This window comes from Cinclus cinclus, chromosome 5 (genome assembly GCF_963662255.1).
Source record: "Cinclus cinclus chromosome 5, bCinCin1.1, whole genome shotgun sequence".
In the NCBI taxonomy this organism is placed as follows: domain Eukaryota; kingdom Metazoa; phylum Chordata; class Aves; order Passeriformes; family Cinclidae; genus Cinclus; species Cinclus cinclus.
Window position 1 is genome coordinate 63189093 of NC_085050.1, and position 516712 is coordinate 63705804.

Consider the following 516712-nt stretch of genomic DNA (forward strand, 5'->3'; position numbering starts at 1 on the left):
ATAGGTTTTCCTTGTTTGACAGGAAAACTTTGAGGTAGCTCTCAAAGAAGCTGAATCTTTCCCTGGGGAATACTGGTGGGCCTTAGCCTCATCATCAAATTCATTAAATGTTGTTCCTCCTCTCTTGAGGTTAATCTGAAATGCAGGATTTAGCAGAGGACTGAAGAAGTTTTCTGTTGCCATAGGAGGTCCTGAGCTACAATATTCTTCATACTTGTTGGAAGTGAATCACCTCTGAAGTACTCAAAGAAACTAGGTTCCTTTTCCTTCGGTTATATTGTTGCAATGCCTTATTCCAGTATTCATCCAGGAATATATTAGTAATTACTAATATTACAATACAATTATAAAGTCTCTTGAGTAGGTGCCTGAATAAAGCCATCAAATAAGACAAAGTGCTAATAAAATCTTACACAGCTTGGGGAACATTACCATAATAACACTTGATGAAGAATAAGTCATACATAACAAAAATATAGTAATACAATGAAAATAATACAACTGTTGCTAAGTGTTATTAATTCAAGCCCTTTCTGTTAATGTAATTTGATTATAGTCCATTCCACTAGGGGTCAAATTCATCCCTGGTGTGAATTGGAGAGAGTGTATGTGGGAGATGGATTTTTGCCTTTGGTTTGGGCTAGTTAAAATTTTGTCATGCTGCTTCTGAAGAGGTTGTGAGCACCTTCTTCTGGCATTTGTGCAAACCTGAGCTAAATTTTTTTCGGGTTTCTTAGCATCGTGTCCCTGCACGCACTTCCTCCTTGTGCTCTTGTCCTTGAATGCCTTCTAGTAATACCAGTACTGTACTGAAGCAGAAATGTTTGCTTAAACCCAGGCAGCAGAGCCGTCCTGTGACTTGGGGAATACTCGCATCAGTAGGTGGAGCTGTACCACGCAGCAGGAGATCTCTTGGATGCTCTGGGTTACCTCATTAGCTCAAGCATTTTGTTGATACAGGGCAGGGGAGTGCATTTGAAGAAATCCTGGCAGCTGTCCCTGTCGCGACGCACTTGGCCCTGCAGCACAGAGCAGAGGGGACAGCAGTCCTGCGTGATCCTGTCGGGACAGGCCCTTCCCTTTAGCAGAATACAGCCTTAGCGTAGGGAGTCCCCTGCATAAAACTGTTTGCTGAATGTGATTGAGGTACCACAAATGAATGAATGATCAGAAATCATGAAACCATTCTTTTTTAAAATGCCACCTTTTTCTCCTACTAATCAGCTTGCTGACTATTTCATAACGATGAAATTGAACACTTCCAGTGCAGCCCTGGGATGTATTGGCTACAGTCAGAGGTCTGCATGTGCAGATTAGTTTTTTATCAGGTGTTTTTTCTGCCTTCTCACCAAAGTAAACAAACCATCACTGGCAGTCGTTTAATTCATTTTATGTTTGTTTAGGTTATTTGGTAATTTATTCTGTATGTCTGCTAGTGTTTGAGTGGAATAGCTGTCTGAGTTCATTAGTCAAACAGTGAGAAGGCTTCTTGGACCTATCTCTCCATGCTTGTAGATGTCTTCCTAGTATTAAAACTTTATTTCTATCAGTTTTATTAGTCCTTCCCACAGTTTTCAGTTCTGTTAGGCCACACTGCAGTTTTCATTTTATGTACATCCCCTGTTCTACAGAAATTGTCTTATGCTGTTGAGATCTGCTATTATTTTTATTGCTTTAGTAGCTTTCAAAAGCCATGGTGCCTTATAAAGCAGGCACTGGAACTAATACAGTAGTATATCCTATAAGCTCTCCTGTTTTGATTCTGATCAACACAGCAGAACATGTAAAAAAATAGTATTTCATTAGCCTCCTTTATTGCATTTATGTACTGGACAGATGGATGTTTTGATGATTCTTTCACTGTAACTACAAAATCCTTTTTCTGTTCACTTTGCTGGATGATTGCTCCATTTAGCACATTCCTGAGCTTGATTCTTCACTTCCAGGCTAATTATTTTACAGGAGGCAATGGCTAATCTAAACTGTTATGTCATGCTGTCAATACCTGGAATCCATTTTTTTTCCCACTTAGAGATACACCCAACCAAACATTCAGTGGAAAAAGATAATGTGAAGGATGGCTCTCATTCAACTGCCAATCATATTGCTGTGTAAACCAGGTAGCAAACGTCAGTGAAGTTGCAATCACATCTCTACAAGTTTTCATTAACTCTTTCATTTATCTCAGTGCTTCTTTGCCACAGTAACATCTGAGAAGATCTACACTTACCCACTTATAACTCTAATCTCAGTTGTATGAAATACTGCTTCAGCAATGTTTTCTTTTAAAAACAGTCATCCCCTTTTTCTGCCATTTCATACTCTGCCTTGGGCTATATGTGCTTTATGCAGAAGACAATTTGACATCTCTTAGCCAGTGTTTTTTCTCCTTTTTCTCTGAGAGAGGAATTCAATACTTGAAAGAATTTCTTTCCAGGGACTTCATACTGACCAACATATCTTAATCTTCCATTTGCTAGAAAAACCATTGTAGAAAATTATGTAGATCTCATTATTGGCAATGAGAACTTGGTTCTCTGCCAAACAGGTATGTGTCTTGCAGTAGGCTGATCAAAGATTCTAACATGCCATCATGAGGCTCATGTCAGTAAAGCTGCAGGTGATTCAAAGCCGTAAAGTAGCAAGTAGCATATTTTGGAAGAAAGTTTGAATGCAATCAGCAAGAACTATTGTAACACCATTGTTGTCTAAAGCAACAGAAGTCATGTTGCACCCAGATTTTGCCTCCATCACTGTTGAGCAGAACTAAAAGAGGGTGTGGACTTAAAGAAGGCTCCACTTACAGCAAGGAAAATTCCAGATAAACTCTAGGAAAACAGGTTGGGCAATCATTCAATCAGGCTGCCCATTAAGGTTGTGGAATCTCTGTCCTTAGACATATTCAGCACTAGGCTGGTCATAACCCTCAGAAATTTCATCTAGTTTTGAAGGTGAACCTGACTTAGCGTTGGTGATATTTAGTGCAATGGACCAAATGACCTCCAGAGGTCCCTTCTAACCTACATCTCTCTGATTCTGTGATTATAAAACAGCTGATGAGTTGGGGTGAGAAAGTAGAAATTGAGAGGATGAAGGGGAAAAGACAATGCTAGCTCTGCTCTCTAAGCAGTTTTCTTAGGTTCTTATTCTGTCTCAGGCTGTTACAGAATATTTAAAAAAATGCTGCTGTGCCCAAATGACTCAGATGCATAGTGCTTACAGCAGTGCAATGGCAGCACATTTTAAAAAAATAGATTTTTGTAAAGTATTTGCTCTTCTTAGCATGCATTTTCTTGAATCTTGTTGTGTTTAACACTGTAAGGAGCTAAATGGTATAGGAATACAATCTTGAAATGTAGCAGGAATGTGCGTAAAGATAGACCATTTATCTGTTTTCCAAACAGTGTTTCCTGTAAAACAAGAGCAAAGGTACTAATTACAGTATCTGCTTTTGGCATGGTTGAATATTTTCTGGAAGAAAAACTAGATGGAGTTTTCTAGTAACTTTGATAGTCAACTTCAGCCTGATGACTTATATCCATTCCTATTGATTTTTGCATCCATTCATCAATCACTTGTTTTGTAACTGAAGCTGCAAATCGCTTAAAATTCTAAATTTTGGGATGCAGTAATGCTCTAAATGGAAAATTGCAGTTCAGAGCAGAATAGAAAGTAAGAAAATATTGTGATTCTGCTGATTTCTCATGTTTGATTGTCTTATTTGCTTATGAGTCTTTGAAAACAGTTCTTAAAATCCTTGGGCAAGGATGGTAGGATGGTGGTCAGTGACCTAAAAATAGCACTGAGAACATGCGCAGATTTAGCAGTGACACCGGTGATTCATGATTTATCTGATTCTTCCACTTCAAAAAATATTTTCTTGCATCTCTGCATGGCATAAACTTACATCTTCTCTCCAAGATCTGCTGCATTAAAAAATCAGTAGAGCATAAAGTTCTTCCATTTTCAAAATAATAGGAACCCAGGATTTTCTGGATTTCATATTTTTGAGGACTCTGAATGAGATCTCTGCTTATATTGTACATTTGTACCATTTGTATTTGTACCATTCTATTTTTCTTCCTAAAATATGCTGATCTAAGAGAGACGATGTGAAAAGACCTGTAGTAGTAAAACTTGAAATTACTTATGCTGCAATCAGTATTTTTTCCGTAGAAATGCCGTGCAAACAAAGCAGCACATTCCACCCTTTCACATTCATGGCAGACAAAGAATATGTTGTCGTTCAGTGATCATTGTAAGGGAAACTCACTAGAGTGACATTTCAGTGTAAATTTATGATTTATTAAAACATTTGAAATGTTCTGCTAAATCACTTCTCTCTTTCCCTTGTGCCTTCTCTGTCTTATTCATGTATAGTTCCTTTCTTCCTTATAGGAAAAGTCTCTGTGCCATACAAATTGCAACAGCATTGCCATCCATGTGGTTAATTACTTCCCTGATTCTGAGTGAGGGATGATGGCACTGAAAGCAATGGGAAATGACTGTGAGAAGTAGTTTTAACCTACTTAATTGAACACAGCCAAATGACAGTAACCAAAATGAAACTCCAGTGTAGTATTTCCAGCAGATATTTATGTTTATGGTTCTGTGTCTGTGTTTATGGTTTAGTGGTTAACCAGTAGCTGGTGCCATTGCTGTAGAGGTATCTGAACTGTCTTTTCCCCTCCTCAGGATGATGCCCCATTTCTTTTACCAGCAGAAGAGTTTCTGAAAGGAAGGTGTGCACTCATCCTGTTGGATGTAAAGGATGTTTCAGGGCAGTCCCCACCATGCAGTACTTCTGGTAGGGCTGGCCTGGCCTGCACATGCACAGAAGGAAAAGCCAAGCATGTCAATGCAAAACATTTATTTCTGTGACTTTGCACAGAAACTGAGGCTCCAGTTTTATTTGAGTAAGGAAGGGTATTGGTTCCCATCTCGTGATGACTCAAAAGCAAGTCAAGAGCTGTCCTGATTATTATGCTTTCCAAGTTGTATGGTTGGCTCATCCTAAGACCAGATATTGAGATTTGTGGTCAAAACTAAAACCTATCAAAACCAGTGTGAGTTCTGCTGAGTATAGGTGGACTCAGATTTTACAGGTACTGGTGAATATTTTGTCTTACCTGACTAACCAACTGACAGAAGAATAAGGGGATTAGTGTCTAGGGGTGGGGAGATTTGCCATAGCTCTGTAACTTCTTTCATTCTTCTTCATTTCGTAATTAAGGGAATTTTGGGGGTTAAGAAGCATTAAGTGAAGAGGTTGTATGGCCACTCTCCCTCCAGAGATCCCTCTTGGTAGAGAGGGCTCCTTTCTCCCTTGATGCTGTTGATTGTTTTAGGAAGGCCCTGCAGTCCTGTACTGTAATTGTTGTCTTATTAAGGGAAATTCTTACATACTTTTTTTAGAAGCTGATAAAATGCATGCACATTTAGCCCTGGAGCCCTAGTTCCCCTCTTTGCAGACAGGAGCAGCTGTGTTTGATTAACTGCCATGACTGGCAGCCAGAAAAATAGCACACAAAATCAGAGGTAAACAAGGATACTTTGATCCTGAGACTGTGTGGAGAAGTAGCCTTCATACCTTGTTAACAGAGTCTCAGCTGCACATATCTCTGCTTGATAACAAATGACAGTCAAAGATAAAGAGTTTCTGAGTGACACCCTGCCTCACTGAGCCCCTGCACTGCCACTGCCATGGACTGGGAATACAGGGATCTTGGCACCCTGTGGGCAGTACTCTTTACTATTTCATTTAACAATATATCTGACTTCCGTCCTTGGATTCCTGAGCATGGGCTCTTACCTGTTACAGCTCTAGAGTCTGACAGAAGAAAATTTGCTTTTATCACTAAAATGTGACTCTGATCACACTTCAAGGGTGGATTTGTTGCTGAAGTAGGGACTATTTTTGTAACCACATTTTCAGAGAACCAAGCCAGAAATTATTTAACATTGGCAAAGTAGACACATTTTTATAATGGGAAAGAGTAATGTTTCTACAGTTCTTTGTGATAGCAAACCAAAGATACTGTTTTTGTATATCTGATATAAAAAATGAATTTCCTTTAGCATATCCCTGCAAGTGAGTGCTGTAAAATCAAAAGAGAGTGTGTGCATTTTTATAATACATGAGTCAATTGGTGTCGTGTCTTCCGTTAAAAGTAAATCAAGTGCTGCTTATGCCATTACATTTCTAAGAGTACAAACAACACATTATTTTCAACCTCAGCAGAAAAAAAGTGCACTGCATCTGCTTCTCCCAGTTCTATCAACTTTCCATGCAAGATATTTTGTCATTCAAACACCATATACTGGTCTAGGTACATAAGGATTAACCTAACTAAAGTTTCATAATCCTGTCCAAAGGGTCTGTAATTCAGGTGGCAGGAGAAAAGGGGAGGTAGAGAATGAGAAATACTTTAAATTCATAAACTAACACATCTGGTATGTATCTTTTTTGAGACAATAATAAGTCAGGTTCATATTGAAATCAACTGGCTCTGCACATGTTTCATAGGCTCTTATGGATAATTGCCTTGTTGAATAAATCTTGAAGGTCTCTTTTATGTGACAGAGTAGCTGGGTGTTTGGAAATTTAACTTTTGTTATGTCACTTGAAATGGTTGCTATTAACCTGGGCCCTAAGGTGAAGCTTTAAGACAGTGAAGTTTCCAAGTAGAAGACACAAGACAGAAGTAGAAAGTTAAATAGAATTTTTTTAAAATACAGTTTTATTTTTCTTTAATGAACAGTAACTGAAGCCCTGTGATTTAGCAAATCCAGATTCAATGTATGTAATTACAAGTGGAAAATACCTTGGTGATAGGAGCCTCTCATCCAGCAGGAAAATGCTGACCCTATGTCAGAAACCTCCAAGACTGGCCCAGCAGCAAGTGAGACAGTGAGTACTTTTGTCCTGTTAATGTAGATATAAACATATAGCAGTTAAGTCCCAATCCTGCAGCAGTTTGATATTATCACACAGTGTTGATCGAGTGCTTAGTGGCAAATAACATACATATGGAAAAAATCAGCTGTCATGCATTTCTTTTTACCACTACAATCACTTTTGCATGATGCAGTTAGCCTTTTGTATACAAAGAATCATTTTTATGAACTCTTGAGGCTTTAAAAATTTTGTTCCAACTCATTTTTTCCTTATCTCTCATGATCAAATGCTGTATTAGTATTATGTAAGCATTTTAAATGATTGTAGTTTGGATGATTTTATTACAAACGTCTTGTGTAGTTTCCCTTGTTCTTTCTATTTGTGTCTGCTGAAAGACCATAGTAGCAGAGTGATTTACTAAATCCTTTTGAGAATTGCACAATACTTATTAACCAATGTTCCATGTTGCTGTTTTACCAGCAAAATGTGAAGTACAAAAAATCAGTATAAGGAAATATATTGAAATGTCCTTAAATCGTATGGAACATAGCTGTTCTAAGCATGATAGGTGATAGAACAGATGGATGAAATAAAGTGAGTTTATCTGCCAGCAGCTGCAAGTCAATTAACCAAGAAAGCATGTTTACCATATTTCTATTTCTGTTTCTGCCAGAAATGAAAACCCCAGAAGGAAAAAAAAAAACCCACCATAGCTAATAAGAAAAATGTTCAGGTTTATAGGCCTTTTTACCCCCTTTCATAAATCTCTGTAATCCTTTTCAATGGTGTGTGTAGGTGTTTATAAATACTGTGAAGGAGCACCTCCTAGAAGGGCTTCTGGCAGCTGGGAATTGGCTCCAGTGCACACAGCAATGTTATCAGTGCTGTAGGTTTAACTGCAGTACTTCATGCTTTCAGAGAGCAATATTCAAATGACTTGTCAGGACAAACTTTGTATTATGCATTAGCTATTAGAAAAGCTGGTACTGGAGTGAGAATGCACAAATACCTCTTTCTCCCTTTCCTGACCTCAAAGGACTGGAGAAAAATATTTGCACTTTGCTCCACAGATTGCAAGGGGTGAGAGACTGCAACAAAACCTTACTCTTTCTTCTTGTCCTCCTTATGTTTTTGAGTGCAGTGAAGACAGTGACTCTAAAAATCAAAGTTTTATGAGGCAGTTTTTAAACCTTTGAGTATTGCTCCATCAAATTTATTTTTGGAATATGCCAATAATTCTCAGTCCATGACCCGTCCAGTCCAGCTTATCTGCAGTTGCCTACAGTCACATTTTTCTGCTTCCAATGCAGACAACTAAACCCCTACAGAGTACTTCCCTGCCAAGTCTTCTTTACAAAGCCAGCTGCTGCTGCTGGGACCACCTTTATGTGGTGCCTGTAGGATTATGGCACACACAGTACAGATGTGCCCCTACAGCCCCATCTTTTTGAGTTTTACAGTGAGATAAAGTTGGCAATATCCACTTAGAAATGTTACAGGGTAAGTATAATCCTTGTGAATGCAAAGAATGTTTGAGGACACAGCTCAACTGTGTCTCTTGAGTACAGTGACCTTCTGAGGACATGACAGGGTGGCTTCAGGTGGTATCGTTGTCCCTTTCATCATAACTGGTTCCCTCTATGTTAAAGGAACCTTGGGAACAGGAATATGTAATGGCCAAAGATGGAATTGTGCAGGGAGGAACATTTCACAGATTCCATGCCCAGAACAATATAATTTTTGCTCTGGAAACACTTTGAGTACAACATAGAGATATTCTGAAAGAGACTTTACTTGCAGGCTGTTGAGACAAAATTGGTGGACTGAGGGCTGATAATGGAAGAAATAGCTGCAGTAGTATGAAACCCTAAAGTACAGTAACAGGATGTATTTTCCAATGCAAAACTTTTATGATTGCTGCTTTTTGGAGTAGGATGAAATCCCAGCTCAATTGCAATTGGCAGTTTGCTATAGCAGCTTGTCTTGAATTTCTCATGAGCTGAGATGGTTGTTTTGGTTGGGGGTAAACAGTCCCCCAAAGGGAAGAATGGTACTAACTAAATCAGAAAGAGCTGCCTTTTGTACTTATTTAACTGGAATTTTATTCTAATATCATTCAGTCCTTCTGACATCCATCTTTTTTCTCCAGATAATTTTAAAGAAGCATGCGTACTTAAAGCTAATTTAAAAAAAAGTTTTATTGAAGCAGTTTTTGTAAAGAAAAAAAATTCTGTTGGTAACTCTTCCCCCATCCCCATTTTATCTTCTACTTTGAAGAAACTTTATTTTAAAGTGAGGAAAAATGTTTTGGAAAACATTTAAATGTCTTGTTGAACAGCTGCAGAATACAGTGCCTTGGGTTTTGCTCCTATTTAAAAAGTCTTTGCATAAATTAACAGAATGGAAACATTTATAATTTATTGACATGTTTTGACTGTGGACTTGTGTTACAAAAATCCTGATTAATTGAAAAATCACAGTATGCCCTTTTTTCCAGCTTGGAATTAAACCACTTCGTTTTTCAGTCACCACTACTTCAGAAAGAAGAAATATGGAAATAGGTAGGCATAACAGCTACTGAAATTCTCTGGGACGCCTCTTTAAATTTATTTCATTTTCTACAGTTTCAATCAGCTGTGATTACATTTGATTTTGCTGTGCTTTGGGGAAAATGATGAACTTGGTCATGATAGCCCACTATTTTACAGCACCACCAGCAGGAAAATGTTGATTATCACAAAATTAAACCAAAGCCCACAGCATCAGATTATAATAATCCCTGTTGCTTTGTCTGTCTGCTGCTCTGTGTACTCCCACCAGCCTGACCCTGGGAGGTAAAATAGTAATAAATTTTCCAGTATTTTGAATTTAGACTGAGTTGGTTGCACTCCCAACAGTGGCTTTACTACCAGGAGCTTTCTAGGGGCCTCTGCACTCTCTTGTGCTTTACATTGCACAAACACACAGTGATAGTTTATGTCTGACCTAAGAAACCACCTCAAAGCTGTGCAGGCAAACACATGAAGCAGAAGCTGGAGTTGAGACTAATTAATCTAGTGTGCTGACTCCAAACATCAATTAGCTGGGAATAAATTTTAATCCCTGTTTGAGCCAGGCAGGGTTTCATTTGGTATCAAGAGGTGACAGGCTGTATCATTCATTTTCCACACTTTGTGTTCTGGGAAGAGGCTTATTATATTAAGTCCTTATCTTTTTTGGATTTTGCATAGACCCAATCACCTTGTTTCTGGGAATACAAGTAGAGCTGCCCAATTCAAAGAGTGCTTAATGATATTTCTTCATTCTTGTCACTTGCCACCCCTTCTAGTAGCAGCAGTAAGCACCCCAGTTTGTGTACTGGTTTGAGGTCATGCACCACTGAAGGATATGCTGCAGCCTTGAGAAGCATAATCCCAGTGAAGCCAGGAGGCTGCCACTGCTTGTCCTCAAAGAGCTGGATGGTTTCAGTCAAAGTGAAAAATGTACAGCAGTAAAACAAATATTCACACAAATCTTGAAGCCATATATTAATCTAATACATAGGAAGAAAATAATTCTAGAAGCATCTGAATTGGCCTCTCAGTCTGTGCAGGAGCCATATTGGCCTGTGAGTCCTGTTTTCAGTGCTGCCCAAATCACTTTTAGAATTCCTTTTTCTGCAGAACTGGGGAATAATAGTTACTGTGCAATTGGATGTAATGTCTTGAGTTGTGAAGGGCAGAGAAATATTAAGCACAGTTGGCAGAACAGCTGGGACTTGAACAATTAGCCTCTAGACACATAGATAAAGCTCTCTTCCTCAAAGCCCTAAGAAGTTTTGAAGGGGATTAGTTCCTCATTCTCATTTTGCTTTGCAAAAATTGTGTGAAAGTTGCAAGATTATATATAGCGACAAAACAGCCTATAGCAGTGACCAGAATTATGTTACCTGTGATTAATAAAAAATGACAACACTATCTGTATGTGGCCTCTTTCAGCAGGAGGAATCCAAAAATTACAAGCACAGAGCCTGGTCTCCATCCTGCTGCTCTCTGTGCTAAAGGAGTCATCACTTTAGCTAGTGCAAGAACAGGCCTTTTGCAGAACTTTGCAAGCTACATGTGTGGCACAATTAATCTCTCACTGTACTGCAGCCAAACTCCATGTTTGGCACACTGTAAGATCCAGCAGTTCCACTTCATCACACCTCTCCAAAATAAAGGATAGTTGATGGTTTAAGACTTTGGGACAGATGTTTTCTCTTCCTTTGATTACTGTCTGACCTACAGGGCCAGAGGATCCCACTGCTAAAGCAATTTGTGGGGCATAAGCCCAAGTTCTGTGGCCTGCAAGAGCTTTCCCATCAGCACCTGCATGCTGAGAGAGCCCCTGGGTGCTGAACTAGGGCAAAACTAAAGACCTTGTGCATGGCTCTGCAGGGTTTCCAAGGTCCTTGGTCTGCTGGTGTCATATGGGAAGATCTTCTGCAAGTTGCAGTAGTTGATAATTTGCCCTCAGTTATTTTAGCTTTAGTTTCTAGCCTCCAAAATAGCCTACACTCTGTAGAGCAACAAATAAAACCAGCTATTAGCCATACAAATTCCTAGGGTTTTTTTGGTTTGGAGCGGTTTGGTTTTTGGTTTTTTTTTGGGAGAGACTGATTTGTCGTTTATGTTTGTTTGGTTGGTTTAGTTTCGGTTTTTGCTCGTTTTTTGTTTTGAGTTTGGTGGATTTTTTTTTTTTCCTTTCTTTGTCCTTTTCAGCAAATTCAACAATTTCAGCATGTTCCTTGCTTGGTTTATTTTGAAATCAGGCACCTTCAGCAGCTTCATGGCCCTTTCTCATAGCACCAAGGAAGTGATTCATTACTAACTGAGAGAGACACTATGCCATCAGTATCTGTTATGACTTGATTCTGCTGTGCTGTTTTACTTGCCTTTTCTCTAAATAAGAAAAATTCCTGTGAAGTGGGGGTGGTGTCAGTTTTGTGATCAGATGCAGCCTGCAGCAAGATAAACATGGAAATGGTAAGGAAGACCTTATATTTACTCTCTGAAGCTTTTTGTTCAGTGTAAGATAAAGGTCACTTTAGAGAAACATGTCAAGAATTCTAGTGAGGCTGGCTGACATCTAACATAACCAGAGAACCAGGAGGTATAAAAAGGATTTAAAACAGCAAAGGGAAAAAGGAAATATTCTAAAAATATTCTTTTTAGAAATCTGCAAGTTGCTTTTGAATGTAAGGACATTCGATCTGAGTCATGTCTTCTGAACTGCAGAAAGCTTCAGGTATAAAATGATCTCTCCTCTTACTGTTTGGAGATGCAGCACAATGAACACACCACTTTCCCCTCCCTTGTGTTTTCTAGCCATGGTAAACTTGGTAAAGTGAGATGACACTTAGCAGATATTTATATGCTGGATTTCAAAAACAAACATACAGCTTTAAAGAACAAGCCTCAACAGAGACAAGTAATACCAATTTATTAATCACTTCCTGAGACCTCTGTTTCCTTTAGCATGTCTCATTCCTGCTGAAATTAGAAGAACTGGAATGTAAGTTTTTGTAGAGGTTACAGTAATCAGGATGTGTAAATTTAAAAAGAGCCTTTTTAGTATTATTTGGAGTGTGTAAAATGTGCTTCCTTCCCCATCCTTTGTCTGATGCAGAATGACATTGATTTTCTTCTTTGATGGTCAAAGTTTTTTGAGTTTGTGGCCTAACAGGTACACTAGGTATAAAGGCAGAGGAAGCTCTGATTTTGAAGCTATTAGCTTCTTACCCAGTAGGTGTATCAAAAGTCCTCTGGTTCTGGAGAGCTAAATGGGTGAGGATTTGAGATGCAGCACCATTTTCATCTGATTGACAGGGAATCTGCTGAAAAGTTGGCCTTGGTCATCAGCCTAAATAAAATTAACAGCTTAAGGGTCTCTTTCCTGTTCTAATAATGTCACAAAGAGCACCACCATGACTGTTGGCAGTGGCTGCTCTTTCTCACTGAGCATAGGTGTACATTAATGCGACACAGCAGGATGCCCTTTTTGAGGGGCACTGGCCTGTCTGGGAGCATTGGCTGAATTGTTACTTGTATTTACTTCTCTTTTAAATGCAGAAATAAGCATGACCTGCCTCACCAGCTACTTTAAAGACCGTCCATGAACAAAGTGGATGAAGAACATGTAAGAATTTTACTTGGCACTCTCAGAGGACACCTCTGACGTATGACCCTGGATAATGCAGCTCAGAAAGGGTATTTACAAGCAGGTCGAGATACAGCTCAGATCAGCTTGGGTCAGGCTAGCATTGCCCACCTTGTGGCAGCTCATGCATTTATAATCTGACAACTGAATGATCAGATAGAGAGTTAAAATCAAATGTGCTTTTAAATCCTGCTGGAAAAGCACAGGCTTACGTCAGCCAGTCATTTCCTGATGCAATGGGTACTCTGCACCCTGGCTGCTAGGATGAGTCCTCCTTCTCCTAACAGCAAATCAAAATATTTCAAGTTTTAGTAATTTCTGATGGGAAAGCCAAAGCCACTGAGCTTTCCCAGCTGGCTGCCAGGTCAACCTTGTCCCTCTTTCCTCCACTGGGATGTTCCCCCACCCTCAGGCACCAGGTTGGCCCTCCCCCATCACCACAGTGCCACAAGTCTGCTGTGGGTGTATTGCTGCACAAGCTCTTGCACCCATGACTCTTACTTCACAGCTTGTCTTTGTCCTTTCCAGCTGATCCTGCCAATACTGTGATGGTGGCACTGCCTAACTGCTAAATTAGATCATAGGGGTAAAAAGGTAATCAGTTTAGGGTTGCTCACTGAAATGAAGCTATAAAATGATTGTATTTGCCTGCTAGATCCTACATCATGGACATGAGTTGTTCCAAGATCTTACTAGCTATATAGGACATGACTTCTCCGTGGTTTAGAATAGGTAGCATAGATTCACTGCCACTTCTAGGACTCTAGGAATGCAACTGAGTACAGCATGGCACATGAAGACCTCAGGGCATGCCTGTCCTTGTTTCTGGTGATGCTTTTAGTGGCAGTTTGGTGCTAGGACAGTCTGAAAACTGCTCTAAAAGATGACTTAGGAATGTGAGACATGGCTGGCTTAAGAAGAAAAAAGGAAACAGGATGCTACACACAGGCACTGAAAATTTGGGCCATAGTGCCTGAATGTGTCAGCAGGCAATAGTACCAGTGGGCATTTCCAAGCTTTTTGCATTTGAGGTTGGTAAACATTGTATTCAGTCATTCACCAAAATTAATAAAAGATGCTGGTAGCAGGCTTTGAGACCAAATTCCTTTATTCAGAGAAGATACTCCATAGAGGCAGTCAAAACATTTGAGTCCCCTAGACAGTTCTTTCAAAGTACTTTGCCTTTATGCTTGCCTTTATGCTCAGTCACCATCTCTGAGAAATTAAAGGGCAGCTCAGTCACACTGTTTATGGAATCCTTGCCCTTTCAACTTAAACTGCCTACAGGGAAGGCAACTAATTCAGGCTCCTTGGAATTTAAACAATAAAGACTGTTTTTTTCCCCTCCAAAACTTCTAACTGTCATTTATAATAAGGTTTTTCATTGTATTTAAAACCTTCTCTACTACAGTAATTTCCATACTCTGCTGAAGTACAGATTGTCATGACCAAATACTCTGCTCTTTCACAGAAGTATTTTTATTAGTAATAGCTCCTAAGTGAGCCACAGGACTTCCTTCCTTGTACAGAAGTAAGAAACGAGGAGCTTTTGCTTATTTCCAGCCTTGCATCCATCATCCTCAGGCACAGAATGATGGAGAGTGGAGGTCCACTCCTCCAATGTGCTGACTCACTCCCCTCTTCTCAGCTGGTGCATAAGTCAATAGCATTTACTTCCTCTGTGAAGTATAAAAATCCCTAGATTTTTATAGCTCACAGGCAACAGTATTTCTCCTCCTGCAACTGGTCATGTACCTAGAACATAATCACAGTCTTAGCAGTTAATTTTAGGAAGGAGAATAAATAGTGGGCTGTTGATACTATCTGTGTATTTAGCATCTTTGTATAGTCCGGTTTTGTTCTCGGATCTTCATTGACAATGGTAGATAAATGTTTCATTCTCCCCTGTTAAGTAACAAGACTCATTTGAACAGCTGGTTGCTCTTAACAAAGTGACTGTAGGAAAACATCACTCAGAATTCAGGGAGGGCCAGCCTGTTTCTGGCGAGATTTTACATTTTGTGGTGGGCTTGTATGTTAACCTGGACACCAGCAGCCACTAAGAGAAGGGATCTTCTCTTTGTATTATTTACTGAAATAGCTTTGTGCAGAGCAGGTTTAAGGGGAGATGTGTGCCAAGTAGCAGCCTCCTATTCCATAAATTGTAGGATTTTAGGGAATGTTAGGAAGTAAATACACACACAGAATGCTGAGGGCTTTTGTTAGCTGAAGTCTTTTGAGAGAGCTTAGGTAAATGGAGACTGTTCACTGTGGTCTCTGTGGAGAAGAAAGATCCAGGTCACCATTGTTCAACTCTTTTCATTGACAGTGCAAAGAGGATATTCAGGGACACCTCTAGATTTTATGAGGTTTGTGTATTTTCTCAGCACCTGGTTAGCATTGGTACAAATGGATGCACTTCTTGTTTTTTGAAAGTAGTACGAGCTGTGGCATTTTGTCTGCTTCCTCTTTGGTGTTGCTTTCCTTTTACTTTCAGAGCCACAGCTCAGGACAAATTTGACTCAATACTGAGCCATTAACCAGCTTAACCAAAAGAAACCTTCCCACAGTGCATATGAGACAGAAGTCACCTTTCTACTGAGGGACATCAATGACTTTGGAAAAACCAGCGAACCCAAGAGAGCACTGAGGCAGCATTTGTGGACTGATGGTGACCAACATCTGACACCACATGTTGTCCCATAGACCAGCCATGGGAACTTGTGCTGATACTGGCCTAAACATGCATGGGAACACCTACACCAAAGTCTCCTTATTCTCTTGTGCACAACTCTTCTAGGGCTCAAATAAATGGACCCTCGTGCTACCCCAAACGCCACACAGGACACCTGAAGGCTCACACTGACACATTTCATCGCTATCTGCTGCTTGTAGACTTTCCTTTGTGTTTCTTCCTCTGGCCACCAGACAGGGATCCCAACCAGCTGCTCTCCTTGAAGTCTCTCCAGCATTCCTGCACCAGGAATGCTGATGACCAGGCTTACCACCTATTGGAAAAGGGATGTAATGTATTCTGCTCCCCACCTAGAGCTGTCCTTAAACATCCAATGCTCAGCCTGTTAATCCAGATAAACTATGTATTTATTTATTTATTTTAAATTTACATTGTAGTGTTGCATAGATTAAAAAAACAAAAAACACATAAAAAATCAGAAAAGAAAAAAAGCTTTGTCTTGCTGGTTTGTGGTAATTTAATCTCCTCTTACATGTTCTAACTCTAGTAGTTCCTGATCAAGGAATTGAAGCCTTGTGTTTTGTTTTCAGTATTATCTGAGCAAAAAAGTCTGATTGGCATTGAAATAAAGAGGAGTCAGCTTTCCAAGACTAAAATTGTTTATCATTTTCTGTCTTTCTCAGTAAGTTCTAAGCTTTTAGCTGTTCTTTTAATGGCTGCTCTGAATAATTGGTTTGTTGTTTACAAGCAAAGATGTAACTGTCAGACTTGTTAAGGGGTTCTGGTCCCATATCCATTTTTTACCTATATTACTGCTGTCTTCTATTTCTTTTCTAAGACCTCTAATTGCCATTCCCAGCTTGTGCTGTCATTAGTTCCCTGTGCCTTTTACCTGGTGCTGCTGCAAACTCGCCACAACAGTGATTTAAGAGCTCTCCTACCTACCTACCTAAAGTTTTGTGAACAAAATTGAATACATGTCCCTATCTGCAAAGCTTGGGAGCTGCCATGATCTCAGTTTCAAGAGAGAAGCAGATTTTGACAAGCATCCAAAATACAAGTGTCCCAGAAACTGCTGGAAGAGACAACAGTTGGACTCTCAATACTAGGAAAATAATATTTTTGGTTCCAGACAAAAGATTTGATAAGAAGAGAGCTGAGTTTTGACCTCTGACTTGTCAGGTTCTGTTCAGTTGCTTCAGTTAAGACCTCAGCAGAAGGGCATTTTTCCAAAACAAACTCACTGATAGGGAGAAAAGAGAGATTGAAGTATAAAGAAAGAAAAATGGATTAAAAGGTGAAAATTAAATGGAGAAAATCATCATCTTTTCCCTTTGAACCTTCCGCCAAATCCTTTGATCTGTTTTTGGAGCTGTGCTCTCTCTGCTGAGGAAGATGAAGCAATGTCCCTTTCAAACCTTTGCAGAGGCATCTGTTCAGTTTGTTTATACCAGACAGTCCAATTCATTATCTCTTTTTGTTCCATCAATATACCAGGCCTGGGGGAAGGGGGAGAGGGGAAAGACCAGTAGTTGTTAATGCTAATACAGCTTGATTAGTGGGGGAAACCAAAGCTTAAAATGTATTTTTGAGAGCTGACCCAGCTACTAACATGAAATCCTTTTCTTGCTCTAAAGCATGATGCTAAAAAATATCAATTGCTTAGATTTCAGCTCAGGATTATGTTTTCATTCCTGTTTATGTGGTAGCTGTTAAACAATTTTATGAGATTTTACAAGGACCAAATTTTGCACACAAGTAGTCCCACTGAGCTGGATTTCAGCTCAGTAATACAGGGGTAAATGCAGATTAGCTCCTTCAAAGACAGTGGAATAAGTCCAGATTTACTGTGGTGTTGTATTATGACTATTTCTATAAGGAAAAAAAAATACAGAAAAGACAAGTGGGCTGTTGCTTAAACTCCCCTGAGACTGTCTGGAAGAAATTGTATTCAGGTTATCAGACATGATGGTATGAGAGGGAGGAAAAACTGACTGTGAAAGTTTTGAACCAACAGTCCTTAGAGAAGTAAAATTTCCAAAGATGCCAACAGGGAGTTTGGTGAGGAGTGAAAGATCTCAGTACTGCACATAGGTCTCTTAGAACACCAGCAGAGTAATTGCACAGAGAAACAGGGTGACTGCTGTGAGCAAATTCACAGACTGTTTAGGAGAAACAGTACATTTAATAGGTAGGAAAAGCTGACTTTAAAGCACTGGTTTATACTTTGCATTTCAGGTTAGCTTATAACCCAGCCTAGCATTTAGACCACAACATACCAGCCTCAGAAACTACTGCCTGGGAAGACAGCCAAGAGCTAAGAAAATTAGCGAAGGGAGAAAACACATTCTGTAAATGTTGAGCTTCAGAGAAGGTATGCTCCAGCCTGATATTTTTACAATTTTCTTGGGACTGATAGTCATATCCTTAAAGCAGTCTGCTTTTATTTGAACAACAGTTACTTCTTTTTGATGAGAAATTAAAGGTTGTGCACCCCTGGTTCCTTTTGTTTTACTTCCTCCTGTGCTCACTTGTCTCCCCCTCCCAATAACAGTTTTACACCAGTCTAAGAGTGCTGAATTCAAGTTAAGAGTGACAACTCCTTCCTTCTATTTTGTCACAGACTGCAACTTTTAAAAATAAAAGTACAATGGGTCGTCCACAGTACTGTTTATTACTAAGCTATTCTCTAACTGGAGAGAATAATGTACAATTAGCTTAGTAATAAACAGAATTGTAGTCCACTAAATATACAAAAATTAAAAAATTCAAGGAGGTTTTATCTCTGCACTTTATTAGCCTGCCAAGATGAATAGTTATATGCATTTTTAAAATAACAACACTTGATATTGCAAGAGCAGAGCTTGGACAGAAAAAAATGCCTTGGACTATATTGCACAAAAATGACTCAGAAGGGTGTAGTGTCCTCTGAAGATGCAATGCTGTATTTCACAGAGCTTATGCATGTGCCTACTATGCATGTGCCTAGAAGTGTTTCACTTTGTTTTTAGGATGAAGTTACAGGATAAGGCATAGGGGTGCTAGGTAATAATGTCTGCATTGTTTACTATCCTATAATAAAACAGGATATAAACTGGAAAAATGTGGCTGATCTAATTTGAATTTACTGCCCAAAGATGCTCATAAATCCTCCCTGTAATGTAAATCAAATAATGCTATATGTCAAGGATTACAAAAGGTGAATCAAAGGAGCCTAGGTCACACATAGTATTTTTGAAAGAGTATGAACTCCAAGTTGCATCTTAAGGGGAAACATCTGAAGTATTATCTTGGTCAAATTACTTGAAAGTCTCTTCAAAGCAATATAGCATTACATTTGTTTTTACCTTCTTGAATTGTGGGGGTTTTGCATTACATTTGAACACATTCCAAAAGTTTGGCCAATAAAGTAGTCCTAGAGTATTAAGAAATTAAGATTTTTTTCAGCTAAGGGAAGGAATATGCAAAAAGCCTGAAACTGCAGAATGTAAAAGAGAGAACACTTGAAAACTTATCAGAACCAACAAATTACTCTACCATTGGCACTAGAAGATTGTGCTGTCATGACCAGTGATGAGTAAAGCTTTTTGAATTGAATATAGTAAAACCTATTCCCATTCCCATATGGGTCGCAAGAAGTTGAACAGAGTAGATGCTTAAACACAGCAGAATGTTGTCTTTTCTTAAATGATAAATTGCTTGGTGGTAAAGAAGCCTCACACCAAGTGATTTTATACTCCTATTTTCTATAAAATATGTGATTGTTTTTGTGATAATTTTACTTTATTTTATTGCTTTCATATGGTTCTTGTAATAAATTTTCAGTCTTCTTTTTACCAATAGAGTAGTGAAAAATAAGAATAGAGTTATATGGTTGCTGAAATTACTTATGTTTATATATATAAAATATATTTTCCCACTCAAAATCTGAATTAATTTATTACCTTAGGTAGGAGACAGATAAAACTATAAATAGAAACCCTATCTGAATGGCTTTATCACTTCTTAAAAAGTTCGGAACACAAAAATGACCAATCAAGGACATTAATAGAAACACTCTTTCTACAATGAAAACAAAAAATCAATAAAATTACAACAAAATATAGTTCTTTTTAAGCTATAACTATTGTAATTACTATAATATTTATTTTTACATAATTACCAAAACAAATGAGCTAGCAAAAATGAATCTAGAAGAGGCAGCAGTATTTTTTCTGATTGGCCATACTTCTTTCTGCCCACAGGATCCCGGACTGGTTTCAGGTATAAAACAGAAAAAGTTCTGCTCATATTTGATGTCAGTAAGGCTTTCCTGGTGTGCAGCACAGCCCCATCCTGTTTTCCCAGCCTCAGGTACAGATGTTGTGCTGTAGGTAAGCTACAGGACCTTTATGCCTACTGCAAGCTTCCTGTGGTGAGACCCTTCTCCAGGGAAGTTGATCCATTTTTCAGGGTCTGTTCTGTGCAGGAGCCCAAAGGGGTTGGAGCAGGCCAGAGCCTGCATTGTATTTTTAGACACTTAAATAAGCGAGATAGATAAAATTCCTGCTATGGTTTACAGCAGGAATCCCAGACTTAATTGGCCAGATGTTTTGACAGCTGTGATAGATTACAATTAAAACCTGGTTCTTTTCCATCTGCACAACTTCAGAAGTCAGAGGGGAGGACTGAGCTTTCTCCATACATTGTGCACAGTTAGGGAGGACCTTCCCAGGGCCTTTCCGCTGCCTGGGGCAGGTTTGGACTCCCTGCTCTCAGCACACGCTTGTGAGGAGCTGCCTGGTTTTGTAAACACTGTTAGAAATAAAACTCTGCACCAACCCCCCCACCTAAGGTTTTCTACTGATCAGTCCTTGTATGCACCAAAGCAATGAGAATAAAAATCAAGGCTGGGATACGTAGGCTGCCCAGGTACATCCACTGATGTCATTGTCATGGACGCAGCTGTGGAAAAAAATCCTCTGTACTCAGTTTCTCCTCCTTCCCTTGCAGTTTCTGTGGCCAGAAGCCTTTGAGCTATCCTTGACGAAAATGTTTTAAGGTTGTAGAATAATGACTGGAAGAAGGAAGCATTATTATGAAAGGGACCTTCCATTACACTGTACATGCAAAATCTGTTATAAAATTCCAAAATGTCTTGCTAAACAGAATCCTGGTTTACTGTGTAGGAAGGAGAGCAGAGAGGAGCCTGTTGCACACCACTGTTGGGGAGGTAGATTTGATTTTCACTGCTTTTGGCCAGAGTATCATGCCTATTTAATATGCTATCAGTCACGTTTGACATGAAAATCTTCTTCAGATAAATCTATCTTTCCTACAAAGGAAGGGGTTTGGTGCCTTCAGACATTCAGGGTTTTTGTCCTTCCTGGAAGATATTTAAGAATTCACAGCTTCAAAAATAGTCTGGGAGTCTACACTAAGAGTCTGGTGGATATGATGATGTCTGCTCCTTGCCTTTAACCACTTTTTTTTTTTTTTTACATTAAAATGGAAACAGGATTACTATTGTATGGTCTTGCAATTTAATATTTTCCAATATACTGTGAACTTTTCAGTCTCTGTAATAATCAGAGCCCAGAAAATTAGCTGTTTCATGCTCAGGTAATCACTTTTGCAGTAAAGGTGGGTCTAAATAAAGATTTATTTCTGAATCAAACACAATTGTGGTTTTTTTTTTTTTTTTTTTTGCATACTGGTCAAATTTCATTGCATTTACACTTAGTTGCTGATAATTATTGTCAGAACAGGCAGAGCAAACCCTGTGGCTCCTGACAGGCTAGGAAGCAGTGTTCAGCACTGCTGTGCTGAGCTGGCTGGAGGAGCCTATGGTCTCTTACAGCAACTGAACTCCAGTGAGAGGAAAGCCACTCACCAGAGAGAAGTGTAGAACCTCTCCTACAAGGAGGTCATCATTATTTGTTGGTACTTTGCACCTCAAAAGCTCAAACCTGAAAGTATGCTCTTTTTTCATGAAATGAACCCAGTGGAAGAAAAGCACCTGCTTGTTTGCAAGCATGCCAGCTGTGCAGGTATCTGGCACTAACACACATGTCAGAACTTGTTAAACCATTTGGCTGCTTAATACATAAAGAAAATCCCCTAAGGACAACATCTTAGTTTTTACCCGTGATTTGAATTACCATTGAGCTCGGTTCTATTGTCTTTTCCTTCTTTGCAGTGAAGAAACACATGTTTAATTCTCACTTGATTTGATAGGCTTTTGATCTGTTTAATTAATCAGAATAAAAAATAAAGAAAAAATACTAAAATCTATACCCTATTTTGGAAACAATTCCTTGTAATTATCAGAATAGACCAACAAATATGATACTTTGTTTAAGCTTTTAGATAGGAGCGTGTTTGCTTTGTGAAAGTAAGGGTTGGACCATCTGAAGGAAAATGGTGCAAAGAAGCAGTGCTGTTCTTCCATAGCCTTGGTACAATTATTGCATTAGCAAACTTTCCAATTCAACTACGATCCACAGTTTGATGATGCAGTGGCAACTCAAAGACATTGCAGCTGTCCCAGAGGAATCTAAAGTGCTAGATGTCTAAAATGCTAGATGTATTTATCACAGAGTTTGCTTTCCAGTGTGCTGGATACATTTTAAGTTCATTCTCCATCTGCATTAATGGCTGCTTTAATTGAAATGCATACTCAGGCTGAGTGGTCTCTAGAAAACCTGACAAAAAGTGAAGCAGCCTCCACAACATGGGGTGCAAATGCACACAATTGCAGCTGTTTTTGTCTAGAAGCAGCTCAGGCAGAAATCAATAAAGATGTGAGGCAGAAGGCAACTGTCAGACAATGAATAGTTTTGGTCACCTGCCTGTACCCCAACCCAAAATAACTCCCACACTTGGCTGCCAATCTTGCATCTGTTTTGAAAAGATTTTGATGCACCATTAAGCAATCCTCATGTGTGAGCTACCAGCATAAGTCAGCTTTTGTTTGAAGCAAACAGGCTGCTGGGCTTCTCTTCAGTGTTTTCGTACTCCAGAAACTGCAGCAAACATAAGTAACCCCCATATTAGTGCCTTAAATTCTAGGTTGCTCTAAAAGGAAGCACAGATTGAATGATGTACAGTACAGGGAAACAGGATGTTCCTGTTTGAGTGAAACAGATGAAACACTTCTAGACCAGGTAGTCTTTGACACTGAGTAACAGATAAGCAGCAATATAGGACTCAAATTAATAAATATGCAGAGGTTTTTTTCTTAAAATCTTTACTGGTGTAACAGTCCATCCGGCTTGGACTGTTCTGTTCTTGTTACATTTTTGTTTCATACTTACCTTCTGTCTAAACCATACAAATAAAACCAGAAAAATTTAAAATATTCAGGATAGACTTTAATGTGTTTTTTTGTATGTTTGTTGTTGGTTTTTTTTTGGGTTTTTTTTTTTTTGGTGAGAAAGCAGGTTCAATCAGCTGAGTTCAATTACTGTGTTAAAGACTCCTGTTTCTCTAACCAGCTCTTGAATCATTTGGTCTGCCCAGGAAAATTCTCCCTGTATTTAAAATCTAACATTTTGGATGTTTCAGGTCACAGAGATAAGAGCAACTCTACCTAGAAATACATTTTGATAAAAGTTGTTTTAGTATAGATGAGATCATATCAGTTTCTTAATAAGAAATTCAAGTAGTATTTGTCTCAGACCATTAAGTTACATATTCAGTAACAGAAATAATTTTGAAACAATATTCTATTGCTCAAGCCCATATGTTTTTATGTTTCTACCCTTACGCAGTGTTTCCGGATTTAAGAACCTAGAAACTGGAGAAAATTGTGTGCTCCATTATCCATTATGCCATTCAATGGAAATAATCAGAGCTGTATTGGAGATTAATTTGGAGCTAGTTTGGCTATCAGATCTTTCTGCAGCAAAAGGTAACCTATCTGGATATTTTTAAGCTATTGAAGTTACTACAGAGCATATGGTAAAGATTTCTTTTCTATTATTATTAATATTATTATGATTATTTTCAAAAGTATTAAAAATGTTGCTCTTTTCTCATTAACACACACAAGACTTAGGGAAGTCATATCTACTGTGGATTTACATTGACAGAATTTTAAACCTTAAAGGCAGAGCTTTAAAAAGATAATTTAGTGAGTGTTTCTATGACACTAAAGACATGAACTTTGAAGACTTAAAGCTAAAATAGCAATGTGATGATGAAACCATAATTGTCACCAAAAGGAAGAGAAAATTCAAAGCACATTTTGCATTTTTGAAATTTGGCATCTTTTTGTCAATGAAGCTATCAGAAGAAACTAAGCTAGTGTCTTGGGATGCACTGGGCAGTTTAAAGTCCATCAAGTTTCTCAAGTGAAAGTGACTTCCTTACTCCACTGGAGAGTTTGCAAGCAGGTAGGAGGCAAATCTCTTTGAGATGAATACCAGATCTCCTAAGCTACTACAGAAAACAGACACTTTTGTTAAGGACTGAAAAAATTAATATTCCCTTTTTCTGTTTTGAATTTTATGACATTGTAGAAATGGCTTTAAACTAAAAGTTGTGGACACACATGGACATTCTAAGGGCATGGACAAGGTACTGAGACCATGGTAGTTCTGATCAGTGTCTGTTCCACTAATTCTTGTTTAATGCTTTGTCATTTAGTATTAAAGACATGGAGGGAAGAGATGAAGTTGGACTCAAGGTGAGACAACACCTTCTATAAGCACTGAAACTAATGCTGATTGACAATAAGAATTGGTTGATTTAAGCATAGATTTTAGAAGGTGTAAATTTAATGGGATGTTTTCCAAATTGTCATGTTATTCCAAAGTGTCTCTGTGTGTCTGTCCCCCTATCCTTCACATAGATACTGCAATGTCTAATGAAGTGTGAGCAGTTTCACTCATTGTGGGGCTTCCTTTTTGACTGTCTGTATTACCAGAACATATAGAAATCAAATAATTTTGGGGATTCTTTATTCCTATTAGATTAAATGTGACCAGAATATGAAACTAGTATTAAAGAAATGGGATGGAAATAAACAGAGAAGTACATATACAGAGATGGAACTTGAGGGCCAGTTCCACATAAACTGTATATGAATAAAATATAAGTTTCATTCTGTGGATTTGGTACAGGGGAGGGTAAAAGGAAGCAAGAAAGATCAATGTCTGTACTTTATGTACTATGGTATGTCTACACAGAATTACGTCCAAGACCTGGTACATGTGGCAGGATGTTCTGATACAAATCTCAGCTTCATCAAGACTGCAAGAAATTATGCACATTGAGAAATCCCTGTTGCTCAGGTGCATCTACCACAGGGACAGAGCTAAAATATAACAGTAACAATAGTTCTTCCCTTTGTCTCAGGTATTTAAATTCCATTTCCCAAACCCCTGGATGCAACAAGGCATTTAGATTTCAGTGGTGGCAGATCCCAACAAAGAGAAATCAGGAACTGGTTCAGACTCAATCCTATATTGAAGCAAAAGCATGATGGTTCAGAGCATTTGGAGGCTTGGGCTTCATTCAACTCCCTTATCAGAAACCCTCCAACTGTTTCTACCGTCTCTGAATGAGGAATAAATCTGATCCTATTATTTGGTATTTCTAGGTCAATATCTGATGCTCTGCTGGGAAAAACTGAAATCCACAGACACTTTATACTAGCAGTTAATCTTACTTCTTCTCCTTCAGCTACAAGGAAAAAGTTAAAAAACCATAGGGAGAAAAAGGAAAGTGTAGCAATCAATTTGTGAAGCTGGGCATGTGGTTGGCAGAAGGGCTACTGGGCAGCTTGGGAAGTCACTGATTCCAGATGCCTTGCTCAGTTCCCTCTGCGTGCCAGCAGAAAGTGTAGGAGTACTTTGAACTAATCTGGACTACTGTGGATTTTTTTTTTTCCTTTGAAATGTGTTGTTTCTTCCAGTCTGTGCTAGGTCCCACAAGGGATCTAGCTAGAGGAGAATGACTCTGACAGTCCCCTGCCTCCAGTAGCAAATCCCTGTCTCTGTCTCTGTCCCTTTCCCTGCCCATGCTGGCCGCTCCCTCCAGCACCACAGTAGGGCTGGCAGATCCAGGAGAAACCCCCATGACAGCCCCTCTCAAGCATGAACTGCAATAACTCTTACTCTTGAAAGTCAGCATGACGCCCATAATTTATTCATCCCAAGATGTATTCATCTATCCATTATTTATTTGCATTTGTTTTACTACCATCATTACAATTTCATAAACAGAAGCATAGAGAAGGAGATGGGAAGTTAAAGACAGAGGTAGCTGCTGGACAAAGACCTTGGACTTGCTTCTCCTTGGCTTCTGACTGCCTTCAGGTTTTGTGTGAAGGCATAACACAGAGCAAACAAAATTTCTCCTCTCTCTGCTGTCTTCAGCAGGTTGGTGGAAATCCTTTCTGCCACTTAAATTACTCTCTGTAGTCATTTATATTCTGTTGATGTGATGAGGACTTTGGAGTGTAGCAAGGTGGTAGTCAATGCTGCCATGTACAAAAGCCAAGAGAAAGGCAGGGATAGATGGGGAAGGGATGTTGGTGCTGCAGGTCACCATTTTCCCTCCTGAGTGCATTCTGTGGGTGCAGGTTTCTGTGAGGAGAAGGAATGGACTGGTTTAAGGTCTACTTGTACAATGAACAGATTTAGATTTACTATTTCTGGCCACGATGAGTTGTGGGAATTCCAAGGGAAGTGAGAGATTGTGTTGAAAAGAGTGGGTGGAAAATCCTGTGTAAAACATCCCCTCCCTGGCATCCTTCCTCCACAGGCTCAGCTACTCAGGCTGGGGACAGATGATTGGGAATAACTGGATTCCTGTGCTTTGACTGTGGCAGCTTCTGGCCCTATGTGCTCATCACGAGTCAGCTGCAAGGGAAGGAGGGTTGGCTTAAGCCACCTTCATGATCATTGTCTGGAGACAGAAGTTCAAACACCAGGTACATTAAGGCACACAGTTGAAGGCCACTTGGTTTCCCATTAGGGAACTTGAGCCCTTCTGTAGCACTGGGCTTTTTTGCAACATGTTATTGACTTTATAAAAAACATAGCTGTCTTCCTCTGACTACTCCCCTCTAAACCTCCTTCTTTCAAAAAATATGCAGCACTATCGTAAATCAATGTCCAAAATCACATCACTTCAGCAATACTACTTGTAGAAAAAGGACATTTCTTAAAAAAAAAAGAAAAGGGGTATGCAAAGCTTCCTAAGGAATAATTTTGAGCCTTTTCAATCAGCCAGATATTCACTTCATACTACAAAACCACAGATTTGTTATTAAATTTATAGAAAAAAAGGAAAAAAATTAAAAGATTGCTATTTCACTTCTATATAAAAGAAAAAATAATTTGCCATTAAATTAGATGGTGGTATATAAAACTTTTATGTAATTCAGGACAATAGGCTAAGTAGTTGTAAAAAAGTCCTTAGGGTGAAAAGTGGACTGTTTCAGATTATATTTGTTCTGGATTTTAAGAGGACAGCTTATCTGTAGCTTTGTGTTAAACAACTGCAGGTTTTGAAAAAACATGAAGCCTACAAAATGAAATCAAGGTCTTAGAGATGAAAATTTAATCAGGAAAAAAAGCACTAAATAATACATATCAATGTCATGGATATTTGAACATTTGTTGCACAGTATATGGTACAGAGAGTTGCTTCACAACAGAAGTTTATATTCTGAGGGGTTTGCTGCACATAAGCACAGGTGAGAAGAACAGCTGTGAGATGGATGAGCAGAAGTTAGCATCCTGTGTTCTCTCCTCAATAACTGTAGAAAGTGTGTTTTGTTGATCATCCTTGCTAGGCATGAATGAACACACAGGCTCTGGGTCCAGCAGATATGTGGCATTGGCTGTGTTTTTAGATGTGTAACCAACCAAGAAAATGAATTTTCAGACATTATTATCTTACTTGGGTATCCTTACTATATTTTTAAAACTAGATTTTAACAGTTTCCTGGCTAGCTCTGGTTGCAATAATAACTTTATTTCCCCTTTATTGTCAAACAAAAATACTAATATTATCTCTTAAGTTGGGGTAAAAGCTATGGCCAAGGATGCACCATTAGAGATCAGAACTATTAAGTGGCAACAGTTTGCTTATTTCTGGACTTGGAGGGTGCAGAGGAGATGTAAACAACTGCCATTTGGTTTGGAAATATTATCCCAAAATAATGTTCTCTCTCTGGTATGCACATATTGTAAATTTATGGTATTTGTAAAGCACTTGCATCATGTAATTCTGCACTAGAACAGTGTAAATTTGGGTCAGTTTCATGTGCATCATTGCATGGAATGTAGAGGGACTTAAAATATTTATAGTATTGTGATGTATGATATCTTAATGCCATCCCTGCATTTACATTTCATTTAACTGTTATCCTGCCCATAGGGAAATCTCTTTTGCCCAAGAATGCACATTCTCTGTAACAAATAGGATCAAAAAAATCTCAAAAAATAATTGAACAGCAGAAATATTCACTATTATCAAGAATATTGACCTAGAGAAGCATTTTTGAACTTCATTAAAGAACTTGGACTGCATATGGTAGCAAAACTTTAAAGAAAAAATGAGCAGAATATATATTGCATAGTGTGCTCCATTGTTAAAACTTTCTATACATTGAAAGTGTCTGATCTGTGCATAACAATACCTCAAGGCATCTGCTCCCCTGTAGTTTAGATTCCTGTTAGAAGGTCTCTGATCATCTCTTATGTGGGGAGACTCTAATAGTTAAGGGAATCTGGACAATTTTATAATTGTTCAGAATTCACCTCGGAAGGTGAACAGCATTTTCCAGTGATCTAAGAAAAATAAACCACAAGAAACTCTAGGGAAATAAGTTTCTGACAGACCAGCAGTTAAAATGATGGGACCTTTGTCTGAAATTGAAGTTGGACAGAAACTCCAAGCCACTTGAAAGCAAATCAAAGGTGGGTGAATAGCCCTTTGGTCAAGGCACTGACCTGAGAGCAAGCCTAGGTCCCTGTCTTTGCTCTGCTGAAGACTCCTCCCTTTACATCTGCTGCCTGTGTTTCGTTCTCTGTGTACAGAAACTCAGAGCATCTAAATGCTGGGGTGGGGGCTGGCTTTGTCTTCTGCAGGGAAGTGCCTCTTTTACATGCTTGAAAGAAATTGGAGCTGCATCACCTCCAACTATTTTACAATATGTTGGTTTCTGAAAAATTTGGAGTTTTTGAAATTTTTTCTGGACTTGTAATTAAAACAAACGTAAAAAAAATATGTAGTTTTCCTCTCCAACATACATCCTACTTATCAAGCAGCCTTGCTACATAGTGTCCACTGAGATCACTATTTTAATAACAATGTCTTCAAAGTATTAGTTCCACTGTTATTAATTCAAAAAGCCTCTCAGAAGTTCAGTATTCATAAAAGAAAAATCTTCTTTGGCTCACCAATATATAAAAGTAATCCTTCTAATACAGCAGCACAGTATCAACAGGATCCAAAAGCTACAGATTTAATTACTGGGTGTCACTGGCTCAGGAGTCATAAAAACCTTGACTCTGAATAAAAAAGCCAAACTTTTGTTAATAAATTATAACAATTACTTCCTGTAGCAAACAAACCCTGTATCTTCTTATGATGAAGAAATGCATCTTTATGAAAAGATTAAATAATCTGATTATGTAAGAGCATATTTGTGGCCTAAAAATGTCCAGCTATGCTGCTATCACTAATCTTTACACTGTATTCTAATCAGGGTATGGTAACAAGAAAGGAAGAGTGCTTTCCCTCAGTGAAATTTGAGAGACAGGGCTTGCTGACTTCCCTCTAGGCAAAGTAAATTTCAGAAATTTTATGCCCAGCTCCATCACTGTCTGTCTGAGACAAAGATGGGTTTTCAAAAGTGCTCATCAGCTGGCTGATTTCAGTAGACTCAGAAGACTCAGTTCTTTCAGTGGGAACTGAGCTGGGACACTGACAAGAGCTTTTTGAAGTCCTTTCCTCCTCTGCTGTCCTTGGGCAAATCTCTGCTTTCCACTTCAGAGTGAAAAAAGAAACTCTTACAGAAAGGAAATCTCTAGATTGTTTCTTTGCACTGTTTTTTAAAATTATTATTGTTTGTTTTTCAAACTATAACATGGTGACAAAGAGTTTACATCATTAACCTAAAAAGCAAATGACTGAGGTTGTGTCTCCACTCAAAAGCTCTGGTGGAGGCTTCCTATCACACTGGACATTCTTATTCAAATGCCAGGCTCCACAACTGGCCTTGGAATCCTCAAAGAAAGGGTTTTCTAGCCCCCAGGGAGCACAACAGGATAGATAAAGGGCATTTGATCTTGTTTTTCCAAATGCATTCCTAACTTTCACAAAGCTTACTATTGATTAATGAGGACATAGCAAGAAAATTGTGGGAATAGCTTGCTTTGAGGTGGTGCATAAAGCAATAACTTTCCATGTCTGCACATTATTACTCATTCATTTGAAGGGCATGAGCAGCTTCTGTGTAAGTCCTTAGATTTTGTCATAGTATTCAAAGGAGTACCATTTACCTATTTCTGAGAGAAAGCTGTTTTCTTAATTACGGAGATATCTGTCACTGAGAAATTAAAAAGGAAAGAGATGAACCTAGTAAAGAAAGAGAGTAGTAATTTCCAGTCTGTTTGGTCTGGGAATTTAGAAACACTGGGTCTGTGCAGGCACAGGTTGTAATACAAGCACAGGCACCCTGGAATCAGAAGACTGTAGATAGCAGAACAGAGTGTCAGGCTTGTAGCACATGGTAGTTTAGTGGTGGAGCAGAGAGAAATGGAGCAGGCATAGAAGTCATGGGACTGAATTCAAATGAACGAGGCCATGTATCAGGACTGCAGGGGATAAAAAAACATCAGGAGTGAGTAAATTCAGTACATCTTAAACCGTTTTGCATTCAGATTGAATGAATTGTACAAATTGTACAAAGCAATACAAATTATATTATGGGGAAAACATATAAAAAACACCCTCTGTGATAATGAGACAAGACTTCATTTACTCCTTGTTATACCAACTCAAGTGGTTGAGACAACCTTTCCTTCAATGGTGCTGAACTCAGTTCAATATGATCAATAGACAACTGTTATGACAGGATATTCAAAGTGCCCTAATCCTGTAGGCATGTCTGAATAGCCTACCCTTACAGCAGAGGAGACTTACAAAAGAAATAAGTAATAACAGAGTCATAATTCAAACACAGCCATTCCATTGTATTTGTTATGGGAAAAGGTAAAACCTGCCAGATTAGATTTGAGGAATTAGTGACCAGTAAGGAGGTATAAGAGAAAGGCTGGAGAAATACAGTACCCTGGTGAGGAGCAAAATCCCTCTTGTAAGGAGAAACTGCATGTCACAAGAATTGTGTGAGTATTCTGGTTAAGTGATTGCATCGATGTAGTCCACCTGGATTTCCAGAGGATTTTGGGTTAGGTATAAAGTCACTTAATGAAACCTTGCAAAAATGGCATGAGGAGAAAGATCTTCACAGGAATGAAAAAATGTTAAATGAACATTATCAGAAGATGGGAGAACAGGGAGGCTGTTGAGGGGATGGACCAGGCTCTTCTCAGTGGTGCCTGGCAGCAGGACAAGAGGAAATGGGCAGAAAATGATGCCCAGGAAGTTCCACCTGGACTCGAGGAAGAATTTCTGCACTGTGCAGTGACCAAGCACTGGAACAGGCTGCCAAGAGAAGGTGTGGAATCTACCTCACTGGAGATATTCCTGAACTGTCTGGATGCAATCCTGTTTTGTGTGCTCTGGGATGACCCTGCCTGAGCAAGGAGGTTGGATCAGATCACTGTGGTCCCTTCCTGACCCATTCTGTGATTCTATGATAGGAATTAATTAATAATATGGCAGTGAAAATAGACAGTGACGAACTCTGCAGGATCACTGCTAAGATCTATACTGTACAGAATATCCATAAAAAATCTAGGAAAGGTGTTGAGCAGTGACATGAAAAACTTCACAAATAACACTAACTGATGTGAGAGAGTAAGAAAGAAATATTGGTGAAAGAACCCATAATCTTAATAATAACACAATGGCAACTGAAACTTAATGTAACTCAAGTGTGAAAGGAAAAAATACCCCTAAGTTTATACAAGTTCTTAGTTTACTAGTGGCATTAGAGAATAAGATTCCAAGTTTGTAATACAGACAGTTTTCTGAAAGTTTCTTGTCAGTGCCCAACTGCAGTCAAAAGAAATTAATCTAGAAATTAAATCTTAAACTGAGGCTCTTTTCTATTCAGACCAAATGAATCCACTAGTAGCTGTACAAAACATTAGAAATTGTGAAGAAAAGAACAGAGGGCACAATAGAGAATAATTTCCCACCTCTGAATACTGCATGCTGTTCTGATCCTTGCATTTTAAAGGATCTAGAAGAACTAGAAAGGTTCAGAAAATGACAACAGGCTTGTCAAAATTACTGGACAACTTCACTTGAAGGCAGAATTAAACAGATGGGAATCCTTCAGACTGACAAAAGAAAAGCCTGAGGGATGTAGACCAGTGAGTGACATGACAGAGTGCATAATGATTGATCGTTCACAGCTTCATCCACTACAAGAACAAAAAGATATGAAACAGAGCTAACAGATTCTAAATTCAAAATAAAGGATATAATAAAAAAACCTGAGGGGCTCCCTTGTGTACGCTGATGGTTTACAGACATTTGTGTGAAGATTGCATGAACTTATGGAAGGAGAATCTTTGAAGGAATGCTCAGTGCCCAGAAACCAGCACTGTTTCAGGAATTCCCTGAGCTGGCAAAGGTTGAATGGTAGGAGAGCTCAGAGAAGGACCATGTTTCTCAGGCATCTGCATTTGACCACTGGTGGAAACAGAATACTAGGTTACCTGGATCTTCTTTATACTCCAGTGTGGTTTGCTTATATTCTTCTGAAACATTCTTTCAGTACTTAAAGGGGATGATAAAAAAGTGGGAGAATGACTTTTTACATGGGCACATAGTGAAAAGAAAAGGGGACCAATTTTAAACCAAAGGCAGAGAGATTTAGATTGGGGAGAATTTATTTTTTTTTTACTCAGAGGGTAGCGAGTCACTGAGACAGGTTGCCCAGAGCAGCTGTGGATGTCCTATCCCTGGAAGTGTTCAAGGGCAGGCTGGATGGAGCTTTGAGCAATCTGGTCTAGTGGAAGGTGTCCCTGCCCACAGCAGGAACTAAATGATCATTAAGGTCCCTTCCAACCCAAACCATTCTAAGATTCTATGATGGTCCATAACAGGGCAAAGCAATTTCTAGTTGCAGGCCATGCTCTGTTTGCAGGTTTCCTGTCTTATAGTTCAGGGAATGCTATTAGAGACTATGCTCTAATTAGAAAATCTTCCTATGTTCTTGGCAACAGGACCAAATATCACAAGTTATATATTTGTAGCAATACTGTGCATGCAATAAAATTGTAACTGAACATTTCCATCTGGATTGTTGGTTACTCTGAACATACATCACTGGCAGTATAACAGGGATCTAAAGTAGTGTAAGTTACCCTTTTCAGGCTCTTCTATGCTGCCAGAGCAATGTGAAACGCTCTTAAATGAGTGAATGGCAGGCTGCTCCAGCTTAAATCTGCCATTGTTTGAGAGAGGTAGTCCCGACAGGAAAGAAGTATGAGGGAGATGGTAGGAGAGTAAACTTGTCACTGATGTGACCCATAAATGCATGCTAGAGAGCTGCTTTCTTGATTTTAGGTGACAAAGAAGAACAAGTTGAAACAAATGACACAGAAAAATGTTCTTTAGATTTGAGCTGTTTCAACAATAATTTGTTGTCCATCATACTCATGAAGCTTAACTAATGCTTTGTGAACTATATCAACTAGGATATCCTTTTTCTTCAAATATCTTTTCCAGTTCATTAGCCTGTAACTAAAATGTCTCTTGGGTAAGCTACAAATTCTAGAAGCCCTAATAAACTGACTAACCTGTAGTCTGTTCCCATCTCCACGCTGCTTTCCTTTTGTGATTCGGCAGGGTTATTCCTGTCACTATATTTTTTCCTATATAAAGAGTTGATTATTTTCCACCAGCTCTGTACTTGAACTCACCCTTTCTGATGCACACCTCAAAATTAATGGAATACTACGTGTATCTGCTGAATTTTGAGTTTAAAGCCAGGCCTCTTTCTTAATGACTCCACCAGGCCAGTGTCATAGATGTAACTGGTAGAGTTGCTTTTTACAGACTTTTGGCTGATTTTAACTTTTAGATATGTGCTGTTAAAAGATAACGATTAGCTGAGAAATATAAAATATATTTTTCTACCATTATATAGGTGTGCAGTACCACTTTTTGTGGGCTTGTGGGAAAGCAAATAACCATAACTCACCTCTAATTGCAGTATACTGTCAACATAAAAATCAACCTTGCTTAGCTGCCCTTCATCGTTGTCTGGTGTGCAACAATAGGCAAAGTTTTTGTCCTGCAAAGGCTAAGGGAGAAGTGAATCTAATATGTAAGGCACAGATGCTTTCATTATCATTAGCAAGCATGCTGGATTATTCATGAAAGTCCCACTTAGAAAGATAAGCAGGCATTTGCCATTTATTCCTTAGTGTAACTTAACATGTCACTTTTCATGTTAACTTTGTGGAAGGTATTTTGATCTTAATTGGGTTTTTTATTAGCACGTTACTAAAATTCTTTATCCATTTGCACCTACTCATCCAGCACTAGGTTGCAGAGCCATCCGTCAGGGACCTAAATATATGCCTTTGGTATAGGAAGTCTTGCTGGATTAGGTAAAGGAGGAGTCTGGATTTAGGTGGGAGGACAGGCTCTGTAGGGCCACCCCCTTTCAGCAGAGAGTAGGGAGGCTATGACATCCAGCTTGCAAATGTTGCTGGAAGAGCTGAAAAAGAGTGTGTTACAGGAAGGGAAGTATTGCTGTTAGGCGCCATTTGTTCCATAGCTCTCCTCTTCCTTCTTCCTTGCCACTACTTGGAAAGTAACAGCACAGAGCTGTGTCCTGCTGCTGCTTCTCTTAAGTCTTTGCTCCTGTGTATGGTGCCACTGTTCCCCACAGTGCATATTCAGGGGAGGATGAGCAAGGTCAGGCGCTCCTTGACATGTCAAAGGATGGCAAAATTTGCCTCCCTGTGTTGTGACCTCCTCTCCAAAGAAAAGGTTGAACAAACTGAACATAGGTGTGTGTTCCACCTATGTGTTTTTGCTTAGACATGGTCAGGCTATCACATCAGTGAGTGTTCAGCTGAAGAACAAGTAAAAGGAACGCTTCCTAGCAAACTTACCTTGCTTATCTGTATGGGAACAGGGAAGTACAGGAATGATAGACAAAAATAGTTTCCCTAGGTTTTTCATGCTAAAGAGGCAAAAATATATGCATATGTGGCTACCTCTCCCAGTTATGAGTGAGGCAGTGGTAAAATGAACTGCTATCTGTTCTTGAAATCTGGTGTTTTGTGGCAACTTGGGCGGAAGTGGGTTATTTCTGTTTTGAAAAATTAGAGGAAAGCTCAGTCTGTTGACTTGCATTTCTCCTTGACTACCCACTACATGTAGTTATATGTCTGGGCGTTTTATATTCATAATATGTAATAGCATCTCAAATTTATGAAAAAGCACTAACCTTTATACTGTTAAACTGAAAATAATCAGCTGAAGTGGTCTGCTTAGCACCTTTAACAGGTGTATTTTTCAAGATGGTTGGCTGTGGGTTTTTTTCAGCTCTCTGTTTCTAAAGAAATAAAATAGAACATCCTAGAATTTGCTCCCACTGAAAAGTCACCATATTTGTATGTGATTTTTATGTGTATTATACATTACAAATCTCCATTAAACTATACAGTATGTACAAAAATAACACCACAGGGATTTTTAAAGTAGTTTATTATTTCATGGACATTTTCCGTGAAATGATTTATTTTTTGCAAACTTCCTCTTGCCTCACCTCTTTTTGGTTGTTCTGCCTGCTCCCATATCTCTTCATTATTCTAATAAATGACAGTCATATCAAAAAGCCAGATATATAAATTAAATTGTTTATTTAGAGAAGAAATAATGGTGCTGTAGAAACACACCTCAACAAGAGACAGTGAAGGTTTGATTAGGTTGTTGCAAAGGGAGAGCAGCTTCTTGGAGCTGGAGCTTCATGTATTAAGTAAAATGATCTCTGTATAACAGCCTCATTTTCTTCAGTTCCTATTCTTCCTTGTCTTGGCTCCTGTGCTGAAACTGTTATTGTGGCCATAACAGACTGTTTATGCTGTTTATGCTATCACCCAAATGTGAGCCATGATTAGTGTGCTTGCAACATGACAATATTGCAGAGTTGTTTATGGCAACCACTGGCTGAGAAAGCGAATGGAAGGGAGGGACACCCTGCACTGCCTTACAGCTCACACTGAAGCTGAACAAGCTGCTTTGTTCCTCCTTCATGAGAGACACATCAGTTGCTTTCTCTCTCAGCTTGTACCTTTCTGAGCTTCCTTTTGGATTTTGTTCCAGGGAGGAGAAGACAAGGACCATTGAAGTGACATATGCAATTATTGCATTTAATCTTAAAATTATAAATGCTGTATGCTTGAATATAAAGGAATAAATATGCCCAGGATGAACATTATGATAAATTCTATTACCCAGTGATGCAAGGAAACCAAGGCCGAGTTTCTTACTATTTAAAGTTTTTTTTAAAGTAATTATAGATATTTCCTATATCCGTTATACCATCATTTTATATGGGCCAAAATTGGGCCTTCATCAATTACCGCATTTCTGCTCACTTGTGGGCATTTTGAATCCCTGCCAATACTTCTGAACATCTACAAATAGAATTCAAATATGCATTTCAACCCAGCCACTAGGTGCAGAAGAGAATTTTTGCTTTGTTTTTTTTCCCCCTCACTACAGCATCCTAATTAAAAATAAAATAAAATTAAATAAAATGAAACATTTAAATTTCCTTTCTTTACAAGCTAGTCTTGCTTTAATGCTGCATGGCCAAGATTTCAGACTACTACTTTGTCTGGGAATGGTTTTTCTTTCTCTTATCCTTAGCAGTTTTGCATTATCAGTAAATAAAGGAATTTCATGAATGTTCTTGTTTTATTGAAATGGACACATAGAGATTGGGTTGTCTGTATAAAGTGCACCACAGAATGCAATAAATATTTTTCAAATGCATACTGCCTGATCTCACAGACAGGAAAAGGGCTTAAACAAAATGTCAGCTGAGAAATATTCTCGATTCTGTGTAGCCAATGAGCAACTACATGTTTAATTTTAAAGAAGCATTTTGACATATTCCCTGACATTTTAACCTTTTTATTATGACACTATCACCTTTTTTAAAAGCACTGTAGTGGCAATGTGGATTTATCTGAGTACCATTTCCAAGCAGCAGGCTGTTTTACTACTCTTCTACACTCTGTCTTTTCTAGAAATCCTAAAGTAAGGGGAATAAATGCTTCAGTGCTGAGAGTAGATTACACCTGTGTTAAAATGAATAAACTCAGTATCTAAATCAACTCTCCCCCATTTTGACAGTTTATCATGTTATGATAGCTTTTTGTGTTGTCTTTTCCAACAACCATATTTACAGAAATTGTACTCTGGGATTTAAAGCATCCTGTTACATTTTATAGAAAACACAACAGCGCAGTAACTATCAGCCTGAAGTCTGAGGGAGCAATTCCTTGATATGACAATGGTTGTTGCTTTAATCTTCCATCTCCTTTGTTTATAACAAGTTGTGTCACACGGAAAATATCATGCACCACAATGCATCTGGCCAGAAAGCAAAGCTGCTATTGCCAATACGTGCTGAGGTAATAAATGTCAATGCTAAATGAAGGAATGCAAGACCTTGAAGAGCATTAGATCATGTGGTTCTCACTCCTTGCTCAGATTTTGTCTGAATTATGCCTGCAGTCATATAACTTTTCCAAATTTTTTATGATTATCTTATTGTCAGCTACACAAATATACATTGAACTGTACAAGAAGAGTGAATGACAAAAAGCCCTTATGTACTTCCACCTTCCTTCATGAAATCTGTAGCTTTATACTTCAGCACTCCTTAGTTTCTAAGATTTAATATGAAAATAAGCATGAAAAGAAATCTATTTCCACAGGTACAACCAAGAGAGATGGCACTCAGCAGTTTCCTCAGAAAGTAAAGCTCCAGTGAAAGCACTCAACAGACTCAAGCTCTTGGAGACTCATTACTAGTAGACATACCACAGGCTTTTCCCTTGTACACTGTCATCCTACTCTCACCTTTAATTGTGAAATGCTTGTTCATTCCCAATGTTTTAACTCTTGCCCTCATTAAGGAGAGGAAAATGAACGGCTAGCATAGAAGTCGTGTTGTACAAACATTATCCAGTATATATGGTTCTTCTCTAGGCAGTTTCACACGCAGGTTAATTTTGTTCTTCCAGCCACAAGAGACATTTGTTCCCCCGGTCCTTTGCAGGCAAGTTGGTGATCATGCTACGTGTCCTCTGAGCATGGCAGAGGTGAAACAGCTCTATCTCAAGGACTCTGTTTTATCTACACCCAAAACTTCTTGTATCCAATAAATGTGCAGGAAAATCTTACCCTCTGGGAGGATTATTTCCACCTAAAGGAGAACTTGCCTCCAAAAAAATGTAATGTACAAAGTGTTTCATAGTTCCTACATAATTTTTCTTTGCCATTTCTTCTCAATTTTCTTTTTCTTTCTTCATTTTATGTACTTTGCAAGAAACCTCCTCAGGCAGATAACTGTTAGAATACAAAAGCCAGGAAAAATAAAACATATGAGATTTTAGGGAAATCCTGAAGAGAATCAGTATTTGTACCAATTTACTTTGCAGTAGGAATAAAACATGTCTACAGGAGGAAATATCCCCCAGATTCCCTTGGCAAAGACTGCTGGACAATAACTCCGTGGAAACCAGCTTTTGCTTCCTGTCTTTTAGTCTCACCTTTTGCTCCCCACAAAATGACTCGAGGTTGACTTGGAGGGTTAATGTCTTTCCAGAAAGCATGTGGAGCTATGGACAGCACATGGAGGGGACAGGTAGCCACAGCACACTGGTCACACTGGCCCGAGGGCAAAGGATCAAAGGAGCACAGCTGCAGCATTTGCCTCTGCCTTGCTATCCACCCCCAGACTTCCTTCTCAGCTCATCTCTCACTTCCCAGCCCACACCACAGAGTTTGGCTACTTGGTTCATGTTTTCTGAGGTTCTGCTGGGTAATTTTAAAAGAAATGTGAAAGGTGCAAGGTAAATTCCACTGTGATTGGTTGGAAGGCAGCTACAAGTGCATCTCCTGCACAGTGGGCGAATCCTCTTCTTACTCAGATGCTGCAGCTTCAGAACACTTTTGCTGGATCCAACAGAATTTCTCTGAATTTGTCACAGGGGAAAAAAATAAACTGATTCTGACACAATGTATCAAATGCAGCTAAATTAATACTCTGCAAGAAGCTGTACTTTTAATTCTTTTCCTGCTTGATGTACAAGCAATATATGTGCAAACCACTTGACCCCACATTGTCCCTAAAAATAACAGGGAGGAAGTGGTTAAAGAGTTATAACACCATCCACTTTTTCTAAGATGTTTTTACCCTGAAGTTAACATCTTAGCAACTAATGCTAGCTAACTAGCAAAAGACACTCTCCTCCAAACAAAAAAGCTCCCAAACTCATGAATACAAACATTATATTGTAATGGTTTTGTACTTTACCAGTGCGAATTAACCTTTTATTAAGTAGACTTAACAAAAATAGTGCCAGTCACACAGGTCAATTTACCCTGAAATAGCTGAAGCAGTATTTAGTCTGAAGACATTTATCTATAGGCAGTGGGCCAAGCAAATTAACATGCTCTGGAGTTACTGCTATGTGCCTACCAAATATATATGTATATTTTTTAGAAGGATCAAGAACAAATGTTTCTCTCTAACCAGATGTGCTCTATCACTATTACTATATTCTCTGTGTGGTTCTGCTCCAGGACACAGAATCCTTGATTCTTTTGTGATAGCAGCAAAATATTAGAATGTTGTAGACAAATACATGAAGCAGAGAGCTAAATATTCTTACTGTCAAGCTGCAGAAAGAAGTCCTAAAGCTACATGAGAGTAACTACATTAAATTCAGTGGAATATTTGCATGTATCAAGATGACCTAGATAAAAGTCAGGAAGAAACAGGGTATAGTTCTTGAAACCAACCTTCTGCTAACCAGAGAAACTGACAGATATTAATTCCCTGATAAAAATGGGTTTGACTTCTCACATGACCTTAAACATGACTTAAATTATCTTAAATGTGTTCCTCTTAAAATGAATAATAACACTTTACTTTTGTCTAGAGTCTGTTGGTTGAGGATTTTAACTTGTTCTAACCACTCGATTAAAGGCCAGACTGTCCTAGACTTGGAGAGACAGGCAGTAGTCTGACAGCAACTCAAAGGAAATGATCCTTCCTGATCCTTTATAGGCCAGCAATGTCATATGATTCTACATTCTCCCAAGCTCTTTGAGGTAATCAACTGTGCAATGGTACACAAAGGAGAGTTTCCCTTGACACTTACCCAGACTTAATTAATTTTCCTTGGTCAAAATAAGGCACATAGGACAAAAATCTTTTTTTATACCCTGAAAGGCACACAAAATGTTGAAAGGCCAGTTATAGCCAGGGCCCAAATTTAACTTACCTTGTGACATCAGTGAGGGGTATTATAACTATTTTACAAGTGGGTCAGATTCATTTAAGTGAAACTCTCAAAATTAAGTAAAAGGTCAGTGACAAAGATGAAACTAATCCCACTGTTCCTCACCATCAATCACCACATAGTCATTATTTCCATTTGTTTCATTTGCTTTACAGTGCAAGGCAGAAAATATTTTTGAACACAGTGGAAAAAACAGATCTCAGCCAGCAGAACAGACAACCTACTTTAAGCAGCGAACATCATTAGCCTTAGGTAGTTGATTCATGTTACACACAAATTTTTACAGGACAGGCAGGGTCAAAATCCAAAATATATTAAAGATCAGGAGATGAGAAATGAGGGACATAATCAGCTAGGCATATACTAAGCTCTCCAAACTATTCTTTGTATCACTCTTTTAAATTGCAGGACCGGGAAAAGGATACACCATTAAGCGGTGATGATTTCAAATTAAGCATTTACCCTAAGACATGCTGCAATATCATACACAGACAAGAGACTGCTATTTTTGAATGGCATCAAATTGTGAATTGAAGCACAGTGTGTAGGAAAATACTGCAAAGGGATTTGAAAGCGATTGCTCATCTGTGTAGTAAAATATATCCTCTTTAAAGTCCTGCTGTGACCAGTATAAAATGATCAGGGGTGAGAGTCTGCATGTGGTCTGCCAACGTGTAGGAAACAGAAGGAGAATCATTGTCCAAGGTAGGGCTGTACATTACAGCGACATGAATAAGCCAATACTAAGTGGTGATAGAAAGTTATCCTACTAGTTAAAGTTTTCTGAAATCCAGGTGGCTGTGATTTAAAGTTTTGTCTGATTAGAACAGGGGCTAGCAATTTTCAAACAAGGGCTGTCAGAACTGTGGTTTTATTTTTCAAATTAGAAGAAAAGTGTGACAGCAGGAGCTTGGCAGAAGCTCAGCAAGAGCAAGAGGGATTTTCTTCCCTTCAAGAGATGAGATGTTGCTAATTAGCTGAGTGGTGGTATCTTACCTATGTGGCAGGCAGGCAGAGCTCTCTGCTTCTGCTGCTCCTGGTACAACAGGCAGCAGTGAGCCAGCCCCTTGCTCAGATGTCTCCCTTGGGTGCAACGTCCTGCAATAGCTGCAGGGTCCCTCCCTGCTATTCAAACCTTCCTGCTTGCTGACTCTAGTACTGCCTCATGAGTCCTTGATTTTGCCAGTCAGTATTTGATGTAGTTAGTCTACTTGTGTTGTCAGTGACATCCTCTTGATGTATGGATGACATATAGTGAGAGAAAAATGTGTGCTGGAAACTTTATGTTCGTTTCTCTGAGGGTGTTCCCCAGTGGTTGCTCTACACGGATGTGAGAGGTTTGCAGTGTCATGGCACAGGGCACTAGGGCACAGGCACTAGGTTAGTCCCTAGCTTTAAAATTTTTGTTAGCGCCCATGTCAGGAATCCACCAAGGAACTGTGTAATTTAATATTCCAGGCTTTTTTTTTTTTTACATGAACCATGCCTTGGAAAAATTGTCAGGATCCAAGTTAAAGGCAAAAAATGCTGCTCAGCAGATAATGGATTTGCACAAAATATTCCCTCAGTTGTCAACTGCACCTGTCCAATACCTGGACCCCCTTCCAAGGCAAGAGGGCATAGCTTGTAAACAGAAAAGAATGTAACTTCCAAAGGTTATTTTTCTGTTTTCAGTCACACCTTATTTCTGAAAATCCTATTCAAGCTCTAAACGCCTGTTTTTATATGGAAGAGAGTATCTGTTAAAGCTTCAGCTTAAATTACTCTCTTTAGCTTTCAAGTGTTTACTTTTCCTCAGACAAGTATGGGATCTTCTTGGGCTCCTCTTGCTGTGAATTCACAGGGTATGCATTAAAGGATATTTATGCAGCTGTAAAGGCAGATACATATTAAAAAAGAATGGAGTTCTCATAACCATTTTATCAAGCGACCAATGACAAGGTATCCTATCATCTTGCTACATCAATCTGGCAGACATTTGTGAATTTTCAGGTTTTTAGATGTTGCTCATCTTCAACCAGCTGCCACAAGTGGAGCCAAAATCTATTTCAAAGGAGAGTGTGAATTACTGTGTGAACTACTCCAACAAAAGCACTGGAAAGCTCTAAGGGCTTCATATTCTATTGCGTCAAATCTTTTAATTTTCACCATGGAATTAAAAAAAAAAGCCGTCATGGTTTGAGAGAAAGTTGTTTTCAATATAATATGCTATAAATAATTACTCCAGTGGAGAGCACTGCGAATGTGAACTTGGATGCTTTCTGAAAAATTGTCCCTTTGAAAAATGAGAGAACTGGGAACAGCTGGCCATTGGCAGGGAAACTCTTTTTTGTAGGCTCTGTTATCCCAGAGGACTGTTTTGTCTCTGAATGCTGAGGCAAAGGGAACGAGGGATCAAGTTTAGGACAAAGCCAAATGCTCTTGAGTTTGTGGCAGAATTATAAAGGAGCAAGATCAATATTATTCTTTTTTGTAGGTAGGTAATAGTTACATTTCTACCTTCTGAGAATGAAACTGGAAGTCTGAACTATAATTTAAGTGGGTGGTTGTAGTGAAATAAAAAGTCCTGCGAAATTACTTTCAAAGCTATAGGAATGGGGTTGGATTTGGGGATTTGAGAGTTGGAGATTTTTTTTAAGAAATTTTCTTGAAAGATGTTTTGGTTTTATTAGGGTTTTTTTTGGGGGGGAGGAATTTTTTTGGGGGGGTGTTTTTTGTTTGTTTGTTTGTTTTTTGTTTTTTGTGGTGGAGAGCAACAAAATGCTTTAAAACAGGTCTGTTCTGGGAAAGTACAAACCCTCCTTGAAATTCAGCCTACACAGAAAATGTAAGAAAAGTGATGGTGAAATCTTGTCAGCAAGAAGGGAACCGTGTATTGCTTCCACTTCAGCCTGTCTGATGACTTTATTGTTTTAGACAGTGAACTAACTGCTGGCATGCCCTTTCACCTTCTGTCCCAAACAAGTATTGCCGAAAGATATTGAAGTGTTTTTGCCTTGTGAGATAAAATCAAGCAGTGTGAATTTTTGGCAGAGGTTAAGTGTCCAACATCAAGTAACAGGGCATTTGGCCTGAAAAATGGCATCCAGTACTAGTAGACCTAATAAAAACTATGGCTTCTGCCCTGAGCATAGGTCAGTAAAAGACCCCTGAAGTCTACAGAGTTTGTACTAATGGAACTGGTCCAATAATTTAACCATTTATCTTGACTCTTTTATGTCTTGCATGTTTTATAGTCATTTATACAGGTGCAGAGTGAGCAGAAAATGAAATTAAAACTCCATCTCTCTAGGGTTTTTTGTTTGTTTGTTTGGTTGGGTTTTTGTTTTTGTTTTGGCAGGTTTCTTTTAAGCAGCAACCCCACAGTATTTAGTACAAGATCTGCACATGTCTGTCTTGCCTGGTAAATCTGATCCAGATTTGGCCTGTGCACACAGCTGCCCTATGGTAAAAGTGGCCAGAGAACACAATACAGTGGTCATAGAAGCTCTAAGAGATGACACCTCACATGGAGGCTATTTCAATAAAGTCTGTCCTTTAAAACCTTTTGAACAATAGAGAAGGCTTATGCTGTTCAGCATTTTGTGCCATATGAATATGATATTTTCAAGTTCATATTAGTGATAAAATCACATTTTCTCTCCTTTGGAACTTTGCTTCTTGTCCCTTGGTTTTACACAAAACTTTGCACAGCAACACATGTTGGAACTGAGAGAAAATGTTATTGAAAAAAAGAACAATAATAGTGTAACAGTGCTTTGCCTGGGATTTCTGACTGCCATTTTCCTGGCAGTAGGGCAAAAAGTCAAGTTATTGTTCAGATTGACGATAAATAGCTGTATGTTTTATCCAATGCGCAGAAAAACATCAGGGTTACTTTGTTACAATCGCTCCCTACTTGTATAACTTGTACATAAGTAAATATTACCAAAATGTAAAGAAAGCGAATCCATCTGCCTTTCAGCAGGAGGTACAATCTAGGCAGCATAAGACATCATTTTGGTTTGGGATTTTTTATTATTTGCACTACCTCCCCCTCTTTTATTCAGTACACAGTGTGATACTCTCTCTGCAGTGCTTTCTCCAGCAGTTCTGTATTGGTTTTTCTCCATGTCTTTTGATGAAAAGTCTGAGATCATTCCAGACAGCTGAGGAAGTGTTTTCCTTTGACATTGCTTTCTTCTGTATTTGGTAGTATGGTATTTGTCTCAGTTTCAGTTTCACCTCAATGTTATTAGTTACACAGCTCTTCCTTGGGTGTGAGTTGATCCTGCAAGTTGTTTGATGTTGACACTGGCCTGCACAGACCTCAGTGGAGCCATTGGTGCAATCTATTGCCCACACAGAGCAACCTGCAAAGTCAAGGCTTCGATTTGTTCAGTCAGTCATGGTTTGCAGTTCCCCTGCAGAATCTAGCTCATAGTCTTCCTAGTTCCTCTGCAGTCATTCTGTAGCTGCATTGCAATATGTATGTTTGGTATAAAATGCAATATTTAGGTTAGCAGGGTAGCTTTTTGGCACATCAGCATAAGTAACAAGGTGTGAGGCACTGAGAGCTAAACTGAAGTTTACGGTCACCAATTCTGTCAAGAGCCTGACATAGTGCAAAGATCTCAGTTTTGTGCAGTAATCTACAGTGACACTGTTATGCAGGAAGCCCTACCAGTCAAGTTCAGTCCTGCTAGGATGTGGTTTTTGCTGATTTTCATTTAATCCTTTAGGCTTATTGTCAGTGTCAGAAGCATCCCTTAGTTTCAGGCAGGGCTGCTGGTTCCAGCAGCAGATTACTTAAAAGGGTGGGAGCAATCCTGCACTGATGGAGGAAATGTTTATGCTTTCATTAGGATTTAATTTTTGATTCCCTAGCTCTTTGCAGTTAAAAAGCTGGTATAAATTCAACAGTCTTAGCAGTACTGTGGTTAGTATGGAGAAGCAATGCAATTATCCCTTACAGTTATTCATACCGACTGTCCGGAGAATGAGCAGCCTTCGATTTTTACCCTAGCTGTGCCTTCAAAGATATTTCATTGCTTGGGAATACAGAATACTTTAGATCCTCTTCAGTTCTTCTTTGATTCTGAGCCTAAATTTAACTTCTCTGTCTGACACAGCCCTGCTTCCTAACAAGGTTAGCATGACAGCCCCAATTGCGTTTGGTGTACATTCAGTCCTTTCCCTTGGTAAACCGTTATACCGAATGCCAATCGAAGACAACACAAAAAGAGCTTCTTGAAAACAAACCCTTTCTATCCATCAAAATGTACTCTGAGCAGAGACCTACAACAGTAAATATTTGCATTTCTTCTTGCTTAGACCTTTGCCTCTCCTTGAAGATTTAGTAAATTCCTACCAACCTTATTTCCCCCTGTGCACTGGGAGACTTTGAGTGCTATTTAGAGCTTCTCCAGCAGAGAAGTTCTACTTCAGCTGCTGACAGACCTTTAAATCCTACTTTTTTTCCTCATCCTGAAGTTCTTCAATAGTTTATTGTTCTCTTTGATCCCAGGCCTTGGCCTGGCTATAACAAACCTTGCTAGCCAGATTACATCTGGTTAGATTGGATCTGGCTGGCAAAGCAGAGGTATTCTTCAGCAGCTCCACTCGTTGTCCCTCAAAGTCTTAAATCTGTCATGATTTAATTTCTTCTTTTCTTCCCCCCTCATCTTATCCTTTTCCACTAAGTTTAAGACTCCTAATAAAGATTTCATATTTATAACATGGAATATAGGATGTTATACATACGAGTTGGGGAGATAGCAGAGAGGGAGACTTCAGATCACTAAGTACATTGATTTGTAAAATGTTGGGGAATACTGGAAAGATATTAATAATAAAACTGCCATAATATGGAAGTGTTTCATATTAATTTTTCTCCTTCTACTACGGATGTCTGTTAAAAGCTGGGCTTCAGATGCTACTTTCCATCTACCAGAATGAGCTGAATTACACAGTCAAGTACTTTATTAGGTCGGTTTCTTGTCTTCTTTGGGCTCAAGTCTGCATTGCTTTTTTGAGAATACTTTTATAGCTTGCCTGAAGCTTTCTGATACATTTAATATGGAGCACAGGTAGAGGTAGGCTAAAATTTTCAAGCCTGAGTGGATGCAGTTAGACACCCTAAATCTGTATCTGGGCACTTTAGGAAATGTGATTTTCAGAGGTAGGGAGCATAGAAACTCATTTGAAATCATTTTCAGCTCAGTATTTTTGAGCATTAGGTACCTTTTTTAATGCTTAAGTGTATTTTCAAGCTCTGAAAATTTTGACTCTATAACAAAAGGGAGCTTTAGACTATATATCCACTTTAAAACATTTCAGAGCTGGATGAAACTGATAATCTAATGTATTTTTTTTTCCATTCTGACATAGGGCAGATTTCTGAACAGCCATTTTCCAGTAACATCTTGAGTCTTAACATAGGACTAATCTAAAACTTAGCCTTTTTCCTTCCTGGGGTCAGCAGTATGACTGGCCGTACAATGAAGTCTTGCCCAAGAATAAGTGTTCAAGACTATACTTTTGATAACTGCTCTTAATAAAGTTCAATGCTATACATAGTCAAGGTTTTATTACTGAAAAAAAAATGAAAGCAGAGGCTGTCACTACATTTCTGTCCAAATCTAACAGAACATAAATTTTACAGACTTGGTACTCAGTTCTGTACTTATATAGGAATTTGGGATTGCTTTCATTTGAGAAGGAATCACAGACTAAACCTCCATACTATTTGGTTCTTAAGGGAGCACAGAGAAAGGAACAACCTTTGCAATTGAATTGGACATAGCCAAGTTTTGCAAGTTCCCTGTTCACTGTCTAGATTGTCATTGTTGGCAACCTGAGTCTACCGCTAGCAATTTCTGTGCCAGCAGGATCTTTCCTGCTATGTGTTACACTATGGAACATTAAGAATTTAACGAGGAAGATTGTGAAGAAACTCCTGTTGTGAGAAACAAAATATTGTTCATGAGAGATACTCACAGACTAATCTCTGAATTGAAAAGGTAGTTTAACTTCATTCCGATGGTTTGTTCAATACAAGCCTTATTCTGCAAACATTTATGCATGAGTAGCTTTATATAAGTGGGTAGCTCCATCAAGCCAGATTTTTGTGTATTGCTTTGTTTAGGTATTTGGACAAGGTCAAATATCTCCTATGCCTTCGCAGGGTTTTCCTTTCAGTTTTATGTAGCTTATAAAGCTATTTGTTTAGCTCCCATCTTTGTGTCTCTGTATCTCTGTTTTGATTTCAAGCTCTCGAAGCTGAATCAGTCTTGCTTTGCACAGATCGTTGTTAGGCTTTGTGCTGGTACCTTGTGATGACTGCAGTTATTACAACACAGGAAACACTAAATCCAACCCTGAAACAAATGATACTGAGTAGGCTAATGTAGCTATCTAATCTGTATTAACTTCAGTTGCTTGGAGAATGATGGTGTAGGAGTGAGTTACGTGCTCAAACCCCAGACGGCATCCTGCAATCATGCACAAGCAGTCTCAAAAGGATTGATTGAAGCTTCAAATACCAGACTTTATCTAACTACAAAAGAATTAAAAAGGATTAAAAGAAGATTATTATCAACCGGGTAAAATGCTTTAGAAAATATTTGTCTTAATTCCTCTGTTGCCATAAATAGAAAGCCAGTTTTCAGATGCCGTGGATCAAAGGCCAGGTGTACAGGTGCCATTAGCACTTTCTGGAGCGACAGCACTGGCCGGGGGTGAGGTGTAGCTCTCCCATCTTCCTCCCTGACAGGACCGGGCATCCCTCACCGCCCACCTCCCAAAGTTTTGAGGCTTGAAGGCAGCCGGCCGGCGGCTCCGAGAAGCCGCTTGCTTGCCTTCTAGGGACATTCGGTTTCCAGCGCCGGGACAGGGAAGGAACTAGCGTTTCCCACCGTCTCGCTGCGTTTCCCTGAGCCACAGTGCCCCGGGAGGTCCCGATGTGGAGCTTACCAGCCCGGGCCGAGCTGGCGCCGGACTCCTCGGGAGCGCCCCAGCCTCATCCGACCGACCCCTCGGGCCGGGCGAGCTCCCGCCACCGCCTCCCAGCCCCCGGCAGTCGGCAGAAGCGGCCGCGGAGGCCGGGCTCCCTCTGGGCGGCAGGAGGTGAATGGCAAGCGCCGGCATCTCCCTCCCACACCCCAGTGTCGGTCTCGCCTCCTCCAGCAGCAGCAGTAGCGGGTCACCTCTGCGCGGTTGAGCCGAACCGAGCCGCGCCGCGCCGCGCTGCCTGCTGGCCGCAGGGCTGCCGGAGAGAGGCGGCTGGCGGCTCCCCTCGCTACCTGCGGGGCCGCCGCCGGCTTGCGGTGACATTGGGAGGGGACTCCCGAGGGTGGCGCCGGGGGCAGGAGAACCTGTGCCCAGAGCCAGGCGCACCTCGCCCTCCCGGCGGCGGGGAGAGCGGGGCGGCGAGCGGGCTCGGCTCCGGCTGCCCAGGCGCGCCGCTCTTCATTTCCTCTCGCCGTCCGTCGCGCTGCTGGAGGCTCCGGACTATAAATAGCAGCTCGCCCGCCGCCGAGCGCCTCCCGTACGCACCGGGGGAAAGTGCCGCGCCGGCCGCCCCGCCGGCGCCCTCCAGCCCGCCCCGCTGCCGGACAGGTACCGCCGCTCGGGAGGGGTGCGGGGGCTCTCGCTACTGGCCAGGGTTTTGTTTCCTTGTTTTCCCCGCGGGCTCCGGCGCGTCGGGAGAGATTAGAAGCCGAGAATCGGTTCTGGCGAAGTCCCTCCCTTTTATTCCCTTATCAAGTTTCTTAAGGTTACAGCCCGCCGGGCGCGCAGCCCTGGCAGCGGGAGAAGGCGCGTTCGCCGGGAGCGGCGACCGCCGCTGGGCGAGCGGTGATCCGGGCTGGGGTGCGCCCAGGGCGGCTGCCTCTCTCCAGCCCCCTCAGGGCCGGCGCTGAGGGAAGGAAGGTGGACCGACCGCCCCAGAGACCCCTGCCCGGCCCGCCGCCGCCCTCCGGGGATCACCGGGAGCGCGGAGAAACCCGAGCTGCCAGGGCAGCTCTCAGCTAGGACACGCCGGGGATCTCCCCTGGTTTCTCCCGACGGCGGCGGCGTTGCCCGCCGGGAGCCTGGATTCCGCCTTGGCCGCGGTGCCGGCCCCCCCGTGCAGCTGTGGCCGTGGCCCTCCTGAAGGGGTATCGGGGTTTCGAAGACCTTATCTGCAAAGGTTTTGCGTCGCATTCGAAAGTTGGGGATACTTGGGTGATGGTAGCGACTTCTGTGAGCGACTCTAAGGGTTAATTTGGTGGAGTAATCGAGCCGTAGGATCCCCATCCCCATCTTGCAAAGAGCAGCGTCTGACGAGATGTAATGGAAACCACAAGAAAGGTATTACAGATAATTAAGTTGAGCAGAGTTGTAACTTGAAATTGTATCAGCCAGAGAAGAGGGGGGTGGGGGATGATGTTCAATTTCTGATCTACAATCGACTAGAGCTCTGTTTTCGTTCTCTGAAATGACACAGAGATTTTTGAAGCGTGGATGGCAGAGCTTGGGACTCCCAGCTTGGTCCCAAAACTAAGCCGGTATCTTATCCAAAATAGAAATAATAGGATCAAGTCTTTGTGGAGCTGTGTTTTCATCTGATGCCTAATTACGTTTCCATTTATCTTCCTTGCCAGAAGAAATTTACTTGTTTATTTACCCATTAACGATGTGTTAAAAGAGGTATACTAAAATCAGGCCATACGTATGCCATTTAAATCTGACTTTCAGTCTCAAAGATGAGAATATTTTCAGTATTTACTGGTTTACAGGCGCACTCTGTATGTAAATGATGCCTACATAGCAAGAATGATGGGGAGAATGTCTTTCTCAGTCTGTATCAAAGAAAACGTGTGCAAATAATTGGTTACTAACAAAACTTCTGTTTGGATAAGTATTTGCAAGTGTGCTAGCAGCTTTCTTTAAAAAGGCAGTTTTCTAGTCACCTGGTTATTTTCAATGTTGTTTTTATTTTACTTGATTAAATTTGAGCTAGCTTTAAAGCCCTGCAGTATCTCAGAAGATTTTTTTCTTCTGTGAACCTGTGTATTGGATGGTGTTTGTGTACGTAAGCCCTCATTACTGTATCTATCCATGCAGGACTGAATGCTGTTTACTTCACACATACTGATAATTCCACCAAATTTAGGATACAACTCCCAGGATTAATGTGAGCAGCAATTAGTCCTGTGAGATTTTTATAGCCCTGATGGCATTAGTGACAGCATGTGGCAGTGTTACTACTTCAGAGCCCTATTTTTGCTGTTTTTTTTCTCCTTCCTCTTTCTGACAGTTTCTACAGCACTCGGGATAAGATTAAATCTTTCTTTAAAATATATCTTTTATTTTGCTGGCTTTCTTGGACTGACTGAAGCTTTAAGTTTCAGTTCTCCGTAGGTTCCTCAAACCTTGCAAGTGTGGCTGATCCTTATTTTGCTCGGGCTTCTCTTTCTCTGGAGACACTTATCTGTGAGGCTGCTTTAGTTTTTTTGATCAAAGAATTCTGTCTTCCTCAGCCTGAGGTATATCAGTTCGAGCAGGTGTATCCAGGTGTCTCTTACAGATCCTCCTTTATGATCTATAGTCTCCTTATCTTCTGATCTGACTGAAAGATTTCACATTATGTGAAGGTTTTGTGAGCCAAAAATGAAAGATTAATACTCTGCTTAGTGCCTGGAAGTCTACTGTAACTATAAGAAGACACCCCCCCCCCCCCCAAAAAAAAAAAAAAAAACCCAACAAAAACCACAGGAGTGGAAGACCTGCCTGGAGCATCGAAGTCAGCCTGTAGAGGACAGTGCTGCTGGCTGACAGAAATGACTGAAGGCTGGGAGAGAGTCTGCAGGTGAAGTAGTTGTTTGAATAGGCCTAGGCCTTAATTCACTGTGAATTTTATGGAGGCAAAGTAGTGGGATTGATGGGTATGCTGAATTATTTAGCTTGTTATGGATATATATTTTTAGCATATGACTTCTGCAGAGAAAATATGAAAACAATATTTTTTGAATTTATGTAATAGATTTACAGGAGGAAGTAAGATCATTTACCGAGACAAATCCAAAGGTGGACAGTTACTCCCAACACTAAAGTTTCTTCAAAACTTCTGATGACTTGAGGCAGCATGCTTACACACTTGGGCAGCTAGCTACATGTCTCTCACTAATTTATATTTTCATAACCTTTCCTGTATGTCAAATGTTCTGACTGGATGGAAGTTTTTAGGAAGGGTTAGTTTTTCTTGATTTATTAAATACCTTGTATTACATTAATATTTTATTGTTATTACCGATGAATTGTGAATGTTATTTATTACAATTTTGAGGAAGGATTCTTTCTCTCAAGTAATCTGGGCTGATATAACTCAAATTCTATGAAATAGTTTTCCCTGGATTATTAAATTTACTTGTAAATCTCACTTTGAGTGTCAAAACATGAGCTGTATGGAAGGCTGAAATGTTATTTGGGATGAGTTGGCAGTCCTGGCCTCATCAACCCTTGGGTCTTGTCTATTACTTACCCTGGGTTTAGGGGCCCTCCTCACACTTCCTGATTTCACTTACAAACCTGGCAATCTCACTACAGATTTGTCCTGAGCTCTCTATCTAGCAACAGTCACAGCTGATTTTGCTCTTACTGTCCTTTAAGTTTGGTTTGTTTTGGATTTTTTGTTGTTGTTAAAGGAATGCCTAATTACCTTACCTCATCTGGGTAAGGATTTGGTCAGTTAGATTCTCAGGCTCTCCAGTCCTGGATAGTAGATATGTTACAGAAAACCTGAGGCAAACTGTGAAAGGCCAGCTGTGTGGTGCTGGACTTCAGCTCAGAGATGTCTTCACAGTGATACAGGATTTTAATTAAAAAGACTTGCTTGTCTTCATACAAAAAAATGCTGAAAATTCCAAAGAGGGCTTGAGGTCTGTGGATTTTAGTTTCCTGCTGTTTGGAGACCTATGTTTTACTGCTTGCTAGAAGAGGGGAAAAAAAAAAAGTATGAACTACTGATGTAGAATGCTATAGTCCGTTTTCTCCATAATCTGCAAAGGTAGATTCAGTTGATTTGGCCCGGTCAGTAGATGATCTTTTCAGGGAAGATTTTTTCCCCATTTTTTCTGTCATCATAAATTAACAAAATATGAATCTCAGAATCTCAAAGAGCAGGTCAGATTTAAGCAATCCTTTCTGCTATGAAAACTGCGGTTAGGAGATAGAATACATTGTCTGTCTTCCAAGTCTTGTGTACCTTTTTGGCAAGGTATACTGAAATAACATACTGAAAAGTGGACATGGTATGATTATTAATTTGTCTTGAGAAGGAGTGAATAGAACAAACTGTATCTGCTTATTCTGAAGGTTTTTCAAGTTTACAATGATAAAGTTAGCTTATGTGTTTCAGTAATGGGTTTTGAATTGTTTGATGTCAGTGTCATTGGTGTGACTTTTAAGAAATGTAGAGTTATTTCTGATTCTCAGGTGTTATAGATCCAAGGTCTAAAGAACTTGCCACCCTTCAGAATCCCAAGAGACTGGGCAGGAGTGTTCTGTTTGCAGCTGCTTCAGCTCTGTCTCTGCACAGGAGGTTTACAATTGGGTTTGGATGTTAAAAGCCTTTTTGTCTCAGTCTGGCATACTAAGCTTCTTCCTATTTGCCAGTGTATTTGCCCCACAGGTTCCTTTAGATTGTTTTTAATGTTGAACTAGCTCTATTTAATGAAAATGCATAAGAAAACTCAAGCTAAAGGTGCTTACTTGACATAGTACCATGTCAAGGTGTTAAATGTGGTGCTGTTTATCAAGGTTGCTTTGGCAGGCTGAGTTTGTGCTCTGTTACTGGGTGTCATGGCATTAAAAATCAAATCCATCTGTGCTTTTTTTGATGGATGTCTTTTGTTTTGCTTTGTATCCTGTTTCTATGAAATTCCCCCTGTGACCCCGGTGAAAATTTATCCCAAGTGTGGCAGTAAAGACAGTCTGGGGAGAACTTTCTCTAAAACATATCGTATATAAAGAACTAAACCACTTTGCTTGGTATCAGTTTCTTTCATTTTGTTATGTGTACTCTTGCCAATTGAAGTTTCTTGCTGTAAAAACACTGTTTTTTGGCAAATAGAGTGTAATCTCTTAATATGAGACACTACAAAGACCCTGTTCTTTTAATGTGGCTGTAAGAGGTGGATACATAATGGACAATTAAGAGAAAGAAAGTCTTGTGGGGAATAAACTTTTATTGTATTTTGACAGCTGTTCATGTACCATCAAGTTTGTGTATTGTCTGTTGAGATATCAAGTGTGATCTTAGCATATTATAGCAATGCTAGTAAGATGCACTAAATGCAGGGAGCATATTTCTGTTATGAAAATGGCTCAGAAGCAATGGGTGTAAAATCTAGGTGTTAAATGTGGCTTGGTATCTTGTGCATATGTGCAAATGGAGCATTAAGCAGAATGCATCAGCTCTGGTGTTGTAGGGTGTTTCTGTAGCAGCAGTAACAGGTTCTGTTTGCTTTCTGTTTGTGTAAGTGGCTAAAGAAAACAGCTGTCAGTAAAACTGAGTTTTCTGAGATGATATAACTTTCTCTGCTATAGAAATGTAGTTTTGGAATGATTAGGTTATTCCATTTTATTCTGTAAATGGGAATAGGCTTTGGTACACAGAGTAGGAGATACTGCATTTGACATTCACAGTAACGTCAGTCTGCTATTTTTATGGTTTTAAAAATATACTTTCAATTGATGAAAAGATCCTTAATTTTTCAAATTCATAATTTAGAAGTTGTAGTATATGAGAAGTGCCTTTTTTGCATTAGCCAAGCAAGAGTGTGGGCTGGGTATTTCCCCCCCCCCCCTCCTTCAAAAGGGAGCTATAGAGCTCCACTGTGTCTGGAATTTCTGTATTACTGCCTGTCATGACACAGAACTTGGGTGGCTTTTGTAGAGTGGTCATGGGGTGTAACTTCTCTGGGTTAGCTGGAAATGAGAATTCCACCATGTCGCCTCTTTGTGGAAAGTGGGTTGTAAAGCAAACTCCCCTTCAGTCCTGCACAGCAGCTCTTTCCACAAGAGTGCTGTGACCAGGATCATCAGATGGTGGCCCAGCCATTGAACCTCGCAGTAAAGACAGAGGATACAAATGAGGAAGAAACACCTGGTGAAAAAAAAAAAAGTGAGCATGGAAGTAAATGTTCTCACTTTAGACCTGCAATTGAGGAATATTGTTCAATTTGTTCTGTAGTTTCTATACAAGCACAGATGCTTAACTTGCATTAGTTTTCACTCTGTAAAACTACATTAAATATTTTTCCAAATGATTTATGTTTGATAATTGTTTAGCCCTAGAGTTACAGCAATTATGAATTATATATATTTTTATATAACTTTAGGAATTTTTTTTCTGCTTTCTGCTGTTGGTGTCAGATTACTTTAAGTTCTGCTATTTTGTTTCACCTGGTTAGCATCCACATTTTCTACTAGGAACTGATAGTTTCCAGGTAGGACAAACAGAAGTGGTGGCTGCTGTTTCAATGGAAGTTGCTTTAGTGTTGGGTACCACAGGTGGCAACAGTCAGAAACTTGGAATGTATCGATACAGCCTACACTAGGTGGCAGTGTAAAATATGAAGAAGCCTAAAAATATTTGGAATTCTTTACCAAGCCGAGAGAAGCTGCCGCATTTGTGGCTCATTGTGTAGACAAGAGTATTTTTACTGAATAGTCTTCTCTTAGATATGAGGTCACTTATTTTTCATGGTCTTAATTTTTCTTGACTTTACCTTGTTTGAGCCAGGGAGTATGTTTGGGCACTTATTGTAAGATAGCTGGTATACTGAAAATTCAATCTACACTTTTATTGTTGTAGTTATTGGTTAGGAAAACCACACATTGTTGAAAATGTTATGTGAGATGTATATTTTTAACTGTAGGACAGAAGCTGCAACTGATGAAACAATGATGGGTAAGACTTGATTTTAACATTTTGTAGCTGTATTATAATTTATATAGGATGATCTGGTATTCATATATTGTTTTTAGAATAAAACCACTAATTGTACATAATCTGACAGGGAATTGCATGTACTGTTGGAGTTTACTGTCCTTCACTTAAAGAATGTGTATGTGTATGAACTGAACTGACATGAGTGTGTATATATATATATATATGTATACATATATACACACATATATATGTATATGCACATCCCACCCCCAGTTGCTGTGGATATAAGTCTTTTTAAAAAATGGTAGGATGTGTGAGTCTTAAAAAGCTCAAATGCATCTTAATGTTCTTCAAGTGTAGCAAGGGATCTTAAGTGACAGTGGGAGTTAGGACAGTTATCTGTGAGCAAAGTACATCCTTTGTTAGTAAAGTCTGGAGTCCTTTCAACATTTTCCTTCAGCAATGTCTGATGATACAAAAATTCTGATCAGGGTGGAGAAAATAACATTTACAGAAACCTTTAAATCAGGTTCTTTGCCATCAAGATGTAATAGCCTAGAGATAGATTTCCTTACTAAAGCATAAAAAGCAAGAGGGATCAGAGGACCCAGCCTGTAAAGGTTGTGTGCAGAGTTCCTGAACTGCTTTGTTTATACGTGGTGATGTATTTGCAAGTGAAATGAGAAAGCAGTTTGATGTAACACCGTGAAAGCTTTGCGTTTTTATAAATCGGATTTTCTCACTCTGACAAAAATGAAAAGCCTGGTCACAATAGTTTCTTTGGAACTGTGTACTGCAAAAAGCCAAGCTGTCCACATACTGAGGTTATTAAATGAATTCAGGCTGTCAAATATGCATGGATATATATTTAGTACCTTGCATTAAAATTGGTCAGTAATTAATCTGATGGTAAATGAAGACTGTAGATACATAAGGTATAAGTCAGGATATGCTGAATATTATTTGAAGAATGAACATTTTATAAAATCCCAACTTTTGATAATGGCTTCTTTTTAGCAGAAGTACTATGAAACAGTGGGAGTATTTAGTGAGGAAACACTTCCCTCCTTGCTTTTTGTTCATACTGTTATGCTTTTCACAGAAGAAAATGTTCAGTACCACTGATAGGTCGTATCAGTATTTTGAAGATAATGTGAAAGATTATAAAAAAATTATTACCAGAAGAAAATGTAGATAGTCAAGTAAACCTGTGCTTGCAGACTTGCAAAATTTATGTATGGGTCCTGGAGGGGCACTGTAAGTAGTGACCTTCTATGTTCATTTAGTCTTTGGGAAACTCACCCTCAACTTTTATCATTCATAGTTTCAACAAAGCAAACATGGCATAAATTCTCCTTGGCAGCTCTGAACTTAGTTGTTGCTTGAACTCCAACTGTAAATTGAATTACCATGTCTCAGTTGGGATTGTTTTGGTTCAGCATTCACAGCTATTTTTGTTTCTTTGTTTTGACTGGTGTTAATTGAATGGCCAGTTGTGGTAATCTTGCAGAAAAGTAAAAGCCTTACCTGCTAAGCACCAGTTTATCAAAGAAGAAGGTTTGTGGATGCCCACATTAATGTTAATAGGAGTTGTCCTACAATTTGCAGCTGAAGATTGATCTAAAGATATGTGGGAACCTGACAGAGCAGATCCCTGACAAAAGCAGAATGTGAAAAGTCACCTACTGAGTCACAGGGTGAAAGGAATAGAGACACTGAAGCAAGATTAAATGGTAGCTTATTTTAGACCTGTAGAAAAAGTATTCCAGAAATAAATTGTATGACCTCATGTCCGAAGATCTCACCTCCAGCCATGATTATAAGGAAAAATTAAATCCTTTGGTCCAGTTAGGGCTGTGTTTTATAACCCATGGGTGAAAACTGAAGGAATTACTGATGCTGATGGTGAACCCCAGCTTAAGCAAAGCAAACAGTCTCCAGAGATTCTGGGAACAAGTAATTTATTGCCTGAGCAGTGGGGACAAAAGGAGGTTAACCCACCTGGAATTCCCACTTGTTTTTTCTACTAGCACCAAACCTTGGAGCCTTCTTCCTGGTGATAGCATTTGTGGGTGACCGTATCTTAAAAGATCTGATGTTTCACTGGAAAACATGCTACAATTGTTTCCATGCTACTCTGAGAAGATACATTTATAACAATTATTTTAAACACCTATATCAGTACTTGGTCTAGTTGTTGAACAGCTTGTTAATGAGGTGTCTGAGAGTTATATGTGAATATTTATTAAGTTTTATATCAAGAGTAAAATATAGAAAAACGGTACTCTCTTTCAAAAGAAAAATTATGATTATTCATTTTCAGTGCTCTGAAATTACCTTAACAATCAATTTTGGTATGTTGAAATAATTACATGCTTGTGAATTTTACCTGAAGCAGCGATCTAATGTTTATGGCTTTTCTTTTTTTGGGAGGGCCTTTTTTATTCTTTTAGAAAAAAGAAGAGCTACCTTTATCCTCATTAAATGTTCCAGATGGGATAGTAGGGGGGGAGGGCCAAAACACTGTAAAACATAAACCTAAAATATTTTGCCTATTTTAAATAAAATACTGATGAAGATCTAACCATGTCTGTGGGAATTTACTTGGCAGATGCTTCCTAAGTTCTGAAAAACATCAGCATTGAGAATCTATTTTTGTGTTCTGGCAGAGCAATGTCTCCCACTAAAGTTTGAAGGTTAAGGTAGAAATACTTTTTTGGAAATTGAACTATGAAGTGAAAGAAGATATATTTTTAAGCAATTTTAAAAGACAATATCAGCCTGTCAGTTTTGACCCTAGTTTTTCATTTCTGTATTTGGAACAGTGTTGCAGCTTTGCACCCAGATGATTTGTTAGCTGTGCTGTAGTAAATAATTCAAAAGAGCCTTTGTTGTATAGTCAGCAATGTCACACATCTCTCACCTCCCCTAAGTCAAGGGAGCAGATTCCAACCCCATTTGCAGTGCTGTAGGTTTGCTGCAGCTCAAGGAAGAGCTTTGGAAGATCTTGGCTTTTGGGTTTTGCTTTCTAAAAATAAATAAAATCTTAACTTTAAAATGAAATTTTAAGACTTAGCAGTAATTTAGCCTCTCATGTTTATTCTGGAAAGGCACAGAAGGGACAAGATGGCAAGAGAAACCCAGGTGTGCTGGTATTTTGGTAGGAAGTGCATGCCTCATCTTGGAAACACTCATTGGGCTGAGGGTCAGACTGGAATTTTGAATCCTTGAACAGGCAAGGTCAGATGTGCCTCTGTTGAGGAGTGTGCCTCCTGTGTGTCTCTGGAGGAGAGCTGGTGTCTGCAGAGCAGGGCACCTCTGGGAAGCCATAAAAACATTGAAACGAATAGAAATTTGCCTACCAGCTGAGAAAAAAAGAGTATGCCATAATCAGTCTCAGTGCTGCAGCTTTCCTGGATCTTTAACAATGAAGATAAGTCTTTGTGCACTTGGCTACTTTCCGTTTTACCTGAAAGTTTGTTTTGTTCCTGTTTGTGTTTAGAGGATTTCTGTGGCTGTGAGGAGATAAACTGGCTGCCTCCTTAGACTACAGCAGTTTCTATTCTTACATACTGTTGAGCAATCTGGGTATTGTTTTTTTAATGAGACATGCATATAGGTTTTTTTTGGCACTTAATGAGAAGTGTTTGTTAGTATAAAAAACTTGTTAAGCCTCTGTCATACTATAGCCACTCGCCCACTTGTCAGCAATACTGGATTTTCCTTTTTCTTCATGGATGGTTATCTTTCAGCTTGTTCTATTTCTGTCCAAATAGTGTTGCTCCCATTCTAGCCCAGTGAAGGATATTCATAGCTTTCAGACCTAGTTCTTATCGCAGCCAGACCTCTAACAGAATCAGACAGTGTTGAGGTGGGAAGTGCATGGAACTTGCCATGTTCTTCTCAGTAGAATTTTCTGCATCTGACAGGTGATGCAACCGAACAAATAAACAAAGTTCAGATCCTGTCATGTCTGTAGGCAGCAGGTGTTTGTACAGGTCATGGACTGTGGAGGCTCAGGTAACTGAAAAAATAAACAGAATAATTTATACTATCTTGAAAATAGACACTACCTTAATCCATCAACTTAAAAGTCGTTGTATGTGAAGGAGGGGACAGTGTAAGTAAATTCGTAAGATTGAACAGAGAAAGAGATGATTCTTCTTGTCGGCTGTGCCACACCGGAAAAAGAAAAAAGCCTTAAAAGTACCAGGCAATGAGGAGATAATTAAACCATTAGGCACAGGGAATTTCACGGCCATTGTGAGTAAACAACTTTGGCTGCTCCAGGCAAGGGACCAACTTAATTAAAAACAATGACCAAGAAAAAAAAAAAAAGCAAAACGCAAAATTGTAATACTGGAAACCCATCAGCTTTTCTACAGAAATGAACACTTTGTCTATAAATGCAACATTTTAGAAGCTTTCTAAATTATCTCTGGCTTTGCTTTAAAAATGTACAAAAAGCATGGGGCCCAAAATTTGTGGGTTTAAAACATATTTTATGCCCATTTTCTGATACTGTTTTTTTCATCATGAAATCTTTAATTTTTCACTTCTAAGTAAGGGAAAAGCTGAGATCTGTAACAGGAATTGTGTTTTATTCTGTTTTTTTGGAATACCCTTATGGCAGAGAGAAGGACACAGAGGAAGCCAACAATACCCTGGCTGCATCCAGGGCACCGTGGGCAGCAGGTCAAGGGAAGGGATTCTGCCTTTTTGCTCTGCCCTGGTGAGACTCTGCCTGGAGTGCTGCATCAGCTCTGGGGTCTCAGCGTAAGAAGCATGTGGACCTGTTGGAACAAGTTCAGAGGCCACAAAAATGATCAGAGGGCTGGAGCACCTCTTCTATGAAGCCAGGCTGAGAAAAGTGGGGTTGTTTAGTCTGGAGAAGAGAGAGCTTTCAGGGAGATCTTTACCAAAACCTGAAGGGTGCTGCAAGAGAGTTGGAGAGGGACCCTTGGGGCATGGAGTGGCAGGACAAGGGGTAATGAGGTAACACTGAAAGTGGGCAAGTGTTGATTAGATATTAGGTAAAATCTCTTTACTGTGAGTGTGATGAGATGCTGGAATACGTTGCCCAGAAAATCTGTGGATGCCCCATCCCTGGAAGTTTTCAAGGCTGGATTTCATGGGACTTTGAGCCACTTGGTCAAAAGGAAGGTATTCTTCCCCATGGCAGGGTATTGGAAGGAGATGGTCTTTGAGGTCACTCCTAACCCAAAACTTTCTGTGATCCTGTGACCATCATGTGCAATGAAGCAAACTCTGTTTGCACAGGTTATGCAGCCTATGGCAGTGTGGGTGCTGTCCTGGCCTGCAAGCCTTGCCTTGTCTGACTGTAGTTGAACCACTGTGGCTACAGCATCACCAGCTTAACATCTCATTAGCACGTGGGAAAGAAACATAGGGAAATAGAAATTTCTGGGCTGGGTTGCACAGGGGAATACTTAATGGCTCAAGTAAAGATGGGTGTTTGTGTGAGCTTGAGACTGTGCTGTACCTCGAGCTGCCAAATCTAAAACTTTAAAATCAATGTCAACTAAAAATTCAGAATGAATCAATATAATACTTTCAACCTCCAGTTTTCAAAAGCATTTCTATTTATACTTGGTATGCTAAATTGTTACAGAATATGGTATTTGAAAATAGCAGCATTACTTCATAAATTACTGCCATTCTTACTGACCTGTGTAAATGCATTAGTCACATTATTGAAGTTGGTGGGGGAAAGCCTTGAACTGAGTGCTCTTTTATAAATGGATATATATGAAACTGTGCCAAGAGGGCAGCAAAGGAGGAAACAGGTGGTGGCCAGAGTTACCTGTCAAACCAAAAGGCAGAAATAAGTATTCCTATAGAAGCTTCTGCTGCTGTGCTTATAAAGAATGAACACTTTTCCTGTTGCATCCAGATGAACTACCTTGTGCCTCTCTGACATTGGTTTGGAAATGTTTTGAGTCAGAGTCCCCCTTCTAGCTCAGTGGGACAGTGATTCCTGGTAATAGCAACTGAATTCAGCTTCAAATTCATATTATTACAGGGCATAGTTCTGTAATAGTTTTTGCAAGTAATTTTCAATCTTACTTTTAGTTGTGGATTTAATATTTAACGTGCGAGGATTCTTAATGTTAAGAGTAACATTAAGGAATATTAATATTTAATGCGATGTCATAAGAAATAGCTTACAGTCATTTTTCCAGATGAAATAGGTAAGATATCTCTCATAGTTCCTTTGGAAATTTGGTGCTTCTTAATCACTCTTTGCTTAAGGGATAAGACATAAAATCTTCCTTAGTATGTGACTGCCAGAAGTTAGATTACCTTGGAACTAAATAAACACTGAGTTGGGAGGAATTTAGATTAACATCCATATTTCTAGATTTTGAAATTACCTTTATCTGGAAAAACAAAGCTTGAAAGTGGTCATGTGTGTCAGCACTATGTTAAGCTCTGCATTGGCACAGTTCTTACTTCTGTGTGGCTCTGAGCTGGAACTTGGTGTTTTACAGCTCTATTTTTCATTCATGGAAGTAGGACATAGTGGAAGAGCTGTCTCCTTGGATGTGTGCTCTGAATTTCACTGTGCAGGGCAGTTTGCTGGTCAGAGTTGATGACATCACTGGAACAGAAGGTTCAGATCAGTTCAAGAAATTAACCTCAGTTAAGGTCTTTAGTATTAAATCTACATATTATTAAAACCAGAACACATGGGTGGTTTTATTAAAAGTCTTGTTTTGAGATATGGTTTGAATTCGAACTTTTTCTTTGAAGAATTTTTGGCAAGATTTCTTCTGGTTCCCTTGTGCTTCTGTCCCTGAGTGCAGAGGCACTTTTGTGTGCTGCTAACTGCTCACCAGCCCAGTTTCCTATTCTTCATCTTAGTTGTAGCACCCTATCTTTAAGAATTACTTAATGATCTGGTTAGGACTATGTATTGCCATATACTGAAATATTTCTTCCTCTTCATTCTTGTAGTGGTAGTTTTCTGCCTTAATCTAAAATGCAGTATTAATCTTCACACTGAATGCAGGAGGTTTAATTACTTTCTTTGCAACTAAAAAGCATTTCTGGCTGAAGTTGTTGTTGTTTCTTGTTGGTTGTTGAGGTTTTTGTTTGTTTTGTGTTTAAATAGTGGGATAGATTAAACTGTCTAAGAGCGTTTTAGGCAATGTCTGCCTCAAACATGGTAAGATGCTGGGAAACTGGCAAAGATTTGGTAACAGAATGGTTTTGCTTGAGAATGCTAATGTTGGAAATGGTGGAAATTAGTTCTGTGGGATGAAAGACTAGGTAGTTCCTGTATTGACAGCCAGGGATAATTGAAGTAGGAGGTAGGTATGAGGGATTAGGATGAGAATATTTTATAAGGATTAGAAGGATCATCGCTGGAGGTGAAGTGACAGTCTCTTGGTTAATTTTGCTGTCTACATGGATTTCTTCCTTAGTTTTTGAGCCTTTTCTATTATTGCTATTTTCTAATAGCAAGTTCTATTACTTCAGCAGTGAGGTAAAGAAAATGAAAGCTTCAACTGTAGTTGTGTGCATTGTTTTTGACTGAGGAAATAAAATGAAAGAAACAAAGTTTATCTAAACTGTTTCATTGTATGTCTCCCGTGGGTAATGAAAGGAGGGCAGCTACAAGTATGTCAGCTGCACAAACCTTTAGGCAGTTTGAGAAAATCTTAGACCAGAAAAATGAGAAATGACAGAAATGCTGGGAGAACAAGGGAAAATATGCCAATTCTGTATTTCCCCTGGTTTCTGCCTTTGTTTTCCTTTATAAAATTTAAGTGTAACTTACTCAGGGCATGACTGAGCTATTGTCTTTTTTCATTTTGTTTGTTTTTTAAAGAAAAGCACAAACAAAACCTCATCAGTTGAATCTCAAAAGTAGTCCATTGCTTTCCAATAACACTCCCATGCCTGTGTAGAAATGAATTTCAAATATAAAGGAGAACACTTAAAAATTATTATATAGTTTATCAATGAAATGCAATTTATTTTGGGTAGCCTACAAATTAGTTGCACAACTATCAAAAATCTCGTGCAAGTCATAGTCAAAAAATTAATTTAAAAAATCCAGTCATTCTTTTCCATGTGATTCTAGTTTCAGTCTAACACAGGAATAAATAACCTAAATTAAGCAATGTAACAGAAAAAGACAGGCAGAAGAACATGCAAAGCCTGCCAGGTAGTATTGAGTTCCACCACATGAAAGAGAAGAATGATGTAATCATTCCATGTATTCTGTAATCAGTTGTACAAGACAACAATGTTTATTCTACTGGATGATTTGTCATTCAGTAAAGTTTCCCGAATGCTGTCACTGAAGCACCTACCTTAGTAACAACAACAGTCATGTTGCTCTCGGGTGCAGTGCTGAGCTGGAACCTGTGCCCATCTGCCAGCAGTCACTGCAGGATTGGTGTTCTTCACCCCTCAGACCCAGCCAAGGAAGGGAGCAGAATTGGTACTATGGGATTGAGTCCTTTGATGACATGAAAAGAGGCAAATTATACTTTTCTAGCCATGATCTAGGGGTCAGAACATCCTGAAAATACTGTTGTATTTCTTTAACCACTTTTATTTAGCTTTCTTCCTTTAGTTTAATATGTAAATTGCTAGACAAATATATGAATTGTTTTCTCAGCATCCATGGAAACGTAATGAAATGGCAGAGAAGGCAGCTGTCAGTGGGAGCTGTGCTCATTTAATAACTGTGAAATTTGACCTCAAGCTAGGCCTCCTTCCCTTTCCTTTCCTATGGATAAGGGATTTGATGGAAGCATTTTTGTATGATAGCATTTCAAAATTCTGACATGTATTTAAATAGATACAGACTGCATGCTTATATCTGTACTTAGCTTTTCACTTAACCTGAAGATTAAAAATGAAAACAAAACAAATGAACAAAGTATTTTCTAAAATCATCTTGAGTGATGCCTGCCATGTGAGGAAGAGAGCAAAGCAGCTGCCAGACAGTATCAGATCTAAAAAGAGACAACCTCAGCTCTGGCCAGTTACAGCAGAGAGTTGTAGTAAAACATGGTTACTGCTAAGCAGATATTAGGAGGTAAACTATCTTTCCCTTTTTTTTTTAATCATTGTTTTTTTATTTTAAATGTTCTGCTGTAGAGTAAACAGACAACATAAATGTTACTGATATGTCTTAAGATGTATGAAATGTCCTAGAACAACATCCCCACTCTCTGGTACATGGCAGCTGGTGGCACAGCTGTCTTCTGCAACAAGTTGGCCTGGCACTGCTGCAGCCAGGCTGGATTACTGTGAAACCTGAGATATGTTTTGTCTGCAGGGCTTTTTTTCTCCTCACTAAATAGATGGCCCTTCCCTGATCATCCTCTCTGCAGTGCAAGACCAGAAGTATGCTACTGGATTTTGGGACAGTGGAAGATGAAGCTGTTATGTTTCTCCCTTCAGGCTCAATTGGCATTGCTCTAATTTATGTCAGTTTTGAGCTGATGCCTCAATCTCCGTGCTGTTCAGATTAGACCAAGCATAAGGTGCTTTGGGTAAATTGCTTCTCTCATGCTCAGATTGGCTTCCAGCACCTCTCTCCCTGGGGTAAATGTATGACTGTTTTGTTGCTGAGATGAGAATTTAAATTACAACCAGACATATTATGGATCCTTTTAAGGATTAGCCCACAATAGAGGAGTGAAATATTTAATTTTGATACTACTCCCCTCCTTCCCTCTTCTCTTTGAAATGGTTCCAAACACTGTGCAAACAGATACTTGAACTATACACTGGTATGTGCCAGTTTTTCTGTTGCTGTATTTTTTCTTTATCTTTACCATGTTTGGGGTAGAATGCAGCAGCCATTTAACAGAACTACATTGCCACCATTAAGGACAAAGAGAAGAAAAATATCTATGTGAAACTGCACAGGAAGTTCTAGCTATGTATCTGGGAATTAGGTTTTGTCCAGGATGCCATTATAATGCCCTTACTGGAAGGCAAGTCTCCACTGCTTACACACCAGTTGTCTTGCATGTTCAACCCAGTGTGAAAGTCCCCTATAAAACCAGCAGGTTTTCACCTTTGTTTTTGAGCTCTAGGTACCCAGAAGCCTTTTCTATCTTGGCACACTGATGAGCTCCAAGTAAACTCCTGGACTGCTTGTGTTGTGTGTGTTTGATCTCCTTACTTCTGAGAATAAATAATACACTATCCAATATACTCCTCAGATTTTGCTGCGGCAGTGGACAGATATTTAATTGTAGTGTTAAATATTTTCTCAAATGTATGTGAAATGGTTGCTCATCTTAACATCAATACTCTATTCAGAATGTTAATTCAACTAGAAAACTTTCTCAGAATTAAACAACCACTTTTTCTTCAGATGGTATTTTTAGATTAAATATGGCTGATACCTCACAGTGTTTTTTGTGTCCTCTATCAATAATACTTGGGTATGAGATTTTTTTTTCTGAAGAAAATCTTGTGAAGTTGATCAGTTGTTGCTTTCTGCTCCTTCATCCACTCAACTCTGCTTGATATTTGTTGGTAGCAGCAATGGAGTATAAGGAGCAGAAAAATGGTGGTGCTGCCTGAGTCTTTACCAGAAGTGTTTGTTAGTTAGCTACTCCATTCTTCATATCCTTCCAGTCAGGACAACCTGTTCAGAAATGGCTTTCTTCATCAAAGTGAGAGAAAGTACCACTTAAAGTACCATTTTCGTTCTGGAAATGGAAAATTATTTTCCTTCTGGGAGGCACAGGCATTCAGACACACTAATGTTTTTGCAACTTTAAAACCACCACACCACTCCTTAGGAGTATGAATAAATCAAGCTGTCAGGCCTATAATCTGTGTCCAAGAATCTGAGTCTTCCAAGGCTCAATGTGTAGGACCAGAATTTTGTTCCTTTGAGATGAAAGTCCTGTGAGTAAGCAGAGGTCCCTCTTTCACAATTCTTTAAGTAAATCATTGCCCTTTCTGATACATCTGAAATGTTTACTCTGCATGTATAACATCCATTAGCTGATTGAACACAAAGAGTCAGATAGGGTCTGGGTTTTTTCTTTCTTTTTCTAGTTGGCCAGAATATTTGTGGCAGAGAACTAGGGTATAAGAGAAGCTAAAGTGAAGCTGTGCAGTCATTGATGGAGTGAGCAGTCATTGAAAGGAAAAGCATTTGCAGGAGCCCAGTACTAACATCATCTATCTGTGATTTCCAGGCCTGTTTTATTTACCAAGGTTTGTAGGAATACAGAGCCACCTTGTAAAAAGCTCTCTGAGGAATGATTTATTTTGTTGCCAACAGGCTGACACCAGTCTATAGTTAGCCATGTCTAGTCTGTAATCAGACTCAGGGGGGCAGATTAGGTGCTCTCCTGAAGTGAACATGGCTGGAGAAAATTGGAAGCAGAAAACAGCACAGATACTGCAGCAGCTGGACTTGGTTAATCAGTACTCCACGAGGCTGGAGAAATTTGTTTTTGAATGGTTTGCTGAAATTTTAGGTAAAAAAATAAAACTGTGCCATTCTCTAGACATAGCAACAAATCCCTACAGATTGTAGGAAATTGTTTGTGTACATTCATCTACTTGATTATGTGTTTTTTGTATTTGTTTAATGGCAGTGATCAGCTATGCTATTGCAAGAACTAATCCCATCAGGAGCAGTCTTGCAAGTATGGAAAACCATAATCTTCAGGGATTATGATTCATCTGTGTTTAAAAGGCACATACTGGCATTAAATCCAAGTTACTTTACTGAGTATCCTGAGATCCCCGGCTTTGTATAGCAGAATGGGAAGCAAGAGTAGAAGTCAGGCGATGATCTGTTCTGCCTGTTGCTGAGGAAGTTACTCTCCCCGACTGGCTTGTTGTGGTATTAGTGCTGGGCAGCAGAAACAAATGATATTCTGGCTGTTACCAGTCCCAGCCAGGTGTTTTAGTTTGTGTTGATACCAGTTCTCATTTGTGTTGAACAGCAGGTGTTGAGAATTAACTTTTTTTTTTTTTTTTTTTTTTTTTGGTCCCCTTGCCATAGGGGTGGTGCTTTCCCCAAGAGGGAGGAGTGGCTGTTAGTAGTGCAGCAGTTTCCGACTGTTACTGCTAAATTAAATGCTGTCTGTTTGAGAGGGAGAGTAGGATTTGTAGGAAATTGAAAATTCTGGGTAAGAGGGGAAAAAATCAGAAGCAATCAAGATGAGTTTCTTGACGGTGGTGCATTGATACAGTAAGATCAGGTAAGGTAGTTGCTTGTAATTGTTTTTCCTTTAGATGTGGTTCTTGGCAATTGTGCATTATGTATGTATGTGTTGTTTCTGTTTCTGTGCTTAGCCTGGTCCTGGCTCACAAAGGTATCTGAGAGATGTTTGATTTTATAGAGTAAGCGTTGGAACGTAGGATTTATGTTGCATGCAGTAGTCCAAAGAAAATTATGACAAATGTGGTGACCTATTACATGAAAAATATGCTCTTTAGGCTGAAGTTAGCTCTAAAGAGACTGTTAATAGTGTTAATGTTAGTTCTTTATTGAAACAAAGCCTTTGGAAATAACTGTAGGTTCCTACTGCAGTGTTATATCAGATTTATTTGTTAGGTGTTTTGGAAACACAGTGCTTGGTAGCTTAGAGTTTCCCCTATGCTGTTTTCTGTTTCTTCTTTATTTGTGTGAAACACAGAGCCCAACAAGAGTGAACCCCACAATATGCAGATTTCAGTCCTAACTTCATCTACAGAAATTTTCTTTGAAAGAAATCTTGAGCTATCTTGAACTTCATGAGTTTCATAAGTTAGAAACTATGGATTTGCATTTTAGTAAATAAAATTTGCATTGTATCTGTTATTTTATTTGACCTAGCAGCTCTTTGGTTTGGTGTCCCTGTGAGAGCACTGAATTAATCGTTTCTTATCTATTATCTTGGGACTAGCTTGTCTTTTTCTTTTCCTCTTCAATAGCAGAACTTTGTGCCTCAGTATTTCCTGTCCTCTGAGGGTATAACATTCTCTTATCCTCTAGAGGATGCTGTAGAAATTGCTGTAATACATCAAAAACCTGCTAATGTGATTAGTATGTTTAAAAGTTTTACAGAATTTCCTTATTAGTTTCCATTTAAGAATGCACATCTCGAATCCTTATTGTTTCTATTTGGCCCAGGGGCCTTTTGCAGTTGAATAGGCTGTTCAGTGTTTTTAAAAATTTGTAAAAATCCTAACTAGCAAGTTGTGCATTGTTACACGTTGGTTCCTAGTGTGTCTGAAAAGATACAGATGCAATCAGGCATCTGTGCATCTGAGAGTTACCTCCTGTCTGATCCCAGGCTAAACCCAGAATGGTTTTCTCAGTCATTTATCTAATGCTGTCTTGGACTCCTATCAGTGAGTTGGTTTCTTTATCCTAGATGTATTAGTTTAGCTATCACATGGGTTTATATATCCCACTTATCTTTTATATGGTCAATCCTACTTCAGGTTTTCAGTAAGCAGTTTTCCCTTTAGTCCCATCAATTCATGCATGCAGCTTCTTTACAGGCTAGCATTTAGCTTTCTTCTAGCTGCATAGTGTCTAGGTTGAACTTTCATCTTTTTATCATTTTTATGAAATAAAGGTTGCCAAGTTTGTCTTCAAGGTAATCTCAAAGTTGCAGCAGGGTTAAAAAAAGGTACTTGAATATTAAAGTAAAGGAACAAATAATAAAGAAAAGATAGCCAAAGACAGACCAGAAGCTTGCTCATCTGTGTATTATAAATATAGCTGGTATGTGGGATATCAAGCTGGATTAAAAATGACAAGAAGTAAGGTTGATAGTAAGGAGGGGTGTGTGTGTGTTCAGGCGGATGTGGAAAGTCTGAGCTCTGTCATTTGCTGAAAAATAATCTGGAAACTAATTGTAAATTACTAATATGATTATTACTTTGGCTTTTAAAAAAAGTCTAGAGTGCATCAAACTTGCTCTTCTTGTTTTACTGGATGTGTCTGAGTATGTGTTATAGGCAAGTTACTCAGACTTTGCCAGGGTGAAGTCACTTAGACTGTGCTTGAAATTACATAGCTGCTAGAAAAGGGAGGTTGAGTACACAAGAAACAAGATTAGGTTAATGCTTGAAGGAGGGCTGGACTTTCTTGAAGGAGTCAGTTGGCCATGAAATGCCCTGGGAGAATAAGTGTTGTGCACTTTTAGGAGGAGATGTGGTAGAAGCTGTGTTCCCTCTTGTGTTTGCAGCAGTTACTGCATTTCTGTGCTGCTCGCAAGAGAAATGGGAACAGTTGCATTTCAAATATGAGGATGTCTGGCCTTTCTGATTTTCTTCTGTGAAATTGGTGAAGTTGTGTTCTGTGAATCGATGGATAGCTCTTAGATGTTATGAAATAGATGGAGATAATGAACATTGGCTTTCTTAGTACTTCAAAAGATACACTTGTAACTTTTGGTTAGGGTCTTATATTTCTGTGATTCTGTCTGAACTTGAAAGAACAAGCTTAGTATTTCCAATAGCCTAGCTCAAAGTTTTTTTTGAAAGGTATCTGTATATATTAAGCTTTCTGCTGAAAATATGAGGCTTAGTCTGGTGTGATGTTAAAGGAATTCTGTCCACAAACTTTGGATTCTGTACAAAAATACGTTTGGTTTTGAATTCATGTCGTGTTTTCATAATATTCCCGTTTGCATCTTCTCTGTAGAAAAAGTCAAGTGCTGATAAAAGCCAAGTTTTATGGCTATGTGCAACTGCTACTTTACTTGCTCTCCCCCATTTTTTTGGCATGATATAGTAGTAGAAAGAAGCCAAGTATTCCAGCCACTGCTCCATCTCTTTTTCATGATGAATAGAATAAGGTACTCAACGGAAATGAGAGAGATGCTGTGTTACTTTAAGAGTCACACAATGGTATTACAAGTGATGTTACTAAGATTGAGAGAGCATGTAAAATGTGTAAAAATATTTGTAGTTACTCAAGTATGTGTGAATGACATTTGTGCTTAACCATGAAAATGTGAAGACCAATCACCTTCAGAAAATGTGCTGAAAAGATTTGTTGTTCTTGTAGAATGAAGTTCATAATTTCATAATTATGCCAAATAAATTAGTGTTCCATCATAACTTTCTGAACTCCAAGTGTAGCCCATTGTAAATAGTTTCATCACAAAGGAATTTAAATGTTACCTGGACTATTTAGAAACCTTTCTTAAGGATTCATAACAGAGTTGCTATATTAACTTTTTCTGGTCTATGACATGAGAAACTGCAACTTTTTGTCTTTGCTGCTTGTATTCTGCATGTGGTATTTTTTTTGTTTATTTGTTTTTTTTTTTTGTTTTTTTTCACATTCTCTTTTAGAAAGTAGAGCTTGTTTCTCTATCAACATCTCCCAGTGACAGGGAGAGGTGCTATCTATTGTTTCATATTCTAAATGACTTCTGACTTCATTTTACGACTGAAGAGGATGGAAATAGTGATTTGTGGTTGCTGCTTTCATGTTTTGTCATGATTTTCTTTATGGTTGCTTAAGAAAAGTGACAAGCCACCATTTGAGATTCAGAGCTTTCTTACTACAGTAGTACCCTTAAGTTTTATCAGCTGAGACTGCATGGCTTTGCTGTGAGAAGAGAGCAAGTGTCACAACTTCTGTGGCTTTCAATGTTTACTGCCTTAAATTTGTAGCTGGACGCTTGGACTTTTGATACCTAGAGGAATATGACTAACTTCTAAAAAGAGAGAATATTCAGAAATAGCCCCTGTATTTTTCTGTGAGATCCCCCAACCCTATTACTCATGGTTAGAAAATGAGTCACTAGAAACCCCTTGCACCCCATGCTGGTGAAGGTCATAACTCATTTTACTTGGGGGAAGGTGAAAGAAACGTTGATTTGCAATGAACCTCTTTTCCAAGCCTGCCTAGCCTATTTTGTTTATTTTATTGCTTTGTCATGGAAGGATCAAAATCTTACAGGCTCTAAGTCACATAAGACTTTGGCATAGTGGTGGAATGTAGAGACAGGCATATGCAAATTTCTAAATCTACAGGTGAGATGGACAAAATAGTAACTCCACAGGTAAATTAATGTAACTTGTCTGCTCAATATCCCAGTGGGAACTTGAGGCACAAAAAACAAGGCTGAAGAGAAATCTGGCTAATGGAGGGTAATTGCAGCTATGTGTTTGTGACTCTGCAGAGAGTTTTGAAGATCAGAGATGTTGAAGGTTTCTTTTGGAAGAGTGCAGTGGGGTTGGAGAAGCTGTATGGCACATGTACAGGCTTAGTTGGCATTGAACAGAGCTCTCCTGGGTCTTGGAACAAAGATGTAACAGGATAACAGAGATGTATCACTCGAGACCTTTTCCTACAGAGAGGGTTTGAAAATTTTGGCCATTTAAAATGCATTTACTGGAAGAGGAGTCTTTGAAAAGAAGAGATCAAACTGCAGTCTCCAGAGAAATGGCTCACTGGCATTGAGAATTTATGCTGTTGCTGAAGAACTTGGAATTGAGAAATGTGATAGATTTGCATAATGCCTATTTTTTTTCTTTAACATGTACATGAAAAGAGATAGAAACCCAAGGATAGCATAGCAGATAAAGTGATGTAACAGTACAGAGCAACAGACAATTATTAGAATAAAAGTTAAGTGCAATAAATGTTTCTGAGAATAATAGTTGGGTACGTAACTACCAGTTATCACTACGCCAGCTTTCAGTGCAGTTAGGGTTGTGTATTAGCTGAAGTGCAAGCAAAGCTGAAACACTTTTGTGCAAATACCAATAGCTTGGGGTATAAAATTGAAAAATTTTAATTTCAAAATGTTAGGCTGGATATCACAGCCATAAGGTAATAGCATAGCAGGCATAGCAGAACATGAATATTGAAGGATATGACCGAAACCTAGAAATGGATGTTATTGAGTGGCTCTATAGTATATGATATTATAATGTTATTGGAGTGTTGCTGTAACAACTTGGAGGAAATGCCAGTGAAGCAGAAACCACTTGGATTGATGTCAGTTGAGTGAAAGGTGCTAAGATTTCTGGGGCATTGGTAGATTTCTGCAGTGCTGAATCTGGAAACAAGTAATTATAATGGAATAAAGTTCAAAATTACTGGGTACATGACAAGAGAAACCATGTTTGTGAATATCAGTTGGAGAACAAGTGCTGCTGATAATGGTAGGTAGGGCCAAGATAGCATGGCTTGAAGGTATAACAGTTGTTTAAATTTGAAAATAAATCATGGGACCAAAACCAGGTGAGGCTGGCTTTGAGTAATGTAGTTTCAACTCAGACTTGTATATCTTGAGGATTTGTATGGGTTTGGTCTTATATGTTTTCCTGAGAGATGGGTTCAGGGAAAGATTATGAGAACTGCAAAGCATTTCCTAGAGGGGATGAATGAAGGAATGAAAACAACTCCAAAACTTGGCTTCTTTATCACTTCCAGTAATGGAAAAAAAGAGCATACATGTAAGATAAAGGTCATTTTTGGCATAATAATGTGGATAATTTGGACATTAAGACATTTACTTTGAAGATTACAGAAGGTTCTTGACACTAAACCAGTCAGCTTCTGGAACAACATTCCTTTGGGGATATGGAGACAAAGCTTTCTAGCTACTTTTAGGCTTGAGCTAAATAATATGTTACAGAAAAGATTAGATTTTTATGTTGCATCTTGTAGTAGGTCTGATAACTCAGAGGACTATTTCTGTTTGGTGTTTTTTAATGTGGTTGGACTAATCCTGTCCCCAGCATGTGATTTCTGGATCAATTTGGTTGAAGTCAGTTTGTCTTTTTCTTTGCTGAGATAGTCCAGGCTTTACAGGAGGAACTTTGTGTTAACAGTTTCTTCTGAGAATTACATCCAATTAAGTTGAAATGTCTCTGTAACACACACACACACACACAAAATTGCCCATAACCTTTCATTTCCACATTAAGAGAAGTACTGAATGTGAAGTTTAAAGGACTTCATGTCTTTGAAACAGACAATGCTGTAGGTGACTGGTTTCTGACCCTTGGTAATTTTTTTTTTGTGGTTGAAAGGTAATGATAGGAACAATCTTTCATTCTCACATATTTCAAAAGCAGCAGCACAGTAAAACAAGGTGACAACAATTCCCCTCCTTCACCTGTCACCCTTTCAGACTTCACACCTCTTCCATCCACCTGCAGAAAGTCTTGACTGGTCTTGACACTTGTGCTAATGGCAAGGGAGTTGTCTATGCAGCTCTGTACACAGCGATCCTTAAAGGAATGTTAGAAACTTCTGCTAGAGCAAAACAAAGGTTGAATCTTCTTATTTTGGTAGAACAGGAGAAATCAGGTGATAAATCCATAGACTAATTAAATGTAGCAAAGCTGGACTTGAGGAAGGAAAATAAACAATAAACAGCTAAATAAAGAAGTTGTGTGGGTCTGTGTTACTGGTGGGAAGTGGGGAAAATATTTTAAAACAAAAGATAAGTGTTGGACAGAAGTTAAAACTTTGGCCATATTTACAGTGACTGATAAAACAAAATGCCAACCTAGTGGCACTTCAAGCAAAATGTCAGTCTTCCTTCTACTGATTTATTTTAAAATTTTATTTGTTTCAAAATTTTTTATTTTAAAAAAATATTTAGAATGTTATTTCATAAATCCTGGGAAAGGAAGGAGACGGCTAAGTTTGAGAAACTGCACAGTGCCAAGTTTCCCTGGTTCTACCTTCCAGCTAACATATTCTTAATTGCCCAACTGCCTTAAGGAAATCAAGAAACCAGTTTTTGAATAATTTATGATTTTTTTTTGTCACCCTTGTAAGATGCCTAATATGCCATAATGAATTGAGCAGGGGGTGGGTAACCACAACAACCTGCAATGGATGAAATTAGTGGGATGGTTTTATAAAATACTGTTTGTGGGCACGAGTGTGCTTGCAGTCTGATTAAAATTTAAAGAAGTTCTCAGAAGAATGCAGAAGGTACTTACCAGGAGAATCTAAATTTCTTAAACTTTTTTTGTCTAAACTCTTGCACAAGTTGCTTTTTTGCTTTGAAGTCAGATGGATAAAATTGTTTCAGCTAACATCTGAAAATTTAAGAACAGGAGGGAGAAGAAGTCCTGAAGCCAATGATGTTCTATTTGGCATGAGAGTTTTCAGGTTGTTAGACATCAATTGCAGAAAGTGTGCCCCTCTCCCAGCTGCAGAAGGGCTGTTGGTCCCCAGAGCCAGCTGCCTTAGCTGCTCTTGTCTAGAGAGCTGGAAGAATCTGTGCAAGAGTTAAAAACTGACTCCCTTCTGACCTGGACCTTGAAGTTTTAGTGTGTTACCTTTTTACCTCTCTTTTTCCCCTTCTAGGCCTACTAGCAGCTCCCACAGAGGCCTCTTTCCACAATCCTTCTCATAAGTTCTCTACTTTATGTTCCCAACAACTCTCATGACTCTTCCCAGGCCATGTTCAGTTGCTGTTTGTTATGGTTATGTCTGTCCCTCATCTTTAAAATGTGTTGCTATATTTGGTCCTTTCCTTTCTGTCCCCAAACTTTCCTCCTTTTCATGGTATCCTATTTCCATTCACTCTCTGGTGGCTCTTTCCATGAAGTCTGTAGTCTTGAAGCTGACTTTGAGAAGTATGTCCTGGAACTGCATTTCTTCAGAAAATCTTTCTTGAGAAACATTTTAATTTCCAAATTGGGTAATATTCCTGATAATTCGATATGCAAGACAGAATTAATTCTGAAAGATTTAGATCTTAAGAGATTCACATATTTTAATGTATGCAAATGTAGTTAAGATCAAAATAACTGCCTGTCTGCAGCAGTGCAATGACATTGTAATGCCGTGATGCAGTGAGGAAGAGGAGATAGCTCATGATGGTATTATTGAAATTCATTTTTGTGCTGAATTAATAGTACTGTTACATAGTCATTCTGTCTGTATGGGTATGTTCTTATCCAATATCTGGCTCCATGTCATTAGTAACACTGATAATTGCTCCAGTGCTGTCTGGGATGGAGTTTAGTCCAGCCGGTATTTTTATGAAGGGCTTCCTCCTCAGACTGTGCTTACTGTGTGTGAAGAACCTCTCTGTGGGCTATGAGATCTTACCACTCCATTTTTGCCTACTGCAAACACATCAGAGACCTAATGATACCCAGCCTGGTGAGAGAAGCTTGCTCCAACTCTGGGCAGGCTGAAGGTGCTCTGCTTTACCACTGCGGTGGGATGACAGGAAAGCAAAGAACACAAGTGTGACCAAGGAACAGCCTGTTTGTAACCATCACTGCAGAGCTTGGCAAGCTGACCTTCTGAGGGATATTCTTCTTTTCAGGCTTTTTAGAGCCAGATCTTTTGGTGCTTTAGGTCTGTTGGTCCCCTTCTAAGCTCTGATTCTCTGCTTCAGGCTGGTTTCCCCATTAATTCTTGCCCAGAGGGTCTTTTAGAAGATGAGAATCCTTCAAAGCATGTAGGTCTGATTAAAATGTAGGTGATAATCCCTCAGCTAGATGCTGAGCAGCTATTCCAGGCTGGGCAATCAGATGCAATTTTACTATGGATGAAAAAGAGGCCATTGCCAACCATTCACATCCTGAGGCAAGCTCAGTTTCTGTGTCAAGGATCTTGGCTTGTACTACTGTGCACCTTCAGTTTTCATCACAAAAACATCCAGACTTGGAATGCCTCTGATGTAAAAATGCAAATGTAAAAACCATAGTTGTTTCATGTTTAATACAAAGCTATTCATTTAATTCAGACATACCTGTTCTGTAATAATTGCATCATACCACTGCAGTCATGGCCTTTTTACCCAAGTAAGTCTGTACCTGAGGAGCATGAGTATCTTATAAAACCAACTCCTGAATTTTGTTTATAGTGTACAACTCTGATTTATGAAGATAATATTTATATTAACCTTATTTTTATTAGCCTTATATTTATGAAGTTATTGCTGTGTGGTTTTTTTTCTTTTCATGGGGGTTTAATCTGCAAAAAATGTACTTCTAGCAGGTTTTATGTAGCTGGGCTATTTATCAGTTTTCTTAGACTACATTTATAAAAAGTTATAAAAGCATTTGTCCATTATCCTTTTAGTTGGAGAGAGCAGAGTGCGATGCAGAATAGATAACTATATGCAGAAATCCAGCTGTTTGGCTCTATTGCCTAATTAATAACTTAATAAGATATAACTTATTTTTCAGGATTATTTCTATTCCCTCACTGTTTCTAGCTAGTGAAAAGCTGCATATTGATGAAAATATGTAGTGTAGTAATGGATATGCATGAGTAGAAAACTTAGGTTTACTTGAGTGAAGTGTTACACTTCTCAAGTTGCCTGTCTGCATGGAGAGGTGTTAGTAGGTTTTGACTCCCAACAGATGGTGTCTGTGTTGCTTACAGGTTGCATTAGCAAGGAATTCTGCAGCCACAAAACCAGCAGACACATAGCTCTGGAGAGCTTCAGTATGAGCACTTTTGCAGTTTGAGCTGTCCTAATCTTAATTGGAACAGGTATTTGGGGAGAGTGTGATCATCTGCTGGATTGTCCTTTGGCCTGGGGTCCAAGTTGTGGTTAAAAGTATCACCTCTTGGCTTCTTCTAAACCATTTTTAACTTTGGATGAATTCAGAGATATAGCAGAAGCTTGGTTTAAAAAGATTGTGAAGTTTGTTACTCTGCTTGATACATCTTATTTGTCCTTTAAAGCACATAAACTCCAATCTTATCTTCTAATAGAGGATCCATTGTTCACTTTAAGGCAAATGGTCAATGAATGACTTGTTATTGCTGTCACATAAAGCGGAAACATTCTTAGTAGTTCTCATGATTCATGAGCTTTGTTGCTATTTTTCCCTGTATCTATTTTGCATCTGTTCCTGAATATTCTCTTCCCCAAATGAAATAATAATTTCTTTGTAACTGAGACTTCTGTTTCACATAGAAATTGATTCATTATTGTTGAGACACAGGTAAAATGACTTATGTTTTTTCTTAGTGTAACAGCACCAAGTCAGCATTTCCTAGATTTATTTGCTCAACAAATATGTTCTTAAAAGAGATACTGTCTTTTTAATTAGAAATGTAGGCAACCAGATAGTTGTGAACTTTCAGGAGCAGTGTATTTAAGTTGGGAATGTACATCATATAATGATTCCCCCTGGTACTTTAGTTGTTTTAATTGCTCATATTAAATACCATAGTCAATTAATTCCCTCACTTTTCTATGCTTTCCCGTTGTCAGTTTAGAGGTAAATGAGGGACACCCAGTAATCTTGCCATGGAAGATGGAGAAGCAAGAGACCTCATGGTGTCATGGTTTAATTCCAGGCAGCCACCAAGCCTTAGGCATCAACTCTCTCCTTCTTCCACTACCAAGATCGGGGCCAGAATCTGAAAGGTAAAAGCCAGAAAACTCATGGGTCAAGATAAAGACAATTTAACAGGGAAAGCAGAAGCCACACACACACACAAGCAAAGCAAAACAGGCAATAAATTCCCTGTTTCCCATGGGCAGGCAGCTGTTCTGCCATCTCCAGGAAAGCAGGGCCCTGTCATGGGTAACTTGTGAAGACAAACACCAACACTCCGAATGTGCCCTCTTGCCTTCTTTCCCTCATTTTATATACTGGGCATGATGTCATGGTCTGGAATATCACTTTGGTCAGTTGGGGCCACCTGTCTGGGCTGGGTCTCTTCCCAACCTCCCAAGCACCCCCAATTTCCTCCAGTGTGGCAGCACAAGAAGCAAAGGCCCTGGCTCTGTGTAAGCTCTGCTCAGCAATAACAAAAACATCTTTGTATTATCAACCCCTTTTTTGTGTTCAGCACAAATTCAAAACACATCCCCATAGCAGCTACTGTGAATAAATTCATTCTGCCCCAGCACACATGGTTTCCCCCTAAGTATGGAATAGTAAAATCAAAGCATCTGCTGGGTCCTCACAGGTGAGTTAGTTTCTTTGATAGTTCTGAAGGAAAAACACTTCTTTTATTTTCATGAAGGTTGTATGGAGAAAGGACTCCCAAAGCAGAATTAGTGCTATTAAAGAGAGTGGGAAAAATTCCTCCTTCCTCTTATTACCAAAATAAAAATGATGCTGAATTCCATAACTGTCTAGAACTTAGCAAAGGGATTTTGTTCCAAGTGCTTATCTCTTTAATCTCAAAAGATAATACCATGTTGTATTTTGTTTTGTGGGTGGCTTGATTCAGTCAGCTTTTAGCTATAATGTTTTGGAGCTCAAATAAACCCCAAGTGTCTCAAATATGCAGTTAAATTTTTTAAAAGTATGTATAGTTTAGATATTCCTCAGATATAAGGTCAGGGGAAGGGGGAAGTAGAGACAAACTATTTTCTCAGCAATGTGATCTTTTAACATTATATGCAGGTGTTAAGACTGATGAAGTTTTTTAGTTCTAGGATATGATGTAAACCAATATGGTTGAGAAATTCAAAGGTGCTGGATATTGCAAACTTAAGATAAAATCCTGTATCATAGAGTAAAAGCTGCAGTCTTAATACAGTAGTTTATCTGTTATAGTAGAAGTGGCCACTGAAACTAATGCTACAGCAATTTTATATTTTAAGTTTCCTATCTTTTGCATGTTTATAGATATTGGAAGAGAGAGGAAATAAATCTTTCTGAGGCAAAAGTTGCAGTTATTGCCACTCAGATACTGTATCTTGCAGAATGAAGCAATACAGTGCAATATTTTTTTTTGAAACCGGTCACTGTGTCCTACCTTCATTCCTTCCTGTAATGGGTCGGTGTTCCCTGCAAACCACCTCCCCCAGCTTGGTTTTACTGCTGATTTGTGTATAGGTGAATTGAGCTGTGCCACACTCATTTACATGGGATTTTTGTTTTATTTTATTTGAAATGGAAGCTTATAAATTTGTGTATTTTCAGTCCTGGAGATTAGAGAAAGAAATCTGCTGTGTAAATAAATTTGTAAGTAAGTAGTGACTGAAATGCTAATATTTAGCTGAGCTCCACTTGCTCTGAACCCATGGGGTCACAGTAGTGGCTGAACTTGTCCTCACAGTTTTTTGCATGTAGTGGATGTCTTGAAACAGTAGTTTGTGCAGTCTCTTTTGAATAGGGTTTTGAAAGACTGACTTAACCTTCTAGTACTTGTTTTCAAGTGCTTTAGAAGGTAATGTCCATAATACAGTTTATGGCTGGCTGAAGAGGGAGTTATAGCCAGTGCTACAGCATTCTGTGGCTGAGCAGACAGGGGAGAAAGAGGAATATAGGCAGTGTTACTTGAAAGTATAGTTGGGAATTTGAGCAAAGTTCATGGATTGACTTGAATTTTGTGGGAAGATAGATTGTAAGGATAGTAGAAAAGTAGTGGACAGTAATAGCAGAAGGCAGTTTTCCTCAATGAATTACAGCTGTACTGATTGCAGAGAAGTGGAGACAGCCTTGCCTGCCCAGTGAGGATGGGTGTTATAAAAGAGTGGGTCAGCTGCTGGAGAACAAGTTGTAGCTGGAGTTTGAGACCCAGAGTCTGCTGCAGTTTGGGCTGGAGTGTGCTGTGAGGAGGAAGGGACGTGTGGTTGTGCAAGGGATAGATAAGGTAAGAAGATGTTGTGTGAGGGACAGACAGGGTCAGGTGGCCTGGTAAGGGACAAGTTTGGGGTTAGCCAGTCATGTAGAAGGAAGAAGTAAACTTGTGAAGAGAAGGGGTCAGTGCTGTGTGGAGCTGCCTGTGAGGAAAGGAGTCAAGAGTTGCCTGAGAGAAGGCATGAAAAGTTTTATTAAAAGACTGTTGGTGCCAGTCATGTCCATCTCGACATAATTACTACATTGCTTGAAAGTATAGCTGGAAATTTGAGTAAAGTTCATGCATTAATTTGAATTTGCCATGAATCTTCTTGAGTGAGGACTATGCTTGAGGCCCTTCATATGGGGGTTGTTGTTGTAAGGCTGCGCTTACCCGGTCATCCTGAGCTCTGCACTTACCCGGTCATCCTGAGCTGACACCTCTGTGGTCCTCTGCAGGAAGATTACCTGTGGGGGAACACTTTTACCCTCCGTGTTGGGCTGGCGCTGGCATTTCTGCAGCCGGGTAGTTCAGGGAACAGCTTGGTTGGGTTTTCATCGAGGAAAGTTCTTTGAGCTGGCTCCATCAGCACTGGTGCTGCTGCGGGGAAGGAGAGCTTCGGGTCAGGGCTGCTCGGGCGCAGCCCGAGGGAAGTTGCACTTCGAACGCTTTGGTGTCACGGTGCAGTGGCTGTGCTGAGCAAAGCAGTAAATGCTTGCTCAATCTCTGCCTAGCGTGCTACGCTAAAAACCACATGGGACAATTCCCACAACAGATAAATGACTTCCTTCTCACAGGTTTTCTCCCAGGACAGGTTTTCAGCCGGATCAGTATCAGTAGCTGGCTGTACATCGTTCAGTGGGTGTGTCAGGTGATATCTCTTAGTGGTAAGTGCTTATTTCTATTATCCCTTTTCGAGGAAACAAAAGGCAGTATATTTTTCCCCACCCCTTCCCCAGAAAGATCACGTCTGAATGTGATAAGGGAATGAATGCTGGGAAACTACATGAATCATTTAGGACTTTGCTTGACTGGGAAATCTGTCAGCTGAAGGGAAGACAGAGCTGTTCTGCATGGTTGCTACTTTTTTCAGCTGAAGGGAATACCTTCAAGGCAAGCCAGTATTTAATTTTTCATTATCTGTCTCCAAATAGAATACCTCACTTCTAAGTACTTTTTTTTTTTTTTCCTGAGGAGATATTTTGCTTTTAAGGTATTTTTTAGTTTAAGGCTTTGGAAAAGGGACTTGCAAACAGCAGTGATAGCAGATGAGGGTACTGGTTGGTTTGTGGTGCACAATTACACCATTGCTAGGTCATCCATCCCCTTGGAAGAAATCTGGTTCTGGTTAGGGATTGCCATGTCAGCTGGAGCTCCTATTATCTTTTCAGGGTATAGTGAGGTAAGGGTGGCTGAACTGAGAACTTAGAGGATGAAGTTATTACAATATGGTGTGTGTGATTTAGCACTAAATACAACTGAAGTAACCACTGATACAACTGTGAAAATGGATAATTATTTAATATTTCTGTTACCTTTCTTCTATGCAAACAAAAAAAATCAAAGTTGTTTTCAATGCTCAGTAAAGGGTGTCCTAGGAAATGATGTGACATTAACTTGCTAAGTATTGTGGGTCTGTAATTTTTTGATTTTAATTGTTTTTGAAAGGCACAATGGATGATAAATTGTAGGAAGAAACATTTGAACTAGTTAAGGATGATAATCTGTTCATGTAGATTGCTATAGGATGTTCAGCCTACCAAAATATAAATGAAAAAACTACAGACATGATTTGATCAGCCCTAGCTTTGACCTTGCTGAAAGGAAATAAGACAGCCAGGAGACAAAGTGAGGAGACTGAGCAGCTAGAAAGAAACCGGAATTTTCCCTGGATATAATCAGTTAGCTTGACTTTGTGCAGTCAGCTGATAAGCATCTTTAACTTCATATAGGAAGGCATGAATAACTTTGTAATGCCAATAGATATCATCTGTAGATAGCCTAGTGCTTAGTGATACTTGGTATATAGGTCTTGCCTGTCTTTCTTCAGTGAGGGGGGAAAAAAAGCCCAAACCTAAAGAGAAGATTATTTTCTAAGATAATTTTTTCTACTGTTCCCCCCCCCCCCCCCCTTTGTATTAAGGTTGCCTTTGCAGATCTCTGAAACTTTCTTTGGAATGCAGTCCCTGAATATATGTCAGCCAAGAGTTTTCTTCCCTGCTGATAAGCTGTTCATGATTTTTATGGTAAAACTTGAATATAGATTTTTGAATTTTTTACTTATATATATCCATATATCTATTTGAAATGCTGCCATGTATTAATTATTTTTGCTGACTCTGCCTTGTACTCTTATTTCCTCAGTCCAAGGCAGAAAACCTAGGGTTTTGTTTCAATGTGCATGGAACAGGGATAGAATGGAGAGTTTTAATGGGGGAGCACATAATGTGTTATTTATATTTTATGACCTAATAAAGAGACAGTATGATAAATTAGCAATATCTCTTTGCTCAAAAAGAATATCATTTTTGAAGACAAAATTATGGACTAATTTTGCAGCCTTCCTTTTGAAGGCTGCTTCCTTGCTGTGTGTTGCAAAGATTAAAGAAGTTCTTAATGCAAAATGATATAAACTAAAAATATTGTACCTTTTCAAAGGAAGAGAATGGGAGTTTAGAATGTATTTGGTAGAGTTTCTGAGGACTTGAAGGTGTGAGTTCTGAGTTCTGGTGTTTTTCTTTTTTGAACTAGTGAAATTGGGCAGTCAATTTTATTGACTTTGCTTCAGAGGTTTAGAAGATTGCAGTATTAAACAGCTTGTATTTTAACACTTTACCAAAAAAATCTGGAATTATATGCAGTACTAATGAAAGCTGCAAGGTATTATGCACTGATTTGATGTTGATCTGGGCTTATGATCTGTAAGAAAACTTGGAATCTAAGAGAATGTGCTGAAGGTGTTGTCTCAGGGTAGTGCATGCAGCCATGAAGGTGCTTACTCCCTTTTGTTCCTGCAGTAGTGACCTTCTGCTGTTTCTGCTTTGGACAGAGTGGTGGTTGTCCAAATCTAATAAAATATGCTTTAGTAGCTGTTCTGCAGGGTCAAAGAATTGCAAGTTTTCCAATGGGTGGCTGTTATTCATGCTACTGAAGTCAATTTTGTGCAGGTTTTACATGATAAAAATTGCTTGTAATTTAAAAATTTACTTGATCATGCTACTGGGTACATAATGTTTATGTATAGGGTAAGAGGTAGATTTGCACCTCTTCAAGTATCTAAAATGTGCTTTTTTTTGTCGTTATGGTAATCAGAGATGTGCAACTTTAAGGTTGTGGCTTACAGTTACTATATGTTGCATTTCTTCTTCTGTGTTACATATATCAAATAATCCTGATTTTATGCTGTCCATGGAAAGTGATCATGAAAACTATAACTTGAAATGCAGGGAGACAGGGGACATCCAGCAGAGAACTTGATAAATTTTTGTGGTTTATGAACTGCCGAAATGGTCATCTCTTGTAAAATTATTGCTTCCAAGGACATAGACTCCTTCACCTCTTTCTCTCCTGGCCACTCACAAAGTAATTGACTGGTCCGGTTTGTTTATAAATTATGGTTGTGGTGACTGTGTGTGGAAGAATGTTGAGAAGGACTTTGGACTCAGCATGCCTCTGTCTCTTACCATGAGCATTTAAATAATGCCTGTCTCTTGAACCACTGGTGTTAAATAACTGAAGATAATATCTTTGCTATTTGAGTTCCTGCTAGGAAAGAAATTATCTAGGACAAACATTTAAAGGCACTGTATGACTAAGTAGTTGCCCTGACTGACAGTTTTAGTTTGAAATGGAGACAGAAGGGAAGTGGATTATTGAGCTAGAAAGTCTTTCTGGTCCTTCAAGGAGACCCAGTCCTGCAGCTGAAGACAGACATGTCCTTTGGGTTTGTTTATCTTTAATTTTATTATTGTGATAACCTCTGAATGGTCATTGAGTCTCTGAGCTAAATCCAAGTTTGAATCCCAGGGTCTCCTACATGTTTTAGATCTGAATACTATTCAGACACTGTCAGGTTAGTTTAGCTTCTCTGGCAAACTTCCAGGGAACAGACACCTTGATCATTATTGCTGTGGAACTGCTGTCTCTGCTGCCGTACATTTCCATCAGGTACTGGCTGATATGTACCAAAGTGTGCTGTCCTAAGGGTTTTAGTGCTGTGTCCTGCTCTTACTGTCCCTCATGATTTATGTGTTATGGCTCCTATGCAGAGCAAGTGGTGCACAGATGTGATAGAAGGAATTCTAGGCTGTTGCTACCTTACTGATAGATGAGTACAAGATATGTACCATCTCCCCTGGAAGGGAAAATAACAAAATCAATATGCACATCTCCTCCTGGAACTTCTTTTTTCCTTTTAATAGCCTTTCCAGAAGCCTGGTGTGTTCTGTTTACCTGGTGTTGTTTTTCCTTTGCTAGAAAGCAAATGCTTTCTTAATAGCAGTTTACAACTTGTCTCATCTCCTGACCCTCTGTGTTTTGCAGTGCTATGTGGGAGTACAGCTGTCTCTGCATTATAATTACTGCATTTAAGCATAATTAGTTTAGCCAAACCTTTATTTGCTTTGATAACGTAGGTTTTATTCAGTTATGGACAATTTTTAAGGCTTTTTCATCTGGGACCAGACTCATAGGTTCTGATTTTCTTTATGCTACTCAAAGAGATTGAAGCAGTCAAGAATAACTGGAAGTAGATGAGGATGCTATTTAGGATAGATTTATAAGGTGTTTATAAAAAGGACTGGAACTGATTGGTTCACAGATCAATAAGGAGGTTGGTTGCTGTTGGATTTCTAGAACATTTTTCTCTAAAACAGGAAGGGTACTAATGAACTGTGTCAAAGGTGTGCAAGAAATCTAAGAGGGAGCCAGCCAAACCAAAAGAGTGCACGGTTGGAGACTGCAGAAATTGTTTAGCTTGCCAAACTTTGTTGTTTGTCTTGAAAAGCAAATGGGCCTTTATTGCAAATACCGTGTTTTCTGTTTTTAAAAATACAGTCTGGCTGGAAAGCAAAATGAAGAATTAATTCCATTCAGCATACATACGGACACTGGTAGGAATGTATGTACTGCCAGTTCCAAAGTTCCTTTTGCAAGGGTCTGTCGTGGCTGGATTTTATTTGTCATGAGGCCCAACCAGCATCTTTGGCTGGATTTAGTCTTCAATGCTGAATATGATTGTAGTGTATGATAAATATCCTATTTGTGAGTTCTTTGAGAGTCATCTTTCCACAGCTGTTGTCTATCAATTTACAAAACATTGGTAGCCAGCTGCACCTGCATAGTGGAGCCTCTGGTAGCTCATTTTGGGCACAACAATATCCTTGTGCTGGAAACTGTAAGTCAGGTTTTGAGGTGACAGTGAAGTTATGAGGTTATTTCAAGAAGATTATGACGATGGGGTAAAAGAAGTATAGCTGCTGACGCTCAAGGGAAAACAAAACAGGTGGTGTATGTGTGGAAATGAATGGAAAAGTTGGAGCTGTACCTTCTACTGCTTAGATACACGTTGGGACTGATTGCACATATTCTCTTCCTTGCTTGCCAGGGTATTTGATAATGGAAGGGAAACCAAAGAGCTTTCAGTTCTGTGCCAGTTCTGTAGAACCTTCCTAGGAGGAAAAAATTATTTGGAGATGTCTTCAGGACACAGCAGTAACCATTGCTTGAGGGGTAAACTCCAAAAGAAAGTGAATGTAAAGATAAAAGTAGTAATGAAAGGGCCCACAGAAAGATACAGTGCAGAAGATGGAGTTTCTCCTACTGCTCAACAGTTGAGAGGAATTGGATCAGGAGTTTGGAATTGTAGTTCTCAATCAGGAAAAGGTGTCAGTGCTGCTCTCTGAAGAATAAAGGCTTCTGATTTAGAGACTGAAACTGGCTTCTGAAGCCCGTGTACTGAGGATTGGGCAGCTTTGTTTTTTTTAGACTGCATAGGTGTATTAAAATCCATCAGATAGGCTTCACTTAATTGTTTGTATAAGGGTCATACCAAGAATTCTTTTTATGAGGAAGGTCTTTACATAAACTTTGGATATTTAAAAAGCATAGAATATTGTGGGGGTTAAAAGGAAAATCTCTTGAACTACTTTTCTGGCTTTATTATCTTATCCTTAGAGCAGTATGAAATGGTGCTGTGTTAACTGCAGTTTGGACAAAAATATTTGTTTTCAAAGATTCAGTGGTCAAAATTCCTATGGAACTTATTGTTAAAATAATTTCCAATAAACAGAGGAGAGTTTTTGAGAAGGAAACAGTAATGTCTTATATGTGCCAAGTATATTTTTTTCATTAAGTTCAGCATATGTAATTCCAAGAAATAAAAAGCTGTTGGGTTGGGTTTTATGGGGTGGTGTTGTTTTTTTTATGGGAGGGGGAGGAGAAAAACACAGTCCTTCCTTGAAACCACAGAAGAGAATGTTCCAAAAGAACTGAAAACTGTTACAATAGTGGACTTTTATAGTTAAGCTCAGTATTTTATTGCAGCTGTTGTTCCTGTGAAGGAGATAGAAATAAAAGGCAATCTACCCTCTTCCCCTTGTCCACTAACAGCATATTTGAGCTTTTTAGTGATTTATATGGCTATAGCCAAAATATGTATCTTAGTGGTATTAATTTACTGTGGAAATGCTGCATAAAATTACATGTTCTGCATGAGATCCTAGAGCAACTGAAAAGAAACTAAATTTTCCTTTCTCAAGAAATGTGAAGGGTTACCTCGATGACCTTGGGTTCTTTTCCCCTGTTACGTACACTGCTCACATACTATGGAAAGAAAGTAGTGTTTGGAGTCCATCCAACAGAATGGAAAACACAATAAACAATGGCATCCTTTTAAGTTTTTTAACATTTTAGTTGACCTTCACATCTGCTGTCTAGATTTTGCTCAGCTTCAACAGATTAAGTAGCACATCACTGTCCCTGCTCCATCTCTTGCTCTTCATCCACTTCCCTGGCAGCCCCATGAGATTCAATACCAAAGATCTGGCATTGCTGGCCAGGTGCCCATCAGGTTGTTTCGGCAAAGAAGGAAAAATGAAGATTTGCAGAGTGGTCGGGGATGAGAAATTCGGTAAAAATGACTTGCACTGAGATCTACTCCTGGTTGCTGTGAGTGCTTTGTGCAGTTGTTAGCTTGGTTTCACTAATCACATACACCTACCTCACTTTTTTGTTTTCTTCCTTACTGGCACTTGACTGGCACTAAATGCTTTTCTAAATAATGAAACCTAAAACTAGTTTACTCAAGTTTCCTTTATCATATACCTGAGAAAGAGTATGAAGTCCTTAACATTTTTTTTCCCCCTGTAAAGAAAGGTTGGTTTTTCTCTGCTAGTAACTGCTAGTCACCAGTCACTGGTTGCCATGTTTTAAAAATTAGATATCCAGTTCCTCAGAATTTACCCCTCCCATCTCTTAAGACTGTGTTATTTTATCAGTATAGATTTTCCATCACCCACTTTGCACCTCCTTTGCAGGTTTCTTCAGGCTTTTATAACCATATTTTAAATGTCTTTCAATTTCCAGTAAGCTTGAATAAATGTCTATTCCCTCAGTAGCTGTTAGAAAATAGCTCATGTTTAGTGGTAAAATCAGTCCTAACACAATAATTTCAGCAACAGCAAATGTTTTATCTTCTCTTGTCCCAGTTGATCTTCATCATGATTGTATTTACTTTTATTCCATTAGAAGAAAAACCAAACAAGCTCAAACTTAGCACAGACTCAGACTCAGTTATAAGGGGCTGAGCAAGTCCTGTGCCACATTTTCAGAATAATTTATACATGCCCTAGTGAAACCACAACATGCATTTTCTAATGATAATTAGCCACAATTTCCTGTGGAGTGTGCAGCGAACTTTCTGGGCAGGAGGCTTTAGGAAGTACTCACTCCTGTCTGCCTTTAGGTTCCTCACTAGGTTTACTTATCCTGTGTACTCATTGTAGGCACCATATTGAGCCCTACCTGGTTGATATCTGATGTTTTGAGGATGTTTTTGAATATTCCATTACTTGTGGTTATGTTGAGTGCTATTACTGCTAGTACTGTTGAAAACCTTACATTTACTGTAGAGATACCAAACATTTCTGTAGCCCAGTATCGTGGACTATCTATGCCATGGTCAGTGGCAGATTCTAGGGAATTATTTAAAGGAGCTATGCATGACGTTCCTATTGCCTAGTTAATCTTTGTGGCTCCCAGCAATCATATTATGGCCCCTGGAGAAGAAGGGTCCTCTCTGTCAGGGCATGTTGATCACTGTGTGTCCTGTTCACTGATGGGTTTGTCAGTGTTAGTCTGACTAAACTTTGGATTTGCTTATTTTTCACATGTACAAGGTAATGGCTTTCCCAATCCTATAGAAAAAATATCTTTAATCTGAAAAAGCTGCAGAGTGAATGTGATTGCTTCCTTCTGGTGCCCACAGGGTTCTGGGAGATGGAATTTAGACTTGGCAGCATCCTCTGCTTGTACTCTAAATCTACATACTTGGATCTGATAACTTTGTTTAAGTTTTCAGTTGGTGGATGCGCATCAACTTATATTGTGTTGTTTTCTGTGTTGTCCTTGTGCTAGTAGGGCTGAAAGGATGCAGGAACTTCAGTTCCTTTTCTTAGAAAAACCCCCAGGTTGTTATTCAAACACAGTTATTCTAAATCCTGGTGCCTCCAAGTATAAACCTCCCACTTTCTTGTGGGGAAAGAGGTACTCTCTTTTTTTCAAATGTTGCCTATTGAAACGTCTTAATTGAAATTATCAAGAGAAAAAGAGAATGTTTGTTATTTATTTACTGCAACATGACATCCTTCTGCTCAGTATAATGGTTTTAGTGGTGGCTAGCTTAAGGGAATTCAGGTATTTCTCAGAGGCAGCTGTAGAGTAACATGACCTTAAGGTACAGCTGTTCTTCCATCTCTCTTGAAGTTCCAGGCTGGCCCCTCTCCGGAGGTACAGGGTTCCATTTGGGCCCTCAAAAATGCAAAAGAATGCAAGTTGTGTAATAATATTTCTTTATCTTTTAAGAAGTGATTTCAAAAGAGATCACGTTTGTCTGTGAGATTGCTGTGTGTGTATGTGTGTTATGTATCTACTCATATACCTACAAGTGTGTTTTTAAAAAGAAAAATAATGCAATATTGAAAATAATATTTTCAAGTTTTTTGACCCATTCACTGACCGTGAAGTTGTGAAATATTCCCCATTCTCAAAAGGTTTTTTATATGCTTGAATGTGTCTATAAACAAAAATATGTTATTCCCATTGGTTGAACACTTTTTAAAAGTGTAGCAAAATAGCAAAGTGGCTGTAAATATTTAAGCCTCATTTTACTACTCTTTATGTTCTGAAAATTGTAAGTTTAGATTTGCATGTTCTAATATAAGTGTAATAGTGAATGTTTGACTGTTTTAATGTGGATTAATTTTGATCTCCTGAAATGATGGGACCAAAAGATGTTCCGTGCTAAAATGCCTGTTTCTGCTCCCCTGTGAGGAAGAGGGAGAAAAGCTCAGAAAAGTGTTGAGGGTGTGCTGCAGTCACCAGTTCTCCCAGCTGCAGAGTAGAAGAAACCTTCTGGGAAGTTATTTGACATCTAACGTAGGCAGCCACTGAGTTAAGCTGTCTTGTTTTGGTTGACAATGATTTTCTTTTCTGACCTTTATAACTAATTCACGTTTTTGAGAAGCATTTAATGTGTGAAGACAAAAGGTTGTTTTTATTAATCTTTTACCTCTTTGCATGCAGAACCAAGGAAGAGATGGTGCTGACTGAAAGGAAATCTGCTTTTTCTAATGAAAAATAAGGTAATTCATTTTCCTACTGCTTTTCTGGATGTGCTAGTCTAACGTGAGAATTTGAGTAATCCTTTTTAATGATAGCTATATTGGCATTGTGCTTTTAGGGACAAAAAATATAAATCACTATTATTAGAAGAGTGGAAATGAAAAAAATCCATTGTTTGCTGTCGTGTAACACTGGCTATTCTTCATGATATCAACATCCCTTAGCTGAATCATAAATAGTCTATGCCCAGGGTCTGCTCATAACATAGAGGTCTAAATCTAGAATCATTCTACCAAATCCACTGGAATAATGAAAACGAAATCTCACAGCAATAATGAGGCATTGTGGCAATGTTCAAGATGCAATTTCAGACCCTGACTATGGTTTCTTTGATTTTTATAACTAAATGTATTATAAAGAATGGTATTTTCTCTTCCTATATTGTAAAAGGCAATTGTATCCCTAATGTGAAGGGCCTGTTGAAATTGGCTCTGACCCTGACATGCAGTGGGAAAGCCTTGCACAAGCTACCGAGTGCCCTCATCTGTCACTGGCTTTATTAGGAGTTTGAGGCCACTCATCTTCTGGGATGAACAAGCACTAAATGTGGAATTGGCCTTTTTCCTACCTTTTCTGCCTGATACTATGGACATGCTTCTGTAGTTGCCTGGAAATAGCGCTGGGTTACAAAGAATTGGGGATAGTGTGCAGCTTGAGATGCTCACCTGTTAACAGGATGTACTTCATAATTGGCTTCCAGGATATTTTTGTACTTTATGGACCAGCCCTTGGAAGGAAATGATTGGCCTGCTGGGCAGATTGTGAATTTTGTTGTTAAGATTTTTCAATGTGATGTGGTGGCTTATCTTAATATAGTGATGAATGTGCACATATGGTACGCTTTTAAAGCAGTGTTTGCTTTCAAAGCACTGTTCAGGAGCCTGTGAGATTTCTGTGTGTTTGCAAACAAAAGGGGAGACAGTAGGATGTAAGGGGTTCTCTGGCTTGAGTTTCATCCAGCTGCATTCTCCTGGGTGATACATGGTCTTAACAAGTTTAATGTAGGTGACAGCAACTTCATGGCTACCCCTTTGTCACACCACCCATTATCATTGTGCTGTGTGACTGGCAGAATTTTTTAGTGAAGGACTCTAAATTTGAAACTACTCTTCTACCCCACATTCCTCTAAGTGCCCTATTTTCATGGGAGCCTTGGCATTTTGTAGAACAGTTTAAGGAAGTATTTTGATGGGCTTTGCAACAGTGAAGAAAGGGGTGGATGAGTTTTGTGGAAATCAACTGCTAGGTCCACCTAGGCTTTTGAAATTCAAAGCTGCATTTTGAGCAACTTGGAGAGTGAGACACAACTTAATGGCTTGTTGCTGAGAAGATTTAGGCTTGCAGGAAATAAATGGGAATTCACCTTGAGGTGCTGCGGTTTGATGAAACTGGTTAAATAGGTGTGTGATTTTTCACTCTAAATCTAGGTTAGTACTAGAAAACTGTAACTTAATTTGGTTTCTTTGTTTAAAGAAGTTTAAAGGAGATTTGAAGAATTTTAGCTTATAAAAAGATGAGTGACATAATTAATATCAGTGTTTTCAAAAGGTGTTTTTATCAGGTACTTTCTTTAATTAGGGAGATCACAATAAGAGAGAAACTTGGAAATGGAAGCCAGACAACTGAATCTGATCACAGAATGACTGGGAAATGAAGCTCAAGTGTGGTTAGATATAGCAGGTACTTAGTTTTAAAATGTCACAAGGTTCCAGACTCAGTACAGAGACCACTGAGTGATTAAAGGGCAGTGTCTTATGATGGATCAAACTAAATGATGTAGCACTTCCTAGTCAGCTTATATCCCAGGAATTGGTAAAACAGTCACTTTCAGAGGCTTCATCTCTTGGGTACTATAAAGGATAGCTTCTTTGACAAAGACAAATCTCTCTTGAATCCCATAACCATGTTTCAAAAGATGTAATTTATAGGCATACAAAGTAAAACCAAAGCAATGTGTGTGCTGTGAGGACAGAAGGGAGTGTACCCTGTATTTTTTTCTTCTTATATCATCCTAGAAATGAATGTTTTCCATCTAAAGCAGATTTTTGACATATGAAATCATAGTTTAAATTTTGAGAGCTAGTTTGCCAGTAAAAAAAACCAAAAAATAGTCTTATAATGAAATATATTAAGCATCTTAATAAGCATGGCTGCCAGTTTTCTGCTCTTTGCTTGAATTAGCAAAGGTTTCAGTAGGCTGCTAATGCAGTGTGTGAAAGATATGTCTCAAACAGCACTAATGAAGACTTGTTCCTATTTTTGTTGTTGGAATATGACTTGGCTTATGGCTTGACATGGAAGAAAACTAACTTAGATGTTTTGGAAGATCATCTGAATGCTGAACGATTAACTCCAGAAGCCACTGCCATGAAGCAAAGACTGATTTGCTACTATTTGTTAGCTGCTCTCAGGGGCACGTGCATGTCTGTATATACAAATATTTATAGTTTAATGGCAGACTCTCTTAGTTCAGATGTTCATAAATTATGCTACTTGTCTAAGAAAGATCTTCTCTATGAAATTGCAAAGAATGCCTCCCAACTTATCTGTGCTGTAAATCCTAAGTAGTATGGGAATAAATTTTCAGTGCAGGGAGAAAATGTGGTTCATTCTTCCACCTTTTCATATTTAGATGCAGGACAATAAACCATTGCGCATGTTAAGGACATTTGTTTTCTTGGGTCTAGCAGTGTAGTTAGTTATTTTGAACTGAGGCACAACCCAGCATTTGCTGGTGTTAGTGAAACTTTTTTCCTTTTTAGGCTTCAGTGTGGTTTTGTGTAGTGTGGGTAGGTGTAGGTAGGTGGTTCTTCTGTTATATTTTTTTTTGCCCCCTGATCTGTTCCCTACTGTATTCCATTGGTTGTAGATAGCTAAGTAATAGCAGCGATGTATTAGGAAGATTCATTTAGGAAATATATTAGGAATGTATTTAGGAAAGGGAAGTGTGAGAAATAGCTCTGGCAAGTCAGAAAGGAGAGGATCTGCTCCAGGTGGAGGAGACCATGCAGGGGCATGCAGATATCCTCTGAGTGGTGTGTAGCCCATGGCCAGTCCATGCTGGAGCTGGTTCTTTTGAAAGGAGCTGTAGCCCATGGGGAGGACCCACACTGGAGCAAGTCTTTGATATCTGTGCACTTTAGGAAGGTCTCCATGCTGGAGCAGGGGAAAAGCACAAGGAACAAGGAGTGGCAGAGAGGAGCTGTTATGGGCTGACTGTAACCCCATTCATTGTCTCACTTGTGCCACTTGAGAGGTGTGGAAGAGGAGGTTAAGTAGTCAAGAATGAAGGAATGTGAAGCTGGTTTAAATCTTGTCTTTGTTTCTCATTGCACAGGTCTATTTTAATTAGCATAAACTTAAATTCATTATCTCTGGGTTGAACCTGTTTTGCATATAATGGTTATTGGCAAGTAATCTCTTTGTCTTTTCCTTAACTCATTAGAATTTAAATTTTATTTTCTCGCCCAGTCCTGCTAAGAAAGAGGCAATTATAGAGGGGATGGGTGGGTGGCAGCCTGACCCAACCAGAGATAAAATCCCTGTGGCAATCATATTTTGCTGACACTTTTGTGTGTGAAGTCCTTAAACCTTGAGTTTGTGTGTGTGGGGTTTGTGTCCACTTCCCAGGAAGCAACAGGTGTGGCTTTGCATCCTATGAACACACTCAGTCTATGTTGCTTTTGGGCTTACGGAGTCCCATTTTAGGGAACAGGGCTCCATCAAGGTGTGGTCAGCAATGTGGTTGGCCTGGGGAACCTGGTGCATGGCAGGGCTTCCAGAGTGAAGTTTGACATTGTGTTAATCTTGGACTAATTCTTATGGACCCTAGTCCAAAATATTTAATGTGGAACTTGGCAACTTTGCAGCTCACCTAAAGTATCTGGCAAGTGGGTTATATACTTAGTTTCTGCCCAGTTCCAGCCTAGGAGGAGCTTTGTTTCAGAACTGAGTGGGATACTGGGAGAATACTGTTAGTTACTATTATACACAGTTGCTAGTGTGTATAGTAAGTATTCCATATTTATGTACCTTTTTCATTAGCATAGGAGGGGACTTCTGATTAGAACTTTTGTATCTCTTTGAGGATTGCAGTATTGTCTGCTAATTTCTATTTTAATTGCGGATCACAATTTATAGCAATGGTTTTCTTGAAGGTAACACCATAACGTAAACCAACAAAAAGCAAGAGAACGCAGCATCTTTTTGTCATGCTGTTTCATTTCCTTTCTCTTTCCTGTTCATAGGTTCTTCAGAGCAATTTTGTGTTTTTTCTTTCCACTAAAGGAATAAACATGTAACTGTCCTTTTTCAATTGCTTAGTACTTATACCAATTCAGGGCTGGATTTTGGCCTAAACTGTTATTTGCCATATATGTGTGAATTTGGAGTCATTGCTAGTAGTAATGCAACGAAAGAAGCTACCTCACCCATCTGTGGTTCACTTCCCCATATCTTAATATTCCCCAATTGTAGTGTTGAGACTTAAGCAGACTCATAAATTACTTTGCAATATAGCCACAAAAAAGATACACTAAAAGGTACAATTATGTTTTTGCATCTCGGTAATAGTTCCAGAGAGCCCATTGTGCTCTATTGAGTAAACATGTTGACATTGCTGCTGATTTTTGGATATGTATTTAGGAATTTATTTAAAACTTCTTATTGATCAATGGTCTCTAGTGGGTTCTCTTGGAGAATCATTAGTGTCCATTGTGTAAATCTCACTTAGCTTATGGTTTAATGATCCTGTGGAGATAACCATTCCAGTCTGTCAGGTCAGTTTGTCCATGTACTAGCTCAATAAACTCATTCTGCATTTGTGTAGGAACATTGTCTTTTGAGATTTTTGTGATGTATTGATTTTTAAAAATGACCATGTAGAAAGAAAAAAGTTTAGTTTACAGGTGATAGTATTGAAAATTAAAATAAAAGTTGCTATGAGTGCTGAAAGTATCTTGCATTAGAAGTCATATTTCACACAAAATTTTAACCATGCCCCTCCCCCCCTCCCCCCGTAGTCTAAACAGTGTTGTGGTGGCAAACTTGTATGGCACATTCATACTGTAGTAAATCCACATGCTTGTTTCCTGACCCCTAGAACCAAGGGGCTTAGGTTGGCCAGAGCCAATCCATGGACTTAACTATACTCATGTAAATTAGAGTGCTGTAGTACACCTAATGCCAGAGAGAATTATGTGAAAGCTGGTGAATATTTTGAGACTCCTCTTGTAATGAATTAAATTTTGTTGAACCGAGTGCATTATCGGGCTTGAGATTTTGTAGATAGTTTAAAGAGCAAGTCTGAATGGTTATGCTGTCAATAAAAACAAGCTTTCCTGTAATGTATGTGGAAGCTTAACATAAATCAGGTGTTACAGCATTTATCACAGGTGTAATGTGTTCTTAACAGTTGGCAAAAAAAGCCTGAAAGTAAGATTTCAGATTGACTTGTAAATTAATAACCAGAGAACTGCATACAAGGTAGAAATAATAGAATAATGACATACTTCTGAATTTCAGATGTGAATTACATTGTAGTGCAGCTGTGAAAATGTTATTTGGGTTTTCATGGTGTAGTTGTATGTGAGTTCTGCCATAAAAATGTGTGAATGTATCATGGAATCTTATCTGTATCAGGCAGACATGCACAATGTATTTTCATCATTTCACAGCTGTAGAGTTTTAGGTTTTTTCTCTCTAATTTGATATTTTAAAAATATTCTTACAGAATGAGATTGCTTTATATGTATTGAAGCTGCAGTCTTTTCTGATCTGCTAGAATGTCAAGTTTCTCTGTGTGTGTGTGGTTTAGCATTCTGTAAGTCAGTGATCTCTCCAGGGCATCTTGAAATAAAAGTGTCTCTTCTGGCTAAGGATGTACTTATTATAAACCATTTTTCAGCAGTGATTTTAATTTTCTAGAGCATGCTCTGTGTCAGTTTAAAGACTGAGCAGCTGAATAAGTGCTGCTGCACAGTGTAGCATAGCTTCAGGATTGAATATCATTGCTCAGTGTGGTTTTTCTCTGGCTATAAACTACATGTATGATATCAGTTATGAGCACATTCTGCAAGCTGAGGAGCAGGTAAGTGAATCAATGTCCATAAGTTTCAGTGAAATGTTGCTGTGTTGGTAAGATTTTGATTTGCAGTAGGAATTGCTCTAGATGGGGAAGAGTGGAAAAATTACGAAGCTGTGGTACAGGTGGGTCTGAAAGCCTTATCACCCCTTCGTGGTTCAGAAGTCCCGGTGTGTTTGAGTGTTGTCGGCCCCAGTGCTGCCTGTGCTTCTACCTGCACTTAACTGGGATGTGAGTCATCCTCTGACTGTTGAAATGTTAGGTATGTAACAATATGCACGTGCATATAAATTAATAGGTACCCAGAAATATGTAAGTATCAGTCAGTGTTTAGTGAAGAACTCGAATTTGGTTATGTTGAGAGAAGAGATGTTACCATGTGGACTTGGACTCTGCCTCAGTGTTAGGTATTTTCCTGTTACTGTAGTCATGCATTCAGGTTAGTGAGAGATCTTAGATATGCTTGGAGTCCCTTACTTATGTCTGGTCTTTTAGAGAATCCATTTTGCTCCCCCTTATGTTCTACTCAAAGCATTTTTGAATGCTTATATTTTTGCATGCCTTAATTTAAATAGGCTTTTTTGGTCAAGGTTTCATGATGATTTTAGCCATTTTGGATTGGGAGAATGCTGTGCAGAGAACTCTCTGCTAGGGGGGTGCTGTAAACTCTAGCCTTAGAACCCTGCTCAGCATGATGTACATAATGCCAATGCAAAACCCTGTGACAGCTGAAAGCCCCCTCTCCTTTGGGGTAGGTAGCAAGTGGGATTTTCTTCCCAGGGATCTGTGCAGGATCACCAAGGTCTGTGTGCTGTCTGTTGCTTCAGTCTGCTTTCCAACAGTACTTGAAAATGCAATTTTTATAACCATTGAGGAATGAGAATAATCAATTGCTTCTTTTTTTACTATGAACTGAAAGACTTTGCATTTCTCATTTCCCCTCTTAACAGGTTCCTGGCAAGCCCTATTGCCCTTTTGCCATCAGATTCCCCCCATTTTCTTGCTGCTTCTCCTTCCCCCCCTCCAGATATGACTGGTTCTCCACATAGTAGAGCCCTCTCTTCCCTTCCACTGCTGTTGGAGTCAGACCTTTCTCCTAACATGCTCTCACATAGATAATCCATTCTGTCTCCTGGTTTTCCTGTGTCTTTCATCTCTTGCTTAACTTGTTCCATGCCTTCCCTTCACTTTTTCATGGTGTAAGCAGGCTTTATTCCTTCCTGTTTTGTGCCTACCTTTCCTTGACCTGCCTGCTTCCCCAGCTGTGCCCACTATTTGGTTTGATATCTGAAGTATTACTTTGTTCACAGTGTCTTCTATTTAATTTCCATCCCGGAATCCTCCCTGGTCCCGTTACTATTCCTTGCATGCTACAAAACAGTCTTTTACTAATCACTGAATAAGCTCTTGTTAATGAGAGCTAAGAAGCATCTTTTGTTCATGTGATTGACTAGGGGGGAAAAATGTAGCCACAGTCAGAGGGTGAGCTGGTGTTGGTAGCAACAGACATTCTTAACTTCTTCCATTGGTTTTATTCTTTTGAGGTGTTAATGCTGTGCTGTACCTGGAGTGAAAACATTTATGAGAAACTAATTTTAAACTGAGTACTCTTCAGTACTAAATTGCACCTAGACCTGCCTCAACACCAGTTTGTCCAAACTGTGCTTTCATCTTGCCTTTCATAGACCTCTTCTGTGCATTTACCCATGAATTCAATTTCACTGGGAATCAAACAGCTGCTTTATCTCTTCTGTCAAATTCTTCCTCCCCTTGGTTTTGATGGCTGAAGCAAACATCACTTCTCTTCCTGCTGCTCATATAATTTTAGCATTGCTTTCAACAGGAATGTGTTCCTAAGTATTTGTGTTTTGGCTATCTTTGTGTTTTGCAGATTATTTTTAAGCCAGACAACCCTTTCCCACTGTGTATCACCTAGAAGTCTGGACTGGGGTAATCTAATTTTGCATCTTCATTTACTGAAATATCCTGCTCCTGTTCTTGGTAAAGGAGACATTTGGTTGTATCTGTTAGACCTCTTGCAGAAACAATTTTCCTCAGTTTTTATTTATTTATTTATTTATTTTTAACACCATCACTCTTTCCTTTGCACCAGATTGTTGTGTCCTTCCTTTTGTAAGCTTTTTGTTTTCACTGTGAGGATTTTTCTGAGTCTCCCGTACCTTTCTTGTTCTTTCCTGAAGTTTTCTTTAAAATTCTGATTCTGACCTGTGTCCAGCACACAACAAACATGTTCATAGGTCTGTCAAACCTGCAAGGAAATACCAAAGCAAAACACTAAAAAAATGTAATCTCATTATCTTCCCTGAAGTTCTGCCTTTACAAATGATCTTTGCTATAATGCCTGCCAGAAACTGGCAATTATATGTTTTTATTAAATATTAATTGGCTCTCATGTTGACTGATGTAGGTTTGCATGTCTGTGGTGTATAAATTCTCCAGCTTTCTTGTTTATCATCTGCATCCTGTATCTGTCAGTGGTTAGTGTCATAGGGTCCTGTGGTCCCTGACCTGCATGCCTAAACCCTTGGGTGATAAATATAAACTTTTAATCTGAGCAAATCCCTGAATTTGTAAGTGTTATCTAATAGAATTAGCTCAGTTTAATTTAAAAAAATCTTTTATGTTCTCTGCTATCCCTGCAGCAATTGGTGTATTATAATTATGTAATAGATAAAATTGTATGTGCTACAATTACATAATTGATGGTAATCAAGTATTACTCTCATTTGCACTAGATAATTGTGTAGGTAACTGTATTTAACAAAAGGTTATTGAGCATCCCCATGTGGTTCTCAGTTCAGTGGTTCTTTCTGGATTTGTGATTTTTCTCAGAGTGTGGGGTCTGGCAGATATTTTTGTTGAACAGCTTCTCACATGACTGCAGAGAGTCCTGGGAATGAGTGTGCTTTCACTATTTGAAGTAAATATACAAGATCAGGACTTGATTAGCTTCCACACTGTGCTGTTTTGGGGGACTTGGGTGGCAGTTCCTGAAATGCAAGCTATGGTTTTTAGACAGGACTCTACTAGCTGTCTGGTTTGGGTTAGAGAAGACCCGATGGCTATATTGGAGATAAGAAAGGCTTTGCAATGCTGTGCACAAGTGGAGAAGTAGAATGCTGTTCTACAAGTGTAGAAGTCTATAATTGAGTAGATGGCAAGTGAAATACTTGGTATTTGTCATTAAATACTAGCTTTTAACACATGAAAGAAAGCTAGGTATGGAGGAAGGCTAGTAATACCAGTGTGTTAGCATGCTGCATTGAGAGATGACTGCTGCTGCAGTCCATGAATCTGCACTGAAGGCAGTCATGGAAATGTGGTTTGTGTTTTGAAGTTTGTATTGACTGTAGTTGGAAGAGCTTCTCAGCCTCTGAAACTGTTTCACTTCACAATGCATGCCAGTGAAGGACCTCTTAGGGAAACAAAAAAAAATATAAAATCAAGCACAGAACTGGCCCTTTTGATTATGTTCTTCTGAACTGGATATTACTGTAAGAGAAGATGCTGTGAAAGAGTTAGACATGGATCTTGTCAGTAGTATACCTACATTTCTGTATTATTGAGTGATCTGTCATCAAAGAAAGAATCCCGCACATTTTATTTCAAGTTTTATTTAAAAACAAGCAAAGGCAATAAATCTCCTCAAAAAACTTATGGCTTGCATCAGATTTCTTTTGTTTAAGGCAGTAAACTAGTCTGCGAGGATACTGTTGCTAAACTCTTCCTTCACTGAAAGTGATCTGGACCTGATATGAAGTGTTATTCATATCTCATTATTCTGCCTGGTTGCCAGTCTGTGCATGCTGGGCTTTTCTGTAGCACCAGATTGTCTCTCTTTAGATTTTAACCTCGGTTTAAGTTGCTTGAAATTTTGTTTGTAAGGGAAGCGGTCAGTAGATGGCAGCAGCAATCTCCTCACATAATAGTTTCAGGTTACCAGCCAAATTAACATTTTACACTAATGATAACTAATCCGAAGGAAAAATACTCTACTGAAATAATTCAGTTCGGAAAAAACTCACTTTCATTCTTGGCCTAAAGCAGGATTTTGAAGCCAGGGGCTGCTGATTAACCTCGGTTTAGACTTTGATGAGCGAGGAAGGGAAGCCGAAGGAGTCTATGTGGAGCTAGAGACATCTTTCAGCTGCAGAGTGATTGATGGCAGCCGGCCCAAGGAGCTCGTGGGTGGAGCCCAAAGGACCATTAAAGGTTTTCGGGCTAGGCTGCTTTCCCCACCATATAGCCATGAGTGCAGGTGGAGTTTAGCACACGAGAGAGAGGGGCTGTGTGTACACACACGTGCATTTCAGGGTGCTGCTCTCGGAGTTGCATTAGTGACCCTAACTAGCTCTAGTGCTTGCACTGCAGTGGCTCCCAGCTCTGAGAGCAGGCTGATCTCAAGGGGAAGGGGGTCCAGCCTACCACAGCCTTTGCCCCTTCAGGAAGTGGAGCATAAAAGGTTGTTTAGTTCTGTCCATATCCTTTTCTGGGACGGGTTGACATAGTGTGTGTTCTGTGGCTGCTGGAAGGTGCCTTAGGGGAGGGTCTGGTTTTACTTCTCTCAGTGGCCCAGCTGTAACACAGATGCCATGGTCTGGGTGCTGTAGGGATGAAGGGTAACCTCTTCAACCCATCTTTGCACCAGCACGGGGGTATCATGGAACAGAGGAGATCAGCAGTGAAGAGCAGCCATGCTTCAGGCATCTGGTTGTGCCAAGAAGAAAAAGGCCAAGTTTTTTTACTCACCTCTCACTTTGAGATGAGCTTTTCCATTTCCCCCTGAAGAAGCTGAATACTTCTAATTTATAAGAAAGGCTCTAGTGCAATCCTACTCTCACATTTGGGATGTCAGGAGCTATTGCCTGTTAAGGGCAAAATGGTGCCTTCTTGTTCAGTATCTCCGCTGAGCACTATTTAATATTCCCATTCTTTTTCTGACCAGCCCTGAGAAGTGGCCTGAATTCTCCGCAGTGCCACCAGAACTTATTTGCTGAGTGGTGAGAGTGAATTTTAAGTCCAGTGTTATAAAAGTGGTGGTGCTTTGACAAATGTTTACAGTTGGCACTTATCAGCACTGAATTTCATTTAGTATTTGATCACTTGGTGGGGATACTGAGAGCCTTTAGCTCTGCCTTCAGTTATTACCTTGCTATACACATTGTTGTACCTGGACAACTATTAATAGAAGATATTTGCCTTTTATGCCTTTGCAGTGTAATTTTTCCAAGCAATTTGCCAAGGACCTTGTAAACATTTTTTTAAAAGAAAGTTAATAAATGCTGCACCAGTGCTTCTGATTACTCTGCCAGGTTTGTGACCTGTTAACTCTTTACTGTCCTGTTTTATTTTTATAAATTCCTCTTATTTTACTCTGTATTATAAGTTCTACCCATTAGTCCACCACAGTGGAGTTCCTCATTAGGAAAGTTCTGAAATCTGCTATTATGTGTCTACTTGTAGAAGATTAGTGATACTAGCCATGGACAAGGATTGGCCAGGATATTTACCAAACCACAGCTTTTTAGGATAATTTAAATTTGTTATTTAGATTAGTGAAAAACTAGCGTACTCGGAGCATTTTTCTAGCTATCTAGTAGAAGTTCACAAGAAGTAGAAGATGGTGAAAACCAGCTATAGCTGAAATCATTCATGTTCTATTTTCCTTTATAGAAAGGAGACAATGGCAGATTTTATACATTAAAATAACTGCTTGGTTTGGGGGAGTTTTGTTATGTGATCTTGTGAGTGATTTTATTTTTTCTATTTTTTATTAGCCAAATTATTCAGTGTTAACTTCTTAGTAGGGTTTTTTTGGTAGTGTGTTTTTATTTTGCATGGATTTTGGTCTCTGATTTTTTGTTAGTTTGTTGTTTTGTTTTTTGTTTTTTTTTAATCACATCTGTCATTTAGGCTTACTTAAGTTTTTAGGCTTTGGCTCCTCTCACTGTTTGAGATGTCTGCCTGTTATTGAATATATCTGTAGACTTTTGCCATTGACCTTTTCTTTAGAGCAATATTTTTGAGGCTAGAACAAATGTGAAACCCAAGAGCTCCTGAAACTAAAAAGGATAACAGTACTGTTTCAGAAGGGTGTAAAAGCCTTCCTAATATAAAAAAAATTGGAAGTATTCCCATGAGAGAAGATAAGCTTGAGCATTAGCCCTGATGTCTCCTTTTTCTCACAGCCTTAGACATGAGTGCTAATGGATCAGCTCTTTAGAGAATTGCAATTAATTCTATTTCTGTTAAGTGCATTGCAGATACCAGTGTAGCATAGCATATGAGTGACAAACTCCTATGTCTTACTCACCACAGGTGGTTTGATTTCATTGGAGTATAGATCATGGGATGTAGCAGTACTGCTTTTTCTGCAGGAGTGTTTTGGATGATGTAGGTTTGTTGAGGTGCCACACAGTTGAAATGGAAGGCAAAAATAAATAAAAATTAAATAGCCAGGAACACACCACCATTTCAAAACTAGTTGGTGGAACTACTGTTAGCTGATACAGTCTTTGATTTTTATGGATATGTTCTAGGTACATAGAAAGCTTAAATAAACACTTAAACTGTAATGGGACATTTTGAGGATTAATGTCGGCATAGTCAAAGATAAAAATTGGATTCAGTGAGGCCAACCTGTTTGTAATTTTAGAGAAATGGAGTATATCATCAGTTTTTACTGATGAGGTTTGCTGTATTTGAGGAGGAGTTTCTGATCAATAGTCTGGTGAGTAATCAGTGTTACTTGGTCTGGGTTTTATCAAAGCTTTGATAGCTTCCACTTTGAACATGGCTTCAATACCATCTGTGACCATCTTGAACAAAGCCAATTAATAAGCTGATGAATTCTTTGGGATGCTTGTAGCAACAAGGAAATGTAATTTTCTTTTTTAAGTAATGAAAATAGATGAGGAGACAATAAGATGGGAAGAACCATTAGGGTGGTATAGGTTTTTCTGGACGTGCCCTTCCTCTTTTTGCATGTATTGACAATACCTTTCTTCTCTTTAGGAAGCTTTATATAGAATATAAGGAGTTGGGACTGATGTCTGGAATGCTGGACACACGGCATCTACCAGAAATCAAATTGTTGTTTAGAATACTATTAATTTCCTCGGTACTTCTCTTTAATGAGCACACCAGCTTTGGTCAGGTATGTGGGAAGTACTTCTGTGCTCCCCAAGTTTTGTATTTATCTCTATCCATGATTCTTTTCTGATCCATGATGCCAACATTGACCCTGCAAATCCCCCATAACACTTGAAAGACCCATTTCAAGTTGAAAAAAACAGTTTTAAAGTACTGGTGCTTGCTGTGTTTTGTCTTGGAATCTTTCTGTGGTAACCAGTGTTTACAGTATGATTGTGTTGAAAAGGTGGGATCTTAAGCTTGTTCTGGTGCTGCTTAAAACAAATAGTGCTTCACTTATTTCAATTTCAGTTAACTTACATGTGGGGAAAATATCACGTCTATTCTGTAAGTTATAAAATTAATGTTTTGAAATAATTTTATGGTTGAGAACTGTGCTGGGAAACTAGGACACAAAGAATTCCTGTGACATAAAAATAATTAACACTTAAAGAGTCACTATTAAGACTTGGGTGTTTAGCCTATTTGTGAAAAGATGCGAATTGAAGAGAAAATGTTTTCATATACGTTACCACTAAAATATTTAAAGAATTATTTTAAATGCTCAGTAATATAACTTGGAGAAGTGGTGGATTCTCCAAATCTGGACACTTTTAAAATTCAGCTGGGTGGGTAGCAGAACTGTCTAGTCTATATGGTGCTTTTGCCAAGAAGGATTGGACCTAATGATCCTTGGGGTCCTTTGCAACCTGGAATTCTGTGGTTTAAAAAAGGCACTGTGAGTTCAGAATTTCTGTTCCTTCCCTGTCTACTCTGACATGAGTAAAATGTGATTGTTGAAGACAGACACAAAAGCTTTGTGTTTCACCTGAAAAACTTTGCTCTGATTATACAGGTAGTTACTAACCTGCTTGCTTGCTTTAGGCTATTACGTGCATTGGTCTAATGGTAAACTTCAGAAAGATTGCATATAATATCTCTAGAATGTGTGCAGATGGCCCATTCTGCTCCACTGGTATATTGTATTTCTCTTTGTATTGGTAGGTCTAGTCTGACTACTTTTTCATTACAAGGGGGTCACATGCTGGTGTGAATCGACTTTGAAGTAGATTCGTGTCTGAAATGTTCTGAATGTGTCCATTGGGACTAACAATTCTCTTTACTGTGTGAAGCAATAGGTCATGTTCCCTTGTGCCTGCCCCTTCCTGCTCCAGATAAAATTGCAAACAAAAGGGTAGGCTGAACTTTCATGCGTTATTCATTCTTCTGTCCTTTTTTATTCAGTGATACATTATTTTGGTCTTCAATTATTTTGGTGTTCAACAGGTTGAACGAACGCTAAAAGTGACATGAGACCAGGATCAACAGTATTGTTGACAGGAATGTGTTGTTTGCCTTTAAAATTTTATTTTATTCATGGAGAGCCTGAATGTCTGTGCTCCCTCATGTTCCAGTTCCATAGCTGACACAATTTTTTTGGTGAAATCTGTGAGCAGCCTATGCTTTTAGTCTCATGTCAGTATTTTCACATTTCAAAATTTAATTCAGACTTAATTTAGTTTGTGGGAAAATGTTTCCAGTTTGTTTCTGCTTGGTGGTAGAAATAAGTTGGATGAATGTCTAACCTACTAATGATTTTTTTTTCCTCTCCCAAAACTTGAAAGGAACTGGAAATATTCTTCCAAGATGTCTCTTCAGCTCCCACATGAATAATAAGAAAGCCAAATCTTTTCTTTTGCATATGTGCAAGCTAATTTGAATGTTTTCAGCTCCATTCTACAGTATTTTCAATATGCTTTTTTGTTGAATGAAGGAATGTTCTTCTGTTTTTCAAAAGAAGTTTTGAGAACATGATTTAATTTATATAAAGTAGGTAAGTTAAGCATGAGACAGACCTATAATTAATTTGTTACTTGATTTCTTAATTGCATACTCATTTTTTTGATTACATGCCCTATTCTCCACCTCTCTTTTAGAAGGTGATAATTTTTGAGTGTAAAGCTCAGAATTGAAAGTGTCTTTATAAGGATCATTTCAATGCTCAGCTGTACTCTTAAGCCAACTATTTGTGCCTGCACATTTTAAAACACTGTGCCCTGTTCACTGTGTAGGGAAACATAACCTGAAAGCAAGGCCTTGCTCCTACGAAGGAAGCAACATGATTTGTATGTGACTATTACAGGCTAAAAACCCTGATCAACAGAAGTGTGCTTATGTGTGCTAGAAATTCTGGTTAAGGAGATGGGAACTGTGCTGTCATGATCTTCATCTCTCTTTGGTTATTATGAGTGAGGATTTTCTGGGTAAATCTGCTCTAACAGATTTACTGCTTCATGTGCTTCTTCTGTCTCTCTGCTTTATGGAAAAGTTCACCAAAGACTCTGCACTGAATTCTGCATTCCAGCACTTTAATGTTGCTGTTCCTGTCTCTCCTTGTCAAAAAGGGGGTCCCATCCCTGAAACAAGATGATAGGGTTTTTTTCCTGATGCTAGACCTATGTAAATTGTGACTGCTGTCTTCTAGGGCAGTCCTGAAAATTTACACTGGAACTTCACATCAAGATCAGAATACCTTTTCACTGGAATGATGGCATCTTGCTGATGTCCACTTAAGATCTCTAAATTAGACTTTCTATACCTCTTTCCATTTGTATGGGAAAACGAAAGTGTCACTGTCCACTTTTCCTGGACAGTGACCTTAGGATACATATATTTAGACTTTTCCAGTTTCAAGTTAGGAGCCTATGCTGTTAAACTTAGAAGTGACCTTTAGAATTGTGTAGCTAAAAGAAAAAAGGTGTGGTATTAAGTCTGATATGTGATCTTCGTTTTTTAACGTTGTCCCCAAGGGGAATTTCTAACTTCTTTTAGAACAACCAGTGAAATATGGAACTGTGTGAAATATCTTCTCAACAAAGTCTTGCTCTTAAATGTTGCTGGCTCCTTCTCCTTTCTTTCCAGTCTTGCAGGACTTCCAAAGTTGTAAATACTCAAATGTTCTACTTGTACAGGAATATACATTTTCTGATCCAAGTAGATAGAAAACTGTTGAAGGAAGCCAACTCTTGCCTATAAAGTAATATTGTTGTGGCTTGTAAAATGGGAAAATGGAATTTGTGAAACTGCAGCTTTCATTTTGATGTATTGCTGGCTGTTATTCCTTTCAGAATTATAAAAGACATACTTAAGTATGAATTGGAGAATAATGTCAAGGGAAAAAAAATATTACTTTTTGGCAGTGGTTTAAAATAAATTAAACTTTAGAAATGCTCAGAGTCAGGTGTTTCCATTTTGGTTCATTCCCTTGCATTAATTTATCCCCAGTATTTTTTGTAGTAAATGACCTTTTTTATTTGAAATTAAAAAGACAAGTTACTGGTAAAGCTTTTTGTTATTTTCTTCTTTCACTATGAAACAGGAGCATCTTCAAATTCCATAAGTAATCAAACATTTACAAATGGGGGAAGGAGTAGAAATTTAGAGTGAGATGTTCCATAAAACTGGAGTAAACTCAATGCTTTCAATTAAACAGCAACAAACCAAAAATTGATAGACTTTTATTTTTCTTGGAAGATTAGGTGTATGCATACATAGGTAGTGTTTGTGGTGTGTTTTGGGTTCTTTTGAGTGTGTTTGTTTTATTTGCTTTTTGTCGGGTGGCTCTTTCTGCCTGGTTCTTGGAATGTGAGCTCTGAAGGCAGCAGCTGGAGCTGCCCTTGGGCCCAGGCCACCTTTCAGGAGCCATGGAGACCTTGGTTTCCAGCTAGGGCTTGCCAGACTGTCTTAATATGAGGAGTTTTGTGTTCTCCAGATGAGCAGGTTGTAAGAGAGCTTGAATTCTGATTAGCTCTGTTGCGGTGTAACACATTTGTGCTTCTAGAAGAAGATTAAGGTGAGCTGATGGTTAACAATTCCCAACATGGCAGTGTATAAAGTGAGCAGCCTGATGACCACTTCACTGTTCATTTGTGTGCATCAATGCAAACATTGATTAGAAATTGGAAGAAAGGTCAAGACTGTTCTCTCAACTACTATTGGAACTGTTCTACATAATGTGCCATCGTGGTGACAACTTCTGCCTCTGATTCCACCATTAATTAAAAATACAAAAGAAAAAGGTCTCAGTGAGAAGTCTTTAAATGGGATACTGCTTGTCAAAGCTGCCCAAGTGGATACCTCAGTGAGCTTTCTTAAATTGCTTCAGGTTCTGGGGGAAGGAAGACAATGGCACATCCTTTGAATTCAGTAATCAATTTGAGATTTTATTACTCTGTTGTTCAGGAGGCCTCTAAAAGCTTGCTCAGAACAATATTTAGAAACTTTCTGTTATTGGTGAAAGCTCGATATTCTTAGATTTAGTGAACTGAGATGCAAAAGTCCCTAAGTATGAAGAAAATAAGTTTTTCTGTATTGTCTCAGCATTGCTTTATTCAAAAAGTGTCATTTATACTCCACACAAGTCTTATTTTAAGAAGTAAAAAAATATGATTTTTATTTCTTTTTTAAAGCTAAAGTATGTTTTTGGAATTCCGTAGTGCTGACTGTTTTGGCAGGCAAAGGGGTCTATTATAATCTAACTTCAAGTCCATATAAAATAAGCAACTTTAGAATTTTCCAAGTTCAGTTTAACTGTATTAAGCAAATGTTTGTGTTTAAGCAAAGCTCTCAAAGGCATGATTTAGGTAACTGTATCTTGCAATCAGTGCCAATACACCTCTTTTCTTTAAAAATTTTAGGCGGAATGGTGAATGCTATTGAAATTCTTTCAAATTATAGAGCTTAATGAGAACCAAGTTCAGTAAATGTAGCCCACTGACTTTTCTGTGAACTCTATTTAGATTAGTGCATGGTGCCAAAAATGCCATTCCTTCCTGTTGATACCAGTTAGTGTATGACACGACTATCTTGTCATTTTTGTCCTTATTGGTGACATCAGATTTTGTGGTTGAGACGAATATTAAATTGCAGCTTTGTTTGCTTGTGTTCTTATTTAAGATGAAAGTTTTTTAGTACAGTTCACTCTGCTTTTTGTTAAGCAAATTTTTTGGCATAAAATTTTATTTTTATTTAATAGCTTCATTTCAGCAATGCACCAGCTTATGCTTTTGTGTGCAATTGATATTTGTCTACCAGTAATGTAGGTTAGAATAGCTGAGAGGCAGAAAAGTTATAAGGTTGCCCAAACTATTCCCAGATTTCCCACTTTGACTTCACTGAGAGTGCTGTGAACTAAAGGTTTTTGAAGTTATGCCCTTAGTGTAGGGCATAGTTGAGATGAGAACCGAAATTCAAACTCAACATTGCTGTGTGTTACCCTGACTTTCACTCATCTGAGTGAGGTGTGTGTGCAAAAACTGTATTCAAACTAATTTTTTAAAATATTTTCTTCAGTGGAGAAAATGTCCAAAGAGTGCAAAACATGTTAAAATTAGAGAACTAAGTAAATGAAAGACAGTTCTTCACATAATTAAAACACTTGTTTTCAAATGTCATGCAACTGATAAAATAATAGAATTGAGGTTATTTTTTCCAAGGATAAGACTGAATGATAAAGCAGAAGAAAATGGAAAATAAAGTATGTGCTAAATATATTTGTGGAGATGAAAAATATGTGCTCAGAGGTAATATGCAGTGTGCTTTATTTCATCAAGTCTATTGAGGAGAAATGAGAGAGATGGCTAATGAAAATAAGCCAAGAAGTGCACAAATGTTGAAATTATTAAAAAGACAGGATTTTGTGTTGAGCTAGAAATCTTCTGTCTTGGGGTGCTAGGTTAGGAACATTTTGGTGGACTATTTATAGATATTTTAGGATAGGATTTTTGGTTTATTAGGGGTAAGCTCCCTTGTATTCTTGGTGGGTTTTTTGGTTGTGGGTTTGTTTGTTTTTGGTTGTTTGTTTGGTGGGTTTTTTAGTGTTTGTTTTTTTTTTTTTTATTTTTTAGGGGAAAGCATATTCTAAAGCATTGAAAATGCTAGTTTTTGATCTCACTAGCTTGAAAAAGGTCTTTGATTGCAATCTACCAATGACAAGGTAGAGAAACTATCCTTCTGGAGAAGAAACAAGTGTGAAATAGAACAGAGCTACCTTAAAAGTGCATCATTATGATGGCTACAACAGTACCAATGAAAACATTATTTCAGATAGGTGTTTCTGCAGGGAGAAAGGTTGTGGATTAATTAAGGATTAGCACAGTGCTGGAATGTGATACATTTATTCTTTAGTAAGTCTTGTTTTATCCCCTAGAGACCTCAGGAAGGCAGCAGTTTGACAGAGCCATTGCAGGTCTCGAAGTCACTTGGTTCTCTTTCTTCTTGCTTATTAATAATAGAGTCAATTGTGTTGTGTGTACTTCTGCTCTGCTGCTGCAACTGAAACAACAGAATAGGTTTGTTTTCCAGGAACTGAAGGCTAATATTCAGCCCTCTTCCATGCTTTTCATAGGATTCTATGAAGACATTATCTGGCACAGTAGCTACGGTTGATGGAAGTGTTTCTTCAGCAGCAGAGATGGACAAATGTGTGCTAAATATACTGCTACACCATGCTGTAACAGTGTTCATGGCTACTGGGTACTTTGATAATATTTTGTTTTGTTGGTAGGGGCATGTATGAAATAATGCTGCTTAATGTAAGAGATAGGGCAAGAGGATCAGTAAGGGTCAGGGAAAGAAAGTGCCTAGAGGAAACAGCAGTTTGGAAGGTGGTGATTATGAAAACAATATCTAAATCTTTTTATGGATTCGTTGCTTGCTGAAGGTGGAATTGGAATATTTTCAATTATGTCTCAAAGGGTGCTTTTGCAAATTGTACATCATGGGCTGTACCTTCCATGGCTCTTTCCCTCACTGGTAGTAGGGTACCTGCTGTCTCTTGTAATAGCATTGCCTCCTGCATACTGACTTCTCTCAGGAAAAGTGAGTGACCTTTTCTATTTAAGAAACTGCGTAAATTGCAGCTGGGTTGGGTCTGATTTAGTGAAAGAGTCATATTCTCTGCACCTGTTTGATTATGCTGTCCACAATCTGATATTCAGAGCTTTAGAGCAATGACTGCTGTAATTATTTCTTTACTGTAGCATTAATTTAGGCCAGTCATAAAAAAAAAGTAATTATGGCAGGTAATGTATATTGCTGTCTCAATTTTTTCCTGATTTCTCTAAGTGAGAGCTGGAAATGCAGTTTGCCCTGTGTGGACTTGGTTTGATTAAGTGATGAAGAGATGCTTATGAAGTGTTGTCATTCCTGATCCCTGAGTCCAAGCTGCCTAAGAGCTCCAATGGGAATGTGTATTCTATATAGTGTGCATTCCACTTGGCAGTATATGCAGCACTGGACTTATGATCCTTTTTTTTCAGATGCCAGGGTTGAGTGTTTCCTGAACACTCCGAACTTGATTTTTGTACCTTGGTACATCAGTTATTTAGCCCTTTTCTTGGGTTTCATTAATCTCAAATTGTTGCAGGGATAATATGTTTCAGCTGTTTTCAGTCTAGTTGCATCATCTTGGTTTTAAGGTAGTTTGGTTTAGTGAGGTCTGTTTGTGTCTCCCAGTTTCATTCTTTTAGTTCTGTTAGTTTTCTTTCCCTGCTTCTTGAGGGAGATGTAGTTTTTTCTTCCAGGTTTGTATGAAACCCCCAGTTTTCCATCTGCCTCCTAGCTTTTTTTCTTTGCATTTTGTCCAGTATTTCCATTTTCATCCCAACACCTTTCCTGCGTTAGCACTAATGATTTCTCATTTTGTAAGGGTGTCTTTTCATGTGATCCATATTTTAGAGGCTACATAATTTCAGCAGTACCAGACATATCAATATTATGTTGCATTTTCAAGAAGCCATTAAACCTGACATATTTTGTGACTCCTACTCTTGTATGCTATAATTAACCTTAACTATTAATCAAGACAGAAGACTAGTAACTAATATAATGAACTAATTCCTTGCCACATTATTAAAGTAAGTTATTTACTTTATGTGGGGAAGTATTTTATGTATGTTAGGATGTTATAAGGATGGAAAACATTAAAATGGTTCAGTTAACAAACAGACATTGCTTTTTCCCTCTACAGAAGAGCCTGGTTGTTCAAGAGATTGAATGACTTTTACACCCACTTACTGTTCACCACGTAATAAGAAATACTGTGCCTCCTAAATCAAATTTTAGCAATCTGCTCCTATTTCAACACCCATTTAACCTTTTGAGCCTAATGATTTTCCAGTAAACCAGCAGCTTCTCTTACCATGTCAGACAATTTTCGCTTTTAGATACAAGATTTCTTAATATTTGAAATTGAGTGTTTCTTTGGATTACAGCTGCAAAACTACTATAGTTTTTCTTGCTGCTTATAGAATGCAAATTGGTTGCGTATAATTGTGTGCTTGATAGTGATGCTGCTGCTAGAATTTGTATGGCTTGTGTTGACTTATTGACAGCGAGCTCTTGAGTTTCCTTCTCATGTCTTTAAATACAGGGCAGGGAATTAAATCTGTGCTTTTTACTAATAACTATAAAGCTGATAGACCTTAAACTTAGTGAATGCCTGAATTTAATTTTCAGTAAAGTTGTTCATAGATTTAAAGCTGTTGCTTTTTCAAAACAAATTGCAGCATTGTTTTAAAATTTTATTGGTATTTACCACAAAATTCAAGGAGCTGGAGTTTTCTGCAGTATAAATGCAATTGAGTTCTGTTTGTCCTGTGTTGTGCTAATTTGTTTTACTTCCATAGAGGCTGGGTGAGAATCTCAGAGCAGGCCTGGAATTATGCTTTGTTTATGACCAGAAGGTGAGTCCTGCAGAGAAAGGAAGAGCATAGGGTTTTTCCAGTTTTCCTTTTTGTCCCTCTCATCCATCTTATTCTTTTAGTTCCTCAATTTAAAGTTTCATAATGTTATCCAAAAAAGGTCTTTGCACTAAGATCAATCCAAGCAGGCAGTGCAGGAGGAGGATCACTTGGCTTTTGCTCTCTGGGAGAAAGGCAGAACTTTTCTGAGGTCATCTGTGCAGTTGGATCATGTCTCCCAGGGTTATCCTGGGGTAGGGCTGGATTGAAGGTGGGCTGGGCAGATGGGATGCACCAGCCCTCCTGCACATCTTTGGAAGACCAATCCTTGCTCTGGATCCTGGTGCTGTTTTTGTTAAGAAGTTCTAGAATAGCTTAGAATTCTTTGTTGTATGAAGGTTGACCTGTTTTTCTAAGATTACACGAACTTGTCTTCCTCTGTTGCTGCTGGAGCATGTGTTTTCTTGCCTTGATCAGTTCACTTTGGAAAAGCAGTACAGGAAATAAATTTTGTTTTCAGCTAGCCATTAGAAATAGCATTATAAAAATCTTTTGTCATGTAAACAGCAGTCAAATTAATGAATTGGTTACAAAACCTTTTCAACTGCTCACAAAAGCATGGATCAGAGTCAAATTGTTCTAATTTGAGAAATAACAGGTAGTGTGTAGCCATGGATGACTAAGAAGGTAACAGGCTGCAGCTTCCATAGATGAGAAGAAACTCCAGAAAAAACAAAGCAATTTCTTGTCAACAATTTTTGAGGAATTATGTACACACTTAAGGTACGAAGGAATGCTGCTGCATATCTATTATTCACCTTCTTCTGTTTCTGGGTGGGTTGTTTTGGTTTTGTTTGTAAAAGCTCCTTTCTATAATTTGTCTTTGAACCATCTATGACAGAAGCATTAGTTGTTGGCAATACAGAAAATTTGACAGCTGCTTTCAGGAATAATTTTGTAGATTTAAGTTGCTTCAGCTGTACTTATTTTTAATTCTGCAATCTAATTTGATGTATTTTGATTTGGAAATATTCTGTGGAAGGCCAAACTGATACTCCAATTTTCCTGTGAATAAATAGATATTATATATAACTTTGTTACTCCTAAATGAACCACTCTTTGATTATTACTATGTAGCTTGTGATGTGAAAGAATATACTAGGAAAAGCCAATAAAAAAATGTGCTGTTGTTTGTGGACCCAGAAAAAAAAACTATAACTGAAGAAAAAAAATATTTATAATGGAAAACTGCATCTATCTAAAGTATTCCACATAGAGAAATAAAAGCGAAGGATTAATGCAAAAGGTCGATCCCTGGATTGCCAGCAGTATTTTGTTCAGTTGGAGGATAGAACAGCAGGCTTGGCACACCTGCTTTGATATTGACAGGTGGTGTTTTTCTTGAAGGTCAGCAGCTACACCAGGTGAAAAATTCTATGCTCAGGCAGGAGACACTTTTGACTAGTGATAATAGCATCAAAAAATTGATTTATTTATTTTGCTATGGATTCTAAAGAACTGATCTTGTATCTTGTGCTTTATTAGTTTTGGTTTTAGTTTTATTATTATATTTTGTGAGTTTAGCACTATCAGGATGATGTCTCTATCTTGCTTATTCTCTGTTTAACAAGTGAAGAGCCATATTCTGCCCCTGGGATGGGTCAACCCTGGATGTACGGACAGACTGGGGAAGGAGAGGCTGGAGAGCAGCGCTGTGCAAAGGGACCTGGGGGTCCTGCTCGATGGAAAGTTCCATGTGAGTCAGCAGTGCCCTGGCAGCCAGGAGGGCAACCCTGTCCTGGGGACATCAGGGACAGCACGGCCAGCTGGGCAAGGGAGGGATTGTCCTGCTCTGCTCTGCACTGGGGCAGCCTCACCTCCAGTGCTGGGGGCAGTTTGGGGTGCCACAATATAAAAAAGACATGAAGCCATTAGAGAGGGTCCAAAGGAGGCCATGAGGATGATGAAGGGCCTTGAGGGGAAGCTGTGAGGAGTGGCTGAGGTCACTTGGTTTGTCCAGCCTGAAGGAGACTGAGGGGAGACCTCAGTGTGGTTATCACTTCATCAGGAGGGGAAGCAGCAGGACAGGCACTGATCTCTTCTCTCCAGTGAGCAGGGATGGGACCAGAGGGAACAGCCTGGAGCTGTGTAAGCAGAAGTTTAGGTTGGATATCAGGAAGCAGTTCTTCACTCAGGGTGGCTGGACACTGGAACAGATTCCCCAGGGATGGGTGACATTAGTTTGTTTCCTTTGAGCTGTGTTTGAGCCGATAGCCTCAAAATTTGGTATTAAAGTGTTTTGCACATGACAGAGGTGGGACTGAGTATCTTTTATACTCATTTGTAGTATCCTTAGTATCATGAAGAAATCAAACCTTACAATTTCTCAGTCTCTGTTCTGTGGTGCTGTACATTCTAATTTGTGGCCCCAAAGAGCTGCTCTAGAGCCCCTGGTCTTTAGACTGTAACGTTCCTGTGTGCTCCATTGCACAAAGCTTTGCTTCATCAGCAAACAAGCAGGATGTAGTGAGTGAAAAGAGAAAATCTCTAGATATTATGCTATTATGCCTTCATCTCCTACTTCTTAATAGAAATAAATGGATATAAGTTTCATCTACATGGTAACTGGATTTTCAAAGTGGAGAAATTGGTGTTAAATATTGTAAAAGTCTGAACAAAGTGATTTGGAAATTCTTCTTTGAACTCAGTCATTTTCTTTGGAGAAATCTTTGTTTTAAATTGAAATACTGATTTGGATATATACTTTGGTGGATAAGGTTTTGTTCTGCTGGCAAGCACCCCAGCAAATTTGTGCTCTAAGCAGCATGCTGATTGCATTAGAGAGAGAATCATTATCTTTAAGTGATTTGAGATGATTTGCCCTAGTTCAGCTAGTCCATGAGGTTTTGTAAGCATGCAGCACACTGCTTTCCCTTTATGTGCTAAATGGTTGCCTGGAAAAATAAATGTGGCATCTCAGTATGTTGCCTTTTTAGCGAGATATTTGAATTTATGTGTGTACATGTGCAAGCACAGCCGTGTGTACCTGGGAGGACAGGTACAGAAGGCAAAGGAAGCAGTGATAAATACTTGAGAGAGCATGGCAAACTAAATGTTCAAACTGCTAGAATTACTGCTACAGGAAAGTTATATATGGTGCAGATTACATAGCAGTAAGCATTTCTGTTCCTCTCTTTAGTGTGTAAGGAAGTGCCAGTTTCACATTTCTGGGGTCCAGAAAAGTGCACTAGCCCAGCACATGGCTCATCCTGTGCTGCCAGTCTTTACTATTTTTCAAAACAAATTCTAAAAAAGCTAAGTTGACTATTTTTCTTTACTCCAAGTTCATAAATTGCTTAAAATAATCTATTTAAGGGCAAGGCTGTTGGCATATGCTACAAGTTATAAGTGCTTCTGTGCTCCAGTATGAATTCTTCAGTTTTTGTTTGTGTCTCCCTCAAGGCGCTGTGCAGGTAAACTGCAGTCAGTGTAGTCCTCAGGTTATCATGGAGTAAGGGATTCTCTGTTCTGCTGAGACACCTAAAATGCTGATGGAAAATGCTGCCTAGAGTCAGTTTTCTGAAAGGTCTTTTCTTTGTAAATTGATTATGAGCAGATTTGGGATATGCATTTTTTTTAGCCCTCTGTAAAAATTTTTTAAAGCTATTTCAGATTGCCCTATTTCTTAAAACACCTTCCTGATTTACTGGCAAAGTTATTTTCTTTAACATGGATAGCTATGCTACCTCTTTCTCCTAAGAACTGGCAATTAGCTGAAGTTCTCATATTTGAGCTGCTACATTTACCATGAATAACACATTTAGTATCAATGTTTTGCCATGTAAACTCTCTGAAGTATTTGTCTTTGCCAAATATCTAAATGCTTTGGGTCATGCTGAATACCAAAGGTGAAGGCTTGTTCATTTCTTGAAATAATGTGTAGTCCTCATTGTGCTTTGCCTTGTGACAGAGGACACTTGAGTTGTAGCTGTGTATCAGCAGGTGCTATTTCCCTTGCATTAAGGAAAATCCTTCTAGATATAAAGCAGTTCACTTGTCTGAACCCCTCCTTTGTATCAGCCTCTTCATGTAAGTGAGAGCTGATGCACTGGGGAGCAAGGGAGTGATTTGTACCAGGGATGATAATGCTTTGCATGGGGATGTCTCCCACCAGCCTCTGTTCCACGTAGCTGTGTGTAGCTTTCTATGACTCGAGTAGCTCAGATCAAGAAAGGGATGCCTGAGAAGGTGAGCAGGAGAGAATATGTGCTGAGTGAAAAATCATCCTGTTTGTGAGGGCTGTGGGAAGGATTGAGACATGGTTTCCTGCTTTCAGATAATGCTAACGTGTGTCTATCTTCTGTGCTGGTTAATGGACTGTAAAGTAAAAAAAAAATTAGCCATGAATTTTATAGTAGCTATGCTGTTTTTGAGGCCTGATGTATTTTACCTTCAGAGGTGTGGGGTTTTTTTTTTTTCTTGTTGTTTTTGGTGGTTTTTGTTAGGGTTTTTTTTTTTTCATCCTGTTTCTCATCCTGTTTCTCCTGGAGTCAATCTTTTGTAGAATTAAAATGAGATTCTAAAAATGATCAGGTAGAAGTGGCAGCAGTTGCCCAGCCACAGATTAGGTATCCCAATCTCTTCTTGGGGGAATTAGTCTCTCAACATTTAGATAACAAATTATTACTTAATTAACTTAATTAAATTAAGATAATTTAATTTAGAAAATTAAAAGGGTTTTCTTTGGGTTGTTACACTCATGCTGTCAATGTTCAAGAAGACTTGTTTGCTTCAGGATACATTAAAAGGATGTTCACTAATTATGTCTGTGGGCTTTGCATGTGAAGAATGGATGGATAAATTAAAAAAAGAAATAGAGAGCAGTCTGAGTAGTTACAGATTTAGCTAGGTTACAAAAAGATAATTTTTCTTTGTAAAGAGATAATAGAAATAATATAGCTGGCTTCAGGAATCAGCTGTCCACATGATTTGGCTGTCTGAATTCATAAGAATATTGCTATACTGTAGACCTACACTGTAGTGAAGAAAGATGGTTTCTAATGGCCTTGACAAAGGCTGGGAAAAATCACTTCTGGAAATCTACATAGACAGATCAAATAATACCCTGGCACACAGGGATGAATTGCTGATCCCAGGGCCGTTTCTTTCTGTTTTAATAATAAACCAGCAAAACCTGGTGCAGTCAAAAGACTTGTGATCAAATATATGCCCCAGTGTAATTGGAATCTGTCCTTCCTTCTTCCAGCCTGCTCCTGTGGCATTCAGCTGAGCTGTGCCCCTTGCCTTCATTGTGCAGATAAATAAGGCTAATAATTCTAAATGTAATGAAAATGTGCAGTAGGCTTAATATACAATATGTGCTATGATTAAGAATACTTTTACTATTATGTACTTGGCAATTCTAGGTCCCCAAAAACACCTGAATGTCCCTTTCTTCTATTCCTCTAATTAAGCCTCTGTTAAAGTGAGAGAGTAAATAATTTGAGTAGAATAGAAACTGTATTACAAGAGAAAAATGTTGCTTTTCAAACTTCCTTTTCCAACACTGGTATGAACTCTGTTCCAGGTTCAGGCAAGGGAAGACTATAGGGTTTTCTCTTTTGTTTTAAGATAGAGTGAATAATTGTAATAAAATGGCAAGCTTTGCAGGCTGTTTTTAGTGTATTTATAATGTTTCCTTGTAAAATCATTACCAAATTCTTATGGTGCTTTTTTACTAGTTCTCATCATTTAGGATAAGGTTTATCTTGGAACTAGCAAATGGCAACCTTGATGCATTAATTTAATCAGAGCAATTAATTCAAAATTCAGGCTATTTCAACTTTTTGAAAAATAGCTTTTCTTCAATTATTTGAGGAAAAGGGTAATAATCTTCTTTCAGCACTTCGTGAGAAAAATCTGTCTCTAGAGTAGGAAAGGGAGGCCATGGCTAGGAGAAAACCTAATTCAGGCTAGCATACCTTTTGATTTTTCCTCTGTATGGAAAGGAAACTTATGAAGTAGTTTTGTTGCAAGCAGTAGCACTGAGCCTCGAGGGGAATCTAAGTGAAACAAATGAACTTTGGTTCATTTTTTTATAACTTCTGTGAATGTGGAAAAATTTTTTGTTGTATGCAGTCCCAAAATAATATGTTCTGTCTTGTCCTGGTGGACTTTGAAAATTCAGAACCATTAGAGAGACTATGGTCTCCACAACTACCTGAAAGGAGGGTGTCAGTCTCTTCTCCCCAGCAACAAGAGTGAGGACCAGAAGAGAGCATCTCAAGTTGTGCTGGGACAGCTTAGATTAAGTATTAGGAAAAATTTATTCACTAGGAGTGGTTGAGTCACCATCCCTGGAAGGATTTAAAGGATATGTAGATGTGGCACTCAGGGACATGGTTTAGCAGTGGGCTTGGCAGTGCTGGGTTAGTGGTTGGACTGAATGTTCTTAAAGTTCTTTTCTGACCTCAATGATTCTGTAGCTCTTATTCTGTTTAATTTTTCTTACCTGGATCAGAGTAGTATTCACATCTGTCTTGTGAAGTGTTGTAGATTACAGAGATATTTCTTTCAGAAGTGATGAATTTCTCAGTTTACATATATACTTCCATTTTAAAGAAATGCTTTGTTTATCTTTCTACATCTATTAGTTCAAAAAGGGTTCAAAAGCACAAAATAGTTTTCAGGTTGGATTGCTTACTGAAACTTCATCTCTGTTTTCAGGCTGTTGGCTAAATAAATGCATGGTTGCCTAATGTATCTGCTGTATTGGTTTTAGGAATCTGGATGTGGCTGCCTGTCCCTGATGCCAGACACTGATGCTTGCTATTTCAGCTTTCTGCAACACTTGAAAATTATGAAAGGAAATAACAGAAATGAAAATTAGAATTGCTGCGCTAGAAGCGAGCAAAACATAAAGTGCTTGATAATGTCAATTTTGCTTATTAAAAAATCTATTTTAAAAATTCCCAAAGCTCTTAAGAAACACATACCAGATGACTGAGACTGTTATTAAAGGATGTTTTTGGAGTCTATAGAGCTATAGAGTCTACACTTACGTTATGATTGTGTTACTCCCCAGATCAAAGCTACAAAATAGATGACTAGAAAGAAGATTTCAGCTGTCTGAGAGCTTTAAAAGACAGACGGGCAGTTATTGCTGTTGTGAAAATTCATTCATTAAGCACAGTAGGAGTATAATATTCTAAGTGAAGCAAGAAATTTTAATTATTTAATTGTGGAGTAATGCCACATTTCTTGTAGCTGCTTTTTTTTGTACTACAAATGGTTATAAGGATATTACGGGTTGTTTTTCAGGGTTTTAGCTGCAGTAAATCTGTCATTTCAGGTCTTTTTCTTGTCCTGTTGTTCTTGCTTTGAAGTCTGACACCTTCAGACAGGAGAGTGATAAAAACTCTGAGTAAGATTTTTTTTTTTTTTTTTTTTGCTGGCAAAGCTAACTATTGCATCTGTCTCTGCTCCATTTTGAGCAAATCCCTGAGTTGAGCCAGTTGAGATTCACAAGGAGGCTGAAGTATACACATTGAGGAAGCTATAGAACTGAATGTGGTGGGGCAGAAAAAGCTTGACTTGTGCAATAAGTATGCAAAATTTAAATTATGGGACACACCAGACATGTTCTTGAATCCTTGCCCTGTCAGCTGTGCAGGCATAACTAGTTCAGTGATTTTGTTTGACTTTTCAGAGTGAGAAGCAGAAATTCAGGGAGGAATTGTGGCCGTTGTTTGAGATGAGATCTTCTTCCACTGTTCTCTGTCACCAGGCAGTTCTTAAGGTCAGACTTCACGTGAGGCAATCAAGTGTGAGATTAAATCATTAGAAGCAGTGGCAGAGGAGGTGAGATAAATGTCCTTTCTCTCTGGGACATCAAGTTCACTGTGAAATGGTTCACGAGGACCTGGCTGTTTCGAAAGAGCCGACACTGGTCAATAACCTGCTCATTTGGCTCTGGTGTTCTGCTGTCAGCTCTCATAGAGGCAGGAGCTGAATGATGCTGTTGAGTGAGTGGCATGGTGGCCTTTGAAATGCAGTAGGGACAGAACCATTGCATGCTTTGGAAAGTTGTTTTCCTGACACTCTAGATTCATTCTGTTTTGATTACAGATTTCTCTGCTTTGTTAGCAACATCCCACACTGAACTAGTATAGCTTTTGGGATGCATCAATGTTAAAATCTGGAAATGAAAAGAAGTGCTTTTTGTAGTATTTATTTGCTTAGGTATTGGAATTGAAATGTTTAACTTACAGGAGTTTTTAATTTTGCTGGTAACTTGTCTTGGATGGCTTGTGGAGTTCTTGTTGACCATAACATAAGTAATTGAGGTAAAATGGCCATAGAACTTGCAATTATGTGAATTAAAAATTCCTGTGATGAGGTGAATGAAGTGGTTGTTGCCTGCATTTGGAAGCGTAGGCCAGCTGTTTAGTAATGAAATTAAACATATGTGTGTGAAGGAGTGAGAGAGGCTCTTTACAATCAAGAGAAGTTTTTCAGAAAGACAAAACCATTAGATCAGAACTGTATTAGCTGAACATGCATTGATGGAATGGTGGGGTATTCTTGTGCAAAATAGTGGGAATTGATTCTTAACTTCAAATGCTGTTTACCCAGGTGCCATAGAAAAGTACTGCAAGGAATTGTATTTTACACTTGCTTACTGCTCTCTTCTGGCTGTGGGATTTAAAACTGGGCCCTGACATGCCATTCAGAACTGGATACAGGAAAAGTGGTGCAGTGGAGACTGGAACTTGCATGCAGAGATAAGGTTGCTCAAATTCTCTCAGCGTTGAAGCTTAGATCTTGGAATGGAAACTTGTTATTAAGGCAGGACAGTAAGACAGCCTTTTGGATTTGACTACTATTTTTTGAGAGGCTTGGGGGGTCCAGATCCATTTAAGACTTCCATGATACCACACCTAATGAAAAACTTTGTGGAAATCTGGTCTTGAAATGTTATGGTGGTGACTTCTTAAAATTCCTTTTCAAAATCCCAGGCCTGAGGAAGATCTCTAACAGCACAGGCAAATAGCCTCCTCTGAAGCAAGTTCATTTATTATGAAATATTATTTAATTTTTATTACAGAGGTGCTTAGTACTACACTCTATTGTCACATTTCTGAAGTGTTCTATTTAGATTGAAGTCATAGCCAGAGGGAGTCTAAATGATGTAAATATTGTCAGAACCACTGTTCAAACTCTGGAGGAATTACTGGTTCCTTCCTGTCTATAAATATAATTTGAAATCTAGGGCTTCCTGAAGAACAGAGAGATAACCTGCATAAGGACTGATTTTTCATTTTATTTTCTTTTGGAGAGACTTAACTCATACAGGGACAGAAATCTTGTTAGGCCAAGTTTCAATTCAATTTTCCTTGTTTTATGTTCTCTTTTAACCTACTTTTGATGCTTAAGAAATGTTCTTTTTATGCTTAGGAAAATTCTTCCTGTTTTATCTTAAATGAATACTATTTTATGGAACCTCATGAGGAAAATGAAGGTGTTTTGTGTTTAATGGCTCTGTGTATAAATGTAATCGCATAATGATTTTTGTCTTCATGGGTAAAGCTGGACATCACAACCCTCTCCAGGAAAAGACAGCAAGGGTTTGCGAGAACCAGTGTGGCTGCTTGTAACCACAGAGGGACAGAAATCAGAAACTGTGGAAAATACCAAGCAACAAGATGGACTTAATTTGATTCTGACCTTTATCAAGTTTTTTAGGTTCAAATTGGCTTGCTCAGTATGGCACAGCTGCAAAGATGCAAACACTGCTGGTATCTTGCTGGACAGGGTGAGAGGAACCCTGCAATAAGGGAGCTAATAATGTTACAGGCAACTTAGTGAGGTGGAGGACTTGATTTCCATAGAGTGGAAAAGGTTTCTTTTCCATAGCACTGTAAAAGGAAAAGTACTGAATTTGTTTCAACCCTTAGATACTTATATACAACACAGTAGAAGCATTTGGTAAAAAGGGACTCTAATGCATTTACAATAACTGAAAAGGAAGAAAATTGTTTTAGGTATCGTAGAGTGTGGAGTAGCTAGTGGTATTATAAGATTATCTTTTCTTTCTGTCTCCATCCTACAAGAATTTTTACAGCAAAATATGAATTTGTGTTGTATCAGTGGTTCTACTGAATGTGCAGGTTGTGGCTCCATCCAAAATTTGACCTGTGAAATGGAATTTGTTCTTAGTGTAAGTCCTGAGTCACTGATGAATTGGAAGAGGCATATTTGACCCACAGAGGTGGAGGTGGCAGCTGAAAAACCTGGAATATATGCCATTATACTTCTCAGTATACCTTAAGATTTTTTTTTTTTTTTTTACTTATTTATGTATACCCTCTTGGTGTCTGTTTTGTTTTTTTTTGTTTTTCTTTTGTGGGTGTTTTTGATTGGTTGGCTTTTTTCTGTTTTTAATTTTTAAAGCATTTTCAAAACTCATTGTCAGTGCAGAATTCAGACTATTAGACATGGTTTCTCATGTCTTCATGGAGTTTAGTTCTCATTGGCTTTATAAGCAGTTTAACTCTATAAATGCAGTTGTTAATGTACAAGAGAATTTGTATTCTCAAACAAATGTGGGCTAAACCTGTATTTTGGAACAAGTCATTATGGAAGTGTTGAAACTGATTTTCTTCTTTTGATTTTGCTTCTTTTTGTCTCTCTAAATGCCACCTTCATAAAAAACATGAAAAGTTTGGTTAAAACATTAAAGTTTGTTTTCCTATTTTTAAGAGTACCAGAGCTGTAGGGGAGTGCAGTCAATGCATTTAAGCAAAGAAGCAGGAAGACAGATTTCCCAGAGTTAGACACATCTGGGAAGAAGATTTGAAATCACCATTCTGAACTGTGTTCCTTAGTTTGTTTCTCAAGGTAGCCTAGAAGCTTTTTCATGGGCTTCATTTCATTTGCATAAAATCAAAACCTGGGGCTGGGGCAAGAGATGCTGTCTTTAAAAAAAAAGTATGACAATTTCTAGATTATTTGCTTATGTGCAGTCACATCTCTTTAGCATTTGTAGTTTTCAATGGTTGTATGGTCTTTTAAGTGATAGTGCAAGACTGGCTCTTGTATTGCAATGTGACAGCAGTGGTACGGCACCAGCAATTTGAAGTTTCTGGAACTGTGGAGTGAACTGTACCAGCTGTTGGAACAATTCTCCTCATCAGTTAGTACTTTAAATGCAGAAATCTTTTTAAAATGACAATTGCAAAACTTGAGTTTTCTAGTCAAATACATTATTTCTGTTTTAGTTTGTTGTTATTCATGTTTGGATTCTTCTATATATGTGCCAAGCATGTTTTAGCACAAGTAATTTACCTTCCATTTGATTTTTTTTTTTTTTCAGGTTCCATGCTGTATATTCCAAAGGGTCTGATTATTTTCCAGTTTTGGAGGGGGGTCATGCTGCTCACCCACAACGTAGGGCTGATTTTCCAATTATGCTTTTAGAAAAGGAAAGGCAATTCACTTGGTGTAGGCCAGAAATGCTTAATGATATTATTACGATTAAAGTGGAAACTTTAGTTCATTTTATAGTCCAATGTCATGGCATTTTGAGTACCTTCCAGACTTACAGTGGTTTTTTTAAATATAAAAAGGTCTTTAAAGAGTGGCCTAAAATCCATCATATAAGTGGAGAATATATTCTTAATGTAATTTAAAGGCTGTATGAAAAAGGATGAAAAAGTAAGTTTCAATGTACCTTAAGGTATTTTATATTTAGCTTTCAAGTAATTTCTATAGTATTTTAATGTAAAGAACTTGCTTACAATTATAAGACTTTTTTTTTCCCCCAAGGAAAGTATATGGTCATGAAGTTGAAACACCTTAGGAATATTCTCATTTTTCATTCAAATTGTTTGAATTTGGCTTTTTTGTCTGATTGTCATCCTGTGAGTCACTGGATAATCATCTACAGCTAATTCATGGATGTTCTATTTACTTCTTCTTTGTGGCTTTTTTTTTTTTCATCTTATTGAGCGTCTTGATGACTTTTGAAGCTGTTTCCGTCTCAGCTCTCTGATGGACTGATGCTCGTTTAAGAGAAGGGAAAGAACAGTATATTTTTGGGCCAAGAGAAGAGGGAGACAAAGTGAAAAGATCCTGTTTAATAGTAGGAAACCAGTAAAAGGAATAAAATGGAACATTATATGAATGGTTGAAAATTATTTCTCTAGGGCAGCGAGCTGCTTTAAGGGGCATGAAAAGAAAGTTTCACTGCTGTTACAGCCCTGAAGAGTGATAAATGTCCTGCTTACCTAGCACACAAATCATTCAGCTTCCATAATAGAGCAGCTCATTTAATACTTGTATTTGAATTCTTGCCGTTATTCATAATCTTTAAGCAATAGTTCTCACCAGGTGCATTTATATTTTATGCTCTATTCCCACAGGTGTGTTTTCCTAGTTGTATTCAAGCTGGATTTCATTTTATTTCTGGTCCATGCACTTTATCGCTTTTATTTCCACTGAATCTTTTTCTTAGTCCCTTGTATTGGAGGTAGTGTTCCCACTTTTATTCTGCATTAGCTCACTTATGGCTATGAATTAAATAAATTTTAAGGTCTGTCACTTTCTTCACTTTGGAGATGAAGTCTCGCAAGGTGAGGTCCTCTGTAAAGGTGAGACTTTAGTCTGAAATGATATAAAAATGTATGAGTTACATGTTGACAACAGAGGAAAGCAAAGGGGAGTGGAGTTGGGGCACAGTAAAAGTGGTGAATCGTGATGTCACTGTTGATACAATGAATACATATTTCTCTTTAGTAGAAGTAGTATGGTGACCAGGGTGGAAGGTAAAGCCATTTGTTTGAGCACTCAGTGTATAGTTCTTAGACTATTTGGTATTATCTTTTCCTGCTCTTTTCACCAAATGGGGCCAGCAGAGTATTAAGGACCTCTTGAAGGAAGAAACAGGTCTCTTCTAAACAAACAGCAGATGTCTGCTTAGGAAATCCATGCGGTCCAGCACTACATGTGAGAATAGAGAATGTAGGAAATGCTTTACAAAGCTCTAGCACTCACATAGCCACTTGGTTAGAATTGGATTGCCTGATTTTTCTGCCCCCTGTGCAGTGGAATAATCTTGTCAAATGATGTAGGGAGCTTGGTAGCCACAGTGTCACAGCAGGCTAGTGGCAGAAATAGGTCAAGTTTCCATTGTTGGACTATTTAGGGATTTCATACACATGTTGTTCAGGGTTTCTGTGGCTGACTGTGCAGAAACTGACAATTGTTATTAACAAAACACTATTACAATACTTTGAGTAATTTTCTTTTTTGTTGTTTGGTTTCGAGATGAACAGCAAGATAATTTCACTGTTCACCTACTTCATGTGTGCACCTTTGTTCTCATTAAGGAAAAAGCCCTAAAACAGTCCTTTTACTCTGTGTCTGTCTCAGTTGTTTTCCTGTTCAAGATGAATGTGAATTAATTGGTAGGCTATATTAATACTTGCTTGCATAAGGAAGGCAGGATTTTGATATGCTCCTAGATGGATTTACTAGCTATTTGTTGGCTTAAATATTTAATATGTTAATCTCTGGCTGCAGTTGAGTATTGTCCCAGATCAGTGCAGCTTCTCTGAGTTGTAGGTCTATCTAGAGATTATCCATTTCTTAAAATTATTGTTATTATTTTAATACCTGTTCTGTTCTTTGTGACATTCTGCAAGAAGAGATTTGGCTGTGTATCACAGAAAACTTTGTATCAAGTTACTTAAAACTAGCTGAACAGTTATTCTGCAGCTGTCTCTAGCCTAAAAATTGCTACTAGGTAATCTCATAGTATTTTGATCTGAAGAAGGATCTGGAAATAGTTTACAACAATGGGTGAAAGCCTTTTACACCAATTTTTGCAGATGGGAGATCTATATATTGGTCTTGAAATTGGGATGCCCAAGCCATGTAAACATCATTTTGCCTGATAAAATTACCAGGAAAGGAAAAAAAAAGGAAATCAAAACCCAAACCATTAAAGTACCCTTATGAGAACACTTAATTTATTATTTATAAGATACAAGGTTAACTTCTTTGTGCTCTAGATACATGGATATACTTATCAATTGTTTTTTATTGCAATTAAAACATTAATTACTTGAGTTGTGAGTGCTTTTCATCAGTAATGTTGTCTGAATGCCTTGGAGAGTGGAGTGTTTTAACACAAAAAGCTGAAAGAAAATGGGCCATGTTTCTCCAAAAGATTATTAAGCTGAGCAGACCTTAGGACTGAATGTCTATGGGTGTATGTTCACAGTCAGTTTGTTTCAGGATTAGCTTCTATTAAGTTTGAATTGCAGGACTTGACCATATTTGTCTTCCCCCCCCACCCCCCAAATTTCACATTCATTTGAAAATACTATGCTTTCTGGAAGATAGAATCCATATTGGCTGGCTTCACATGTTTTGCTCAGGATTATAGGATATACTTTAGAGAAGCCTCTCAGTTGATACTGTTCTGAACTCAAAAGTATCTTATTGAGTTGTTAAACTGGGACATGGGGAAACATTAGATGCTTATTTACAAAAGTAGGCTGTACTTCCTAGTGCTTTCAGGCCCATTTTCAGAGCTGGTTTGTTAGTAGCATTACCACCATATGCTACATGTTGGCGGAGGTCACACTGCAACTGGGAAAGGATTTTCTGTTTTTATTAAACTCTTACTCTTTTTTTGTTGTTGTTGTTCACATAAGTATTGGTTTTGATTATTTGAAAAACTGAGATGAGATATGGGAAAGAAAAGCAGCAGGGTTTTCCCCTTTTTTTCCCCTGGTTGCTTATCAGAACTTAAGGTGAACTGTCACGTACCCACGTCTTCAGAACTGGAAGCATCCTCAGTTTTGTGTAGTTCCCTGCTTGAGGAGGGTAGGAATATTTACAGTGGTGCTGAACTAAGGAGACACCTGCAGTTCATTCAGTTTAACCTTCCTGTGTGCTTTTTGTGGGGTACTATTGTCAAATATTCTGTAATTTGGAGTGCCCTCTTTATAGGTGTGTTCCATTAATTTTTGAGGCTTGCAGTGTTTGCAAAAATAAAATCAAATTGTCATGCTGAACCTCAAAAGACTATGAAAAAAATCACAGTGGCTTGTAGAGACATAAGACACTTCCCCCAGTTATGCGAAAACAGCCCAGTTTGTGGGAAGATTAGGCATTGCTGCTTTGGGCTGAAAAGGAGTTATATCAGTTATCAATTGAAATAAATTTTTCTTTTGAAAGCATCAGCTGGATAATTATAAAAATATAAAAATAATTATTGTTTATTGAATTCTAAAAAGAGATACTGTTTTCCTAAATTCTCTTTTCTGCTGTGAACTAGAGTTGTACATGAACATTTTTCCCCTCTTGTGAACTTATCAATATAATAATTAAGAAGAAAGAATTGAATGCCTTATCTCAACTTCTCAAACAACATCTCCTGCTCCATGGTTTTCAAATTCTTAAGTGTTTCAAGAACCTCCTCTAGATTTCAATCCTTTTTTGGTTCAAGTCTCTCTAGAAGGAGAGCTTCTCTTTAGGCTCTTGTGTAATATTCCTTGTATCTCTCTACAACAGTGACAGTGATTCTGCTTTGAGGCTTTGAGCACGCAGGAGGACTTCTTTTCATTCTTCTCATCCTTAGATAACAGTGAAAGTATTTTATGTTGTAGATAAAGTTTTGTCAGGTGGAGGGGGGAGGCAGCTGTTAATCTAGATGGAAAAAGTAATTAGATTTCAGAGACACTAAGGGAAGGCAGGTCTGTGACATCTCAGAGCTAATTGTAAGAAGACTGGTTGGTTGTACAGCAAGCAGGTATCACTGAAACCCGACAGTCTCTGAGTTGATGGCTTCATGGAAGCTGACTCCTGCAAGACACAAGCTGCTTGATGAGCTTGCAGCTGTCTGGTATTATATATTTGCAGCATTATAGCTGTTCATTTGCTAGGTGGGACATAGCACTTGGAAAGGGACCTTGTTGAAAATATCTGGAAACCTCTCTCTCTCATCAGGCAGAGCTGGGTTCTGCTGCCCTCGCAGCTGAACTTGTGCATGTTTCACAACCAGTGATAAGCTGTTTGAATGAGGTCTGACACATGTTTTCACCAGTTGTCACTAGCCACTTGCCTCACCTGAACTGTGGTGATTATATTGCCTGGAGTGATTGCTTTCTCAGGGGCAGGAGTTGTCAAGTGTTTAAGAAGAAAACCCTTAGGTATTATGAAAATTAGCCAGCGTCTTCAACTGCTTGTCTTAAGTGGAGCCTTGTTGCTGAAGTAGTTTGCTGAGAGCCTTTACTTGACTCCTTTTTAGTGGTAAAGGTTGTTAATAAAATCAATAGCTGTCCTCATGAAATAACAGGATAACCAGAATTATTTTCTACGAGCTTGAATAAGGACTTAGCCTTTCTGTTTGCTGCAATTCTACTATTTTAAGCTGCCTCTTCATTTTTGGACCTCTTTGGTAGCCTGAGTTCAAGTCCCAGAGGCAATCTGTAAACTGAAATGAGGTTACAGTTACCTTTCTGTCTGAACTTGGATTGGAGTGCTATCTATTGGTTGCACCATTCAGTGTTGTGGATTTTTTTTTTTATTTGAAGATGCTGGTTTTATTCTATCACCTAAAGATTAAATGAAATAAAATGTGTTATGGCTTTTCTCTAAGGATGGCAGAACTTGGATTTCTATATTGTGGATAATTTCTAAACCTGAGCAAAGCATACTTCGTCTTGAAGGATCTGGAGAATTGTAATTCCAAATATTGTATGGAAAATGATTTTTAGTTTGCTATAAAAACCGAAGCCCTTCACTATTGTAGGTGGCATTTCAATGTACTATCTGGGATTTAGTTCCACTATTAAGAATGATCTTTAGTAAGACTTGTCTGTCTTTTTTCCAGTCTCAACCAGTCTTACCACTGCAGCATAGTGGTACCCTGTAATTGTGAAGTTTAGCACTGGCATGTGTTATCTTGAAGTTAATTGTTGTTTCATGCAAATATTTTGGGAGTTCATAATGTTAATATGGTGATTATTTCACGATGAAAAACAGGTAAAGCAAAAATCAGATTGCAAGCTCACATCGCCTTGCACCAAAATGGAACTCTGTGTTGTGTTCAGCTAGCAGCAAGGCAGATGTTCCTTGGATTTACAACTTGTCACAGCCACTGGGATTTAGAAGTACTTTTTCTGCAAGGTCCAATGTCACTGGAACAGCTGTGACTGCATTGTATATTCAGAATATGCTGGCAGCTGTGGTGAAATTAGAGGTGGTGCTTATTCCAGCCAGGAATACAAGTTATTGGACAAGAGTTTTTGTCTGTTTGTGGGCTTGTTTTGTTTACTTTGTGCTAATTTAGTTTCTTTCTTTTTTTTTAAAGTTGTGATTGCCCAGAGAAGTTTGCTGAAACTACTTCAACAGCATCAGTTAATTGATGATGATCTTTTAATAGAATATTTTGATGTTTACTGAACTTGAAATACATAAATTTAAAGCCTATCATATCCAAGTTGAAAGGACATGTTTAGATGGAATGCCAAATTGAAGTTATTTTGGGAAAGAGGCCAGGAAATGAAGAATTAAAGTTCTGATATGGACTAAATTGAAAATCCTTCTTGCTTTGTGTTTGTACAGTGCTTTTGATTAAGGAATCAATTTCTTGTTTATTCTTTGCTGAAAAATTCATGGGTTTGAACTTATGTTTTCACTTTAAAAAAATAACCATTTCTAAGAGATGTAAGAAAACAAATAACATATGAACAGGGAATATAAATAATATTTTTTTCTAACCCTGTACTAAGCTTGAAATAATACTGGTTGGAGTATGATCAGGTCATTTTAACTAGTGGCTTAAATCTGTGGGTGAAGCTGTTCAGTGAGCAGACTGACACTATGTTGCTATTAAAGGAAAATAAATCATCCTGCTCCTTGAATTCACCCTCGGTCCAATGATGTGGTTCTGTGCCCATCACTGTTTCTCCCGATGTTTTTTTAATTGATTTGTTAACTAAGCAGAAAAATCCTTGTATTACTGTGTTACTCATCTTTGATACAGCTTATGGAGAGTCTCATGGAGCTGATACCAGAACAAAGGGTGTGGCAGTGCAGGGGGGAGAACAAAACCCTTAGATACTGTGATAGATCTACATATGGATGGCAATTAGACTGGCACAGCTACCTTTATTCCTTCACCCTGAATTTAGGAGACTTTGTGACAGGCTGTTTCAAAATTGCTCTCTCCAAATAAATCTCTGTCATTGCTAGTTCAAGAGCCTTATAAGTCATTCTAAGGTTTCTTGTAGATGTTTAATCGTGAGAGCTTTGAAGAAATGAAATCATGAAAGGGTGGAAAGGTTTGGGTTGGAAGGGACCTTAAAGATGATCCCATTTCAATCCCTCTGCCATGGGAGGAGACAAATTCCACTACATGAAGTTGCTCAAAGCCCCATCCAACCCGGCCTTGAAAACTGAAAATGTGAACAAGTAACAGATTATAGATTGCACACTAGAATAACTAAACTAGCTTGTAGCAGTTTTAAACACAATTTAACTGTATTTTGTAAAAATTTGTATGTGTTGCACATATAGTGTTTTTTTGAGTTGGGTGTAGTTTTGGAGTTTGAAGCTGTGAGTTTGGCACTCTTGCTGGGGTTTTGGCTCTAGAAGAGTTATGTAGCAATTGCTTTGGTGTTGTGGTAAAATAAGTACTAACAGAAAAGCAAAAATTACTTGATAGAAAATTTAACAACTTAGATAATGAAGGCTTTATGGGTTGTTGCCACTTATTTGCAAAAAGTTGCCCAATAATCAGGGAAAAAAAAAATCTGTAGTAAGCATCGTATTATTGCAAAGTTTGTGTGTAAATGTTCTTACAGAACTTCATGTGCTGTAGTTTGACTTCTCTTTTTGGCATCTTACCTGTTTTAATAAGGTGATTTTTCTCCAATTGTAATGTGCTAGCCATCATCTCTCTTGCTTTCTGTGCCCAGTTTGTTGTAGCTCAGAGGGCTCTTGTGAAGACCAAAAGAGTTTTCTCATTTCATCGTGCATGATCTGTCTTGATAGAAATCATGGCTAATAATGATGATGATGATGATGATAAAATTCCCTGTGCAATAGTTTTTGTGAGGAATAATGCAGTTAAACTTAGCTGCAGCCCAATTGGTGGACTTTTGAAATGCTTTTTGTGAGTCCCAGAAATGCTCTTACCCTGATTATCCCATTCTTCTGCAAATGAGAAGGTTGAGAGCAAGGGATGGAGGACTGTCTCTTTGCTTAGGCTACATTCCCTATCTGCACAATTTAGGGCTCAGGACCTCAGCCTGTGTTCTGGATGCAGAGGTTGAAGTCAGACTGCCAGTGAGAAGTGTGTCTGCTTTGTGTGTTTGTGGAGGTGCTGTTAAATTGTTAGTAGTTTTAGGCTGGGCTGATCTGGGAAGTGCCCAAGTTTGACCTCCACGTCTTGGAGGGCTGCTGGTTCTGGGCGTATGTTAAACTATTTCTGCATCAAGAAAACATCTCTGGCAGGTGGACTTTGCAGCATTTTGTTCCTGCTGCAGCCCATTTGCCCAACATAAAGGAGCAGGAATGGGAATAAGAGATTTAGCCTAGAATCGTCTGTCACCGTGTGGTATTGAAGTATAGCCTGATTTCTTACTAATCTGAAAATGAGAGTGGTCTTATTTGTTGACCTTATATATGATGACTTAAGGTTTTTTATGCAAAAGAGGCTGTTTGGGGTTTTGTATTTAATGAGGCCAAAACTGGGTCAAAATTAACACCTAGAATGGAGGGAGCCTAAAGGCTTAACAGGAGTTTGCATCTGGCAATGCAGAAGCAGAGAGATCTGAATATGACAGAGCTTGCTTCTACTTGCCGAGTCATATCAGGTTATTTAACCCCAGTGGAAATGCCAAGTGGGACCTTCTACTTATCTTTTCACATTTTGCCTAATTGGTCTTTGATAACAGCTTAACAGCAGAAAATTCTATCTTTGATCTTATGAATCAGATGTTTTATTCCTAGTAACATTTTATTGGTAAATGAAACTTAGAGCAACAGGTGTGCCTTAACATCTTCTCTGTTTTCTTACTGCCTCCTTGTGCTATTGTGTAACCCATAATAAATAAGCTTTCAGAACAACACTCTCTTTTTATGGCCTTTGCAAACTAGCAAAACTGTTTTACATATTACAGCCATGATAGTGATGGCAATTTTAGTAACTTAAATAGTGAGTTTTAGGCACAGTTGTTTCAGTTTATGTACTGTAGAAAGGTGATTTCACAATGCAGTTACTCTGTAAAACACACCACTTTTTCCTGGCAAAATGAAAACCTTGTAATTATGTCCATGTATTAACTCCCAGCCATTATGTCAAAGTGAGTGGCTTATATAGTCAGTAGAGCTTCATTTAAAGCTAAAATTCTGATGCATCTAAAGGAATGGTGATGAATGACCTCTTGAAGTTTAAGTAGTGCTTGGCACCGCTCTCAGGAAGGTTTATCAGCGGTGGCATTTGTGCAGAGCTGAGAGCAGCTGGAAGGAGCCCAGCACAGCTGCCTGCAGTTGCTTCTGCACGACAGCCTGTCTTCAGGCACTCTGCGAAGTCCCGTTTCCCTGCTGAAAACCTGGGATACTTAGAACAGGCTGTTAAAATCCTGTGCTCTTTGTGCTGGCATGCTGGGTAGTAATTGCAATAGCAAACCAGGAACTCTTTCTGTTATATCCAGTGCTCTGTAAAGCTGCTGTGCTGGCCTGGAACTTTATGTGAAATAAGACCCTGAGTCAGGAAAGTGCTAAAGACATTTGTCTCGAGCTGTGTTTTTTGCCCTCCTCTGCCAGTAAGGGTGTGTCTTCGTGTACTTTTTCCTTGGAAGGTGGTGGTGCTGGTACAAAATCCTGCCTTCTACTGCTTCATTAGTTGTGTTGATGGTGCTGGTTCTAGGGCTGCCCTATACTTAGAGTACATCTGGAAAGTCACAAAGTGCTGGCAGGACTTTGGTCCTTGTTCTGTAGAATTGTTTTAGCTGAAGGTCTGGAGTTTGTGCACACATTAGGACATGTCCATAATGTGCATCTCCATCTTATTTACATTTTGCACAGCTAAAAAATGAATATAAGAAGCATCTTAATGTAATTCTGGTCTTCTGTTGAAGACTTCTGCTGTGTTACTTCTAGAGTGTCTGTGTTCCGAACTCAACAGATAGGATGAAAAGAACACACTGACCTAGGCATAAAAGCATTGCTTTTTCTCCTAAACCCGAATTTCCTGTTTAGGCGCTCATTAAAAAACAAACAAAAAAAATGAGGGGGGAAGGGGGCATTTATGGCATGTGTGTTTCTTACAGGCACACATGGTTCCAGTGGTTTCCTTTTTCGGAGCTGGGATGCCTACACTATTCCTATTGAAGAAAGAGCATGAAAGTCAGCCTTTACACACGCACACAATCTAAACTTTTAAACTTGTGGATATGATACTGCTGCTGAACATTCCTAGCCAGTTGGCTGGATTAAATTCTAGCTGCATTTAAGGAAGTGCTCAGTGTGTTTCAATTTATTCACAGCAAAAGAGGTTAAATGGTAGTTGTAGTTCTCCTCTGTAATATGTTGACGTGGATAAGATGTTCTGGAAAGCTGATTCTCTTTTACTTAAGTTTCTCACATAAGGAAGTCCTTATCTGAAGAGAAGTTCTGTGGTAAAGAATTAACAAAGACTGAGCATGCATATCCCTGGCAATTGTGAGAAAGATTAGTTGAAACAAGCCTAATTTCATTCTCTTTTCCTCAGAAATTATTGCATTTATATTGGGTCCTTAGAAGAGAGTAATTACAGCTACCAGCTTAAGGAAGCTTAAACTCCTAATTTTGGTTTCACTTCTTTAGTTTATTGATAATAGAAAAATGAAGCAGAGAAGCCCTCCAGAAGTGCTTCACTATCTCTGGAAATGATACTCAGAGTCAGATCTTTTAAGTGTCTTCTGTACATTGAAATACTTGATGAGCTTTCTCCTTACTGCTTTTGTGTCCATTCCTTCCCCTTCTCCTGGTCTCTACATGAACATGGCTGCTCATAATCCCTGTCTGCAGGTCTTGTGTGTTGAGGCAGTTTTGCTGTGCACATGCCCAGAATGATGCTGAGCTGGTTTTATTCAAGAAGATGAGACTCATGTGGCTGTCAAGCTTTTCTTTTGCTTGGTACAGGTGATGAGTATAAGTCTGCTGCAGGAGGAAGATAATTAGAGATGAGAGCATCTGAATGAAATTATAGATGGCTCCTTTTTTATTTTTAGAAGTTTTTACCAAATGTCATATCTAATTTTGGTTTAGTTTGGGTTGAAGTCCACAACAATGTGATAAAGACAAGAATCAACTTAGTGGAAGCTGTTGCTTCCTATGAAGTTGTTTGAGTGGATGACTAGATGGACAAAATCAACATTGCACAGCTTTATCCTCCTCCCTTTTGCCTCAAACTCCAGAAAGATGAAGGCAGTAGAGGGGCCAGGACTCATGGCCTTTGAAGGCTTAAGGGAACAGGGCTCCAAGCCTAATGTACTCAGTGAGTAGAGAGAGCTGGTACCTGCAGGCTTCCCTAAAACAGGAATTCAGAAGAAATTCTGTGGGAGTTCCAGTTAAAGGAGAAAATAAGCTTTTCTTTTCCCTTAAAATTCCAGAGGCACAGGAGACTATTTTTATTCCCACTCTGAGTTGAAATCTAGGACTAGTTGGGCATTGTATTCCTTTGGTCCCCTGACAACACAGATATGAGATCACTGATCTCTGAGTCATGGTAGGAATTTAGTGGTTAACCAAGAGAACTGAAAATGTGTGTGTAGCCATATTACTGTGTCAACCATACAATTTTACCAGGTTGTCTGCAAGCTCACAATCTCCTGAAGTATAGCTGGGGTAGGTGTGACAAAACAAAGTGATTTCATTAGTTGTGTGTACTACTTTGAAGTGTTCAGCTGGTGGGTTCTCACACCTTATCAAATGTGATTACAGTATCTTGGTTTGATAAACACGCACCTTCTGTAACACTGAAAAGTCACTGTTAGCTGCTTTGACATTTAAATTAGTAATAGTATGATGGATGTAGTGGGTACTGAAGTCAATGTAGTAAGTAGCTTCACAGGGTTTCTATGCAACTGAGTATAAATATTGTACTAATTCTTTAATGTGCTGTTATTTTATTATATCCTAGATTGCTGGTTGCCCTTTATGCTGTGTCATTTTGATTAGTTTCCTGGGGAATATCTAATACTTCATTCAATGTTTAGGGCACAGCACTTAGAGTGAGATGGTGTATGAAGCAATAAATGCCTTTTTGAGGGTGGCTAAATGCCAGAGCAGTGATGAGGCTGCTAAATGAGAGAAGTGTTTGCAAAAGGGTTTTTTTTTTTTTGCGAGGCATTTTCTATTTTGCTCTAGATGGAAAATAACACTAGTAAGTGGAAGCAAGAGAAATAATGTTGTATTTATTTTAGATTGAGAACGTACGCTTTGCTGCTCACTAAGTGTCTCTGTGTGCAAACTGCTCGTAAAAGTCTGTCTGGAAGGACGTGACAGCATGGCACAGGAGAGGTCATTAAAACCACAAAGGAACAAATGTGGAACACCATGTTATGATTGTGCATGTATCTATTTGCAGGGGGATACTTTGCATGTGTGGTGGTAGTGTTTTGTGGGCTTATATCCCTGTGTTCACACGCAATTGAAAGCACTACATAGATGGGAACAGATTTTGAAACAAGATGACTGTGTCTTTTGATGTCTATAAAGAAAGAAGGGGCTGTATGTGACTTTTATGGGGAGTTGGTGTTTGGTTTCAGGGAGGGGGTACTAAGGCTGAAATTTCCCTTAGTCATTTATAATGTAGTTTGGAAAGTTTTTGATTTGTGCTTTGAGAACTAAAGTACTAGAACTATGACCTCTAGGGCTTTACTTTTTTTTTTTTTTTAGACCTAAAATTACAGCTTCAGGTTGGAATATGAAGCCCATATGAAGGTTATAGTTGGCTCTGTAAAGGGTTTCTAAGCTGTTATGTTCCAATAAACATTGACATTTCCAGAACACTGTACAGCTTCATCATCTTTAATCCAGTGCTTTCAGCTGCACTCTTCTTTTAATAACAGTCATGAATGTGTTTTAATTTTATGCTGTAAAATCTTTAGGGAAACTTAATTGCTGTTATCTGTAGTTCAGCATTTGACATAGTTGTTTCAGAAACTGTAAGCTGCCTCTTTATGACTGAAGAAGAAAGAAAATGCAGAAGGGCGAGATAAAGGCTAGTTAACTGTAACTTGCTCCTGATCATGCAATAAAATCACTTTGTTGTCAGTGAGATTTTAGAGTATTTTATCAAAAGACCTCCAAGTGCAGTATGAACCAACAACCTAAGAAAACCCCAAAATGGAATGCTAAAATGTTGAAATTTTTGAAATTGTTGCTTTCTTTTTCTCAGGGATCAAATGTGTTTTTGATTTGTCACAGTCCACACTTATGTTGAGGTGAGTTTAACCTAGTTCTGCGTAGTATGCAATAAATTTTAACTCAGTGTTTGCTTATATATGTAGTTTTGTCAGCCAACTCTAACTTCTTACTTGGACTCTTCAAAAGTGTGGGCTCTTGAGGCTGTATCAGGACACTGTACAGAATATTTTCCTTGAGGATGAGCTTTTGTCTGCTAGAACTGGTCTCTCCAGACATAGCTGCACAGCATTACTTAGCCAGTGTGTCACAGGCTTAGAGCACTTAAAAAAAAAAATTAGTATAGTATTCCTACAGCAGTTCAATTTGTGTTTTGTAGCCAAGATCACATTCTCAGAGGTGAAAATGATAGGACTTTATGTAATTTTGCAAGAACTCTGAAGTGATCCATATTGCCCTTTTGCTTGCCTTTAACTTATTTGTGTGGTATGCTTACTGCATGTTTCCAAGCATTTTCAAACAATTTTTACAGGGGATTTTATTTTGTTTTCTTTTGTGGTTGCTGTGGGAGTACAGAAAATTAGAAGAGTGTCTTTTGTAGGAGGTTATTTTAAATAAAAGTCAAGGTAATTTCAGGAAAAAGTTGAGCAAATTATATATATAAAAAAACTAGAATAATTGAATGCATTGGATAATGTATTATGCTGAAGGATTTGATACAAATGCATTAAACACAATTGCCCATTTGTTCAGCAAAGTCCCTGAACAGGTTTAGCAGAAGCTTGGAGGTGTTTTAGGGGAGAATGATTATGAGTTTGCCCTGTTCTTAAAGAATTCTTTATTTATTTTCTTTTGCTTGCTGTCATAAATTCATACAGTACTATATGGATTTTGCACAGATGCTACAATTGTGTGGTTTATATATTTAAACATTTTAAAATTTTATTTTTCTGGCTTCTGTTGTGATGTAAATGTGGTTCTTTCTCTGTCAAAGTAGTCTGGCTAGGAAATTAAGAGTTTGAATTTTTGTAAGACACTGACATGACTGGAGGGATAAGCAATACTGTTTCACTGGAAGATAGCAAGTATTTCAAACTATTTTTATTCTTTTCTGGTTTCTTTATTGTGTAGTATTTTTTGAATAATCAAGTATTGGAACAAATTTTGAAGCAAATTGAGACAACTATCTTGGTGATGGTAAAATCTGATATTAATTTCATTAATAGTACCCAAAGATGGCCTGTTAAATAGCCTTAGTGTTCTATGAAGGATATGTATTTTAAGGCATATTTTAGAGCTTTACAGTTACCACTAATTTAACAATCAATTTAATGCTTTCTGTTTATAGCCAATGTGTGGTACTGTGGACTTCAGCACCTACAGCATATTTGAGACAAGTGAAATAGAGCAAAATAGAATTTAGACATAAATGAGGAAATATTCAGGTCCTGTTGATGCTATCATCAACAATTTCTGTATTAATTGCATTTCAGTAATCTAACTTTATCATGGCTCTATTTGTTTTTCTTTGAATGTAGAATGTGATAGTTAAATATTTGGGAATCCAGAAGACTGGTAGGAGTTTCTGCAGCTGGACACTTTTGTTCTTCATGCTCATGGCTTCAAATAGAGATTTCATACCTGGGGTTTTCAGTTTGGGACTGAATTTTCTGGTTTCCTTTTTAAATTTACTTTGATTTTTGTAAAATGTAGAAAGAAAAGACTCAGAGATAAGGTGTAATAGGTCTAAGTACAGGTAGAAATTTGCTTTAATGTATTTACTCATCATTAGTTAAAAAAGAATTTCTGTGAAATAGGTTAGATACCCCAGTGCACCTCTTTGCTAGGTACCTTTGAAAACTTATTTGAACTGCGCATCAAATTGCTAAATATAGTTTGAATTTGAACATGCAATGGTGTCCCCACTCAAACAAGTAGGTACCTTCCTTGCTCAAACATATTCACCTATTGATCTTTCGTTCCTAACTGCTAAAAATACCTTTCCTAAAACTTTTTTCTGTGGGCTCACTACTCCTTTTTTCTTTTCATGCCTGTTACTCTGAACAGTGATAGTGGTGGTGTATCTGATGCAAGAACACAATAAAGATCAGTAGCTGGAGGCTGTGGGGTTTATTAGACCAGGTGACACAGCTGAGACACGACACATTCTTGATCACAAATGCATTTGTTAAAGTCTGAAATCAAAGCATCAGTATTTAAAGTAAATAGAAGGTGAAGACTGTTTCTCAGTGTTAAATAGAGACCAATTGTACCATCTCAGAAACAGAAGGTAACTCCTGGGAGGGGAGGCAGGAGGAAAGTAGACAGCATGTTCTTGGTGGAGGGAAGAGATGAGAAAACAGCTGCCTCCTAAGGATCAAGCAGTTTATACCTGGTGGAATGGGAGGAGTTGACTGTAGAGGGAAGAGATCATATACAATTTTTATTTTAAGGCCCACTGGATGTATTAGGGATCTAGCAGAGTTACAAATTTTTGCCATTAGGTCAGTTTAGTTCCTTGTAAAACTGCATCCTCCATTCCAAAGCTTGGATTTGAGAAATGCTGTGTAGGTCTCCCTTGAGGATGGTCTGAGAGCTCAGAGATGAAACAACTGTTTTGTGAGAAATGTCCTCATGCTGATATCTGGCTGGTTTTGTCCTGTATCAATTGTCTGCATGAGTGTGCTTTTTTCTTAAATATTTGTTCATGCTTAGTTACAGTTGTTACAAATACTGAAAAATAGCAATGTTTTAGGAAAGCAAAACAGCTATATTTTGGTGTTGAAGCACTTGCTTTTCTAAAATCTCTATAAAAATTTGCCTGTTAAGAGCGGGGCAAGCATATTAATTGTGTGATTTCACCATTTCCTTTGGTATTTAACTTAAACATTGGTCTTGCTGCTTATGACCTTTTTCTCCTGATTCCCAGGCACCAAAATCCTGTAATCTGTTATATGAATGCTTTATTATGTGGGAGAGTTCCAGAGACATAATCCTGAACACCAGAAAGCCAATAAGATGTCTGAAATAAAATAGTGTTGTTAATCAGTAGCAAAGGGAGATGTTTTTCTGTTTTAAACTAAAATTGATGAAGCTTAATTTCATTTCAAAGGGTATGATATAAGCTCTCTGAATTGAGAGCTTATAACCTAGATGGTTTTTTCTTTGGGTTCCTACACATGAATTGATCACTCTGCCTTTTATGTCCAGTGATTTACTGGTTGCAGTGGAATATGAGAAAAAATTTCTCTGGGAGATAAAAAAAACCAAACAATCATCTTTCTTTCTGTGGCTGTGGTCTGAGGTTTTTTGCTTTGTTTTTCCTCAAACATAATATGTTCTATACATCTCTGCTGTCTTTTGAGGGCCTAATTCTGCTGCTCTTACAAGGAGCACAGATGGGCAGATTAAAGGCAGGGTGTACCTTGCTCTGACATATCTTCTTATACCCTTTGCATTTGGAAGTAGCTTGGAGAGCTACCATTTCTTTAGCTCCAAAACGGAGAGGAAAGGAAAAACAGCTGTTGGAGAAGGAATGGTGAAATTAATATGAATTAGCCTAAAAAGAATTCAAGTAATTCTCTTATTTGGTTCTCTGTTGAGAAGTTGGTGTTTAGTCATGTTGGGCCTGGTAACAGTTTGCAGGTCTGCTAGGATGACTTCTGATCCTCTTAGGGACTACAGCTAATCACACATCCATCTCTTAGCATGATGAGCCTGCAGCATCCTGAAAAATATTCTGTTTGCTTCTTCCAAAAGCACTGTGCAGGAGATTAAATCTCAGGGGTTGTTGTGGGGGAAGAATCATAGCCTGCTTTTGAATGAACATCACTGTGGGCAGTCTGAGGAAGCAGAAGGAGTTATCTTTACAATACATACGCTACATATAATGGCAGTTTATAATTTAAAATATTCAAGCCACTTCATTTTCTTTTTTTTCTCCAATGTTTCTATTCTGATTTTTTTTGTCCTAAGGTTGTGCGAAAAGCAGGTAGCATGTAGTGAAATTTTGGGTTAATTTTTCACTTTGGGGGAAAATGTAAGAATGGTTAAAAAGGATGTTTTCTTATGAAGTGCTCCATCCTGAGGTTCCCTTTGGAGTTCTGTGGTTCATAAAGCTCAGTCTTGAATAAAGCAGAGTTTTCTGCAGTGGTAATTTGCACAACATTTTCCTTGTTGGAGGCCAACGAGTAGAATGCAGTTTGGTCTTATTTTTCTCTGCTCTGGAAGTATTCTTAAAATGCCATATTTTGCTGCAGTTTGTGTTGTCATTTATGATGTTTGTACTTTAAATGTATGTGAATAATTGCACATGCAGTTTGTACATCATTTAAATCAACGATCTGTGTGATTCCTAAAACCATCTTTCACTTCCAAGAGCATGCAGAAAAGTTATATAAGCAAATATTTTTGTTCACTTTATATACTTGCAGTCTTCATTTGCCTTTCAATATAGCTTTTCTCACCTGCTGATGCAAATAATGCTGATCATTTCTAGACTTCTTACATGAATAACTAGTTGAATATAATATAAGGTCTAGGAACTGTGGCAGCCTGGTGCTGTCACATCTGCATAAATAGTGAAAAGAAGGTAAGCAGTGAGGTGAGAAATTCTGTTACTTGCTAAATAGTCAAGATGGGGTGCCAAGTATGAGTAATCATAAAATGCCCTTACAAGTCTGAACCATTAGCAATTAAGTAGTAGATAAAAGCCAACATCCATAAAGGTGAAGTTACAAAGATGAAGAAATATTACAAAAGTTTCCCATCAAAATAATGGGCTTTGCACCTATTCCTGCCTTTATGCCCCAGAATGAGATCTGTAGAGAGTTATGTTTCTCTTAAAAGGTCAGATGGATGATCACTTGTGGTGAAAAAATAAATTGAGTATTAGGAGATGTTGGGAAAGCAGAGAACAAAGCAGAAAGCTCTGTCTGTAAAGATTTGCCATGCAGTTATTTTCCCCTCATTTTACTGGACAGAGGTGCTGGAGAGTTTCAGAAAAAGGGCTGACAGAGCCATCAGGACAAGGAGTGAGAAGATAAAACTTTTCAGCCTGGATAACGGGTCATCACCCAGGTGGTCTCTGAGAGTAATCTGGAAAAGCACTACCAGCTTGAAGGAGGGGATAGGCATTTATGGTTTATTGTTGCTTCCATTGTCAAGTTAAAGGAAGCTGGGGGAACTGGATTGCAAACAAACAAAAGAAGGTGGTTTTTCATGGAATGGGGAGTGGAAATACTGGAATTGCTTGCCATAATATCATGTAGATGCTAAAAGCAGACCCATATTGGGAAAATGTACAGGGTGCTGTCTGGGAGCATTATTGAGGGTAAGTGAATGGAAAAGGCATCTGAGGAAAAAAAATCCCAATGTGAAAAGTGAGGAGAACTGAAAGAGGACTGCATGTGGTTGCCCTGCTTTTCCTCTCCCTTGGATACTTCATTAAGTGACTTGTAGGCAGGATAAGGGGTCTTTGGTCTGATACAGCAGTTTGCTTGGAAATATTGTGTGTCAGTTTTATGTCAAGTATGCACATGCTCAGATTTCCCATGATTACTGCAATCTCTGTGGTAAGGTCTTTTTAACATTTCTGAAGAAAAAAGTAACCTCTAAGGAACAGGGCAGAGGTGAATGCCACCTGTTTTATGTAACTGCCAAAAGTGTAGAACAAAGTGGGAGAACTTTGCTAAAAAAAATGAATTTTCCAAGGTATGTGTTGTGATACATCACTGGAGTCTTGCACCAGAATATAACATTGAGAATCTTAATTAGTATCTAAATTACATATAACTAAATTCTGGTGGGAAGGGTAATTGGAGATATTTTCAAGCTGAAATAATTAACTGAGTGAATGTGGGGCATGAATAAAGGGCACATGTGTTTGTACATTATAATTATTACTAATGCATTTTGAAATTGAAAAGGGAGCTACGTTTGGTTATGTATTCACTTTTGTTAAAGGTAATGATCTATTAAAGGTAGTTTTGTGTTCTGCAGAACTTATTCAGTGATGTAAGTCAACATTTTTCAGAGTGAATGCAGATTAATGGTATTATATTTTCAGCTTGAAGTTGGGATCTGGTAGCATTGCATGCTGGTTTAATCTCAGTGAGTAGCTCATGCCTTATAAGAGATGATTTGAGCATCTTTGTTGAGCTGACAGTTTGTAAAGGTGGTTATAATGAACTACCAAGTTACAGCTTGCCTGGAGTAATTGAAGCACCTCATCAGACACGCAGCAAACCACATTTTTCCTTATGCCACAGCTTGGGTCATAGGCTTCACGTTACTTAATGGACACAGAATGGAGATATTATTACAACAGAAGAATAGATAATATTGAAGGAGGATTTAGATGGTTGAATTCTACTTGCCAGCATATAAAGGAGTGTTTTTAATTCTGCAAATTATATGCTTTTGATTGCCATGGAGTCATTTGTTAATATCTCAGAATTAGAGTTTTGTTTTTTTTTTTTTTTTTTTTACTCTAATGGACATATTGCTGTAGAAATATATTGAAATAAATTTAAGACCATTAGCTTTTTTATTTGTGAATGATATTACCCTACAATTCCTGTTCCTTTATTTCTTGTGGAATTTCTTGTTGAAGAAAGCTGTACTTTATCAGTGGAGTGATGAGCATCATCTGTGCCAAGGCTGAAATAGCAAATGTAGGCGGTAACGTTTATAGCATAGCCAAAAGTGTGACCCGTGCACATGCCTGCATTTTTGAGCTACTATCAGTCTGATTAGCTCATTTGCCAGTACCAGGGAAAATAACTGATGTGAAAAAACACAAGTAGTTTGGTGTATGTTGCATCCTTAATCTGTAGGGTTTTGATATGATTATTTTAAATTGATGAATATCTGTCTTTAAAATAAATCAACTGTGCAATTCACACACACACAGCACCCAGCTGACTGGGGAGGCTTTAAATAATATCTTAGTAGAAGATGTTTTACCTTTTTTTTTTTATGGTTTTTTCTTTCCACAGTGCTCTAGCTTTACTTTTCCACTTACTGTTTTAAGACTAAGGAATTGCTTGGAATGTCACTTCTAATTTTAACAGTCAGCTTAGTTCTTGACTTGATATATCTACCAGTAGGTTCCTTGCTTTGTCTCCAGGAGCAAATCTCCTATTGTAAAATTGATTCCCAATGGCACATTTCCCCCCCCACAATGGTACAACAAATCAGATCTATAGAAATGCAAAAATAGCTCAAATGTGATATTCTCTTTGACAGCTTCAAAAGTTTCTTGATGCTTTAATATTCTAGGTTTTGGGAATCTACCTTTTCATAGTTTCACTGAGATATTTAATTCAGATTTAAGAATAATTTGTCTCCTCAAATCACTGTTTTAAAGCAATTTCCTGATCTGGGGTGGTGGTGGGGTGCCTGTTGACTTTGTCAGTGTTTAGAGAAAGATGTGAGAGTTTGTCTAGTTGCTGTTTGGCATTGGATTGATTCAGTAAGTCTTTATAACAATTATTAAATAATACCAATGGCAGGAGTAAAGATTCTCTAAATATAATGCCTTATCACAGTGGTACAGATCTCATTTTGATCATATTCTTCATGCATAAAGACCAGATCATTGTAAAGTTACCTTTTAAAAAAATCTAGGAAAAAAAAGCTAATAGCTATTCCAGATGACCTTGTGTTATGCACCTAAAATAAGAGAAATTTTGGATCTCTTCAGGTGCTGAAAAACAGAGCTGATTCTTTATCAGATATGCATAATGGTTCCCTTGATTACAATTTCCTTATTTAATTAGTAAGTAAATTTGTTGTTAGCTTTTGTTGTGGTGGACCATAGCACAGCTCATCTAAATGATGAGAAGTCTGCCATAATAGTAATTCTGAAGATATTTTTCTTCAGGTTTGTGTCAGGATATGGGAAATGGTCTGCATCAACAGGTGCTTTATTTCCTGGCAGCCTTGTGTTCTTTCATCCCTTTTTCTTGTTTCCCTTGTTCTCTCTCACATACAGGACAAGTAAATATACATCCTCTGCTCAGTGTTCTGGATTGTGCATCTTGGAAAAGCATTCACATTCATTTGAAGCTGCAGCATTGCTTCATTCCAGCTTCCACTGGTGCAGAAAGGGGAGTAACTTGTCTCTAAAGAGGCTCTTGAGCTACAGCATCTGCGGGCTTAAAATGCTGAGAGTTTGAAATCATCTTCTTCTCTCTTGTGTTTGCAGTTGCTGTTGTATGTCAACTGCATTGTGAGACAGACTGCACTGAGACTCTCCTTAATTGTTTGAAAACAATTTTTGCTGCCTGCCTGCCAATTTATTTGTATTACACACTTGTCATTCATGTACAAATGCAAACACCAAGTCTTTCAGTCTTGGCAACTATAGAAAACTACGCGGAGGCTGTGATTGCTCATCCCTTGTCTTTCCAAACCCTGACTTGCCTGAAATCTGTGTAACAGGGAGTTGCTTTTCTTTGCCTACTGACATATATCCATTTACCTCAGTTACATATTCTGGAGGAAATATTAAGTCCGGGGACTTCTCATGTTTCTGTCTTTCATCTTGGGAGTAGGAATGTACCAGAGAAATTATTTTCTGCAGGGATGAAAGGAGGAAAACTGCTCCGAGTCTCTTTATGTAGTCACTGCTCAGTGTTAAATGGACTTAGACCTTCATTAACTTCCAAAATAAACTTGTTTTGGTCATATCTCTGCTGAAAGATTGCCAGCTCTTGAAGAAAGGAACCTGCATTATCTACATTTCAAGGGAGGGTTATCTGGGAGACTCTACTGGGGCTCTCAAATTTAAAGAATTAAAATAATTGCTTGGATCATTGTAGTTAAAAACTCTTCCTAGTTAGCCTGCTGGGTTTTTTTTGTTTTGTTTTGTTTTGTATTTTTGTTGGACTATTATTTCCTATTTTCCCGAACTGACTTTACTTCTTGCTTATAAAGACCTGGTAGATCCTCAAAGAATGGCTCACTCAACAGCACATGAAAATGGCTGCTGGGTTGCCATGTTTGGCCACTTGCTGGATTCTATAAATGAAAAAGTTCTCAACAGAGCACTTGGGTTACTATCAAAACTCACTGCATTTCTTTACTACTTTCTCCTTTTCCCTCTATTTTTTTTGCTTTAAACAATGGGCTGTTTTTCTGTCTACATATCAATACGTTCCTTTTAGACCAGCCCTGAATAATTTTTCAAAGAAATCAGATTACAAGTAGTTTTTAGATAAGTCTGTTTTTTCTTAGTGTGTTCCAGCTTGTCTCTTGAATTCTGACATATTTCAGTACAACATAGTGTGATTTTTTTCATACTCTTCTGGCTTTTTTTAAGCGTTTTTTTTTTTCCTTTGTATGATGATTTGTGTTTAACTGGGTTTGGAGTATTCATTTAGTAAGTGGCAAAAAGTAAAATCTAGAATTTTCAAGGAAATTATTTTTAGACTTTGTGAAATGTTATGTATTCTGCTATTAGTCAGCATTTCAGTTGTCTTGTATTGAGTTTTCAGAGTTTTGGTCAGAAAGACAGATTATTACTGTGTATGTAAAAGGTCCTTTCTTGACAAAAGCAGGATCAAGACATCCACTTGAAAATAAACATGAAACCCTTGGCAAAAAGTTTGAGTCTAGTTCTGGCAGGCCAGGTAAAGCAGCATAGATACAGAAAAAGGGGTAGGCAAGAAAACTTGTCCATGTTAGGCAGGTGTTATAAATATGAACTGTTTTATGAAGTAATTCATTAAGTGGCAGATATGCGAAACGAAAGTTCAGGCTTTTGGTAAAATTGCTGCACAATATGAAAAATATTTCATCTTTAGGATCACTTGGAATAAAGTACCACCTGAGGAAGGAGTGTTCAAACAAGCATTTGAATTAATCCCTGCAGAATGTCATTGAAGTAGGGAATGAGCTCTGTGACATTCATGTTGGGAACCTGGAATGAAGGGAGTGTATGGGTACATATTCTGGAAGTTATTTGTTACCAGATGTTATGGATAAAAAATGGGTAGTAAGAATTTTAAGGGGAAAAATATTAATCCTGAGGGAGTGATTGATAGCTTCACTCTTCTGAAATATGAATCACACTTACTAACTAGAAGAGTTTGCATCTTGTCTGCAAAGCACTCACAAAAAATGATAGTGGTAATTTGTATCCTATTGCATTCAGCAATAGGTCCATATCACTTAATGTCATTTGAATTGCATAGCCAGAGACCATATTCCAAGTTTCAAGTGCTGATAAAGAAATCTCTTTCAGATAAAAGTTGAAGCAAAATGCCTTCTGTAAATTATATATTATTTTGTTCACTTGAAAATATCCTGGTCTTTGAATAGAATCTGACATTTGATTCAGCCTTGTTAGAAAATATGGAAGTTTGGATGGGCTGAGCTTGCCTGACTTGCTTAGGAATGAGGTGTCATTTAAACTTTTAAATACTGGAAGTATGAAAAAAACCCTTTGAAGTTACTTTCTAAAGTTTCCTGCAGGGTCTTTTCTTACTTTACTTCTGTACTGGTTTGAAAAGCAAAATGAGTGAGACTTCAAGTCAGTAATACAATTTTTAATAGGGAAGAGAAAAAAAGGAAAAAAACCAAAATACATGCAATAATAAAAATAAAACCACTGACAGAGTCAGAATACAACCTGATACCTTGTCAGTCAGGATGTTGGTGCAGTTTTCCTCTAAAGGGTCCAGCGATGATGTGGAAAAAAAAACCCTGGTTCTTCCTCTGGAATCCAGTGGAAAAAGGCTGCTTTTGGCGTTCTAAACCTCAGTTTTTATCTAGGTAGGAAAGGCTTGGCTCATCCTCCTGGCTGGAGCATCTCCCAATGGGATGATGTAATCTTATCAGTTATACAGTAGGACTCAATGGCCCATTAACAGAAGATATTTCCCACAGCGATAAGGATGATCACCCTCCTCAGATGGTAATAGAATATGTATCTTGTATTGTAAACCAGGACAACTTCTTATTTAGTTTATTCCTTTTGTGACTCATTGAGCTGAAGTAGGCTGGCACACATCAGTAATTAAAGAATGCCTTTATCCATCTGCCTAGCGACTTCTATGCTTGGTTATCTTTGTACCTCCATGGCACTTCAGCTGGGAACAGCCAAACAGAAGGACTTCCCAGTCAGGTTCCAAATCCTAATGTTTTGCCAATTTTGTTTCACAGAGTTCTGATGCCTCTGAAGCGGTAATCCTGGAGCACTGCTGGGTAGTGGAATTCAGGAGTAAAGCAGATGTTTCAATAGGTCTCAGTAAGTAAGACATATCTCAATGTGTTCAGTGTGACTCTTATTTCTGCCAACAAAAAATGGAAATAAAAAATCCAACCACCCAGGCATTGGAACTTTATTAGAAATTTAACTAAAATATATCCTGCTGACTGTTCAATGCATACATTTAAATACTGGTGGTCTTTGAATTCATGCCTACAAAGAAAATCCTAAAATCAAATAAGTCATGTCATCATATTCCTCTGATAATAAATGGAAGTTTGTTTTGTCAGGTATTTTGTACAATATGGGATTTATGTTGATGCATAGTCAATGCATCTTATTCTTCAACAGCTAATCATTGCTAAACTCCCTATTAAATTACAGGTTTCCTGTTTTTTCTCACCCCCTATCAATTCTTCATGCATAAAATTGTTAAAAACAGGAAAAAAAAAGCGCTATCTCGTATAAATCAGAATCCTTGTTTTAGGGGCAAGATTTTATTTGGAGATTATTTTTATTTTCTCTGCAGCAGCCACTTAAATAGCCACTCTGTTAGAATTTTTTTTTTTTTTACATGGGCTTTTCCTGATACCACTGCAGAATTTTGAAGTCCTTAGAAGTCCTTGCCATTTTCTGTTAGCTGTGATAGTCTAAGAGCAGAGGTAAAAAGTTAAGCTGCATTTGTGGGCTCGATGGATACATTTGCCTTCAGTCCTCACCTGCTGAAGTGATTACTAATGGTTGTGTCACATTTGAGAAGGCAGTGACTTAAATTATATTCATTGTGGATTTTATCCTTATCTGGGTACTATTCTGGGGAATAGCTGAAGTATTTAATCTTGTGTAGGGAACAAAATTCTATGTTTTTTTGCCTGGTATTGAGGCACTGCATCAAAAAGTATTTCTTTCTGGGTTTGGAAGCATTGCTTTCCCTGACTATAAGAGCTGAATGTTTTCCATTGACTCTCAAATTGAGACTTTCTAATTGTGCCCTCAATGAGTCCAATTCATTCATAGAATTTCCAACTTTATGAGTATAAATACAGTCATGTCAGTTCCCTTCTGGTACTTCTTTTACAGTGCTTGAACACAATGCTGCTGAACTGAACCCAGAATATAGCTGTAATTGCTGACAGGACTCAGCTAGCTTTGAAGCCTGCAAACAGGACAGTTTCTGTGGTAGTGACACTGGTTGGTTTTAAGCTCAAAAGCTGGACATAGACAACAATGAATACTGAGTGAGCACTTCAGGCTGCCTGTGGCGAAAAAAGAGCCTGTGCATATGTGTGGAGGAATAAATAAACTTGTATAATTAGGAACTAGATGAGAGACAGACTTTGCAAAACCAAGTTTTGAAGGCTCATGTTCTTTCTGTAGGAACCAGGGGTAAGGGTGGTGTTCTGTGCATCCTCTTCAAACATATTAAAGGGAAAAGCACAAACAGTGTAGAAAGCTCCAGGTAAACAGAGGCAGCAAATGATGATGAGTATCTGGGGCATGACCAAACAGAAGACAAAGGAAGAGACAGACAGGTAGAGGACAAATGTATTTGAGACTTGGCAATTTTCCCATGCTGGAGAGCAGGGATGACAACCTGGCTGATGATTTGTTGGATAGGAAAAGAAAGCCAGACTATTATGAGGTATTAGAACAAAACTGAAGACAAATGAAGATGATATACAGCGTACTGAATGAGGATAAAATACTAAAAGAAGTGAGATAAGAATCCATGGACTGTAGGATAGAATAAAATTCAGAAGACAAAATGGGGGAGAAAAGCAAAACTCAGGCACTAGGAAGAGTCCTTTTATCAGTAGGGGCTTTGACCACGAAAAGCCTGTTGTGTTGTCGCAAGATTAGATCCATTGGCTATTGGGAACCAAAAAAGGCTGTAGAATGGGTATCTAGGACTTCAAAGGATTCAGATGAAAGCAAGATAGGAGGACATACCTGCTCACAATATCAAATTTCTTGTGGAGCTGGTGAAGGAGAGTTGTGCCACAGCACAACAGAAACTCCAAGAAAGGAGGCTGTGAGACTTAACTTGTGGTGGTAAAAGGACATTTTCTTCATCTTGCAAGCTTCAGTTTGGAACTGTCAAGGGGGATTGGAGACAGCCTTTGTCCAATTCTCTTCATGTGTCTCTGACTGGTGGATTGAGTTCTAGGAGTTGTAAGAGTGAGAAATGGAGACTGATTTGATGAAGAGAACATAATGAATGGCAGTGGAGTAAGCATGGAGGGAAAAATAAGAACATGTTAATGCAACATCTAGTGATTCTGTGGAGCTGCTGATCACCTCAGGGCACTGTGGGCCCTGAAATGATGAGGGCTGTATGGAAGTCAGAGCAGATAGTCCTCTCAGGGCTTCAAGTGGAGTGCTCCTGAAGCAGCCTAACTCAGGTTTCCTAGTGGACCATGGAAGGAAAGAGAAGGATTTGTAAGGTGAACTTCGACTCTCTGTCAAAGGCTGATGGCTCCTTCTACTGGGAGCTGGTCACCATTAGCAGGTCAGAGTGGTCTTTGTGTCTCTGTTGCATTGCCCTGAAATAGGACAATAAGAACTCTGTGACTCGATGTCCAAAGTGCTCCCAGGAGCAGTCTGAAGTTGACCACTGTGTTGTACAGAGCCTCTGCAGGTGCATGTACATCTCTGCCTCTGTTTTTCCACGTGATGATGTACAATGCAAATTTGGGAATGTCCCCAAGAGACACAGGCACAGTGAAATGAAACCAGATGTGAGAGACAGCATACTAGCACTGCCTTCTCTTGATCTGTATATCTCTTCTGTCTTTCAGGAAGAGAGATTCCTTGAGGACTGTGTTGCATTACTGTGTGTGGTCTCTTAGTGAGAGTTAGGGAGGTAAGAACTGAAATATCCAGGGAAAGCTGGTGAGAAAGGTGGGAGGGACAAAAGGAAGAAAACAGAACTTTTCATACAAGGTCAGTAATCTAAATCATATTGCAGTAAATCAGGAAAAAAATTTAAAAGAGACCTGTATGTAGGAATACCCTTGAGATGGCAAGCATTCCCCTTTGCCATTTGTAGTATGAAAGCCACTTAAACTTGAACACTTTTTCTTTAAATAGTGGTGACTTGGAAAGATAGGTCTGGATTGCTCCCTGTTTTAGAGATGGAATAAGTGAGACACATGCAAAGGTTTCTCTTGCAGATCTAGGCAGAGGAAAACCTCTGAATCCTGCCTTTTTTAAGGCAGACTGATGGTCCGGCCAGAGATGTGAACTGCTTCCATTCAGCATGAGCAGTCCACTGCTTTGCAAAAGCTGCCCTTGGAACTTTCAGCAAATGCTGCAGTTTATTTGTTCAGGGTTCTTGAGATATTATTGTGGTATTCAAATAATTGTGTGGTTTGCATTGCTTCCAGTATAGGTGTGGTATTGAATGAAAGGGTAGAAGCAGTGTGGCATGTGTGGAAGCTGACAGGTATTAAAAGAAACAGAGCATTGTACTGCAATAGTCAGCCTGGAGCATCATGCTATATTAATTTCAAATACTCACACTCTTGGCGAGGTTCTGTAGGGACTTAAATGTAGCTTATAATAGCAACTTATGTAAGTTTATTCCAGCACTGCAAAATTTAAAAAAAATCACTGAAGATAAAAATTTTAATTAAATACTTTATCTTTGATTGAAAATATAACTTCCAAAGAAAGATTAGCATAGCATCATGAGTAACCATGGGATGATTTCATCACTACTAATTTGAACATGAAATGCATCAGCATATAGAATTCAGACAGCTTTGTGAATTAAAAACCTCTGATGTCCGTATTAGAAATATCCTGCGGATATAATTTACGTATCAAAGCTTCCATTCTGCTTTTGTTACAGCATATGGTGGTTAGCTGTGGTGGTGCTTTATATTTTAGTGTCAGTGACTCACTGATATTCTTAACCATTTTCCTCTGCTGAGCTATTAGCTGAGCTGAGGATCACTTTTTTTGCCATAGGAGGGAATACAGTGATCTAAAAGTCTGTCATTGTGGATATTGACCATGGGCTTTGTACATTTTAATAATTTGCATTATGCCAGTAATATCTTCTTTGTCCTGTTCAAAATGATGTTATGCTTAAACTCTAATGAAGGAAAAAAAAGCAAGCCAAAGAGTATCAGCCTTTGTGTCACCTGTACCTGTTGAGTAAAATAAACCAATAAAATCTTCTGTGAAAAATAGGTTAATAGCAAGTGAATAAGATGTAAAACGAAAGTGGAAATGTATTTGTTTTATTTTATTATGTTTTGAAAGCCTTTCTAAAAAACTCCAGTCTTTTGAAAGATAAGAATCAGTCCAATAGCTGCCTAAAACATTTTGATGAATTAACAGAAACCTAAGTTTCTGTGTAAAAAAAAAAAAAAAATTGTGATTAAAATTACAATAAAATGCTTTTTAAATTTTTTGAGCAATGTCAGACATTTTTGGCAAGAAATTTGTTTTCATTTTTAAAACAACTGAAGTATTTAACTATTTCGAGGGAAAAGAGTCAATTGCTACTGTTAAATTGAAATACTTGGGAAAAATAAATTTTATTATGAAACAATGTCAAGAAGGAAAAGGTGTCTGAGAATTAAGAAACTAACATTAAAATACATTTCTAATTTCAGGCAGTTGGGTTAGACTAGAGAGTCTTTCTAGTGCCACTGGGAATGTGTTAGTGTTTTGTGCTGTTCCCTTTTTTGACAGCAGCCCTTCAGAGCAGGGGCATTGAGTTATTTGAGTGGCACAAGTCCTGTGGGACCAAAACTTTCTATGCTGGCTTCTGTGGGAGAAATTGAGACATTGAGACTGTGCCTCAGCAAAGAGCTCTTGGTGTACAGACCAGAAAATGTTCCGTGTGCAGATCTGTTTATTTTCCATTATCTGCTTCCTCAAGTCTTGTCTTCCATTGTGTCTCTGATACTGAAATAAGGGAGGAGCAGCAAGGGATCAAGATACAATAATACATAATTTTCCTTTCAATTTTGAACTACTAAGTTCAAAGTTTGTTCTGCAAAGAAAACCAGTGTACTTAATTTTCTGAAGGTTTTCCCCTGGGTTTATGAACTTGAAACCCTGGTGGGGAAGTCTAGCTTGAAGAAGACGATAATTTTTCTGCTGTTGAAGATTCACAAGTAGATAGAAAATTTCCTTAATATAGTATGTTGTTAAATCTTATGCCATCCTGTTCAAAAGCGGTATCACAACAGTAAAACTAGGACTGCAAATTAGATAAGACACTGTTTTTTGAGGTCAGCAGTTAATGTTCACAAGAGGTAAGGGTTTTTTTCCAAAACTACTCATGGTAGCTCCTGTCAGCAGTAGCAGTATAGCACAGGGTGCTTGTGTTCTACAGTAACTTCTTAGCAGCAAAGTATGAAGTGCTTTTGTCCACCTATGAAATACTACTGCATTTAGGTTTATTATTTATGTTTTTATGAATTAATATATATATTATTTATTTGAATGTCAATAATCTCATAAAATGTGGAGTAACAGTTGTTTATATAATTATGTATATAACTCTTCTGATATATCTGCCATTTGTTAGAGGCATTCATTACATTTTTGGGTCCATTAGTTTCATTTTGGGAAAGACTCGTCAATATTTTTCCTCCTACTAATATTTGGAATTAAATGTCTGAGCTTGTTAGGGATCCTGTATGCAGCCGATTTAAAATAATAGTCATCAACTATTTGACGGAGAAGAGCAAAGAGATTAATATTTATTACATAAAGAAACCTTTGTGCTCTATTATTGCAACAGACTTTTTTTACCAGTGTTTATTTTTCATGTTGTGCTTCCTCTGGCAAGATGACTTTTGGTACATACACCTTTCAGTACCTAAAGGGGAATCTGCAGGAGAGCTGGAGAGGGAGTTTTTACAAAGCTATGGAGTGACAGGATGAGGGGGGATGGGTTTAAACTAAAAATGGATGGGTTTAGATTAGGTGTTAGGAAGAAATTCTTCCCTGTGAGGATGGTGAGGGACAGGCACAGGTTGCCTGGAGAAGCCGTGGCTGTCCCATCTCTGGGACTGTTCAAGGCCAGGTTGGATGGGGCTTTCAGCAATCTGATCTAGCAGAAGGTGTTCCTGCCCAGGGGGATTGGACTAGATGATCTTTAAGGTCCCTTCCAATACAAACCATGCTGTGATTCTGTGCATTGAAACAGAATGGAAAATAGGTAGCTTACCTACTGTTGGATGTTTAGAATGAAACTTTTTACAATTGCAGTGATGAGTGTTTTTCAGGCATTTTCATATGCTTTTCAGAATTTAACTTAGCTGTCAGAGTACTCCAAGGATCTAAATATAGCAGACTGTAGTGTTTTGAAGTGATGGTTTCGAATGAATTTCCACATCTCAAAACTGGCACCTGTTAGATCAGAATACAGTGAATTATGCCCACTCCTACTGCATTTCACTCTCCATTTCTGGTTCCATGCATATTAATGATGATTCAGTATGCCTTTTCATCTTGGCAGTCTGATTTTTACAGCTAAGAGGTAAATATAAATAGCATGATTTCAATTGAAAAACATCGATTTCCTCCCAAAGCAGATGTTTTTTATCTAGCTACTGGTAGGATATTTCAAGGCAAGATTGCTGTTCCTATTTCCATTTAAAGATAAAGGAAGAAAAGAAAAGAACACCTTGGTATATTTGTATTTTGGCTGTTAAGTGTTGACTTTTCTCCAACAGCTTTTCTTTCACTGAGGTATTTTGGATAACCAGACTACTTTTATTAAAATTTTCTGTGCTTTTAAAGGTTGAATGGTATAAGCAGATGTTAATTGTGTGGTCTGTTTTGTGTGTGTGTGTGTTTTGGTGGCTTTTTTGGGGCAGGGACGGGGTGTTTGGGTTTTTGTTTGCTTTTTTGTTTGTTTGTTTTTTATTAAAAGTGACTGCTAGCTAATTTTGATCTTGATGCTGGTCGATTGCATGCTTTTTCTTTTCTTTCCTTTTAATTTTCCACTAGCAGCTCCAAAATACTATGAAATATAACAGAATTCTGACCCACTGATGTCAGTGACAGAAGGGAGTAGAGCACTCTGCTGGTGCAGACCTTACCAGTGCAACAGAAAAGTTATCAGCTCTTCTAAATACTGATCGTTCTGAAGGTTGCTGCCCACATGCAGTACCAGATCACTGCAGAGCTTATGGCTGAATCTCCTCTGTCTCATCAGTCTTTGACAAGCAGCAGAGCTCAGCTTGGTCAGGTTTGGTTGCTCAAGAACAGATCTTGTGTGAAAACAGGATCTAGTGAACTTCTGCAGCTCCCTAAGACTTTGGATATTCTTCTCTGAAGAACTGAATACTTTTTTTTTGTTTTCTTTTTGTTTTTTTTTCTTCATGAATGAACCATGGCTAAAGGCAAGCATTTGTATCCTTATTAAGTTTTTATATGAAAGTATGTTTCCATATGGGTATCTGAAGTAGGTGTTTCCACTTCATTTCTCTTTCCAGTCTTTCCTCATGAAATGTATGGTCCAGCTGGTACACGAAATGTTATCCAGCTTTTTTACCAGCAGCTGCAAAGTTAGTTCTCCTTAGATCCAGCCCAGACAAAAAACTTGTCCCACCTCCACAGGGATTTGTGTGCAGTTTTTAGAGCCTTCCAGACTTGAGGTTTCATCTTTTATCCCCTCCATAACCATAAAAGCTGAGGTAGTTGTAACTGGCAGATGCTCAGTTTATGAAGTGCAAACAGGTTTAAAATAACATGTGTGCAAGTGCCCAAGGTTAGATACTCAAGGTAGTAAAAAGAATTTAAGTTCACGTTGTGTAGAAAAGAACTTTCCTATGTTGTTTAGATTTTCAAACTAAGTATGAAAACCTTTCAGTGTTCTGTTTCATCCAGTAATACAATATATGGCTGATTTGGCTCAGAATGGTTTTGATGCCCAACGAAATACTTCAGTCCTTGCTAATACAATAGTAGAGGTGTTTTATAGAGTTGTATGTTTCTAAATTAGTTGGTAACTTGCTTTAAAGAAACATCGATTTTCTTTCTTTCCCAGTTTGTTGTTCTTGGTGTGTGTTGCACTAAATGTCACACTGAATTTGTGACTCTCTGAAGCTACCTATACCACAGAATTTTAAATGCCTAAGAGGTGTTTTTTTATCCTCCCTGTTCTCATCTTAATCTAATGACCAACCCTTGCTACTTACCTGGATTCCTTGGGAGCTTCATCTTCCTACTCCCTCCACCCCCCACCCCCCCCAGCTTCTTCTTTTGTTCTCAGAAAATTTAATCATTAAACAATTAGACTCCAGGCAGAACAGCAAATGACACACGGATAGTAATGAGGTCAGAAGCTCCCACATACAACCTGTTGAGTCTTCACAGAGGAGTTACGTCATGCTAAATTATCTGCATGTGTTCCTGCTCTGTGTTCTGGCAAGGATGAATGAGAGGCTGGGCATAATGGAGGTCTTTAATAGAAGAGATGATGGACACATTCATTCTGGTGAATCCCACTCTCTGACAGAGCCATGTCTGCTCCACTGGCTAAATCAAATTATTTGTCAAATTAGCAGCTCTGAGAACTGCCTGCTAGGCTGCAGAATCTGTGCCGAAAAAGGATTTCCCATTTTGGTTTGATTCTGCCATGTAATTTAGCCACCTGCTAACTGATTTTGGAGCTACTCAGTGGATATGTTTAGTACTGTACCGAGTCTGAAGGAGCTGGGCTTTGACACCAGAGGTGGATGGGGCTGCATAGTTCTGTGACCATGAACATAAGTGTGTATGTGGTGGTTTTGATTGTTTGTGACAGCAATATTTCCATCATCCCCCTTTCCAATCACAGTCCCTAAGAGCTGCTTTCATGCTTTCTGAGTGCAGAGTTTCGGAGTGGAGAGCCGGATCTTTACCTTGCAGCCTCATCGAAGCCAGACCGTGAACCTTGGGCCGTGGCACTGGGAGAGGCCAACTCGGAAGGTTTGCGGAATAAAATTCCGCAGCTCCGGAGGCTGATGATGGAAATGAAAGAGGAGAGATCATCAGATGAAGCACAGCAGTTTCTCCCTTCATCCCAGCTAGACAGTCTAGGAGAGCCCCAGTTTACAAGTAAGTGCATGTACTCATTTTGTGGAGTGGTACAATCAAAGTGAATCAGTCTCTGTGGCGGTTCAGGTAGTGTCACAAGCAGGGTACAAAATGCTGCTCAAATTCTTGCTTGTCAAAGTAAAGTTTAGAGGAAATAAACTGATGAAAATTGTCTTTAAACTTTTTTCCCTTATATATTTTGGTTTAAGCACATAACCTTCATGGTAACAAATGTGTGATTTCTGTGTTTGAGTTTTTCTCTATAACCTATTTTATTCATAAGACTTAAAATATTTTTTTTCTTTTATGTGCTGTATGAACATATGGACTGCTGTTGGAAATATAGTCTGACAACTTTGATAAATGTATGAAGCTTTAGCGATACTTAAACTAGTATCACAGATTTGTTCTATGTGATCTAAAAGCACTCTGGGGATGTGAATGCAAGTAGCCATATGTTGAGTTGTATTTGGTGCACTGGAGTCAGAGGACTTAATTGGTTCTGTCTCCAGCATATTTGTGAAGGTGTTTTAGGCCAATATGCTAGTGGCAGAGTTCAACTCAGAAATTTGTTAAATCTCCACTAAAAAAAAAAAATACAAAAACCAAGAAGCTCTTTTCTTTTGATCTTTCTAAGCTCTCCACCTGTAATTTTTCTCACACAGATGTGAATGAATAGCTACATTAATGAGAATGGTGTGAATCAAGATTGAGCAGCATCAAGTTTTTATGGAGGAAACACTGCTATTAGTTTGGAGTGATTTTTTTTGTTGTTTGTGGCTTTTTAAAATTAATTTTTTAAACAAAAATCTTGTTCCAGTTCATATACTAATACGGTCCTTCCCATCTGACCAATTTCTTCAATACGGACCAATAATTAATAATGTTTACTGGAGAGGAAAGAGAAATGTCAAGAAGAGAGAGTTTAATGTCTACAAGTTCATTGAAACTGTAGTTGTGGTCCAATTTCTTTGTGCATCAGGTGAACAACTCAGTGTTATTCACCTATCCCGCCTTGCCTCCTCTGTTTCTTGTTGTATTTCTCTGGTTCACTCTTATTTTAGAACAAGAAAATACTGCCCTATGCAGTAAAATATGTAATAGAACATAATTCCACAATGGATTAATTTGTTCCTGTTCCTGCTGCATGAGAAGAGGAATTACTGTACTCATTTTCCAACAAAAAGAAGTTGAGTTTGTTACTTTACAATTTGTTTGCAGATTGATAAGGAGTTTATATTTTATTAACCCATTTTACTTACTTTCACAAAAAATGAGGTTTGTTTTTAATGTGATGGCATACTTACCTAAAAATTACTTTTGAAACTTTGTATTTTTCCAATACAAAGCCATAGTCAGCCATTGTGACTAAAAATCTTACAAGTACCTACCTATGAAAGCCTGGGTTTTTTTCCTTGTTTCCTTTCATAGCATCAGAAAGTTGCTATTAAGAAGGAAGTCTTCTTCAAAAGTAGCCTTTCTTCAGTCAAGTATTTCATCCAAGTTTGTTTTGACCATGAGTTTCTAATAAAAACTTATTTCAGTGATAATGGAAGTAGTTACAGGCATGTGAAAGTTTTACTATGCATTAAAAAGTAAGACATGGAAATGAAATTATTTCTAACTTTTTTTTTTCTTGATCTTTTAAGGTATTCAGAGAATTGAAAATGAGCCGAAGCTGGAGTTCAGTCTTGGTAAGATATAGTTTTGAATTTTTAGAACCATAATGGCTTGTCTGTATATGAGGAGTTTATATATATATATAATGCAATACAGTGCAACATGTGACCTGTGTAAAAAAAGTGAAGGTCTAGGTGGGAGAAGTTCCTCTGCATGTCTTTTGAAATGCTGATTTTAGCTTCTTAATTGTTTGGAATGGCTAAATGCTTATTGGATTCTCTAATACTGAGCTCCTCTACCAGGCTTTGCAAATGTGGTTTGTGAAATACTGCTAATTTGAAAAAGGCATTTAATTTGAATTTTTTGAAACACTATTCACATAAAAGTACTGCTACTTTTGAACAAACTTTAATTTAAATGTGATATTATTTGGTAGTGAAGAGGTGATGTAAATGTTTACCTGACTCTGACATTTTATACTTAGTGTAAGTAATTGATATAGGAGAACTATATGCTGCTGTAGTATGTAACAGAATTGTTTTGGAAGGTGTTCAGTCAATTCAAGCTCCTCCCTCCATTTAGAGGCTACAGAATGATTCAGATTGCTTAGTAAGTCAAGCAATCTGATTGAATAATGGTATATTTGTGTTATAAGGTCAAGGAGCACAATGTGTCAGCCCAAACTGTGCAAAGCAAGCTTGGCTACTTTTCACTGTTCTTTCAGTGCAAAAACTTTGAAGCCTTTGAAACAGTAAGTGAAATAATTATTTGCTGGAGAAACACTAAACACAATAATTCCATGTGGGAAATAAGAATGGTAGCTAGGTTTAGTTGATTAGTGGATGGACTGTCTTCAGGGTCTTGGCCAACAAGAATGAGCCTGTGATTATTCCCTGCTCCAGTGTATGGCAAAATAACAGTTACAAATAGTGTAGCTTTTGAAATATTTGATCCTATGTGCTCAATGCATTCCGTACCAAAACTTCTCAAATTTGTTAAGATTTTTACATCCATATGACCTGTGAATATTTATCTGATGTTGTGTAGATGGATGCTGTGAAACTTTTACTCAGTGTTATTCAGTATCTGTTAAATTTACTCTGGATAAAAACTTTTATAACATCTGTTGCAAAAAAGTGTAAGAGGTAGAGGGAAATATAGATAACTAAGCAGAGTATTATATAAATCTCAATTAGACTCCACTATTTTGAGACTTTAAATAGTCTACAAACAAACATCCTTCAGAACCCCCAAACACAGTAAACAGGATGGTATCAGTGATGTGGCTGCAGATTCTGATTTTGCCCCTTGCATTTTGGAAGTCTCTCTCCTGGCTTTGTTCTTGAACTGGGTTACACTTGGCTTGTGTGCTGTATGTCTTCTAAAAATTAGGTAGTTACGGCATTACAAAAAATTTTGTTGAGCAGGTCATGGGATTTTTTTCCGTATGGAATATTTCTGCAGAAGTTTTTAAATGCTGGTGTGGAAAAAAGGCCTCATTCTCTGTTGGGAGGAATCACCATGGTATAATAATCGTTAAGAACGGATTTAACTTTTCTGTGAATTTGTATTTACATTTTATAGGTGCCATGACTGTAGTATTTGGGAAAAGCCAGTAATTGCAGCATTCCAGCAATAACAAACTCCCACAATGACTCTGGTGTAGTGTAGGAGAGGGAGAAAGGTGCTACAGGCACTGACTGCAAATTAGATCAGCAGTGCTTCAGGAGAAGTTGCTCTCAGTGATAAATGTGCCCCAGCAGGCAGAAGTGTAAAAACAAAGTGAAGCCATTTTCAGACTTGTTTGGGCTCGTGCTGGATGGATCTCTGTTCACTCAGTGTCAGTATTTGTGTTTTGCATTGGGCTGTTTCTAGTAGGCATTTATGTTCTGTGGTTTGTTCTGCAGCATTATTGATTGAGTCGCTGCAGCCTTGTGAGGAATCTTATACCCTGACTCCTGCTGCTGCTCAGATAACAAATAGGAGTAGCAGCATAAACCTCTTGGTTTTGGCTGATAGTCCTGCCCAGAGTCGTGAAGTCAGGGATGTTTGGCAACTCAGGCAATTGTATGAAGGTGATTTTTGGTGTCTTGATCATTAAATAGCACTAAATATTTAAGCATGACACATTTGCGTTAGGGGAATCCACCTTTAATGATTTAACAGTCAATGAAATTATTAGCAATTATCCTTCTTACTGGAATATCAATGTTCCCATGCCACCACTTCCTAGCTCCAGCAACCCCAGTCACAAGCACTGTGCTCTTTGTACAGACGTACAGCAGACAGCTCCTGCTGATGAATGGCACAGCCATAATTTAGCTGGGAAGGATGCACGTGCTGTGCAGCCCAACCAGTTGAAGTTCCCCTTGCAAGGGCAGCCAGTGGAGATGCCCTTGGGCTGTTCACCTGGTTAGTGGCAGGGCTGGAAGGGACTCTGCAGCCTGGCCTGTGCATCTGGGGAGCACCACTGCTGCTGGCAGGCTGAGGACACTGCTTCACTGAAACCATCCTTTGAGGGATTTTGTCTAATTAAAGACTTGGCATGCACTTTTAACTAATCAAGGACTTCCAAGATCCCTCTCTGAGATGAGCCAAAGCATGGGAAGCAGGGATGAGAGAGGAATTTGCTGCAAGCAAGTGCCACATCTATGATGTGTGCCTGGCTTGGGTAACCAAATCTTAACGCTCTGTAGAGACATTTCAGCTTGATTAGGCTGGTGTTTGGCATTCAGAATTTGGAAGGCAAATCTAAGAGTTAATGATGTGTAAGGCTGGTTTCCAGCCCTGAAAGAACAGCTTATGCCCATAATTTTTTCATATTTGTTGTATAATCAATATAATTTTATTAGTTAAGTAGCATACTTACATATATACGTGCAAATAGACATTTGCTTGTATCAGCTGATGTGCAAATGTGTTTAAATATATTTAAAAATGGTAGCATCTCATAACTGTAGTTTAAGTCTCTTGTCACTTATTGTTCAATAAATAACATTCAGAAAAGGAACTTCAGTAACTGAAACAAAATACAGCTTTTAAATAGTATTTGGTTGCTGCTTAATACATGAGTTTTATTTGAGGACCTTATATCTGAATACTGCTGTTCAGTGTTTGAAGTTCTGATAATTAAATTTTAAAACGACAATATTCAAGTTCTTCCTAAGGTTTTGTATTTTGTTCTGGTAGTTACCTTGCAACATCCTATGTCCATAATGCTCTGGAAAGTATTATCTTCATAAAATGTCTAAGTATTGCCTTCTCTTTTTTTTTTATTTTAAAGGTCAGTAAAGTGCTATTTTTTTATCTTTTTTTTTTTTTCCCCCCCTGAGGTTAAAGCAAAGAATAAAACTCACCTGAATTAAAGCTTTCTGATGCAATCCACTCAGCATTACAAGACAGGACTGTGCCTGTCTTGTAACAAAACTTTGGAGTCAGAGCATCCTTTAGACAAAGATTTTGGAGTTTTATATTCTTGGGGACGCTTTGGAAATACAGCCGATTTCTGAACCTTGTAGCTGCTGCGAAGTTTAACTTTGCAAGCTCTCTTTTTGAGTGCCTGGGCTCTGCATGCAGTTCCATGCAACATTAGGAGGTAGGATATGATAGCCTGTGCAGGGCGCTGAGTGGAGAGGAGCAGAGCAAAGGGAATGAAACCAGATACTGGGCCTGAATAACAAACCAGTGAAACTGATAAAAATCTTTCCCATGACTTTGAAGTGTGCAGGGTTAGATCTCACATAGATGTTTATTTTGAAGGTACTCTTCTTGGTTGCTTTTCAAAAATATCCCAGCCCTTGACTCTCAGATCTAACTAAATATGTTGTGGGTTCCTGACTTCAAAGCAGCTGTGCTACATCGGTGTGAAGGATGTGAGCCCAGCTGAAGTAGGAGGTAATAGTTATTGCTGCATGTTTCTGAACACTCTTGGGAAGTTTTCAAGACCTTGCACTTCTAAGGGTATTGGATAGTGAACTGCCAAAGCAGCAGAAGAAAACTGAAACAATCAGAAAAACAGGGAAGCAGGGTAGAATGTGCAGTTGGTGGTCAAAGTGCTCAAATGTGAACTCAGTAATGAACATGATGTTAATAGGGAGAACCAAATTAGCGAAAAAAAGGAAATAAGTTTGTTAGTCACTTGCTCAATAACCAACACAATTGTAGTGTTTTTGCACACTTGTCTAGTTGCTTAGAGTTGTGAAGAGCGGGCAAGGGATATGGTGGTTGTAGTATGACAATAGTAACCAAAATAGCTTTATAGAAAGGAATGTCTGCACACATATAGCATATTCAGGTGGTAATTTAAATGAGAGCACCTGTCTGACATTTCCAAAAGGGCTCTTTTTTTTTTTTTTTTTTGCAGCTATATTAGGGCAGTGATTTTTGGTAGATTGTTCTATTGTTGAGTAACTTCTGGGTCCTTTTCAAAGTGAAGACGAATGTAAATCTTGTGATTATGTTTTTACAAAATCTCAAAATAGTGCACAGCTCACAGAAAACTTGAGCAAGTACTTGGAAGAATGAAAATTTAAAATTTCTAGGTTGTTTATTCTTTTACCAAATAGTGGATTGATAAAAAAGCAGTCTACCTGTAAATGCAAGGCTTTTATTCTCGATGATCTTATTTTTCCCCTAGTGATATTGTGATGCCATATCCTTTTGGGAAAGATCTTGAAGCAGATTTAACCCTGCATACTGGACATAAATGGTTACATCGATGCTGCTCAAAGAGCATGACTAAATGATTTTTCCAATTCTGAAACATCATCTGGAGGTTTTTCAGCATCAGCTGTTCCTGGGAGAAAGATAAGCAGAAAGACTTGCTTTATTCTTACCAAGAAACTTGAAGCCAGTCTTGATCTTAGCAGAATTTGCCCACTTGGTTAACCTTCTGCTTCATCAAATTATGAGTTGGTGAATAAATGATGCTTTGTTGTGTTAGCAAAATAAATTTGCAAAAAAGTCATCATCACACTTCGGAGTAAATCTAAAAAGGGATCATTTCTCTGTGAATCAAATTCATGGTGTCACTTATTGCTGAGGAGTATTTATCCTTCAAAAAAGTAGTGATGGCCATATTAGAAACAATAGCAGCAAAAATATAAAAATGAAGGCTGGGTTTATGAGTTTAAAGTTTTGTTTTATTGTTTTTGTTCATTTTGCTCTTTGTTTTTTGGTAATAATCTGCTGAATTTTACTTGAGTTTGTTCTGGTCCCACACAAATTCCATCTTCCACCAGCTAGTTGTTTTTTTTTTTTTTTTTTTTTCCCTTAGTTTTACTGATGTGTATTAGATACTGCTACATCCCAATAACAAATAGTAAATAAAAGACAATTTAAATTAAACAGAAAAGATTCAGGATGTAGAAAAGCTACCACGTGATTGGAAAGAATCTTGTTTTCCTCTGGGAACTACTTATTTGACTTCTGTCTGCTTTGAGACTTTTGCACTTCAGCACAAGATGCCTTAAATGCAGTTTATTCTTAGTAACTCAGTGTTGCTAGGATGAGTCCTCCTTTGACTGAAAGGAATTCTCCCAAAGAAATAGCAATTCAGGCCCAGTCTGAGGCTGTGTTGGCATGTTTTGACTTGGGACTTGTAATGTTTTTGCAGGAACTCCTGAAGGAATTTCTTCTTTCCCCACTTCTGCAGGAGAACTTGAGCTAACTTGCAGTTGGTTTCAGTGCACATGAAACTGTCTTCCAAAAAGGTTCTAAGGTAGTGGATGCCCATCATGTTTGACATCATGCTGTCACCTCTCCTGGCAGAATTCGATGCTGGATAATGCATATCCAGCAAATTGATGAATGATGTTAAGTTAGTGACCTCTGAGGAGAGCCAGCTCTTCTTGCTGTGCTCCTGCATTCTCTGGCACTCACAGCTTTCTTTGTTATATGTAGACATTGTGTGAACACTGCTGAAAAGTGATTAGAGAACAGATTTGCCATGACCCTGCATAATTTTTTTTTATCCACTTTTCCTCTCACAGTCCTTTGTTCACTTGAAAGAAGGTTTTTGGAATTCTGTGATAGCCCTTGCCACACTTAGCCTAACTGTCTGGGGTTTTAAAATAGGCAGCTTTCTGAAGTACTGTTCCTTCATCATTGTGCACCTCTGAGCATCACTCAGCACCACTCCTGAGTTCTGAGTGTTTTGAGTTCTGTCAGGAAAATAAGGCCAAAACTGTCTAGATGCTACCATCAAGACTTGATAATGGGAAAACAAATCCAGGAAACAGAGTGTGTGAGGTGGGATGTGTGTGTGGCATGGACACATACTCCAAAAAAGCTCAAAACCAGAATCCTTTTCAAAAACTTATTAGTTTTTTTCCAGCTTAAGTGGGTTTGAGTCCTAGAGAATTAGGCTGGATTTTTAAATCTTTGCCTGTAGGTACTGTAGTTCCAGAAACCTCTCCTTCAATCCCTTTAGGGCAGGGATTGCCTTCATTTGCATTGTAGCTAGAGAAGCAGGATACTCTCATGGTTTTTAAATATTAATCTGTACTAATTTTAGGGCTTAATATGCAGGGACTCAAAAATTGTAATAATGAAACTTGGGAAGATGAACAGTTAATGTTCTCTGCTTTTTGCATTTTAAGAGAAACTGAAAATTCTGCTTATAATACTATGTACTTTAGAGTTAAATAGAGTTCTTAATGGAGTTACCTATATAGAGAGCCATATAGATATCTATTCTATGTAGTCCATAAATAGGAAAATTTGTTGCCAAAAAGCCATTATATCTAGTGCAGCATTACTCTTTGTGTATTGTCTACTTTTTTTCTGTGTCAATAAGAAGCAATTCCTAATAGAAGTATTCACAGATATATTTCCAACTTGTCATCCATTGGTACTTAATGGTTTTCATTAACTAGCTTTGATTTGTGCAAATTCAACTTTGGTGTAGGTATTAGAGATGAAAATCCCATGTTACAGGGTGCTGTGTAGCAGTCAGTCCTCACGATAGGCTCGTTAAACGCAGGGATGTTTATTTGCTCTGAAGTGGATCAGAGCAGAGGATGAGCCAGCATGAGGGACCAAATCATTACTGTCTAAGTATATTCCAGTGTGATGGATTTACAGAAATCTGCTGATGTGCTGATGCAAGTAGTAAGAAGCATGAGGATGTTTTGAGCATCAATATTAAACCCAGGTGCAAACTGAGTTTCAGACAGTTTTCTTCCATTCTGCTCCATGAAATTGAAGCATTTCCTGCTTCCAGAAGCTTTTGCTTTTAAGAGAAAAATTATATTTGAGCTATGAGGAGAAAGTGATTGACAGCCTTGTAAATATAAATATGTATACATCAGGGCTGTGACTAAGGGAAACTTTTAAATCTTATAGCATGAAGATTCTCATAACGACTTTCACATGTTTTGATATAAACTTATCTGCAGATAAATTTTGAATTACTATGGCTAATCTGTTTAGAGAGGAGTTTGTAGATACCTGAATTTGAAAAGCTATTTAACAGTTGAAAAGGTTTTTTGGAATTCAGCCATTCTGAGAGACAGGAGTTTATCATCTTAGCTCTCAAAAGATGCAGCAGATAATAGGATTAATTTCTGTCAGAAATGTGCAAGTTCTGAAATCTTTTTCAGTTAGAAAATGGCTGCATTTAGAAGTCAAGGGGAAACAACAAGGAGGACAAGACTAGGAAGGACCTTTCTTTTTCAAATCTTAAATAAGCAAAATTGGTAGGCTTCTTAGAGAAATCAGTTTTGTTTTTTTTTTTTTTTTTCTTGATACTTGCTTGAAAATGCTGCTTTTGTGTCTATGGCATGTCTTTCCTATAGGCTTTACAATTGTGGTCTCATGTTTGCAAAATTCCTTTTATCCAAAATTTCAGAGGCAAGATTGTATCTATGCTGAAAACGGTTCTGTTTTCTCTGGACTGCCAGCTCAGTATTCCAGTGAGACAGGGAGCTAGAAACAGATTAATTATAAGAGCTCAGTCTTAGCATGGGCTCATCTACCTCATTACATACTGCTTTGTCTGAACTATTTCTAGTTTGTGATGTAAAACACTGATAGCTATCAGCAATATAATGATAATTTCTAAGGCTCCAGAATTACTTAATATATAGATATAGATAGATTTAATGCAATTCTCTCAAAACTGAGATTTTTTTTATAAATTTTTTCTCGCTTAGGTATTAAAAAGCTACCAACAAATAACTCAGTGGATGTCTTAATTTGTCCTTTAGTATTTTTAAAAGCATAGTCCTTGACTTTTGAATTATTGGGTGTTCTGGTAAATGTGACATTATTTTTTCATTTATTCTGATGAAATGGAAAACTTGTGTTTCCAGGGTATTTTTAAACTAGTTCATAGGAAAGTAGGATTAAAGATCATTGCGTTAGAGAGAAGTTATTTTTGGCACACCCTGCTGCTCTTTTTATCATCATTATTTTTTTTCTCCTGTTTTTGCCCAAGAATATACCACCTATTGTGCACGCTTTCTCCTATTTGTCTTGCTAGTCTATGTGCTCTTTTCAGTTCAATGTTTGAACCTGATGCTCTCAAATGAGGCTCTTCAGATTCCCTAGGACAGCTCCCACACAGGTGTGGTAGAACTCAGCAGATTTGACTGGGGGGGGCTGTTAGTGCATACACAAACACGCGCGCATCCTTTACCCCTTCAGGCTTTAGGATGTTGGAATGGCAGGAGAGAGCAGGTGTAGCAGTTCAGGGAAGGGGAGAACCTGGCAGTTTTCTGCCATGGAAGGAGATTTTCTGGGCAGCATATTAACCCAGTAATAGTGGCCCTGATTGTACTGTCCTGTGATGACACCACACCTCCACAGGGACAGCCCCTAGGTGACCGCCTGGCTTTGTGCTTACCTGGTACACAATAAATCTGGGACTGATTTCTCTGTGGGTTCAGGAATCTTGTCTGAATGAAGAGGATTCTTATTGAGAATGTTTTCTGTGGCAGATATTTGTACCCAGAGAGCAACAAGCCAAATAAGGATGAGTTATTCCTTTGTTATTCCTTATAGACTTTGGAAGTCTGTAAGACTTCCTTGCCTACAACTGGGATTTGGATGGCAGTCTCAGCCCTGCTGCCTTCTTTCAACCTTTCCCTGCCTCCCAGGAAGCTGACATTTTAACTATTGAGAACACAGTAGGTTTTTTTTTTCCTTAACTCCTTAACTATGCTGTTGTCAGGGAAGCTTAAAAGGTATACAGTGTCTGCACAGTGTTTTCAGCAATAGTTATTGGTCTTTTCCACTGTTTCATAAATCCTTTAAAACTACACTGTTTCTTCTAGAAAGAGTGCTTTGTTTCATCAAACTACAGAGTGTGGTACCATTAAAATTTTAAACTTTATATCTACTCAAAAAAGAAATTTTGTGCGCCACTAAGTTTGCTGAAGAGCTGTTTTTAGTATCCCTGGTTGTGTGCTTCAGTGCCTGACATCTTAGTTTTTTCTGCTGCTGCCTAATGGCCCTTGCAGTCCTGTTTTTTTTTTTTATTTTTTTTTTCCCCCTAGGCAGGAACAAGAAATAAATTTTCTTTTGGAATTACTGGACAGGGACAGTTGAGATTGTTTTTACTGAGAGGGTGGTCAAGCCCTGGCATAGATGACCTCAGGAGGTTGTGAAGTCTCCATGCTTGGATGCTGTGAATACCCAAATGGATGCAGCCTACATTCAGGGGGTATGGACTTGCTAAGCTGAAGGCTGATTCTAACATCTCTGAGCCAGGGATTTGTCACGTAACTTTCCAGAAAGAGTTTGGAGATTTCTTAAAGCTGGTAGTGATTGGCTTGCCATGGACTTCTGCAACATTCTGTACTGTTTATGGACAGTAAGGTATCTGTTGATCCTTACTGTTGTTGATACCTTGCTTGTGCTCTAAAAAATCTTCAGGATCTCTAAATAATCACTTACAGTTATGTTGAAATTAGACTATCTAAAATAGTTGCTATCTATGTGGACACAAGCTGTTCTAGGGAAATTCTACCCTTGCATCATAATTCAACCATTATGTGGGGCACACTGAAGACACCATAAAGGATTTAAGAGCAGATTGAATTGCCTTTCTTTTTGGGCAGAGAGTCAGGATTGGATAGTGTCAGCTATTGTTAAATTAGTTTTGTGGATGCTCTTGGCCTGGATAATGTTACTGGTGCTCATTTTTATGATTTTTTAAATGTGAAAATTATGTTTATTTTTTCCTGTATATTCTCCCAAGGAAGAGATATTTGTAGGAATGTTTCTAAAATGAAAACATGAAGTAAATTATGTTTAGTAAAGATGCATTTGCAGCAGTGGTGTTGGCCAGGAATAAAATTGAAATGGGCTTTTACCCTGAGTTGAAGATCTTAGCCATTTCTCTGTGAAAAAAGGAATTTGAGTTAAAGACAAAATAAGCTGAGGATGACTGTTTAAGTGATTATTGCCTTTTTTCCAGTGTGGTAGACCTCAGTTCTGAAGTGATGATGGACAGCAACCTGAGTTCAGTGGTACTGGAATGTAAAAAAAATACATGAAAAATACCAAATTACAATTATCTTTTGTGCCCTGTATGATTCCTGCTGCCAGGAAAATCTTTCTTCTTTTGCAATCAAGGTGAGACAGCTTTGAGTGGATACAAGCAGACTCTCAAGCCTTGCTCTCTCTTGTGCAATTGTTTGCAGCTTTTTGTGGTTTGCAGCTGTTATGTTAGAGGTGGGCAGAATGCAAAACCTGTGGATCTGCTCTGTGTGTGACCCCTTTCTGGTCCAGTGCTCTATTGAATCGAGAGAGGCACTGGCCCCATTTCTCCTTCAGCCTCCCCTCTGGGTGTGTAGTGAAGGAAATCAGCAGCGATGCTTCTGCACAACGTGGACGAGCAGCTGTGCCCTGCCACTGCCTGCCAGCCTGAGCCTGTCAGGACAGGTGTGTGGTTTCCAGATCCTGACAGGGCCAGAGGTGCCCTTGGAGCTGCTCCACTGTCAGTCAGGGATGTGCCCTGGGGCCAACCTGCAGGTGTATAGGGACCTCTTAGAGTTCAAAGCTTAAATACCTGGGGACTTCAAACACTCCCAAAGCCAGGTAGCAGGTGTGTGGAGGCTCAGAGTATTCTCTTTAAAACCCACTTGTGGATATCTCTGGCTTGTTGAGAATTTACTTTCAACTTTTTTACTGTCACTTTTTGCAGTTGGTCTCTTCTAACCTTTAGCCCAGACTGTAGAACACTTTATGAAAAATTGCCTGGAGAATTCCTTCTATCTCTTTCCTTGTGTATCTTTCTCTGTGAAGGTAAAGTCACCTCATAATTCCAAAAGGGTAGGGATTATTTGGAAGGCAAAAAGCAAGCAAATGATTTACAGGTTATAGTAGTCACAGAGTTGGTGCTTCTTGTGCAGAATGGTAATGACTCAACAGAAATGAAGCAACTCTCTGCTGTTAGGCCTATAATATATTAACTGAAAACATTTTTAATAATTCAAAGCATGATAGCTCTTGACTTTTTTTGACTCTAATGGTACTTCACTGCGTTAGCTGAACATGTGTTTCAAGTGGCAGTTGTTAAATACGTCTCTGAATATGCCTGTAGAAATAATTGCAGTAAAACTTTCATGTTATAAAAAATTTCCCAATGGACTTTTTTTGAAATCCTTGTATGTGGAAAGAGAAGTTACATAAGTAGGAAAACATCAAATTAACAGAAGACTAAAGTCATCCTCCCCTTTTGAACCAAGTTATAGATGTACTTATTTTAGGAAATTCTGAAACGCATGTCCTGCAGTGAGATTTGACTCAAAAATCTGCTTCTCCTGCAGCCCCTGAGAAAACTGCAATCCTCCTAAATGCAGCAGCACAAAATCCCACACAACACTATATGCAGTATGACTGGCAGACTGACCTGAGGTGCTTTACTGAAAACAAACAAAATGCTTAAGAATGTTTTTCTTCATTGTTTTACCCTTACCCTCTGTGGCAAATAGATTTTCTAGTCCGGTTATGGACACTGTAGTAATTATCAACTATATTTTTAGAGCCTGTTAGGTGAAATATAAAAGTGATATGTAATAAAGAAGCATTTTTAAAATTTGCTTCCGTGTTCAAAATAATTCTTCACACCTGAGAAACTGAGGATTGTTGTCTGTAGGGGTTTAAGTGAACTGCTTTAAAAACTGGAGTTGGGCTACCACCGTTTTTGACTTTGAGATGAAGAGCTGCAATACCTAGGTAATTCAGGATTTAAATCTCAAATCTGCCAGAGACAAATAAGTTTTTGGGGGTTGTTTTTGTTTGTTTATTTTGTTTCCCTTTAGTCCTAAATGCATATTTCTTTGTACAAATGGGTGGAAATAATGTAAAATTATATCTCTGTGAGGAAGTCAGCTATGTCTTTACATGTGTCAACATATCAAGATCAAGGCAGTTTCAAAAATATTGTTGTGTGTAAATAGCCATTGTTCACCCTTGAATAAACTTCTGCTAGAAATGAGTGTATTTACAGTATAAGGATCAAATTTTCTGGTTTGGGTCTTAGTCCTTAGTAGAAATCATTAATGTCTTCCCTTTTAAATCTTCAAAATATAAACTGAAGAGTTGAAAATTTGGAGTAATAATTATAAGCCAGTGTCTTGGAGGGGAAATAAGCTTGGTGTTGATACTAAAGAAACTACGAATACAAATGTATGCGCTGCTTTAAAAATGTTACTTTAAAATTACATCTAGGCAATCACATCAACTGCAGTCACTGTGCTGTTTTTCACCCTGTACTTTTTGGAAGGCTGTTTGTCTGTACCACCAGAGTTCTCATGGCTGAGTTACATTTTTTGGAGAATCTTAGGAGTAAAGGTTATTCCTTCAGAATATGCGAGTAAACAAAGGCAGGATGCTCGTGGGAGATGCATTCCTTGAAGCTCGCTCTCTGACATAACCCTTGACCTGTGAGGTTTTATTATTTCTGGACTCTGTCATTTATGTGAAAAAAATAAAAATATATTTTTTTCTAAAATTCCTTGTGAAGGAGTTCCACTTTGCAGTCTTGTGCAGGTCCCATGTTATTAAAGCAATGATTAATTTTTGGTCAGAATGACTGCTTCATAATCTTCTGAGGAGTTAATAATTCTCTTATTTGGACATAGTTTATCTTGGTTTAATTTAGGTATTAATCCAGAATTATTACCTTTTCAAACAAGTCTTACTTATGTTAGAACATCTTCTCATTTTAACTACAGCTTGAATGCAGATTACTTAACATTTATCAAGCATTTCCCTACCAGGAAATTTAATCATTACAGGGGTAAAAGTGATTGTTCTGGATTGCAGAAATCTATTTTCTCCTTGATTAGAAGTGTGTCTTGCTCTTCTTCGCCTTGTCTTTGAAGTACATTTTAGTCTGCTTTCCTTTGAGATGTGTGGGTTTTGTTTTGCTAAAAGCTCACCTCTGGCATTTTGGAGGGATTTGTCAGTGCTTTGCATTGTGTTTTCTGTAGAGGACCTTTTTTTTTAGGCTAACTGGTCATTTTCAATATCAGACACCTATGCAATGAGAAGCAATTGTGAGTCAGCCTGACATTTAGGAACCCAGCAGAGTGGGGGGTTAAAAATGAAAAAAAATATTACAAACATACAGGTAAATCATACACCTCCTACTTTTTTTAGAGGCCACATTTTACTTCTTTTGAGCACTACACATGGAGAGTACTACAGCGTTCAAACATTCCTGCTATCTTCTCTTTGGGTATGTTGAGGAGGTTGTTTTGGTGGGGTTTTAAAATTATTTTATTTTATATTTTTGAAGCCTTTATGATGTTGAAACTACATCACTTTCTTGTCCCTGTCTTTGGCATAATGAAAGGAAGGAACAGAGCTCTTATACAGATAAACCTTAAGGCTCTTCAGCAAGACAGTAGACCTATAGTTTCCTTTTATTATTGTCTGTCTTTTCTTTTGTGAGTTACTGTTGTTAATGTAGCTCCCTACTGCGTCTTGTCCTGGCATCTTTATTTTATTATCTTCGCTTTGTAACATTTTTACTTAAAGAAGGAATTAATAGCTTTATTCTCCAGCAGTCTCGTGGGCATCAGGGCTGTGGCCATACATCAATTAGCTTACAATTAATTACAGACCTAACTCCAGAGACTTTTACACAAAATCCTTAAAGCAGCCTCTAAACCTGCAGCGTTTCTCAGATGTACTTATGTCAGTGTTAACATCAGCTGGTTTGGGTGGCTTGTCCATGCTATAGGTGTATCACTTTCTCCTGAGGGCTGGGCTCCTGCAGCTGGAGTTTTACACAGGAGTCAGAGTAGCTCCCATGCAGCTGCCGTGCAGCAAAGAAGCACTCTAAAGGATTTCAGGTTGTTTAGAGCTCTTCTTGAACCTTCTTGTCTGCTATAGTTGCTGGACTGTGTTGCTTGACTGCTTTCCTTTGTTTTGTGAGAAGAGCTTCTTTCCTTGCCAAGCCTGAAAGAATCTTGTGAAGATGCATATGGTGACATGGATTTGGAGTCAGGCTAAGCAACAACTGAATTTTCTTTGCATACTAGAGAACTCGTGTCTCTACAGTGTTGTAAAGTAACACTGCACACTGAGGATCAAACCTATGTAATGCTACACTTGACAAGTGGTGTAGCAGTGAATAAATGCTCATGTCAAAGGCAGCAATGTGTGCTGCTGTAATAAAAACAGATGTGGCAGACTGAAAACTTTGAGACTTGGCGCTTTTGTTTCTTTTCATCTTCTTGTGGTATTGCTGATGTGGTTTTTTTTATGTTTATTTTATTTCCAAAGAGATGGGAAATGTTAGGAAACAGCAGAGAATGTATTTCATTTATAAAATCTGAAAGAAATTGTTATAAGCTCTAATTGTTTTCTGTGAGGTTATGGTATAAAGAAACTCACAGCTTAAAGAAAAGTGGAAGTCTGCTTACCATTTGCATATTTCCTTTTCCTTCACCTGGTACTTTAACTTGTAAGCACTCTGTTTCTTTAGATAGTGAGAAATCTGAGAGAAATTGCAGTAAGATTACTGCTTCATTAGATACTTGAAATGATAATATTAGGAAAAGATGAAGGAGGAAATGGTATTTAGCTCTGTTTCCCTGAAGATTTAAACCCTTTTGTGGTATTCTGAAATACCAATGACACAAAATAAATTGCAGCCTTGGAATAGCATTATCAGAATTGATTTTGATATGATTATATTTTGGAGTGTAGTAATGTATAGAAAGTTTTTGTAAGTCTTCAAGCTCTTTCCCACCTGCCCCCCTTCTTTCTTCATTTCTCTCACTGGAAAAATGGAAGATCAGAGCCTAAGTATCATTAGGAGGTGGTGCCATGAGGAGAATGGTTTAGAACAGAAGGAAAGAGGATAATTGGTAATCTAAAGCAAACAGCAAGAGATCTGTTTTGATGTCACAAGTCTACTGAGAAAGTAGAAAGTTCTCCGAGAAAGTTTTCTGTGCTTCTGGAGACACAGTGTGCTCTGTAAGGAAATGCAGTCTTTTTGGGGAAAAGGATATTTTTGTAACTACTTGAGAGATACAGAGATACACATTCTCAGACACTTTTTTTCAAAAATTAAAGTTGTTCAAAAATCTTGATCAAAAGCAGCTTGTTTCATTACTTAAGGAGATTTTTCTAAGCCAAGCTGGAAGTTCTCTTCTTGTTGCTGCCGTGCAGCTGAAGTCTAGAGCCCAAAGATGATGGAATTCAGTTTTCCACAACTGTAAGTAAAGCTGGAGCAGGATTGTGGATGTGCTGAAGCAGATCATCTGACATCAGCAGCAGATCAATGCACAAGTGTAAATAGCACTGGATGCATACGTAACACACGTAACCACTCATTCACTCCTGCAGTGCAGATACGATGCCTGTGAGCTGTGTTGATCCAGTCAGCCTCTTTCCTGAGCCTCTTGCATCTATCATACTTAAACCCCTAGGTATCTGGGGTTGTCCAGGCTAAATAACAAAGCTCTAAGAGGAAATAGGCCTGTTCTTGTACGTCAGAAGAATTGAAACCCCTATTCAGGAAATGCTGGTAATGGCAATGAAAAGTTGCAGATTAAGCTTTTGCATTGCTAAGGAAATTTGCCTGTCTGACCATCCAAGTGTCCCTCTGGCAGTCACACTCCACCACCCCAGCTGGGGTCAAAGTCCCTTTGCAGGTACAACCCCCCCCAATCATACAGGCCTTACTCTGAAATAGATCACTTCTGATTTTCATGGTGGTAATTCTTACCAGATTAATCGCTTAATTTGCAAATATGATGATGAGTGCAGCTGGCATCTCAACTTGTGGGCATGATCACTTATCCCTACCCTCCATCAGCATACAGCATTTCCCCCCAGCAGCATTCATGTGTATCTTATTTCAATGACTCATAAATAATCATGTTCTTTTAGCTGCAAATTAAGTGGGTAATGACTGATGTTTTTCCGGGCAGCACACTTGTATATTATTTGCAGTTACCACTGTTGATATTATTTGGTGTTTGTGGGGGGGTTTTCCCCCAAAACCTGTACTTGTAGAGATGCCATAGACATTTTTTTTATGCTTCATTTGGCAAGACTTCCCTGCCATCTTTCTTCTAGGATTGTTGGTAGAAATTTTCGTCCTGCCATTTATTACAGATATCCCTGAAGGATACTAATTGTTTTATGTATGTACATTTCCTTGAAAATATAACTAGGTTACGTTAACAACCAGCTTTATGTTCTAGAAAAGAGATAATTGTTTTTATAGAAGCCTTTCATCCCCAGAGACAGGAACAGTGATCCTGAATGTCTTTGTAGCTAAAAATCAGTCGATGTTTCCTTATTTGCATATCTGCTCCAAATGTAGTCTTCTATTGCACAGGTTAGAGTTCACCTGAGTCTGAGCATCTCTTCTGGTCACTACAATTAAATAGTATCCCTCCTAAAGCATACCTGTTGCATGGCTATGTAACTGTGCCCTCATTTTATGATAACATGGACTTCATGATTTTTGTGTCTCCATCCTTTGACATTTAGTGTTACACGGTGAATTGTTCTGGGAGTCCACATTGCAAGTTGTGGGAGCAAATTCTCTGTTTTTTCTGTCCCTGTGACCGAATGGAAGCATTTCTGCTGGCACAGGTGTGGGACAACCAGTTAGTAGTATTTACAATAAACCAGTAAATGAGGTTTATTATGGGGCACTAGCAGGAGTGCTCATTAACACCATTCTGTGCTAATGCCCATCCTCACATGTTTGTTTCATTTGCTTTCAGGCATGTTTTGCCAAAGAGAGAACACATTGCTGTTCAGTTCTCAGCCCTCTTGCAGTTGCATTTGCACTCTTAATTCAGAAGTATGGCCAAAGCTTTTCTCTGTGTTCCAAAATTGGATTATTCCTAAGCTTTTGCATGTGCCTGACTGAAGGTATTCCTTTTCAGCGAAGGCAGGAGCAAGTGATGATGTGCACTTCCTTGTCTTACAATTTCCTACTGTCCCCAGCACCCCCCCAGGGTGGAGGAAAGCAAACTGTGCTGTTCAGTGCTCTGCTTGTATCACAGGTCCAAGTGTGGTGTTCCCTTCTTTAACACGTCCTTTTGGTCACTAAGGAATAGCTACACTTTGCTTATGTAAACTTAATGTACAGTCTGTCTTGATAAACTAATTATTATTTATAGACTAAGTTGCTTTGGGATAATAATGCTGCTGCATTGTCAATGAAATCAATAAAAATTTATACATTACTTTCACAAATATATGTGCATTTGAGAGACTGGCTTTTCCCATGCCCCTTGTCTTCAGATGCTACTAATTTTTTGCTGTTTTGACAGCGTACAGAATAGCATCCCCTGGAGACAACAGGGCTGTATTGTTAATTCCAGTTCCTAGCCAGACCCCTGCAATCTGTTTCAGTTTAGAATATGGAAAGGAGCAAAGCTGTGGGAAATGATGTTTCTGTCACTGGTTAAAGGAAGAGCTACTTTGCACACTGTCATATAGGCTAATATATGCATGGTGTGAATCCAGGGTATGAGAAGACATTCACCAATGTACTGTACTTTTCCTCGCTAGCCGAAATAAGCTATTCAGTTTCAGTGCCATTTCCCAACTTTTGGTCTCCTCCTTGGCTCATTTCCCAAACAACTCTGAGCTGGGGATGTCTTCATTCCTACTGCCCGTGTTGTTTGTTCTAGCTACTGGATCTTTTCCATTTCTGGGAGATGCTTCATCTCCCTGTTTCTCTGCTAAGCTAATTTTTTTAAAAATTTTTTAAACTTTTTTTTTTTTTTTTCTTGCTCCAGTGGGCTTTGTGCTTGGAGCAGGGAGTGCTGAGTGCCTGGTCAGAAGTGTTATGGTTTCAGGGAAGGTAGATGATGAATTTCCAGGCTATTTCTATTTTAGGGTTTGTTTGTTTCCTTTCTTCTTACAAGTATATAGTAATAGGGGTTTTTTAGTTTTTCTTTCTGTACTCTCTTGCTATATAGAAGTAACATTTTCAAAAAATTCTCTAAGGTCCCATGAGGAAACAGTAATCAGTCTTATGTGGGCACACACAGGAGGACAAAGAATACAGCCATCACGTCAGTGCAGCACAGAGAACAGTGAAATATCGGTAGAGGATTTATTTCTTCCGCTATCTTAACTTTTTTCTTTGTTGATATTAAAGCATAAGTTATTCCTAGTGTAGTTCTTCCTTAAACATTCATTGCACACCGATAGGCTCAGTAGAGGTGGGGTCACCCGGGGAATGCATGACTCAGGCTTTTACACACTGAGTCAACAGTCACAATGAGTAGATTCATATACTTTTGGCATGTAAGTACAAGCTGGCACTTCATTTCACTGAGTTTTGTTGATGAATTTTTCCAGAATTAATTCAGACATAGTGAAGTATTGAGAATTAATGTCACCTGTGGTCTGCTTGGTTGTAGGTTATGGTGGAAAGTGCGTTGATGTTGTTACGTGCTCTCACGGTGTTATATTGGCAGTTAAGGAAACAGCCTCAGAATGCCTTTCATGACTGTGTTCATCAGTTTCTGTTTGAGTAGTATGCTAATAATACGTAACAGGTTTAAATATACAATATGTAGCTGGTCTTCTGCTTTGCTAGCTGTGTAATGTTTCATGTCCACTTTGTTTCTTTGAAGACCTAAGGTTTTTTGGAGATGTTGATAGTTTAATTGTTCAAAGGGCAATAATGCAGCATGGGGCTGTGAAGCTTGCCGGGCTGTGAACAGGATATAACAAGCTTTTATTCTTTGGCATCGGCTTAAAAGTAGTCCTTTTGTTTTGTTAAACTTTTCAGTTGTGCTGTTTTGAAGGGAAGTGATGCACTGTAGCTCAAACTGACAACCTCTGTGTTCTTTGCCAGGGACGACTTTATTGAATATCCTCTCTGACTGAAAGGCGAGTTGTGAACAGCAGTAGTCCAGTGTCACAATAGAGATAAATAACACTGTCATCAAAGTAGATGCAGGTTTCATTTAATTTCATTTATCCTTATGCACCGGTGTCTCCCAAAGAGTTCTGATGCTTTATGCTGATCCTCCCTACTGGAGATATGCAGATGAGTTATTTTCCTTTCAGCTCTATCCAATGAAATTCAAGATCATGCTGCTAAACCACCTTTTTACAGGAAAAATGATCTAATGAGCGGATTGCAGTACTGTCACAGAAATAAATTGTCTCCTATGTTCAGATAGCACCAAGGTGGTGACCACTTAATGCAAATCTTCTTCCTATTGTTAAAAGATTTCTCAATAGGATAAAAGCCTGTGCTCTTGGCAGCTAAAAGATTTAGTCACATCTAGATAATATATTTGAGACAAGCCACAGCTAGATCAAACTATTATTTGTGAGGATTTTACATCCATTCATCATGCACTAGTACTTTTTGCAAAAGTTCAGCTGTAGAGCTCCTGTCCAAGTTACTGGGAGTGTTTTTTTGGGGTCTAATTGTATCTCGTTGTTTTTCTCCCTTTTGTTGTATTCTATTGAATTGTGAGCTGGGTAGCCTTCCTGTGTGGTGTGTGTGAAAAATTTGACTGTCTCTCTGTTCCAGCTTCTGATAGGGAGCATGAGCTCTCTTGTCATTCCTCTGAAATTGTGCTGCATTCTAAACAAATTATTACAGAGTGCAATATTGAAAGGTTGTATGGTGGCCTGAGATCAGGTTTTGTGGTGGGAACTGGCTGTGTTCGGACAGCTCAGTGATCTGCTACTTTTTTTGTCGTCAGCTTTAGAGAGGACAAAGTCAAATAGTGTCAAAAAGTATCTGCCTAACCTTTTGTTCTTTGGCAACTGCTTTTCAGTAAGTCTACTGTATTTTTCAGGTGATGTCAAGTACTGCTAATATTCAGTCACTTTAATAATTCTGTGAGTCTTAGCAGCAAGGACTTGCTGGAAACTCACTATTTGAGGCTGGTGCTATTACATTAGCTGTTGCTTAGACAATTCATCATGCACAAACCTTTATGCTTATCCCACTTTTCCCACCGAATTATAATAGGGTCAGTTTGAGACTATGTACCAGGAGATTTCATTGGTGATTTGGACTAAAGCAAAAACTTCAATCTCTGAAGGTTAGATTTAATTGTCTCCCTGTCTCTTTTAACTGTAATAAGAGTGGTGAAAAAGCTTCAGCCAGTTTTCCTTCTATTTACTCCAGCAGCAGGTTCAAGCCCAAAGGAAAAAAAAAAGTAGGTGTAAAACAAGCTGAGTTGGCCTTTTCTATGTATCAGAGCTTTTTTAGTATTGGCTTCTCATCAGACCAAGTTTGCTTGCTGTGAGGATAATCTGACTCACCTTTTGAAAAGTTAAAGGTCAGCTGCACTTGAGGAAGCCCCTGGTAGGCAGTGGCTTGTAGGTAATACCCTCAGCTCTTTCTTGACAATTACCCTCTCTGAAACCATAGGCTTTTCTTTGCTTGCCTCAGGCTTCTGAGATCCCAGGGTAGTTTATTATCCTGTAGAAAGCACTGGGTAGATCCCAACAGAGTATTCACTGCTGTATATTCCTTAGGGAAGAATAGAAGGTGGATGTTTTTTCTTTTGAGCCAATGCATGGCCCATTTATCTGTGTCCCTTCTGTGGGGCAGCTAATTGTGCATTTATTTATTTATTTCCTCCTTTTTATTCAGTGCTTTCACACTTTTATTTTGAAGGCATGAGGTGTGCTAGTCTCAAGAATGATCTCAGTCACCTGCACAACTCTGAGCTTGGGATAGAAATGAATTATTAAACCAGAACTGAATTTCTCTATTAGGAAGAATGAGTTGTTATAATGATGCTATATAGGGAGAATGCAATTCTCATTTATATACCGGTTGCTGACAGAAGAATTGGCTATGTTGCTGTCTGCTTTTAGGTATGTAGATTTATACCTGACAACTAGTTTTGCTAAGTTCACAAATAGTAACAAACTATATAAACCAACTTAACCACTGAAGAAATTAGCTGGTTTAGAATGTGTTTGAAATGGTTGTGTAACTGGAAAAATTGTCAGATGAGCAGATCCAATAAGGCTGCTAAGAGAGATTTTTGTGGGCAAATTAAGTGAGTACTTATGTAAAATTAACTACTATTGCAGTGTATGCGCACGCACGCTCGTGGACTGGGGCTGATGAGCCTCTGGCAGGGAGCTTTGCAGAAGCTGCAAGTATTTTTAGTGGAAATGAGATCTCAGCTCAGTTCTGTGGCATGTGACTTCCTATTTCTGTAGGTTACTTCCAAGGGACTTCCTCTGTTAAATCGACTTGTCTCCGGAGATTTAATCTGGAGCTAGAGCATGGTTTGCTTTGTCCTGTGCCTGTGACAGCATTTTCCTGGAGTTTGCTTTTGAGTATTTTATTTTTATTTTGCACTGTCTCCAGCATGCAAGGATCTAGTGGCTGCTACCCGTGATCGGAAGCTGAATACATTTATCCAAGTCTCAGTGGTGCATCCAGCAGAGCACATTTTGACGCGGTACTCCAGCACTGAAATCGTGGAGGTGAGTCTTTCTTATTCAATTAACATGTTGATTAATGGATTGCTCATTTCTTCCTTAGAAAGTGAATTAGGAATAAAACAAGTTAGTGCATAGTCTTAGATAAGACAAACACACTCTGGCAGTTAGTAAAGCATACCTAAGTGTGCTGTAGTTCTTGGCATTTAACCAGGATAAACAGAAATTAACTTGACTTTTCATGAAAGCTCTGTTGTTCCAAGTGGAGGCATGGAGAATATTTCAATTCTCCAGACATAGGTTTAGAATGAAACAGGGAATAGTTGCTCTCATGAAGGGACAAGGCAATACAAAAGAAAACTTAATTAAGAGTATAGTGAGTTTGGAAAGTATTTTTAAATTGCAGAAAAAATATGTGTATTATGTGGTCTGTTACCCTATATGTTTCTTGTTCTGTTTTTTCCATTAGAGAGTTGATGCTTTTGCAATTTGAAAAATGTGACCCTACATCTATAATTTGGGAAAAGAATGCGTGTACGTAATGTCTGTGACTTTTTATATAAAATAATTAGTCACTTGCGTCACACATTACAACAAAAGTTGTCGGAGGCTCCTTTGCTAGTCCTCACTTTACCTTGTAAGCATCAGAGTCAGAAACAGCAAAAATGGTTCAGAGAAAATGAAGGGTGAGCAATGTAGGTGTAACTTGCTTAACTTACTGGAGATATTCATTAAGAGCAGGGAAGTGTCATTGTAAACACACACATGATTTCACCAGAGGCTTGTTTTAACTGTTAAATACAATGAGAATGCTTCATGAGCTCTTTGTGTGATTACTTTCAACCAGCTACTAATTAAATTATTATGGTTTCAGCCCTCAACTATCCTGAAACTGCTTAATTCAAATATCTTGTATCTGATCAGGATGTTTCGTTGCAGACTGTCTGGAATGATGTCGTGTAAAGATGAATAGATAACCATATAAATTCCTGGGTTTTTTGTTGTTTTTCTCTTTTTTTGTTTTTTTTTTGGTCAAGGTTTTAAGCTCTGGTAAAGGGGAAGGCAGGGGCACAGAAAGTTAATCCATAAGAAGCACAAACTCTTTCCTTTTTTTTTATTTTTTTTTTTTACTTGATGGAAAATTTAAGGATGCATGCCTGTAATCTTTGGAAATTAAGTATAATTAAACATTAAGAAATTATGAACATTTTGTATGATTCATTTAATAGTCTAGCTATGACATAGTTACTTCTGTGTATGGCTTTTAGGTGTAATGATAGTATTTCAAAGCACAGGAATGTTCTTTTACTGCAGTACTGCCTAAAGAGGAGTATTTTAAACTGCTCTCTACAAATCAATATCCTAATGTAATATTGAGAATCTCTGTAGCATTTCTATATAATTATTATTGTGACTTAATGACGATTGCTCTCTTTTGTATGTGTATGCAAGTAAAATCTTGAGTTCATTTAAATTAAGACGAAATAGTGGTACTTTCAGAAAGTGTTGTGGGAGCGTCATAAGAAAGGGTTTGGTTATTACAGATTGTATTCCAGGACCTGATACTGGCTGGCCTGTTTAAAAACACATTACTAGGCTCTACTTCAGAAGCACTTCATATCCTTTCCAGACAAAAAACTTTCCAGGAAGTTGTTGTGGTGTTTTTTTGTTTTTTTTTTTTTTTTTGGGTTTGCTTGTTTGTTTTTGTTTTTCCTGTTAAAGTTTTAAGATTTTGTTTTTCTCATTGATTGGGTAATAAAACAGCTGTTCCCATCTCTCTGCTGTAGAGAGGTGACTCCTTTTGGGTTTCTGTACCTCCACGGTGACATCCCACACATTGCACAGCTGTTACCTTACTGAGTGTTTACTCATGTTGCACAGGGTACAAAAGATCCACTGTTTTTGACTGGTGTGACCTTCCCACCGGAATACCCCATCTATGAGGAAACTAAAATAAAACTAACAGTCTATGATGTCAAAGACAAATCCCAAGACACGGTAAGTGCTTTGCTTCATTCCTTGCACAGATCTTACTGAGGAATAAGTTCCTTGCTGTGTTGTTCTTTGTCTGTCATTAGCAAACTGGGGAAATGGGTTGATGTGAAATTGGTTTTGTTTTTCTCTTGTGCCTGAAATCTATTTTATCTGTTGTTGATATATTAGAGGGTAGAGAAAGAGAACCATGCACTTAAGATGGGCACTTTGCTACTGGCTTTTTTAACTGCTTACGTGAGTCAGCACAGGTATTGCTGGCAAATAAAAGATTGCTCTGGTGTGCTTTTAGAGGGCAGAGAACACATGGAATAGACTGAGATAGCATCACTGTGAATAATTCTTCAGAAATATATTTCTGATATTTTACTTATATGCACAAACCTGAATGACAATAGAGCCTGTAACTTGGGAAAGAGCTACTCACATTTTATTCCAGTGTCTCGTGTGGTGATACCTGCAGGTTTTCTGCTTCTGTTATTGATTTGTAGCAGTCCAAGCTTTACAGTGTCAGAGCCAAAGGTCAATCATTTGGGGTTCCAGTGCTATACTTTCTTGAATACAGAATCAGCTTTTTTATTCTTGGAAGTTATTCACTCGAGCTGATCTATGGAGGTCAGTGGGACAATCTGAGTGATTTGACTGTCAAATACAGTGCTCGAGTGCCATTTTATGTGTTCCAGGTAATCTAAGACAGCCTTACAGAGTTAGATGTCATCATAGGACCTATGGGAGATGTGTGTTTTTCTTCTGTGGCAGCTGGAGTCCAGCTGATAGCTTGCTCTTGGGCATCAAGAATGGCCCTTGACACCTGTATTTAATTAATTGAATTGCTCTTTACGTATCTGTAGTTGGCACCCAGCATGATTAAAGCAAGTGGAGGCTTATGTCCTGACTGTGTATGTGTTCATTATCCATAAGAATGAAATTAAAGACACAATTTAAAGCTTGAGACTGTCTTTGATGTGCTTACAAAAGTGAAGTTCTATGTTTTGAGAACTCATAATTTTTTCAGGTAGAAAATTATTGATCTCTTTGTTTCAATTTTCAGCCTTTGTGAGCCAACAGATTGGTTCTGTCCCTTCACTGCTCCTTTCCATGGGAATGGGTGGAATATTTTAAGCATAGAATCTGGATTTCTTCTCTGTTTAAGAATAACTGGTGAATGAACATGTATGTGTATTTTATGATGTATATAATTTTAAATCTGGTAATGTATTAGACTGCAGAGGCTTAAAATGGGATCTGCTGTTTATTCAATAGAGTTGTCACCTGTGGACAGGTAACAGGCGTTGAGTGAATAGAGCTGGACTTTGTCCTTCACTTCCAGTTTCATTCTGACTGGCAGACACTGGAAAATAATATGCTCTGTGTAAGTGATAAAAGTGAACTGGATTCACAGTCCTGTTCCTTGTACTACTGCTTTTCTAGCTCCAGGCTTCTCTACTGCCACTTATGCAGGAGAAGATTTACCCCAGAGATTTAATATAATTTGATAAGCTTTTTGCAAACCTGTAAGAACTTTCTGTAACTGTTCCTTACAAGTGAAGTACAAGATTAGAGTCTCTCCCAGGGAATCCCATTGATGTAGCTTGTAATCCATGAGAGAATACCTTTCTCTTTTGTCATAGCATTTATATCGTTCCTATGTGGAACATTCTAGATCTTTACCGTAGCATCTTCTCGTAGAGGAAAATATTAATCCCATCTCTGGTTTACATACATGTAGCATTTTTTTACTATTCAGCCCTTCTAAAGCTAGATAAGAAAAAATTAAATAAGAGAATAAGATTTAAATGAAGGTGGGCTGCAGCATATGTAAATGACCCCAGGCTATCCTGGTTGCAACTTCATTTGTGGCAATATATGGACTTTGTCCTAAAATCTCAGTGATGATAAAACTTGGCTTTCTTACCTGTAATTAACTAGGAGCCATAACACTTTCTCTTAGTTTGGGTGACTTTTTCTCAAGTCTAGATGTTTATGTAGGCTCATAAAACTCAGGTTGAAATGAGCTATCATCTGATACCATTACCAGCATTGCTGCAACAGCACAGGACTCCATGCTTGCTTCACAACCCAAGAAATGGGATGTGTCCTTTTGGCAGTAAAACTGCTCCAAGTGCTGTGCTGTCACAGTTCTGATTCTCCAGTCTACAGTAGAGCTGGCTTTCTTACTCCTCTAAAGTGCTGCCATACATATTATGGCTGCCAAATATAGTACCACCTTTCCTCCAAACAGGCAGGTAATCCAGCTGGGGGTTGAAGGGAATCCAGGCCTGCTAGGTACACCCTGCTCCTGTAGACTGTGCTCTAGAGCAGACACCAGCTCAAATAATTGAACATTTATGGCAGAAATAAATCTTGGATTTGACTGTGAGATATTTTGCAGAAATTGTGCTACAGTAATAATTCCCACAGCATCAGGGCTCTGCTACTGCTTGCCTCAGTTAATAAGCTCAAAGTAGCTAATATCCCCTGTCACAAATATATACTTTAACTCTTTTTTTTTTTCTCTTGTTGCAACTATAAGAAGTGAATTCTGTGCATTAATTAAACTCAGCAGGATTTTACTGCCACAAATAGAAGACTGTAGAGAAGGTGGGGAAATGGCAGTGAATACATCACAGGGTAAAGCGTTTTCTTGGGTTTTGCTAAACCTGACTCTGTCTGTACAAGAGAATTAGCTCTCATTTTCAAACCTGCTGGATTTTGACTATAATACAAGACTAACTAAATACTTGGGTTGTGAACACAGGTCATAATATTAAAGTGGAAGAGGATGCTCCTCACTGAGAAAGAGCTAGAATTTATTTTTGGCCTGCTCTCTTAAAAAAATAATCTTGAAAATAAACTTCCAATGCTATACCAGAAAGCTGAGAGTAACTTCACTCTTGCTTGTCCTTTAACTTAGATTATGTAAGATGTGTGGTTTAATTATATTGAAATACTGTGCAGATGGGATCATATTCACTGTGCTTGACACGCTGAATGTTCTGACTGCACTTTTCACTTTTTATGCATCTCTGATCTTGATCATAATTATATCTTGGCTGTGTCAGACTTTGTGTAATTGAGGCTGTTTAATTTAATGAAATGGGGGTTTTTGTTTGTTTTGGCTGTTCTTTCTAAGTGATTAGTTACTGTAGGTTTTCATGTAAATAGAAACTTTTAAGAAAGACTGTTATTCCCAGTTTACTTTAATGTACTTAGAATAAAGTAGTTGGAAAGCTTATGAAATATCATTTTTATATATCCAGTGAAGCCACACACACAGATCGGTGGGTAAAACCATATTATGAAAAATGTGTAGTGACATCTATTTCTACATCACAAAGATTTTTCTTCTCATATTGCCATGAGCAAGTTTATGGCTTGAGCTACGCTGTCTTTAGGATTTTAGGAACTTGGGTTTTGTTGTAATGCTGGGGCTGTACCTGCTTTTTGTCATTGTCAAATGAGATCAGAATTATAGGCTTTCAAACTGTTCAAAAATTACCTCTGTCCCACTTTTGCACAAGCATGATATTCTTACTTTTCTTATAGGCATGCAGATTAGCACAGTTTGGTCTAGTAAATTTTAGAGCTGAAGCTGAGTTCATTCTCTGGGAAAATACTGCATAGCACAAGTCAGGTTCCATTGCCACATGAGAGACACTGAAAATGTCAAGCTGATGATTTTGTGTTACACTGTGAGGAGTCTAGTGCCTAATCTGGGAGGCAGCAGTTCTGTGTTTGGAATATGTGTGTCCTGCAGCAAGAGTTAGGTACCTCATACCCAGTGAGTTGGGTTGCCTCTTTTTCATCCACACATGGACAAGTGCTGGGAGCAGAGGCAGGAGCAATTTTCTGTACCTGCTGAGAGCTTTCTATATCTTATCTTATCTTTGCATCACACCTTCAAAGATAATCTCCTTTGGATGGATATCACTACTGGAATTCATGTGCGGTACTGAAGGTTACACACAGCCACTCCAGTGTGATCTCTCGAGAGCAAGGAGAAACTGGATGTACGAAAGGCTGTTAAAATATTACACATTTGACAGTCTGTTCTTCCTTTTTTTTACTTCCCAAATTTCAACTTAATCATTGAGAATAAAATTAGATAAATTTCATAATTTTAGAAGTAGTGGGGCTAGAAGTTCTGCTATGGATATGGGAACATATGTTGTAAAGTAGCAATTTTAGATTACTTAGGATTTAAATTACATGTCTTTTAACTCTTGGGGTTTCAATCTTCCATTAAACCTGTTCACTGCGAATGAAGTTTTGCAAAAGGTCTTGCCTTGTGTGTTTCTTGATTTTGCAAGTGTCCCTCCTAAAACTGAGTCCTGCTGGGGTGAGTGGAAAATGAAGACTGTCTATCGCGACAGAGAGAGCATTTTGAGTTTAGCTGTGAAGCCAGATCTGAAGCGACAGCGTTCTGTGTTCCCTCGTGGGCATTGGATCCCTGTCACACCACCACCATCATGCAGTTTGGTCTTGGGTGCTTTGCCATCTCTGCTGAAGAGACACAGGGCTGGAACATTAGGAGCATTGCAGAGCAGTGTGTGAGATGCATTAGCAGGGATAAATGTGGAATCTCTTACCTCTCCTGCTCTCTGCCTACACCAGAGTGCACTCAGTCCCACACTCTGTGAAGGCTAAAAATACCCAAGCAATTTCTCATCAAAAACTCAAGCAAAGCGCTATACGTTGTTTAAAGAAAAAGTAACTAGTCTTCCCTTTCTCAGTTCTGTTCACTGCCTCCTCTGCAGGATTGGCAGAGAAATATTGCCTTAAATTAGAAATTCTTATTATCTCATTCTCTTTAATAGAGCAGTACTGTAGGCTACTGCAGTCCTACCCACAGAAATACTTGCGCTGAAGCTTTAGATGTTCATGTTTTCCTTAAAAATAATCTATTTTTTTCATAAACACTTACTTAATGAAAGGTTTAGTTTTCCTTTTGCGTCAGGCTGGATGTTCTTACTAAACATCATTATTAGGAGGAGAAAAGGAATGTTTTTTGATTCTTCAAGCTACCTGTGTGTCAAATCCACCTAAAGTATTATTTCTCTGTATTTTTCAAAAGTCTTGGATACAAAAAGGGAAATTGAAACTACTAACTTTCCTTTGAGTTTATATTGATATAAATCCTTTCTTTGAAGTGACTGAGGGTACAAAAAGGTTTCATATATCTTAGTCTATCTGTAAGAAAATTGAGGATAAGTGTCAGGACTGGTAAAGTTACAGGTATAGATTTAAAGTCCATTTGTAGCCTTACTGCTGTTGGTGCCTCACCCTTGAAAATTCAGTGGGAGGTTTCGGCTTTGAAAAAAATCTTTCTCCCTTTGCAACTATCTACTACTTTTTCTCCTAGCCCTTTATTACTTGTTTTTTTTTCCTTTTCTTGTTGAGGCAAACTCCTCCCTATTCCTATATCTTCAGGGAAAATTGTAACCTAGTGTTTGTTAATTTTCCATTTTCTTTTCCTTTTCTACCAACTCTGCCAATCAAATGCTATTGCTGCCTCACGTCAGGCAAAGGTTTGTTCTAAGAGCTGACATTTGGGAAAAGATTTGTTAAGGTACTTAGCAGTGAGAGCAGTGGAATTCCCTAAAAGTTTAAAGGGTTGCTGTGATAATTTTTTAGAAAGGAACAAATTAGCAAATTATAACATTTTCCTGTAGATTTTATTTTAATCAGTTAGGGATTTCAGTAACATAGGCGTAATTGTTGCAGTCTCTGTAGCACTGCCTGGAAAGCTTGCAAATATATCTTTGTATATCCTTCATTGCTCTGCCCCTCAGTAGAGCAGTACAGATCACATCAGAACAGTCAAACAAATCCAAGGCGGCTTTTGCATTGTCCTGTCATTTCTAAAGATGAATTTTAGTGTTCAAGGTGCCTTGTGTGGAAGGCTGGGATGTTTTCCTCTGAAATATTCATGCTGCAGCAAATAGAGGAAGGGGAGCACGGCACAGTGTTTCTGTAGTCGGTGTGGAGCAACCTGCCTGTGAAAACATGACCTCAAGTTGTAGAATATGCTCTGGCCTTTCAGAAGGTTGATCTGCTTTCCCTCCCAGTGCCTTTGATGCTGACACCCCCTGGACAAGGCACTGGAGGAGCTGCTCCTCAGGAGGGGTAGCTGGTGCTACCAGCTGGCTGGGTACTGCAGCCCTCATGGGGAGCCCTGCAGGGGCGAAGGATTTCCTTGAGCTAAATACAGCAACGTGGAAATGTTTGAGTCACTTAAAGGATAAGATTTGTTTGTTCTCATTGGTGATTTTGTATTTATTGTCAGGTGAATGATCAGTTCTTCCAGCTCAGATATGTGGATACCCAGATAATGGCTGGTCTTGCTATTAAAGTCTGAGACAAAGAAGGCATTAAGTACCTCAGCCTTTTCCTCATCCTTTGTCTCCTTGGGCCTCTTCATCTGTTAAAGATGAGGTTCTCCTTAGCCCTGCTTTTGTAGCTAATGTATTTATAGAAACATTTGTTACTGTCTTTTATGGCAGATGCCAAATGAAGTTCCAGATGGCCTTTGGTCTCTCTAATTTCCTCCCTGCAAGAGCCAATGGAATCCTTGTAGACCTCCTGCATGCTTTTCCTTTCTTCCAAGGGCCTCAAACTCTCTTTTTCTCCGAGTTCCAGACAAAGTTCTTTGCTCATCCAGGGCAGTCTTCTTCCCCACCAGCAGGTCTTTTGGCATGGGGGGATGGCCTGCTGCTGTGTGTTTATGATTTTGTGATGAATGCCTATCCTTCCTGGACTGCTTTGCTCCTCAAGATTGTCACCCAAGGGACTCTGGTAACCACACTCAGGCCAAACCTTGCACTCTGAAAGTCCAAGCTTGCTGTTCTGCTGACTCCCTTTTCTTTTCTGAGACCTGAAAACTCATAATTTTGTGATCACTGTGCCCAAAGCAGCCCTCAACCAACGTATCACCCACCAGCCCTTCTCTGTTCGCAAAAAACATGTCCAGTGAGGTGCCCTCCCTGGTTGGCTCGCTCACCAGCTGTGTCAGGAGTGCCTCTTTCCCACATTCTGGCAATCTCCTGGACCCCTTCATCTCTGCTGGGTTGAATTTCCTGCAGATATCTGGGAAATTGAAGTCCCACCATGAGAACAAGGACTACTGATAGCGTGACTTCTCCCAACACTTTGTCCATCTCTTCATCCTGGTTCAGTGGTCTTGTCTTGTTGCCCTTCCTCCTGATCCTTTCCTGCAAACACTTAACCCTATAGTCATCATTAAGCTCTAGACAATCAGAATCTCCCTAATACACAGGGCTACCCCACCACCTCTTCCTTGCTTATTCCTTCTGAAGGGTTTGTAGACATTGGTAGATATTCCATCCTTTGCAGAGATTGATGAAAAACAGAGCAAAATATCCAATAAGGATTGAAAATATGAAAAGAAAGGTGTACGGAGCAGTGGTAAGTCTGCTCTTGCTTTTGCGTTATGGAAGCAGGCCCTCAGAGGTTGGAAACAGATTTTTCTTTGGAGGTGTTGGGATGTGTGTTCTGTGAAATTGAAAAGAGCAAATTCAATCTGTTAGAACAGATTTTTCTTCCTCTACCATGTGTCTTGCAGAAGTGTCTTTTACAGTTATGGCCATGCTTGTACCAGTAAATGTTTACGTTTGAAACTTTGTACTTAAAAACTAAAGCTGAGCAAATAATTCTATTAAAAAATTACATTAGAAACCTGTGCATTGGATATAATGTGAGACCTTATCTTCTTGAGCAAATTTTTGCTAGAAGAGCACAGTAAATTGCTCAGAGTAAACTAGTTAAATGTTTTATATTATGTTGTATTTTAAATATTTGATGAATAAACTTGAAAGGCTTGTGTAATCATTTAGGATTTCCAGTGCTGTTAGAAATGCATGTATCATTGAATTTTACAGTAATCAAAGGCTCTTTATATAATCATTATGCAGTATTTTACAGAAACAAATTCCCATGTGGCTGAAATTCTCCATGCTTGGCTTTCTTCATGCCAGAAATGAGAATTTTGTTTTGATCTGTTCTTTGTTTGGTCCTGTTCACCACGGCTTGTGTGATCACAAAGGAAGGGAAAAAGCATCCCTGCCTTTTAGCGTACCTTTTTTTTTAAGGATCTGTTTGCAGCTTGCATAGTGATGGCCAGAAAGCCAGGAGAACAAAGGGCAAACACAGTCTGTAGTGTGGTCAAAATTTAGTGCATGTGGTCCTCTCAAAATCTCAGCATCATAAATGTGAATGAACAGTATTAACAGCAACAATTGTAGACCCAAGGTTTCAGTGTACAGAGCAGTTACTGCATTGAGCAGAGCATCAGCTGCTTTGTAGCATTCTGGGACTTTGTGGTATCTGAGATGTCCTTCCTGACTTCCCTAGCCTCGAATTTATTACTTTTTGGTAAGATAGTGGATTATAACCAAGGACTCACTGGCACAGTGACATTAGTTAGGTGTGTATTGGTCTTTTTGGTGATTTTTTTTTTTTTCCCCCCCACCATTTTGTAGTGGTGAGAATTTAGTGCCTTTTGTTCCCTGTCCCTTCTGTCCCACTCCTCCCCCTCAAGTTCTTCTCCTTGCAATCACTGTAATTTTAAAGCAACAATAGTTGAAGACTTTTATAGTACCATGCAGCTGTTGATATTTATTCTTGCAATCTTATCATCCTTAAATCCTTTGCCACATACAGAGTCTTACTAATGTCAAATGAAAAAGCTGTAAGTCACAAATATGCAAACTACTTCAATAAGATTTCATTTTTCTTTTTGTTTTTTTTTTTCCCCTGCTTCAGTTTAGAGTAAGGAACAGTATGACTTTCTATTTTACTGGATTTTTCCACCCCAGCTTTTCCTGCAGGCTTCAGCATATTTCAGTAAGGCACAGGATTTAAGGCATAACCAATGTAATGGCTCACAGAGCTATCAAGGCAACTCAGAGCAGAAAACAAAGATGACAATTAGCCAAGACTGTTCTATCAGCTTTGACTGTAAAACACCTGAGCCACCTCCAAGTGAAATGTGAAGGGCTCTCACTGGAGAGGAAATAGAGAAATATATTTTGTCTGAAAGTTGATAAGCAGACATGTTGTCATACACGTCAGGAATAGTAAAGGAATAAAACCTTTGTACCATTTCTAGTACGTATCCTTGTGACATAAAAGGAAGGTTTTGAGTCTGTGTATGTTACATTAGTCTGACTTGCTATCTGACATGACAGCCCCTTCTGGTGGAAGCTGAAGTCTTCTTTCTTCATGAGTCTCACTGTCACATATAGTTGTCTACATTGCTCAGGTTTTGGTTCCAAGGTAAGACTGTAGGCATTTGTCACTTTATTTTTAGTGAAAGAAAGAAAATCACTGGATCTCTTTGGAGTAGAAGTCTGGGTCTATTAACACAAAAATCTGCAGGTGTAACTGTCTTAAAAAGTTTGTGTCTTGTCTCTACTATTTCCACCAAAATCTGGCAGCAGCAGCTGAAAGCAGCATTGCATCACAGGTCCTTAGTTTTGTTTTCCCTACTTTACTCTTCAGTAGTTTTACTGAGGATATTAGAAGTGCATTGAGAGTTACAAGCTAATTACTTCTATTGCTACAGAATCTTCACTGTGAGCAGTTATATGTAGGCATGTTTTGTCTTAAAATGCAGATCCATAAGTTAGTGTTGGGAGGAAATAATTTCTCTGTTGAGAACCCTTCAGACAGGGTTGTTTGCTTCTGAACAGAAAATTTGTGTCATGAGGGACAAATGTGATTTTTTTTCCTGTGGAAGGCAGCAGTTAGTATGTTTTTCAGATGCTTAGAAGGCTTGGATTTTGACACACAGCTGCCTCAGTGAAATCAAACTCAGAGGTGGTTGATTTGTTATAGCTGTCTCTGTTCCTGGGGAATAACTTGGCAGCTTTTCAAAAAGAAGTAATTGCAAGGCTCTTGCTAAAGAAATTATCTCTGAATGTGGAAGCTCTGGACAGTTACTGCCCAATTATTGCTACCCTGTTCTGAAATAACATCACCCCTGTGAGACAAGGAAGTTTCTGAATAATTAACTGGGTCCAAATGGTGTTCAGGCTTGGGTATGACAGAAGACTGTCCTTACAGTATAAATTAAAGTATAGGCACATATACCCAATTTCACTGACAGGCTTCCTGAGAGATTTTTTTCTGTGTATACACACAATTCTGGTGACAGTCATGTCCAAAGTTTCATTGCCCATTAAGACAACCTTGACATTATCTGCTAGCAATCATGTCTTGGTGAATAAATCTGTCTGGACTTAGAACTAGCCCTGTACAGAGTCTTTGATAGTAGGGCAGCAGTGTCTTCCTTTTCTCTGCTCCTTTCTCCGTGTTCCTGAGGCAGTAACTCACTGGCCCCTGGAAAAGGCTCCTCTAGGAACGACCACAGGGCCAAAAGTTTTCATGTCTGTTTTCAGACAGGTGAAACCTCATAATCAGCAGTACATTCAGCATGAAGAAAAAGCCTGTGAACTCCAACTGCATAGAACTCCACAGGAATTAGGATACTGGCATTCTTAACATCTAAAATATTGTTCCTCAAAATCCATGACCCATCTATTGAAAGAGTTGAAGAGACAGTAACAAGGATGCATCAAAGGGTGTTATGTAGCTTGAAAAGTGAAAGCATTATTTGTCTTGGTTTTGGCTTGTTTCCCCACTCCTTTTCCTGCCAGTTCATTTTTCGCAGATTTGCAGTTTGGTTTCCCTGTTAGGTGTACAGCCTGTTTTGTATGCTCAAGATGGACATGCTGTTTATTTAAAATGTTTCTGAAACTATTAGATGAAGCTGCTCCTAGAGTTACCTGAACCTTTAAAATCACTTTTAGTTAAGACAAATTGGATGTATCCATTGAGCTACTAATGACTGTAGCTCCTTTACACAGGAAAAAACCTGCAAATTCAGGATATTTAGAAAGAGTAATTCATTCCTCTTATGATCTGAACACCATTTTAAATAACATAAAATATTCTGGGTTGTCAATCTCCTCTTTAAGAGAAATTGTCAGGAAATTTGTATTTACTATATTTGTACCTGTGATATAATCGCAGTGAATCTTACGAGACTGCATAGCTCAGACATTTCTTTTGATTAGGTCATAATTACTGATGTCTTTGAATTTTTAAAAATGGAATGGGCAATAAATTCTTTGCTTCTTTAGTGAGTGGCTTTCATCTATAACAGTTTGAGGTACTCTAAATTAATCTGCACAACATCACACTTCACAGTCACTTAAAATGGAATTCAGCACTGTAGGCCCTGTCTGTTGAATTCTAGGGTTTTTTTTTGTATCCAGGTTGCTGGGCACTTTCCACAACTGAGGTTGTATTGTCTGAAACCAGATACAAGAAGTATTTTTATCTAATGGTGGCCACTTGTTTAATATGGGTCTAGGCACTGGGGAAAAAAAATTTTAGATTTTCAGCAAATTGCATCACTTATTACAGATAAAAAGTTAAGTTTTATTCTATAGTCTAATTTCTTTATTCTATAAAGAAAAGCACATGTGTTTGCAGGTGGCTTTAACATTTGCTATGACTTCTAAACAAGAGATGATTAAAGTAAGGATATGTGGTTTGAAAGTGTGCGGACATTTTCCTTTACCCTTTTCCCCACCAAAATGATGAGATCACAAGGGTTTAACCTGGAAATAAACAAAATTTATGTTGAAAATTAGCTTCTGAGGCAACCTCTGGACTGGGGAGAAAATATGCTTTACTATAACATCCTGTAGTCATTCTGTACTGATATCCAGACCTGGAAACCTGGGAGGTGAATGCAGTGAGTGTCTGGCCAGCATACCAATACAAAATGCAGAGTGGAAGGTACAAGCTAGGAAAAATATTAAGGGCCTAGATGTGATCTAGAGGACCAATCTAATAGTGCTTAGCAAAGTAGACCCATCATTGCTCTCTTAGATGTGTGCTCTCACCACACTAAAATACTTTTTTGACTGTTCTGTTCCTTGTCTGCTGAAATCTGATTTTGGCATGGGATGAGGGGAGGATGGGGAACAGCTGGCCAAGTGAAACAATTAGTAGGGATATGATAGGAAGAAAGTCCTAGGGAGATTCATACTCAGAGAGAAAGAGGTTGAATTAGAAGATATGGTCAAACTTGGTTAAGTTAAATAGCCCACGCTGTTCTGTCTCAGGTTTGCATTCAATTAGAGCTGCATTTATTTGCCTACAAATAGAGCTGCATCTCTGAAATGAGCTTTAATTCCTAATTCCTTTGATATTTGCCACTGGAAAGAGTAAGGATATATGTAAGGCACTGGGAGGAGTTACTGGAGAGATAACCCTGAATACTGTGGAGCCTTAAGATGACACATCTTTGCCTTTTGAGGTTGTAGTGAAAAATACAGAATTAGCTGGAATATTAATGTTGCAAAGACTCAAGTGTTGTGCGAGGTAAGTATAAATCTCAAGTAAAATACAGGAGACCACAGGTTCCCCTGCAGTTGCTTTGCTAATCCAAAGTTCACATAATTACATTGTGTACCTGCAGTTCATGTGATTGTAGTGTGTACCTGCTCACTCTTGTTTTCTGGGCCTGAGGCACAGGAGGTTAAGTGACACTGTTGTCATCATTTGCTTCCACCATTGCCAGTATTGTAACATTGGGTATAAAAAATTCTTTGTGATGTTGAGGTTAGGGGAAAAATTTCAATGTCAAACTCTATAAATACGGGACTTAGACCATTAGTAACTAAAACAACTGCAAGTAAACTGCATGTTTCATTATCCTTGAGAAATGCAACCAACGTATGCTGATATTACTAGCAAGTGCAATATGATGAGTTTTGCAAGTGTATTTCTTAATACCTTAAAAACATGTTCAGAGAACATCAAATTGTCTAGTGTGTGCCTACACCAAAATAGTAATTTCAAGTACTTTGTTTCACTTTATTTGTGGTTTCTCATTTATATGATGTATTCATGTCTTGTTCAGGATTAGCCCTGCAAAATATGAGAAAAAGTCTTCAATACTTTATTAAAGTAATTTAATTTTTCAATGAAATATTTAAGTTGGCTTTTCCAAGGAAGGAAGCATTGTCATTGCCATTAAACTAATGTAATAATACTGCATTATTATTAGCAGTTATTTTAAGCAGATAATAGCTTTCTCTTAAATTAGCCTCTGCTTTTACTCTAAGGTCATTCACCTCTAATAACACCTCACCTTCCAGAAGAACACGGTGGTAATGGGGCCTCTTGGTTTGGTTCATATTTCTAAAATGCTTTCATTTTATTGTCTTCCATGAAATTTAAACTATTTTAAAGGTGCTACTAGACAAAGCAGCTTTTCAATGTTTGGAATAAAATTCCAAGAAAGTTCACCTGGTCTGTTTGATTTCCCTTGTATGAGGTTTGTTTGGTTTGCTCGGGGAATACTTCTAGGGGGAAAAGGGTTTGTTTATGGTGTGATTCTTGGCCTGATGGTACTTTAAACTTGCTAGGTCTAGCTGGCTGGATGAGTCAAAGTTTCCACATGGCATAATTCCTGGAGCCTGAGCTGGCAGGAAGTCTGCGGGCAGGGTGCTGCTTGCAGCCTGGAATATAGGTCAGTATCTCAGCAACGATGGCATTTGCAGGAGACAGGGCTGAAATTCTGAAAGGTGCATGTATTTACATGAAGGTTTCTACATTCATTTTTGGAAGCCAGATCAAGTTATTTCTTTTTAATCTCTTACTCCTTCTCCTAGTTTTCAGATCAGTAAGGTGATCACATATAGATGGGGTATTTTCTAGGCTAGGTGGAAAGATTGGAGTTTGTACCCCAGAGCAGTGTGTACTGTTTAGTGTTCTGACTTTTTTCCTTTGTGCTGTTTTTAGAGTCAATATTAACAAAGTCCTACAGAAGATGAAAACAATCTACACTGAAATCATGAATAGCATTGGAGCTCTTCTACATATTAATAGAGCAGTTCCTATTTATGTGGGAGGAATTTTTATATCTGTATTTAGAGTCATGCAGTGTTAGAAAAGGTGCTATTTTTTGAGGTATGTTGTCTTCAAGATGTTTACAAGAAAAAGCTGGAACGTAGGTTACAGTGTCAGGTATCTTTATTTACTTTTTTGTTTTGTTTGTTTTTTTTTTTCTCTTTTTAAATCTATATGGTCCTTGCTACTGCCGATCAAGTTCACTGTCTGTCTTTAACCTTTGCATTTTTAAGGAAGGAAGTTGAAGTAGGGCTTGTATTGTTACATTTGTTTAGCTTCAGATCCAGAGCTGGAAATGTATGAGTTCAGTAAATCAATCCTTTTCTCCAATGTCTGTGTCTGGAAGTGGAGGTGATGTGTGACTGCAGTATTTCTCTGGTGATACCACTTCAAACAGTGTTTGCAACATGTACTGAGTGCTCCTGCTTCTCTCTTCTGAGGGCTCGGTAAAAGTACACAATATTTTGATACTTAACAGCAACTTGCAGAAATTTATTTCCTGAAAAAAACTGTTGTACAGTTAAGAATAGTGACTGCCCTGTTAATCTGAAAAAATCTGGATGTGTAACCCCTGTTTTAAAAATAAAAGCAGTATTGTGCCAGGCAAATAGAGCCTCTTGTCCTGTGGGAAATAATTTCTACATGGAGAGAGACAGACTTAAATGTAGTTATCACAGGAGCCAACAATGCTGTGACTAAGACCCAGCATCACTACACAGGGCTGGAAGATAAGAGCTGAAGTCATACCTTATTGCAGGTACTGGGAGGCTTTAGACAGGCAGGTTTGAATCAGGAACAGGGTTGGAGCACAAGGATCCAGACCTCTATTTCAGGACTAAACCCTCACCATCTGCAAGGATGTGTTGAAGTAAAATGCTGCAAGAATGAGTGATGACACAGTGTTGATCTGAATTCTCCTAGTACTCTTACAGATCTGATGAGGTGCAGAAGCCTTTATGGCTGAGAATGATGTTTGCAGTGTGTATGTGTACAAGTTACGTTTCCTTCCCAAGAGCTGTTAGTATTTTGACAATGCTTGAATTGAATATTGGATGTAATTTAACTCTAAAAATTTCTTTCTAATAAAATTTTTCTTTGCATTTAAAGTACATGAAAATTTTCCGAATTGCATCTCTCCAAAACTTCTATTTGAATCCAGGGTTTTCAGAAATAATGGGATTCTTAAGCAGTCTGTCCTTATTTGGATCTGAAAGGAAATTTATTGAAGAAAGCAGAGAAAAAGGAAGAGCAATCTCACTAATCTTCATGAAAATTGTTAAATTTGCCATGAGCTTTTGATGTTGTTTATGGTGCTTGCTGTTGGAATTCCCATCTTTCAATTCCAGAAACTTGGAGAGTCAGTTCAATAGTGAATCAAACCTGTTTTGCCAAGGCCACCCCAGCACCCTCTGGTGTTCGAGTGGTGCAAAAAATTTCACTAAAGGATTTCAGTCAGCTTTACTTGCTCTGCTGACAAACTCATAGATTTCTGAAAAGTGCTTTAAAAATAAGTTTATTTTCAATGGCTTTATGATTTGTGGCATCCTCTGTTCCATGGTCCTACCTTGTCTGTCTTTTAAAGCACAACACATCATATCCTTGAAGAAAAGAGAACTTTTGGCATAAATTTCACTGAATATTATTCTTTGCAGTCAGCCACTGCAAAGGTAGCTAATTTTTATATAATTTTCCTTCACCTTTAAAATTAGAGTTATGTAATTTGTTATAGATCCTGTTGGATGTCCCTATTTGCTTCTTTTTACCTTTTAGCATAGATCTACAGCAGTGCAAATGGAAAAGGCAGTTTATCCTGCAGGACAAAGTTATTCCCTTAACACAGAGAATCCAAGTAACCTACTTAGACTGTAGATGTTACTACTTACATGTTGCTGTAGCCTTTGGGGAAATCATAGCTTATACACTGGGCTGGAAAGAACCTGAAAGGTCTGGAATGGTACTGCATTGTCTAAGGTGCTTTTTAAGAATGAAACATAAGTTTATATTGGATTTGATTTTTTTCTCTATGTTAGAACTTCTGCTGTAGCTGAAAAGTATAAGGCTTATAGGTTGATTTTATAAAGGTGTTCAGTCTGGAGATACTTCTGCACCTGAAGATGTCAGTGGGCTGCTCAATGGACTTGAATCAAATTAGACATCCAATTTCCCACTTTTAAGCTGTTTCAGGTATTTTTTTTTTTTAGTTCCATGTACCTCCTTAGGCACTTTCAAAAGTGCCTGAAGAAATCTGTCAGCACCTTTTCCAGACTCCATGTGCATTTGAAAATGTGACCCCACCTTCTCCAGAGTGCTGTCCACCAGAGTAACTCTGTTGGAATATAGAGGTCAGCTGACCTACACAAAGCAATATTCTCCATATATTTTAAAAAGAAAGACCAAAAACCTTTCCAAGAGTTAGTTAATCAGGAGTCTGGATGAAATATATTCCCGGCCTTCAGATCAGACCTGCTCCTAACAGTTGTCTTGAGTGGGAAAGTGTAGAGCTCTTTCCTACATTCAGTTGGGGGATGGGGGAAACACAAGCTTGCCTTCCTCAGTGTTTTCAGGGACTCTTTAGGCAGACTGGGAAAGAGATATGTGTCTGTCCAGTCCTTGTCTTGGTGATTATTCCGCTCAACTGAGTTGAAGAAATTCAACTTATATGGTTGAAATACTCTTAAAAAAAAAGGGGGGGGGGAGGGGAGAGGGGGGAAGAAGGAATCCAGGTTTTGATGTAGTTGCAGCAGTCTCATCTGTACAATGAGACAAATGTTCTGAGGAGTGAAAATCAGGTAGAGCAGGAGTGCCTTTGGAATGTAGAACCTGGAGACCCGTGTCTGGCAGGCTTATAGACAATTAGCAACATGGCATTGAGATAAATGTTTTTCAGATGAAAAGATGCCATGACTGTAATGAGGTGGTAATTCAGCAGAACAGTTTCCACTGAACTAGTTCGGACTGAATTGCAAAATTATAAGTAATGCAGTTTGCCCTCACATTTCCATTGGGAAACTGAGTAAGCCTAGTCTCAGTTGTTGTAAAATTCTGTTTACCTTTCTTTGTACTTGAACACACAGATGGTTACTATAATGTAATTTTGTCTTATATGTGGCAAAATGGGATTTTTATAAATAAAAAGGGTCAAAACAAAAAGCTAAATGGATTTTGCTTCAATCTCTGTATTTTTTTTTAGAGAAAGCTTAGCAGTAAAATCCTTAAATTGAGATACAAATATGTCTTAATTACTCCTGGTTTTAGAGTCATAAGAAAGTCTATGAACACTGTGATCCTTTGATTCCAAATCTTTGTTATAGAGAACGACTGGAAAAGAAATTAAGTGTTTAATACAGCAATGAGAATACATTTAGGAGATTCCAGCTCTGTCATCAAGTCCTTTCTAAATTCCTATTCTCTTGGGGGATTTTTTTTGGCAAACAGATTGGCTTCAAGCTAGATATATAAAGATTTAAGGCTGAAGTATATGAAGATTTTGATACAGGCACCTCTAATGCTGACAATATGAATATATGTAATAATTGATATTATTAAAATAAATTTTAAAAGTAGTTCATTTTAGGTGCTCAAATGTGATGGTTTGGAAGAAGTTCTTGGACCGGATTAGTTTTCTGGGCTTTTTTGTTATTGCTTTGGGGGTTATTTGGGTTTTTTATTGTTCATTTTAAGTAATTTGGAAGAATAGGCTAAGAAGGAGGAATTATGAAAGTTGTGTGGGGGCTAAAATACTGATCCTGTGCTCATATGGATGTATGTAATTAGCACAACAATACTGTAACTGTTTTAAGCAGGGCAATGCTCATACTCATTTATGCACCTCAGGGCAAAACAGGAATTTGGGGTTCTTTGAACCTGCCCCACTGAATACTGGATGTACACAGGCCAGGTGGTTAAAAACTGTGCCAGCTTTATAGTTGAGTATCTCTGCTCTGGTGCAGAATAGCAGTCATATTCCCCAGGGCAATGCAAGCAGAGTAGCAGTCATGGAGTGCCCAAAAGAATTCAAGAGGAATACAGCCCAAAGGAAATTTGGAGTTTTTCAATTACATTCAAACATATGGTCTTTTAGAGGATAGCATTCAGTTAAGTTGAATTTTTTTTTTTTTTTTTTTTTCTGAAAGAGAAGGAATAAGAATTGCTGAGTTGCAAGGGGATCTATTGTTTAAATGATTTTGGTATTATTAAGTCTTCAGACAGTGACTTTTATCTATTTTATCAGTTTGTGCTAAGAATGTCCTTTTTGTACACACGAATCAGGGCAATTCCAAGCAAAAATATGAACTGGGTGAAGAATGGATTGAGAACAAGCCTGCCCAGAAAGACTTGGGTGTGCTGGTGGAGGAGAGGCTGGGCATGACCCAGCCATGAGCACTCAGCCCAGAGAGCCAAACGTGTCCCGGGCTGCATCCAGAGCAGTGTGGGCAGCAGGAGAGGGAGGGGATTCTGCCCCTCTGCTCTGCTCTGGTGACAGCCCACCTGCAGTGCTGCTTCAGCTCTGGGGTTCTCAATATGGACCTGTTGGAGTGAGTCCAGAGAAGATCATGGAGACGATGAGAGGGCTGGAACATCTCTCCTATGGAGACAGGCTGAGAAAGTTGGGGTTGGGCAGAAGCTGTGGCTCTGGGGTAACCTTATAGCACCTTCCGGGGGTGCCTACAAGACAGCTGGAGAGGGACTTTTTACAAGGGCATGCAATGATAGGACAAGGAGGAATGGCTTCACACTGAAGTGAGTTTAGATTAGATAGTAGGAATAAATTCTTCCTTGTGAAAGTGGTGAGGCACTGAAATAGGTTGCCTAGAGAAGTTGTGGATGCCCCATCCCTGGAAGCATTCAAGGCCAGGTTGGATGGGGTTTGCATGACCTGGACTTGTGGCAAGTGTCCCTGCCCATGGCAGGTGGGTTGGAATGACATACTTTTCAGGTGCCTTTCAATTCAAACAGCTCTATGATTCTATGAGGTAGAAGTGAAAACATTAAATTGGAAGGCCCAGTGCCCTTCTCCAACTTCCAACAGCCCTAGTTTTAAAGTCTGAGTAACACTGCTTTAAATATCTTCATTTCTTTGGATGCTAATGCACCATTTATTTAAATAATCATACCTCCTTTTAGCTGTTGTGTTCTGATGCTAAATAAATTTCAACTATTTCAGTTTTCTTACCTGAATTTCATTCTCCATTTCTACCAGTATCCTTAATCCTGTTTCTTGAATGTGAATGGCAAGTGTTCACAGTATTGCTGATAAACAGGAAACAACTTTCCTGTTGTATCTAAAATGTGTAATTGTATTTTTTTTCCAAAGCTGTTATTCCTGATACTAAGCCTACTTATTCCTGATACGCTTAATTCTTTCTGTGACTGTATTTTCTGAACTGACATGCTTCCAGCACATAGAGGAAGTGCTGGTTGTTACTATTGAATGCATTGCCTTGTACTTAATGCATTTATATTTCTGTTACTCATATCTTCCATGTGTAATTCCTTATGTAGCCCATTGCGGTTTTACTTGTTACAGATTGTGCCTTTTAAATTTCATTATAAAGCTTCTACAACTTTTGCTGTGGCATTCAGTGAAACCCTGAAATAAAATTATCCCTGCCACTGAATCTCAAGGAAATCTCCTTACTGTTTCAGCTCTACATTTCCTGATTAGCCAGTCTGTTAATCTCTCTAATTCCTTTCCAACTCAGTAATAATTTTTGAAAAGGCGCTATATCAAATGCCTTGTTGAAGTTCAGAAGATAAGAGCTACTGCATTTCCTTTGTCTAGACAAGCACTTATCTTATTGAAGGAAAATAAATTAGTCTGCTTGATCTCCTCTTAATGAACACGTCTTTTTCTAATAAGAATATATAGTGTATGCATGTATATATATTTTGACAACCATCAGAAATAGTCACCCAGTCAGTGAATGCAAAATCATGACTAAATCTTAAATTATCATAGTAAGATACCAGCTAGATCATACACAGTCCCTGTCATGCTACTGACGTTGGAGATGTTAAACTATAAAGGGCACGAAATACTCTGAACTGATGGGACTTGAGGAAAAGGAAGATCCAGAAGTGCATTAACAAAAGTCTGGATCGTAACTGGTGGAATTCTGGAGTGGTGAGTATTTATTTGATTTATTTCTTTAGCATATTTGAGGGGCTTGATATCTGTGAGATCTTTCTGACACGTGAAGGTTTGTTTTTAGTCTTAAGAGTCTAAAATGTAGGGTTAATTCTGGGATTTTTCTTTTATGTTAATTGATTTAGATTCCTAAATACTTTCCATATCACTCACTGTTTTGGTTTTTGTTTTACACTGGGATAATTACCATAGTTTATTTGCAAAATGTTTCTGACTGCAACTTTGAGTCTGTTTGGATCTCAGCCTGCTGGTGTGTTTCAGACGGCAGCAGGCAAGTTGAACAAAACCAAAACATGCTGTTACATGTCACTGTGGATCCGTCTTAGCTTTTTCCCCTTCTCAGTTTTAGATTCTTTAGTCAGCTCTAGTGTCAACATTGAGCTAGAATAACATGTCAGAAATAACACGGATTTCTTTGAAGCACAGGATTGCCCTCATTGTTGGAAGTCAAGTGATAGAAGGTCTCCTTCAGACAGTCTTAACCTTAAGTTGTTGTACTGAAATAATGGAACTATTAAGATAACACTTGAACCACTTGAACTATCTACATTTGAGATACTCCTAGCATGAGCATTTTAAACTTTCATGACGACAAGCTTTTTAGTAAGTTCAGAAAGTACATCACTATCTGCAAAAAAATGCATTTTCTGGGGTCTTAATTGCACAGTTTTCTTTAGCAAATAATTGTTTTTCCATGGAGTAAATAGGTTTTACAAGCTTTAGGTAGATGAAGGTCTGGTGTGAAGAATTTCTCATTTGCAGTTCTGGAGTTCTCAAAAGATAGATTCTGCTCTTGTATTTAAAGAAAAGGATGGGTCAATTTTTATTCACAGGTAAAGTTAGCTGCTTAGAAAACAGACTCCTGAATTTTCAACACAAATCAAGATAATGTCTTCCCCTTTGCCTTCTTAGTGAGAGAAATCTTTTCCATGGAAGAAGCAGCATTGAAGCAACAAAATTCTTGAGACGGGGTTAAAAGCACAGACCAACAATTCGTTGTGTTAATTTGTACTATGATTTGATGTTGTGCACCTGATCTGAACTAGATATACAAGATATTGCAATATAATCAAATTCCGTTCTCCCCCCCCCCCCCCAATTTTGTTAAGCCATTTTAAGTTCTATAAATACCTCTATTTTCTGTCTGTTAAAGTAAAAAATTACCATTTGGCTTAATTTCCAAGGAGTACTTTTTTTTTCCTCTCCATAGATGATCCTTTATAGACCCAAAGACCCTGGTTTTGCAGTAGTGTTACTTCAGTGACCTGGGTTTGCTTTTAATTCACATTTATGCAGATAGGAGCAGCCCTTAATTGTTTTAAGCTGTATCTGGTTTGCAAGAAGCATGAAACATTTATATTCATGTTTTTTAAACATCTGTTTAACTGTGCATTTTTCATTGCACTTATTTGTTGCTTCCCCATTAAGAATATTTTTTTTTGTTCAAATTGTGCTTTCCTTACAAAGTGGCTGCCATATAGCATCTGGCTGTATCCATTTCCCCAGGAGGTATCTTGGTGAAAGGGCTATTCAGATTAACTATTTCGCAGTTAATTAAAAGGATACCGTCATTTCATCTTTTTTGTTATGGTCTAGAAATTCTGAAGTTTTGACATTAATTTCTTGTCTCCTTTTAAGCTTATTCCTTTCTTTTGTTGACTTTGAAGATGATCTCAATAGCCTTAGACACTGGTAGGGCAGAAATTATTGATGTTCCCAGAATGGAAACCATTGCAGGAATCCTGTGTGTTACCTTAGCAGTAAAAGTGAAGTTGCAGATTCAGTGATTGTGATGTTTGTATTGACTTAAGGGAACAGAGGAAATGAAATGAAGGGTTAAGATGCTCAATTTAGTTATGGATATGCCAGAGCATTATTATAAAAGAAACCTCGAAAAGAAACTTGTTAATGCAAGGAAATAAGACATTTTTCACTCTTTAGGTGTTGACATGGTGTTTCCTGCTTCTTTTACTGGACAACAGAAATAAATTGTGCAGCGCAAAATTTTAATTTTCAACCAATTGCCTGCTTTCAAATCCCAAAGTTCTGGACTTGGAGTGACAAATATTATGCTTATCTTCCTTGAAAACATTGCCACTGTCCAACTGGATTGAGAAAGATTTTGAAAAGTGATGTAGAGATTTGAGAATCACAGTTTACTTCATCACGTCCTACATCAACGGATTTGTTTTTCAAAATAACTTTACATTTGTCATTAGAAACCCACCCCTAAACTACTGGTCAAGTAGCAGAACTAGTTACGCAGCTGTAACTAGTTTTACTGTATTCAGATGGTCTGAGGTTATAAAAAGTGATTGAGCAACCAGGGCTCTTTCAATGATTTTATGTTGGTCTGTCTTCTGTCCTTAGCACCCAAACTGTTCTTCAGAACAAGAAGATGCTCACTGCTCTGAGAGGGCCCTTGTGCTTTGCTAGCAGTGGAGATAAATCACTTCAGTAGGGTGCTGGATGAGAAATCCCTGAATAGCCTGGCTTTTAATGGAGCTCTGCCCAGCTGGATTGTGTGGCTGGCACATGTGGCTTTTTGGGATGGTTTCAATTAGGTCTTGGACTCTGAAGAGGTATTAACATAGTGTAGTGGTTAGAATAGATAAATGTGATCCTTAGGGGGGATACCCTCAGCTGTGAAGGGAGGAAGGAAGCTGAGTAATCCTGTGGTGTAAGGAATGGGAGAAAAAACAGTTATGTTCTTAATTTTTACCCCAGGCTTACTGTGTTATGACAGTCAAGCCACAAATATTTAATTTCTATTCTGCAGAGGACTTTTTTCTTCTACAAAATTTCCCTCAGTGCATGAGATGAAATATATTTGGATACATTGCTAGGAGCAGTGAGCCAGGTAACTAAGCAAGCACCATTGTAGTGGCTGGGTAAAGAGGAGCTTCTGTCTCAGTAAAATGATAGAAATGCCTAAGTATTTTACAGAAAAATGTCTGGGATGTTGCAGAGTTAATTTCCTCTTTTAACAGAAGATAATGTAAAAAAAGCTCCTCCCATCCCTGTACTCTTTTATATTTTCTACCAGTATTTGGATGCAAGGAAGCTCTCTCTCTTTTCTAATATAAAGTTCTGCCACTTTTCTTGTCACTAAATTTAAATAGAGGCGTGCTGAGAAGCTTTGTACTGCCTGGAGTCTTTAATACACTACTCTGTGCCTGGTTTGGATGTCCCCAAATGCTGTTGCATGGTGTTTGGGATGTCCCAAAAGCTTCAGTCCTTTGCTTTCGGTTAAAGGCTACCCCAGCTTTTAGACAATACTGATAGCTACTCTGATATTAGACATCTGCCTTCTAACTAGGTGGAAAAATAAAGTTTCTTCCTTGGGATGCCAAAGGGCTACCAATGGCATTAGAATTTATTTTTCATCCTGGTGCAACAACTTATTTGCACTTGGTCAGACTTAATTTTTTTACCCCTTTCCAAAACCAGCCTGTATTGCACTGCCAAAAGCACTTTTTGACTCCAGTGAGGAGTTCTGTAGCAGCACTGTTCATGCCCCTTGTGAAAGTATCACTCATGGAGAGGAATGGTCTTAGTTTTCTGCAGCTAAATTCCTCATAAGTAATTTGTACTATCTCTAGAAGTCTTGGGCTGTGGGAGAAGGCAAAGTTACTAATTTTGCCCCTAGCTCTTTTGTGTGCAGAGTTCTGACCAGAATGGGGCCAAGAATGCCATAATTTAAAACAGTTTCTCACTTTAATGTTTCTATTTTTTCCTTTTTCTTTCTCAAAGGTATATAAGAACACAGCAATAAAGGCAGTAGAAACAGACTTTTACTTTGAATGCATTTGTAGCTAAAGTTCATCTACCTGAAATGAACTGGGATCCAAAGCTTTGCCGTAGTTCCTTGGTTTATTAACCCTTTTTTGCAGGAGCAGATACACTGGGGTGGGAATTCCATGGAGTATTATTGTGTGTGATAAACAGGAACATGATTTGAGCTGGCATTTCATTTAGTTGCCTAACTGAGCTGCCTTTAATTTAAATGTTACTGTGTGTAACCCTCGCTGAAATATTTTGTGTTGTCCTATTTTGTTCCCACTCAACCTCTAGGGGCTTCACCTTGATTATTTACTGCAGCTTGTTTTCACTTATTTTGCAATATGGTAGTGTAGCTTATTTTATTATGCAAACAAGTGGATGTGGGTTTTTTTTTGGTTGTTTTTTTTTTTTTTTTTTGACGTGTGGGTGTCGGGCTCTCCTGATCTATTGTACAGGAATTACTGAAATTTGTGGGAGCACAAAGCCATTTGTGAATAAATTTCTTTCATACATGGAGAGAACAGATCTTATTTTCTGTAAGTAAAGAGCAGTAAAGTCAGGACTAAATTACAGAACAATCAGTAAGTGCAGTCTGATGTGTGTGTCTCTTTGTGGAAAGTGACATATATTAAGTACAGAAAATATTTGTACAAGAAAGGGTTTCTGTGGAATCCTATTAAAAGTGCTGGCATATAACACCCGGGAATATGCTTGCCAGTGCTGCGGTGAGTATTAAAAGAAAGTCAAAAGATATATATGTGAACTTTGCTAATTTTGAGTTTGAAATTTTGCAGATGGAGTTTGTAAAGGCCTTAATATAAAAAAAGCTGTGAATGTGGGAGTTTAGAAAAGCAGAGATGACTTTTCTTTGTGACATGAACTTGGTAACCCATGAACTGGCTGCTCTAAGTCAAGTATAGAGCCTCGTTTGCCTTCTGGTTATTAAAAAAAGGGGGAAAAAAGATATATTCAGAAAAGAGTAAAGCCCTTTTCTGGGTTGAGTGTAACCATGCTGACTCCTAGTGTCTCAAGCAAGTGAATGTGCTGTACTGGCCCCGTGCCACAGGGCAGCCTTTATCTGTGCCCTGCAGGCACGAGGAATTATTTTGTCTGATGATTCATGGGTTGCCAACAGAACAGGATTTATAAAGAATGTATTGGGACTGTTTGTTATCAGCATAGGATGTGGGAAATTTAGGGGAGAAAAAAAGTGAGAGGAAAAAATACTCCTGTTAATACAATTGAACTGCGTAACTGGAAGTGGCTTTTGTTGTTGCTTTTCTATATGAAGGCAGTGCTGCAAGCAAACCGAGTCTCTGCTCAGGAAATTTGGTTTTCTTAAATGATGATCACCAGGCACTGGTGCTTATCTTTACAGAGAAGTATGCAAGACAAAATGGCAGTCAGCCTGCAGATTTTCTTTCTTGGAAAGTGTAGTTTGCTGAGACACACTGTCCTTATGTCTTTGGTGAAATGGAACAAGAACAGTAGCTCTGCCCCTGAGAGATCTTTAGCATCCACAACACAGTAGATGAACAAAAGCTTAAAACATGAATAATTCTGTCATTTCAAAGACTGTTTTTTTAGCAGAGAAAAAATAATCTTCCAGACTTTACTTGTTGATTTTTTTTTTTTGTTTGGTTGTTTTTGGTCTTGATTTTTTTCTGAAGTTTATTTATTTTTATTGTGGATGGTAGCTATAGTATGTAGAGCAGGAGCTCTCTTGTGTGTAGACACTTGTCAAGTAAAGTGCATGATTATAAAATAATCTTCAATCCATGAGGCAACCCAGAAGGATTAATAGGAATTTTTTGGCCACAGATCTAATGATACTTATCATGACTTTGTCACTTCCAGCTGCTGCTTCCTAACATTGTCTTACCAAGTTTCTCTGAATATATGTTATAGATAACTGGTATTTTTCAGTAGAAACTGAAGTTAGAAGTAAAATAGGTTCTGTCATTTGGAAAAACTTGGAAGAGACACGTACCAAAAAGTAGTCCTTCAGCAGCAGTGTGCCTTTTCCAAACACTTTCACCAGCTGTGTTCCCAAATAAAGCTTCAAAAGGGGAAATGGTATGATTTTTATGAAGGCATTTCTTTGCATAAGTGTCCTTTTTATGCCTATACTATAAAAAGGGTAATACATTTAACTTTTGTTTCGTACACCAGTGGTAAAACTTCATAATGACTTATATGAAAAAGAAACTTCTGCAGCAATATTCATTATTAAATTCTTGGTAGTGAAGAATGGGAAAGAATGGAAGTTTGGCATACCAGCAAAGAAAACTTTTTGTTTGTGGGGGTCCAGAAATCCTGGGAAAATGCTTATGACGTGCGATCCATGGCAGCGGCATCAAGGTAGAGATGTTAAATACCAGCTTCCCTCAGCAGGGACTTGCAGATCTCTGCATTCAGCTCATTGTTAGGGAGGGAAAATCATTCTCTCTCCCAGGAGAAGATCTGAGGAAGGAAATTCACCTTGGTTGGCACATGACTTTTAAAGGAAAGAAGGGTCTGGATGCTTTCTGAGTATGGTGTAGTCTGACTTCTCTCTGACAGAGGCTGAAAATACCATTCTTGGTGTCGTCTTGTGAATGATGGTGAGGAATTAAGGGAAGTGCTGCTTCAGGAATGAGGTGTTTCACTGTGGCAGAATGGGAAGGAATTGCTATGTCCTAAGAACAAAGATGCTAGGTAGAAAAATCAATTAACAGTTGAATTAAATTGTGGTGGGAGAAACAAAAATTGCCATGACAGAAACGAAAGGACATGGGGATGAACTGATTAAGTGATGTTTGGGCATTGGAATATGGACTCCAGCATCTTAGCTCCTCCATTCTGGAGGACAAAGGTATTTAGTTTTACAGAGACATGGATGGCTTTTATGAGATGGATGTAGATCAGAAAACAAGTTCCATAAGGGTCTGGATTTTGAGCTTGTTGTTTCACACAACTGACCTTCCTGCAGAGGTCTGCAGTTCTGTAACTCTTGGGTTTTCAAAACCTTCTTCATGGATTTCATTCTAGGGGGGTCTTGGTTTCTTCTTGCATATACAAGGGAATATAGAAGTATTGTTAACTCAAAAGAACTTTGGGAATTCTTGGGATTTTGGGGGACTTTCACATGCCCTGAAACTGTCCTCCTCAAGATATTTTCAGTTGTGGATTGCTCAGAGGTTTGTGGACCAGTTATGGTGTAGAGAGTGGTACATAAATCACTGCCTTTCTGTGCCATGAGCTCTGTGTAGAAGGAAGAGAAGTTTAAGCTGCAGTCTTTAAATCAGACCTGTCAGGCACACTTTGTTAATCTTAACATTATCTTGAGTTGAAGCTTCACATGAGATTTGGGTCAGTGTTGGGTCTTCCTTTTAAAAGAATGCTCAGCTATTATTTTTAAATGTGTACTTTCAAGTCCAAGCAGGTTTTAGTTTTTGCAGGGAGAGATTACTGAAGGTCATTAAGGTTGGTTTTATTCCACTCTGATCTTTTCAAAAACAAAAAGATATGGAGTTCAATAAAGAGCATTTTATTAATGGCTCTCTGATGATGTCTATGCTAACAACTTTGGAGTTAAGGTTCTTGCAAAAGTATTAAATTAGGTATTATTTCAAGATCTTTAGTGCTTAAAGCTGGGCAGAGTGACTTAATGAAATCACAGACTGCAACAAAAAGAAATTAATCTTTTAAGCCATATCTACTGAAGGTGTATAAATAAACAATTGGTACACTTTGGTTTAAGTGCTCATTTTCATTCTGGTACATCTGAATAAAGATGGTTTTCAATGGTGCTAACATTTTTGTGCCAATAGAAGAAATTGTAGAAAATTCTAGTGAATATGTATGGGAATACTTATTTTGATCTTGCTGATTTTTTTGGTTCTCTTTTAAGTTAAATTATTAACCTATTAGATTTTAAAAATATTTTTCCATTTTCTAGCCAAAATACTGAAAACATTTTGACCCTTTTTATTCTTTCTTTTCTGAAATGAACTAGAAGTTACAGAATTAGATTTGGCCAACTTTATGGGAATTTTTCAGATGGGTAAAAATCTCAGTAGTAATTTCAAACAAATTCTGATGATAGAAGTACTGTACAAAATAATCACAGAGTTGGAGAATGCATGTGAGGATGGGATTTCTGTCTTCAGAAAGGTTTAATCGAGTTTCATATAGATAGAGTGTTTCAAATGATGTAAAACACACACTGTTTGTTTCCCTTTAAAGTTACACTCTTTTTTCATCTCCAATGTTCATTGACCTCATTGCAATCTTGTATTTTGGTTGTCATTTTCCGACATGGCTGTTACTGTTCTAGATGAGGACCTGGACTGCTTATCTGTAGTATAAGAAATAAAAGGTCGTAAATCTCTGTGTGTAGGGGATGTCTGTGGGTGGTTTTGGGGGTTTTATTTTTGGGGTTTGTTTCTGAATCAACTTGTACAATTCAGCTGCTGGATGTGGCATTTTCAATATCGGAAATTGAATGGGTTTTATTAGAAAACTGGTCACATTTCCCTTGACATTCATGCTAAATTAGCTCATCTTGAAATGTTTCCTAGAATTAGTTAATGTATTTTTATCTAATGGAGTTTTGTCTTGCTTCTAATTTTTGTTAGAAGGACCCATCTGCAAGACGGTTGAGTTTGGAGAACTACTTTTGTAGGGCTTTTCCAACACTGATGAGTCTATGATTCCACTATAATAGTCGTATTGGATGCAATGTGAGTCTGTAATAATTTATAGAGAACTTATGGTGTGAGTTGGACGATGTTCTATGAATACAGCATTATTTCACATATAAGCTCTTCTTTGTTGCATATATCTTTTCCCCTTTTAGATATGAGTTGTGGAAGGGGAAGCCTCTAAACATTAATTTTCTAGAACTACCATTACCCTGTCAGCACATAGGTTGCTGTGAAATTCAGGGTACTCTATCACCACCTGTCCTCAAGCTGAAGAGATTTCCATATTTTCACATGTAAAGCTACCATTCATATCATTCATCACTTATTAAAATGCTTTTCTTTTACAAATAATTACTTCCTTTGTCAGGGAAGGAGGTTCTATTGAGTGTGAAAGGAGTGAGGCTGCTCTATACTTGGATGAATTATGATACCTATAACTTATGACATACAGCCTTATGATACAGAAGGCTACCAACACATTTTTGGAAGCATAGACTATGTGGTTTATTACGCAGATAGAATCTCTCACTGGTTTTCAGAAGTTCCTCTCCAAGACTTTTCATTTTCTGTAGTGACCCATTTAAAGTTATGTAAATTTAGATTAATCTATGGCAAGATGTATCTATTCCTTTGACTTTGTTTAGACAGAAATCAACTCTGTCATCTAATTTAGATGACATAAAATCCTTGCTCTGGAAATGTGCATGTGCTGTTTTTCATCCTCTACTCTTGTTGTAGGCTCACTTTCTAGTGAATTTCTAGTATCAGTGTTGATGTTTGTGAGAACTGTTGATGGTTTAAAATGCAGCTACCTTCCAGAAGTGAATTTATCTAGACCTGGACTCAAATCAGAAAGAAAGTAATGCACTTCTCTCAACCAAGTGTACCCTTAATGAGTGGGCTGATTTTAGGTAAGGCAGTTTACTGACAGAGTATTTTTTTAAAAATGCTGTTTGTTCAGTGGCATTGAAACACAGGCCTATTTAAAATCTCCTGTTCCATTCCTGGTGTCAATTTGCACACATCCTGAGAAAAGATGCTGACTTTGAAATCTCTGCACCCCACAATATTTTGTGTGACTTGCTGAGAAAGTACTTGGTGATTCAGCAATCACTGACTTCTCAGCAGAGCACTGCTGGGAGCAACAAAGGAGCGGGGAGTGAAAATTTATCCTGAGCATCATAAGTGGGGGGGGAAGGGTAAAATATGAAAGGGGAAATGCTGTTACTGGAGTTTGTGCCGTAACTTTTCCGTCAACTGGTTGTGGCTCCTTTGTTCAGTAAGCTGCAGTGTTGTGGCTGGTGTTTGGATATCTCTCAGAAAATGTGTCTGGTGGGATGCAATGGAGATAGCTTGGCTTTGAGCATCAGGGAATGCCAGAGAGAGAATGTCTGTTTTCTTACACTGCTTATGGCACTTTGGGGGTGAGCTAAGGGTCTGTAGGAGCAGGTAGCCTTTTGTCAGATAAGCAGATATGAAGAGAAAACATAGAAATTTTCAAGAGCACAAGCTTTCTCGAGTTTCTCAAGGAACCATGGGTCAAGAAAAGTGTCTGCTTCCATCTTACATCAGCTTGTCTAATAACAGAGCCTACTTTTCCCAGAAAACATTATCTTGCTGAATTTGCAAATAAGAAGATGCAACATAAGAGCAAGAAAGACTCTGTAAGACATTTCTAGAAATAGAAGCATGGTGGCCAAATTTCAAACCTAAACAGCTTTGCTAACAACATTGTTCCTAATAGATCTTTTTATTTGCAGAAGAAATATTACTGAAACAGTCCCCCCAAAAAGGTCACTTTTCAGGTTCAGGAAAAAGTTTTTTTTTTAAGTAGTAAATATATTTATATATAAATATATAAATATTTATTTATAATAAAAATAAATAATATAAAATATATATTTATATTTTTAATATAAATATTAAAATATATTTGGGGCTTACTCTGAGCCTTAGTATCTTTCTGCATCCTCAGAGTATTAATTATGAAAGAAGCAAAATAATTGCTTAAAAACATATACCTAATGTCTTTATTCACACCTTGTGCTTCCCAAGAATAAGAATTTAATTATTTAGCTCAGGCAGCCGTGACTATCAACTTTCCTGAGCCTACTTATCAGTCTGAAAGTAGGGTGCTCATAACTTACTTGGTTTTAAGTAGCATCTCTGCAAGAACTTGATCATGCTTATAAAAAAGGATTACCATGTCTTGGAGATTGCAGTTATGCTTTAAAAATAGTTAAAATTGATGTTGTAGAGGGGGAGAATGGTTGATCCTTATGTGGCAATTAAGCACAGTGGCTTATACTCAGGTGAGGAAAACCAGTCTTCCTGTAAGATGGTTTTGAGGGCAAAATCATGTGTGTTTAATGGGGAAGTGATTATGAATATAGTGTCAGTGATAGAAAAAATGAAATGCTCTTTACATTTAGAGAGAAAGAGCTGTGTGAAATCTGCTTTTTACCTTGTCTTGTAGGGTCAAAGTTATGGTTAGGTTGCTGCATAGTAAAATAGGCCTACAGAGAGACCTGTTTCCATTGATACCTCCTTCCTTTAAAGCAGAAACTAATTTCAATTGTGGGAGAGATGACACGTTTGTCTTGAAAGTTCTTCTGAAGCCAGCAGTGAATTTATTTGATAAATAAATAAAACCCCTTTCAGTTTCTCATCTCAGAAGACAGGGAGGTTGTGCAAAGGTCAGAGAACTATCAAAGACTGTTTAAAGAGGGCTGATCAGGAGGTTATTTGTTTTAGTGTTTGTATACTTAAGAATTTAATTCTTGTGTACTTAAGAATTTAATTCTTGCTATGCAGGTTTAACTGTTTTAATCCATGAAAAACATTCTTTCTCAAATGAAAAAAAAATAGATTTGTACATTTTTTCTTTGTAGATAGCTTTAGAAATATTTATATTTGGATAGTTGGGAATGTTTCTATTTGGGTAGTTCAGAACATTTATTTTCCCAGGATCTTCTGTATGTTCTTCTGAGAAAATTCCTTGCTCCCCTCAAGTGTGGATTGTGAGAAATGCGGATGAAGCATGTGGCAGCCCTGGACACAGCAGTAATTCTCATGAGAGTACTCTGGTTCCACAGGTTGGAAGAGCCATTATCTATGGAAGTGCAACTATAATCTTGCTAAAACAGACTTTTATGAATAGATAAGTCTTCGAAGGCAAAGAAAATGGAGCTTGTAGGAAGCCTCAAGCATTTATGTACTCACTTCCATCTGTCTAAATTATATTTATGCCTTCTACCACAGTAAATCTGATGAGTAATTTTACTCCTAGTTCCAGACCTCAGCCTCAACTATTTTTTAAACATTATCACCAACTGTCAGAAGAACAAAATAAAATTCCTTATTGATTAATATTATTTTCTTTGCTTTTGTGGATATTTGTGAGAGTCCTTCAGCTTCCGTGTGTTAGAGAAAAGTTTGGTGAGTGCAGAAATTTCCCTTAGTTCTCCAAAAAAAAGGGGTTGCTAGCTGATACAACTCTTTACCCAAGGAATTACTTCAAGGCAGTCAGGAATTATACAAATAGGATGAAATATAGTAATTTCTTAGTACATGACCGAGTGTTTTTCTAATAACATGAAGTTTTTGGATGAACAAGGACTTAATGCATCAGAAACAGATTGTGTGAAGGAAAACACAAGTAAATTAGTTGTTCAAAATGTAACTGAGCAGTGGATCTAATCCAGCAGAGAGAGGGAAACAGAACTGATTACTAGATGAATCCAGGGAACTCTGTTCCATACACACAGGTTAGGCCTTTTCTGGAAAGCTGTCAGGAATTGGATAATTCATGTTTAAGAAAGATGAATGGGACTGGAGCAGATGATGTGATTTGGGGAATGGAGAGCTTATTGTGTGACAGCATATTGGAAAAGCTTGGCTTATTATCCTAACAATATGAAATACGAGAGGGCATATGATTCCTTTCTTATTAATACATCAGGAGACCAGCATGAGGAACAGAAAATAATTAGTTAGCTAAAAGACCATGTTGGTGGAAGAGCAAATGAATATAAACTCACTGTGAATAATGATAGGCTGTAAATTAGAACATGACTCTGGACTGTTATTGCAATAATTTTTTTGAATGACCTTCCAGTCAGAAGGGAGGGAGAGAAAACTTGAATAATTTCAAGGTGTAGTTAAAAAATGGGCGTGTGTGTGACAGTAAAATGCTAAAACAAATGATGTGAAGATTTTTTGCAACCCTGTGTTGCAAATAGTTCTTTTTATTGGAAATACCAGGCGCTTGGTTACTTTTCATACTCCTCTGATGGATTTTGAGTAGAGTGGATTTGGTCAGAAAATGCATTCTCCAGTCATGTTCTTTCATATGCAGCTTTCCCTACTTCTCTCCATGTCTCACTGACGTCCACATGACTGTTGGATGGCTCTGCTTGTAGACCTGGCACAGACTGTAGGGGATCAGTGTGAGTCCTTTTAAGTCTTCACAGAAGTTCTTCCTGTTGATGCTACTGCTGCAGGGAAAATCCCCTGCTGAAATTCCCTGTGGGAGACACCCTGTGGGAAATGAAGGAGGTTGGGACTGACTGGCTGAGCTTAATTGCTCTAAAATGTTCACTTTAGGATCTAAAAATTTATGTTAAAAAGTTACCATAAAACACGGAGTGGGGGATAGAATCTGCAATTTTTCTGGGAGGTGATCTTAAAACAATTGTTTGCTTCTATGAGAGCTGATATTTGGTTGGTTCAGTACCTCACATAAAAATAACTCCTTCAATATAGTGAATTTAAGGCTGGCAATGCACTCAGGTGTTGGCACAGGGATAATACCAGCTTTTCAAGGGAACTTTGGAGGTTCATGTACTGGGGGTGTGACTGCTCCAACAAGTTAGTTTCTGAGTTCTTCCTTTCAGCTTCTCTCATGAGTCAGGAGACAGGGATATTTAGTGGAGAGTATTGGAAGGTCTAGACCTGTTTAAGGCAGCAAAAGCTTTTATTCTGTGTTTAATATCTGAGTAACCTTTTGCCACTTTGAGTAGATGTTGCAATCTCTTGAGGAACTGGGAGTATTGGAAATACCTCTACAAGATGCTGGTATAAATCATGTTTCTTGTAACTGGTTCGTCAGTGGAAATGGCACAATGTTTAATTTATAGTAAGATTTCTTAATGCAGCTTTTATGGTAATAGGCACAAATTATGAAACTCAGACTTTAGCATACTCAAAAAGGACTGTTTTTTCAGTAAAGCAAAAAAAAAGGGATTTCAATTTATTTTGTCAGATATTCAAAGTTCAAATTTTGCTGAAATTTTGAGGCAGAAGATCATGTTCTGTAAATTTTATGATGCCATTGAGCCCATCTGATCAGTCCAATAATACTTGCCTGAATTCATGCTGTCTGCCATACACTAAAGGGAGACTGAGTTGAGTGGGTATTCATTAGACAGCTGTGTGGGCTTTTTACCACCCTTGGCTTGTATCCTCTCAAGTTTCCCCTGAAATAAGTGGTTAGAGTACAGGTTCTTTCCTTGGCTTTTCTAGCATGGTTTTTTTGTACAGGTTCTCTGATATTCATATGGAAATTAGATTTTTGAGAATTTTTTTTTTTCTATTCCTACCCAGCAGCCTCAGGCACTGTGAGCAGTGCTGAAATCCTGCATTCTAGGAAGGCATTTTTCCCTGAAATTGCTGCTTGAACACTTGGGTAAAAGTCTGTTGCTTCAGGGAAGCAAGATGCTCAGACAGACTGACTGAGATTGCCAGATAGTCATGTTTTGCTGAACCAGTGTGTACATCTGGATGTGTGGGGAGTAGGGTGAAAAAGCATGATAAAATCCCCCTACATATATATTCCTGTGTCCTATTTTCTTCATCATTCTGGAATATTCTTTGGGATATATTTTGTCAGAACATCTGGATTTCTTTGGCTGCTGTTAACTGCTGCCTTTTTTTGGTTGTAGAATCTGTCTCAGGGATTTTTGGATAGTGGCACTGCCAACAGTGCCACAACCAACCAGCCTGAGGTTTTTTTGGACTTGAGCAAGTAACAAGTATCCATTGGCTGGCCCATGTAAATGAAGAGCCAAAAGAGCTTAGGAATGTTCCATCTGTAGTTTGCTGACAGAAGCCAGAATTTGCCTTCTGTGAATTTCATTTCACAATGGAAGAAAGCAGGGAAGAGGGGGAATCGCAAGCCCTTTGAAGGGGATTTTTCCTTTTCAAATTTTGCAGATTTTTCCCAGTATAAAACAGACGTTAAAGGAGTCATTCCTGGAAATTATGATGGGGAGGAGCCAGGACCTACTGGCTGATTGTGACAGCTGCAGACTTAAATGAGTTTTCATATTATATTATATTTTATTAAAATTATAACTGACCAAATGCCTAGATTATTCAATTCTTATTAAGACTTTAGAAGGCTACTTCACATCACTGGGCTTTGTTCAAAAAAAAAAAAAACCTGAAAGATGGAGGAAGAAGACTGTAGCTCATTGGCTTGCTACCAGTTGATTACAATATTTTGACCACTTAAAAAACCCCAACAGATTGACTGATAAATAGCAACGTGCTGCTGTCTGTGTAAGCATCACTGACATCATTGCTGTGGGGGACTGGGATGGGTGACTAGGTCCCATCCCTGCCATGGTTGCACACTTTGCAGCTGTGTTTGAATCCCTGCATTGCCTGAGCCGTTGCCTGTAGGTGTTCTTCCCTCATGGGTACAAAGTGTGCACTGGAGGCACAGTACAAGGGTTGTGTTTTACTGGGAGCTGTTCAGGAGGGGACTGATGATGAGCTCATCATGCAACACAAGAAGATTTAACTGGGTGCAGCAGTGCACAGCTTTTTCCCCCTCCTCAAAAAGCAATGTTCTTCAGCAACTGCTACTGGCAGAGTATCTGTACCCCAAGTGTCAATAAAGAGCAAATTAATTATGAGTAACAGAGCATGTATTTTTCATGATCTTAAGACTCTAATGTTCATTATCTCTAATTTATAGAGGCCATTTTTCTTTGTCACTTTTAATCTGTTGCATAACCTTACATCTGACAGATCTTTCTCTGTAGAAAAAAAGCTGTTTCAAACTGGTTAAAAAATTCCAATGTCCATGGGGGGGAAAAAAAAAGTCCACTGCTTATGCTGTGTGTTATGTTAAGAAGGTAAATAAATCCCCTTCCCTTCCCTTCCCTTCCCTTCCCTTCCCTTCCCTTCCCTTCCCTTCCCTTCCCTTCCCTTCCCTTCCCTTCCCTTCCCTTCCCTTCCCTTCCCTTCCCTTCCCTTCCCTTCCCTTCCCTTCCCTTCCCTTCCCTTCCCTTCCCTTCCCTTCCCTTCCCTTCCCTTCCCTTCCCTTCCCTTCCCTTCCCTTCCCTTCCCTTCCCTTCCCTTCCCTTCCCTTCCCTTCCCTTCCCTTCCCTTCCCTTCCCTTCCCTTCCCTTCCCTTCCCTTCCCTTCCCTTCCCTTCCCTTCCCCATATTAAAGATTATTTCAATTTACATGGCTAGAGTTGACAGATTTCTCTTTTTCCAATAACTACAAGAGATAAATCAATCTTAGGACTTTGCCTTCAAGGATTATTTATTTGCCATATGAAAGTAAATAACTGGATAATAGAACAGAGTTAAATATGGAGAGGTGGTTCCAAGTGTGTTCCAAAGGGGTGCTATTCAGCTCTGGTTTTCATGTTTTTTTGCAGTTTACTGAAGAACAAGCTGTGTGTGTGATCTTAACGCTTCGTGGGGGGAAGGCTACTAAGCGGAGCTGCCTTTTTTTCCTCTTTGCATATCTTAGTTGTGTTTGCAGGTAATCTGCAGACCAACGCCAGCAGCTGAAGCTCTGGTCCATGCTGAGCTGGGTCCTGTCCCCGCTGTGGAACCTTTGCTTGGAATCTGAGCTACATGGGACGCTTGTAGGGATAGGGCTGGGGTCATTTTGCATTGAGGCACAGTGCAAAGTGCTGCAGCTCTACTATGGCTGCAGTTATGCTGAGTTAATAAGCCTTGCTGGATCAGATCTGACTCTCTGCTGCATGCCCCAAAGCACTCATAATGTATAGATTTTTTTTCTGTCACTTGAAATTCCAGCTTCCATGTGGATGTTACAGAGTAGTATGTTTTTTGTGGTGTGCTCAGTATGGAGAGAGTTCCTAAGTAATCTGCTGTTTTTGAAATGTGAGGTTTTTTTGAGGCAATTCTGATCAAATGACCAAGCTGTAAAAATAGACAAACAAAACTGTATTTGTGATCAAACACTCAAGACTCTTGTGTTTCTGCTCATTATTCATACAGCAAGTAATGTACCTACTTAAGCTCTTAAATCCTGTTAACCTCAGTCTTTGCTTGGGGGAATCTTGTGATGCCTCTCTTGTGCCATGTGTTCTCTAGAAAGTATACAAAGATGCAGCCTAGACAGAGAAAGATACTGAGCTACAGAGATGTCTGAAAGAAATGCAGCTTATGAAGATTCTTAGAGACTGAGAAGTATGTATTTTCTATTATCTTCACATGACATCTTGAGAAGTGTGCCTGGAGGTAGCACAGTGTTAGTGCTGCACAAATGAATGGTCTTGACTGTGCTCTGCAAAAGAGTCACATTCAAACACTGCCTATGGAAAGGATGCAGATAGTCCTGCCCTTCTGTTTGACCTTTTCAGATAAGCAAACAGATGAAACTGTTGGTTGCTATACAGCAAATAATAGAGGCATACATATTTTCTCTACTATCTGTAGTAGGGAATATACATATAACTATTTTATAAGTTTAAATTTAATCAATATACAATAAAATACAGTTCTTATAAAACATTGCAGTGATTTGATATAGCTTATATTCCCTTTTGTTTTAATCTTCAGTTTTAACATTTATTAGTTTCTCTGCCTATCAGCTTTTCCATTGGAAGTGTAAACCGTGCAATACCATGAGCATGCCCACTGGGAAAAGATTTTCTCTTTTATTTTATGTAGACTGTTGGAAATAATTGTGCACTGAAGGTTGGAAAATTACTATATTGGTATTGTCCTCCATTCAATAAACACTTATCCAACAAAGTATTGATGTAAGTGTTTTACTTTGCTGACTACAATATGTTGATTTAACTATTTAGCAAATTTTTAATCTATATGATGAAAATAAATAGCTGGTGAATGTAAAGTATCTTCTTTTAAAAAATAATTTGCTGCATGTACTGGAATGTCGTCAATCCTATAAAAGCTCACTGATGTTGTTTCAGAACCCCATAACAATTTTGGCACTTGCAGCTCACCCAGCACAAATACATGAAGCTGCAATTTCTTTGACTGAAAATTTCCAAGCAATAGTAACTCCTGGACTCTGATGGGTGGTGGTGCCAGCTGGCAGGCAGGCAGTGGTGGTGAGGATGGGGCTGACTGCCCATAGCAGCTGTCTGTGGAGCTGTATGGATGTGTTAGCAGAGTTCAGTGGACTTTTCCCTGTGGGGGCAGAAAGGTGCAGATGGTCAATGTCCCAAAGCACCTCCGGGTAAATGTGTATCTCTCTGTGTTCCCATGCAACTTGAGTTCTACTGAAGCTGGGAATGCTTTCCTGGAAGGTGCTTTATTGGACTGCGAGTCACTTTTGCAGTGACTGCTTTCAGTAATCTCTTTTATCTTGCCTTGCCTAGCCTTGCCTGATGTGTATACTTGGTTATTGTGAGATGCCGGGAGTGTATAACAGTGATGACAGAAGAGTGCATTTGAGCAGCCAACAGCACTGAGTACTGGGAAATCACTGCAAGCCTCTGTTGATTTGATGGAATAAATCCATAGTAACCAAGGAAAGGATCTAGCATTATTTGTTTGCGAAACTTGAGTGCATTCTGAACGTGGCCTTTGATCATCAACTGAAATTCAAAGGCTTTAATTAAGGGAAGGCACAAAAGATTCAGTAAATGATAGTGAATAATTCTTCTGTACTTTGACAGTGTGTGTGAATGTGGCTCAGAGAGCTGCAAATGACTGAAAGAAATGTTCCTTTTAATCACACAAAACTGCCTTCTACTAAAGGACAGTTCATAAAAGCTGAATTTAGCATTTATGCCTAGAGAAATTTAACAGATATGTCTGTGACAAATGCATTACTCATTGCATAATGTTCTGGATGAGATTTAAAGGGAAGTAAGCATATCATGAGTGCCCACTGTTGTCCACTGATGTTTTTCCTGGTATAGGCTGTAGTGTAAAAAGGTAACTGTATTATTCTACGAACAAAATCTCAGGAATGGGTACATGTCACAAACATTTTGCATTTAGCCTAGGTCACAAGCTGTCTTTTTTTGTATGCTAATGTATCTCTTTTGTCTGGGAAGGTAAAGCTGCAGTGTGTGCTATTCCAGGGAAGCACGGTCTTACCCCAGTAGTAAATAAACTTCCCACTCAGAGGTTTGCATTTTGTGGAAGAAAATCCTAGAGCAAATACTGAGAAAATGGAAATTCTAACGAAGTAGTGGCTATTTGGGATTAAAATCTGACTTGCTGTCTGCATTTATGTTTTGTAGTTGTTCTAGATGGGGCCAGTAGGGAAAAGTTCATTTATGACAAGGTTTTAAAAAGTGTGGCAGTTTGTTTAATCAGGAAAGGCACTGGGAGCATATCTGACCTTTCAAATCCTCTGTATTTATTTCCATTTTTTCTCTTCCATTTGGTGGATTGGGACTAGAACTGACTTCTTTCTTGCATTTTATAAATGTTTATGAGCTGACTTTGTGTTTATAATGAGGCCTGTGTGAACATCCCATAATGATACCCCAATAACTGCAGAGGTTTTGTTCAGGAACTCAACCAGCAGACAACCTGAAAGGGATCAGACTGTACTGCCCATGTATTTATTTGCATACATGTATGTGGCTTCTCTTTCAGTAAATATCAAATAATAAAACTGTTTCTAAAACTACATATAGTTGCACACACTTGGATCGAGATATTTGATTTAATGTCAAACAAAATATATTTTGGGAGAAGAGAGGTACATTCCAATGGCAGTCCCACTAAAGACACAGCTACATTTGGCTGTCCAGCTACTGGTTATAAAGGGGTGAAATGAAAACCAAATGAAAACAAACAAACATAGCTGAACCAAAAAGTACTGCAACATGCAACAAAAATTGTATTTTAAATCCATTTGAAATTCAGGAATATGCTTTTATTATATAGAAGGCTCTAGGTTAGTCAGATGTTGACATCCCTTTCCATGTCTGTGTTGGGTCACAAAAGCAGAAATGTGTTCTCTTGAATTGAGATTTCATCCAGTAAAAGAAGGAATTAATATTCTATGATTCTAAATAGATAGTAAATTCCCTTGATTTCAGTAAGCTTTCACTTAAAATTTCTCTTGCTGTGAAGCAGAACTTAATTTCATACAAAAAGGACTACACTTTCAGAAATATTTGCTGAACTGCTGCCAGGTTAGAAATACATAAGTAAATTATTAAGAGAAAGGTTAATTCTTACATTAGAAGTTGATTTTTCTTGAATAGCCATAATAATAATTAGAAAATATCAGTACCTCACTGCTTCTTGGGGCAGATGTCACTTCTTTGAAGCTGGCTCATAGAACAGCTTTTTAGCATCTTAAAATGACATATAGCATTTTTGGCCTGGTTTCAATACTCCATCTTTCTTTTAAGAAGCATATCTGCTCTAAGCAATTTCCTCAGCTTCAAAATGGAAAGATGGGTATCACCAACAAGAAAATGTCAGTAATTTCATTTTCATTTGTGACTTGAAGCATGTAAAGGTATATTTTAGATACCAATATCGTCATTGAGCATTTTATACTCATTTTCTGTAGAGCACCAAATGCTTTGGAGATGCTAACGTGTTAGTGCAGAAAATCTAAACGTAAAATTGCATCCAAATGAGGACTCCCACAGATTTCTAAAGTATGCTGTCCCTCATTAAATTAATTACAACATTTTTTACTGTCTTGAGGCTTTTGTGAAAAAAACAATGTTCTCACTGTAGGGAATCAAGGGATAAGAGCTGACTGAGAAAAGCTATGGTTCTGCTTTGTAAAGTCTTTGTGGTGGACTTCATATTGGTGCTTTGTAACAACATGTACTTAGAATAACAAGCACACAATTAAATTATCTTTGCTTTAAATGAGTGTTTCTTTTTGTGTACTAAGTTGCAGTGAGAAAAGAAGAATTGAGAGTTAGGTCTGAGGGCATAGAAAACAAAGAGTCTCTTGCAGAGAGATTTACAAAATGAGTTTTGGTTTTACTTGTAAATCTAGCCAAAAGTTTGTTCTTGGGGAATGAATATCTGTTATTTAGGCTAGGTAATCAAACAAATGTGCTCTATTCTCCTTTGTGTGTTGCTTTTAACAGCAAGTTATTCCAAAGGGTTGATTTTAGCCCAGGCAGGCCATCAGGGAAGTCACGGAGGTCTTCTTATACATTTTCTATCTAATTTTTGCTGTTTAGTTAGTTGTCCGTTCTCAACCACTGCTCAACAATAAAATCATAAAGACACTGAAGACACACCCACACACCAACCTGTACTTATTTTGGGAAATACAGAAGAGGAAGTCAGATTATGCCATACTTGCTCTTGTGAAATGAAAGCAGTTGAGTACAGTGGCATCTCCATCTTGCAGAAAACATAGGGACAACTGGAGGTCCCATGTAAGGGAGAATATAGAGGCTGTCCTTCTCTGAATGCCTACAAACATCTCTCACCTCAGAGATGCTCCGCAAGTGGCTGAAGGAGGCAGGGTCATACCCTGAGATTGGGGATCAGGATTTCTGTTGCAAATCACTGGCAAAGCCATGTATTTACTTGGAGAAAATACTTTTTAATGTACTGTGTTTTTTCACTTGAGGCTGAAAATTTTGTTTCCAGATAACGCCTCTAGATGAAGAATTCTGTCACTCAAGTTGCAGCCAAAAAGTGTCCTTTTAGGAAAGAAACTACAGAACACAGCTTTTCTCCCTTTAGAGACTCAATAAAGTTCAGAATGATAAAAGGGCAGTGGTAAGAGACTTTCTTCACAGGAACCAGCAAATATTGTGCTTAAATTACTAGCTATTTATAATAATATATAATTTATATACATTATATATAAATTATATATACATACACAGCTCCATTTAAATTTATCTTCAAAATTTTAAAAGAATGAGGAAAAAAAGGCTTAAGCCCTTCTTTAATTCTAATTGGAAAGCAATAACAAAAAAATTAATGATTTCTTGCCTTTTTTCCCCTTGCTTCTCTCAGGTCCGTACCAGTGTCCTACCCGATCACAAGGAACCAAGAGCAGATGTTGGGGTAAGCAGTTATGTTCATTGATTGTTTTTTTATTTTTTCCCATCTTATCAGCAGGCAGAGGCACTCATTTCTCAATAGGAGCTGACAAGCTTTTTTGACAACACAAGTTTTTGATTTAATGAATAAAATAATCAAGGCTGGAGTGATAGTCTCATGGATTGATGTAATCCCATTCACATATTTTTGAAAATCTTTTTCAAGTGAAGCTATCCTGAGACAAGCACAACTGTGTAGACTCCTTGCTAATGTCATATCAGCAAGCTGGATGAGACTTAGAGTCTGGAATGGCATTGCCTCAAGAACCTTCTGTTCTTTGTGTGCAAGGTATCAAGCATTCTGCAGCAGGAGTTGGCGTTGGCTTGTGTTTTCAGAAATTAAATTGGCAACAAATAGAGGACTCATTTGTATGTGTAGATCTACAGACCATTTGACAAAGGTATTGGGAAGTAATTTCTGGGTCTGACAGGGCTCAGACCTCCCAAGCAATATGAGCACCTGGTGGTGGTGGGAAAGGTTGGTCCTAATAGAGCTGAAAAAGAACAAAGACTACCTGGTGCAGGGGACAGAAAGCATGTGAAATAACTGGGGATTTAAATTTTTAATCTAAGGTGTTGACTTTTCTGCTTTACCAGGGCTTCCTTGGCATAGTTTTCAGGACTTCAGCTAGTATTTGAAAAATCTGTAGCTTGGCAGCAAGTTCAATCGTTGTGAAATAACCTGTGTGTTTTAACATTTCATACAGCTGTTGTAGAGACTTTTCTCTTTGGCCAGCTGAGATTATCCATCAAACCACTCAAGGCACATATCTGAAGATTTATTGTTGTGCTGCAGCACTAGCAAAATTCCGAAGGAATGTTACTCTGCAATTAGCATTACTGCAGCAATTCTGTATAAAGCCTACTTTTCATGCTTTTCCAAGTCGTGTGGGCAAAGTTTGATTGGTTTGTAGACTGCCAGTTCAGGCCCCAGGGTAGACTATTGGTGTCTAAATCAGTATGGAAAAAGTATTCTCCAGTTTGATATTAGACCCTTTGCACATTAGCATAGCTCCCTTCATTTGGGTCATAGGTTCATTTAAAATTGTATTTGATGTTGTGCATAGCTGTGTCATCAAGCAAAGATTCTTTTTTTTTCCTAAACAAGCATAAAAATATGAAACAGAGAAGTAAAGTGTTTTAAGCCAATAAAATCATTCACCTTTAATTCCATGACACTGGAGAAAGCAGATCTGACACTCAGACATATTTAATGGGTACAATGACCAAAGCTCTTTGACTTAATGAGAGAGCAGTGTAGTTGTCTCTTGGCCCTGGTCACATGAGGATTCTGACTTAGGATTCCTAAATATATTTATAGTTCTATTTCACTGCATAAAGAAGCCCCAGTTTCATTCCAAATACCCCTCTTCCCCTTTCCAAATGGTCAGGTTTCAAATACAAGCACCCAAATGTCATGAAATGCCAGAATGAAGGCTGCCCTTGAGACAGTGCTGTGGAATGTGTTCTTACAGTATGAAGAAGGATATGCTCTTGGAAGAAGATAAGTAATCTGGGCTAAATGTGTTACCACAGAGTTTTAGTGCAGAAGCACTGTCATGCTGACTGATCTAAAGGAAGACAGAACCATCTGTGTGTTCACTCCAGCAAGGCTGTGCATCACCATGTGTTGCACCTGGATGTCTTTTTTGCAGAAGTGCCTTTCATTTTGGCATTGAAAGCTAACCATGATCTTTGCTTGTGTGGCCATGTTATTTTTCTCTATGTATATCCTACAGGCCTTTTTTCTTCCTTTCTTGCTATTCATCACTTCCCAGATCCACTGTTTTTCCAGCCTTCCCTAGACTCTCAACTTGTGTCTTTTTAACTTTGCTCCTTACATGCTGCTTTTCATCTAAGCCTGTGCCATTGGTGGGATCAAGCCATACCTTGTGAGTCAGTTTATCAAACTGCAGAATAGTGTTGGTGCTATCTAATTTCAGAATTGTTACTTGAACTGTATGTTGTATATAGAAGGAAACTTATCTTGGTGTAGGGCTTTACTGTTGGCATTCGAACACTCAACATCCTACTGGCTTTCCTGAAAGAAAGCAGGCTGAAGGGGGTTTTTTAGCAGAGGAAGTTACTCTCCTCAGCAGCGACAAATTCTTTTCTGTTTTTCCCTGAAGGGAAAGTTGCTCTCTGTAGGCAGCCTCTGTTGGCTCAGAGTGACTTGAGTCTTTAATCTGTATATCCAAGACTGTATATAATTTAGCCTGGAATTTTAATTTGCCATTCCAACAGTAAACTTAGTGTTATGCAATAAAAACAAACCTTGTGTCCTTCTTACTGTTTTATTGCAAAAAATTAAACATAATGTCATGATCTCATTATAGTTTACTTAGAGTAAGTGATATTGTGTTATATATTAGAAAGATAAATGGATAGAAGATGGTTGTAGGCTGTTAGTTTCTTTCCCATTGTTCCCAAGGCAAGAATGCTACTGCTGTAGTTGACAAAATGGGTTTTCAGCAGTGTGGAGCAGGTTATGAGCCCAGGTTAAAAAATAACCAAAGTGTAAAAGATTTAATCCTTTTTCCTCATGGTACCTTTTTTTTAATGTGTGAAGGGTGATTTTTATGGAAGAAAAAGATATAGTGGTGTAGCTTAATTTAACTTTAGGCATTCTACTTGCATTACCACATTTCTCTGCACTTGTAACGAAGTGAATAGGTTCACCTTACAATGGAAATAGAGCAAAAAAGTACTTAAAACATTGACAAGAACTAGAGAAATATAACATTTCTATTGATGAACTTGTCCTGAACTCGATTTAAAAATACCTTCCTAGCAAATACATTCATATTTGGAATACGTGGATGGTAGTGCCAACAGCTTGAGGAAAAACCATAACAAGAACAGCTTTGGTAAAACACTGAAAACTTAGCACTTCTTGTAACCCAGAAATTAGAAAAAAATAGAAAGAAATAGATTCAAAATGCAAATACTTGTACTGAAATGAAATTTTCCTGTGGCTGTACATCTTAGAAGCTGTTATTTTGTCAGGTTACACTGTTCTTAATGGAAAGCAGAAATGTTTCTGCCCATAAAACCAATGTTTTTAACAGTTTACTGATAATCATGCTGCACATGCACAAAAAAAGTTCTAGTGGATAGTGTGTCAAACTGTTATATTCAAATGCAGTATTTTTCTCGGTACCAAAGAGAGATTTTCAAGTGTGGGACCTAAAGAAGCAACAAAAATGAATGAATGTGTTATATTTTCTTTCTGCTTTGATTTGTAGCGAAGCTTCCTGGGCTGTGCAACTTTTAGAGTAGGAGATCTGGTAAAGTCAAAGGAGCAACAGCTGACCCTTACCCTCAGGTAAGTGTTTCCCTCTGTTGTAAATCATGGTGAGTTAATAGTCCTTGGCATTTCTCATCCAGAGAAAGGCAACAAGGATGGAGACGGCTCAGGTGAGGAATGGCTGAGGGAGCTGGGAGATTTTATCCTGGAGAAAAGGAGGCTCAGTGGGGACCCTATCAACCTCTACAATTACTTGAAAGGAGATGTGGGGTGGGGGTCAGTCTCTTTTCCTAGGTAGCAACTAAGAGGACAAGGGAAAAATGGCCCCAAGTTGTACCAGGTGAGGTTTAGATTGGATATCAGAAACAAAAATTCTTCACATGAGGGGTTATCAAGAACTGGGAGAGGCTGCCCAAGGGAGCAGAGGGGTCACTGTTCCTGGAGGTATTTATAAGACATCTAGATGTGGCCCTGAGGAACCTGGTTTGATGGTGGACTTGGCAGTGCTGGATTTGTGGTTGGACTCAATGTTCTTAAAGGTTTTTCCCAGCCTATACAATTCTATGATTGCTGCTTGACTGTGTTTTATACTTCATGTTCCATCAGGTACATTGGATGTCAACTTGAAGTGCTTCTAATTCTGCCATGCACAAATTCAAAATTAAACACCAAAATAAACACCAACCCTATAACCTGGAGCCTCCCAGGTGCCACATTGGAAAAGTTAATTTTATAGTATGATAATCTATGGAAGAATTGCAGGGAACTTGGCATAGGGAATATTCATTCAAAGTTTCCTTTAGGAAGGTGCATAAGATTCTCAGTTTTGTTTGGTGTGGGTGGTTTAAAGAATGACCAGTGTACAGTTTGGTTTGTTTACTAGGCATGTTTAAAGATGGTGGCCTAACTATTGAAGGTGTCTCCCATGTGAAAATGCTTGTGTTCTCCTAAACTCATTGTCATATGCAGCCATACTGAAATTGTGGAGGATATGACGTACAACTGTCATCAGTGATGAGTTAGAGAGCTGCAGAAGGGTCAGAGACAATGTTCAAAACCTAGGGCTGGGCTGAACAGATACATCTTAAATCTCTGTACTGAAGGAAAAAAAAATCTTTTATCACCCCTGCTACTGTCTTGCATGGCTTAAGATAAATGAAGATAGGAATCAAAACTTTTTGAAGGTTAGGGGCAACCTTTTAGGTGGTGATATTCACAATAAATTCATTGGACTTTATACAGTGGAGGGATTTTGTTGAGCTGATTTCTGCAAATGCAATGGAGGCTTATTTGGGATTACTGGGAAGGTACTGTTAAGCTTCACAGAGCAACTGCTCAAACTCCATGTGTCTAAAAAAGGAGACATTTTGGGAGGAAAGAAGCTATGACTGGGAGAACTGAGATACTGGTGTATGTTGTGCCTGGGATATTGTGCATAGGTGCTATGGGAAAGTTGTGTTACATGTATTACCCTGAGCACAGGAAGACAGCCTTAATTTGATTTAAGGAGCAAAGTATGACCTATTCAGAGATTTTTTTAGAACTGGAAACTTCTTCAAGTATTTTGGTACCTTCAACAAGATCAGTTGTATATGAGTGTGTAGTTTACAGGGCAAAGTTAACAAAATACTTTGATTTTAGTTTCTCCTAAACAGAAAATGCCACACCTAACAAGAAGGTAACTTTGTCTAACAAAAAAATCCGATTGGATAAAATGTGAACTGACTGTTCCCTATGGGAATCTATGGCTAGGTAGATTAATTCCAGCTTAGTGATTGTAAGAATCTGTTCTTACAGGAATTCAAGTTATCTTTAGCTCTTTGGGATAAACTTTGCTTTCCTAACTGATATTCTGAAAGTTTGATCTGAAAGGTTGCCTCCGACAGGTGGCACAGTAGTTGACAGAATGGAAAGCTTCAGGACTGTTTCAGAGTAAGTATTTTGTATCTCAGCCATCCATTTTGTAATCAAAAAGTTAAGATGGAAAACTCATAAGGAATAGATGAGAAATTTGCTTTTAATTAATATTGTTAGTCTTGCTTGTCCTCTTTGTTCAGCTAACCCTGGAAGACAAATATGCCTATTAAATTAATTTGCAGGTGCATTAAATGGTAGGGTTTAGTCAGGGCTTAGTTAGGTATATTTTAAGAAAAAAGATCCTAACCTTTCAAAAGTGTGATTGTTTTCTGATTGTGATTATTCAGCAGCAGAAAGACAGTAGAAATTGTCCACATTTCTTCAATGGCAATTTAACCAGAGCAGTCTGTTAATTTAAGCTTGTTTCCTCTAATCACCCTGACGTATTAGTACCTCTCAGGAGGATAGAGGATCTATCAAGGGACTTGTCAGAGCATGAAATTCTGTTTAATTCTTGTTGATATTCTTTGGATAGGACTTTATCAGGGAGTGTGTGTGATTGAGATACTCCTTTTCTAGATTTAAATTAGAGATTTTAGGACCCAGAAATAGCTCTGTGTTGTGCCCTGTGTAGATTGGTATCATTATGGAATCTGGTTAATTTTTAACTGAGTTTTCTTTTTGTTTTCCTTTTTTTTTTTGTTTTTTTGTTTTTGTTATTCCTTTGCATTGTCTGTCTGAGGTACAATGTAACAATATAAAAGTGTTCTCAAGGAAGATTCTTGTATTTTTCTGTTATTTTTTTGAGAGCTGGCATGTGTCTCCAAGTTCTTACTATTGACACACTGTGCTCTACTTTTCCATTTTCCTACCATTGTACTTCAATAATGATAAGGGACACAAATTACAGAACCTTTGCAAAAGAAGTTTTTATTTTGATTGTCCTTTCTTCTCCAGAAAGGTACCCTAAACTGGTGGCTGAGTGTTTCTGGTAGATTTGTAGCTAATCATCAAAACATGAAAAGGTCAATTTAGGTAGAATTACTTCAGTGTACACAACAGATGTTGGCAGAGCAATTTAGTTATTAGAGATTTGGGATTGCAGTTTCCAATATGGAATTCATTAAAAGAGAGATGCTTTTTATAGACTTGCATGTTTGATTTTGCAATGATAATGCAATGTCACTTGCTTCCAGCTTTCTCATACAGTTGTGATGATGAATTGCATAAAATGGGCTGTTGAAGGAAACAAAAGTATTTTTCAGCAGGAGAATATTTCTTAAGATTGGCTCTATGATATAATGTCCAATTAAAAAAATGAAGTAATACATATTTTTTTTGTCTTTCTAAATGAGATCTAGGTATACTGGGTGCTAATTTAGTAATAAAAGCTCCTTTATTTTAGTTGATTTATTTTTTAAGTTCAGTTTAGAGGATCTTTTATTGTGGCCTTCTATTAATAACAGTATAGTATTTTGGGGTTTTCCTTTATTTTATTTTATTTTATTTATTTTTTTTCCCCTTAGTTCAGCTCGGTGGCTTTTTCTGGAAAGAGATAGCAATCAGTACCTCCATCAGCCCCTTTCCCTGTGGTGGTAGTTTGCCTGTTTCCAGGAAGACCCTCTTTAGCTTGGGCAATTTTGTTATGATTTCCACTTAATTACCTGTAAGAAGCAGCAAAGGAAGAAGATGATATTTAGTTATATTGATGTTTAATGTTATGTAAGAGATACTATAAAGTGACATTCTGCTCTCCTGTGCTCTCTGCAAAAATAAGGTGCATCTGTCTGATGTGCTTCTCTTAAGAGACTGACAAAAGTGTAAGTAGGGTACTTGAGTGTGAAACGGGGGTGGTGTCAGTGGCACTCAGATTGTTTGGCCTCTGTGAGCAGGAACTCTGTAGCAGTGGAACTAAACAAACAGGAGCTAGGATGGAGTGCATGAATAACACAGGTTATCTGGGAGGCTGTGTCTGTCAGTCATGAACTACGCAGACTTCTCTAAGCATGTGCTCATGCTTAAGCTCTTGGACAGTATCTATTAGTCTAACCTGTCTAATTTTAGTTGTCATATTTTCATTAATCTTGGGCAGGACTGAACTTTCTTTAAAGAAAGGAGATAAACCTAGCTTCTTTTTTTTTTTTTCTTGGAAAGAAAGTCCTCTGAATTTTCCTCTCTCCTAGCAGCTTGTAGTTCATTGGGTCAGAAAACATATAACTGCACTTTGGTAGTAGTAATAGTCACAAAGTTTAACTAACTAGAGAGACTTGGGAAGCAGCACAGTAATTTCTGCAGTCATTTATGTGCTTAACATAACTTCCCTAGCAAGTGATGAGTGTAAAATATTATATATATAGCTGCTTTTCCCTATTAAAATTCACCAGGTATCTGTCTACAACTAGTTGTACTTGGTCTCCTGAAATTGTTTCTTGACTGCTTCATGTTGTGTCATCACCTGAGGAAGCTGGTGAACAGCAGCTTGGCTTTATAAGTCAGGCAGATCTCCTATACAGTTGAGGTGAAACTTGTTCTGACATGAAACTTAATCAACTTTACATTGAAATAATGAAAACAGAAGGAACTGAGCATTGCAGAACTTTTTAAATTTGCCTTAGAATACAACAGAATGTTATTTACAGTGGACTTGTTTAAAACTAGCATTGATTATTGTAATAGGTTCCACTGTGAATTCACAGATAAATATTTTTGTGTGAGTGCAATACTTTTGTGCTTGGATATATCAAAATATATTATACCTGTGGAGAAATTAATTTTATGACAATCTGTAGGTTAGTCTGTGCTAATTGCATTTATTGTGTATTATACACTGGAGAAAGTGGCTGCCTGCTAGACTCAGTCATGCAGTTTGCTTTTCAGGCAGTCACTTTGTCTTTTATAATTAACTATGCAAACATGAAGTCTGCTTCCTTTTTTTCCTTTGTGTTATTAATTTTTTTTTTTTGGAAGGAAGGTGTATGGCCATGGGAACCAATTAGCAGGCCTAAATTTGCATATTCAACATGTAGTAATGAGACTTGATGAGACCAGCATTGGAGACAAATGACTGCTGTCCTCAGTCCATCTAGCTCATTTACTTTTCAATCGCTAGCTTGTTGGCTTCTTCCTCTCTGGATGCTTTGTTCAACATTTTATAGCCAGAAGTACCTAAGGCAGGAACAAATTCCTGCTGCTCATGGAGTTACTGGCTATCTCCTTCCCTCACATTTGAGGGAACTGATGCTGACCTGGGGATCCTTAAGGACTTGGGGTTGTAGAGAAATCTATTTCAAATGCAGGAGCTCTGTTGACAGGTATCAGATGATTGCTGCTCCTTGTCCCAGGGTGCTAAAAAGTATCAGCAATTTTCCAGCTTCAGAAGCCAGCTGCATTTAGTGCCATGTATGGGGCTTCTTATGTTGACACTGATTTTATTCTTTTTGCAGCATCCCCCCTCCCAAGTCACTCTGTGCAGATTTTCAAGGTGCAGTCCTTTGTTCTGTGGGATATAGTGTGTATATAGACACTTGCTCATTCAATTGCTATATATATATATAGAGAGAGAGAGAGAGAGAGAGTATATATAGTATATACAAGTGTATATATAAGTATATATACCCTTGCTATATACAACTTCTCCCTCTCTTATGACTGGGAGCAATTTGATGCAGGGACCATCTTCATTGTACCACGTGCGTGCAGAATGTCCTCAGCTTTATTAAACTACACCCAACAAGCTGATTCCATCCTAATGCGTTTTGAAGTATCCTAAATCCTAAAATAATTTCTCTGATGCTCTGTTGAGCAGTGTGTATGTGTGAGATTCTCTTCGCATCTCTGCAGGCAAAGGTGTGTACATGGATGAGGTTGAGGGTGTGTACTCAATACTGTCAGTGCAAAGTAAAATGATGCAGATTTTATCTAAGAAAGTATGATCACTAAGCTTTTTTATGTTCCCCACTGTATCACTTCTGTTTTTCTTTTTAAATTTTCTTTTAAGTGAAATGTTAATCTCATGACATTGCTGGAAAGTTTGAAATGTGTGACATATCTACTTGAGGACTGTCATGTGCTGCTGGTGTTTTAAAATCAGAGTCTGACACTGCACACAACAGTTTTGCCCTAGGCATTTATAAAGCTCTTTGTTGATTTGTATGCCTGTAACATTCAAAGAAACCTTGGTTAGGGGATTTGTTGGTTTTGTTGTTGGTGGCTTTTCTTGTTAAATTGTATCTTCATGTTTCTGTGTGGGAAGAGAAGAGCTGGAGAAAGAAGTGCAACTACAGTGCAACAAGTCCCAGTGTTCAGTTTTATTGTGTTCAGTACCTTGTCTTGCAGGTAATGCATATTTCAGATTGTAATATTGCATATGTATTAGACTAGAACAGGAGTGATTTTGATAAGAAAATAATAATAAAAAATAATACGTAAAAGTGAAATGAGATCAATCACTGCCTTTAAACCCATACAAAATGCGTATTGCTCCTCATTGCAGGCAAGCAATGCAGTTCTCACTGTCATACTGAGGCCAAGCTTTTAATAGCAGCAGCGAGGGGAATATTTAGCATTCTAAAGAATGAGAGGCAAGGACTGGGAAAGTGTAGCTAGCATTTTATTTTACTGGAGCAACAGTAAATCAGTTTATTCACTTGTCACTTCGATCAGAACACCTTAAGCTGTTGAAAAATTTTCAGTCTTATACACATATATTCAGTCTTAAACACACTTGTTTTTAAAGAGATGTGTGATTTGCTGACATCTGATGTATTCCCTTTATGCTTGGGAATGCTGTAGTCCATTTGTTGACATAGTCTAGTTTGGGTGCTGGTTTGACACTAGGAGGAGAAAAGAGCAAAGTCAAACTATGAGGCTGTAGCTGCTCAGGGGAAAGTTCTTCATTCAGAAGGCCCTTAAGTTGTTCTCATGCATTTCAAAATTATTATGTATTTCTGCTCATAAGCACCATTTGGACATGGAATCCTTATGACTTTTCTTCTGGATACTTTGTTAATTAATATAGGCTTCTTCAATTGCAAAAAGATCTGGAACTGGTTCACTTTTGTTTCTTTATTGTAAGTAATTAATTTGGCTTAGAGTAAATGAAGTTTCACACATGTAAAATATGAAGAATTATGCTTATTTTGCAAGGCTTTATAGAAGATCAGATTTACATAGTTGCAAGATGAGTGTATTCTACTGAGTGCATATTAAAGCCTAATGTTTTGCAACCAAAATAATTATTTAATTTGAAAGTGTGGGGGTAACTGTTTTTTGAGATTTTACTGTAGGAGTTGGACTTGGTGATTATAATGGGCCCCTTCCAACTCAGCATATTCAATAATTCCATGATTTTATGATTTTAGAACATTGAACTTCTCTATGTATTTTTTTTCCTGATTCATCACTGTTCACTTTCCATGTTCAGATAATACACAGCACTGAACCAAACACATTTGTTTTGATTCTCCTTCCTCACTGTGTTTTTTTAGTTCTGCTGAACTTATCTCTCGTCATTTCCTTTTGCCTATTTTTGCTTGGTGTCTTTTGTTACCCTTTCCTCATTATGAAATAGTCAGTTACTCTTCTTTCCTTCCTTTCAAAAAATCCAGCTGTTTCAGAATAACCATGGGAGATAGACTGTGCCGTTAACCTTGGTGCTGTGCTGCCAGTGAAAGCTGAAAAAACATTTGTTATCTTTCTGGAGTTTAAACCCTTGCCTCTTCCGAAAGTTAGTCAATGATACTCTTTTCTTGGTGATGTACATCTGAATTGTTTTTAGGTTTTTTTTTTTATTTATTGGAAGAAAACTATCTGTGGAAATGATAATAAAGGAATTCACCTGTAACTCTTCCCATACAGTTCAAGAAATGGGATGAATTCTGAGTAATTACTCTGTAGAGAGATTGCAAAGGAAAAAAATGATATTCAGATTAGTTTCATTGTTTTGGTGTTGTAGGGGTTTTATTAATACACTGAGTATGTCCTTTCTTTGCAGATTATTAGGAATCAAAGCCATGTACACTGCAGTGGGACTGCAGATCTTAAGTGGAATACTGGTGCAGTATTACAGCCCTTTATCCAATGGTCCTCAGACAGGATAAGGTCTAGAATGAAAACTTGGCAGTATCAATGGATCCATGCACCATTTATAAATAACACCCATCCTCAGTTTTGTGATGAAAACTTTCATTGTCCTGAAGAAGTTGCCTCATTGTTAACATTTGGTTTGTGTTGGTAAATAACCAGTTCAATACAGGTGACTGCAGCTTTACGGAATGGAGAGGGGACTAAATATTTACTGACAATATTTTAATTGAAATAATTTGATGCTGCAAGTGACCCAGTGTCATGGGTTGTTTTTTTGTTTTCTTTTTTTCCCCAGAACATCTGATGGTGGAAAGACAGTTGGTACCATTGAAGTCAATCTTGTGAAGATGGGAGAGCTAGAGGAGGGGGAAACAGACCACATCACAGCAGATACCCAGGATCAAAAGGTAGAAATTCAGTTTATTGCACAAAATTACTTAGAATGATCAGTTGTACCAGATGTCTAAAATACTAATTACCAAATTTGGTTAAGGAATTAAAATAAAATTTCTGGAGTAAGTACTACATACACTTATGTCCCTCAGCTGAAAAAGAAAAAAAACCCTTATGAAAATGTAGAGAGTAATAGTTCCTGGCCCCTTTCCTTCTTTAAGAAAAAAAAAAAAAGCTTATTTTTTCCTCAACTATATGTATTTGATCACTTCTGATGAAAAACTTTCCAGAGAGATGCCATAAGTACAGCTTCCTTTTCCCTTGGATAGCTACTCTGCTTTCTGCCCTTCAAGTCCTGTTCATGGTGATTTTTATATGCACTCTGTGCCCACAATACTGAAAAGCTGGGAAGAATGGCAGACAGGCAAACCAAAGGGGTGAATTCCCTTGCAGAGGGTTAGGTTCATCTGCATTTCATGGGAGCACACATTTTTTGCAGCTCTAATACAATGGTTTACTTCTTAATACTATGGTGTATTCTTGTCTTCATGGAAAAAAAAAAGGAAATACTGCTACAGGGAATGCAGCGTTTCTTTTGTTTGGAAGTACCATATGAGACTATTTTTTGGGAAAAGGACATTATTTTCAATACGTTTTCTGCTTAGCCAAACCAATCTGCTTTTTGGGTCAAATTCTCAGGGTAGATTTTACGCTTCTTTTTCACCACTTATCTGACAGGACTTCAATGACTTTTTTAAAACAGTAGGTGAGTGGGATCAGTTCCAAAAAGCCAGCAAATGCTGTGAAATCTTTCTGATTTTGAACTGTAAATCTTGCACAATATAGGCAACACGAGCTGTTTTTTCAGCCTTCTCTTTTATTTTGCATTTCTTCCCCTTCAAAATGTGGAATGATCCTTGCACTTATTTGAGATGTAATTAATGAGCTGTGTCTGGCCTGGGGGAGACAGAAGGTTTTAAAAGCATCTTTCCAGGGGTTTCTAATACTTGTAAAGGGAGATCAGACTCATGACAGATTTATTTTCTGTGGTCTTTAAAGGAGTTCTTGGTTTGTACGAATCAGTTTGCAGCACAGCCTTGGTTTATATGTTGATAATGAGGATGCAATTGTGAGAATGTCAAGTTATCGAATTAATATAAAATAAATAAGTTTTAAACTGGCTTTGCTCACTTTTAGATAAGCTATGTGCAGGGATTTCTCATGGAAGAGGAAGGTGATGGTTAAATTCATTTTCAGATATCACCTGGCAGAGAGTACATCGTGTTGCTCTCTGCCTCAAGTTCTCCTCTGAGTTTCTAGGAGCTGGGGAAGCCCTGGGAGCAGAGATCCCTATCACCTTCAGAGACTTCCATTTGTTTACTGGCTAGGGGTAGGAGGAGCATTAAAAATACATGCCATACTACATTTAACATAGGTGTTCACTGATTGATTTTTTCATAAACGTTTTATATTATTTTGCACTAATCTTATCAAAGCAATATTCTGGTTCACTTGTATAACAAATCACTTCAATCACAAAGTGTGAGCAAATTTTAAAGACTTTTTTTGTGCTTCTTACTTTTCCCTTGTTTAAAAATTAAAGAAGTGTTTCCTTGAACTGTGCATGTGAACACTGCTTTGCCTAAAGAAACCTCTTTGAAAGCACAAAAGTTGTCAAAAATTGTTTTAAACTCACGTGCCTTATTCTTATGATAAAACCTGTTAAGCTAAGCTATTAATATCTCTCAACATTTCTGCCATTATACTTGTAGGAAACATTTCTGTTTTATTATGGAACAGCTGATCGTATTTTGACATTTTCTTGGCTACAATTCTGCTTGTGTTACAGTATCTTAGAACAGAAATATAAAGAAAAAAATGTAAATTTTATATTATTATCAGTGATGGTTTTCAGCCTACCTTTTATAAACTGCCATGGATTTTGACCATGGCAGACCCCTGAATGTGTAACATTTGTGGTTTTATTTCTTTTGCAGTGTGCATTGGTTCGTGAGTGTACAGCCACTGAAGGCATAAGTGGGAAAGACAACCTGCCCTCCTTAAACGCAGGTAAGAATTACAACATCTGCAAGAAATGGCTCTTGCAACACTGTCAGGTCCTGAAGAAATCACGCAGATTTGTGTCAGAGCTCATAAATGTCTCTTCAAGTGCTGCACAGGTGTTTAAGTTCACTATTTTAGTGTTTTATACATATTCGACATTATCATTTTGCTGAGAAATTTGAAGAAATGTGTGTCAATTATACTTTCTGAAGCAGTGCTGAAATCTCCATCTTTACTGTTCAACGATTTTCAAGACTGTCAATGACTCCATGGGCATGGAATGAACATCATAAGTTTGTGTCGTGTCATAGCATGGGATTCTGTTAAATAATTGTGCATTATTTGTAAGTGAATACCTGGGACAATCAATCTCTCTCATAGCTGATGAAGGGGCAGTTTCAGTTTGATCTAGGAACCATCTGTCCTAGAGTGAAGGGAACTGTTGGCAAGACATTCTCAATTCCAGGTCAACTCTGGACTTGAGTGCATGGTGTTAAACTAGATCTATTTCTCTTTCATTATGCTGAGAAATATTGCATGCTGATATGCTGTGCCATAAAACTTTTATTAGCCCAGGTTTATGAATTTCCATTACTCTGCAGTAACAATGTCACAAATAAGTTATATGGGTCATCTGAAACCACAGTGCTGTCAAGAATTCTGTGTTTGCTGCATACACTTGAGGAGCAATGTTACTGAAGTTTTATAACCTTCTAAAACCTTTACTGAAACTTTTTCATCTGATTTCTCTGATAGGGCAGACTTATTGAATCAGCTTTGCAGTCTGAAGGAAGCACAAAAAACTTCCAAATTTAAGTTCTTCTATAAAGGCATGAATGCTGTATTTTTTTCTGTGATTTGTTGAGATTAGATCAGAAACTGAAAAAGTTTCTTCTACAGAACTATCATTTATTTTTATCAATTCAAAGTGATAAAGATGTTAATTGAGAATTACTGAATGTACAGGAACTACATCTGGCTACAAATTGCTGACCTGGAAATAACTGGAGGCAGGGAGGGTATCTTGCATCTCTAGATATCTATTTATGGTTTTCCTTGGAGATGAGATGCAGAGCCAGTTGAAGGCTAGCTCAGTGGGTCAGTTGGTCTAGCTCAGTGCAGTCTTGATTCTAATTCTGTACGTCTTCTAGATTAGTGGGACTTGAAGAAATGACATTTCTGTTCAGAGAACCATATTGATTCACGGCTGGTTTTTTTCCATTTGTTGCCTCCATTGTGTGGGCTTGATTGGGGGTTTTGCTGGCTTCTTTTGTGTGGGAGAGTGCTGTAGGTTGTGAAAGTATTTTGTTGTAACTTCCAAGGTAGATGTTGGTTTTAGGAGTATTGAATTCTAGATCCATTTGTTAAGAATATTTGCATGTGATCCTGTAGTGTATCTAGAGAGTTTTTTTCACATTTATTATTCACATATATAAACACAATATAAAGCCAACCCCCTCCCAACACTACTAGGGTTTATAAAGTCAAACATACCATGGAAAGCTTTTTTGTTGTTGTTGTCATTTTTTAGGGATTTTTTTTAAAAGAATTGAGGGGAAAGAGCAGAACTGCAGGTGCACATGCAAGAAATGACAGCATGCAGGATATTGGAAAGAGTTCGCACTCACAGGAAGTTTGTTCTGATAAATAATTACTCTTCAGTCTGTTTCCTGTACTTGTGACTTTCTCTTCTCATCCAGCATTGCCTCCGCTTTCCTGCTGACACCCGGCACTGGTTCCAGGTTTTGCCACTGCCACTCTTTTTATTGAATTCCTGATTTCTTTTCTTAGAAAAACGCTAGCTCTCCTTTTATACTGTCAGCCTTTTTCCCCAACCCATCAGAATTCTTGCCCAGCATGCCTCCGTGACTGGGCTTCCTGTGGATTAAGGCTCTCTGTGTTGCCTGGAGACAGACTGGATTTCTCATATGGGTACCTGTGCAGAAGTATCAAAAAACCTGATAACATCAACCATGCCTGCACTGCTTTCCCTGCCGTGTTCATACAGAACTACCCCCAGAACAGTACACACTCCATATACATGCATATTTAGTACATGTTTATATGTTGTAAAGCTTTCTGGTACTTTCTGTTTCTTGTTGTTTATCAGGCCTTCAAAATGATGAAACTGAAAAAAATACCCCTCTGTGAATCCTTAAGCCTGCAGGCATAGAAGCACGCTGGCATTCTTCTGAAATTTAAATCTTATGATAGGGAACTTGCAGCCCTCCAGTGAGTTATGGGATGCTTATTGAGTGAGTGGGAATGAGCAGTGTATTTCAGAGCCTTATCACTATTCCATCTATGCCCCAAGAGACTGCATTTACGTCTCAAAATTCAGTTATTTATTTATAATGCTGGCGAGTTTGCCAGTTGTTTGCATGTAAACAAATTGCATTCTAAATAAAAAAGAGAAAAAAGTAATTAAAATCAAGCAAAATTAAGAAAGCTGTAATTATTATTCCTGAGGTAATACACATTGTATACCTATGCTACAAAGAAAGATAGAAATAGAAACACTGTTGGTAAATTAATATATGGTAGAGATATGCTTTGATCTGTGTTCGATAAGGAGCGAAAATAAAACCAGAGTATTCAATCTTTTATTATTTTTTTATTCTACTTTCAAGGTGAGCAATGTGAAGGATATTGCATGGAATGAAAGGCATAGAGGTCTTCATATTTAAAAATGACAATATCCAAAAATATGGATGGGTAAATATATGGCATTGGCTTTTGGCTTGATGCTATAGAGAAAAGCTTTTAAAATAGGTTTTTCTGGTTTTTGACCACTGCAGTTCATGTGGATTTTACTCTTTTTCATGCCTCTCATGACTACTATCTAAATAAAGGAAGGATTTCATGTTTATGAAACTTCCACTAATTTTATTAATAACTGCTTTTTATAAAAGCCAGTTCTAGTCTTGCCATTCTTATTGTTTGGGTGCTTTTACATGCATTCTAGAAGAATTCTGTTCTAGAAAATTGTTATATAGTTAGAAATTAATTATTGTTGATAGGAAGCTACTTCTGAGGTTTTTATGGAGTCACATGCCTTCAGTAGTTCTGTTTATACGGAAATCATCAAGTACTATGCAGGTTTTATTGACCATCCTAAGCTTTAGCAGTACATATATATGTTGGAATTATTTGGATTCTTTGGTAAAAATTCCCAGGTTTTTTTTTTCTGAGTTTGTGAATGAAATTATCTTCCTAAACCCATGGAGATACGATTTGACCACTTTAAAAAACTTACAACACTCTTGAGATTTTCCCCACCTGGAAATTCAGACCTGAATCAAAGATGTGAAAATTCAGCTAGTATCCAGAGAGGAGTTTAATAATTCTAGCAACAATAAAAGTCACAGCTTTGGATCCATATTTTCAGTGTTCTTTGTCCCTTGCTGCAGTTCTGATGGGTTTTCTGGGGTTTGTTTTTTACCTTGTGGTGGTTCTAGTGGCGGGGGAGATGGGAGGAAAGAGATTTTTCAGCTACATATTTGCATTAGTAGTCTCACAGATTAATGTGTATTTTTCAGTGGAATAGATTCTGAGTGTGAATTTAAGGGCTATTCTTGGGAAAAAAATCCTTTGATAAACTCCTTAGTAAGTAGATATAAAAAAGGAAAAATAAAAAAAAGAGTCTTTTGTATCTGGGGCATCATCATTTAAAATATCCTGGTCATATGTACCAGCCTGTTCCCTACTGATCAGGGGGCATAACAGAAAAACTCAAACCCAACCCAAAATTATCATCTGGTTGGTAGTTTTCTGTTTAAGGCCTGACCTGATTTAGCCCTTAGTTTGCTGAGCTCTCCCTGACATTTGGAAATTTGCTTTCCCTGCCTCGTTAATGGGAGGTGATTTGTGCCACGTATCACCTTTGTGAATTGACAGAAACTGTTAATATTCTTGATGAGACTGATTTCATTGATTACAGGAATCTGAGCACAAGAGAAGGAAAATAGGAACTATGTATTGTTGCATGTTTTAACCAAGTGATGGAATAAAGCTTGAACACTTGGTGAAAGTTATCATAGGCACAGGACTTGGAGATGCTTTTTTCTGTAGTTAAATGTGTGTGGTGAGGATCCTTAAACTCTAAAAGTGTGTGGAAAAATGTTTGAACATTGAGATATTTTGGGTATTAGTAGTGAAGAAAACTTGCTGGTTTTCATATGTCAGAGATTTCAAGCATCTCTTTGGCTTATTTCATAAGACTAAGTCATAATTTAGTTTTTGAAAGTAAAATCACTGATAACTAAAGGCAAAACCACTCTGTAAAGGCTTCCACTTTTTCATCAAAGACTAAAGATGAAAGACATCTCAGTAGAGTGATGGGAATACAGAGCAATACAACCACTTCAACATTGCTCCTTTCTTTGAGTTGCCAGCAATGGGTTTATTATCAGTATATTTAAATCTCTGGTCTTCTTTTAGGCCTTTCTTAAAGGGTTTCTGTTAAAAAAACTTGATTGCTTAGATAGACAAGGCAGTTGGTGTACCTTTTATGTTTCATTCTCTATAATTCAGCCTACATAAACATTAAGGATGTCAGGGAGTTGTGAATTGAAATGTCTATTAGTAGCTGTCATTTTGACAGCAGCAGTTTCCCCACAGCACACACACATGGGGAATGCATTCCTCTCAGTTATAGACCACTCAGCACCAGATCAATGGGAGCCTGCTGGAAGGCAGCTTTTTCCAGGAGGCTGACAGAAAGGTACCAGTGGAGGATTTGGAAGGCTGTTCGAAGTCGTTCTTAGTTAGAATGCTGTGGACATGTGTGTTAAATGACTGTAATTTGTCTCTATGTTAGCTTATCAAAGTAGTTAAATAGAACTTTTTCTTCCTCAGCTTTGCCCCGTTTGTTCTTTCTGGAAACAAAGAGCGTGGCAAGAGTAGAAATTTCCCAATTTCCCACCTTTATTATACAGCATCATTCTATGATCTGAATGGAAATGTAGCCAACGAGTGAAAACTGTAAAATAAGAAACATGATGGCTTTTAAGCATAATCTTCCAAAATACCAAGAAATGTGATTTTCTCGTGACATGTTACAACAGTGACCTGAAAACTGTGTGTGTAACATATTGTCAGGACTGTTATATTTATTTCTATGTAGTGGCAGTCTCTTGACCACATCAAGGATCATGGTAACTCTCATATGGTCAAAGGACAAGTTTCCTTTCGTGTAGAAGCTCTCCTTCTATTTGTGTTAATGACTTGTGTATGCATGTCAAGGGGAAGATGCAGTTGAACTCTGAGTCCTTTGCAATTTATTGCACTTGTGAATGGTTCTGGCAGGTGGTAAGCAATGGTGGTGACTATATTGAGTTCATTGTTCATTTGTGAATTCCTAACTTGAACTGAAATGTAAGAAAAGAGAGTTTAATTTACATTCTCACTACTCTGAAGACCTAAATTCAATGGTAACCTACTCTACTGGTAAAATATTATTTATTGATGTACTAGTAATACTTTGTCCTCCAAATGCTAGTATAAAAATGAAATAAAATTTAAATGTTTTTAGTAGAATTTTAATGGTTCTAAAATTAATTTCGTAAGCAAAGGGGAAAATAATGCATAATTTTTTGCATGTTTCTGTCAAAACTTTTCAGTTGTATAACCACAGTACAGCAATGATATTTTTTTTTCCTCTTGGCAGTTTTGAGAAACCCAGTCTGTAAGTTATATAGATTCCCTACTTCTGACAACAAGTGGATGCGGATCCGAGAACAGATGGCTGAGACTACCCTCTCTTTCCATGTTCCTAAAGAGCTAATAAACCTGCACATAAAGGAGGATATGAGAAGGTAAGGAAGAAGCAGCAGCAATAGTAAGTACTAATTTTTTTTTTTTTAACTTGGAATCATGCAGATGATGAGCTAAAAAATATTAATTTGAAATATGAAATGGGCACTTTCGCTCTGCTCAGAATTTTTAGGACTTCAGTGACCTCGTAAGTTCTGAGCAATAAACTGTGCTAAAGTGTGGTCATGACTTTAAATCTGTGAACACCAACATTTGGTTAACAATATAAATATTCTGGAACGTTAATATTTTATAAAGAATCAGCAAATGACAGGGGTGTGAACAACGCTGTGGTGAGTTTGACTATGTGTCTGGGTAGACTTAATAACATAGACAAACATTATGCAGTGGAAAATGACAGTGAATTTGTAGTGATTTAAGGAGCAATGAGGATAAAAATGGAATTCCTCTAGCTAATCTAAATTAGTTGGCATAAGCAAAGGATAGCAAAGTAATGTTTGTTGGAAACCTTAGTTCATGTTTGGCCTTGTAACCAGGAGAGATATTTGAGAGTCAGTACAATGTGTATGGCCTAGAGAAAAAGGACAATAGGGAACACAGGTCTCCCAAAATCCTTTGGACAACCAGTTTCCCATTTGCAGTGATTAAAAAGGCAGTCTGTCCTTGAATCCTTGTAAGCTGTGCTGATAAAATCTGGGGAAACCTGTTTATTTTAAGTAGTCCAGGGCTACCCAGAAGACAATGCCTTCTTTTTCCAATTGTAATGGATGATGTGGAAGACATTGCTTCCTTCCTCATGAAAGTTGCTTCACACATAGATGGACAGACACCTGGTCTCATGTCTAAGAGTAATGCTGTGACCTAGTGCTGCATCCCAAAGCCATCCTGTGCCCTTTCAGGCAGTTCCTTCCTGTTGTGGTTTACAGAGGTTGTTTTCTTGTTTTTTGTTTTTTTTTTTTTTTTTTTTTTTAAATTTTTTTTTTGTTCACCCCATCTGTTGCTTCTGTGTAATGTTTTCATGCCAATAGAACAGCATGTGGGAGACTGGAATCTTGATTTAAATAAAGTCAGTGGACTGATACATACTTATGCATGGTGATGATGGGTTATAAAAATCCTATGAATTGCTATAATGCTTTATTCTATTCATTTAGTGCTGTGTTTAGGCATTTATGACCTCATCTTGTTTGAGAATACTTATGTGCAAGGTTTTTTTTTTTAGTAAGCAATAAAAATAGATTATGCTGACTCTCAGTTCATGCTCTTCCCATATTTTCATTTGCCCCACGGGTAAATGCCTTTTAAATGTTAGAGGATTACTTCAACCACTTTTACTGCTACTGTGTTATTCTCTCCAAAGGCACAATGCAAGTAATAGCCCTTGTTGTTATTTCATATTATGGAATTCACCTGCCTGGATAAATTCCTAGTAAAAGATCACCATGGTGAGGTTTTCTCTTCACCAAAATGAAGAAAAGATTGGGATAAGTGCTTCTGATTTTCCTGATTGCCAGTGTGGTTGAGCTGTTCAAGCCTAGTTGAAAGAGTGGGTGTGAAAGAAAGAGAGACAAAGTGATTGATATAGTCTGAGGGAGGAGATAAGTTAAGACTAACTGAAAGGAGCAACAACACGTAGAATACTAGCAGATGGTGGGAATAAAGGCATCTGTGTCATCTATCATCATACAAGTGTGTGGGTTGGAGTTTCAGCTTTGACTGGGCTTTCCTTTTAAAAACAATTGTGAAGATATGTGCTCTTGTGGAGTCCTTACACTTCTGATCTAGTAAATCGTGTGAGGAGGGTGCTGCTGTATTAGTGTTGAGCTCACACAGAACATACACTGCACCACCTTCAGGCTATTCTCTCCTGAAATATTCTTCTCTGTGTCTTCTTCCCCCAGTTACTATAAAGGGATAAATATTTTTGTCTCAGAAGCCACTTCTTATCATACTTAGCCTGCTTAATTTCATTTTTATTGAGGCTTCAATATAGTCAGGTCTCAAGCAATTACCTATAAAAATATACAAGTAAGTGTTAATCTTATTCAGTATTCATTATAAATTGTAGTTTAAATTCCCTTTTCTCACAGGTGTTAAGATTGTTTATCTCTTGATAAAACTCCAGTGTTCATCGTTAACCAAACTCTTTCATTTACCAACATGATGCTTTGAAATGTGTAACCTCTAAGGGTATTTAACTTTGGGTTTCAGCATGAAATAATGGTTTTTAAGAAATGCATGAATTAAAGATTTTATCTTTCAAACCTCCCCGGAAGAAATTTTACTAGGAGATATATGGTAATTTTTATTGTTCTAGTAAGGGTCATACAATCTGCTTTGCTGGTTTTTAGTACAAAATTATTTCTCTTTCCTCTTTGAGGTGTCCCAATGAGTCATTTGTGCTGTTTTTACTATTTCTTTACACAAATCTGGTCCGGATATTTTACATGTACCATGCAAGATTAGCCAAGTGGTTCTTTGAACCTAATTATTATAGGAAGTCTTAGCTTATAATAATGTTTCAGAAAGTTGGTTGACCTGTATCATTGAAGTTTGCAGTTATAGCTGCAACCAGTGTAACTGGATGAGCACAGCAAGAGATTTGGCTGAAAGGAAATTTCACCTGTACTTGGATTTGGCAATTTATGACCACAACTCATAAGCCAATTTCAAATATAAATTACTGAACTTAAATCCTCTCTTCAGAGTACAAAGCACACACACAAGCTTTCTCCTGCATCAGAAATGACTGTTCTGTTCCATCAACACTAGGCTTTTTATTTTTTGGTGGAAATCTATGAATTTTGCATTTTATTTCTTTCATGTAACATTTGCAACAATGATGATGTTCAGATTATCTGGAAAATACATTATTTTTCTACTTCCTCTTATTGCACAACTTCTATTGAGAAATGGAGCCCCAGGCCAGTTACATGCCATGTGTGGGGAGTAGGCTTTGATTTTTATTTTTTTTTTTTTTTTTGGACATTTGGATATTGGTATTTACTTGACTTTACTTGTTTTTGCTTTACTTTACTTGTTTTTGAGCAGTGGCATTGCAAAAGTGTTGTATTGCTAAGAGGTGATAAGATTTAATGAAGGTGGTTTTGGGTAAACTTACCATGACTTTTGAAGATATTTGAACCAACCACATTCAGAGAGGCACTCTTACTATGATTATCCCCATAAGGATTTTCCCATTTGTTTCTTGTAAGTACCTTGTTTTCAACACTTAAAAAGTTCCCAAACCTGTCAGTAAAATGCTGCTGAAATACATAGAAATGCAATATTTACCTCATCATGCATCAAAAATGATGTGTAACATTTATCTTCCTACTCTCAGTAGTTATCAGTAACTGCATAAAGGAATATATGAACATAAGTGTAGCTTGACTTTTGCAAACAGTGTTTGGACAATTGTCCTCATCGGACAAGATCAGTTTTAAACCTCATTAATTTATAAACTAAAGGATAAAATATTGTAAGGACTGAACACTGCATAATTTTCTCTCCTCTTGATTTCACTGTTCACAACCAATTTTGTAAGATATGGCCTCTGTGGAAGTCTAAGAGGGGCTTTCATTGGTGACTAAGTAAAATTTTCTGGATTTTACTTTGATTTTGGGTGTTTAAAGTTGTACTGCATTGGAATGGAGTGACATCACTTGATTATTTTGTGGCAGTTATCTCTACATAACATTATTTAGAATTCAGCAGTGCTGAATCTATAGAATTCTATACATTCTGTATTCTATTATTACATTCTATACTGAGACTGCCCACTCAGAGAAGGCTTTTTTTGCAAGATTCACACAGGTTTTAAGACTCCAGAGAAATCATTCAGTACCAGATAGCAGAGGCTGCTAAGATTCCCAGATGTTATATTTGTGCACAGCATGTCCTAAGAGGTCCACATTGAGCAGATGAGAGCCTCTCATGATATGGTGAAAAAAAATGCAAAATTGAAGTGAAAAATTTTCTCACTTCCTGTCACTTAAGGCATTAGGGTAACTAAAAAAAAATTTTTACAGTTTTATGATGTTGCTTTTGTCATAGAGTTCCTCACTCAATACTTGGAATAATGCATTCTGATTAATAAATTGAGGGGAAAAAAAGAAAACAGAAACCTGGAAAACGTTTAAATAGTTGAGTAATTGTTCAATTAATAATTGAACATATATGACTCCAAGCTGAAAGAAGAAAATAAAATTTTAAATGTAAACTGTGAAAGTAAAATGGTTTTGCTCACATCATGGAACTGAAGCAATATTGGCCTAAGCTGATTCCACTGTATTCTGGTGAAACAATCAAAATTGAAAAATAACCAAACAAAAAAACCCTAAAACAATTCTAGACACTACTGCTAGTTACTAAAATATAATTTAGCATAAATTCCACAGATACAGTTCTAAGTATTACTGAATTTGCAATTTGAGACTGCAATTGTCTGATGCAGGAGAATTATCCTCTGCTATTAAATGCAAATCATACAATTAACCCCAAATGATCATGCTCTTTGAAGATGTTGAAGTTTTGAAAGATAAATCCAAGTATTAAAATATCCAAGGAAGGGAAAGAGTTTAGCAGGGAAAGAATTTAAGGCAGGAATGGAAGAGGAATGGTCTTGAGGCAGGAAGGGAGGAATAAGTTGAATTTAGCTTAAAAATTGTCTACACTTTTATATAATAAGAAGGGGATGGTGCTGGATAGAAATCAAAAAGGAACTCAGATTTTTCGGCTGTTAGGAATGGTGTATAACTTTATTGTGGCTTCGCAAATCCCACTCCATTCTCCACACAGTATAGGGAAACAGGCTTTTAAATACTTTTAAAAGTATTTTTTGCCTTTTTTGGGGTTGGTAGTTTGCTCATAAAGTCCTGGTGGGATTTTTTTTTTGTCTGTTTTGTTTGTATTTTTCTTTTTTCTGTTTATTTGTTTGTTTCTAAACAGCTGTTCAGGGCATTGCAAAAGGTAAGCACACCCTACATCATAGTTTTTAGTTGCCTGTCAAGTTAGGCTGACCAAAACCTGAAATTACTTTGGCAAATTCTGTAAGAAGACAAAAAGGGCAACTGTTTCCAAGAGATTCTAAAAGAAAATTATTAGCAAAGAAAGAAAAACATGCCTTTATTCTTATTCTTTTGTTTTGTTTTTGTTTCCCCAGATGGGATTAACTCCTCCTTAATAATTATTTGCCTGCTTTGGAAACAATAGAGTGAAAAAAAACTATGATTATTTTATTTCTGGAGGGAATGTTACATTGTTTGTCTGGAGTTGATTGCCTATATATCACAGGAGCATATCTTGTAGCAAAGAAAAATGAGAGTAATTTTATCTGCTTCAGTTCTTAAAAAAAAAAAAAAAAAAAAAGATTAAATGGTTATCTATACATTTTGAAGTGAACTTTTTTAGGAAAACATAATTCTTGTGCTCCTTTCCTCAGAAAGAAGCTTCTAAGCTCCCTTTACTTAGGAATGATTGAGTCTTATCCCCAAGCTTATGGTGTATATTTACTCCGAAGCTGCTGTTTGATAAATATTCCGAATTTTTATGCTGTTATAATATTATAGAAGTTTTGCAAGTGTAATCTGCAGAAATGTCTCATCTTGTTTTGAATCCTTCTAAGCTCTTTGCTTCTGGTGTTTTGTGCAAGTAGATTTCAGAAGCCAATTTTGCTTGATTGAGGCCAAAATCACTTCATTTTTTAGGTTCTAAATTTGTCATGTTTCCTTCACTAGGAATTGCATCACTGGATTTTTGAAGCTGTATGTATAAAAAATTGCTGCTTGGTCTTCATAAGGCATTTTTGCTTTATGTGCTTTTATCATATACTCACTTAATTATCTCTTTTTAATTGCACTGATCTTGTCAAATTTCTTTCAGTTTGCCAGGATTTGTGCTGTGTCCTCAAAGATGCAAGTGGCTATTTCTGCTGTTTCCTTTTCTGAGACAGAGTAATCACACCCAAGAAAATTCCTGGAGGGGTTTCCCCCTTTTCACTCCTCTTTCTGATCTTAATATCTTATTGATGTTCTGCATTATTTTAGTTTATTGTCACTGACCACAAGTTTTCACTGTGGTGTCTGGACTGTCAGTGGTAGCTTTGCAGATACAAGTTCATTAGAAACATGATTTCAATACTGGGACTTCCTCCAAATAATTTTGCAATATGATGCATACCTCTCATTCAAAGTGCTCCCTACAGAAATCCAGGGGTTGTATTTTAGCACTGAATTTGCTTCCTGCAGATCTCTAAGCTGTTGTATTTAAAATGATGAGCAAATCTTTTTCTGTTACTGCTGTCATTAGAGTGTGTGGCACAAAGCAGGAGCTCTTTAAGTAGAAATTGCCAACATGAATCACACAGGAAATTCATTGTGCCTCTTTCAGGTACTTTTATTGGTTTACTGTAATCGTGCACCTGAGGTGCTCTCAAAAATAAAAAAGCATGAGATGGTAAATCAAAGATGGAATATTCATCTGAGCCTTGGGTTCCCAGCCATTTCTTGATAATGGACTTAGTGGAACATAATTAATCTACCAAAGGAAATAATGCATGCAAAAACCAGAATGTACCGAAACAGACTTAAAAATTAGCTAATTAGCTAATATTTAATGTGGAGAATGAGGAATGGGACAGAGTGTTTCCATCCACATTTCGGTTAGATATGGGCAAAGATGATGTCAAGGCCATCAAAGAATGTAGCTGATTAACGAAGGCAGGGGACAGTGGGAGCTCAGACATGTCCTTGGGTGGAGTTTCCATTGGGCAGTGACAGAAAAGACTGTGCAGGAGGCAGTCTGAGGAGCTGAACAGCAAGCCAAAGACAAACAGCTCTAGACAAAACTTGGGTTTCATTCTGTAAGATGAGCTTAAGTTGATGCAGAGGACAAAATCTGTCACGGTGATGAAAGCAATCATCTGGAAAAGACTTTGGAAGAAGATTTGGGATGGGAGGATAAGATGAAAAATAGCTCTATTTTAATAACACAGAGTTTGCTCTAAGCTTCCTGTTCAGTTGACAAGCTATTCAAAGTTGCACGAATGCATTGGAAAGTTGGATCAGTAACTGATTTGCCCTTTGTAGAACCAGTATCCATTATAAAGATGATTTTTTTTTTTTTTTTGGTTAAGGCACAATTTCTCTTTGACATAATTGCTGCTTGAAACATGGTTTTAAAGTTATTCAGTGAAATAACTTATCATAAAAGTATTAAAGTATTATTAAAAATGTCTAAAATTGTGAGTATTAGTATGAACTATAAACTTTCAAAGATGAAAAATATTATGTGTTTTCCACCCTGTTTACTTTTGGAAAAGACTTTTCATGTAATAATGATAAAGCTTAGTACTATAGAGTATTGTTGATGGAGTTTAGATATAGAAAAGACAACTTCTTTTTTTCATTCATAAATCAGAACTGCGTTGAGTCAACAACAGCAGTGACAAACTGTAAAAACGCCCACAAGATGTAAACCCTATTTAAATCATCTGTCTTCTATAATTCCATTAGAAAAAAAAATAATAAAGATATAAAGTGTGTAACAAGGCTGCTTTCTGAGGAAATATCTGTCATATAATCCTGTTTTCTAATGGTTTTGATTTTGCTGTATTTTAAAATGAAAAAAAAAAATCATAAAACATATTCTTTAAAGTTTCCCTGTTGCATATGCTCTAGATTGCTATCGCACTGTACTCTTACTTAAAGCATTGTTGATGAGTCTTTTTTTGTGACATATTGAAGGCTGAATTTTTATTTAAGTGATTTGTATGTGTTTCTTAGAAGAAACAAATACCAACCTTGTCACCAGTAATGGGGGCAGGATTTGATATTTCTTGAAAATCTATTAAAATTAGTATTGAGGGATTTGAGTTTCCCCTTCCCATTGCTGTTGGTGTCAGTGGAGTTAACTCATAGTCAGCCAGTTAAACAAGTTTTTGGGTTTGGTTGCATGTTTTAGTCTGAGATAAAAGGTTTCTATTCCTGCTGTTTTTTAACTTCAGCTTGAGACCAACAGCTCTAGGCATAAGCTTAGATGAGGCAGGGATATAGTTCATGGATAGAATACTCTATTCCTGTACAGAAGGAGTATTAAAGTTTTGGAAGCCAGTCAGGTCCAAACATTGTTGCTTAAACTATTAAATCAGACACCATAAATATTAAGGGCCAAAATATTATCACTGCACATAAACAAAATTGTACACCCTGAAAAATTCTACATACTTTTCTGAGAAGGAGGCCCCAAGATTTTAATTTAAAGGGACACCTCATGTTAAGCTGCTAAAAACTGGCAAGGAAAATGGTCATTGAGAATGTTAGGTTTATCCTTTCATGGAATATTATTCTTATTGCTACAACATTGCTGGTCTGTATCGATGGAGGAAAGTTGAATTGGTTCAGTTTCAGGAGCAATTAAATGGCAAAAAGTAATCAGGTCATTAACATAAACTCTCAACAAGTTCATGTATTGTAATATTTGTTTCCATGTTAATATTTTCAAGGATGTGTATAAATGAAAAACTTTAATTCTGTTTCCAGTGCAATCTGTTTGGTTCTGATTGTCATCTATACCAGGAGCAGAGTTATGCCTATGGAGCTTATACTAACACTGTTTACATTAATGCAAAGCTAATAATGATGGGGAAAACATCACTGTACCAGTGTGTGGCTATTCTGTATAAGAAATAATTTTAAGACTTTTTGACTAATGGTCAGATTGCCTGCTCACATAAGTGAACTCTGTTCCTGTGCTGCAGGCTCACTGCTCTTTTCTTCCCTCTTTCCACCTCTTCTTCCCCATTTTTCCTTTTTCTTCTGTAATTCTTCTGTATTCAAGAACTGTCCTCTGGAAGCCTGTTTGGGGACATCTAAGAATTGCAGTGAAATGCTCCTCTTGATGCTCTGAGGAAAATGAGGAAAACTGGCTGTGTTGCAAATATCTTGTCCTGCACAATTTCGGATATTTGAAGACTGACTTAAGATCTTTGCTTTTCCTTAAAAGCAGGTCCCACAAACTGGCTTTGGGATAGATACAGGAGAAACTTCCTTGGCAAGGGGGAAAACCAAACAGAAAGCTTGGGGTACTAAGCTTGTTTGTGCAGGAAATTCAAATTATCTCAATTTAACTCAGGTCAGCTCTCGGGAGTGTACAGGAAAACTGATAATTTACTAAAGGATTTCCTTTTGGATTTCCGGTGGCATGTTTGGTCACCATAGCACTGCTGTTTTGACCTGGTGTACACTGTAAGGCTGGACATGACATTTTAGGGGACTACTGTTGGTTTTTTTGTGTGTGTGTGTATGTTTTGTTTTGAATGCTGAAGAAATGTGGTGAGGGCTGCTGTGTTGGTTAAACTGGCTTTTGTAGAAACAGTGCTAGAAATATGTTTATGAAGTATGTATGAAAGTATCCAAAGAATAATGCATCAAAATAGTTTTACTGAAAGTTTTGGGGGAAAAGCAGACTTTGTATTCTTTCCAATGGTGTTTAATTCTTCAAAAAATCACTTGCTCTGAGCACAGCACTCTGGAGCCTGGAAACCTTTTTTTCTCCATGAAATAAATAGTATTTCAGTTTGAAGGTTACTGCATTTACACCAGATGAATTTTGAATGCAAAAATTATTGCATTATCTATAGACATTCTTTATTGTGTACTTGTAAAATAGAGATGAAAAGCAGATCTTACCAACATTCTGAAAACAGATTTTCGTTCAACTAGGAAATGTTCTTGATGTTTTGTAACAAACTTGTTTTAGATTAATTTGGATGAATCTTAATGGATTAATGACTGAATTAGTGCCTTCTCTTTTTGCCTTTTGGTACAGGAATCAGGAACTTAAAGACCTGGGAGATCTTGCTCCTCACTGGGACAACATGCGCAAAAGTGTAATTGCTCACTGTGATCAGATGTTGAGCATGTACCAGGACACTCTTGCAGAGCTTGGGAAGCATACAGGTAGGAATCTGCTATTTTATGGAAGTAGCCTCCTTTCTGGAACTTTTAAGAACTTACTAGGTTGTTAGATATGAAATACTGGCATATTCAGTAAGAATAAAATGCACAAACGTCTTAGAGTCATAGGATGGTTTGGATTGGAAGGGACCTTAAAGATTGTCAGGTTCCAACCCTCCTGCCACATGCAGGAACAACTTCCTCTAGACCAGGTGGCTCAAACTCCCATCCAGCCTGACCTTGAATGCTTCCAGCAATGGGGCATCCCCAGCTACTCCAGGCAGCCCATTCCAGTCCTTCACCCCCCTCACATTAAAAAATTTCTTCCTTATGTCTAATCCAAATCTCCACACTTTCAGTTTGAATCAATTCCCCCTTGTCCTGTTTACACGATCTTGTAAATAGTCTTGCTCCAGCTTTCTTGTAAGCTCCCTCCATGTACTGAAAGGTTGCAATTAGGTCAGCCTGACCTTTTCTGGGTTGAACTATTCCAATTCTCTCACCCTTTGTTGATAGGAGAGGTGCTCTATCCCTCTAAGCATCTCCATTAATTCCTCTGGAGTCACTCCAACAGGTCCATGTGCTGCCTGTGGTGGGAGCCCAGAGCTGGATGCAGTGCTCTAGGTGGGTTCTCAGCAGAGCAGAGGGGCAGAATCCCCTCCCTGCCCTGCTGCCCACACTGCTCTGGATGCAGCCCGGGACACGTTTGGCTCTCTGGGCTGGGAGTGCTCACAGCTGGGTCATGCCCAGCCTCTCCTCCACCAACGTCCTTGAGTCCTTCTGGCAGGGCTGTCCTCAATCTGCTCATCCCAAGTCTATGTTGATATCAGAGGCTGCCCCAACCCGGGTGGAGCACCTTGTACTTGGTCTTGTTAAACCTTGTGAGATTTCCATGCATATCCTCAGGGTAGTAGCTGTCTTTGCCCAGGTTGTGCCAGTAAAGCAGAGAATTAATATGGGGTGGGCAGTGCGAATATATCCTCAATCTAGAAAGAGCAGCAAGTGCTGCCTTGCTCTTTTTCATGTGGAAATGGTGGTCTTGTATTCTGATATGCACTGAGAGCTTGTTCCCTCAATATCCAACAGAATCTTGTGGTCAGGGTCTATATTGTACTACTAATTGTAGTGTCCACATGCCAGTGGAATAAGATAGCATCAGTGACAAAAGTGCAGAAAAGACAGCTGATATTTTCCTCCTGTACAATTTCTTATTCACAAAAAGATGATGAAAAGTCTGCAGAACAAATGATTTTTTCTTTTTTTTTTTTTGATTGTTCACAGATCATTCAAGGAACTTACCTAATTATTTTCTGTTTTACAAGACTACCAGAACAATTTCCTGAATCACAATGTATTTTCATCAGTTTTCTGTTTACAGGCAGCCTTTCTGTCTCTCCCAGCCCAGTTTGAGATATTCTGTAAGGAAGTGGGCAGGTGTGCTCTGACTTACAGCAAAGGCTTTCTCATTGCTGCTGCTTTCTTGCTGGTGGCAGATTTCTGATACCAGTCCTCCCAGTCACCATCTCAGATGTGTTTTCAATGATCATGCTGCTGTTACTGCTTGCAAATGCTGTTTTACTCTATACTTTCACCATTAGATGTTCCCACTGTGGCCTTGCTCCCACAATTTTGTGTATGTAGGCACAGCAGTGCATGTCAGAGATTAACACTAGAATATTTCTGAGAGAAAGGTACATTATGGTTATGAAAATTTGTGAAAATAGAGGTAGAAGTGATGACAGCATATGAAAAAAACTGGCAAATACTTATGAGGTATTTTCAGTATTTTCTTCATTACTTCTAGCTTTCTACATATTCCAACCAAAATTTTGCATATGGAGAAATGGAACAATCAGGTTCATTATACAACTAACATAAATAAGAATAATTTTTTTCTTATAGATAACTGGATGCATTTACTTTCAGTATAATGAATCTGTTGCACTTGTTAGGTGAGACACATCTTTGCCTCCCATTTAAACTGTACTTCTGTCCCTTAGCTATTATATTCTAATATAGGACTGAGCATGGTATTTCTTTTACCAAATTGCTCTGGGATAGTGTTCTTGGTCACAGAAAAATAAAAAACCTATTTTAGTGTACGAAGAAAAACCAGTCTCTAACTGAAAGTAAGCTTTTTGGGAGTTTGGTCAACTGCTTAAATATTGGGGAAAAAATGCTTGTGTGTTGCACTGAATGTTGTATAATAATTTTCATTTTCTTTGCAGAAGTGTCATTTCTTGTATTTATGATTGTTTGCCATCATCAGAATATTCCAGTTTCAGTTTTGGCAGACTGCTTTGTAACCCAGCGTGACACTTCCTGTGATTCTATTTTAAATAATATATATATGTATGTGTTTTCAGTCTTTGGCTAATTACATTTTGAAAGCGCTCTATAATGTGTCACAAGCAAGCCAATAAGTACAGATAATGAAGAAACTAATGTAATAATTATAACTGGAAGGAAAATATTGAAAGGACATTTTGAGGTTAAAAAAATAGACAATATAATCTATTAAACATAAACCTGCAAGACTTGTATTGTGCAAAGTGACTTTCTAAAGGGGTTTATCATGTTAAAGGACCTATGTTAACTGGGTCATGAGAGAAATAAAGTGGACCTGGGAAACTGAACCAGCACATATAAAAGAGCAGGGGCATTTGTTAGAAAACAAAGCAACTTAATAATTGTAGCAAAAATGAGAAATAATGACGAGGTGTAAATTTGTCCATTTCTTCTCCATAAACAGTTCATTTTATAATTTTAAAAACACAGGATTATAGTCTTTGATAAGAAAAGCATGCCAGACAGATATTTGACTTAATACTGTAATTGTACAAATAGTTATGTTGGGAGCACTTTGTAGATTCTTGAAATTCAAGTACTTATGAAATAGAAATTGCTAAGATTAGGGATGTGAGCACAATTTTAATTCAGACTTCTCAGATCAACATATTTCAAGGCATGTCAAATACCATTTTGCTTTTCAGTTTAGCCAGCACAGGTGTCTTTATCCATATTAGAATATGACCTGAGTTTGGGTTGCAGTGTTCAGAAGGGCAGATAGCAACTGCAAATAATATTTCTCCAAAGTATTCTCATGCTCCCCAACACAATCTCATGTTGGGCTTTTCAAGTGACACCCACTTCAACTCAACCAAACTATTTGTGGAATTTAGTGGAGAAGGCTGTAAGGAGACCACTTAATTTCATTTTGAAATCAAGAGATTGCTGTGGAAGTGTCAGGAGACCACATTGGTGTTAGACAGCAATTTTGGTTTAGCGGCATATTTATTGAAAATGGAGGTTTAAGAAAGTTAAGCCTATTTCAAATTTGAGTTGTTTTGGCAAGTACTTTTATCCTCAGTAAGGTGAGAATTTTAGAGGATGTAAAGGATTCTTATTGTGAGGAAACATTCTAGGAAGATATAAGGGCTACGTAACAAAAAACCCAATAATTTCAGCTGAGTCTGAACTACAGATTTGATGATATTGGGAGTGAATGGAACTTTCAAAATTATTTGTTTGTTTGCTTCAATTTGACCTGAAATCATCCCCAAATGAATTCTCTTACCTCCCAATTTTCTTTCTTTCTGTTTCAATCATCATACTGAAAAATCTAGTATTCATCCAGCCCTAGAAGAAGGAAAAAAAAGACAGTCAAGGCTAAGGCAATTGAATATTGTTCTCAAAAACTGGACACTATCCCTGCCTCTGTCACAAAGTTTCTGTGTAGGCAAATCAAACTTGAGAAGTGGCTAGTGTGTTCTTTTTTTGGAAGCCTGGCACTAGACAAAAGTTGTTTTGCAGAAATGCTTGGTACTTATGGATGCATTTCAGCCCAGTGGAAGCTGTGCTTCCAAAATGGAATGTGATGTTGCATTATAATGAGTGTTCTGCAGGACAAGTTCTTCCCTATCTAATATTGATGCATCGTTGCTTAGGTTGCTTTATTCTCTGACATTAGGATGGTTGAAATGATAACTCAGCCAGTTAAAATTATTTTATAAAAATTTGTAAAGCCCTTAGAGGCTGTTAACATGTATATAATAGACAGGTTTGAGGAAATTAATAACCTTGACCTTGAGGGAGATTTGAGCAACATGTTTAAATCCTGAATAGATACTGAAATAACAGTTGGAAGCAAGATACTGAATCACTGCTTCTAAAATGAGCAGCGAAGATACTGAACATTCAGTGAACTGGTGAAAGCTGATACGTGATACATCATTGAAGCCCTATTCACAGTTCTTCAGGTGGATGTCAAATGAAAGTTGCATCTTTCTGCAACTGGTATTTCCTAAGTTTGAAGAGTTTGATTTTGCAACAGTAATAACAAGAACTATTTTAATTGAGGGAATGTAATTTATTTTTCTTAGTTCTTAAATAAAACTAAACAAGTTACTTAAAAACAAACTATACTTAAAGTCATTTTAATGGTATGGAAGCTATTGGTAAATGCAGTTTGAGATGTTAATTCCACTGCATGGATCTCATACCTGAGCAAATCTAGTAACTGATAGCAGCTGGGTGGTCCTTATCCAGTAATTTTTTGCCACTGGGTGGGAAGGGATACCTGTTTTACAGGTCTTCCCTGAAAAAAAGAAACACACAGCTCAGCAATGCTGCATGTCTTGTGCTCGTGCTCGGGGCAGAAGTGTACTCCTGAGAGCAGTCTCTTCTCTCTCCTACTCTTCTTCACCTGGTCCTTTTCATCTGCTGTCATATTATGCTCCCCTTGTTCAGCCAGTTTCCTTGTCTCAGGTTATTCTTGTCCAGTTATCATTCCTTAAGATTTGAACTTGGTCTTGGCTGAATTCTCACAAATAATGCACCCCCTTTCTGTTCTCTTTCCAAATTACTTATAGTCTCCTTCCCTGCACTATTCTATTTTATTTTCTGATAGTTTGAGTTGCCTTGACTATCCCCCTAATTAATTGTGTTTTTCAGAAAGCTTCACACTGCATCATCAACAGCTGCTGATTTCAATCTGCATCTGCAAGTTTACTCTCTAATCTGAAATTTTGTAAATTTTTGTAAACTTTTTGTAAATTGCTTTTCTTCCTATCTTTGCTCTTCATCTGCCTTAGATTATTATTTTAAGTTCATAAACTTAGGGAGCAACCTAAGCAGGCTTGGCTGGTCTGGAGCATCATTGGTGCCCTCTGGCAGAGTGGTTTGTGCTGGCTCAGTGCTTAGTTCTGCTGGAAACGATGGCAGTTTCAACAGATAAATGCTAGCAAGTCTTGTCTGAGCAAGCAAAAAAAAAGCCCAAGCAAATAAACATTTAAAATATTTCCTTTATCTTTTAGTGTTTGCTTCAAAAAAAAAAAAGGCTGAGCCTTGACAAAATTTATTTTTAAATTCTGCCTGAATGAGAGGAATTTTTAGTTCTAATTAATAACTGGCAAAATGATAGGGTGTCAAAAACATGGCTTAGGTAACTGTTCGGCTGCCTGAGTTAGAAGACAAGACCACCTCTCTTTCCTTCTACAACCTTTTATTTTTTACAGACTCTGTATCAAATATATTCAGGTAAATTATATTTTCATACTGTCAGATTTTAATTATATTCCTTTACTCTCCATAAAACTATTCATAATCTTCTACTTTTGAAATATGCAGCCATATTCATCTTTTTTGTTGTTGTTTGTCCAAGGCATCACGCCTCCTGAGAACTAATAATTATATAGCTTTCCTTAAGATAGTTTGTGTTTCTTTATTTGAACTTTCTAGGAAAAATGCATAGCCTATTCAATGTAATACTTTTGTTTGAAGAAAAAGATGTTACTTGGAAAAATAAAATGCCATCATAGCTCTCTACCCTTGTGGTTTTAGCACAGAATAAACAAAATGAACATTAACTGCTACATTTTCTCCAGCAGGCTGCAGACTGATTTCGGACAGCAGGGAAAGGTATATATCTCCTAGAATAAAAAATTGGATTGTTCTGTGAATTAAAAGCTGTTTTGTTGTTTCCAGTGTGGATACATGCTGAGACTCAGATAGTGAGCCTTTCAACTCGTAATATACAATTACATATTAATATTAAATTATAGATGGCTCCTGACATAAAAGTATCATCCTCACTTTAAAAGGACTACAAACACATCTGGGTGCTTAAGACAATGATTCTTTAAACTTTTGTTTTTCAGGTTCTTCCTTTAAGTCAAGCTGTAGCAAAGGAGAAAAAACACTAGAATTCATCCCAATAAATCTTCATCTGCAAAGAATGCATGTGCATAGTCCTCGATTGAAAGGTAAAAAAATTCCCCAAGTATGAAAAAGTATGCTATGAATTACAGTTACACTGAAATTTAGAAATCAGGTTCAGAGTTAAAGCTATGCAAGGAATTTCTCTGCCTTGTCTTCTGATGTGACAAGTTATGGACATTTACTGCACTTGGAAAACTAAGTGGTGGTTAACTAAATTTCTTCTAAGTTCCTTTCTAAAAATAGATTGCAGAGATGTGCTCATTTTGCTCCTATGACACTTCAAGCAAATAAGTAAATGCAGAATATATGCTCACTGAAATATACTGGTAACCTATGCATGGTTAAAGATATTCTGCTGTAGCAGTGCAGAACTAATACTGTAATGATTTGTAGTGACACACTGCAGAGTGCTCAGGAAGATTCACATCCTTCTCAGGCACCCACTTAATTTTTCATTGTGGTCCATAATCCTCTAAAAGCCAAACTTAATGCTCTTGTTTTAAGGTGGCTTTTCTTCTCACCCCACCCCCCAGAGTTTCACTAGAGATAGTGCTAGAGCACAATACAGTACTTTTCCTCCCAGAGATTGCTGGGAAGAGCTCACTAGCCCAGGTCATGGGAGTTACATGGTTCCATAAAGGACATTATTACTTCTAAACTTAATTTATCCTATGTCTTAGGAAGTTACAGTGAGACCAGAATGGACTGACTCTAAAACAACTTATGCAATGCTACCCTGTCATGCCCACCTACCCCATGTAAGCACTTACTCCGTGTTAAGTGAAAACATCTCATTGATTATGCTGAAAATGCTGCAAACTTCCAATGTGTCCTGGAAAGGGAGATAAGTTCTGTAACATCATCTGTGTTTCAACACAGAATTCTGTTCTTGCTGCTTGCATATGATTTTAGCATCTTCCATTACACAGATCAAAGATTGTACTGATACATATATATGACCAAATCATGGCACAGTGAGTAATTTGTTGATAAATTGAGATCTGTTAAATTTGCTGTCACTACAAACATAGAAATTGCATTCGGTAAAGTTTTTGCCTTATTAATACACTCTGCATCTAAGATTGTAATACAGTAAGTACAAATAATGGTAAAACTCCTGTTTTATACTGTGTGAGGCTGATGTTCATCCACCTCCAAGCTGGAACAGAAGGACTTCCAATTATCTGTTAGGTTCAATGTTTTGTTATTTTTTTCACAAAAAAACTGGGCCTCCAAACATTTCAACACGATGGGGATTTATAGTGACATAATGTGGTAGAAGATATTTTAATTTAATGTTTTGAAGCTGATTAACTCAAAAACATTTTTAGGTTTGTAATGGTGACCAGAAGCTTAATATTATATCTTTTCAAGGAAACCTCTTTGTGAACAGGACACTGTATGTCTACTTGCTAAATAAAAAGCCCCAACTTTTACAGTACTGGAGTTCTGTTTTGGTTTTTTATGAATTTTCTTCTTTCTTCTCTAAAACCATTTTGCTAGGGGCACATTGTTAATCCATTATCAAAAAGGGTACAGAAAGAGATAAATGTTAGAATTTTTCTAGTTGTCTTCTAAATTTGGATCTTTAAATTATAAAACTCTGCCTCTTTAACTTAACTAATGTTCACTACGTCTTGTATTAGATATATACAGAATGAACAGTTTCTAACAATTGCTAATCCATCTGGAGTAGGCAGCACTTCTGTATTAAGTTGGTCTTTCTCAGCTCATGCTTTGCTTGGCATATATCAAAGGACACCTGGAATATAACCAGGAGAATGACATTGGAAGGAGGAGAATAAAAATTCATGAAGGTGTCATTTAAACAAGCTAATGATCTGTAGAGCAGTCATTAACCCTTACGCTATCGGATATCTTAATTTTGGGAATGCAAGATAGGCTTTAATCCCATCTATTATATATAGACATTGGTATGTGGTTTTTTTGTGTGTTTGACATACATAACAGCAGGTTTACTTTTCCTGAACTTTGACTTGGGTTGTTATTGGGTACTGACATGGAAGACAAAGTGTGCTTAAACTTTCAGCAGGAACAGCTTTAAGAAAAATACTATTTCCCTGTGGGTCAATGGTATCCCTATTCAATTTGATAAAGACCACATTGTGCTCTGCTCATCATACTAGAGAGCTTAAATCTATATATTGACATAGCTTTGCTTTTGTTCCTGTTTACAATATGTGCTTGTTTTAAATAGATTTGGTGAACTCAAGTGATTTTTATTTTGCATCTGGCCAGTTTGAGACACTGGCTGCCTCGTGTGGAGGCAAGCAGGTTGACTCAAAATTGGGATTGAGCTGTTATTGACAGTAAGTTACAGCTCCTGTGGAGCTCTGCTGCATTTTAAGCTCTGTCTTCACTGCAGAGGGGTAACATTAGCCTGCTCTTGCCTGATGGCTATGAGTTACTGGAGCACCCCTGTAGCAGTGCCCTGATGCTGACGCTACACGTCCTTCACAAGGAGCTCCACTGATGTGTAAGTAGAGCACATCACAAGGCATTTCTCCCAAGCCTTGCAGTGCTCTCTGCTGCTCTGGGAAGTGGGAATGAGATTGCCCTGTGCCCATCAACCAGGCGTGGATGTTTGCTCCTCATCCTTTGCCCTCCTCACTCTCCCATGTAGGTTGTGTGAGGCAGGTGCTCAGCTGTGCTGGGTGTTTCTGTCTCAGACAGCTGCTCCTGAACCATGCTAAGAAGAGACCACAGGCTGAATAAAGGCTCCCTTCTGGATAAATCCCCCCCCCCCAAAGTAACTATTAACAGGGCCATGTCTGTTCTTAAAACAGTCAGAATCAGGGTTTAGTCTTTTAAATGTTTTCCTGTCATTTCATGAGTTATCTCTAAACATATTCAGAGCCCTGATGTGTTCATCTCTTATCTTGATTTCAAGCCACTTCTGTTTTAAACAATAGAACTCCTTATTGTCAAGTACCAATGGAACTCTAATAGCTGAAGAATATGTATTATGGATAAATCTGTATTAAGAACTGTAAGAATGGGCTATTTAAGAATCTTGAAGCTCACCTTAGGCTAATGAAATTATGTCACTTCTCCTTTTAAGTGGCTATTGAAGAGTCACCAACTCATTAGAGCTCAAATCAATTTGAGCAAATATGTTCTGAGATTCAGCTCGGGAAGTAAAGCATAGTTCATTAACTGTGAATCATTTGTACAGTGTTCTTGCTTCTAGGGATATTTATCATCGGAATGCAATAAATGTTCTATTTTAGGAAAGGACTAGATTTTAATTTACATGGGAAACTTCCTTGATGAATAAAACAGTTCTCAAAAAACATACTGTAATGTTCCCTTTAGAAATGCATTTTAAGAATTAGGCATTCTAAACTGTACTTTTGTACCTCCAGTAAGTACAGGTACAAAACAGGTACTTAGTGTAAATGTAAATTTAAACTTTGAAGAAATAATTACTGTGGTGTGGGATGTAATTAAAGCTTCATCTCTGCATTGACAGTCAATCACAAGCTCTTTTAAAAATTGTTTCACCTCCAGTTCTGTAAGCATATAGCCACACAAAAATTCATCCCCTATGTAATAAGACATTAGGTATATACAGAAAGACACAACAGTTTGTTTACTCAGCAAGAATTTCAGTAGTATGTTTTTTTTTTTTTTTTTTGTTTTCCTATTCTGGTAGCTTCTCAGCTGAGAACAACAGACTTGCTCTGTGTTCATAAACATATATAAAAACTTAGTGTATGTCATAGAGCAGGGCTCTCCAATTTAGCGTTAAGCACCACTATATCTGAAAGCACATTAGCATTACATCTAAACAAATTCAAACTAGAAAAGAAATAGGGATTTTTACTAGTCTGATTGACTTCTGTGGGAATGCAGTGAATTCATTGTCACTTGCAATCTTTAAATCAAGATTAGATGCCTAAACAAAGAGATGCCTTCACTCAACCAAGAGACATAAGCTTGATACAGGAATCATTAGCTGTAATTCTGTAGCCTCTATTATTCAGTCAGACTATTCCATCATAATGGTCTCTTTTGACTCTAAAATGCTTGAATTTGTGTGTCTCAACATAACAACAAGTTAAATAATGAAAGGGGCAATAAAGGGGAAATACACAATGGGCCAATTTACTTGGCAGCTTTGTAAACTGCAGAGCTGGAATATTGTTCTACACTGCAGTACATAATTTAGATGTAGCCATAAATCAGATGAACTTTTTAAAGTGTGCAGGTGGCTGTATGGAAAGATTGATTAGCTCTTGGGCCTTCTTGGGACATGGGTTATCAATTATTCCCTGGAAATGATATAGACTTGTCATTACTTTTTGTAGAGTGGGTGTCACAGTGCTGCCATGACTTGGGAATAGGAGTGTTCAAATGTCTGTGTTTCTCTATTCCCATTCCAGATGCTCTGTATGATGTTATCACCGTGGGAGCCCCGGCAGCGCATTTCCAAGGATTTAAGAATGGTGGTCTACGGAAACTGCTGAGTAAATTTGAGGCAGAAAGACGAAAGCAAGTATTCTTTCTTTCTGGTAGCTCGGAAAATACTGTTGAGGTTGCATTAAAATGCTGTGAGCTCACTGAGTAATGAAAGAGTTTATCCTGCTGAATGAATGGAAGATTAAAATCTAGTAGGATTCAACACTGCGTTTAAAATATTTCCTTTATTTTCCCTGCTTTGCTGAAAATTGAAGCACAATCTACTTTAATGTTAAAGCTAATTTTAAATAAATACAGGAAATGGTCTCAAGCTGTGCCAGGGGATGTTCAGGTTGGACATCAGGAAGGATTCCTTCATGGAAAGAGTTGTTGGGAATTGGAGCAGGCTTCCCAGGGAAATGGTGGAGTCATCATCTCTGGAAGTATTCAAGACAAGACAGGACTTGCCACTCAGTGCTATGGTTTAGTTGATACGGTGGTTATTGTGTCAAAGGTTGGACTCAGTGATCTTACAGGTCTTTTGCAACCTTAATGATTCAAAACTGTGATTTTTTTTTTTTAATTCCTCATATTTCAGGAAGCTGGAGGTATATCAGTGCTTGAAAACCTGATGTTCAGAATTGAGGTATCTCTCTGGCAATTCTTGTGCTAAGAGGAATGTACCCGTAGACAATTTTTAAATACAGAGGCTGTATTTAAGATATTTAAGCATAAGGTAGCAACTTTATTCCTGACAGCCCTGGATGTATACTAAGAAAAAAGTATTTTTAGTACACTGGAAAAAACTACTGTTATTCTTCAGAATGACAAAATAAGACTAATCAAACTTAAAGGTTTCGGTTTACTGTGGAGCTCAAATGCTTTTTTCACCGTTGAACATGAACAAAAGTGTTAGTTACATCTTTTCCTAACTAAAAATTGGATGTATTTGTGTTTGTTGCTATAGCTGTGAAGATTTTCAAGCAGGCACAGCTGTCACTGGCAGCACCCATAGTTGTGCCTGCTCAGTGCTTCAGCTGATGCTGCTAACTGCAACTGCAGTGTCACAGCATTCCAAAGAGAATTCAGGAAGGAAGTACTCTGATCTAAGTTACCATGATAGTACACAGAAAATCAATTCCATTATAGTCAATGTGCGAAGAAGTTTCATGGATACAACATCTTAAAGAATAAAAGGGAAGTTATACAAATCTGCTGGTGACTTCTATGTTGAATAGGAGTTGGCATCAATATTAAAATCAAACAAAATCCAGCAGATCTAGTTGCTTTGAAAGCTGTATTATTAAGGGGGTCTTGCTTGCCCTACGCAATATAAAAACTCTTTTAAATCTTCAAAAATCTTTCATTTCCCTGACCACCTCTGATGCTGAAATCTGCCATTGAAACATGTACGTCATTGATCATGTAAAACACATCAATGAACTTTGTGTTAGTATTCTGATGTCAGCAGACTGGTATGGGCAGCCTTATCCCCCTCATATGGAGGCCTACAAAGTGCATGTTTTCTGCTGAAGGAAATGTCTAAAGAGATTTCTTAAAGTATCTGCTCCTTTACTACCTGATTAATGTAGTTGGAATAGTGGTTTGGGGATTTTTATCATAATAATTTATTACTAGAGCCACACGATATAAATCATACAATAGACATAATCCTCTAAAGTCATGTGATATAAAGAGCATTTCAGTTCCTCACAGTACTCAGCTTTCAGAAAATGAACCATTTCTCACTAGCTCAGTCCGGCAGCATATCCATGCTGGCAAAGTGCAACTTCCCAAAATGGAGGATAGCTGTGAGATAAATTACTCCCTGTGATTTCTCTTTATTGGAGAAAAGAGAAAATTCCTTATAGGGAAGAGAATGTCTTTCTGGAAGGACACACATTGCAGTATCTCATAAGCATTACTAGACAATGCCCATGTTTCTTAGTTGCCAGTAGTAGGGGAGAGGAGATGATGGGTGAGAGCTTTGTGTGGCTTCTATGAAGGCGTTTCAGGCCTATTTCAAGAGCCAGCACATCACCTTACATTTGCCCTGCTGCTTAGATTTTCCCGCATCCCTCAGAAACACCATGTGTTTTGGCAGTTTTTAAGTACAGGGTAAAAGAAGTTTATTCTGACAATTTCCTTTGTGTTTCTGGGCTCTCCTGGAAAAGCAAAAGTCTGTTTTCAGGATGATATAATTAGAGTAGCTATGTTACTGTCCTGTCAGACTCTTCCTAAGAAAAGAGCCTGAGTCGGGCTAGCACACTTAAGTTAGAGCACTGAAAGCAGTGCACTGCAGTTTTCAGCTAATCACTTGCCAGAGCTGGGGAAATGGTCAATTGTGTGTGAATTCCCACAAAGCAGAAAGGAGGAAGCCTCCAAAAATTCATATTTCCTGCTATCTTTGAGGGCAGCTCAGAGAAAACTCCACGTTTTGGTTTTTCAGCTTCAAGAACATGGGTAAGTTGAAATAGAGGGGTAAGCAAGCTCTCAATACAATCTCACTTAATGAATATTCAGGAGGGGGTCTGCTTTAAATAAATACATGAAAGAACCATTCCCAATCTCATCATGAAGATATTTTTGCTGTGGTGACAACAGTGTTATTTTGCATGCACCTCTTTATTTCTCTGCATAAAGATGCCTTGAGGACACATAGTGTCCCCAGGGGCACCTTTTGAAATTTAAATTTTCTGGTTTACAATGGGGGCAGATTTTCTGAAGACTTTTTTTGGAAGGAAGAGTTGACACCTTGAGAAATCAGTCAGAATATAGAACAAACAAACAAACAAACAAAAAAAGCAGATTCAGTAGCCATTTCCTCTAGGCTAACTGAGCTGAAGACCTAGAGCAAGATGTGGGAAGAGATTAGTTCTCAGGCAACCCTGATAGCTTTCAAGCTGTGACAGAATGCCTTGCACCTCTTTGACCTTCAGTCTGATTATTAGAACAGTTTATCAAAATATTCAGCAGTGTCAGCATATTGCAAAATATTTCTTTCTCAATCTTAGACTTGTGGAATTAACAGACAAGAGGAACTGCTATCTGGTAGCATTTGCAGCTGCCAAACAAAAACAAGACTGACACATATGTTTTGTGAAAGTTTATCAAAGAGAAGAATCTGAAAAATGTGTGTCTGAAGATAATTCTGGCATGTTTTCTATTACACAATACGCATCTTTGTGCAGACACAAAGGGAAAGCCCTGTATAAACATATTAACAAGAAATCCAGTGTTTTTGCAATTCATCTCTCATTTATTACCATCAGGAAGGTCATATTCAATTTTTTTAAAAAGGCATATTAAAAAAAGGTCTGAAATAAAAGCAAGAAAGGCTTTTCTTTTAGGTGAAAAATATAGAACTTTCAGATATGTGATCTGAAGCCCATTCCATTGCTTTATAACCCATTCAAATACTATTCTTCATCTGCACCAAAAAGACAGATCGAAGGCCCTTCCACTATAAAAATCAGTCAAGTCTATGAGGCATGGCTCTAGTATGTGTGTCCCTTTAATAGTAAGTAGTGAATTTCCTAAGATGAGTATGAATAATTGATAATTTTTAAAAATTTTGTTTAGGCATGATAGCATTTACATTAGTGACTGAAATATTATATTAAAGTATGGTAAATAAGTGCAGAATATTAATTACCTGTATATGATATGCATTTACTTTAGAACATTTTTCATTATTCTGTATTGGCATGTTATTTTCATTTTTTCCTTTCCTATTTCTGTGTATAAGAGAAAGTCAGTCAGTTGTTCAAATGCAGTCTTTTTTGGCTTGATAATATAGATTATTTCTCCTTCCAGCAAATGGAAGGGCTTGTCTTCTCATCAGTCTAGATGGCACAGCAAATGATTGTTTTCACAGCTCAGTTGTGCAGAAACATTTAAATCAGACATTCTCTAAGTTATACCCATATATAATGCCTCACTGCTTGAATTGTTCATAAATCACTTTCAAGATACACAAAGGACTTTTTTTTTCTTATTTAAAATCTAATTTAATCATCTCTGTTTTAACCAAAACACATCAACTTATGGCTGCAAATTTTTTAATGTCCCAGGTCTAACCATCGAGAAAAACTGTGTCCCACAAGCTGTATTAGGTGCTGTGATTCACTGCGGTTTTATACATGATTTGTAGCAAGCTGTTTGGAAATTACCCTGTTTTAAATTGACAAAATGGTAAAATTGGAACACTACTGAAAAGGATTTTCTGTTAGGCTTTCTTTTCTCCCCAGACCTATAATTTCATTTGGGTTTGAACAGTCTAAAAAGACTATTTCTGTTTGAAGCCTAGAATTGTAGTAAAGATATGAGCTGCGCTCCTTCAGTAACATACTTGCTTGGTAACCAGAGATTTTATTAATGTTGCAGTATTCTGTGTTCCTCTTGGCTGAATTTTGTGGCCTTCAACCCATTTCCATTTTCTGAGGAATCAGAAACGGTACCATTTCACAGAAAGTCCCAGAGATACTGAAATAATAAAGATCTGTGTTGGATCTAATTGTAACCTTTATTCTCAAATTAAATGCCTGTCGTGCCTAATGTTTTCATTATATTCTTTGCTCATTTTGCCCTATTTTTTGCATGTATACATGTGTGTGAGAGAGATTTGACTTCATGGAGTTAGGAATGAAGAAAAATAGAGGAGCAGCAGGACATGTTCTGTGCATACAGCCTTAGCCATTTGCCTCAAGATAAGGATTTGTGGATCATCATAGACAGAACTAATAGCATCATTCCATTATCTTCATATTCCAAGTTAGAATTTCCAAGTTGGCAAGGGAATTTTAAGGAGATAAAAAAACAAAAGAAATTCAAACTTCTAGTTTCTTTCAAGTATTTTTTATAACCTCAGCTCTGATCATCTGGTTTAGTTTTATTTCCTGAGACTGTGAATTATCCAGGGTTTTTTATGTAGCAATTTATTTTTGATCATAAGTTCTCATTTTAGACAAAATACATGTGATCCATAAGTAAGCCACGGAATTGTTGTCTTGAGTAATGTACATAAAATTTAAGTTATCAAGGGGTAGATACACTTGCTGTCTGTGCTTTAAATGTATTCTGATGCTAATGTCTGTGAGTTTGGCTGTGAAAAATAGGAGGTCAAATGTTCATCGTTGGAAGATTTTAAGCCAGTCCCAGATGGTGACAATTTAACTAAGTGACAGAAATTACGCAGTTAACAGCGGGAGTGGAGTAGCTCAGAGATTCGTTATAAGTTAGAAATTTACCATATTGCATTATTTATTCTCAGGCAAAAAACTTTGTTAATCTAGAATTTAAAATGTAGCCAATGAAACATGTATTCAAATGTCTTGGTTTGAGAGACAGGTGTCTGCAAAGTGTGACGCCCTTCCCTCCATATTATTATAACTTTGAATTTGCAGGGCTTTCAGGTGCAGAAATGGGAAAAGGAATAACAGAACCGAACCAGAACCAGAAGGCACCCATTGCTCCTCTGGGCTGTCGGGTGCTTTCCCCTGGGTGCAGTTCCAGGCACAGCCGGCAGGGGGCGCTGCTGGCTCCTGGCCAGGCAGGGTGGGGGCGATGAGTCCTCCACGCCTGCAGGGGGCGCTGTGGCGCGGGCTCGGCCGCCGCTCCCCACACGGTGAGGGCGGATCTGGTGGGAGGGAGGGAGGAGAGAAGGGGCTTTGCTTGGCACAGCCATGGGAAGGAGCTGATCTCAGTGTCCCTGGGAGAGAAGGGGCTTTGCTTGGCACAGCCATGGGAAGGAGCTGGTCTCAGTGTCCATGAGAGAGAAGGGGCTTTGCTTGGCACAGCCATGGGAAGGAGCTGGTCTCAGTGTCCATGGGAGAGAAGGGGCTTTGCTTGGCACAGCCATGGGAAGGAGCTGGTCTCAGTGTCCATGGGAGAGAAGGGGCTTTGCTTGGCACAGCCATGGGAAGGAGCTGGTCTCAGTGTCCATGGGAGAGAAGGGGCTTTGCTTGGCACAGCCATGGGAAGGAGCTGGTCTCAGTGTCCATGGGAGAGAAGGGGCTTTGCTTGGCACAGCCATGGGAAGGAGCTGATCTCAGTGTCCATGGGAGAGAAGGGGCTTTGCTTGGCACAGCCATGGGAAGGAGCTGATCTCTGCCCCTCCAGGTCATCTAATGGAGTGCAGCAGGGACAGCAGAGTCAAGCACACCTCAGGTAGCAAACAAACTGTAGAAAAAGCCCCAAAGCTGTGTGAGGAGCTGCGGGAGTGGAGTGTTGGGTTGAAGTATAACAAAAATCCCAAAGCAGCGGCAGAAAACAGCAGGGCTGGCCGGGGAATGGCTCCCTTGGATAGCTCACCAGCAATGGCTGGTCCTGGGGTTGGGCCACCAAGCAGGGGGGATGGCCTGGTTGGGAGAGCTCTGGCTCCTGGAGCAGCATGCAGCTGCTCTGGGCTCCCAAACAAGCCAGCAAGCCCCAGTCATGGTGCTGAAGGAAAAAGAAAAGGAAGAAACAGTCAAAAACCATAGGGCAACAGGATTCCCAGTCAGAGGCACCATGCCGTATGGCAGCTTTTCCATCCCTCCAGCAGAAGAAAGAGCAGCCCCTGGCCCTCAAGCCCTGCAGGATCCCAGGCTGTCCCTCAACCATCATGATATTCCTAGAGACAGTGGAGGCAGTGAGTATTCCGTATGCAAAATAAAAACAAAACTAAAAATGGATGTGGGATATAAACCATCCCCAAGACATCAAATTACACAAAAGTTTCCTTAAAGCAATTTTAAAAGTGAAATGACCACTGACCATCATGTGTTCATATTTAATGATGTTGCCAATATATGGAAATGATAAATGTGGTTTTATATGCTTAGTGAAAGCTTTGGAACTTAACCCAGAAGGCATTATTATACAGTTTTTCAAAAGATACATGAATCATAATTTACATATCAGAGGTAGGTTTTCATTATGCTGCTGATATTCTGCACTGGACCTACCCATATGGCCTTTACCCTAATACAAAAGTTTCATCTTTTCATCTAGTTTGTGCCTTAGGACACCTGTGAAAAATTTCTGTTGGCAACTGCTTATTCTAACTAATAGTACTTTCACACCAGAGCTATATGCAGCAGACAGCTTTAAAAGCAGTTGTAGATAAGGGAATGTCACTGTCTTGTAATTAGTAATGTCTTTTCAATGATGGTAAGGACCTCAGCTAGTCATAGATGCAACAGCATGAAGACAACAGAAACTTCAAATACTCCCAATGTGTTGTTTCTGGAAAATAATTACACATTTTCCTAGGGCAATGGAGGAAGTTGCCCTCCAATTATGAGCGAAACAAAATATTTGAAGTTGTGTCATGCTTTCTGGGGTTCTGGAAATATTTAGATTAGCCAAATAATGAAGTCTGGTAGTACATTTCATTCTGAATAGTCATTCTCTCTTCACTAATTCCTTTAGTTAAAAGCTATGGTTTACTTTATTGCAATGAGAGCTGCCCACATCTTTAGTGTCGCTCTTCCCTCTTTCTTACAGTGGTGTCTGTAGCTTTTCTGCTGAAATATTCGGTGAAGCTTAGAGCTGTGGAGATCAGTGAAAATTATCTGGGATTTAAAGACTGAGGGAAATCCCAGAAAGGAGTATGTGCATGGTGAGCTCGATAACAGCATTAGCCAGTTTCAGCTTGCAAAAAAGACTGTTTGATAAAGGGAGGGAGAAGCCTGATGGGGAGTTAGAGAAATATCAAGACTTTTAAGACTATGTCTTCACTGCAATTAACACAGACTGTTACTCTTTGTCCCTGCCCTGTCTACTGAGCCTGGTAGCTTGAGTGTTCCAGTGAATGTAGTGCTAGGTCTGACTCTAGAAGTCCATCTCATTAACAGTGTGACCACCTCGAAGGTAGAACTGTGGCAGTTTCCTCATTACTTAGAGGGACAGAGACTTTTTTTTTTCCTTAATCATTAGGGAAGAAAGTTTATATGATTAATTTTGCTGAAATACTCAGAATTATGGCTTCTTCATTAGGCACGAGTCTTGTAGCTCGTGTAAATTGGAAATGCATTGTAATTTAGATGTGGCTGGTAGCATGGCTGAGCTTTGCTCACTTAGATGTCATTCATCCTGACTGCCTCTACAAAGAGTTTTATCTAGAAATTAAGACAGCGGTGAAAGACAGAAAAATAGGATGGGTATTGGGGAATTTGGGACTGTAACTCAGCAAAATATGTAAGCCAGTGCTTTAATTTTAAGACTGCTTGAAGCTATCTTTATTAGCCAAAATCACAGAAAATGCTGAATTGGAAGGGGCCCATTAATTTCTAATTCATAGGAGACTAATGAGAAGGAACTGGAAGTCATTTAATAGATTTGAAGGGGAAGTGGGGGAGTGAAGAGATCTGGAAAAAAGGCTGAAATGAAGCGCAGTGCATGAAGTTCAGAGGGTTACACAAGTGTCAATATTTGGGTATTGGTATGATAAATTAAGGAAGAAAGCAGTGGTGAAAGGGTTGAAGGGACTGAAGTACTTGTGTTGAAAAAGCACAAGAGGAGAGAAGCGAGATACAAACCGAAACAGCTGGCAGTAGTATGTACATTCCTCTGGCATTGGTGATGTGCCAGCAGGTGCTTGGTTTCTGTTTTTAATCTGTTAATCTGAAGCTACAAAAGATTTTGGTTATTTTCTCTGAAAGACTGAAGCAAGGCTTTATAAAAGGTAGAGTTATGTACAAGAGGTTCAGGTGAGGAGCTGTGCACAACAGCAAGAGCCAGTGGGTGTGTGCATGCTGTCTGAAATGGTGTTTGGGAATAATGGTGTAAGAGGATATTGCATAATTAGTAAGGGGGGAAGAGGAAAAAGGGATAGAAGAAGAAGTCCTGCAAAAGAATTGCAGTAGTTTGAACAGATGAAAGTAGGAAGTTTTGAAGTAATTAACTCCCACACCCCATTGCTGTGTCTATTCTTGCAAATCAGGCACCTGCTTTTTATTGGAGATAACTCTATTTGTCATCACTGCCTGGACATCAATGAGGCTAATCAAAACACAGTGTGGGCCACTGATCAATTAAACATTAATGGCCCATTTTGAAAGACTTAGTGAAGTAGTTAAGTACTCTGTTGGGGAGTTCAGTTGGAAAAATAAGGAGCCTTACGCTCTTTGGTACTATTACCTGACTTTTCCAAACATTTTTCTATCTCTAGAATTACAGTGTTTAAAAGAAATACATAAAAATGTGGGGGTTTTATGTTCAGTCACTCAAAGGAATTTTGTACTGTACTACTTGGAGCATGTGGTGGTGAGCAATCTGTTTTATGCTACTTTTCAAGGAAAGGTTTGGTTTTACTCTTAAAGGCAGTGGCAGGAGCTTTTCAGTGGTATCTATAAAGTTCAGGCCTTTGGCTTTTTTTTTTTTTTTTAAGTACCATAAGCATTGCTGTTAATGGCAGAAATTAATTTGACTTTATGTGACTCTCTGTTATCACAGTACTGGATACCAGTGTATTTACTATTCACCTGAAAACACAGCCAAGGCAAAAGAAGTTCTCAGCAACATCAATCATCTGCAACCTCTCATATCAAGCCATGCAGACCTGCTGCTTAGCTCTGCAAGCCAACGTTCTCCAGACAGCTTGAAGAATTCTTTAAAGATGCTTTCAGAAAAAGTAAGATTGAAATCTTCACTGCAGTGGGAAGTGGAATAACCAGATCTCTCTAACTGCTGGGGGAAAGGGGGGATTTCTGCATAAATTGTCTTTCACAACATCAGGAAATGTTCAATAAGCTCAGCTTAAAAAAAGCATCAAAAATGGTGTTATTAGAAAAAATAATGTTATTTAGTATTTCTGTAGGCTTTCCATATAGAAAACTAATTAAATCTATTAATATTGCTTTTATTTAATAGTGTAATTAACTTAATTTCATGTATCTTCTTTATCCTGTAGTGGCTATATACTGGAGTTTATAAAAATATCAAAATTTGTAAATAATTTTGTGGTATGAGAAATCATTATTTTTATTCTCTTTCTGTTATATTTCAAGCTGTTGCTTATGGGAGGTAGTTTAAGCCAGGTTTGTGTATAAGGCTTAGAATGATCAGAATGGTCATTATTAGCATGATCAGAAATGGTGATGCAGCCCGGAAGGAGAAGCTGGGACTTTGGCTCCAGGAGATCTTGGATTTTAATTCTCTTTCTCCTATTGTATCCATCTGTAGCTGTAGGCTCTTCCTCATCTTGGTTCCTTTAGGTCTAAATTAAGGAAGATAATATTTGCTGCCTGTCTCACAGACTGATAATGGAGATTAGCTGCAGCCTGTAGTACTTCCCAGCATATGTTACCCTATAAAAATATGAAACACTTAAGCTATGAGCTGAGAAGTTGTGAAGTTTCCCATTGCTCCATGTGGCAACCCCTTCAGTGACATGACCCCAGTATGGCTTAATAACACAATCAATAACCATTTCAATATATTTTCAGCTGTTGGGAAGTGACATTCCTTGTGGTGTGTTGAGCACCATTATCCCAGCAGTTCCTTATTCAATGGGAGAGTCTCAAATCTGAATATTGAGCTCAGCCACTTGCTGTGAAGGCATTGCAGAGGAGCCATGGGGGAGAGAAACCTTGCCCTCAGTTGCAGATGTGTAAATCCACAGTAGCTCAGAGGACACTGGAGTCACTGTCAATGTCAGAGATAATGGAAGAAAGCAGAATTCAGCCTGGAAATGAAACAGAGGAATTTAGGGAGGGGGGTTGTAACAATTACAATGTACCTGTGCATGCAGGAGGGCACTTTTAGCTGTGCATAGAACGAGTGGAACTGCCCTGTTAGTGGTTAGTTCAAAGAATTCTGTACGCACAGGTAAAGCAAATCAAAGAAGTGTTTGTTCTGAAGATCCAAAGACTGGTTGCTAAGGAATGTGTGTGTTTGCTCTGGACATTTGCCTCTGGGCAGGAGGAGGGGATGATTTCAGAGGGACTGCAGGGAGCCGTGGTACTGAAACACTGCTTGAACTATGGCCCGCTAGAGACTCTGGCTATAGAAAAGGACCAAAAAAAAAGATTATTCGTTCAGTTTGAAAAAAGTCATAGATATTTTACATTTATAGCTGGTGACTTAGTTGTGCATGTTCATTTCAACTTTTCAGGGCCAGGATTAAATTGCTGTTAGTACATGAGCTCAGGTTGCCAGGAGTCTCACCCAATGTACTCCATGGATGTCTGTCTAGCCTGCACGTTTGCTTGGAAGAGATTAATCCAGTTGTCTGAACAAGTGCACCAGGAGTGGTTCAATACCTGCTTCCCTGTCTATTACCAAATTTACCCTTAGGAAAAGATAGATAATGGAGAAATTGGGTGGATTGTTGAGGAGGCAAGTGTGGTGGGACAGCTGCATATAAAGAGAAGAGAGATGGGGAGGAAAGACCAAGAGACAACTTCAGGGAAGAGAAATACCATTTCAAAGCCCTAAACTCAGTGACCCCACACATTACTGAAATTTGGTCCCTCATAGTTAATTCAAAAGACTTATACTGATGTTCTTAAAATAATCTGTCTGTATAATCTGGTACAGTACTGAAAAACCAAGACTATTAGAGTGTTCCTGCTTATATTTAGGATGGAGTAACACATGCTCTGCAGAACATAATTACATGATGCCTACTTGTATTCCTGAGGCATATGTAGTGCTTCTGCTACTCCATGTTTCCTATACTTTTAATACGTAAAAAATAAATGCTCTTATGTTTTTAACTTGATAGAAATTTAGAAATTAAACAGTTGTTTGAAGAAGTCATAAAAATGATTTGCCTGGTGATTAAATTCTGCAAGTTTATTAAAAAGCATATCTCTTGATATATATATATATATATATATATATATATATATATATATATATATATATATATATATATATATATAATAATTCTTCCTATAATTATTAGGTAGCAGTGAGTAAATCTGAGCTATCAACAATGTGAATTACATTTAAGTGTTCATGTTGGAAATGGAAGGACTGGCTGCATGGATTGAAAGTATAAAATTAAATTAAATAATTCCATTGCAGCTTCTTAAATGGAACTTATTTTCTCATATTAAGCATGGTTTTACTTTTCCATATATAATTTGCAATTTACTCTAGTGTTTTCCTGTGACTAACCTTTTATCATCACTTTTTGTTAATTGATTAAGGAGGCCTTTAGCTGTCAACAAGTGTATCAGCATTTGCAGCTTGCAGAAGGCTTGATAAATTCATTTTCCAGCTCTGCCTATCTTTGTTTGCAGAAATATTCTTTAGTAGAGTATCTAAAAAATTTGCAAAGTTTTCATTTCTTTGTATAGACTAGTTTTGTGATTTCAATGCAATTTCATAAATAGTGACGTTCTGCAAATTTAGCTGTACTGAGCTGTTAGAAAATGAGGTTAAAATATAGACTGTTGTTAAACCAATGGGATCCCTGAATGGAATTTAATTACAGAATCATTTTAGTTTCTGCATGAAAAAATGGAGTCTCAATTCTGTACTGATTTTCTTTTAAAAATTAATTTTCCCTATAAAATATTTCTATTCCATTATATTACTGAAACTTTTTGGATCATTACCTAATATACATTGCAGTCACAGTGGATATTCTTTACATTGAGTTATCCAAGACTCACAATTTTCTGAAATTTGAAGCTTTTTTTGAGTCTGCCATGCCTGATCTGGAGACCTGAAAAGATATCAAACAGATATTGTGGGGAAAATAGGTATGAAACCTCAGCAAAACCATGATATTGCTGTTTTTAAGGACAGGTAAGTAATGGAGTTTCAAGTCTCTTGATATGGAACTGTAGAAGAGTCTTGAAGAGGAGCTTTGCTGTTACCACACAACCCCTCAAATCTTAATTTGCCATGGTAAGGCAAAGAATGGTAGGGTTTGATAGCACTATTCCCCAAAGACTAATTAATTCTCCAAGCATGCACCATCTGGAGTTTGGAAATGTAGAAAACCGAAATTCTCCTGCAGAGCAATGCAGGACTGTGAGGAGACAGTCCTGAGGGGCTGCAGATAAGAAAACTGTTAATAAACACCCTTTCCCTCAGGCATCAAGGGTGGTGAGGAGGAGAAGGAATGGATCTGGTAAAATTGCCAGGGAGATGAGTAGTGTTGCCAAGTCTAAAGAATCCCAAGTCAGGTTTAAAAAAATTAATAATTTATCTTAGATATGTCTGAGGTTCTTCTTTTTAAAACTGTAGACATTTATTTGCAGTAAAAGTTTTCAACCTTTCCACATGCAACCATTCAGAAAATATTTTTTCCTAAACATAATGAAAATGGGAAAAAGCAGAAACTTGTCATTCAAGTACCTAATCCACCAGCTGGGGCCTTAAGAAAACCATCAATTTTTAAAAGCTTTTTTGTCTTAAATATCTGTAGACTTTTGAGAGGGTACTGAGACAGGAAGGCAAGAAAAAGAAGTTGAGTAGGAGTGGATGTATATGAAAGAGGAACAGGTAGTATGAAAAAGGGATAGGATAAGAATAGAAGTGCAGAAACTGGGAGAAAGGCTTCCAGGAGCCTTCTCAGGAGTTCCAAGGAGATGCTGACACTTGAAACTTGCTTGGTTTGGGCTTTTATGCTACTTTTTCTCTAGCTTTTGCATAAGCTGCACATAAGGGCTGAATGAATCTTGGCTAGGCAACCTTTATTTCTAGCATTTCCTGCTTGTTTAGGCTGGATCCTCTGACTCTTATCTACATACCTTCCCACATCCCTGTTTAATTAAGATTGTGTGCACAAAGGCACTTCAGCACCTGGATCTGCCTGCACATGGCAATCCACTATGTTCTGGGAAAATAGGAAGGGAACTAAATCCCACTGAGCTGGGATAAATAAATTCAAATAATTGTGCTGTGACAGAAATTTTCGGCATTCCCTGCAGATCAGGACTTCTGTCTGGGGAGGGAGCTCTGGGTGGGATGTGTGGGATATGCTGTGGCAGCAGGGTGTGTCCTCTCTCCCTGCTCTGATAGATGAGCTCTGTTCAATATTGTTGAAGTAACCGAACTTGGGAACTCTCCCAAGCTGTCAGCGTGGCTTTGTTAGTCGTTACTCCCTGTAGTGAAAGGAAACATCCTTGCACCTCATCTGCTCCTGTTCCATGGGTACTGCCTGCTGATGGATTGAATAAGCCAAGTCTCCCAGGGGAGATGGGGCCCCACGTTTGAGACACAGGAGATGGGCACGTGTGGCACACTGGTGGCAACAGCAAGTGCTGTTGCTTGGTCACAATCTGGACATGGTGAAGCCCATATGCAAGAAGCATTTTACTTTCCTTGTTGAGGTGGAAGGGAGATGAATAATGCAGGGAGATTGAAGGATTTTAAAAATTTGGTAGAATTCCAGTTGTAACAGCCAACACAGGAAAATTATACAGAGATTGACTAGCATCTTAAGAAGACCTGAGGAAACTACTTCAGAGTTTCCTTTCATTAAAAAATGTATATAAAGTCAAGCTTGAAATGAGGAGTCACCTACCCTGGTATCTGGGTTGATACCTACAGGTAATGAAATTTATCTCTGGAAACACTGCTTTTGCAGATACTGCTGTTACAACAGTGTAGAGTGGTGGGTTTTATTTAGGGAGATGATTAAACTGGTTAATTCTGTTTTATCCAACACTTATTCAGAAATTACTACACTATGGTTGGTTAATCTTGGAAGTGGTTCTTGTTGAGGCTTGCCTCTGAAGCGAAATTTGGAATTTGAGTAAAACGTGAAAAGATACGATGGTTTCTGTGATAGATAATGTACTCTTATGTTAATCCTTAGAGCACTGGGATTGTAAAATGTGATGCTATCTCTAAAACCCTTGAAATGTTCCTCATTATTTGTTGGCCTACTTTGTTTTCTGCCTCCCAGGCAGGCCTGAAACAAATACCCACTCTGCCTAAGGGTAATTCAGCGTTATACACCTTTGCTGCAGTACTGCATTCTCTGGTCTAACCTCTTCATTTGTTTGGGTTTTTTCCTAGACGGAGTTATTTGTGCACGCATTCAAGGACCAGCTGGTCAGAAGTGCCCTTTTAGCACTGTACACAGCCCGGCCTGGCTGTGTCCTCAAGAAACCAGCTGTGCCTAGAAACAGTGAGGAAGAAGGGGCTGATGCACAGCACCAGGAGCATCCTTCTCAGATTAAGAGGCAGGACTCTATACCTCATCATTCTGAGTATGATGAGGAAGAGTGGGTAAGTAGCCAGAAAACTTTGGTCGGTGTTCAATGCGAAACCCTACAAATCAGCAGAAACAAGCTCAAGCCCTAAGTGTCCTTGTCTCGTGTCATTGCAAAGGAGGAAAGGGGTGCAGAACAGTGAAATTGTGCTTTTCAGATGCATTGCAGATTTTGAAGCTAAATTCAAAACATTTTCCTAAGTACAGTGTACTGCTCTGAAACTGCCTGGTTGTGCATATAACAATGCAGATGATGAGTGTCTTCTTGCCCAGACAGAAAAATAGTCTGTCTTTGTTCTTACTTGGGTTGGTTTTGCTAGTTGGACAGATTTAAGGATATGCTGCTCAGAGGGAAGTGTTCTTTTCTTCTCCACCCCTCTCCAGCCCCCAGGCTGTAACCATTTCAAATAGACATGAATTAACTGTCAGCAGAACAGAGCCCTTTGCCCTTACACTCTGTTCTTACGGGGTGTCTGAGGCTGCGTAAAAGAATTAAATACAACTTGTAGATTTTAACATTCTTAGCATATTTTTCGAAGGTATGTATTATTTATATGACTGAGATTTTATAAATCAATTATTTTGGTAGATGTCTTCATAATAGATCTGTTACTTTGTTACATACATACTTAAGCCATTTTTGTTCGGTCCAGGCTCATACTTGGAGTTCATCACTGTATTCTCATAAGCATAAAGGATGCCAGCATATTAATCTCTATTGTAAATAATTAATAGCTTGTGTGAGCTATGGTATTGCACCTGAACTGTAATTTTTATCCACACGAAAAATAAAGGAAGAACAACATATTTCTCCTAGAAGAAAGGCAATTATTTCCAGCCCCATGCATTAAGCAGTAATGAGATTTAAACAATAAATAACTTACTCATTTGTCCTCCAGTTTTAGAGCCTTTAATTCACTTTTTCTTGCTTTCTCAACAACCTGAGGGGCTGCAATGGTGGCTCTCTTCTTGAACTAAAGCCAAACTGTTTGTTTTTTGGCTGTTGCAACATTCAGAAATGAAATAACAATAGTTTTCATAAAAGAGAGAAATTTTGCACTGGCACTTCATGGAAGCTGTATTTTAATTTAGTACTGCAATTCAGCATCTCTGAAGAGAAGATAGCTTTGCTGTATTTCATTACTGATGAAAAAATTCTACCAGGTGCTTGATCCTCACCTATTAAATTGCATAAGTGGGTCGTTTTAAACAGTATTTATTTTTTTTTTCTGCTGAATTAGTAAGATTATCTTGTTTCAAAATTAGGTGTATCTTTTACTGTTTTCTGTCTTAAACTCAGTCAGAGTCACTGTCAAACTTGAGACAGTATAAATCCTGGAGAAATTTTGTGGGGGTTTTTTTCTGAATTTGAATGATTAGACTTTGGATAGATTTCAGTTCTTTCTGTCAGCAAAGGTGATAAATAATATGAGTTTTAATAATCAAATTGTCATTAGCATGATGGAAAGAGAAAGAACAAATGCATATTTTGAAAAAAAAAATACTTAATCTACTGTGAAACTCTACTATAAGTGAAAAAAAATTGAGATATGTTGCTTTGTATGCACAATGCTCTATCCTCCTTTGCTGCTGTGGGGTTTTTTTCTCGCTATTATCAAGCACTAGTGTTACATTTTGCAATTGGAATTTTGGTTTGCCAAAAATCTAAATCCTTAAACAACTCTTTAAGCTGACCCTGTTCCATCCACTTCGTATGACTCTGTTGCCTTATGACCATCACAGAAGTATGAAGACTCATCCCAGAGTCACTGGCAACATTATGGGCTAAGCTGTTTATATTGCTGCACTATACACAGGTAGCAAGAAAGCATCACTGCTGAAGGAAAAATATTTAACTTGAGAGTTTTACATTGCCTCTGGGTGGATATTTTCTTCTCTCACCAGCTGCTTCTGCTATCCTAGAACCTCCCTGCAGGATGGCACAAAGCAAGTTTTCATGTACAATACAAAAAAAAGGTGGGCACACTGCCACTTGGAGCTGACTCTGTTCTACACTTCTGACTGGTTTACGTGGCTGGAGCTACAACAAGGAGCAGATAAAGTGGCATTTCCAATAATCTCTGTTCAAATTCTGATGTGGTGATCAGACATAGGGATGAAAGACTGATGTGTGTGCCTCAGCACAAGGGGGTGTTAATCATGCACATTACTTCAGATATTTCCTTTACCTCTGAGCAGAGCTCAAAAGGACCTTAAGGAAATATCCGAACATCCACTCACACGAAGGAGACACAGCATCTTGAGAGTGCTGGGAAGTGCAGATGCTGTGTCATACCTGGCACAAGTAAAGCACACCACTGCAGTGGCGTGTATGGGGGGACAAGACATGACTGAGGAGCTCTATGAAGGATTTTAAAAGGCTGAGATTCCTTTAAAATCAAAGAACAGCCTCTGGGTCTCCACTGGCTGGCTGTGTTTAGAAGGAAGACATCAAATTAGGTGCAGTGACAGAGAAGAGTATCCTGCTCTCTGAAATGAGGAAGCTGTCCTACTTTTTTAATGACACTTTCAGATCAGATGGAAATTATTTTTTTTTTTTTTTTTTTAGTTTTGTGAATGAAAGGGAATTATTTTGCAGGTTCATTTTTAATTTTCCTAGGAGAAGTGCCCAGCTTTCACTGATGCCAAGGCCTAGCTTTACATCCTTCAGCGTGCTTGTCTGCTTCCAGTGTCACAGCAGAGGTGACAGTAGAAGTGTGACTACGGTCATTTCTAACTAATAGCACCTAGCTGCATGAGCCAGGACTCTCTAACATTCCAGATGGCTTTGGAAGTTTGGAAGAAGTGGAAGATGTAAATGTGGCGGTGCCTTGTCTCAATGGGATCAAGCCCTATTACAGGTTTCCACCTTCTCTGTCATTGCCTTGATTTTTGTACTTAAAGAAGCAGCAATGAGAGAGAGACAGGCCTTCTGTCTCTCATTCATTCTTACCACAAACTTACCACCCACATTGCTCCAGCAACTAGTGGGAAACCTGTGATCAGGGGAAGAGTATCCTGCTTGGGAAACTAGGGTTTTAGTATTTCAGTGTATCAAAAAATATTTCTCCTGATCCTTCACTTGACACAGAGGGCTTATAAGAATGCTTGCTTAAGAGGCTGCATGGACTATATTTTTTCCTTTAACCTGGCACATGCTGGAAAGTGATGACTTGTGAGATTGTTCTTGGGCAAATTGAAAATAGACTGCTTAAGGAGATGGAAGGTCAGTGGAAAGTGTGCTAGGCTACAGAAAAATATTCTGGAATAGTAAAGGATGACAATATGAAATGGATTAATTTCTTCTCATGGAGAATCATAGAAAGCCACTTGATTTTCACTGACTGAAAACTGCATTTTTACTTGAAAATTGTTCTGCCAAACTTTCAGAATTTCAGCAGCCTTCTTCGAAAAATGTGACTGCCTTTGGTACAGACAGAATAGCATCTCAGTGAATGATAGGTACCTCTACATTTTCTATCTGCCCACAATCCCAGGAAACTCTTATGTGGAAAGAGCTGTGGCACAGGCCCTTGCTCCCTCTCACTTGTATGCTAAAAAGCATTAAAGTATGATAATAAGAGTGAGCTTTCTGTCTAGAGATGTTTAGGAATTTTGCTTCTAAACCCTCAGGGAATGTTTGTGTGAATATTGGATAGACATCATCCCAATGCTGGGTTAATAGTTGGTTTGAAAAGAGAAAAGTGCTCTTTCCAAAGTGAAACAAGGGCTCATATTTGTGTTGCTTGTGCAATAACTCCAGATGCTCATTAAGAGCTTAATGCTTTTTGTGTGGGGATTAAATTCTGCCAGCAGAGAGAGGAAAGGGAAATTACACTGCTGCAGCCTCCCTGAGCAACTTGAGTTGCATATTCCAGCAACTTCCAGTGACTGGAAGGTCTGAAGCTCCCTGATACTCTCTGGTAAAACTTGCTGGTACTTGGGGCCAGAATTCTTAATATTTTCATTATTTCACTGCTCTTCATAGAACCCTTCTCCCCAAAATTATACTTGTGGGTAGTAAAAATCAGTAGTTTCACACATATTCTAAATGTTTTCCAGGATTGCTTGAGGTGCATACAGGAGGAAACTTTTGAAGCAATCTATACCTGCCCTCTGTCTTTTGACTTTTAATTGTATCTAAGCAGGTAGATATCAAATACTCATGTGTCTAATGGTTTGTTTCTTGTACAGGTGCAGATATTTCCACATGTTGCACCGTGCATGCAGCACTTAAAATAGGTGTGGAATAAATGCAGTTCTGCTTGGATGTGACCAACTTCTTTTCTCTTTTAAATCAACAGTATCTTTTTCATAGTATGGTTAAAGCATGGGTTTATCTAGGGAAAAAATGAAACCATTGTTTCCATGTTCACCTATAAACTGGATGCTTTAAGGCAGCCCACAAGAATGCTCCAGCAATCAGGTCTGGGGAGCTGAAGGAGAGGAACTCTGTTGTACAGGTTGGGCAAGTCCATGCTTCTGTCTGCTGGCCCACTTGATGTGTCTTAGGTCAGGATGCCACTTGTCACAGGCCGTGTCCTCAGAAAGAGGGAGCAGGGAAAGATCAGATCTCTCTAGTCAGGCTTAAGTGTGGCATATAGTTCAAACATTGGATTTAAATGTTTGCCTTAGTAGTAGTTCTAGATTTGCCTTCACTCAAAATCCAGGTGTTGCCATTTATATGAAGCTATGGTATTTCTCTAGGTTTTCAGTTTTCTTTAACCTTCTCTCATTTTCGCAACTTCATTTTTGTGCCTGAAGACTTGGCACATACATAATGCTTCTGGCACTGTAAAGTACAAAACATAGTAGTGATACTGCCTTCCCATTTTTAACCCTCAAGCAAACTCTGGTTGCTCTGCATTATTTTCAGAATGACTCAGGATTGAAACATGTACATGGAGGGGAGAGGTTTCTGTGAGTTTGTTGTGGTTTGGTTTTAGTCTGATTGCATGTCTTGTGTGCAGCATCATTTCTTGTATGGCTTTTTTTCCTACTTATTTAGTGCTGCAAAAGTAGGTGCAAGAGCTTTGATTTCTGTAGCATCAAGCACCTTAAGGACCCTCCCTACATCTCTGTTCCATAGCAGATCTTTTCTATGCTCCACATTATTTCTTTTGTTCTCTGCTCATACAGAATTTCTTCTACCACTCTATTTCTTCTATAGTTCTCTTATTTATTATCAAGTCAGTTAAGTGTCATGGCTGCAGTTAATGTGAGAGGTGAAGAATGAAACTGAAATTGTGTTATGTAGTAAGCATGCCATGACAGCAAGTTTCTCATTCTAATTCTTGAATTTAACATTTGCTTCAGCAGAGTAACTGATGTGATAAAATAAAGGCTATGTTAAATTATCAAAAAAGAGGTTATTAAGTACTATGGCAAAACTGGCAGTCCCACACAAGGTTTGATTTGGCAAGGCTTTGAGTATGTCTGCACTCTTAAGGTATCATTTAAATAGACAAACTCCTCAGTTCCTTGCTCTTAGAAGTGAAACTTGGTCTGCATTTTCATGTCAAGTTTGAAGCATGTGTTCTCCAGTGTCTAAAACCACAAGAGTTTGGGTTCATTTACACTGCAAGAAAAATCTCCGTTAAAAAAGGCTTAGGTTGGTAATAGGCAGAAGGGTGAGAAAAAGTCATGCAGACATCTAATGTTTCTAGTAATTTGGACATGTCTGTCTCAACTATAAGAGGTTAATAAATTACTATTGTCTTTTTTTTTTTTTTTTTTTGCTTTGGTTTGTTTTTTTTCCTTCTTCAGTAACATGCAGTGATAATTCTGCTCTTTTCAGGACAGGGTGTGGGCCAATGTGGCAAAGAGTTTGAACTGCCTTATTGCCATGGTGGACAGACTGCTTGAAAAAGATAACATCAGCAACATTCAAGAGGGTGAAAATGAGCCTTCAGCAGCAGATTGCAAGGTGTTGCATACAGGTGGTAAGCAACCCCCCTTATTTTGTTTTGAATCATTGACAAGAGTTAATAAAAAATTAAATAACTACAGAAAAGTCATCTAGAGAAGACTCCATAGTATCTTTGAGAGTGCTAATAGCAAGGTTTTGCACATTTGTAGGGAGGTTATTTGTCAAAGTACAGCTTTATTGTGTGCTCAGACTGCTTGCCATGCTCAATTGTTTGTGCTGGAGTGTAAACTTTTGAAGCCACAATGTTTTGTTTTTGAAGGCTGATGTAATTTAATTTACTTTAGATTTTACTTGCATGTAGTATTTTGAGGGAAAAAATTTGGACTGTGTCTTACCTCATGGAAAACTTGTAAGGTAAGGTGAGCAATCTGTATCAGCATCATTCTCCTGCAAACCCTTCCACTTTTCTGAAGTGGTATACTGATTTTTGTTTTCTGATTTGATAAAATTCATGTCTACCTGGATATACCTGTCAGCTTGTGTCAAAAGGCCAAGTGGAATAATTCCCTGGGATGATGTAAAAAAAATTTTATCCACAGTGGGTCTTTGTCACCAGATCTTCTGATCTTCTCCTATGGCTTATTCTTGTTTGCATTCTTGATGCATAGATTAGATCTGTTTAATAAGTCTGATGAGACTTTCTATTCTGAAAGTGTGTGGCAACAAATGGAACAGATCCTTAGTGATAGTGGTGGTAGTACGAAGGCAAGGAAACCAGTGCCACTCTTTGTGCCACTCTTCAGCTAAATAAAACAACTCCCCATACAAAACAACAAACCAACAGAACTACTTTATTTTATGGAGCTTTGTATAGTTTGGACGGGTTTTATTTTCCACTGTGCATTTTATCCTGTATCTTTCCTTACATGTTCTCCACAGAATTTAATGACATCATTTTGTATCAAAAGTTTTAAAATTATCAGTACTCGCTTGTAATGTCTTTCTTCCATAGCAAGAATTAAAATTATGTTTTTTAGCTGTATGTTGTTTGTCTAGTACTGATATGTTCTGTGAGATTCTGGTTGTAGAATTGATTTTTAATGCAGCTGTAACATCTGCATTTTTACCAGTATGAGAACTTTGTGCTGGAGTCCTGGAATCCTTGTTTTCAGTGCCAGGGGTGTAGGACTTGGTTTTGTATGAATATTCCAGAGAGCATCTGTTTGGTTCTCTAAGTTTCCATCTACCAGGCATGTAATGTTAGAGAGGTAGATGTTATCATCTCTGTTCTCTAGTGAAGGTTTGCAGGTTAAAAATATCAACACAGCTTTCTACACCTTCCTCAGAGAAGGTACTAATATTTAACAGGCAGGTAGGTGTAGTTTTGAAATTAGAAGAATCCTTATATGGTGAACCCAAGCATAATCATTGTGATTAAAAGAGAAAAATTGAATATTATTCTTGTTCCTAACTCCCTTCTCTTCCCTGTGCTGCTAACAAGCTTTCCTGCTACTGTTAGAAGTCCAGAATGTCTTGTAGAAATGTTCTGCAGGTAAAGTGGTAGTAGTATACTTTCAGCCAGACTTTGCCCCAAGTGACTGCAGTGCATTTGTGTGTGTATGCATAGAAATGCACGTTGTAGGTTTTGTCTGTATTTCATAGTTATGGAACAAAAAGTTCAGCTTTCCAGACCTCCTTCCTCTATCTAAAAGAAAAGGTATGATTTAGGACAATTATTTTTGAATGTTTTCTGACATGCCTAGTTCATGCCAGCATGAACTTTTACATAATTTCCTTCATTCTCTTCAACCCCCTAATCATGTCCTCTGCTATATGCCATGCTATGGATTTAACCAGTCCATTTGAGTCTTCAGTGTGTTCATAGCTTTAATTCAGACTCACACCCTACAGAGGCAAATGGAATATTGGTTAGAGCTTTTAGGTCACAAGCCAAAAAAATAAAAGGAAAGTTACATCATTTTAAGTACTATAATAGGTAGCCATCAAGTAGAATCAAAGGTAGCTCTTGCTAAGCTGTAATTGTTAGAAAATTATAGATGAGTTTCACCCAGATGAGAAGTTGTCTTCTGGAGGTGGTGGGCAAAGGACACAAAAAGTATTCAACTGCTATGGTGCTGGAATAAATTCTTCATTTTTCCTGTGTTCCAGAGCCATCCCTGTTCCTCTTTAATCAGTACAGGTGTCCTTCAGTGAGAGTAGTCAGTGCTTTTGTTGAGCTGCCCTGAAAGTTCTGTAACACTCCCTCACATAGAACTGCAGAGATTTGTGGGGCAGGCTGCTATTTTTTGTGTTCTTTTTGAGTAAGACATCACTTTTGGAATGTCTTGGACAGTTTATAGGACTTTCAAGGTCAGATGGAAATGGAGACATTTTAAAATTGCTTTCTTTTATAGAACTAACTTTAAAGATGGAGCTTTCTGAAGAGCTATCCAGGTGTGTGCCAAAGCTGGTTCCCTAATGATTTTCAGAACTTTGGGATCAGAATTTTTAATGCTTGAATTCTCTGAGAATATGGGTTTAGATGGTTGTTTTTCTCTGCATCTCCCTCTCTGAAATTTAACATGAAACCCTGAGGATGCACTGTGGAGCACCTACACAGAGGTTGAGATTCCAAGTTTACAGTTATAAATTTGGCCTTAATTCTGCTTCATTTTACACTTGAAGCCTGCTTGTGAGTTCACAGCATTTTCCTAGATGCAAAATCATGCTGTCTGTACACCCATAGATCCATTTCTAAAATTACAGACTTTTGTGCTACTTACAATTCACAGTCATGACATAAATGAAAACCTTGCCACATCTTGCTATTATATATTATACATAATTTGAGCATATTTGAGCAAAATGTATTTCATTAACGCTGCAAATGTATGGGCACAAATTGATCTTTGAGTCTGAAACTGCTTTAGTGCTGCAGTTAATCCTCAGAGAAATTGAGCTGCTTTTGTAAGAAAGAATGCAGTTTTGAACAAAATATTGACAAATACGCCTTATATGGGATGAAAATATGGGGTAAAATTTTTGTTTATTTAGTGAACCTGACTGGTTTGTTTTTTTGTAGCATACAGCAGTGAAAGACCTTTCAAAGAATACACAAATATTCATTTTAGATGACAGAAAATGTTATGACAATAATTTGATGCAATAACATCTTCATATAAATACAGATGTTGTTGTAACATGCATTCAGAGTTTCCCAAAATAGATTTATATTTGCAGTCTCACTGGTGACGTTGTGTGATCTTGTTCTTTTTTTTTTTTTCCTGAACATGTTTGTATTTATTGTTTGGAATCTTTGTAATTGGAAATATTGGAGCACTTTTTTCTCCTGTACTCTGCCTTTCAATGTGAATTATACCTTCCTTAGCCTTAACTTTTCATGCAGTCTGACCTTTGAGTGTATTCTAAAGACTGAATTTGAGTTACAGTTACCAAGGTAACATGCTATGGTTTCATCAGTTGCAGGATTATGAATCCTCTGCAGGATAAATCAGGAGGAGTAGAAGGATTTTTAAGGAAAGGGTTTGCTTTTTGTTGTTGTTCTTTTAACTCGTTTGGTTTGCCTTGGAGAAATATGTGACAGCATTAAATTCTTTTTATTTTTGCCTTTTCATTTTCCATGAGAGTCAGAATGTGAAAGTCTGTCCTGGAGCTTTAGAGGTGCCAGTGAAACACAGCAGTTTGCTCTGGTGCTTACACAGCCCCTGACAGATCTCAGTGTTGGGCTGCTGAAAGCGGCTCTGTTTCCATCTGCTCCTTGTATTATCCTATCAAAGCTCCCACCCAGCTCTTCCTCTGCTGGCCCTGGGTGAGAACTCCCTCATTTGATACATCCAGGATCCACCACATCTCAAACAATTTGAGTTGCCAGTGTGATTGCACCTGGATTTTGCCTTTAAGTGAATTATAGAATGGCAAGCTCTGTGGATTGGCCACTGATAACCTTCAGCACAGGTGGCAAAGAGCACCTGGAGAATGTGTCCCCATTTCCTAGCTGGAATTAGAGGAAACCTCTGTTCATACCCACATGGTTACAGAAGTATTTGGGTTAATTTTTCTTGTATGATCTGATACCTGTTGGGGACTGCATAAGTCTAGATTCAAAATTTCTGATTTTCAGTGCCCTGGGGGTCGGCACTGATCCCCACTGATGCCTTTCAGTGCATCCCTTCCAATGCAATGCTGGTAGAAGTGGGAAATAAAATAATGTGCTGGTTTTATTTGCATCTTCAGAAAAGGTTTTATTATAAAATATTGTTTAGTCAGGAAGATGAAAAAATTTCCTGTGGTAGGAAACTCCTTGAGTAGGAGACAGTTTATTTGGAGTAATCACATGTGAAAAGCTTTCTCTTCCCTTCTTTTTCCTCACATTTTTCTTTCCTTTTCCCTTAAGCTTGTCTTTGCATCAATTTTACTTATGCCCCTTTTCCCCCCCTTTTCTCTCTCACTTCTGTGTCATCCTTTTCTTTTTGATGGCATCCTTACCTGGGCTGAATGTAGCCCAGCAATACATGACAACCCCTTCAGCCGTACTTTTTCTAAGTACTTTGGTTATAGACAGAAGCAGAAAAATGTGTAAGGGAAAGACAGACTGTGTAACTGAATCAACAAACTAAAACAAGGTGTCAAAATATTTAGTTGCACAGCATTCACAGGGCAAGATTTATCCATTACTCCTATTTTAAAGTGTATTTGATTTCCTTGGCTTTGTCTTTTATTACCTTTGTCTTCTCTTTCTGTTTTCACTGTGACTAAACATGCTGAGATACTCGTGTATGTATGGTTAGATGGTTTTGGGTTTAACTATTAATCCATGTGACAGTGTAGAAGATCTTAGATAATTGCAATGGAATAATAAATCCCAAGTATTAAAAATCACTTTTCTGGACACCCAAACTGTGCAAAGTAAACTGCTACTTTAAAGTGCAGGAATACCAGGAAAAAGTATTCAGGTTTTTGTTGTTCCTGTGAGAACTTGCTGCAGCATTATGAGTACAAAGCCTCCTCCTTTCTCAAAGAGCTTAGCCCTCAGCTGGAGATAAACTGAGCTCCAAGAGCTGAGTGGCAAAATAAAGAAATAAGGCACTGACCTCTTTATGGTACAAAGTTAAAAATGTGAAATCATCTCAGTCTTTTTAAACATCCCTCCAAAAAATTATAAATTAAAAGACTGTTCCTGTCCTAGGTGAGTAAAATATAAATCTGGGTTAATTATTTCATGGTGTTTTCAGGGATTTACTGCTGCTCTGTGTTGGTTGGTTGATTTGATTTCCCTTTTACCTTAAAACAGAGTTTGTCTAATATCCAGTTTGTGATATCAAGACAGCCCATTTATGTTGTTTTGCCTTTATCATTTCAATTCTGTCATGGAATATTTTTATTCAGATATTGATTAACTCAAGTGAAAGGTTACCTTGTGGGTATCTGCTATTCCATCTATATTTGTGTATGTTACATGTATATTTATATGTCTGTAGTGTCTTCCTTTGCTTTAAGAGTGCAACATTGTGTTCTTCTGCTTTTTTATATAAGGTTTAGTTTTTAACTTCACACCATTTAGGTTTTGAAGTGACTTAAAGCCATTAGTGGATTTTAGGTGGCACAAACAGCAGTGACAAAATTGGCTTTTTGTCTGTTGTTGGGACGAAAGGATATAGGAGTGCTATTCTGAAGCATCAGTACTTTTCCTTTTTGGATTACTGACATATTTTAATAAGCATTTCAGTGGGCCTGGCTTTGAAAAGAGCAGGAGCTTGCTTTTCTGCCAAACTTTATCAAATTTAATGTGTGGTTTGACATACTGCAACTTGGATACGAGCATGCAGAACTGACTAACTGGGTGCTAAGGAGGTCATTTGCCTGTGTAGGCCTTTTGATTATAGAAAAGTGGAACCGAAGGGCATTTTCCAGTAACCAAAGGGCAAATCATGTCACAGACTGAACTGCCACCACTCTCTTGGCAATGGACATGGAATATTTACTCAGTGCTTTGCCAAACATACACTTTTGATTTAATCTCATTCTAACTGCATAGCAGTGGTACTATCTTGTTAATTTCATCCTTCCATTCTTTATTTTAATATGTTTAGTTTTTATGCCTTGTTTCAGTTTCCAGTGGCTGACTAGCACAATTTTTGTACTGAGTTTCTTTGCTTCATCAGGAAGCTCTGACAGTCGTTCTGGGTGCTGAGTGTTCCAAACTGACAGGCTGCCCATGTCATTTTAGCAACCTGACAGTCATCCTGCAGTCTCCTTGTTCTTGCTCCTAATGTCTTTTTTCAGATGTTTACTCATTCAGTTAATTCTTCAGCCTTTTTTTAAAAGGATTTTCTACTGTGTTGTGGATACAAATATTGTGATTTTAATTTAAACAAAGTTGAGATCTGAAGAGTCAATGTGTGTGAGTCCTTGAACGTGTTAAAAGCAATGATCTGTATTATTCCCTTCCTGAAGTGATTCTACAAAGGTATTCTGAAAGATATTATATTTAAAATGTATAAAAAGTGATTCTACAGAGTCCCTCTAAGAGAACTCCTTTAGAGATCCCTTTGCAGTATCTGTTTATGAATTGCATCAGTATTTTATATTTGTGCCTTGCATATAAGACAATCCTGTTTTCCAAAATCTACTAATTTTACTTGTAAGCTTCAAAATACAATTTTTATTTGTTTCACAAACTTCAGTTTCACAGTGCTTCTCAGTTTCAAGGAACAACTTATAAGCTGCAGTACTTACATAAAAGTAGGTGTTACTGATGGATTTTTGGGCTTTTTTTTCATTGTTAGTGAATGATCCTCATTCATATTCCTGCTGGAGTATTTGCAGCAGGACATCCAGCATAAAAAATGACACAGTGCTGTTTTACCAGAGCAAAGATTAGGCAACTTTTTTTTTTTCTTCCAAGACTTGGCTCTTCTAAGATCTCAGTCTCTGATATGCCTCTTATTTTGATTTTAAGCAAAGCATGAGAATATACTTGTCCATTCATGAACGTTCTCTTTTTTTTGTTTGGTTTTTTTTTTTTTGTTTGTTTTTTGGGTTTTTTTTTAAGAAACAGTGCAATCCCTCTCAGATTTGCCAACTAGCTCCACCTTCTGGGGACTGGATATCCTTGTTAACTGAGATTGAGAAGTTTCAGTGTGAGCAAGGAGTAGAAGATTGTTTTGGAAAACTTAATCACAGAAAGATTGTCTTCTTTACTAGTGACCTGTGCAACTCTATGTTCTATAATTTATATTTTCTCAGTTGCTAGGATAAGGTTTTCTACAAATTTAGAATTTTTATTATTTACCAAAAACTAAATATGTATGTAAGAAAGCTTCTGTATTCTTTGGGACATTAAATACTCAGTAGGATTTATTTTTAATAAATTTAGTGTGAATGTTCTTTAATGAAAAAATGGCCTTGAGAATTCCAAATCTTTTGTTAGGGACAAAAATTACTTTTGTTGGTAGATTAATAAGTTAGTATTCCAAACATGTAGTCTCCCCTCAAAAAATGTTGTGAGAAAATAATACCACAAGGTATGTGCAAAATAATTTTGAAAATCATAACAGAAGGTGGTTATCAGTTGTTTACTGCCAGCCTGGAAGGCTGCATGGAAGAGAATCCACTTAGATTTGTTCTGGGTTCTAGTATTATTCAGTATTTTTATTACTGACTTGCCTTATGAAATATGGATGATGCTTATAAAATTTGCAGATGCTTAAAGATGGGAGAGGCTTTAAGCACTGTGGGAGCAGGATTAGAATGGACTCTGATGAAACAGAGCACTGAAATATTAGGATGCAGTTCAGCAAGGAGAAATACAAAGTTACATTCCTGAAGAAACAGAAATCCACAGTGCAGATGGTCTGGTTAAGTGGCAGCTCAGTAAAAACAGATCTAGGTATTATGTGGCATGTGGTCAGTATGTGACCCCCTATATTCATAAGTTTAAATAATGGTTTGAGTTGGAAGGGACCTTAAAGAGCATCTTATGCCAACCCACCTGCAACACTCAGGTAGGGGCACCTTCCACTAGACCAGGCTGCTCAAAGTCCCATCCTGCCTGGCCTTGAATACTTCCAGGAATGGGGCATCCACCGCTGCTCTGGGTAACCTGTGCCAGTTTCTCATCATCCTCACTGTGAAGAATTTTGTCCTAATATTTAATTTAAACCTACTCGCTTTCAGTTTGAATCCATTCCCCTTTCTCCTGTCCAGACATGCTCTTCTTTTATGAAAAAGGCTTTCAGAAATGCTCTTTAGCGCTATCCACATAACCTGAAATTGTAATAGCAAGTTCAAGAAGTATGGTTAGTTCTAGAAATTCTGCTTTTTCTGCCCTGGCTATCAGAGTATTTGCCGCATCCTTGGCTGTGTCTTTATCCAGCTCTCCTTTCCCACAGCCGAGGAACAGATGTCAGTTTGCTGTACCTTCAAGTCTACTTTAAAATGGCCAAGTATAATATTTTTCATTATTTGCTCAAGTAACAAGCAGCCAACAAACTCTGTTCTTACCACATACAACCCTGCTTATTGGTTCAGTGTGAAGTACATCTTTTGCATATTTTGCTGCTGTTGCTTTTATTGGCATATGTTTGTTGATTAAATTAATTATTGTAATTCCACTAGACAGGAGAGTTTTGATTTCTTGGTCTGTCTGCCCTGACTTCCAGTACACCACAGCTTTTTGTCTACCTTATTTCTGAACTCATCTGTTTTGCAGCAGCCTCTGTTTGTTCTTTTGCTTTATTCCCTAGAATAAACACCCCAGTTATTTCTTGTTATTTTCTCCTCATGAAGAGGGGAATTCAAGTTGATGCTCAGTGCTTTTCATCAGCTTAAGGAGATTAAACTGTAAATCCTGGTAGCTCTGCTCTGCAAGCTCTCCATTTTGCCAGGAGTCTTTAAAACCTGTTCGCCAGACCTTGGCATGCAGTGTGTCATCACTGTTAGTCAATGGCATGCATAAAATCACCTCTTGTTGCTGGAGCTTGTACCTGGGGGTGGCTTATGATCTGTTTTGTCAGGCTGACACTCACTTTGGAACTGCTGTTTTCCAGGGACCACTTCATCAGTCTGTATTACTCATGAATATATTAATGACTGTGTTAAACACATGTTGTTTGACCACAAAGACAGTAAAGGAGCTCAGGTTGTTCTCTGTGCCTACTCTGTCCTTGTTCCCCTTTCCTGCTCCTTATTTTCTGTAATTTCTCCCAGCTTTCAAAGTTCTCTCCAGTCTTCTTGGCTACAGTTTTATTAAACTTCTGTGTTTTTCTAGAGCTCAGCCAAACTGACTGGCAGCAGGCAGCTGTGTCTTCCTGCCTAAAGAACTTCCTCAGTACTAAATGAGAGTTTTCACTGGCCTGACTGAGAATGTTACCTGAAACAACATGCTGCTGTCTTGCACCTAATTACAACAGATGTTACTTACCATTGATTCTTAATTACACTACTCTACAAAAAAATATGAGCCACTTATGGGCTGTATTCAATCAGTTGCATTCTCAACTTTTATATAGATTCTTCTAGAGCGTTGATTTCTCTCATTTTAAACTGTACAATGAAACTGAGGTGTAGATTCAGAAGGACGGGGATTTATTTGTTGGGTTTTTTATTATTATTTAGTCAAGTTATAGGGTAGGCAAGGCCACATGCAATTACAATGCAGGTCTGATTTTATTTAATCCTGTAAAATTCAGGAACAGCAGGGATTATTGGGCAGGTTTGTGTAAGATGTTTTGATTTTCTCCATTCCTAGTTATCACTGTTTCATTTTTAATGTATTAAGGAACCACATTTTTCAATCATTTCACTGGTTAGGTTTTTTTTTTCCTGATATTCCTAGCATGTATTTTAACAGAGCAAAACATGTTTCAAAATAGTTCTACATGTCTCTTATAGCTAGAAATGAGTTCAGTATCTCTAAATATTTAAAGAACAATATGGAGAGAAGCTTAAAAAAAAAAGGAATATGATCTTAAGCCTAATATATTTCCAGCCTGTACATTAAGCAGGTGGTCCCCTTCTAGATAGCTATTTTTTATTGTGTTTTGGCCTCCAGCACCCACTTTTTCTTAAATATATGGTTATTCTCCCTGTTTTTGTATTTTTGATGCTACTTCATTTCTTACGTAGCCAGTTGTAAGTCCTGGAAAGAACAGGAGATTTTCATCACTGTCTTTATCTTCATGTGAGGGTTTTTGTTTTTCCCTGTATACTCTGTTTGTGACACTTAAATACAAGTCTTACAGAGATGCTGGAACTGTTAAAAACGGTTGTGGTTTCACGGTGCAGTTGGTTTCAGGCCAGGGATTTAACTCCAGTCCCAGTAGTAAAATGGAGTCCTACTTATAAGCATGTTCTCCAGTGGCATTTCTGGTCCCACAATGGTCTGGGGAGAGCTGCAGGGTTGTTTGAATGGGAAGAATGATCTACACAGCTGCTGCAGCTATCCTTCCTTGCAGAAAAGGGTTTTTCACTCCGAGTTTTCCACTTGGGAACAAATGACCTGTTTTGTTCTAGGTGACTGGTATGAGCAGCTGTACCCACTGGTGATTACACTGAAGGACTGCATGGGAGAGGTGGTGACCAGGGCCAAGCAATCCATGGCGTTTGTCCTGCTCCAGGAACTTGCCTGTGGTTTACCCCAGTGTTTGATGCTGACCCTAAGAAGAGACATCGTCTTTAGCCAAGCAGTAGGTTGTCTTGTGTCACTTACTTCCTTCTGTTGCTGTAATTATAAGCATATTGTTCATGACTGTGTTTGTGGTTTTCATTTTGTTCTTTTATTCCAACTTGACACAAAATATCATTTATTTCAATGATATTTACCTAAATATTTTATAATGTGATAGGAAACTAAATAGTAAATAGAAATCCACAGTACTTCTATCACTGAGTCAGAGGCACAGGTCTTCAATGGACTGGAAAAGTTGCTTAATTCCACATTTGCACAAAGAAAGATCCAGAAATCTATTTTTACACTTCCTAGGTTATATAGTTCTCAAGTCAAACTTTGAATATGTCTTGCTGATAGTCAGAGAATCACAGAGTAGGTAGGGTTAAGGGACCGCTAGAGATCATCCAGTCCAACCCATCTGCCAAGGCAGGGTCGCCTGGAGCAAGTGACAAAGGGACACACCCAAAGAAGGAGACTCCAAATTCTCCTTGGTCAGCCTGTTCCAGTGCTCTGCCACCCTCAGTGTAAAGTTGTTCTTCACACTGAAGTGAAATGTCTTGTATTTTAGTTTATGGCCTTTGCAACTCATCCTGTCACTGGGGACCACTGAAAAGAGTCTGGCACTCCTCTTGGCACCATTTTTGAGGTATTTATGTGTATTAATGAGATCCCTTCAGTCTCCTGCAGTCTGAACGGGCCCAGCTACTGCAGTCTCTCTTCATAAAAGAGATGCTTCAGACCCCAAATCATCTTTGTGCCCCTTCTCTGGACTCTCTCCAGTAGCTCCTTGTGTTTCTTGTCCTAAGGAGCCCAGAATTGAACACAGCACTCCACAAAGAGATGTGGCCTCATGGGGCACTGGCCAGGCAGCATCCAAGCTACGGAGTTTTTTTCTTCTGGTCACCTTGGAAATAGAGAGCAGATTATTTGTTTTCAGTTCGTGGCATTATTTTAAGTGTTTGAAGACTATTAGCATGTCTTACCTTAGAACTGTGTTCCTTTGGCAAATAACTGAAGCTCTGTGTGTCTTCTCCTGTAGATCATATTTTTTCAGATAGATTTTTCTCAAAATATTTCACTTAATTTCTCCCTTAAGTTGTATGTTGCAACTGCCAAGGAGATTCAGCTGCATTAGAGGTTGAACTACTTTCAAATTCATCATAATTCAGAGTCTTAGGTGTTTAAAGCCTGACAAGTAAGGTTCTGGTCTGATTTATGTCAGTATAAATAGCTCACAATGCCACAAAAGAAATTAAGCTTGTCTAATATAAATTAATGTAATATTTCACTACTTTATACACACCCCTCAAAGAAAGCATCAATAATATATTATTATGAAATCATTTAGTCACTTAACAGAAATACCTATGCTGTTTTTCTCAAATATGTAGGTATTACCTCTGTTGTGTATAATGATAGCAAGCCTCATTTTAACTATTTGTCTTGTAACAGTGCACCTCTTAATTGCATGTGTTTTAATTACCTTTACAGCTCGCTGGATTGGTCTGTGGATTCGTAATCAAATTGCACACAGGTTTACATGATCAAGGATTTTTACAACAGCTTCATACTGTTGGATTGCTTGTGCAATATGAAGGACTCCTTAGTACATATAGTAAGTATTGTTCTTGGACAAAGTTCCTTGTGTACCCAGCCCAGCTGTTTACCCAGGAATTTCTTATTTTAACCTCTGCTCTGTTTCCAGTAATTTGGCTTGTTGAATCCAATATTGTCCTTACGAGACAGCGGACTTGCACATAATAGCACAGCTGAAGTCATTGATGCTGTGTTGTCAAATTCTGCAGCAAAAATCGCAAACCTATTTCATTCCGAGTTCCTCAGAGAACATGACCTGCTAATTGTTCCATGCAGACCTGACCCAAAACTACCAGGTTTATAAAGCTAATCCAAACAGCAGATTTAAACTGCTGCTGCCCATATCACCCTCGTCCTTATCACTAATGCTGATAATGTGAAGATAGCCTGAAAACTGTTTCATTAATAGTTTTTATTGTTACAGATGCCATTATGTGATAGGTATTAAAAAGGAAATTTGGAGGGAGAAATTGCCTTATGTTTCAAACGTTGAACTAGATCTATTGGAATCATTCCCCAGATCAGAGATCTTGACCAAAGCAGAGGAATTTAGCATTTGTGCAGCTTTTTAATGCAGTTGCTCACTTGGAGATAACTGTCCTCTGTTTCAAATGATGCTTGTCGTTATTCTCAAAACCTTTGTACTCCCTCATCAGGACAGCCTTTTAAATACTTTAAGAATAGAGAAAAATGGCTTTTCTGAGGCTATTCTATGCCTATGCAGAGCAGGTTGATGTTCAGAGTTGCTCAATACTCATAGTTACCATTTAGGCCACAGAATTGTCACCAGTTCTATAAACCAATCTGGTTTTATGCAGGTTACTGTACTGTGGATTTAGAATTGTGATTTTTAGATGCGCAGACTGGAAAATATAATCCTCATATTGCTTTACTCTAGCCTATACAGTGACTGATCTGCCAACTCTGTAAATAATCTCTTTAATCTTTTCATTTAGGTGAAGAAGCAGGGATGCTAGAAGACATGGCTGTGGGCATTTCAGATTTGCAGAAAGTAATGTTTAAAGTAATTGAAGCCAAATCAGAAGATTTTTTGCCTATTATAACTGGAAGGCGGTAAGAACTTTGTTTCCTGGAGCCCAAGAAACAAAGCTACAGTTTTAATCTGTAGCCCATGAAACCCATCTAATGGTGTCTTGTTGCTGAATTCTATTTTATGGAAAGTGCAGTAGTTTTATTTTTGAGAAGGTGAGGTAGTAGGGACTTCAAAGACTAGTAAGCTCTGGGTTACCCTCCCTATAAAAAGTTAAAAGTTCCAGTTGCTAATACAAATTAATCAGAACAATGTCTGTATTATGCAGAGCTGCTGGTGCATTATTCACAGAGAGATACTGAAACCTAGACAGGTGACAAGGCTATTATTTACAAACATTGCCTCTAACTGAGAACCTGGTTTTGAATTTCAATACAGAATTTGTATTTCAGTGTGAGAAATGAAATTGCAATTCTAAGAGTTAGGCCTTGAATGTTTTTAAGATGAAAACCAAAAAACTCCGATGCTTCTTAGCGTTCAAAGCTTAGTGGTAATTTTGAAAAAAAAAGGGAGCCTTTTTTAGCTGCTGAAAATGACACAGGACATATGCAGTCTCAGAAATCCTTGCACAAAATCACTTATACTTTATGAATCTCACATAAGTACTGCTGAATATCAGGATATAAACTGCAATTAATTTTGGCTATTTGAGGGTTAACAAGATTAGAATGGATTTTTCATCTTTATTATTATTCTAGTCTGAAGCTCCAAATGTTTTTACTTTTGCAGAAATCACTTCCTTAATAATGTCATTATTCTTAAGATGACTGTAAATTAAATTCAGCTAAAAGCAGCAACTTTTAGAAAAACTGTTTCCTCTGAAGGAGGCTTTCACCGCTGATTTACTTAATTATTCTGGATGATTCACTCTCATCGTATGAGCTTTCTGAGAAAGGATTGAAATAAATAGCAGGAAGGCTGGAGTATGATAGACAACACATTGGGAATAATTAAGAATAATTATGATGTGGGGATAAAACAGAAGAAATAAATCCTTTGTAAATCACTGCAGCCACAAATGCTGAAAATTCCAGCATCTACATTTACTGGCTTGCTGCCATTACTGTGGTACACTGTGCTGTCACACCAGGAGGTCCTGGATTTGAAGGAGGCCTGGGTTTTCAGCTGCCTCAAGCATTCTGGATTGATGGAGCAGTCACTGTTTAGGAAGAAGAGCTACAGCCCGTGCTTGCTGTACTGTACTTACCAGCAGATATTCACTGGATGGGATTGGTATCAGAAAAAAATAAAATCTATAAGGCTTACGTGGAGGAGTCCCATTACCCTTAGAGCTGTGATGATACTGCTCCTATCAGCATTGGAAGTCAACCATAAAAAGAGAAGACAGTGAAAAACCTCATTATTTTGTAATAATTGTTTAAGAAGCCCTCAATTTTTAGATCAGTTTGGTTGTTATATGGTGTGACTCAAAAAATGAGACTAAAAGACTGCAGAAGCACAAGACAGAAAATCAAACTATGAATTCTTGTCTTGAAGAGTCAGCATATTCACGTGTAATTGTTTTTTAAGGAAGTGCTTAAGCCCAAGATTCTGTGTGCACAAACAAATCAATCCAAAGTGTGTGGCACTATCTAGAAGTGCACTGACCTGCTGGTGTGGGTAACTCATACTGGCCACCAGTGTCAGCCACCACTCCCACAAGGGAGGTGAAGCTCTCTTCAGGAAATCAAGTTCTTTTATTAGAGCTGAAAATATGCACTTCCTGAATATTATTTATAAAATCACAGAATATTTTGAGTTGGAAGGGGGCCACAAGCATCACCAAGTCCAAATCCTGGCCCTGCACAGGCCATCTCGAGAATCACACCTGGTGCCTGAGAGCTTTGTTCACATGCTTGAACTCTGTCAGGCTCGGTGCTGTGACACTTCCCTGGGGAGCCTGTTCAACCTGCTCAGCCACTCTCTGGATGGAGAACCTGTTCCTGACATCCATCCTAAACCTCCCCTGACACAGCTTCAGGCTGTTCCCTCTGGTCCCATCCCTGCTCACTGGAGAGAAGAGATCAGTGCCTGTCCTGCTGCTTCCCCTCCTGATGAAGTGATAACCACACTGAGGTCTCCCCTCAGTCTCCTTCAGGCTGGACAAACCAAGTGACCTCAGCCACTCCTCACAGCTTCCCCTCAAGGCCCTTCACCATCCTCACGGCCTCCTTTGGACCCTCTCTAATGGCTTCATGTCTTTTTTATATTGTGGCACCCCAAACTGCCCCCAGCACTGGAGGTGAGGCTGCCCCAGAGCAGAGCAGGACAATCCCTCCCTTGCCCAGCTGGCCGTGCTGTCCCTGATGTCCCCAGGACAGGGTTGCCCTCCTGGCTGCCAGGGCACTGCTGACTCACATGGAACTTTCCATCGAGCAGGACCCCCAGGTCCCTTTGCACAGCGCTGCTCTCCAGCCTCTCCTTCCCCAGTCTGTCCGTACATCCAGGGTTGACCCATCCCAGGGGCAGAATGTGGCTCTTCACTTGTTAAACTTCCTATAACTGATGATTGCCCATCTCTCTAATTTGAGGTATCACAGTCTCTTACACTATATTTTCAAGAAAGCCCAAAACTGGACCAGCGCTTAAAGCCACACTGAAGTGATCTAAAACACTGCACTCAGCTGGAAGAAGAGCTGGGTAAAGAACCTCTAGGCTGAGTTGCTGTGACTGACCATGTGTGCATTTTTTTTTTCTTTTGCAAAGCAAAGTCCATGTAAATTACTTATTTGGGGTTTACTGCAATGAGCTAAAAGTGTGCACTTTCAGCCAACTCAAAGCAGCTGCAGGATCCATGACCACCAGCCAGGTGGGGAGTACTTTTCAGAAGCATTCTAACAAGACTGCAAGTGTATGTCTATCTTTAAATGTGATGATAACAAATATTAGAGAATAAAGCAAAGACAATTAAAGAGGGATATTTTTAAGCAGTCCTGTTTAGGCAAATCATAGGTGTTTAAATATTTAAAACTTAAATTTATACAATTTCTTCTTAAATAGATGAAGATTTATTATTTAGTCTCTTAAAACACACGCTTGCTTTCTCCACTGTGTTTCCCTGAAAGATTATTAAATGTTAAAAATTATGTAGTGATTTTTCCATCTCATTGGAAAATGTTGTTCCCACCTAATTCACCTCCTGCCAAAATCACCTGATAGCTCTGCACTGAATCTAGCCATAAAAGAGAGAAAGCATATGACAATAACATTTACTATTATATTTCTTTCTCTTCTTTAAGTAGAATCACAGACCTGTAAGATCTTTGGTAAACTGCTATGAAACAAGTCCTCCAGATTTCAATACTTTGAATTGTTTCTTTTTTTGCCTCCACTTGACTTCAGTACTATTCTTGGACTTTCTAGACAGCTCTGTCATAGCTTTATAGCTTTTTTCTTCCATAATTAAAAATGCATTATTTTCATTGTGCAATTGGTAACAGACACTTTAAAGTTACCAAGGATTATCTCTGAGACTTCAAAAAGCGTTTTGAAAGAGGAGGGGGAAAAAAAAGACAAAAGGGGGAAGTTCTGATGCTAATTTATAAAGATCAGCATTTCTCAGTGTTCTCTCACATGCAGAGATTTGTAGTGATTTTGGGAGTAGTGAGATGTAACAATGAAGTGATTTGGTGGCATTCTGGTTCTGTAGTGTATGCTCTTTGAATGATACTCAACCAACATTTCTTCTCAAGCTCATCAAAGCAGTCACAAGAGTGTTCTGGTAGGACTTGACAGCAGCCAGGAGGGTTCTCAGGCTGAGAATTAATGCTGCTGTGCAGAGGTCATGGGAACCATGTTCTTTACTACCCTTTTTGCGAACTTTCTATTTCTTTCACATGGGTGAATTAATTTAACAGAACATAAACTTACCTGGGAAGCAGAACTATTTTGTTTTTTCTCTCCCCTTCCTGAGACATGTTTTCCATTCAGGACTCATAGTTCCTCTCAGTGGGGAACATCTGGCATTTGCTCAAAGGTTGCATGCCAGTTCTGGCCTGAACTAAGCAGGTGCTGCTGCCCTTGCTAAGTGCAATTGCATTGCAGTCACAGGTCTGCACTGGATCAATTTGACTTTGTTCTCAGATACATGAGCAGGACAAAGTTTAAATATGACCCCTGGCTCTTCCAAGTGGAACCTGTTTTTCCAAACGCTTAAGCTGGTGCCAGTCGTCCCAAGCTTGCCAAAGGTATCAGAGCTACTGCAGAAACTGACCTTTTTCTTCAAGGTTTTCTGTCTTTTCTCACCCAAATTCTCCACGTGGGTAATCCAGATGGCATTTTTATTATTTAGCAAGTATGTGATTGAAGAGTTGTAGGGACTTCATGATTATTTGAATAGGTGCAAGCAATTATCCCTCTTAAATTTACATACAAAACTTGTGTGACTTCCTTGGCCTGACTTCTGTAGGCAGGATAGATCTTCCTCCCCTCCTCTTGCTGTAATACCCCTTGTTGCTGGTGTGGTATTCCAAAGGCTGTCTGCAGGAGTGAAAAATTTCAGCCTCCATTGTCAGTCAGCCCTCTCTGATTTAAATACCAGATCCTGGAAACAAGTGGGTTTGCTTCTAGTCTGTTCTTTTTCATTTGGGTTGATTGCTCTAACAATGAAAAGAAAGGAAATACAAGCTAAGATAACATCATCTCATTGTTTCTGTTGTGTGGTCAGGCATCAGTTCTCAAAGGCAGGTGAAATCCAACCTGGGGCTTCCATGTGATCAGAATTTGACCTGGCAGCCAAAGTATCACATTTTTCATGAAGTCAGACCAAACACAAATATAAGCCCAGAACTGCTATATATCATATCCCTCCTCCTAAAACAGGCTTTATGTTTGTGTAATGAGCCTTCAGTTATTGTCTTCACAGAGACAATTTTGTTATTGGTGATGCTTTCTACCTCCAGGGAGAAAATCCAACCACTGAAGAAAATGGCCGTTTTACTTTGGCTTTTTGTGGAAGGTTTTTGCTTGTATTACTTTTAGAGTGTATCCCAGATCAAGTTGTGACTTTGGAATTAAGTTGTTTTTGTAATTCAGCAAGATGCATTTTAAGAGTTGAGGTATTCTTATTGACATTTTGGTAGCAGAGGACTTTTTTGTTGCTTTCATCCTTAGTCCTCTTTTCACTTCAGTAAAGAAGTTATTTTGTAGTTGTATATAGTTATACCTGCCTTTTTCTTACAGCTTGGTTATGCTCTTGAAAAAAGCAAGCTGAATCAGCCCTTTTTATGGTTCTATTAAGGGAAAAAAGGGAGGGATTTTCAGCTCTATACATTCTTTATAATTTCGGAAGATTATTTTAAGGAAACCAGTCAAGAACCCCATCCTTATTCTTGTTTGTATTTTTCCTAGTGAACATTACATTATAGAGGTCCAGCTTCCAGCCAAGATGTTTGAGCTGCTGCCACAAGAGATTAAAGAAGGAAAGCTGCTTCGCATGTATCCAGTGCTCTTTAATGTTGGAATCAATGAACAGCAAACACTGGCAGAGAGGTAAGAAAAAGTCATGTTTCATTTTCTGTCCAAGTACTCCATGCTGGTACAGGATCTCTCTCAGGATTAGAAATAAATCTTCTTTGTTATTTGCTCTTGGACCATCTCACGTTGACTCAGTGTGTATTTTAAAAGGTATTAAAGGAAATAAACACAAGCTATGAAGCAATACAGAATAATGAAAAAGTCCAGATGAAGATAGGACCACAAGCAGTGCTTTGTTCCACAGAGTTGGTGCTATATTTCTCTTGGATACAAATGCAAAATAAATTTATATTTCACAGATGCAGAATTTTGTTTGTATGCAGCACATGAAATTCTCAAACAAGACTGAAAATTCAAAATTCTTAGTCTTAAAGGTGGGGTTGAAGAATCTGGACAAGTCATAAGCTAGAGAAATTTTCTCTGTTTTTTAGGGCTTTTTTCCGGGGTTGTGGTCTGGTATTAATAATAGGGAATGCATTAGTAGGTTGTTTGTAGAAACAGGAAGGCTGATAAAGTTCTGACGTGTTATTAGTGCTCCTTTGCAAGAGATTGCTGGAAACTAATTAATTAGTATAATAATAGTCAAAGTTTCACCAACGTATTAATTTTCTCTTCCAAGAGAAGATTATCTGTCGGTCATGTTAAAATACATTTGTGCAGCACACAAAACTGCAAGGTAGAAATCAGGATGTCAACACAGCCAGCTACTTTTTTTAAACTTCTTTTTCTTTTAGCTGCTTTCATGACCAGAACATCCAAAATACATAATACTTATCTTTAGATTCCATTCACTAAACCAAAAGCTTATTATAACAAAAGTGTAGCTGGAGTAATAGAGGGAGAAGTGAAAATCTTTAACCTGGACAATAGGCAAGAATTTAAGCACCACAGGAGTTTCACCCCCTGCTCTTTGTACACAGCCAAGTAAAATCAGTCTTTTAAAGAAGATACTAAAGAATGTCATCAAGTAGCTTTGTGAATGTTTATCGGAGACTTTTCCAAAGTTGAGTGGTGATATGTGAGGAAAATTTAGGCAGGAGATTGAAATGGGAGGCATAGACTGAATAAAAAGACAGTAAAAACTGGCATATTACTGGTGAAAGAGTTGGATGGTTGTTTAGAGAACTTGGGAACTTCTTGAAAATGAAAAGAGGTTAGTCTTGATGCCATAAAGAAGAAAGCACTAAGAGGAGTGACATGGCGAAAATCATAATATGCAAAACCAGCAAAATTAGTCATGAGAGTTTTGAGTGGGACGCATCTCATTTTCCAAAACGAGAGATAAGGCATGATGTGGTAACCAAGAAGCAAGCTGGTGAGAGCTTACATGTGTGAGACTGTCGGGAAGGACTGAGTGTTACAGATGTTCTGAACAAAAATTTGACAAGGTTTAGAAATAGCCTGATTACCTGGGGGCTTGTAGAGGAGTTGGTTGAAAAGATGCCTGGTTTGCAGGTGAAGTTGGCAGGAAATTGTTCCCAGTGGACATTCTACATTATGCACAAAGAAAGCCGTGAGAGAAAACATAATACCCGCATATCTGTAACTATGGATATGTACTAATATCTACCAAATCAATTCAATGCAGAAGCAGCTCTTCTGTGACAGTGCAGCAATGGCTACTGAGGAAGTAGCCAAGTATTCCCTTTCCCTTTGGCCCATTGAAATATTTGCTTCCCTTGTACACAATATAGCTGTAGAATTTGGTATCGTCTGACCTGTGTCCCCTTCTCTCTACCCGAGTTTTTCACTTACCTGCTCGTGCCCCTTTTTCTGTACTCTTGAATTTCCATTTCAAAGCATTTCTAAAGATGAATTGCAAAAACTTGGCCCTAACTGCCATGGGGATATTCCTGTCTTTGCAATCATATCTCCTATAGTACCATGCGATTTATTTTCTTGGCATGTGAAGTGTGGCTGTTGTAGAAATCTTGATCTGAGAGAGAAACATATTTGTTTATATAGCTATAATTAGTTTGTAGATAAGCTTCTCTTCCATCTTATGTCACTTCCATATTGTCCAGCTCTTATAGAAATTAATATGCTTAAGCAACAACAGCACTAAGAGACGGAGTTGGTGTTCTCTGCCTATGGTCTTATTTGGAATTCCCCCAAAGTGCCTTTCTTTTCATTCAGGATTTGTGAGGTCAAAAACAATAAGTGCCCTATTGCATGTTTGTAAATGGATTGCTTTGTTAATAAATTTTCAGAAGAATTAACCATCAGGGATTATATAGTTTCAAAAAATTAGTTCCAAAGCACACAAGAACTTAGCTGCTGCATGTTTGATGAAATCTAATACGTTCAGCAATATAAAACATAATATAAAATCAAAGTTATTTCTTTATGTAAAGAAATAATTATGAAAGATAATCTATCTTTGTTTTGGTTTCTGGGTTTTGGGGGTTTTTTTCATAATTGTGTGTTTTCATAGGTTTGGAGATACCACTTTGCAGGAAAACATTAACCAGGAAAACTTAGAACTTCTCAAAGAATATTACAAGTTATTTACGGAAAAAATGCCTCCTGATTGTGAGTACAAAATATTGCAATGTCCAGATAGCTTTGAAAAGCTTTGATGGATAAAAGGTTATAAGACAGTATCTGTACACAGCCCTGCTGATCTCAAGAGTGATTTCAGGCCCAGTGTCATAGCAGAAACTGCAGAGAGAATCAAACAGAGGAATGATGAACTGAACAGCTATTTTAAGTTATTAAAATTATAAGTTTCTTAATATTTCAAGTAGAGGACAGTCTGTAACTATTGTATTTGTAGAGAAACACTTGGTAGGAAATTTCATCAGCTTCAGTCATTCCCTCTGTTCTTATTCTGAAAATGTGCTGAGGTTTGGTGAACCACTGAGAAATTTGCAAATGCAAATACAAGCAATGAGCCACATCATCATGATGTGAATAACAAGGTTTCATTAGAATAGTCCTTGTATTCCACTTTTACAGAAATTCCATATCACAAACATAAACATTACTATGCTGTTACTCTGATTGCCAAAAACAAGGGCTGAAAAGATTCTTGCATCAATCTAATCCTGTTAATGTTGTTTTAATGCCCAAAGTATAGAACCAAATGTTGCAGATTTATCAGCCTGATTTTAAAACCCTGTGTAAAGCTTTGTTACATCAAATCACAACACATGTATGAATACATGTGTATCTCTTATATCGGGATGATTTTAGTTTTTTAATAATTTTGACAGAAACAAAAGCTTTCTTCCTAAATGGTGGGCAGGATGCCCATCTATCCACCCACAGACCTAGTATTTCTAGGATGTCTATAGAGAAACTCATACAACGAGTTGTATGGGGAATTTTGCCAAGAAAATATCCTCGAAAAACAAACCTCATCCAGGTTAGGACTAAGGATTTTCTGCCTCATAAATGGATTGGATTTTATAAAAGCAAAAATCTGCATGCAGATAGTATCAGCTACTTTTCATTAACGGAATTTCAATTTGTACTGCTGTCCTGCAGGATTATTAGTGAGCCACACAGTTCCTGGACTTCTTCCAGACTATGCAGACTTTTGAGAGCTAATCTTGTCTAGTTCATCATGTCTTTTCTGGTTATAATAACCTTCTTGCTTTTTTTCTCTACTTTTAAGGACTGAGTCTCTACACAAATTTTTATGAGACACAAAGCACCTCTTGGTTCCACTGCCCTTCTCAGTAGCTCCCTGCCAGTATATAGAATAACTCTTTTGCCTTGGAGAAATGTACCTTTTAAACCAGCCCCCTGGGAAAAAAGTGAAACTCTCAAACTTCATTTATGGGAGGACTTTAATCCCTCCCCTGTTCCCCCACCTGTGGAAGACAAAGCTGGCAGCAGCTCTGGTGCTGGTGCCAAGTGAGAGGCATTCAGTATTGATGGCTCTTTGATATTTTTGTCCCATCTTTCCAAATAATTTCCTGTAGTGCCAAATCTGTGCTAGAAAATAAACGCAGGACCATGTTCCCAAAGCTGTTAGCACCACACAGTGCTCATAAAGCCTGACAGAATTTGAGGACTCATGGTCCTGTTTGCCAGGCTGTTGCATCCACCCATGGCAGCCTCCTTTGCTTGCTGCTTCCTTCATATATTCCCTTTCAAAGAACTCAGTTTTCCACTCCCAGAAAGGTATTGCCACCTTTGCTACTAGTTTTCCTCTTGTGTCTGTATTTCCCCTTGCCAATAATATTCATGCTTGTAACTAAGCATACACTGACTTTCTATCTTCTTTAAGATGAACACACACTTCATCATTTACCCATTTGTTAACCTCTTCAATTCCTTCAGCAGAAACTGAAAATAAGAGTGTGTTCCCAGAAAGATTCCTACCAAAAATGGTGACCAAATATAGCTCTGGTTGAGGCACCAAAATGGTACTGCTTTTATAGAAATGCGAAGGATAGTAAGGGTCCAAAAATATAAGATGGTTGTTTAGTAGTATATTATTAACTGAAAACAACAAGGCTGTTTGGTACTTCCAGGCTCCTCACCCTTATAATCAATAATGATAATGGTTTGATGGTTTAATACTGTGGGGGACCCAAGAAATTTAAGCAATTGATCATTTCCAGCCAAGGTGCACCTTATTTGACAGTAGTATAAATTAGGAGACTCCTGCTGTACCTCTGGTGAAGCACCCCTTGGAGATGTTGCATTTTCTGCTGTGAACCAAAGGAAAGCCGCCTGGAAACAATGAAATGTTTAGAGATATATTTGCATAATCTCCAAGTATCTTTTGTCATTGTGTGCTCTGTGTTTTAAAGAAACAGATGCAGCCATAAGTGTAATAGCAGAATATAATGTGATTTTATGTGCTCTGCATTATCTAAGTGTACAATCAGAACTTGTAGTACACAGTTAAAACAATCCACATTAAGATTATTGCAAAACTAGTCTGGGTGTACTTTTTTGTTGTTGTTGTTTGTTTGTTTGTGAGTTTTTTCAGACAGCACAGTATGAGTGAAGCAATTTAGTTTTTTTAAGTATATTTAAGTTACCCTTTACTGTGAATCATGGATAAAGGAAACTACAGAATTTATTAGATGTAAAAGGTAAAAGCCTGTTGATGAGAGGGATCATTCCAACTTCAACCACGTTAAGAGAAGGGATTTGACCTTCGTTAATACTTCTCTCATTTTTATTCTTTCAGTTGAGTATAAGTCTTTGGGCTTGGTTTTGGGACCTGGGTTGTGGTTTTTCCCCCCCCCCGTCGTCACTGGATGGACAATTTACTTTCTCTGCTTGAAGAAACTGTATCCCTTGATCGATTTAGTTTCACTTTATCTCACTTGATTCTGAGCCCTTTATTTGGTGAAAACTGTAATTAATCACCATGAGAAGAAGTAATTTCAGAAAACAGATTTTGCTTGTTTTTATTGATTTTCAAAACTAGTGAAGATGAATGTAGCATTAGAAAAATCCCTCCTATATATACATATGAAACAGAAAAATAAATTGCCTACTCTTGAATTTTTGCTAGAGATGTAGGATAAACTTCAGCTTAGATGCCATACCCAGAACAATCAGGTAAATTTTGGATTTTGTGTAAACCTGAAATTATTTTCTACTTCAAAATAAATCCCCATTTAATTTCAGACTAAGAAATACACTCTGTTAATTTTTAGAGGGGATACTTAGTGCTGCTTAACTGTTATGTTACATTATATAAAAAACTAAGTCACATTTCAAAACAAAAAATAGATGTTTCCCTTTGGAAACAAAACCAACATTTTTTACTTTAAAATAAAAAAATCATCCCATCAAAGTAGGTTGTAATGCACTCAGATTTTTTTCGGATTTTCATTGAATGTCTGTCATAGCTGATGAACAGAACTACAGCTGAGATTTGATTTTTGTTTTTCACCATCCATTTACAAAATAAATGATACTTTAAATTTCCACTGGTACTTTAAATTTCCACCTAAAGATCTTAGCGAGGACAACCCAATATACTCAATAAGACATAAGGTTTGCTTATTCCTTGAATATTTAGCTGGTAATTTCCATCCTGTGTTCCCAAACAAGGCTGTAAATAATAGACATGTTCTTCACCATGAGCATTTTTCAGTCAGGACAACCATATCACCTACCTTATCATAATGAGCAACTTTATCATCCTTTCTTCTAGGTTTACCACATTTTCAAGAACAAAATGATTTAAAGGGATTGCTAGAAAGTCTTCATCAAAATATCCAGGCCAAAAAGAGAAAAAATGTAGAAATCATGTGGCTGGCTGCAACGGTAAGCTCTCGTTTCAAAGAAATTGATGAGCTAATTTTTCATAAGCCTGCTGATATTGTAAGTGCAATGGATTTTAAGGATATGATTGGAGAGCTCACTGGTTAAAGGAGGCAGATGTGCTCAAATGCTTTTCTAACATATTCATTCTCATAGTTACTCATTCCACTCAGAAACTTATCTCTTCTTCCTCCACTAAATTGCAGACAATTTATTTTTCTCACTTTTTAGACTGGTAGAACATGCTAGAATTTGAGCGACTCATTTAATATCTACTCTTTGATAACATAAAATTACTCAATATAATTTCTTTTTGTAGTGTCCTGTGGGATATGATTGCTTGCTTTGGCCTTTTTGTTTTGCTATTGCTGCATACAACTTTTGATTTTCTGTAATTGAATTAATTTCACAAGTAACTGTTACAAAAGACATGCAAAAGACACAGGGAGAACACAAAGAAATTTGTTTATGTGAGAACGATTAATACTTACTTTGTTTTTCCCTCATAATTCCTTTCTGTTTCCCAGTCCTGTGGAGTTTGTATATTTAAAATAAAAGCCAGGAAAATAAGTTTAGATGTTTGTAAAGAGCTCAAGCTTTTCAGGAATGTGAAATTCAGCCAGGTACTTGTCTTATATTTAGAAAAGTACCCTTGGTATCTCTGCCCCCTTATACCAGCAGGGACTTTTTGGTATCTACTGAAAGTGAAGCAAGGCTTTGGGTTTTGGAAGACTTTCAAATGTATATACCCTTCATGGCAAATAAATATTTGATACAAAATTATTAATAACATTTTCTGTGACTTTTTATTAACACCAGAGAAAAGGCAGTCTTAACTATATGTTGGTATTAATAACACTGCCGTAACTTTCATATTGCTAATAACATTTTGCCTTGTGGTTAATAAATATTATCACATGCTATTACAATATAAATCCTTTGTAAGTAAAAATATAAGTTTTTCTTGCAGTACCAATCCTGCAATTACAGGATGAAACACTGCTCTTAAATAAGTAAAAGTTACAGTATAAAATGAGTTACAAAGAATGTGCTAAATCTTTGAGTATAGAAAGTTGTATTCTACCATCTATTCAGGGTTCCCTGAAAATAATTTCATGGGTAAAGAGCATTCTTTGGACATACAAAGTGTTTCAGGTTTCTCGTTCTCTGAATTCTATTGCTCTTTAGGTTCCCTTACTTTAACATTCTGAAATGTGTGTTTCTGGTTCCAATGATCTACACACTGTTAAACTATGTTTCATTTATTTCTTGAAAAAGATGCAAGACTAAAACTTTTTCAGTGCAATAGCTGTGCAATTTCACTTTTTTATTGCACTAAGTGTATAAGATTCCATGTATGTATCTGTACCTGCATGTAATTTCTGATATAACTGGACTCTAAGAATAAATCTAAGAGAAGTTAAGTCTATTTCTTCTCTTCCTATGTCTTCCCTACATCAGAGCCCATCACTCATACAGAATAATAACCTGGGATTTTTTACTTTATTTTTCTATGAATTTTTAATAATTTTAATTTTTTTAGGACTCATTCATGTTGAATAGCCCCCATGACTCATAAACTTCCACAGATACAAGTGTAAAGGGAATTAATCTCTTCAATTAAGCAGTTAACTTCTTTCACACCATTATTAAAGAAAATCATCATATAGTACTTTATTTAAATCCCAGTGCAACTGTTCAAATTTTTAAACAGATTTAACTTTTAAAATTTTATTTATTTATAGGATGGAAGAAACACTCATAGGTTCTTCTTCACTATCCTGTACCTCTTTGGGTCCTAAGTAAGATTCCCTTAATTGATTCCCTAAATTAAACTTTTGAGATAGCCTTCACCATGGTATCACAAAGAACTTAAAGGCTCTAAGTATTTTCTGGGCCATTGATTTTAATAGAATTTCTGAGAATGCAATTTACAGATGAACAAATGCTTATTTGTTCAACTGACATTGTGGAGATCATATTCCAGTTTCATTCTGTGAGCTCTTCCGTGGTAGCCAATGTGGGAAGTTCCTTTTTGTGATTGCTGCTCTCATTTATTGCCTTGCCTTATTCTCACAAACATTTTAGGGTTTCATGTGGTTATCCCTATGATTCACCAGGGAGAGTTGTAAGCAAAATATTATCTTTTCTCAGGGCAAATTCCATCTGGGGAAAGGTAGACCCACACTTGGGCATGGCAGTTCTTCAAATTTTCCTTTTTCTAGTAAAATATTGTTTGAAACCAAAGTATGAATTGATGGACTGGTACAACCACAGATTGATTCTTAAGGGGAGAAATCACCCTCAAAAATAGGGTGTTTCCCTTATGCCTTATAACTTCTTCAAAGTGTAAGTGGAAATAGATAGTCCATGGCAATCATTTGTGTTAAACTTCATTAATTATGAGTCACATAGGACAGTTTACCTGTTGAAAGTAAAAGCTATTTCAGTTCAGATGTGTCTGACTCCATACCTTCACAAGAAGTTATTCTGCTGCATTTATGTTTGTGAGTTAAGACTTACCCAGGTTTTTCTTTATTCATTAGGTATTCAGACAATTGAGCTTTCATTGAACAGGATGGTTGCTAGATTAAGTGAGGAAACAGTGAAGGAACTGTTTCTTTTATAGCTATAAAAAATTTCTTTTATAGTTATAAAAATCCTATTTCAAGTTCAGGAATTGAATGTACCAGTAGTAACTTTTAACAGGCGCTTCCTTCCTGAGAAACGCTGTAGCTCTCGGGATGCGCTTTGTGCGCTTGCAGGGTTGCAGGGCCGCACAGCAGAGCCTGCCTGGTGGGAGAAGTGCCAACCTGCAGGGGCTGCCTGTGTTGCAGATCTGCCGGAAGCTGAACGGAGTGCGCTTCACCTGCTGCAAGAGTGCCAAAGACAGGACATCCATGTCGGTGACACTGGAGCAGTGCTCCATCCTGAGGGACGAGCACCAGCTGCACAAAGACTTCTTCATTCGGGCGCTGGATTGCATGAGGAGGTAGGTGGGGGTCCATGCACCTTGAGTTGAGGCCAGGATCGCCAGCACAGGGGTCTAAAGCTGGTTCTAAATGCTCAGTAGAGCCCAGCCGTGGCTGGTAAGTCACCTCTGGAGTGCAGGGTCTTCACAGCTCTGTGTTTTATCACTAATTAATAGTTTCTGAGATAGATAAGTGAAACCTCGCAAGGGTCAGCTCATTGACTGTAGAATCTGAACAGCAGTTGCTTTAAAGAAGTTATGTTTCAGTTTTTAGGGTATTTTAAAAAACATTTGCACAGTCAATAAATAATTTGTACAACATTTGCACAAATACTGAGAAAGCAAAAGAAGCATTTGTTACAGGTGGCAATTCTTACTAGTCTGTGTTGCTAAAAAGAAACATGCAAGTAAGTTTGGACTGGTTGTGTTTGCCACTAATATCTGATAAAATCTTTACAGTGCTTTGAAAAAAGTTAATTAAAACATGTTTTATTCTAAATTGCACCTATGCAGAAATTGAGGCTGATGTTATCAGGAGTGAGTAATTAAAAGATGTAAAGATTTCTCATTACCTGAGTCTTTGATGGATAAAAAACCTTATTGAACAAACAAGTTTTGATCATAAAATGAATCCAGATGCTTGATTGTCTACAGAAACTTTCATCATTGCTTTTAATGAGCTTAATCATGTAGTTTTAATCATATTGTCTATAGGAATTTTGAAACAGGTATCCACAACACTAGAATAATATATAACAAAGGTCACTGAGAAACTAATAGAAAACATTTTGGTCAACCTGCAAAGAAGTAACTGAATCATATCTTGATCTTTTGTGAAACACAAATTGTTTGTTTGGTGGATTTGTAAAGATCGTACTAAATACAAAATTGTGTTTAGAGTCTGTAATGGGTAATTCTGGACCTTCATATTTATTATTGCCAAAATAGATGTTTAATGTCTAGATTAATACTGTAGGTTTACCCACATGGTGTTCTTTTGTCCTTTGACAAAGATATCTGTTCTAAGGAAAAAAGTTAATTTTATAAAGAGTAAATGAGCCGAGATAGCTCAGTGGGAGGTTTGGTTCACAAGGTGCTGCTAATGCAGTGAGATGTGGAGTGTTGAGCTGAGCTGTATCATTTTGGATGTATTGTTACCTTGCCTAAATCCCTCAGTCTCTGTAGTATTTCAGTGAGTGAATGACTTTTGTGCAGTCTTTCATAACTACATGTTTTATCATTAATGAATTCTGAGTTTTCAGTGTTTAAATTTCATTTGTTGGCATTTCAAATGCTTTTTTTTTTTTCTATTGTCTCCAATAAATACAAAAGCGTGTAAGCTACAGTAAGTTACCAGACACGGGAAAATGAATTAATTACATAAAATCACCATAATGTTAGAATAGCAGTGAGTAGAATAGTGGATTGAAAAATTTTCAGATATGAATAAAATTTTCAAAACCCCCTAACTTGTTAGTAAAAAAATCTAGTAGATTTTTGTAAATCAAAATATAAATGATTCTGAGTGGTTTTATGTCATGGGACTGATTTGAAAGTTGAGAAGATTAACACATTAGTTATATTTGCAGGTAACAGTAATTTGAAGTCACAAAAGAATGGTGTAAAGACAACAAAAAATCTGAATAATACTTAAAAATTCAATAAGCAGATGGGCATATGAGGTTGAAGCACCATTATAAAAATGTGAAACCTATCAGTTATGCTGCAGTTTCAAACAGAGAAAGCTTTATCCTGCTCTAACCCTGTAAATGAATTCCAGGCTTGAACCAAAGTAGGTGAAAAATGTGTTGGATGGGAGGAGATAACTTTGGCTTGGGTGGTAGGATTGTCTGAGGATTGAAGCAAAGGCTTTTCAAGTAGTGGCTGTAGCAGACAAAATAATTTGCACCATCAGGATAATAAAGAAAGAAATCTTCTAACTGTGCTGGTTACCGTCAGTCTAACACTGCTCAACTGCTCACATAAGCAGAGGTTTAAAAATACACATATTTTTTTAAACCACCCAAATTACTCTTGTTCCTTCCCAAATTACTCTTTTGCCCTTATGAGTTGGTCAATGAAAGCCCAGAAATTCAGAACAGAAGGGTAAAAATGTCTAATGACAGCATAGTACTTCACGGTACTCCCATTGAGAGCTGGCCTGGCAGTTCAAGATGTGTCTTTGGTTGGGGGGGTTTTGTATCTTTGGTGCTACAGACATCCAGCAGGAGTGCCTCTGGAGCAGTGTTGGAAGGCACACAGCACTGCTACCTGGGCGGCCTGGCAAGGACCCTCCAGCTGGATACTGTTCCTGAGGCAGATGGAGACAGGAGCGTTGCAGAGAAAGGCATTTTGAGACAGCAAACTGGGAAGGAAAGAGCAAATAGGCAAAGCAGAGGGCAAAAACCCTTGTTTTCCACAGGTGTTTCAGATAAATGTCCTGCATTTCACTTGGAGGGAAGTTTGGCAACTGTGTTCTTGAGGTTTGCGTGAATGAGGTCAACAGACTTGTTTGGTAGCCATTCTGGTATTTGTCCTTTTGTAGTTTCTTTTTATTTGATTACTTTTGCAGATCTGAAAGTTAGTGCTATGCATTTCTCAAATTTTCATTAGGTACTTTTTGAAGCTTTTAGAATGATTTTCACATCTAAAAGAACCTATTTTGTTTCAAGGGCAGACAGAGAAAAACTATTTGCCATTTAATTTGCAATTTTAGCAGTTTCTTCCCCAATGAATCTTCTCTAGATCACTTTGTTAAAACTTTGTCAATCAAATCCTTTTGTGCTGATTGCCACAAATTGCTTTTAAGCCTTTCAAAAGAACAAGTAGACATGAAAAATTCAATTTTAACATCCAGAATCCTAACAGACTGGATTGATCTTTGAAAGGCTTCTTTTAAGACTTAACAGTAGGAGATAGAAACTACTGTGAAACTAAGTGAGCTGTGGAAGTAAATGGTGATTCAAAAGCAGCGTTTATTGGAAATGCCATCATTTTGAGATATGAAAATTGCAAAGGTCCCTGTGTAGCTGTAAGGCTTTTTCTTTTCCTGCCAGTGCTGACACAGCTTTGCTGACTGCTGGAAAAGGGAACCATGGGTTTACAGGTTTATGCTTTCTTGCCACCAGAAGCTTGGACATGCTGGACTTCCGTGTGATGCTGCTTTGCAGCTTCTTTAGGGCCCCCAGGATTTTGAGCAATCCAGAAGGGATTCCCAAAGTTTCAGCATATTTGCTTTGATGTACATTGCATAACCCTGTTTTGGAAAATACTGCCCTTAACTGTTTTTTAATGACTTAGTTTGTAAGTGGAATCGTTCTTTTAGTGTTAAACTGTACAATGTTTATTGCTTCTTTATAAAAAAAAGCTGTACAAGAATCTTTCTATTAGTTCTTTCTTTCACTTAGGAAAAATGTGATGAATGAAGCAATGATGGGAATGCACACTATATCATTTACAGTATGTAATAGATGGCTTTGTCCTCAGTCATCAGCCTGGCCATTATCATCCTGCAATTGGTGTGTACCTGAAGCAGCCATTCTATAAATAATTCCACATATTATAATTTTCTTGATGTAGGTTTGTGATTTCCATTGATCTTAGTGACATGCATAGTGTAGAATGAGGAAAATCGATATATTATCCCCTCTGTATCAAGTGCTTGTAATTCACATCATATTAAAATACTGTTTATAATGGGGCTGCCACTTCTAAGTCCTTTTTTACAGGCATCAATATTCTTACTTTTCTCTTCACCAATACATGAATGTTTCCTATCATTCAGTGGTAATTCTGTTCCAAGAGACAGTAGGGACACAAAACTGATTTACTTGAGTTCATTGCAGTATCTGTCACATGATTCTATTTGTCTTCAGAGCTGGGTACTGTTAAGGGAGATGAACCTTGGTGAGCAGCACATAATGAAGCAGCGCTGTTAAAAAATAAAAAAAATTCCTTTTAAAAAATTATTTATTTTCTGAACCTATTGTTTCAGTAGCAGGATCCCTTTTGAAGGCTGTGGATAATGAACAACCTCAGAATCTCCTGTCATTGAGCATACTTCCAATAAAGCCTCAAAAGTAGTAACAAACAAAGGAATCTGCTGTCTGTGGTGAATCCTCCATACTGTCAGCCTTGTCATCATTCTTAGCAGGGCACAACACCTGTCACATATTTCTGACATTGAATACAAAATCTGACTCGGTGTGGGCCACACTGTTTCTACTTGAAATAGTTATGGATATTTCAGTGTATTTTAGATAAATTGCCTATCAAAAATCTCATTGAAGCACAAGTTCAAAGAATGAATGATCTGGGCAGTGAGTATTGGACTTTCAATGAGCCAATTATGAAGAAAATATCTCCTTTTTTAAAGAGCTGTCTGAGGACAGCTTTTATTAAAGATGAGTGAGTTGAGGAGGAGGAATAGCTGTAATAGCTCTTTAATCAGGGACTTCGAGATGTTCTGGTTGCTGAGATAGACCTTGGCCGGAGAAGAGCCTGTACCAAAGGCCAGAGCTGTAATTGCACATGGACTAGGAAGCAGGAGCAAAGGACAGGATCAGAGACAGAGATGATCCATGTGCAAATCTCTCTGTGCCTTTCTCCCAGCTTTCACCCCGCCCCTGTGAGATTGTGGCAAGATATGCAGCACTTGAGGGATGGAACAGAAGAGGAGCCACAAGTTCTCCTCTAACCTTTTTTCCAGCCCATCTGACCTTCACCACCTTTTTTTTTTCTTTTAAAACTGTAAGCATAGTGCAAACAAAATGTAAAAAAGGAGAGCCTGACTTCCAGTATAGATTTTTACATAATTTTATAGCTCTTTAGAAACTTAGCATCTCTGTTTTGAAGTGGAAACTGTAGATGATTTGCATCACTTGATGCACAATAGAAGCCTGGGCATTAAGTAGCAGTAAGTTCCAATTTTGTTGCATTGAACTACCATCAATTTTGTTTTCTAAAACTAAATTACTGTTTTGAGGGTTTTTTTAATAGCCACAGTGTTCAGAGGAAAAGAAAACAAAATAGAGAGACATGGCCACAAGATGTAATGAGAGTCAATGCCATTGACACCTTGCTGGAACCTTTTAGAATTAAGGTCTTTTTCTGACCACCCTTCTGGAAGGAGGAGGAGGATTATAAACAATCATTGTGGGCAAGGTATCAAGCAGTAGTTGAAAAGGCTGTGATAAATCTAATCTTTTCTAATATAACTTCTGACTTTCACAGAATTGAATTTTATAATGTATCTTTAAAGCAAGTCTCAGCTTTTAAAGACTTAAACCAAGGGAAAAAATTAAAAAAAAGTAGCCCATGCACACTTTATTTGCACTCTGGAAGGTCCTGAGATTCAGACTTCTACATGGACAAACTAAGTATAATTGGAGTCTGTTTAGTAATATAACCCCACACTATATGAACCAGTTTTGTCTGGTTCACTTGGGTCAGATCTTTGAGTTCATGTTCTGCAAGTGAATGTTCTCTAGCTAACTGCAGAAGTTTCATTCTCCTGGATCTCATTTCTCCAATTTCTTCCTAAGTGATGTTTTCAGACTCCTTTCTGATCAATCAACACCCCAGTCAGAGTCCCAAAAACTGATTCACGTGATCTTTTTCATCTTCCTCTTTTTTACTGCACTTTTGCTTGAATATTTATTTCCCTCCTTTCTCCTCTGTGACATGTGTGGCTGCCTCTTTTTTCTCCTGTTCAGAGTTTGAGCACTGGCCTCAGTCCCAGCACACAGAGAACATCAGAGCCAGTCCCCTGCCTCATGGTTTTGACTTTGTGTTACTGTGGTCATCCTCTGCCAGGGACAAGAACAGCAAGGAAAAGCCTTGGCCAGCTCCTTGACCTGGCATATGTTGAATCCTCAAATTATGTACCTGCTGAATTTTAACAAGGCTTTGTTAGGAAAAGATTTGAGTCTTGCAGGAGCAGGCTCTTTTGATAGTTGTATGTCTCGTGTCTTTATTACCTTGGTGCAGAATATCAAATCCTGTTCTTCAGCATGGAGGTACTAGTAATTTTCTCAAAAAATAGGGGGAAAAAAGCTGTATTTTTTTTTCTTCTCCAAATGGCATTGTAAGTTTGAATTTTCCCATTCAAAATGAACTAACAGTTACAAGTAGATTCTTAATGGAAAGCATTGTGTAGCCCTAATTATAATTACCTTTCCCCTGGAACCTGTAATAATATTCTTGGACCAATCATTTGGCAGGAAGGGGTGATCAAGGGAAAACAATGAAAACCTTTGCCACTCTTTGCAAGGAATATTTAGAGAAGTGATTCAGTCTACGTCAATGTAGCAGGCAGTAAGTAAGAATTCTGAAATAAAGCTTAGTTTTCCTATCAGTGCATGAGGGGAAGGTAGAGCAAATATACATCTGTATTGTGTCAAAATTTTGACACCACTATTTGGGGTGTCAGTCCTTGAGATGCAACTGCTCTTTCTTCAGTGAGTACTTAGAGAAGGTGAGCACTTAAAGAGAACTGAGAACTCGACAGTAAATTTTACATAATAGGAAAGCATACTAATATACTAGTTGCATTGTACAAGATTTTATTGTATATGAAAAGAAGTTGTTTTTCAATTGAAAAAGAAAATGTTAGGCAACATTTAGGTTTCAGCTTTGTGACAAGAAACAACCCTTGATTCCCTGTGATCTTTTTGCTGAAGGACTCCTTTGACTTCAGGCTGTGTGTGCCAGAGTTCTCCAAAGAAGAATTAGATTCATGGAATTCCAATCAAAAACTTGCCCTACTCTGAGTTGTTCTGCTCTGATTTGTACTTTCTATTTCTCACTGAGATATTGATGAGGTAAACCATCTGTTAAGTAGCCCAAATTAGTATTTGTCATATCTTGATCCAAATGAGAGTACAGAGAACTAAGCTTTGTTTTTGCTCTCTGTGAATGTTTTAATTATTCAGTATAGACAGTGAGAAATGTGTGTAATTAATTACCATGTGCACTCTACGGTCACTTATTTTTTAAAACTCGTCAAATTAAAAATTCTTATCTGATAAATTTGCTTTCCCAGTTAGCATCACAGTCTCTGTTTGGATGCTTAATAGTGCAGAAGTTAATTTTAACACTGCATTTGATTAAATACAGAATAAAAAAAATATACATAAAAGAAAAGGAAAAGGAATATGCTTCCTAAAAACCCTCTTTTAATAGAAAGTGTTTCTGTCGCTTTTACCATACATATATTGTAGGCCCCTATCAGGTTAAACAAATCTATCACACAAGTGATTATTGTAAAATATTGTTTGGTGTTCACTTTTAAGATCCTTCTAGTTGTTTATAGAAAACTTCATTAATTTTCTCATTCACTTAATGTTTAATTGCTTATTTAGAGCTTCCATGAAAGACTAGGTCTTACCAGAAATCAAAGACCACATGTACTATAATCACGACTGTGTATTACTGCACAATATTTTTATTGCTTATTTAGAACTTCCATGAAAGACTAGGTCTTACCAGAAAAAGACCACATGTATTATAATCACCAGACTGTGTATTACTGCACAATATTTTTATTGCTTATTTAGAACTTCCATGAAAGACTAGGTCTTACCAGAAATCAAAGACCACATGTATTATAATCACCAGACTGCATAATACCAGGTTTCTTCCAGTTATAGTTCACTTTAGTTAAGATTTCCTGGAAGAGTGTGTGGGAAAAGTCCTGTATGCATGTTTATTATCTGTTGAAAATCCAAGTCCTACAGCTGAATTACTATGGCTTTGCCCATGTTCAGCTAAATCTCAGGAAGAGCAACACTGCCAAGTCTAAAATTTAGATAAGAAAGAAGCAGGAAATGAGAGTAAGAGGGCAGTAGTAGCATACAATAGCTAGTTAAAGCTATCAAACTTGCAATCTCTTAAAGGAGTTATTGGCCTCTAAAACAATATTCTTCTCAGAGTAATATAACTTGGGCAGGGAGGGCTCCCTAACTTCCTGTCTGTGGTCCCAGCAACGTACAGACTGTCCAAAGATTGGAGGGGACACAGAAAGGAGAAGCAACCAGCTGCTTCTTCTATTTTCTTCAGGAGAAAGATGATGGAGTGTCAGGCTACAGCTCTGGTTGGCTTATGTAGGAAGCAGGTAACAGGCACTTCTAGGTTTATCTTTGCTCTCATTTTAGACCCCTGTGTTCCCTTCATAAACTTAGTTTCTTTTTGTAGGAATGCTCCCTGGTTGGATAATCATCTTTTCTTGTCCAGCACCCTGGTTTCAGTTTTCTTCCATAAGTTCCATCCCTTGGGATGCTGTGCATTCTCAGAGCCAGCCACCATCTCTGGGGAGTGGCCTGGTGCTTGTTATGTACATGACATGACAGAATCTGGCATTCAGTCTCCATATTCTCTTTTTCCATTTGTTATAGTTATTATGAATTGATAAGGCGACCTGGCACATTCTGTTATACAATTGTGCTTTCAAGTAGTTATGGTCTTATTCAACTTCAGCCACTGGATCTGAAATGTTCACTATCAGGATCTTCAGGGGAAGAATCTAAAATCATATTGGATACCAAAATAGAAGGGGAGACATAACTCTGTGTTGTTTTTGTCACCCCCCCCCCCCCCCCCCCCCGTATTTTATAACCATAATTTGAGGAGCTATCTTTGATGTATGGGCATTTTTTCCCTTCAGACTGCTGCTGTTTTCTTTTTCCAGTCAGTTTTCCCCTGTTTTGTACTCTCTTGCAGTAGCACTTTGGTGTATGGTATTTTGATAGAAACTCTTTTGACAGTGGCCTTCCTCAGCTCACCTGAGAGAGTTAGTTTTAGTATTAGTTTCTAGTTGTTACTTTCTTTGGCACCTCTGGTTTGGTGAGGGACATTTCATAAGAGTGTCCTTATAATTACAGCAGCCACTGCAGACTTTTTACTGGAATAGCTGCCAGCAACAAGTTCTTTCTCAGTGTTTAACTGCAATACAAGTCCTGGTAGCTGTTTGCAGTGGAGTGACCACAGGAGTTTCTGTTTGGATTATTATGTACCTATTATGTATTTCCTACTTTCGTGATATTATCTGCAGTCAGCTGGAACTACACCCAGTAATGGAGCCAGCAGCATTATATTGCTATCCTGTTCTCTGGATCATCCAGAGATAAATAGGGAGATAACATTGGTAACTTGCCTTTTTAATAGCTGAAGTCTCTACTATAATTTGTACAAGTAGGTAGCATGTGTTTATAAGGAATTTAATGCAGAGGAATTGTTGGAGTCCTCCCAAAGTGCACAGCCAACTCCACAGTTGAATTCTAATGCTAGAACAGTTAGACTAGTTTCTGCAGCCCTGGGATTTAGTGGTGTTGTAATTGTACTGTGGTTCTCAACATAGTCCTAATGCCAAAATCACTGGGCACTGTTTGGGCTGTGCATCTGCCGAGCTGTTCCTGTGCCCTGCTCTGGACCTGCTTCCCTCTCAGCTTGTCTCCTCTCCCCAGCCTGAATGTTGCCACGTGTGTATAGTCTTCCAGCAGTGGGAAAAGCACCTGGCTTTTCTCCTCTGTTGGAGATGCTCCTAATGTCCCAGGAAGGTGCCAGAGCAAGTTTCTACCTCTCCAGAGTCTTGTGATTTCAGGCAAGGCTTAGTCAAGATTTAAAGTCCCTTAGACCAGGGAGGTCAGAGGGTGGGAAGGGAATCACTGTTCCCTCTCTCTTTTGTCAAGGGATGAAATACTTTGGTATATGACCCAGCCTCCTTGTTAGGCTACCTGTTAATGAGGCAGAACATGCCTCTGCTTGTGGTACTCAGGAACTTCACTTATTGTTCAGTGAAACTATTGTGTAGTACATGTATAAGAAATCTTCCTTTTCTGCCACTCTCATTCATCATTTGGATTTCCTGACATATCATCATCTTTAATTTCGAGCTACAGCCTTCCCCTTGACTGCACATTTTCTTACACTTGTGAGAACATTGTAATGTTTGAGGCTTCTTACCCTCATTTAAATTTAGCTGAACTCAGTCCCTGTGCCCAAAGAGGGAATGAGCAGATTCCTGTTCCTACCCATCACACCAAGAGCTAGTATGTACCCTTTGCTTCCAGAGAAAGGCTAAAAAGGCATCAGCTAATTACTATCCAGTGAGATATACCTGGCTTAAAAAAAAAAAAAGAGAGTTGAGGAACTTGTTTAGGTTACTAAAACATTGAAAAGACTAAGGTGTAATCTGATCACACAGTCATGTATTTTATAAAACCCTGTCATAGGATCATCTGGTTAATAGTTTGTGTCTTGGGTGAACAGACAAGTCTGATGAAAATATAGAATTCCTGTTAAAATAATGTTGGGTTTTATATTCATTTTGCAAAAATTATTCCTCAGTGCTCCAAAGTTGGTGATTTTTTTTTTTTATTTAAATCCCTTTTAAACTCATTCATAACTGTTGACAGCAGAGCATCTGCAGAATACGAAGTAATCAGCACAGAAAGGTTTGCAACTTCCAGCAAACTGCCTTGTTGTGGTGTGGTGAGTAGAAGAGGAGTAGGTCCAGAGTAGGTTGTTGTAGAATGTTTTTCATATGTTTCTGGCTTATTTTTGTTTTGTGTTTTAGCTCACAGAGTTTAACCAAGACTGGCATAGTCTCTGTTCTAAGTTTATTTCTGCTAAATGGCTGTTACACTGAAAGCCTCAGGAAAGCAAATAAAAATGGCTAAACAGGCACTGTTATTGACTGCTTTTGAAGTGATCAAAGTAGCATAAGGCAGAGGCAAGCAGCTACAACATCTCTTTCTCAAAGATCCATTAAATGATTCTGAAAAACCAGAAAAGTCTGCTTTGATAAGATTGGTTATAAGTGGTTAGAATATTTATTCAATTTGACTTTTTAAAGTCAAATATTTTTTACTTTAGAAGCTTATAATTGACAAACAAAGGCAAGAGAAAGAAATGCACTTGTATCTCTTTCAATTTTAAAGTGGGAGAAAGCTAATATAGAGGTGACAAGTCCCTTATGACATCATAGTCCTTCTTTTGTTCGAAATTAAATTTGAATTTGCTTTTTCTTTAAAAGGTCCTCTTCTCATAGGCTGTTTTGCTTTAAATGAGAGTTCTCTTGATGTACTTGACTATGCAATAGCAAAGTTTGTAAATAATGTTCATTACCTTACTGGCATTCACTGTTCTGCATATTAATAATTCTCTTTTCACACATTTTTGCTGCTTGGGTTCATGCTGACATAGCAAGTGCAGCAACTCTGACTGCACAGTTCAAGGCTCTCTGCCTTCTGGACACTGCTGAACTGGTGTATAAGCTTCTGAGTGTTGATAGATAGTCCTCCCTCAACATCATCCTCAACAAAGTCCTCTCTTGCTTTCCTGCTGTGTTGTCACCTCAGGGAGAAGGCTGCTCCCTATGTCACCTTTCTCTGTAAAAAATTTCTACCACAATTGTATTGTCAGCAAATTTGTAGACGGTCACTTTAAAATTAGTTTGATATTCCTGTTACACAGATGCAGATCATGTGAAGACGTTTTTGAATTTATTTTAAAAGTGGGTTAGCACATATCAGACCACTATGATGCTGTTTGCTTTCTCTCTTATGCAGTGCAAGCTGCCCAAGATGTGCTGCCAGGCAGAGGGATTTTACTTTTGCTTCTGTAGAATTGTTTTTCCCCTCTTAAGTTGCGTTGCTGCATTCTGTAAATACTGTCATGCTCTTGAAGCAACTTACATACTTCTCTGCTCTTTCTCGGAGGGAAAAGTACATTCCCTCATAGAATCACAGAATGGCTTGAGTTGGAAAGGACCTAACAATTACTTCATTCAAACCCCCTGCCATGGGCAGGGACATCTTCCACTAGACCAGGTTGCTCCAAGCCCCATCCAACCTGTCCTTAAACAGTTCCAGGAATGTAGCATCCACAATTCCATGAAGCCCTTAGTGTGAATACAGCTCTGTGCTGTCTTTGCTGTACAGAAGAATTAGAGTCTTCTGTTGTGACTGTGGTTATTGCATGTCTAACTGTAATTTGCATAATTTCAATCTAGCAGATCACAAGTCAATAAAATATTTTTTCTGGTTAAAGGGGATTAAAATCACTTTTTTGGTGATGCTTGACAAGGCAACATTGGATACATCAAAGCTTTGCCTCCCAAGTATGTTGGTCTATGTCATAGTGCACATTATATGCACACACACATAATTATATGCAAATACAGAAATGTAGGAATTGGTACATTTTAGTTTGTCACATTGCTTATTAATTACGTGACTTGATGAAGTGAATTATTTAAAATGGCTTAAAAACTTTGCAAATATTTTTCCAAGACAGGAAAATGGTTTTAGAGTGCTTTTTTTCTGTATCACTGTGGTCTCTGATAGGCAATTAAACCACTTGAGACTTTCATGTCCTATATTGCCCTGTAGGTTTATTATCTTAATATGACAATCCTTGTTTGTAGATGAAGGTTTTGGTGGGATAGAATCTCTTGGAAAATTAGGTCATTTCATACAATGTGATCAAGCTCTCATTCTTGGTTTTCAGGGAAACTTGAGTACAGTAACATTTTTCAAATCAGACACATTTTTCTCACTTTCACACCGAGGGTATTCACTGGCAAGAGAGTGCTGAGCACCATAGCCTAGAAAAGTATTTGTAGGCTTAGCTGACTTTAAAAATCATTTTGTGACAGATGTATCTCAAATTTTATGTTTTCTATCCCAAAGGCAATCATTCTTTCTGCTGTCACAAAGAATCTTCTTTTGTGCAGCACAATAGGGATAACAAAACTCATTTCGCTCTCAATTTAATTCCAATATAAAAATCTTGCAATGAACTGGTAATGAACTTGAATTCAGTACAGATTACCTCCTGCAAGCTTACACAGATGCTCAGAAATAGGACAGATATTTTCCGTACAAGGTTCTACTCTGAGAACGTTTCTATCTTGAGCAGATTAGACCCTGAGAGTTTCTGCTTTGTTTGTTGTTACAGTTTATACAGTAACACCATTTGGAGTTCAGCTCCTAGGTTTGAATTAGACTTGCGTAAATACATACCCCAAAAAAGAAAAGGTGACCATCATGATTATCAGGATGAGATAATTTTAGCAAATAACAAGTTGGTAAGGTAAAGAGACTGATCCTCTGAAATAAAGATCGATTGGACCAATAAAAAACATTTGGAAAGCAAAACTCAAATATGTATCATAGTCCCAGCTGCACAGTCCAGTGAGTACTGTGCTGATAACAGCCACTATCTCCCTCAAGTGCTTTGAATTTGGACATGTATGTCTTTTCCAAAATACTGGCTTATGCCCCATGCACTTATTACACTCCTGGAATAGACAGCCAAATAATAATTTTTATTTTGCTTCAAATAAAACTGGAATAGCTCTAACAAAGTCTAAAGAATGACACCAGCAAACACTGGCTAGAAATTTGCTGTCAGAGGTCTCTGCTGAGCCTTGTCCCATGCTCTGCTCCAAGCAGCTCTGACAGCTGTATGCCAAGTAGGGAAGGGAATGCAAATCTTTATGATGCTGTCATCAGTCCTTTCTGGCCAGTCTGCTGTCAACTAGCAGTCTGCACCAACAGTTAAATTATAAAGCACCTTCTCCCCATGCATTTGGCTTTCCAGGCACAGACGAGGTATCAGTCTTCCCCAAATGTGGCTCTCTGTGGTGAGGACTTCACTGATCTCTATGCTAATGTGTAACCAGATGGAATAATGGGTCCACACTGGGTTAGGAAAAGTCTAAAGACCATTTTTCAGACAGGACCAACACCTGGTATTATTGTGGGTTGCTTTATGCAAATACTACAGCTTCATTATTATTGCACTACAAAATGCATTAGGCATCCAATTTCCTTTGTAAATGAAGCAATGTATTATTTCAATAGCTACTTTTGAAGCTTTCTGCAACTTAGACCACAGATGTTAAAACTATTGGAATTAAATGAACCCCCTCTGAATTGTAATCCTTGAATAGACTAGGGGTTTTTTTTAGTTATAAGGTTTATTAAATTAAATACATACTACAATGAGGTGGCAAAATTCATATTATTTTATAGGGCAAAAATAAAAACTTGAAGCTCACTAACCATAGTCTATTGGGTGCAGAATGCCAAAAGAGAAATAAAAGACATTTAATTTTGTTGCAAAACCTAATGTTCTGTACCACACTGTAAATGTAGCCCAAAACAGACAACTGCTTGCTCATAAATATCTTGTTTTTTCTTTTATTCACGCTATAGACAAAAAAATCAGGACTGTCCTTCAAAAATAGTTTGTTGTCAAGTGAGCTTGAAAGTTTATGTTATTACTGTGTTAATAGTGCTGGAGAGAAAATCTGAGGCTTGTGAGGTTCATTTTTTAGGTGATGCAGTGACAGCTCAAGAATGGGCTGGAGATTATAAAGCTCTGTGAAGATGAGGGGGGAAAAACATTGAGCAATTGGCATTGGAGGAGTTAATTCCAAAGACCATTGAATTCAGTGCAACACTTATAATCAAGCTGTTTCTATGATAAAACATTAGATACCTAATGTATGAATGCCTAGTTAAGGACTCAAGTTCCCAATACTCCCCCGGGGGGGATGGTTAGTAGCCTGATTTAGGGGCCCTGAATCATCCTGAGGATGTTCCGTAGATGTAGGGGAAGCCTGGGCTGTTAAATTTGGCACCCAAAGACTTGCCACTCCTGGTTTAGGGAATATTGCCTTTTAAAAGAGTTTGATCAGATCTCGGAAGCGTATTCTGTAGTTATCACAGTAAACAGTGGAAGGGAAAATAAAAGTAGGAGAGCAAAATTTAGCATGAGGAAGATTTTGCTGACATCAGCGCCTGCTCTGCTTTTAAATATATGCTTGTCACTAGACACTAATTTATTTATTATCATGAGGTCAAGGAAGCCAGAAGTTATTAAAAAGAAGAAATGTGTAAGAAGCTAAATGTATACTGTTAAGTTGCTGTTTAAACTTTAGCTGCTACAACATTTTGGCTGCTTCCTTTGCTTATCTGTTTAATTCATACGATGAAATAGCTACTGCATGATTTGAAATAAGGGTAGAAGTCCACTTTGGTTACTTTCCTTGTTTACATAGAAAGCAGTAACAATTAAGCAATGTAGTTATATGTTCTTATCGTAAATTGTTTATTTTCATTAACAAACCCTTTATTTGATAACTCTTCTGGACAAAGTTACTTTAGCTTACATAATTTCAGCAACATTATGAATTCTGTAAGTATTTAGCTGTTTTGAGTAGATAGATGTGTAGAAGTTATACTTTTATACTGAAGAACACTTTTTCAGTATTTCATTAAACGTTGCTCTAAATTTTCTCCCATTGTGGTTTGATGTTTTTATTTTTGAAAAATAACTTATGATCAGTGTTCCTTAGTGAAAGTATGCAACTAATCATTTGAATGAATGGGAGAGAGAGGAAGCTTTTTAAATTAAGTATGTCTTCTTTATGGAAGAAAGTGTTTGGTAGAGAACTCTTTCCTTGCCCTCAAGTTGTCTGTTGCTTCTTCAGTTGTTAAATTATTCCGTACTAAAGAGAACATTATTGGTCAAATGTAAACCCATTATTTTTGCACTGAAAATTCCATTATCTGTGAACAATTCCGTCTTGGGGGGGGGGGATTATCATATTTTACATTTTCTACAGTGCTCTGCATGTGATTGGTTACTGTGCACCACAGCTGGGACAATGTCATTTATCATTTCATGCACCAAAATACTCTGTCTGCATTGTCGAGCATTCTTGTCTGACAAGTGCAGCTGCTGGCCTGCACTCACATGTCTTTAGCTTTGTTTGAATCTCATATCTGCCATCATTAACAATTCATGCAAGGAGCAAAACCAAAGGAAAGTAGTTCAGGGAATTCAGAGTGCTTGCTTTAACCAACTCTTATATTCTAAGAGAGTAAGAAGGAGATGATGAACCACATGGTACATAAACAGTCCACAAGCCAATCCTGTAATGAGATAAAAAGAGATGCCTGTAGCTCAGCAGAGATAATTTTTTAAAAATTGCTTTTGCTGTGTAACTGCAGCATTTGTGTTTTACAGATTTTATTTAAGCTGTCAGTAGCAGGGCATTAATAGCATATTTAACAAACACAAAATTGAATACTACTAAAAACAGACAAGCAAACTCCTTTCCATGTGTGTACCAGGCTCTGACAAGATGATGTGAACTGATACGTTTTTAATAAAAGGTAATTGAGAATAAAGCTAGAAGAATAGTTGAGATCTTTTTAAAAAAAGAAAAATCTTTTAGTTACCAAAAGCCTGTAAGTTCTGTCCAACAGCCACAGAAGCTCAGGATTATCCAAAAAACTGGACAACATCAGCCTACTCAGACATTTTTTGGACAGTGGCTGCACTTTTTCATAGTCCATTGGCCACAAGCAAGTGCTAGAGAGGATTGTGAGTACTTACACCCCTCACTCACCTGGAAAGGCAGTATCATTCCCAATGAGGTTAATGTGGGATGAGTTGAAATGTAATTAAAGGGCATTAGCATTTATTAGAAATTAAAAAGGAAGCAGAACTCCTTAAGGTCTGATATTATGGGTATTTGGAGAGGATGAAATGTTTCTCATTAGCAACCTATCTGCTTTTTTGGCTGCTCTGTAGATTTCTCTGTATGAAAACCTGGCCTCTGGCTAATATTTATTCAATCCAAACACCTGAAGCATATGAATAAGTGTTACTGGTTTTCCTAGAGATTAAAGAAAACATGGTCAGAAACATGAGCAATACCAGCATTTAATGTGTCTCAGACCTGTGTTGAGAGCTGTGTTCTTATAAAGAGAGTGTAAACATGGAGGCGCTGGCATTGCCCCCAGCACAACCCCAGTCAGCCTTGTCTGACATTTTGAAGTTCTTTCAAAACGCTGGGTTTTTCTGGAAAATTGGAGCAGTGTTTATCTAAAGTGGGAGCACCACAAGATGCTGAAACACTGAAATGTTTCTTGAACTGTTTTCCTTCCAGTGTGCAAAATAAGCAGTACACATAATAGAGTAGGAAAATACACTGTAGACAAAGATAACTCTCTAGAGTAGAAAAATACGCTGTAGACAGAGATAACTCTCTACCATCCCAGAGAGAGATTTATGTCCACTTGCTACCTTCTCTGTCCCATCTTGGGGAAGGAAGGAAATACTCCAACATTGCCACTGGCTTGCTGCTTCTTGAGAAGAAAATAATAATGAACAAATGTTTCCCACAAAATCTTGGCTGTTTCCAGTTTTATATATCTTTTGGATTTTTCATAGTAAAACACCCTCTTTGCCCAATTATAAGCATTTATAAAGAGCATCCATTCCACTTACTTGTGATTGCAATTACCACCAAAAGTGGAAAGCCCCATTGCTGTTTTGCTTGGCAGTTGCAAATGTGGCTTGCTGAACATGTGCTTGAGAACGTTCATACTTAAAATATCTCAAATCCAGAGACTCCAAAGTTTCAGAAATTGGCAGATCCTGTAGAAGGTCCCAAGGCATTGTAGTGACAACTCTGGTGAGAACGTTTGCTCACTACTGATTTTGTGTTTGAGAGAACACAGTCTGCAACACAGGAAAGACTGACTTTATGAAAAATTAATATGTATCTGATAGTTCAGTCCAGGTCAGGAAGTAAATTGCCTTTTTCAGAGACTTAGCTCATGGTTAAGTGATGCTGACAGTGTAGTGAACTCCTCTTCTGCTCAGGGAGTCCTGAGTGTAGTTCATAGAGCTTATCCTGAAAGCTGCATCTTTGATCTTTGGCAAACTGACAATTACTGTGACTGCACTGAGCAAAATCACATCTTTCAGCTCTTTGTAACAGTAAGAAAAATGTAGCAGTATTATAGACAGGAAGATATTTGCACCTGTGTTATAAATTATTTACTCTTTTCTGCCAGAAAAAATTAGGAATGCAGAAGGTAAATATATGATTTATTGAATTTTTAGTCTTTAGTGATCTCCAATTTTCCAAAAGTATCTTTTTTCTTGATGCTGGGGGCAAAAGTTATGGATTTTCATCTCTTTATTCTCCCCATCAGTGCAGTGCCATTTTTGCTTTAAAATTGATTCTGGGCTAATATTGTCTTTGAGATACAATGAGCTTCTTAACAAATCTGCAGTAGCACTCAAAATTTCCTTACAAATGCAAGTTAACAACCAAAGAGAAAAAGCTTGAATTCAATATATCGTATAAAAGATTTCAGTTTCAGTTCTACTTGGTGCTTGGGAAAGAAAATTACTTCCTTCTGAAGAACAGGCTCCAAAACTTTGGCCATCTTCTAAAAAAATATCAAAACAAAACAATTAAGATGAAAGAATTGCATTCACCCCTTATTTCTCTAATTCCTCCAAGTCTCCACGTTGTACTTATTAACAGAAAAGACAACAAATGCTTTCAAGGCATTTAAATGAGAATTGTATCCACCCTTGTCATTTGCCCTGAAGGAAGTACATGGAAAAAGTAGTGTGTTTCAGAAAATAGGATTTTCCTTGCATTTTATGAAGTTCTCTTAAAATCTACCTGCTAAAGAGAAGATGGGGTGGTTTAGTGGTAATACTGTTGGAATACAATTTCCAGGTTACTACAGCCTGCATCCCAGCCTGTACAGTTTTGGATAAGTTATTTTGTTTAGCTCTCTACCTAACCAAAGCAGTGCTACATTTTTTGTTCCTGGTAGCAGCTAAAGTCAGATATACGTGCATTTTTTTTTTTTTTTTTGTGATTGGGGAATCTATATGTGCGCAAATTCCCCTTCTATAAATATACCCACATACTGTGTGTGCTGCTCAAAGAGCAGCTGGGATCAGAACAGATCAGATCTCAAACTGGTTTTGTGTTTTTTTTTAAAAAATGTATCAGTGTGTTAAGTGAAAGTTTTTAATGAACTGACATTATTTAGTTGAAAGGGAATAGCAGTTGCCTGTGGTTTATGACTCACACTTTGGTTAATCCCGTGGAGAGACTATTTGAGTTGGTGTCATTAATGAGAAGCAGTTGTATTCCTCCTTTCATATATCTCAAACTGAAATTGCAAGCCAAACAAACAGCAAGTCACAACAGTCAAATTTAGAATTCCTGCTGTTCAGCACCCTCCTTTCTTAAAATACCCAAATTACAGATGCAACATAGATTAAACCATCTTCTGTTTACACCAGCAATTCTCTGATCTTAATTTTGTCATTCTACCTATAGATTTCAACACCTCGAAATGCATGACAGATTTTAAGCATCATCTTTCATGCATGTCTGTTAACTAGTTTAGGAAGCCCTTTCTGCCCCTTAAATCAGCTTTGCTACTTGTCCTCAGCATGGGGAAAAAGCCTAAAAAAATCTTTGCCAAAAGAAAAGGGATGACTCACAAAGATTTATTTTCATGGTCAAGGAAAGTATTTAAACCTGATTAGACATATGAAAGAATTTATCACAGATTTATGTTTCACTGTGCTATGTGAGCTAAACGCATCTTCAGTAAAACTTTCTTGCTGTGACAGAAACAGACTGGAAACCAGTGTGACTCGCTAAACAATTATGCCTGTGCTATGACCTTATGGGAGGGAAATGTTGTAGGTATTCAGAGCTTAACTGAAGGTAAAACCTGTGGGGTTTTCCTTGGTTGTTTTCCTTCATAAAAGTTTAGACCACATTTGCTTTAGTTTTGGTTGTATGCTAGACTGAATTTCAAACCTTGCAAGAGAAGTTTGTCAGGAAAGATTTTGCAATTTTGTCCTGAGAAATTCCCATATATATGTAATCCTAATACTTTATAGAAGAGTGTCTAGGAAGATTATTAGAACTGTATTTTTTGATAGAAAGAAAAACTTTTGTAGAATTGATGTGTAATACTGCGGAACACTGTTGGTAAATAGCAGAATGAAACAGCAAATCCTTTCCTTGGAGTATCATAGAGGTGAAAATCATGTTTCAAAAACTGCTCATCTGTCTTGGCAGGTAAAGAAGAATCTCTTCTGCAAACCCATCGCTTTTCAGTTCTGAAGCTAATCTCTCACGCAGTCACCACAATGACTTTGCAGGACTTGAAGCCTCTGCCCACACTTGTAAATTGAAATCCACTGGGGAGAGACTCTATAACATGATCTCAATCCTTTTATACAGTGAAATTATTAATTTTTTTCTAATGCAATTTTGGCAGATTTACTATACTCTTAAGTGATTCCAGGGCAGTTTGGGAGTTGGCATGACCAAGGTTCTGTTCCCATGTGGCAGTATCTGGTTGTCCATTTTGGCAGATTAAGAGGCACAGAAAGTCAACTTGATTTTACTGTTCAGCTACTGAGGATGGATTTAACCTGCTAATGTAGGCGTCTTAAATGCACCAATGACAGAAATTGGAATGTTTTGTTTCTTATAGTTTCACTATAATTGTTATAATGCTATTTTTTATCACATAGATACTCTTATTGTTGAGAGAAAAACAAATTGGCAGACATTCTGTCTCAGTCACAAAAGAAAATAGTAATTATTCTGTAATCAGCAGAGATTTCTGAAGCTCTAGGGTTAACACTGGTAGGGATATATATTATAGCATATGTTTATGCATATTAGATGTAAAGCTTGAAACTGCCCTTTTTTCATCTATTCTTTGGGGTTAATGGTATGTTAAAAGTAAACACAGACAAATAGTAGAGGTTCTGCTCTGTGGTGAACCAGCAATTCAGGAGGTGTTTCCATAGCCCAAAACTGGAGTGAGTTGTGCTGTTTTGTTGCCTGTGGTGCAGGGTGTGTGCCTCATTCACTTGCCCTGGGAAATCCAAACACAGCTAAGCTGATAAAATAGGTTAGAAATTTACAAAATAATTTATAATTATTTTGACTTCAAGGAGAACACATACACAGCAGAGCAAAAGAGCAAGTGTGTATATTGAATTTTGACTTCAGAATTCCTTCCAAAGGATGCCTGTCTGTCCATGTGCTCACATAAGAAAACAGGGTTTTCCTGGATATGGTTGTGTGGCTGTAAGACCAAGTGTCTCCTTGCCTATTGTTAAATACTGCTGCAAGAGGGTTTCTTTATTAAATCTGTTGCCCTGTACTGAGCTGGTATGGCCTGTCCATAACAGTGCTTAAAATCTGTACCCTGTCCACAGCTTAGACTCCAGTAGCTTGCTGTCTTTGACCACCTCCTCAAAACTGAATTTTTAGCTCTGGACAGATTGAAACCCCATGAAGTTTTGAGCTCAAAACCCCCAGTTATTCCATAATAACTGTTTTTCAATATCTAGGTGTCTTATTATCATGACTGCACCATGAGTCTGCTGCTTGGTTCAACTCAGTGGTCAAGCCTCATGTTATATGTTATGCTTTCCTTTTTATTTCCTAAATAATGTGTTAGAAAAGTCACATGTTACAACCAAACAAGGAGAGAAGAAAGGAGCAGGGAAATAGAGGATGTCAGCACAAGCAACAAGTGTAGGAAAAATCTTTTGGCAAAACAGGAAGAAGAAAGTTTGATAATTTGATAAACAGATTTGATGAACAGTCTGGTTATTTTGGTCTATGTTTAACTAGCAGCTGTCTCTAAATCACTGACTGAATTCTTTAGTATTCTTAGATCTGGCACTGCTCATCAGTTTCACTGAAGCTGGTTGTTTTGAACTGAGATTATAGGATCACGTAAAAGCAGCAAAAATTGATTTCTAGCATTTTCTACGTTATTTAGTGCCATGTAGATTTGAGGGAAAAAATTGTAAGTTATTGACAGCAATGTGCATCAGAAAAATAATAATTGTAAAGATCATTGATACAGAAGATGTCTCTGCTGATTCTCTTCCTATATCTTCCAGTTTGAAAAGATGCAGAACCGATTATTGTTTTTAAAAATTGTTGGAGGCTTATTGTATCCACTTTATATTTCAACATAAAATGTTGTTTCCCAGTATTCCTTTATATGTTTTATCTGAGTTCTGCTCTGATACTGAAGTCCTTCAGGATTAGGCTGAGACCTGTTGATTTCCTTCTGAATCATGTTTTATTCTTCTAGATGTTTTAGTGCAGCAGTTTCATAATGGCTAAGAAATGTTCACAAGCATCCTACCTTTTCTCTTTGAAAAAGTGAAGTCTGCCTTCTTGAACTGCAGTGCTGTACATTGATACAGTTGATTATTCTCTGAAGTGTTTCAGTCAATCCCAGTAACATGTATAATGTTAGAAATTAGGACACTTTCATTCCAAAAACTTCTTTAGAGAAGCTGCTTCTTGAAAGCTGCTTCAGAATTTGACTGTCTTGAAATAAAAAGAATAGGTAAGTTATCACAACTGTGTAAGACTGAGTGCTATTAGCAATCCTTTCTATTTGAAGAAATATCTCTACAATTGTCAGACAAGATTCCAGCAAAGCATCTTACTTTTGCTATTTTTCTGTGTCAGCACTGGAGTTTGACAAGAAAAACACAGCAGGGCCAGAAATACTTGCTTGAATCTGTCTGCAAAAAAAAAAAGGGAAAATTCCCATCAAGTACAAATGAAGTAGGACATGAATTCTAACTGGAGTCACCACTAGCATATGGTACCCCTGTGGATAGAAAGATACCTGTTTATTCTACCTTAAGAAGTCCTGTAGAAAAGTTCAGCATTTCCAGTGTCACTAATCACTGGAGCTGGAAAAGTTCTGAAAAGAGAAGCATATATCCCAAAGTGTGAAAATCATCTCTGCCAAAAACATTCCACAGGGACATCAGTGTGACTGATAATCAAAAGCTAGAATGTGCCCTCATGTGTGTGCTTGACTCTATAAGGACTTGAGAGGCTTTTTCCTCACACTATTTTCATAATCTCTACTTCACTGTGTTGAGGTTCAAATAATTTATCATCTGAATTTGAAAGCAACTGAAAACACCTGCTGTTTTGCCTTTGTCTCATTTGATAAACATGCATCATTATCCCAATAGGAGTTTAAGATGATAAAACATCAAATGAGATAGAAGGCAGGCTGAAATTGTTATATTGTCATTAACTTACAACACCCTTGGCTGTTACAATGTATTTGTGCTGTGCTGTAAGTCTCAAATGAACAATCTGAGAGAAAATTAATAAATAACTTATATAATAGGTTAGTGGGGTATTCATGACTCCACATGTTACAAACTTAGAAGCTTTCACTACTCCTGTTAAAATTATTTGTGAAATAGAAACTTACTGGTAATTTTGGGAGCTTTTTTCCTTCCCTTTGGTGTTAAGGTACAGTTTGTGATGGAGATAACATCTGAAACTATGGCTGTCTGCACACCTTTGCATGTTGCACTCTGTTCTGGCTGTGCTGTCAGTCAGAAGCCAAATAAATCCAGCTGACAGGGCACCAGTGGGATTCCTGCTGTTTGCAGTAAAACTTCTCCAGGGTTGGATGAGCCAGGAGAAGCAACATTATGGTGCTGACAGCTGAGTGTAGGTCCTTGCTTTGTTTAATAGTCACTGCAGAGGGCACTTTAAGGAGTGTTGGAAGGAACTGTCACTGCAGTGCATTGAAAAATATTGGCAGAGCCTAGCAAGGCATCTGACCCTGATCAAATATTCCTCTTAAATTAAAGGTGTATTTAGCTATTCTGCTCAGCCTGTTCTTAGCCAGCTAATAATGGAGCTGGATCCTCTTGCTCTCTTTTGAGGATGTCTTATTGAATCATGCATAGAATGATCTGACTAATTTGTGGAACAGAAGTCCCTGTGCATCAGCTGTTCACAGTTGTTTACCTGGGGGGAAGATAGAAGTTTTTATGTTAAAAGACACTGATCATTCTTTTCAGCATATCAAAGAACAAATGTACCATAGGCTTTTCTGTTGAAAAAAAAAAAAGAACAAATGGCTTTTATCTGTATTTTCATCGTAATACCTGCATAAATCTCACTGTTGGTAATGGGACTTGTAGCAATGTAGATAAAGCCAGTCACGCTTTTGAGATGCAGAGTCCAGCAGAACAAGGAACACCACAGAAGTAGGAGAGTTCATCCCTATAGGGACAACCTGCAAGTGTGTGACTCAGCCTGCTTGGAATAAACCATTGGTGTGCAAAGCCAAGGCTCTCCAGATTGATGTACCCAATCAATCTGATTAATGCAGTGGCTGTGTAAACGTGCTGAATGCTCAACTTTACTGCTGCTCAGATGGATTTCTCCAGAGAAAAGAAGTTTAGTCTCTGCATCCACTCAGCCGTAGGAGCACATGTGGTGTCTGTGATGGAAGAAACATGGCAAAAAATAATCACCTGGACTCTGTGATTGGGAAGGAAGAGATGGGACTATGAGGGTTGTGCTGAATTGTGGGCATAATGGTAGTAAGATGAGTTTAATGGTAGTAAGGTGAGCTGCAGGCTCACCTTGAAGGGTAGGAAGGGGGTGAGGGGACAGCACAAAACTGTCAAAGGGGTAAATCTGGGACATGCTGTAGAGATTTAAAGAAAAAAAAAAGGAAAACCAGCAAGCAGCAGGTTCTTAAAAGTATACACATGGTGAAGGACAACATTAACTGAGAGCAATAGAGTTAGTCCTCACAGCTGATCACAAATGGTAACTGTGAACACAGGAGGAAGGAAGTTGTGTGGGTGGACTCTATGACAGAGGTATTTACTGAGGCAGTCTGACAGAGAAGCACAGAATTACTTATTTCAGTGTTGAAAAGGCCAATAGATCATGCAATCTGTTTCATTGCTTGATAGCTTCTGAATGTCTACAGTACAGTTTGAGTTCTGCCCAAGTTCTATCCATGGACACTTGAAACCTGTAGACCAAAAGCAGCAGGTACACGGCCACCAACAGTTACTTTGACCTAGGTAAAAATAGTAGGGATTTAATTAGTTTATAATTTATTTTGCTATTTAAAATAGTATGTATTTACCTATTTATTGGTGTAACATACAGATTGAATGTTCAAAGCAAAGGATAAGATTAAGATCTTATTGTGGAAAGCATGTTCAAAAGAGAAATTGGGCAAGGAATGGTTTTGATCAACGCCTTGCCTAGGAGTCTACCTGTGAATGCAGTTCTTGCACCTCTCTTGCTATCCAAGCTTAAGAAATGCAACATTGCCCTTTAACACACAAGTCAGAAAGGCAGGCTTTCTGTAAGGTGATGTAGCTGCTGCTGTTTTATGAGTGTCCTCTTCATCTTATCTGGGGCTGTGTGATACTACCTTTACTGTCCCACCACCTCTTTATGTCTGCCACCACCTTTTTTGAAAAAAAGAGCATACTTGTGACATGTGCTTCTGAAAAGGCACTGTGTTGTCATCTGATATATTTGTATATTCTCAAGTTCACAGAAAAAAAAAGGCAAGTTATCTTTTCTTCACAGGATAGTCATAGTAAATAGAAAAATATAAATCTTACCAGTCCTTACTGTGCTAAGGATGTCTATAAACAGGACTCCCGAGTGTATACAAGTAAACTTCAGAGGGATTAAAGAAGTGTGGTTGAAGTGTTAGTAGCTCTACTTACGGAGATTCTGCCAAGAGTACAACAGGAAAGCCTGGCAGTGGAAGTATCCCTGTTGCTCTGGTAGGACAGTGACCACACAATTTATAGTGATTCAGTAGAACTTTCTTGTAAGCAGATTAGTTCTTCCCTGTGTTGACTGATACAAGGTGATTTACTTAGAGGAATGTAAGTGCAAGCCTTTAAATAAAAAGAACTGCTATTGACTTTGAAACTGAATCACCAGCACTGGTGATTCACAATTTTTGAAGTCAATTTACCATCATTTAATGTTATTTTAGAATAGCTGTTACTGTGTGGCCTTTTTATTTCTGCCAGTAAACTTCATAATAGATACTGAAGCAGGACTGGAAAGCCTCTGAACACCATGGAGACACAATTTTTTCAGTGTTGCATTGTGACATACTCATGATTTTTCTTTCTTTGCTTCCTTAACTTTTTTTTTTAAACTTATTTATTTCATTTCTGTTCAGTGTGTGTGTTCATTGTGATGATAGTGTAGTTCATTGTGGAAGTTATTTAATGTTCACTTGTGAATACTAATCCAAGACACCTAGCAGGATTAATATCTCAGTAGCCACCAAGTTATCATGCTTCCCATGTCAGCTGTAGAACACAAAGATTATATTGGAAGTACTTAGATAAATCTATTTCATAAAAAAAGCTATGTACTTTCACTTTGTCAAAATGCCTGCGTGTTGGCTTTCTTTGCTGCTTAAATGCTGTTCTATCTGTTCCTAACTTCCCCTGTTTAACAGCAGACAAACCCAGGGAGCACTGAACGAATCGGATGATCCTGAAACAGGCTGTCTAACTGATAACAAGCCAACTTCTCGACACTTCTATCCTGTCGCCTTGCTGCTTGTCAGCTCACACTTGCTGGTTGTGTGGCTTATTTTAAGTCTTGCTTTGCTATTAGCCAAATATCAATAAACTTCACTTGTGTTCCTTTCTTTTCTACAAACGGCAACAAACTAACTCTATAAAAAAGGAATTATGTTGTAATATTTCTACAGTCTCAGACCCCAAGGATTCATCTTTAAGATACTAATGTCTGAAATGTACTGTGTTTTCATTATTTTTTTCTGAACTCTGAGAAGTATACTATGCATTGAGTGAATTGATTTGCTCTTTCTGTTCATGGTAAAGCTTTCCCACTGTAATTAGCGCAAAGAAAGCCCACTTATGATGCTGTCACTGTATAGAAGTTGTGGAATCCTGAATGCTTGAACCCCTCTTTCCAGAGTAATTAGTCTGACAAAAAAAAAAAACTAATTTGCACAACACAAACTAATCCCTAGACAAAAATGGCAGGGCAATGGTTTGTGAGACTTATCTTTCGTTGTGTTTTTCTCATTGTTACTAGCTGATGGGATTGTTCTCGTTTAATAAATTATTATTACTTTGCTACAACTAACCCTTTTCTGTAGAGTAACTAAATGGAATAGAATAAGTTCTGTTTTGTAATGAAATTAACCTGTTTGTAATTGTTGCTTTAGTTGCTTTTGCTTTCAAGGCACTTTTATATTCTTTTTAACAAAGTCCTGTTTATGTCTTGACGCACCACTTTGGCACTTGTGATTTTTGTACTGTATGTGAACAAACATCCTTCCTTTATAAAGCAGAGAGGTGGATTGGGCTGTTTGAAAAGCCATTCTCTTTTTTTTCATTGCAAAGCTGAACATACAGGAAATGAAGCAGAGATGAAACTTTCCTTCACAAATCTCTAGGGCCAGACTTAATAAAATGCCTTATTCCTAGAATGCGCATTTTAGGGCAGTGTATATTCGCACATATATAGCAAACAAATTGAAAAAAAGTATGAAAAGGTTTAAAAGACAAATATATTTCTGGAATTAGAACAAAATGTATCATTAAAGTATTTAATTTTTTTTTTACTGAACTTTAAACCTCAAGGGCAGATATATTAGGGGGGGATAGAAAATCTTATCACCTATTTCTGAGGGCAATAACTGTACTGGGCCTGGCCTTGGATTTAATTTTGTAAGATGTATCATCACTCGTGGAAAACAAAAATGTAGAGTTGAATCTTTGTTATTTTTACTTCAACTGTTGCTGAAACTCTGCAATGAACAAATAAAGCATATTTATTTATTCTGTGTTTCATGAAGTTGTACTTTTTCCCCCTTTCACTAGAGAAGGATGCCGCATAGAGAATGTTCTGAAGAATGTCAAATGCAGAAAGTATGCATTCAACATGATACAGCTGATGGCTTTCCCAAAGTACTACAGACCTCCAGAGGGGACATATGGAAAAGCTGACACCTAAATTTAACAAAAGTGTAATCAGGAGCATACATCTTGCTAATTAGTGAATATAACAACCGCTGTTGATGACGTATGGATTGGGAATGTATAACCAGTTGGAGGTGTTGTTTCTATCAGGTTTTATCATTTTCCATTGAAATGAATCTGGGTAGTCATTATGAAATAAATACTATGAAAAATCAATGGACTGGATATTCTGAAAATCAAATATATTTAACATATCTTCATAAAATTGAAGCTTAGTACGACTCATAAGACAGCTGGAATTAGTTTTTTGGGGTCATTTGGTTGTAGATTAAAAAGGGAAATGGCATTTGCTGTAGGAACAGAGATTAGTAATCGGGAAGGTGGCATTCTGACTCCAAACCAAACCTTGAGATTTGATTTAAGGGGTCTCTTACTGCTGGAAAAAATGTTTTCTGGAACCAGAAGAGCACTGAGCTTTTGATCACTAATGATTAAACCCTTCACAGAAGTGTTTATGAAAGATGCTTATGTTAATACCTGAGCTGAATATAATTTTGGTAATTACAATTAGCTTCTTTACATAAGCATGGTAACTTCATAATATGTTTTTAGTAATTGCAGACTGTAATTCCATTCTGATTCCCTGCAGTTTGTTTGGATGTATCATTCTTGGTTTTCTGTACCCCAGCCAAATACCACTTATTTCACTTTCACATAAATCACACTGAAATAATGGAGATTAATTCCACAAGTAAAGTGACCTGAATTTGACCTCCTGTTTAGTGTAAATCCTTAAAAGTAAATTTTCTTTAGTGGGAGGGAAATAAGTTGTATATACAGGATTTAATGTGTCTTTAGGCTATGAAAACACGTATGTTATTACAAAGCCTAAAATAAATGTTATGGGTAAACTGCTGTACTAGGATTAGTTAGCCACTGCAGCTGATTTATTTCAAATTTGTAGTGCTGCAGGTAGACACTCTAGGATGAAGAACTATCAGCTTTAAAAATGAATGTTAATGCTCTGCCAACTTGTGTTAGTCATGAAATTTATCTTGCAAAAAACGTTTGTGTTTTCTAATTGTATCTATTTATTACCTTCTTCTGCCTCCCAGAGAGAAATACAATTTAAAACTCACAAGTATTCACTGGTTACTGACCTTTATGCAATGCATTCTTTTCATGTCTAGAGCAGAAGTATGAGATATTTATCCCAATGAAACTACCCTGGGAATCTGAGCATCTGTAGGAAATTGTAATTGCTATGGATAAAGAAGTAAATGTTTGCTTACACCTATGGAAGTCAAAGAAATCTCTGTGCACCATGCATTATAATTTGTTCTTTTTAATCCATTAATACCCATTACTGGGGATAAACTATAATTATAATGGAATTTAAGAGCCTGATTCTGCAAATTCTATTTGGGTGATCCCACGGAAGTGATCTATCTTTTGGCTAACTTTAAATCCATCTTTTATATTTGCTCCAAGATCAGGCTTTGGAGCTTGCTTGAAAACATCAGAAAGAGATCCTTGTTCTAATATTCATTGACTTCACTGGAGCCAGAAATTCACCTATACAATATATCAACAAAATTGGAACTTTCTTTTCAAAGAAAAGTAGGTAACGTAGGTGGTGTTTTGGTGCATTAGTTTTTTTATTTCCATTATATAATGTGCTATCATTAATTGTTTCCTTGTTCTTGGAATGTATTACTTCAGTAGATGTCAGAAGAACTGGCAATGCATCACAGATAAGCTCAGACTGATGAGATCACAATGCCTTGATTTTTTTCTTGCCATGTACCAGTAGAAGTGGACAATGGTCATTGGATGGCTGAATATGTGCATAAATTAGTGTTTGGGACTATGAATATAATGTAGCTGATCTGTACGAAACTTTTTTGTGGATTTATAGAGAGTAATCATTTACAGAAAAGCAATGTTTTCTTTGTCAGGCTGCTGCACTAGCCCTCACTATATGCATCATTATATAGCTTTAAAAGCCCTGTGCATGTGCAGTTTTGAGATAGGGATGTATTCCTCATGGATGTCTTAAATAATTCCCAGGTATGCAGTAGTGAATACCAGCCATCATACAGTAATTCTGAAACCATCTGTAAAAATCTCAGTGGGGGTGGTGCTCCCTGCTGGGTGCTATAGGTACCTAGATTTCTTTATTTCGGTCCCATTGGCAATCTGTCAAGTTAAAAATATGACATTATCTAGGTTTTCTTGTCAGGAAAAGAATCTTTCAAGACTTTGTCTCATCATTTTAATGCTACCTGGGCTCTAAATTGTACTACTGTGTTAGATTTTATTGAAGTTGTTTTTCACATGGAAGCCATGGATTTGATGAGGAGAAAGAAAATGTGGCACTGGATTACTGTCCTTTGTTTTAACAGCCATTCACAGTATGCTCTCGTGAAATTAAATAATCTCTTATTCGTTAAAGACCACTAAGACAAAACCCCAAACACATCAGTGGGCTGCAGTGAGACTTCATTGTGCTTGGGCCATTAGAGAAAAGTTGGCTGGGTCTTGTGCTAAATATACTGAAATTTTTCTCAATAATATTTGGATTGGACCACCTTATTGTAGGTCAGGAGAGCTTTCTAAAACCTGCTGAAGTGCTCCAAGTCTCCTGGAAAAGCCTCATTGCTTCAGTACTAAAACAGGCCCAAATCCTTCAAAATCCATGGGTTTTCTGGTTTGCCTTTTATGAAGAAACAGAGGGGTTTGTGGCAGGTTGATGGTGTGTTACTTGGAGTACATTTACTCTTTGTAGCAGCTGCTTCCAGCCCTGCAGCTTGTTTGAATACTTAACAGAGGAGCTAAATTATCCCTGGGGTCTTGCACGTTATCTTGTAGCTCACTGAGGATATCAGAGGAGCAAAACTAAACTTAATTATTACAAGCAAAGTACATTGTTTGTTTTGCAGAGGGATAAGGTAAGCATAGTGATTTTGGTGGTGACTTTGCAAAGAGTGTTCCATACCCGCTCTCTTAAGACTGTTGTAAGGTATGAAATAATCTGCTTTTAAGGGAGGGCAGTTCTTAAGGGCTAAAAGATGAAAATTCAAAAATACACCTGGTATCTAAAGCCAAATCTTGTCTTGCAGAAGATATTATTTGTAGAAATTAAATCAGGATATGTCTTGAGGAATCCTGAAATAAGGGCTTCCAGATAGTCTAAAATACTTAAAAAAATAAGGGAAGGAATGTCAAAGTAATTTTTTTCCAGAAATGTTTGTAATATGGTTTTAATACATAACATGTCTATAACTGACATTAAGCAGGCAGGTCTCTTTTCCTGAAGGCTTTTGAGGAATTTAAAATAAATTATGGTTAATGTTTATACTTTGGCTTTTATGGAGCAATTAGTAAACAGAAGTTTTTAATTACATTATCTGATTTTTGTCTATGTGAAGCTGTGTATTTTGATGGAATCCCAGCAATGTCTGTGTTATAAAGAAATAATTTAGGAGGACAACTGAAACAAAAATATTAATTAAGAAATAGCCTTAATGAAAGCTTGCAATGTTAATTTTTGTACTGTCTGAACTTTGCCATTACATAAATGAAATGAGGAAATTAACAAAAAATTTTCTGTCTACATCAATCTCTCCTGATAAAAATTCACTTAATTGTGGAATAATAGTGGAATAAATTGTAATAGTATTCTAAATCTTCACTAGTAATTTAGGTGTAAAGAAGTGCAACGCTTCATTTTGAATCCTACTTTCTAATATGCCTATTAAAAGTTTCAGGAAAAACTTATTTTTATTTCTAGATTAAACACAAGTTCCAAGAAATCCTATGGTCCATTTTAAAAAAAAAAAAGTAGAAAATGCACTGAACATCAACCAGTGTCATAAAGAAAGTAATTGCTTTGAAAACTGTGCAGCAAAATTACTTGTGTTAATTAATGTATGTAATCAGTTAATAGTCTTAAACATATATTATGCCAGTTGTTTATATTGTAAACTTGAAACCATTGATATCTATATTTATGCTCTTTTTTTTTATAAAGAACTGTACTGTATAGGCAGTGCCATGAGACATGAATTTGCATCTTGCTTTTCACTTCCTTGCAGTTTAAACCAGATGTTTACAAAGGAAATGTTTTAAAGTAATTTGCTGCTCTTGAAAACACAAACTTATCTTGTGTATTGCATTAAAAAAAAAAAGAAAAAAATCGTACAAATGCTTTTTTAGAGAGAAAAAACTTCACAGACTTCAGTCCTTAAAACACTGGGTTTTTTTCTCTTAGTCATGCAACACCTCAACTATTGTATTGCCAAGAATTTAGCTTGCACTCTGCAGGACTCAAACATTTATTTCCTCTTTCTTTCATAGCATCTGCTGAAAAAATAGTATAACAACTACGACTATCAGCATGATATTCATGATCCAAAGAGAAAAACTTGCATTTGCTCAGATATGAGCAAATAGTTCAGGGTAAATAAACTACAAGACACTTGTGAACAGTGTCTCCCTATTCCAAAGAGCTGGAACATAAGGCACAGGATTTGTGTGCTGACTGGGAAAAAGAGTTACGGTAGAAGTCTGACTATGATAAAAGAGTGCCCTGGACAGGTTCAGAGTGGTGAGATTTGAACTACACTGCTCTTACTTAGATCTCTAACTCTTGGCAGGATTTTGGTTACTCTTCCCATGCATACAAAATGCTTTAAAAGTTTTCAGCACTTCTGTTTATGAATGGTCTGACTTTCAAACTTTTAAAATTCCAAATTACTTTGGTACTTGTTCTCCTTTTGTGTATCTGTCCCTTGTGATGTTCCTGTCTTACGTTCTGGAGCACACAGGGCTGTGTATAAGTAACGTTAACTTCAGTTCACATCATGTGTTTGTCTAGAGAAACAAAGCCCAACTATAGGAATTCAATGCTTTTTATATTTTAGGTTTTATCATTTTTGTTTCATTGCTGTCTGTAAGCCATGACCATTGTACACCATGTGTATATTTTTATTTAAATAAATGTAATGTTTATTTTTTATGTTTCTGACTTTTTGTTTGTTATCCATTTTTTCACTGTCATTGCGGTGGTGTTGCCCAGAGGGAGGATTGTCCATGCTGATGAGTGTGTGTTCCTACCTAAAACAGTTGGTGGAAGCCCACTCACAGATCTTGTCACCGCTAGGAGCAAGGATTTAAGAAAAGTTCTGCTGTAACAGTTAAAAACCTGCAATGGGCAAAAATTAATAGCTCCTATTCTTCGTAGTCTTACCACAACTTTCATCTCAGAACCAGGTGGGTCATGCATTTTCTAGTTCAAAGCAAACAAAACATGCACATGCCCATAAGGAAATCACTTTCACATAACTGTTGATCTGTAATTCAGGTGAGATCAACACCTTTCATAATGAAGACTTTTAAAAGGTGACATGCCATGCTTTGTGGTTTTACATCTTCACCATCATAGTGACAGACCTCAGGAAATAAGTATGGGTTGCTTCTGTGCTGTTTTTTGAGCTGCTGTTGCTATCTAGATTTATTATATGATCTGTCACCACAATGAAAGGTAAGTTATCCGCGGTTGTCTGAAATGTAGCAAACAGATGTTCTTTTTGGGTGTATGATAAAATGTGGCTCGATTGTACTATCAGTACTATGAGTAGAAGGTTGTTGCATAATTCAGTATCTCTATTTATGTTACCAATTTTAATTTTACTGAGATGTATTTAGTGAGATTTTAATTACTAAAGGTTCTCGATAACTTTTAGAAAACACTGGGAATTTGTGGTTCTTACAGAAATAACTTTAAAAGCTGTTAGCATTCAGCTAACAGGGATCTAGGACTTTTGTCTCTTACTAATAAAAATTAAAGTCTTTTAAAATTACTTTGTCTCACTTTGCATATTTATGGCTTTTATTTTCCATGTCAAGTGGGAACAACTTTCTTCTGATGACAGTGTAAGAAAGAAAACCTACAGCTGTAGTGAGACGATAGAATAATATGGCAGTAAAGATATGTTTTCCCCAATTCCCTTTCCAATATTACTCCAGGGCATGCTTGTGTATATGACCTGAAATTTTGGAACCAGAGTCTGAAGTGTTCTGCACTGGGCTGACCATTGCTGCCATTAAGAAAATGTGTAAACAAATGTTGATTCTGCTAGGCACGAGCTTTCCTGTAAGTTTAGCGATGAATCTTGGAAAAATCGCAGCCTTCAGTAGGTATGTGGCAGATGCTGTTTATGGCATTGAGGACAAGAAGGTTCTAGATGCAAACTAGACTGGTGTGCTGCTTGCTCTGCCCAACTAAACAGACCCTTTGCATTTCTGTTTAGGGTGTCTGTGCCCAATCCTAACCCAGTCCATAAAAGAGAAGTACACTTGCTCTGCTGCAGGGAAAATTCTTGATGCTATTAGAATAGTGGATGTAAACTGCCTCTAAATAAGGTGGGATAAGAAGCTGAATTGAAATATTTCTTCCATATGTTTATTTACATGTATATACATAAATATTATATTTACATTTTAATATTTTTGTATGTTGTGGGATAGGAAAAGGCAGTGGCATATGATCAGTTGAAAAATGGAACTTGGGATATTTCTAGCAGTCAAATACAGTTTTGCTATTGGAAATGTGGCACCAAAGATAGGCTCACAAGAACTAAGCTTTAGCTTGTAGCATGCCTGGCGGCATGTGCTGACTCCACTGATAAGTTGCTTCTGGGGAAAAAACAAACGGAGAGAGAAAAATGGGGATGGGAAGGTGTTTCCCAGACTGGAGTCTGCCATTCCTGTCAGGAGTTTGGAGATCTCAAGCCCTGGCTGGCTGTTCCCTCTCATAACTCTGCCATCACTAACTGAAGTGGGGCTTGGTCAGGGCAGCTCTCTCTGCTTGACAGGTGGTGAGCTTGATGTGCACGCGTCTTGGAGTCTCTCATGGAAACAAAAGGCTTCAGTGTGGGGCCAGGAAGGGGAGGAAGGAAGGGGCTAATTCTGTCCCAGTAGCAATCACTTTCCTAAGTGTCTGCCCCAGCAGTACCAGACCACAGGCGCAAGACTGGGAGAATAACAGCAGAAGAATAAGGAAAGAATACTGCTATCTTTCCCCAGCAAAGTCTACATGTTATATACATTTTTCATGGAACAATAATTTTGATTGCTGCAATTTACAGGACTGCTGACTTGAACAGAATTAGAACTGTCATAGATAAGCAGAGCAGAATTCGCTCCTTGGGTGATGCCTTTCAGCAGAAGTTTCCTTTTAGAGGCAGGAAAGTTTAAGGTCTGGCCTTAAAGTCGTTATTCACAAGCAAAGAATCAGAAATGAGGCATTTCAGGTGAGGCACTCCAAGGACCAGGTTTTGTGAGAGGTTTCAGAATCACTGACGTTCCTGAACTTCGGTTCTGAACTGCAAAAAACATTTTCTTTGTACAAGGCCCCGCACAGGAAGAACTTAATCATGGTCATGGAAAGGAAGTTGATGGCATGTAAATTATTATAATAATTGTCTGGTGCTAATGAATTTGCACACAGAAGGAAATATATACCACCAGCATAGTCTCTTTAGAAGGGATTTTTAAGTGGAGTAAAATATTCAAAAACACATGAATGGGATCTGGTTTTGTTAATAAGATGTAGTACCCAACTTTCTTGGGCACGTACCAGCATTTAAAAAACATCACATAAATAGGAGCTTAAGTCTGGTTTCCAACTTAAACCTAGGTAGATTCTCAATAGTCTCTATTTGATTTTTTTCTCCCTGATATGAATTATTACAGTCTGTCTCTTTACTGTTTTTCATACGAGGCCAGAGTACCAGGAAATAGTGACAACGTTGTGTCAAATTATGTACATAAATGGAGTCACCTGACTTGATTCTGTTTGCAGATTGAAACTCAAAGTCTTTGTGACAAAGATGAGACTGATGTTACTGTGGTTAAAATCAGGACTGGTTTCCAGTAGCCAAATTCTTCTGTCTGTTCTGTAATATGGCAGTTCTCAGCCAGGCTCAACTGGAACTCAATAATCCTGAAAGAAACCTCCCAATAAATTCCAGCCTTCTTACCACTCAGCAACATGAATTATGTTCCTGTATTGGGGATTGATGGGCAAGCACAACTGTCCCCCATCACCCCATCACTGCATCATGGTACATGAACTCTTTTCAGAGAGCAGCTGCATTGTGGTGGTTGTGTGAGGGAATTCAGTTCCTTTAATATATGTGAAACACCCAGCGGATAAACATGCAATAAAAAATAGGAACACATGTAATAAAACCAGGGAGCAAAGAGATCTACAGACTACATAAGGAAGGCTATGTCTAAGATCTGCATTTTAGACTACATTCAGCTTTTGTCTTCGCCTGAGATGCTCTGGAAGATTTTGCTGCTTTGTGACTGTGGTAGCAGTTACGATGGACATAGACTACAGGATTATCAGCATAAATATTAAAAATAACCTTGAAGAAATAACAGAATTGCTGTAAGGGCTGCTGCTGATTGGCCAAAAAGGTATTGTGCACACGCATTCTCATACAGCCAAAATGGTCTCAAGGGAAAAATAAGGAGTGCAAGAATTGATAAAAATTGTCATCACATCCAAAGATTACAAAACATTTTAGAGGTTGATTGCAAGTCTTGATATAAATAGAAAGTACTTACTTGTAAGTACTTTCAGTTAGGTTTAAATAAGTTAATTGTTTACACTGTTCCACAGGAATATTTGATACAAACCAAGGTAATTTTCAGCATGAATTAAAGACAACCCCCAAACTCACAAAATAACATTAACTAGTATAAAACAATACTTTTAATGGCTATCTTTACCTCCTCATGGTACACCCCCTCCATGCTTTGTTGAAAGAGTATTAAAAAACATTTAAAATCATGTTTTTTTCTTTTTCAATATCAGTATGGGAAATAGAAACGATCATTTCATGAAGGGAATTCGTAGCTGTTAGCAGGGGTTTTGTGTTTGAATCCATTTAGCGTTCTTAGCTATAAAATGCTGAATGAGAGTTTAAAAAACAAAAAAGTGGAGCACCCAGTTTATATTCATGTATTCATGGGCGTAGTTAATGGACATCAGCAGGGGAGATGTGATCCCACACTTTTTAAAAATCAACAGAAAAGCAGTGCACACCATGCAATTCCCTTTTGCATTAAACTTATTAAGTCAAATCAATTTTTACAAGCACATAGGCTAGAGTTCTGGCACTTAATTCCTTTTGATCTTCTGCCTGCTAAATTCTGCTTCCCACTGTGCTACCATGTGGTTTATTTTTAACAGATAATTTGTTTGGACACCATTAAAATGAAAATATTACAACTTCTAGCACTACTAAGGCACTGAAATGCCTGTCAAGATATTAATTGTCTGCACACACACAGATAGCCAATTGCGCAAGGGAAAATTGTAGAGTTAAGAAAATGCCACTGTTCTGTTCAAGAGCATGAAGCATACAAAATACAAGATCCTGACTTCTGCAAAGCCAGCATTACAGCTTACTCCCACTAATTTCTGTGCTTGAGGTACAGCTTCTGGCTCCCATGGCTGTCAGGTGTCTGGAGAAGGAGACTGCTATGATGTGACAAGTTTTAAATGGAAGATTTTGGGGCTGAGTAATGGATTTTTCTTTTTTTATTGCAATATGATGTTAAATTAAAACTCTTTCCCCTGATTAGTGCTTTGAAAAGCTCATTTCCTAACTATGGATTCTTTTCTCAGCTGAGCACTGCTTATTGTTAGTATAAGGTGCTTTCTGTACAAGTAATGCACATCTTTGGCATGAGGATTTTAATTCTCCTTACATCTTTCTGTGAGGAGCATCATCAAATATTTCAAATATTTCAATATTGATCATGCTGTGATTATACTACTTTCTTTCTTTTTTTTTCTTAGAAAACTAGTAGTTCACTGACTTTCAGTGATGGGTCTACAAACAGATCTCACCCCCTGGTGTGCCCCACTTACAGCAGCCAAATCCACATTGGTTTGAGTACCAAGAGTTTAAATAGCCCCAAAGGCTGGTGGATTGCTGATAGGGCCCTTAGCCATCAATGTCACAGAGCCTCAGTAACAGCAGAAAACAAGATATTGAGCTCACACACAGACTAACTCATTGCTCTCCTTCAGGGAGGTGGGTCTGGGAGGAGGTGGTGGAACCTTAGCTGGGAATGGAACTGTGTGGATCCAATGACCTTTGGGTGTTTTCATGGTTTGTGATTGCACCCTCATGGATCATAAATATTGTCATGTTTATCCGGAGGCCTACTAAATATCTTGACCTTTTGTCTTGTTCTAACTCCTCTTATTTCCTTTTTAAGTAATGATACGATTAATAATTCACTAATAATTAATGATTTCATTAATAACCTTCTTAAGCAGATATGTCTTCAGGAAGGATGGTGTTACAAAAGATAACCAGACACATTAGAAGTTCCTTCTATTACATACTCTGGTGAGTCTCAATCTGAATCATCCCTATGTCAACAAATCCCTGCCACTATCAGCAATACAGATCTAAGACACCACAGCAATCTCCTAGTACCTAGTTTTCCTCTGCCAGAAGTTTTTTTACAATCTAGCTTCCTGCTTTCATTGCTTGTCTGGTAACTTGGGAAGCTGGATGGAGAACTGGGTCAGGAGAGTTGTTTTAGCAGCTTTGCCCTTTGAGCCCTTGCAGAATTGCTCAACAGAGAACTCTTTTAAAATTAGGGCAAAAGTGTAGACTCAGCAAACAGTGCTGAGTCATGCTACCCAGTTATACCTCAAAAGCAGGAATCGGATCCATCAGGAGAAAATTCTGCAGGACAGTTTTGCCCTGGATATGCCAGTTGTAAATAGGAAGCACTTCAGTAAAAGTTAGGGGTCTGGATTAGTTCAGATTTTATCATGCAGTAGGGAAAAATACGGCATATTAGTGTTTTTGGATCTAGGTTATGTTAAGTAGTACATCTACTTATCCAAGGCTTGGAAGATTTGTCTTAACACGTTTAGTGAAAACTCACTTTAAGTCGACAAAGTTATGATGTGGATTCCAGTGAAAGAACCAAAGCCTGGAACCTTTAATAAAATTATTCTGATCGTGAGGCAAAGGGATCAGCAAGTACCCACCTAATCTTCTGCAGGATAATACAGTTCAGGAAATGTCAGGTATAATTGTCACTTACTTTCTTCAAAATGCACATTTATTTCATCTATCCAGTATAGAATAAGTTTTGTTCTGACTTTAGTTGCATTTCTTTAACTTGGGTTCACGTTTTGCATCCAAGGCAGGATAAATGTAGATAAACTTGACATTTGTGGGTGCACATTTAATTTATTTTTTAATAGAAAATTATCTTGTCCCCCAATAAAGTTTTGAAGTATCACCTGTTATAAGAATAACATGTACACCCACAAATGTTAAGTTAATCTATGTTTATGAAACTCAAATAGGACAATAAATTTGACAGCAGGAAAAAAAAATCTAGAAATAACATTCTGACAATGTTATTCATAACACAATCAAAACCAGGATTTGGGTGGAGTCTTTATGTATATTTAAAATCCATTAATGAAGAAAATACCTGATTAATTGGAAAACAAGGTATGTCACTCTTGAGTATTGTATTTTAGTCCAAATTTTCATTTTGGAAGGTTTGGGCTGATGTTTTGATGGGGGTTGTATTTGGGGAATAACTAATACCAAGTTTTTCTGGCCAAGTCCTTGTTTTCTGGTTGTGCTAGGGCCTTAAGTCAGTGGAGAATTTAGATGTAATATACTTCTTATTTGGGAAAAAAAATACTACTCACTCCATCTGAAATTAGATATTACACAAATTAAAATAGCTATAAGAATTAGCCAAATCTGTCAGGAAAACTAAGCATCCTGGGTGTGTTGGCATTTTAATCAGCATGCTTCAGACTTAAAAACTAGAAAACCAAGCTCAGCCCTCTTGTATGGAAATAAAAACTTTATTCCACTTCAACAGTTTCCTCAATCATCTTCTCCCAATGCACTGCTCAGTTCATGACTGGGTTTGACAAGGAAATGTGTCATAATATCTCCTATTTCTGTAATGCATTATTGAAACATCAAAATGAAGATTGATAGCAATTAAGGCTACTTAAATTGCAGTTCAGCACACAAGGAAGATGGGAGAGTTTTATATCTATTCCTATTTGAGGCAGCTGGATGTTCATACTTGCACTTCCCTAAAGCAATCCGTGTCACAGGAACTTGACCTTGGAATGTTGGCAGTATGTTTAGCTCGTCTATTTCTTTGTCTGGTATTTGCTACAGTTTTTATTGTCTAATAATTTTCATCCTCTTCTACTGTCTAGAAAATGACATAAATCAAAAGAGAAAAAAGTGTAGTGCACAGTAATACATATTTTTCTTCATAACAATGTGTATATATATGTATGTATATATTGCACACCAGTGGGAATACAGAGACGTAACACTTTTTGTCTCTATACCTTATTCTACAGCAAATTACCATCACTGTGGTGATATATTCTTGAGTTTGAGATGTAGACTTCAGCAATGAAAATGCTACTGATCACAGTTTTCTGAGTTGGTAATTGCACTGAGTTTTTGCAAATAATGCAAAATGTAATAATACACTGCCATCACAGTTCTGAGACTGCAATCTAAATTTAATGTCACTTTATTTCATTTGATCTGCTGGAGGATTTGTGATGAATTCCACAGATCAGAATGTTTTTCAAAAGAAAATTAAATCTTTGCATTTCTCTTATTGATAAATTAGGTATCATTAAGACTATCACATTTTAAAATGGTGTGGGTTTTATAAGATGGATCTTTATTATAAGTCCATATTTTATTAATTATATTTTTAGGTAGTTTGTAACTCATTCACTGTTCTTTTCCCTGTAAAGACTTTTATAACAGGTTATTTATATCTGAACTTACCATAACAGAGATAACAAGACAAACAATGGTCCAAAGTGTTGGATATAGGAAAAAAATAGTTGTGCACTTCTATGGCATGTCAGATCCTATTGCTTATTCAATAGAGTTCCCTAGGACTTGAGGCCAGAAGAAATAATGAATTCCTCTGTGCTTCATGTTATAAGAGGTACTTCTACTTTAAACCAAATTTATTTTAATCAGACTAAAGGACTTCACTCTTTAGAAATAAATAATTAATTGTTTACAAAACCCAGAAATTTCCTTAAGCCCCTTGGTTGTGGTATGACATGAACCAGATAAAGTATGCCCAGATAATCCCATATATATGGCAGCAACACAAATCCCAAGACCATTGCCAGTTCTTCTCAGACAGTTTCCCATCTGACCATGACTGATACCCCCACATGTGCATATAGGCTCATTAGTGGGATATGTAGGAATCACCTGCAAGTTTTCTCATGTGCTCTTCTCCATCAGGAGTGGTTATTTTATCCAGTGTTCCCTATTGAATCCCAACCATTCAGCATGGGAAATAGATGAAACTTGGCCACATGTAGAAAAAGGAGGAGGCACTTCCACTGTTAAAGTTGAAACTTGGTTTATGTCACTTCTGCTGTTTATATTTAGTTTAATTGTCATTTACATTCCCAGGAGAAATGGCCACAGCCAGAAACATCATAAATCCAATTCTTCAGGGAATCTGTGATTTGTCCTCTAAAGATATCAGACTTTATCTAAGTTGGGAAGGGAGCTCTGAAAAGCAGTTTAAATTAGAGACTTTTAGCCAAAGTTAAGATTTCTGAATCATAGTCACAGCAGCTACCAGCTGTCAGTGTTGTTCAGCTGAGAAAAGGAAGCTGTTATTTAAGAAGCACAGAGGAACCTAAGATGTGTTAGAAAAAGCATTTTCAAGAATGCTCAAGGTATGGAAAAGCAAGATAAGAGCTGTTTTAAGGAAGTGAACATGGGGTTGTCTGAATATGTCTGTGCTATGTTGCCAGTCTGCAAAAATTCAGTATCAAAAATCCTTTTTAATAATCAGGAAGCGCATCTTGAATTTAGCCTGCAACATTAACTCTGCAGTGACATTAAAAGTAAGTAATTTATGACTGTAGCCCTTAATCTATTTGCAGATAAGACAGTAATATTAAAAGTTAGCTATTGGTCAAACTGCTTAGCTACTTTAATTTTTTACTTGGTGAAAGGAAGTTTTGAAATGAAAGGTAAATAAAATACTTTCCAGCTACATATAGGGACTTTTAGTGTCTCTCTCTCTCTCTGTGCAAATTCAATAGCAAAGCCTGTGCTGAGCCACAAGATCAAGCTTTTTAACTTGGAAAAGTTAGAAATCATTGTTATTGAAAGCAAGGCAGACAGCACAGCGGGTACGGCTGTCAGTGGAATACCTGCCAGCCTTGTGACCTGAGCAGCAGGGGGAGGAGATGCAAGACTGCCATTTCAAGGGAAACAACCAACAGCCACATTGCTTTAAGCATCTGGATTGTGAGATTAAGCTGACAAATAAAGCAGCATCTTGAATACCATATCCTGAATTCCTCTCTGCAGAGACATGGTTCTCTGAGCTTGCAGGAAATGTAAGGAGTTGCTGAGACTTGCATTGAAATCACAGAATAATTGCAGCAGTGCTGACAAGAAATTTGTTGGCAGTTTTCACATCTGCACAGCCATAAAAAGCAATGGCATTCAAATATAAAGCAATACATTGGCTGCCCCAAATACCCTTTGGTCTCCTCGCTGCCAAAATGGCTTCCCTTTGTCTTGAAGGAAGAAAGATAAATGAGGAGATTCTCTCTTCAGAAGTTGCTGCCTTTCAGCAGAATAGTGAATAGTCAGCACTTCCAGAAAAGCTCTTTTAATGGCACCTACTTTGGAGTCATTGGAACAGAGTCAGCTACTTAAACAGACGGGTTTAGCAATCATTCCAAACAAAATCAGTTCTCCCTGGGAATATTAAACATCTTGGGACTGAACGTGGAAGGGTTGGTTTTTGTTGAGGTAGGGTTTGGGGTTTTTGTTTCTCTGTCAGCCCTTCAAGATCCATTTCAGGTGTGACCACTACTGAAAGCAGCCCTGAGTGCAAACCCTCTGATGGCAAGCACAGCAGAGTTTCTGGGTCTGGGGCCAGAGGAATCAGCACCATGGAGAAAAACAGTCAATCCAAGCATTTCCCTAAATTCCTCAGAGACATGCTTGATCATAGACATATGTGGGCAGGTGGGAATGCTGTGGACGTCCAAGCTGGTGTGTTTTGGTGAATCTCGGGAAGTTAATTTGTAGTTTGAAAGGGAAACAGACATACCGGGTGGAGGGAAAGCTCCCAGCAAGAGCCAACATCTCACCTTCCCCTGCACGGCCATCCCACTCCAAGAACCACTTTCTGCAAGGTCGGACTCTGCGTTTTCCAGGGAGGGTTTTCCAGGGCTGCGTGTCGTTGCCCACAGCAGGGACACCCGGCAGGCAGCACAGCTGTCTGTGCCCCTCCTGCCAAAACTCCTCGGGGCTGTCCCCCCTGGGACAGCCTCCCGTGGGGAGGCAAGGGAAAGCTTTGGGAAACTCTGGAGAGCGAGTTTGAGGAAGGCAGCTCTCCAGAATGGTGTCAGAGCCCCGTGGAAGAGCTTCAGGAGGCCTGGGGATGCACGGGGAGAGCCTCTGAGGCCATGACAGGCGTGAGGCCACCTTGAGAGGAGCCGGGTTCTGATGGTGATTCTCCTTCAGGCAAAGGCTCCATGAGCTGGGTGGGAAGGAGAAATCAATTTTTAAAAAAAGAAAGAAATGACAAGAAATCAGCTATCTCAAGTGGAAGTTGTGTCATAGGGTCTTGGCACTACTGGTGGTGAGTGTTTGGATAGAAGGTGCAGGCGCTTCCCCTGAGAGCCACGGCAGGGTCCCAGAGCAGCTCCGGAGGGGATCGTGCCTTCCCCGTGGCCTCAGAGCACGGAGTGTTTCCACAGGGAATTGGTACTTCCAAGGGGCATTGCATCCAACCTGCTTGTGCAGCACAGCCACGGATGGCAGCACTGCGAGGAAAATTCGGGAGCTTCACAACTTCAAAACCCTTTGCTTTGGAACCTAACAGCGCGTAAAAGTGAGTACCTTAATTTCACTTTCTGTTTTTAAATTCTGCTCGCAGAATGGAAAAGGACAATCGAGAGCAAGCTGCCCGTGCCAGGTTGTAGGGTATTTACTGGTGGGTAGTTGCTTTTGCCTACAAACCCAGTGGAACTGAAATTCCTTGCACTGCTGCAATCCTGCCCTGCTGGCTGTGGCAGCAGAACCTGTCAGCTTGTTCTTCCAGGCTCCATTTTTTTTTTTTTTTTTTTGCAAATATGCTACATCTGGAGGTGAAAGCTGAAAACAGTACACCCTTGCTTTGCCTGTGCTCTGATTTTTAAGTATTTGGTTTACCCACCAAATATTAGATACAAAATGGCAAAGGAAACTACTCTTAAGAATTAAAAAAATTGCTTAAAAATACAGATTTATAACTTCTTCCCAAACAGATTTCTTACTCTAGAACTGATGGGAGCATTTATTGCAGATATTATCTGGATGAACAATTTTTTCTTCGAGTGTGAGGGTGTGATAGCATTTAGATAACTTTTTTTGCCTTGCTTGATAACATTGGGGTGAGATTTTTCTCGATCAGAGTGTTGTGGGGCTTTTTCCCTGCTGTTTGTAACCACTTGCTCTGTAGCTTTACAATATGGTTCAGCAAGCACTGCAGAGGACAAAGTCACCGTACTGCCACCTTCTTGACACCTCTTGGTCAGAAGCCAAATCAGGTTGTGAGAGATTTAAATACCTCTATCTGTCTCTTCAGGCAATAGTGATCCTCAGGTTTCAGTTCCTTGTAAGCCTGGCTATGAAATTAATAACACCACAAGCTATGGGGACTTTGAACACTCTTGCATAGTTTTTTCACCTTTTCTGGACTTAAAGCCTCAGGTGAATACGCATGACATATCAAATATAAAACATACACAAAATGTTTGTTCAGGCACTAGAATTTAGTAAATGCTTACCTCTGTGTAGCAGTGCCTTTTCTTTCATATAGAGTCTATTGCATCACTGTATGACTTACAAGCTCTGTTGACCTGATGAATATGGGGCCTAAAACAAATACTTAAGGTTTCATGTTTACTTTCGTGAAATAAGCTGAACTTTTGCCAGAGCTGGAGGCCAGTTTGTATTCTAGTGCACAATACAGCAAAGCATGGTAAGTTTCTCACACTGATTGTTGATTATTGTTATTCCCAGGCCATGAATCAAGCCTGCAAAAGCATAAATAATTTACTGTAGTTAGACAACAGTTATCATACAAGTTGGGCACACTTATAAGTTGAGATTCTTGTGTTTCAAATCACTGTTGGACTTTTTGATAAAAATGAATTTGCAGTTTAATGGTAAATTCAACGTGAATGGTGCTATCTATTTCTCCTCACTTAAAATGACTGTAAAATCCAGCTGATCTGGAAGCAATCTATTTTGTTCCAAAAACTTCAATATCCTGAAGATTATGGGTGCTCTTTTGTTGAGGAATTTGAGGTTGCAGAAAAGAACAGAAATGCTTGAAAATCTGCAGTTAGCTGAGATCAATTGATGTGTGACGCTGCCGAGGTTCTGAAATGGCTTTTAGTGATATGTCACCAGAGTTCACCAGAGAATGAGAAGATCCCTCAGGTGTACTGGATTCTGAAAACTCTGTATAACCCCATGATTTTTCACAGGAATGAAAGAGTCCCTTAATGCCACCAGGTTTTTAATGCCAAGTTACGGCATTTCACAGTTAGTATTTGTCAGTGACTGTCTCCTTTGGACACCGTGCTATGCTTAGCCAGTCAGATATCAGCTAAACCAGTTTGATCATGTGTGTGCAGTGAGCTCTGTGTGCCCAAAGCACATGACTTGCCGTAGGACATATGGGTCTTTACAGTGTGTCTGACACTAATGGACACAAGCACGATTGCTGTACAGCACTGGCTGTCACATCAGGCTTTGGGGTGGAGGAGGGATCAGCCTCAGTTCCAGAGATGCAAACCAAACACTGAAACTTATGATGGCCGGGTTTTGGGTTTTCTTTTTAGGTGGAAGCACAGGCATGCTGGGAGAACAGAACTACATGTTAAATGTGGTCTGTGCACTGAAGTGGCATCTGTAAGGTAACTTCCACAAAATGTATTGGACATGTTGGTGCAGCCTGTGTTTTGTTCGGTCTCCATGCTCTGTGCACAGAATAGCCTGTGGAGACTACACAGCCAAAAATTCATGGAGCCTGTGCAGAGATCTGTGAACTCATCCTCTTCAGTTTAGCAAAGCAAAAGTGTTTTCTGAAAATGCAATGTCTCCTGAGGGGCCGCTTTAACTCTTTTTCTCATAGCTTAAAAAATATTTTCTGCTTATCTCACAAGAGTTCTCTGTTCTGCTTATCTGTACAAACAAAGCAATGCTCATTTAATTCAATTATGGATCAATATGTGTTGTTATACTTAACGGACAGTGGGTGTAGATGCTTGTACATTTATCAAGGGTAAGTAATGAAGACTTTCGTCTTCGCTATGGAGGAGAAAAATTTAGAAGCTGTCTGAGAGCAAGCTTAACAATTAGATCCACAAGGCAGTGAAAATAGGAAAATGCATCATGCGTGTAGACAGATCTGTTTGCTGAGGAAAACCACTGGCAAAAATGTGTTTGCAGCCCTTTAAAGGGTGTGCATTGTGACACATCTAGGACAATTAAGCAGATCATTGGCACGTAGTGTAGTTGGGTATTGATTGTTCCTCCTCAGAAGGAGCTGTTATTAAGGCAGCGATTTCTCTGCCTTCTGTTTCCTGGACATGGCATTAACAGTTATGATCATTATATTCTTCACTCTCACTAGCTTCAGGTATTCTGTCACCTGGTGCTATGGAGATTACATCCTGCATATGAGACAATTAATTTTGTCTAGAACTTTTACTTTTGCCCTTTTTTTTCATGCCTGCAGTCTAGCAGGTAATTTCACACCAATGGCCTAATTACTTTACCTTTGCTGGCACTCCTCCTCTCCTTAAAACATTTATGAAGACTGTGTAACTGTTTCTGAGGTCCTCATGAGAGCTGAAGAAAACTTGCCTGGCAAGGAAATACTTAAAGAAATAAATGTGAGTGTGGTGTGTTTAAAATCTATCAGGATATTTAGTGTAATGAAATTGTATACTGCTGTTTTGAAACAGTATAACTGCTGCCAGTTCTCTGTCATGCCCTTCTCAAATTTTTAAACAGAAGTGGGCATAGGTAATAGTGATGGAGCAGTAGTGAGCCCCACAGGGCTGTCCTTCTCTAGCCTGAGATTTCTTTCTATTGGGGAAAAAAAGGAGATTATGCAATTTTAAACATATTTATCTCTTTATATCCCAGTGTCTTTCCAAATGTTTCAAGCTAGAACAAAATCTAGAGTCTTGTAAAGTCTGAATTTAGAATCCTTAACTCCAGTAGATTCAGGATTTTCATGTTTGCCTGGCTTGACACAATTCTTTTGTATCACAAGGTGTGGAAAGGACCCCCTTGCTTTCTAAACTCCTTCTCAGAGAGGATCCTACGTTGGAGTCAATGTTGGCCCCAGACTTTGTCAATGATTTATGTCCAAAGGATTATGCAGGTGTAATTGAGCCTTTATCCAACTTTGTCCAGCAGGACTAAGGGTGGCAAACCAAATTTATATAAAAATAAATGATTTATTATGATAATGATTAGACTAGAAGACCTTAATCAGAATTATTTACCACACAGCATAGGTAGCTATAACTAGAAGTATAGTGCACTATTTTTGAAGCAATTATATTGAAGCAATTATCTTGAAGTGATGATATTAAAGCTAGCAAAGCAGTTATGAAGAAGATATTGATGTCACTCACCCATGGTAATCTCTGTCACTCAGCCTCGAGGGGTGTCCCCACTCAAGGGAGCAATCTCCACATACACTCTGAGAAGGGGGTTGTTAGGAAACCTTCCTGTTTGAAGGTGGGACTGGGCTTTTATAGTGATACATATCTAAAATATATCACTATTATTTTTATGTGTGTACATGTATGTATGTATGTGTGTGTATATATATATAAGATACACGTATGTGTAATGGCAATATAAAGTGATTGTCTGTCAGTCATGTATTTCTGGGCCAGCAGTGTCAGCTTAGCATCTTTAGATAAGTTACCAGAAGTGTCACATTTTTGCCCCTTTATGAGGTCTGCTACGTGTTCACCTCACTGCCAGGATGTTTAACTTTGGGATTGATGTGTCAGGCAGGTTTCAGCAACATTTGTTCTCTGCCTTTTCCTTGACTACTTCCTTTTCACTTCCTGTCTTCTCCACTCCTGCAGTGGCTCTGTAAGGGGAATTCTGATGGGCTGTGCTCCATCTTTGTTATTCTGCCATCTAAAAGCACACCTCACTCTTTTTTCCAAGTGATGGAGCAGAGCTGAGGTGCCAGGTGGGTCTGTGTATTGCAGAGAGGGAGTTGAGTGGAAGAAAGATTTTTTTCCTATGACTGATTCTTATTTGACCTTATGACCTTATTGTCCCCAGCAGGAGAAGATTTATGGGCACAACTCCAAACTTTCAATAAGATAAAATCTTTTGGGAAAGAGACAGTAATGGGAGGAGTTAAACTTTCTTTTGCTTTTCCCTAACAGCTGGCTGAAATGATACTGAACCCCTTTCCAATATCTTAACCACAGCAAAATCCTTGGTGATACTTTGAGAGGTAACATCATTTATGGAATATTCAAATGAAACTACTCAGTGCAGCACTGCAAGTGAGCATTCAAGTATAATAAAAGCAGAGTAAAATTTTACTCAAGTGTTAAGATGTGTTCAGTATTCCAAAAGATGGAGGAGGAGAACATATTCCTATATAATTCCCCTCTAGTTTTCTCCTACTCATAATCAGATCTCAGCTAGAGTGTCATAGTCAAGTGAAAATCTTCCATCTATCAGTACCAAATGATTTCATATGAAAAGGTAAATAAGAATCTGTTTACAGTAAAGCATGGCAGAATAGCTCACTTCTCACATATTTATAATTCTGTCACCTGAAAAATTGCAACACTTGCTTTTTGATAGATTTTGCAGGTAGGGTGGCTAGACAATATAGGTTTCTGCAGCTTCTCTGTCTTTTAGAAGGACACTTGATGTGAAGAATAATAAGGCTTTTCACTCTGATTTTAGCTGCATTCAAGTCCCTCAAAACAAAGTTGCTTTTACTAATCTGACTACCTCAATGGCATATTTCTTCATCTGACATAAAATCCAGAGAAGAGTGAGGAGGGATATCAGAATGTCTTCAACAAGAGATGTCTGTTAATACCAAAATATGCTGACAGTGAAATTTCAGAACAGTTTCAGCCTCGCTCACTTGCTTGTAAGTTGGAAGCCAACTGGGTGATGTTGTTTTGGCATTAAAGTGATGAGTTCTGTTCAACTAAAAATTCAGCACTGAATGCTGAGTTGCCGTAATCTGAGACAAAGTTGATCTGGAATGTCAGGTGCTTTCTGATGAGCAAAGATTTTATCTGAAGCTGTGATCTGATCTGTTTACTAAATATGATAAAGCTCAAATGCAGAAAGATTGACTGTTCCTCAAAAGAGGTGCTGGCAAAAACATGTATTACTTTTTCTTGAGGCTGATGAGCTTTAGACTGCCAGCCTTATATTTCTAATGATAAATCCACAATTAAAGTATACTCATGACTAAGGTATTTGTATTTAGACTATTTTGTTTTATACATGCCTTTTTATTATTATTTTATTTCAGAAAGATTCATCTTGTGGCTATGCAGAGTATTCTGCATCTTTGTTTTTGATTAAAAATATTATCTTTCTCTTGGAATCAAATAGATCTTGTATTTCCTCATCCTAAGTTCAACACTGAAAGATTTTAAACTGCTGTCAGCTGGAAATGATTGCTAATAAATCTTTATTGAAAACTATAACTGTGAGATAATTAAAGTTTGCTCTTCACTTATACTTGTGATAGATAGTACTTAGAATTAATCTTATACTCCCCAACAGTTTTCCTTTAAGTGAAGAGTGCAACACTGAAGAAGCATATTTTCCACTGGTTTTTATTTTTTCATTGTGGGGTATGTTAAATTACTCAGCAGATTTTACAGGAAAAGTAGTGTCCTAAACATAAGTGGAATTATTGCTTAATTATTTCACCTTTATGAATAAACCAGCATAGACTTTTTGTTGGGCGAGAGGTGTCATCATCTGTATTTCATAGTTCACTGGAATAACTAAGACTGGCATGGAGGTTACAGCTTCTTGCTCTTGCACTGGATTCACCTCCTGCAGTTCTCTGGTACTTTGAACATCCTTTCACATTGTGATAGAAGAAATCCAGCAAGAGCTGATCTTGCCCAGTTCTAGGTGTGAATGTTACCTTTTTGGTGTTGCATGGAGTTCCTTAGACTGAAAGTGACTGAGGGGGTCCCTGGGCTGTAGAACTGTTTGTCCTCCCCCTGCCTTGGAGGCCACCAGTGTGGGAACACAACTATTCGTCAAAAGTGTAGAGGAGGAAGCATTCCTGAAAAGAATTTCCTCATACACATTGTGTTTTCCTGCTTCTCAATTACTATTTCATGCCACTGAAACCACAGGCAGGTTAAGACACAGGCTGTGCTTGAATTCTTGATGAGTGAGGTCATTATGTGGTTCCCCACACAGAGGAGATCTGCTTAACACTTTCTCCTGACACACAGTTTGCATATGAAGAGATTATGTACCAATTTAAGGAATGTATCATTTGTGATATTCCAGGAAAGGTGAGAGACAATCCAGTATTTCTGAAGATGTATATAAAGCCTCTGCCAACAAGATCATCTTAAGAATTAGCTGAGATTTACTTAGTCATTTTGCTTTCAGTGCTGCTGAGATTTCCAAACAAGAGGCTGACAATAAACTAATTCAGGATGAATTCATGCCTTCAGGCTTGTTCATACCATAGACACAGCAGCCTCCATAGGAAAAAAAAAAAGGCAGTGCAGAGGACAGGGTGTGGAAGGCTTTGCTTGAGATTCAACATTTCTCATGTCAGCAGTGTTTTAAATTTCCTGGTGTAAAGAATCTTTTGACTTCAACAGATATCAGATGCTTTTTTTCCTTCATCTTTTTCTTAATCCCAAGGTGCCAGCATCCATTGTAGAAATAAAAAATTCTGCCTGGTTCTGCAGATGCATGCCTGACTTTTAATTAACCCACTGAATGCTTATAGATCAAATTTGCTGTATCCATTCATCTGTACTTGTATTAGGGAGAGGGATGTCTTCAGTGCTGTAATGCAGTAAAGTTTATTTTTAATTAACCCGATTTGCACTTGTAAGTGAAAGCTAATTAGTACAGTTCATTCATTGTTTATATCTAGGACCACAGGGAATGATTTGATTTTTTTTTTTTACCTACTTTCTATCTGGGCCATAAATATACATCCACTACCTGCAACTTTCAGGTTTTTCACTGAACTGATACTAGTTTTTTAGGAGTTCATATTATATAACAACAAAGTTTTCTTAGAGCAGGATCCCTGAAAAGATTTCTGAATCTTTGTGCATTTTAGCTCTTGCAGTATGTAAATCATGGATGCGAGTTTTGCAGATAGAACCTACTTTTAGCCTTCCTAAGCAACTGTGAATTATCCTTAAATAACTTCTCATTTTGATGGGAGAACGTAGTGAATCATGGAAAACTGGGGCTTACAGAGCCCATCTCCCTCCTCCTTTCTCTCCTGAGTGAAATTCAAGTTGCTGGCACACTCCTGAGACTTCAGACAGAAGGAAAAACAGTGCATCCTTCCTCTTCCTCTGCCACCCAAAAAATCTGGTCAAATTTTCCCTGTGATTTTCAATTGTTTAATCTTGCAAAGATTTTTTCCTAATGTCCGCCTGAATCTTCCTGGAATTCACTGCAGACAGTGAATCTTTCAGGGAACAAATGAGCTACAGCAGAATGGCTTGGGAAAGATGTTTGGAGGGAAAATGTGTCATTGGAGTTCATATTCCATGTTGCTACACAGATGCCCAAAGCTAGAAAAAAATGTGTTTTAAGGAAGTTCACTCTGGTTTTCTGGAGGATGAAAGGCTGGGACAGGATGCATTCTGAGCTTACTGGTTCCCTTAAAGGAATAAACAACGGCAACAAAAATACCCCTGGTATTCTATAGATGCTGTCAACTGGAGCTGGTTAAAAGGTATTTGCTAATGGCACACACAGTTAAATGTTTTATTTCCTGACAGCTTTTCTGAAGAATCAATTTAAGTTGGATTTCTCTGCACCAACTAAACTGCTTTAAATGTGATCTAACTGCATTTTTTATGTGGCTTTTTATTGCTTCTCAGTGCACAAGCCTTCATAATCAACAAATGGCAATGTTTCCTTGTAGAATGCAAATGCAACAACTTCTATGGGGACACCTGATTCCCCCTCCCTGTTTGTCTATGCTGAGGGAGGTCAGTGCACAAACCTCACGTGGCACAGAGCAGTCAAGCCATTTTTAGCACCTACGTACACCAGAGGAAAAACAAATCAGATTCCTGGATAGGACAAAATAAGAACCTACCAGCTTGTCAGAGCACTGAGTTGTTGGTGCAACTAAGCTTCCTTCACCAGTTTTTTTGTTAATGTGGGTGCAAGCTCAAACATGCTCACAGACAGAACCAGACAGGTTCCTGATGTTGCTGAAACTGTGATAGCTGATACATTCTTTTCCTCAAGTGTCACATTCACTTTCATAAAGGCTCTCCTAAGCATTTATTCCTGCAGAGGTTTGATTGCGGAACATGATTTTAAAATCACGTTCTGTGCTTTAACTAACACAGACTTTGTAAAGGCTGTACAGACTCTCATGATAAGGCCCACTTATTTTTGTTTCACATCAGTTAAAACAAACAAACAGGGACAAAATCAGAACAGTTTCAATGAAGTAGGGATTTCTATGCAGGGATTCCTCTGGTTTATTTAATTCCTGCTTCAGATTTAATTTCTTGCTTCGGATTTTTTTCTGGTGCACAAATATATAAGTGACCTTATTGAATAAAATCTGAATCAAAATTTTTAAAGGCATCAAGATCTAATATTTTACTTTAATAGCTTAAATGTGAATTTATCATGCCTTTTAATGACTTATCTCAGGAGTAAGGATGTGAAGAGTGACCAGCAGAAATCAAAGCACACAATAAGCTAAATGGTTAAATATTTTTAGTTTATAAACATTGTTTTGAAGGATCTCTGTACTTTAACAATCAAGAGTCTTAATGGTCTGTATGGAAAGAACAACATTATCAAAGATTATGTGGAGACCTGCGTCCAGATAGCCTTTTAGAATGTCAATACATTCCATTTGACAAAGTAGAACCATTGGATGCTTCCCTGCATTGCTGCTGTTATTGGAACAATTACAAACTTTATTTTATTAACATTGTCCAAGGGTAAACAAGAAAGATAAAAGCATATATGACAAGTATACTCCCTTGACTGTTTTATTCCTGCCTCCCCACACCCTGGGTGATTTAGCAGAATTCTAGTAAGTGGGATGAAAATAAGAAAGGAGATTGGAAAAGGACTCTGCCTGTATAAGATGTTAATGTGTGTTTCAGAAATCATCTGTCAACAGAGAAAGTTTTTCACTTTGGCAAGTAATGCTTTTGTGCAGTGAAAGCGCCACATTTTGACAACTTGTAATGTCAGTGCTGTCTTTGGATCCTTTAACATCACTTTATTTCCTACAGTCTTTATCTGCAGAGCAGATACTCTGTATCTACTCCAGCTTCATAGAGTCACAGAATAGTTTGGGTTGGGACCTTCAAGACCATCTTCTTCCAACCCCTTTGCCATGGACAGGGATACCTTTGTTACTAGACCAGGCTGCTTAGAGTCCCATCCAATCTCCCCTCCAGGGCAGCATTTTCTGTCTATTATCAGCTGCGAATCCTGTCTCTTCACTTGCCATATAGAATTTTCCCTTTAATTCATTTTTCTGGAACTAAGGTTTTTGTTCAGAGTTGTAAATTCAGAATTCCCAGAATCTGTGGACATAGAGATTCTGCTAATGTAAGCCCTAGCCAAACCTGGAGATACATAGGTGTTCAACTGGCTACGTGATGGTCAGTCAAGTCTGATACAAGTGTCTGTTGAATCCACATAAGGGGACTGTTAAAAAATGCCCTCAATCTGTAGCTAGGTCTGAGCAGTGCCCAGTTGAAAATTCTTTGGTTCTGAGTTTAAATAAACCATCATGTGAACTCCAGAGAAATATTCCACCATTCTTCCCCTAAGATAAACCAGCTGCTTGAATTTGTAGTGTGATAACTCCTACTGACCCTGCTCAGTAATAAAGATCATTCTTTGCCTACCAAATGAAAATTAAGCTCACCGAAGAGAGGACTTGTACAAAGATGACTGCAGAAATGGTGCTAAAACAAAATGGATTTTGAGCCCAGTTTTGAAGTTACTTGATTGGCTAAAATGTCCAAAAATCAGACAAAGTAATCTTCTTTTTCAGTCTGTGTTGATGTTTTATGCTAGAAGGAAATACTGAAATTATTCTGTAAATTTTTTCACAACATTTGTTTTGAAAGTGACACAGATTTAACCTCTCAAAACAACTTTCTTAATCTCTGAGTTGGAAATTGAAGGCATTGGTTTTTTTATAACCATGGTAATGAATCTGTGGCAAAGACCATCACCCTGCCTGTGTATGACTTTCTGTTCAGCCACAAGCCAAACTAATTGGCAGTGGTTTGACAGGCACTTTTTTGGTATTAAAGACTGTTTGTTTTTTAAGCACTTGCAGAGTAGATTTCCACAGTGAAGAGATTGACTAGATGTAAAAATTCCCAGAAGGAGCATAACTACCTAACCCAAATAACTATTGCTGAATTTTCCCTCCCTATTCCCAAAAAAGAACAAAAACAAAAAAAAAAAAAAGAAGATAATGATCTCAGAGAATTTATGTGACAATTACCAAATTCTTGACTCCTTTCATCGAAGTGCTGTGATGACTTTTCCTTGCAGGAAAGGAAATGATGTTTATCTGTCTTTCCTTCTCTTTATAAAGTGTCTTTCTTTTATTTTATTTTTTTCTTTTTGAAGACCAAGTATAATGTGTTCATGCAGTTTAGCATAAGTCATGCTGTAGGTAGTGTATTTCTGTCAAGTTCTGGTTCCTTACTTTATCAACATTCATGAAACTAAGTTCATATTCACATAGGAGATATGTTGTGCTAATATTGAGATACTCATTGAAAAGTTGGGGAAATGATGAGTGGAAAGTTCATATAGCTGTGGGCTTTTACAAGATGTCTTGTAGCCTTGTCGAGAAGCTTGTATGAGACCTTACAGTTTCCATATTAATTAATAAACAAACATAGGAATTCTTTTTTTCAGAAGTCTTGAATTTTACCAAGAAGGGAAAAGAGTAAATTTTAAATATCGTGCAATGAATCACTCAATATAACTGATCATTTGTGAGCTGTCAGATGTAACTTGTACCAACTTGTACACCAAGTGTGGCAACTGCCATTATAAATTAACCCCATACCCCATTTTTAGAAGTTTCCCTGAAGCAATTAGCAAAGAGGCTCAGAAGTGAATTGTTATTAGTAATATGCTTCTGACATAAACCAAACTTTATCATGTACTCCCAACAGTGCATGAATTTGCTATTATTGTGTCATTTCTTTATTGCAGTATTCTCTGGGGTTTTTAGACGGAGACCTAATAAAAATAATTAAATAGTGCTGTCCATAGCAACAACAGTAGTAATAAAGAATCAGGTTAATCCACAAACAGATACTCAGCATCATGAAAAGGAAAACTATCCAAGGAGTAATCATTGTCTTAATACCAAATTAATCCTCTTGAAATAATAAGCTTTTCAGTCTGAGCTGAAAACTCAGTGCCTGAGTGCAACTTGAGACCTTTCATGTGATCTGAGGAGTACATGGAGGAATTAGAGACTTTGAGAGTGTCAAAGTGCAAATGTCCTGGGGCTGGCCATATCCTCATGTCACTTACTGCAGTATGTGGTGTCAGAGCTGGCCTTCACTTGAGTAACACTGCTTTTCCAACCAAGTTATGAAATAATTATTTCTTTTCCACTGCTCAGATGATGCCAGCAGAAAGGATGTGGTGGATATCAAAATTTCCTGCTTAAATTCCAGCTCTGGATATGTCTGTGTTTGAAATACCTTCAAAGGTGCATGTGCCTTTAAGAATCTTGTAAAACAGATGCTTGCATAGAACTTTTTAATTAATTCCTCTCAGTTTCCCTGTGGAGTCAACAGTACTTTAAAAGACAGGAGGATTAAGAGACCATTCCAAAGAATTACTTGCAATCCTCAGTGTACAAGGGAAGTGAAGGAATCCATGGGGTGACTGAACTGTTTCCCTGACTTCCAGTATTTGGAAATATTGAGCAGCTTGAGTCTCTTGAGCTTGCAGGTCTCTACCAAACATTTTCTGAGAAGAAATTGTACCTCTGAGGCTGAAAAATTAAAACCTTGTGTTTTCTGAATGATACTTGTAGGACTTGATCTGTCTCGAACTTACGTTGAACTATTAGGATATTTTTCCTTATTTTAGAATTGCAGGATAGCCTGGACTGGAGGGAACCCACAAAGATTATGGAGTACAACCCTTGGCCCTACACAAGACACCCTAAGAGTCACAGCATGATTCCAAGAGTGTTGTCCAAATGATCCTTGAACTCTGTCAGGCTTGGTGCTGACACTTCCCTGGGGATCCTGTTCCAGTGCCCAGCCACCCTCTGGGTGAAGAACCTTTTCCTGATATCCAACCTAAACCTCCCTTGACTCAGCTTCTTAGGCAAAGTAGGACCAGAAGTAGATTCATTGCTGCACTGGCATTTTTGACTCAATCAAGGAACAGTATAAACAACTGTCTTATCTTCTTTGTAGCACTGGAGAAAGCAACATTATATATTTCCAGCAGTGGGAATTAGTTTTTACTTAGTTAAATGGGCAGAAGGTTTCCAAGAACTTTCTCTGCACCTCAGAAACTGTTCAGTACCATAATGCTCTGTTTGACACACACGTCTTCTGCCTCAACAAGAGCCAGCTGAGAAGTTGTCTCTCCTTGAGGATCTGCAAAAACAACTTGAACGTTCTTCCGTGGCACTCCTCTTGTAGTTTCCTCCATCTCTACCCAGCCTATCTAAACCAAAAAGGAAGCAGAACATCAAGGAGTAAGAATAAAAAAGGTGAATTTTTTTCTTGTGACAAATGTGGCTCTTTGGACTTCCTGGCTGATTGCTCTGCATAAAATAATAACCTGAGGTTAATATTATGAGCTAGTATTTTTGCTAAATGAAATACGTGGAGAGATGCAGTGTTGATCAGGCTGTAGTTAAGTCTAGATGTTTTATGTTAATTAGGGTTTCCTAACATTGTCATTACTGCAAGCAAACTGCTGTTGTTGGCAGTGTCCACTCAGCAGCTAATCTTTTTGCACATTGTAGTTGTTTCACAGGAAACCTTTTTACTTCTTGTACCTTTATGATAAGAAACAACACAGCAGCATGTACAATTATTTCTACTTTCCTTCATTTGGTTTGATGAAAAATCAGTAGCAAATAGGACTCTTTCAGACTTCTGTTACTTAATTTTCTTATAGTATTCACAAAAGATGAATACATTTGTTTGGAAGTATCCCTGGGGATGTTGCTGGACAAAATGATCATGTTTGTGCTTGTTGTAGACTTTCTGCATGTCTTCAACAAATTCTTATACTAATTTCTGAATCTACTACAACTGCTCTGGCTTAAATATAAAACAAAATTCTCATATGTGGTTGTTTTTACATTCAGGGGAGTTTTTTTGGATGGGGTAACAGACGTTCAATGAATAACCTCACACTTTTAAGACTAATTATTTTCTTTATTTTTTTTCAACATTGTAGTTTTAAATTAAATTAAGCAATTGCCTAGTATATATTTTTCAATTTTATAAATTACAGGTTAATTACTTGTCCATTTTGCATTGCTGGGAGATAAAACTTTGAGAAATGGTCTTACAGTTTCTAGTATAAACTATATTTGATGCTTTCAGATAGAAGCGATTGTACTGAGAGCCTGTATTCTTCAAGGGTCAAAATGACTTTAAAAACCTTGCTTTTCAGATTAACTTCTGAGGTGTTTTGTCAGAAAAGTGAGGCACTCAGAGTGCCCTAAGTCCCCACCCCTCTTTCTCTTTTAGGGCATAATGTGCCAAAAGATTTATTCCTGGGAACTTGCTAAAGTGATCACTGATGCTGATAAGATGTGCTCTACTGGAATATTCGGCTGCTGAGGGTAATTGACCCATGGTTGCTTCAACTGCACACAATTTAACAATGCCATTCAGTCTCCCCAGAGTGTTGTGAAGGAGTGTTTTAAGGTCATTTAAAGAATCCATTTGCAGTAATCCAGTACAGTTGGAAAGCCCTGCGGCTTGTCAGAACAGGCAGCTGGAAGCCAGGAGGTTCCAAATTCTCTTCAGCTTATTATATAAATATGAGCAATGCACTGCAGTATATGTACATGTTCATGGTTTGGGTTTTACTCCTCCTCCTCAAAGGTTTTACTCCCTCATCTTTCCTTTCTTGTAATGAAACCAGAAGTCCAGATTATGAATGTCTGATGGAGACTGATGAATTGCAGGAATGGAACTTTGTTATTAGACTATAGCAAGCATAGCACCTTTGAAAAAAAATTATAAAGAACTCAGGAAATAAAAAAGGTAAAAATAAGGAAGTAGTAGGGGATAACATAACATAAAGGCAAAATTTGTACTAATTGCAAAAAGTGCTTCTGTGATGCAAATTACATGGGTGTCTGTCTTTATAGTTCAGTATTAATATTGCAAAAATTAGGAATGTCATTCTTTTTACTGAGCAAGGTGCAGAGACAATGCAGAATCATAATCTAAATGGGATTAGAAGCGAGAATGAAGATAAAGGTATTTGCTGTCTTCAGGGTTTCCGTGGATGCCCTTCAAATCAAGAGGGAAATGTTATGGAACTAACAATGCAGTGGTGTGCTTCCTGCATAAGATCACTACTGTGATACAGAGGATATAAGAAATAACTGCAGGGCCACCAGAAATGGGAAAATCAATTAAAGCCTGAAGAGTCTGATGTGATATAATCTTACCTGATAGGATATTAGAACTTGGATTTTCCAAGTGGATAGAGAGAAATGTGGGTGAGTTAGAGAATGCAGCACTGAATGAACTAATAAATCTCTGTTACATTATTACAACATATTCAACTCAGATTGCATACACATTCTTTCACTGGTCACAGCAGAGCTGTTCTAGTTATTGGGCATGTGTAAAGCATTTTCTAAAGCAAAATATATAACTCTGTATTTTACCACATTCTCAGGCCTCACTGCATGAAATCCCTCCACCAGCAAGGAACTCAGCTTACAGTCTCCTCTCTTTCTAGCCTTCTATTCCATTTGCCAAAGCTGGACAATCCCTGAGTGTAAGTCGGAGACACATTTAATTGGTTGTGATAATTCTTAGAAAACTAGATTCTACTTGGACAGTAAATCTGTGTAGTTAGATTACTGTACTTACTATAAGTATCAAGAGGATCGAGTGACTGCAGCTAAGAAAATATATAGAATATTGAAATTACTCAGCCAAGAAATAACAGCATAAAAAAGACCCACGTTGGCTCTCAGGGGGCTTGATAAGGTCTGATGGTTCAGCCAACACTGAGATTTAAAAAAGATACCTGTTAACTGTTAAGTGCCGCAGAGAATTTGACAAAATTACGGTATAATAAAGCATTGTATTTGATGTCAAGGTGAAGCTTTATGCAGACAGTGCACTAATGATATTACTCTCTGGAGCTGAAGGCGATACATAAAATAAAATGGACATGAGAAGGCAGTACAGGTGAGAATTCTTCAAAAGATTGCAAGCTCCAAGTAGAACATTTTAAAATCATATGTGGGCGTTAGAAAACAAAGATTAAGGTTTGAAATCATGGGACAGGAAAAGCTACAGAGAGATTAAGAACAGACCTAGAAAAAAAAAGGGCAGGCCAGTCCCAGAGTGTTGGTAGAGAGGAGAGCAGGATGCTCTAGGAAGCGTGCCCAGCCTGCTGTGAGGAATGCAGAGACCCCCAGCCAAGCATGAAGGGATGCCCTGGCCCAGTGAGGACATTCCCCAGGGACAGCCCTCACAGCACAGACAGCTGAGAGCACGGATCCTTCCCTGTGCCCTGGAGCCCATTTGCCTCCTGACAAGGCATGGCAGGGATTTGGCTCTTACCTGGCTCAAACCTCTGTTTGCTGGAGGGAAGATGAAAGAAGACATCTTTCACATCCTTTTAAATATAAAGCATCAGAAATTATACAAAAGTTATGAATTCTCACTATAGGCATTTCTTCTACACCACAGCATGTTATTTAATAATATGCTGTCAAACTGAGACGTGACAAAACACATGCAGCAAATACTTTGGTATACACCTGAGTTTGCCTCAATGACATCTGGCAAAGGACAGGATGAGCAATGAATTTTTGGCAGATAATCAATTAGTGGAAAGTGGTTTTGACAAAAGGATTGTTTTACATCTCAGACAATTACACTATTCAGTGTTGCTCTAACTGAGCTGAGAAGAAAGAGCATTTCCAATTCCAGCCTCCAAAGCTATAAGAAATCTGCAGCAGTACAGAATTATCCTTCATTCACAGGTGCTCAACTCACACCTGGTGTGCTGCTGTGCATACTATACCTTGCTTTTCTTGCCTCTGTCCTGCTACTGTGGCCCCGGCTCATGCATTGGGCTGAAATGTTTTGCAAGTTTATGCCAGGCAGCCTTTTCTTGCCAGCAGTCCCATTGGCATGACTCTCCTGTTGCTCTCAGAGGGGTTCTAAGATGAAACATCTTGGGCTGGGGCAGACTCCCAGATACTGTCAGAGTGAATGTGTATAAGTAGCTGGGATAGATTCTAAAAAGAGGAATGAAAGTTTAAAAAATTCTACAAAATTTTCTTGCTTAGAGATAAAATGTTTAAGCTATTTTCCAGCACAAAGTATTCAACATCTATTTCATTCCTTTGATTCCATTTTGGTACATTTTCATCTTGAAAGTGTGTGTCCTGGAAACAGATTGATTTCAGTGCAACACATGGCAGAAGAAAGTTTGGGCTCTCCAGTGGGATTTGGAATCTGGTAGGTGCTGTAAAGATGATGGTATTCCATAACAGAAAATTAGGTATATTGGTTTGGAGGGGAAGCTGGTGGTAATGAATGGATTGATGCTAGTAGACATCCTTTGTGCAGGTTTGAATTTTGCTTCAGTTTATTTTTTCACTCTCACTAGTATTGTTCGGAAATCATGGTCTTGAGAAGGGCTTGTCCAAATAAGAATTTCCTATGTGGATTATTTAAACCAACTTGTAAAACTGCAGTGTTACACTGTGCTAAAGGGCATGTGGAAATATTTAATCTGTTTTTGGGTGTGCTTTTTGTGATTTTTTTTTAAAATACCTTGTAGGTAATCACATCAACATTTGCTTTCAGCACATGCTCGGGGGAAAAGATTGGTTGCTATCCTGGAATGAACACACATGGAAATTTTAAGGAGAAGCAGTGTTCAGTTCTGGTGTCTGTACAAAATGGAAATTAATATAAAGCAGGGAGTTTAAACAATGGGCTACATAGATTATGCAGAAAACAAGCTATGTGATTTTAAATAATTCCATCTGCATTATTTTTCAATAGATCAGTCAATAAGGCTGTAGAGAGTTTTATTATATATAGATGTTGTTGAATATGAAGATATATTTTATAATAGGTCAAGGGAGGATGGTGGAGGTTTGAGCTCAGCTGGAGCCTCTCAGTATCTTGGGGCTTCAGAGAGATGTCTCCACATTGAAATAATGACTGCAATTAAGTGTCATGTGTTAAGACCTTCAGTCAGGTGCCTGAAACAATCCTTCCTCTCATGCCAACTTGGTTTCTGGCATTTTTATTTATATTTTTCTTTCTCTGAAACAGCCAAGATTACTTAGAGTTGTAGGTCATATAGTGAATCCCAAGCAAGGTGGGAGGTGGGACAGAGGCCCCCTCTCCACTGCCTTTCATGCCCTACTAATATGTTCACAGTGATATTGGATGTCTGGGCTATAATTTTTTTCAGCAGGTCAGAGTGCCAGGCACCTTTAAAAATGTTTTAATCCACTTTCCTAAGAAAGCATGATACATATAATCATATTTGGCTTTGTCCTCCAATAATATCAGAAATTGCTGGCTAATTTTAGTGAAATGGCAGAAAAAAATTATAGCGTTTAAGTCATTAATCTTCCATGGGTTTGAGGCAACAGGGTTTACACCATGGCAGAAGTTGTGCTCAGCAGTGAGAACGTGCTCTGTGAAGGACACTAGAGCAGACACTGAGGAATACATACAACAGATATTTATCTAAAAATCCTTGGAATATCCAGGGAGCTACTCATTTCTTCTTGCAGTAGCTTTACCGAGATTACCTTGTCTTGTCTCAAGTAAACTCCTAGTCTTTCATAGCTTTTAGGTCTCATCTCTCCTGGTCTACCAACAGCACGGCCAGGCCTTCTTTTAAAGAACTAACCTTCTTGCTTTAGCTGGAAGACTTAGGTCACAGATCATTTCTGCAATGAGTAACTGACTCACTGGCATGTGAAGGGGTCAGCCCTGATGGCCTGACATTGTCCTCAAGCTTTACTTAATTTGAAGAAAAAGCTCTCCTGTGCAGTTTGCCCCAGTACTGCACCACTGGTTACACAATGGAACTTTCTCATGAAGGTAAGGAACCCAGCTCTTGGTGTAATATCCATCTTGAGGTCCTGAAGTAAACATAAAAATCTATCTTCCCAAAGAACAACAAGGTCTGGTTTTTGTTTGTTTTGTTTTATTTAATGGGAAATGCTCTGTCATGTCTCAGAGGTTGCCACATTTGAAAGGAAAATGTGCAACACTAAAAAGGCTTGGATCTATCACGGCAAATTCCCTTATGAGAGCTAAAAACATCAATTAGTACCATGCCTACAACTGAGAGGACAAAATCACTGTGAAAGTCATACAAGGTACTGCATTTGATCATCAAATGAAAACTAATCAGCTGAAGAACTATGGGGTTTATAACCAAAGCAAAAAGAATCAGGTTCATATAAAATCTTTGTCTTGTTCACGGACTGTGAATAAGTCACTAGTTTTTTCAATCCAGTTTTCAACTTTACTCTGTGGCATTATTATATTTTAAACAGATTTATGTAAATAATTCTTTTTTTTTCTCTGCAGCCAACTCTATAATGGCAATTTTGGCTATTCAAATCCCTATTTAAGATTATTTATTGTGTTAATTGCTCTTTAAAGGCTACCAGTTATCTTTCTGGATTATATTGATTATTATTGCTTACTAGATTGATAACTTTTGAATCTTTCATAAAACATGCCAAACTGATACAGAAAATCTAATTTTCACTGTCTGGGAAATATTAATTTCTTTTTATCAAAGAGCATGGGTGAGAAAATTTTTAGGTAAAATGTTCCATAAAATTATCACTCAGCACATTAAATCAGATTTTCTCTGAATCCTTGTAAGAACATCAAGTTGTTTAACCTTGGTTCCCAGACAAAACAAATCATTGACAATTTATTTACACATTATCTTCAAAATCTGTGCAGTGAAATGTCATACCAAACATACCATAAATATTCTCATGAGAAAATCAATATAACACATGGGCTGCAAAATGAAGTATTACTACAGAAATCTTGGTAACAATTTTTAATGAAACGTGTATGAAAAGTGCTGCAATTCTCCTTAAAAGGGACTCAAAGTGGAACAACATTCGAAAAGAAAGTGTTTCCCTTTCTCAAGTGGAGTCTTGGGATTCCCTTTTGGTATTAAATCCACGCAACAGAATCTGTGGGTTTCTCCAACACCCACTTGATTTTAGAAAGGATTCTATGACCTAAAAATCCATCTTTCTTTGCCTAAAGGAGTAGATAAAGTATTTTTATTTTATGGGTAACCTCTTTTCCCAGCATGATTTCAGATTTTCAAGAGGAGTTATGACTGGCTAGTGCTCAAAAATTTATTCTGCTGGCCCCTCAGACTAAGACAAGAATTATCTAAATTAATGATGGAGGTTAATGATGAAGTTTGGCAGTCAATAAAAGTGCAATGAAAAAAACATTCTCCTTCCAATTTTTGATATGTCTTTCAGGGTTTAGAATGTGTTTAGAATGTGTTTTCAGGGTTTGAGTGTCTTCAGTTTCATCAGACATTTTCATGTAGAAACTAGATTACTGAGGAAAGCAGTATTTCAGTGCAGATGTTGAAGGCACTGACAGTTTTGGATTTTCCCCACGCCTGGTGAATATTTAAAAAAATAAATACCCATTCCTGAATAGCATTAGAGCAAAGAGGGCAGCCCAAATCCCACACCAATGTGCAGCCCATACATACATGGTAGTGCTTCTGACACACGAAAAGCTGACAACTGGAAAAGGAGTGTCACACAAATAACTTCATTGGAAAAGAATAGCCTGCACTAGCATTCCTGTGTGCCTGTCAGAAAGAGAAAAGGTCCACTAACGATTCAGTTTAGTTTTCTGCAGCTGTCGACAAGAGGTCTGCTCTTCCCAGCAATCTCAAGCACTCCTGATTCTGAAAAGGGACGGCTGAATGAGGTCTTGCCCTACATTCTTTTTCTGTGTAGGTGCCAGCAGGCCATCAAGCAAGGATTTTCAGTGAAGGCAAGCAAAGGTGAATAATAATAATTCACCAATTGGTCCCAGTTCTGCACAGTGCGTGCACCTTTTCTCCTGCAGAACATTAACTCCATGTGAAGTGGTAACACCAGGAATACCTTTACAAGAACTGACATCTCAGGGCATTCGGCTGTGCCCTTATGCTGGCTCTGCAGGTTTTCTATGTAGGTCACCATGGAGTGCCTTACTGGCTCCATGGCTTCATGTCAGAAAGTGACAATGACTGCTTCAGTTAGAATTTTAATGGGGAAGGTAGGAGGTCAGAAGTTGAGACCATCCAAAAGAGAAGAGACTTGCCACAAATTATAGGAAAATGGTAGCAGGCTTTTAGCCATATATTGGAGGTAAAGCTTTTTCCTAGAATTGGCTGACAGCGTGGGTCTATCAGGATGTTGCCAGGTTGCTGTTGCAGCTCCATTAGTGTCTGCTTAGGTTGTAAATAAAGACAGAGAAAAACAATCCAAGAAAAGCTTTTCTAGAAGCCTAACATCGCCAGCTGTAATATAAATTAGTAAGCAGATGATTCCTGTCGAGGTTTGAAGTTTTTTTGTAATACAAAACGTCACAGTGTCAATATCTATTTTAGATCTGATATATGACAGATTGTTACCTTTTCTGTTCTTAGATCTCTCTGCCATCTAGGTAGGAAAGCAATCTTGCAGTGCTTCCAGTAAGGTCTTCAGGAGATTTGTATTACAGCTCATATCACTGTAATTAAGACTCATATTTGGGAATTTGCCTTTTACTTTTTTCTACTTTTAGCTGGAAAATTAAGCAGTTGCTGCATCTCCTTTCTATGTTTGAGAGAATTTTCTTCAAGTACAATGAAGGGATCTGAGGTGCAGCTTCATCCATCCTCTCACTGCTGGCCATGCTACTCTTGAAATGGAGAAATTTTGAAGAAACCCCACCAACTGGGGACCCAAGAGGAACAGATACCACGTATCTTTCAGAAAAGCTACTCCTTGCCTTCTGAAATTGCAAGGAATAAATTGTGGTGGGGGTTTTTTTTGGTTTTTTTTTGTTTTTTTTTTTTTGTTTGTTTTGTTTTGTTTTGTTTTGTTTTGTTTTGTTTTGTTTTGTTTTGTTTTGTTTTGTTTTGTTTTGTTTTGTTTTTAAGGAGAACTGGCAGAGGTGTTCCCAAGTCATCCTCCTGGATGGAATATTGCAGTTATCTTAGGACAGGATCTGACTGGTGTAGAATAAATATGAACCCCTTTAAAGAATGACTTAAGCAGCACTTAGACCATTCTGCTTGAGGGCTTCTGGGAGTGAAAATCCCAAAGTTTTCGTGTCCTCAGTGCATCAAGGTTTTTATTTTTATGAAAAGTAAAGGAAAATGTAATTTGGAAAATTAGATAAGGTTTAGATTAGATGGGCAGTTTTGGTACAGTATGTCTTGCTGAGGTCTATATACTTGTTATCCTGATTTTATTAATTATGCTCTGAAAATGAGCTTATCTATTTGAAGCAAATTCTGGGACAGAATTTTGTGGGGGAAAATGGGTACTGTAGAAGATAAAACACAGCAGGACTGAAGCTCACAGTAAGGAGTAGTTTTGAGAAGAGCAAATGGGGAGGAAAATGTAAGATTCTCCAGATCTGCACTAAAATGGTAAGAATTAAGGTTATTCTGGAGCACAATACAATGTCCTTTCTAACCTTCCTATTTAAAGATCCCATCCAATTTCATGAAAATTGTCTCCATTTTTTTGCAAGGCATCTTAAACTTTCATCATAAAATGACTTTTCTACAATATACTACAGCAATATGGTTCAAAGACAATAGTGTCAGAGGGCATTACATTTAAGTGTAAAACATAAATTAGAAAAAACTGGTGCTATTCAGTAAATGTTCACTATTTCTGGCAGTAATCATATTTGATAGGTGCTAAGACAGCTCCAGGATAAATATTTTCTTAAAAATGAAATTGTTGCATAAGCTTGTGACTCTTGTCTTTATTACTGCCTGCAGTCTCCTGAAGTCTTCACCAGATGGAAGAAATATTTTTCTATTAGAAGGAACTCAATTGAAAACAGAAAGAAGAAAATTCCATGTCCCAAAAGAATAGCTTCATGGGAAAATGTATTAAACAGTGAAAGAACCAGGAAAATTAGAGTTAATTTAGATTGTCTGTGTTTTCAAACATGGCAGAACCGAGTGAAGTTTCTAGGCAAAAATGTTGTGCTAGATCCTTAGAGGACATAAATGATCATATCCATTTTCTTCCTCGTGAGATAAAAATCAATATTTTCCTTTTAAAGGCAGTCAAAAGAGATGGGGCTCCAGAACCACAAAAGGCATAAAAGATCGGTGTAAGCAGGATAGATTGTCTGAGGCTGGATAGGTCTCAATCCTACTTTCTTTTTCTTGGAAAGTTGAGAAGGATTAAAATGGTTTACAAATAATTCAGATGATCTTGATCTAAGGTGTCTGATTTCCATGAGGGTTTTTGCCATTCATACAGAACAGTGAAATTACATTATTTCTGGAATGCTGTCACTTGAAAGGCAGCACAGCATCAGCACAGGCTTTGTTGGAAGTGGGGAATAGATTTGCAGAGTCAATTTATGATCTATGACAATCTGCTCTTCAACATCAGACTTCTCTGTAATGTGATATTTTTCCCAACCTCTGGGCAAGGAACAGTCAGAGGACTCAGGGAGTTTGAGAACTTTAACCTAGACTACATCATGTTTCTAAAGACAGAGCATAAAGAACTGCAGTTCCTGGAAGATGGAGAAGGAAGACAAATGGACCCTGTGTTCTGTACCCAGGGAAAACAGGTACTTCCACGAGTGTTGGAGGAGAAAGAGATTTGGGTGATATTAGCTGTCTGCCTGAAGACAGATTTCCTGCTCTGGGGGTAAGAAAGTGGAAGACTGGTGTGCTGGACACATTCTCTATCCTCTCTGGTACCAAGTTTCTGAAGTTGCAGAAGACAGTTGCAGCTGCAAAGGGCTGCCTTTCCTTTGATTGATTTCATGTAGTCCATGCAAACTGCTTCCTCTGGATATAGTTTAAATGCCCCTCAGGTGGGAGTCACCGCTCCTCCTCTCAGATCTGATACCTGACTAAAAAAGCTGGGCTTGCCATTCACTCCCCACTCTGACGTGGGGGCAAATCTTGTATTTTAGCAGCGGTCCCCTGAAAGAATTAGATCAGGAGCTCAGTCAAAGGGACATGTGGATGCAAGTCTGGGAACACTTCAGAGATCATATAGCCCATGTTTCCAACAGCATTTGGCAATAACTCAGAGAAGCAGTGACGGTCTCATAAAAGAATGTAAGATGAATAACCTTTTCTTCTAATGTATACATGTTCCATTTTCTTAGGGATGGAAGGCTATGTCTCTCTATGTGTTTCATTTCAATAAAAATGAGAGGAAATGCACAATTAATGTAGTTTACAACTCACTTTTCATGACTACTGATGTCTTGATATGCAGTTGCAGGCAGGTAAATACCATTATCACAAGAGACACTACCAGTTCTGGGAGAATGGGAGCTAATGCAGGGGCCCTCCTGCTCAGATGTTGATGTGAGGATTGTTGTGTTGGGAAGGGTTTTTTTAAATATCATCAATGAAAATAATTTTGTTAGAGACACAAAGGAATTTGAAGAATACTAGGAAAGAAATGTTCTTATTTTTGTTATTTAAAAACTTCTAAGAAGTCTCCATAGAATATAAATGCAGTGCAAAAAACCCCCTGTTCTTATCATATAAACACCAACGAGAATGAGTAAATTAACGTGTAATTGTGCCAAGGGTTGTACTCATAAAGTGTAGAATGTATGGAGTACAAAATGAGAATTCCTGTTCAGTCACAGAACAACTAAAATTAGACTATGCTTTGAGTTGTCTGTGGCAGAAAACAAAACCTTGGAATGAAAAAAATTAACCCTTTCAGAGTTTTTTATGTTTGAGAAATTAAAACATCTCACAATTCCACAGTATATGAGATCCAGTGGAAGGCCCATTGAAATAGATCAGAACAGATCCACTACATCACATTCACAATTTTAGCAACCAAAACATGTTTTGAATTAAATAAAATGGCGAAATACTAAATACCAATCTTGATTTCATTTTAATAAATTCCAGGGATGGATGGTTCTCATATATGTGTGCTTTCAGTTTTCATGTAAAGCACTTGAAGTTCAGTTGTATAATGTGGTTTCATACATTAAAATATTGTAAATAAGTTTGTAAAAAAAAAAAAAAAAAAACAGAAGGCCTTCTTTCCCCCAAAATATTTTGGAAAAAAATAGCATCATTAAATGTATTTTTGAAAAATAAGTTTTGTTTGAAAATTTGGACTTGATATAAAGTTTCAAATGTCAGCCTGGGAAAAATCTCTGATTGAGACTACTAGCCTATGAAGCTTCAGTTTGTTCTTGCTCAGTTTATTGGAAAAAAAAAAAAGGAAACAATTAAGCAATATCAACATGCATTCATTCTGATATACTTCTCTATCTGCCGTCATGTTTTAAATGGGATAAAGGGTGAACAGTGTCCATGACTTATCTGCTCTTTTTCATCATAATCTATTTTTGCTGTGATAAAATTTAATTGCAAAACTCCCAAGAAGATGCTTTAGTGGTCCTTCGACTTTATTTGAAGAACTGCTTTTGTCTTTAAAATACTTTGCCTCTTTCTACAACAGAAAGGGCAAGGGATAAAAGGGATTTGACATGTACCACTGAGTAAAAAATACCTATTTACCTCTAATATGAGCTTTCTTTCATAATTAGGAACATCTCATGGAAATATTTTTTGCCTGTTTTGTACCACCACTCTAGGAGCAGAGCTCCAAGAAAACAAAATGTAAATTCATGACCAGAAGAAATTTCTGGGTTAAATTCCGATCTGACCTGACATAAACTGTCGGGTTAGGTGTGGATGCAGTTCCTGATGGGGTTTTCATGTGGTAAAGGATGCTGTTAGGATTGGGATTAGCATTGGCATCAGTAACTACTGGTACACACTGGCTGGAGACAGGAGAGAGTGGTAGAATCAAGAGGTTCTGCCTAAACCTGGTGGTGTTAATGATACAATTTTCCAAGCCCGGATGGATAGGGCTAGGATTAAACTTAGGCTCAGCAAGAGTCAGAGAGCTAAATTTATGGTAATTAGAATTTTTTTTTTGTTAGATTAAGTAGGTTAAGGTTAATAAGAATAGCTCTTTCACACTGTCCAGTGGTTTAAGCATTCTGAAAATAGTAGTGGACTGCTCACTAAACTTTGAGCAGATATTTAATTTTTATCATTCCCTTTTTGACATATTCTAGGTGTCCTGAGGGCTTTGTGTGTCCTGAGGACTTCAAGGTTGGGAACACTTGAAGAAATAGGAGTCTTAATGCAGTAAGTATTCTAGTTTTTATGTAGCTATGCGTGTCTCTGCATATTTTAGAATTTTATCTGCGACTTTGTTTCTGGAAGAAACAGGCTTAATTCCCAACACTTCAAAACATGGCAGTGGTTTACACGTTTTTCTATCCACACTACTCCATGTGCATATATATATACAGACACTCTACTCTGCATTATAATGTGGGTGGGTTTATGCACTTTATAACATGTATGTAGTTACACACAGACGCACACAATTAATATGTTTTATAGAGTACTAAAACTATATTCTTTACAAACTACTAGCAAAACTCCAGACCATGGCATAGCATAGGAATTAATTTATTTTAGAACTTTTTTTGGGTTTTTTCTGGATTGCAGAAAAGTATTTATTAAGAAAGCATAGTCTTTCATACATACAGAAGAGTACACTTCCATTAATTAATTTCTTTAGTGACAGAAAAAAAAGTAACACTTGTGGTAAAAGAACCAACAAACCCCAAAAATTGTTGTCTGGTTCAACACCATTTCATAGGACTTCCAGAGAAAACAATTTTCTTTTTTTATAAAATTGTCCCTTTGGATTTTTTTTCTACAAACTTCAATTAAAACAATTGACGATGGGGTAGACAGATGTTGTGGGTTTTCTATTATATTCCAGTTTAAAATATTTTGGTTTATTTTCTTTTAAAATGTGACTCTGTTGAAAATCATGGTAACAGTTTTCTTCAGGTGACAACATTCCATAAAGCATGAGTACTCATTCCATAAAGAATGAGTATTTTGGTAGTTTGATTTTTGCTTTGACTGTAGAACTTTCTGACAGCTTGTCTTGCTGAGAGATCTTAGATTATAACTTAAGTTAAACACTCCTCTAATTTTCTCACACATTGCTCTTTCAAACGGGATAAAATAAAGATTTTATGTTGAATTTGACTCAGCTGTGTTTGATGACATAAATGAGGGCAGAGGCTAAGCCTAACTGTGAAAATGGGACCTTCTAAAGGATTCAGCTGCAGGCACATGAAAAGCAAACCAGTGCAGTTTATTCACAGTCTCATCACTCTTTTGAATTTGGTGCTTTGATATGATGATTTGATATCAGTAAAATGGTCAAACATATTTTACAATGAAGAGGACAACTGAGTTGAGAGATAAAATAGTCCAAATTGCAAAGTTTTCATGTTTCACAAACTGCACAGTATTCACAGAATGGAATATTTTTAATTACCCTTAAATATGACTAAAACTTGTGTAGGTATCAGAAGCAGGTAAGTCAAAGGAAGGAACCTTACTCCTCAGTAAGGATGTGGATCATCTCAAGATAAATCAACATATGTAGAAAGTTAAATCTGATTTAATAATGATGAAATCAATAGAAATTTTTATTTTTAAAAATCTGAAGGTTATTACTTTATTTAGTTTAAGAAACGAGAAGAGAAATAACAGAATGGAAGAATATCATCACAGAGAGAAACTCCCTCAGAGAGCAAGCTTTTAGTTAAATCATGACAGATGCTGACCTAGGCACTGAGGGGAAATCAATGTTTCTGATTTGTACAGCAATTAAGGAGATGCAAGCAGATCCAGAGGGGAAGATTGAAAAGCACAGGAATTCATGTGTGCATTGGCTTTTTTCCTCCTGGGATCACAAAGGCCATTGCAAAGTTCCTGCTGACCATAAAGTCGCATTCTCAGGCCCAACTGCTCATGTTGTTTGGTTTTTGTTCATAAAGAAAACAGAGATTTATGAAACTGGAAAAACAAAAATTTCCTTGGGGTAATTGTGAGCTTCAAGAAGTTTAACAGCATTGGAATCTGACTGCAGCTGCAGTATTAGCCATTTTCCTTTACACAGGAGATTGATGAATTTCTCTATACAAAAAATATCTGACCTTTCTCTATTTGGACTTCAAAAAAAATGGCCTTTATTTTACTAGCAGCGCTGTTTATAATACTAGGAGAACAGAAAACAGATAGAAAACTTCTTTTTACAGATATATGTGCATTGTTAAGACTAGCAATGTTCCTTTCGGCCTGATTTTATCTCTTTAGGACAGGGATGCATGGAATGGGTTATTAAATATTTCATGTTTGGCCCCTTCTAATCTGCTAAGCATGGAAGGCATGCAAGGTAGGTGATGGTGTTAAACAAGTTGTTTTAAGCACAGCTCCCAGGTATTCATCACTGAATGTAAGCCAGAAGAGACAGTAATTGTTCCGTATGAGAAACATTTTTACTAATATGAGCATTTTTACTAATGGATGTTGTCTGAGGCTTGAAGTTTAGAGTTTGTTGGATTGTCAAAATTCCTTCCTTTGTGTTAGTGATTTGAAATATCTCTTTTCAAATAAAATAATTTAGGTAGGATATGCAGTCATTTATCAGCATCCCCAGAAAGGGAATCATAGTATGGGATGTCATTTACTCCCTACTCTTTGTAAATTTTACTGAGACTGTAATCTCTTCAGGGCAGTCACTGTCTGCTATGTTGTGTCTGTGCAAATGCCTAGCAGAACATGCCTCTACTTTTTCTTGCCTTCTGAGTGCTGTCTCAGTACAAAATAAGTAACATCATTATGATTCCATTGTATTTCCTTCTTGTAATCAAGCTTGTCACAATTCAAAAAAAAACCAGCACCAAGACTATTTGCTATAATATCAGAAGTGACAGCAGCAAGAAGCATTATTCTTTATTCTGAAAGGGAGTCCCCTGATACAACTAAAATGTAAGGCCTTTGAGAGACCAACTACAATTTATAATTTATGTGTCTCTATGGCAGGTAGTGCAGTCTTTGAATAAAGGAGAGTAATGTCTAACATCTATATCACTTATGTGAGTTAAATGAGTTGTGGGCATTTGTAGGTAATGAACTCTAAGTTCTACTAATACTGAAATTTAGAAGGTTATTGTGGAAACCTGGATGCAGTTATGTTTGAATTTCTCTCAAAATAGATAATCACTGCAAATTGTGAATTTTATATTCATGAATGTGCCTCCATAATTATAGAAGTAAGAGCAGCAATAATTTCAGTACATAATAATGTAATCACTATAAAATAGGAGAATATTTCTTTATTCAAATAGTCCCGTTGGTACCAGGCTGAGTCAATTCACAGGAGACTGAGAGGAAATCGAGGCTCAGACATCTGTAAGCATTTGGATTTGGACTCCCAAGTTTCATGATTAGTCTGCACACCACATTCCCATTACGTGTTCTTGTGATTTTTGTAATCAACCTCATACACATGAAATGCTATATATTTGAAGTATATAGCATTTTAAATATTCAAAGTACTGTAGAGTCATTACTGCTAATTTTGTCCCTTTTATCCCACCACAGAAATAATAATTTCTTATTTCTCACCATCTTTTTTCCCCTTCAGAGAAGTGTTGTGTTCAATGATGAATATTGAGAATTTCCAGGGCCTCTCAAGTTAATGCCTGATTAACTCCTGCTCCAGATTTGATTTTTCTCTGCCTGTCCTGAAACTGTGCTGGGTCAAACTGGGGAATGACAGATTATGAAGCAGAGCTGTAAGTTCCAGAGATGCAAAGGCAAGACTCAAAATCCAAACAGGTGGGAAAGGAAACGAAGTCTGAGAGAATTAGGAGCCAATGTGTTTTACCTCCACGTCCTGCTGTGTTTAGGGTGAATCAGCTGATTCCCTAGGCAGGAACAGTGACAAACAGGGACAGGTTGGCTTCACCTGGAGCTCTCTGCAACCCTGATGAGTATGACCTCTGTCTCTATCTGTCCTAGGTGAACTCTGTAAGATATCGTGTTCTAAAAATAGCAGCACTTGTATGTACACTTGCCTTCAAGGCCTGAAATGTGATACAGCTGCTATCAAATTTCCATGCACTACTGCTTCAATAGTCATCCTCTTCCAAGTCAAAATGGGGACAGTTAACAGGATTGAAGGATGCAAACAGCATCTGGTATATACACACAGCTTGCCCAAGCCAGGACATGTCGTACTTTCCTTCAACATGATTCCGTAGGTGCTGCAAACTGCATGTTTATCTTGTGCCTGAGGTGGCAAAGATTGATTACCATGGTCTGAACAATCCATCTGTTGCAGATTATGTGAGGATGAGGAAGGGAATGGCAGCCCATATAAATAGCCTAGATCCAAAGCAGACACTGCCCCACTAACACATCTGCCTCAGTTCTGCCAGGAAAAAGGTCAGAAAGCTTCATTCTCTGAGATTCACAGATCTTTGGGTTCTGCTTCTGGTGCTGTCTTGTCTTCAACCCACATTTTCAGGAGTTTCTCTTTGCCCTTCCTTTATTAGGGAAGCAGTTGGGAAGAAAAGCAGGTGAATCAGAGGCAGGGAATAGGAGATGGATGTTAAGATATCTTTGGCACTGGGGAGGAGGGTGGAGTCGCTGTCCAGGATGGGTTGTGAGGTATGGGATGAGGAGGAGAGAAAACGGGTCTGAAGAGGGACAGGATGGAGGAGGGGGGGGAAATGAAAATTCCTTGTTCCTCACAATACCTTGCCAAGTGTCTTTTAGACACAAGAACTAAGCTTCCATTTTTTCATGGACAGCTTGCTCCCAGGCCTTCTCACTTAAACCTGCTTAATACCCTTTTGACATCTACCAACCTTTTCTGTCCCCCAGCTCCCCATGCCATTTCTTCCAACCCTGAAAAATACAAACCTTTTTCTGCCTCGAGACAGCAACATTCAGTTTTGTTTTCATAGCTATGTAGCTTCTAGTCTTCTCTGCTTTATCATAGTCCAGTTGTGTGGAATCACCTTGTTGTTAATGTGCATGACAGGAAACTATTATAATTTTTTGAAAGTAACTAATTGACTTACCTTTGATGCTGAAAAAGTTCTAAATAGGCATCTTGAAAAAATAAGGCTGCACAGAGATGCCCATTCCATCAAAATTCTTTAAATCAGACTTCAGATAAATAGAGTACTAGGGCAGGGCAAGGGCTTTTCTTGTTTGCTCAACAAGTCTTTGGTGAACGATTAATGTATTTCTATTAGAATGTGACTGGGAAGTAATCCTATAATAAAATGCACTCAAGTATTTTCAATTACTTGTTCAAAGGGAAGTACTTGATAAAAGGGAGCAGTGTCAAGTGTGATCTGAAAGAAAAGTATTTCCAGTGCCTAGCTAGAGGAGCATACACCAAGGTAAAATATTCCATTATCTGGTATAAGGTATCAGCTGCATTTGTTGCATTACAGTAATGAACCATCTTGAAACTCCAGATCACTCTGTTTGATTTCTGTGCTGTGTTTCAATGCACAGTGAGTTATTTTGTCTGTGCTTTCCCATTTTGTTTAATTGTCTATGGTGTTGTTAAGTACCTAAGAGACCCAATAGGTTTGGCTGAATCTGGAAAGAGTACACTAAGCAATTAAAAGCAAAACTTCTATCCTTACATTTAAAATGTTGCTGTTTTTTATGAAAATATTAATCCAGGAGTGATAATTAAAAACTCAAATTCTGTACAACAGTTTTATTGACCATCAAGCAGACGTGTAATGCAGTCAAAATGCATAGAATACAATATGAAAAAATTAATTTTCTTTAAAGCCATTTCTTAAAGCTGAGAACATAGATCTTATTTCTACACACCTGCACTATCATGTCCACTGTCATAAGTACTACTGGCATATTGCTGTTAGTGGGTTAAGTTAAAAGACCACAATGAGTCACAGTGCCGTTTCCAAGATGTTATAGGAATCAGGACAAATTTTACACAAAGTACTACTAACTAATTGTTTTTATGTCATTCATGAGGAGACTAATTTCCCGGTGACCACCACAGAACAGAGCCATGACATCATCCATTAGCAGCTCTAGTTATTATTATCAGCTATTCATTCTACAGTTAAAGAAAACTGATATTCAAAAACCAACTGGACATGGTTGTGGCCAGCCTCCTCTAGATGACTCTGCTTGGCCAGAGTCGGTTGGACCAGATGATTTTTAGAAGTTCCTTCAATCTCAGCCATCTGGTGATTTCTAAACCAGAGCTTATGAAGCCTTTACCTAATTGGAATTCTAAGACAAGTGTTTTATATGCTTAGATGCTAACAGACAAATGTTTCATGGCCTTTCCAAATTCTTTAGTGACACTGTAAATAATCCCTGTGCAATGCCACGACAGTTAACCATTTCCTTTGCAGAATTTAATAGACAGACAGTATCTCTACATGCTTCTCTATAGTCTCTACAGTGCCTTACCTATAAGCCTTGCATGTTGCTAAAGAACTCTTGCAACCATGTTACCTGCTCACTACAACTGAAAAAAAAAGCCCATCTTAAATCTATTTTTATTAAATTTAATTAAAATTTGCTAGAGAAAAATAGGCATGAAGGTTTTTTTTATTATTTTAAATGATTTTTCATAAGAACTTTGGTCCTGCAAAAATCCAGTCTAGTAATGGAATTTCTTGAGTTACTCCTCCTATTGAATACAGCATTGCAGACACTTTTGTGTGTTCATAACCCACCATGAGGTACATGAAGCACATGCTAAAAATAAAATAGTAGAAAAGGATGAAGTGAGTGAGCACTGAAAACACAAGGGCTATTTTCAGTCTTTCATTTACTGTCAGTTCAAGGATAATTTTGATCCCTTTGTGGAAATTGTCCATTTACTCCCAACAGTATATGTCCCTTCAAATTAACCTGGCACTCATGAGCTGTCTACTTTGCAAGTTTACTAGAAAAATTATTCCTGAAAGAGATATTTTTATTACTCATTCCTTCATCCTTTTGCTATTAGATCTGCAGCCCAATCATGACTTCTTTTTAGTTTCTGGTTTTGTTAACGCTACTTTTTTTGTAAATACAGATACTCTAATAAGATTTATCATCAGCTGTCTGTTCCATGAAAGAAGTTGCACAATTGCATGCATTTCAAGAAGGTTTTTTTAATAAACTTGGAGTCACTTGAACACTTACAAGAAGAGGTTATATAGTTTACTGAGTTAACTAGACTGAGATTCTACTTGGTGCAAGTATTACTGTGACCTATCCCCTTTAATTTCTTAGAAGTTGTTTGGGAAATCCTCCAACATCTGAAGGGCCAGAATGCAGAAAAGATTTTCCATGTGTCTTTTTTTTTAACTAGTGAAATAGTGTTCTAGTGAAATGTGCACACTAACGTGCACCTTAAGTCTCCAGTGCTCTTGAGAGCCCAGACTAATGTTTCAGAGTAGGTTTCCTTTTGATGGTCTCTGGTCATGTAGTCAAAACTCATTCGTGTTTTCTGCTGTGGCTGTGTGATGGCTCTGCAGGGAGGAAAGGACTGAACACATTTGTTCACCCTGGATTTGGTAAGAAACCCTCTCTGGGACCACACAGACATAGAAATGGGAGCACAGGAGAAGCCATATCCAGTTTGTTAACCTGGCTGTAAATCTTACAAATTACTCTTGGCCATGTGGTTTGGAAAGCTGTTACTCGAACACGTGCTTTGTCTGCACGGAACTGCAGCATTGCTTAATTGGTGTTTTCCCTTTGGATACCTGGTTGGAAAGCTTCGTTTGTCACAGTTAATCATTAATTCACATTAACACCAAAATGTGCTTAGTGTACTGAATATTCTGAGTAGTACACGCTGAGGATGGAATAATAAATTGAGAGGTCGTTTGTGTGCAGTGAAGTGTGATTAGGGATCTCTGTAGTTTGCAGGTCTCTGAGCTCAGACACCGAATGAAAACAGCTCTGTACTGTGGATTGACCTCCTGGCCAAACTCGTCCCCATCTTTTCACTCACTCTCCTCCCCAGCAGGAGGACTTCCAAGAGCGTTTGCCTGCGAGACAGGTGGGTGGCTGGAGAGCTGGTTAGATATTTTATATTTTTTTCAGTGGCAGGGGATAACAGATGCTCAGGGGTTCTTGGTTCTTTGATTACAGTTCACAGCTGGCAAGAACATGTAGTATCTGCATTGTCTACTTTTTGCTATTTAACATTGGATCTTATGTGTGTTTACACGAATCCCTAAGAAAGAATGTTACACCTCTAGCAATACTATGTTTAACAAAGGACTGGTAGGGTTAGGAGAGAAATTACATATTTATGTTAGCAGGCATAGAAAGAAGATGACTAATTTTGACCTTTATAAATATCTTTGAGGTTAAATAGCAAGGAAAAATGAACTAATTTAATTAGAGAAAGTATTGGTTGTCCCTTCTTTTGAGCCTGGGATCAAGAGGTTTGCCATGAGTGAGTTTACCACTTTGCTGTATTGGGAACATCCTTTTAGCTAAAAGTTTTATCTCAGTTTGAAATGTAACTCTAACAGCATAAGAGTCACTGCTATCAGTGACTTATCTCAGATCTCTTTCTTATTTTCTTCTCTTTTTGCTTTCATGAAATACTTTTAAATTCCTCAAAAGAAGGTGTCTAAACAGGACAGCATTGATAGCTGTCCACAGCAGAAGAAGGCTGGTGATGCACAGACTTGTGTAAATTCTGCTTCTCATCCCAAGGAGCTGTCACCTCACTGCTCCACATCTTCCTTGTTCTAAAGATACTGCCATTCTCACAACCCAATGAAAGGCTGTGTCCTGCAGGTATGATCTAACCCTGAAGATGTAACCATATGCTTTAAGGGATTTCTTTAAAAGTCTAATGCCTAACTCATAGAAATGCTGGAAGGGAGACTATAAAGAAGGTGATAAGACAAAAAAAAATAGTAATATACAAAGTTAAAATTAAATTATAGTCATCTGACATATTTTCAAATAATTTATTTTCCTTATCAGTTTTTGAAAATTTTCTCGTTGTTCTTTATTTAACTCTCCACCCTCAGTGAGGGTGTTGTAAGTCTTCTTCCCAGAAATGTATTGAACTTCTAACTGTTGAAATTATTGCAGAGAAGTTATAAAAATTCAGACTTAAGTTTTACAATAACATACCCCTGTTAGAATATATTCTGAGAACATTTTGAGTATTTTTGGAGTACAAAAGGAGTTAAATCTCCTTTGATTCTAAAAGCACTTGTATTATTTTGGACCACTCAAATTTCTGATTTTATTTAGTAAAAAGCACTTTCAGGTCTTTCATCAAGGAAAAATACAAGAAATTTCAAGCACAAGGTGGGTTTTACTGTTATATTTGCAAAACAAGAATGAGCTTGTACAATTCATTGTAAAAGTATTGCCAAAGGTACATATTGGATAGTGTTTGAGCCATCTTGGCAAAAAATACAAGATATACTTGTGTTGAAGGGAGATTGAGTTTTAAATTTACATAAGGAATGAAAAATTCTTAATGGCTTTAGATACAGCCAAGTTTTTTACTGTTAAGACAATTTCTCTGGACTTACTCTAAATTGCCTGTTTTCTTTGCTTGAAGATAGTGAAAGTTGAAAATTACAATAATACCTTTTGGAGTATAGAATAAAAACCTCTGCAAATTTCCCTCAAGTCCTGAGAAAGCTTGAGAATGTAATCTATATACTCTTTTTGTGTGCTAGTATGCTACAAGGTATTTTCCTAGAAATTGCAAAAAAATGCAAACTACTTCACTACATGATTTTTTGACAAATAGTTTTTATTTTCTTTATACAATAACATTAGTAAACTTAGAATAAAGCTGCAGCTTAAGAAGTTGCTTCATACACTGTTTCTGAAGATGCAGTAAGTTTCTGGTAGAAAATATTTTCAAGTAAAAAAAATTTGCAGAAAACTAGAAAACAGCCAATAATGATCTTAAGCCTGATTAGATTTCTGAGCTCTCCTGAAATAGTTTTGTTGTAGCAACAACTGTGAGTGAATATTGTTTGCAGTAAATACCTTTTCTTTGCAGAAAAGTTGTCCAGCTGCTGTGATCAAGTTACAACACATGTCCCCATGTCCTAACTACTGTGCAGTGTAACTCCCTTAAAGAGAAGAGGGCTGTAGAAGGAAGCACAGACAATGCTTTTCACCATGAAGCAAGAAAGTAGGAAGGGTAAAGGCAGATCTTATATTCTATCATTAATAAACAAAATTGTTCCCAGCACAGGTTAGCATTGTAAACAGTGAATATTTACTTAATTCTTACTCCCTTCTTCTCAGAACCTCGAGATTTGCTAGTCTCAGCATTCATGGGCATGATATGCAGCTAAGAAAACAGCTGTGCGTTATTCTTCCTGAGTTTCCCAGGGTTTGGATGATTGTTATCGTTACAGAATACTTTAGGTGTTAGAGATTACCATTGCTGAGGTGGTTTGCACTTGAAATGCTGCTTGTAGCTGCTCAGGGAAAAAGGGTGCTCTGCTTTCAGCATACAGTACTCCTTGAGTTGGTTATCGCGTGCAGGCTTGGAAGATGCAGGTAACAGCTTAGTGAGAGGAGTCACAGATATCTGAGTGTTAAATTCTAAATATTGTCAACTTTAATACATAGTGGTTGGAATAACTTTAAGGACTAGAAGGAAAAAGAATGCTTTCTATGTCTTCATCCTTTACTTGTCACTCCTTATAGCATTTTTGTCAGCAATACTACTATTTGTGTCTTGTCCCTTTATGTCAATGCAGCTTAAAATTACTCCTTGTTTTCTGGGACTAAATGCAGACTAATAAATTTATGTGGCCAAGTCCAAACAGGCTGTGCTGTGCCTGTTGGCCTCCTCACCCTTTCTTTTTATTTGTATAGACATAGAGGCCTTTGATAAAGTCCAGAGAATACAACTTTGAAATTCTTAAGACAGCCTTCCTACAAAAAAGTTACCTGTAGAACCACCATGTTCCACGGTAGTCTCACAGGTATCACCACTTTATATGGCTGGTAGTGGGACTTCCAGGAGCTCCACTGCACAGAGACAGAAATTATGGCTTCTCAAGGACTGTTTCCAAAGAGCCACTGGCTGCTAGTGATGGTGCCTTTTCGTTTGCACTGACGAGGACAAGGCATCATTTCCACAGCTTGACTTACTGTCAGTCACCAGGCAACTGAGACCCTACACAAGCACTCATCTGGTGAAGCTTATGTCCCAGCTCTGACACAACCGATGCCTGCTTTGTGGAAATTTTTCTGCTTCAGGTTCCTACACCAATGCTGGAAAAAGTCACAGACTATCCAGAATTATCAGTGCTTTCAGAAAATCCAAGAAGGTCATGATGGAAAAAAGGAGACATAAAACTTGAAAAAAAAAAAAAAACAAAAAACAGGAAAAAAAAACACTTTAGGTCTTTAAGACAATGCTTAAGATCTATCTGCATGTTATCTGTTACAGCTGGAGAACTGGAGAACTTAAAACTTACAAACAACTTCAGAAATTCAATGAATTCTGTCTAAGTCGTCCCAGATAGATCTTCATAATTTATTAGTGGTATAAAATACTGGAGGATGAGGTCCTAAAAGGGATTTATGTGATGTGATAAAACTACAGTACAGCCAAGGGATTTTGGTTAAGTTAACTTATCCAAATGACTGATACCTACTGCTAAGAAGGTTGTCTGGGGTAAAATAAAGCCTGGTCACTGGCCTGCAGTAGGAAGTATAAGAGGGATAAATGTTGTCTGAAGACTTCACTTAAAACTTTAAAATGTCAAATGGTGCATGAAGGCAGAAACCTTGTTACAGAAAAAGTTGCAGGAATTATTCATAATAATCTAATTTTCTTTGAATTAGTTATAGCAAGCTTGCCAAAGGAACAACCAAAGGAAATATAATCTCTCATTTGTTATCATCAACTAAGAAAAGAAAAAGAAGATTCTTGGAAAATAGGATGTAAAAAGCCACAATTAAGTTTAATGAGGAGAAGAAATTTACAGCTGTCATAAAGGATTATGATTAACACCTGCTATCCAGTATCACTGCCTCAGAGGACTGGGAAGTTCCATGTAATACTGACTGAATAAACTCATCTGAACGCCTTGAGATTGGCCAGCGCTATCATATGGCTTCTCAATGCTCTATTGAAAAATAGTAGATATTCTCAATCACAAGAAATAAATTTTTTTTTTTTTTTCTTTTCTTGGTAGAGAAAATTTTCACTCATTGGGAAACTAATGGCTCAAAAGCCCCCCAAACTGGGATACTAATGTGTCCTGTATTACTGCAAGACTATAGATTTCCAGTTAACTGCAGGACCTATGTGACTCTTAGAAGAGCTGGAAATGGCAACTTTTGAAAAGAAAGATTTCTCAGTTTTACCTGTGGCACAAGTACACTCTTTCAATGAATGTTATTGTTTGTGTTATATTCCAATGACATAAGTATATTTTAAATTTCTCTTAAATTCTCTTTTGTCACTTTGCTGAGGTTTGTCATGTGGAGAAGAACAGTCATTAAGTTTCTGTAAGGATTACTGGCCTTCAGTATTTCATCTTCAAAAGCTGAATACAGTTGCTTCCTCCTGAAAGGCATTAAATAAACAGAGCTACAAGCCAATGGCTTCCGTTCACCTTACAACAAATTATTGTGTTGGGGTCTAATGAAGGTTATTTCAGTAGCTCTGTCAATCTTTTTTAAAATTTGATTTCAAGTAAGCATCTTGACATCTTGCAGTTCTTTGTTTTCCTTCGCTAAAACTTGTATAAACAGCTCATTAGAAACAGTTCTGTGTATACTGAAGAGGAAAGCCCTGAGGAGTATTGAGTCCCACTATGAAAAGAAAAAAGGGGAAAAAGTTTGTATGGTTGAGGACTCAGAAGGAAGAAAACCAGTATAAGACACTAATTTGTATGTTAAAGTTAAAATGACCATTTCTAGCCTTTGGTATTTCCCAAGAAAATTCCCCGAAAACCCCTGATTTCTTTTTAGGTTCTAACTTAATTCCTTTTTCTCCTATATGTTTTTAACTTTTAGAGGTAGTGAGCTGCTTTGGCCATGGCATAGATAAGTCAGTCATCTCAGAAGATATTTCATTCCTTATTGTATTGCCTCTTCTTTCCCCCCATTATTACAAAGCCAATTGATTCCTTGTTGGCTTGACTTGGTCAAGAAAATACCACATTTTATAAACATATAGAAGAGAGTGAGGTTATGAAACATTTATTTCCTTTTGTCTTTAAGTTGTTAATTATTGGCTTAATTAAGTTTTTTGATAAGAAAAGGTGAATTCTCCAACATGATTTGAAGAATATAGTTGGAAGGAAAGTTTCAAGGTGCTGATTTGAACTTTTTGTCAAAAAATGCTTAGCTTGCTCATTTTTGGCTTTCTTTTCCTCCATAAGCGCATGAGAGTAAAATTCCATAGAATTCATAAGAGAAAAGTTTTTTTCTTCTCTGCCTCTAGAGAAGATACCATCCTTTAGACATTACAGAATGTCCCTTTTAAGTATGGCTCAGTGTCGTGTTGATCAGTCTTCTGATGCTGTACAGAAATTCTAGCATGTGATGCTGTTCCTGTTGCTGGTAAGTTTTGCCTTCATATGTATAAGCTGCAAGTGAAGGCCATTTTGGATAAAAATTAGCATTATTTCTGCTCTCAAAAGCACCAACACTGACTTGAGGATAAAATGAAATTTGTGCCTCTTGCTCTGATTTGATCCACTTGTTCAAAGCAGCAAATTCATTCTCACATTCTTAATCCTCCTGTCAAGATAACCTATCATGACCTTGGCTCAGAGACTGAGGATGGGAATCTCCAAAGAAAGCTGCATTTAGTTCCTATAAAGATGAGGTCATGAATGATTTGACTGGAGTTCTGGGAAACACTTTTTAAATTTACTGATGAACTTTTCAATTGCAGGCAAATTTCCTTATTTTCATCTAGCCCCTTGCTGAATTTCGCTGCTCAGAAAGATGTGGTGGATTTACAGTGAGTTGGAATAATTTTGCTTTCACTATTATCATTTAAAGTGGCTTTCACATATTTTCCTTCCTCCTCTTCATTCTTATTCCTGTAGCTGATGTTTCATATTCCCTGTGTTTCTGATACTACAAGGAAGGGGTTGGCAGCTCAATCACCTTTCAGTATAACTGTGATGAGGGCAAATCTTGTGATATAAGAGTTGTTGATGATCACAGCTAGGCTAATCTTAGATTACTTTATTATCATATTATTCCCATACATTTGTTCCATATTATTCCTTTGAGAAACGTAAGTAAATGTTAAGAGCTTCATTTTGTTGTGGTCCTGCCCTCATTAAACTAGAAAAGGATTTAAGTCAGAGAACAAGATTCACTAGGATGACAGGAGTCTTAGTTTGAGGTCAGTAGATTCACAGAAGCTATGATGAAGCTGTCTGGATAAATGAGTTGACAAACAATTTTATGTGTAATTCATGTTCTTGGAATAGGTGGTGATGTTTATCTAGGGCTATGTGTCCTAGGACACACTGTTCTGGTTTTTATGGTAGCTACCCACCTTGGGTGCTACTAAACCTTGAACGTGAACCCATTGTTGAAGGGTTAAAGCAGCTGAAACACTGCTTTATCCATGGAGAATACCTGTTGATATCTATATATCTGTAGATATGTATAGCTATATAGATATCAAATACACAGTTTGCCCTCCACTGTAAGTGTTACCTCTGTATGTTGGGCTGGCTGAATCAAATATTCATTGTTTCTCTGGGCTTTTGCCACATGGAGCTGGGATGTATCTAAAAGTACAATTTTTTTACAATTATTTTGCTCACATAGTTGTATGAAGAAGATGGATAACCTGAAATTGCTGTTGATGCCCCAGCCATCTCACTGCAGGCAAAGAATTCCCTCTTTTATATTTTCCTCAAAACAGTGAAGGTACTAACAAGAAAGGTATCTGCAGTTCAGAATTTAAAATATCTGTGAAATAATCTGAACAGTACCTGATCAACAAGTGTTCGAACATTTGGGAGCCACTAGAGGCAACGTTCTGTGAATGAACAACTCATATTTATCTTCAGGGTCCAATAAAACATCAAGAAGGCAGAGGACATCGTCTGCACTAGTGCTACTTGCATTATTCTGTTAGGATATAGGCATGAAATGTGGAAACCAAGTACTAGGAATGGAAAGAAAAAGCAGATTTTAAATTATTGCAAAGCAAGGAACACGGAACTACGTAGTGCAAAACTTTGATGGAAGAGCATTTTTTTTCTCTTCTGATGTCCAAAGGTAAATTTATTGTTTTTTCTGTACATAAAAGCACTCTGCTATGAGTCGCCTTAGTCCCCTGGCTGAGAAGGAATCATTGGAGAAATTACAGTCTTAATCTTTTTCTTAATATTTGCCAACAGCAGTTGGAAAATATTAGCTAGTAAATGCCACACAAATAACTCAACCTTGTGTAGAATAAATACCTTCTTCAACCTGGGGATGTTTACTTCGAAAGTAGCCATTCTGAATCAATTTCTACTGTTCTGCCTGCAGGACTAACAAGTCAGATCAGATGTGTCCATGTTTTAGTCAGACTGAAACTTTTCCTCTGGAAGAATTTCCTAACTAAAAAGAAAAAAAAAAAAAAAAAAAAGAAAAGGCCAACAACAAAAAGCACAAACAACAAATATCCAACCAAATAACAAGTCGGCCTTAATTTAGTCCATTCTTTATATCAGCCATAGAATTTATTAAATTTATTATAACCATTGGATTCTGGATGTAGTAAAGCTTCAGATGGTTTCTTAGCTCTCAGGGAAAAGCAAGGCCTGAAAGAAATGCTGGAGATCCAGATTAGCAAATGGCCTCTCTTCATCTGAGAATATGCACCTGGACCAGGTGAAGGTAAAATGAAATAAAAGGGATATGGCCTGTGTCCAATAGGAAGTGGCTAACAGGGTGGCAAGCTGAGTGGTCACAGACTTAGCAATATACTTTGGAAAGAAAAATTCACAGTATTTAACATACTTGCCACTGGTAAATGAGTTAATGAAAAACAAAATTAATCAGGAAATTGATTTTCAAAACTGTCAAGATTTAGAAAACTCTGAGCAAAGCAGCTCTTTGGTCCTCCCATCATGAGTATACTGCTTCCTGCTCAAAGCCAGGAATAAGAAAGTCCCTTTATTCCTTTGACTAAAGATCAAAGTTATAACTTGGTGTTATCTTTCCTGTGCGCATGATATCAGGTAAGGAAAAATCATGTTCAGTGCCTACCACTGAATTAAGGAAAAAATTAACATATAGGACCATTTTATTTCATCCAAACTATGGAATAAACACTTCTGGTTTTGATGTTTTGTGGTGGCAAATAATTTGTTACTTTTGTGATATGTCTACCAGTGATTAATGTTGATATCACTGTGCTTATGAATTTTCCAACCTGTGTGTCTACACGTCCCCTGGAAGATGACATCCCACATGCTCACGTTTATGTTCTTCCTCTTGCAGTTTACTGGAGATTCATCTCCTCAGAGTGTTAAAGATTGATTGTTGAGAGCATCCCAACAATAAAAGAGAAGCAGGCAGTATGTTTGTTGCCATAATGAGATTGAAACTTCCTTCCTGGTAAGTGGACAGCTGAATGACTCAGCCATTTATCAGCTGAAGATAGAGAAATGGAGGTGCCTGGAGAAAAGAATTATTTATTATGGATGGCAGCTGGTATGACATGAATATGAATCATGAGGAAAGCAGTTAGTTTAAAAAGAGCCCTGAGGAGTCTGGACAACACTGCAGAAATACCAGAGGACAGGTGACTGCATTGAGACTTAGAAATATAGTTATCATTTCCAATAATTGGCCAAAAGTGATTTGTGCCTTCAACATTCTCTCCCAAAAGCAGACTAAAGTTACAAACCATACTTCATAGGCAAGATTTCTACCACATAGAAAATTTATTTTTTTAAGTGTGTAAGAGACTTGGTCACCTCCTTTATTCAGAGAATTAAATTAACACTGCTTTGGCTGACATCTCAATTGAAATGTTTGGCAACTGATAAAGGAGTTGTAGTCATTACATTAATGAATAAAATCATGTTAGAGGTAACAAATGAAGGAACAGAACATGTTGTTATTGAATAGTAGAACCAAGATCCAGCTTTACTTTCTGTGAGAAGACTGGAAATAATTTTTAATGCCCTTATACTAGCATTGTACAAAAGGGGGAAAAGGCAATGAAGAGCCTCTACATAAAAATTCTAATTTTTGACTTTGAGTTCTTGGGTAGAAGAAGTAATTGAGTTTACCTGAAAACCACAATAGAAACAGGTATATTAAGAAATAGCCAAGAGGATTGTAAATTATATTGTTTTTCTGGTTTATTTTTGGTGGTAATCTAATTTCTCTGAGGGTGTCAACATAAGAATGTTGTTTCTCAGCTTGTGTCTTTTGGTCAGTGTTTGCAATCTCTCTGTATAACCTTTACAAAGTTCTGTACAAATTCTGTAAAATTTTTTTCTTCATATTCTTCACATTCTTTGCATTTTTCTGATTTTGTGGAAGTCAACTGAAAAACAAAATGCGATAGTAAAGCAGGAGAGTGATCCATTGGTTCTGATAGAGAATTAATTTTTTGCCCTGTTTTTGGGAATAATTCCAGTGCAGGTAATGGCTACAGAAAATATTAGTGGAGGCTTCCATGGTAGTTATGGTCTGTGCAGTTCCTGGTTTATTTTTGAACAGTATCATCTTTGAGAGGTACATCACTTCAGTGAAAGATGCAAGTGACTGTCCCTCCAAAAATTAGGAAACTTTTCTGGATGTGTAACATATCTGACTGTAGGTACTGAAGCTGCAAATTGTCATTTATACACACACATTCAAACACCCTGACATACATAAGCATGCACAAAAGTATTTACTTTGATGGAATCCTGAAAGTGTTTTTTCTAAAAAACTCTGATTTTTCATTATGATGTGTACACCTTACTGGAATCTCATTACTTTTCATCTCTACCATCCCACCATTTCTGTAACAAGAGGTATTTCTGCTACTAAAGAAACATTTTTTTTAATTTTCTTTTTTTCCACAGACTGTGGTTGTTGCTTACCTTGTCTTTTTTGAAGCTTTCATTCCCATTTTTCCATATGTTCCATACATCCTGTGTTTTACTACAATTTTTGATACTACATTCTTGAATTATCACTTCTGTCTCTAAGAAAAAGCACCTCATTACAAGTTCTTGGCATTCTTCCTGGAAAAAAAAAATGCAGTTGCAATAGTTTTATGATTAAAAAGAAATAAGCAAATGTGGGACATAATTTATGATATAATTTAAAACACAAGTATGATATAAGTGAGATGTAATCTAATATAAAGTCAGCCACAAAGAGGCTGATTTTTACTTACTGGGGACCTTTTCTTACTATACAAATACACTTGAATATCTGCAGAGATGGTCTATGAGAGCTAAGAACAAAAAGGCCAAGCAGTTTGCAAAGATGAGGTGAAACACAGTGTCTTAGTGAAGAAGACATGGAAAATAATTAATTAGGATAGGAACCTGGCATATAACTAAACATACTAGGATTAATATTATTAATTATTAAACTTATATTATTCTTTAATATTATTCTTAGTAGTTTTAACACTTTAACTCAGAGATCTGAATTCAAAATGGAAGTGGAGGAAGTAGGTAATGCTCCCTTAAATTGCAAATTAATCCCAGCATTATTTTAGCATTTTTCACTTTGATAAAATAATTTTGAATCACACAACCACAGAATAGTTTGGGTTGGAAGGGGCTTTAAAGATCTTGTACTTCCATCCTCTCTGCTATGCACAGGGACTTCTTTCTGTAGGGCAAGTTGCTCAAAGCCCCATCCAACATGGCCTCGATCATCCCTTTCAATTGATTAATTTTAATAGCAGATGACCAAATAAAAAATAATTAAAACCTGCTTGCACTATTTATCATAATCACTTTGATTAGAAGAACTGTTTATTCCAAAGCAAATAATTTGATTTTAAACACGTTTCTCAAATTAGAGCAAGTCTGCTTTAGGAGATAATTTCTAGTAAGGGAATGAACCCACCACATTAAATATTAGTTGTGGTCATATGTGAAGTTTACTTACATCCTCATCTGCATTTGCAGTGTATAAACTGACATCAATATCCTACAAGAAAACAAGAGTTGGAATTATAAACATTAGCTAACACACACCATCCCTGTCCCTCTCCCTCACACTTAGGCTGAGTGCAGTGCTATGTATTTTATTAATATTTTATTTATTTTATTTATTTTATTTATTATTTTTATCTTCTATGATTATATGAAATGCTGACTGTTGTATGAACTTACTTTGGATGTCTTGATCCTTTCCAAATCTTTCAGAACTTCTGCCCACTTGCAATGACCTGCTTCTGTCTTTGGTACATAAGCACTGGAACAGAATAAACACAGTGACCACTAGGCTAAACAGGAGGTATCTACAACATTTATGCTGAGAAAAGAGACTCAGCATTATAAGACACTACAGATACATTGCTTACATGTAAATAAATACATGTGGTAGATGTTTGGGGCAAGCAAGCATATTTAGCAAATCATAAAATCACATAGATACATAGAAACTGTATCTCATGTCACCCACTATGTAAACAAAGTGGGTTCTTCAAAAGGCCAGATTTATAGAGCATAATGCAAGAGAAAGGTTCAATTACCTGATGTAAAATACCTACAATTTTTTTAATGTGTAAAAATAAAATTCCAAATCCAAGCTCTGAAGTGACTGTAGACAAGGAACAGCTGTGATACTAAAAATAACAAATTTATAGTTACTTTCTGATTGACATTGACTGTGTAGTTACCATAGGAAGAAGATGATTAGTCCCGTCCCATTCTTTAAAAGGCAAAAGCAATGGCTGTTCAGAAGCTGACACAGTGGATACTGCGGACAAACACTTTTCAGGTGTGCTTTCTGAAAGACACAACAAAGGTGATACCTCGTCATGATTTGATTCCACACAATTTCGATTAGTGCTGACTTAATTAAGCAATTTGCCAAGAGTTCCAATAAAGACAAGACCTTACTGTGTGTAGCTGGAAAGATCAACTGATTTGTAGCTTGAAGAAATACATAATCAATTTACCAAACAGCTGGTAGAAAACCAAAGGCAGAAGGCTCACTGTGAAAACCTGAACTCATCCTGGGCTCCTTATTAATTTATCAGTTCATACTGCAGGCTGCAATTTAATGTAGAAGCAATATTAAAGAACTTTTGTTTTCCACATCTCTCCTGGTTACCATTTGTTACCCAAATTGAATGAATTACCTACAACATGAACTCCAATACTGCGGTTGCATATATGTGAGACTCGACACTGAATGCATCAAATACTACAGTTATGTGTACAAATGTTAAATAAAATATTCAGATAGAGTATATACCTACATTTCTTTACACAGTGTATTTTGTGTCTAATAGTAGGCAGTGATACATTTAAGAATCTCCTCAGTGGAGTTTGGCAACTGGAAATAAGGAGAAGCTGTGAGAAGCTGTGCATTGTCCATCAGGAAACATTTCCCTGTGCACAGCCTGGTAACCTTTGTTCCAAAGTCAAAAGCCCTTTGATTTAACTGATAAAATTTCCTCACAGGCTTAGGTTAATTACCTGCTGCAGTGCAGTGGTTTTGACCCAAGATTTTATCCCTTATCATACATGCAATACTCTGTAACTAACTTTAATGATGTTTCTTTAGTAGTAGTTTGTTTATCTGCAAATTTGCAAATAAGACCAGAGAACGTAACTAAACAAGAGCTAGCACTCTACAGGGGTAAAGATATCCAAATTGAGAGGTCAGCCCATGCACTATCAGGATTGCAGCTCACTTGCTGAAAGCCACCTTAATAAAGAAGAGCCAGCAGAATTATCACGTGTGACAGACTGCTGGAGAGTCTTTGTAACAAATATTTACAGCTCTCTTAAACAGAAAATGCTTTATTTATATTGCAATTATTTTGTTTCCAAGCCCCAAAGATATAGCTGAAATAGCATAATTACCTAATCCTACATAAATGTCCACATTCAATAATGGGACACAGAGTCAGTCCCTTTTATCCCCTTTGATTGTCCAAAACCTGTTAAGTAAGAGCTATGTAAATGAATCGTTCTATGAAAATCTAAATTGCAGGAAGGACAGAGCAAGTAACATCTCTGAACAATTTCCATAAGGAGGATGCTGTATTATAGTCAGCCAAAGTAAGTCTACAAGCAAGGCTAAACCTGTCACTGCTTCCACAACAAATGGAAATTGAAAATATGTGAGCACTAAACCCACGTATTAAGTACTTATACATGTATATTTTTTCAAATGTACAGGAAAACAAAGGAAAAGAATTATTAACTGCTTAGATAAGGTCAAAAGACCTAAACTGCTTTCCCATAATATGACAGAAAGGCTTTAACCTTTTCACAGATAACATTGATTTGAAATTGCAGTGTTATTTCTTTTGGGTTTGGATTTTGTTTGTTTTTGTAAAATCTCCATACTAACTGCTTTCATTTGATATGCTAATCCTTAGAAAATATCCTATTTTGGCTGGGTTTGGGGTATTTTTTTATTATGATGATTTAAGTGAAGTTCAGAAGTAGCCTTATGGGGAAACTCCAAGTAGATTGAAAGAAATTTTAAAACTGATTGGTGAATACAGCTGAAGAAAACATGTTTTAACCCCAAGTTTTAAGAAAATAATTTAAAGTATACTAGAAATATTTTTCAATAGCTAAACATTTTTATCAGTCTAAAAGCCAGTTTTTATGAAATTAGAAGAGGTGGCAACTAATTAAAATATGAAAGACTTATGATGAGTCAGTCCACAAGCACAAACCAGCTTTGTAATTTAAAATTAGTCTTACAGGGCCTTAAAAAGCTGATTTGAGAGGGAGTCCCAGTCTAAATGCATGGTCAAATTTATGCTGCAGAACAAAGTGTTCATAGTGAGGAAATAATATATTATAATATCTAGTGAATAATGGAGCAGGGTTATCATTAGTTTGTCACTTGTTCCCTATTTTTAATAATTGTTCAATGTAATGACAGTGGAACACCGTGTTCTTAATGATTAAATGGTGTCTGCATCTTTGGTTTTCCTCAATATTGCAGGTAACCTTTATTGTAATAAAGTTATAATTGTTAATGTAAAATAAATGCTTAGTTTTAGAAGTTATAGAAGTCTTGTACTGATGATAAATATATGAAATGTATACTACATGCATACTCTAAAGGGTACTCCATTCATTCATAAAGAGGTTTCAATGCCAACTACATCTCCCAACACACTCCTTTCATCAGTGCAAGGCCATTTTCTACTTGAATCACTTAATTCTTTCATCCAAACTATTATTCAACAACAGAAGCCTTGCTAGCTGGCTTAGAAGCTTTTACAAATTGTTCTCCTGGCTTGAACCCATAGTGTTGTAATGTAAAAACTTTCCTGGGATAATGTCTGGTTTTGATTTCTTACTCTGTGTAATCATTAACTAATTACTCTCTGTTTTCTTTTCTTCTCTGGTATTTACCCTTCTGTGCACTGGCCAAAGGAGCAGCTCATATTTACAGACATAAATATTTTTTTTCTGTAGCTTGTGTCCTGATTACTAACTACTCTAAAGATTAAAGCCTTTGGAAGTGAATATATTCTCTTCCAAAAATCAGTTATTATATATACAATAATGTTTGGGAAAGGAATGCTGGTTTTTAATAATGAATCTAAATTATGCATTTTAAGAGCAGCTACCTCTGAGTGATATCTAAGGTAAATGAGTATTGTTTCCTCTTTAAAGAAACAAACCTATAAGCAAATGAAAAAAACATTTCTTTAACAAAGCAGAAATAGCCAATGACTTTGCTGATTTGGCTGTCACAGAAACAATAATCTAAGTTACTCAAAAGAAAATATTCATGGCTTTTTACAGTATTAAAGTTACACATGATGGAAAATACAGACAGTTAAAATTACATATTTCTCCCTAAACACCATATGTCTAAACTTCTTTATTAATATTTGCTTATAAGCATCTCCTTGAATGCTTGAGATAAGATATGCATAAATTAAAAGTCTATTTCCTGGCTTTGCCATTTGGTGCTATTGGCAAAGGTCTTCTCTTTTCTCTCCTTATTTTGAACAGTATTTTTATTCTTTATTTATATCTTTATTCCTCATCTGCTTCCTTGTTCTTGAAAACAAATGACCGGAAACGTACAGCGTACTCAGATCTTCTGAGGGATTTAGAAACTGCTGATAATATTTTCAGTTTCTATGGGAAAAAGAGAACTACTGCCAGTGTTTTCTTCATGACTGTATCACACTTGCGGCTCAGACCTCACTATGTTCCCCTGCCAGAACTTTATGTCCACTTCTTTCAAAATCCTGGAATGTCCTGAGAATCTTTCACCATTTGCAGAAAACTCTTACCCTACATATAAAAAACCCAGAGGCCTAAAAATATAACCTTCTTAATTTTTGATTACTCTCAAATTTTCTGTAACTTCTTGATTTCTAGCACACAGTTCTTTTCCTTGATCAGCCCTTTCCTTTCCTTGTTCCCATGAGCAAATCACTCTTCTCAAACACCTATTGTAACCATCTACTTTCCCATTTCCCATCTTCCTTCTGTAGTGCAATAGACTTCGTGCACATTATTTGTTATTATTATTTTAGTCAGTCTCTTCTTCTCCCCTGTTCTACAAATACATGTCGTCAGCATTTTCTCTCTGGCTTCCTGTGCAACAAAGTACTTTAAATCTTTTTTCTGTTGCTGCTGCAAATTTCCCTCTAAAATTTTACCATCACCTCCAGCTCTCCCCAGTCCTTTGACATTTTATTGAGCAACGTCTCACACATAAAGTAGGGGTCTTTTAGATCCGTATTCAAGTCCTGTCTACATCATGTAAGGCTGCGTTTTACAGCCTCTCATTTGTGTCATTGCAACAATTCTTGTTCAGTGTTTCTTTTGCCACAATAATTAGAGCCTCCTTTAGAGAACTCTGCCTCCTCCCCCAGCAAAACCTCACCCCGTGGCTCTTGTTCTGCTATCTTCTGCTTGTTGGCTCCACTAATTAATTGTTCTGTCCTCTTGCTCTAGTGCAATTACCTTCAAGAGCACAAAGAGCCAAGTAGCTGCACAACTAGAGCGCTGCATCCATTTAAGGTTTTGTATTGTGCATAATATTGGAGCTCCTCCTCTCTGCTCAGAAGCATGCAGAATGTCAGAGTCTATAAGACTGAGAAGAAAATCAACTTTTTTTCCCTAGTCTTATACCAAGAGACTTTTCTACTTTTTTTTTTTTTTTTCCAGGGGAGGAGCCATGGAGAGTAGAGATTTTGTAAACTAATGGAAGTGACTGGAAGAGGAATGGAGCCCATAAAGAAAGCAGTACTTCTGAACTAGATAGATGTTTCCATATTGAGCCCTTAAATAAGTAATTTTGAAATCAAATTTTCATGGATTATGAGTAAGTTTTAGAGGACAGATATGTTCTTAGTGCCTTGTCATGGAGTAAATGCTCAATGGAGCAAATTCACCAAAGAATCTCTCTGCTCCTTCATTCCTAAGTTCATTTAGGCTTCTTAGAGGAAATAACCAAAGGGAAACAAAAAAAGAAAAACCCTGAATATGAAATAGTGTCAGAATGTAGTTATTCAAATTGATAAAGACAGAGAACCACATTAATGTTCTCTGATACCATAAGAAACTCTGGCAGAGATGCTACCTATAGGTACAGTCCTCAAACACACTGTCGAAGAAATTTATTTTACACCTCTGCTAACTTCTGAATAACTTTTGATGCCACGACTATTAAAGAGTGACTTCTGCTCTGTCATGGTGCCTGAATCCTCCTCTCCCTTCCTACCAATCTTTGCACAGAAGCCTCGGAAATCTGCCCTCAAGCTCCACCAGGTGTTTTTGGCAGCTGTCCTCAGTTTTAAGGCACAGAGTGAGCTTCCCATGCTGGGAAGTCTGGCTTGTACTTACTGAACCAGAAAGCGAGCCAGTGGAATACTGGGTCTTAAATTGAATCACGTGGCTGAATGCTAGTCTGACTGAGAGCCAAGCCATGCCTTTATTAAAAGTTTAAGCTTTTATGACATAAAGTGCTTTCTTAGAAGTTTTGTATTTAGCTAGAGTTAGGCTGGCTAAAGCATTTTTTCTCAGCATTAAAACTAGGTATTCTTTAAATATGATTCCTATTTGGTTACTTCTCTTTCACCTCACTTCCTCTAAGAGCTACAGTTTTTATTTGTTTTGTTCTACAATGGTGACATTCTTGTGGAGTACTGTACTACACCACTTGTTCTGATGTATTAGAGAAGTGTTAACCTTCAAAAGAGTATTCTCAGTTAATCAGCATGGCAGGAGCCTCTCAGTTTAAACACATTTTGTATTTATATGTTCTTTGTTTGTTTAAGTAGTTGTTGATTTGCTTTGACAGTTCTTCCTTCTCTTCTATGTTCCTGTTAATTGGCATTTATGCTAGAGAGTAAAGTTTGCAATGTCTGTTTGAAAATTTTGCCAAAAGGTCACAGAGTCATTGCTATTCCACTCGATACCTTAAACTTCAGAAGCTGAGATTTAAGAAGTTAAATATTTCCTTTGACCTTTATATTTTGCAAAGCATGCTTGAGGCCCAGAGCTCAGACCATTGCCTTGTGAAGATGCGTCCCATACTTGGCTATAGATCTTATATTTGCCAGATGGCAAAAGCCAGCCAGGAAAGAAAGCTAATATATGCTTCTTTCTCTTTTCATCCTTCCATGCAATGTCATTCTTTTCAAGGCATCAATCACTCCTCAAATTGGGAAAGATCAACTTAATGCTTTCTTGATGCAAGGATGTTAATGCTAGGTTAGCTTGCCAAACACGATTCACACAGAGACTCCCTAAGTTTTGCTAGTGGCAAAATTAATTTAGCTCAAATACACAGTAAAGAAGAAGTACACAGCAAAAAACCCAACTCCTTTGTAGAGCACAGATGGTTAGATTTGACCATTTACCCCCAAATGATATCCTCTAGGATGCAATAGGAAATAATTAGTTACAAGGCCTTTCAGAATAAATTCTCACAGATAAATAAGCAGTGAGAATAACAGGAGATTCAAAATGTAAAGGGCATTAATAAGAGACACAAAAGAGACCCAGAACTAAAATTTTTAGCCAAATGTGTCCTGATCTATACATTTGCTGTTGGGAACTCCTTGTAAATATTATATGTGATATTTTTATCATAGCAACAAATACCCAACAGGGAATGAGAACACAATTATGGATGAAATTTTTGTGCTTTTAGGTGTAGGATGTTAGCATTAAACATGGAAACTTGAACAGCAAAAAAATATAAATTGTCATGTTGATGCATATGACTGGAAACTCTGAGACCATAAAAATAGTTATTACAGGAACAACTGGTGGACAAATAATATCCTTAGCAAAATACTCAGTTTAAAAACTGTAAGACCATACACTAATAGAGGTCTGTAACACACTTGTAATAGATAAAAGACTAAAAATAGCAAGTGCAGTTCTCAAAATTGTGAAGTAAGGCAGTATTTTCAGAGCTTTTTTTAAAAGAATTATAATCTATGGTCCTCTCTTACAGTGATGCTTCTACTGGAATTTGCTGGATCCTGAATTAAAGAGGCAGGATGCAGTTTGAAACATGCTACTTTTTCTTCTGCTCTTAATGTTCTTTAAAGAGGAGAAATAAATCCTAATATGTGATAATTGCCATAGCTTTCCTGAAACCAATGAAATTTTAATTTCCAGAGTTCTTGAGAGTTTGACCAAAATATTAACCAGGAAAAAACAGATTCATTGAACTACTGAGGAAGCAGAACACAAACAACTGTAAACAGATCAATAGGAAGAAAAAAAAAACAACTAGAATCAGGATTCTAAGAAAGAAGAACAAAGTATTTCTAGTATTCACAGATTTATTTCATATAGGATAGGTATGGAAAAGGAAAGAAAATTTGGAAAACAAATTATTTCTGCTTTATGTTATTTAGAAATCACTTATAAATAATAATGAAATAGGACTTACAGCAACAGGACAATCAGTCTCTTGTCTGGATACAGGAGAAGTGATTATTGGAAAAGCTCTAGCGTCTGCGCTACAGAAATCTCCCCCTTTCATGTAAATTTTGAATGGACTTTTTTGGAATGTAGCCATTATGAGCTTGCACACTGAACCACTTTTTTCCATATGTAACGGGGTTGAGTGCAATACAGTAGTCATGTATGTGCAACATCCGCACTGTGGTAAAGCATACAGGGAGGATTAGTTAAAGATCAGATTTCTCCATAATATTTTCTTTCAACCAAGTCTTTTCATCTCTATTGAATGGTAAAGCTAGAAATCAGTCTTATGTCATCCTAAACAAGGGCTGACACAGTGTTTTGTCTGCCTTGTGCTCACGGTCTCTACTTAAGAATAAAAAAATTACTGGTGATATTAATAACTATGTCAGACTGTGTGCCTGAGCACAGCTCAGTTTTCTGAAGGCAATACAACCTTGCTGTCTTACATAGGATTTTCTTTGTTTTCTCAACAGCTTTGCTGCTTCCCTGCCACCAGAGCAAGGTACATATTTGTCCTGAATAGAAGCACAATGCTGCAAACAATTTTCTTTGCTGTCTTACAAAGAACAACAAAGTTGGTTTTTGACAGATAACTACCCAAACACCATGTAAGGGCCTCATGGCTGGTAATCAAATTTAAAAGTGACCAAAAATATATGGCCATACACATACAGCCTGGCACCTTCTGGTCTAAAAAGCGTAATAGGCATTATGCACATAGAAACACATGCCAAAATATGTCTTGAGGGCATTACCACAGATGAGTCCCAAGCTGCCACCTGGCTACTGAAACTTCCCTGACTATATGCTGGAATATATTCACTCTTAGCTTTATATTCAAGTCTTATGTCTGCATTCTCTGCGACATACTGCTCATAATAAATCTCTGGGCATTTCAGTGTGGGACCACAAAGAACCAAGGAGCCAGCTGTCTCTGTACATGTAAGCATTATTCTTTGAGGGTTTTTTTTAAAAAAAACCAAAAACTTAAGTGATAGTACTGGGTGCCTGTTTCCAGAAGGGGAACAAAATCAGTACAAAATGTAGCTGTGCTGCATCTGTCTCAGGTCAGAGTGAAAATGTTCTTGCTACTTTGATAGATTACCCCAACTCCCAAATGAAAACCAGAGCTGTTGCCAAGGCAAACATTTATTTGAGCCTTATTTGAAGGCTCAAGAGAGCACAAACCATCTCCAATGTTCCTTGTGCCCTTTCCATAGGACATGCAAACTGGCTAATCAGCATAGTAAAATATGGCTGAAAAGTGCATGCTGAAGTATTTTACACTTGTCTTCCCCAAAACCTACATTTCTAAACTTCTAAGGTCACTGATTTTTTTTCTCCTACTCTCCAGTAGTTGAATTTGAAAACTATTGCACTGGACTATTCTTCCTAAGAACAATCCTTGAAGTTTTCCAAGCTTTTGCAAGAACAGGTCCAGAAGCATTAGAGACCCAGGAAACAAATGTTCTTCCTAATTAATTTTTGAGATTTTACATGCTTGATATTTTTATTATGCATTCCTGTCACTGCTGTAGGCTGCCTCAGAGAGTCTTTCTTGCAATTGATTAGGCTAAATTTAACGCTCTCATTTCTTTTACACTTAGACATTGAGCCTGCAAGTTGCTGTGTCTGCTTTTGTCCCACTGGGTTTTCTACCTTTTGCTTTCAGAGCCTGAAGGACATTACTGATCTTTATCTTATACCTGTATAGACAGCCAGCAACAGTTTTGCTTCAGAGTGGCCACAGGAGTCATCTTGCTGATGACCTGTTTCATATTAAAACTTCTTTACACAGCTTCTGCATACTCAAAGGCCTGCAGAAAATCCTGCTGGAAGAATTATGTCCCATATAATGACATTTCATTAGCCTGTGCTTGTCTCCTGCAGTACATACCTTATGGGAAATAGGATGAGGTTATATTCATAGCAGGCTGAAATAGGTCCACACTCCTGATATGAATTAGAGAAGCACACACAATTTAGGAATAGCAGAGCTGACTGCAAGCAAAGCCTGATGTCTCCAACTACTTCCAGCTGAGAATACCAAGGGAAGAACTTATTGATACCTGCCTCATTTATCTTTGTTTTCCAGTAAGAGACACTGCTTATCCATCTTGTTAGATTTAGGGCTAGCATTTTCAAGTTTATAACTTCTCTAGCCCTTTTCCCCTTGCAGTTTACAGCATAGATAATTTTTTTAATTAGTTGATTAGAATTTTATGTAAATATTTCTTCTGTTTAAGTATTTTTTCAGTTTACATTTCAATTTTTACAGCCATTGTTAACTTCTAAACATAAAATATGATGGCAAGTAATTTAAAATATTACATTAATGAGGCCTCTTCATAATGTTTTTTTCTGAAGAGCAGTGGTTTTACAAGCATGTGTAACCTAAGAGAACATAAGTTTCATTTTTTTAGGTCAGATTGAGCTTTCTGAAAGTCACAATAAATAAATAATTGAATAAACATACATATTATTTTCAGACATTACAGTGGAGGAGATGCTGGTGTCGACCCTTTTCCTGAAAATAAGTATTTTATTTCGTTGTGAGTTTGATCTCTTTATTTTTCTTTTAATTCACTAGGCACTGTGAGAATATTTTCATCATTTCAAAACCGAGCAATCTAACTGAGAGAAAATAAATTTCTTCTTTCTTAGTTTTAAACTCTTAATTGCAAAAAACAAGGGCTTGTGTTTACTAATTCTAAATACCTGGGAAAATGTAGCATACTTTCAAGATTACTTTTTACACCAAGGCAGGAATGTGTAAAACTTTTCAGGGCATGTAGCAAAGTTGCTTCCCACCAACCCAAGTTTGTGGTCAGCTGAAGGGATGATAAATATCAGTTTATTCTATTCATTCCAGTAAGACTGAAGCATTTATACTACTCAAATTCTTAGCACATATTTTGCAAAACTGCTTCCCTGTCTTCAGAAAGTCTGAGGGACAGCAAGCAAAAATAATAAGTATTACTTTGAGAATGCTACTTTTTTTCTTCTGTTTCAGAAATTGTTTAGCTAGTCACATTTAACTCACACAAGACAAGATTCAAATATTCTTTGATCGTGCTATTTCCTGTCCTGTTTCTTTGGCATCCAGACTGACAAAAATTGTAAGTAAATTAAAAAACAAACCAGAAAGCAAAAAAGTTTTTGTTTACAATTTTATAGGATAAAACCTTTGTAACAGCTAAGCAACTGAATGTATAACTGAAAAAATTGCTTAAAATATAGCATTTTCATTTATTTCTGGTTAGAAATGTCAAGTAGGATGTTAAAATAAAGACTTTTTACATTTGCAAAAATTTTAATCAGTTATATGAATCATAAAAAATGATCTTTTAGAAAATAATTAAAGTATAAACAGAAATAAAAAATTATTTTCATCACTTAAATGAAGGATATTTTGTTTTCTGATATTTAAGTCAGGACAAAACAGGTGTCATAAGTTGCTTTGAGACAAATCACAACTGATAAAGCAGATTTTGGAAGCTTAAAAAATGGTTAGATATGGCTTGAGCACTGAACTGTCAGGAAAGGTACTGGCAAAACCTCTCAGGTCCTAAAGAGGGCAGAGGATCACTTGTTGCCCTTTATCTTACTGAACCACATTGTTGTTGAAAAGTCACTTTTACTAAGTGTAATACAGAACTTGAGTTCCCTCTCAACACCCTATCTTGCTCAGGGTTTTGATCAAATTATTTTCTTGTTAGAAGTTGTCACATGTGCACAAAAATACATAAATTTGCATTATTATCAAGTTGTTAATCTTTAGCTGGATGAAAACTACTAGAAAGCTACTTTGTCCTCACTGTGACCTGTGTATCCTGAAATTGCACACAGTTTAAATTGAGATCTGAAATATTCATGTTTCATTTAAATTATGGAAAATAATCTACAGCAACCATAAAAATCGTATGAATCTAAGAGATATTTTTGGTTACATGAGGGCAGGAGACGAGTGGGGGTTTTGTCCTTAAAAAAAAAAAAAAAAAAAAGAAGAAGAAGAAGAAGAAAGAAAAAAGAAGGAATTGTTTCAAAAGTAGAACATGAAATAAGTTACATTTAAATGCTATAAAGGAAAGCTACAGTTTGCATTCTGATCAGCTAGAGACCATGCAAATGGTAACAGCAGGTACCTATAGCAGAGTTTTCAACTGGGTTTATGCCCATGCTCCTGAATGCCAGTGTAGATTTTCAGGTAAACAACCATCCTGCTCCTTAGAAGTTACATTTGTTGATTGAGGATACACAGAGGAATTGTTCTTGAGAGATTGGCTACTAAACCAAATATTTTGCCCTCAGAACTTCAGTGCTACCGACATAATGCTTCTAAAGAAGAATCTTCAATGTTCTGGAGGAGCTATTTGTCTCACAACACATCTGCAACTGCGTATCACAGCTTAATCTCTTGTCGTAACAGCAACTTCTCAGAATGGAAAAGGATACAAAAAAGAAGAGGAAGCACCTTCCAGGACATCTAAATATTGCCTTTTGCCATCATGTTCATAAGAGTTTCTGAATGGGGAGGTGCTGAGCAGAATGGGTAAGTAAAAGATACCTCTGAATTTGCATTATGCTTGATCTTGGTTGAATCAGTTGTTTTCTGCAGACTAAACAAAATTTTAGTCCTGATTTATTTGGCACTTGGAGATTTTTTTCTTAAAGACTGGTAGCAAAAATGGTCAATCTTAGGATAAGATGTCCTTGTATATCAGGATTAACTCTACTTAGCAACAGCTAAAGCCTGAGTGTTATCAACATCATTCTCATCTGAGTTCCAAAACACAGCATTATACCAGGTACCTGGAAGAAAATTAATTCTATCCCAGTCACAGGGTCAAGAAGACAGAAATTTAAGTCTAAATTGCCACAGCATACCTCTCAAGCTAAATGAGTGATTTTATCTGCAAATTAGCAGCAGATAGAATGAGAAATTTTGTAGCTGATTCATGTGATTCCAGACCTTATTGTTGATATACTATTTTATCATCTCCCCTTTCCATTAGTATCATGATGTAACACGAAAATCACATCATTTACTGCAAAAAACTTGAAAATCAGGCCTCTTTAGTAGCCCAGAGAGTTGTATGTGAAATCCACTCAAATATGCTTGAAAAGTCTAAGATAAGGCAAATTATGGCACAACCTTTCATTCTGAAAAGAAGCAAGGGATCAGGAAAATGGGGTTAGTCTCTAACTGTGTGGAACAGGAGAATGAGGTGAGAAACATCTCTTTTGTATGAAACAAAATGAGCATGACTGCAGGCAAAAAAGCTGTAGCCCATTAAATAATACAGTGTTTGTCTGGAATTGTAATAAAACAAAATTAAAAAGTAAAATTGCATAGTTATCTGGTTAGTTTCTGTGGAAAATGGGAAGTCACAGGAGCAGTCTCTCTACTTGTAGGTAGAGGATTTCTGGGAAACACAAACATCTGGTTAAATGAGAAAAATTTCAGAGCAATTAAGGACCAAGAAGAGAAGAGCACAAATCATGCAAATCAAGGCTCTCAGCCAAAAAGTTTGCCTAAATGTGAGACAAGGAGAAGTGAAGAAAAGCATACTTAGGATTCAAGAGACAGGGAAAATTCCCACACAAGAATTCAGCCAAGACATAAAGGTTAACAACTTTACTTTGCAAAGAGTATTGTGAGATAAATCATCTGGTGCACTGTGTCATGTTGCAGGAGAAACAGCTACATTTATAGCATCCTTTTCCTTGTAAGTTTAGTTGGAAGCTGTCTGAGAGCATAAAAAAGAGGATTGCATGACAAATATATTTTTAATATAAACTTTACTATTTTATAACTAAAAGGATTCATCAAAGTAACTGTTATTTTCATACCCATTTTCCATAAATCAGTACATACAAATGCCACTCTGAGGTTTTTCCTCCCTCAACTGCTGTCTAACCTCCCCAGGACCTCTGATAGAAACTGCTGGGGGATTGTAATTGTAGTCAGTCCAACAAAATCCCACATTCCCTATGAAAAGACTTAATGTATCACCTGTCTTGAGATGAAGTGAAACTTCTAGATTCTATTTAGAGGAGGAGGTTTCTTTAATTAAAAAAAAAAATAAAACTGCGAATACACTGCCTCTTGAAGATGTTTTCATCTGAAAGTAAGTTGCCATGGTGACATTTTTCTCTCTTTCCTTCAGGAAAAAAAAAAGCCAAAGGGAAAAAAAAAAGCTTTGAATAAACTTTTCCCACAATAATTTCATTCAGGAAAGTATTACTTCTTGGCTTGGGTAACTACCCCTGAATGCTGTGACAGAACAGTGATTCACAAATCTGTGCTGGACACTGATACGATGTCATTCCACTACCCTGCCCGTGATTCAGTCACTAGACAAAATGCATAGGCAGGAGGATCTCAAGAGACAGTAGAATGACCCATGGAAGAGACTTTGTTATCCTCACTTAGGACCTAGGGAACAGAAAATATTACATCTCTTTGTCCCTGGCAACAATTGTAAAATTTGTATTTTTCATAAGTTCTGGAATGGTTGGTTCATGCTTTCCCCCTTATTCCCACTACCAACTGGAAAACTTGGAGGCAGAACACATCTTCATTCAGCTTTGCAAAAAAAGTCTGATTCCAGCTTTGGCAGGGGATGTCAGAGGGCTGAACTCATTGAAACATGGACAGGAGAAAAATCCTGCTTGCACTAGTCGCTCCTAGAATCTGGTGAAGCAAGATACCAGATGAAACATACATCTCCTCACTCTTTTGTAATTTTGGTCTCATTTTTATGTTATTTTAGTGGTTTATACTAAACAAACATGTCAGGGGAAAACTTTCAGCAGTCTCCTTAACAATGACCTTCTAGAACCGCTGAAGAGCATCACAGCTCACAGACTTGCACTGAACAGGAGCTTCTTCATGTAAGGGGTTATTTGTGAGCCTATAAATTAATATCTTCTTTGACTGCTTCCCTGTCAAGTTCCCAAGGACCAGCTACTTTCTAACTTTTTGTTTATGGCCTCTTTTCTTCAGGTGTGTGAATATAACCCATAACAAACCCACAAAAAAGTGGCCAACAGACAGAGACTGTGTCAGTCAGTCATTTCAATAACAGAAGGCCAATCTGATTTCTGGAAAATTATTGTCAATCTTAGTCCTTAAATTTCTGGTAATGTTGTAACTACCTGTCTTCTTCAGAGAGTGATACCTCCTTGAGCTGATCTCTGGAAACTGTTCTGAAACTCCTGACATTATCAGAATGTGCTTAAGTTAGCTTTTGTGCAGTTTTTAAGATGATTTTGTATAAACAATCTCTATTATAAACAAGTGAAGAGATAGCTCAGCTAGAAAAACATCACATAGTTCAAGTCCTCAATGATTATTAAAGGAAAAAAATCTGTACAAAACAATCGCAGAGTGCATAACAATATATTTGTTCTTAATGTTGGAATCCCTCAGCTTTTTTTCCTAACAGTAGATAATTCTACTATGATTTATATTTTCATCTTCTCTGCACTTTTAACTTTTTAGGGGCTCAACAAAGACGTTGCACCTATACGTTCTACCTATATGTTTTTAGATACTAAGCTTTATTGAGAAGGATATTGTCTCTTTGTTTGTACCTTCATAGCTACATCATTCACTGTGTATAAATATAAGAAATAGCATAAAATTATTAATTTAACATGTGATAGAGTAACAGCAACAATGCCAGTCTTACATATACCTTTAAAAAGGGGTAGTGGTATACAGTTGTATTTTAAAATGTTCACTGGCTTTGGAAGCAAACAGAATTGCTTCCAGAATACATGAGAGTTCTTTTAAATTATCGTGAAGGATGAAGGCATTTAAATAGGTAAGTTATAACAGAGGCAACATTAGTATGTCTGGAGGGCAAAACAAATTTTCTTTCTGATAGTCGCACAATCCTGTGTCTGCATCTTGCTACAAGAGTAATGGCTTTTTGTATTCTTTTAAGAGCTGTTGAGGAAATCCTGTAGTCAAAGCAACACTGACTGAATGTGTATTTGAAATGCTCAGTGTAAATGAAGACTTATTTGCCTGTCATGTATTTGATTTTTTCACAGCTTTAGAAGAATAAATAATCTTAGGTTATTTACATGTACTATTGGCAATCATTGTGGAAGCATGCTCAAGACAGTGACTCATGACCTGCTTCCAACTTTCCATCGCCTTCGTTGGTGACATTTGAGTTCCAAATTTTTCTCCAAAAATCAGGTTTATATTTTCTTGCTTCTAATAAAAGTTAAGACTGATGCAATCACTCTGACCCTTCACATGAAATCATACAAAGTTATTGGGTAATCAATAATTAATGCAAATTTGAGATGACTAATTGGTTCTGTGACTTCTGCAGAAAAACTGGAAAGGCAACAGAAAAGATGAGAAAGACTGAGCATAGGACTTATTAACATAAGAATCATAATCAATAAGAGAATTAGTATGATTAAAAGAACTACTTGACTTGTAGCCAATGAACATTAATTCCTTTGTTTGCAAAAATTTTATAAACAGTGAAGACTTTTGCACAGCCTGTTTTGGGACAACACCAAATGCTAATGACTTTAGGGTTATAAAAAGGTCACCTGGCCACACTGTCTACTGGAAATGCAACTGCTACTGAAACATCTAGGAGATGTGTGGAGAGATCTGGAGTTCTACAGAGGCTGAACACTTTAAAGGATTTCCCCCCTGTACTAAACACTCTTGAGGATCAGAGGTTTTGGCCTCACATGTTGTGACGTATCAGCCAGACACAGGGATTAGGTCCAACCAGAAAAGTTGGCTAGAACATCCTGTGCCACAAATCAACTGAATAATATTAATGTGAAAAAACTCCAGACCTATTTACAATGTAATTCTGGCATAACTGAATAACAAAGAGTGGAAAAACCAATGTAAAAATTATAGAGTTTAGGGATTTAGTTTAAAATACTGGTGATGTTTCCAAGCCTTAAATTTGCTCTATTACCTACTTTTCATGTTGGCTTGCAAAGTAACATTAAAAGCCTTGCTGAAATTTCCAAAAATGTCATGCTGTTTGAGTGATCCTTACCTGACTCTGCAGCCTGCTCACTGCTCCAGCAGAGTTTTGTGTTGGCCTTGCCATCCCCAGCTTCCTGCCTGCTGGACCATTACTCAGAAGAGAAGCACAGCATCTGGATCAGGAAACTACATTTTGGGACCTACATGTGGGAGGAAAAAAAATGTAAGTATAAAGCCACAATAGATTTCTGAGTGACTTTCAGCCCATCCATTAAGATCGTTCAAAGCAGGAAGACTCTGAAATTTCCCAAATAAGTTCTGCAAATCCCCTTTATGTATTCTAAATTAATGGAAAACACAAGACAGATTTTTGAAACGGTTATTTTTATTTAGATAATAGAATCCCATCTTTGAATGCAGTAGCATAAACAGGGTCCCCCTGAAAAATGCGTATTGTCAGCAATGGATATTTTTTGTGATTTCTCACAACAATCATAGTGACTGTCTAACAAGCTCATTGCCCTTTTTATTACATTTCAACAGATGGCACAATAAAATACAATTTGAAGGTTTCACTTCTCTTTTATCAATTTTTCCCCCCTAGATTCATGTTCAAATCTTTCAATGTTGTGGTTGGAGAAACAAGCAAAATTTTTTTCAAGCACCTGATTTTGTACTCATACCAAGACCTCAAGGAGATACAGCAAAAAAATGAAAGCATTTTGACAGAACAGTTAATTTGGACATTGATATTAGTATGTTTTATAAAAGCAGTCCCAACATAATCTGCAAGAAAATAAATTTGTGAAGGAGGCTCCCTACAGAAGTTGTAGAAGCTCCATCCTCAGAGGTATTGAAAAATCAACCAAACCTGGAGCAACCTTCTGTGATGTCAAAGTTAGCCCAGATTTAGGTGGGAGACTTGAAGAAGGGTCCTGTATGTTCCTCTTCCAAATGTGAGCTACACAACAAAATTAGGCCTTGAATTAAAAAAAATGCGGTGAGGATGGAAATATGAAAACACACACAGATGTGTGACTGCATAAGCATTGTCTTCTTAGAAAATTAGGCACTGAGAATTTCAGAGATATTAGGGCTGAGAAAATAGTCTTGTTTCAGTAATATGTAAAGGCACTATTCATTTTTGTAGCCCTTCAACAACTGGGTCTCAAACAATAAGACTCAGTTTCAGTTACCCTTGTTTTTATGAAAATGAACTTGTTGGAGCTGGAATTTCCTACACTGAATTATTTACTCAGGCTAGTGATTTTCTTTTAAGTCACTTTAAGAGTAATTCACTCATTTCCAAAAACAAATTAGCAGAAAATATGCATTTCTTTCATATAAAGAAAATGTTTATAAGTATTTAATTAAAAACTGTGCTTTTTGGTAGTGTTTTCAAGTTTGGCAGCCTAGAAAACCTGCATAAACTCAGCCAAGTCCTGAGTGGCTTATTTTTTTATTTACATAATTACAGAGGAGATTTTTTTGGCACTGTGTAGGTGGTCTCCAGCAGACTCTTCACTGACATATTACATCTCAGAGCTTCCAAGGCAAGCAGAACATTTTGTGTGTGTGTGTGTGTACATATATATAAAACAGGCTTTCTATCTACAGCATTGTGAAGGTTTAGGAGCAGAAATCAGTGATGCTGCTGGTGAACAGCAGTGGAATTTGAGTTGTATGACTGGATGGAGAACACAGAAAAGAATTGAGATATGGTGGAGGTGAAAGGAAAGAGCAAGCTTGAGGATAGCAGAAGTAGGAGGATTTATGATCACTAGAGCATATTGTACTCAAGAACTTCAAACTCAATCCCATGCTCACTGCCTTCCCATGAATTCATAATTATAAAAAGGTATTAAATCTTTAATCAAAGTATGATGTAATGATTTCCTTTTTCTCATACAGTGTTTGTGAACCAAATGGATAGTTTTCACTGAGTGGACCAAGCTCCTGGAAAAAAACCAAACCAAACCCCTGTATAAATGGCTTTGTTTGAAAAATAGGTGTGTAGAAAAGGAGACCCAAGATCACAGAAAGAAAACCTAGGTTCAGTGACAAAGGCAGCTGGACGCAGCCTTGAGCCTTCTTGCCCTAATCTCACCATCTTCCTATGTGGGCAAGGTCCTTAACACAGATTTTTCACAAGCAGCAATAATTTTCTGAGTTCTCTCTCACCAGAAATCCTCCCTTTTAGTTGCTTTGCATATCTGCACCTTGGATGGGATGCTTAATGCTCCCCAAGCAAATATTTCTAATTGCTGTAGTCAGCTAGCTCAGATGCTAGCTCAGGTTTCTCCAGGGTAGATGTTACAGCTTGTAGAACCAAGTGCCTTTGCAGAGCTTAATTCAAAATGGCTGCAAGTCCTCACAGCTGCACCAGAACACACTGGGGGCTAAAGTGAACACAGACAATCCTAGAGAATGCTAAACAGTCACTTAAAAATAAATTACATCACATACTGGCATCACATACTGGGCCCAAAATATTTAGGTTCTTCCGATATTTTTGCATTTGTAGAGTGGAAGTCCTCTTTTCTTATCCTTTTCTGTCCTTTTTGAGAAAAATTAACTAATCCATGATCAAGAAGAAAATGGATAATGTACTGGTAAGTGACATATAAATATATAAATATATATATATATATATATATATATATATATATATATACACATACATACACACACATACACATATATGTGTGTGTGTGTTTTGGCTAGAGTATATATATTCTACCCAGTGTAAAATGACATTTCTTGTCCCCATGTAAGTAATAGTGTAGCTAAGGCTGTAGACCTGTTTTTATTCAATAAAAAACATTGAAAATTAAATAAAATGAGTGACAGCTGTAAGCAGCATTAATAGGCATATGTGGACCACAGTCTGATGACTTTGGCCATCACCAGCATTCATTGTTGGTCGCTGCAGGACAGGTTTACCTTTGGAATCCCCAGCTGAGAACAGGCACCAGTGCAATCCCAGGTGGGTTTCCAGTGCCACCCTCTGCTACCCAGCCTCTCCACTGCACATGACAGCCCTGAGTACAACTAATCATAGTGTCAGCATTAATCAAACCTCAGGAATGTGAAACAACAACTGACCTATTTACCCTTCCAAGAAGCAGCATAAAGAAAACTCTTGGAGCTACATCACTGCCAAAGTACACCACCAGGGAAACAAACTGTACTCATTGTTTTTCAGCAAAAGGTTACAGTACTTGAGCCTTTGAGAGCCACAGTGACTGGCACTCCTGTGGTCCTATAAGCACACTACACACCCTTGGTTCTAACAACTATGCCTCTTCTGTCTCTATTATTTTCATGGCATTCAGCCTGAGGTTAATTTGACATTCAGCCTGAGGCAACTTGACTGTATGGCTTATAACAACAGATATAATTCATTATTTTTTAGCAAGAGTGCTCACGTCAATAGCTTTCCCTCTTACAAGTAGCTTGGTGGCAGTGATCAGCTGCAGCTTTCAGAAGTCAGGCACCTAGATTCCCATAGAGTCTCTGCAAAACCTCTCCTTAGTTCTGGAAGGGCAGGTAAGGGCCCCACTTCCCCTTACAAGAAGACAGACAGCAGTTTTGTCACTTGCCAGAATATATGCAGGCCCCACTGGTAGAAGTGCTATAATTCTTAATTAGCCAATGCAGCATCAAAAAAGGCCAAATTTTCTAACATGTTGCTTATCAAACAAAAAGAACCAATGGTAATAGAATGTTAACATATTAATAGTTAAAATGAATTTTAAGATACGTCTTCACATATCAAGCTTGTCATTGTTATTATTTTACCAAAAAAATGGATCCTCTACTGTAAATGTTATTCACAAGATTTTTAGCTCAACAACTACATTGTCCAATTTGTATCCTCACAAACACAGCCTATGGCTGATGGTAACCTGACATAGTCAATGAGATCATATCCTTCCTCCAGCAGAGACAAACTTTACTGCACTGTCCTTATTTATGGCTTAAACTCTAGGGAAGAACATTACCAACACTTGACATTCACAGCCTTCCAACAGAGACTGCAGCCAGGGAAAGGTGCAGTGGGAATTTTTTCTGATTAGCAGTTTAGAATATGATGGTGCAGCTACTAAAAAATAAATTGCAGCCAGTAAATTTTCTTCTCTTATATTTTTACTCACAAAAAGACATCATAATGTATTTGATAAATTTCAGTCATGATTGGGATGGATTAGCAACTTTGGTATAAGACTTTTTTAACTACTGTGGAGTGCAACCCTTTTAGTCCACATGTATTTTTATAAAACAGTCTTTTAACAGCAGTTCCTCAGTAGGCAAAAAAACCACCATCCATCATTTTTTGGTAAAGAATATTTAAGCATTGACATTAGAGTTAATTGGTAAACTATTAAACTGATCAGTTGTAATGTATAGCAGCTGTGTCAACAATGTCTGAATGATCACCCTGTGCTGCCACTAAGGACATACCTTATCTGTTAAAGCATGAAATACTGTATGATAATTTGTAATGATGCAAGTAACTGGCTACCTGCTTATAACAATTTATCAGCAGGGACAACAGCCTAATTATATAGTACATCCCCTCATGGCTTCCAAATATTTCTGCTATTCCTCACTAACTTCTAAGATAAATAGTAAATAAATAAATATGAATCCTAAGTTTCCTTATTTTACAGTAGTACATTGATTTATGAATGGAAGACAGAAAGCTTTTATTGGCTGCCAAGGTGCCTAAATTCTTTGTGTTCTCTTCATGATAAAAAATCTGTCCCTAGCCACCCACAAATCCTGATGGATGATGGCCAACAGGCCCCAGGTCAGTTATAGGATGTGAAGGAAATCCAGACCAGACTTCTCAAAGAGCTGGGCAAAATATTATCTCAATTACCCAGCCCTGGTCAAGTGGGATCTCTGTTTACACTGACATAGTGCAGGCAGCTTGGACAAAATGTCTTTCTCTTCTGCTCCTACCTTCAGGTTCATTCTGAGCATGGGATCACAGGACCCATCTTGGGAACAGCACTGGACCAGCAAGAGCAGAGGAACCTTCAATGTGCAGGAACCTTCTCTGTTTGGCACAGGGGCAGTGAGAAGGTAAATTGATATAGGATTGATGATATGAAACCAGAAGTCCTTCCCTCTGGGAAAGAATAATCTGTCTATGTAGGTATCAGGGGCCTCCAGCATGGTTCTGTCCCATTAAATATTGTCCCAAAATGGAGTTCTGAGCATACATTCCCATGAGGAACTATTAATAGTGCTTTCCACTAGAGTTTGCTCTTTGCAGAGACAAACTCTATCACCTTGTTTGTTAATATGTCAGCATTCATTCTTGGAATGAATTTCTGTCCTATCAAAACTTGTAAAATGGGAATCAGACACCTCAGCTGAGTGAGAAAAATGTCTTTAAATTTGAGAACTGCTTATAGAAAATGAGATTTTGCTTAGTACACATTTCTCTGAGAAAGTAGCTGATAAAAAGTAACTGAGAGCAGGGATTTCCTCCCTCCTTTTCTAAGCAATTACATTTAAAATATTTTTGAAAATTAGAAAAAGTTTAGCATGCATGGAGAGCAAATGGACATGTTTGGGATGTTCTTGTTTTGCCTAGCACTATAATTTGGTGTGGAGAACTGAGAATGTTTTATAATGAGAATTGGCAGTGAATTACACTCCTGTCATTAAAATAATTTGTAAAGTCACTACCTTCCATTATGAGTGTTTAAGTGCACAGAAAAGCCTAAAAAAAAAAAAAACAAAAAACAGGAGTGCATGAGTATTCACTCTCCCGGGTTTTAGCTCCTAATGATGGTGAAGCATCAAAATAGAGAGTATAGCAACAAGACTGAGTCATGTAAAAAAACTAAGAGGTTTGTTCCAAAACTGAGTATGGGCTGCTGTGCTTCCCTGCTCCCTGCAAGCAGCAGCAGTGTGCTGGCCTGCAGAGCAGTGGCCCACTCCGGGTCACAAACCACCCTATTTGAATAGAATGGGATGTCTCACAGTCAGCTGTTCCAGACTGCCTTTCTCCTTGCTGTGCTGGCTGTACAAGCTCAACTCTCTGAGCACAGAAAAGGGAAACATGGTTCTGACTGAACCCTGAACCTGACACTGGCAGGTTTGTGTCAAATGTATCACTGTCCATGGAGTGAAAGACACTGCAAGCTGAGGATGAACTTTCACTCTTAAGAAAAAAACCTAGCATTATATTATCCATACTGCCCAACTACTCCACAACAGCTGGTACCTCTGTCCTCTGTGACCCCTCTCCATTCTAAGTGAACTCTTAGGCAGCCTTAGAATGGATCTGACCATAATTTTATTTTTCCCAGAGAATTCAAACATTCATAATGACAGCAAGATATAATGCATTCATAGAATTGTTTAGATTGGAAAAGGTGCTCAAAACCATTGAGTCCAGCCATTACTCTGAGCACCACACCTATGTGTCCTTTGAAGATCTTCAGTGTTGGTAACTCTATCACTTCTCTGGGCAGCCTGTTCCAATGTTTAAGCACTCTTTTAGTGAAGAAACTTTTTGTAGTGTGCAATCTGAACTTTCCCTAGCACAACCTAAGGCTATTTCATCTTGTCTTATCACTTGTTACTTGGGGAAAAAAATCAATCTTTGCCTGGCCACAGCCTCATTTCAGGGACTTGTAGAGAGCAATAGGGCCACGCCCAAGCTTCCTTTTCTCCAGACTAAACACCCTCGGCTCTCTCAGCTGCTCCTTATAGGACCTGTGCTCCAGACTCTTCCCGAGCTCCATTTCCCTTCTCTGGACACTCTGCAGCACCTCTGTGTCTTTCTTGCAGTGAGGGGCCCAGAACAGGACACAGCACTCGAGGTGTGACCTCAGCTGTGCTGATACAGGGGGACAATCCCTGCCCTGCTGCTGCTGGCCACGCTATTGCTGATCCAGGCCAGGATGCCACTGGCCTTCCTGGCCACCTGGGCACAGCTGGCTCATGTTAGCTGCTGTCAACCAGCACTCCCCAGTCATTTTCACCAGGCAGCTTTCCAGCCACTCTGCCCCGAATCTGTAGCAATGCATGGGGTTGAACTTTGGCACCTGTCTTTGTTGAAACTCAAACAGTCATCCTCAGTCCCTCGATCCAGCCTGTTCAGATCTCTGCAGAGCTTCCCTACCCTCCAGGAGATCAGCACCCCCAGGCAGCTTGTCATCTGCAAACTGACTGAGGGTGCACTTGACATCCAGAGAGTTGATAAAGATACTAACAGAGCCCCAGCACTGAGTCCTGGAGAGCACCACCAGTGACTGCCTGTATTTAATTCCATTCACCACCACTCTGGGCTTGGGTAACCAGCCAGTTTTTCACTCAGCAAAGAGTACACCCGTCCAACCCATGACCATCCAGTTCCTCCAGAAGAATGCTGTGGAGTGGAATCAGGTAAGACAAGCAAGACTTGCCTTATGCCCTTGCTGACTGGGCCTGATCCTCTGGTTTTCCTGTGCTTACTACAGGATAGCACTCAAGATGATCTGCTCCATGACCTTCCCCAGCAGCACAGTCAGGCTGACAGACATGGACTTGTTGCTGATACATTCACAGAAATATTTTGTTGTGTCTTTTAGGGCAATAGTCAGATAAAGCTGCAGTTGGATTTTGGCCCTCCTAATTTTCTTCCTGCTTAACCTCCTGTTTGCTCATGTTGTGTGTGTTGTAGACACACTTCAGTTGAGCTGTTGATTCCACCAACTCTGTGGGGAGAGAGGCTCTAATTCCTACATGACCATTCTCAGGAGCTTCCATGGTTTCTAAAACATCCCTGACCCTTGTGTCTTTGTTGCCATATGGATCTCCATCCCCTACCTCCAGTGGCAGACAGAAGGAACATGTTAGAACATTGTCACTCAAAAATTGGTGGGCTACCTTCAAGTTTGCCTCTAGTGAGTATGGTTTTACCCCTTTCCCTATTTTAGTTTAAAGCTGTTTTGATAAGCCCTGCTAACTTCTGTGCAAAGATCCTATTCCTCCTTTGAGACAGGCGTACTCCATCATGACCAAAATCCCTATATTCTGTGGATGACACCAAGCTTGGAGCCAGATGTCATCAGGTCTGCTGGATGGTATCATTCCTGCCCTCCAACTGGATGAATAGAGGAGAGCAACAGTGGTGCTCCTGATCCCTTAACAGTTAAGGCCCTGGAATCTCTTAATTGCCCTTGAACTTCTCACTGCAACTTCATCACTGCCTATCTGAAAAAAACAGATAATGGATAATAACCAGAGGGCTGTGACACAGGAGGACACTTTCACTTCACATCTTTAATCCAGGCCCCAGGATGGACGCAGACTTCCTGAAGAAGCCTGCCTGATCTGCATATGGGGCTTTCTGTACCCTTCAGAAAGGATCTTCTATGACAACAACCTGTCTTTCCTCTCTCTTTGGAAGCAATTTTGACACAGGTCACAGGCTGAATTAACTTCAGTGACACCTCCAAGCCAGATGGACTATCCTCCTCATTATTGTTCCACTCCAGTTCCAGAGCCTCCCACCTCATGTGCCAAGTCACCTGGGGCGCTGGGGCAGTCTCAGGTGAGATGTGCAGGAGCCTGTTGACATTCCTCCATCCCTTAAGTCACTGTGCTCTGCCTGGCAGAGCAAGGACCAGGAATTCCCTGTGTCATGCATCTTGAGATGCAATTCCAGCAGTTTGTCTCTGTCACACCCCTGGATATCCTCTTTCCTGGAGCTCTGGCACGGGGTGTAATTCCCGCAGTCTATCTCTTATACCCCCGGACATCCCAATATTTAGAAATAGAAATAAAGCAGTACCAGGGGCTGCCCACTGCTGCCCTCTGGTGCGGGTGCACAGCAGGGCACAGCTACAAAATCACACTCCAAACTTGGAACAGCCCAGTAGACTGCCAAATTTAACACCTCTCTTGAGCTATAAATATTATTTGTTTAGACTATGTTGACCTATAACTATCTCCTTCGAAGTGATACCTTGCCATTTAACTGGTACATGCCAAATAAATTTGTAACTGTAAATAGAAACAATACAATGCCAAGAGACAAAGGAAGCACTGTACTGTGTACTGCTTGGAGTGTATAGCCAAACATGCTGTGATAATTATCATCAGGAGTTTGTTCCACAGTATAAGAGTCTCTAAAAAGTAAGCTGCCTAAAAATATCTTCTTTGCACAGAAGGTATTGCAAGTTAGTGGTTGTGCACAGGAAGGAAAATTTCCTATTAGTCTTATACAGATTATAAGGTTATAATTATGAAGGTTTTGACAATACAATCCATAACAAGTTTCTGTTCCCCACATCTTTTACCTCTTTTCCAACCTAAATGAGTCTATGATCTATGACTAGGTAGAAAGTGTTATTTTTAACAAGGCTCATCAGTGCATATGTTTACTCTTGCTTACTACTGATGAAAACCTCCCTATTACACTGCTGTCATCTACAGAAACTCTGTTGCTGTTTTCAGTAGGATTCCACTGACTGCAGATTTTCTGTTCTCTGATTGCATTTAATGCTCTTTCAACTGTGTGCACTAAGAAGCAAATAACTTTTCTCACAGTTTTTTTTCCTCTGTCCTTGCTACATTTACCAGGCTCAGAGCAGTAGCTTTTTTTTCTTCTCATTTTTGCTGATTGACTTTGTTAGGAAACAATGACAAATTTTCACAGGCTAGCACCAGTTTTCTCTGTTTGCTGATTTCTCTAACACAGCAGAAACAGAGAAACAGGTAACAAGTGCAAGGTTAAATACTAAAACTGTCTTTTATAAGAAATCTTATTAGACAGTTTTTAAAAGCATTTAATAATTTGAAGCTAAGCTCTAAGTTCCCTCATCTTTTTAATACAATGAAGAAAAAAAGAAAAAACAGAGGATGTCAAAAGTTGTGAAATACTCACCAGTCTCGGAGTGCTGAGCAGCAAGTCGACACGACACAGAAGTTAGGATAAGGTTTGCACAAGTGACAGCAGCAAATGCTCCACCCCCTCCTCCATTCTGTTTTACTTTCAGTTGTTATATAAAGAAATTTGTACCTAATAAGGTGGAAAATATGCTCATGACAAAGAGCAGACCATAAGGATTTCCTGCTGCCATTTCCCATCACCTTTCAAACTTGGGGGGGAAAAAACCCCAAACAATACAAAAATACAACAACACCAAAAAAACTTGAGGGGAAAGACATATGCCTACAATTCAGAAGGCAGGCAAGTGACTGCCAAGCACAAAAGGCTGATTGCTATCTGAGGCACGGACCTTCCTGGACATTCCAGTTTAGTATTCCCTAAAGGGAAGAAGGCTCATGGTTTGTGTCCTTGTGGCTGCATCTCGTAGCTTAAGTGTGACCTCCGAGCCAGGGCTCTGCAGGGCTGCATACCTTGGAAGCAGACACAGTAGCTTTGTGCTGTGACTCCTCCTCTTTGCAACCCAAACAATGTTTTTTTTTTAACTGGGACACCTGCCTTAGGAGGGAAAATGCAGTGGCCTTTCAGGACATCACCAAGAAGACATGGAAGAAGGTTGTGAGGTCAGAAAAGACCTACATCTGGCTTGCTGTGGAACAACAGGGTAGAAAGGTGGCATAGGCCAGCAAAAGAGGATTTTTATAAAGGAGCTGAAAAGAATAATCTGCAAATCGCATTCAAATCCAAAGTTGTGGATTTTTGGCTGTTAAGAAAATGGAGGTTTAGTGTCTGTAATAATCACCGGTAATTGCAGCTGTAATCCTAAATTCCTGCCTAGACACCTCACCATAAAAAACTTTTGTTCCTTGAGATAAACTTGAATGTCTTGAAGATGAGGCTTAGCAGCTCCCCAGGAGTACTGTTAGATCTCCAGAAACCATCACTTACCCATGTAAGGTTCAAGCATTCGAGAGACAACCATGAAAACAGTACTGGATCTCTGTGCAATCTTCTTTTTATCCTTGGCTGTGCTGTTCTGGGTGCTGGTTGTTATTCTGTGCGTGCTACACTGAGAGGTGGTAAAAATATTCTGCAGCCAAATGACAGGGTTTTAGAAATTACTCTGACTCCTTACTGAAGAAGAGATGAGTTTCTGGAGCTGGGCATTTCCTTCTTGTTTCTCAGTGTAATAATATTTTTTTTTAAGGAGCAGTACTTATAAAACAACACAAGTTAGTTCACTGTGCTGGCATATTCTATTACAGAGAGATTCCAAAAATCTGTTTATGAACATTAATGAGACCTCTGTATCTTCAACATCTGTCAAACAAGTGAGAGAAACAGGGCCTGGGACTGAATGTTTCCAAAGAGCAGTCAGAGTTGGCTGAATGACGAATTCATTGTGTGGGACAGCTCGCTGCCATTTCTTAGCACCCAGGTGTCCTGTAATCCAACATTTACATCCAGCATTCATTCTGCAGAGAAGGCATGAAATGAAATGCCACCACATTAATTACTTCCTGCATGGCATCAGATTTGCAGTCCTGCCATTGCAAAGAACCAAAAAAAAAAAAAAAAAAAAAAAAGTAAAATAAAAAAAAATAAAGACTCACAGTTTCGTGCTTGTCAGCCACTCTTGGCTGTCTCACATGATACTTTATCTGTGCCTCCAGAAAATCAGCTACTTGCACTCCCAGTACTTTGCCTCAGTGCAGGCTTTGAATATGACTTTTTAAGCAGGTGTACAGACATGAGAGATGAAATCTGCTTACCTGGCTGCTGTTAGAAACCTGGGAAGGATTTGAAAGTGAAAATAAAAATACAGACTTTCTACAGCTAGTGTCAGATTACAAAAGGAACTACTAGCATTGCAGGAAAAAGATCAACTTGGATAAATATTTAAACCAAAGGGAAATACCCATTTATTGACTATCTTATGATAAGAGCACTTATTTTCAGACAAGAGTGGTCATAAATATCCATTTCTTCTGCTCACTCCAGCTCAAAGAGTGAGGGTAAATTATATCATGTACACATGTGTGTACTTGGACTTGGGCCCCAAGGTGTCTCATATTTGCCACTGTTTAAATCTGAAAGAAAGCTGAGTGGTTTACATTTATTTTTCTCTTTGATGTGTTACTCTTGCCATGCTAAATTTGACAGAATTTTCTAAACTAGGAGAAATTTATAATCAAAAAGGCACAAACAAGCACACAGAGATTGAGGTATTAACTTATTATGTGAAAATAGGGAAAGAATGACTTGCCTACATAAAAAAATCACTTTCCCAACAATTTCCTTTGAACACAGCCAAATGGAATCATTGCCTATACAGTGGATTTTTTAAACTATCTCTCTGGGTTTGTTCTGGCTTTTTTTAAGCACTGTGTTTTGCTGGCATTTCTGAAGTTTAAAATGTATTTCTAACTTAACATAAAAACTATTCCTAAAAATTACATTAGTTGTATATAAAAGTAATGCAAGAGTCAGTATGTATTATATTACAGTAGGGTGGCAATACCACCAGCAGTCCCTCAAAATTTAACTCTTATTCATTTTCTTAATTACACAAAAATGTGCCCCCTAATTACCTGTTTTATAATTGTCTACTTGCTACTAGTCATAACAAGGTGTTTATTTATAGCATAAATTATTCTCAGATCATTTTACAAGTAAAATACACCTTTCTAATTTATGCAGGTTTCATTTACAGTGGACATATTCTGTTTGGCAAGATACTGGCAATTATTCTCACTAAGGAGCAACTAAATTGTAACTTAGTCTTTTAAGTGCAGAGACAAAGAATGTGAATGCAAACAGTAAAGTGAAAACTGATGCATGGCTGTCATTCTGGAAATAAAGCAGGAAAACTGAAAACTGGAACATGACCATCCTGATTTGAAGCAACATCACCCAAATGGTTTATGCAACTGTGTGACACTCAACAACATGTTTGTGGTTTCTCTACTCCTAAAAGTCTGCCCGTATTCTCATGGAAATCCTTTGGAATTGCTGTTAGTTCTGTTGCTGAACACCAGGAGAGGAGGTATTGCTACAGGAGCAGGAGTGAAGAAATGGGAGGGAAGGAGGCTTTTTCAGAGCAGCCTCTGTGATCAGGTGAGTGTACAAAAGCCAGTGGTTCCAGCAAACACAGACCCCTGTAGGATGGCCCCAGCTGACTCAGCCCAAATCCAACCTCCTTTGCTAAATTTCTAAATGCTTAAAGAAGGGAGTGCGCTACACTCTTCTCACCTACTGTCTTAGTCATTTTAATTAAAGATCTTGAAATGGTGACCTTCACTGGTAAGTTATCAGCTCTGATAAGACATAATGCTCTATTATGATTTTCATTTTCTTTAGATGAATTCCAAAACTTTGAGCAAAGTATATTGAACCCAAATATACAGGCTAGTGACAGATTATGAAAATAAGTACTAACATTGCAGGAAAAACATCCACTTGGATAAATATTTAAACCAAAGGAACATACCCATTTATTAACTGTCTTATGATAAAAGCACTTATTTTTAGATGAAAGTGGTCATGAATATCTGCTTCTTCATGCAGAAGACAATAATTGCAATTTAAAACAAAGTACTTTTTATTGTTATAATGCTCCTGCCGTCTTTGAATTTTTGCTGCAGGGTTGAACTACACCACACAATTATCAACCAATGAATTTCTGCATAGGAAAATGAAGAAACTGTTGTTTTCTTCCTCTGGGTGACAGGGTGGATATAAAGAGTTGATGAGGACGTCCAATATTGGCTCCCTTCACCACTGCCAGTGGGGCAGCCAGAGGAGGTAGTTCCAGGGTAAACAGCCTTCTGCCTCTGAGAAGTCACATCCCAGTCATCCCAGCAGCCTTCACCATTACTCCATGGTGGTTTAGCAAAGGTGATCAGCAGAGTGCCTTCCTACTGAGAAGGACAGACAGAACGGAGCTTGTACAATGAGGAACTCACATCAGTCTGTCTGTCAGAGAAGGTAGGAAGGTGCATTTCTGGAAATTATCCTGTTCATACACATTACTGAATTTGGTATATATTCAGCACCAGTGCAGTAACCACACATACCAACATTCAGGACTGAAGTAATTCTATGGAGGAGTTACTCCTGTAGTAGAATGTGCAATGTACTGAACCTGTTACTAAGTGGGAACATGTACCCTCTGAAATTCTAGGCAACTTCTGCTTCATGGCTTGTATAGGGCTATAATCTGCCTCTCTTTTTTTCGTACTAAATTGTAATGTTTCCTAAATTATAGATTCTTCAGATTTCTTATTAAAAACAGGCGAACTACTATTTAATTTCTAGGCACATCTGGAGAGACATTATTATTACACCTTTCGGAAGCAAGCACAATATTTCTGGCATATTATAATTTATCAATTATTGCAAATAAGAATGAGCTATTTCTATTTGAAGAGGCAGTGTTTCCAAGCAAAACCAGATCAACTGTTAGGTCAGTAAAAGCAAAACAAAGGGAAAGGCATTTAATGCATAAAATGCTTAGAAATATGTTTCTGAATCTGTGAGAAAAGTTAATGCAGTGAAATGTGCAGCTCTTAGTTGGAGTTGTGTTGGGACCATATAATCTTAAGTGCCGAGTGAGCAAGTACTGCTATTGATGGACAAAATATTTGCAGTACTTCAGCCTACAAGTTTTCCTAAGAAAGTTGCTCTTCAAATTGCATTATAGGAAAATACTACACATAAAATAATTATATGAATAAAAAAAAGCTGGCTAACGTCCCAAAAGGAATCCCTTCACTATAGAGGTTCTCTAAAATTATACTTGTGTTATTTGTCTCTGTGTTAATCAGACTTGAGTAGAGCAGCCAGACCACAAAGCTCTTGCAGTTCACGATCTCTGATGCAGGAAGCTACATGCCAAATCCACAAAACTATTGATGACTCTAATCTTTATATTCCAAGATAGTTCCCACAGGAACAGAACTCAAGTCTTTTGAAATTAGGTGTTGTTTTACTTGACCTCAGATGACTGGACACCTTCTAGCTGGAGCCCAGAGCAGTACCTTGGGGAAGCAGGCACATTTCCCTGTTAGGTTGCTCATGCTGAACAGAGCAATGCATAAATTAGCCAAGTAACAGGGCTAGCAAGAGCCTTCTAGGGTTTAAATTCCCTTGGCTGCACTGGTGCTGCCTCCATCTGGGATCTGTAGCTCAGAATCCTCCTCTGAAAGCAGCACCTTTATACAGTATAAAGCACTGCATCCAAAACGTGTCAGTCAATCTTTAATGTTTTTTTTTTTTTCTAGGCAAGCATTTTGTAAGTGTTTCTCAACAGAAATTCCAAAACAGTGAGCTGAAGAGTCAAAATTTTACTTTACAATCCTAAAATTGAGTCTCTTGGGAGAGGGAGGGTAGATTTGTTTCCTCTCAGCTAACAATTTGTTTTTGTTAAAACATTTTCCCAAAATCTCTTTGTCTCAGTCCATGTAGACAACCTCTCTGAGTTTAGCAGCCTGCTTTGTGGCTCACTTCACCATTTGTAGTTGAAGCTTAAAGGAACACAGGAAAATTTGATCCTAACCCATATGAGGATGCAATTAAATCCTACAAGAAAGAATAACATGAGAGATGAATAAACTGGAGTCATGAAAGAGGAATGCAACTGAGTAACGATGTGCATTCCATCAAGATAATTCCCTTTTTTTCTTCTTTAGTACTAAAATAAAATAACCATGACACTTGTATCAAATTTATTGTCTTATATTACTGTTTTACAGTTTCTTTATGCTGCAATACAACTGTCTGTTTAATGATCAGAGCTTTTGTGACAAAAGTATAAAACACTTCTTGAAAACTAATTTCTGTATAAACAGAGAAAACAAAATACTTGGCTACCACATGAACAGAGTGTATTCTAAACCCGAAACATTTAAGAGACTCTGCACAACACAATGTATTTAGCCAAAAGGAAGGAAAGGGATTGCTCCAACTACTTTAGAGTCATACCAAATTCAAAGTTGTCTTTAGTTTTGTCACACTGCTTTCAGACTTCTGGGGTATATAGAGAGAATATATGAAAATATATTATGACACTTGTGCAATATTGAACTCCCACATCACCCCACAGTATCACTCCTTTGCATGAAAAAAAACCAATGTGCTTTCTGTAGGTAATCTTAATATATGGCACACTATGTACAGAAAGAGCGAATGCTCTGGGAGCCAGCAAAATTTTGACTAGATGATGAAAGGGTGGTGTTTTGAAATTTACCATTGGTCATTTTCCATTTCAGACCTGGGTTTTAAAATAGTTTATTGTCCTCAGACCAGTGGTTTTCCCCACCTGTTACTTCTTACCTCTCCCCAGAGCACTTGTTATTTGGGAGCAGCAGCTTCCTCTGAATGCTGTGCCTTTGCTGTCACTGGGGCCACAAGGGACACAGAAATGTTTAACATGAATAGGAATGGAGATTCCCCATTTTTAACCTCCCCTGCTCACTCTGATTTCTCCCATCCTCTGCCTTATGACTGTCTGGCCTAGGTGACTAAAATTCATTGTAGGAAATCATGCAGTAGCAGGGAAAGGAGAAATGTATGGTGCATTTCCAGTCCTCTCTGCTTCCCTGATGATTTATCTGTGTGTACTTCATGTACCTCAAAAACAGCCAAAGTGTTTATGGATGAGATTTCCAGTATCAGGACCTTGAACTCTACCTGTCCAGTGAGCAGCTCCCCTGAACTGTCAATATGAATGTCCAAAATGGGGCTGGCTTGCAGGGGCAAACAGCATTTCCTAAAACAGGTCTGTCTAGCTATCCCTGATATATTACTTGATGTTCTTGTTACTCTTCAGTGGCCTTTGAAATCTGCTACAGATTGTTCCAAACAGAGAAAAACCAAAGGCAAACTTCTGGGTTGTGTCCTAGCACAGAGTGTGAAGCAGCAGCAACCCTTTAAATTGTTTTTGCAACATTGGCCAAACTAGGGAAACACAATAAACCAAAACCTTTTGCCTTTATGGTTGGATAAAAGTTTGTGTGTATTAAAATAATAGATGAAAGATGCTCAACAGATTATTATATTCTCTGCAGAGTTGAAAATGGGGGAGAAGAAGAAAGCAGGTTTTTGTAAAAACATTATTGAAGAGTTGAGATTAAAAGCAGCCATGGTTGCTTTGCCTTTTTTTGTCTTGTGTACTTGTACAGTACTTTGTAAAATATAACCAACGAGTAGCATCCAGAAATATGTGAAATATAAATAAAAACTGTATATAGTGAATTTTAATCAAAAGAGGCAAAGATGTTTTTCACTGGAAAAAAGTTGAAACATTGACACTATGAAAAAGCTAAAAAGACAGTAGAGGACAGATAAGAATTCAAGTACTGATAGATGGCCCTTAGGAAGGAAAGAAAATCACGGAATAAAATCAAGTTTAAACTCAGGAAAATACATTGCCTCAAAGAGATTTCAATTTGTGAGAGTGCAGCTACACATAGTAATAATGCTAGTCTATAAATCCTGGTCATGAAGACAGTAAAGAATGAACTTGCAAGACATGGATGAGTGGTCAATGTAGGCATGCTCCAGAACAGTGGATGTGATAAATAATAATAAAATCTGTCCAAAATCTCAGCTATGAAAGACTATGATATTTCTTGTCACTTCCCAGATGCCTAAATTACAGGTAACATCATGTCATTTGCTTTTTCTTCCTCCTGAAGTGACTCCTACTCTTTACCAGACAGCATCTATTTTTGTGCAGCTCCCATTGTAGCTACTTTCCTGTGTTTGAAAATCAATGTTGTGTGGCTTAGGGGAGGGATAGAATTGAATTCCTGCTGATATCACACTTTCTTGCAAACCCTTCCATGTATTTATACAGGCAGAGACTCTGTGATTTCCAAGATTTACATTATATGGAGCTGGTCCTAAAATTGTGTGCTTTACTTGTTTCATTTCTGGTGACTGTATGAAATCAATTCTAACCTACTCTCATACACCTATCAATGGAAACTTAGACCTCAGAATCTGATAAACACAGTCTTCTGGCATTCCAGAGGAGGAAGAGATTAGCTACATCTTTGGCAAGGGAGAAGGACTAGGTTTCTGCACTGAATGTATGAAAAAGTGAATTGAAACTGATGATGGTGCAAGTTTGTATTATCCAAACTAAAAGGGCTTGGAGGCCTTTTCCATCGCCAGTCACCCCAATTAGCAAAACCTATATTCAGCAAATTTAAATCAAATCCTCTGTGCTCTGACTGAAGTAGGAAGTTTAGCTTAAAATGAGGGGTTTGGGCTAATTCGTACATTTCTCAGGAGCAGGGTGAATATATGAAAATTATGAACTTCTCAAGGCTGCTTCAGGAATATGAATGGCCACTGTGTCATTCCTGAGGGACAGGTAGTGTAACTTGAGATTTTAAAAGTACTAGAAATATTAATATATTTTATCTGGTAATTTTAAAATAGCTGCTTCCCCAGTTTTCCCAGAGAAAATCTGTTTTTTCTGGCCATCATTGTGATTGCTTGTTTATATGGACAGTCCTCTAGTTGTGTGTATAGTAAAATTTGGGGGTTTCCTTTGTTAAAATAAATCAAAAACTGAGTTTTAAAGGATTTTTGACAATGTCTGGTCCATCATTCTGCCCTGAAGTGTGAGCACATGTGCCTAAACCATACCTAGTAGATATTTTATTGATGTTCTCTTCAAAATGTCCAGTGTGCTGCAAAACTTTACAGGAATGTGGCGTAATAGGACACGCAAGGAAGGTGCACAGCAAAGGGAGGATCCTGTGGCAAATGCATGAAAACATTTTTTGATATTGTATTGTGTTCTGCTTTTCCCTTCCAAAACATTTCATGCCTTCTGTTTAATGCTTCCTGAGGTTTTGTGAGCAGAGCTTTCATTTGATAGCTGCATCGCAAGTGAAACTGCTTGAATAATCCTGAATGACCAACCCATTTTCCTTTCTTTCAATTACATGAGTTCCTCTGTGCACAGCACTCCTGGGTCCACCACTCCAACAGGTTGTGCCCCCTCATGCTGACAGACTTCTTGCTTGCTTATATTAAATTTACAGGACAGGATGTAAAAATCTTACTGCAGATGATGTGACAGCTACTGCTTCTCCTATATAATTTAGACTTTTTATCCTGTCAAAAGAAAGGAATAATTTGTCATAATTTTTCCATTATGAAATATGTGGGCTTATTCCTCCTCCAATTTCCATTTTCTCCAACTATTTCTCCTGGTAGGTTTTCATGCATGGGAGATTACCTATCTAGACTGGTGCACTCACTCTTTCTGCTCCCATATCTCGAGGACAGTCATTACAAGCCTGTTTTTTACCAGCTTGGACTCCAACACATCAGTCAGATCTTCGGGAAGGGAAGGCAGTAGGAAGCCCCCACTGGGTCAAACCAAAGGCCTGTTATCCCAGGATGCAGGCTGCCTGCCATCCACTGGCCAGAAGCAAATGAGGAGTGTGACAGCAAAGCCAGGGCACAGGGACCCTTCCCCAGTGATCATCCCCTTGTGTCCTCTGGTGGTGCCTCAGACTGCTTGTCTCCCTCAGCCAGCGAAAAGCTCTGCAAGCTGTCACAGTCACTCACATCAGATCTTAAATGGGACTCCCCCTTTGTTCACAGTGCTATTTGTTCACTATTTGTCTTCTATGCTTCTCCTGCTAAAGAGAATTTGCTTATTGTTTTTGGTGACATGATATGTTCCCTGTCATAAGCAAACATTTAAATTGTATCACAAGATACAGTTGAAGAAGATCCAAGTGATGATCCAAGTGATTTTCAGCTATCTGTCTTGATAAGTAAAATTTATATGGTTTCTAAAACAGTAATGAATCTAAAATTTTGGGTAATGCCTCTCTTTGCATTTCATGGTAAATGTAGTATGTCCCTTGTACAATATTGCCAGAGGCATAGAAAGTGCCTTTCATCATAAGAATTTTGGCCCTAATTTAGCCTAACTGAGCCCATATGTGGTTCATGATTTCTACGCCAGGTGTATCTGTGATGCACTTTCAGAGCCAATTGAATGTTTCTGTGTAAAAATTTGGATATTTGAGGCGTTGGAATTTGAACATGGTGCAGGATATTACATAACACACCAGCTAATCTAATCCTAGAAACTACTGCTAATAAGCATCGGTTTCCTTTACCTTCATGTCTCCAATCACTTGTTCCTATGGTCTATTGTGACTAGTTTGTAGATTATACATCTAGAAATATTTTAAACAGGGGCAAATTTAAAAACTCTTGCCTGATACTGAAATGCATGCTTCACTTACAGACATGTCCCAAAGAGAGGATCTGATAAAACACTAGGACAGCACGTCCAGTGGAGTGATTTCACTGGTTAGCTCACTTAGCAGCTGCATCAAAAAGTTCTCTTCCACACACTCCAGGGATCTCCTAAATTGCTTTCTTTCTGCTGTATTATATTTCCAGCAGATATCTGGTGAGCTGTGAGTGGGATTCTTCCCAGCTGCTTGTAGAATATTCCATGAGCCTCTTCACCCTGGCTGAATGGTCTGTAACAGATTCCCACCATGCCATCTGTCTTGCTGGTCTTCCCCCTGATCCTTATCCATAACCACTCAACACCATGCTCACCATCATTAAGCTCTAGACAACCAAATCCCAACAACTTTTTACAGTGAGAAGCCCTAATTCCTATTCTCAGGCGCTTCCATGGTTTCTAACTCATCAATAATCCCTGTGTCTTTGCTGCCATGTGGATCTCCATCCTCTGCCCCTGCTGAGACAGCAGAATCAAGGACCTCACTAGCACATTGTCCCTCAAACAATGCTGGGCTGGCCCCAGGCTTGTCTTATTTTTTTATTTACTTCTCTTACATTACTAAGTAATAACTACTTCAGCAGATGACTTTTTAATTAGGCTTTCAAAAATTTTCCATGTTTATTCTTGTATCATGTAGGCTCTTTTATGTGAGTTAGAGTTTCATAATATCTTTTAATGTGTGTTTCAAACTGTGACCTAGGTGTTTACAGTGGAAAGTATCAAACAAAATGTTTGAAAAGAGGTGAAAAGAAAAATCACTTTACTTTGGTGCAACCTTTCACTATTAGCCTGTTTGCTTTAGGGATAACAGCAGATTTCATATAAATTGGTGTAGCTTGTTATTTGCTGCTCCATGATAATTATTTACCATTATGGAGAATTTAGAAATTTTCACTTTAAGGAAAACTACTTTTCTACCTGAAAGAAAATATTATATGACTTTTTCTCTGTGTTTATAATGGCTTATTTTGTTACAACAAATAAACAAAAGGATTCTTGTTAGCATGCATGGATTAGATATTCATAGAAAAGAGTAAGTTTTCTAAGGTAATTTTTCATTTGGAAAAGGTTCACTTCTGATTTGCTGTCATGTAGAAAGATGAAGGCACTTTTAAAGTGTGAATGTCAAGATTAAAGATCATAATCCAGCAGGTGAAAATATTAAGGAGGATTTATGGAAGATGTTCACACCTAGGAATAACAAGGACAGGAGAAAGTGCTACCTTTAAAGAACAGACAATTCCATAAGGTAGATTAACAAGGGGAGTTAGCAGACATGCACATGATATCTTAAGCCTTTAAAAATATTTGTGTTCCAAAGTAACATTTCCAAGTTGAAAAAAGGGTAAATGTTGAGGAGCTTGATTATTCAATGTTTCAGGATACTTCACTGAATTTTGTAAACTGTTAGACAAGTTCCAGTTCAGTAAAAGTATCTTAATTATTCTTAGCCCAGTGAAGACATAAAATGGATTTTTAGATAGCATGCTGGTTAGGATTTTTAGCTATTTATTTCCACCCACCTTAGGAAATAAGTAGATGGAGCAACTTGTTTCTTAATCTTTTGAATGAAAAATTAGTTTATAATGACCATGGAAGATCTGCATCATAAATCAATTATTCTGTGGTTTGTGGCAAATCTTGGCTTTGTTAAGATTACTTTCATTTATGCATTTGAAGTCAGCACTGCAAATTCAAGAGTAAGCTATGTTTTACATGTAGCTGAAAAGTACTATATAAAAGCTAGGAATTACTATTTATTTACTGTATAATATTCATAGTGAGCAGTATGTGAAATTATGTGGCAGTGTCTCCTCTTTACATGAGCTGACCTTTATAAGCTTCCTCTTCTCAACTAAATAAATCTTACAATTCAGTTTGCCTTTGTAATTCCTGTAAATAAAGCCACCATCAGATGGAGAATACTAATGAACACTAAACCAAAAAAGTACATAGTTGAAGAATTCACTGCTTGCCCAGTTTGTGTCCATACACTGTTTTTTTTCCCCTGCAATAAATGGAGATTTAGTCTACAGAATTTAAGCTTTCCATCCCCCTGGTCTCCCCCAGTCCTTTAAAGCCCAAAAGGTTTGTGTGGGGAACTTTTCATTATTAGATGTAACTTACTGGATATTGTTCAGCAGCTAAAGAGTTCTGAAAAATAAGGAAAAGAATTGTGAATTCTACTTCTTTTTTATTACCTATTTTTCAAGCCAGTCAACAGTGTGAAGGAAGTATAAACATTCCCTGTTGTTCTGGCGTGTCCAGCAGACAGAACTCACTACTGTGTCTGTCCATCTGCTAACTCATACCAGGGAAAAGTTTCCGGCTGTGGAGCACTGACATAGTCCCTTCTCCATCTCCCCTTGAGCCTTCCCATCATGCTTAAAAGCCAGGGGCTTCATACAATTTAGAGGTGTGGAAAGAGAAGTTGCACAGGGTGATACCCACCCAGTGACCCTTGGGTAGAGCTCAGTCTCTTGCCATAATGCTGTGCTCATTCCCAAGACAAGCACTGCTATCAGTAGTGGGGCATACTGTGATTTGAAAACCAGCACCACTCTGTGCCTGTAGATATGTGATAATATGCTTGTAACCCCATGTAGCCAGAAATTTTCTAAGTGCCTTGCCTGCAAGAAAGCCAGCAGGACTTCAGCAACAAAAAAACCCCACTGTGTGAATGTTTTTCTGGACTACACAGAAGGCACCCCCTCACAGACAATGAAAACAATTGGCAGCATAACAGAAACAGGATTGATTACTTCAAAAAATAAAACCGTATCTTGTTTCTATCGATAGCTTGATTATACTGGTGCTGTACTCAGGGGTAAAGATAGAGAGTATTTTTTTATAGTCTGATGAAACAAGCAGTGTTTTTTTCCCCTTCTGGTTTTGAGGAGCCACAAGACTCAATAACAAGACAGTTCTTTCGGTTATGAATTCTGCTTTTGCTGCCAATTTCAGGAAGATTCTCTAAGACCATATTTCACACTAGCATGAATGTAGTTCTTTTATAAAATTTCCATCAACAACCAAAAACTGTGTTATGTAAGTGTGAACATATCATAACAACTTTCGTGCTAATGCATGTAAGAGCTTCTCCACACACAACAATTTAGAAGAACTCGGGCAAAAAGAATGGTATGTATAAAGGAACAGTCTTAACCTCCATGTTGTGTTGCCTTTATTTGGTAATAAATTGACTTTAGCTGATGTCATTTCAGTACCAACCTAAAAGTAAAGGTATACCTTTTCCTTCCAAGTGATTACAGGTAAGAAATGTCTATACCAGCCAAAGATTTTCATCTTTTGACACGATGTCATTTTGGTAACTGCTGAAATAATCCTCTTCTTATCTGCAAGATGCAGTCCCCCTCAGGGTTCAATATGATCAATTTTACTGGTGTTTTAAGAGTTTCATTCTGCTCACATAACTGAGTATGGCTTGGAGCTTACTGGCTTGGCCTAGTACTGTGGAGCAAGGTTTACATAAAGAGTTGTATTTAAAGGTTGTGAATTATTTCAATCTTGGCAAAAGAGTAGTTGATGAAAAATTTCCTTTGGTTCCCAATGGTTACGGTGAAGAAAAGAATCTTCTAAGGAACTTTAATTTTTGAGTCAAGGGATATGAGATCAATCTTTGGTTTATTTAGATCATGTCTTCCTACAAAATGTCATTGTGCTTGTTCTTATGCTGTCTCCTCCAGATGTTTTTAGCTTTCCACAAAGTAGTTTTGGGATTAATTTGTTCAATGCACTTAATTTTGTTTGCATGCCCCAATTAAGGATGAAATATGTGTTTATCAAGATATTCTTAGTTGTAGAGGCAAAGGAAATTGTGTAACATTTTGTGTGTGCATTCAATAGCTTAGAAGCCCAAATCTTCAGATATGAGCACTCAAAATTCTTTTTCATTACAGAATTTGAACCTATTTGACCCGTAAAAATGCTTATAAACAGAAGTTTGCAAGGTCTTCTATGAAAATCGATCTGGTACAATTGAAGTAGAGTCCTTCTCATTTTCTTCCTTCCTTTTTGTACTCACACCTTTACTCTTGTAGAATATTTTCACATCTGGTAGTTACTAATTAAGTAAAATCTATCTTTAAAATTCTGCTTTTAATATTTTATTCAGCACTTCACTTTTCCCCCTCTCAGATTCCTTAAAAACTCCTGCAATTTTGCCATATGTGCCTCTATAACCCAAACCTGGGAATTTTGGTTGTTCTGTGGCATACTCTGTATTCTTTTCAGGCCTTTATGTTTGTCCTTTTGCAGCCTTTGGGAAAATAGCATTCACTTATTTGAACATGTTAGGTCATTTGTCTGTCAGATAGCTCTTTTTGCTGTGTCCTTCACATTAACAAATTTCACAGAAGACAAACCCATCTTGCTATGAACATGTTGTAAAATGTGTATACGGATAACAATGTTACAGAAACTAACCAGAGGCAAAGATCTGTCACAAGTCTCCTTAATTACTCTCTTACTCACCAATGCTCTTTTGCATTATTAAAAAGCCTATAAAACCAAAACACTGCCTTCTAGAGCCTGCGTTCCTGACTGAAAGTAATAACGGCAGTTAAGAATCAGTCAGGACAAGCAAGTTCATGCCTAAGCCCAAGCTCGCAAACGCGTTTTTAACGCGCAAAAATTTGTGACTCATTCTTCAGCAACAGAATGGAACCTCAACCATCCCCAGTGAGAAGAGCTTGCTATATCTAAAACTTGTTCAACTATAATGTCCTCTTGTGATACTATCTCAAGCCAGCAAGAATACCAGGTTCCTTACAGCACTGCGAACACAGCTGAGATCTTTTGGAACAAGAAATCTTAAACCACCAGCAGGCTCTTCTGTAATTCGTTCTCTTTGTCACCTTTTATGTTGTTTATTATAGTGTCCTCCTCGCCAAGAACCCTCATCTTTCCTGCTCTGTCCTTGAGGTTTCACTGCAAGCGCTGAAATAGTGACAAACTGACACACGAAGGACAGTCTCCTAGATCTGAGCCAGCGCTGTTCCATCTGCTGTCTAGCAGGGGTTCATGGAAAAGGAGCCGGCCCAAATGCTCTTATTAAAAGTGGAAATAATTTCATTTATGCATAAAACCACATTAGCCATACTTAGCAGAGCCCTGTTCCTCAATGTGTGGAGTATTTGTTCAGCAGTGAATTCCAGCAGTGGCTCGTTTTTAGCCTCAGGCTGTAGGCTGCATGTAACCATTGGCCTTCTCCTGACTTTGCTCATTGCCTTATCAAACAATGCTACTTCCATGAGCTCTATGCACAGTTTTAGCACGGCATAATTTCTCAAAACACACATTTTATAGCTAATCTGTGATAATTATAACTTAATTTGGAGAAGAGGAGGGTGAGAGGGCGAAAGGTTTAATTGCTGCTACATGGCTGGAGCTCTGTACCATCATCAGACAAAATGCTGTATAATTTGCAGAGTTTTACCTTGTAATATCTCTAATGGTGTGAATATCCCTGACTATTTTCCCTGTATGTTTGCAAATTTCATTGTTAATAACAATCTTAATCTGGTATTCATTAGCCTGTTAATTATACTGTCATTTAGAAACCCTTGCTTCCAATTAGCTTTAATGACAACATCAGAATCATTTTTCTGTGCTGCCATTTTTGTGCAACACTTTCCCATTTAAACTGTCTGCTGTTCTATCTTAATTAAATTTAATAACAGTAGTGGTAGTTTATTGGGGACTTTTTAACCTCATTTAATGTCAGACCATTTATACTAGTTTGAAGTAGGCCCTGAAAAAGTTTGCATTAATCCAATTACTTCTAAAAGAAGCAAACTTCACTTTTCAGATTATTTTAATTAAGGCAAAATCCCCATGAAAGGTCAAAGTCCCTATCTGTGCAAATATGTAGAAACATTAGGGGGTTTTCTAGGTACAATGAAGATACATTAAAAAAATCAGCAATATCAAGAAACGCTGAAGCACTAATATAGATAAGGAAGCCATAAACTTTTGTTTGCTTTTATAGAGGAGAAAAAGGTGAAAAAACTCTCAGTGTCATGAGGGACTCAGTATTGCCATTCAGACCAAACTTGAGGTAGGAAATGGTTGCAGCATTTTTTATCTTGGGAAAGCTCCACAGCCTGAATAATATGTTTAGCATTATGCAGCACCCTTGAAGTTGCACCATGAGACTAAAATCATGGTTCTCATTAAAAATAATTATCTTTATAGCCATGCAAATTTAAAGCCCTTCAGAGAATCTTTCCAGGAGATTAGAGAAAATCATAGAAAAGTAGATTGAAAGAGATTCTAGAGGTCACCTAGTCCATCCTCCTCCTCAAGCAGTCTGTCTAAACCAATACCATTCCTGAATAAAAGTTTGCTAGACCTTACAGTCCTATTGTGATAAGAATTTGTGTGCTTATTACACACCACAAAGATGTAACAGGCAGCTTCCTGCTCAGCTCTACTGACTTCTCTAAATCTTGCTGTTAGGATCATAAGTTACCATTAGAACTGGACAAGAGCTTCATAGAATCATGGAATCATTTAGGTTGGAAAAGAACTTTAAAGCATCGAGTACAGCCGTTAATCCAACATCGCTACCAAATCCACCATTAAACTAGATCCCCAGGTGTCACATCAACACATCTTTTAAATACCTACAGGGATGGTGATCTAACCACTTCCCTGAGCAGCCTGTTTCTTCCTTGTTCCAATGCTTGACCATCCTTAAAGTGAAAAAACACTCCTGACATCCAATCTAAATCTTCCCTGGTGCAGCTTGAAGCTGTTTCCACTTTTTTGCTAATTAGCTGGTAGAAGAGACCAACTTCCACCTGACCACAACCTCCTTTCAGGGAGTTGTAGAGAGTGATAAGGTCTCCCCTGAGCCTCCTCTTCTCCAGACTGAACAAGACCAGTTCCTTCAGATGCTCCACATCAGACTTGTGCTTCATGTTTCAGACCCTTTTTTACAAAAAAGTTCTGTTTCTCTAAATATACACAACATGAATTCTTGCTTTCCTAATATAAGATCCCAAAACCCCTCTGTCTTACACGCCATGTGTCTGCTCCTATTAAAAGTGGAAATAATTTAATTTATGCATAAAACCATAACTTCTTTGCACTCAAAGAAGTGGAAAGAGTCCTTTGTGCTCCTCTGGTTCGACTTAAGCTATGATTTTTGTCAAGAACATGAAGCCTTCTCACCAACAGAAGCAAATGAGTGGGGTAACAAGAATTTTTCAAAGTGTTCTCTTCACCTGAAATTTCTCCCATCTGATTTTTCCTAATTAACTTCCTGAAAATCACAGGAAAATAAGTTACTGCTTTTGTTTTGTATAAAATTGAAGCTACAGGAATAACTTGGCTGTGCAAATCTAGACTTTTGGACTGTGCAGGGCTAGCTGGTATGTAGGAAATCTTAGGAGAGGCTTCCTTACCCTGAAGTAGCAGAATCTTGGCAGGGCCATGGTCTTATCTTGCTCAAGTTGCAACATCAGATGAAAAAGGGGAAGGATGCAGGACAGCACCAGGTTACATAGGAGTGACCAGATGGAAAGATTCCATTCTGCATGCTCCACAAGCTGTTTCAGTGGATATCTCAGTGCACACTCTTTCATCTGTTTCGTCACCAGAAATTCACTTAATGCTGATAGACAATGATTCCATTATTAGATAATAGAATTTTTAAAGTAGGACCGACGTCTCTCCTTTTTATAGATTACATGTAGCAACCAGGATAATTTGTATGACTGCCAGAAGAAACTATTTTTGACTATTGAGCTAATAGGAATAATTTAAAATTTTGTTACCTGAAAGAAAAATGGAATGGGTGGACACTGAGAAGAGCATCTCGTAAGTTTGATACCTTTAATCCTAGCATGAATTTGTTATGCCTTCCTTTTAATCTGCCTGAAAATAGGGCTGCAAAGGGCTGGAGGAGGAGGGGTGTCCTGGGCAGGAGTGTTCTGGCTGTTGTGCAAAGGGGGTGCAGATGACCTTTTGCAGATAGGCAGGGATGGCTCGGGAATGCGGCTGCGTGGCACCAGCGAGGGTCCTGTGCTGAGTGGGCTGACTCCCACACCAGACACCATTGTTCTGCAGCTCTCCCTGGCATCACTTTATCTGTCTGGGAAGCTGGCACAGCTGCATCACTCCTGTTAGCTTGTGAAGGCAGGCTGAAGTATCATTGCTCCGTAGTCTTTTCCACAGGGAGTTAGTTGTCCTCATAAATTCTGTCTATTAAAGCCCAAGGTGAGCATTCATCTGTGTCCTTATCCCTCTGCAGTGGTATCCCTGCACTGTGTTGGAACCTGGCAGGGTGAAAATTATGAGCCAGTTACCTCTAAGCCAGCTGTTCAGGACTGACAATGTGAATAGCCTTTCTGTGCTTGCCTGTGCAGCTGCAAAAAGGACAAAAGCATTGAAACCCAGGCACATTACTCCCCTGCAATTCCAACCCTGTCCTTAAACAGGCTTAGCTCCTTCTACTAATCCTGTGTTTTCTCTTAGTCCTGTAGCAATTTCCATTTCAATACATTTTTCTTTACCAACTCCTTGGTCACTAGTTTTTCATCCAATATTTATTTTAAATATTAATTGTAATTCTATGCTTTCTCCACAGAAAAAAATCATCTTACTACAGTTCCTCTTCCCAGTAGATCGTTCAGTACTGAATGTATTTTCTTAACTTACAGTAATAAAGAAAAGTTGTCTGTCCAGTACACCCTGTGAGTAGTCATAGAAACATTTAGCTTGAAAAAGACCTTTAGGATCACTAACTGCAAAAGGGAGCAAATTTAGGGAAAATTTGCCTAGCAAAGTCTGATGAGGAACAACATTGTGACTGCAGCAATTTCTCAGTGTACTTGTACTTGTACCAACTTGCTGTTGGTATCTTGCACACCTGAGTGTCTTCAGTGGCAGATGGGATTGCAGAAGCCTTTCCTAGAATCAGGAGTGAAGAATTTGCTTTTAGGCACATTGAAGTGAAAATTAGCTATGATAGTTGAAGGCAGATAGAAACAAAGATGAGATTTAAATAATTCTCAGTGCAACTCAGAAGCAAATGAAAAGGACATTTCAGGATTACAAATGAGAGGAAGGAATAAAGGTGAATTGGGGATTGTAAAAAAGCAGGCAGGGAAGAAAATCCTACAATATGATGTCAGTTTGATATATACCTATCTGTTAAGTGTGCCTGAATTCAATGGCAAGTAATAGAATTGTTTGAACCATACTAGTTTTATAAATAAGTTTTATTGCTTAAAACTTCAAAATCAAAATGTGAAGATGGATCACTAATACTACCTTGTGTATATTGTAAGATTTTTTTGTCCACCCCAGGAAATTTCTGGCATTTCTTACCAAGCTTTCAGAATACTTTTTCAGATAGATTTTTTTTTTCTCCTATTTCTAAAAAGAAATGAGAATGTGCATGAAGCATAGTTTGACAGTTAAAGGACAGAGTGAAAGGACTTGTCACAGTTTGCAGCTAAAAACCTGAACATTATCTAGTTGGAGTTCAGTCCACAGAACACTGGAGTGTAAAACAGCTGCAGCCAGGGGATGCAAGCGCACAGAGAACTGGACAGTAAATATTTCATGTGGGAAATCCTCCCTGAAGTATGTCTTTGTGAAATTTATTGCAGTGTCCCTTTTCTTTCTGTTTCTTAATGTGGAATGTGCCCAGAAGCAGCATTATTTAATAGAACTTTTAACTGAGGTTTTTAGAGTGTAATTCTGAGGTGACACAGATTGTGTCCAGTCTTTCAGACAGACTCATTAAGAAGATTGACACTATGAAAAACAGGTATTTCAAGGTGTTAAGTACCCTAAATTCCAGTTAATGATGTGACAGCCAAGAACAGCAAGGACCACGCAATGCAGCATAATAATGCAGTACACCTGAACAGACATGATAAGAACTAGGAAACTAAAATAGAACTCTTTGCATCTCTGTCTCTCATGGGGAACCTCCTTGAATACCAAGAGAAATACTGAGGACATGGAAATGGCTTAAGTTTAGGATTTATAAATGAATACAAGTAAAGACAGGCCTACCTCAACCCTTTCCATATGCACAACTTGTATGTAGCCTCACCTGTTCTCTCTTCTGGATAAATTTTGTCATGGAGAAATGCCACTGACCATGAACATATTTTCTGTAAAAAATTCACTGTCACTACTACAAAGGCAGCTCTTTCCACACGAGCTAGAGGAGAAGTTTTTTCTGCTCCTTTTGACTTCAAATACAAATAGCAGAATAAAGGATCAGAAATATTCCTCTCCAAAACCTTTCTGACAGGGATTTTACTAGATGCTACAAGACCTTCCTAACTTGCAGCTGAATGGTTCAGAAAAGATGTGTGAAAGCATTTTGGTTACCCTGAGACTGAGGTATCATTTGTTCTGAACTCCGCTTTTTTTTGGGAGCACAGAGCAAGGGTGTCCTCAAAGATCTGATGCTGTTTGATAGTTACAAGAGTACCTAATTTCTGTGCAGATATCCAGTCTTATTCAATTTCAGTTAATAACTTCTCTTTGATTCTCTAGGTATAAAAAAGGCTGTCGATGTTCATACAACCTCTGAAAATCAGAGGATTGTTTATGTATCTATGTCTTTTCCTGGTTTTGGTTTCTTGGGCATGAACATATGAGGTACTAACTGGGAATTGTAAGATTCTGTCCTTCTCAACATGTTTGTGTTCAAATCTACAGCCTAGAACGCTCCAAAGTTTAATTATATCCTTTTCTATAAAAACCACCTTCCTATTGAAAGTCAGTTTGTCATTCCTGTTAATACAGTACTTCCAGAGGCAGAACACAATGATAACCCTCAGTTGAAATCCTGGGTCTCTGAGTCACTAAGAGCCTCTGAGTGCCTCATGCATGTGATCTGCTCTGGGAGCAGGTGACCCTGTTCCTTTGAAGACCATTGCCACTTGATTTTATCCTTCCTAGGAGGCAGTATGTATAACCAGCCACAGGGATAATGGCTCTACTGGAACATTTTAATGGGTAAACGAGGTCCAGCATTGTTTGTGACTCTTGCCTGAAGAAGGAAACCACAATCTGTCTGGAATACAACAGGCTGCTTCTGATTCCATGCCCTTGCTGCCTACAGCTCTTGGGACAGACTGAGGGAAGAGTGTTTGCTTAAATAACCTGCCTGCTACTGGCCAGGAGAAGCACAGCAAAAAAAAAAAAAAAAAAACCCTGAGCTTCTAGGAGCTGGGAGGCTCAAATGTACAATTCCAAAATAATTATATTAACATAGCATCTTACAGAGGCCTGGGTTTTGTGGTGTAGGAATGTTCTGGGAGATCACCTACTGGATGGAGATTTTCCATCTTGCTTTTGAAATCCCACCTGACTCAGAGAGTGAATTAGGAATGGCAATTTGGGGTATGACTGGAAATCTAAGTGCAGATGCCTGGAGAAATGTAAAGTCTAGCCAGAAAAGAAGGAGGTGTGGAGTTTAGTGTTTAACATACTGGTTAGCAACATCATGCCTGCAGGGGGAAAAAGGAGAGGGAGGGAAGCATTAACTACAGCTTTGGGCATAAACACTTACATTGCAGTATCATTCTTGTTCATGTTAGCCTTTTCTTGGATCCAGCTTCATAAATACAGGAGCAATAGGGAGAAAATTTAGTCAGATTGTTTGGGATGTTATTGCACTGACAACTAAGCTCAAGGAAAGATGCTGACAATTCATAGGTCAGAGGAAAAAGTTAAAAGATAAGAGTATGGGTACCACAAAATGTCAAGATTTGTAGGATCTTTTAAAATACAGGTTGGCTTGTTTAGACTTAAAAAAAAAAAAAAAGCTCAAATCGAGTAATTTTGGGACTTCAGGGTGCAGAAATAGTAACATAATTTTCAGATTCAGCAGGAGAAATGTCCAGCAGCACTGACTGCAGTGCTTTTATCACTGCTTTTACTGATGTTGTTTGATGTGCAACAGGACTTTTTAAAATGAACTTTCTTTCCTATTCCATTAATTATCTCAGGATTTTCACAACACCTATTTCTGCTACCTTTAAACTGTTGTAAAGCCATATGCTACAAAGCCAGAGCCATAAGATATATGGAGACAACTTTGGGCAATATACAGAGAGCTGGCTGAAAAGATTATAGGAAGTACATCTTCATATTTGAAAAAGAAAGGAGAAAAAAACCCCAAAAAATGGTGAAAAAATAAAATAAGAAAAAGCTTAGCTGCAAGTATATTTGAAAGCTTTTAAAACATCTCTGTATAAAACAAAGCACAATTGTTGCTTATCATACACTTAGAGAATGGTTTGTGTTGGAAGGGACCTTTAAGGGTCATGTAGTCCAGCCCCCTTGCCTTGGGCAGGGATCTGATCACTCTTTGTGAATCAGAGCTCAGAACTTGCACAATATTTACTCAATGCAGCAATAAAAGGTGTGGGTTTGTTTGGATTTCTTTCTTTTTTTTTTTTTTTCTTAAGGTCAATTAGCTTTTTATTACTCATAAATCCTTTTTTAGGATTGTAGCAATATCTTCATGCACTTTTTGTTAACATGTAAAATTGGAAGAAATCTTCTGTCTAAACGCTGACACAGAAAGTGTCCATCACTGAAAAATTTCTTATTATCGTCTACCTACAACAAATAGTACCTTAATTTTTTTCCCTCCAAGTCTTTCCAGATAGTTGGTTTTAAATTCCTATTCAATGAAATTCCATGATCAGCTGCTAGACCACTGGTTTGAGAGAGGATACTGGTAGCACTTATTTCTCAACAAATTTTGACTTCCTTTCCTCCCGTCAACCATATCTAGCTTAATAACTTCTATGCTTTCAGATATTTATACTCTTTAGCAAGTATAGAAGTGCTAGTGTTCTAGATTAATTCCCCAAGCATTCCTTTGCAATGCCATCTTCAATTAAGATTCCCCATATGAGGTTTTCACAATGCAAATGAAATATATTGCTGCTTCAGAATAAGCTTCCTACAGGAAATGTTCCTTCTGCTTTCTCAAAGTGGATGCTCATTTAATGGTTTTGAATGATAGCTGTCAGACACTCAACAAAATCTTGACAATATTTTTCTTTTTCCTAAATTCTTTGCCAATCCATCATCCCTTATGCTGTCCACTCTATGCAGAGCAATTGTTCTACAGGTTTTTCAGAAAATCAGATTTTCAGAAAAGTTTGAATACTGACCCAGTTAGTTCTTCTCTTAGAAAACTCCAGAAGATTTTTGCAATTTGTACTGTTTCACAGGAAATATTTAGTTGCTTGAAAATATTTCTCCTGTTGTTCATCTTAAAAAGAAAATAAAGCTACAGGTACAAAGTGAAAATATATTTAATGATTTCACTACTCTTTCTGAAATCACTGCAGAAAAATAGATATACAAATATTGATGTTAGTCAATATGGTCTGAAGTTCGGATCTATTTTTGGCATATTTGTCTAGACAGAGAAAATACTGTTTTCCTGTATTTAGGAAGGGTTATTTATTTATTTATTTACTTGATTATATAGAAACTGCCCCTCTGATTTTGTCATCATGATCTGTTTGAATAGAATAGAATAGAATAGAATAGAATAGAATAGAATAGAATAGAATAGAATAGAATAGAATTAGAAACTACATAATGGGTTTTCTTTCTCATTTAATAGCAGTCTAACCAATAGTAGTCTTTGATTTTATTGCATAACTGATACCAAAAGACCTCTTTAAAAAGTCTCTAAGTTTGCACATATTAACATTAGTTAGGCAATCTATAATGATTTGCTGGGGATACTGTAGAACATGTTTTGTCTAAACTGTTTCTCAGGAGTTCCTGTTTGAAACTCTTATCCCAGAATAATTGAGGGAAGGTTTGCACAGAGGAGCAGTATCTCCTCTTAGATCATCTGGTAAAAACGATGGGGCAAGCTTCCAGGTGCTTTCTTCTGAGGCACAGGCAGCAAATGTAATCTAGCAGAGGTCGAGAACAAGTCCTCAAAGTCAAACATTTCTACTGTGGGTTGCCAGAGGAAGTGATTCATGAGAAAAGTGAACTTTGCATTTGCAGAGAACAGTGAAATAATATAAAGGAGAAAAGGAAGGCAGTGTTAGGCCACCTTGGCTGAAGCAACTCTACTCTTTCTGCTCTTTTTGAATAGTCTTGATCCTAAGGCTCTTCCATTACTTTCTCAGAAGCAATGAAAATCAGCACACCAGAACACAGGAATTAGTGCATTAAATAATAACACCAAAACACTGCTCTTATCATCAGGTTTCCACTGTGCACCAAGAAACCATCCATTGTATCATCTTGGTTCTTTGTGTCGGCCAAAAGCAGCTTCTCAGGAAGATTCAGTGTCACCAAAGTACCCAAAACTCAGAGAGCACAGCAGTGAATGGCCTGGCAGCTCTGTGATGGCACATTAGAGTGCTGGTACTACTGATAGATTGCTGATAGATTTTCATCATTGCATTAAGATGGCCAAGACCTGACAAAGCTGAGCAGCGTCTTGCAATCAAGTGACAACATTTCTGGGAAGAGGCTTTGGAATGACTAAAGTGACATGATATGGCTCTGGCTATTTTCTGTTGGTCTCAGCAAATGAAATTGAATCCTTTATGAAAGTTACTTCACTCTTTCACTGTCACACACTGTTCATACGTATCTTAAAGAAATCTAAGAGATATTTAGCCCCAGAAGACATTCCCTTGGCAAGACTGAAGACGCGTTAAAATGCTGAGCTGGTGCAGCTTGTGTACTGTTGCTCATTGCAAAGTCTGAGTCTCAGAATTCTAAGCTTTAGCAGTGATCCAAGTGTCAGGGAGAGGACAGATAGAAATGTTTTATTAACTGCTTTTCAGTCAATTTTGAGCAGCTTCATGCTGCATGTTTGCTGCTGCTTTCTTCAGCCCAGTGTCTTGAGAGATGGCGATTCTGCAGTGTCATGGCAAGTGTCTCAGGGTATAGGTGGCCCTGCCCTTCTGTAACTGCTGAGAACTGAAAAAATAAAATACTTAACAGTATTAGCTGCAGGCCTAAGTGGTTCATGCCATGCAAATGTCTCTGATTAAAAGGACAATAGATGCTGCTGTACTTGAGAAAAAAGCACTTTAATACAAGTACTAGAAATGTGATAGAATATTATAAGCACTTTTGTACTTGAGTGCAACTGCTGAGCAAATGCCCACAGGGATAGGGTTATCAGAGTAAATCAGCACAGGTTTTATGTCTGTGCTTCCAAAACAGGGCTGAAATATATGTTGGGCTTTTCCATTCTTTGATGAAAAAGCTAATTCCATTTTCAGATGCCAAGAATGAGAGAACAGATATTCCATCTCCAGCTGCTTCAAATTTACATATTTTACCAATTCTCAAAGAAGATAATAAGAATATTTTTCTGGAGTTTTTTTTCTGTTTATTTTGTTTTGTTGTTGTTGTTGTTTGGGGTTTTCTTGTTTTGTTTTGTTTTTTGTTTTTCCATCCAGTGTTGTGCCCTGAGTCCAAAGTTCTATGTTTCTACTCTTTCTGATAATCAGTACTGGCAATTACTCTTCCTGTTCTGATAGTGTTTGTGAGAATAAACCAGTAATTTGCAGCTACTTCTATAAAGCTTGACAAAAAATGTTTAAAAACTGGCGCCAATAATTTTAATGTTTCAACACAAATGACCTGAACAAAATCAATAGATAAAGCTCAGAAACTTGGCTGACGTGATCACCAGCAACAAAGACCTAAAGCAAATTTGCTATTAATGACCAGGTCAGCCAAGTTTATGAGTTTTAAATAAAGTCTAGGAGAGATATTTATGGGCAAACTTCTTTTACCATGTGCTGATTTTTCTAGCTAGATTGGAGTTCTTTAAGAGTTGTTTGTGAAAGCTTCAGTTTGGGGTGGAATATAACAATCACAGATACAGTTTAGTGCCAGTTTATCCCTTTGCCTCCTACTTTCCCTGTAGTACACGTGTGACTTGTTCAAAGGCTCACCCATCCTTCAGAGCGGAGTTCTCTCTGAGCTTTCCTAGATGGATGACCTGAGCTTTATTAATGTTTTTCTCAGTGCCTGTGAGAAAAAAATGGTGACACGAGGTACCTGGTGTTACTTCCCTGTTATTTTTGTGTGCTTTTGATATAAAATGATATTGTGAAGCTAGGTGGATTTTCCATAGATTTCCTCTTCTGGGGTGTCATCTATAATTTTTCTTTCTATCCCCAGCTGTTACAGGATCCCAGTAGCACAGTTAGTGAGGTGTTTTATTTGCTTCAATCAAAAGCATGTTTTCCAGTATGCATTGGAATTCAGTTAGCATGTGTTTTCGCTTCATTGAAGTCATTGTTGAAAGTAGCTATTTTCCTAACAGTGTGTGTTACATCTCATGCTGGTCAGTCTGAATATAAGAACGTCCCAAGATAGCAAGTAATGGACAAATCTAATTGATTAAATTAATGCCTATTGTAGGCTGAACAGCTTCAGCCAGAATTATCTCAGAAATTAACTTGACCCAATATGTGAACAGAACAGTTATTATCAAGAGTACTGGTGATATCTTTCCTTTTTCTATTACTGGAACTGTAATACAAACTTTAGTCCTTGTGAGAATGAATAAGGAGACATCTGCCCTCATTGAAGTCAGTCAGACCCATTTATTCATCATACATGCAGTGTTATCAGCCCAGCTGATTCCAGTGCCTCTGCAAAATCAACCATTCTCTTAACTTCTTCCAAGAAACCACTAGTAAACATTACAGCAGGTTTACACTGTGTTCTTGGCTCAAAATTATGCAATTTGATGTGTAATCTGTTAGTTTATTCTGTACAGGCCAGAATGGAGATTAAGTGCCCAGCCTACCTTGCAGATGGTAAAAGCTGAGATTAGTTGTGACAATGTGCCCCTGAAATTAATAAAAGTAGCAAAATTGTTTGACTACTGGTTAACAGTTTGATGCCTTCAGTCTGCCTGATTGACCAAATGCCTGTCTCTTGTCACCCCCACCCTTTCTTGTTTTAATGAGTTTGAAGCAAATTCATTTTAGTAATGAGGAACTTATTATCACAGCACGAAAGATATTATTCTTGCAAATCAAATATATCATAGAGTCTATTATTACCAGGCTCTTTAAAAAAAAATGTGTAAAAACATAAAAAACAAACAAACCAAAAACAACCCAAGCAACTTTCTGGTAGTCTGAAGCAAATGAAATTACCTTTCTGATTTTTCTTGAGCTATGGGTTACCATCTTGGCAACCTTTACTGTGTTGCATTTTCTTGGCAAACCCTCCCTCAAGATGAAGTTTGAGGAATTAAGTAAAGTAGCATGCTGTTTTGGCTTCTATTTCTTCAGGGTGCAAAAATGGAATATTTGGATTTCTTCTTTTCCAATTACTGCAATGTAGATTCTTTGCTTGCTGCCAGACAAAAAAGCTAGAGAAGAAAATTATTATATTTTGGGAGAAATTTTTCATTTCTAGAGGAAATTTACTGCATTCTAAAGATGTTAGTTTAGTACCAAGACTTTCATGTTTTTCAAAGATGAATAAAGTAACAACTAATGGGGTCTCAAAGATCATGGAAACAGTCTAAGAAGATGTTTTTGCAATTTTTTTTCCTTCTTAGTGCAATAGCTCTTTCACTTTCATAGTTGGTCTATTATGTCCTCAACCATTTTACAATTTGATAATAATATAGGGGCTGATGTCTCAGTGAGAAATCATCCCTAAAAGGGAAAACTGTCAAATAAAAAAAAAAAAAAATAGAGAAAAAACACTTGTTGCATTAATTTGCTCATAACACCTTTTTGAGCCCTGTGAATCTTAATCTCATTCCAGGCAAAAACTGGTATGGGACCTGGCTTTCAAAATAAGTGTTTAAAGTCTTATACATTAGGACAGCATTTATGTTGCTATTCAGTGGGAAAAAGGGCAATGAACGAAATGCTGTAAAATTTTCCTGAACTGGGTCATTCTCAGTCTACTGTGTTGCATATTGAAATGTTTTAATAAGCTCCTTTACAATGGCATCTCTACTTTCAGGTAGTGCTGTCTACTCCAAGGGTGGCCCTGCCATGTACTTGCTTAAAGCTCTGAAGTATGGGAAGCCTTTCCCCCGAAAAGGAATTTTCATTTTAAGATAACCTTTAAAACCAATGGCAGTCTAAGATGTAAAAGAGGAACGGAGACACTGAAGAGAACAAATTTAGGCAGTCCCTGAGTCTCTTTTTTGCCCTTTGAAAACTGAGGTCACCAGAGAAGGAACTTTTTCCCTGAGGCACTTCCTTAATATTTGCCAAATGTTGCTTCATCAGAGAAAAATGGTCAAAACCACTGAAGAATCCTATTACAGATGCAGATTTTTTTTTATTTTAAATATGTTTCCATGTTTAACTGCATTTCTGAAGCTGTAACTGACATAAAGCATGTGTAAAAGCTTTTCTTATAGAGTTCTCCAGCTCAAACTCAAACAACTTTCCATCAAGATGCATTAGAAGTAAGATGCTTCCAAGTGTGACAATGGTTGCTTTGCATTATAAACACTTAATCTAGTTCATGTAAAATACTCCTTCGTTGGTAAGGAGACGTGCTTCCAGCACTCCCTTGCACAAAATTCAACAAACTGCAGTACAGCTGCTGAAACAGTCAGCTTGGACTGCTTTGGGTATCTATGTTTCACGTATTCCACTACCCATTTTATTATTTCTTACACTCAAATAAAGCTAAAAATAAAATAGGGAGAACAGAAGGAAAGGGGAAGTCAATGGCTCTGAAAGACTAGGAGTGATAGGCAGGAATATGTATAATAAAAATTGAAATTGTGTATACTTTAAGCAAATTGAAGCCCATGTGTGTATGTTTTACACAGGCCAAGCTTCCCATCTGATGGTCTCCATCCTGTCTACAGGTGAGCTGAATGAAGGTATGAAGTTATGGTATACTACAGGCCTGTTTGCAAAGGTGCTTCAGGACCAATTTTTAGACATGATTGAGTAGTGTATCATTTCTTGATTTTTTTTTTCCTGAACCCTTCCCTTTTCTTTCTCTATTTTGTCTCTTTAGAGCCTCTTTGTTGAGAAGTTTGCCTCTCTACGGGATCCCGATTTTTGTTGCCAGACCATTAAAATCTGCATAGAATCATTGTTACACTGGGAAACACACTTCTATTCTTGCTGCCAGTGATACAGTTAAGAAAAACTGTTCTTCCATGACTGGACTGGCAACAACAGGGACCAGTGGCAAATTTAAATGAGCCATTACTGAAACACAGTTTGAGAAATGCAGAAAATCAGTCTAAGCTTTCTGGTCATGATGATCTGATTCTGTTTTTTTAACAGCAACAGATCAGCTGGTAATAGCAGGTGATACCATGTTAAAGAGAGAAAGAAAAATGAGTTGAAACCTCTCCAACCATAAGTTGTGTAATATTAAATCAAATTTCTTAGTGTGCAATAGGTTTATGTTTCCAACATGCAAACAGAAGTCTGTTGGCTCAATAACATCTTGCTAGGCAAAACCAGAAAAACAACAACAATGGAGATGACTGGGATAAATGCTTAACTTATGAAATGTAGTTATTAATTTTTTCCTGTTTTGGAGAAACCCACAAAGGCAGCTGTACTACCCATACACCCCTCTCCAGTCAATGTGTATTTAATCACTAGAGGATGAAAAGTGAAATGTCTTTCCCACTTGAAATATTTTAAGCACCAATTCAGCAACTTTAAGCTTTTTTGAAGAGATACTAATATTGCAGCACGTTGTCCCAGGGGGTCTTCAAAGGCAAGTCTCCAGTTTGGCCATAGGTGGTTTGCTCTGATTTAAACTGAAGGACTGCCAAAACTGTACTAGAAATTTTATCTCATTAACATTTCATTAGGCCCTTTTATTCATCTCTCCTCAACATCATTGCAAAGCTCTCTGTAGAGAATGTGGGAGGCTCCACTCCATATGTCTCCAGAGTAAAGAGATTTCCCTTCCTTTTTTGGCCTCAGGCACTGATCTTAAATAAGGCTACTATTGTCAGATAGTAGTGGAGATTAATATCCAACATAAAACTTCCCTGAGAGACTATTAAATCAGTGTTGATCTGATTTTAATAACACGTAATATTTCCACAGATTGCAAGCAAGTAAACAAGCTTTGACAAACACCTTGCATAAGTGAACTTTGAAATAGAAAAGACTGTTAAAAAGTCAGAAAGGATAGAGAGGCTATTTTCTGAAGGGGGGCAGGGGGGGAAGGAATTTTCTGCAGAACAGCCCTTCACCAATTTAGAGACTTCTTGTATCACTTATGTGCAGTTTCTTGTCTTGGGCAGCTCTGCCATAAAATGCTATTGGGAAAGCTTCTTAAAAGCATTAGTGTCATGTCTTGCTGGTATCCAATGGGAAAAAAAATGTGCCACAAAAAGCATGTAAGGAACCTGAAAGAAACAGAGGAAAGTTTGTCTGGGATTTAGTCCTCTTTTGGATTACACACGTGCCAACAGCTGCTAAAATTGAGATATTCTGTGCAATCTTTTGATCATTCTTCACGAGAAATACAGGAAGGAAATGCATTGCCTCTTCAGCTAAATTATACTTGGGATAACATGAACTTCAAAGCAACAATGCTGAAGAACTGGCAGTAGTTCTTCAAGCATATACCTTATAAGTAAATACCTTGCTCCTTTGAGAAGAATCAGTAGTTAGCCTTGAGTCCAGTACTGTTGGTGGCATGCTTAGAAATTGCTGATGTGCCAAGAGGGAAGTAACCAACCTGTAATTTTCTAGATTATACTTTACCCCTTCAATGGAAATTTGACCTTGCTTAGACAGCTACTTACATGCTAGAGAGCAATTGCCCGTGTGGCAAATACTCCTGACCACATGGAAATGTGCCTGCCATGTGTCTGCTGCAGTCAGGGATCTGCTCAGTTGAGCTCTGATCTAGAGCACACACGTGCTCTATCCAGTGGTCTGATGTGAACAGTCTCTGCCTGGTGCATTTGTGGTGCTTTGTTGTGATCAGGCTGTGTGTCCACTTTAGGCTGCAAAAGAATTGCTGCACATTTAAGAGCATAGATTATATCTGCATTTCTTCCCGTGTGTGTCTAGCCATTTGTGTATGCTATAGACCATTAGTTTTAAAATAGTGCTGCTTTCCTCGGGCTCCTGTTGGGACACAGAACTGTTGCTGCTCATATTGCAAAGTGTGGAGTGTTTCAAATCAGTGTCTTGCTCATAGCATGCTATTTTTTTACTTTGTTTTACCAATTCCAGTTCTTGAACTGGAGTATCCTCACTTTACAGTATCCATTGCGAACCAGTTGTTTTAAAAGTTTTACAGGTTGTGAGAGCCTTATGCAGTAGCTGGTCTTGTGGGTACATAAATAATGGTTCTTGTTTCTCAATGGATATCTAAGGTTTAGGGGATTCAATGTCTTCTTGGATGCAGCCTGCAGTCATCCAATCTAATATTCCATTCCCAGCGCATTTAATAATCATCACACTTCAACATCATTCTTTTAACCTCTTATCTTTTCAGGTGGGAGTGTTGGGATGTTTGAGATAATGAGTCTCTCTGGACCTGGTTCAGTTGACATGGGGTCCCTTGGCAGGCAGCTGAGGTTCTGTCTTCCATTAAGTGTACCTGGCAATGTGGCAAAGGTTTGAATGTCTGATTTGTATCTTCTGTCACAGTATAAACTCTGCCTGACATCACAGAAGCCTCAGGATTTTAAAGTAGGAGGGCTTTGGCCAGGTTGAGTGACCTCAGTTATTTACAGTACACAGCTCAGTGGCTTTGGGTTGACACCAGCTTTGGAGAAGAAGTTCTGGTACACTTTCTTTGCAGCCCTGCCTGGCCTCAGCCAACTTCCATGAATCCTGTTTGTGGGTGGGCTGGAATGGACTGGTTGCCAGGCACAGAGGGGACTGCTTCTAAACTCAGTCTACTGACCTGGAAACTCTCTCCTTAAATTTACAGAGGCTCTTTAGAGTGATTCTTTTTGGGAGAAAATGGAGACTTTGTGATTACTATTCTCCTCCCCCCTGTGTTTCAAATGAAATCTGGTACTTAGTTCATTATTTAAGCCTTTGGCTTGTCCTGCCCTGCTGCTCAACCACAATGGACATTCTGTACATCAGCTATAATGTGATACATGACTTGCTTTTCTTAGTTCTTTTATTGGCAACCACACTTGCTGTTCAGCTGCAAAATGAGGCTAATTTTTCCATGTACTTATAAAGCCTAATCCTGCTGCTTTCTCAGTGAATTTCCCAGTCCCCTGAGACTGTCAGCTGTGATCAGCTGCCCGTTGTCTATCCACCCCGGCTGCAGGAACAGCAGAAGACTTCTGCATCCTGCTTGTGAGCCTAATGTCTCTGCAAGCATTACTCACACCAGGAGCAACCTCCCCTTCCTATTATTGCTTCATAACACGGGGCACTCTTTCTTTTCTTGAGGTAGTTGTGGTAACAGGTCCCAGAATTGCTGTTTGCCATAGCACTTACAAAACTGCCTCTCAGATGCATATTTATCTTCCTATGAGGCATGATATTTCCACAGAATTTTTCCTGGCCCTTGACAAATGCTTCTTCAGTTTGAGTTACTCTTTTCCAACAGATCTCTTAGCTTTAGCCTGTGTACATGTTCTCAGTGGTCCTTGCTGGGAAAAAGAGAAGGTGCATCACAAATTGCATTTAAACAAGCCCGGGGAAAGAAGTTTAACATTCTAAGAACAACAGTAATGGATTTAGCCATATGCTCATCCTTTTTCACCCTACTGGGATTCTGTCTACTGCTGAAGCAAGAGGGAGAGGAGCTGGGGAAATTCCAGCTGTCATTGAAACATACTTCTCTACTGGTGTAGTTAATGGAAGTGTACCAGGTGATTGCAGTACATTGAACAGATTCATTTCCAAGAGTTCAGCTGAGGCCATCTATTGATTGTATAGTAAATCCAATTTTCAAACTTCTAAATTGGGATTGGAGAGCTTCTGATTGCATGAAACACAGCAGTGTAAACTCACCCTGAAGATTCAGATTTGTTCAAAAGCAATACGTTTGACTTTTATTGTAATTTGTACTACTGTTATATTAACTCATAATACTGTTGTATTGCACTGTTGTATTAGCATGCTGTCAGATCAAGCATAGTTTATTCACACAAAATGAACATAAAAACCACTCTGGGCTGTGTACTCTGGCTAATCTGCCAAAACCACCATGGCCTGACCCAGATCAAAGCAATACTTCTGGGTGGTCACGTGCAGCCCAGGCATTCTTTGCTGGGGACCTGCAGTGACAAGCACACAATGAGAAGTGATCTTAAGGTCTTGGCAGAGCTCAGGCTCCAGGTGCTACCATTCAGTTGGTCTGAGCCATGGCTAGTGCCACAAGCTGAAGCTGGACATCCACAGAAATTAATGCCTTTATTCTTCAGGATTTGCCAGCAGACTGTTTGGTTTTAGGGAGGGTCTCATTTGCTCCTTCCTGTTTCCGTAGCTTTAGCTGCTTCTGCACTTGGAAGAGCAATTCAATCCAAGAATGGCTCAAGAGTATTGCTGACCTTTCCCAGCATCACTTGTGAACGTGTGATGGAACACGTGAGGAGCAGATGAAAGCTGAGATGAGACTCTTACATTATCCATAGGCACTGTGTACAATGAAGAGAATCTCAAGACTAGACACAGAAGGTAATGTTGCCTAGGCATCTCCATTTCTTATCCTAACATCACAGAGTTCCATTTTGACTCACTGTGTGATTCTGAATCTGTTCCAAAACAAAACAAAAAACAAAACAAAAAAAAAAACCACACACACACAAAAAACCCAAAAACTCCAAACTATATTTTACCATGGTAAAAATCCCCTGACTATATATTTTGAGGAAAAGAGATTTTTTTATTTTTTTTACTAGAGCCAAACCTCAGAGTAGCTCACTACTCTGTGCATATTTTTAACAGGAATAAAAATAAGTAACCACAAACCTATTACACATTCAAAGTTTTTTAGCAGTCATTGTCAAATGTTAGTGACAGGTGAAATCTGAGTGCCACTGCAGAATGAGAATATAAGCAGTGTCCCTACTTTGGCTACTCCTCTGTTTTATGTGTTGGGAAGTGATATTTGAATCCACAGGATGTAACCACCCTGTTTTGTTAATCGTACAAACCCCATAACTCTGGCTATGCATTATAAAGTACTATCTTTGCACACCTGCTTCTAATTTTCTGGGGTATTTAAACTGATTTTGGCCCTTTCCTAAGTTGGGAGAGCTTTTGGTGAAGTCTCATGCAGTTGAAATGCAATGAGGCAGTGTCAGAGGGATCTGCTGGGTAAGTCCCGGTGTCTGCAGGAGAAAGGGAGCTCCTTAAGGTCAGTAATGGAAAGCTGCCTTAGATCCCTGCTGCATATGCAGGAGAGACCTGTCTAACAGAGCCATGTCCTTCTTTTCCTCTAGGCACTCCAAGGAGTAGAATCTTGTCCAGTGGCTCTCAGCATACATGACTCAGGGTTTAGAAAGGATGGCCTTTAAGACTGAAAACTGTGTCTACAGTAAGAAAGCAATTGTTTCACCAGTCGATATGACTAATCTCATTCAGGGGGGACTTGTTTAACTTTCCTCCAGCTTTTTTTTTTGCTTTGAATCCATAATAGCTGTGCCCACTGTGAAGCACAGGATGTTTCTGTGTTGGATCTACCAATAGAAACCGCTACAAAGAATCAGTCTGGGACACAAGTGCCTTATCTGGAAGAAAGAATCCCTGTAAGATGGGCAAAATCTAAATCCTAAACACAGTGAAGAGGCTGTTTAATTCTCCAAGGAGCTACACTCTGGTGCTTCATCCTTTCTGCATTCTGTGCTGCTGAGAGCAGGGCAGGCCTGGAGCACCTAGGTTTCTTCTGGCAACCTCTAAGCCAGAGCAATTTATTCATTTTTTTCAAATTCTGCTTCAGCAATCTAATCTCTACTTAATGTATAAAGGAGTAACATAGTTTGTTTACCAGACCTGGCCAACAGCTAAGGTGGTGAGTAAAAAATGGGTAGAAGTGTTTTGACTAAAAAGGCCAAAATAATGGTGCTGTTTATATGGGAGATTCTTTAGTTTCCCTTCTCCACTCACCTGCTTTGTGCTCCTTGAGTCAGGGAGGATGTTCAGATACTCCTCAAGTCTTGATACTCCCCAACCTTCTGTCTTTTATGAGGTTGTCATGCACTTTTAATGATCATTAAGTGATTAATTAAGTAATTAAGTGATATGTACTTAATAGCCTCCTGGATAGGTCCAGGGGACAATTTGGAGGACATGGATTATATAATATTAAAGTACTTAGATCTGTACTATTAAGATGCCTGTCCTGGGCAACAGGCAAAATCAGAGACCATAAAAAAGTACTTGTCAGAAGAGCTCCACTTAAGCAACTTGTGTCACTACTGGATTTGTGCAGCTGATCTTCTTTTACTGCTGTCTGCCTTTTGGCCTTTTGAAGAATTAAACAATACACAGGGGCACAGTGCAGAGGTGTCTTATATCCTCCTACACTGAAACACTGCTCCAATGTGCTAGCTGTGCTTTAAAATGTTGCCCTGTCACCAGCTCATCTGGTTAAAAAAAAAAAAAAAAAAGACAGTAACTCTAAGTATAACAAAAAAATGCAAAGGAATGTTAGTTGATGCAATCTTTAAAGGAAACAGAGAAAAGTGGGATTAATTGTCACTTTTGCTGAGGTTCTCAGTCTGCACCATGCAGCAGAGGGAATTATGGAGGTTTTTTCTAGGTGACTTGAAAAGATGATCTTGACATCAGTGGCTCCTGAATTCTGTTCCATGTGTAGTGCCTTGTTTTATGTGCAACACTTAAGCAGCACAGCTACAGACTGTTCTAGTGGCACACAGAGGAGTAAATGTACCTGCTAAGTAGAACCCAACACACCAAGCCTGCCTGGGAGCTGAGGGAAGCACCCAAGCACTGCCCCTGGACCTGCCCTGGGAAACAGAACCGGTTCTGAAAAGTGATTGCACTGACTGCAGCCCAGGTGTGCAGCCATGTCTTGCCAGGTGCCCAGTGTTTACAGGCATAAAGAGAAGACTCCACTTTTCCCTAACAAAATACGTGAAATATCCTTTGATAAAGTCTTTTGAAAAATTTCACGCATTTCATTGGTCTTTTGACAGCAAGAGAAAAGAGGAATCTTCAGAAATTCTAACTAAACAAGAATGGTAAAACTGACTGGAAAAGAAAGATGGAGGAAAGGAGATTTTCATAACAAAATCTTTTTCCAAATACTGTGTATTTGTGGTATTTGCACCAGTTCCAGGAGGTAGCATCATACTGGTTTGATTAGTATTTAGATCGCTGAAAGCAAATTATTTGTGTGAAATGGCAGCTACTGGGTAGATGTTGGTAAAGAGGAAAACTCCTTAGTGGTTTAATATAAATGTTACCAAACTCACTGCTGTAGAGGTATGCTTGGAATCCATATTTTCTAAGCATGTCACATCATAAGGACCTTGTGCTTCCTCAGTACTTACACAAAGAGCCTTGCAATTTTTTTCCTTATCAGCTTTCTCATAGTTACTTTCTATGTGACTATTTTCTATTAAACCTTTATTTGTATTATTTACAGGCACCTCTGTGTTATTCTCAAGGAGTTTTTCATGTTGACTTCTTTATTTGTAGTAGTTTATATTTTTCTTTCATGTTTGGCTATAGGTTTTCCTGAAATGACATTCCAATTTTAACATTGCCATATAGTGTCAGTGTTAAAATGTTTCTAAGAAAGAAATACACTGCGATAATTTAAGGTTCAGAAAACGAAGAGGAGGCTGTTATAAAGGAAGAGCCTCCTCTGAGGTCAGGCAGGATTCAGCACAGCAAGAGCTTGCTTCTGCCACCTTCAGTCACCTTGAGCAGCCTGTGATTTCTGAGGGGCCATACTTTCAGATCACTTGGGCTCCTTGCCCAGTGAAAAATCTCTCCAGTGAGGATAAGGGGAGATGAATCTAAGAATTTCCAGCCTAGAAGCTTTCTGCAAAGATTAATTACTCCGAGAAAGTCAGGTAATGAGAAATGACATTGCTTTTGTTGTAGGCCATTGGGTCCCTGGATGGTTGTTCCCATTTTCCAGGGCTAATCTCTAAAGTAAATAGTTTTCTTTTTGCTGGCTGTCAGTGGTGTGTCACTGTGCGGTGACCTGCATGTGCAAGTGCTCTGGACTGAGATCTCGTGGCCTCTGTCACATCTGTACAGGGTGTATCTCCTGCTCCCCAGTGCCCCCTGCCATCAGTTCCTTTCAGTCTGAAAGGAAGGCGATTGAGCAATTTGTCACCGCTTGTTGAGAAGTGGCCTTTGCTGCTTGATGTCCAAGTCCTTTCTTGCTGGCCTTTCTTCTCTCGCTTTTGAACCTCTTTTTCATTTCTTAAGTGATGCTTTGCTGCATCCCTCCCCCTGCCTTTTTCTGCTGTTTTCTGTTCCCTGCTTAACTCCTTCCTTCTTTATAGGTTGTGGCTTTACCTGTCTGTGTGTGCACACACACATAGAGAATTTAAGTAAATAGAAAAATCTACTTCCAACAGACACCTACAGACCTACTTTTTTCTCTGTGATTTCACAGTGTTGTGGTCTACTATTGATCCCTGACTAATTAAAATTATCATGACACCAAAGCACCATTCACACACTCACCCAATTACTATTTTATTTAGCTGTATGTATTTGTTATTTCCTTTCTAAACTATATGAGAGCACCTTCCAAGGGATTGTTTCTTTGAAAAGTGTTGATGTCAGGGGATGATGGATGAGTAGTGGTTTCCTGTGCAGCTGCACTGAGTCTTCCACAAATAACAGTGAGAATACTTAAATTAAAAATCTTTACTTTTATTAGGAAATTTGCCTTGGTCACATGAGAACTTTCACCTGGTAACAAATTCCCTATTTATATCTATATATATATCTACTGGCCACCTTTAATATGCACCCCAAAACATTTAAAACATCACAAAGGGAAAAGGTGAAGCCCCACAGAAATCTAGTCCTCTGTATCCCACAAAAGTAATTTCTTTTTTTCCACTGTCACACTCCACAGCACAGCTGTCTTCCTGGGTGACAAGACTGAGGACTGCAGTTTGGCTTTGGGAAGAAAACCAGGTGCACACACTTGTATTCTGTGTACAGCTATGCAACTATTTATTTTCCACGTGGTTGCCCTGTGATGACTCTTCGAAAAGGTGCAATGGAGAGAATCTCACTGTGATGAACCCTGCAGTGCTGCGGCTAATGACAGAAGACAGAAGAGAACCAAACCTCAGCCATATCAGCCTAATGAAGTGGATTGTAATGCAGCACTGTCACTTTTTCTCCCTGGTCCTTTTAAGTACTCCGTTTTTTTCTCACAGAATGAGCCAAAGGATATCAAAGAGTGACTGCATGCAAAAGGCATCACAGCGATCGTTCCCACCTCCCCCAGGCAGCTGGTCAGGAAACATATCACTTTATCCCAACTGGAGGGGAAAACCAGGGATGTTTTCAAAACTAAATACAGGCTCAGCAGTCTTTGGGACAGATGAGGAAGATGGATTTCAACCATGTATGTCCCAGGCATTACATAAGATGAGATCTTGTGCACACACCTCTGGAAAGGCTTCAACTCTTCCTCTGGTAACAGAGCGTCTGAAACTGTAGGAAACAAAGCTCTGCCCTCACCTCACAGACCTTGTAACCTCAGTAGGTGATAAGAAAATGAGCAGGTGTAAAACCAAAGGTGACATCCAGCTGAACTTGAGAGTTTGAAATAAGTGTAAAGGGAGCAACCACCACAGGGGCAATGAGTCACTGTCAGCTGTTAGGTTTATCAGAAGGCATCAGTAAGTCTTAAGCAGAAATTTGAAGTGTGTAGATTCTCTTTACAGGAAGCTTCTCATTTCCAAAAGGAATGTGATGGAAGAGGAAGAAGCAGTAGTGCAGTATTGGAGAGCACTGGCAGCTGGAGAGTCACCTCTTATCTTCTTGGTCAGCTGCAAGCAAGCACTGAGCAGTGTGTGCTTTGTTAGAAGGGGGTAATAGTGTGGAAAAGATTTGATCCAGTAAAGGTAGATGAGGGTTGCAAACGATGAAAATACTATAGAGGTCATAAGTCAGCAAAATATATTTTCCTGGAATGTTTTAAACTGTTTTCTAGGGAAAGAAAGTAGATTCATTGAAATCAGGAAAAGGAAGCTTCAGACATAGAAGTGAGATAATGAAAACTTGAACCAGAACTTTACCAAAGGAAAAGGGGCTGGATTTTTAAGGCAGTTTGCAGGTAGAATGAACATGATTTGTGTTGAACAGGTTGCCTCTTCTCTTGCCAGCTGTGTGCATTAAAGAGAAGACTGCTTTTACCATTCACAGGTTACTCCTCTTACAAAATTACTGAAAATTTCCATGCCTGTTGTTATTTAGAAACAGATGCAATTAAGGAAATCCAATTATTTCAGTTCCCTCTGTTTTTGTTCCTCTTGTTGTTGAAATTAGTTCCTCTGCTAGAATCTGCAAACTTTTGCAACTTCTGTTTTACTCATTATTCCCGATGTAACCATTATGTCAGCATAAAAATCCTCCAGCTTGCACAGTGCTTTTCTATAGTTCTGAAATCCTGTGAGAGGACTTTTGTTCAGGAACCTAAAACTTTAGGGCTATCCAAACTGTGTTTCTGAATTTTTATCTTCTTTTTTATGTCACTACTAAAAGCAAAAGCTCACACAACTCTAGGGCGTTCTTTAATTAACCCTCATCTAACTCCCACTTCATGTTCACAGAAATACTTCCTTTCATGTCAGTGAACCTGATCTGAGTAAAGTTAAAACCTTGATAATACCAATCTCACTTCAGCAATATTAAGGACTGTTGTAATATGAGCAAAATAAAGAGCAAAGAAACTCAGGAAGTTTCCTGGTGGTGCAAAACTGGGGGAAGTCACTGATATACCTGAAAGTTCTGCTGCCATTCCATGGAACCTTGAAAAGCCAGACAGTTGCATGGAGAGAAACTTAATGAGGTTTAACAAAGGCAAATGCAGGGCCCTGCATGTGGGGAGGAATAACCCCAAGTCCCAGCACAGCTTGAGGGGTGAGCTTCTGGAGAGTTGCTCTGCAGAGAAGCACCTGGAAGTCTTGGTGGGTGCCAAGTTGACCATGAGCTGGCACTGTGTCCTTGTGGCCAGGAAGGCCAGTGGTACCCTGTGGTGCATAGGGAAGAGGTGATCCTGCCCCTCTAGTCAGCTCTGGTGAAGCCCCTCCTGCACAAATGTGTTCAGTTCTGGGCTCCTTAGGACAAAAGTGATAATGAGCTGCTGAAGAAGGTCCAGTGAAGGAACACAAAGATGATTTGGGGTCTGAAGCATCTCTCTTATGATGAGAGACTGCAGGAGCTGGGCCTAGTTAGTCTGGAGAAGACTGAGAGGGGACCTCATTAATGCACACAAATATCTCAAAACTGGTGCCAAGAGGAGTGCCAGACTCTTTTCAGTGGTCCCCAGCGAATTGGTGAACCATTGGTCAGGGCAAGGAGCAAAGGCCATAAACTAAAACACAACAAGTTCCACCTCAAGAGGAAGTAAAATTTCTTCACACTGAGAGTGGCAGAGCCCTGGAACAGGCTGCCCAGGGAGGTTGTGGAGTCTCCTCTGGAGACATTCCAACCCCACCTGGGTGTGTTTCTGTGCCACCTCCTGTAGGTGCCTTTGCCTTGGCAGGGGAGTTGGACTGGATGATCTCCAGGGGTTCCTTCCAGCCCTAACTGTTCTGTGATTCTGTGAATGCCTATTTCAGTATACTGCACAAAAGTTTCCTGTGCAGCAGATATTACTGAGGATTTTCCAAGTATAGTTCTCCAATCTCTATTTAGCATAAACTGTAGATGTGTTCGATTCATGCTTGCGATATGTAACCTACAATGAAAGAAACAACCCCTCTGGTTTGAAAGGACAGGGGAGGTGATAGTACATGCCATGCCAGAGGGACATGATTAGCCAGAGGAACTGTGAGCACCTGGAGCCAGTTGTCTCTTCTGGAGGAGCCAGTGGCCAAGAGGAGTCAACACTCAAATTGTCCTAGGGAAGAAAGGTAAGATGCTTTTCACTTTTGTTTGGTTTAGTGGTTTGTCTCCTTAACAAGATGAGAACAGAAGTAAACTTTGACCCAGGAATTTAAAAATAAATAGAAAAAAAAAGTAATATTTTGTGTTGTTTTTTCACTCTCAGTTTTCACTCTCAGGCAGAAAGGAAATCATTCAGGTTCTTCTGATATTTTTGTTAGTGGAAAGAAAGCATAGATGTGGAAACCCAGTGACTACCAGGCTAACCTAGGGAAGGGGCAAGATAGTACAAGACAACCTTGCTGCTCTTATTGTTACAGGCTCTTGAGACTGAGGATCCAAATTGTGATGTTATGACAGTACTTATAAAAATATTCAGTATTTTCCATCAATCTGACATGAGGCTATGGAGATAAAAGTGATATAAGAGGGTGTGCCTTTAAGCCATGGGCTGAAGTTTCTCTTTTTCCTTCACCAACAGTACAATGGGGAAGGTGAGTAAAGCTGAGGCTGTAATTCTGAAGTTTCTCTTCACTCCGACAGGCACAGGCTGCTGCCAAAGACACAGAGCAGTATATTTTGACAACAGGATGCCCTTAAATTTAGAGTCATGGAATTACAGAATACCCTGATTTGGAAGGGACCCACCCAGGTCATCGAAGTCTATCTCCTGGCCCTGCACAGGACACCCCAAGAATTCCACCCTGTGCCTGAGAGTGTCATCCAAATGCTCCTTGAACTCTGTCAGGTTGGTGCTGTGACCACTTCCCTGGGGAACCTGTTCCAGTGCCCTAGGGTGAAGAACCTTTTCTTGATATCCAAACTAAACCTCCCCAGACACAACTTCAGGCTGCTCCCTCAGGCCCTGTCACTGTTAACACAGAGAAGGAATCAGTTCCTCCCCCTCCTCCTCATAAGAAAGTTGCAGACTGCAATGAGGTCTCTGCCCCCATAATTAATTCCATTCTATAGGCTTACTTATTGATAGGAAATGGGGTATTAGTCTGGCTTGCAGAAAAAAAAGCAGGAAAAAACCATCAAGGTAACATACAGCCCCCTAAGAATATAGGTTAAATTTCTCTTGCAGATTAAAGTTTTTCAAAAGCACTAGGGTGCTTGAGGCAATCTTATCCTACCTGCTGCACCAAATTTTGTACAAATTTGGTGATGAACATCAACCATTGTAGCACCAGAGACGGTGCTTTGGAGGACACCGAGTGCCTGGACATGGTGGTACCACGTGCCTCCATTCCTGCTGTGCTCTGATAGTGGGACCCAATCAAGTGACAAGTTCCAGCCTTTCTCCCTTTCTTAATATGAATGCTCTGCCTGCAGGAAATAGGGATGAAGAACTTCAGCTCTGATCACTATTGATGGTTCAAAATCTTCCTGTCACCGTGCTAACACCAAAGGTCACATCTTCATGAGCATGACACTGCCAGTTCAGACAGATGCACAGACTCCAGGAGAGGTACAGAAACTAATTATTCTATTATTATCAAAGGAGAGGTACAAACCAAGAGAAACCATCCAAACTCATTCCAGATTGCTTTTATGTACTGCCTTGAATGAGTTTTTTGTTCACTTGTATTTCATTCAGTAAATTTAAATCAAACCAAGGAAAGTATTTGTTCTTCTGATCCATGCTTGCAGTTTCTTTTCTTTCTTGGAACACACTCACTTTCAGAGAGTTTCAGACAACTGGTTTCCTTCTAATCTTCTACACACCCTGCATCTGCCCTTTCACTCTGCATTTTGATGGCCAGAGCTCTTTGATGGTAGTCACTTGACAAGCTTCTTCAAGCAATGCCTGAAATGATGTCCCCAGTTGATGTGCTTTTTTGGAAATAACCTCTAAACACACAAAACATTCAGAGACTACAAATGACAGATGTGTACTCTATTGCTTACTATTCAAAAGTTTTTCCATCTCTTAAACAGGATAAAATTGTTTTGACCCCCTTTAAACATTTTCTTTAGTGATGATTCCTAAAGGGGCACTGATAGCAGGCCACATCCCATGGTAGTGCCCACCTCGCTGATCTCTGCTGCCTCTTGTTCTCACCCTCTGTTGATTTTTGTTTTATAAAAGATGTGAAGCAGAGAGTAAACGTGTGCAGAACCCAGCAGAGTACAGCTTTGATCTCTGACCAGCTCTTATTATCAAACTCATCAATAGCAACATGGAGTTCCTGGAGCACAGTTTTTTGTCCAATACTGTCCACAGGGAGAATTAGCACAAAATTTCTCCAGTGTCTGAAGAACGATGATGTTCATCTGGTGAACAGATAACATTTCTCTCTTCTTCCTGCCTACCTACTCCCATGAAACATGCAGAAAGATAACATACAAGAGACCTTTTATTTGAATTGTAGCTGGCCAGAAGTTCAGAATAATGAAGGTAGGAACTGAGCAATACCAGAGCCATGACTTAGGTTTTACTTCCAGATCTTCTAATATAAAAATGTGCTTCTTTATTTCCAGTTAAGGAAAAACAAAACTGGGATAATATCATTGCAGCTGGTGTGAAAACTCTGTAACAGGCCACAGAGCAAAAGTAAGGCTGCTTTGCTAGGCTGTAGACAGTAATACATCATTTTGCTCACAGAGGGCTATGTAGAAAAGCAAATGTGTACCAAACCTGCTCTTCCTTAAGTGTGAATTCCAGCCATTTTTACTTTGCTTCTTCATGTTAAGTCAGGTTTGTTTTTCTGGAATTACAGTGCTTCATATGAAATCTGAAAGTATCTATAGCCAAGACTGTGAAGAGGATACCCCAAATAACCATACCCATTAAAACCTACTTCAGTCTATAATAAGTCACTATTCTCCTCATGGGCTTTCTTGAGAGAAAAGTCTAGAGGAAGTAAAAGGGGATGTTGCTGACTCCACTTTTCCCCCAGCTTCTCAGAAATAGTTCCATCAGAAGGCAATCTTTGCAGCAATTTAAAATCTACATTTGGAGGATGCTGAAGGATTTGTTTTTTCTCCATGAGAATGTGCTTCAGGTTTCACATGCAGAAATGGGAGAAAGGTCACTCTGGCTCATAGTCTGCAATATTAATTGAATGCCAGGGAGATAGGCCAGTGTTTTGTGTTTAACTGCCAAGGGAATAATCAATCAAGTAGATAATAATAGAATCTTTTTATTCTTCTTAGATTTGGTTTGGTAGAGACTACACAGGAAACATCTGAGCACAACCTTTCCTTGAGTGCATGACCATTGATGTACATGTTCTGTGCCATGGAGGGGAGAAAATTCCCCATTTGTCACCACCACTGCAGTGTTTCCATGGATAGAGCAGCTGCATCTCTTGCCCCTCTACAGCACTTGCACTTTGTGCAACCGCAGCCAGCAGCACTGCAACATAAATGTGTCCAAAATCCTACTTCAATTTAACTACCTGTAAAACCGTATTCTATAAAAGAGAAGGAAGAAAATGCCATTACTTTCCTTAAATTGATTGAATTTCAGTAATAATTCCTGAAAATTCCTTTACCTTTGATTTAACAAATTCAGGAAGGACCTGGCCAGTCACTAAATCAGCTGTCCACTGGAAGAAGGAACTTGGTACAGTTCAGCAGAGATTCAGTGCTCTAATTAAAAAGTCTCAGGCTACTGCAGTTTTCCATTATAACAGAATGTTGGTCTGCCTCACAATTATGATGCTATCTTGACTTGTCTCATATATCACAGATACTTAGAAATTAATTTTGGGAGGAGTTTAGAATGTGTTCTTTACAGCACTTGCTTTTAGTAATGTTGCAAAAAATGTGTTGTCCATTTAAGGGTCCTAAAATTTGTTCCCAGTGCTTCTATATTGCATTCTGGTACTGGATCTTTCCTTTTTATTTTTTTCCCATCAGGGAAAAAAAAAAAAAAAAAAGAAAAGGACAAGAAAAAAATCTCTGTTTCTCATCTTCTTAGTGGTGCAATTCTGTAGGAGCTTTTAAAACTTTTCCTATGCCAGAAATTCTTCCAATTTTCTGGGTGTGTAGGGCATTGTATCACTGCCTGTAATTCTTCTGTGCAACCTATTCCAAGTTAGTTTCCATTTCAAAAGAACTTGCTCCATTTGAAAGCACAGTTTCTTTTTTTTCCTTTCTAAATATTTCATGGAGGTCATGTTTCTAAATTATGCAGGGAAGGTTCCACAAAAAAAAGAAAAAAGAAAAAAAAAGTCGATTCTATCAGCAATCAAAGCCATAGAAATGGTATTGTCTGCTAAGTGGTATCTGGGCAGTTTCCTATTTAATATAAAAGCAAGAAGGTAATGCAGTCCCAGGTATTCAGGAAGTCCTGTGGAGAACAACAGCAGAACTGAAGAACTGGGAAGATATTTAATGATTATGTTTTCAGCTGCAATCACAGCACAAAACTCTCTTGCTGCATATCTTCTTTTCAAGATCTATTATAGATATATATATAGTGTGTACGTATGCAGGCTAGGCAGTAATTGGTACAGGGTGATTGGCAATAATGAACAGTGTGCATGTTGAGACAAACTCTGGAAACAAACACTCCTGAAGCAGACACTGCTTTTTGTAAGCTTATTTCACAGTTCACTTCAGCTGGAGTCACCGTTTTCCTATCTGCTGTGTGGCTGCTGGAGAATGAGGCTGTACCTGAATGGCAGCACTTGGCTGTGGATGTGTGTGCACATCCAGTCCCACCCCACCTTGGATCAACACAGGAGATGTGCACTTACACTTCAGTTCCTGGTGCAGGACTTGTGGCAAGGCTATGATTTGAGAATAAATCTGCTAATGCTTTCAGTCTGAAATAACTTTACCTGCATTTATAACTTCCCAGGGAAATAGTAGCTATCTCCTTATTAAACATGAAGTTTTAATATTAATGTTAATATTTTCCTGCATTTTTTCTTTTCTTTTTTTTTATTTTTTGTTAAATAGATGCAATTTCTTTTTTATCTGTTCTGAATTTTCTATTTGGGAGAAACAATTTCCTCTTGCTGCCATTGAATTTTCGTGGGGCTCATTACCTCCAATGAGATGAGCAGTGGCATGGAATTATTAAACTTACTTTCTATTGGTAAGCAGGGAATATTTCCACCCCATTCCTTTTGATCTAACCTTTGGCTAAATATATTTCTCTTTGTTACATGGGTTATATTTTTACCACTGGATGCAGTGTGTTGCTTTATCCTAGATGAGACAGTGATTTCTATAGTATTGTTTTCAAAACTGTATTTGCAAGAAAGAAAATGTGATCTTTTATACTGCTGAATGATGACATATTTTTGTCTGCACAAACCCTTATTAGATGGTAACAAAATCTGATTTTTATGCCTATGAGAATTAGTTTCCATAATGAAATTTCATTATTCATATTCTAAATGAAGTTGTATTGCTCTGTTTATATAATGTAGTGTTTAGTCACATAAGAATCTAAATCAGAGCTTCTGGTGCAACCCACTACATAAGAATAACTCTTGGGAGATTTGAAAAAGAGTCAGGAGTTAATTTATAATGAAATGAAGAGGAATAATGCTTTTATTATAAGTTTTTCCTTAGTTAATAGTAAAAAACGTCCAAGATCATTAAAAAAAAAAATCCAAACAACTCCCAAAGTGAAAAATAAAAAAGCTGCCTATCAAAGTGAAAAGTGGCCTAGTCACAGTGTGGCATGGGCTGGATTTACTGGAATCCAGACAATGTCTGTGGGTAACCATGGGAGTTTTCCTAAAGAATTTTTTTCTTCTGTTATGTTTAGGTCATTTGAATGTTCGTTAATGTGGGCACCCTGTAGACCAAAATGTGGGAAAAAATGCTGCACGGGAAACAGCAGCACAGGCTTACTCACACCATCCTCACAACTTTGCCAATCTGGATTTGGTCAGAGGGAGAAACAAGGGAAATGTTCCTTGTCCTGCCAGAGGTAAGTTTCTGGGAACCTCTTGTTCCTTCTCCCTTGTCCAATTTTTGAAATTAGTTTTATATTAGAAAAAACAGTCTTAGCATAGTAACTCCCTAACCCTAGGCAATAAAGTATTTTTCTTTCTCTTGATTTCTCACTCTCACCTCTCTCACTCTATTTAATAATTTTTCTTATTTTCCAGTGGAAAAACTTGCCTGTCAGGTACAACAGAACATGTGGGCTCAAGTCCCTTTGTAGCAGGGAAGGGAGCATTAAACAAGGGTCTCCCTCACTTTTTCTTTGCCTCTCCATCCTGTTGGTCTCACCAGGCACCATGCAGCTGACATTTTACAGGGTCTGGGCTTCTCACCTACCAGGAAATCACTGTCAGATCACAGTGTGTTTAATCTCGAGGAAGTTCATTTTTGCAGCTAGACTTTGCTACCAAATTCTTTCCCTATTACTGCAGGTCAGAATAAATGTCCTCAAACTTCTTCTAAGTATCTTATACCTATACAGTAATTAAGGACTGGCCAAGAACAACTGTCTGACACTGAGGGGTTTAAGTGCATGGCCAACATGATCCTTCTTTGCAGTCAAAGCAAATAACTCAATTTAATTTTCAGAGAAATAATGTGTAAATTTATTCCTGTTTTAAAATGAATTGGTTTATATTGAAATAAAACCAGCAAATCTATTGTTCTTCTGGACACAACCTCATTTTCCCTCTTAGTACAAGATGCATGCAAAGAAGTGACTGGGACATGTGAGCTGCTTCACTTAGTTTCCAGCAGTGCCTTAAATGATAAGGATTTAATCTTGCAAGACACCATAAAGCTGAGTGAAAATTTTCAGTGAAAAAGGGGGAAAGAGAGGAAACTCATAATTCACACCAATAATTCGACACAAATAATTCCTGTGTTTGAACAAATTCATAATATGAGGATTCCTCACAGGGACAATATGACCTAAAGGTACCACACAGGAAATTTAGATGTGTCAGGGCTTCATGAGAATACAGTTAGAGACTTTTCCAAACCCAGGCAAGGAAAGGCAGACCTACTGGGGAAAGAGAATCCTGCTTTGAATAATACCTCAATAACTCTGCTTGCTGATGAGATGTGCATTTATTGGCAATTATTCTTACTGTGTTGCTTCTCCCCTTTCCCAACCTCTCCACACCAGATCTTCTTCCCATTTCTTTTCCTCAATTAATTCTCTTCTTTGTTAGTCTTCTTCTAACACATAGGAGAACTTACGAAGGCTTTCCAGCCAGCTAGTAAGATCAAAATCTGTAAAATAAAATGGAAGATGGGGGAAAAAACCTGAACAATAAAAAAAGAAAATAATTTTAGTGAAGATCATGACAATCTGTCCTCATTTACCACAGCAGTATGGCTACAAAATTATGAAGGGTGGGGGTGGGGGGAAATCCACCCTAGCATCTCCTATTTTATTAAAACACTGTTGTTTTTAAGTGCTGCCATAAATTTACCCACCAGATTCATAAATCCAGGCTTGGTGCCCAAGTCCAGCTGCAGATCAGGAGGTGCTATGTCCACACAGATTTTCATGGATTCACTTTGGAATAATTGATGTATGAAGGGTTTTTGTCTCTTGTGTAGACCAAGCCAAAGTTAATACAAAGAAACCAAGAGAAAAAGAAAGCAGCTGAAGAACAACAGAGCCTAGATTTCATGTGCTAGCATTAAACTTTTTCGCTTTAATTCACTTTCTTTAGTGTGTCTGTGGTTGTTTAGTTGGTTGAGAGGAGGAGGTGTGTAGATTTGAGTTCTTTGTGAAGCCCACTGGACCTGGGATGTTTTAGAAACTCATGAGCTCCTCTGCCTGGAGCCCAAGAAAGGCTATTTGTAGTATAAATCAGGCAATACTAGGTAAAACATACAGTAAAAATTGGTGTTAGTTATCCCGTTGTGATCTTTTTTTCTTCTTTTATTGAAAAGTTTTGAATTCAGAAAGAGAAAAGTTGTGGAAAAAAAAATTGATAAATTGTCCTAAAATTGATAAAGTCATTCCTTCAAGTGTGTATGGTGCCTTCTGAGAGAAACACATCCTGTTCATGTCCTTTTTGTAACTTAATGAGTCTCCACTGCACATGGAAAGACTGAGCTGTAGGAAGTCACATTTGGCCAGCTCTGAAATGGAACTTCACTGGACTTCTCAGATGACCTCTGTACTCCTCCCAGGCTATTTATCCTTGTTTCAACCATCAAACCTTTCTTTGCAATCCTGCTACAGATAGCTATTATTTATAAGAGGATTTTAAAGGTTCTTTTTATTTGAAGATCAGTGAGCCTTGCTTCAAGATAAAGGAAGTTAGATAAAATTATAATGAAATTTACTTCTAAATAATGTAGGCCTGAGAATGAGATTGTTAATGGAAAATAAAATAAAAGGAAGGTCAAAAGGTCATGAGTTAAAAATATAAGACAGAATAATCATACAAGGATCACAAAATACACAATTGACCTCTGACAGACATTCAGTATTCAGAAAGATACAGATTACCTAAATTTGCTAAACACTTCAAAATAAATCTTCAATATAAATCCTCGAGTTTCAGAGTTAGGTCAAATTTCAAATGAATGGAATGAAGAATAACACCTTTCTCTACATAAAGCTATCATTTCTTCATTGTCCATAAGGTAATATCTTGGGATTTTTCTCCAGTGCTAAATTCTGTCAGGAGCAGGTTGCTGAGTCTGATTCTGGCTGGTGAGTCAAGTTATATTCCTGCAGTGCAGGTGACCACAAGGTGAAGTAGATATTGAGTGATTTCCCCCTTCAAGAAACTGCATGTCTTTTAGGAAATCTTTGGAACCCTGCTGTCCTCCTAAGATGGCCTAGTTCAGCTCTGGAAAGAAGACACATCCCAGGTGAGCCATTAGCAAAGAGAGCAGTTGGGAAGCACATGCAGAAGAAAATAGGATCCCACAGGCCTTTTTATGTTTTACTGTGCTTCGTGCAGGATTCTCATCAAAGGTAGTTTTGCTCTTAAGATGATTTCTTGTTTCAATTCAGTTGTCTTTGTGAGAATACTAATAACCTTTCCATACCAAGAAAATGGGACTTTTTTTTTAAGTTTTGACCAACAATCCAATTTTTTTCCAGCTCCATTTCAGCAAAGTCTTCTGAAGTCCCCAAGTGCACAAACAATATAGATTGCAGTAAACTTTGTAAGAGCAGATTCTCACTTGAGCAGAGTCACAAGCAATACATTTTTATCCCTATACAGCAGCAAAAGGCTCTGATGTGGTAATTTTCACCTCCTTTCCTTCCTTTTCTCCTCCTACCTTCGTGTTCACCTCGATGTATTTACATCTACAGTCATGTGGCTGTGTTTCTGCATTCATAACCCAGAGCTGGAAGGCTCTGTGCTACACCCAGAAGAGAAAACCAGAGTCTAGGGATGGCTTGGGATATTCTGAGGCTGGTCTGTTTTATCAGGAACAGCAGCTGGCACAGGAGCTGCTCCAGAGAGGCCCAGACAGGCTGCTCCCAGCAGGATGTTTTGCTGAGTTGGGTTTGCTGTTAGTGCTGTTTTTTTAATTGCCTACGTGCTCTATAAAAGGTACTCATAGCTATGATGGACCCCTTGTAGTTGAATAAGTGCAGGTTCTAAAATGGTTCCTTTCACAGTTTTCAATTTTCCTGTCAACCCAGAGCTGATCTTTTGCTAATGTTTTCACATACTGTCTTCCAGGGGCTCATACCCATTTATTTTTTCAAAAGATACTGAATCATACTAAAATTCTAATAGAACTTTGTTTCCCAGATACCTAAGTTGCTCTTGAAAAGTTTTTAAGCTTTTTAATCTGTAATTTATTACATTACAAAAAAAAAAAAAAAAAGAAACAAAACAAACAAAGACCCATAAGAAAAAACCCTAAAGTTTATATGCGCTGTTTTAACCAAAAAAAAAAAAAGGTATTGAAAATTTTTATATTCATCGTTCTCAAAGAAGCATGATTAAAGTACAAATGGCCTAATATCTGTGTAAGCATTGCAGTCAGAACAGGGAACTCTTTGTAATTCAATCACAACTACTGTGCAAAAAATTTCAACACAAGTAAGAATGGAAATATTGAAAAATGTTTCGTTTTCTAATACCTCCTGTGATACAGAAGCAGCCCTGGAATGCACATCCAAGACTGCATAATCTGGGAATTAACTAAAGAGACAATGGCAGTAAAGATTCTTTAATTTAAAAAGCTCGGTGCTCAAATGCCACAAAACCCACCAAGAAAGTGAAAAAGATGATGCAAACAAACTGCCAGCCACATAATTATTCTCCCAGCAGGCTCATCAGACAATTCCCAGCATGCCCTCCTGCCTCTTCTGGGAATGTTTTTGACTAAATCTAACAAAATGATGGTTGCAGTCACCTCCTTTTGCAGTCACTTGGGATACAAATTGGCTGCAGTGTCAAGTCCTTGAAGGAATCAATGGTTCTCACCAGCAGTATTTGACTGTCAGATGCAAAACATTTGGCAGACATACAAGCACGTTGAAAGCCACTGGAAAAAAATCATCCTTTTTTTTTTTTTTTCTAGACTTTGAAATCCTCAGGGAGGAAGCATGCTGAAATATGCACTTTGGATATGTTTCTTTTTGAGAGAAGAGAGGAGTTTTTCCTATCACTTTAGGTTATTTTAGGAAAAAGTACAACTGCTTTTGGAAACTTCACAGGCAAACCATTCCGTTCACTCTTCCTTAGCATAGGCACTATCTGTGCCCTAATTAGGAATAAGCAACTTGGGCAAAACTAACTTCAAAAGCCGTTCATAGGACTTGCCATTTCATTCCTAGTCATAAATATTTGTTTAAAGAATTTGCTTCCCAAAATTGAAGTAGATCTCAAAGCTTAATATGTTATGAACCTGTCATCCTGGGAGGTTCTATTGATGTTGGATAGACACCAAAATGCATTTCTCCCTCTACAGATGTGGAGCTGAAGCAGTATGTGGAGCATAAATCAAAATGGCCCTGTTGAAATCGTTTCCTTTGGGAATAAAACCCCCCATGTGAGTACTGCTGTGTGTGTAAAACAATTTTGCAGGGCAGAAAAGTTATGAATCTCATGATGTTTCTGGTTGCTTCACATATTTCTGTCCTTTGAGGTGAGAAATGGCCATTAACCTCTCTCTCTCCTGGCTGTCTTACTTGGGTCACAGTATCTCTTCACCAGTGCAGCAAGGCATGGAACTTGTGAGTTAGGAATAAGGACAAAATAAACGAGCCAGAATGAAAGCCCTGAGGTGTTCCTTCTGCTGCATCCTTAGAGGACAGTAGGAGTTTTCTGACTGCCCATCCAGCATTGGCAGTGAGCTCACTCCTCCTCCAGCTCAGGCTTGGCTGCCCTGTTTTAGGTAGTCCTAGGAAGGTAGAGAGCACTGCACCTAGAAATTTTTGCTTGTGAAAAGGTTATGAAGTTGAAAACGTTGTATTTTAAGTCTCTTTAGATCTCTGAATCCTCATGAAGCAGAGTATTTTTAATTTACTTGACTCCACATTGTTTACAAGCTTAGGAGAGCTAAAAGATTTTTTCTGCCTTTGGAGAAAGCTGTCCTGACTGGTGACAATTCCAAATGCTTGACTTATTCAAAACATGTTATTTTCATGTCTAAGCAGATAATCAGTTTCAGTGTGTGAGTGAGAAAGATTGCTCTTATCTGGTATTGAGTTTACGGAAGTGCATATTCTTGGACCAGGCTCCACTTCTTTTTTTTTTAAAGAATGTACCCACAAACTTCACCGCATCAAGTTACAGAATCAAAACTGTTGAAACAGTTTATTATGGGTTTTATAGTCTTTAAGAGTAATATGTTGGATAATCACAGAATATTCTCAGGAACCCACAAGGATCTTCAAATTGAACTCTTCAGTGAATGGCCACACAGGGATTATGATGGATGATTTTCTCCAAATTTAATTGTAAATGAAGTTAACATCATAATCCAGAATATTCTTCCCTTACAATACCTCAAGAATTGCAAATAGAAAAATGATCCTGTCTTTCTGAAGCTGAACTTCATGTGAGATAGCTGGCAATATCCTGCATCTTCCAGAAAGAGTATCTCCTTCAGCCCTCAAGAAATCTGCTTCTCCTTTGTCTGCTCTGCTCCATCACTTTTTCCTGGTCACATTTCCTGTGTAAAGGCTGCCCCTGTTGCCTCTCATTCTGGATTTCACAGAGGCAGCCCTGAAAACAAATTAACTAACTTGAACATATGGCTACAGTGCTTCCCAGACACCCTGCCCTCTGCCCACAGGAGCACAGGTCCTGCAGGACTTACCTGGAGGTCATGGTCAGAGCTACCACAACTGCACCAGAGCCCCAGGCTCTTTGCTGTCCCCAAAAAATGACATTTTACTATTCCTGCTGGATTCAGGGCAGCTGAGATTTGGCAGCTGCTCAGTCCCCAGAGCCTTGTGTCTGTAGATATGGGCTCATTCATCATGGGTTCAGGCTGGGCAATTTCTTCTGTCAGATGGCCAGGAGCACAGGTTACATTGGTGATAAAGGGTGCCAGGGATGAGCCCTCACCAACTTGCTCTGACTTGCAGGGACCCAGCACTGCTCCATCTCTGCTGTCTGCTGCTGAAGGCAGAGCCAATCCCTCCATCTTCCCAGCCTAGCAGTCATTCCCTCAGGTCCCAAAGGCACTGACCCACTGTTTCATCTGAAAACTTCTAGTTGAAGATGTGGTCTGAGAAAAAAGAGCATTCCTTTCCTTAGGGGTATATATCTCCCCCTGCACATCTCATCGCAGCCTGATCTGTTTTAACATCAAAAGTTCTTGTGTAAATATATACAATGAGGCTAAGTTATTAGAATAATCTAATGTGAATTTCAAAGATGCTGAGGAGATCTGAGAAATCAACACTGTCATAAATTTCATTTCCACAGCATGAATGGAAATAATATTAGTAAAATACAGTTTGTACTTCAAAGAAAAACAGTGTTGAAATGCTAATATGTGAGAGGATTGCTGGAAGGTGGGGAGGGGAACATGGCAGGTGCGGGGTAAGCTCTTTCTCCACTTGTAGATGCATTTTATTTGTTCATAAATGCCTTAGAAATGTAATAACCTCTCTCTGAGCAATGAGGCATTATTTTCCATTAACTTTTGCCATATACTTTTTTCATGCATCCTCATTTGTCTCCTGAGCCTGACTTCAACTCCACAGGCTCCCCCATGCCTGGGCCATGGTCCTGGCCTCTCTTGGCAGCACCAGTGACAGCCACCACATGGGCTGAAAATGAAAGCCATATAAACACACCCCATGGAAGGGAAGCCTTCTCAAAGGCAGCACCCAGTCTCAGAGGCAAGGATGCCTCCCTCTTGGACAAAAGGCAACCTAGCAGGAAAGCAAAACACAGTGCACAGGTGACTCGGGCAAGAAAAATGCAGTGGAGGTGTAGCCCCTACAGGTGCCACCAGTCTGATATCTGTGGTCCTTGTCCCCATCACTCCCAAAATGGCACTGTGTCAGCCCTGCTGAAGGGAGTCTAGGTGTGGGGGCATCGTGTCTCCTGTCTGATGGGAATGTGAGAGAGCCTAGTTTAAATATCCACTTCAAACTCTGCTAAGGTTGCACAGCTTTGCTCGCCAGCAGCCAGCTCATAAAAAGCTCCTGGGCTCTGGAGCCTTCCTGTGGCAGAAAGTGGCCCATCCAGTCCCTGAGTCAAATCTTCCACCTCCTTTCCCTCCTCTTTATCCACTGAGTCCTAGTGTAGCTCCACTGCCCAAAGTGCTCATTTCCTCCATGACCATCACTTGCACTGAAAGTGCAGTGGGCAGCTCCTCAGGGAGCTGATGGAGAGGTGGCACATCAAGGCTAGAAATACGTCTTATTTTCTCAATTCTGAGGACAGGCATTTTCATGAAGAAAAAAAAAAACAGGTACATTTTTAGATCAATAAGAGGTGAACAGTTCAGAAATAAAAGCCTTTCCTTCAGAAATGCAAATCATTTGGATTGCTGTAACATCTCCAGGGCTCTAATGATCTAAAGCACTGTCTTTTTTGCTGTCTGCAAAGCAGCCATAGCTTGACCTGTGAAGGACAATCTCATTTCAAGTGACCTAGGGAAGCAATAAAAATGAAAAGACAAAATGAAAAGAAATATCTATTTGAACACTCATGGCACTACTTTTATTTGCATCATAGAAATCATCGACCAGTTCTGTGCAGTGTTTCCATTCCAAATTGCAATGCTCTACTGTAGCAAATGTGCTGTTTAAGGTCAATCATAAAGCAGCTACAAGTACAATTGAAGCTTTTGCAATTGCAGGCAAAACAAGAGAAAAGGTATTTTGTACCCCATCTGGAATTCTACTCACTCTGTACACAGTGTTAATAAAATACAGCTGCAGCTCGAGCCAGTGGTAATCAGAAGTCATTAACATCAGAAGCTGTTCAGTGGCCTGTGTGACTTGTGTTTGTTGGTCTTAGCTCAGTGCCCATTAGACAGACATCTACATTGCAGGCAGAGCCGCTGTGCCATTGGCAAGCACCACTGTGACACCTCTTCTCACTGAAGTCCCCTTTCAGAAGTAGGACTGACCACTTTTTGGACACTCTGGGGTCTCTGCTCCCCAGCACCACTCATGCTTACAACCTCCATGACCCCTGAGGACAGAATGTGCCTGTGCAGGGCTTTTGAGTAAGCAATCAAATGCAAACAGAGGCCAACAGAGAAAGCTGTGACTGATGTAAGAGCAGCAAGAAAAACCTATCAGGCTGTCTATTTTACATGGAGGGAGGTGATACTTCTCCCCCTTCTGAACCTCCAGAACCAGTCCCACATGTGACTACAGCCAGAGGCATTGCTGCAACAAGAGATGCTGTGTGCTTGTGAAACATCTCTGAGTCTACGACATGCAGCACAGACAACCAGGGCTTTGCTAACTAACAAATCCCTGATTAATCAGTAGAAAAAATTGGCAAACACAAGACTCCTCAGCCCTGCAACATTTTCTTAACCTGCCTGTGCTTTTTCTCCTGTGATCTTGCTACATTCGGAGCACAATCCTGAGGCAGGAGCTCCCTTACCACCCTTTCTGGTTTGTCCTGCTCTCTCTAAAGCAGCACTTCATTTGGCACGGGACAGACCTCATTTTCCATCCCTGTGCTGCAGGACCATCCTTTCTGAGGCACACAGGGACATTCTGCCAGCAGAGCATGCTGTAGACCAGCTTTCAAGCCTCACTGGATCCATATGCTTCCAATGATCAGGGTGATTTTTCCCCTGGTTTCTGCAAGGCTATGGCTTGTAGTTATCTCATCCATACAACCATGGCCATATGCCCTTGAGTACCAGCAAGAGTGGGAAAGAAAGGATTCTGATCTTCAGGGATCTGTGTCCAGCATTATCCCAGCTGCCACCACAACAGGACAGGGCTGGGGAGTCTCCTGTTCTCCTGTTGAGACTCTACTCTTCTGTGACATGACATTTTGCACTCAGATTTGTCACATACTTCCCAGGCTGGAAATTATATTTTGTGCCATTAAATCCCCCAGTCCTATCTCCAGTAATATGTTTCATAGAAAAATGTCTGGAAGGCCTTTTTTTGCTGTGAAAATACAGTAATAAATTTGGGGTTTAAGGCTGTAAGGATCTAGAAATATGTATTCATTCATTGAGATGCTTTAAAAAGAGTACAAAGCTAAGCAAGTAAAATAAAGTAGGTCTGATTTATACAGTAATATAGTTAAAGGGTTGTGCAGGAAAAAAGCAAACAATCATTTTATGTATGTTTATGCACATTAACTTTCTAAGTGATTATACAGTCTCTAACATCTAGATTTTCATGGGGTTTTGTAATGCTTCAAAGGAATATAGCTGCAAATAGACAAGTATAAGTTTAATTTCCTTCATTTCAGTAACAGCAAATGAATTTTTTTCTTTCAGACACTGCCTCTTCTGTCAGTAGTATTTACATTTTTGTCTGCTTTTCTGCTGATAAAAGTCCATTGATGTCAACTATAGCAAACCTTCATGCTTGCTCTATTTGTGAATGAGAAGGGAATAAAGGCCACACTAAACAAACAAAAGTCAATCAGTAAGGAATGAGCAGGGGTTTTAGCCTGCTCAAAGAAAAGGTAAGTGGAAGGGCCTTTATAGAACTCTTCCTCCATGCTCAAAGGTAATACATGGATGGTGTTATTTAAATAAAAGCTTATTTTTTGCCTTCTTTTTTCCTTGTGTCCTCTCAGAGGTATTTATATTGAAAAGGCTAAAGCCACTGACATTTTGATGTTGTCAAAGAGTGAGAATGTAAGCTAGAAATTAATGGGAGTGGATCCCTAAGTATATGATCCGTTAAGTTGTGTTGCAAGAAATGAAGCATAGAGTATTTTCTTGAAATCAATATCCCACAGGGGTGAAAGCAAGATTAGGATCTTTCAATGCAACAGCTCAGTTAGTACCTAGGTATAAATACAAAACACCTCTGGTTTACTCAAAGGGACTGCCCTGCATAAGCACCAGTGCATCTGAGGACAACCCAGGGCCTCTAATCCCAGCCTGGATGTCTCCAGTCTGGTGTTCCCAGTGCTCTGTACCTGCCAGTGGCAGCTCACTGGAGGGTAGGAATAGGACCTCAAGACCTCCTATGCCTGGCCTGAGGTGGATCTGAACTGATGTTTTCAGGGCTGGTCAGCTGCAGGAGTTTTTCTTTTCAAAAGGATGAAATAAAGAAAATTACTCTCCAGGGGAGTTCTTTATGATGTGTACCTGAACCTTAAATAAAGAGAGAAACCAGGCATTAAAAGAGTGCCAGCTTCAAAAGGTTGTTGGCACTGGCAGACATGGCTTATCAATGGTGTTTTGTTGCTACAAGGGGAGCTTCAACTGAATCTGTTTCCCCTTGGTCTGCTGCCAGGGACAGAAGCAGAGGTCTCTGAGGAGCTAAGGAAGCAAGGAAAAGGAGTCTGGAGGAATTCCTTTGTGGCAGTGACTACAGACCAAGAGAAACCTCTCAGCCATGTACATCTTTTATAGCCAAAAGCTTTGCAAACATTAGAAGCAGTCAGTATGCTGCTGAAAAGAAAGTGAACTCAATCCTCAAATACACTTTCCACTGTATTCTGTCTTCAGGTTCTGTGAGTGTCAGGGGAAATGAAATACATCTGAAGACAGGTGCTTCTCCATCCTTCCCTCTGCACTTGGCATACTGTGATTTTAAAAACAGCAGAATTATGAAGCTGCAATTGCCCAGCATAAGGGCTCTCTCCCCACTCTCAGTTCAAACAAAGACAGAATCACAGAATGGGTCAGGAAAGGTCGACGTTGGGTCATCTGGTCCCACCTCCCTGCTCAAGCAGGGTCATGCCAGAGCACATGGCACAGGAATGTGTCTAGATGGTTCTTGAATATCTCCAGCGAGGGAGACTCCACACCCTCTCTGGGCAGCCTGTTCCACTGCTCAGTAAAGAAGTTCTTTCTAGTGTTCAGGTGGACCTTCCTGTGCATCAGTTTCTCCCCGTTGCCTCTTATTACTTGGCACCATGGAGATAAGGCTTGAGCAGGGGTTTTTCTTTGGTGAGTGGCCTTGTCCAAGCCCAGGAAGCAGTTCATGCAGGTTAGCATGCCTCAGCCTGGGATTTCCCTGGTGACCCCCATGCTAGAGCTGCAACAACTCTGCTGCTTCCAGTCCCTGTCCTGTGCAATGCCCTCCTGGACCATGTGCATGTGGGTCCTGCACAGTGTGGCTGGAGCTCCCAGGGTGCAGCAAGCACACTCCCCCAAGCAGTTCAGGATGCTCTAGTGGGGGCTTCAGTCTTTGCTGTAAATTGGTCAGGACAACACAGCATCAGACTTTCAGCATCAGGCCAGGTGTTAGAAACGATGCCGTCCCCACTGCACACAACCCTGCTTTGGTGCAGCATCCCATCTCAGACACACCCAGAGGAGCTTCACTCGCCCGGCTCAGGTGCTGCATCCTGCTGAGGCACATTGGCTTGGGAAGCTGGGGCTCCTCCACTGCTTTGGGCTGGTTTTTGCCACTTTCACAGCAACATCAGCCTTCTCAGCAGAAGTTAAACCCGCACATGTGAGCCACACATTGACATACTCCAGTAAGCACCTCTTGGACAGGACAGGAGTTATGCTGATACTAGCAGGACTCTGGTGTGACTGATAATCATGTGCAGGAGCAAGGGTCAAGGTCCCTGTAATGTCACATACTTAAACTAACTCTGTCTTTCCAGCTCTGTCACACCCTTTTTTGAAGCAATGATTTTTAATTTTTCTTCTAGAAATATAACAGATGTTTTTAATAAACAAGCAGAGCCCTTGGGTGCTGCATCTTTTTAACCAGATGACAGTGCAACCAGAAACCATCTCTCAGTGTGATAACTTCTGCCTTATCTCTAAAGTAACACATTTGCCTGATCAATGAAATATAAAAAATACAATTTAAAACAGCTGCATTTTGGATTTCTGAAATTCATTACATCTTTAGACTGTTACTCTTATCCCCTAAGCTGCAATATAATTTTAGTTAATAACCTCCCCCTTCACCTAACCTTCGCCTTCACTTTACAGTATAGTCCCATTTCATCCCTCGCCTTTAAAAGCAATTGATTTGATTTTTTTGGCTGCTGGGGAGGTGGGAGATGGGGGGCAGGGCAACAGCAAAGAGAAGGAAAAGCCGAGTTGGTAGAGGAAACAGGGATGCTTTCATGTCTTGCTTTTCTTTCTGCACATACAAATTTTAGGCAACAAGTAAGCCTTCCCCATCTGTCACTATGCAGCAGTAGGTTACACTGCCTAAAGCAATTGCAGTAGTTCACTTGCCACTTTTATAGAACTCTCTGCTTTATTAGTTTTATGCTGATAACTCAACTTTCCAGGCATATAAAAGGTAGGTAATTAAAATCACAAAGGCAGTTTAATACCTGAGCTATCATATCATCAGCTGGATGGATCTGAAACCAGATTAATACTGTGTTAGTTCTTTCAGCTGGGCAGTGACATAGTTTGTGTCACATAACTGACTGTTCTCTCTCTAAAAGGACAAATGACAGAAGGACCTTTTTTCCAACAGTGCAAGTTCTGTAATATATAGAAGCACAAATTTAGGACCATCTGGTCAGAAGCTACTCTTCTACTGATAAAGGCGCAATGGGATAAACCTGCAATCCAAATGCTTGGAGTAGTGAGATTAGTAAAACCAGAGAATTTTACAAACTTTCTGGATCCTCAAAGTGTTATAGAACTCAGGCTTATTCATGTGAAAAACTAGTGTTTTTGTGGCTTACAGGCACAGATGGAGAAACAGCTTTTACCATTTCAGCCATGATGAAATATTCCATAGCAGCTAACAAAATGCAAGAGTGAAATTAAAGACTTCCCTTTCCATGGCAGAAATAAGAATGGTGACCACGGGTGTCTGGTGCAACCAGATCTTAGGATCACTCTGAACTGACTGATAGCATGCAATTCCAACACCTCAGAATATATTACAGTGTACAGTAGACCTGGGAATTCCACTTCCTGCACTTCTACTGCATCTTCCACACCTTTAAAAGGTATTCTTTTAGTCAGTCAAGCATGATATTGTTTTCTTCTTCCCTGCAGAGTGTGGCTGTAGCGGCAAACAGTTGATCCAGTGTGCCATAAATTTCCAATTAAGATGGCAACAGAGGTCTCAGTCTATGTGAAAGCTGAGTTTGGAAAAACTGTTTTCAGATTGGAAGGATCCTTCAGATTAGAAGCAAGGTAAAGTACTTGATTGTTCACATAGTAACAATTGGTCTACAGATGGCTAAACGAGCCCAGCTGTGCCCAGGTGGCCAGGAAGGCCAGTGGCATCCTGGCCTGGATCAGCAATAGCGTGGCCAGCAGCAGCAGGGCAGGGATTGTCCCCCTGTATCAGCACAGCTGAGGTCACACCTCGAGTGCTGTGTCCTGTTCTGGGCCCCTCACTGCAAGAAAGACACAGAGGTGCTGCAGAGTGTCCAGAGAAGGGAAATGGAGCTGGGGAAGAGTCTGGAGCACAGGTCCTATAAGGAGCAGCTGAGAGAGCCGAGGGTGTTTAGTCTGGAGAAAAGGAGGCTCGGCGGGGGGGGGGACCTTCTCATTCTCTAGAACCCTCTGACAGAAGGTTGTAGCCAGATGGGGTCAGCCTCTTCTCCCAGTCAACAAGCAACAGGACAAGAGGAAATGGCCTCAAGCTGTGGCAGGAATGGTTCAGATTGGACATCAGGAAGAATTTCTCCACAGAAAGTGTGGTTAAACATTGCAATGGGCTGCCCAGGGGCCCAGGGAGGTGGTACCATCACCATCCCTGAGGCGTTCACAAAACAGATCACTCAGTGCCATGATCTGCTTCACAAGGTCAAAGGTTGGACTCAATGATCCCAGAGGTCTTTTCCAACCTAATTAATTCTGTTGTTCTGTGACTGTAAGTGGATACTTGTTATCTCAGCACATTTCTAACTTTCCCAAGTTCAATTGCACAACTCTTGTAATTTAAATGACAGGAAAGTATTGTTTGCTGATTTCCTACACTTAAAACAGGCAATTTGAGCTGAGTCTTCAGTGAGGGTTTTTTAAACTACAGCCACTAATTCTATATGTGTATTCACGTATTCATTAATTTTGAATCTCAAAAATTAGTGAGTTCTGTTGTTTGCAGAAAACCAAAGCACATAAATAGCCTTCTGTGCTGGTCTTTTTGTTCAGCTTCAGAATGAAATGTTGTGTGCTGTTAGCATGGGTTTGCAAGACTCTGAGTAGAGGCATTACTCGAGGGAGCATGAACTCTGCAAGCAGCTGGAGCTTGTGCTCTTTTCCTTGGTCCTTGATTAGACTTGATTCTTTAGGCAGAAATGGCTCCCTGGAAACCAGCAAGTGGTGCTGGGCTGAGATTCCTGAGACAAAAATTGCCTCCTGCTGTTCCCAGCTGCCAGCTTTGGGTAAACAGAAGTGAATTGTACTTGGGCTCTCCATCACTTACCCTACTGCAAAAGCAACTGCCAAGGCTTCACAGGTTTGATCTCGCACACCAAATGGTCAATATTAGTGACAGAAGGGACACTAATATTGGGAAAAGGGCAACACAAACATGCAGACCATGCCACAGTTGCAAGTGCGTCTGAGAGGACCCAGGCAGTTCCCCCATAGGTCTCACAGGCTCAGAACAAGTGGGAGGTTATCCAAGGACATTCCACAGTCCACAGGCTGCATTTCACTGGCACACAGCCCATCCTAACACAATCATGGCTTACTGGACAAGACATCAACTTCTGCAGTTCAGTTGAACCTAAAGGTGAGTGGGCAGTAGCGGGGCTTTAGCAGGAGGGAAGAGGAATAAAATTATGCTGAGCAAAGAACTACCACCCACAGAGCACTGTTCAGCACCTGGGGAGCTGAAGGACTACAGAAACAAGTACAGGACAAACAGCCCTTAGGTTTGTAAGTAATGTAGTCTGGCAATATTCCATGTATTAGAACAAAATGCAGATGCTAGACTTGGTCCAGTAAAGAACATGACAGATCATTTGGCTTTTGTTCACACCTTAGGGTATTTCACAAAAGGACCTGGGCTTCGTTGGAAACAAAACACTGTGTCCTGCAACTTCACGGGTCAGATCACTGCTTGGGCTGATGTTAATTCTCTGTCAGCTGCAGCAATGCCTGTCACCCCAGGGCACACTCTCCTGCTGGGCTGCAGCTTATGAGAGCAGCCATGGAGCAAGTGGGAAGACCTCTTAACTTTCTCTGTAAACATGGAAGCAAGTTATTATCTGAAAACCAAACATCTCCAAAAGGACAAAGACTTTCAGATATTTTTTAAATGGTACTTTAGGGACTCTGTCTTATTTTCAATGTTAATAATCTGATATAGTTGTAATATATTTTTTTTAATACCCAAGAAAAAATTACAGCACATAAAAGACCATGAGGTTATATTTTAGTTTTCTAGAAGATGAGATAGTCATATTAATATATTATGAAGGCATTGTAGCAAGAGTGCTAGGATTTTAATGATAAAACATTCAGGGTCAGCAGAAAATATATATCATCATCTGCAAATTCATTTTAGATATAATAAAATAGCATAGCATAGGAGATCTGTCACATCTTAAATAGGATAAATGTTATTTATACTTTATGCTGCAACATTTTATCTTCTGAAGAAGCAGGAAGGTACAGCAGGATTCACTACTTGATCATGTAGCATCTGCAAATGTGCAGAGCGGCCACAGCAGCTCATCCAACAGCAGCAGTCTTCAGGAATTGCCACGTGTGGGGAATGCTGGAGGCCAGCTGAGGAGAGAAACCATGCACAGCTGCCCCACGCAGAGTCAGATGGGCCCTCTCTCCCAGGTGGGAGAGAGGTTATAACAAGGGGAGCAGGCAGTGAGTGAGCTGTGAGGTGTTCAAGGAGCTTTGGCCAGCCTGGAGTCGCTTGACCTGTGGGTGAGTGAGTGAGTGACTGCTTGGGGTTCTCTGCGAGGGAAATGTGATGGTGCAGCTGGGTGGCAAGCAGAGGAGGGGGAAAGCTTGTGGCAATGAGTTGTTTCCTTTGTGAGTGAGCTATGGTGTTTGCAGGGCTGGCTACACAGGCTGCAGCAGTTCTGACAGAGCCCAGGGAATGGCAAGAATGCATGTTCCAGCACCAGCAGGGTGCTGGGCACCGATCTGCACTCGGTTGACTAAAACTTACTGACTCAAATTAAGGTCAGAAATCTTGCCTGCAGAAAAGGCTTCTTCAGCTGTTAATTTGCTGATGGCTTTGTGAACTGTTCAACAAAAGAGCAGTGTTTTTCTGAAGGTGTGATACACTTAGAGGGAACATGCTATGTTTTATGTTGGCCCTGTTCTGCTCAGAAATGCTTTTGACAGTAGATCACAGCAGTGTTCTTGTGCAGTACGAACAGGTAAATATCAGGAGGGGATCTTTGAAATGCACGTAGCATCAAGAAAGTGGGGAGAAAGTGAAACGAATGCAATTTATTATCTAGCTTCTGAATTACTCTTAATGTTCCAAATCTGGCAGCAGTGGCTGTATGTGCTAAATGCCTGGTAAGGAATTGCATGGTGCTCCACAGGAACTCTGAATGTTTTGGCAAACAAAAGCCTCAAGGTTAAGCTCTGCATAATTCTTTCTTGGCCTGCACTGCCAGACTTAAGAGGAGGGTGCTGAAAAAGCCAACTCTGAGCATATGGTGTTGTCCTCTGCATACCCTTCCTTTAAAGAGCTCGGTACAGCTTTGTTGTTCAGCCCTAGATAGGGAAACATCTTTATTGAACTTCCTACGTCATTTTCTTACTTAAATACATGCTCAGTAGATTATTAGTTTTCTAATAAGGTAAAATTGGTAATAGGTAAATGGTAATTGGTAAGCTTGCGGACATATTCTGTTATTCCTGAGGAAGAAAGCAGAGTGCAAATACCTTCTCATGGGATGCAGCTTTGAAGCAGTTGTTTTTTTCCAGGCAGGATGCATCTGGGTTTCTGCAGGCTTCCAAAGTAGGCTAGTGAAAGGTCAGGTTTCAGTTGTTACCACCTTGAGCTAGCACACCCTGTGAATTGGTGTTGACATCCAGGGTTAAGTCTTTGCACACCTCTCCTGATGGGGGGAAAATCTCAAAGGAGCTCATTCTTGTCTCTGCCATCAAAATAAGGTGCTGAATTTAAATCAGGCTGGAGGCACCCCAAGGGTTTATGTGCCTGACTAGCAGGGATTCACTTTCAAAATAATCAACGCCTGTCTTTATGCCAAAAATAAAACAGTAGGAACAGCAACAGGCAACTATAGCAGTAAAATACTTGTATTACCTGTTATAGAAATTGTGGGCAGTTGGCATTTTTTCACTCTAGTAATTTATTTTTTAAATTAGTGTTTTTGTAATGTGAAAATCTACAACAGATGTGATGTAACATCAAGACGAAGTGAAAGCATTACTTGGGTCCTGAGGCACTCAGTAGTTCTCATTTCAGAAGGAAACCAAAGTGAATTTCAAATTACAGATAAGTTTGGGAAACACTTTGGGAGAATCACAGGCTGCAGAAGTGAGGTTAAAAGAATGCAGCAAACACTTGGAAAATAGTAGGAGTTGGATAGCTACCATAGGTTTTCTCATGCTTTGCAGTTGTTTTTCAGGAAACCTGCTTATCTGTAGTAGCTTAATTTGGTGAGACACAAATGCAATTTATTTTTTCCACCTTCCATACTGAAGTACAGACTTGTGATCCTGCTGTTTGTTTAGCAAAGGGAAACTAGTAGCTTTTCTATGGATTACTCTTCACATCCGTGGCATTGACTTGCTGATTTTTGTCTACTCTGCTTATGGAAGCTAAAATCTAGGCCCTGCTTCAAATTTCCCATGTGTAGTAGCCACTTACAACACACATAATCTTAACAGAGGAGTGTCATAAAATGTGTTTAGTCTGGAGCTTCATGGGTAGGAGATGGAGAGCCCAAGCTGCAGACAGCTGCTGTCAACTGGACTATTCAGGCTGTGATTTCGTCAGCAACTGTGTTTTCTATTTATGTGCCTACAGAAAAAGAGATGATAAAATTTGTCTATGTCCAATGTGTTTTGAGCTTTTAGCAAATATTTATTAATTACATTAAGACTTTTGGAGATGAGTAATTACATTTCGGTATCTCGTAGGATCTGATCTCTTCCTGCTTTAAGTAGCTTCATTTTTCAGTCTTGAGAGCACTTTCCAGTGGAACTGTTGAAATTTAGAACAAATACTTTCATGGTAATGGTTAACATTATTAACCTCATGTTAAAAGCTTTGCTTCACCTTCCCCACTTGTGTTTATGCTCATGGTTCCATAACACCTCCTGACATTTAAGATGAGCTGTGGATACTGAAGATTATTTAATTGTTTCCACTTGAATAAATGGGAACTTTGCCATTGCCCCCCCCCCCCGAAATAGGATCAGGACCAGGACAGATGCATGTAATGTCTTGCAAGACACACTAATACCTTTCTTCCTGAACAAACAGGACTCAGCACTTCTAAGTTTGTCCTCTAGCTCTCTGTGACATGCCTGCTGCTACTTTTTCAGTTACTCAGTACATTTTAATGATCTTCCCATTCATTTTCTGGAAAGAAAACTAGCAATATTGGATTGATCAAAAGACTCCCAGTCACAGATGCTAAATCGCACCTGAGTATAAAGGAAAATGCATTAAATCTAGAAGAGTACCCAATGAATTCATAATGAGTTGGTACTGTCACCATAATAAACAAATGCAAGACAAGAGCTTACAGGAGTGACCAAAGCATTTTTTTTTTTTTAGTTTCTACATACACAATAAATGCTGCTGTGATTTTAATTCAAGTCCTACTTAAGCTTTGTTTAAATGGTCATCACAGAGGTTAAAAAGCATGAAGTGTAAGATTTTATCAAGGTCTTAGCTTCCTGGAGTACAACACAACTCATGGGCATTACTGGTTCTGTGTCAGAATTGTCCCTCTCTCAAATCAGAACTTCTTTTAATTAGGGACAAGATTTTCAAAGGAAATGTACAGCAAGGAAGAAAAACGGAGTGAATATGATTTTATCCCTGACCTGTTTTTCAGTGAAGTCAGAATACATGTTCATTTTCTGTTCCATCCTGTTCCCACCATTTACCTTAAGATAACCAAAATGATGCACTTTCTCTGAAAGCAAGCTCTGAGGGCCCATCCCAAACAGAGCACCTGCTTTTAGCTGTACTGAATAAGCAGAGAAAACACAACCCATCACATCCTATCTGGCCTGTGCTGCCACAGATTGACATGTTTGTCTGTTCCAGCCTGAATCCACCAGATTACTTTAAAGCAGCTTAAACTTGCCTGTTTTGACCCCTGGAAGGCCAGGCATTGCAGGGCTAATTCCTGATCCCAATTTCCAGACAGGCTGACAGCACAGGCGTTTTCAGTGGTCTGAGCAGCAGCACAAAAGCAAAGCAAATAAATATCCACTGAGTAGTGACCTTGCTAAATTACATCAGGTACCCTGAGCATCTGCTGCAGGCACTGCTGTGACCCTCACTTCCAATGTGCCATAGGAACACATATTAGCTCAGGAGTATTGATCTAGCAAGGATCAGTGCAAGGGCACTTCAATGAGAAAATGAATAATTCTTCTTCCTGATTATGATGATTAATTCTGTTATGTCAGCAGCCTTTGGCATGGCCAGTGACAGCAGCAGATTTCAGAGGGGAAAAATCTAATTCAAGAGCCAAGAACCTTAAGGAGGTGGTTTTATGTGTTTAAGTAATATTAATAAATGACACACAAGCAGACATAATTTTACATATAGGCAGAAATACATGTACTTTCTTCAGTACTGATGTGTACGTGTTTGCATTTGAAACATGAGCCAAGATTTAAAAACTGGCATTGTTGCTGGAATTGACCAGCCACAGATGGACTCAGTGTGGATGTTTTTGGACCACATGAAGCTGAGCAGAAATCCTCTCACACACGCCAATGTCACAAATAAATAAACAAACAGTGTTGAACTGGCAGGTGTCCTGCTTCTGTCACTTCAAGTTTGGTTATGCAAAAGATTAATCAAGACATCTCTCAGCATAATTTAAGATAGACCTTTGCACATGATATTGGATGTTTCAGTGTTTGAAGGGGATTTGGCTTCCAGACAGTGCATTCAATTCGTTTCCTCTCTGGTTCTGAAGGCATGCACTCACCAGTTGTGCCCTTTCTCCTACAGAGTTTCTCCCTCAGCTGCCATAACCAAGTTGTGCTCTTTGGCAGTTTGTTTTTGTCCTGGATGGATCCCAGCTCCTGTCTTTCGTGCATTTAGTAGATGTCTTTAGGAGGGATGTATCAAGACCAAGTTTTCCAATCCTGTTTTGCTACGAAATGTTCATTTGGCAATTCTAACATCATTAAAAATGATTCTCAATAGGGTATGCTCTGCCAACACATAACCTTTAGCTGTTAAGAAAGAGTAGAGAAACACCACAAAAGCAGGTAATGATATAATCAGTTCAGTATTTGACAGGTAACAAAAAGGGCTCTCTTGAATTAAAGCATGGCATTTAGAAAGCTGGAGCGACACTTCAGGTGGCTGCCCTTGTATCATGATCTGTCTGCTGTAAAACATTCCCTTACAGAGGGAAAAGAAATGCCATCCCTTGGATCTGTGTATGGGTAATTAACATGTTCCCTTTCAAATCAGAACCACTACAAACACTTCTGCAGGTGTCACCTTCTCAGCTGAGAAGTGCTGATCATTTGCCTTGTACTGGCAGGCTTGCACAGAACAGAATTTGGACCCAGCATTTTGAACCCCACATGTTATCTTACATCAGTTCATACACAGCATTGTTTCCTGTCTTTCTTTTTTTTTTAATCATATGCAAGGAAAAGAGTTAAAGGCTAGGTACAGAAGAAACCAGTCTCCTTTTCATCTAAAGGGAAACTGCATTACAGATTTTTATGGCAGAGAGCATACGAACATTTTATTCCTGTAATAGTTTTGATTATCTGGGGTGCTCTTATAGTGACTATATACACCCCCACAAATTAATATCTAATAATAAAAATACTAAAAAGGGGATGTGCAAATACACAGAGAACTACATTGATTTGCCATACTGACATAAACATGGTAGTAATTTCACTGCCAATTTACACTTTGTATACAACCTGCTTTCCAGCTACTCAAGGGAGATCAATATTTATGACAGTTCATTAGAGAATGCAGTTGACTTTTATTGTGCAGACCAAAAAAGATGCAGTCACCAACCCACCACTGCATTAATGTATGAAATCAGTTAACAAAAAATATTGTAAAAAATAACTTAATTTCTGATGGGCAAATGAAAGCAAGTTCTACAGCTTTCCCACATTCCTGTGTTGATAGGAGAAACTGTCATTGAACCATTATACTCAAGGACAAAACCATTCTGCTCTTTATGGGAATGAAAATATCCCATTTTCTCCCCCAGTCCCAAACCCAACGTCAGTTCATACACAGGAAAAATGTCCCTTAGAGTTACTGCAGAAGTGCCACACTCTTTACTCTCTAACTCTGATATGTAAGTACCTGATAGAGCTATCTTACTGGCATGTACACAACTCAGTGAAGCATTGCTTGGCTCCTTCCAAATGTTTTTAGCTTGCCAGCATGCTAAGATTAATCTTCTGATTCCTCATAATGTGCATACCCACTAGCATAGGTCCTTCCTAAATTCAAATTGCTGAATACATCTGTGGCCTCAGAATCTGAATCTTTGCCTCGCTCATCATTCTCATCTTCATCATCATCTTCTGCCTCATACTCTTCATATTCATCCTCACGGTCACCTGCATCCCCAGTCTTGCTGGAGGAAAGGTTTTTCCAGTAGGAATCATAACCAGAAGCTCCATCTGCATCTTCTCCTCCAGTCTGTCGGCCAAACTTTAAAGAGCGTGCTGCAGGCAAAGAAAAATCATCATGTTACCACCAACCCAACATTTTTATCTTTTTTTTTTTTTCCCACTACCTGAAGAGTAGTTTACATGGCAATTATTTTTCATTTTTTCCACAACTAAAATCTCAAACTAAACAAAAGTTTTCACTTTCTTGGAATCAATTAATGGTTAAGAATGAGACTGCTCCAGAGCTCAGAAACACCGAAGTTTTTTCTCAAAACAAATGAAGCAAAACAGTGCAAAAGAATTGAAAGTAACCAGACTTTACCCAGTGCTCCTAGGCAGAAATTAGCCACTAATGGCACTTGTATGGCTTATTAGCTAGAGAAACTGGCTTACTTGACATGCTCAGATCCTTTGTCTGCTGAGTTTCATGGCCACATTTAGGGCAAGGAGGCTTTTTCCCTTTTTCCTGCTTGAATACCTTACTTCGCACGTGATCGTCACAAAAACAAGCCTGTGTGTTGAAGGGAGAATACAAAGGCCAAATGTTTTAATCATAGAAGCACATTCTTCAGCAAGAAGCAAGCAAAAATGTGTCTAACAGCAGCAGGGTTTTCTGGCTGGGATTAAAATTTAATGAGGCCTCTCTTGCAGGGGACATGGGGTCTGTGCACAGAGGAACCAATCTGTGTTCAGTGTGGTTCCAGGGTTTCTGGGGAAGAGGCTGGATAAAAATGCCAATAAACAGAGAATGCTGTCCACAAGGAGCCTGGCAAACTTGGCTTTGTGTTGACAAGCTTAAATAATGAGATGTATGCCAGAAGAAAACTATGCAGGGGCCTGAAGGCAAGAATTAGAGATGGCAAGTTCACATACTGAGCACTGGGGTGCAGTGAAAATACCTGGAGAAAGGAACAATTTGGAATAGGCCATCGATGACACAGGAGAGTGCAGGGAAAACATATGGAGGGTAAGAAGAGTAAGAGCAGGCAATGAACCAGCACCTGGAGAAATCTGGGCAATGCTGATGATGAAACAGGTGGAACTTTTTATACAAAATTACTTCTGAGTGTGTAAAACCAATGTCAACAAATCAGCCTGTTCACATGGAAAACTGGATTAGCTGTGGAGATCACTCCTTTGAATGCAGCCATTTCTGGTCAGATAACCACTTCATTGTTTAAAAGAACAACTTTTGTAATTGTTTTATTCTATGCTGGATCAAAGCATTCCAAAGCCTTGGCTTCTGTTCATGACCAAGGATTTATTTTATTATCTTGGTTTTTTTAAAAACCCCAACATGTTGCAGGCCCAACTTCAGCTAAAAGGGCAGGGCAAAGATCACCTACACTGTCTTGTGGTTCACAGGCAAGCACAGATGAAAGAACTTTGGTCCCCCACAGGTCTGACCCCAAGCTACAGAAACTAATACAAAAGTATGAATTTCCTTTTAATCATGGAGAAGAAGGCATGGCAAGGTCTGATACCAGCCTTGGAGGCCAAGGAGGAGCCTAAAATCAGCTCCTCACAAACGGTATTCTTTACCTTACAACGCAGGCAGGAATGCTGCCCCAGCCTGTTACAGGAGACACCTGTTGGAGAAAAGCAGTGTGACAAATTCAGTACTTGGAAACTGCAGACCTGAAATGTTTATAAAGCCTTGCAAAAGAATGCAATGCCATACTTGAGGCATTTTGCTTCAACTCCCTGACACAACTGCACTCTGGCAGTGTCATTCACTCATTTTAGCCCACAGTATCATTTTAACTCTAAACTTCATTTTTGAAACAAAAAATGAAATTTCAAGAGGGGAAAACATTAAACTATTTCTTGAGCTTCCAAACTTTTAAAAGCTGAAGCTTCAGAACCAATTTGGTGTTAAGGTTTCATCACGCTTTTCCTTTTCTCACAACATTCAAAAGGAGTTCTAGAGATGTAAGAACACTTTAAGCCTGCAAACTTTCAAACCTAGAAGAGTTGTTACATTCTGTATTTTCTGTCATATCCTCTGGAAATGTACTTGACTGCACAAAATTTCATAAGAGAGTCTATCTGTGTTAAAGAACTGGAGCTGGCACAGAAGCTGCAAAGAGCAGGATCAGTGCCCAAAATTTAACTTGTCTTGAGCTTCAAATTGTTTTTATTATTCCACTAGAGGGAGCACAGTAATGGCAAACACTCAGAAATTGTCAGCAGCACGAAGTTTGGTGAACAGTTACTCCTTGAGAAGCAGTAACACATACTTTACCAGTTTCTGTGCAAGTTCATTTCCTTTCCTCCTTGTCTAACCCCTGTGACAGCACTTTTTGAATCTGAAGTAATAAATATCATGAGTTCTCCACATGAGCAGGACAGACATGGGATTTAGAGCTTTGACATGTGTTTAAATATGGAACTGGAAATGCTGATGCATATAGATTGATCATTTTTGGAGCATCTAAAAAACCTCTCTCAGATAGTGATGGAAAGTAACAGTACCTTTCTCACAGGTAAAAAGGAATTTATATTTGCATGACCATACTTGAAGATCATGTATTCTGTAAAAGTACAGGTTTTATAATCTTGTTACCTCGCTGACAAAAATCTTGTCTCTACCAAGTCTGCTCTGTGCCACAAAACACCAAAACAGTGAAAACCCTCAAAAAAACCTCTCTATTCAGGGTGTGATACCACATCTGTGAATTGGGAGCTTCCAACAATCATTGAAAACATTCTTGTGGAACAGATGTTGCTGTCTCAATATTGCTGCGCAGGAAGAAATTCTGGCAGAATACATCAAGGGAGCTAAGCAAGGCTTAAAAAATAACTGGCTAGGAACAAAAGTTTGGGAGATGAAAAGGAGATAAGAGATATCCAAAGACACTGATTACAACATGGAAATCACAAATATTCAGGACCAGGAGAAATCAATTAAGACAAGAGATTTGTCAATTCAAAGGAAAACAGCTTTATGATAAAGAGCACCTTGAATTTCTGCTATAAGAATTGAAAATGTAGAATGAAAATACATGCATGTAAGTTTTGGGAAGGGCAGACAAATACTTTTATTGTGATAAACCAAATCGTATTTAATGGTGGGTAGGCAAGAAATAGTGGTAGAAAAACCTAGTTATTTCAAATATGCATAGTCATGGCTTGCATTGTTTTACTGTTGTTTTTTTTTAACTTCCCTTGAAGATTCCCCGTTTCAGCCAGAGATGAATAATGGATGAGAAAAGTCAGGCACGACCATCACGTGCTCTTACAAATACCAGTTTTCAGTTTTGTCCACACAATTAATCAAAGTTCAAAAGAACATAAAGTGTTCAGCTACCTGTGCTTTACTCAGAGCAAGCACAGATCAGCATCTGATACACTACTCACACATATGTCCACAGTCCACTGGTCAGAGAGGAAAGGAACACTGAAATCATACTCTGGGACTATTTTTGTCACCTCCCTTTGTGCTCATTCTGTCTCACTGAGTCAGATGATGACTGCTGAGTCACAGCCTTCCTCAGGACTCGAGTAGCTGCTAACCTTTCACCAGCACACAGGCCTTCCACAGCAACCTGGGGAAGTTTAGCCAGACTAAGACAGGTGGCATTGTTTAGAGCAGCTGTCTTCCAGGAGGAACAGGTATCTAGAACTAGCTCATCACTGGTCAGAGGAGTGGAAGACAGCTCCTTCTGCCTGCAGAGCTCTGTGGAATGAAAAAGCAGCATCAGCACTTCCAGTTGTTTTGCTATAGTCCTGCCACTGCCAACACTCCAACTTTGGAGAACTCTGGCTCCTGCAAGGGCAGCTCCCATGGGAGGCCTGTAAGAGCCTGGCAGGAAAACAACTGCCATGTATGCTCTGGCATGGAGGAAGATCCATGAAAGAGAAAGAAGTTCTAGTCTGGAGAACTGAATACCAAAAGCCAGTACAAAGGAAACAGGTCCTTCCCTCCAGCAGTGGCAAAATCTACTTGGGAAAGGTGATAGAGAGGATTCTGGAGCACAGAGGAAGCAAGCAGAGAGTCTGCTTGGCTTTGGTAAAAGGGACTATGAATAGCTAACTTACATTTAAATGTCTCTGCTTCCAAAACTTGGCAGCTGGCTTGATGTTCAAACTGATCATCTTCACAGAGGAAATCATGGCAAAAAGAGCAGGCAAATATTCTGCCTCCTGAAAGATTTATCAAGGCAAAATAGTCAACAATGGGCACAGGCATCAAGTCCTGCTCTGCAAACAATTTAGGCAGAAGTTTTGACTGAAGAACAGTTCTCCCTTCTGTCAAAAATGCTTCAAGGTCCTAAATTAGATACTGCCATCCATTATTACACTGAAAAATACCTCCTATCCTACAACATAAGACAGCATTAACTATGAAGCAAGTATTACTTCTAGTACTTTTCTTCATTTTAATTTGATTGTAGCATTAACTATTTTTCTTAAATCAGATGGCACTCTCATCCAGTCTTCTCTGCTCAGCTCTGAGACACCCTTGAAATAAACACTTTAAAGGATTCCATAAATGGAGACCTGTATGGTTTTCTAAGCAACTGGGAATCCAAATACCTGTGCTAGTGCAGAACAATGGAGTAAGAATGGCAGAAAACTGTGTTGGCTACTTGATGCAGTGCTTAATTATGTGATTAATTAAGCTGATAGAACCATTACAATTTAGACTACATCATCATCCCTGAATTGAGCACTGTATGTTCTTGAGCAGGTCATTTACTTTCCCCACTGTACAATGACAATTTTTTAAATGGGGAGAATCATTGCTTTGAACAAACATACTGCAAGGACTAACCAGTGAAGACTAAAAAGCCTATGTTAAGAATATAGATGCACTAACTTAAGCAATGTAAGGAAAGAAGTGTAATTTATATTTTCTTATTTTTAAATGTGAGCAACCTACCATGGTCCCAGACACTTCTTTCACACTCAATGCATTCTGCATCTGCCAGAGGGCACATACATGCATGGGTGCTGAGACACTTCCTCCCGTGGCACACCCAGGCTTCACAGAAATCACAGATTGCACCCTGCAATCACAGCAAGATATCATCTCAGGAATTCTGCAATACCAACAGGCTTATCCCACAATCCTCAATGTATCCTAATATCCATTCTCTCAATGGGCTCACTTGGGTTGAGTGGGAGAATTGAACCAAACCCGTGTCCTGACCAAGCTGTTCCACAGTTTGTGTTTGTTTGTTATTCATTTCTGAAGGATTAAGTATGATGCATAATAATTGGGTTATCTATCTCAATTGATTTTTACATTTCTTATCACACATTTTGCACATAGAAAATTGTGTCCTCCAATCGAAACCTGGGATCCATAAAAAAATAACAATGTTCTGGAAAAATGAGTTTTCAAAGAAGATCTGAAAAATGCCTCTAGACTCTTACAGCTGAAATCACTCATTTGGATTTTAAACTCTGCTATATTAGAGCACAAGCTTTGCAGAGAGCAAAGATCAAATAAGTCATTAGAAGTAAAAGTTAGACACTTTGATTAAATTATAAGATCTCCAGCTATCTTTAACTGTACCATTTAAGAAACCTTCTCAGCCCATAGGTAACTAATTATGATGTGCATTACGTGCACACAAAGCCAAGAAAAGAATGATGAATCTTGCATCAGTGAAGGCATGGGATGAGTTCAGGAACACCAGCAGGCAAAGGCTGGCTGTGCTACTGGGAACAACTGACTGCCAGCTGCAGGCAGCAACAGGACAGAGGTTTTGTCCACTTAATCCAGGGGCTGTGACATGTCACACCTTGCTTTCCAGAATGCAGACACTAACTTGTCCTTCTAAGAAAAGAACTTCAAAGGCCTGGAACTAATTATCTCCCACTAAGAGCCCAAAAGAGGAGTTTTGTTCATTAAAGTTCCCCTCTAATGGAACAGATTCCTCTCTGTGATACTGATGATCTCTGCGACAAAAGTCTGCAGGTTTCTGCAGAATAATCCTACATTTTAATGAAGGCTGGGAATTGTCTATGGGGCATGTAAGAGTCCAGTGCTCTCCATGCATGTGCTTAGAGCCTGCTACCAACACAGATCCATTAGCATTCAGGATATGTGCTGGAGTTTGCAGGAGCTGAATCTAAATATGAAAAATCTGGGGGGTTCAGTATAAGGGAAAAATCTGTTTGTTACATAAAAATGAAGGAAAAAAAACAATCTTGGCATGGTACTTGCTATCATTCCATAAATCTCTTTTATCCTTTTTCCAGGAAGGTTTGCACAGAATATCCTCAGTAGTGCAAAGAAGGTTGTAATTTTGTATACATACCACCATAGCTAGTCCAGTACTGTACACACCAGCGTGTTTTATAACACAGTCTGAAGACTTCATCATGCATTTGGTTTTTCCTGTTTCAAAGGAAAAGGCAAGCAACCATAAGAAAATTACGTAAAAATATTTTTTTAAAAAGTAGAATGCATGTTTCTCTAAGAACAGCACTTCAACTAAATGCCTTGCTTAACCATAAATCTAGGTAAAAATAATGCAAACAAAGATGTTTGCATTACTGTTGCATTCTGCAAGCCACCTTCACACCTCCCTTAGGTTAAATTAATTTTTACCTGTTTTCAGTCAAATCTCTTGCCCCTCTACTGAGATAATAAGACAATGTGTTGATCCTGCTCTGTGTTTTGAGGCAAAAATTTCAAATGTCAAAACAAAGAACAAAAACTAAGGTCAAAGTCCAGCAATGAAACCTTAAAGAGTTACGTTTAAACCTGCTGCTAGTTCTGTCCCACCATAAAAGCAGCTGAGCTGGGCAGTGAGAGGTGGTGGGGGCATTACTGGGTGTGGAGCACTGGAACAGAGCTGCCTCACTCCCATCCCTCACGGGCTCCTCTTGGAAAGATGCTGTTAGTTTAAAGTCCCCAAAGCTTGATTAAGCATCAAACAGCTCTAATGGTCTGTATCTGGAAAACTCTGGGTCTCAATATAGTATGTTATATAGGAATGTTTTTCCTCTAGAAACATACTCCAGGTTAAGATAAATGCAACACACAGATATGAACCATAAGACAGAGAGCATGTTTTTAGTACTTCACTGGATGGTGACAGGAAGGAGACTTATGAGGGTGACACACTGCCACTGCACACTAACAGCCTGGCTTCCAGAAATGCTCAGTATCTGCAGGTCACAACAGAGGCACTGAAAGCTGCATATCAGCAGCTCTGAGAGTCAAACTCCAAAACAGCCAAACTGCTTTGTGACAAACTGAAAATCTGCAATGATGTGTTGAAACAGTGGAACAACAAATTTCACGTCAGTATGAAGTGAATATCAACATCTCCTGCAAGCAAGCAGCTGCTTAAAAACAAAGGGCATTTTAGCCTGATTCAGACCAGTTCTGTCACTAGGAGTCCTTCCAATTTCAAAGCATCAGCCCTCAAGCCCACATAAATAATAAGGGTTGCATATGACATTACAACCCCATGCAAGGGGGTTTGTGTATATACATATACAATGATATATTGTTGCTTTAATTGATATTGGTCAGAAATTATGTAATCCCTAAAAAAGCAGTATTTATTGGTGCCTTGCTAGCAGTCAGAGCATTTTTAGTTTTGTTGCTGTTATGAAACAATGCTCCACATGGTCAATCTATGGAAACAGATTTCTCAAATCTAAAAGAGAGTGAGGCATTTTTTCCAAAAGAAGACAAGCCATGATCCAGGCTTGCAAATCTGTGGGGGTTAGAGGCATACATACTGATCAAAGACCACTTCTCAAGCAGGATATTCAAAGCAGATTCAAAAGAACCTGCTCCACATCACAGAGGTACTTTAAGATAAATCTACTGTAACACAGGTACTGAGAGTTTAACACCACAATTAGGACCGAGGACAGCTTGTTTTCATTCATTATTTCTACTCACCACATTGTGCACAAATGGGCAATTTCTGAACTGAATTACAGAAGTAACAAAAAGCTCTATTCTTCTGTCGTCTAAGCACATGGAGGGAAAGAAACAAAAAAGAAGTATTAAGCCTTAAAAGAAAGCATTAAAAAAGTACCTGCAAAGTCTCTGAAACAAATACTAAACTTCTGGTTTTAGAAGAGTAAAAAATCTTACCTTTGGCACTTATCACATTCCTAAGGAGAAGAAACAAAAACACTGGTAATTATTTTCATTCTAGGTAAAATATATAAAATTTGCAGACCTCCACAAGGAGTTACAGTTAGGATCCAAACCTTTCAATCAATATTCTCTCTGGTGAAAACGTAACCTTAAACATAAAGGAAGGACAGGGGGAAGAATGACATTCTAGTGGCATTAATTGCAGTCAAGGTATTATCACTGGGTTTACATAATTAAAAATTAGGTATTTTAACACAGAATACTCCAGGTTAATTTACCATTGAAGCATTACAAGGATGTTTGGCCAAGTCTATGTTGGCTCGTGAAGCCCTTATCTGCTTCTCGCGTTCCCGACGGTTCTCAGCTTTCTTACGAGCACCAGTCTTCTTTTTAGGCATGTTGCACTATCTGTGGGGGGAAAAAACCAGGTATGGAATGAATGCACACAAAACTATGTATGTAAATACATGGATACACACGACACACCCAGCACTAAACCCGGATCTTACAGTTCCTGAATTAGCTGTGCTTCAACTCCATTAATTTCCTTGTCTGAAAGTTTCTTTGGAAATGTAGAATAAGGGGACAATCCACGAGGAAGTGCCATGTGATGAGCCATAAACAATCTTGTGATCTGGAAAACTTTGCTGTCCTGAACTTTTTGTTTAACTATTTTTGAAGTGTTTTGCCTTTAAAAAAAAAAATGAAACCATTACTATCTGTAGGTTTATTTGTGATGGACCTCTGGTTTTGGTTTGCCTTGCCTATTTAATAAGCATCTGTAAGGACAGTTGTAGCATCAACAGGCAGTCAATTCTAGCAGCTTCAACTTGGAAGAAAAATTATTATCTCCATTCAAAAAGTCTTATAAACCAAAGAATCCTAACTCTCCTGAACACAGAAATATATTGTCCTGAACAGATATTGAAATTTGCTTTTGATAGCACACATAAATCAGTTTTCTTACCCTGTAACATTTTGCACTGTGTTTAAATCATATTAGTGTCATATTTTGTAGTCAAAATTATATTGCTGTGCTGCCTGCTGGCAACTGCCATCATTCTAGAGCTTGACATTTCTGACCCTGGGAGTCCAAGTTAAGATTCCACACTAATTTTCAAACCACTCAAATGCTGATTTAACAGAATCTAATGGCTAGTATTTATACCTTGACTTCTTCACATTCCCTCATAATGGAAAGCACCAAAATGACAAAATGTTTTCATGAAAAGCACTGCCCCAGCACCGCCTGAGGACACAGATTATGAGAAATTTTAGATGGCAGTTTTCAGAAATCTCCACTGAACTAAGTAACAACAGAACTGCAATGTCAGGTCCCCTTAGCAAGGCTGTTGAGCGAATCCATGCTTTCAAACACCATCTAATAACAACATACTGTAGATCAAAATTCTTATCACTCTTTTCCTCTGAGCTTTCATTTAAGTTGTTTGTTGTCTTCATCCTGGACTGAAGATTTTTAAAGAAATTTATGTCTTTGAAATTTTTGGACTAGAGCTTAACAATGTCATGATTCCAGAAACTGTGACAGCATAAACCTTGTCTACCATCAATTCCTTTCAAATCAGAGTATCACCTCTTTTGAAACCACTAATTAGCATTCAAATGCCTCAGCAGAGAGTTCTACCTCCACTTTTGGTACACTGTTACCAAATGCTCAGGCAGGAAAGATCCAGTGGATTCTGTCTGTAGTCCACACACCTGAGGGGCGTGTAGGAGACAAAAGTGCATCTGGAGGACCTAAAGTAAGAGGTTGTAGGACAATGCCTGGTTCCTCCCTCAGCCCCAGAGGGAACAACTGAGCTGCCCCAAAGAGCACTGGAGCTCCTGCACACGGAGCATCCTGCACAAGGGTTGTTCCCCCATTAGAAGTTTCCTGTTCAGGGTGAACTGCTGTGCCTGGGTCACAGCAGCAGCTGTGGGAGTAAGTGTGACACTCCAGCTTAATGGCTGATGCTGTGGCACAAGGACACAGATATCAGGAGGCTGTGTAGGAATGAGGTGAACAGCTCAAAGGAAAACCCCTAAAACATGTTATGTGAGTACTGGGTCCCCGGCCCTGTGTTCCACTCTGTAAATTTTCACCTCCTGTTGCTCTCTTGCTGCATTACTTCCTAGGGCAACCACGGGCAAAGACCACAGATTTCCCACCGCAGCTCCAAAGACTGGTGGTGGATTTTCACTGGTTCTATGTGAGGTGTATTAATAATGCCCAGCACCTAAGTTCTGCTGAACTCACAGCTTCTTGACCCTGGTGAGGTTCCAAAGACACACCCTTGACTGCACCAGCAGATTCCTGGATCTTCTGTGCTGAGCAGGACATCTTGCCTCATTATCTGGTGGCACACTGTCCACCCTGGTGCCACAGGCACGGTGAGCAGCTGGAACGAGTGGGGCTGCCCTTATCAGATCACAGATACCAACCCAGAACAGGCTTTCTTTATTTCAGAGTTTCTTGTACTTGACCATCAAACAGCTTCCACTCCATGCGTATTCAAAATCTGTTTCACCACTCGTACAATATTACAATTGCAAACAAAAATAACTGTATTGATAGTAACTCATACTTCAAAGGATAATTAACACAACGCCCTAATAACGCTAAAATCATTTTCCAGGCACCGTGATGCCCATGACTTGCTCCATCTTTTGGAAGCAAAGCGGCTAAAAACTGCAGTGGGGGCTGCTGTGCCGTAAGTGTGCGGGGCTTTCCTCAGGAGCCCGTCTGACCCATTCCCTCCTCAGGACCGGCACCTCGTCCAGCCGGGAGCCGGCCGAGATCCGCTCCGGGGCCGTGGGCTGACAGCAGCGCTGCTCTTCGCCTGTGCACGCACACTGCCGGCCTTCAGCTTTCAGCGCTTTCTCTCATCTTCAGTACTGGCCCCCCAAACCCCGCCGCATCCCGCCGCCAGCCCGGGCCGCCCCGCTGCGCGTTCCCCGGCACTCGGCTACGGGGGAGCCGGACACCTCTCCGCTTGCTAGGGCACTGAAGCAGCAAGTGTCCGCAACCGAGACCCTCAGCGCCTCTAGCCCAGCCTTTCTGAGGCACCGCCGCCCCTTCAGCGCCCCGGGCTCGCCCCCGCTCCCATTCCCACTCCCGCTCGCACCTGGCTCGGGCGGCCGCGCGGCAGCCGGAAGTGGCGGTGCGCCGCGGTGCGCTGCCCGCCCGACCCGCGCCGCCCGGCGGGAACGTTCCGGGCAATCTTTGTGCCCCTTTCCCCTCACGGGGAGAGGCGCGGGCGTCGGGGGAGCGCTTCTTGAAATGAAGTGTTGATTTATCTCAATAGTACGAGTACAGTGTAGCTAAAAAAAGGGAAATTATACATTAAAAAAAAAACCCTGCGCGCAGCTCTGTCTCGTCTGAGGTTATGCAAGTGACTTATTTGCCTAGAAAACCCTCTGTGAAAATCATTAGAAATTGCATTGTATAGATATTTAATGGAAGATGCGTGGGTAGCATTCGCGGCCTTTCGCATAGAAAGGGTTTGGTACATATTTCATGCAAGTAAGATCTTTTGGTTTTTGGTTTTTGTGCTTTGTGAGCTTTGACCGTCGATTGGCTCCTGCGAGCTTGGTTGCGTTGCTTCACATCGCACTTGGCCACGCGATTGTTCCTGAAAGTTGGCTGCTGCTTATGGAATGTGATTTTCGCTTGAAGGCCATCACTGCCTCTCCACGAAGACGCTCCTAACTTTTGCTGTCGATTCTCCCACAATGTTTGGTTTGCTTGTCGCGCTTTCCCTCCGGTGTTTGCAGCAAGTTAGTGGGGGATGCGCAGAAAACAGCATTATTGTTCAGCGACAAAAAAACGTCGTGCTGGTCACTAAACTGGATGCTGATTCTTCCTGAGAAAGCGTGTGGAGAAGCCATTTTTTAATTATTGTCAGTAGCCATAGACACACGCTGTTTAACTAAAAAACCTATGTAGCAAATACCATCTTTTCGGAGGTGTTTTTGTGTAAGTCTCACTTTTCTTGGTGAATTAATCACCAGTATTCTTGTATTCTGCTTGTGGCCATTGTAGTCTGTTTTAGGCAGCCATGAATGCAAGAACACAATGAGGATAAATGTTACAGCATTGAAAAAAAAATACAAACAGAAAGTTTTAATCTATTTTATAATCATTATCCTAGTCAGCTAATCCACTCTCATGAGTGAATGGACCTGTTGAAGAAAGGACTGGGCATTTTTACATAAATTCATGAATGTTAAAGAAGGAGAAATCTAGGAAAACAACAAGGAGATATGTAGACACTGAGATTTTTATCTTAATTTTACCCTGTGAAGCAGTATCTGCCTCAAATACATTCCAGGAACCACCCTCTAGATGGCAGGAGTTTGTCAGTTCGTTCATGAACAGTGAAACAGTAAAACACCTTATTTTCAGAACCAATAGAGTGGCCTAGGGCTGTAATACAAGCAAATTAAAAAAAATTAAAAAATAATATATGAGAATATCCAATTTAGAGCTTACAGAATTTCCATTAGCAGCACTGGAGTAGTCTCTGAGGAGTTGTTGCAGACTTGTTTCAAAGAAAATGCAGAAAGTAACGAGAGCCAGCCTCATTTTTAGAGGTATTTTGAGTTCCCTTTGTTCAAGAAGCAGTGGAAGGACAGTGAGTGTGTCTCTGAAGGGTTATCATTCCTTATGACCTCACAGAGGATCAGAACTGTCATATCTTTGCTTAATGCCTGCTGCCTGGCTGGCCAAGATAACAGGTGAGGGCCACCCTACGCTGCCTGAAAAAGGTATTTGTCTAGTCAAGAGCTTTCAAGACAGCACATGTGTTGGTGACTGTCTTCATCCTAAGCTGAACTACCTGCAGAGGACACTAGAGAGAAAGGTGAAAGTCACTTCTGTAAGTTAAATGATGCAATGACAGCAGAGCTGTTGGTCTTCCCACACTAAAGGCATAACCCTGCAGCAGCATGCACTGCTTTTCTCTTCTGTTCAGCTCTGCCGTGCCATCATGCATCTCATAAAGTTATTTTTACCTATACACAGGGCCAGAGGATGCTAATGAATCACAATCTCTCAAAAATAAATGGATGTCTGGAAATGAAATTTTGAGCAATATCTTTCCACCTTGCTTTCTTTCTTGTTCACCTTTCAGAGTCACCTGGCAAGGCAGGGCAGTGGCACTCTGGGTTGCATACTGGTTGCTGGTCAGATACATATTTTGAAGGCAGTAAATTCACATTTCAAGTGGTAATAATTCAGCAAAAGTGTGTTGTGAACAGTTGTCTGGGGGAAAGTGTGCTTGCTTTCTCCAGTGGCAAAGCTGAGTAGTGTCATTGCAGCACCACTACCAGCTCACATGGACACTGACCATCCTCAGGGTTGTTCTGCTCACTTCTTCCTCTGCCCATCTCATAAAAATCCTTCCTTTGCTGTGAGAGCACGTTTCAGGAATGGACATTTATTTATTCCTTACTCATGTAATAATAAAGGATTCATGCCCTCTCACTTCTGCTACTGAAAATTGTGGAGATCAGAAAGGAAAATCAGGAAATTAGGTGTTTACCCAGCCTCTATCAGTATGGCAATATTCCAGGGCAGATAAGACCTTCATATGCAGTGACACTGGACTCTGCTGGATGACAATAAAATATTTTTACTGCCTTTTGCTGTGATATCTCAGTCCCTTAAAGATGAAAGAAAGCACTATATCTCTCAACTTGAAATAAATACTGACCTGAGTTGTTGTCATTTACTTTTAATTGAACTGAAATTTCTTTTTCTCTAAATAATATGCTTGTTCTGATCTAATTAAGCCCCTATTACCTACCTGCCTATTACCATAATTATCTTCATTATTGCAATGTCTCCTTGCAGCATTCAGTATGTTTGCCTCCTTGGGGATTGCATTGTAAAATAGGTGCAGCATATACCTTTCTAAATGACCTCTGAAATGGCATACATCAAATTTAATTTGTTTTTAAATCCTGGTCTTGCAGAAACTGACCTGAAAAGTCATGTCAATATTTGTTTGATGTAAGATTTTTTTTTTTCTGAAGACATTTATACTTGCTGATTTAACTACATAAAGAAATGGGAAATGAAGAAAATAACTTGAGGCAAAAATCTTTACAGATGTCTACTGAATTGGCATGTTCAAATATATTATTTTAAAATAAGCATCCTAGAGTTAGATGCTGTAAAGATTTCTTGTGTGTGTGTTTTCTTTTTCCCCTGCTATTATACCTGATGCTTGCAGTCATTAATCTTAGCCCTGGAAAGTCGTTCCCCAAGAAATTTCTAGATGGTTATTTTGTCTGGTCAATGTTTGTAGGATGTATCAAGAGGGAAAAGAAGAAAGATAAGAGATAAAACAAAAGGAGAAAATTTGCTGTTAAGTGATTAGAGTCTTGATTCAGTGAGCTCACTCAGTTGTCAACTTCTTTATTAAAATCTATTAATCTTTCCTATGATACTCAAGTTGCATTTTTTCACATTTCTTCCATGACAAAATACTAAACAGCATTTTTATCATTGTACATTACTGGGGCTTTTTTATTTTGTTTTTTGAGATGAAAGATATGCAGTAAAGTTAATACTAGGATTTATGTGCACAATTAATGTGCCATCATATGTTAATTACCATATAATAATTAAGATTATTGAGGTGAGAGGATAGTGCAAGACTAATCAGTTATTCATTTTGTAACATAAGGGGGAAGATATATTTTATTGCTATGGAGAATGAACTTGTCTGGTGGCAAGTTATTAGTATTGCTTTTGCATGATGGGATTGCAATATCATAAATTACCTTGTTTCTCTTCCCTCTGATCCCATCAAAAGGCTGGCACATGGTGATATATTTGCTGCATAGGTGACACTGGGAGGCTTTGTTTGTGAAGAAGAGGAGGGAGATGCCTGATAAATGGCAGCACCTGTGTGACAGAACTGAAAAAGGTAAAAAAAAAAAAAAAATCAAGGTCAGACCCAGGATGACTGATGGCAGGAGTTTCTCTCTCAGTGCTGGAGGCTTGTCAGGTGCATGTGGCAGAGGAGAATGAAAAATGTGAATGTTTTAATTGGTCACAGGATATGAGAGTAATTCACTCAGGTGATCAGGAGGCTGCCAAGGTGATCAGGAACCTGAGAAGCCAGCCCCATAGGAGGAGGCCAAAAGGATGTGCTGCATCTGGCAAAATGAAAGGTTAGAATGGGACAGTGGGGTTTCTATCCATGTGCTGAGTTAGAAGGGTGAACAAAATGCCTGTTCTGGCAGAGGAGCAAGTGGGTATGAGACTTTACAGCCTGGGGCCACGTGGGGACAGAGAGAGCGAGCAACAGTGGGGGAGTGTCAAGGTTCAGGGGACAAAGCTTTGTGGTGTATGAAGAGAGCTGACAGTTTAATCTGGAGAAGGGAAGGCCAAGGACATCTAATTGCTTTTAGGTCTTTGAGGACCTAAAGGAAATTTTTAGAGAAGACAGAACCAGGCTCTTCTCAAGGGTACCCAGTGACAACGTGACAGGCCACAGTCACAAGCTGCAGCAAGAAGAAATACAGCTGATATACAGAAAACAATTCTTTGAAGCAAGAGTGGCTAAGAAAGGGAAAATCTGTGCTGGAGCCCCAAGAACTGAGGTTAAGAAACTCCCTTGTATTTAGAATGGATATCATTAAAATAACACAGTGAGTTAGATAGGAGGGGACTTCTAAAACTCACCTATTCAAGTCCCCTGATGAAAGTTTCTACGTCAAATAAGGCTGGTCAATGCCTTGTTTAGCTGAATCTTAAATGTTGCCATGGATGGGGATTGCACAACTGCTCTGGACACCCTTTTCCCAGGATTAACGACCTTGCCTGCAAGATCCTGAATAGGAGGATCCTACTGATTTCAAAAGCAGTTAGACTGTGTCCTAGATGAGGTAGAATATTTGTCTGCCATATTTTTCTGAAATATCTGTTCTAACAAATTCAACATTTCAGCTGTTTCATGTTTTTCTTCTGTTATTGAGCTTTGTGACATGTTCCTCTTTGGTGTCACTTCTTATCTAGATAGCAATTTTTCTCCTTTAATTATGGCATTTCCTTGTTCAGTAGAATTCGTTTGTAGAAATCTTATGCAAATATGAACTGAATGGTTTTCCTGTCTAATTACAGCTCCATTTAGATGACATTAACATCAGTGGCACTGAGCACTGGCTGAATTAAATACTGATTTTATTCAGCTAATGAAAGCTGAAGGACAGATCATTTGTTTTATGGCATACAGTATGAGTGGCTTAGCTGTTGATTCAGAGGACTGAAAGAGAATTTTTTGCATCAAGTGTTCACTTCCCTGACATTGTAAGGAGCTGTCTCTTATCACCTCTTTCACAAAATTGACAAGCTCCCATCTTATTTGCCCTCACTGTGTTTTTGAAAAGCACTGTGGATAAAGAACAGAATTGCACCCAGTGTAGCATAGCATCATACAGCAATTCATCATGTATTGAATTTCACAGTGCAGGTGATGTAATACCTGTATTAAAAATAAGATGTTTGAATGCAGGTAATCGAGTGTCAAATCAGATTCTTATGGCACTATGAAAAATGACACTTGGAACCATTTCTAGGCATGGATATCAGTCCTCAGTATTCTGATTGATTTAGAAAACCCATTTGTTTATGTTCCACTACTGTTAGTTGATATTCTGAAAATAGTTTCTATTCATTCTCATTTGTGTTTTATTAGATTTCATTTATAGTGCAAGGTTGTAATAACAGTTCTATTGCTTCTCAAGTACCTGTACATTTAGATTTATTGAAATGTCATTATAAATAGTCATGTGCTCACCATGTTCACCAAACTCCTTATTTATATTTATTGTGGAGTAATGAATCTGTAGTCCTACTCTAAGCTAGAGCTTATCCACTGGTGATGTATTGTGAAATACATTTGCATTTCTGTAATAGGTGTTTGAAACATAGTGCTGTTGCAAAAAGCTGAGCAAAAGCCTGTTTGATGGAGTATGAGGGGGAATTGAAGAGTTTGCTCGAGTTATTTAATTGTATTTACATGTTATTTAAAACGCTAGTGAAAACTGCAAAACTGTTGTACCTAAAGACAAGACAGAAGCAAGTAGTTTCTGAAAACAGCATTCTGGGCTGTGAGCTGGTTTCTTTGCTCATTTTTACTAGGTTGTATCTCTTTTTGACAAGATAGAGTTCTGCGGTCTCTGTGTGTCAGATGGGTGGCTGGAAGTATCAAGGAGTTTGAGGAGTTGTTTGTTTGTTTTACTATGTTTCTTGTTGGTGTCATGTGTCTGGGCAGACTGTTGCCATCTGCAGCTAGGACGTGGCCGTGTGTTTCATACAAAGTTAAATATTTGTCTCCAAGGGCCTTGAGGCTGTGAATTTGCAATTTGCATTATGATGAGTGAAATTAGAAAAGAATGACTTTTGGTCACTGCCTGCTTCTCTTAGTCTGACCTACTCTGAGCTTGAAGACCTTCCAGGCATCCTACAAAAGCTAGTTGTGTAACAGATTTGGGCTGGAAGACGGATGGGATGCCCCTGGAAGCCAGTATGTTTCCAGAGCATTTTCATTTGTATCATTGCCCAGCTGAAGTCAAATGTTGCTTGCACTTGTTTTTTGCAAGCGGCTGCTTGGTGGAGTTTATTTGCATAGTGGTATTTTTGTCACTGAACAGTTAATGTTAAATATAATTCGTTTCAGAGAGCTCAGACCTTTTAAATGAGCTCACTGTTTTCCTATGTTAAATCTAGCTAAAACAGCCTAGAATGAACTGGAGCACTGGCCTAGAAAGGAAAGGCTTCACAGCCCATTACTGATCCCCTGAGCCATCTCATCCCCTTTACTGTCATGTAATGTTTGTTTAATGTAAAATTTCCATATAAAGCCAAACAAAATAAAACCCAAAATGCAGAACAGCAGCTCTTTGCCGTTCAGATATTAAAATGTGACGGTAGTGAAAATGAGATTTCCTTTCATAAGTGCATTAGTGACCTTAGGGGGGCCCTCACCAGGGAAATGCCACAGTGGCAAGAAACGGCTCAGCTCAGAGGAGAAGGTGGATGAGCCTCTTTTGGCACCATGGGCTGGAGTCACTGGAGAGTTTTGTTTTCAGCTTCAAGGGAGAGGAGGCCCTGGTGGGAGCTGTGAGGATTTCTAAAATCAGTGCTCTGGGCCAGGCTGTCACTGTGCATGTTACCAAGTATATCTGGGCAGGAGTGTGTCACTGTGTGACTGACTGAGGATTGCTATGCATAAGGGAGCACGTCGTTCCATGAGTCACCGAGGATTTCTATGCATGAGTGACTGTTTCTCTGTTCCAGTATGAATAAATAACATTCAGAGCCTCCAGTCATTCCAAAAAGGTTTAATCAAGGCTATCAGATAACTGGATTGTCAAAAAACATTCCTTGCTGAATTTATTCAGGAGGTTTCAGGGACTAAAGTAAATTCAGCATCTCAGCAGTTTCTCCTGGGTCGTTTAAAGTTCCCAGAAAGATCAAAGGAAGACCTCTAATTAAGATCTTTGAAAAAGCGAAGCCCAAGGGGGATCACTTGTGTGAAAGGTGGAAATGATGTGTTCAGAGTCCTGTGCACATATCTCCTCTCATGGGATGCTTTCTAGCTCAGCAAGTGCCTCTGCAGTCACTGGTGGTTCTGTTGACTTTTGCACAGCATCAGGTG

At 38.3% G+C, this 516712-nt stretch overlaps 3 protein-coding genes across 4 annotated transcripts; 1 reads left to right on the top strand and 2 right to left on the bottom strand.

The window, feature by feature from the left end:
- Nucleotides 1-86907: 86907 nt before the first annotated feature.
- On the top strand, nucleotides 86908-339229 carry INPP4B (inositol polyphosphate-4-phosphatase type II B). The gene is given in 26 exon segments (XM_062493100.1): nucleotides 86908-87016; nucleotides 89689-89747; nucleotides 147361-147445; nucleotides 156254-156478; nucleotides 158107-158151; nucleotides 179877-179995; nucleotides 181832-181948; nucleotides 223720-223770; nucleotides 227051-227130; nucleotides 235289-235400; nucleotides 237384-237456; nucleotides 243119-243266; nucleotides 253054-253184; nucleotides 259340-259444; nucleotides 263807-263915; nucleotides 273261-273438; nucleotides 278790-279002; nucleotides 284783-284927; nucleotides 295388-295560; nucleotides 297036-297159; nucleotides 298097-298214; nucleotides 303541-303681; nucleotides 306101-306198; nucleotides 309797-309909; nucleotides 312744-312898; nucleotides 339055-339229. Coding segments are annotated over 26 exon segments (3201 nt in total).
- A 60578-nt stretch (nucleotides 339230-399807) lies between these two features.
- Nucleotides 399808-419003, bottom strand: IL15 (interleukin 15). Its single transcript, XM_062493666.1, is given in 8 exon segments — nucleotides 399808-399922; nucleotides 400467-400610; nucleotides 400766-400825; nucleotides 401494-401535; nucleotides 401721-401802; nucleotides 402230-402339; nucleotides 418556-418623; nucleotides 418973-419003. Coding segments are annotated over 8 exon segments (651 nt in total). The 3' UTR covers nucleotide 399808.
- A 78247-nt stretch (nucleotides 419004-497250) lies between these two features.
- Nucleotides 497251-509183, bottom strand: ZNF330 (zinc finger protein 330). Of its 2 annotated transcripts, XM_062493931.1 has the most exons (10): nucleotides 509165-509183; nucleotides 506318-506447; nucleotides 506034-506053; nucleotides 505836-505906; nucleotides 504232-504311; nucleotides 502845-502971; nucleotides 502001-502105; nucleotides 499502-499548; nucleotides 498353-498470; nucleotides 497251-498013 (listed from the first exon to the last, which is right to left on the bottom strand). In XM_062493931.1, exons 2-10 carry the CDS (start codon nucleotides 506435-506437, stop codon nucleotides 497736-497738), a joined length of 966 nt encoding a protein of 321 aa, XP_062349915.1. In that variant the 5' UTR covers nucleotides 506438-506447; nucleotides 509165-509183; the 3' UTR covers nucleotides 497251-497735. The 2 variants fall into 2 exon arrangements, with proteins under 2 accessions (XP_062349915.1, XP_062349917.1); XM_062493933.1 differs by lacking the exon at nucleotides 509165-509183 and having other exon boundaries at nucleotides 506318-506461.
- Nucleotides 509184-516712: the final 7529 nt, after the last annotated feature.

Bases quoted from the DNA above. Each gene is read 5' to 3' on its own strand.
- ZNF330 (XM_062493931.1), bottom strand. From the start codon at position 506,437: ATGCCTAAAAAGAAGACTGGTGCTCGTAAGAAAGCTGAGAACCGTCGG. The intron at 505,907-506,033 runs GTAAGATTTTTT...CCATGTGCTTAG, and splicing joins GAATGTGATAAGTGCCAAAG to ACGACAGAAGAATAGAGCTT. The intron at 498,014-498,352 runs GTAAGCCAGTTT...CTTTGCCTGCAG, and splicing joins AAAGGATCTGAGCATGTCAA to CACGCTCTTTAAAGTTTGGC.